The sequence below is a fragment of the Chiloscyllium punctatum genome, chromosome 22, assembly GCF_047496795.1.
Source record: "Chiloscyllium punctatum isolate Juve2018m chromosome 22, sChiPun1.3, whole genome shotgun sequence".
NCBI lineage: Eukaryota > Metazoa > Chordata > Chondrichthyes > Orectolobiformes > Hemiscylliidae > Chiloscyllium > Chiloscyllium punctatum.
In genome coordinates, this window is record NC_092760.1 from 16,190,920 (window position 1) to 16,767,635 (window position 576,716).

Here is a 576,716-nt window from a genome sequence, read left to right on the forward strand (position 1 = left end):
TCTCACATAGGCCAGGAGCAGCAGGTAAAGAGGCTATAAAATTAAGTGATATAGGATCCTCTCAATCTGTGGTGTTGAAAGGTGAGGAGATATGTACCTCTGAAGGACTATTGCCAGGAAAGGTACTAGTAATGGAAATTCACTGTGAGACAAGAAGCGCTCAATTATATAAAGTGAGGTTAAACTGACTAGTGAAGAGTGGAGAAGTCATGGTAGGAGTATTGGACAAACTCTCAGCTCCAGGAACACAATTTGTCCTTTCTAATGATATAACTGGTTCACAGGTAAGAGCACTGCCTACTGTGGTTGAAAAGCAAGTGGAAACCCAGGCAACTGAACAATTGCAGGGCACATATCCTGGGATATTTCCTGACTGTGTGATAATAAGGTCACAAAGTGACCAGTTAAAACAGGAGAGATCAAAGGGTACAGATAAGAAAGTTGAAGTGGAATTAGCAGAGACCCACTTTGATAAGGTAGTTGACACAAACCAGGAGCATAAGATGACATAATCAAAGTGAGTGGAGCTCACCCACAGTAATGGTGCCAAAACCAGATGGTACCCAATAGTTATGTCTGGACTAAAGCAAAGTCAATGCAGTTACAAAGACTGATGTATATCTAATTCTGCATTTGGACACTGTGTTGAGAAGCTGGGACACGCAACTTATATTTCTGAGTCGGACTTGCTCAGGGGATAATGGCAGGTACCTTTGTCAGAAAGGGCAAAGGCAATTTCGGTTTTGGAATGCCAAATGGACTGTGTCAGTTTAAATCAACGAGGTAAAAACAATGACTGCAGATGCTGGAAACCAGATTCTGGATTAGTGGTGCTGGAAGAGCACAGCAGTTCAGGCAGCATCCAAGGAGCAGCGAAATCGACGTTTCGGGCAAAAGCCCTTTTATTCCTGATGAAGGGCTTTTGCCTGAAACATCGATTTCGCTGCTCCTTGGATGCTGCCTGAACTGCTGTGCTCTTCCAGCACCACTAATCCAGATCCTGTGTCAGTTTAAAGTCATGCCATTTGATATGAAAAATGCATCAGCCAGATTTCAGAGGCTAACCAATAAGGTCATTGCTGGATTACCCAATTATGTCGCATATATTAATGACTTGGTGATTTTTAGTCACACGTGGAAGGAACATTTGCAACATTTATCAGGCTTGTTTGATCAACTTCGGAAGGTAGGCTTGGTGATAAACCTGACTAAAAAGTGAATTTTCCAAGTCACTTTTCTGAGTCATGTTATTGGATGTGGACAATGTATTTGACAGTCTGAAAGCTGTGTTAACCACTGCGCTACTATTAGCCACATCTAATTATGCAAAGCCATTCAAAATTGCCATTGACTCACGTGATGTGGGTGTATGTGTTGTGCTCTTGCAGGAAGACGACGAGAAGATATTGGGTATTTCTCCAGGAAATTGAGCAGTCATCAGCAGAAATATTCAGCAGTTGAGAAGGAGACTTTCAGCTTGGTGTTGGCATTACAACATTTCAATGATTATGTAACCAGTAATGTATCTGAGACAATCATATACACTGACAATAAACCATTGAGGTTTGTGGAGAAATTTAAGAACAGAAATGTCAGACTGTTTAAATGGAACTTGTTGTTACAGCCATTCAGTTTGAAAATTGTGTATGTGGCAGGACTAGGAAACGTGATTGTCGATGCATTGTCGAGATTTGAATGGGAAACTGAGGCATTCAGTGGCAGGAGTAAAACAGACTGAAACAAAATGTAATAGTGCATGTTTGCATGATTATTGCCAGTATAATGTATATCGGTGTTGTAGTGTTTTAACAATTTAGGATTAAGGGGTTTTAAAATGAAGCCATCTTTGGATATTGATGGTTCATGTTTTCTCACGGGGGCGTGGTGTGACAATGCTGCTCTTTTAACCAGGTTAAGCAGTCCTTGGCTAGGTTTCCAGAGAGGTCACAAAAGACAGACTCCAAAAGGTCTGGGGTTGACGTTTTTTAGGGTCAACTTAATTATAGCTAACAGATATTGCCTCAGGAAAAAGACTTTTAAGTTTAAAAAAAACTTGTACAGTGAAGGGGAGTGGTCAGTTCACCCAGCTCAGCTTTTCTCTGGTTTGGCTATTCACTGAAAGCAGTCGAAAAGTGTGGTGCTGGTAAAGCACAGACGGTCAGGCAGCATCCAGGGAGCAGGAGAATCGATGTTTCGGGCATGAGTTCTTCATCAGGAATGTTGGGGGGGATGGTGGGAAGGTAGCTGAGGATGCGATAGGTAGATGAAGGTGGGGAGAAGCTGATAGGTGGGAGAGGAGGGTGGAGTGGATAGGTGGGAAGGAAGATGGACAGGTCAAGAGAGCGGTGCCAACTTGGAGGTTTGGATCTGGGATAAGGTGGGGGGAGGGGAGATGAGGAATGTGGTGAAATTGACATTGATCCCAAGTGCTGGGAAGGTCCCAAGGCGGAAGATGAGGTATTCTTCCTCCAGGCGTCGGGTGGCTAGAATCTGGTGGGGGGTGGAGGACGCCCAGGACTCGCATGTCTTTGGTGGAAGTGGGAGGGGGAGTTGAAGTGGAGGGGGGCATTTATCTCCCTCATTGGTAGCTCCCATGACTTGATTATCGTAGTGATTTGTGAACATTTGGGAATGGATTTGGCTGAAACCCAGATGTATTTTCAGCCTTCCAGTTGGGAGGTTACACTGTAGCTGTATAGAGATTAATCAGAGCACAGGTGGAGCAGTGTCTACAATCCTTATCACTTCGCTATGGGAAAGATGAAATTGCATGAGTGATAGTACAAGAGAACGTTGCGAGGACTGGAGAATGTTAGTTATGAGCAAGTGTAAATGATGTGTAAAAATTCTGAAGAGTCTAGAATGACAGAGAATCCCAATTTCTGCCAGTTGAGGGGTGTACAATCAGGGACTAAAAGTTTAGGCAAATAACTATGGGCTTTTAGTGCAGAAATGAGGGGAAGTCTTTTCCCAAAATCTTTAGTGAGTGACTCAAACTCTCTGCTCAAAATGGTGGTGCAGACAGTAACATTTCTAAAGGTATTTGAATACTCACTTGAAGTATTAAAAACTGAAAATTGATTTCACAATCTACATGGGCTGAATATTACAATATTTTAGTTGTGTCAATTTCATTGAGTTTCATATAGGGTCTCAGTGAGACCTAACGAGATCCCTCGCCATATCGTCCCAAATTCATCTCGTTGAATGCCTACATTGCCTCGATTCTGCCCCTCTTGTCCAACACCCAACAAATTTCGACCTTGTGCTGTAGCCAGAAGGACTCAGCATTGACCAGATATCCCTGAATTGCTTGGCCTCCCTGAGGCCCACACCACCTTTAAACTGCAACTGTGTACTCAAATGAGCACCGGCATTCTGAAGCTTCTCCCCCCACGGTTCTTCGCATTTGCCCTGGACATGGCCAATCAGGGAAAATAGGTGTCCCTTCATGGAGACAGCTGAGTCAGCACTTACAACTGTGCCACCTACTTTCACACATCAATCCCTCCTCTTCTCTCTTTCCTGGAGAAGGCAGCCCACAATAGGGCAGTAAGAGCTCCAGTGCGTTACGGGATGCCTGAAATGAGATATTTATCCTCACTCTCTAAACCCCACCCATTCCCCACTTCCCCCCACCCCCTCCCCCGACCCCAATGAGAAGAGAATCCTATCTTTCAAAGGTGACACTCATGAGGGGATGCTGAGACATCCATGTCCCAGCAACAGAGCAAGTCCCAGTCACTATTCCACTGCAGCTGCCACAGTAACCCCACCGTCAGTGTCATTATTGCACATAACATCTAACCTTTGGCCACTGCACCTTCTCTCTGCTGTGTCTTGCACAGTCTAGCAGAATGGGGGATGTCCACTGTCTCGATGAACAAGCAGGCACCCTCACAAGTACAGCCCTCCAGCGGCTGTCAAGAAGAGATTTCTGAGCCCTCCTTGAAGTTAGCATTGGCACTTGGGGGACAGCCGGAGACCAGGCACTTGCTCACCCGAAAGGAGAATAAGGCAATCAGGTTGCTTTTTGTCCAAGCAGACACAGGTACACCAGGCAGGAATATGAAAGGGGATGACCCTCATAGCCCAGAGGCTGCAGAACCACAACACAACAGGGACCTGACTGTCACAAACATCTTGTTGGTGGCTGCTATGGAGAGGGATGTCCAGCAGCCTCAGGGTCTGCTGGATATGTTCACAGAGCTGCACTCCATCACTCAAGCCATTGGTCCTTAGGAACAATAGTAAGGTGACAGGAAACTCGCTCATCTTGTCCTCACGCCAGGTGGGTCCATCTTCACAAGGAGGTGCAGTGGTGCCAAGTAGGCATCCAGCTGGAGGAGGAACCATGAACAAGCCCCTTGAAGATCTGTTCAAGACACTCGCTTTACATCTTCCTCAAATTCCACTTCATTTTGTCACATCTGCAAATGGGGAAATATAACATTTGGCCCCCACCTCCAGATTATTGATGTATATTGTGAACAATTGGGGCCCAAGTTCTGATCCTTATGGTTCCTCACCAATCGCAGTCTGCCAACATGAGAGTGTTTTGTCTATTCCTATTCTCTGTTTTCTGTCTGCGAGCCAGAATCCTTGTAAGCACATTATCTCTTATCCCATATGCTTAATTTTTCTAACCAGCCTCCCCTGGAGGACTTAATTATAAGCCTTTGGAAAATCTAAGTATACTATATCCATTGATCTCTTTTATAAATTTTGTTAGTAACTAAATAAAAAACTGGCTTACTGGCTACTCTTGTTAACATCTTGTTTCCTCAATACAGCCAATAGAACAGGAACTTGCAGATTAATGAAGAGGATTTGTTATTGCAAAAATCCTACCCCATCTCTATTTGAAAATGCTATGAGTTGCTCTCAATGTCGAGAAAGGCCTCATCTGACTTCAGCCAGAGGGCTGAAATGCCTACATCTAAGGCATTCAGTTCTGTGACCCTTAATGGGAGATGTTGTGAGTTACGTTGGATAACCCTCAAATTAGGCTACAAGGATCACGATGCATGATTTTTTAAAAAATTCAATACCGTATGGAAACAGGCCCTTCAGCCCAATAAGTCCACACTGACCCTCCAAAGAGTAACCCACTCAGACTCATTCCCCTACCCTATATTTACCCCTGACTAATGCACCTAACACTTTGGGCAATTTAGCATGGCCAATTCACCTGACCTGCACATCTTTGGATTGTGGGAGGGAACCCAAACAGACACAGGGAGAATGTGCAAAATCCACACAAACAGTCATGCAAAGCACGGTTTGAACCCAGGTACCTGGTGCTGTGAGGCAGCAGTGCTAACCACTGAGCCACCATGTCACCCCAATACTTACTTGCATCCATGCTACACTATCAGTGTCATTGCACTTACTTGCTAGACAAACTGTCCAGATTGCTGGAGCCTAGGCTAAGATGGTTTGTTTGCAGATAAGCCTTCCAGTTGCAAAGCCACATGAGATCACCCTAAAAGATTATTAATAAGTTCTTCCATGCAAAGACAGCCAATTGCAGTCATGAGAAATCACCTCACAGAAGTGCTAGGATAGGTAAAGTTTATTTAGTATAAACAATGGCAGGATTTAATTTATAAATTTTGCCTGGAATTTGTTATTTGTGTTCTCTTGCATTTTTTCACGATGGGAAAGCAACTGAGAATCGGAATGGTAGACTCTGAGAGGAAAAAATATCTGAAATGCAAGGCAGGAAACTAGTAGATGGGATTGAAAAGCAGAGGAAACGAAGGAGAGAAAACAGATGATGATGTAGCTGGAAGCACTAAACAGTACAAACTTCAATGCAAGAAGATTTGAAAATTAGGCATGTGAGCTCAGAGCACAAATTACCATAGGAATATGATATCATAGCTTGTTATTAGGGCATGGCTGAAAGAAGACAGAATGTATTTAAGAAGGACATAGAAGCATTTCAAAGTGTCAAGACGAATGGATAGAATGTGGGTGTATAGCATTAAGATAAATGATCAGCTGTGATCACCTTGAATGATAGATATGATTTGGAAATGCCGGTGTTGGACTGGGGTGTACAAAGTTAAAAATCACAGAACACCAGGTTATAGTCCAACAGGTTTAATTGGAAGCACACTAGCTTTCGGAGCATCGTTCCTTCACCAGGTGATAGTGGAGGGCTCAATCCTAACACACAGAATTTACAGTGTGACGTAACTGAAATTATACATTGAAAAATTGATTGTCTGTTAAGCCTTTCATCTGTTTGAATACCATGATAGTTTCACTTCTTTCATATATAAATCACAAAACCTTTTTTAAAAAAGTTGCATTCTCAGGTTAGCTGTTAACAATGGTGATAGCTAGACAATATGTTGAAGGTGTTGGCCCCCTGTGTTCTCTGTGTATGACCTGATGCTTAGATTGATTCTAATCTAAAAAGTGAGATAACAGAGTTTTACATAAATTCATGCAGTTTTTGAGCTCAGAGTTCTACATGAATGCATGCAGTTTTTGAGCAAAGTACAATGTAACCCTGCAAGTACAAATTCACCCCACAAAATATATGTGTGCATGTGGGTCTTTGTTTGTGTGTGTGTATCTGTCTAGGTTGGGGGTTGTGAGTGTGAGAAAGTGTATGTGTGTGTGTGTAGTGAGTGTAGAGTGTCTTAAGTCTGTGAGGGGGTGCATGTGTGAGTGTGGGAGTGTGTGTCTGTAAGGGTGTGTGTGGGTGTCTGTGTGGGTATCTGTGTATATGTGTGTCCGTGTCTATGTGTGTATAGGAGTGCGTGTGTGTATGTGTGTGTGTGTGTGTGTGTGTGTGTCTGTGTCTGTGTGTGTGTGTGTGTGTGTGTAGGAGTATCTGTGTATGTGTGTAGTGCAATGGTGGTCACCTGTAATGTGACATGAACCCAAGGTCCCGGTTGAGGCCCTCCCTATGGGTACCAAACTTAGCTATCAGCCTCTGCTCGGCCACTTTTCGCTGCTGCCTGTCCCGAAGTCCGCCTTGGAGAATGGTCACCCAAAGGTCTAAGGTCGAATGTCATGGACCACGGAAGTGTTCCCCAACTGGGAGGGAACACTTCACCGATGAATGGGAGCTGCACAACAATCACCGACAGGAGTGTTCTCTCGCAGTTGGAGAACACTTCAGTGGTCCATGACATTCGAACTTGGACCTTTGGGTGACCATCCTCCAAGGCGGACTTCGGGACAGGCAGCAGCGAAAAGTGGCCGAGCAGAGGTTGATAGCTAAGTTCGGTACCCATAGGGAGGGCCTCAACCGGACCTTGGGTTCATGTCACATTACAGGTGACCACCATTGCACTATACACACACACAGACACTCCTACACACGCATAGACACACACACACACACGCATTCCTATACACACATACACACGGACACACATATACACAGACATGCACACAGACACCCACACACACCCTTACAGACACACACACTCCCACATGCACTCCCTCACAGACTTAAGACACTCTGCACTCACTACACACACACACATACACTTTCTCACACTCACAACCCCAAACCCAGACAGACAGACAACAGACAGACAAAGACCCACATGCGCACATATATTTTGTGGGATGAATTTGTACTTGCAGGGTTACATTGTACTTTGCTCAAAAACTGAATGCTTTCATGTAGACCTCTGAGCTCAAAAACTGCATGAATTTATGTAAAACTCCGTTATCTCACTTTTTAGATTAGAATCAATCTAAACATTAGGGCATAGACAGAGAACACAGGGGGCTAACACCTTCAACATATTGTCTAGCTATCACCATTGTTAACAGCTAACATGAGAATGCAACTTTTTAAAAAAAGGTTTTGTGATTTACACACGAAATAAGTGAAACTATCCTGGTATTCAAACAGATGAAAGACTTAACAATAAATTTTTCAATGTATAATTTCAGTTACATCACACTATAAATGTTTGCTATAAATTCTGTGTGTTAGGATTGAGCCCTCCACTACCATCAGATGAAGGAGCATCGCTCCGAAAGCCAGTGTGCTTCCAATTAAACCTGTTGGACTATAACCTGGTGTTGTGTGATTTTAAACTTTGAATAATAGAGTAAGCTGATGAGCTTTGTTGTTTAATCTTGCTTCTATTTTCAATGTTTCTATCCATCTGATGCTGGAATTTATCTAACTCCTACTCGTATGATCAAATATCAGCAGACCCTACAACAGTGAAGGTGAATATGTATTTACAAACATGCCTATTTACAAAATGATTGCATACTTGTACCACCAATGTGCCCTCAGTATGTTTTTTGCTTTCTCTCCCTTTCAATATGTCTTGGTAGAGCCCACTGGAGAGAGACTGCTGCGCGTTCGTTCACTCTAGTGACTTTGGTGAACTTCAGTGGCCCTTCCCTGTTGTCTTTTGACCTGGAGGACCTAAAATGTCCTGGCCAAATGCAGGCTCACCGTAATCAGCTTGAATTGCTGCATGTACCCGGGTCACCAGCAGATGGAGGTAGGGGGACAGGACAACTCTGGAGAGCCCAGAGAAGAAGCTACAGCATTGTGCATATGTTCCTCTCGTGTTCTGTTGACACAACCTCATTTCCTTGAGAAAAAAGCAGCACCTGGAGTGAAACCACAATGCCTCCACTCATATTACCATTGATGGAGTGCAGGTGCAAGTACACTTCCAGCAGCTTCCCTCAGGACCTGAGTTCCTTGAAGGCTACCATCCTTTCTGTGGTGACAGTAAGCCACAGCTCCCACAGCTGTGAGAACATGAACATTCTTCCATCAGATGTTCCTCCCGACCAAGGACTTTGGTATGCCTGCCTGATGTTTTCCTGGTTGACCATATCAGTTAGGGTTGAATACTTCTGCTTGGAGGTGAGCTGGTGCCTGGTCTCTAGCAAGTATCTGAGTGTCGGAGAGCCTGAAAGTTTCTTCAGTCAGTGACCTTTCCAGAGTGGAGCCTATTGTGGATGAACTGCTAATCTAAGGATAGGAAGGTGCTAACTAGAAGATGGTAGATCATGATCAGAACCCAGTCATATTATCAGACAGTTTGTGAAATGAACCTGAAGCGGAACAAAGAAATGAAATTAAAGTGCATAGATAAGGTATTGACAGTGAAAAGACTTTGCTTAGATCCTGACTATACCAGTTACGCAGTCATTAAACAATATGATAGCAGTGCAATGACATGTTGGTTTTGAAAATTATTCAGCAAAGTTCGTGCTTAATTTGTAAACAGAATTTGAACCTCTAGGTGGACTGTTATGGTCATTGAATAGTTCTGGAAAACAGAACAAATAGCAACTTTCATTAAAAACAAATAATTAATGATAATAGCACTAGTGCTGAGATATTACTTTGGAGAAAGAGAGGGCTGCAGATGCTGGAGATCAGAGTCAACAAGTGTGATGCTGGAAAAGCACAGCAGGTCAGGCAGCATCCGAGGAGCAAGAGTCGACGTTTCAGTCATAAGCTCTTCATGGGGACATTCCTGATGAAGAGCTTATGCTCAAAGTGTCGACTCCCCTCCTCCTTGGATGCTGCCTGATTGGCTGTGCTTTTCCAGCGCCACATTTTTTGACTGAGATATTACATTGTCAATGATGAAGATACCTTATGGTGTGATCTGGCAAGACAGGACTTAATGAAGCAATGACCAACTGTTGCATTTACATTTGTTAATGCAGACTGAAAAGTCCCTGTCTATGGTCTTTGCTTTTGAGCACTTTTAGTGATACCATTTTGACGGAAATTCCCATTTGAAGTTAAGGAATGAAAGTGAGTGTGTTGGATGACATAATATCCATCATCAGCTGTGGTGAGTCATATCTTGCAATCACAAACTTTTCATCTTATCTATATAAGTGAGAAGTTGTGCAAGTTATTTGTCAAATTAAGTGGGGAGAGAGTGAGTCAGATGTTCTTGCCACTGGTAAGACTTTCGAGGTTTGAAGGTGGTTTAAAGTCCAGCTGGTAAACACTTGAGGTGCTACTATCCAAGATCTCCAAGCTCTCACCTTGTTCTTGCCATTTTGAGGAACAAATGGGGAAGATGCCTAGGGATGACCAGGATCATTCCTGCGGTGACAGAGAGTCAGCAATGGCCTAGCAACCCAGTAGACAGCATTGTACTTTTCTTGGATGAGGACCATTACTAACACTCACCTCTGCATAGCTTTCTCTCCAACTTTCTCTACAACTAATTCTCTTTTTTTCTCTTTTTCATGTAGTAGCAGCTCCCAGGGTATCTTGGGCAGGAAGAGGCCACAGCAAACCCCTGAGGAGGGAGACTGTGAAGCATCAGAGGATGTAACAAAGTGTTCACCCGAATTCTCCATCAGCACTGAGGCAATCACCTCGATGGGTATGCTATCTGGACTGAACCTGGGAGAACCACAATCTGGTGGCATCCAGGCTGTTGTTAGTTAGCAGTTTTGAAAACAGAACTGCACCAAAACAAAGTCCCAACTGTCTTAAAATTAAGTGGAGGTGGGGGGGGGGGGAAGCTCCAGGAACAGAAGGCCACTGTAGAGATGGATTTAAGGGTTACCTGACAAATAATAAGTGAGCCAAGGTAGCAAGTTGTTTAATTGCCACAGGAAGACATTTTAACTAATGAATGAAGAATGCAGTGAATGCTAAACTTCCCTGGGGAGGAAAAAAACAATTATAGCTATGCCAACTTTCATTTTATTCATTCATTGGATGAGGTTATCGCTGGTTAAATCAGCATTTACTGCCCATTCCTAATTGCTCAGGAGGCTGTTGAGAATCAACCACTGGACAAGAATTTACAAAGTGGAGGCAGAATGATCTAAGAAAAGTAGAGTACAATGTTGCTTACTGGGTTGCTAGGCCATTGCTGACTCTCTGTCACCTCATGAATGATCCTGATCATCCCTAGGCATCTTCCCCATTTGTTCTTGAAGTTGGGGCCTGAGTGTCTGTAAGGTTATTGTGGGGATAAAAAGGTTTAATCCTTTTCTGCAATAGGACAATTCCACGTAGTTCTAATAATGTGTAATTAGTGCATTTAAAATAACTATATAAATTGATTTAATATTTTATTAAATATTTTGTAATGTAATGTAGAAGTCTACTAGTGAAGCAGATGTGGTACTGAAATTTCCTACAAACCTACAATGAAAAATACAAGTCCACAAAAAATTTATTTCCGTTTAAAATTTAGATTTCTCCACTACAGCTTGTCTTTTGGAGCAAATTGTCCTTGCCCAACTATGGTAGATTACTCACACCTTTGCATATTCACTTTTGCAATGTTGTTTCATATGGTCCTCCCAAGTGTTACTGTATATCAGTCCAATATCAAGGTAAACCATATAATTAGGAACGCTAGCTACAACTTGGTTTATTGGTCTCTGGAAAGTAGTTAGAGTGTTTGTTAGCACAAATGGCATTTCTTGGCATTGGAGAACAACATCTGGCATACCAAAGGCAAATAAATCTTTAGCTCTGGATGTTAAAGGAACTCACTAGCACCCATTTAATGTGTCGATATTGTCAAGAACTCTGGCACTGCTAACACCATCAATACAATCTTCCAAGCAAGGAATTGGGTAGGAGTCAGTCTTTGTCTCTGCACTGAATGTTCTGTGATTGATGTAGAATCTGGTTGAACCATCAGACTTAAATACTAACACAACTGAGGACATCCAACTTCTTTGGCTAGGTGCAGCCAGACAATTTGCAAACACATATCGGATTTCTGCTTTTACCTGGGCCTGTTTCTGTGGACTTAGGCAATAAGAATGCTGTTTTAAAGGAGAGGATTCTCTGACAGTACAGGTACAGATAAAGTTATACAAAATTGTTTAACACTACACACTCCCTTAAATTTGGTGACTAACTTTGTTAGGTCTTTTTGTTCTTCTGCCTCTGAGTGTGAACACATGGTATCTAGTTTCCCTGACAGATCAGTGTTAGCTAACCAGATATGAGGTGTTTCAATCAGGAATTGTCTAGCGTCCTTCTGCCTCATCCTCACTATTGCCTCCATGCTCCACTGTCCATATGACACACCTGCATTGTCCTCTCAATTATGCTTTGATGTAAGAGGATCCTTGTGAGTGTTGGTGGTGCCTATCTCTGAGCCAAGAGACCCAGGTTCAAGATCCACCTGCTTCAGCAACGTAAATAAAATCTCTGAACAGGCTGATCACAAAATAACTTTAATGCTTCAGCATCTTGGTCATTTCATTTTCTTATGATCCGGGAGATTAATTAGATCATTTACTTTACCAAGTATGTTGATTACTCTCTATGCATCATTGAACTGTGCTTCACCTGTCTTATACGGTTGAGAATTCTATAGGTTGTCCACCCTGTGAGTGAAGAAATTCCTCCTCATCTCAATCGTAAATGGTCTACCCACTTATTCTGAGACCTTGACTCCTTGCTCTAGATGCCTCATCCAGGTGGAACATCATTGCTACATCCAATCTGTCCAGTTGGCCAAATTTCTCCTCATGCAGTAAAACTGCCAGCAGAGGGATCAGTCTTGTGAACCTTTGCTCTATTCTCTCTAATGACAAGTGTATCTTTTCTTAGGTAAGGAGACAAAAATGCATACTAAACTCCAGGGGCAGCCTCAACAAAGCCCAATACAGCTGAAGTAAGAATTTCTTGCTCTCATACTTAAACTCTCTTGTAATAAAGGCTATTATACCATTTGATTTCCTAACTGCTTGCTGAACCTGCATGATTGCTTTCAGTGACTGCTGTACAAAAGACACCCAGGTCCGCCCTAAATACATCAATATTTCCCAATCTATCGCCACTCAAGTAATACTCTGCTATTTTGTTTTTCTTACTAAAGTGGATAACTTGACTTTTATCCGCAAGATATTGCATCCGCCATGCATTTGTCCATTCACTCAACTTATCTAAATTGCATTGAAACCTCTTTATTTTCTCCTCACCATTTACAATTCCAACTATCAGCAAACTTAGATTAAATATTGTATTCAACTATTCCACACAAATCATTGGTATATATGGTGAATATCTGGGACCCAAACACTAATACTTGTGGTAGCCCACTAGCCACCCTCTAATCGAAAAATGCATCCATTTGTTTCCACTCTCTGTTTCTTATGTGCTAATCAGTTCTCAAGTCATACCTGTGCATTACCTCGATTCCCATGTGGTGTAACCCCATGAGACAAAACTCTTTGATTCATTGCTCGGCTGTTTCCTTGTTCTCCATTATCAATTTTCCTGTTTCTGAATGTAAGGGATTTGACTTCATTAAACTTCTTTTTATATACTAATTGAGGTTCTTACTGTCTACTTTTATGTTCCTGCAAGTTTATTTCATATATATTTTTCTCCTCTTAATCATTCTCTTGGTTTATCTTTGTTGAATTCTGAATTGTTTCCAATTCTCAGGCTTGCTTTTCTTTTATAGCAACTTTAACTGACTCCTCTTTGGACTTAAGGCTATTCTTAATTTCTTTTGTTGGCCATGGCTTGGTCACTTTTCCTGTTGTATTATTGTACCAGGAAGAAATGTGTAGCTGTTTCAAATAATGCATTTGTTTCTTAAGTATAATCTCTACCTCCACTGCAAGTGCCTTTGTTTATAATGATTAAATATATATCATTTGAGACACTTGCACCCTCTCATCGTTCATTTTCATGCCTAATATCTTGAGATTCTCAAGAAAGTGTATGCGACACAAATGGAGTGGAGATCAAGCATTAATAATTCCCATCTACTTTTTCCACTTCTGACTGGGTAGAGTAAGTGCCCCAGATCCCAAACAGGTGAACATTGGCCATTATGTGTTAAAGTATCATTTGTATTTTCTGCTAATTGTCTGCAATCTTCCATTCAATGCTGTGTTCTGTCTTTGGAATTCATGTCCACGTTAAATAGACAAAAAAAACCCCTAATTATTAGAAATATTAAGGAAGGAAAGGAACAAGTGGATATTCAGTAGAAGGCATGTCTCTGCCACAATCTGTTAATTCACATTATTACAGATCTTCTTTGAGGTTCTATAAATACAATGTTGATAACACAAATGGTCTAATTAAGAGGGTCTATCTTATTGAAAAGGCATCAGCCAAACCAAATTCATTAAGTTGGTCTGAAAACTCTGCTCACGTTTTGACAGCTGTGACAAAAATTCTATCACACCAGCTGAGACAATACAAATATTCTAAGACAATCAACAATACTCTAAGAAAACAACCCACAACATTCTGAAGAAAAGTCAATTTACCCTTTCTCTCAATAATAAAAGATCCTTTGAAAAAAATCCATTATCTGGATCCAAAATAGCATCTTCACCAAAAATAATCAGTTCTCAATTTAAGCTATGTATCGGGTTTAATTAAAATCTACCCATTAGTTTTTGAGTTATATTGTTTATAGATAATAATGAAAATACTACCTCTATCCATCTTTAGTAGCAAAGCTGATACATTTTTATAGATACTGGATTAGTGGTGCTGGAAGAGCACAGCAGTTCAGGCAGCATCCAACGAGCAGCGAAATCAACGTTTTGGGCAAAAGCCCTTCATCCCTGATGAAGGGCTTTTGCCCGAAACGTTGATTTCGCTGCTCGTTGGATGCTGCCTGAACTGCTGTGCTCTTCCAGCACCACTAATCCAGTATTTGATTTTCAGCATCTGCAGTCATTGTTTTTACCTTTTTATAGATGTCTGTGCATTGATTTTTACTCCTGCCTTTCATAGCTGGTTGCCAGTACTTGGAAAGTAAATGTCGATCTTAACTTTGAATTGAAATAACTCCAGTTAATCGAAGCTCCATTCATCAATATGAGGGCACTTTGATGGAGGAACAAATGAAGGCAAATTGGCCCCAGTTTAATTCATGTGGCTTCCAGTTCCTGTGAACTTGCAATTAAGGGGAAATAACTTAACTTAAAGTTCAAATGGGTCACTCCAATGTCAGTTAGCTCTATGAAAGTAGCATCAATATACTATGCTACCATCAATATTACTGAATCTATTTCTCAATAATTTTGGTAATGAGTTTGGGTTTCTTTTCTGGCTTAAATACACCAGCTGCAATTGTCATGGTATTTGGCACTGTACAATTGTTCAGAAAGGGTTCAGAAAAGATTTATAAGGATGATGGTAGGGTTGGAGGATTTGAGTTACAGGGAGAGATTGAATAGGCTGGGGCTGTTTTCCCTGGAGTGTTGGAGGCTGAGGGGTGACCTTATAGAGGTTTATAAAATCATGAGGGGCATGGATAGGATAAATAGACAAAGTCTTTTCCCTGGGGTCAGGGAGTCCAGAGCTAGAGGGCATAGAGTCATAGAGTCATAGAGATGTACAGCATGGAAGCAGACTCTTCAGTCCAACTCATCTATGCCGATCAGATATCCCAACCCAATCTAGTCCCACCTGCCCGCACACAGCCCATATCCCTCTAAACCCTTCCTATTCATATATCCATCCAAATGCCTCTTAACTGTTACCCCATAGATCTCTTTCATATCTTTCCCCTCTCACCCTAAACCTATGCCCTCGAGTTCTGGACTCCTCGACCCCAGTGAAAAGACTTTGTCTATTTATCCTATCCATGTCCCTCATAATTTTGTAAACTTCTATAAGGTCACCCCTCAGCCTCCGTCGCTTCAGGGAAAACAGCCCCAGCCTGTTCAGCCTCTCCCTATACCTCAAATCCTCCAACCCTGGCAACATCCTTGTAAATCTTTTCTAAACCCTTTCAAGTTTCACAACATCTTTCCGATAGGAAGGAGACCAGAATTGCACACAATATTCCAACAGTGGCCTAACCAATGTCCTGTACAGCCGCAACATGACCTCCCAACTCCTGTACTCAATACTCTGAGCAATAAAGGAAAGCATACCAAATGCCTTCTTCACTAGCCTATCTACCTATGACTCCACTTTCAAGGAGCTATGAACGTGTACTCTAAGGTCTCTTTGTTCAGCAACACTCTCTAGGACCTTACCATTAAGTGTATAAGTCCTGCAAAGATTTGCTTTCCCAAAATGCAGCACCTTGCATTTATCTGAATTAAATTCCACCTGCCACTTCTCAGCCCATTGGCCCATCTGGTCAAGATCCTGTTGTAATCTGAGGTAGCTCTCTTCGCTGTCCACTACACCTCCAATTTTGGTGTCATCTGCAAACTTACTAACTATACTCTTATGCTCGCATCCAAATCATTTATGTAAATGATAAAAAGTGGAGGACCCAGCACCGATCCTTGTGGCACTCTACCTGTCACAGGCCTCCAGTCTGAAAAACAACTCTCCACCACCACCCTCTGTCTTCTACCTTTGAGCCAATTCTGTAACCACAATGGCTAGTTCTCCCTGTATTTCATGAGATCTAATCTTACTAATCAGTCTCCCATGGGGAACCTTGTCGAATGCCTTACTGATGTCCATATAGATGACATCTACTGCTCTGCCCTCATCAATCCTCTTTGTTACTTCTTCAAAAATCCCAATCAAGTTTGTGAGACATGATTTTCCATGCACAAAACCATGTTGACTATCCCTAATCAGTCCTTGCCTTTCCAAATACATGTACATTCTGTCCCTCAGGATTCCCTCCAACAACTTGCTCACCACCAACGCCAGGCTCACTGGTCTGTAGTTCCCTGGATTGTCCTTACCGCCCTTCTTAAACAGTGTCACCACATTTGCCAACCTCCAGTCTTCTGGCACCTCACCTGCGACTATCTATGAAACAAATATGTCAGCAAGCGGCCAAGCAATCACTTCTCTCGCTTTCTCAGAGTTCAAGGGTACACCTGATCAGGTCCTGGAGATTTATCCACTTTTATGCATTTCAAGATATCCAGCACTTGCTCCTCTGTAAAATGGACATTTTGCAAGATATCACCATCTATTTCCCGACAGTCTATATCTTCCGTATCCTTTTCCACAGTAAATACTGATGCAAAATATTCATTTTCTGCGGCTCCACACGAAGGCCACCTTGCTGATCTTTGAGGGGCCCTATTCTCTCCCTAGTTACCGTTTTGTCCTTAATGTATGTGTAAAAACCCTTTGGATTCTCCTTAATTCTACTTCCCAAATCTATCTCATGCCCTCTTTTTGCCCTCCTGATTTCCCTCTTAAGTAAACTCCTACTTCCTTTATATTCTTCTAAGGATTCACTCGATCTGTCCTGTCTATACCTGACATATCCTTCCTTCTTTTCTTCACCAAACCCTCAATTTCTTTAGTCATCCAGCATTTCCTATACCTACCTCCCTTCCCTTTCACCCTGACAGGAATATACTTTCTCTGGATTCTCGTTATCTCATTTCTGAAGGCTTCCCATTTTCCAGCTGTCCCTTTACCTGCGAACATCTGACCCCAATCAGCATTCGAAACTTCTTGCCTAATACCGTCAAAATTGGCCTTTCTCCAATTTAGAACTTCAACTTTTAGATCTGGTCTATCCTTTTCCATCATTATTTTAAAACTAATAGAATTATGGTCACTGGCCCCAAAGTGCCCCCCCACTGACACCTCAGTCACCTGCCCTGCCTTATTTCTCAAGAGTAAGTCAAGTTTTGCACCTCCTCTAGTAGGTATATCCACATACTGAATCAGAAAATTGTCTTGTGTGCACTTAATAAATTCCTCTCCATCTAAACCTTTAACACTATGGCAGTCCCAGTCGATGTTTGGAAAGTTAAAATCCCCTACCATAACTACCCTATTATTCTTACAGATAGCTGAGATCTCCTGACAAGTTTGTTTCTCAATTTCCCTCTGACATTTAGGGGGTCTATAATACAATCCCAATAAGGTGATCATCCCTTTCTTATTTCTCAGTTCCACCCAAATAACTTCCCTGGATGTATTTCCAGGAATATCCTCCCTTAGAACAGCTGTAATGCTATCCCTTATCAAAAATACCACTACCCCTCCTCTCTTGCCTCCCTTTCTATCCTTCCTGTAGCATTTGTATCCTGGAATATTAAGCTGCCAGTCCTGCCCATCCCTGAGCCATGTTTCTGTAATTGCTATGATATCCCAGCCCCATGTTCCTAACCATGCCCTGAGTTCATCTGCCTTCCCTGTTAGGCCCCTTGCATTGAAATAAATGCAGTTTAATTTATTAGTCCTACCTTGTCCCTGCCTGCCCTGACTGTTTGACTCACTTCTGTTCTCAACTGTACCAGTCTCAGATTGATCTTTTTCCTCACTATCTCCCTGGGTCCCACCTCCCCACCGCCCCCCCCTCCCCCCCTTACTAGTTTAAATCCTCCCGAGCAGCTCTCGCAAATCACCCTGCCAGTATATTAGTCTCCTTCCAATCCGTCCTTCTTGTACAGGTGACTTCTACCCCAAAAGAGATTCCAATGATCCAAAAATGTGAACCTGTCCCCCATGCACCAACTCCTCAGCCATGCATTCATCTGCTCTATCCTCCTATTCCTACCCTCACTAGTTCGTAGCATCAGGAGCAATTCAGGTATTACTACTCTCGAGGACATCCTTTTTAAATTTCTGCCTCACTCTCTGTAATCTCCCTTCAGAATCTCAACCTTTCCCCTTCCTATATCTTTGGTTCCAATGTGTGCAATGACCTCTTGCTGGCCCCTCTCCCCCGTGAGAACATTCTGCACCCTCTCTGAGACATCCTTGATCCTGGCACCAGGGAAGCAACACACCATTCTGATTTTTTGCTGCTGGCCACAGGAATGTCTGTCCAAACCTTGAACTAGAGAATCCCCTAACACAATTGATCTCTTGGAACCCGACGTAACCCACGTTGCATTTGAGCCAGTCTCAATACCAGAAACTTGGCTGTTCGTGCTATGTTCCCCTGATAATCCATCACCCCCTTCATTTTCCAAAACAACATTCCTGTTTGAAATGGGCATATCCATAAAAGACTCCTGCACTGGCTGCCTACCTCTCTTACCCTTCCTGGAGTTAACCCATCTATGCGACTGTATCTGAGACTTCCGCCCTTCCTATAACTGCCATCCATCACATACTGTTGCTGTTGCAAATTCCTCATCGCTTCTAACTGTCTTTCCAACCGATCCATTCGATCTGATAAGATTTGCAGTCAGCAGCATTTATGCCAGGTATAATACGCAGTAACCCTTAAACTCTCTTTAAACTCACACATCTGACAAGAAGTACATATCACTCTATTAAAGGGCATTTTTGCTCCTTCACAATCAACAGACCCAGAAAATAACACCGCCTTATTCCTCTACAATCATTTCCCCAGGTTAAATTAATAGCTATGGCTTATATTTTAAGTTTAATCAAGAGACATATCTCCAAAAACATATAATCAAGAAAGAACCTACTCTACTCACTACTGCAGATTCTCTGTAGGCCACACTTAAACCAATGATTAACTTATCTGATTCTGTGCTGTGAATCACCCAACAGTTCCTCCAAGATCAGTTGTGAATTTCACCGTTTGTTAATTTTCCCAAATGCACTCCAATATCCAGCAATACATGAATTCAAACAGCAAAGACAGTAACTGTGTTGGTTCTCTCTCTCTCTCTCTCTCTCTCCTGCAATGACCTCACCATGTGCTTCCTTTGTCTGTTCTTCTCCCTTTTAAAACTGCTGTTGTTTTGATTTTTTTTCCCAAAGTTCCAAAACAATGCAACAGCATATAAAACAGTAATTACTGCTCCTGGAATTTGAGGAAATCACCTCCAACACCTAAATTACCTCAAAAAAAGGAGCAGCTGTTACAGCCAGAAATTTTTCCCGTTCTCCATCTTGGATTACCCAGAATAGGGTGAGAGGGGAAAGATATAAAAGAGCTAAGGGGCAGCTTTTTCACACAGAGGGTGGTGCATGTATGGAATGAGCTTCCAGAGGAAGTGGTGGAGGCTGGTACAATTGCAACATTTAAGAGGCATTTGGATGAATATATGAATAGGAGGGGTTTGGAGGGATGTGGGTTGGGTGCTGGCGGGTGGGACTAGATTGGGTTGGGATATCTGGTCGGCATGGACGGGTTGGACCGAAGGGTCTGTTTCCATGCTGTACGTCTCTATGACTCTATGACTCTAACACAAGGTGACTGAAAGTGCCTGGAAAACCTTAGTCTGGTATGTGTGGTTAGTGCATCACCCAGTGGACCAATTCAGATATTGCAGGCAAGCTGTAAAATTGCTTTTCCATTCACAGAATCACAGAATCTCTACAGTGTTGTTTTTGTGTGGATTTTATGATCATATGAATGGAAAAGCATTGTTACAGTTTGCCTGCAGTATTTGATTTGGTCCACTGGTTGATGTCTGATGCTCCATTGAATTTCTTAACAGCTGTCATCAGTTTCCATGATTGGTTTCGGACCAAAGGGTCTGTTTCTGTGCTGTACGTCTCTATGACTTTATGAAACGCATTATCAAACGTATTCTCCTCTGGCTCAAAATACAGTTGAACATTGAATTAATATGTAAATTGTGTTCCTTTAACAGTTCTACAGCTGCAGAAAATTGTGTACCAGTTTCTGGTACATCACATGCTATATCATATCAGAGTAATACTGCAACTGTGTGAAAATGAGTAAAATGTGAAAATTATTGAAAACAGTTACAACTATTCCATGGTTCCTTATATTTTTGTGATTCTGGACTGCCATCTAATGCAGTGGAATTAACTGGATTTTTTGGGTGCCTTATCCAAGCTACATCACTACACCAGTTAATGGTGTCTACATAGGAGGTTAATGCCAGTGAGGGCTCCGAGGGAGGGGCAGAGAAAGATGAGTAGAAAAAATATTCACATGTTCAACATGTGCAGCAGTGCACTAAGGTACCCATTCACTGTCATTCTCTGAGATGACTTCTTGAAAGTGGAAAGTCAAATGATATTTTGGGTTTCAACAGTCAATCAGCATAGTTCATCCCCTCTGTCTCTCAGTGATAGATGGATGTACCTTGCAAACTAAAGTTTGAGTCATAGAAGTCTGCCCCTCATCTAAACCTGCAGAACTCCATACTGGTGCTGTGGGCAAGAGACTGAGAAAGAGGTTATTGATGCAAAAGAAACAATTAAAAAGACAATCTCACTGATTAACATTTAAAAATATTAGAAATGGCAAAATCTGTGTCCATGAAATCACAAATTCTCCCACCTGCACCAAAAAAATAAGTAACAAGACAAATCAACATCTGCACACAAAAGTCACGTACTCAATGATTTTTAACCTATTTTAACCTATTTTCTCCCCTTATCCAGTCCCATCCCATTTACATTGGTGATTCCTCTGACACTTTATGTCAGTCTCAGAATTTCCAGTTTGTAGACTCCAGCAGCCTCCTCTTTACCATGGACGCACAATCCCCCATCCAGATGGTCTCAAGACTCTCCATCCTAACCTGGAAAAAAAACCGTCTGAACTGTTCCCATCCACTACCACCCTCTTCACCCTGCCCAAGCATGTCCTCACCCTGAACAACTTCTCTTTTAAGTCTTCTCACATTCCTTAGGTCAGAGGGATGGCCATGGATACCTGCATGGATCTCAGTTATACCTGTCTCTTCGTGGGGTATATGGATATTCTGGCCCCATAACTCTTTTTTTGGTATATCAATGGTATTATCGGTGCTGCTTCAATCTCTTGTCTAGAGTTGGAAAGTTTTATCAATTTTGCTTTTGATTCCTGCCCCGTCCTCACCTTCACCTGGTCCACCTCTAACTCCTCCCTTACCTTCCTCGACATCTCTGTTTCCATTTCTGGGAAAAAGCTAGCAACTAATATCCACTACAAACCCACCCACTGCCACAGTTACCTTGAGTATACATCCTCACACCCTGATTCCTGGAAAGACTCTATTCCATTCTCCCAGTTCCTCCATCTCTGGCACATCTGTTCTGATGATGCCAACTTCAACAAGGGTGCTTCTGAAATTTCCACCTTCTTCCTCAACTGAGGATTCCCCACTACAACAGGGCCCTCATCCAGCTTACTGAACTAAAATAGGTTTCACCTGTTACACTGTAAATGTTTGCACAAAGAAATAACTTCTTTCTGAAGTAGACAAGTTAGTGAGGAAGTATGTAATCACCTGAGCTTGGAGGGAGGGTCTACCCTGCTAGGGAAATAGCTCATAGTCAAGTTTCTGAACATATCCCATTTTTGTTTTATAAGATAGTACTCAGTCAGCTAAGATGTTAGTATTCACTTTTTAAAAAACTGAACCTATTTTTCTGGTTGAGCTGTTCAAAGATGTTATTACACATCTGTGAAGCTGCTGGAACTCGAACCTGGGTCTCTTGGTTCAGGGGAGGGACACAAGAGGGCCCCTTAGATGCTTGCATTCATAACATGCCAGTGAATGCAAAACAGGTGTCTGACAATGAAGGTTAGGAAAGCTGACCCCTTGAAAGGCTCAAGAACTTAACATCAAACTTTAACCTGTTATCAGCAAACTGAATTGTTGCCCCCTGCCCAATTGCTGCCATTCAGAAACCTCCAGGCAGCCGCAGAAGTCTTATCACATATATCAATCTGCAAATTCCAAATCTACATTGCTCTCCCTCTAAAATCTAAGGATTAAGGCTTAGATTTGTATCATGTAAGATTTGTATCATGCCAGACTGAGTTCTAACCTCTTGTCCTCCAGGTGAAAAGAAAGGCTAACATTCCATTAGCCTTGTTGATTTCTTTCATATCTGTTCATTGCAGGTTTAGGGGCCCCTTGGTCTCATGGATTTCCACAGTTGCCAGCATTTCATCCCTCAAAGTAATCTGTTGCTTTAAACAAAACTTTGTTTATAAACATAACAAAGATTTGTTAACAGCATTCAGATCAATAAAATAAATTTCCATTTAGAGCTGCTAATGTCAAGGCACTTCAGAATCTATGAAAGAAAAGTGAACTCTGAGTTCTATATTTTCATTTGTTGATGGAGATGGGAATGTGGTCTAAAATCACATTCAACTCAGCCCTCAATTTCATCAAGTTGTGGAAAGTTGTGTCCTGAATCTGAGATTCTTGACCTCATTCCCATTTCTACTTCTATTGTATACAGTACTATGGGGTTAGACAGCCTGCATGTGGCACTCCTTTCTGGCTGTATTGCAGAGATGGGCAGTTCAAATCACCAGCCTATGCTCAACCCAGAGACTTTTTGTGCCCCTCCCATATTGTTCACGGCACCTCAGAAGAGTCATGAATTATGAGGGACACATAAACCTGCACAGCTAGTGAAAGACAAAGTCAGCTGCTTCTGGAATTCTTTCATTGACAAGCTTTGAAATAAAGGCAAAACAAAAGTTTTTTTTCTCAGTTTCAATAATTGACACTACTCCTAGAATACAGTGATTGTCAAGCCATCTAAAAAAAAAGCCATCTGCTTTTACAATTTTAAGGGCTTCAGTATCTGTAAACTGAAAAACTGACTTATGACAGTTGAACTCTTTATGAATGATTGCCTAAGTTTCAATTACAGAACCACTTGACTTAGTAGAGGCATTTTTTGTACAATTTGATAGTTCAAGAAGTTATTGATAGATTACCTATCCTTGACCTGGTTTCGGAATAGTTGCAAATTTGATTATGATACAGATTGACTGCTTGAGCAGATTTAAGTTTTTTGAATGTTTTTCTTGAAGGAAAAGATTTTCAGTGTGAACTGTTTAGATAATAGTTCTATTAGATTGTTAAAAACTTGATGTTTTAATGTCCATTTCAAAGATATAGATCCTGAGGTCTGCCCATAATATATAGCAAGTTGGTAGCTGTGGAGGATGTATGAGGCTATGAGAGTATGAGGGGTCATGTGATGGAGGCCATATTGTAATGGGTTTAGTGAGGATGGGTGAGGGGGTTTCAGGATGAGAGGTTCTGACCTTCTTCATTAAAATATAGGCCAATCACCCACTATATGGAGGCAGCCATTCTAGCCTGCCAGGCTAGCTATATGCTCATGTCTTCTAAAGTCAAAGAGTTGCCATTGTGAGAGCTATAGGAAATTTAAACTTCCTAATCACCCCTGTTTTTGATTTTTTTTGTGTATTGATCCATGTTTTGGAAGGCAATAACATGGATCTTTTTTGAAGTATCTTAACCACTGTGAGAAGTTTATTCCAGAATCAGGAACATTTTGACAGATTAAATGTTTTGACAAATTCAAACATTCTCCCATACTGTATCTCCACTACAAATCTGGTTCCTCCCCAATACATCTCTCGGAGTCAAAAAACAATATCATTGGGATTCAGAAGTGCAAACAGGTTTCGTCAGGAATAGGCCCATCTTGTGCATTTCAAGGTCAATTAAGGGAAAATTCAATAGGCAGAGGGGTTTGGGGGAATTTCAAAGGTGGATACTTAGGTCCTTAAAGGTAAACGACCACTTATGGTAAAGTGAGGAAGAATGCACAAAGGCAGAGAGACAAAGACTTGAGGTGTTGGTGTCAAGTGGAAGGTGGGTCATTTGAAGACACTGTAGTAATTGAGTGGCTGTGGTGAGGCTTTGGATGGACCAAAATCATAATTTCTAAAGAAGACTCCAGAAATACTTTTTTAAAATGTATGACATGAAAAATTGTTAGTCACCAAAATACATCCCCCTTTAAGAGGTCAAGACTATCTTTAAATGGCACCACAAGGTACATACTTTCAAGGCCCATTAGTAAACTGTCATAAGCAGCAGGTCAGGCATTGTCAGCTATGCCAATTCAATGTTGATTAGGAATTCACTTCATAACTGTGCCCATAAGTTCAGGCATTGATTCAGTGCCAGGAAACATGCAGTGACAAATTTTTACCTAATGATGCACTTTATGGTTATCTATGTTAGTTTGTACTATACTGAGTCAGGTTCTTGCTGAAACAGATGTCTTGAACTTTATTAACAATACTATTTACACTGCTATGGTGTCACTTATTTAAACACAGTCTGTGTTCTGTGCTTATTACTGTTCTTATACGTTACATACACATAGCTGACACGATAAAGAGGGAGACTGAAGGCAAGACTAATACCTTTTGTGATGATACTATGGTTTTAAGACGTGTATTTTATCCTTTCTTGAAAAGGTTTTAAGGCTGATGTGCTGAGCTGTCGATTGAAAACTCGTAAACATTTTGTGAGGCCTTGGGGTTTCTTTTAAAATGAGGAACAATAGAAGCATTCTAAGTGAGTGTGGCAAGCTCCCACAGAACCAGGATATTTTAAAATTTTTCAATAACAACTGTGGCTGGGATCTCAGCATTGTTTAGAAGTTGCAATACATCTCTCCCTGCTACACTTTGTCAGAGTTTTAAATTAGATTCTCTACAGTGTAGAAACAGGCCCTGCCACACCAACCCTCCGAAGAGTAACCCACCCAGACCCGTTTCCCTCTGACTAATGCACCTAACACTATGGGCAATTTAGCATAGCTAATTCACCTGACCTGCACATCTTTGGACTGTGGGAAGAAACCGGAGCACCTGGAGGAAACTCACGCAGACATGGGGAGAATGTGCAAACTCTACACAGACAGTTGCCCAATGCTGGAATTGAACCTGGGTCCCTGGCACTGTGAGGCAGCAGTGCTAACCATTGAGGCACCATGTGGATGTTTTCCTGCTGTTGGAGTTGTATGTGAAACAATCTGTTTTTCTGAATTTGCCTTTGCCAAGGGCATGTTTATGGGATGTTACACTGTTGGAACAGTTAATTAGTAATAGTTTATCTATTATTTTGTTGAGCATTTCAATAGTTACAGCTAAGTCAATTATTTTATTTATTTCTTCTGCTGTATTTTACCTATAGTGTATGAATAAAGTTTGTTTGCTTAATATCAAGTAGTTTGACCAATTGAATTGCATCTGGAACAAAGCAGGACCTTGGGTTCATGTCACATTACAGGTGACCACCATTGCATTATACACACACAGATACTCCTACACACACATACTCTCACATACACATGGACACACATATACACAGATACCCACACAGACACCCACACACACCCTTACAGACACACACACTCCCACATGCACCCCTTCACAGACTTAAGACACTCTGCACTCACTACACACACACATATACACTTTCTCACACTCACAACCCCCAACCCAGGCAGATACACACACAGAGACAAAGACCCACATGCACACATATATTTTGTGGGGTGAATTTGTACTTGCAGGGTTACATTGTACTTTGCTCAAAAACTGCATGCATTCATGTAGAACTCTGAGCTCAAAAACTGAATGAATTTATGTAAAACTCCGTTATCTCACTTTTTAGATTAGAATCAATCTAAACATCAGGTCGTAGACAGAGAACACAGGGTGCCAACACCTTCAACATATTGTCTAGCTATCACCATTGTTAACAGCTAACCCGAGAATGCAACTTTTTTAAAAAAGGTTTTGTGATTTACACATGAAAGAAGTGAAACTATCACTGTATTCTAACAGATGAAAGGCTTAACAGACAATCAATTTTTCAATGTATAATTGCAGTTACATCACACTGTAAATTTTTGCTATAAGTTCTGTGTTAGGATTGAGCCTTCCACTATCACCTGATGAAGGAGCGTCGTTCTGAAAGCTAGTGTGCTTCCAATTAAACCTGTTGGACTATAACCTGGTGTTCTGTGATTTTTAACTTTGTACACCCCAGTCCAACACTGGCATCTCCAAATCTTAAAAATACAAGCCTGTCTGGCCTTGAATCTATGCATTAACACAATGCTAACAATCCACAGCGAAAGCATCAATGAAGTGGAGGTCATAATGAAGACCAAAGGCCAGGAAGATAATGAGATTTTCCCAAGAAAATCACTCTTTGTTCTGGAATCTAATCAATGCAAAACTAAAATTATGCACAATTGCAGTATAGTTCAGGATCCATTAAGTGACAAGGTGTATACACTGTAAGTTGGAATGGGTTATCTCAAATTTAAAGATAGCTTAGTCATAGCATGAGAAGGATAGAGTCTAGTCTCAGAAGGGCAAATCAGTCATGACAAACATGCCCAGACTGTGGAGTCAAAATGAGTATTAACACAGTGAAAAAAACAAACTCAACAGAACAAGCATTCAAAGAATGTGCTAGGTATATGTCCTTTTAATTTATAGATTCAGTCAAATTACTATTATAACATATATTAAAAATCTCAAACAGTGTATGGTTAATGATGGAGCATTGACTAAAACAGCAAAGGACTGAAACTTAATCGAAGTTTCCAGCGAAAGAGCCACTATTTATAGGATGGTGAACAAGAATTAAATAAGGAATCATACAATGCTACATTTTCAAAATAAAAATCATCAAAAGAATGGTACAGATTAAATTGGGTGGTACATTGGCTCAGTGGTTAGCACTGCTGCCTCACCCAGGTTCAATTCCAACCTCGAGCGACTGTGTGGAGTTTCCACATTCTCCCCGTGTCTGCTGGGGTTTCCTCTGGGTGCTGCAGTTTCCTCCCAAAGTCCAAAGATGTGCAGGTCAGGTGAATTGGCCATGCTACATTGCCCATAATGATTAGGTGCATTAGTCAGAGGGAAATGGGTCTTGGTGGGTTTCTCCTCAGAGGGTCGTATGGACTTGTTGGGCCAAATGGCCTGTTTCCACATTGTAGGGCATCTAATCTAATCTAAATCGCTTTGAACAATTTGGATTAAAAACCTGTCATTTAGAAGGACAAACAGATCATTAAATATCAATGTCACAGTATCATCACAGAAAGATATAGTCAGGCATTTATGTACAATATAAATTTCACTTGCAGCTAATAAACAAGTCCATTATTGTTGTATTACTGTTGACCTTGGAAGTTTTGGAACAGTTATATATTAATAACTTTCAAAGAAACATACAAAAGTATTTCCATTAACAGGTTATTTTCTGAGGTAGGGAGGGGGTGTGAAGACAATTATTCAATAAAAGCACAACTTCGTAATTTTTCCTTCATTCGCCAGTGTTCTTTCACAATCGGCACAAAGACATGACGAAACCGCCAAGGAAATTTTTCTTCATTCATCCAAGCATTACTATGTCTTCAACAGGAGGATGAATTATGCCTTTTAAATATGATGCTTTTGCATATTTTCTGGTAACAGGTGACTTTGCCGTTTGCGTTCCTGCAGCAAGCAGTTATATGGTCTTTATTTTGCCTAAAACCATGAGCAACATTTTCATCAGCACCAGCTAAGGTTCTGTTTGTGAGGCGTCGCCGCATTAACCCCGTCTCGTTAGCATCTTCACACGTATGTTAATATTTTCCAGCAGTTTTCTGATTTTGTTACGGATTTGCTTGGCAGTTAGGTCATGTTCGATCACAAGTTTGTCAAAAAAAAATCACAAAATTCTTCAGCTTTCCGTTCACCTGATAACGTCAACTTTTCAGCCCCCAAGCCATATCATAAAGCATCCTTGAGAAATTCGTGAATTTTACTTTCTCATAAATTTCCTCTGCCCCTTTTCCACCAGCATGGGTGCCGAACTCCCACCATCTTTAACAATAACCATCCAGACAATGCACCATCCAAGTCTTCAAGAGTAAGGGTACGAAGTGTACATCGTGGCTCTATGGATTTCACTCTCTAAGGTTTCCACTTTGCGCCTTATCGTCGACCAACCCAACCTTGAGAAAAGGAGGAGGTGGATGAGGACGAGGAAAGTGAGTCCAGTCCCAGTGAATTTCTGCAAAAGCACATTGCGATTTTCACCATTTTCCGATCTCAGACGTATTGCCGTTTTGCTTTAGTCCTTGTGCGGAAGTCTTCTCCGGCTGTAGCGAATCGGATTATAAGTGAAAGGTTTCGGATAAAACGCGGCCGAGTGCGCTGTTGATGGTGACTGCGAGAACTGGCGGGAGAACGTATGCGCAGATAGATGTTTTTGAATAAACTTCATCAAAATTGTAAGTTTGTTCCGAATTTTTTTTTTTTGCAAGTTGCACGATGCATTTGGTCGCCTGCGGCAAGTTGAGTTTGTTTTTGTTAGCGCTGTGTGGAAGTTCACTATGTTATGTTCTCTTTTGCTGCTCAAGTACGCGGTCTCTTCTGCCAAAGATGTTTAGTGACGCCTGCTACCGGCATCTCTTATAACAGAATGTGTCCATGACAAACGTGGTGTTGCAAACAAGTATTATGCACCAAGAGAAATAAAACAATCACATGACAAAGGAAAGTACAGTAATCCTTCCTATGACGAGGGGAATCTACGTGCTTTCAATTCTAAGATAATTAAAGAGTTTATTTCTAACATCACGAAACCCCCCCGCCCCAAACCCTTCATGGGATCTGGGAAATGGAGTCAGATCCTGAAGCAGGTTTTAAATGACCATTTCGTAAACTCAAGAAGCACAGGACTTTAATCAAAGTGAACGGGGGAATGTATTATGACTCTCATCCACAGGAATGGACGTTAAGGATGGCCTGTAGTTCCCCTGCCGTCGCGCCCCTTCCTTCCCCGGGCAGCAGGGAGCTGCTGGCGCCGGCCGCCAGTTCCGGCCCGATGGAGGTGGCAGCTGCTGAGCCCACGCGCCGGTGGCGGTTTCTTTTTGAAAAAATAAAAAAAGCGGTAAACGGCCGTGAGCGAGACGGCGGGAAACAGCGGGAAGCGCGTGTCTGAGAAAAGGAGGAGGTGGAAGAGGACGAGGAAAGTGAGTCCAGTCTCAGTGAGTGAGAAACCTCGGGTGGGATGGGGACTTTTCTCAGCTCTGGACGGCCAGCGGCAACTTGAGTTTGTTTTTGTGAGCGCTGTGCGGGTGTTAACATTTGTTTGGATTGTTTCCCAGACTTTCCCGTGTCAAAACAAAAACCCACCCAAAACGTCCGCAACTTCTTCGGTTAAAATGTTTCAGTTTCTTCTCCATTCATTCCTCTCTTTTCCACTTCAAATATTGACTGTGCAAGATAGCAGAAGTTAACTTTCTTAAAAAAAACTTATCTCACTGTTCATCCCAGTTTTTAATTATTCGGAAATTACAAGTAGAAAATCTGTTTTAAAATTTCAGACGTGGATTATGACGACTTGCACAGTTTTGGCTTGTATTCATTGAGTATTGGAGATTAAAGGTAACCATGTTCGGTCAGATCATAGCCAGTGCATATTTAAGTACTAAAATGACATGAGAGTTTCTACCTGTAACATTCTTTCAGCAGTGAATACCAGGTGCCGGTCACCCTCTGATTGAAAAAAAGCTTTTTTTTTAGTCACATCTCTAAACCTTCTGCCTCTTCCCTTAAATCTATGCCTCTTGATGATTTACTCACCGCAAAAGAGAAAAAGATCCACTTTCTGTCTACTTGCTGTATGCCTCTCATAAATTTAAACATCTCAATTATGTCTCCCCTGAATCTCATCGACTCTAAGGAAAGCAACTCAGCCTGTCCAATCTCCCTAATAACTGAAACTTTCCAGCCCAGACAACATCCTGGTCAATCTCTGCACCCTCTCCAGTGTTATCAGATCCCTCCCATAATGCAGGTTCCAGAGTTGCATATAATAACACAAGCACAACAAGGTCCTGCCATTCATGTATTCTCTTCCCTTGTTGGTCCTGCTTAAATGCATTATGTCACATTTGACCTGAATTGAATTCCATTTGCTATTGATCTGTCCATCTGTATCCTCTTGTAATCTAAGGCTATCCTCCTCACTAATTACCACACTACCAATTTTCATATACTTCATAATCAACCCTCTTACATTCAAGACTAAATTGAATATGCCAGAAACAGCAGGAATCCCAACAGTTTCTTATGGAACTTCATTGAACACAAGCTACTAGTTGCAAAAACATCTCTCAACCATCACTCTGCTTCCCACTACTATCAATTCTATGTCCAAATAGCCAAATATTCTTAAATCCCATGGACTCTGGTGAAGAAGATTGACAAAGCAGATGTAAAGAAGATGTTACTATTTGCATGGCAATCTAGAACGAGAGGTCATAGTATAAGGCTAAGGGGTGACAGGTTTTGAACTGACATGAGGTGAAATTACTTCTGTCAAGACAAAGGACAAAGCAGAGAACAAGGTAGGACTGATAAATTAAACTGCATTTATTTCAATGCAAGAGTCCTAATTGGGAAGGTAGATGAACTCAGGGCGTGGTTCGGAATATGGGACTGGGATATCATAGCAATTACAGCAACATAGCTCAGGTATGGACAGGGCTGGCAGCTTAATGTTCCAGGATACAAATGCTGTCCCTCTAGCTACACAAGCACAACAAGGTCCTGCCACAGAAAGGACTGAAGCGGAGGCAAGAGAGGAGGGGGAGGGGCATTTTTGATTAGGGATAGCATTACAGCTATACTTAGGAGGGATATTTCCGGAAATACATCCAAGGAAGTTATTTGGATGGAACTGAGAAATAAGAAAGGGCTGATCACCTTATTGGGATTGTATTATAGACCCCCTAATAGTCAGAGGGAAATTGAGAATCAAATTTGGAAGGAGATCTCAGTTCTCTGTAAAAATAATAGGGTGATTATGGTAGGGGATTTTAACTTTCCAAACATAGACTAGGACTGCCATAATGTTAAGGGTTTAGATGGAGAAGAATTTGATAAGTGTGTATAAGAACATTTTCTGATTCAGTATGTGGATATATCTACTAGAGGAGGTGCAAAACCTGACCTACTCTTGGGAAATAAGACAGGGCAGGTAACTGAGATGTCAGTGGGGGAGCACTTTGGGGCTAGCGACCATAATTCTATTAGTTTTAAAATAATGATGGAAAAGATCAGATCAGATCTAAAAGTTGAAGTTCTAAAGTGGAGAAAAGCCAATTTTGATTGTATTAGGCAAGAACTTTCAAAAGCTGATTGGGGGCAGATGTTCGGGTTAAAGGGATGGTCTTCAGAAATGAGCTAACAAGAGTCCAGAGAAAGTATATTCCTGTTAGGGTGAAAGGAAAGGCTGGTAGGTATAGGGAATGCTGGATGACTAAAGAAATTGAGAGTTTGGTTAAGAAAAAGAAAGAAGCATTTGTCAGGTATAGACAGGATAGATCAAGTGAATCCTTAGAGGAGTATAAAGGTAGTAGGAGAGTATGTAAGAGGGAAATCATGAGGGCAAAAAGGGGACATGAGATAAGCTTAGGCAAACAGAGTTAAGGAGAATCCAAAGAGATTTTATAAATACATTAAGGACAAAAGGGTAACTAGGGAGAGAATAGGGCTCCTCAAAGATCAGCAAGGTGGCCTATGTGTGGAGCCGCAGGAGATAGGAGAGATACTAAACGAGTATTTTGCATCAGTATTTACTGTGAAAAAAAACATGGAAGATATAAGATGTAGGGAAATAGATGCTACGTCGTGAAAAATGTCCATATTACAGAGGAGGAAGTGCATAAAAATGGATAAATCCCAAGTGGGAAGTTAGGGATGTGATTGCTGGGCCTCTTACTGAGACATTTATATTATCGAGAGTCACAGGTGAGGTGCTGGAAGACTGGAGGTTGGCTAACGTGGTGCCACTGTTTAAGAAGGGTAGTAAGGACAAGCCAGGGATCCATAGACCAGGGAGCCTGATGTCAGCGGTGGGCAAGTTGTTGGCGGGAATCCTGAGAGGGACAGAATGTACATGTATTTGGAAAGGCGAGGACTGATTAGGGATAGTCAACATGGCTTTGTGCATGGGAAATCATGTCTCACAAACTTGATTAGAGTTTTTTGAAGAAGTAACAAAGAGGATTGATGTGGGCAGAGCGGTCTATGTGATTGATATGAACTTCAGCCTGGCATTCAACAAGGTTCCCCATGGGAGGTGACTGGTTAGCAAGGTTAGATCTCATGGAATACAGGGAGAACTAGCCATTTGGATACAGAACTGGCTCAAAGGTAGAAGACATACGATGGTAGTGGTGGAGGGTTGTTTTTCAGACTGGAGGCCTGTGACCAGTGGAGTGCACAAGGATCTGTGCTGGAACCACTACTTTTCATCATTTATATAACTGATTTGGATGTGACCATAAGAAGTGCTTCACAGGAGGCTCCCAAGTACTGAGGATGTCACCTAGACAGGGGAAGAAACGTCTGCAACACAAATTCCCAGCTCGGCGAACAGAACCACAACAATAAGAGGTATAGTTAGTAAGTTTGCAGATGACACCAAAGTTGCAGGTGTAGTGGACAGTGAAGAAGATTACCTCAGATTACAATGGGATCTTGATCAAATGGGCCAATGGGCTAAGAAGTGGCAGATAGAGTTTTGCATTTTGGGAAAGCATACCTTAGCAGGACTTATACACTTAATGGTAAAGTCCTAAGGAGTGTTGCTGAACAAAGATACCTTAGAGTGCAGGTTTATAGCGCCTTGAAAATGGAGTCAAAGGCAGATAGGATAGTGAAGAAGGCATTTGGCATCCTTTCCTTTATTGGTCAAAGTATTGAGTATAGGAGTTGGGAGGTCATGTTGCAGCTGTACAGGATATTGGTTAGGCCACTTGGAATATTGCATGCAATTCTGGTCTCCTTCCTATTGGAAAGATGTTGTGAAACTTGAAAGGGTTCAGAAAAGATTTACAAGGATGTTGCCAGGGTAAAAGGATTTGAGCTATAGGAAGAGATTGAATAGGCTAGGGCTGTTTTCCCTTGATCGTTGGAGACTGAGGAATGACTTTATAGAGGTTTACAAGATCATGAGGGGCATGGGTAGGATAAATAGACAGTCTTTTCCCTGAGATGGGGGAGTCCAGAACTGAAGGGCATAGATTTAGGGTGAGAGGGGAAAGATATAAAGAGACCTAAGGGGCAACATTTTCACGCAGAGGGTGGTATTTGTATGGAATGAGCTGCAGGAGGAAGTGGTGGAGTCTGGTACAATTGCAACATTTAAAAGGTATCTGGATGGGTATATCAATAGGAATGGTTTAGAGGGATATGGGCCAGGTGCTGGCAGGTAGGACAATATATAAGGGTTTGGATATCTGAATGGCATGGACAAGTTGTACCGAAGGGTTTGTTTCCATGCTGTACAAATCTATGACTCTAACGGATTGTGAATTCACTACACCAGAATACAGTGGACACCAAGACTGTGTTAAATTCGCCACCACTGAATTTAAGAAGAAAATAGACAGACTTTTAATTAGTGATGGGCAAAATGGTTGTTGGCGTGAGCAGGGAAGTGGGTTTGAATAAAAGATTAGGTCAGTCATGATCGTATTGAATAATGCAGCAGGCTCGAGGGACTAAGTGGCCTACTCCTGCTCTTAGTTCTTTTATTTTAAAGAATTCCACAGATTTTCTACCCCTGAAAGAATAAATTCTGCCCAGTCTCCTGTTTTCTGTTTTGTGAAAAGCTGTAACCAAACTATAAAAACTGTTGTGAAGCAGTTACCTTATATTCCAAAACCCATCTGATACCTGCACATCTTCTAAAACGATCAAGTCCCATTTCTCCAAAGATTACATGACCTGTTAAACCTACAAGTGAACTCCACCTAATTCCATTTCGATGATTGAATGTTGTGAGCGAGCAATTCATCAAACATACATAAACCAGCATATGGGGAGGAGAGGAGTTACACACTGAGCAGTATGATCAAAACAAGTGTTTATCAAGGAACAAGGGAAGTGGGATATGCTGAATAAACATAAAGTATAAGTATACAGAGACTTAAAGGAGGAAGAAAGCATACTGGAATCCCAAGATCCTTATAGTCAAGGGTTGAGAACATCTAAAAATACCATTAAAAAAGTAATCAGGGACGCCATACTAATCATGAAGAAACACAACCAGCAACAAAACTGGAAATGACACCACCAACTCCAGCAGACGCAGACATAAAATAGCAAGTCGGACAGAACATCAACGCCTCATTGGAGGTGCACTAGTGATGTTACCTAGAATGGTAACGAAATGTCTGCGAACAAACTTGCCAGCTCAGTGAGCAAGTCAACAATTTCATTGCTCTGATAATTAAAACTCAAAATACACAGAGAAGATAATGCCACCTCATAATCTGATAAAAGCAGGATGACAAGGGGTATAACCTATCTCTTACCCCCAAACTGTTATAAAGGAGTGGTTAAATGAAATGGAATTCCTGATACTCACTTTATAAGTAAGAAGAAACAATTTATTTATCTAATTCCAACAATGAACAAATCAACAGAACCACTAACAAACCAAGCAATTGCTTCCTAACTTCCATTCAGGGACGGCACGATGTCTCACTGGTTAGCACTGCTGCTTCACAGCCTCAGATGACTGTCTGTGTGGAGTTTGCACATTCTCCCCATGTTTGCATGGTATTCCTCCAAGTGCTCCGGTTTCCTCCCATAATCCAAAGATGTGTAGGTTAGGTAAATTGGCCATGCTAAATTGCCAATAATATTTCGGGATATGTAGGTTTGGTGCATTAGTCAGGGGTAAATGTAGAGTAGGGCAATAGATATGGGTGGGTACCTGTTTGGAGGGCCAGTTTTCACACTGTAGGGATTCTGTGAAGTAACTACTATCTGTTCCCTAACTGAATTAAATTATATGCTGTTTCAAATGCTGCTTCAATAATACAGGTCCCACTTATATAAATGCAGTTAATAAGAACAGTAAATTAAAACTTGACCTCTCAAAACTGCAGTGAAAATCCATCTCCCAAAATGGTCTTCGGCTTCTCCATTGATTCTGATGTCTCTCCTGCTGTCTTCCTCTGTCCGAAACACCACCTCAGTCTGCCAAACTCTGGTGTCTAAAATATTAGCTGAACGCGCCTTGTAATTTTAAAAATAAATATTTTTCTCTGAGAGCTGCAAAGTTCTTGAGAGCCCATTACTTATTAGATGTTGGTTTGTTCTGTATTCAGAAGGCAGTTGGCTCTCAATTTTCAAAAATTCCGAGTTTATGTACCCCCAAGACACATGAAATTGTTATAATTTGATTGGTTTCCGGGTGTCAAAACAATCCGTTTTAAATTCAATTGGTCCTCAGACTCCAAGTGTCTTTTTAAATTAATTGGCAAATCTAAACTATTTAAAAATGTGTTGCTGGAAAAGTGCAGCAGGTCAGGCAGCATCAAAGGAGAGGGAGAATCGACGTTTCGGGCATAAGCCCTTCTTCAGGAATGAGGAGGGTGGTGCCAAGCAGGCTAAGATAAAAGATAGGGAGGAGGGACTTTGGGGAGGGGCGTTGGGAATGCAATAGGTGGAAAGAGGTTAAGGTGAGTGTGATAGGCCGGCGAGGGGGTGGGGGCGGAGAGGTCAAGAAGAAGATTGCAGGTCAGGAAGGCAGTGCTGAGTCTGAGGTTGAGACTGAGTAAAGGTGGGGGGAGGGGAAATGAAGCTGGAGAAATCTGCATTCATCCCTTGTGGTTGGAGAGTTCCTAGGCGGAAGATGAGTCACTCTTCCTCCAGGCGTCATGTTGCCATGGTCTGGCGATGGAGGAGGCCAAGGACCTGCATGTCCTTGGCGGAGTGGGAGGGGGAATTAAAGTATTCAGCCACAGGGCGGTTGGGTTGGTTGGTGTGGGTGTCCCAGAGGTGTTCTCTGAAATGTTCCGCAAGTAGGCAGCCTATCTCCCCAATGTATATGAGGCCACATCGGGTGCAGCGGTTGCAGTAAATGATATGTATGGAGGTGCAGGTGAATTTCTGATGGATATTGAAGGATCCCTTGTCGCCTTGGAGGGAAGTGAGGGGGGAGGTGTGGGCTCAAGTTTTGCATTTTTTGCGGTTGCAAGGGAAGGTGTCGGGAGTGGAGGTTGGGTTGGTGGGGGGTATGGATCTGACAAGTGAGTCACGGAGGGAGTGGTCTTTCCGGAATGCTGAAAGGGGTGGGGAGGGAAATATATCCTTGGTGGTGGGGTCCGTTTGGAGGTGGCAGAAATGACGAAGGATGATCCGATGTATCTGGAGGGTGGTGGGTCGGTAGGTGAGGACGAGTGGAGTTCTGTCCTGGTGGCGATTGGAGGGGCGGAGTTCAAGGACGTAGGAGCGGGAAGTGGAGGAGATGCGGTGGAGAGCATCGTTGACCACGTCTGAGGGGAAATTGCGGTCCAGATGCATCGCAAAAAATGCAAAACTTGTCCGCCTAGGAATCCTCTAACCACAAGGGATGAATGCAGATTTCTCCAGCTTCCTCACTTCCCCTCCCCCCACCTTTTCTCAGTCCCAACCCTCAGACTCAGCACCGCCTTCTTGACCTGCAATCTTCTTCCCAACCTTTCCGCCCCCACCCCTTCTCCGGACTATCACCCTCACCTTAACTTCCTTCCACCTATCGCATTCCCAACGCCCGTCCCCCAAGTTCCTCCTCCCTACCTTTTATCTTAGCCTGCTTGGCACACCCTCCTCATTCCTGAAGAAGAGTTTATGCCTAAAACGTCGATTCTCCTTCTCCTTTGATGCTGCCTGATCTGCTGCGCTTTTCCAGCAACACATTTATAAGCTCTGATCCCCAGCATCTGCAGTCTTCACTTTCTCCTTTAAATCTAAACTGTTTGGATAAAATTCTGCTTGGGCCAGATAACTGTAAAACCCTTCAATACTTTGTTTCATTTCAAGAACTCGCAGCCGCACAGACATTCATTTTACTTCTAAGCACCAAAAAAAACAGTTTCTTCAAGGGATGAAAATGTTTCCCCTTCCCAGTTTTACAATTTTACAATATTTACACACCGACTTTGTGACACTAATGTAATCATGTGGAAGCTTACTGCATCATCTGGCTCTGCACAAATTCCCACAATGGTTCTTGATGGTTTGTATGCTTTCCTAGATATCAGTTTACCCTTACTGTATTTGCAAACTAACTTAGGTTTTGTTTATTTTACTTACCATTATCCTTTTATTACCTTCTTTATGGTCTGCTAATTTTCTTTGTAAGTTCTCCCTTACAGAGCTAATACTCCTCTTAGAGTCATAGAGATGTACAGTATGGAAACAGACCCTTCGGTCCAACCCATCCATGCCGACCAGATATCCCAACCCAATCTAGTCCCACCTGCCAGCACCGTGCCATATCCCTCCAAACCCTTCCTATTCATATACCCATCCAAATGTCTCTTAAATGTTGCAATTGTACCAGCCTCCACCACTTCCTCTGGCAGCTCATTCCATACACGTACCACCCTCTGCGTGAAATAGTTGCCCTTTAGGTCTCTTTTATATCTTTCCCCTCTCACCCTAAACCTGTGCCCTCTAGTTCTGGACTCCCCGACCCCAGGGAAAACACTTTGCCTATTTATCCTATAGATGCCCCTCATAATTTTGTAAACATCTATAAGGTCACCCCTCAGCCTCCGATGCTCTAGGGAAAACAGCCCCAACCTATTCAGCCTCTCCCTGTAGCTCAAATCCTCCAACCCTGGCAACACCCTTGTAAATCTTTTCTGAACCCTTTCAAGTTTCACAACATCTTTCCGATAGGAAGAACACCAGAATTGCGTGCAATATTCCAACAATGGCCTAACCAATGTCCAGTACAGCCGCAACATGACCTCCCAACTCCTGTACTCAATACTCTGACCAATAAAAGAAAGCATACCAAACACCTTCTTCACTATCCTATCTGCCTGCGACTCCTCTTTCAAGGAGCTATGAACCTGCTCTCCAAGGTCTCTTTGTTCAGCAACACTCCCTTTCCCAAAATGCAGCACTTCACATTTATCTGAATTAAACTCTTATCAGCCATTTCGCAGCCCATTGGCCCATCTCATCAAGATCCTGTTGTAATCTGAGGTAACCCTCTTCGCTGTCCACTACACCTCCAACTTTGGTATCATCTGCAAACTTACAAACTTGGCCTTCTGTATTTAGAGCCTTTAATGTCTGCCATAATCTCCCTTTTTCTCTTTTCCCAATCCTGTATATTCCTGCATCCAGGGTTCACTGGATTCTTTTGGTCTCACCCTTACCTTTATTGGAACATTTTGGCTGTAACTTCGTACTTACTCGTTGAATGTGTCTCACTGTACTGGAAGATTTAACTAAAGCTTCTGCTCCCAGTCTATTCTGATAACATCATCTGATCATATGAAAATCAGACTGTTAGCCCCAGTGTAGAATTTTGATTGTGGGCCCATGTTTGTCCTTTTCCATAAGAGTCTTGAATGTTAAGAGAGCTATATTTGTTGTCTGCAAAATGCTACCTCACTCATACTTCAACGATTTGTATAGCTTGTTACCTAATTTTAAGTCCAGGTCAATCCCCTCTTTCATAGGGTCTTCTATGCATTGGCTTAAAATGCTCCTGAATGCATTCTATGAATTCTCTTCCCTCTAAACTTTTCATACCCAATATTGGAAGTTGAAATGCCCAACTGTCACTACCTATAGCTTTTACATTTCTGAAATTTGCCTACAGATCTGCTCTATTCCTGATTTGCTGGGAGTGTGCTATTGTCCCCTAACAATGAGATTAATCCTGTTGCTTTTTAAGTGAAACAATTTGGGTAGAAACAGAGGCCTTCTTACATGTCATTGCTTCTTACTGCTGTAATCAATTTACTGATCAGTACTCCAATGCCCCCATGCAGCCCACACCACTTGTGTCTTTCCTGACTCACCTGAAGATCCTACTGTAGTGATTGGAACAAGGTCAGCCAGATGGATTTCATATAATGAGTTCCCTGGTCAGGTTAATAGCCCTAATCAGGGAGCCCTAGCAGACAGATATAAACAGAAGTCTGGATTAGTGGTGCTGGAAGAGCACAGCAATTCAGGCAGCATCCAAGGAGCAGCGAAATCGACGTTTCGGGCAAAAGCCCTTCATCAGGAATAAAGGCAGTGAGCCTGAAGCGTGGAGAGATAAGCTAGAGGAGAGTGGGGGTGGGAAGAAAGTAGCATAGAGTACAATAGGTGAGTGGGGGAGGGGATGAAGGTGATAGGTCAGGGAGGAGGAGAGGGTGGAGTGGATAGGTGGAAAAGGAGGTAGGCAGGTAGGACAAGACCGGACAAGTCATGGGGACAGTGCTGAGCGGGAAGTTTGGAACTAGAGTGAGGTGGGGGAAGGGGAAATGAGGAAACTGTTGAAGTCCACATTGATGCCCTGGGGTTGAAGTGTTCTGAGGCGGAAGATGAGGCGTTCTTCCTCCAGGTGTCTGGTGGTGAGGGAGCGGCAATGAAGGAGGCCCAGGACCTCCATGTCCTCAGCAGAGTGGGAGGGGGAGTTGAAATATTGGGCCACGGGGCGGTGTGGTTGATTGGTGCGGGTGTCCTGGATATGTTCCGGAGATAGATATAAACAGGAGTGTCAGGGGTTATGTTCACGCTAGGAGCTGGCTATGAGCTAGTTGGATCAATGGCATGTGCAATGCTCATGTTAATACAGGGTGACTTGTGTTGTAGAGAGTTCATACCCGATACTCTGTGAGAGTCTCCAGGCGAGGCAGAGAATTCCTCAAGAAGCTAAACTTTTATTTGCAAACAAAAGCTGTGACAATCAGAAAATGGCTTCCCTACTGCCTCCGATTCTTGGGACTTGCTATTTTTTATACTTTTCTAGTTACTGCGCTTATCTGGTGTCATTAGCATCACTAATCACATGACCTTGCATTGTCTTTCTAAACTAATCATCTTCTACCACACTGGTCTGCTACTTTACGCTTAACCTATTATATTGTGCCATCATTATTTTCAGCCTGTGCTCATCTGTCACATGATTCTATGTATTGCTCCATTAATTTAATTACACAACTGTCATATTAATTTCCATACTTGGTGACAGGATGCATGCCTTCGTAGAGTTATTTCAGTGGCAATGAGAGGGAAAAACATGCACCTGAAGAGATTTGCTCGCAACAGTCGTCTTTTATTTGGGATAAGCATTTCTGGTATCATTGTGTTATATGGAAAGCTTGACTCATTGATCCTGCCAATGAAGACTGGGCCCAGTACGTGGAAAGAATGCATTATTTTTTCTTGAAAAATGACATGGGAGCAGACAAAAAGCAACAAGTAATTGTGCTGACAGCTTTTGGACACACAACTTTGTGGTTATTAGGAACTTCACTTTCCCTGAGGCACTAGATACCTTTCAAGAGCTGACAGATTTAGCTAAGGAATATTATGATCCCAAGCCTCTTTTAATTCTGAGACACTATCTGTTTTACTTGGCAGTTGAAAAACCAGGGGAATCGTATCTGTATTTTTGATGAAGTTAAGATTTGACATGTGATTTTGGTTTAAGTGAAATACTGAGATACCATTTGATATGTGAGAATGGGGAATAATAACATGGATCACATGAAAGCAACAACTTGTAGACTGGGCAGGAACAAAATATATACTGGATTAGTGGTGCTGGAAGAGCACAGCAGTTCAGGCAGCATCCAACGAGCAGCGAAATCAACGTTTTGGGCAAAAGCCCTTCATCAGGAATAAAGGCAGTGAGCCTGAAGCATGGAGAGATAAGCTAGAGGAGGGTGGGGGTGGGGAGAGAGAGTAGCATAGAGTACAATGGGTGAGTGGGGGAGGAGATGAAGGTGATAGGTCAAGGAGGAGAGGGTGGAGTGGATAGGTGGAAAAGAAGATAGGCAGGTCGGACAAGTCAAGGAGACAGTAACTGAGCTGGAAGTTTGAAACTAGGATGAGGTGGGGGAAGGGGAAATGAGGAAGCTGTTGAAGAACACATTGATGCCCTGGGGTTGAAGTGTTCCGAGGCGGAAGATGAGGCGTTCTTCCTCCAGGCGTCTGGTGGTGAGGGAGCGGCGGTGAAGGAGGCCCAGAACCTCCATGTCCTCGGCAGAGTGGGAGGGGGAGTTGAAATGTTGGGCCACGGGGCGGTTTGGTTGATTGGTGCGGGTGTCTCGGAGATGTTCCCTAAAGCGCTCTGCTAGGAGGCGCCCAGTCTCCCCAATGTAGAGGAGACCACATCGGGAGCAACGGATACGATAAATGATATTGGTGGATGTGCAGGTGAAACTTTGATGGATGTGGAAGGCTCCTTTAGGGCCTTGGATAGAGGTGAGGGAGGAGGTGTGGGCACAGGTTTTACAGTTCCTGCGGTGGCAGGGGAAAGTGCCAGGATGGGAGGGTGGGTCGTAGGGGGGCATGGACCTGACCAGGTAGTCACGGAGGGAACGGTCTTTGCGGGAGGGGGAAAGGGGTGGGGAGGGAAATATATCCCTGGTGGTGGGGTCTTTTTGGAGGTGGCGGAAATGTCGGTGGATGATTTGGTTGATGCGAAGGTATGTAGGGTGGAAGGTGAGCACCAGGGGCGTTCTGTCCTTGTTACGGTTGGAGGGGTGGGGTCTGAGGGCGGAGGTGCGGGATGTGGACGAGATGCGTTGGAGGGCATCTTTAACCACATGGGAAGGGAAATTGCGGTCTCTAAAGAAGGAGGCCATCTGGTGTGTCCTATGGTGGAACTGGTCCTCCTGGGAGCAGATACGGCGGAGGCGGAGAAATTGGGAATACGGGATGGCATTTTTGGAAGAGATAGGGTGGGAAGAGGTGTAATCCAGGTAGCTATGGGAGTCAGTGGGTTTGTAAAAAATGTCAGTGTCAAGTCGGTCGTCACTAATGGAGATGGAGAGGTCCAGGAAGGGGAGCGAGGTGTCAGAGATAGTCCAGGTAAATTTAAGGTCAGGGTGGAATGTGTTGGTGAAGTTGATGAATTGCTCAACCTCCTCGCGGGAGCACGAGGTGGCGCCAATGCAGTCATCAATGTAGCGGAGGAAGAGGTGGGGAGTGGTGCTGGTGTAATTACGGAAGATCAACTGTTCTACATAGCCAACAAAGCGACAGGCATAGTTGGGGCCCATACGTGTGCCCATGGCTACGCCTCCAGATTCAAAAACACCAGCAACAGTTCTCCTTCAGGATCCTCCGCTCCACGCTTGCAGCAATGCGCCGTCACCTAACCTCTCTCCAGTCATCCCTGTCTCAGCTGAGGGCCACACTCTCTCAGAATTGCAAAGGACCCACTCTGTACTACATCCTCAGGAGAATTCATACTCTCAACAAACAGTATTTCAATTCCATCTCAAACATCAAAAACTGTAAGTACAACAAACTTTTATCCACCCACCTCCATAACCAGCGCTCCTCAAACATTCCAGAAGATCCCCCTGGCCTCGGAAACGCCATTAGCCATGCGGCTGACGCAGCTACCACCCCCACGCTGAGTGATGATGTCACTTCCGCCCCCATCATGGCCACTCCCACAGCCACTTCCGGCCCTCACATCATCGCTGATGCCACATGCTCAGTGACTCCCGCCACCCCTACTGCCATGATCACCACCACTTCCGCCTCCACCAGCGCCACTCACCTGCATTCTGCTGACACGGCCCCCACAGACCCCACTGTCACTATACCCACACCCCAGAACCCCGAGGGGAACATTACCCCTGCTCATGCCTCCACCCCCATTCCCCCCACCATCACACCCACTCCAGGTACTGGCTCCGACCCCACACCAGATCCCAGCTCCCGGCCCTGCCGAGTTTTCACCATCCCTCCAGACCTCCCACTCACTGAGGACGAACGATCAGTCCTCAGCAAAGGACTCACCTTCAGCCCCCTCCGTCCACGCATCAATGAATTTAATACACGACGTGACATCGAACAATTCTTCTGTCGCCTCCGCCTCCGAGCTTACTTTCACAATCAGGACTCCCGCCCACTATCCGAGGACCCCTTCGCCCACCTCCAACACACTGCATCCACCCGGACACCCCGCGCTGGCCTATTACCTGCACTCGACCTCTTCATTTCCAACTGCCGCCGGGACATTAACCGCCTCAACCTGTCGTCCCCCCTCCCCCACTCCAACCTCTCACCCTCACAACGCGCAGCCCTCCAATCCCTCTGCTCCAATCCCAACCTCACCATTAAGCCAGCGGATAAAGGGGGCGCAGTGGTAGTCTGGCGAACTGACCTCTACACCGCTGAAGCCAAACGCCAACTCGAGGACACCTCTTCCTACTGCTCCCTTGACCATGACCCCACCCCCCATCACCAAACCATCATCTCCCAGACCATACAGAACCTCATCACCTCAGGAGATCTCCCACCCACAGCTTCCAACCTCATAGTCCGGGAACCCCGCACTGCTCGGTTCTACCTCCTTCCCAAGATCCACAAGCCTGACCACCCTGGCCGACCCATTGTCTCAGCATGCTCCTGCCCCACTGAACTCATCTCTACCTACCTTGGCACTGTCCTATCCCCCCTAGTCCAGGAACTACCCACATACGTTCGAGACTCCACCCACGCCCTCCACCTCCTCCAAGACTTCCGTTTTCCTGGCCCCCAACGCCTTATCTTCACCATGGATATCCAATCCCTCTACACCTCCATTCACCATGACCAGGGCCTCCAAGCCCTCCGTTTTTTCCTCTCCAGACGTCACCAACAGTACCCTTCCACTGACACTCTCATTTGTTTGGCCGAACTGGTCCTCACCCTTAACAATTTCTCCTTTGAATCCTCCCACTTCCTCCAGACCAAAGGCATAGCCATGGGCACACGTATGGGCCCCAGCTATGCCTGTCTCTTTGTTGGCTATGTAGAACAGTTGATCTTCCGTAATTACACCAGCACCACTCCCCACCTCTTCCTCCGCTACATTGATGACTGCATTGGCGCCACCTCGTGCTCCCGCGAGGAGGTTGAGCAATTCATCAACTTCACCAACACATTCCACCCTGACCTTAAATTTACCTGGACTATCTCTGACACCTCGCTCCCCTTCCTGGACCTCTCCATCTCCATCTCCATTAGTGATGACCGACTTGACACTGACATTTTTTACAAACCCACTGACTCCCATAGCTACCTGGATTACACCTCTTCCCACCCTATCTCTTGCAAAAATGCCATCCCGTATTCCCAATTTCTCCGCTCCCAGGAGGACCAGTTCCACCATAGGACACACCAGATGGCCTCCTTCTTTAGAGACTGCAATTTCCCTTCCCACGTGGTTAAAGATGCCCTCCAACGCATCTTGTCCACATCCCGCACCTCCGCCCTCAGACCCCACCCCTCCAACCGTAGCAAGGACAGAACGCCCCTGGTGCTCACCTTCCACCCTACAAACCTTCGCATCAACCAAATCATCCACCGACATTTCCGCCACCTCCAAAAAGACCCCACCACCAGGGATATATTTCCCTCCCCACCCCTTTCCGCCTCCCGCAAAGACCGTTCCCTCCGTGACTACCTGGTCAGGTCCACACCCCCCTACGACCCACCCTCCCATTCTGGCACTTTCCCCTGCCACCGCAGAAACTGTAAAACCTGTGCCCACACCTCCTTCCTCACCTCTATCCAAGGCCCTAAAGGAGCCTTCCACATCCATCAAAGTTTCACCTGCACATCCACCAATATCATTTATTGTATCCGTTGCTCCCGATGCGGTCTCCTCTACATTGGGGAGACTGGGCGCCTCCTAGCAGAGCGCTTTAGGGAACATCTCCGAGACACCCGCACCAATCAACCAAACCGCCCCATGGCCCAACATTTCAACTCCCCCTCCCACTCTGCCGAGGACATGGAGGTTCTGGGCCTCCTTCACCGCCGCTCCCTCACCACCAGACGCCTGGAGGAAGAACGCCTCATCTTCCGCCTCGGAACACTTCAACCCCAGGGCATCAATGTGGACTTCAACAGCTTCCTCATTTCCCCTTCCCCCACCTCATCCTAGTTTCAAACTTCCAGCTCAGTTACTGTCTCCTTGACTTGTCCGACCTGCCTATCTTCTTTTCCACCTATCCACTCCACCCTCTCCTCCTTGACCTATCACCTTCATCTCCTCCCCCACTCACCCATTGTACTCTAAGCTACTCTCTCTCCCCACCCCCACCCTCTTCCAGCTTATCTCTCCATGCTTCAGGCTCACTGCCTTTATTCCCGATGAAGGGCTTTTGCCCGAAACGTTGATTTCGCTGCTCGTTGGATGCTGCCTGAACTGCTGTGCTCTTCCAGCACCACTAATCCAGTATTTGATTTTCAGCACCTGCAGTCATAATTTTAACAGGAACAAAATATACCCAGCCCCTCGGAACATCTGGCAAGGCTGTCAGAACTTGTGGATTCTCTCCCTCCACCTCGTGGCAAAGAAGCATCTGCGGTCAAGATGCACACGTACATGGCAGATGTCCCAGTCTCCATGCCATTACTGCCTGAAAAAGATAAATTTCATCTGAGACGCTCCAGGCACAAGAGGTGGCCTACTGTCCAGAATGTGCTGCCAGTATTCAAGGCAGAGTTGGAGGAACCAGACCTGGTTTGAAAATGTGACAGGAAAAGATCAGCCTACAGCCCAGCAATTAGAGGGGGAGTGATGTCGTGATTCGAATAAGGTCAATCAAGTGGATCTAATAGAGTGAGTTCCCTGATCGAGAGTGTTAACCTGGCCCAATCAGAGAGCCCTGATTGACAGATGTGAACAAGAACATCAGGATTTCTGTTCACTGTAGGAATGCCTCTGAGCTCGCTGGGTCAGTATCATGTGCTATGCATGTATAAATCAAGGGTGATGGGATACTAGCCTTCGTGGAGTTATTTCGTTCAACAATTTGGAAATCTGAGCTGCCAATCCTGCTTCCCCTCCTCAACCATGTCTCTGGCATCAAAGACATAAGACTATGTTTTAATGTATGCCCTCAATTAATCTCTTTGCATTAAAATAAACATTATCCAACTTTGCCAAATTCCCTTGTGCCTTAACTGACCTATAAATTTTATGCCTTCCTGAATTGCTCGCGGACCTTTTTAATTTTGATTGTACATCTCCCCCCTTGAACCATTTTAGAATTCCAAACCCCTGCCAAGTTAACTTGAATTCTCCCCAACCTCATTATCGAACCTCTCAACAGGAATGCTGTTACCATTTGGAGGTTCAGGGGACATGACTGGGGGGCATATATAGGGTTACAGGAAGAGACTTTCTCTTGATCAATGACCAGGAAGCACACCTTTTAAGGGGGAGAAAGTTTAGAGGAGATATGAGAGGAAAAAATATTCATTTGAGGATGGTAGGAATCTGGAAATCCTTGCCTCGAATGGTAGAGATAGAAAGCTTCATAATATATTAGTACTTGGATGTGTACTTGCAATGCCAAGGCATACAAAGCTGTGGGACAATTGCTGGAAAATGGCATTAAAACAATTTTGTAATTGTGTTTTTGACTGGCATGAATGTAATGGGCTGAAAGACCTTTATTCTATGCTGAAAATGTAATGTTGACATGAAATTGAAATCCCTCCTGCCAACAAAATCTTTCAGTCACTGACTCATGTGGACTGATGTGTTTCTATATTCACTTGCACAGAGCACTAAAGGTAATCCAGATACTGACCTTTTGGCTTTTGTTCTTGAATTTACTTTCTATGCCCTGAATTCTACTTATGAAATCATCCCTTTCTCTGCCTATGCTGTTGGTCCCAATATGTATTTGATCAATTTGCCCTCCTCCTTCAGCCTTTCAGTGAAGTCAAACACTGGCACCATAGAGGCAGCATATGATCCTAGAGTCTCTGTTGTGTCTGTAGAGATACTTGTGTGTTTGTATGGTAGGCTGAATATCAAACAACGAGTCAGAATAAAGGAAGGTGATAGAGTGTTTGGTGTTGTGTTGCAATGCTACCAATCAATTTCTCAATGTCAGCAAAACAAAAGAACTGATCATTGACTTCAGACAAAAAAGAGGAGGACACATCCCTACCTACATCAATGGAGTGGAGGTGGAGAGGGTCGACAGCGCCAAGTTTCGAGGAGTGATGATAACCAATGGTCTGTCCTGCACCTCCAACATAGATGTGACAGTCAAGAAGGCACAACAATTGCTCTTCTTCCTCATGTGGCTTACAAAATTCAGCATGTCCATAAGGACCTTCACCAACCTTTACAGATGCACTAGAGAAAACATTCTGTCCAGGTGCATAACTGCCTGGTATGGCAATTACCAGAAAGTTGTATGCACAGCCCAGACCATTTAGGAAGCCAACCTCCCATTCATTGATTCCATTTACACTTCACGTTGCTGTGGAAACACTGCCATCAACAAAGAACCCTCCCATCCCAGTAATGCTCAATTCCAACCTCTTCCATCAGACAGAAGATACAGAAGCATGAACACATGCATCAACAGGTTCAATAACAGCTTCTTCCCTGCCACTATTAGATTGATGAATGGACCCCTCTAATTTCAAATAATGTTGATCTTGCTTTACAACATACTGTGCAGCTGTGTTTTAATAAAATTAATAAAACTCAAATTTAGAAGCAAGTCAATCAAATTTAGAAGCAAGTCAATCAAATTTATTAATTCAAAAGCTTTTGGGAGGAGCCATGTGATTCTGATTCTAACTGCGGGACTTGACCACTCCATCCCTCTCCGAACAACAGGTACAGCAGTTTTTATAGTCTGGATGACGTGTACAACAAAAGCCCGCGAAAAACAATTTCTTGTGTTCTGTACATGCACGCAGAAATCGCTGATTGTGTTCTGTGCATGTGCATGCAGAGATTGCTGTTTCCGGGAACGGCATACCATGCCACTGTGTTCTGCACATGCGCACACAGAGATCACTGGTTCTGGAAACAGCATACCACAACATTGTATTCTGTATTTCTTCTTTTGTGAGTTTCTGTCTTCAGTCTCCCCTTGTGGTCCGAGACATGCGGGAACATGGCGAACAGGCCACCTACATCAAGTAATCATGAGTGGGGCCAAAACGGGGGTGACTCCCAGCTAACTCAAAGTGGAGGCTAGCACCCGGCATAATTCTCGCTGTCAAAACTTTACAACATGAGTTAAGGACAACCATAGCAACGTAACCAGTGATGACAATAAAAATGAACATGATGAAGGCATGCAAAAGGTACAAGGCCCAAGATCTGCCTTGTAGCCATCCTAGCCATCCCGGGGGATTATAATCATGAAACTTGTTTCCCTTCCTGCCGGATTTTACCAGCCTCCAAGCAGATGTGATCCGCTAGGTTAGTTATATTGTCCAAGGTGCCCGGATTGTATGTGCAGCAGTCGGGTCCAATAAAGCACAGGTGCCACCTTGTGCCGCGAGCAAATAGTCAAGGGCCCATTGGTTCTGCAACGCAACAGTAGGGGTGGCAATAGCCTCAGCTGACACCTCGGTGATGGCCATGCTAATACCTGCAAAGCTACCGGCAGTCTCAGTAGCCAGCCTTTCCAAAGTTGAAGCCATATTGATCAGTTCCCTAGCAGCCTTAGCAGTCCCACAGGCAGAGAAGACGATCATAAAGAATTGCTCAGTCTCCGTGATGGACCATTCTATCAAAGCAGATGTAGGTTGAGATGAAAGCTGAGGGAACTGTAATGGCAAATAAAAGGGACTGCGTAGGCAAGGTAGCAAGATCTGGACCAATTTGGAGGGAGCCAAGGCTAGGCTTTGAGACCACAGACAAAATAAGTACCGCTGTAAGTCCTAGGTAGTCAGTCAGAATTGTGGTCCAAATAGTTTTGAACGTTTTACCTGTAGTCGTGTTGACAACCTCAAGGCTCAGAAAACTTCCAGAAAGAAACAATCGGTGACCGGATGGTATAAGGAGCAGGGAATGGGAACAATTGTTAGTTCCAGCATTCCACCCCAACGTGCGATTACATAAACTAATAGCCCCTTTGGGCATTCCTTCACCTGTGGTGTTTGTGAGGTACAGAACCGGGGGTGTATGCAAAAGGTTGTAGTGAGGCTGGAGCCAACATTTATAGTTTTAAATGTTATAACCTACGGTCTCCCACGTGACCTTATCATTGGCAGCATAAGTCATTTGGTCAGGGCCTTAGCATGAATGACTAGTAAGATTCTCTGTCAGAGCAACCCTCCAGCCACAAATGGATAATTGTGCGGATCTGTCCTGGTCCAACCACCGTTCCGCTGTTAATGATTTATTAAACTGAATGGGTCCCAGGGGAATCCCTCCACTAGAGTGTGCAGGGATTCAAGTACAGACCCAGCATTTAGAGATACTATTTTGCTGAGCGTGCATATTGGATATATTAACATGTAATCCGCACCTACTCCAGTGAACAGCACCTAGGTTGGCACAATTCCTCTCGTTCCCCCAGTGGCTACTACGCAAAGGGCAACGGCAAAAATAAACAGAAAAATCCCAGAGCTTACTGAACGGAGTTATACAATGATCCAAAGGCTGTACCGCCTGCTCACAACAGCCTGTGTTCTTGGTTCGTTCACAACAATTGCACACACACACAAACGAGGTCAGCTGGCCTCGTGAGGAGTCAGTCTGAAAAGAAAGCTGATGGTGAGGGTTATCAACTGGTGTCTGTGTATTTCTTCAGTTATGACCAATGTTTCCAGACCCCCTTCCCTCACATGTCAGTATAGGAGCACATGTCACTGGTAATGATATCATCATAGGGACCATTCCACTTCGGGACAAAGCCAGGTTTAGCAGGTAGAGTCTTGACCATAACCTTACCACCTGCTGATGGGACCTCCAAACAATAATTTATTTGCCTCTGTTCATCCCACTCCTCTTTTGTCCCTGACTGTTGACATCTCCTTCAACTTGGCACTCAGTTTGAGTACATAGCGACATATTCTATCACGGAGAGGTCCAACATCGGAACTCCCCATGATGAGGGAGTTGGGCAGTTGCATTGCCCTACCTGTCATCAACTCATCAGGAGTCAAACCAGTAGATTGGCTTGTGGCGGACTAGAGTTGCATGAGCATAGCAGGCAGAACCTCAGTCCAGCATTTCTTAGAGTCCTGTATGGCCTTAGTAAGGGAAGTTTTAAGAGCTCTGTTCATTCGCTCCACCATGCCAGAACATTGTGGATGGAAAATTATGTGAAATTCCTGTTTAATGCCCATCAGTTGACGTATGGTTTCTACAACTCTCCCGGAACAATGAGTCTCCTGATCACTGTCAATATGGGACGTTACCCCCCTACCTGCGAATCACCTCCTCAACTAAAATCCTTTCCACAGTGTTCGCTGAGCAGTTCCGGGTAGGGTAGGTCTCGACCCAGCTGGTGAATTGATCAATAATTACAAGACAATATGTCTTCCCATGGGATTGGGGAAGAGGTCCCGTAAAATCTATCTGTATGTATTTCCAGGGCCCTTTTGAGCGTGGCTGGTGCCCCATTTTAATTTTAATGGGTCTGCCTGGGTTGTACTGGGCACACGTCACACAGTGATGACAGAATGAAGCTATATCTCTGCCCATGCCCTTCCATCACCATTCCTTCCTGAAGCTGGTTATCATTGCATCACATCCCACATGAGAAATTAGATTACATTACAATGTGGAAACAGGCCCTTCGGCCCAACAAGTCCACACCGACCCGCTGAAGCGCAACCCACCCATACCCTTACATTTACCCCTTACGTAACACTACGGGCAATTTAGCATGGCCAATTGACCTGGAGCTCATCTTTGGACTGTGGGAGGAAACCGGAGCACCCGGAGGAAACCCACGCAGACACAGGGAGAATGTGCAAATTCCACACAGTCAGTCGCCTGAGGCGGGAATTGAACCCGGGTCTCTGGCACTGTGAGGCAGCAGTGCTAACCACTGTGCCGCCCACAATGCCATGGTGTAATTGCATAAGAGTATATTGGATGCACACGGGGGCCAGGACCTTGTCATTCAATCTCCAGACGTCTTCCTCATCTGACATGGCCCCGTGCCTTTCACCTGGCGCATTCACCCTCAGGTATCAGCGTGCAGTTGGGTAATGCTTGTGGTGGGACCATCCTCAGCAAAGGTGGCAGACAAAGGATGGATGTCTACTGTCTCTCGAATTGATTGCACTTTTCCAGCAACACATTTTCAGCTCTGATCTCCAGCATCTGCAGTCCTCACTTTCTCCTAGCTTTGTCAGCAGCCTGGTTCCCCTTAAAAATGTGCCAACTCAAGATTCTGTTTATCTGGTTCCCTCTGGTGGGCCTTGACTTTCAGTACTGCAGCCACTGATAGGAGCTCACTGGCCTCCAGTAAGGTCTTTATTATCTGCCTATGCTTGACAGGGGTGCCACCTGTGGTGACAAAACTCTGTCTTCCCCAAACGGTCAAGTAATCATAGACAATCCCGAACACATATCTACAATCAGTGTAAATGTTAACCCTCTTCCCTGTCGCCTCCATGATGACCTGGATGAGGGCCGCTAACTGGGCTGACAGGCCTCCTTCAATTCTTCTCTCTCGGACAACTCGTAATTCCACTACTGCCCGTCCCGTTCCTGGCAAACCATTTACATATATCCACGAGCCATCCACAAACAGGGTCTCATCTGGTGCCTCCAGGGGTACACTCTTTATCCCACTTTTCTCTACTTCATCATCCACATTCCCACACATGTGGTTCACCATCGCCTTACATCCCTTCTGCTGGCTTTTCCCAGGTATCTCGTACAATGGTAATGGATTTTGTTGGTGGCAAAAGAATATCCTCTCATTTTGCACTTCTCATGTTAGAAACCATGCGTAATTTCCCCGTATTTAACATTTCTACGAGGGTGTGTTTAGTGTGCAAGATGACATTCCCGGTAATCAATAGGCTCACTGACCCTCACTGCCCATGCGGCACAGTCTAAAGCAGCTATACATCCGGACAAGCCGTTCAGTACAGGACTCTCAGCAGTAGAGTCGTACCCTATAGGTTGCTGTTTATCACGATGGAGCTGGGTTAATACTGCCGAATAAAAGCGTCCCTCTTCATTGCAGTAAATGTGGAAGTCTTTACTAGCATCTGGTAATCCCGGTCCCAGTGCTGACATTAACTCTGCTTTCAGTTTTGTACAGGAGCTGTCTTGCTCCAGTCCCCAGTCAACAGGGTCTGTTGCAGGTTTACCCCCTTTTACCAATCGCTTCATGGGCTCAACAACTTTGGCAAACTCAGGGATAAAATTCCTAGTAATTAACAAGCCCAAGACCTTTCTCACACCATGGACTGTCGCAGGCCGTGGCATCTGTTGTATAGCTGTCTTCCTGTCTGCAGGCATTTCTTTAATGCCTTGGGAAATTAAATGTCCCAAGTAAAGAACTCCAGTTTTCCCAATTTGAGCTTTCTTTGCGCTGGCTTTTAACCCTCTGTCCTGCAAGTATAGGACCTCCTGAAGTTTTGGTTTGGATTCAGAAGCCAGGAGGATGCCATTGACAAATTGGAGTATCGTACTGCTGTTGGGCAGGTCGATTTCCCTGAATACCTCCCTCATTACACTGAAAGATAGCTGGACTATGATAGAATCCTTGTGGAAGTCTGGACCAGGTATACTGTTTATACCCGACGTTAAATGCAAACTTATCTTGGGAGTCACAATGGAGGGGGATAGACCAGAATCCATTATCTATTACATTAAAGAATTTGTAGGTAGGGGAGAGCCCATTTAAGATTGTGGATGAACTGGCATCGATGGGGTGTAATTCAGGAATGACACCTTTGGGCTGTATAATCAATTGTGAGATGATAACGTCCGTCAGGTTTACTGACCGGCCATGTGGAAGAATTAGTAGTTTTTGTCGTCTCTGAGAATTCCCCTCTCCACTAATCCTTTCACAATTTCCACAACTGCACTTCTGGTTTCGGGTTTTATGGGGTATTGGCGGTGTGTCCTGTGTTCCAGACCCTCCATCACTATGGGATTGATTTTAATCAAGCCTGTATCTAATTTAGTCTCTGCCCATACCCCTGGGATGGAGGTGCAAATGACCTCAAAGCCATTATCCTCTAGCTGCCAATTGCGAGGAAGCGACTTGGACAGTGCTCAAGTGGCTTGCATAAGTCTCCATTCTTTCCTTTCTCCCATTGGGGCGGGGCCAGATTAATTCATTCTTCCCACAGTCTGTAAGGACTTTGTACTCCTTCATTAAATCATTTTCCATAATAGTTCCTTCCTTATTTTTACATACATAAAATTGCATTGGTATATGTATGTTACTGATTTCTAGTAGAGTGGTCTCACTCAAGTACACAGGGGTTTGTTGTCCATTAATCCCCTTCACATAAATTATTTGTTCATTGTGAGCAGGGGTAGATCAGTAATACATATGGAGGCTCCTGTGTCCACTAACATCTCATACTATCTATCCCTTACCAATGCAGACAACAGACACTTTCTCATTCGCTCTTACCAGGTCAACAGCTTCTATAGTTTGATCTGCTTTTGTCTAAAATCCTGCCCCAACTCCCAGGAGGTGGCCACCCCACCCAGGACCGTGAACAGGACTCTGCTCGCAGCACCAACTTGTTGTACTAAAATTAATAAAATTCAACTTTAGGAGCAAGTCAATCAAATTTAGTAGCAAGTCAATGAAATTGATTAAATCAAAAACTTGTGGGAGGGGCAGCATGATTCTGACCCTAACTGTGGGACTTGACCACACTGTCTCTCTCCGAACAACAGGTACAGTAGTTTTTATAGTCTGAATAGCATGTTCAACAAAAGCCGTGTGAAAGACGGTTTCTTGTATTCTGTGCATGCGCACAGAAATCATTCGTTGTGTTCTGCGCTTGCGCACACAGAGGTCACTGCTTCCCGGAACAGCCTACCATGCCGTTGTGTTCTGCGCATGCGCACACAGAGATCACTGGTTCCAGGAACGGCATGCAACAACATTGTATTCTGTAAGTATTTCTTCTTTAGTTAGTTTCTGTCTTCAAGCTGCTACCTGTATGTCTTGCTCTGTCTCAACGCACTATGATCTGTATATCTTTGTTTACTATGATCTGCTTGTATTGCTCGCAAAACAAAACTTTTCACAGTACTTGGATATATGTGACTGCGATAAATCAAATCAACCTTCCAACTGAATCCTCTACTACAATAGCTGTTCTATTCATCCTCCCCTCTTGTGTAGCAGACCCACCCATGGTACCATGAAGTTGGCGCCTACTGCTTTCCCTAGCATAGCCATGTCCCCAGCTGCATCCAAAATAGTATCTGTTAGAAAGGAGCATTGCCACAGGGGCCACGTTCCCTCTAAGTTTATCTCTGGATGTTCACTCCTTGAGCTAGCGCGTGACCTGCAACTTCAGAACTGGAAGTTGATGTGATCAGCTCGCTCATGTCAATTGTCATGCACAGAACCTTAGCATCTGTGTGCATGCACAGCCAGGCAGCTTGGTGAATGTTCCATCTGTTAGAAAAAGGTTAGCAGGGGACCCCTGCACTACAATGGCCACCATGCCCCTTCTGCCTGTTAGTCCTTGCCTGTGGTGTGACCATCTTCATTGAATCAGCATCACGGATGCTCGAGACTGAATTCATCTGAAGTTCTAGCCCTGAACTAGCTATGACTGGACACTTTGTGCACATTTTGTCGCCAGGATGGTTGAAGCTTCCATGATTTGCCACACAGTACACTTGGAGATATAACAAGTGAACTCTGCTGACATGACTTCCCTTGATGCCCTTAATTATTCATTTTTTCGAAAAACAATACTTATATAAGAATGTCAGTTAAATCCGCAATAGCTGTTTGTTTTATAAAAATCCATCCTGCCAGTTGGCAGACAGTCCTCAACAGTATCTCCTCTCAGTTATTAATATTGATTTTCTTGTGCTGTCATACTGATTTGAACTCAGCATGAGAAGTTTAAGATACTTTTTATATCATTGATCTCCCACACTCTTCTGTTTCAGTTCAGCTCATTTGCTGGCTCCGGTTGGAAGGCAAGCAAGTGGTTTAAGATTCTTGAATTTAATAGTGTCCATAGATATAGTATTTGCTCATGTGGAAATGTAGAACCCCAGAGTGCCGGTCATAAAATTAGAGCTGCCTCCTCAGAAATAATATTCTCATGTTTCGTTGAAATTCAAAACATCAGCTCAAGTTTCTCATTATAATTTTGCAGGTGCTTTGCTTTCAATTATCTAAACGATGCTCTTTACTCAAAAGAAAAGTTAAATTCTGAGGTACTAGATAATTTCCAACTAATTGACGTATTATACCATACCATTTGTATTTTAATTATGTTTTTCTTCAAATTGTTTAACAGACTCCACTAGAGACATGCTTTGTCACATAGTATTCTAACCAAGGAGATTATCCTATGCAATGCATAATCATGAGAAATTTAATTGTATCACTATTACCAAAGTTGGTGCATTACTGTTTTATTTATTAAGGTAAGATTCACTCTATTGACATTATGTCAGCAATTGTCATCCAAGAACAAGACTGAGAAAAATTAGAATGGAAAGAAACCTCCATTTTGATGCTTTCTTCTGAAATTTCCAGATCCTTTAATTCTCCAGTACAAAATCTCTTGCTGTAAAATTCCAGCAATTACAGACCAATATAAGTGGTTTTTGACCAGCACACATAATGGGTTTTTTTCTTTGCTCTAGATCTGACTGTATCAATGAGGCAGTCTGCTTTGTCCTTGGTGTCAAACTTGAGGTTTTCTTTCTTCAACCTGTGCCCCTTCGGATAAGTGGAGAGTATTCTATTGTATTCTTGACTTGTGCTTTGTAGATAGAGAGGACAGTGGGTGAGTTAATTGTTGTAGGCTTCTTAGCCTCTGATTCTGCAGCTACAATATTTTATATAGCTAGCTTAGTTCTATTTCTGGTCAGTAGAAATATCCAGAATGTTAGTCGGGCATTCAATACTGATTTTGCCATCAAACCTCAAGGGACCATGGTTGGGTTCTTGTTGGAGCTTGTTATTACCTAGCACTTGTAATGTGAATATTGTTTGCCACCTGTTAGCCCATACCTGGATATTGTTCAGGTGTCGGTGCATTTGGTCATCGACTGTTGCGTATCTGAGGAGGTTCATATGATAGTGGCAATTGCACAACCATCAGTGAACAGCCTTTCCGGACCTTCTGATGGATGGGGAAATGTTGGCTTGAAAAGAAAGAGAATTTGGGAGCATTATAGGGCCGCTATATGGTAATGGAGTGGTTGGAAGGGGACAGAGGATTCTAGGAAGGAGATAGGCCAACCATGGCTAACCATGGGAAGTTGTTGGTGCCATCAGGATGAAAGAAAAAAACAAATTAGTGGTAATTCGACGAATACAAAAGAAATCCCCCAAAAAGGATGAGAAAACTAAAATCATCCTAGGTTAAACCATCGATCATCTCGAAAACAGTCCTGTGTATTGGTAAGCCAGAAGATCACCATATCTCCAGTGATGGGAGAAGCTCAGAAGTAGAATCCTTCATGGTAACGTAAACTGGTATGGGAATTGGACCCACACTGTTGGTATTATCCAGCATCACAAACCAGCTGTCCATCCAACTGGGCTAATTGACTCTAGTAAGCTCGCAAGTACTATCAAGACAGTCAGCAAGGGATTCATTAAATATATAAAAAGGGAAGTCAAAGTATTTGTAGGCTACTTTAAAAGAGGCTGGACAAATAATAAGGAACCAGGAAATGGAAGAAGTTGAATAAATAGTCTTCACAGTAGATAGCAGTAATGGCATTACAAAATTGCTAAATATTCAAGGGTTAAAAGTAACACTGGAGTGGCTAAAGAGCAAAAATTCCTCTGAACTTGATGGGATGCATTGTAGGATATTAAAGGAAGGAGTGGGAAACACTGGTTGTAATCTTCTAGGAATCCTTAGATTCTGGATAAATTCCTGAAGATTGAAAAACTGTAACACCTTTCTTAGAAAAGGAAGAAAACAAAAAAAAAGCCAGTTATTTTAACATCTGTTATGGGAGCTGGGGTGCCAAGGCTGCAGAAAGAGGGGGATGTTCGTCAATTATAAAGAGTCTAAATGCAGCATTCACCTAATCAGAAATGTGCAGTGTGGCTTCATGAAGGAAAAATCATACCTGACAAATGTGCTGGAATTCTTTTAGGAGGTAACAAGTCAGATAAAAGAAAGACAGTGTATGTAATGTGTTTAGATTTTCAGAGGTGTTTATTGAGGTCCCACATTTGCCAATTTGGTTCAAGCCCATGGTGTTTGAGGTAATAAACAAGCACAGATAAGGATTACCTAATTAACAGAAGATTTGGATAAGGGGAACTTTTTTGAAGGTTATAACCTGTAACTAACTAGTGATGTGCTACATGTGCCACAATTACTTAAGATTAGAGACTTGGACGAGGAAGTGAATTTACTATAGCCAAGTTTGTGGATGACCCATAAAATAATAGGAAGGCAAATATTAAGGATGATGGTCTACAGAGATATAGACAGGTTAAGACAGCAGGCAAAAACTTAACAGAATATAGGGAAAAGTGAAGTTATGCTCTTTGGCAGGAAGAATAGTGGAACTCAAAATTATTTAAATAGCTCGAGAGACTGCAGAAAGCTACAGAACAGAGGGATTTAGACATCCTTGTCCATGAATCAAATCTAGCATCCATGATTAATAGGTAAGACAAGTAGAATGTTGCACTTTGTTCCCAAGGAATGGAGCATAAAAGTAGGGAGGTCTTGCTAAAATTATGCAAAGTACTAGTCAGACCACACCTGAAATACTCAAGTTTTGCTCTCCTTGTGCAAGGAAAGACACTGGTGTTTGAGGCAGTCCATAGCAGTTTCATTTGCCTGATATCAGATATGGAGGGACTCACTAATGAGGAATAGTTGAGTACATCGGTTGTATATTGGAATATAGATTGGGAAACAACTTTCTCGAAACATAAGATTTTTAAGGGATTTGAATTTTCTCTTGCAAGATAATCTAGTACCAAGAGGGCAAAATCTCAGAATAAGTGGTCAGCTGTTTAAGACTGATTGAAGACTTCCCAGCATAATGAATCTATGGAATTCTTTAGTGCAATAAAGGCTGTGTCATTAAGTATACTTAAGAGACTGGTGAATAAATCAGCAAGGGGATCAAGGAAGCTGTTTCGCCAGCATTGTTGCAAATTTCCAGCATCTGCAGCATTTTCCTTTATAAAATGGACTCAAGGGTTATGGGCAAAGGCAGGAAAGTGGAATTAAGAATTCAGATCAGTCTTGGACTCACTGAATAGCAGAGCAGACTCGGGTTGAATGACCTCCTACTCCTGCATCATATGGTCATTATTAATGTAGATTGCAACGCTTAGGTTTGGGACTCTACCTTGAGGAATGTCTGCAGAAAGATCCTGGAAGTGACATCACTGAACTCCAATTATCTCAGTCAGCATTCTTTGGCAGGTGTGACTCCAATGAGCACAGTCCTCTCTACTCTTCTCTCCCTACATCCATCCTTCACATTCCTGTTGACTGCAGTTTTGCCAGAGCTCCTCAATGTAAATGGCATTTGCTCAGTTCACCAGTAGAATTCAGCTATATGTTCCATGTTTGGACCAAATAGTGTATGAGGTTCTACATTATTTAGAAACTTTATTTTTAAATTATAGGAAGATTGGATTTAGTTTCCAGTTTTGTGACAGTCTCATTTTATAAAAAAATCAGCAATCCTTTTGAATAATCAGTCTTTTTAAAAAGCCTTTTTCCAAGAAATCAGTATTTTCTTTTTAGCCATGAAAGGTAATTGCTTGGATGTTTGCTGACTTGATTTGTACAGCCCAGAGAGGAAGGTCCCGAACAGCTTCATTCAGAAAGAAGCATGTTACCATTCAGGGTATCTCTGAAAGCTCTTATAAGTAGACATTTTTTTTCCTAAAAGCATTGTGTGACTGCAGAAATTTACTGAAACAAAACTGATCATAATTTGCTAGTTGAAAGTGAGCTTTAGCTTGGAGATGAGGGGGTGCTTTCACTCAGGTTTGGGGGTCTTTGAGTAGTTGGGGCAAAGGGGTTGAATCTTTCTTTATTCAAAATCAACTATTGCAAATAGACCTTGTAATATAGTGTTTATGTTATATACTTTTCAGTACACTGATTTTTACAAATGTGCTTAGTGACACCAAAATTGGAGGTGTAGTGGACAGCGAAGAGGGTTACCTCAGATTACAACAGGATCTAGATCAGATGAGCCAGTGGGCTGAGAAGTGGCAGATGGAGTTTAATTCAGATAAATGCGAGTTGCTGCATTTTGGGAAAGCAAATCTTAGCAGGACTTATACACTTAATGGTAAGGTCCTAGGGAGTGTTGCTGAACAAAGAGACCTTGGAGTGCAGGTTCATAGCTCCTTGAAAGTGGAGTCGCAGGTAGATAGGTTAGTGAAGAAGGCGTTTGGTATGCTTTCCTTTATTGGTCAGAGTATTGAGTGCAGAAGTTGGGAGGGCATGTTGTGGCTGTACAGGACATTGGTTAGGCCACTGTTGGAATATTGCATGCAATTATGGTCTCCTTCATATTGGAAAGATGTTGTGAAACTTGAAAGGGTTCAGAAAAGATTTACAAGGATGTTGCCAGGGTTGGAGGATTTGAGGTATAGGGAGAGGCTGAACAGGCTGGGGCTGTTTTCCCTAGAGTGTCGGAGGCAGAGGGGTGACCTTAAAGAGGTTTACAAAATCATGAGGGGCATGGATAGGATAAATAGGCAAAGTCTTTTTCCTGGGGTCGGGGAGTCCAGAACCAGAGGGCATAGGTTGAGGGTGAGAAGGCAAAGCTATAAAAGACACTTAAGGGGCAACTTTTTCACGGGGTGGTACGTGTATGGAATGAGCTGCCAGAGGAAGTGGTGGAGGCTGGTACAATTGCAACATTTAAGAGGGTATTTGGATGAGTATATGAATAGGAAGGGTTTGGAGGGATATGGGTCAGGTGCTGGCGGGTGGAACTCGATTGGGTTGGGATATCTGATCGGCATGGACAAGTTGGACCGAAGGGTCTGTTTCCATTCTGTACATCTGTATGACTCTATGACTGACCTCCATTTGGTAAACGAGAAAAATAGGTTTTATCATCTATCGATCGAACTTGTACAGTTATCAGCTGGGATCAAAACAGCATAGGTCTCATGAGCCATTATTCACTTTGGCTACTTGGTAAGCTGCATACATGCAAGATTCCAATTGAGACTACTTCTTCCATCAAAACACTCTCAGATACATTCTAACCAGGGAAATTCCCTCAAGCACCGCTTTTTCTTCAGAATCTCAAATCTCAAATGTAAGTAGGATGTCAACTCTTCCACTTTTCCCCCATCTTCTCCACTCATTTTTTGTTTTGAAGCTACCACATGAATATCCTGAAAAGGGAAGGTGCCAGGTGTAATTTAGGGAATGAAGCCAGGTGAGTGAAGATGTGACATTGGGAAGAATTTTGTCATTGGCCATGATTCACTAATATTTGAGGTAGTTTATAGTTGAGTTCAAAGACAGACTGGAAATAAAGATTCTGAATTGTGCATAGGCTCCTGATTTTTTTTAAAGAACGTAATAAGACAGGATCTGAACAAAGTGAACTGGGAGCACTTACTTGTAGGAAAATCCACACCAGGAGTGGGAGACTTGAAAAATGCTAATAATAAGAGTGCAGGATCAACATGAAGTAGCAGTGTTGGTGGTTTAGAGAAAGCACTTGGAAGATGGATGTGGGAATACAGGATAATCCAATAAGTTTTGCTGAAGTGGTAAAGGAAAGCACAGTGGAAGCAAAACGATACAACAGAATGTACAACCTGATCAGGGATTGGATGAGAAGAAAGTACCAGACCTCTTTAAAGAATTTACTTGGAAGGTTAAGGTTTACTTGTATATGGCAGGAGGAGCGGGTAAAGAAATTAATTTTAAGAGATACAAGAGCAAGTCCTTCTTTGGTGAGGGATAAGGTGATATGTAATTCAGAAGGAGTATTGCCAGAAAAAGTGGTAAATGTGGAATTTATGGTGAAATGAGAAGTGTTCAGTTTTTAAGTGAGGTTGGAGAGCTCAGTGAACAGTGGAGAAGTGGTGGTAAGAGTACTGGGAATTCTCTTCATTCCATGAATACAATTTGTCCTTGGTAATGATACAGCTGGTTCATAAGTGGCTGTGATGCCAACTGTCATTAAAAAGCCAGTGGAAAATCAGGCAACTGAGGTATTACAGGACATGGATCTTGGGATTTTTCCTGACTGATAATAAGGTCACAAAACCACGGGTTGGAGCAGGAGGAGAAATCAAAGAATAAAGGAAAGGAAATTGTCATAGATTGTTTGATCAAATGGTTAAGAAAAAAACAAGAATAGGGAGAGGACAAAGTGAATATTTGTAGTTTAGAGAAATAACTGACTTACAACTGAAAGATAAAAAACCTCAGCAATTGTATCAAAAGTTTACATTAAAGAAGAATGAGTGTATCCCAAAACATTACCATCTTAAAACTAACATCTTGATGAGGAAATGGAGACCATCACATATTCAGCTGGATAAGAAATGGTTAGAAGTTCATCATGTTGTATTACCAATGGATTCATAGAAACAAAGTTTTGAGGGTAGCACATGAATTACTAGTAGGCAGTCATTTGGGAATAAGGAAAATATTTTTATTGGCTTGGACTGCATAGAGATACAGTTGAGTTTTGCTGGACAAGAAGGGCTTATGCCTGAAACGTCGATTCTCCTGCTCCTTGGATGCTACCTGACCTGCTGCACTTTTCCAGCAACACATTTTTCAGCTCTGTCACATGTGTCAGTTAATTGGAAAACCTCAGGCAACAATAAAACCAACATCCTTGATACCCATTCCCGCATTTGAGAAATGTTTTACAAGGGTCTTAATTGATTGTTTAGGACCCATCCCTAAAACAAAAAAAATGGGAATCATTATTTGTTGACCATAATGGATGTGTCTACTATACTTCCAGAGGTCATTCCATTTGCAATATCACAGCTAACAGAGTTGTACAAGAGAAATTATTCAAGGAAGTTATGGGTGCCTTTGGAATGAAACAATTGAAATCCTTTGCATACCATCCAGAATCGCAGGGAGCATTAGAACGGTGGCATCAAACTTTAAAGACCATGTTGATTGCTTACATTAAAGACTGTCCAGAGGACTTGGATAAAAGAAATCCATTTGTACTTTTTGCAATTAGGGATGCAACAAATTATCAACCAAATTCAGTCCATTTTAGTTAGTGTTTGGGACTGAAGTAAGAGGACCACTGAACTTAATTAAGGAGAAATTGGCGTGTCAAGAGTTCACAGACCACATATAGTGATTGCCAAATTTTAGGGAAAAATTAAATAGAATGAGTGGGCTGGCTAGGCAGCATTTAACAGAATGTGCCACAAGGATCGGTGCTGGGTCCACTGCTTTTCGTCATTTATATAAATGATTTGTATGTGAACATAGGAGGCATGATTAGTTAGTTTGCAGATGACACCAAAATTGGAGGGGTAGTGGACAGTGAAGAAGTTTACCTCAGAGTACAACAGGATCTTGATCAGATGGGCCAGTGGGCTGAGGAGTGGCAGATGGGATTTAATTTAGATAAATGTGAGGTGCTGCACTTTGGAAAAGCAAATCAGAAGAGGACTTATACACTTAATGGTAAAGTCTTAGGGAATGTTGCTGAATAAAGAAACCTTGGAGGTTCAGGTTCCTTGAAAGTAGAATCACAGGTAGATAGGATAGTGAAGAAGGCATCTGGTATGCTTTCCTTTATTGGTCAGAGCATTGAGTATAGGAGTTGGGAGGTCATATTGCGGCTTTGCAGGACATTGGTTTGGCAACATTTGGAATATTGCATGCAAATCTGGTCACCTTCCTATCGGAAAGATGTTGTGAAACTTGAAAGGGTTCAGAAAAGATTTACAAGGATATTACCAGGGTTGAAGGATTTGAGCTGTAGGGAGATGCTGAATAGTCTGAGGCTGTTTTCCCTAGAGCATCAGAGACAGAGGGGTGACCTTACAGAGGCATGAGGGGCATGGATAGGATAAACAAGATCTTTTCTCTGGGTAGGGGTAGTCCGGAACTACAGAGGGAATAGGTTTAGGGTGAGAGGAGAAAGATATAAAAGAGACGTACGGGGCAATTTATTTCACACAGAGAGAGTGGTGCATGTATGGAATGAGCTGCCAGAGGAAGTAGTGGAGGCTAGTACAATTACACCATTTAAAAAGGCTGCTGGATGGGTTTATGAATAGGAAGAGTTTAGAGGAATATGGGCCAAATGCTGGCAAATGGGACTAGATATCTGGTCAGACTGGATGAATTGGACCAAAGGGTCTGTCTCTGTGCTGTACATCTCCATGAATCCTTAAATCAAATTTTGCTGATGGAGTTAGTGCAAGTGTTATAGAATCAGTGAGCCTTTGAAAGAAAAGTTTAGTGGGCCTTACTAAATTGAAAGGAGATTGAGTGAGGTGAATTATTTGATAAGAATGCCAGATAGAAAGAAATCTCGGAGTCTGTCATGTGCATATGCTCAAAAGGTATTTTTCTAGGAAAGCAAAGTCAATCCGAATGTGTTACAAGTTACAACACAGAGTGAAGAGCCAGGTTCAGATGATTCTGAATTGGAAATTCATCAAAATAGATTGGACAACAAGGAAGTTCTCAAAAATTGGGATAAACTATTGACTTACCTTCCAGAGGAAAATGAAAGAGTTATTACTATCATATGGGGAGATATGTCGGGAAATACTGGGAAGTACTAATTTAATTATGCATGGCGCAGACATAGAAAATGATGTTCCCGTTAACCAAACGTCCTTGCAGGCTTAACCATCTAAAGTTGGCACAGGACCAAAAAGAGATTGAACACATGCTCAATAGCAATATAGCCAAATTGAATTGCAGTAAATGGAGCTCACCCAGACTAACAGTGTCAAAAGCAGATGGTACCCAGCAATTATGGTGAGTGGACTATCGTGAAGCCAATGCAATTACAAAGTCTGATTCATAGCCTGTTCTGTGTTTGGAAAACTGTATTGAGAAGGTGGAACAAGCAACTTGTATTTTTAAGATGGACTTGCTTAGAGGATACTGACAGATATTTTTATCCAAAATAGAGAAGGCAATTTTGACTTTCTTGAAACTGAATGCACTGTACCAATTTAAAATCATACCACTTGGTATGAAAAATGCATCACCACATTTCAAAGACTAACCAATAAAGTATTTTCTGGATTAATCAATTGTATGGTATATATCGATGACCTGGTGATTTTTGGTCACACTTGGAAGGAACATTTTCAGCATCTATCGGATTTGTTCAGTCAATTTCAGGTGGCAGGCTTGGTGATAAACCTAACTAAGAGTGAGTTCACAAAAGCCAAGTTACATTCTTTGACCATGCTATTGGTCATGGATGGTTTGCTCCACGGGATGTGAAAACAAAAGTTATTGCCCATACCATCGATGTAGAGGGCAGTACTACGATTCCTAAGATTGAGTGGTTTTTACGGAACTTCATACTGGGAATTTTAGCAGTGTGGTTACTGCACTAACTGACTTGATGAAATGCAGAACATTTCAGTGGATGATGGACTATTATAAGACATTTGACAGCCTAAAGGCTGTCCCAGTGTTAGCCACACCTAATTACGCAAAGCAATTCAACGAGGCTATGGATGTGAGTGATGTGACTGTCGGTGCTCTACTCTTGTAAGAAGACAATGAGAAAATAGAAATACCTATTGAGTATTTTTCCAGAACATTCATTGATCATCAAGGAAATATTCCATGATTGAAAAGGAGATCTTGAGCTTGGTGTAGGCAGCACAACATTTTAAGATTTATTTTGCCAATAACATGTCTGAGACAATTGTATATACTGATTATAACCCCTTATTTTTGGAGAAAGTTAACAACCAAAATTCCAGACTATTTAGATGGAGCTTATTATTGCAACCATTCAATTTTAAAATTATACACATGGCAGAACTAGAGAGCAGAATTGCTGACACATTGTTGTGACTTTGAAGAAATTGGGAGGTGTTCGGTGGTGAGAGTAAATGGACTGAAATTGTAAATCTCGACTCGGGGGGGCGGGGGGGCGGTGTGTGCGGAATCTCTCTATTCCGAGAGATTGGTCAAATGAATCACTAGGAATACGATCTATTTCAGCAAGGTTCACCAGTTTATTATGATGTCGGGCACAGGTTTGTCCAACAATACAGAGGTTAACAGCTTCTATGTTCCTTGGAGAAAGCTGCACAATTGAATTTGAACAATAAGCCATTATTATATGTTTTTAAGGTACAGTACAACCTTAATTTGATCCTCAAAATAGACTGTTCTAGAGAATCTTTGCATGTTAGACTCAGTGTAATGTATACGTATTGTCATGTACTAATAACATAAGGTTAAGGGTTTTTAAAAATGAAGCCGTTTTTGTATATTGACGATTCATTTTCTTTTAAGGAGGAGGTGTGACAATGCTGTGGCTTTAAGAGGTGCATTTTGTCCTAGTTTCTTTTGAGAGAGAATGAAGGAGAGAAACTGAGCAGTCTATGGTTATGTAAGCAGCTTGTCAAGCCTTGGGTTTTGTTTTAAAAGTTGGAAACATAGAAGCAGCCTGGTTGGGTGTGGCCAGCTCTAACAGACAAAGATTTCTAGTTTTCCTTTAAATTCAGCAGAGCCATGAAGAGCCTATTTTCTTCCCTGTCTCTCTCAGTTACAACTAGAAGCTCAGATTTTTCTTCCAACTGCATTCATTGTATGTAAGAAAATTGTTTTCTGAATTTGCCTTTTTGACAAGGGGTATGTGTATAGGATGTTACTGTATTGGAACAGTTAATTAGTAATTCTTACTTTATCTATTATTCTGTTTAATTATTCTAAGTTCATTTTTCTTTTGTTGTATTTTAACTATTGTGTTTTGCTTAACGTTGAGCAGTTTGACCTGTCAAATTGCATCTGGAACACAGCACTTAATGTTTGCTTTTGAGGGGGTCTGGTCTGTTCCAGAACATGTGAACCCCTCGACATTGAAGTATTTAGCTGAACGTTTGAAATGCCATAGCAAACATGGCTACAAGCCCAGTGCTGGAAAATTCTATTAGAATAGATGTTTAATGATCAGTGTCTAGATTAGAGTGGTGCTGGAAAAGCACAGCAGGTCAGACAGCATCCAAGGAGCAGGAAAATTGACGTTTCAGGCAAAAGCCCTTCCTCAGAAAAGTAGGCAGGGAGTCTCCAGGGTGGAGAGATAAATGGGGGTGGGGGGGAGGGGGGGGTAGGTGTGGAGCTGGGGAAAAGTAGCAAAGAGTACAATATGTGGATGGAGGTGGGGATGAAGGTGATAGGTCAGGGAGGAGGGTGGGAGAGGGTAGCAAAGAGTATAATGGGTGGATGGGGGTGGGGATGAAGGTGATAGGTCAGAGAGGAGGGTGGAACAGATAGGTGGGATGGAAAATTGGTAGGTAGGACAGGTCAGGAGGATGGTGCTGAGCTGGAAGGTTGGAACTGGGGTAAGGTGGGGGCAAGGGAAATGAGGAAACTGATGAAGTCCATATTGATGCCCTGGGGTTGAAGTGCTCCGAGTCAGAAGATGAGGCGGTGGAGGAGGCTCAGGACCTGCGTGTCCTCAGTAGAGTGGGAGGGGGAGTTGAAATGTTGGGCCACAGGGCGGTGGGGTTGATTGGTGCGGGTGTCCCGGAGATGTTCCCTAAAGCGCTCTGCAAGAAGGCATCCAGTCTCCCCAACGTAGAGGAGACTGCATCAGGAGCAACGGATACAATAAATGACATTGATGGATGTGCCGGTGAAACTTTGTTGGATGTGGAAAGCTCCTTTGGGGCCTTGGATGGAGGTGACAGGGGAGGTGTGGGTGCAGGTTTTGCAATTCCTGCAGTGGCAGGGGAAGGTGCCAGGAGGGGAGGGTGGTTGTTGGGGGGCATGGACCTGACCAGGTAGTCACAGAGGGAACGGTCTTTGCGGAAAGGGGTGGGGAGGGAAATATATCCCTGGTGGTGGGGTCTGTTTGGAGATGGCGGAAACGTTGGTGGATGATGCGGTTTATGCAAAAGTTGGTCGAGTGGAAGGTGAGGACCTTGGGGTCCTTGTTACGGTTGGAGGGGTGAGGCTTGAGGGTGGAGGTGCAGGATGTGGATGAGATGCGTTGAAGGGCATCTTCAACCACATGGGAAGAGAAATTGAAGGAGGTAATCTGGTGTGTTCTATGGTGGAACTGGACCTCCTGGGAGAAGATACAGCGGAGGTGGTGGAAATGGGAATATGGGATAGCATTTTTGCAGGAGGTAGGGTGGGAAGAGGTGTAATCTAGGTAGCTATGGGAATCGGTGGATTTGTAAAAAATGTCACTGCCAAGTCGGTCGTCATTGATGACCAGTGTAGACATGTTTGGCCAAAGGGTCTTTTTCCATTCGGTGTAAACTAACTGACATTGTTACAGTGCATGGAATCCCAAGGAATCCTCAGTGCTCCCTCAATCTACTTAGCGTTTGCTCTCCCATTACCCACTCTACTTGGTCCTCCACTTTGTATCCCCTTCTCTTTTCTGGTGCATATGTCACCCTACCTACTGCCCTCTACCACTTGCCAACTTGCATCCCTCCAAAAAAAAAACACCTCGGAACTGTGATCAGCAAGGCAGTGTGAGAATGAGGCAGACAGTGAGATTACAAACACGGCAGACAAATGTTGGAATGGGGCAGAAAAAACTGACTAGATATTTGCAAAACTTTTCATTCACACAAGCATGTCACTGATGTCAAGGCACTAACTGAGTGGATGATAAACAGTACTCTGCAGTTGTCAATAAATGAGTTCTTGTTTAGCTTTGTTATTTCATTCCTACTTGTTTCATCACCCTTCCCGTAATACTTAATTGAGACAGGCATAGCATTTGACAACTTGAACTCCATGTACAAATGCGTACAAATTCTACAAGCTCCATCTTTCATTTTTCCCTTTGTATAGTAGAGTTGTATAATGTAGATGTTTCCTTGCCAGTCACCCAGCATACTAGGTGTGAAATATGGAAACAAAATGACAACTATGTAACCACATTGAGAAAAAGGCAACATATCATGAATGTTAGAAATATGAAATAAAAACAAAGTGCTGAAAATACAGGTAGTCAACCTTTTATTCGAAATCCTGAAATCCAAAAAGTTCCAAAATCCGAAGGTTATTTTCGTGAAGTTTTTATCTCATTAACAAGGTTGTTTGGTGTGCAAACCGTTAGCCCAACTCCACACCCACTAGATGCATGTAACTCAGATGCAAACTAGGTGGGGGGAGGGTGGCTAAGCACTGGCAGGCCTGAATTCTACCTCCGGGCCCGTCGTACTCACTGTGAGTCTGCTGTTCGGTAAGATTTTTTAAAGTTTCACTGTTAAACTGTCACTTATTCCGAAATTTGAAAAATTCCAAATGCTGAAAACCAGCTGGTCCTGAGCATTTTGGATAAAGGATTGTGTACCTGTACTTTGTATGTCCAGAAACATTTGTAGCAAGAGGGACACTTAACACCAAAAGTTGAATAGAACTGATCTTCATATTTAAATTGGACATTCCCAAATGCTCAACCATATTCTGGGTTTTGTGTGAGTAATACCCTTGTTCAAAATCTCTGTTGTAGAGCCCCAAGTGATTATTTGTACTTTATTGTCCACAACATTAAACAAGTTCCATCTTTCTCAATTATCAGGTGCAGCTGGGGGTTTATATAGTGCTGAGCACAGATGGAGTTCATCATTGCAATACTTTTGACTTTATCCCTTGTGTGCATCCACTTACAAATGGTAAGAGATGAGCAAGATAAAATTGATTACTTTTTGGGTAAACCATAACCTTTGTAACACCAATTTATTTTCTTACAGGTGACAAATAACAATTCAGACATGCAAGGTTTGTATTTTATATAACCTTTCAGTTAAACTTATTGTGAAATCCATACATGAAACTAACAATGAATTAAGTGAAGATTATTCTGGACAATAATTGATGAATGTTAAAGTTTTGGGAAGGCTGCAGTAGGGATTTTCTGGACCAAATTTACTAGACTGGTACTAGAGATAAGAGATGAGAATCATGGAAAGAGTGGAGAAGTTGGTGTTGCTCTAAGTAGATGATTTTTAATTGGATTTGGTAGAGTTGTTCAATCCTGATTAGTTTGAATAAGCAAGGATTAAGTAACTGCTTTAAAGCAGTGACATCTGAACTTTCTTTTAAACTTAAATTTTGATTTTTCAGTGCGCAAGCAGAAAAGATGGGGTAGTAGATTATTACCAAAAAAGAATTGGTTAATGCTTCAAAAGAAAAAAACAGGGCTGTGGAGAAATTAGAGCATTGGGATTAAATGGATAGGTATAGCTGTCTTCAGTGAGATCACTTCTTCTGTGCAACAACAAATGAGCCCTTTAGACCACAGTCCCACTCAGCTCTCTGCATTTGCTTTACTGAAATTCCTAATTAACCCACACTATCTTGACTGCCTCCCACCATTCATGGCAGTAAATGTAGATATTTACATTTGAATTCTGAGATGTTCCAATCTGTTCTCTCATTTTACTTCCTATATTGTATGTTTCCTACAAATACCTCTTTTTAATGTTAATGGTACAAGGAAAACTGGTCCAAACCTGCTTCTGAATTGGCAATTCATTGAAAGAGACTCAAGATTGAGCTTTAAGTAAATGTTTATTTCTCAGAGTAGTTCTCTCCTAATTACTTACCATTAAGCTGCCATTGGACTTAACATACCGAAGAATGGTGGTGCAGTGTGGAACATTTTGATGTTTATATCTGATTTTAAGTGCCTGACAGAGACATGATTCTGTGCCTGAGTAGGGATTTTCAGGGCGGAGCTCAGTCTTATATAGTGTCTTGTGAACACTTGTGTTTTTATGTTCAGGTTCTTTGGTGGTTGTTGGCTATTGGCTATTGAGAGGCTTGCTACAGCATCTCAGAAGGCAAATGAGGCAGTTGCATTTCTGTTGGACCTGCAGCAGATTCTGGTTACTATCTAGATTGGTAAGCAGTAAATCTAATGAAAACAAAGAGTGCCGGAAAACCCAGATCTGGATTCTGAACTTCAGCTGAAATAGAATCATAGAATCCGTGCAGAGCAAGGAGAGGCCATTCGGCACCACACCTTATCACGTAACCCTGTATTTACCATGGCTAACCCACCTAGCCTGTACATCCCTGAAGACTGCAGGACAATTTGACTCGGCCAATCCACTTAACATTTACATCTTTGGATGGAAGCAGGACCGCCTGGTGGAAAATCATGCAGACATGGGGAGAACTTGCAAACTCCACACAGACAATGACCCAAGGCTGGAATGGAACCCGAGTCCCTGGCACTATGAGGCAGCAGTGCTAGCCACTGATCCACTCTAACATTATACTTTGAATCCTTCTTCACTTAAATTTGAGAATTTAGAAGGTAATGAATAACTATAGTTACTCTCAAGTTAGATTATTAAATACATAGTCCAGAGTTTTCAGCTGACTCATACTTGTCTCACCCCCACCATCCCACCAAATTACACATCCCCAGACCTTGATCTTTATTGACTTGATGACCTCCCATCCCTACTCCAGATCCATTCCCACTCAATTTATATGCTCTACCCTACCTCACCCCACTTCATCACTTGCTCCTTAACCCACTTCCTCACGCTATCGCCTGCTCTGGATTCACTGCCTTTACCTGCTTAGGATCTGATACCCCCCACTATTCACAACTGCTGCTCTTCAAAAATTCCACGATCCTTCCTCAACCCCCTCCTTACTTTAGAACTGATCTACCTTTGCCCCTATCTCCTTTTCTTGCCACTGGGCATGCTTTTTCTCCCACACATTCCAATCTGCTCAACACTACATCATTTACTTGGCACCTTACATTTGTATCACATTATCTTGCTGCTGCCACCCCACCCCCAACTCCCTCTAATTTGCATCCTGTATTAATTTTATTTTATTCTTCAGACCAAAATGCAATACCAGCTTCTCACCTGCATTGAACCTCACCTGCCTCCTGTCCATAATCCTTCAACTTGAAGACTTTTTGGAGTTCCAATATCCTCCTCAGTGTACAGTTCTTCCAAGTTTAGCATCACCTGAACACTTGAAAATTGTCCCCTACACACTAAGGTCCAGACCATTAAAATGAGGAAATTGTCAGTCTGCTACTTAAATCTCCATTTTATGTAGAAGGTGAAAAAAACAATCATCACAGCAGTATGAATTTTGTTTGCTAGTAAAAGAATTCTGGAAAGCTGTCATATATTAGTGGCACCTAGTTCACATGGTGAATTTAATAAATTGCTAAAAAGCATGGTGATAAACATAGCACCCTTATAGACCTGGGTGTCTCACACACCCAGGTGGTCAAAAGAACCCTTGCAAACTATTGAGAGTAGGGCCAATCGAGGACAGTAGTGGGAAGTTGTGTGTGGAGTCTGACGAGATAGGAGAGGCACTAATTGAATATTTTTTGGCAGTATTCACACAGGAAAGAGATAATGTTGTCAAGGAGAATACAGAGATACGGGTTACGAGAGTATACGGGATTGAGGTTCACAAGGAGGAGGTGTTAGCAATTCTGGAAAGTTTGAAAATAGATAAGTCACCTGGGTCAGATGTGACTTATCCTAGGATTCTCTGGGAAGCCAGGGAGGAGATTGCAGAGCCTTTGGCTTTGAGCTTTATGTCATTATTGTCTATGGAATAGTGCCAGAAGACTAGAGGATAATAAATGTTGACCCCTTGTTCAAGACAACTCTGGTAATTATAGACCAGTGAACCTTACTTCAGTTGTGGGTAAAGGATTATAAGAGATAGGATTTATAATCCTCTAGAAAGAATAATTGATTAAGGATAGTCTTAGTCATGCCTCACAAACCTATTGAGTTATTGAGAAGGTGACCAAACAGGTGGATGAGGGTGAAGTGATTGATGTGTGTATATTGATTTCGGTGGCGCTGGAGGGCTGTGTTGGGTGTGGGGGCTCGAATGCATTGTGCTGGGGGTGGGGTTAGACCGGGTTGGGGGGCAGGGGCTCGTGCGCTGTTTGCTGTGGGACGGGGGCAGGATTGAACTGGGTTGGGGAGGGGGTGATGGCTCGTGCGCTGTGTGGTGGGGGGCGGGGATGGACTGGGTTTGGGGTGGAGAGTGGTGTTGGACCATGTTGGGATGGGGCGGAGGCTCACGTGCTTTGTGGTGGGGGACGTGAGCGGTGTTGGACCAGGTTGTGGGGTGGGGGCTCATGTGCTGGGGAGCGGGGGCGGGGTTGAACGGGGTTGGTGGGACGGTGCTGGGGGTGGGGGCTCGCGCGCTTTGTTCTGGGGGCTGGGGCGGTGTTGTACCGGGTGGGGGAGGGGGTGGACCCCCACGTGCTTTGTTCTGGGGAGGGGGGCGGTATTGGACAGAGGGGCGGGGTTTCGCGCTCTGTGCGCTGCTTCAGTCTGGAGCAGACTTTAAAACTACGAGCCCCAGAGGAAAGGCATTTAATCGATTTTCCGAATAATCGATTATCCGAGTGAAATAGTGCCCGCCCATCACGTTCAGATAATCGAGTTTCCACTGTAATAAGAACACAGAGTACTTGATAATGGTAAGAGTCTTGATAGTGTAGATAAGCAGAAATATCTCGGTGTCCATGTACATAGATCCCTGAAAGTTGCCACCCAAGTTGTTAAGAAGGATATGGTGTGTTAGCTTTTATTGCTTGAGGGATTGAATTTCTGAGCCATGAGGTTATATTGTAGATGTACAAAACTCTGGTGTCTCGTACTTGGTTGCCACATTATTGGAAGGATGTGCAAGCTTTGGAAAGGGTGCAATGGAGATTTACCAGTATGTTGCCTGGTATTGAGGGAAGGTCTTATGAGGAAAGGTTGAGGGATTTGAGGCTGTTTTCGTCAGAGAGAATAAGATTGAGAGGTGACTTAATAGAGATATGTAAGGTGATCAAAAGATTGGAAAGGGTGGACAGTGAGGGCCTTTTTCCTTGGATGGTTAAGGCTAGCACGAGTGGGCTTAGCTTTAAATTAGGGGGTGATAGATATAGGACAGATGTCAGAGGTAATTTCTTTACTCAGAGTAGTAAGGGAGTGAAGTGCCCTGTCTGCAACTGTAGTAGACTCGCCAACTTTAATGGCATTTAAATGGTTATTGGATAAACATATGGATGAAAATGAAATAGTGTAGGTTAGATGGGCTTCAGATTGGTTTCACAGGTTGGCACAACATCGAGGGCCTGTACTGCTCTGTAATGTTCTATATTCTATGTAAAAGGAAGATCCAAGTCTTAGCTTATTGTCAGTCAGATCCTAAAATGGACATGAAGTCACCTGCCCACTTGTTGAATAGAAGAAAATATAAGACTGTTACCAAGTAAATTGCATCATCTAATTACCAAGGAGAAAGTGAGATGATAATTTATTGTAGCACAGGAAAGAGAAAGTGAACAGCAAGTTTTACAAAGATCCGTAGCTAGGGTTGAGGTTCTGGATGTAGGTTTGCTTGCTGAGTTGGAAGGCTCATTTAAAATTTTTTCGTCACCATACATGCAATATTTTCTTTTCACTATGCAAAAACTGTAACAAACACTACATTGGATGAACAGGCAGAAAACTAACCACCAGGATAGATGAACATCAACGAGCCACAAAACAACATGACCCTCTATCTCTAGTATCCTCACATACAAATAAGGAAGGATACCACTTCGACTGGGACAACACATCCATCCTAGGACAAGCTAAACAGACATGCACAAGAACTCCTGGAAGCATGGCATCCTAACTGGAACGATAGCAACAAACACATTGACTTGGATCCCATTTTACCACCCCCTGAGAAAAAGAACAGGAAATAACATCACCATAGGAAATGGTGATACCACAGGAGATGACATCACCAACCCAAGGAAACCTAAATATATAAATAGAAAGCAGGAAACACCAGCAGTGCTTCATCCAGCGGCTTACTGAAGATGTACCTAGTATGGTGTCGAAACATCTGAAAATGAACCTTCCAGGTCAGCGAGCAAACCTACATACAGAAAGTGAATACTTAAGCAAATGTGTCAAATTCCAACCTGAGTATATTGGGAGGACAAACTGTATATGATCAATCATAAAAGCTCAGCTCAGCTAAAGTTGGTGAATATAAGGTCATACATAAATTGAGACGAAACCTAGAAAATAAATGAGAAATGGGGTAATTTTTAAGCTGGAAAATTGAGATTATTAACAATACCAGGAACAACTCACTCCAGTAATGACACTCACTGTAAAACAAAGCATAATTCCTGCAGAACCAGGAGTAACATGTCCAATATCTGTGTGGCACTTACTGCTGAACAAAGGGTCACATACTGTCATAGAGTATCCAGCACGCAAAAAGACAATTCAGTCCAACGAGTCTATGCTGATCATATTCTCAAACGAAACTAATTTGCTTGGCCCATATCCTTCCAAACATTTCTTATTCATTTCTTATCCAAATACCTTTTAAACATTGTAACTACATCTGCATTTGCCACTTCCTCTGGAAGCTCCTTCCATACATGAACCACTCGACATATATAAAAAGAGTTGCCTTCATGTCTTTTTAAAATTTTTCTCCTCTCACCTTAAAAACATGCCCCCTTGTCTTGAAACATCCTACCTGAGCGAAGACCCCTACCATTCACCTTATCTATAGTCCTTAAGATTTTATGAACCTCTATAATGTCACCCCTCAACTCCTAGTGTTATGGACCAGGCCTGACTGCCTAAAGCTATTTAAGAAGGTAGACTAGATCCTAACATTTACTTATTTCAAAGGCAGCTGTGAAATGGACATTCCAGGTGTGATGCAACTGGTCAAACCATTCAGCTTTAAACAAAACAATTTATTTTAAACACTTTGAGTTCAGGTGCATGGTTCTCTAAAAGTGGAGTCACAAGTAGACAGGATAACGAGGAAGGCTTTTGGCAAACTAGTCTTCATCAGTCAGGGCATTGGGTATAGAGTTGGGAAGTTATGTTGCAGTTGTGCAGGACGTTGGTGAGGCCTCACTTGGAGTGTTGTATTCAGTTTTGGTCGCCTTGCTATTAAACTGGAAAGAGTGCAGAAGAAATTTACAAAGATGTTGCCAGGACTCAAGGGTCTGAGTTATAGGAAGAGGCTAGACAAGCTAGTACATTTTTTTAGCGTGTAGGAGACTGAGAGGGCAGATCTTATAGGAGTGTATGAGATCATGAAGGGCATGGATAGGGTGAATGCACTCGGTATATTTCCCCAGGGTTGTGGAATCGAGGACTAGAGGATATCAGTTTAAGGTTAGAGGGGAAAGAAAAGGGAACCTGATGGGCAACTTTTTTACACAGAGACTGGTACCCGTATGGAATGAGCTGCCAGTGGAAGTAGTTGAGGTGGGTACATTAACAACATTTTAAAACTTATTTGGATAAATACATGGATAGGAAAGGTTTAGAAGAATATGGGGCAAGTGCAGGGAAATGTGGTTAGCATAGATGGAAATTTTGCTCAGCATGGACAAAAGGGCCTGTCTCTGTGCTGTAAGATTTTATGCCTCGATGACTTCAATTGAAACGTGAAAATGGAATTTAAAATAACTTAACTATTGGAAAACTTAGCACACCTGATGCAGCAATTTAACTAAGGAGCTGTTCCAATCCAGAACATCCCATAAACACATCCCTTGGCAGGCAGGAGCCAACAACATCCAGAGAGATTTCAGAGAGAAAAGTTAGTCAGGAATCATTTGCTGAAGCTTGGAACTTTTCTGGATTGCAGCATCTTTTGAATGCCACTGCTAATGCAAACTAGGAAAAACCTGAACAGACCACTCCCCTGCCATTAATAAACTAGACCCCTCACCATTTCTGCCTTTACAATGTCTCTTGAAAAAACTCAGGGACAAAATAACCTTTTTTAAAGTGACAACATCGTCACACCTAACCCCTCCTTTAAAATAAATGAACCATCAACATACAAAGATGGCTTCATTTTAAACCCCTTAGTCTTACTGTGTTAGTACAGTACAATAAATATACATTTTATTGACAATAACCTATGCAAATATTCATTACTACATTTTATTTAGTCTGTTTACTCCTGCCACCAAACTTTTTTTTAATTCAAGTCTTGACAATGCGTCAGCAATTATGTTTTCTCATCCTGCCACATGTATAATTTTCAAATTGAACGACTGCAATAATACGCTCCATCTAAACAGTCTGGAATCTTTCTCCTTAAATTTTTCCAAAAACTTTAATGGAAAAATAAATGTTGAAATGTTGTAAGCCAGCACAAAGCTCAAAACCTCCTTCTCAATTGTCGAATATTTCTGTAGATGAATGCTCAATTTCCCGAAGAAATATCCAATTGTTCTTTCTGTCGTCTTGTTATCATATTTGTAAGAGTACATTACCAATACCCACATCACTCGCATCGATAGTTATGTTGAATGGCTTTGCATAATTAGATGTGGTTAATACTGGGGCAGTGGTTAATGCAGCTTTTAGGCTGTCAAATGCTTTCTAACAGCTGGCCATTCACGAAGTCTTCTTGCATTTCTTTCATAAATCAGTCAGTGGGGCAGCCACACTGCTAAAATTTGGTATAAATTTCCAATAAAATCCATTCATTCTCATGAATCGTAATACTGCTGTCTTCATCAGTAGTATGGCAAACTCACCAATAATCTTTGTTTTCACATTCCTTGTCCATATCTGATAACATGGACCAGGAATGTGACTTGGACTTTGGCAAATTCACTCCTAGCCAGATTTATCACCAAGCCTGCCTCCTGAAGTCGATCAAATAATTGTGATAAATCCTGCAAATGTTCCTTCCATGTGTGACTAAAAATTACCAGGTCATTAATGTGTACCACACAATTGGGTAGACCAGAAATGACTTTATTGGTTAGCCTTTGAAATGTGGCTGGCACATTTTTCATACCAAAAAGAATGACTTTAAATTGATACAGTCCATTCGGTGTTACGAAAGCTGAAATTGTCTTCACTTTTTTCAGATAAGAGTACCTGCCAATATCCTCTGGCTAAGTCCAACTTAGAAATATACATTGCTATTTCCACTTTTTCAATACAGTCTTCCAAATGCAGAATGGATATGAATCAGACTTCGTGACTACATTGACTTTGTGATAGCCTATACATAACTGTTGGGTACTGTCTGGTTTTAGCACCATTACTATGGGTGCGTATTGGAATGGCCTCTGGAAATTTTTGATTTCTCCTCCTATTTCAACTGATGACTTTGTGTCCTTGTTATCACACAGTCAAGAAAAATTGCAGGCTATACTTCCTGTAATATCTCAATTGCCTGATTTTCCACTGGCCTTTCAACCACAGTCAGCAGCAATCCTACCTGTGACACAGCTATATCATTACCAAGAACACATTGTATTCCTGGAGCCAAACATATTTCCAGTACTACTGTTACCACTACTCCACTTTTCACTAGACACTCATTTTACTGCATTTTGGGAAAGCAAATCTTAGCAGGACTTATACACTTAATGGTAAGGTCTAGGGAGTGTTGCTGAACAAAGAGACCTTGGAGTGCACGTTCATAGCTCCTTGAAAGTGGAGTCGCAGGTAGATAGGATAGTGAAGAAGGTGTTTGGTATGCTTTCCTTTATTGGTCGAGTATTGAGTACAGGAGTTGGGAGGTCATGTTGCGGCATTGGTTAGGCCAGTGTTGGAATATTGCGTGCAATGCTGGTCTCCTTCCTATCGGAAAGATGTTGTGAAACTTGAAAGGGTTCAGAAAGGATTTACAAGGATGTTGCCAGGGTTGGAGGATCTGAGCTACATGAAGAGGCTGAACAGGCTGGGGCTGTTTTCCATGGAGCATCGGAGGCTGAGGGGTGACCTGATAAAATTATGAGGTGCATGGATAGGATAAATAGACAATGTCTTTTCCCTGGATCGGGGAGTCCAGAACTAGAGGGCACAGGTTTCGGGTGAGAGGGGAAAGATATAAAAGAGACTTACAGGGCAACTTTTTCACGCAGAGGGTGGTATGTGTATGGAATGAGCTGCCAGAGGATATGGTGGAGGCTGGTAAAATTGTAACAATTAAGAAGCATTTGGATGGGTATATGAATAGGAAGGGTTTGGAGAGATATGGGCCGGGCGCTGGCAGGTGGGTTGGGATATCTGGTCGGCATGGACGGGTTGGACTGAAGGGTCTGTCTCCATGCTGTACATCTCTATGACTCTATTTACAACCCTCAGTTAGAGCTGAACAAATATGGTAACTGTCCAGAATCAAAACATGATTAACAACCATTTATTTTTGTTTTTAAGTAAAATGAACACTTAATGAAGTCTTCTACAACATTTATTCTTCAAAATATTATTTTCGGTACACATTATTCCACCGTGTTGTAGATGATTTAGATGAGAATATAGAAGCCGTGGTAAGTTTGCAAAATTAGTGGCATAGTAGACTAAGATAACAAAGAGATCTTGATCAATTGATTCAATGGGTTGAGGAGTAGTAGATGGAATTTAATTTGGATAAATGAAAGGTATTATATTTGGTAAAATAAATAAGAGCAGGACACGTACAATCACAAATAGGGCTTTGGGTAGTGCTGTAGAACAGACAGACCTCGGGGTACATAATTCTTTGAAGTTTGCATCACATTTGGATAAGGCGGTTAAGAAAGAGTTTAGCACATTTGCCTTCATTGTTCAGACCTTTGAGTATTGAAGTTGGGATGTTGGTGAGGCCTCTTCTGGAGTACTGAGTCCAGTTATGGTCACCCTGTTATAGGAAGGATATTATCAAGCAGGAGAGGGCTCAGAAAAGATTTACCAGGATGTTGCCGGCAATGGAGGTTTTAAGCAAAAGGCAAGGCTGGCACTTTTTTCACTGGAGTGTCGTGTGACAATGTTGCACCTTATAAAGGTTATTTTGTCCTTGGGTTTTTTTCAACAGAAGTCGTAAAGGCAGAGGTGATGAAGTCTCTAGTTTAACAATGGCAGGGGAGTTGCCAGTTCTCCCAATTCAGATTTTTTCTAATTGGGTTTAGCTGTGACAGTCAGAAGATGCTGTATTCCACAAAGGTTCCATGCTTCAGCAAATAATTCCTGACTGACTTTTCTATCTGAAATCTCTCTAGAAGTTGTTCTCTCCTGCCTGCAAGAAACTGTGTTTCAACTTACCTTTTTACCAAGGGGTGTGTTTATGGGATGTTACTGGAACCGCTCCTTAGTTAAGTTGCTGTCTCAGGTTGATTATGTTTTCCAATAATTAAGTTATTCAAAGTTTCGTTTTCTTTTGTTCGTATTTCAACTGTAGTATTTAAATACATTGTGTTTTGCTTAAAGCGATGTAATTTGCCTAGCTGTATCACACCTGGAATATCCACTTCACATCTGGCTCTAAAATAAGAAAAAGTTGGGGTCTAGGCTACCTTCTTTAAATATTTTGAGGGGGTCTGGCCTGGTCCATTGGTGGCTCTTGTGGGGATCGATTCTATAATTCCAATTTGGGTTTAGGATTGTTGGACTCAAATCTGGCAAGTTTTAGTGTCTTTTGTTCCATGTGTTGAATTCAATTGGTTTAAAACAATGCTTGGTGTAGTAATGACTCTTTCGGTCATTACTACATTACTCCAGACAAGCTGGAGTTGGGGTTGCCTTCATCTGTGAGGAAAGGAGAAGTAATTACAGCAATACCACAGCATTCAAATTTGCTGGAAATACCATCAGAATCTTTGGAAATGGCTAGAATTAAATTAAGATGAGGCTGCTTTAACATGAAAAAGAATTGAAACAGTTTGAATAATGATTAATATCAGAGGAAATCTCCCTTACAGAACAAAAAAAAGGAAATAATCACTTTTTGAAACAAAAAGAGTCACTTTGGCAGAGGAAAAAGAAAAGAAAGCTGTACCAGAAAAAAGAAAAAAAGAGAGAAGAAAAGGAAAAAAAAGAGAAAGAAAGGGAAAGAGAAAGTTTAAACTGCAGAAATTAACAGGAAAGCCAGCTTAAAAGGATGGAGGTGAATGGAGAAGGTAGTATTGAGGAAGATAGTGAGGATGAGCGAACCCATCGTAGCCAAATGCCTGGTGGTGATCTGTTTAAATATATCCAAACATTGCCTAAATTTGTTGAGAAAGATGTAGAAGCCTTTTTTTAACTCATAAGCATTGCTAACAGATCATGTACCCTCAGCAATCAACACCCTTTCTCCATGTCGGACCTATAAGGATCAGTTAAAAGTGTGGTCTGTTTTTGAATGAAGTTTCTAATTTGAAAGAAACGAAATAAGACCCTACTGGACAATTTTCTGAGCCAACTGGTCAAAAGACATCAGTATGTCCCCTTCGAATAAATCATTCAGGCAAAACATGCCCCTAACTGCCCATAGTTTAAACCTAGAATCCATCATCCCTGGCTGAAAGCCTGGCATACCATCTATGGATGTCAAAAATGATGTTTTGGCGATATTGCCCTCACCTGACGCATTGCCCTCCACACCTTGACAGTATTAATGACAGTTGGCAATATTCCTTAATTGTTCTCATTTTGTCTAGGAACAGCAGGCTAACAAAGGGGCATCTTACCTGACATGCTTCGATGTCCGATCAAAGTGAGTGAGGGTCCACCCGGGCTCAATCATTCAAATAAGATAGCAATGAGCTTAACTGATAGATTTTGATATCTGGGAGGCCCACTCCTCCCAGTCTGTAAGGCCAATTTAGTCAGTTTAATTAGGGGTCATTTGCGATACCAGATAAAAGAACTAAACCAGCTGTTCAGTCTTCTAAATATTTGCTTAGTAAAAGCTTAGTGAAGCATTCACATAGGATACAACAGGCAGGCAGAATGTTCATTTTAATGAGAGCTATCCAATCTAACAAAGAGATCGGAAACACCTCCTATCTACGAAGGTCCTATTTGATTCTGTTGAATAAATGGGAAAAATTGGCTTTAAATAGCTGATCAAAAATGGGAATAATAAGAGGGGTGGCACGGTGGCTCAATAGTTAACACTGCTGCCTAACAGCACCAGGGTCCCAGGTTCGATTCAAGTCTCAGGCAACTGTCTGTGTGGAGTTTACACATTCTCCCCGTGTCTGCGTGGGTTTCCTCCATGTGCTCTGGTTTCCTCCCACAGTCCAAAGATGTGCAGGCCAGGTGAATTGGCCATGCTAAATTGTCCATAGTATTAGGTACATTAGTCAGAGGGAAATGGGACTGGGTGGGTTACTCTTTGGAGGGTCAGTGTGGACTTGTTTCCACACTGTAGGGAATCTAATCTAGAGAAAGCTCTCCTGCGACCATTTGAGGGGGAACTGCGATCGCTCTCATGATCAGGAATTCAAGGGAGACCACCCATGGGCATGGCCTCTAACTTCATAAAATTGATCTTATAACCTGAGAAGCCACCAAGTAAATTGATGCATTGTATCAGGTGTGATACTGAGACTGTTGGGTTTGATAAGAAGACAAGAACGTCATCCGCATACAGTACGATCTTATGTGACTTTGTCCCCGCTTCTGGAGAGGTTATATTGGCTCCACTTGCAGTTCAATTACCAGTGTGAAAAACAATGGTGACAAGGGACACCCCTGTCAACTGCCTTACAAATATTAAAATTGCTTGACCATACACCAATGGTGAGGACCACAGCAAGAGGATCGCTACACAAAACCTCTGCCCACCTGATAAAGGTCTCTCCCAGGCCAAACTACTTCAAAGTATGAAAACGATATGGCCACTTGACCCTGTCAAATGCCTTTTCCGTATCTAAGGAGATCACCCCAATCCCTCTACCAATCGCTGCTGACATACTCAGATCATGTTAAGTACTCTCCTGACATTATCTGTCGATCTGCGAACTTTTATGAACCCCATCTGGTCCGCCTTAATTATGGAGGGCAGTACAGTTTCTTGCCTTAATGCCAGAGTCTTGGATAGAATTTCGAAGTCAACCTTCAGGAGTGAAATGGGTCTACAGGAAGCACGGGCCTTCGGGGCCTTTCCTTATCTCGCTTCTCTTAGAGATGGTGGGAGGAGGCCACGACTATGAGAGTCATTAAACATACTAAGCCTCAGCCCTGACAATATACTTAAAAATTCCTTATAAAACTCACTGGGGAGCCCATCAGGACTTGGTGCCTTCCCATTCAGGAGCTGCCTCACAGCCTGCTGCACCTCCTGCTGTGACAGTGGAGCATTGAGGAGAGACTTTTGCTCAAAGATCACTCCAAGAAGGTCTAAATTGTTTAAAAAAAGGACTACATCCTAACCTGCCCACTCTCACAGCTTTCAGAGTAAAATTTCTGGAATGCTGCATTAATCCTTTTAGAATCATAGGTCAAATTTCCAGTGTACTGTCTGATCGAAGTAGTGGCTTGGGGGGCACTCCTTTTCCTGGCAAGGTATGTTAGGTACTTGCCCGGCTTATCTCCGTGCTCAAACAGCCTTTGACTTGCAAATTTAAGTTCCCTCTTGGCTGTCTATGTGAGCATGGAGTTCAGTGTAGACCAAAGTACTGTGATCCTCTGCAGTTTAATCAATGAGGACCTGTCAAAGTATGCCTTTTCAGCTATTTTCAGATGCAACTCGAACAAACATTGCTGCTCACCCATCTGTCACTTCTTACTGTCTGAATAGGAAATAACCAACCCCCGAGCATAGGCTTTAGCTTTTTGCCAAAGAATGGATGGGCTACTGGCCGAGCCTGAATTAATATCTAAAAAAGCCCTGAACTCAGTAGAAAAGAATTCAATAAACTTGCTATCCATGAGGTTGAAGGGGTCCAGTATCCATTGCTTTTTGCCTACTATGGTATCCTTCCTCTTAACCATGAAATACACTGGGGCATAATTGTGAAATTGCCAAATGTACATGATGCCACAGAGTCCGAATTTGCTGCAGGGGTCAGGAAAAGATGTATCCTGGTATGGCATTTAGGTGGGTTAGAAAAGAATGTGAACATCCTGCCAGTAGGGTGAAGGTGCCTCCAAACATCTACCAACCCCATTTCAGCACTCAATTCCCTTAATTGTTTAGATCACAAAGAAGATATCGGTGGGCCTTTGGGCAATCTGTCTATCGAAGGGTCTTGAAATCCCTCCTATGATGATATGTTGAGATGCAAGATTAACCAGTCTAGAAAGTGTGTCTGTCAAGAATTTAAGGGGTGTGGTCTGGGGAACAGTAAGCATTTAAGATCCAATATTCTTCCCCGTGTATCAAAGCTTTAAGGATTACAAACTTTCCATGTGTATCTTTAATGCACCCTAATAATTTAAATGGGAGATTTTTTATAACCAAAATGGCCACCCCCTACTCATATTGAAAGATAAAAATTCAATCCTGTCATACCCATTCTGTTGCAGCTTCAAATGCTCTGCATCATCCAAGTGTGTTTCTTCTAATAAGGCAACATCCACCCTCTCCGTTTTAAGGCTGGAAAGTATCTTAATGACTGCCCTTAATATTCCAGGTGCACCACTTAAACACATCCTTAGCCATAATCTTTCATAGCACCATCTAGATTCTGGAGAGGAAGAACCCAAGCTACAGATCGCTGAGCTTTCGTGCAAAGAAATCCACAAAATCCAAAACTGCACTGACTAAAATAACTACAGCCAGCAAATCTACAAAACTTCTGAAAACTATGGATAGCAAAAACAGAAAAACAAAAAAATCACCAAAGGCACTGATTGGAGGAATTTACCTCCCACTCAAAGGGGGTACCTATACACCCTACAACCCTACTAACCATCCCAACCGCCCTCTCAACTCCTACAAGCTAGGGTCGTGCCACATACACCAACAACCTGCTGGACAGAGAAAAACACCCAAGAGCAAGGTTAGTATTATAGACAAGTAAACTAAAAATAAATATGTCACCCATCCCTTAACATAACTTAGAAATTAAAGATAAATACACTATCCATCCCGGACATCATTTCACGCAACTTATTACCAGAAAGGAGACTCCACCAAGTCCTTTTTAAAGAAGAGCAAACCCAAACGGCTCTACGTCTATTCTGCCGTTGAGCTTAAGTCAACGTGTCCGCAAAGTTCTTCACTTTCTCTGGCGAATGTATGGATCCATTATGATTGATCTGAAGCACCACTGGATATCTTAATACTGGATCCCAAGCTCACTCAATCTCCTCGACGCCACTGTGGGACTTCCTTTTCCAGACCACTGCTGCCGAGTAGTCTTGAAAAACCATGACCCTGGAGCCGCCACATACCAATTGTCCCGGGTCCCTCCCCTGGGCTCTAGAGGCTTCCATAATCCTCTGCTTGTTTTTATAATGATTAAACCTTACCAGGACAACGCGTGGGTGCTAATCCACACCTGGTTTTCGTGCCACGATCCAGTGGGCTCTTTCAATTGTTATCCTCCCCTTCTCAGCCTCCAAACCAAGGAACTCTGGGAACCACTTCTCAAAGAACTCCACCGGCTGCTCACCTTCAATCCCCTCTGGTAAGCCAACAACACGCAGGTTCTTTCTTCTGTCCCTGTTTTCGAGATTGTCCAACAGATCCAGGGTTTCAGTCTGGCTGTTGGAGGAGTCAGTCTCTGTTTTTACCCCTCATCGTCCTTTTTCGCAAGTCTTGCAGCATAGCAGATACAGAAGCCAGCTTCTTGATTTTTTTTTCCTGGATCTGTCTCCCCAGGACCTCACAAGATTTGGCCAGCTCCTTTACCAGGGTCTGGTAAGTAAGCAAGCCTGCTGCTTCAGAGGGCTAGATCCTGGCCCTGGGTGAGCTTTCTCCTTTCTTCAGCTGCAAGGACTGAGGTAAGTCGATTTTTTTTCAGGTTTCTAGCTCCTTTACTGTGTTTTTGCACAGTAAAGTGTTTGGAATGGGTTCTGGCTCTGTCGGGTCAGTGTTGTAGTCTGGGCCCCAGCAAATGCGATCCCAACAGGATGTGGCCATCTTGGATCCCCCAACTTTCATTTTTAAAGTAAACATAATGAGAGCCCAGGGACCTGCAGAATAAAGCCATACAATTCTTTGGCTTTGAACAAATAATGAACTTGTCTATATAATAACAGAACAGTAATACAATACTCCACAGATATACAGCTTATTTTTAACATCCAGAGTTAAGCTATAAACATGGGTAGTAGCCTGTGATTGAACATACCACATTGCCCATCAAATAGCAAATGTGATCAAGACAGATTATGTGGATTTTTCAGCAATTCCTCCCAGATGTTAATGACCCATCAAATATCATTGAACTTCATAAAGAATTATATTTCTTCACTTTTGCTGACTTGGTCTTGAAAAGCTACTCAGTCGTGGACTCCCTTGGTGACTGCTCCTGTTCAGATTGGGTCCAGAAAAGGAAGTTTAAACTACCCTTGATTCAGAAAAACATACTTCATAACTTAAGCATAAGCCAGCTCTTCACCAATAGTTAGCTGTATTGAGCCAGTTCTGCCCTGAATTTTCTCTAAGCTCCATTATTGCTCAGTTGCATCAAGAAAATACTGCTTGTAAGATTCTTAACTCTAACTCCCTCAGCTTCACCAAAGTATTAATGCTCACATTTCCTGGCCTCTTGTGGTTTCCCCCAACACAGAGGCAGCAATGATCTTCCTACTTTCTGAGATCCTCAGAACATCTTCCAAGTCCCGACTCCAACAGTTAGCTGCCAATTAATTCATAAAATTTATTCCTGAGTTCTGACACACAAAGCTACCTGATTGCTCAAGACTTCTCACTGAGTGTGCCACATAAAGTCCTTGTCATTCAGATGACTTCCCAGTAGTATGACTAATTGCAGCACTTCGAACACGGAGTCTACATCTCTTACCTCCTATGACATTCTCCTGCAATCCTCTACCTCCTGAACCTGTCATAAATTATCAATTACAAACCCTGCAATAATCCCCTTTGCTATTGCTGGGTGGCTTTGAATGTTAATAATATTTTGAAACAATGAAAATGCAGCATTTTTGGAATGAAGTACCTTGAAGGCTACATTCTCAGAGAATGCTGCAAACAGGTTTTTTTTCACCACTGATAATCTTGTGTAGTTTAGAAAAACTAATGACATTAACAGGTTATATTGACAAGACCATTGCATTTTAAAGAGTGACATTTGTTATATTGTATTGTCTGTAAAGAACTAGCAACTAATTAATCAGGGATCAACTTCATTATTATTCCAGTGGGCTGCATGCATGGCTGCATAACTGATGAGTTAGTAATACACATGGGACAATGTCAGGCTGCTAGCTCATGGCAGGTGAGAGAACAAAGAACTCTTTTTTTTCCCCAAGCTATACAGTGTGATTGTTTCAACATCTAGGAACAAAAAGACCACTTAAACATAATTTAAGAATTGTCAATATGTCTATCACAAAGGAATGTGCAGAATACTGTCTTTAGGGAAATGCACTGACAGGATCACAGCTACAGAGAGGCTTAGATGAAGATTTAGACTATATTAGAGTTTTAAATTTAATCAGGACTGCAATTGGGATGGAATACCAAATTTGGCTTTTGGGCCTTGGATTAACAAAATAATTGTTTTAGTTTTTGTTTTCACTTGGCTACAAGTGGATAGATATTGGAGTTAAGTATGTTTGAAGAAAATGATGAGATTGAATCTGGATTTTTCCTCATACACCATGACAAAACTTTAGTAGGTAAAGTCAGTGATTAATGGTCAGTTCAGAAATGTTATTGGCAGAAAAATGTCTCAAAGGAGAATGACCTGTTGTGTGTAAACATTATAAAATTTGATATGAATTTCTAAAAACTGCATCTTTAATTTTGGTTCATTTCAGATGATTTACAAGGCCAATGGAACATCAGTGACCCAGATATTTTCAATATTATATTGCGAGTCAACAAAGAACTGTGTAAGTTTTAGATTAAGATTGTAGTAGAATGTAGATATTTTGGATAGTTAGGTGATGTGGATGCTGTTTTATAAAATGAATCAATAGATTGTATTATATTGTGGTATTTGGTGGTTCTCAACTAATGGTGACAAGATTATTTACAGGTTACAGAGAATTACAAAGGAAATCTTTTAAAAAAGGCAGTTTGATTTAACCAGTTTATGCATACATTTATAGTCTGCTCATGCATCTCCCTAACTGTCCTCCTCTAAATTTGCTATCTTAACTACATGTTCCCATCTCCCTCACATGTTTGTCCAGCTTTCCCTTGAATGCATCCATATTGTTTGCTACAATCATTTTGTGATAGCAAGTCCCACAGTCTCACCACTCTTCTAATGTGGTAACTAACATCTTTCTGAATGTTCCACTGGATTTCTTGACCTCTAATTACGCTCTGGTAGGTCATTACAAAGGTTTCCTTTTCCTGTCAAACCTTCCTGAGATGTATACCCACACATTCTAATATCATTCCTGTAAGTCTTTTCTATGCTATCTCTGTAGCTCTATATCCTTTCTATGATATGGCAAATCGAACTGCACTCACTCCCCCAAGTGCAGTGTAACAATGACAGATTTAGTATAAACTCTCCTCCAGTTCTCAATTCCATCCTGAAATAAAGTAACTTAATAATTGGTTTTCATTTTTTTGATAACCTGTGGTACAACTTAAGGCCTCCTGTATTTGTGATTCCTTTGCTCCTCTAGCCCCATCTAGATTTGTACCTTCCTACCAAAGTGTACATCGAATTTAATTTGCCAATTATTTGCAGAGCCTTCAAGTTTAGTATTATCTTCCTGTTAGTTGTTGCTGTCATCTACAACAGTGACCATTCTCCCGCACACCCCTAGAATTGGTGTCACCTGCAACTACAGAAAATGTGCTTCCAATTTAGAAGCCTAGGTTAATGGAATTCATGAACAGCAATAGTCTCAGCACAGATCCTGTCTGCTGTTATTTCCCACTTTATGCTACTCTGAATAATTGCTTCACCTGCAAACTAGGAACAACAGTAGGCCATTCTGCTCCACCCTTTAATAAGATAATGGCTGATCTGATTATAACTTCAAACCCTTATTCCCACAGTAGTGATTGAAATGAGGCAAGCCAGAAAAAACCTCTTAGAAGATGAGTTCCCGAATTGGGGCTTTTAATCTGATCCAATCAGGGATCCTTTGCTGACAGATAAGAGTAGGAGTGTTAGGTATTCTGTTTGCATTGAGAGCTGGCTCTGAGAGAACTGGATCAGTGTCAAGGACACTGTAAATAAGGGGTGGCTTAGTGATGGGTTGCCAGCCCCTGTGGAGTTATTTCAGTGGCAGTGAGAAAAAAAGCATGTTTTTGAAGAAATGTTTTCGCAACAGTAACCTTGGCGAGTTTTGAAAAGATTTGTAGCTCAGGTTGAGGTTTCGGATGTAGGTTTGTTCGCTGAGCTGGAAGGTTCATTTCCAGATGTTTCGTTACCCTACTAGGTAACATCTTTAGTAGGCCTCAGGTGAAGCAATGCTGAAATTTTCTGCATTCTATTTATATGCTTGAGTTTCTTTGGGTTGGTGATGTCATTTCCTGTGGTGAAGTCACTTCCTGTTCCTTTTCTCAGGGGGTGGTAGATGGGGTGTAACTCGATGTGTTTGTTGATAGTGTTCCGGTTGGAATGCCATTGTTACTTTAAAATCATTGTTACTTTGTGTAAGTTTGTTATTTCCTGTGGTGATGTTATTTCCTGTGGTGAAGTCACTTCCTGTTCCTTTTCTCAAGGGGTGGTAGATGGGGTCTAACTCGATGTGTTTGTTGATGGTGTTCCGGTTGGAATGCCATGCTTCTAGGAATTTTCGTGCGCGTCTTTGTTTGGCTTGTCCTAGGATGGATGTGTTGTCCCAGTCAAAGTGGTGTCCTTCCTCATCCATACATGAGGATACTAGTGAGAGAGGGTCATGTCTTTTTGTGGCTAGTTGATGTTCACGTATCCTGGTTTTCTGCCTGTTTGACCAATATAGTGTTTGTTACAGTCCTTGCACGGTATTTTGTAAATAACATTAGTTTTGCTTATAGTCTGTAAAGGGTCTTTCAAGTTCATTAGCTGCTGTTTTAGTGGGTTGGTGGGCTACCATGATGCCAAGGGATCTGACTCATCTAGCAGTCATTTCCGAGATGTCTTTGATGTAGGGGAGAGTGGCTAGGGTTTCTGGATGTGTTTTGTCTGCTTGTTTGGGTTTGTTGCTGAGAAATCGATTGTGTTCATTGGGTACCCATTCTTTTTGAATACATGGTATAGATGAATTTCCTCTGCTCTGTGTAGTTCCTCTGTGCTGCAGTGTGTGTTGGCACGTTGAACTAATGTTCTGATGCGGCTTCATTTGCGGGTGTTGGGATGATTGCTTCTGTAGTTCAATATTTGGTCTTTGTGTTGTTTTTCTGTAGACGCTAGTTTGAAGTTCCCCATTGGCTGTTCGCTCTGCTGTGACATCTAGGAATGGCAGTTTGTTGTCTTCAATCACTGTCTAAATGTCTTCAGTACAAACCTCCTTTTCACACCCCACTAACCATAAGAATAGCAGAGCAAAACGGCTGCAGAATGCTTAGAGAAATGATTAATAATGTCCACAACAGACTCCGTAAATTCTGTTGGGAAATTGTATATCAAAATCTTTACTCAGTCATGCAACTGACCGTGAATGGACAGACACAGTAGAATAAACTATGGATATTAGACAGCGACAAACACAGAAAATGAAAAAAAAACTAGATCTGCAGACAAAATTAGACAAACTTACACAAAGTAACAATGATGACAACACAGAAGCATGGATAAAAAACTTATCTGACCGACACTTAACAGACATTGAAAAAGCCATCTTAGTAAGAGGATTAAATTACAACTGCCAGGATGCGGACAAGAAAGATTTCTTAGCAACATTAGAAACAACACTAAACGATAACCAACTCACAGAAGAAACGAAACAATCCATCAGACAAGTAGTCGCACCAACATTTAAGTAGAAAAACTGAAGGAAACACACTCAGTACACAAGAAAGGAAAGCACTGGAAGGACTAAAAAAAAAACATTGTTATCCTACGTGCAGACAAAGGACGCTTGATAGTCATTCTAAATTGAAGAGACTACATTGTAAAAGCAAAAGCACTACTTACAGATATCAACACTAACCAACAAGTGGCGATAGACCCAACCCCATGACTAGAGAACCAAATCACAGCCCTACTCAAAAAACTTCAGACATGTGGACAAGTAAATAAGACCGACTTCCAAAAAATGAAACCAGACGGATCCAACACACCACGCTTCTATGGATTACCCAAAATTCACAAACCAGGAGCCCCCCCTCAGAATCTCACTACCTGGAAACACCAACTTACAGATTGGCTAAGGAGCTACACGAAAGACTAAAACACTTCGTAGAAGGCTCACACCACTCCATCCACCCCACCCAAGAATTCCTGAAGACCATCAAAGACACTAAGATAGAAGAGGATGAAATAATGGTCTCCTTTGATGTAACAGCCCTCTTTACTTCAATCAACATTAACCTGGCCAAGGAAACACTGTCTACACCATTAGAAGGGACCCAAAGACATACAACAAACACCACCAACTTCATCAACGAGGAGAATATCATCAAGCTCGTGAACCTATGCCTTACCACCCACTTCAGCTTTAACAACAAAACCTACAGGCAAACCAATGGAACACCCATGGGATCTCCGATATCAGAGTTCTTAGCAGAGGCAGTAATGCAGAGACTTGAGCAAACAGCTCTGCCAACCATCCAACCCAAACTCTGGGTCCACTACGTGGATGACACCTTTGTCATCACTAAACAAAACAAGTTAGAGGAAACCTTCAAGACCATCAATAATACACTTACTGGCATAAATTTCACTAAAGAGGAGGACAACAACAACAAACTGTCGTTCCTAGATGTCACAGTAGAGCGAACAGCCAATGGGGAACTTCAAACCAGTGTCTACAGAAAAACAACACATACAAACCAAATATTGAACTACAGAAGCAATCATCCCAACACCCACAAATGAAGCCGCATCAGAACATTAGTTCAACGAGCCAACACACACTGCAGCACAGAGGAACTACACAGAGCAGAGGAAATTCACCTATACCATGTATTCAAAAAGAATGGGTACCCAATGAACACAGTCCGTCAATTTCTCAGCAACAAACCCAAACAAGCAGACAAAACACATCCAGAGACCCTAGCCACTCTCCCCTACATCAAAGCCATCTCGGAAATGACTGCTAGATGAGTCAGACCCCTTGGCATCATGGTAGCCCACAAACCCACTAACACACTAAAACAGCAGCTAATGAACTTGAAAGACCCTTTACAGACCATGAGCAAAATTAACGTTATTTACAAAATACCATGCAAGGACTATAACAAACACTACATTGGACAAACAGGCAGAAAACTAGCCACCAGGATACATGAACACCAACTAGCCACAAAAAGACATGACCCTCTCTCACTAGTATCCTCACATACAGATGAGGAAGGACACCACTTTGACTGGGACAACACATCCATCCTAGGACAAGCCAAACAAAGAACCGCATGAGAATTCCTAGAAGCATGGCATTCCAACCGGAACTTATCAACAAACCCATTGAGTTTGACCCCATTTACCACCTCCTGAGAAAAGGAACAGGAAGTGACTTCACCACAGGAAATAACATCACCACAGGAAATGACATCACCAACCCAAAGAAAGCCAAGCATATAAATAGAAAGCAGGAAATTTCAGCATTGATGAGGCCCACTGAAGGTGTTACCTAGTTTCTGGGAAGTGAAGATCCTTTAGTGTGTAAGGCACACCATGATCTCAAGTGAGATCTGGTGTTGACATGCGATGCCCCCACCCCGCCCCCATATGGCATCAGGGTAGTATTAGCTGATTGGTGTCCCAATAGAGAGGAATGTCCAATCGCTTATACATTCCAGGGTTTTGGCTATTGCAGGGCATAAATGTGCCCAGGTAGAGCAGGAAGGTTTGGCCTTCATATTTGCAGTCAAGAAGTTCCAGTAAACCTTTACCGATGTAAATTTGTAATAGTCATGGACCACAAACCCTGCAAGGTATACTTTAAGATACAAGGCAATATAGCCCATAGCTTCAGGCCAAACTCAGTGGTGGGCTTAAATACTAGGTGCGTGTAATTACAAGTTGGAACACCATCTGGGATGCTAAGTAGCAAATGCAAACGCATTGAGATGTTAATCGCTGACAGATGCACCACCAGTGGCACCGCCACTGGAAGAGTATGTGATGGTTTTAAATTTTCTGGACATGCTTCCAGTCACAGATATTGGACACAGAAAGATCCAGTCCTGGCAAGACTGAAACAGCTGGTGATGATAGGGAAAACAAAAGGGCCACTACAACCAGCATTGAAACCATTTTGAACCCACAGAGACCAGATCAGAGTAGAGAATGTCATTATTGTTATGGGAAGTAAGTGTGATTGTCCTGAGTAAAGGTCACTGCCAGATACTGGCTGAACTCCACCAGAGTCGTTCAGGGTTTCCAAAATAAAGATGTTGATGAGCAGTTGAATCTGATGGCCAGGATTGGATGCTGACATATCTGCATTGGTAGGGCAGTTCCCAGAGTGCCAACAAGGACAAAAATTATTGCCAGCAGCTCCCCCAGATTCATGAGAATGGCTGGGTAAACCCTAGACTCAGTTACATATCGACTAGTCAGGCCCTTTCATGGGCTCAATGTTCTTAATCATTGTGGACACTCTCACAAAGTTGTTGGATATGAGTAGAGTTCATTCGTCCAACACGGGGACGACAGTAGAAAAACTGTGCGCATCTTTTGCAACACACGGACTCCCAGAATTGTTGATAATGGGCCATTGTTGATCAGCAAGGAATTTAAGTATTGCCCGAATAGTATTGGACATATAAGGATAGCTCCATACCATCCATTGTCCAATGATCTGACAGAAAACATTCCAAACTTTGAAGACAGGCTTAAAGAAACAGCTTACAGCTCCACTAGATACGAAACTATCTTGGTTCCAATTTGATAGCAGGCCACCCCTGATGCAACTACAGGGACAGCTCCAACAGAGTTGCTAAAGGGGAGAATTCTCTGCACAAGGTTAAATCTGATCTTCCTGGACTTGGGTGGCGGGAAACAGCATCAGGATTGCCAATGCTGCACTTAAGATGTCACTAAGTGAGAGAGACATTTTACTTTAGGGAATGAAATCTGGAGGAGGAGCAATGGAAAGCCCTGCACACATAAGAGGCATGGTCGACAGGAGGTCAGGTCCAATGACTTATAAAGTTTGTGTAGGTGGGGCATCCCTGAACAAGCATGGGGCTATATGCAAGCTGAAAACTTGCAAACAAGGTGGGAACAAAACATGACCGGCTTCTCAACAGTCTTCCCGACTGTTCCAGAACCTGTGGGTTCCACCTCTGGGTCAAGCATTGAAGATACCTTGGAATCTGAAATGGACAAGGTGGGTGTCTCTATCTCAATACCTTTGTTGCCTGAAGAAGAGAATGAATTTCTTTTGAGATGCTCCAGGGCCAAGTGGTGAGCTACTGTGCATTTCACGCTGCCCATATCAGAGGCATAATTGTAGGAACCTGACCTAGTGCTAAAACACCCCAGGAGGAGCTACAAAATAAAAACTGGCCTATATCCTTGCATTCAGAGGGGTAGAGATGTAGTGATTGTAATGAGATCAGCCAAGTGGACCTCATATAATATGAGTTCCCTGATTGGGGGTGTTAATCTGGTCCAATTAGGGAACCCTAGCTGACAGGTAAGAACAGGAGTGTCTTGACAATATGTTTGTTTGACAGCTGGCTTTGAGGGAGCTGGATCAGTGTCATTGACTCTCCATGTGTACATAAAGGAAGACTTGGTGTTTGGATACTGTGGAGTGACTTCACCTATCTAAGCCTTTATAATCGCCTTCAGCTTTCTACTGAAGCAAACCATACTGCCACTTGTTTCCTGACTCCCCATTCTTAGATCTTGTTCATTAAGGGAGCACTGTTTCAAAGGCCTTGTGAAAATCCAAATAAACTACATCTACTGCATTTCATTGACTACAATTCCAACTGTTTACTCAAAATATTTAGAGTGATTTTCCATTTTTGAAATCTGTGACTGTTCATTATCCCATTTCTCACTTCTACATTATCTTATTTTCTCTTTCCTAATAGTGATTATGTTATGTTTCCTACCATCACTATTAAACTAACTGGTAGACAAATCTCTACACATATGCTGACCCTTTCTTAAATATAGAGAATTCACAAGTTATCTTCCAGGCCTTTGATACTTCTTTGAAATTATTATCATGTGTATTGTAGTGTGGAAGTTTTCCACGGAGTTGATGTCGATGACAGTTTCAGGGAACTACAGAAAAGATTAAGAGGAGACTTGAATTATTAAAAAGGAAGGGTTTTAGTACGGCAATGACTGAAAGATCACATGCACTGGTCAGTGAGACAAAAATGAGAGTAAACATCTAAAATCAACACATAAATAGTGAATGGAGGGATTTTCTTACCATGTAAAAGATTTCTTGACATGGAATATTCTACCAAAATCAGAATTTGTCCTTGTTTGTAAATGGAAGTAAACATGTCAGGTGTGAATGATGGAAGGGTTTGGGCTAAATTTTTAAGTGTGCAGGAGACCAGAAAGCTTATTTGTGTTATAAAACTAAACATACTCAGTCTGTTTTCACAAGATTGAGCATAGTTGATTACAAATCAAAATGTGAATGTGTGGCATAATTCATGTTTTGAATTTTGCTGCCTTTTGAAAAATAATTATTCTGCAACATTACATGACATTTTTGAGTACTGTATCTTTTCTTTTGCATATTTCATTTGAAAGAAATTTGACCACACATTTTGTTGGACACATAGATCTCGCTTTGTAGTACCTTTCATCTTCTGACATGTCTGGTTAATGCTATGGCCTGCCCATTTTTTTTTCTAGTTATTGCTGATGCTAATGCAGTTCAGAGTTAGTTGTTATGCTGTGCTACCAAAACAACATAAAGAGGAACCTCTATTTTTCCTACCCTCATCCTTTTTAGTTTTATCTTGCCAACTTCTCTCCGAAAGAGAAACTTCTCTCCGATGTTGTAAATCAGAAACAAAAACAGAGGTTTCTAGAAAAGCTCAGCAGATCTGGCAGCAGCTGTTAAGAGAAATCAGAGTTGATGTTTCAGGTCTCGTGACCTTTCCTCTGAACTAATGGTAGCTAGGAAAATATCATTTTATATGCAAAAGTTGGGGTGGGGGAGGAGGTGAGGAGTAGGCAGGGATAGAACTGAAAAAGAAAAAACAAAATTATTGGACAGACGGAAGAGTTGATAGTAAAAGGAATCATTATTGACTCCTTTTTCTGTCCAAGTGTTATTCTTTGTCTTTGGGCTCCACCCCTACCTATCGTTTACTGTTCCCCCACCGACCCCCACACTCTATCTTCTGTATATAAACTGAAATTTTCTTAGCTAACATCAGTTCTGAGGAAGGATGACATAACCTGAAACATCAAATTTGATTTCTCTCACAGACGTTGCGAGACCTACTAGCCACCTCTGTTTTGGTTCTCTCCTAACACCATTGTTTATAGGATAACTCCGTAAGTACAAGTTAGTCTCTTGTACCTTACATATGACCATGTGAACCTGGATAATAATGACCAACAATTCCCATTAGAGGCAGTCACTGTGAAAGCTATCTGAATTGCTCCACTTTCTTCAGGAGTTGCAAAATATTAATCAATTGTAGCTACATTTCCTCCTTTCTAATCTAGCGCTCCAGGCTCCCTTGTGTTCTTTATTGCGTTTGAACTAAAATCTTCACTAATAAGAGATTGAACATCAGATTTTTTAAAAATCTAGATATTATCTAATCAAAATGTCTAGAGGTGTTATTACACACACCTGGAAGAGGTGACTTGAACTCAGGCCTCCTAGCTCGGGAAGGAATATTACCAGTGCATCACACAAACCCTAAAACCTTTGGGTGATCAGTGAATATTTTAAACAGCTCAACAACTAGCAGTGGTAAAATATTCCTTTACAGATCTGGAGGTTGCAAACCAGATTCCAACTAAGTGAGCTAACCAGTCTTTGTGCTGTAGCTTTTCCTTGAATAACAAAAAATGCAATTATTTAGTAAATGGCTCTGTATTGCTGGAAAGTAGCCTGTGCAAGGACTTTGTCTTTAATGTTATTTTTAAAAATAAAAATTGTAACAAACTGCCCGGCTTTTAGGACAACGCCATGCAACCTTGTCACAGTGGACGCTGCAAGATGTGTCACAATGTTGACAGCGATACCACCATTACATGTGGGGACACCTCCCATGTACATGGCAGGTACTCATGTGACTCAGCCAATGTTGTATATCTCATACGCTGCAGACAAGGATGCCCTGAGGCGTGGTACATTGGCAAGACCAAGCAGAGACTACAACAACAAATGAATGGATGCTACACGACAATCAACAGATAGGAGCATTCCCTCCCAGTCGGAGAACACATTAGCGATCCAGGACATTCAACCTCAGATCTTCGGGTGACCATCCTCCAAGGCGGACTTTGGGATAGGCAACAATGAAAAGTGGCCGAGCAGAGGCTGATAACCAAGTTTGGTACCCATGGGCATGGCCTCAGCTGGGACCTTGGGTTCATGTCACACTACAGGTGACTCCATTGCGCTGTACACACACACAGACAGATGCATGCAGAAAAACAGACGCACACAGACACACATTCATATACTCCTACAGACCCATACACTGATCTCCCATACACTCACACATACACTCCCACACTGACATGCACCCTCTCACAGGCGTATACCCCTTTACACTCACACTCACACACATACACACACTCTCTCACAGACACTCATAACCTTCGCCTCCCTCCTCCCTCCCCCCACCACACACACACGCACACATTCACATATACATTTGTGGGGTGAATTTGTACTTGCAGAATTACATTTTACTCTGCTCAAAAACTGCATGAATCCATGTAAGATTCTGTAAATCCATTTTTTAGATTAGAAGCAGTCTGACAATTGTGGCACAGACAGTCTCACACAGGGCAGCTCACACTTTCAATGCACTATCTGGGCTGACATGACACCAATTATTAAAGTTCACTTGAGAATGTAACTTTTAAATGTTCTGTGATTTACATATGAAAGAACTGAAACCAACATGTTCATTCTAAAAGATGAGAGACTGAACAAACAATTCAGGCCTTTTTCAATATATAATTTCAGTTACATCACACTGTAAACATTTGCTATAAATTCTGTGACTTACAATCTTATACTCCACAACCACCTGATGAAGGAGCACTGTTCCGAAAGCTAGTGCTTCCAAATAAACCTGTTGGACTATAACCTGGTATTGTCCAATTTTTAATTTTAAAAATAAAGATTGCCTGGAACCTATGCTGTCTGAATACTAATTGGATCCTGAAGTTTTCAGAAGCTGTCTGCACTGAAATGGAGACCAAGTTTACATGCCAGATTAAAATCATAGCAATGAGGCTGGTAAACATCTTTAAAGTCTTGCCTATATTCTTCTCAATAGGACAAATACACTTTTCAATCAAATGGTACAAAGTAACATGCTCCACTAAAGAAATAGTTGTTCACTGTAAAGATACCATCCAGAAGAATGTGCAGCAGTGTCAGAAGAAAGTGTACTCTTCACTGCCAGAATACCACCTTCTCTCTGACATATCACACACACTGTGTTACTGCATCTACCTCCCATCAAGAGTCATGTTCTACCACTCCAATCCCTGATGCTACTAATCCTGCATGCCCTTTATGCTGCTTAATGACTTGCTTTGAAACCTCTGACCTGCACCAACTTTCATCACTGTGCGAACCATTTTCATTGCTCCAACACCTGCATTTATCCTATTCCAGGAAGAAAACTGCTGCAATGGGACAAAAAGAGTCAAGACGTGTGGTATGCCATTTGGCTCCTCAGCCTTTGAGACAAGAGTTCCGACTGCCCACTCAGATCAGGGCTAGCATAACATCAGTGTCTGTCCTTGATTTATTGTGCAAGGAACCCCTGAGTAAAGGCTATTCTGTTTGACTTGATGGGTCTGCTGACAACTCTGACAAGCTTCCTGGCTTTGTCTGCATTAATTGACACAACAAGACCACAATGAACATGGTAGCTTTGGTTGAGGGTGCACAGCATAAAAATGCTAGGCAACTCAATGCAAGCCAGTGACACTGTGAACATCCAGATAGGCTCTGTGAGTGAATACTATGTGAAGAATTGGAGAGCCTGGAAATGTAGTCTTGTCCATTCCAAGAACTAGATGTATGTTCATAAATGTACAGTGTCCTTACTGCAGTATAATAGTGAGTTGCTGGTGCAACTGTCAGTGAAGTTCAGAAGCATCCTGTAATTGTATCCGAGATATACCATTTGCGTTCTTGCAGGTTGTCGTAAGTCAATTGCCAATGTCTGTGGACGTGGGTATGTGTGGATGGTGCCCATGGAGAGTAGCCTGAGATAGTGCTGCCAGGTTTCTAGAATAGCTGTTGTGCAGAGCAAGCAGCCGGCTGAATACACCAAGTGCTCACTGTAGTGTCCTTGTCGAGTTTCCTGACATCATGCTTGTTGGAAAATCTGGTAAGATGGGAGGCTAAATATTAATGAAGTGAGTTGGATTGCTAACACGGTGTTTAACAATCAATAAGTAGGTCCTCGAGAGTAGTAATATCTGGATTACTCCCAGTACTATAAGCTAGAAAGGGCAGGAATAAGAGGATTGAGCAGATGAATGCGTGGCTGAGGAGCTGGTGTTTGGGAGGATTCACATTTTTGAATCATTGGAATTGACCTGTACAAGAAGGACAGATTGCATCTAAATTGGAAGGGGCCTAATATACTTGCAAGGAGATTTGTTAGACCTGCTCGGGAGGATTTAAAGTAGTAAGGTGGGGTGGCGGGGGGAGGGGGATCAAGGGAGGAAAGAGATCAATCTGAGACTGGTACAGTTGAGAACAGAAGTGAGTCAAACAGTCAGGGCAGGCAGGGACACGGTAGGACAAATAAATTACACTGCATTTATCTCAATACAAGAGGCCTAACAGGGAAGGCAGATGAACTCAGGGCATGGTTACGAACATGGGACTGGGATATCATAGCAATTACAGAAACATGATTTTGGGATGGACAGGACTGGCAGCTTAATGTTCCAGGATACAGATGCGACAGAAGGATAGAAAAGGAGGTAAGAGAGGAGAGGAAGTGGCATTTTTGATAAGGGAGGATATTCTCGGAAATACATCCAGGGAAGTTATTTGGATGGAACTGAGAAATAAGAAAGGGATGATCACCTTATTGGGATTGTATTATCGACTCCCTAAAAGTCAGAGGGAAATTGAGAAGCAAATTTGTAAGGAGATCTCAGCTATCTGTAAGAATAATAGGGTGGTTATGGTAGGGGATTTTAACTTCTCAAACATAGACTGGGACTGCCATAGTGTTAAAAGTTTAAATGGAGAGGAATTTGTTAAGTGCATACCAGACAAATTTCTGATTCAGTATGTGGATATATCTACTAGAGGAGGTGCAAAACTTGACCTACTCTTGGGAAATAAGGCAGGGCGGATGACTGAGGTGTCAGTGGGGGATGATTTTGGGGCCAGCGACCATAATTCTTTTAGATGATGGAAAAAGATTTACCAGATCTAAAAATTGAAGCTGTAAATTGGAGAAAAGCCAATTTTGACGGTATTAGGCAAGAAGTTTCGAATGCTGATTGGGGTCAGATGTTCGTAAGTAAAGAGACAGCTGGAAAATGGGTAGTCTTCAGAAATGAGATAATGAGAATCCAGAGAAAGTATATTCCTGTTGGGGTGAAAGGAAAGGCTGGTAGTTACAGGGAATGCTGGATGACTAAAGAAATTGTGTGTTTGGTGAAGAAGAAAAAGGAAGCATATGTAAGGTATAGACAGAATAGATCGAATGAATCCTTAGAAGAGTATAAAGGAAGTAGGAGTATACTTCAGAGGGAAATCAGGAGGGCAAAAAGGGTACATGAGATAACTTTGGCAAATAGAATTAAGGAGAATCCAAAGGGTTTTTACAATTACATTAAGGACAAAAGGGTAACTAGGGAGAGAATAGGGCCCCTCAAAGATCAACAAGGCAGCCTTTGTATGGAGCTGCCGAAAATGGGGGAGATACTAAATGAGTATTTTGCATCAGTATTTACTGTGGAAAAGGATATGGAAGATATAGACAGTAGGGAAAAAGATGGTGATATCTTGCAAAATGTCCATATTACAGAGGAGGAAGTGCTGGATGAAACAGGTAAAGGTGGATAAATCCCCAAGAACTGATCAGGTGTACCTGAGAACTCTGTAGGAAGCTAGTGAAGTGATTGCTGGACCTCTTGCTGAGATATTTGTATTATCGATAGTTGCAGGTGAGGTGCCGGAAGACTGGAGATTGGCAAATGTGGTGCCACTGTTTAAGAAGGGTGGCAAGGACAAGCCAAGGAACTATAGACCAATGAGCCTGATCTCGGTGGTGGGCAAGTTGTTGGAGGGAATCCTGAGGGACAGGATGTGCATGTATTTGGAAAGGCAAGGACTGATTAGGGATAGTCAACATTGCTTTGTGCGTGGAAAGTCATGTCTCACAAACTTGATTGAACTTTTTGAAGAAGTAACAAAGAGGACTGATGAGGGCAGAGCGCTAGATGTGATCGATATGGACTTCAGTAAGGCTTTCGACAAGGTTCCCCGTGGGAGACTGATTAACAAGATTAGATCTCATAGAATACAGGGAGAACTAGCCATTTGGATACAGAACTGGCCCAAAGGTAGAAGACAGAGGGTGGTGATGGAGGGTTGTTTTTCAGACTGGAGGCCTGTGACCAGTGGAGTGCCACAGGGATCGGTGCTAGGCCCTCTACTTTTTGTCATTTACATAAATAATTTGGATGTGAGCATGAGAGGTACAGTTAGTCAGTTTGCAGATGACACCAAAATTGGAGGTGTAGTGGACAGCGAAGAAGATTTCCTCAGATTACAACAAGATCTTGACCAGATGGGCGAATGAGCTGAGAAGTGGCAGATGGAGTTTAATTCAGATAAATGCGAGGTGCTGCATTTTGGGAAAGTAAATCTTATCAGGACGTATACACTTAATGGTAAGGTCCTAGAGAGTGTTGCTGAACAAAGAGACCTTGGAGGGCAGGTTCATCGCTCCGTGAAAGTGGAGTCGCATGTAGATAGGACAGTGAAGAAGGCATTTGGTATGCTTTCTTTTATTGGTCAGAGTATTGAGTACAGGAGTTGGGAGGTCATGTTACTCAGATTTTAAAATTTTCCCCAAAACTTTTACTTTAACAATCACACCAGACTCAGCAACTTATTAGCATTATAAATGTTTGAAGAAGAAGCATACTGTTACTGGACAGGAAGTAGATTCATTTATAATCACAGTTGATGGTAATACTAGACAAGTAAGATCCCAGAGTCAAACTTGGCTTGATAGACCATAAGTTTGGTTTTCATTTATTGGAAGCCAATCACTGAACATATTCACAACAGGGCACCGTTAACAATCTTAAGCATTTTTTACACAAAAACAAGCTGTATTGCACTGGAGAAAAACTATTGATTCAATCTCACTGAAAAATATCAGATAGAATAGTTCATCCCTTTTATTCAAGCAGAATCCTTAAGATACTCAAACTCCACTGAAGAGTCACCATTATCACTACATGAAAGTTTGCAACTTAGCTGTCATGGCTGTGATTAGGTTCCTTTCGTCAAATTGTTGCTCATTCAGTGGATGCTGTTTTCTTCCTTTAATGTAACTTCACAAGACTCTGAAAACAAAGTAGGGGAAAGCGAGGACTGCAGACGCTGGAGATCAGAGTCGAGAGTGTGTTGCTGAAAAAGCACAGCAGGTCAGGCAGCATCCGAGGAGTCGGAGAATCGACATTTTGGGCCAGAGCCCTTCATCAGGAATGAATCAATCCTGATTGAGGGCTCCAGCCTGAAACATCGATTCTTCGGCTCCTCAGGTGCTGCCTGACCTGCTGTGCTTTTCAGCAACACACTCTCGACTCTGAAAACGAAGTGCTAACTTAGTCCTCTGTTACTTAACATGGGTTCCCTGAAATGGTATGTTTAATAATTTATAAGACATTTTCCTTTCAGACAAGTCTTCCACTTCTAGAAATTATTACGCATTGATTTCTTTAATTTCAGAATATCTCCCAAGTCATGATTGCTTGGATACAGTTAATGTTAACATCTCCACTGTTGAGGACCTTTTTTCTTCTGCCTGAACCTGATTTTGGCTTTCCCAGTCTCCGTATGTCTCTGTCAGAAACTACCTTTGCAATCATCTCGAATAAACAAACAGCTGTGGATGCTGGAAATCTGAATCATAAACATAAATTGCTGGAGAAACTCAGCAGGTGCGGCAGCATATTTGATTTGATTTATTACTGTCACAAGTACCTAGATACAGTGAAAAGTTTTCTTTTGCATGCAATACAGACAGATCATATCATTCGATGTGCAAAGCATTATAGAACAGAGCAAAGAATACAATAATTCTGTGGGGAGAAATCAGTTAATGTTTTGAGCCCAGTGGTCCTTTGAGCTTGGAGATGCAGACTAGATATTTATCACTGAACTTTACCCTCAATGAATTTACCCTCAATTACATGGGCTCCTTCACCTTCACTTTCACACCTAGTCACCTTGGAAAATTGAATCAAATTAGTTAGGTATAACCCTACCCGTATGACAAAGCCATACTGACAGATCAAAACGTGCCTCTTTGTGTGGAGGTTAATTATTACCTTCAGAATTTTCTTTAATGGTTTGCTTATCATATATGTGAGACTCACTTTTTTTTTCCCTGCCATCCTCTCGAAAAATTGAGCCATATTAGCTATATTCCATTCTTTGGCACCTTGCTTGTGGCCAGAGAGGAATTAAAATTTGGCTCAGAACCCTTGTACTTTCCTCCCACAGATGCGAGCAGCATACAGCCCATAGGGATTTGTCTCCTTTCAAGCCTGCCAAAACCTTCACTGCCACCTCAGTTCTTATGTCACTCTGCTCAAGAACCCCACAGTCTGTTGGTAGCTTCACCAGATTGACACCTCATTTTAGGCGTGCCCAGTCCTGCTCCTGGTATGCACTTTAAGTCTCCATTGAACCAAGGTTGATCCCCTGATTTGATAGTAATGGTTGAGTGAGGCATACACTTGAGTCATGACATAGGTTATGTTAGAGTTTGGTTCTGCTGCTGTTGATGGTCCACACCACTTCATAGATGCCCAGTCTTGAGTTGCTAGATTAGTTTAAAGTCTGTCATGTTTCATACGGTGATAGTGCCACACAACACAATGGAGGTTGTTTTCATTATGAAGTAGATCTTCATCTCCATACTGATTGTGCAGTGGTCACTCTTACTGATACTTTCATGGACAGATACATCTGCAACAGTCTGGTGAGGATAAGGTTGTGTGTTTTTTCACTCTTGTTAGTTCCTTCACCATTTGCCGCAGATTGAATCTGGCAACTATGTCTTTTAGGATCCAACCAGTTCAATCAGTAGTGTTGCTCTGAACCATTCTTGGTGCTGGACAAGGAAATTCTCCAGCCAGAGTATATTTTGTATTATATCCAACTTCAGTGCTTCCACCAAGTGTTGCTCAACATGGAGTACTGATTCATCAACCAAGCAAGGAAGATATGTGGTGGTTAGCAAGAGGTTGCCTTGCATTTGGTAAACCTGTTGTCATGAGACTTCATGGGATTTAGAGTCAATGCTGAGGACTCTCATGGCAACTTCCTCCTGACTGTATACCACTGTGCTGCCTCTTCTGCTGGGTCAGCCCTGCCAGTGGGACAGGACACGTTTAGGGGTGATGATGGTGGTATGACTATGTCAGGCTGTTACTTCACTCATCTTTAAGACAGTTCTCCCAATTTTGGCACAAACCCCCAGATGTTAGTGGGGAGGACTTTGAAGAGTTGATAGCGCTGTTTTTTCCATTGTCAATTCCAATGCTTTCATGTGACTTCATTTCTTTGAGGCCTCATAATGATTAATATAACTGGTTTGCTAGGTATTTTGAAGGGCAGTTGAGAGTCAACCACATTGTTGTGGGTCTGGAGCCAATGTAGGCCAGAGCAGGTGAAGATGGTAATTTCCTTCTCTGAAAGACCTTATTGAACCAGATAGGTTTTTTTAGCAATTGGTAGTGGTTTCATGGTCACCATTAGATTCGTAATCTCATACATTTTATTGAATTCAAACTTTACCATCTGCCATGGCAGAATCGGAAGCTAAGTCCCCAGAACATTACCTGAGTTTCTAGATTAATAGTCGAGCAAGAATACTATATGACCATCACTTGATTCAAACAAGATTCGCAGGCCCATGTATCTCTGAACAATTCATTATCTAAGGATTGCATGAAGGTTAGCAACCATTGTTCAAAACTGCTTAAGTGAACTGGTCAGTTGCAACTCTTCTTTTTTCAAGGTTGCAGAGACTGAGGATTGGATGTGTTTGGGCTCCCACCAGTCTGTTCTGTCATTCATGACCAACTGATTCTATTTTTAAAAATTTGTTTTCTTCATTTAACTTTTGAATCAAGTTCATATTTTCTTCTTTCTGTGGCTGCTGTGGTAGAGAGAGATTGCAGGAAGCTGTTGAGCAGCTGATACAGTCCATTACTCGTGGACTTGGCGGTGGCGGTTTAAGCACTGTCCCAGCGTTGGTGAATTCAGGTCTGATCTTTTCCTCTATTGTTCTGGCAGCAGAGTGAATGATCTCTTGAGCAAAAGATCTTTGTGTCCTCAGGAGTTGATTTGGATGGTCAGTCAGTTCTCAGAAGTTGTGATGGGTCTTGGTCCTCAAGAGTTGGACAGTCTCCTGGCTATGGCATTGGCTGGAGTATCGACAGAGATGAGGCGGCTTTGGCAGAGATGACGTTCTTGGTCTAGTGAGTGATGACAGTGACTGCTTCAGTGTGCTTCCTCCTTCATATTGCAGTCTCAGGGACAGCATTGGTGGCTGCAGAGTGTGGTGGTGTCCCGTCCTTCTTCTGGGGGTGCATAACTTCTGGGGGTGCATAAAGGGCGGCAATAAGAGTACTTGCATAATGAGATGAAGAGTGGAAGATTGATGAGATAAGGGTTACAGTAGACCAGCTACCATGAATCTCACCCGATAAAGCACTTTCTAAATAAATGGGAAAATCCAGCTCTAAGAAGAGAACTTGAATGTTAGGTCTTACTCTTGCAAGATCTTAAACTGTTAAGTCCACAAGTCCATATGAAAGCATAATCAAGATGATGATGTTCCTCACTATTAATCCATCCAGCCTCTTTTATAGAACATCTGCACCAAAAGATTTTATTCTATCATTATTATCCATTTGTGTATGTAATTGCATTTGCTTTCCAACTCCCGCAAGGCTGTGATAACTTCAAATTGTCTGGAAGTTCTAGTATTCTTCTATAGTGGTGTGTCTTTGCCCTTGGAAGACTCCTAGCTAAGTGAATCGAAGATTATTGGTTTTAATTCTACTCCTGACAATGCAATGTCTGAAAGTTCCTTTAAACTAGAAGTGGTTTAATCTCTTGGATTTCCTTTGTGAATGACGTTCTTGTTTGCTGAAAAATCAATTGCTCTTTTGCAATATTTCACAGAGCTTTAATTTCATGATTTGTTTATAGAGGATGGATACTCTATTGAGACAGGCAATTTTCCCTATGGTATCCTAAATCTCCCAATCAAGCAACTTCCCCTTTACAGTATTCTGAATCTTTGGACATTGGTCATCCTGTCCTTCTGGTGCCTTCCATGTAGCTGGATAGAGAACATCTTCACTCTGTGTCAGAAAGATTTTATTGTGTTATAATGAAGTATCTAAACTCTTCAGCTTGTTGATTGGTTTGCAAGTTCTCATTCTGAGTGATTGCATTATTAATGAAACCAACATGTTCACTTCCTCAGTTCTGCTATTTGAGGATTACTTCTGAATTTTTATCACCATTGCTGAGCATTTTTCCTGAAAATATAAGAGCACAAAATTCTCAGCTTCTTCCCCACTGTTATCAGACTTTTGAACAGATCTCCCAAATGTTAATGTTGATCTCTCTTTCCCTTCATCTTCTCTGCAGCTGTAATATTTATTTGATAAGTAAATTGCAAACTTTTGTCGGGACAACACAAGACTGTATGTCTGTATCTTCATCATTCAATATTTCTGGTGAGATGGCATGAAAGGAAAAAAGAATGAGAGAACATAGATTTAAAGAACTGTGTAAAAGAAGTAAAAGTCTCTTGAGTGACCTCAGCAGTTAACATCGGACTCGAATTTGTAATAATTATTTGTTCATCAATTTATATTACATTGAGTTATATCTCCTATAGATTTTGCAATTGGATTTAAAATAAATTACCTCAAGCAGGATACACTGCTCATTAATCGTCTATTGCACATATTTCCTTGCTTATCCTTGCAGTAGGAGCTCTTTTCATTTTTGTTTAGTGTAAAACTTCAGATTTTTAAGAGGAAGCCTTTTGTCTAAAACTTCACTCTAGCCGCACCTATTGAAAGCAATAGTTCTTGGGTTTGAGTGAGCCTTCACCCTATCTTTTGTCTCATTTACAAAATAAAAGGGAGAATTCACAAGCATTTGCCAAATGCCTGTTTGAAGCAAACATTCTGACACCACTGTGGAAACCCTCTCTGCAAGAGAAATTGCACAGAATACATCTGTCTGAAATGTACAGTATCTTCACACTTTCTCCCCCTTAATGAACCATTAATATATAAAGATTGCTTCATTTTGAAAGCTTTTAGTCTCATGCTGTAAGTAGTATACATTACATATGCATACCTTGTACTAACTCTAAACATGTAAACTTCAATAACACAGTCCATTTCAGTGTGTTTTTTCCATCACTGAACACCTCTTCTTTACTGCTTCAAAGTGGTGACAATGCATCGGTAATTACGTTCACTTGTCCTGCCGCGTATGTAATTTTGAAATTGAATGGCTGTAACAGTAAATTCTATCTAAATAGACTGGTACTTTTATCCTTAATTTTTTCCAAAAAACATGAAGGGGTTATGATCTCAGATACATTACTGGCAAACTAACTGTTGAAATGCTGCAATGCTTACATCAAGCTCAAGGTCTCTTTCTTAATGGTGGAATTTTTTTTGATGAACATTCAACTTTTTAGGAATATATCCAATAATCGTTCTTTCCATACTCACGTCATCTTTTTGCAAGTGTACAACATCAACACCCACATCACTCACAATAGCCACTTTGAACAGCTTTGTGTGATTGGGTGTTGCTTACACAAGGCTGGTGGTCAACACAGCTTTCAAGCTGTCAAATACCTTCTGGCACTCATCAGTCTACTGCAAGTTTTTACACTTCTTTAACAAGTCAGTCAATGGAGCAACCATACTGCTAAAGTTCAATGTGAATTTTAGCAAAAAAACACTCAGACCCAGGAATTGTAGTACATCCTTCTTTGTCAACAGTATGAAAAACTCCCCAATAACCTTAGTTTTCATATCACATGGGGCCAACTGACGATGTCCAATGGTATGGCCTAGGAACATGACTTGGGCTATTGCAAATTCACTCTTGGCCAGATTTATCACCAAGCCCACCTCCTGAAGTCAATCGAACAATTTCATTTGATGCTCCAAATGTTCTTTGCCTTCGTGAGTGAATATTTCGAGATTGTTAATGTACATCACAAAATTGGGTAATTTCAAAATAATTTTATTGGTTAATCTTTGAAATTTGGCTAGTGCATTCTTCATATTAAATGACATGACTTTAAATCGATAAAGTCTCTTGAGTGTCATGAAATCAAAAATTTCCTTTGCTCTTTCTGATAAAGATACCTGCCAGTATCCTTTGAGTAAGTCCAGCTGAGAAATATAAGTTGCTTGTTCCACTTTTTGAATACAATCATCCAATCTTGAAATAGGGTATGTATCAGAATTCTTAACTGCATTGACTTTTTGATAGTCCATACACAATTGTTGGGTACCATCTGGTTTTGGTGCCATCACTATGGGTGAGCCCCATTAACTGCAAGTCACTTTGATTATGTTGTCTTTTCACATCTCTTTTTCAGTCTGTGCCAAATTTAGAGGGTGAAGCCTATAAGGATATTGCCGAATTGGAACAGCATTTCCTAAAACTACATCATGTGTAATCAGTTTAGTACTTCCCAGCTATTCCATGCCTCTCCTTGTGATTGTGATAACTGTTTTAGGTAAATTTAGGTAATTTAGATCTTCCTCTGGAAGGTAGCTAATTTATTCAATTTCTAAGACCTTTCTCATTGATCAATTTAAGTTGAGGAATGTCAAATTTCGAATCACCTGGATTTGGTTTTTCACTCTGAATTGTAACAAGTCACACATTACCTTTTGCTTTCCTTCCCTATCAAAAAACCATTTGAGCATATTTACATGACGCACTACTCTTCTATCTGACATTCTTATCAAATAATTCACCTCACTCAGTTCCTTTTGATTTGCAAAGGCCCACTAAACTTTGCTTTTAAAGGTTTATCAACCAACTAACAGCTTTTCCCCTGAGCGAAACAACAAATTTTTGATCTCTTGTCTGTTTCCTGTTTCATTATGTTGTGCAACTTTTAAATGCTATCTAGCAAACTCACCTATTTTATTTAATCCCTCCCTAACATTTGACACATAATGTAGTCTGTGAACCATGATTCACCAATTTCTTCTGAATTAATTTCAGAGATCCTGTCACTTCATGCCCAAAACAGTCATTCAAATGGATTGAATTTAGTTGATCCATTAGCTGCATCCCTAATTGCGAAACATACAAATGGAATTCCTTTGTGACCTTTTTACAATACCATCAGGAAAACTCACATGATATACTTCCTGTAGCAGCTCAATTGTTTGATTTTCCACTATTTTTCAATCATAGTCGGCATCATTCCCACCTGTGAAACAGCTACATCATTACTGAGGATAAATTGTCTTTGCAGAACAGAGAATTTCTCTGTTACTCCGACCACCACTTTTCACCCAACTCCCTCACTGCAACATATATAATGGAACACTACTCTTCTCACTGACTTCCATAAAGTTACCACCTCTTCTGGCAATACTGTTGAATTACATATCTCCTCATCACTCGCCATCAAAGCCTGATTTGCTCTTGTATCTCTTAAAATCTTATTTCTTTACCTAGTCCCCATGAGCAAATCTTACTCATGCAAGTGTATTTTTTAGAGATCAGGCACTTTCTTCTAAATCAACCCCTAACCAGGCTTACATTCTGCTGCAACTCTTTACTTCAAGTGTGTTTTCCTTTACCACTTTATCAGAACCCACTGGATTATCCTGTTTTGCCACACCCATCTTCCCAGTGTTTTTTTAAATTCACCAATACTGCAACTTCATAAGTTCTACTTTTTTTACAGTGAAAACACATGAGCTGTTTTCCTTCTCTTCCACCCTTTTTTTTAACCAGTTGTAAGCTACCTTTACGTCTCTTCAATGAGATCTCAGTTTCCCTTAACACCGAATGATTTATCTTCCCCATTTTCTATGTCTCACAGATTGAAATTGATGAAAGAAGCCAAACTTCAATTTATGAACTAAATTATAATCATCTGCTATTTCTCTGCTAATCTTGTAGTTTAACCTTCTGGTCTTCCACAGGAGTTCTCACTACTTCAGGGAGTGGAGTTTTGAACTCCTCCAAAAGAGCAGTCTAAAGGCATCATATGTCTGATCTGTTTTCAATGCCCTTATCCACCTTTTACACAAGTTAGTTAGTTTGATCCTTTCAAATTCTGTATAGATTTCACCAGGTTACCTCCTTAGGTTCCTAAAATATGCTCTGTAGGCTTCTGGCACAAATTCATATGCACCTAGGATGCTTTTATTGCCTTATCATACTCCCCAGATACCTTCTCTGATAGTGACGTAAACACCTCACAACTCTACCAATCAACAATACACACATGGTCAGTAGCCTTTTCATTTGTCCAGCCACTTCCTTAGCAGAGAAATAGCAGATGATTATAATTTAGTTCATAAATTGAAGTTTGGCTTCTTTCATCAATTTCATTCTGTGAGACATAGAAAATGGGGAAAAGAGAAATCATTTGGTGTTAAGGGAAACTGAGATCTCATTGAAGAGACGTAAAGGTAGTTTACCACTGGTTAAAAAAAATCCATAAGGCTGGAAGAGAAGGAAAACAGCTCAGGTGTTTTCACTGTAATAAAGTAGGACTTATGAAGTTACAGTGTTGGTGAAATGGAAAAGGCTTCTACATCCTTCTTGCCAAACATTGGTCAACCACAACAGAACCCCAAAACAAAGCCAAACCTTAGCCAAATAGCTAAAATGTTCTTCAGAATCTGGGTTGGCAACTCATTACAGTTGCTGGTGATTTGTGGATTCAAGACAGTAATGGAGTCCTATGAGACCTGACTTGAGTAAAATAACTCATAAGCCAATATCCAGGAGAGGGAACATCTTGAAAAGTCTACCCACAATTGGTTTGGAATAGTTGAATTGATTAGCAACATCCAAATCAGGAACCAATCAAAATAATGTCCAGTTAAATGATCTCCTGATTTTAATGGAGGTTGACACTGGCAGAGCTTCATCAGTGATTGTAGAACCAGTCTTTAACAGGATTTATTTTGGACTCCAATCTGTAAGTTTGCACAAGTCCTTGGACTGACTGAGAACGTATGCCAGGGGACCCATTACAGAATAAGGGTATAGCTTTGGTTTCAGTCTCTTATGTGAAACAATTGGTGCACTTACCATTGATTGGAATAAAAGGTTTGGGCCCAAGCTTGATGGAATCAAATTGATTTAAAAAGATTCACCTTGATTAGCTCAACATGTTTTGATTAGAAAATAGCTGCCTGAGTGAAGTCCTAATTAAATACCCTGGTCGTTTCAGTAAGGTCTAGGGACTCTCAAAGCAACCAAGGCCACCTTACATGTTGACTAGGAAGCAGTTCTGAGATTCTGCAAAGCCCATTCAGTGTGATTGCTTTATTTGCAAAAGTAGGAGCAGAAATCAGGAGGTTGACTTATCAAACCAGTACAATTTTCAGAATGGGCATCATCGGCCGTACCGATTGTGAAGTCTGACAGGTTGGCTTGCCTTTGTATTGATTTTAAGCAAATATGTCACAGCTGGATAAATACCCAATCCCTCGCAAACTGGTGGAGGTGCTGTCCTTCATGAAGCTGGACATGGGCCACACGTATCTTCAATTGCGATACGAACAGGGGTCCCAGAAGCAGGCCACAATTTATACCCATAAGAGTTTGTACAAATATACAAGACTATCATTTGGGGTATCATCAGCCTATGACCTTTTCCAGTGGATAATGGCGAACATTTTACAAGGTCTACTCCAGGTTGGCATTTATCTGGATAATATGCTAACAATTGGGAAGACCAATAAACAGAATTTAGACATAGTGTTTATAGATGAGCATATCCCTTTGAAGGGACAAATGTGAATTCCAGGCACCCCAAGTGACCTACTTGGGCTACAGAGTCAATAAGACCAGGTCACAACCATTGGAAAATAAAGGTAGAGTGATCAAAGATGTGACAGCTCCCACGACTGTACCGGAGCTTAGGTCTTTCCTTGGCTTGGTGAATTTTTATGGAAAGTTCATATATAACCTAGCCCCCACCTTGGCACTGTTTCACCTGCTATTGAAAAAGGGTCAGCCTTGGAAATGCTTACAGAGCCAAGAAGCAGCCTTTAGGGAAGTAAAAAAAAAGTATCATCTAAAGTGTTGGCCCACTGCGATGCCAAACAAAATGTGTTGACATACAATGCCTCCTATATGGTATTGGGGTTGTGTTGGCTCACCAGTGGCCCAACAGGGCAAAGCCCAATAGTGTATGCTTCCTAGATTTTGGCTGATGCTGAATGCAAATAAACCCAGATTACAGGTGATCACCATTGCACTACACACGCACTCTCACATACACATGGACACAGGTACACACAGATGCACACACACACACCCACACACACACTCCCACACTCACATATGCACCCCCTCACAGACTTAAGACAATCTGCACTCACTACACACACACACCCACACACACACGCACTTTCTCACACTCACCCCAGACAGACACACAACACAGACAAACAAAGACCCACATGCACACATATATTTTGTAGGATGAATTTGTACTTGCAGAGTTACATTGCACTTTGCTCAAAAACTGCATACATTCGTGTAGAACTCTGAGCTTAAAAACTGCATTAATTTATGTAAAACTCTGTTATCTCACTTTTTAGATTAGAATCAATCTAAACATCAGGTCATAGATAGAGAACACAGGGGGCTAACACCTTCAACATATTGTCTAGCTATCACCATTGTTAACAGCTAACCCGAGAATGCAACTTTAAGAAAAGGTTTTGTGATTTACACATGAAAGAAGTGAAACTATCACTGTATTCTAACAGATGAAAGGCTAAACAGACAATCACTTTTTCAATGTATAATTTCAGTTACATCACACTGCAAATTTTTGCTATAAATTCTGTGTTACGATCGAGCCCTCCATTATCACCCGATGAAGGAGCGTCGCTCCGAAAGCTAGTGTGCTTCCATTTATACCTGTTGGACTATAATGTGTTGTTGTGTGATTTTTAACATTGTACACCCCAGTCCAACACTGGCATCTCCAAATCAGATAAAGAAGGCCTGACTCATCTTTGATGTGAAAACGTTCCAATACCTTTACAAACAGATTTGTAATACTAACGGACCACAAACGTGTGTCAGTGCTACCTAAAGTTGGCAAGATCGTACCATCCATAACTTCTGGTCAAATTCAGCAGCAGGCTCTTATTCGCAGTTCATACAATTACCAGGAGGTCAAGTAGCAAACGTGGATGCCTTGAGCAGCTTCCCACTGGCAGATGCACCACCGGTAGTGCCTCCCCTGGAAGAGTCCATTCTTTTCTTAAACTTTCTGGAAATATTTCAATCACCACTGACAATATCTGACTGGAGACCAAAAAGATCTAGTCCTGGTGAGACTAAAACAGCTGGTGGTGATGGGGGAAACAAAAGAGCCGTCACAACTATAATTGGAATCTTTCTAGACCAGGCAAAACCAGATAATAGTAGAAGCCAGCACATCATAGAGTGATATTTGCAAACAAAGGTCACCACCAGATACTGGCCGATCTCCACTAGAGTCATCCAGTGGTTTCCAAAATGAAAATGTTGGCAAGCAGTTATGTCTGTTGGCCAGAATTGGATGCCGACATTGCCGTGTTGGTCAGGCAATGCCCAGAGTGCCAACAAGTCCCTCACATTCGTGTGAATAGCTGGGTCAACACTGGACCCAGTTAGTTGTCAGTTCTTTCATGGGCTCAATGTTCTTGGTCACTATGGATTCCCATTCAAACTGTTTGGACAGCGTTCATTTGTAAAATTCAGGGATGGCAATTGAAAAGCTGTGGGCAATACCTAGACTCTTAGAAGTACTGATCAGGAACAAGGGGATATCATTACCAGTAGGGATTTCAAGTATTTCCTAAAGTTGTATAAAGTTAAAAATCATACAACACCATGGTATAGTCCAACAGGTTTATTTAGAAGTACTAACTTTCAGAGCGCTGCTCCTTCATCAGGTAACTAGTGGGGCAGGTTCATAAGACACAAATTTATGCCAAAGATCAGTGTCATGCAATTAAAACAATATATTGAAGCTAGGTTGCTGTTAAGTATACCATCTTTTAGAATGGGTTGTAGGTTTCGGTTCATTAATATATAAATCCCAGAACTACTTTCAGATCAAATTCTCAATAACTTAATGTTTTATAAAAAAAAGTGATATCTCAGCTCAGACAATGCATTAAAGTTGTGAGGTTAGACTCTGTCTATATCCCAATTTTATAGAGTCTTGAGTCAGATTGGTTCTATTTTCAAAGTAGGAATTTATAAAATATTACATGGATTGACTGCCTGCAGGTTGTATGCTTTTTGAGCAAAAGTATAATGTATCAACAAGTACAATTCTGCAAATGCAAATTCACACGATAGACATATGTATATGTGTGTGTGCGTGTGAGGGAGAGAGAGAGTGTGACACTGTGTGTGTGAGAGAGTGTATGTATGTGTGTGCATGCTTGGAGTATGTGCGTGAGTGTAATGGAGTGTGTGTGTGTGTGTGTGTGTCACAATCTCACACCTTTTAATACATTGTCTGAGCTGAGATGTCACTTTTTTTGAAAGAAAACTTTAAGTTATCTCGAGAATCTGACTTAAAAGAATTTCTGGGATTTCCATACTAATAAACCGAAATGTGCAACCCATTCTAAAAGATGAAAGACTTAACAGTAATCTAGGTTTGTTAGAACTAGAACTTCCAAATAAACTTGTTGGACTATAACCTGGTGTTGTGATTTTTAACTTTGTCTACCCCAGTCCATCACCGGCACCTCCATATCATGATTAAAGTTGTATGGCATTTGACATGTTTGGACAGCTCCATAACCATCCACCGTCCAGTGGTCTGGCTGAAAGAGCAGTCCAAATGTTGAAGGCAGGCCTGAAGAAACAGCCAACAGCTTCATTCCATATTAAACTGTCCTGGTTTCTGTTTGATTACCCCTCATGCAACCTCACCCCTTATTACACAAATGGTTCTGTTATGAAAGCACTGAATCTCAACACACAAAAGGCAGATTTCATATTGTTGCCCTCATGTGCATGTGACAGTGATGGTGAACATGCAGAGTTGCTTATGGGGAGAAAGCTCTACACCAGGTTAAAACTGAAATTTCCGGATCTGGGGATAGTGCAGGGGGAGTGGTTGGTGGTGAAAAAGCATCAGAAATGCCAATGCTGGGCACAGACTCCTGTAAGTGAGAGAGGCAGTTTACTTCAGGGGACAAAGTTTGGTGTTGAAAACATGGAAATGGCCCTGCTTGGGTATGAAGCAAGGTTTATGTGAGTTCTGGTCCTGTGACATACAAAGTTCAGATCGGTGAGGTGGTCCTGAACAAGCATGTGGAACACATGAAAGCTGCTGCCTTGCAAAAGGAGCAGGAGCAAACATACCTGGCCCTTCAGAACAATTGAAGGGCTCATGCCCGAAACGTCAATTCTCCTGCTCCTTGGATGCTGCCTGACCTGCTGCGCTTTTCCAGCAACACATTTTCAGCACCTTCAGAACAATTGGTAAGTCTGTTATGAGCCATATGTTCTCCCCCTTTATCTGGTGTCGAAGAAACCCTCAGAGTCTGAGATGGATGCAGCTGATGTTGCAGCCTCGATACCAATACTCCCTGAAGAAAAGAAGGAATTTCTTCCAAGACGCTCCGGGCACAACAGATAGGCTATGGTTTGATAGACACAGCCTTTGTTGGAGTTAGAGGAACCGGACCTGGGGGGAAAATGATCCAGGAGAAGCTGTAAGAAAAAGAACAAGCCTACTATCCGTGCCTTGGTGTGGGGGTTAAGGGATGTAGTGATTGGAATGATGTTGGCCAGGTGCATCTCAATGAGTATGCTTTCCCTGATTGTCCCAGGTTAAAAGTCCCAATCAGGAAAGCCCTGGCTGACCAATATAACCTGGAGATTTAGAATCCCCTCAGTCTAGGGCACTGACTCTGTGTTGGCTGGGCCACAATGTGGACGTAGGTTTGCTCACTGAGCTGGAAGGTTTATAGTTTCGTCCCCATGCTCAGTAACATCATCAGTGAGCCTCTGGCTGAAGCATTGGTGGCCCGCTTTCTACTTGTGTTCAGGTTTCCTTGGGTTAGTGATGTCATTCCTGTGCTGTCTGTGTGTTACTACTACTGTTGGTTTCTGCTTTTTTTTGGGAAAACCTGATTCTTAAACTGGTTGGTTTACAAAGCAAATTTTGTTAACTGGTATTCCTTTTTATTGAGGACTGACTTCTAGACTGCCTGATTGACACAGTCAATGTGTTTCAAATGTAACTCACTTTTCATTAGGGAAATGTTGTTTCACTGGCTGGTTACAGTCTGTGTGTTATTCTTTTTCTGTTTTGCTTTGAGAAAGGGACTACATTGATTTTGTGGCAGGGCTTAGCCATTGCACTCTGTTTTTCTTTGTTTTTTACGTGTTTTCACTTTTTTGGTGTTTAGATTGAGTCCTTGAGAGAAATACATCTTTCCAGATGAGCTGTTCCTGTGGGTAGGCCTGGCTCTTGCCAGTGGACTAGACCTGGTAAAGACTGAACGTGTGTGTGTGTGTGTGTATGTGTGTTGGGAGGTGGTGAACATTTGCTGTATACTGGAGTTCGGGAGTGGAATCTGCCTTTAGGAGTGGACCAAACTCCTGTGAGTTAACTGCACCTTCACAATGTACTGTGTTACTGTGAGTGGATCTAGTTCTCTGTGGATAAACCAGGCCTCTATGGAGATGGAACACCTGCGTGTGGGCTATGGTATGTGCATTTGCTGCCTTCAGGAGTGGACTCCGCATACCGGAGTGGCCTCTGTCTTTGGTTGTGGACTCTATCTCTGACAATGTATTCTGCATACTGGAGTAGACTCTGTTCCTAGGAATGGACTCTGCATTTTGAAGAGAACTGTTTATGGTAATAGACTCTGCTTGTTGGTAATTGACTCTGCCTTGTTGCTTGTTTATCACCTGCAGACTTGTGTAGCCCTGGGTCTGGTAGGCCTCACTGTGAGTCAGGAGGCTCATAGATCATCCCAAAAGCTGTCTCCCCCAAAAGCCGGTGGGTGGGTAGGCTGTCTTGTGAACCTGAAGGTGGGAAGGCTGCCCCGAAGACCGAGTGGGTGGGTGGGTAGGTTGCCCCAATGCCAGTCGCCCTGAGAGCCAGAAGGTGGGTAGGCCGTTCTGAGTGCTGTCGTCCCGAGAGGGATAATCAGGATGGGCTGTCCTAGAGGTGGCTGGAAGGTGTGTTAGAGTGGCCAAGAGCCATAATGTGCGTAGGGACAGGCTGAGATCCGGAAGGTTTGTGGGCTGTTCTGTGTGCCGTCGTCCCACGGGTGGGGACGGACTGTTCTAGAGGTGGCTGGAAGGTATGTCAGGGCAGTCCACCAGCCGGATGGTGCGTCGGGGTGGGCGAGAACTAGATGGTACATAGGGGCAGACTGAGAGTTGGAGGCGTAGGCTGTCACCCCAGACAGATACCAGGTGGGCTGTTCTAGAGGTGGTCGGAAGGTGTGAAGGGCAGTTAGGGAAGCTGGAAGGTGGGTAGGCTGTCCTGATTACTGGTGTCCGGGGTGGGAGGGGGAGCAGGAGCATGACAGGCTGTTCTCGAGGTGGCCGGAAGGTGTGCCAGGGCAGATCAAGAGCCGGAAGGGACATGGGCAGAGCAACAGCCAGAAGGGGCTACCTTTGAGTGGCCGGAAGGTGGGAGGAGGAATGGGTGGTTTGCTGGGTTGCCGCGGTGTCAATGATATATGCATTGTTTTCGTGTTCGGTTTATCGGACTGTCTGTATGTGATTGTGTTTACTGTTTCCTTCTTGACTGATGTAAGGTGGGATTCGAGGTTCGTCCTCGTTTCTCTGTGAACTGATTGTACTGTGGGATTTGGGATCTGGCTTTGTTGCCCCTTTCCCCTGTAAATTGCTGTTTTTTATATACAGTTGTTAAGGTTAACTGTTTGTAATTTTACTGGTTAATATAATATACATATAACCAGGAGATTTAGAGTCTCTTCAATTTAGGGGACTGACTCTGTGCTGGCTGGGCCACAATGAGTGTGTTACTGCTGCTGTTGGTTTCTGCTTTTTTTTGGGAGAACCGGATTCCGAAACTGGTTGGTTTACAAAGCCAGTTTTGTTCAGTGGTATTTTAAAAAACATTTTCTGGTTCTATTTTTATTTCTCTTTCTTTATCTTTTTTTTTCTTTTTTCTTATTTCCCCCTACACACCCACCTAACAGCAGTAGTGCTTATATTTTCCCCATGATGTGCAGGTGCGTGACACAGTGAAAGACAACAGGTGTATAAATCTTTATTCATTTTTCACCACCAGGAAGAAAGGAAACATCAGAGTAGCCAGTGACGAGCATCAAAGGGCAATGGTGCGTGATCAAAATAGAGTTGGAGAGGGAAATAAAACACTCCATTCCCTGTGGTGCCCACCTCTCCCTAAAAATCTAGAGGGAGTTGGTAGACATCATGTGCTCCTTCTCTAGGGACATCCGGACTCTAACGTAACCACAGAAGAGGGGCAGGCAGTCATCCCTAACAAACCCTTCCACGGCCTGCTGCCTGGACCTGTTTATGGCCAGCCTGGCCAGGCCCAGGAGCAGGCCCATGAGGAGACCTTCTGACCTACCCTCCCCCCTCCACACCAGGTGCCCAAAGATCAGGAGCGTGATACTGAAGTGCAGCCAAAATGTGAGGAGAAGATTCTCTAGAAAACTAAAAAGAGAGTGCAACGCCCACACCCCATATATACATGGTCCACGGACTCCACAGCACTACAGAACAAGCAGTTGGGCTGGGAGTCTGTGAACCATTGCAATCTGTGGTTTCAGGGGACTGCTGTGTGCAGCACCCTCCACTCCAAATCCCCCAAGCGAAGTTGGGGGGGTGGGGGGGGTCTCCTGCCTGGGGAAGGTCGGTCAGTACACAGGCTGGACAGAGACCAGAAGGTCAACGACTGTCCTGCAGAAAGGCAGCCAAGGATGGTCTCATCAGTATGTGGTGCAGACAGTTGTCAGGTACCTTTTTTTTATAGCTGTATTAGGTCTGTGTTCTATGCACTGTTTCTGATTTGATTGCACTGTCTTGTCTGTGTTTATTACTATTATCTTTGTGCTGAATGGAAGTGGTTTGAGGTTTGTCCTCATCTCCCTGAAAACTGGTTGAGTGGTGTGGTTTGGGTTTGCTACCCTTTCTCCTGTGAACTGCTGCTTTCTACTAACTGTATTTTGTACTGTTTAATAAAACAAAAAAAAGAACAGCTTGAGTGTTCCAAAGCAGATATAAGTGGACTTTCCAGGGTGTGCGCCTTCCTGGATACCAGACCTATGAATTTTCCTATGCAATTTCGGTCCAGTAATACTCTTTTGCTATCTTGATGCTGCATTCCAGCTGGAATTGCATTAGTGTGACAGCTTGTGTCCTGAAGAAGGCATTAATCATTTGGCCAAGGCTTGGCTTTGTTTTGGGTGTTATTCAATTCCAGGATATCCCCGTCATAACAAATTGTTTTAGGAATGACATATGTCTGCTAAGGATGGAGTAGGTAGTAAATGTGCTGAGTTTGAAAAGATTCAATGAGAAAACTTGCTGGCCTCATGGCATAAACCTTCTAACAAATGCGTATAACTGGCAGTCAGCCAAAACAATGCATAAAAGTCATTTCAGTATAGAAACATCTTTGTCTAAATCATTAGGAAATTTCTGACAATAAGCTCGAGTTATTCTCTTTAAATTTTTGTTATCTTTGCAATAATCTTTGTCTGCATGCATCTTCATTACACATATGTTTCTGTTATGAAAACATTGAATTCAAACACAGACAAAAGGCAAATTTCAGTGTTACACTGAGGATGAACATGCATTCACACTTTGACATAGCTACCTATTTGATATGCGCAATTTGGGATCTTGTAAGAGACCTCTGTTGAAGATTTGACATGTATAGAAAACTGCAGGCCAGTCAGCCTAACCTCAATAGGGAAACTATTAGAAGAAGTTCTGAGGGCCAGAATTAATCTGTATTTGGAGAGGCAGGAATTAATCAAGAACAGTCAACAAGGTTCTGTTAAGGGGAGGGCACGTTTGATTGAATCTTTGGAAGAGGTGATCAGGTATGTCAATGAGAGCAATGCTTTTGATATGGTTTACTTGGATTTCAGCAAGGCTTTTGATATGGTGCCACATAGGAGTCTAATAGCAAAGATAAGAACCAGTGGGATATAAGGAAATTTGGTGAATTAGATCCACAGTTTGGCTGAGTGGCAGGAAGCAGAGGATGTTGGTTAAGGGCTGTTTTTCTGACTGGATATTTGTGTCTGGTGGAGACCACAGGGATCAGTTCTGGGACCTTTGTTGTTTGTGATTTATACAATAGATTTAGACTTGAATGTAGGAGGGTTGATCAGTAAATTCACAGTTGATACAAAATGTGTGGGGTAGTAAATAGTAATGAAAGATAACATCAAAATGAGTAAATCGTTATAGCCTTAGATCCAAGGAGGATATAGATGTGCTGATCAGTGGCAAATGGAATTCAATCCTGATAAATGTGACATGATCCATTCGGGCAGGACAAACCTGGCAAAGAGATATATAATGAACAGTATGATCATGGGAAACTGAGCATCAGAAGGACTTTAGTGTCCATATATACCAGTAAGGTATCCAGGCACATGAATAAAGTGGTTAAGAAGACATATGATAGACTTGACTTTATTAGCTGAGTCACTTTAAAAGCAAAGAGGTGATGCTGGAACTGTGTATTGTCTGCAGTTCTGGAATCCACATTGTAGGAGGGAAATGGTAGCATTGGAGAGGGAGTAGAGGAGGTTTGCCAGGATGTTCCCTTGGCTGAAAAGTTTGTTGATGTTGAGTTTGGTATTGAAAAGTATGGTGCTGGAAAAGCACAGCCAGTCAGGCAACATCCAAGAAGCAGGAGACTTGATGTTTCACGCATAAACTGTTCTTCAGGAATGTGGGGTTAGGTGTGTCCAAGGGTGCTGAGAGATAAATGGGAGGGGGTGGAGCTAGGGGTAAGGTAGCTGGGAAGGAAGATGGACAGGTAGGTCAGTTCAAGAGAGCGGTACAATTTGGAGAGTTGGATCTGGGATAAGGTGGAGGAAGGGGAGATGAGAAAACTGGTGAAATCAACATTGATCCCATGTAGTTTGGAGGATGCTGCCCCACCAGCTGTGCTTTTCTAGCATCACTCTTTTCAACTCTGATCTCCAGCATCTGCAATCCTTACTTTCTCCTAGTGAGTTTGAGGTTGTTTTGCTTCAAGCAGAGGAGAGTGAGACAGGACATGATTGAGATGTATAAAATTATGATGAACATAGGGTAGACAGGAAGAGACTTTTGTCCTTGATGGAGGGATTAGTCACCTGTGGTATAAATTTAAGGTAAGTGGCAGAAGGTTTAGTTAGGATGTGAGGAAAAACCATTCACCGCCTGTAAGGGTGTCAGAGGTACCCTGCACCCTCTCCAGTGCTACCATTTCCGTTCTACAATGTGGATTCCAGAACTGCAGAAGTCCTCATAACATTTCTGAAGTATTTAGATGTGCTCTTGTGATGCCAAGGTATTCAAGGTTATAGGTCAACTGCTGGAAAATGCGATTAGATTAGTTAGATGGTTATTTTTGATCGGCACAGATGCAATAAGCCATAGGGCCTTTTTCTGTGCTGTCGATCTCTATGACTCTTTGACAATTAACTTTACAGGTTGGCGCAGGTATTGACCTGCTCCGTGCAGCAGATACCGGCTCTACAGCTATTTCCATCGATGCTCCTTTGATCAAGTGCGAGGGCCTCCTCTTCCCACTTTCAGGAATAAGCATCTCTTTCCAGCCTTGGATAGCTTAGAGGAGAACATGCAAGAAAGTATCATTGAACCAAGGGACGGTTCTGCTTTAGCAGTCAGGCATTTCTTCAATGAATGTAATATTCTCAATCCATGATGTGTCTGACAGAAGGCTTCTTAGTAGTCCATCCATTGATGCAGCTTTGTGAGTTGATTGTGGGTATTTTCCATGCATGTCACTGGCACTTAGAATATTAATTGCAGTCATGTGGGAAACAAAAAAAAAGATAGAAAACACAAGCAGTACTCTAGATCAGTCATGATGTTGGAAATGATACATGATTGACAAAGTCTTGGCCAACGTAATCATTTTACATATTCTTAACTCAAACATTAAATTATGTTACTTATACAGATCTGGATTTTTTTTTAATCTGACAAGTCTGAAAATCAATTAGATATTTTTTCTGTGAGGAATTATTACTTAAACTAAATAAACTAACCAGTCATGTACAATGTACAGTCATGTCATGTCATGTACAATGATATGGTAACCATTATAGAAATTGGTTGAGACAAAGACAGGACGAGCAGTTCAGTGTTCAGGGATTAGATGTTTCGGGCATGATAGAGAGATATATTAAAAATGGGTGGAAGAGTTGCATTTCTAAAAGAGAATGTCACAGCTGCATTAAAAGAGGACATCTTTGGCGGCTCATTCAGTGAGGCAATATGGATAAAGCTGAGGCTTAAGAAATGTGCAGTCACTATGATGGGGTTATACCACAGGCCTCCCAATGGCCAGCGAGAATTCCAGGAGCAGATTATGTAAGCAAATCATGGAAAGGTGTAAAAGTGACAAGTTATGGTAGTGTGTGATTTAAATTTCCCCAATATTCGCTGGTACTCACTTAATGCCTTGGGGTTAAAACCGTAAGAATTTGTAAGGTGCGTCCAGAAAGATTCCTGAAACTATATGTAGATAGCCTAACTAGGGAAAGGGCAATATTAGGGATTGAGTCTGGCCAAGTGATAAAAATTTGGGAGAGCAATTTGGGAACAGTGATCATAATTCAGGACCTTAAAATAATTTTGAAATGGATCAGTGTAAGTGTCAAGTGCTAAATTTGACAAAGGCTAATTACAGCAGTGGTAGGCAGAAACTGGAAAAATGGATGAGAGGCAAATCCATATTTGATATGTGGGAGTCTTAAAAGCTAGTGACAAGAGTTCAGGACCAGAATGTTCCTGTAAGGATGAAATGTAAGGATGGCAAGATTTGGGAACCTTGGATGACAAGAAATGTTGTAAGTTTAGATAAAAAGAAAAAGGAGGCATATGTAAGAATTAGAAAACAAATTAAACAAGGCTCTTGAGAAGTATAAAGGAAGCAGAAGAGGACTTAAAAAGAAAGTAGGAGTGCTAGAAGGGGCCAAAAATGTTTTGGCAAGGAGGATTAAGGAGCATTCAATGCATTTTATCCATACAATGGAAGCAAGAGGAAAAATAGGGAAAGGGTAATCCTCTCAAGGACAAAGGAGGGAATATATTTGTGAAGCCAAAGGAATTGAATGAGGTTCTTAATGAATATTTCACGTTGACATTCACCAAGGAGAACGACATGGATGATGGAAGTTTGAAGAGGAGTTTGTTGATACTATAAGGCATGAAAGAGGAGGTGTTAGGTGTCTTGAAAAATATGAGGATAGATAAGTCCTCAGGGCCTTATGGGATCTATACCAGGATACCGAAGGAGGCAAGAGAGGAAATTACTGAGGCCTTGACAGAGATTGTATCCTCTTTAGCCACAGACAAGGTCCCAGGAGAATAGCCAATGTTATTTCTTTCTTCAAGAAGTGCAATAGGGATAATCCAGGAAATGTTTGGCTAGTGAAATTATTAGGAAAAAGTTCTTAGGGATAGGAGAAGAATGAACTTATTAGGAATAGTCAGCATGGCTTTTGTCTCGCAAGCTTGTGACGAAGATGATTGTTGAGGGTAAGGCAGTGGATGTTATCCATGTGGATTTTACTAAATGACAGATGGAGTTTCATCTGGATAAGTGTGAAGTGATGTATTTTGGGAGGTAAATGCGTGATGAAAATATACAGTAAATGGCGCGACCCTGAGGAACATTGATTTATGAAGGGATCTTCACTCCTTGGAACTGGCAGCATAAGTGGATAAGATGGTAAAGAAGGTATACAATATGCTTGCCTTCATCTGTCAAGACATTGAGTATAAAAGTTGGTAAGTCATGTTGTAACTGTATAAGACTTTGTTCAGGCCACATTTGGAATACTGTGCTTAGCTCTGTTTGCCACGTTGTAAGAAGGACATGGAGGCTTTGGAGAGGATGCTGAAGAAGTTTACCAGGATTGGAATATATTAGCTATAAGGAGAGATTGGACAAATTAGTATTGTTTTCACTAGACCATTAGAGACTGAGGGGCGACCTGATAGAAATACATAACTTATCCCAAATGGAAATGACAAATACTGAGGGGCATAGGTTTAGAGTGAGAGGGAAAATGTTTAAAGATGTGTGAGGAAAGCCTTTTATACAGAGGGTAGTAGGTGTCTGGAGCCCACTGCCAGGGCGGGAGATTGAAGCAGATACGATAGCAATGTTTAAGAGGAATTTAGACAAACATATCAACAGCTAGAGGGTCAAGGTAATAATTGCAGGCAAATGGAATTAGGTTTGAATAGCATCATGGTCAAATGGAGACGTGGTTGGTCAAAGGCCTATTCCTGTGTTGTACTGTGCTATGTTCTAATTTCCATATTACAGAAAAATCAAACATAGATCTGAAAGTTTCCATAATTAAGAAAGATTTTCTGGCTAGTTGGATAAACCTGTTAAATGGATGGTGCGATCTAATATAGTTAGTTAGTACTTCATGGCCTCATTAACAATGTTGACAATTTCTCATATTTTGAACTTTTGTCTTTATTATTTTGTAGTGGAACGTACAGGAAATAAAGTACTTCAATATGGTGACATTCTAGTAGATACCAGCAGAAATGCCATGATATGCCCAGAAGGAGGAGATACCTGCTTATGGCCCACTTCAAAAGATGGGAATGTCTATGTACCATATGCATTAAATGAAACATACAGTAAGTTTCTTTCATTAATATTAGGCCCTGACAAATTGAATGACTTATAGTATCTTACTGTCGATGTTGGCACATTCATAATTATTTATCTATTTTATCAAGAAGGTTCTCAAATGATATGATTAATCTAAGGGTAACTAAACCATGAAGAAGTAAGCTCTCAAATTTGAACTGAACTCTGAGTCAATTATATTGTTTCAACTGTGACTGTTTACGTGTCACCTTTTATGTTTTCCTGGTTCTGTTCCTGGTTACTGTTACAAATTCCTTGAGAGAGTTGGATTGCAAATTACCATATTACTAATTAAATTAGTGCAATATTCAATATATGTTTCAGTTAATATATTTCTGCACATTCTGAAACTTGTCTGTGAAATCAAGGTGACAGCAAAGTAACAATTGAGGGAATATCAGATAAACACTCCAACAACTACTCATTACATGCAAATACTTCCCTACCGACTATTGGAAGGAGATTGATAAGTATATTTTCTGAGAATACATTCTGCCTTTATGGACAATTTTCTGTCCTGTTGAAGTTTGCTCTATCACATCACTACATTAGTACCATGATGGTGTCTGCATAAACCTGGTAGAGAGCTGGAAGCTATGCTGTTGCAGCCTAACAAATGTTTATTGGCAGTTTACACTATTTACATGATAAATTATTGCAGGATTTCAGGAGTGGGAGGGTGAGGGCCAGAGTGCAGGAGATAGGATGGATCTAGCTGAGGACCCTGTCAATAATGGCAGTGGGGAATCCCCAGTTGAAGAGGAACGTGGACATTTCAGAGGCACTCAAGTTTGTATCATCAGAACAGATGCCACGGAGACTGTGAAGCTGGGAGAATGGAATAGAATCTTTACATGGGAATGTATAGTCAAGGTCACTGTGGGAGCTGTTGGGTTCGTAGTCAATTTTGGTGGCGAGCATACCCCCAGAAATGCAAACAGAGATGGCGAAGAAGGGAAGGGAGGAGTCAAAGTTGACTAGGTAAAGATGAGAGGGGGTGGAAATTGGAAGGGAAATACACAAACTTTTCTAATTCCAGACAAGAAAGGCAAGCTGCACCAATTATGTCATCTATTGCCTGTAATGGACCCACATTTGATTTTAGACAAATGCTTCCTTTTTACATATATATTTTTGACAGATTGTTTGAATAATCTAATTTCCTTATCAGTTTCTTAGTCTTCCTTTGGTGCATTTGAATAATGCCCCAATCCTCAGAATTAGTGCCATTTCTGGCAACATTATAGGCCTTTAATCATTTACAATCCTGAAATTTCTTTGTCAACCATGGTAAACTGGCAAATTTTGAGTTTTTGCTCCTTGAAGGAAGGTACAGTTGCTATAAGCCAAATATTAGTTATTCAGTGATTATTTTGCCTATATGGCTCATGCCTTTTATAGATTAAGGACAAAAGGGTAACTGGGGAGAGAATAGGGCCTGTTAAAGATGTGTGGAACTACAGGAGATGAGAAGATGCTAAATTATTGTTTTGCATCAGTGTTTATTGTTGAGGATATGGAAAATAGAGAATGTGGAGAAATAAATAGTGACACCTTGAAAATGTCCATATTACAGAGGGGCTGGATGGCTTAAAACTCATAAAGGTGGATAAGTCACTGGGACCTGAACAGATGTACCCCAGAACTCTGTGGCAAGCTAAGGAAGTGATTGCTGGGCCCCTTGCTGAGATATTTGTATCATCGATAGCCAAAGGGGAGGTACCAGAAAACTGGACGTTGGCTATTGTGGTGCCGCTACTTAAGAAAGGTGGTAAGGAAAAGCCAGGGAACTACAGACCGGTGAGCCTGACATAGGTGGTGAGCAGGTTGTTGGAATAAATCCAGAGGGATAAGATTTACATATATGTGGAAAGGCAAGGACTGATTAGGGATAGTCAACATGATTTTGTGCATGGAAAATTGTGTCTCACTAACTTAATTGAGTTGTTTGAAGAAGTAACAAAAAAGGCATGAGGGCAGAGGGGAGGACGTGATCTGTATGGACTTCAGTAAGGCCTTGAAAAGTTCCTCATGGTAAACTGGTTAGCAAGGTTAGATCACATGGAATACAGAAAGAACTAGCCACTTGCATACGGAACTGGTTTGAAGCAGAAGACAGGGTGGTGGTGGAGGCTTGCTTTTCAGACTGGAGGCCTGAGACCAGTGGTGTGATGTGATCTGTGCTGTGTTTGCCATCATTTATATAAATGATTTGAATGTGAACATAGGAGTTAAGGTTAGTAGGTTTGCAGATGACACCAAAATTAGAGGTGTTGCACACAGCAAAGAAGATTGCCTTCAAGTACAATGGGATCTTAATCAGATGGGCCGGTGGGTCAAGGAAAGGCGGATGGAGTTTAATTTAGATAAATACGCGGTGTTTTGGAAAGACAAATCAGGATTGCACTTATACACTTAATGGTAGGGTCCTGGGGAATATTGCTGAACAGAAAGACCTTGAATTGCAGGTTCATAGTTCATTGAAAGTGGAGCCCCAGTTAGACAGAACATTGAGGAAGAAGGCATTTGGTATCCTTGGCTTTATTGGTCAGTGCATTGAGTATAGGAGTTGGGAGCGTGATATTAACCAGAAGAGGAGAGAAGCAAGTAGTGTGGACAAGTTATATGGACAGTCTGTACATGGACTGAGTTAACCGACTGAGTAATAAAGCTGTGGAAAATGAGAGTGTTGGGATGGTTTCCAAAAGCACCATATTAAGAAGCTGACTATAGAACATGCTATATTACATTTTGCATAAAGTATTGAGTTATTGTTAAGTAACAGTTTTTTGCAAAAGAACCTTTTGGGATGAGTGACCACATTATGTTGAGTTTACATTATGTTTGAGAATGAGGTTGTTCATTCTGAAGCAGAGGTGTTAAATTTGAGTAAGGGACATTACGAAGCATGAGGCACAAAAATGCTGAGGTAGATTGAAAGTTATAGAAATGCACAGCCTGTAAAAAGATCCTTCAGTCCAACTCGTCCATGCCAACCAGATATCCTAAATGGATCTAGTCCCATTTGCTAGCATTTGGCCTATATCCCTTTAAATATTCCCTATTCACATACTCATCCAGATACCTTTTTAAATATTGTAATTGTACCAGCCTCCACCACTTCCTCTGGCAGTTCATTCCATAAACAGACCAAGTTCTGTGTGGAAAAAGTTACCCCTTAGGTCCCTTTTCATCACACATTCCATCACACTATTGATGGCCTATGAATAACTCCAAACAATACCTTCTGCCCCTTGCTGTTTTTTTTTTAAGCTAAAGAAATTGCACATATTATTCTTTCAATCTCAGATTCTCTCTTACTAATGTCCTCATACAGTTCATTAATATTAGCAATTAGTCAGTTCCTTAGTGTTAGTCCAACTCTTTTTCCTCCTTGTTTGTCCCACCTAATGTTGAATATTACAATCAGTGATAACTGAACTAGCTGTTTCACGAAAGAGACTCGTATCTGAAATTGTGCCCTTAGTCTGTAAAGGTTCTCTGGTATAGCTTCTAACTCTACCCAAGGTCTCAAAGTTAAAGTTTGGAGTCCAGAGTGAATTTTGTTATAGTCTAGCCCTGCAATCACTGAAATGGCTGTGCTGGTATCAACTCCATTAGAACATAGTGACCATTTAACCAAACGTTTATTTTAATTGGTTTGGATTTGGATGTTGCTAAACAATGTAACTGTTCTAAACCAAATATAGGCGGGCTATCCAGGATTTGCACTGGGTCTGAGTTATCTTACTCAATTTAGGTCATGTACAACAGTTTTGCTGTTTTGAGTCTGCAAACCGGCAACAGCTACAAGGACCTGCCGGCACCCAGATCCTGAAGAAAATTTTAACCATTTGGTCGAGACTTCGCTTTGTCTTGGGGTTTTTCTGTGGGCTGACCTCCAGTCTCTCCATTCAGGATATGTCCTGAGTGTGTCTATGCAATTGTCTTCAGTCAAGTGGTGTTCCCCAAGCTCGTTTGGACTGTTGAGATTATCCAATTCCATTGGAATACCCTGCAACTCTGATGCTTCACTTGCTGCATTTTGTAATGATAAATCCAGTTGCAGTGCCTGTTTTGAAGTCCAGTTAGGCTTCAACTAGTAGGCATCTTGCATAGTTACATCATTAATCCTACATGCCAGCTGGTGTCTCAATATCTCATTAAGGGATAAACCAAACAAGTCGTCTTAGCCTAGTCCAAATTCCTGATATAAATTCTCCTACTTCTCAAATTGCCAAGTAAAAATGAGAATGTCACAGAATTAGAGGAGGTTTGGGTAATTAATATTCCTTGATTAAATCTGTCAACCTTTCAAGGGTTTCAGTATCTGGTGCGTCAGGGAAAGTAATAACAAGAAAACTGTGGGTCCACAAGCTATCAGGAGCACTCCTCTTTGCTTTTCATCTGCCCCATTATTGTTTGCTGGAAGAAATAGTAAAGGACCTTCCACATGTAATTTTGTGATGAATTAGCAGCCTCTGTGGAAACACATTCTTCGAGCGAATTAGTCCCGTTTGGCTGTGTTTGGTCCTTGTCCCTCTAAATCTTTCCTATTCTTGTAAATGTCTTGTAAGTGTTGTAATTGTACTTATCTGTATCACTTCCTCTGACAGTTCTTTACATAAACATACCACTCTCAGTGAAAACGTTGCCTCTCAGGTCCTTTTAAGTCTTTCCCCTCTCACTTTGACCTCTAGCTTTGGACTCCCTTACCTTGGGGATAAGGACCTTGGCTATTCACTTTATCTATGCCTTTCATGACTTTATAAATCTCTAGAAAGTCACTCCTCAGCCTCCCATGCTCCAGGGAAGAAAGTCCCGGCCTATTCAATCTCTCCTCATAACTCAAACCCTCCAGTCTCGATAACATCCTTGTAAGTCTTTTCTGCCAATTTAATGACATTCTTGCTCTCACAGGGTGACCAGAATTGTACACAGTACTCCAGAGTGGCCTCACCAATATCTTGTACAGCTATAACGTGATGTTCCAACTTCTGTACTCTATGCTCTGACTGATGAAGGCACGCGTCCAAATGTCGCCTTCATCATCTTTTCTACCTGTAACGTAATTTTCCAGGAATCATGTACCTGCACTCCAAGATCTGTCTGTTTGACAATATTCCCCAGGGCCCCTCCATTAACTGCAAACCTTGCTCTGGTTCGTCTTACCAAATTGCCTTGCGCTTATCTAAATTAAATTCCATCTGCTAATCATTGGCCCAAGTTGATCAAGATCCCATTGCACTCTTAAATTACCTTCTTCACTGTCCACAAAAATACCAGTAATTTTGATATCATCCATAAATACCGCTGGTCACAAGCCTTCAGTCTAAACAACAACGCTGTACCACTACCCTCAATCATTTACCATCCAGCTAATTTCATATCCATTGGCAAGCTTTGGAGAAAGTGAGGACTGCAGATGCTGGAGAGTCAGTGTTAGTAAAGCAGGGCACTGTAAAAAGTACAGCAGGTCAGGCAGCATCTGAGGAGCAGGAGAGTCAACATTTCGGACATAACCCTTCTTCAAGATTGAGACAAGGAAAGGGGGCTGAGAGATAAATGGGGGAGTGGGGCTGGAGGAAAGGTAGGTGGTATGGTGATAGGTGGGCAAAGGTAAGAGATGATGATGATAGGTTGGTGGGAATTGTGGAGTGGAAATGTGGGAAGGAATATGGACAGGTAGGTCAGGTCAAAAGGATGGATTTGAGTTGAAGGGTTGGATCTGGGATGGGGTGGGCGCTAGGAGATTTGCAAACTGGTGAATTCAGTGTTCATGCCATGTGGTTGTAGGCTTCCCAGGGTGGAAGATGATGTGCTCCTCCTCCAGTTTGCAGGTGGTATTGTGGAGGAGGCCCAGAATGGAAAAGTCCTTTCCCCAGCCCCCATCCCAGTCCTGAAGAAGGGTTATGCCAGAAACGTTAACTCTCTTGCTCCTCAGATGCTGCCTCACCTGCTGTGCTTTTTACAACACTATGCTCTCCCTGTAGCATGTGATCTAATGTTACTAACCAATCTATCATACAAAACCTTGTCAAAGACTTTGCTAAGGTCCATATAGACTATGTCTATTGCTCTGCCTTCATCTGTCTGCTTGGTCACACCTTCAAAAAACTCAAGTTTGTAAGACACAATTTTCCACACACACAGCCATATTTATAAAACACAACTCAAAGATGACTGTTGTAAGTAAATTTCTTCAGGAATTTGCTTTACTCTTGTTGCCACTGAAACAACTCCCCAGAGGCCAGAATTCAATCATCAAGTCATCCTTTATATTAATGTGGCAAGTTCTTGATACTGATTCAACTCCCTGAGAGCCAGTTCTCAGAGTATCAGGATGTCTGACAATCCTTTTTTTTAATCTGTCAGGGCTCCCTGTCAGCCCCAGTCAGGAAACTCATATTCTATGGGGTCTACTTGGCTGATCTCGTTACAATTATCACTTATACCATTGTCTCTCATGATCTTAGGCTGTATGCAGTCAGTGACTCTTGTTTGTCTTTACCCAAGAAGGTGGCTGGTGCATTTTCACTCAAAGTGTGCAAGTGCTTCCTGGTCATCATTTTGTGGATGGATTCAGTATATTGCTTAGCATCTGAAAATGTGTTCTAACACAGTCCAATAGATATTGTGAAGTGCAGCATTACATTTACATTGCATTATGCAACATTACATAGAATGTACAGTGCAGAAAAAGGCCATTCACACAGCTAGTTTTAAGTGATGTTTGCCAGTGTTTTCAATCTGGACATGTTTCCCATCTTCATCTGAAGCTTCAGGTATTTCCTTCTATTTCTTTTTTCTTCAAATTTATCGTGCTTTTCTCAAAATGTAATTATTTTGGGGCTGCACAGTGGCTCAGTGGTTCACACTGCTGCCTTACAGTACCAGGGACTTGGGTTCGATTCCAGCCTCAGGTGACTCTCTGTGTGGAGTTTGCACATTCTCCCCATGTCTGCATGGGTTTGCTCTGGGTGCTCCGGTTTCCTCCACGATACAAAGATGTGTAGGTTAGGTGAACTGGCCATGCTAAATTGCCAATAGTGTCCAAGGATGTCTAGGTTATTTGTATAAGTCAGGGCTAAATTACTGGAATAATAGGGTTGGTGAATGGGTCTGGCTGGGTTACTCTTTGACGGGTCAGTGTGGACTTATTGAGTCAAATGGCCTGTTTCCACACAGTAGGGATTCTATATTTTAAAAATATTCTTCTCAACTAGTCCTTTTGTTACCATGGGCAGAACCTGGAGTTCTAATTGTCAGTTGCACTCAAGTGAGTGTGTGCAGTGATTGGAACCTGGGCCAAGTGATTCTTATTGACTGAGATCCTTAATTGAGGTCATTGGCTTGGGTTAATCAGAAAGCCCTGACTATCAGAGATAAGCGAGATATTCAAAAGATGTGAGCAGGCTAATCAGAACCCATTTGCTGTGCATGTATGAATAAAAGGTGACGGCCATAGGATACTTGCCTCCTTGGAGTTGTTTCAGTGTGTTTGAGCTGAATGTCTCATTGTTCCACCTCCTAAATTTAACAAGCAGCTGGGACATCAGGTTAAATGTTTACCTTCCTTGAAGAAACTATTCAAAGAACAAAGAAAATTTACAGCCCAGGAACAGGCCCTCCAAGCCTGAGCAGATTCAAATCCACTGTCTAAACCTATCACCCAATTCCTAAGCATCTGTATCCCTCTGCTCCCCACCTACTCATGCATCTGTCCAGACACACCTTAAATGAATCTACCATGCCTGCCTCTACTGGCAACGCATTCCAGGCACCTAACTCCCTCTGTGTAAAGTACTTGCCGTATATATTCCCCTTAAACTTTTCACCTCTCACCTCGAATGCGTGGCCTCTCGTTGTTGAATCCCTCACCCTGGGAAAAAGCCTATCTCTATCGACACTGTCTATACCCTGCATGACTTTGTAGACCTCAATCCGGTCCCCCCTCAATCTCCTTTTTCCTAACGAAAACAATCCTAACCTACTCAACCTCTCTTCATAGCTAGCACCTTCCATGCCAGGCAGTGTCCTCGTAAACCTTCTCTGCGCCCTCTCCAAAACATCCTTTTGGTAATGTGGCAACCAGAGCTGTACACAGTATTCTAAATGTGGCTGAACCAAAGTCTTGTGCAATTTTAACATGACCTGCCAGCACTTATCCTCAATACCCCGTCAGATGAGGGCAAGCATACTATATGCCTTCTTGACCACTCTATCGACCTGTGCAGCTGCCTTCAAGGTACAATGGACCTTAACTCCCAGATCTCTCTGCTCAACAACTTTTCCCGAGGCTCTTCTGTTTACAGTATAGTTCACTCTAGAATTAAACTGCCCAAAATGCATCACCTCACATTTGCCTGAATTGAACTCCATCTCCCACTCTCCGCCCAACTTTCCAATCTACCTATATTTTCCTGTATTCTTTGACAGTCCCCTATGCTTTCTGCTATTCCACCAATCTTCGTGTCATCTGCAAACTTATTGATCAGATCAAAAATGCCCTCTTCTAGATCATTTATGTGTATTACAAACAACAGCAGCCCCAGCACTGATCCCTGTGGAACACCACTGGTCACCTTTCTCCATTTCGAGAAACTCCCTACAACTACTACTCTCTGTCTCCTGTTGCTTAACCAGTTATTTATCCATCTAGCTGGAACAGCCTGCACACCATGTGACTTCACTTTCTCCATTAGTTTACCATGGGGAACCTAATCAAATGCTTTACCAAATTCCATGTATATGACATCTACATCCCTTCCTTCATCTATCAACTTTGTCACTTCCTCAAAGAACTCTATTAAGCTGGTACGGCATGATCTATCCTGCACAAAACCATGCTGCCTATCACTGATAAGCCCATTTTTTTCCAAATATAAATAGATTTTTATCCCTCAGTACCTTCTCTAGCAACTTTCCCATAATTGACATCAGGCTTAATGGTCTGTAGTTATATGGAATATCCCTCCTACCCTTCTTGCACAGGGGGACAACATGAGCAAGCCTCCAGTCATCCAGCACCTCACCTGTATTTAAAGATGCTACAAAGATATCTGTACACGGCTCCAGCTATTTCCTTTCTCGCCTCCCTCAACAATCTGGGATAGATCCTATCCGGTCCTGGGGTTTTGTCCACCTTAATATCCTTTAGCCTACCCAACACACCTTCCCTCCTTATGTCAACGTGATCCAGAGTAAACAAACTTCTATCTCTAATCTCAGCATTAATCACCTCCTATTCCTCAGTGAACACTGATGCAAAATAATCATTGAGAATCTCACCCATTTTCTCAGGTTCAATACACAACCTTCCTTCCTTATCCTTTAGTGGATCAACCCATTCTCTGGTTACCCTCTTGCTTCTTATATAAGAATAAAAGGCCTTGAAATACTCCCTAATTCTGCTCGCCAAAGCTTTTTCTTGACCCCTTTTAGCCCACTTGATTCCTCCTTTAAGAATGGTCCTACTCTCCCGATTATTCCTCCAAGGCCTGTTCTGTTCTTAGCTGCCTGGACCTTATGTACACTTCCCTTTTCCTCTTAGATAGTTGCACGATTTTTCCTGTCATCCAAAGTTCATGAATCTTGCCTTTCCTATCCCTTTTTTTCAAAGGGACATGCCTATCCTGCATTATCTTCAACCTATCTTTGAAAGTGTCCCACATATCAAATGTGGACTTTCCTTCAAATAGTTGTGTCCAATCCACATTTCCCAGCTCCTGCCTAATTTTGATATAATTGGCCTTGGCCCAGTTTCGTACTCTTCCCTTAGGACCACTCTCATCTTTGTCTACAAGTATTCTAAAACTTACAGAATTGTGGTCACTATTCCCAAAGAAATCCCCCACTGCAACTTCTACCACCTGGCCTGCCTCATTCCCAAAAAACCAGGTCCAATATGGCCTCTTCCCTTATTGCCATACTGCTGTAGAAAACTTTCCTGGATGCTCCTTACAAATTCTGCCCATCCAGACTTTTGACACTGTGTACCCCAGTCAATGTTGGGAAAATTAATATCTCCCATCACCACCACCATGTTGCCTCTACATCTTTCCAGAATCTGTTTACCTATTTGTTCTTCTGCCTCACACACACTGTTGGGAGGCCTGTATTACAGCCCCCCCCCAATGTAACTGCACCTTTCTTATTTCTCAGCACCACCCATAGCGCCTCACTGTTCAAGTCCTCCGTAGTGTCCTCCTTTAGCACAGCCGTGATATCATCCCTGACCAGCAATGCAACTTCCCTCCCTGTCCTGTCTGAAGCATCTATATCCTGGAACATTTAGTTGTCAATCATGCTCTTCCTTCAACCACCTCTCTGTGATTGCAATAACGTCATACTCTCAGGCACCAATCCAAGCCCTAAGTTCATCTGCCTTTCCCATTATACTCTTTGCATTAAAGTATATGCACTTCAGGCCGCCAGTTCTTTTATGTTTATCTGCTCTCTGCCTACTTTATCTTGGTAATGCTAACATTGTAATCATTACAGTCTCCAGTTTCCACCTCACTGTCTAGTAGTCTTTTCTTCTGGTTCCTAGCCACCTGCCACATTAGTTTAAAACCTCCCCAACAGCAGTAGCAAAAAACTCCCCCAAGAACATTAGTTGCAGTCTGGTTCAGGTGTCGACCGTCCAATTTTCAATAGCCCCTCCTTCTCCAGAACCTGTCCCAATGTCCCACATATCTGAACTCCTTCCTCCTACGCCATCCCTCAAGCCACGAGTTCATCCTGTCTATTCTTTCATTTCTACCCTGGCTAGCACGTGGCACTGGTAGCAATCCCGAGATCACTACCTTTGAGCTCCTCCTCTTTAACTTCTCTACTAGTTCCCTGAATTCTGCTTTCAGGACCTCCTCTCGTTATTTACTTATATCATTGGTGCCAATGTGCACCACGACAACTGGCTGTTCACCCTCCCTTTTCAGAATGCTCTGCAGCCGATTGCTGACATCCCTGACCCGAGCACCTGGGAGGCAACATACCATCCGGGAGTCTCGTTTTTGGCCACAGAACAGCCTATCTACTCCCCTTACAATTGAATCCCCTATGACAATGGCCCTACGAGTCTTTTTCCCGCCCTTCTGAGCAGCAATGCCCGCCACAGTGCCATGATCCTGACAACTGCTGCCCTCCCCTGGTGGCCATTTCCCCCAACAGTATTCAAAATGGTATACCTGTTTTGGAGGAAGATGATCGCAGGAGACTCCTGCACTGCTTTCCTACCCTTTATCTGCCTTATGGTCACCCATTCACTGTCTTCCTCAGTAATTCTAATCTGCAGTGTATTTCTACAGTGGAAGTAAGCTTTTATTGACAGTTGCGCAGGAGCATAATATAAAATTTAAAAACTATATTCCATTTCTTACAAATTCATTGGCACTAAAACTGCATTTGTGGGTACTAAACAAGTACCTGAGTCTTCAATTTGATAGGCATTCTGTGTTGTACTCATTTTACTCTGGAAGTGTGTTGCTTGTTATATTAGTACAGACAAAAAAATCTTCAGTTTTTGAAACCAGCACTTTCATAAGAAGAGTTTTAACTTTGTTAATTGGAGCAACCTGAACACAATCAGCTTCAGGCACTCTGCGTCCAGAAAAACATGTATAAGAATGCAGTCAAACCAGCCATCCTTTGAAAGAAGCAGAAATTGCTGGAGAAACTTAACAAGTCTTGAAATTATTGAGTGGGAGAAAGTAGACTAGTTTCATGACCAGTGACGTTTCTTTAGAACTGATAGCAGTCAAGTAAAGGCGATATTTATGCTGAAGATAGGAGGAGCATGGAGGAAGGAGAGATGAGCAGATAGGTGAAGGTGGTCACCAGTTTTAATAGAATATTGTAGGCTGCACCAAAAGACAAGATGTTTTAAGATTCCTTTTCATTGGGCAATAACTTTGACCTCTATAGCAATCCTATCCAACCACCAATCACGTCCCTCAAGTATTCAAATGCTTCCTCCTTCAACTCCTGACTGCAGTCTTCCTTCCACTCTCAGTTGCAACACTTCCAGTCTCTGCTCCTTATCATCCTGATTGCCACTGCAACACCACAACTCTCACACGTCCTCCCCATCCCCAGCTGGCCCATCCTCCCGTTTATATACCCTTTCTATTTTCTTTTCTTTTCCTGTTGCTTGCATTCCTCTCTTCTGGTCACCACTACCTCCTGAATGCATTCTATGATGTCGCTGCTGGAGAATTTGTAGTAGATGTGCATAACTCACTGATCTCATTTAAAGAATATGTAATTTCAGGTGAAACTGTCCTGCTGTTCCTTAAATTATATATATGGAGATGGGACTTTGGTTTAAAATTTCATCAAAAGTGTCTGACAATGCAGCACTCACTAGATCAGGATGGATTACTTACAATGTGGAAACAGGCCCTTCAGCCCAACAAGTCCACACCGACCCGCCAAAGAGCAACCCACCCAGACCCATTCCCCTAGATTTACCCCTTCACCTAAAACAACAGGCAATTTAGCATGGCCAATTCATCTAACCTGCACATTTTGGGATTGTGGGAGGAAACCGGAGCACCCGGAGGAAACTCACACAGACACGGGAAGAATGTGCAAACTCCACACACACAGTCGCCTGAGGCGAGAATTGAACCCAGGTCTCTGGCGCTGTGAGGCAGCACTATGCCACCGTGCCGCCCAAATTTAAAATCCATAAGGTGACAAAGGCCACAGCCTTGCCTCATCTGAGGATTGAACTCAGGACTTTCAGATTATGAGACTGACGTGCTGCCTACTGCGCTAAGAAGGCCAGCCGGCAACTAGGTAACCTCATAAATGAAACAAAACCAAGCATATTTCAAACAAGTTATTCTAGTTACTCAAGCTTCATCTTTATATTACCTTTTAGGTTATGAATGTGTCTATTTGTCACACTTATAGTCGTGTTAAACTAATACACTCTATTGTTTTATGTTCATCTTTAACTAGATGAAAATCAGAGAAGAAAAATAAAAAAAGCTCTGGATGAGATTGGTGCCTTAACTTGTGTGAAATTTTATTATAAACGGAGAAATGATCAAAACTATGTTAATGTTCAGCCAGGACCTGCGTAAGTTGAACAATACTGGGGTGAACGGAACATGTTAATGCATTCACTAAGTTGTAATATATGCCTGATGGAACTTAAGGTAGTTTAATTGTCACTATTCTCTGTATAATTCAACCATAAAGCAGGATATATTTGAGGAGATTAAAGTTGTACAAAGTATTTTATGTTCTGATATGAAGTGGGGTGAATCTTATGGATATATTCGTTCAATGTCATGTTTTTTAAGAATGACCAAGGAACCATGTAATTGTCCCAAACTTTTCTCATGAACTATCAACCCTGTTTCTCTCCTCTGATGCGAGCTCAATTCTCTCTCACACTGTAGTTGAATCACTCGTCATTGCCAGTATAAAATAGACTAGAGTTCCTGGCACCAGCGCTGTCTTTAAAAGACTGTCAGGCACTCAGTCCAGCACTGTCACCAGTATGACACCTGTCAAAGCCATGCACAGCGGTAGCACTGCTTGATTTATAGCCAAAGCGAGAAAATCACATCAATTGTTGATCTGCAACTGTGAAGCCCCTGCTGAGCCACTGGTGAGATGCAGAATGCCATAGTATTTGATCAGGTCAGAGCAACTTGAGTAAAGATGTTCCCAAAATACTAACAAGTGTATGTCTTGGTAATTATTGCGGTCACTTCAATTTCCTTGTCTTATTGCATAAGGTGACGATATTTGCATCTTGAAGTTCAATCACAAAGACAGAAAATTTCTTGGAGATGTTGCAATAGCGTCAGTTTTCCATTTCTGAAGATTTCAGGTGGAAGGCCAACATTTCCGGAGGCATTATCATTGGTAGGACAATCAGCAGCTTTATTGACTGCAAATATGATGGGCTTCTTGACCACCTCCTCCATAACAGGAAAATCTAAGTTATGGCGAGAACTTCTTCAGTGACAGTATTCTCTTTTGTATGGTGTTTGAGTTAGTCCTGCATCCACCTTTCCATCATTCCTATACAGCCAGCACCTTCCAACCTCAAGACCACTATCTTTTGAGAAGGACAACAGCAGCAGCTATATGGGAACACCACCACTTGCAAGTTCCCCTCCAAGCCGCACACCATTGAGACTTAGAAATATATTGCCATTTCTTCAGCGTAGTTAGGTCAAAACCATGAAAATCTCTTCCTAACAGCATGGTAGCTATACCTACAGCAAATGAACTGCAGTGGTTCAAGAAGGCTATTTACCACCACTTTGTCAAAGGCAATTAGGGACGCATGAGAAATACCAGTCCAGGCAGCAATGAGCATATCCCATGAATTTTTTAAAAATCGCTATTTGGTTACAGAATGCATTGCTCTCAGAAACTGTCTTTATCTTAGAACTCCCCATCCAGGGTACGATTATCAATCTGATTTTTCCAGTTCATATGTAGATTAAAACACCCATTATCTTTTCTTTTATACATTATCTCACATTACAGTTAATTAGGGACCATTCTTTCCTCTACTATTCCACATCTTCACCCAAGCCGATTCCACATCCTGATTTCCTAAACCTTTATCATCTCCCACTACTGCATAAATACCATCAGAGACTAACAATGCAACCCCACTAATTTTATCTAGTTTACTATTCTTCTCGAATGTCATATACCTCTCAATGTTCAAAACCCAATTCTTGTCATATTTGCACTATCAAATCACTTTATTATGCTGTTCACGTTCAGATACATTGTTTTTCATTTTTGTTTTACTATTATCTTTATAACATCTAATCTTGAAGATTGGTGGATTCCTAGGGTTCTTTCTTTTTTCTCTCTACACCTTAATTCCATCCTCTGACACTCATTTTCCATATTACTTGGCTCTGCTGCTTGCTATACCCAATGTTCCCACACTTGATCCTCCACCCCCTCTAATTAGTTTAAAATTCTCTCAGTTTCTCAAGTTATGTGGTTTGCAGGCACACTGGCCTCAGCTCAGTTCAGGTATCGACCATTCCAAATCCATACCTCAGTTTCCTGGTGCTTAGTTCTTAATATTCTCTATGCAGAATTTCTTTCCTAATTCTACCTTTATCGTTGGTACCAACACGACAATGACAACTGAATCTTCTCCTCCTATTGCAAGTTACTTTCCAGCCCCGAGCCAATAACCTTGAACCCAGGAAGCAACGTTCTCTCAATTACTTTTTCCTCCAGCACTTTTTCCTCCAAGCGCCATGTGTATCAGCAGTTTCTGTGAATGGAAGCAATGTTTGAGCATGCTGATCTATATGTGCAGAACCTCCCAGCAGCTTCACTATCATGCAGCTTTAAGAGGGAATGTTGTCTGACATTGGCTAGAGATGAGCTTTTTGCTGCATTGAATATGGCAATCTCTCTCACTATACTATCTCCTACTATGATATTGCTTGTTGCTTGTCCCCTCCCCTCCACTAAAATGGCTCCCTGTACCAAATGTCATGGTCAGTTTGCTCATCTACCCTACAACCATTCTGCTTTAAAACCTAATGGACAATTGTAGAGACTAGCACTCTTGCATTCCTACCCTCTAGTTCCCCATATCTGCCTCCTTAACAGTCACATCATTCTCTCCTTGACCACTGACTGACTAAATATGAAGACTCTAACTTAGGTGATGTGACTGTCTCATAGTACAAGAATCCAGGGTAACTGGCTCATCACAATGTCTGTATTTCAGCTTACAGTTCATAAACTCTGAACCAAAGCTATTTGAACGTCAAACAATTGACTGCAGAGATGTTTGCCCTGGATCACAATGGTATCCAGGAGTTCAGCCTGGACACCATCCATACCAAGCTTAATGAGATTTAATTAATTAATTATACTATTTATTTAGTTAGTTGTTTATTTCCTTTACCACCGTTTGTATTAAATTCAAAATTAATAGAAAATCTGCTGAAAAGAAAAATAGCCCCTAGAGTTCCACACCTCACCCATTCCACATTGTGCTATGCTACTTAAGTACAATGTCATTTATCTATATTCAAAAGGCAGGTTAGGAAAACCTTTCTAAGTCATCACCTGTCCAATTTCTCAGAAATTCACAACAAAGTTCTCAAAAATAAGGGAAAATGTAAACAGTACATGACAGACACACAGGTGCAGAGCTGCCTAATCTCTGCATAGGTTTTTAGGTTTGAGTTTGTACGTTGATTTAGGAAATTTGGTCACTTGCAGAGTTATCCATCGTGTGAGGTTAAGTCCTACAAAGTTGTCACAACATCTAATAGGGAAACATTGAACAGAAGCCAACTCAGAGAACTAAACAAATAATCACCTAGCCTCTTCAGTTGTCCATACAACACACACAAAAGTAAACTCAAGATATGAAAGTTTGGAAGACCAGCATCTACTAGTCAAGAATACCTAAGCAATAAGCCGAGATTACAGGAAGATTATATGTTCACAAGATCTAAGAGGATTTGTAAAGCTTCATATATTGTGCAGGTTTTTAAAAAATCTTCTGTCCTTATTTCAGTGTAAATAATTTTCATAACTTCAAAATTTGGGAGAAGATTTGTAGCTCGGGTGCTCATTGTTGTGGTTCTGTGCGCCGAGCTGGAAATTTGTGTCGCAGACATTCCGTCCCCTGTTTAGGTGACATCCTCAGTGCTTGGGAGCTTCCTGTGAAGCGCTTCTGTGATGTTTCCTCCGGCATTTATAGTGATTTGTATCTGCCGCTTCCGGTTGTCCGTTCCAGCTGTCCGCTGTAGTGGCCGGTATATTGGGTCCAGGTCGATGTGTTTGTTGATAGAGTCTGTGGATGAGTGCCATGCCTCTAGGAATTCCCTGGCTGTTCTCTGTTTGGCTTGCCCTATAATGGTAGTGTTGTCCCAGTCGAATTCATGTTGCTTGTCGTCTGTGTGTGTGGCTACTAAGGATAGCTGGTCGTGTCGTTTCGTGGCTAGTTGGTGTTCGTGTATACGGATCGTTAACTGTCTTCCTGTTTGTCCGATGTAGTGTTTTGTGCAGTCTTTGCATGGGATTTTGTACACTACATTAGTTTTGCTCATGTTGGGTATCGGGTCCTTTGTTCTGGTGAGTTGTTGTCTGAGAGTGGCTGTTGGTTTGTGTGCTGTTATGAGTCCTAGTGGTCGCAGTAGTCTGGCTGTCAGTTCAGAAATGCTCTTGATGTATGGTAGTGTGGCTAGTCCTTTGGGTTGCGGCATGTCCTCGTTCCGTTGTCTCTCCCTTAGGCATCTGTTGATGAAATTGCGAGGGTATCCGTTTTTGGCGAATACTTTGTATAGGTGTTCTTCTTCCTCTTTTTGTAGTTCTGGTGTGCTGCAGTGTGTTGTGGCCCTTTTGAATAGTGTCCTGATGCAACTTCGTTTGTGTGTGTTGGGGTGGTTGCTTTCATAGTTTAGGACTTGGTCTGTGTGTGTGGCTTTCCTGTAAACCTTTGTGGTGAATTCTCCGTTCGGTGTTCTCTGTACCATCACGTCTAGGAATGGGAGTTGGTTGTCCTTTTCTTACTCTCTAGTGAATCGGATTCCTGTGAGTGTGGTGTTGATGATCTGGTGTGTGTTCTCTATTTCTGTGTTTTTAATTATTACAAAGGTGTCATCCACGTATCTGACCCAGAGTTTGGGTTGAAGTTGTGGTAAGACTGTTTGTTCTAACCTTTGCATTACTGCTTCTGCTATGAGTCCAGAGATCGGTGAGCCCATGGATGTTCCGTTGATTTGTTCGTATATTTGGTTATTGAATGTGAAGTGTGTTGTGACAACTAGCCACGAAACGACACGACCAGCTATCCTTAGTAGCCACACACACAGGCGACAAGCAATATGAATTCGACTGGGACAACACTACCATTATAGGGCAAACTAAACAGAGAACAGCCAGGGAATTCCTAAAGGCATGGCACTCATCCACAGACTCTATCAACAAACACATCGACCTGGACCCAATATACCGGCCACTACAGTGGACAGCTCGAACTGACATCCGGAAGCGGCAGAAACAGGCCACTATAAATACCGGAGAAAACAGCACAGAAGCGCTTCACAGGAGGCTCCCAAGCACTGAGGATGTCACCTAGACAGGGGACGAAACGTTTGCCAGCTCGGCGAACAGAACCACAATAACGAGCACCCGAGCTACAAATCTTCTACCAAACTTTGAACACCTACGGGCGAGAGACGCTAAGACAAGCTAGGAAATGAGAATCCTATGCCAACCGCCTAAGCACCACATACGAACAACTCCGGTTCCTGCATGAATGCCGAAAGAATCGAATCCTTCCACCATGTGTCAGATACAGACCACCAGTCAACAATCCACAAGCCAGGGACACAGCCAGATAGAACGGATTCAGGATGATCCAGGTAATGATTACAGACGCTCACAACAGACTACACAAATACAGACAAGAAATTGTGCGCCAAAAATCGTTAATTTCAAAAACCACCAGTCAGGAATGGACCCGGACCATAGAACAGGCCATCACCATAGGACAGAACAGGACCACACACCGCAAAAAAACGGCACTAAAAGAAAAAATGGCCAAACTAACACACAAAGAAGAGGACACCACAACACACACCTGGGTTAAAAACCTCTCCCACAGACAGCTCACAGACACGGAAAGAACAATACTGGCCAAGGGACTCAACTACAACCACACGGACGCCAAGACAGCAGACTTCCTAGCAGCACTAGAATGCACACTCAGGAACAATGGACTGACAGAAGAGACACAACAAACTGTGAGACAAAGTATCGTACCGCTAATAACAAGAAAAAAACAAACACATAACCTCAACACCAAGGAGAGGGAAGCACTAAAATCACTAAGAAACGATAAGAACATAATTATACTACCAGCAGACAAAGGCAGAATGACAGTCATCCTGGACAAAGCACAAAACTACTTGCAGAAACCAACACCTAACAAAAGAGGGGGTTTGACCCCACCCCACAGCTCTTCAATAGGATAAACAACACACTGAGGAATCTACAAAAAAACGGACAGATAACCAGGTCTGACCCACAAAGAATGAACCTGAAAGCAACAACACCCCCAGATTCTATGGACTACCCAAAGTGCACAAACCAGACATCCCACTCAGACCCATAGTATCACTACCAGGGACACCATCACACAAACGGGCCAAAGAACTACAGCAGAAACTGAAACACCTGATCAGCGGATCCAGACAATCTATACAATCGACACGGGATTTCTTGGACATCATCAGAAATATACACGTAGACAAGGAAGAAACTATGGTCTCATTCGATGTAACGGCACTGTTCACCTCTATCGACAAAACACTAGCCAAAGAAACAATAGCCAACCTGCTGGACAGACATAACAGACAACAGGACGTCAAACCTATCAACAAAGACGGCATACTTAAACTACTGGACTTGAGCCTCACAACACACTTCACATTCAATAACCAAATATACGAACAAATCAACGGAACACCCATGGGCTCACCGATCTCTGGACTCATAGCAGAAGCGGTAATGCAAAGGTTAGAACAAACAGTCTTACCACAACTTCAACCCAAACTCTGGGTCAGATACGTGGATGACACCTTTGTAATAATTAAAAACACAGAAATAGAGAACACACACCAGATCATCAACACCACACTCACAGGAATCCGATTCACTAGAGAGGAAGAAAAGGACAACCAACTCCCATTCCTAGACGTGATGGTACAGAGAACACCGAACGGAGAATTCACCACAAAGGTTTACAGGAAAGCCACACACACAGACCAAGTCCTAAACTATGAAAGCAACCACCCCAACACATACAAACGAAGTTGCATCAGGACACTATACAAAAGGGCCACAACACACTGCAGCACACCAGAACTACAAAAAGAGGAAGAGGAACACCTATACAAAGTATTCGCCAAAAACAGATACCCTGCAATTTCATCAACAGATGCCTAAGGGAGAGACAACGGAACGAGGACATGCCGCAACCCAAAGGACTAGCCACACTACCATACATCAGGAGCATTTCTGAACTGACAGCCAGACTACTGCGACCACTAGGACTCATAACAGCACACAAACCAACAGCCACTCTCAGACAACAACTCACCAGAACAAAGGACCCGATACCCAACATGAGCAAAACTAATGTAGTGTACAAAATCCCATGCAAGGACTGCAGAAAACACTACATCGGACAAACAGGAAGACAGTTAACAATCCGTATACACGAACACCAACTAGCCACGAAACGACATGACCAGCTATCCTTAGTAGCCACACACACAGACGACAAGCAACTTGAATTCGACTGGGACAACACTACCATTATAGGGCAAGCCAAACAGAGAACAGCCAGGGAATTCCTAGAGGCATGGCACTCATCCACAGACTCTATCAACAAACACATCGACCTGGACCCAATATACCGGCCACTACAGTGGACAGCTCGAACTGACAACCGGAAGCGGCAGAGTCAGGCCACTATAAATACCGGAGGAAACAGCACAGAAGCGCTTCACAGGAGGCCCCCAAGCACTGAGGATGTCACCTAGACAGGGGACGAAACGTTTGCAAGACAAATTCCCAGCTCGGCGAACAGAACCACAACAATGAGCACCCGAGCTACAAACCCTCTACCAAAATTTTGTCCATATGCCTACTAGTCCTGGCAACATCCTCATAAATCGTTTTTGCACTCTTTCCAGTTTAACTATGTCTTTCCTATAACAGGGTGATCAACACTGTATTCAATACTCAAATTGCGGCCTCACCAATGACTTACACAACTGTAACATAACAGACCAACTCCTATGGTCCAACTCTTGACCGATGAAGGCCAGCATGCTAAGTGCCTTCTTCACCAGCCTGTCTATCTGTGATCCCACTTTCAACAAACTATGTACTTGTACTCCTAGGTCCCTCAGTTCCACAACACTCCTCAGGACCTTACCATTTATTGTAAAAGTCCTACTTTAGTTTGACTTTCCAAAGTGCAACACCTCATACTTATCTGTATTGAATTACATTTGCCAATCCTCAGCCCACTTCCCTATGTGATCAAGATCCCACTGTAATTTTTGATATCCTTCCTCACTATCAATTATACTTCCTAATTTTGTACCATCTGCAAGCTTACTAATTATGCATTGCACACTCACATCCAGATCATTTATGTTAACAGCAAATAACAAAGATCTCAGCACCGACCCCTGTGACATGCCACAAGTCTGAGAAACAAACTTCAACCATCATCCTCTGCTTCCTACCATTGAGCCCATTTTGAATTCAATTATATTGCTCTCCTTGGATCCCATGCGATTAACCTTCTACTTATTCAATATTCCCACCTTGGATTGTAGCATGCAACACTTTACACAAACATCAGTTATAAGTTCCTTCAAAACCAACAGAGTATGTGACCATGTCGTTGATATGGCCCTAGTACTAATGGGTGAGGGTGCCACATAACAGAATATGTTTTGAACTATGTGAAGATTTCCTTCTGCATACAGAGCTGCATCACCTCATCTCTTTATTGTCCTTATAAGAGATTCATACTCAGAAGGAAATGGACCAGGAATAAGACCCCAGTGCTAAGCTATACAGGCCCTGGAAGAGACAGCAATATGTAACATTATGATGGCATGAAGTGGATATGTGGTAACAATGAATTGACTATTTAAGGGGACAGAGAACAGGTATTCTAAGAATTAGAGTTGTGATTGCCATAGTGGCGATTGTTGGGAAGAATGGTTATGTTGAATAGAAGTGAATGGTAGGTAATTGAACAGCGGAAAAGTGATCCAGAATTAGCAACAATAGCCTCGTCTGGCACCAATGATACACGAGGAAGGTTTCCATTGTCTGCCTCTCATAAGCATTTTTTTGTTTCTCTCAAAAGTCTAGCATTGTTGGCTTCTCAGATTGGGCAAAACATACTGTGGACATCAAGAGAAATATTTTCTGAGGAAGCATCGTCAAATCAGACAGCTCACCAACTTCAAATGTTTAAACTTGTATCTCAGCTGGTCCATGTGTATTTTTTTTAACATTGGTACAACTAATGAGTACATGACCAGTGTGCAGAAGGAGTTGCAGAGACCGATGGGCACCTTGTCACATAATTGGGGAAGACCATCATAATGATGCTCCACAGAGGATGTAGTAGGTCCTCAGGAGTTAAAGTGTGGACTTCAGTATTTGAATCAACAAAAGATGATGCGTGCCATTTGTCAGAGTACCTGAAGGCATTGAGACCTCATGGACCACGAATAACAGTCTGTAGTGCAGATACATTGAGGTACATTTCGATATTTCAGCACTTGAGCTCCATCCATGAGTAATAGAGAGGCCTATGCAGCAGCACCTGGAGTATATGTTGAAGCAGCAAGGTATTTTCACGGAGGATATGGCTATCTTCATCACCAAAATCAATGAGTTCAAGGCATGAATACTGATGTTAGTGCTATATGTAAGGACCTGTGACCTATGAAGAGAACATTGTTTCAGGTGGCCCAGCAGTGGCTGGAGATGATATGGAATTAGCCATACCCCACCCATCAGCAAACCCATCAAATTCAAACCACTGGGGCAGCAGATCAAGGGCTGAGGATTTTCCATGATAGTATGAAATCATGCACGTTGAAAGAATCTCACAATCTTTAGCTTCTATGGCCCTCTTACAATGAAGAATGTTTAAAATCCAAGATTATTCGATGCAAACTATTCATGCAGTGAAGTCATACGAACAGTGCAGAAGACCTCTGTATTTAGAAAGTATTCCTGAATGACAAGCCTGTAGTCAGCCAGGTGGACCTCATAGACTATAAGTTCCCTGACTGGGATTGTTAACCTGTTCCAATTAGGGAGTCCTGGTGGACAAATTTAAACAGGAATGTCAGGGGTTCTGTTCACTCTAAGCTGACTCTGAGCTAGCTGTACCAGTCATATATTATGTACATGTAAATAAAGGGTGACTTGGTGACAGGATACCAGCCTTTCTGGGGTTATTTCAGTGGCAATGAGAGAAAAACGCATCCCTGAAGAGATTCAGTTGAAACCATCATCTGAGTTGGGGTATGCATTTCTGGCATCATGCTGCTATTTGGTAAGCTTGTATTGTTGAATGCTGCCATTGAAGATTCGAGCCAGTATGTGAAAGAATGTGTTATATTTTCTAGCCAAATACATTGGGACAGATGAAAAGCAACAAGTAATTCTCCTCACAGCTTGTGGACCTGAAGCGTTTTAGGTTAATAAGAGCCTAACTTTCTCTGAGGCACCAGATATTAAAACCTTTCAAGAGTTGACGGATTTACATCAGGAATACTACGACCCCAAGCTGCCTCTATTTTTGAGACACTATGAGTTTTACTCGGTAATTTGAGAACCAGGGGAATCTGTATTGGTATGTTTGACAAGGTTAAGATGACAGGCAAAGGCATGTGATTTTGATTTATCCCAAAGTGAGATGCTGGGAAACAGTTCAGTATGTGGGATTAATGATGTGACCATGCAAAAGCACCTACTACCTGTAGCCCAACTGGACTTCAAACAGACACTACAACTGGCTTTACCATTGGAAAATGTAGCAAGTGGAGCTTTTGAGTTACAGGATATTCAGACGGAAGTGGACAGCCTCAGCAGTCCAACTGAGCTTGGGGAACAACACTTGAGTAAAGGCAATTGCATAGCCTCATCCAGGACATATCCTGAATAGAGGGACCTTAATTCAGTCCACAGCAAAACCCCAAAACACAGCCAACCTTCAGCCAAATGATTAAAGTCTTCACAAAAATCTAGGCCACAGGCCATTGTAGTCGTTGCCGCTATGCAGACTTGAGACGGTAAGAAAAGACCCACTACACCTGAATTGAGTAAATGAACTCATAGGACAGTATCCAGAAGTGTGCACACCCTGGAAAGTCCACCTATATCTAGTTTGGAGCATTTAAATTGCTAAGCAATATCCAAATTGGAATCAATCAAAATAAAAAGCGGGTTTATTGGCCACCCAGTTCTCATGGAGTTTGATATCGGCACGGCTGTGTCAGAGATTGCAAAACCAGTCTTTACCAAGATTAGTTCTATATTCAAACATTTATGTTTGCATCCAACCTCAGCCAGGCTTGAGAACCAACACCAGGTAACCTCTAAGGGTACAATTTCAGTTCTGGTATGTTACAGATGATTTAGTTACCTCTGATCATAGTGAAAGTGTCATATTCAAGCTTGATGGGGCAAAATTGGTTGAAAAAGATTCATCTTGATTGGCTCAACATCTGTTGATGAGAAAATGGCTGTTTCAATGAAGTCCTAATTAAATACCTGGATGATTTTCAGGAAGTTCTAGGGACTATCAAAGGAGCCAAACTTCCTTGACCAGGAAGCAATTCCATGATCCTACAAGGCCAGCCCAGTGCCATACGGTTTACGTGCAAAAGTACAGTCAGAAATCAAGAGGCTAGAAAGCGAAGGAAGCATCAAACCAGTACACTTTATGGAATGGGCAGCACTGATTATACCAATTGTGAAGTCGGATGGGTTGATTCATCTTTGTGGGGGACGTACAGTTAAAACTGGCAGAAGGGGCTGTCACTCACAAAGCTGGACATGAGGCATGCTTATCTGCAACTATGATAAGGTGAGGATTTCCAGAAGTATATCACAATTAATACCCATAAAGGTTTTTACCAATATAAGAGATTGCCTTTTTGGATATCATAGGCCTGTGCCATTTTCCAGTGATGGCCCATCCAGCAGTCGCAGTCTCCAGTCATGGTATTGAAGTTGCAGAGGATAAGTTTGCCCACTGCAGGGACCTGTCTGAGAGATTGGTCAAGGCCGGAGTGGAATTTCTCCTTGTCCTTAGCTGCTGCATTGAACGATGGTGCATATGGCTGAATACTGTGATATACAGGTTTCGACATAATTGAAGAAATCCAGCACCGCCTCCAGTGTGCTAGCTCACCCTTCAGCCAGCTGAAGAAAAAGATGTTCAAGGATAACAGCAGCAGATCCGATAATGGTTTACAGAGCTGTGGGAGTTCCTTTGAGGGCGGCACGGTGGCACAGTGGTTAGCACTGCTGCCTCACAGCGCCAGAGACCCGGGTTCAATTCCCGCCTCAGGCGACTGACTGTGTGGAGTTTGCACGTTCTCCCCGTGTCTGCGTGGGTTTCCTTCGGGTGCTCAGGTTTCCTCCCACAGTCCAAAGATGTGCAGGTCAGGTGAATTGGCTATGCTAAATTGCCCGTAGTGTTAGGTTAGGGGTATGGGTGGGTTGCGCTTCGGCGGGGCGGTGTGGACTTGTTGGGCCGAAGGGCCTGTTTCCACACTGTAAGTAATCTAATCTAATCTAATCTCCTACATGGTTCTGAGATGTTGACTATCTACAAGGCGCTGGAACAGTATCATCAACACTGCTTGCAGAAGATCCTGCGAGGGAAGAAAGATGCACCAACAACAGTATCCTCGACGAAGCCAACTTCTGCATCATCATGACACTGACCAATTTCGATTGGCTACAATGAACTGGCACATAGTCCTCATGACCAACACGAGACTCCTCAAGCAGGAACTCTACTTCCAGCTTCGAAATGGTATGCCAGATGGATAAGGAAGCACTTCAGTGATACCCTCAAGGCCTCATTAGCAAAGTGCTGCATTCCCAGAAACCTGGGAATCACTGACCCAATACCATCCAAAGTGGAGGAGGAGCATCAAAGAAGGCATTGAGTACCTTGAGATTTGCTGTTGGAGGAAAAAGTAGACGCCAGGTGAAAGCAGCAAAAGGAGTATGCTGCCACATCAATGCCCCACCCACTCCTTCCCATGATCACCCTCTGCCGCAAGTGTAACTGAGCCTGTGGTAGCTGCATCGGTCTGTACAACCACCTGCAGGCTCATCCTGAGAGTGGAAGGGAGTGATCCTCATCTGCAAGGGATGTCAATGAATGAATGAAAATTTTCAGTGGACGATGGAAAACATTTTACGAAGTCTACCCCAGGTCACCATTTATCTATATGACATGTTAATAACCGGGAAGATCAATAAAAAGCATCTAGAAAACTTGGACATGGTGCTTAAAATTTCTCCAAAGCAGTTGTATGTCTTATGAGGGAAAAATATGTCTTCCAGGCACCCCAAGTGACCTACTTCAACTACAGAGTCAACAAAACTGCACTCTTTGGATGATAAAGTGAGGGAAATCAAAGATGCGCTGGCTCCCACTTCTGTACGGGAGCTTAGGTCTTTCCTTGGGTTGGTGAATTGTTACGAAAGTTCATATGTAACCTGGCCTGCACCCGAGAAACGTTAACATCTGCTGTTGAAAAATGATCAGCCTTATCAATGGTCTCATAGCCAAGAAGTCGTATTTAGAGAAGTGAAGAAGCAGCTATCATCTTCTGAGGTGTTGATACACCATGACCTCAAACAAGAGATGATACTGACATGCGTTATTTACCCATGTGGTATCAGGGTAGTATTGGCTCACTCGTGGCCCAGAAGAGTGTATGCTCAAGAGTTTATGCTTCCCAGACTTTGGCTGATGCCAAACAAAGATACACCCAGATACAGAAGCCATCTTTGGTGTGAGAACATTCCACCTATGGCTTTACAGATGTAAATTTGTAATAGTATTAGACCATAAACCTCTGCAAGGACTACTTAGAGGACAGGGTCGTGCCTCCCACAGCTTCAGACCGAATTCAGCAGTGGATTCTTATTCTGAGTGCATATAATTGCAGGAGGCCAAGCAGCAAATGTGGATGCCTTGAGCCGCTTCCCACTGGTGGATACCCCACCAATGGTGTCGACGCTGACAATATCAGACCATGAACACATAAGGATCCTATCCAGCAAAATTAAATCTGCTGGTGGTGATAGAGGTAACAAAAGGCTCATCACAACCAGAATTAAAACCTTTCTGGAACTAGCAAGACCAGATCACCATAGAGGATGGCATATTATTATGGGGAGCAAGAATGATTGTCCCTAGCAAAGGCCACCGCCACATACTGGCTGACTTCCACCAGGGTCATCAAGGGGTTTCCAAAATGAAGATGTTGGCAAGAACTTGTGACCAGGATTGGATGCTGGCATAGCCATATTGTGGAGCAATGCCCAGAGTGCTAATACAGACAAAAATTACTGACAGTAGCTCCCCGTCGCCAACGTTAGTACTTTCATGGGCTGTGAGACAGTGAAGACTGCAGATGCTGGAGATCAGAGTTGAGAGTGGAATGCTAGAAAAGCACAGCCGGTCAGGCAGCATCCAAGGAGCAGAAGAACAAAACGTCGATTCTCCTGCTCATCAGATGCTGCCTGACCTTTTATGGACTGTACATTCTTGGTTATTGTGGACACCCACTCAAACTGTGCATACAGTTCATTTTTCAATCACAGAGATAACAATTGAAAAGCTCTGAGTTATGGAAAAGGATAAGCCTTCCATAAAAGTTAGTTTTTAATTGGAGTAAGGCAAATTTTAAAGTTGCCTGGAGTAGACTGTTCACAAGTATAGAGATGACTGATACCAGGGAGTCTTTCAGAAGTGTGATGATGAGAGTTCAGAGACATTATGTTCCTGTCAGAATGAAGGAGAAGGCTGGCAAGATTAAGGAACAATGGATGAATAAAGACATTGAGGCTCTAGTCGAGAATAAAAGATTGTCTTATTTTAGATATAGACAACTTGGTTCAATTGAATCTCTTAAGAATGTCTCTACACTCTCCTATTGATTAAGAGAGAAATCAGGAAGGCAAAAAGGGGTTATGAGATTGCACGGCAGATGAGGTTAAGGATAATTCAAAGAGATTTTACAAATACATTAAGAGAAAGAGGTTAACTACAGAGATGGTCGGACCCCTTAAGACGTCAGCCCCTTGTGTTATGACATGGGAGAGATACTAAAAGAATATTTCTCATCAGTTTTTACTGTGGAGAAAGAAATGGAGTTGAGAGAATGTATTGAAATAAATTTTCATGTTTTCACAACAGTTCATATTAGAGAAGAGGAGGTTTGGGAGGTCTTATAGAATATAATGGTGGGATAAATCTCCAGGATCTGATCTCTTGGGAGGAAATTGCCAGACCCCTTTGATTAGATTAGATTACCTACAGTACGAAACAGGCACTTTAGCCCAACAAGTCCATACTCACCCTCTGAAGAATAACCCACCACACACCATTCCCCCTACCGTGAATTTATCCCTGACTAATGCACCTAATACTATGGGCAATTTTGCATGGCCAATTCACCTAACCTGCACATCATTGGACTGTGGGAGGAAACCGGAGCACTCAGAGGAAATCCACGCAGACACAGGGAGAACATACAAACTCCACATAGACAGTTGCCCGAGGCTGGAATCGAACCCAGATCCCTGGCACTGTGAGGCAGTAGTGCTAACCACTGAGCCACCGTGTCGCCCTTTGCAGAAATATTTGCATCATCTGTAACTAAGGGTGAGATACCTGATGACTGAAGGATAGCTAATGTACTTTTGTTGAAGAAATGTTGTAAGGAGAAACCGGAGAACTATAGACTAGTGAGTCTGACCTCGGTTGTGAGTAAATTGTTGGAGATAATTATAAAAGATAGGATTAATCGACATTTAGAGAGGCAAAAATTGATTAGGGATATTCAGCATGGTTTTGTACGAGGAGAATTGTGTCTCAGAAACTTGATTGAGTTTTTTGAGGAAGATACCAAAAGATTCAATGAGGGAAAAGCAGGAGACATGTTTACTTGGAGTTTGGTAAAGCCAACGGTTTCAAGTAGTAGACTAATTAGTAATGTTAGAACACATAGGATTCAGGACAGACTTGCCAATTGGATACATAATTGGCTTAACGGCAGGAGACAGAGAGTGCTGATGGAGGATTGCTTTTCGGACTGGAGGCCTGTCACGAGCAGTGTTCTACAGGGATCAGTTCTTGGTCCTGTTTCATTTGTCATTTATACAAATGATTTGGATAAGAATATAGAAGGCATGATTAGTAAGTTTGCAGACAACACCAAAGCAGAGTAGACAGCGCAGAATGTTTTCTAGGATTACAAAGGGATTTTGATCAATTGAGTCAATAGGCATGAAAAATGGCAGATGGAATTCAATCCATATTGCATTTTGGTACAATTAACAAGGATAGAGCTTATATAATTAATGGGAGGACCTTGGGTAGTGTTGTAGAACAGAAGGACCTCGGGGTTCAGGTCCACAACTTTTGAAGTTTGTGCCACATATAAAGGCGTTCAGCATACTTGCCCTTCATTTCTCAGCCCTTTGAGTATAAGAGTTGGGAAATTGTGTTGAGATTGTACAGGACATTAGTGGGACCTATTCTGGAATGTTGTGTCTGGATCTGCTCACCCAGTTAGAGGAAGGATATTATTCAGGTGGAGAGGGTTTAGGAGAGATTTACTAGGATGTTGCTATGTATGGAAGGTTTAAATTATAAAGAAAGGCTGGATAGACTGGGACTTTTATCATTGGAACATAGGAGATTGAACGGCAATCTCATAGAAATATATAAAATAATGAGGGGTACAGATAGGGTTAATGGTAGTTGTCTTTTCCCTAGGATGGGGGATTTCAAAACTAAGGGCTACATTTTTAAGGTGAGAGGAGAAAGATTTAAAATAGACACAAGGGGCAATTCCTTTTTTACACAGAGGGTGGTTCGCATGTATAGAATGAACTTCCTGAGGAAGTGGTGGATGTGAGTACAATTACAAAGTTTCAAAGAATTTGCATAAGGAAAAGTTTGGAGGGATATGGACCAGGAGCAGGCAGGTGGGACTAATTTAGTTTGGGACTACGGTCGGCGTGAACTGGTTGGACCCAAGAATCTGTTTCCTTGCTTTATGACTATGACACGAAATATCAGTGTAGTTGGCCATAGACTGCAGGCCATCATTTACCAGCAGAGAATCTGAGTATTTCCTAAAGTCAAATGGCAGTCGACATGTCAGAACAGCTGCATACCATCCATTGGCCAATGATCTGGTGGAAAGAGCAGTCTAAATTTTGAAGGCAGGCTTAAAGAAGCAACCTTCGCCTTCACTCGATACCAAACTGTCCCAGTTCCTGTTCAGTTAAAGGGCCACTCCTCACGCAACTACAGAGACAGCTCCATCAGGGGTTGCTAATGGGAAGAAGTGATTGCACCAGGTTAAACCTGATCCTGGGAGGGGGTGGATAAAACAGCACCAGGAGTACCAATGCCATACACAAGAATTCACTAAGTGAGAGAGGCAGCTTACTTCATGGGACAAAGTTTGGTGTCAAAACCATGGAAATGACTCTGCACGAGTAAGAGGCATGATTGATGCAAGGTTAGGTCCCATGACATTCAAAGTTTGGGTAGGAGAGATAATCCTGAAGAAGGACATGGACCATATGAAAGCTGTAACCTCATAAATAGGACAAGAGCAAACCACATTCCTGACCCCTCAACATCTGGCAAGGCTGTCAGAACCCATGGGTTCTTCCTCTCAACCTGGCGTCAAAGAAACCTCTGAGGATGAGATGGACATAATTGATGTTACAGCCTCAACACCATTATCACCTGAAGAAGATTAATTTCTTCCAAGATGTTCCAGGCGCAAGAGACAGGATACAGCCCAGTACATTCTGCCAGTTTTCAAGGCAGAATCAGAGGAACCAGACCTGTTGCAAAAATGCCCCAGGAGAAGCTACAGGAGAAAGAGTGCATCTACGTCCCATGACTTAGAGGGTATTAATGTAATGATTGGAACAAAGTCAGTCAGGTGGATCTCATAGAATGAGTTCCCTCATTGGACCAGATTAACAGCTCCAATCAGAGGTTTGACTGATGTATAAACAGGAGTTGTTCTTCCTCGTGGGCCTGCTCCAAACTGACCATAAACAGAACTAGGCAGCAGGCCGTGGAAGGAGTCGTTATGACCGATTGCCTACCCTCTTCCATGGTTATGTCCATGCCCGGGTCTCCTTAGAGAAGGAGCATGTGGTGTCTACCAACACCCTCGAGGTTTTCAGGGATAGGTGTGTGCTGTGGGGTGTGGAGCATTTTCATTTCATTTAGTCCCTGCCCTCCCTTTCCATTTTTTAATCACACAACATTGCCCTTTGATGAGAAGAGCACTGCGTATCACTGGCCATTCAGGTGTTTCCTTTCTTCCTGGTGTTGGAAAATGAATAAAGATTTATGCACTTGATGAAAAAGAAATAAACAGGAATTGTAAATAAAGGGTAAAGTGGTGATGGGATACCCGTCTTTATGCATTAATTTCAACAGGGATGACCGAAGTTTAGGAATCTAGGATACGGAAGTGGTTAAATAGAGCTGAGAAATTATCAATGCAAGAAGTGACTTGTGGGAATGGTTTACAAATGTCCCTTCCCTCTACCCACAAAATCCACATTGTAGACGGTATTTTAAAAAAAATTATGGAGCTTATCAGAAGGGTACAATAATTTATCATGGGGGATTTAATCTGCATTTAGACTGAATATCAAATGGGTAAAGGTGGCCTGGACAAGAAGATCTTAGAATATTTGCAGACAATTTCTGAGCATAGCACATTCTGTAGGCAACCAGAGAGCAGGCTGTACGGGATCAGATCATGTGCAAGGAGATAGAACTAAATTAATTACTTCATAGTGAAGGTACCCTCTTAGGATCAGTGCTGGGACCACAACTTTTTATTATGTATACAAATGACTTGGATGAAGGGAGCAAATTTGGTTTCTAAATTTGCTGAAGACACAAAGAATAAAAAGGTACACAGGAGTGGCAGGGGTTCTGTTCACTCTAGGGGCTAGCTCTGAGCTAGCTGCATCAGTACCATGTACTATGCACATGACTTGATGATGGGATACCAGCCTATGTTGAGTTATTTCAGAGCCAACCATCATAGCCAACACAGCTACAGAGCCAAATAAATTAGCAATTTGCTTCTACCTCCTCTGAGCAATGAGGGGAACATGATATAGGCGCAAGCAGCTAACTGAGATGTGCTGGAAAGGTCAACAGCAGAGCCCTGAAATGAACGAGAGATGAAAAGTTTGAGGGCAACTATCATTTTTAGTGCTAACAGCAGCATCTGTCTAGATGGTTCTAGAGACCAAGTTATTAGTGAAAAGAAGTGCTACTTTGTTGTACTGGAATGTAACTGTTCTTTGGTGAAACAGGGAGACATAAGGAGTAAATATTAAGCAATAATTTAATTCAGTTTAAGGGCTAATTTCAATCTAAAGTCTAGTGTGTTATTGAATTTAACAATTAACTATAAGTTACACTTTTGAGTGGGTGCAGTTTAATTTCAGCTTTAAAACAGGAATTTACAAACATTCAGTTGAAGCTAGTTAGTAAGAGAACTGGTCGAACAAGTTAGTCAGTGAACCAGTTTAATTCTGTTCCAGAAGCCGTAGAATTAGAGAATGAGATAGAGAGAGAGACAGCCAGCCAGCCATCAGGAAGGAGACTTGGTGATCAGAAACTATTATATCATAGGGGATATGTAAGTTCATTGGTTGGTAAGTAACTGCTAATTTTAATGCCTATTCTAAATTGTTTTCAGATTAAAGGTAAAATTAGGGAAATATTTTATAGAAGAAAAGCTAAAGACCAGTTGGCAATGTTAAAGTAAAACTTTAAGAACTACATTTGAGATACATGGCCAGGTAACGTGTTCTGTGTGCATGATGGGGGAGCTGGTGGACCACATTGTGGTTTGTAGTGACCACAAATGTAGCAAATATTGGTTGCCTGAGGAATTCTAAATCGGAGTTGATGAGCTGGAATCTGAGCTTGGAACATCACAATACATCAGGGATGGGAGAGTTATCTGGATTCAAGCAAGAGGAGCAAAAGGAAAAGTGATGGTGGTAGAGGATTCCATAATTAGGGGTATTAAGCATTCTTTTTTAAGCAGATTGGTGAGTGGCTTGGAGAGGAGCTTGCAACTGATAACGTTCTTAAGCATCTGCTATCTTGTCTTAGATGGAAGTGGTCATGGATTTGGCAAAAGCTGTCAAAGGAGCCGTGGCGAATTTCTGGAGTTCATAGATGTAAATGGTAGACACTGCTATTCCTGACCATCAGTGATTAAGGAAGTGTGGTGGCAATAAAGCAGGCTTTTCTTTGGTATTGTTGGAGGGACACTCATCCTGGTAGATGTAGAGCATTCTATCAATATATGTAAATGATATAGAAGATGGTATCAGCAATAACATTAGCAAATTTGCTGATGACACAAAGCTAGGTGGTAGGGTGAAATGTGATGAGGATGTTAGGAGATTACAGGGTGACCTGGACAAGTTAGGTGAGTGGGCAGATGCATGGCAGATGCAGTTTAATGTGGATAAATGTCTGGTTATCCACTTTGGTGGCAAGAACAGGAAGGCAGATTACTACCTCAATGGTATCAAATTAGGTAAAGGGGCTGTTCAGAGAGATCTGGGTGTTCTTGTCCACCAGTCAATGAAGGCAAGCATGCAGGTACAGCAGGCCGTGAAGAAGGCTAATAGCATGCTGGCCTTCATAACAAGAGGGATTGAGTATAGAAGCAAAGAGGTGCTTCTGCAGCTGTACAGGGCCCTGGTGAGACCACACCTGGAGTACTGTGTACAGTTCTGGTCTCCAAATTTGAGGAAAGACATTCTGGCTATTGAGGGAGTGCAGTGTAGGTTCACGAGGTCAATTCCTGGAATGGCAGGATTGCCTTACACGGAAAGACTGAAGCGACTGGGCTTGTATACCCTTGAGTTTAGAAGACTGAGAGGGGATCTGATTGAAACGTATAGGATTATGAAAGGACTGGACACTCTGGCAGGAGGGAACATATTTCCGTTGATGGGGGAGTGCCGAACCAGAGGACACAACTTAAAAATACGGGGTAGACCATTTAGGACAGAGATGAGGAGAAACTACTTCACCCAGAGAGTGGTGGCTGTGTGGAATGCTCTGCCCCAGAGGGCAGTGGAGGCCCAGTCTCTGGATTCATTTAAGAAAGAATTGGATAGAGCTCTTAAAGATAGTGGAGTCAAGGGGTATGGAGATAAGGCTGGAACAGGATACTGATTAGGAATGATCACCCATGATCATATTGAATGGCGGTGCAGGCTCGAAGGGCAGAATGGCCTACTCCTGCATCTATTGTCTATTGTCTATCACATCCCTGACTTGGATTGTGGACAGGCGTTTGAAAGCCATGAAGTGAGTTACTTTGCTGCATGATCCTAGCTTCTCTCCTGCTGTTTTAGACCATATTTATGTGGCCAGTCCAATTCAATTTCTGGTCTATGGTAATCCCTAGAATGTTGATAGTTAAGAATTTCAGTGATGGTAATACCACTGAATGTCAAGGAACATGGTTAGATTCTCTTGCTAGATATGGTCACTGCTTGGCTGTTCTGTGACATGAATGTTATTACTATTTGTCAGCACAAACCTGGGTAGTTGTGACTCTTCAGATACAAAACCAGTCCATGTCCAAATGAAGCAAGACCTGGACAAAGGGCTAAGTCTGGTAAGATTGTTGAAGATGTTTCAGTATTATCTCTTCTGTGATGTCCTGGAGACCTCCATTGCTGAGGGTGTTAATATTTATCGGGCCATATCCTCCAGTATATTGTTTATTAATTTGTTTTTCACCTGCATTCGCAATTAGATGTGACAAGACCACAGAGCTTAAATCAAATCCACTTGTTGTGGAAAAGCATAGTTCTATCTGTGACTTGCTGCCTATCCAGTTTGGCAAGCAAATAGTCCTGTTTTGTAGTTTCACCATGTTAACACTTAATTTCTGATCATACCTAGTGCTGTCCTTAGCATGACCTCTTGCATTCTTCTTAGAACCAAGATTGATCGACCATGAGTTTGCAGATTATGTTGGAGTATGATTCTGCTACTGATGTAAAGAATGAAACTTGATGGACCACCTGATGTTGACCATGGCACAGACCATAATCCTGATGACCCTGTAAAGTCCTCCTTCCTAACGTCTGGGGACTGGGTCAAAAATTGGCAGAGTTCTCCACAAACTAATTAAACAATAGACTGTAGTCATTCTCACAGAATCTGACTTTACAATGGTTCAGACACTATCATTACTCATTCCTGCAGATGGTGGTATAATGATTTACAGATAGGTGAGAATTGCCCTGGTTGTCCTTACCAATAGCTCTGGAGCACATTGAGTCTCAACATGAAGTCAAACATGGCCAGGAATCCTCCTTCTGTTTACAAGTAACCCCTTGGCTGCTCAGCACCACTTGGAAAAGTCTTTGTAGGTGACAAGAAAGTACCATTGAGAGAACTTCAATGTCTATCCCTGGCTCAGTAGCACAACTACTAATCTAGCTGGCTGGGTCCTAATAGAGAGAGCTGCTGGACAAGTTCTGCAGCAGATGGTGAAAGACTATACAAGAAGGAATTGTCCCCCCATCAATTTACCTGGTACAGATGCATCTGTCTATAGCAGTATCACTTGGAGTGACCACCACATCAGCAACAGTTCCCATGAAAATAAAATCCGTTTTCACATGGAGGTATTCCAGCAAATTGTGTGGCATTACCACCATGCTCATTGGGATAGATTTTAAATAGCTCTAACAACTCAAGACAGGGCATCCATGAGGCACTGAATTATATTTAAACACGATCTGTAACCTTATAGCGTGACACATGGCCCACTGTACAATATCATCAAGACACAATATCAACCCTAATTCAATGAAGACTGCAAAAGGGCAGGAGCAGGAACAGGTATACTTAAAAATAAGTTGGCAGTTTGTGGTTACAGTACAGAACTAATTGCACATCAATGTACAAAAGAAGGATGTGAGATCAGGTTGTCCCACAATCAAAGGATCAGATCTAGGTGCTAGTCTGCCACATTGAATGGAATTTAGAAGGCTCATGGGGGAATCTCATTGAAATTAACAGGATGTTGAGAGGCCTGGATAGCGTAGACATGCAGAAGATGATTCCACAAGTAGGAGAGACTAGGACCGGAGGGCACAGCCTCAGGGTGAACCTTTAGAACTGAGATGAGGAAGAATTTCTTCAGCCAGAGGGTGGTGAACCTGCAGAGAGGTGTGGAAGCTGTCTTGGTGTTTCTGTAATCGAAAGGAGGACTAAGCTCTACACAATAGAGAGTGGCTTGGCCTCCTTGCACTATGCTGGAGTACATGGGAATACTCTTAAAGGCAGTAACAACAGGACAGATTAGCAAAAAATAAATGTAGTGAAGCTTGTGAAGGCATTTCCTTTAATTATGTAAAACCATTTTTTGAATTAATAAATTATATGCTGTGTTATACATTTGTTAAAGATTTGATGTAATTGTTATTTTAATTATAAATTTAAATTTCCATTATTTTGACATTTTAATGAGTTCTGGCAAATTAAGATGACAAGATGAGGTAAGTGGGTAAGGGAGGTGAGGTAAATTGGCAAAGCATAGGGTGTGAGGTACGGAAGCATACCTGTTGGGTGATAGAGTGACTGATGGAGAAAGTAGCAGATAGTTATGGCAGGTAGATAATGTGATAGGTAGGAAAGATAGCAGGGTGATGGGTGGATCGAGTGATTGCTTAGTAAATAAGGACTTAAGGTGGACTGAGTGGAGCAGGGCTTGGTCAGAAAGGAGTCAATGTACTTTTGGGCGACAGGTGAGTCAAATCAGGTCAGCTGGAGTGCACGTGCGCTCTAATTTTTCTGAGTCCATGCAAAACCCAGAGTAGTCAGAGCAGCTTTTATCTCTATTGAGTGGATGTCATATTGCAACTTTTTTTTTGAAATTTATTTAACTATGAAAAATGTGCACTTATTTTACAGTTACAGGCATTTTACCTGGATACGGCATTTTTTTCAGTGTTAACTAAAGTGTGCATTTTTATAATTTTATAATTACAGGTATTTATGGCTCAGCTGAGAAATACAGGGACCCATTTACACCACATATACTACAAAAGAGGATACTAATAATTTATTTACTCCTTTTATTAGCAGCTCTCCATGCCTATCTTTATTTGCTGCCCAATGATTGTCGAGTGCATTCAGAATAATATTTTGTCCAGATGAAATGTACTACCCATTTTTCATCAAGTTGTCGAAGTGATCAATTTATGGGTTTCACTTAATCAAGTTCATGATACTAAATGCATATTCACAGTCAGCATTAATGCCTGAAATAATGCACGAATGTCCAGAAGAATGGGCACTTCTTGAAACTAGTTCTGTACCAAAGCATAATCTACCAAATCACTGTCTGAATACAACCTGTCTTTACTTTGTCTCCAACAATAAACTTGATTCAGATATCTTTGTTGTAGTTTCATCAGAATTTGGCATAAAAGTAGAATTTTTCTCTTTCAGTTGCACAACACTGTCATTTTCTAAATTCGTAACTGGTGGTCTTGGCAATTGCTAGAGCCTGATCAAATGTCACATTATTCTCATAATTCCTCTTGTGGAAATCTGCTTTCCAGGTGGTCACAAGGCAGTTGAATATATTAAAGGATTGCATGCACGCTGTTGAAAGCAACCAAAATCTTAACTTGCCTACTCCAATAAACACTGGTCACCGAGATACTGAGTTTGGTTGATTGATCTTGGCATTCATAAATTACATCGCCTCAATTGTCAAGCAGGAGACTGGAAGAACACAGCAAGCCAGGCAGCATCAGGAAGGAACAGTTGGTCAGAAGAATGGAAGAGAGGGGGAGGGGCTGGAAAGGGAGTTGGTGAATGGGAAGGGAGGCAATTTGAAATTGGAGAACTCAACGTTGTAGGCTGCCCAGGCGGGAGAATTAAATTGAATTGAATTGAATTTATTCTCATGTGTTCCGAGGCACAGTGAAAAACTTTGTCTTGTGAGCAACACAAAACAATGAGGTGTTCCTCCAATTTATGTCGGATTCGCTGTGGTAATGGAGGAAGCCGAGGATGGTCATGATAGAAAGGGAGTGGGAAGTGGAATTAAAATGGGAGGTCAGGTCAGCCCCTGCAGGCCCAGCTGAGATGCTCAACAAAATGTGCCCTGAGTTTACGTTTGATCTACAAGTACAGTTTAAACCCTCTCCACCTCCCTCAGATGTGCACTCAATTGTTGTCAAACAGCATCTTGTAAGAATTTGCATAGGGGTACAAGTTCACTGAAAATGCCATACAGAGCTGTCAATGTCAAGGTGATATTGTGGCTTTGAGCGTATTTTTTGGTAAGCTTTGTTTATTAGATTATTAAATTGTTGCATTTTTTCACTTGCTCTATGCAGTGTTTTGATCATTACATTATGGTTTTGCATTAGTGCACTCACAGCAAAACGTATTGGCAGCCACCTCACTTCAAAAGTCAAAATGCCACTGTATCACTCCCTGTGATTGGCAAAATCTTCACTGATCCTTTCTTCACGATTGATTTATGTTGATTTTAATGTCAGCAAAATGAAGGAGCTGGTCATGGACTTAAGGAAGCAGAATGGAGGACACACCCCTATCTGTATTAATGGTGCTAAGGTAGAGGTGGTTGAGGGATTCAAGTTCCCAGGCATAAATATCAACAATCTGTCCTGGTCCATCCACATAGAAGCTATGGCTAGGAAAGCACACCAATGCCTCTACTTCCTCAGAAGGCTAAGGAGATTTACCATATTTACAATGAATCTTACCAATCTTTATGCATGCACCATAAAAAGTATGTTATTCGGATGCACCATACCTTGGAATGGCAAATGCTGTTCCCAAGACTACAAGAAGCTACAGAGTTGTGAACGCAACCCAGTCCATCATGCAAACCACCTTCCACCCATTCACTCCGTCTATACTTCCTACTGCCCCAGGAAAACAGCCAACATAATGAAAGACCCGGTAAGAACAATGACTGCAGATGCTGAAATCCAAATTCTGGATTAGTGGTGCTGGAAGAGCACAGCAGTTCAGGCAGCATCCAAGTAGGTTTGAAATCAACGTTTCGGGCAAAAGCCCTTCATCAGGAATAAAGGCAGTCAGCCTGAAGCGTGGAGAGATAAGCTAGAGGAGGGTGGGGGTGGGGAGAAAGTAGCATAGAGTACAGTGGGTGAGTGGGGGAGGGGATGAAGGTGATAGGTCAAGGAGGAGAGGGTGGAGTGGATAGGTGGAAAAGAAGATAGGCAGATAGGACAAGTCCGGACAAGTCATGGGGACAGTTACTGAGCTGGAAGTTTAGTACTCGGGTGAGGTGGGGGAAGGGGAAATGAGGAAACTGTTGAAGTCCACATTGATGCCCTGGGGTTGAAGTGTTCCGAGGCGGAAGATGAGGCGTTCTTCCTCCAGGCGTCTGGTGGTGAGGGAGCAGCGGTGAAGGAGGCCCAGGACCTCCATGTCCTCGGCAGAGTGGGAGGGGGAGTTGAAATGTTGGGCCACGGGGCGGTTTGGTTGATTGGTGCGGGGGTCTCGGAGATGTTCCCTAAAGCGCTCTGCTAGGAGGCGCCCAGTCTCCCCAATGTAGAGGAGACCACATCGGGAGCAACGGATACAATAAATAATATTAGTGGATGTGCAAGTAAAACTTTGATGGATGTGGAAGGCTCCTTTAGGGCCTTGGGTAGAGGTGAGGGAGGAGGTGTGGGCGCAGGTTTTACAGTTCCTGCGGTGGCAGGGGAAAGTGCCAGGATTGGAGGGTGTGTTGTTTGGGGGCGTGGACCTGACCAGGAAGTTGCGGAGGGAACGGTCTTTGCGGAAGGCGGAAAGGGGTGGGGAGGGAAATATATCCCTGGTAGTGGGGTCTGTTTGGAGGTGGCAGAAATGTCGGCGGATGATTTGGTTTATGCGAAGGTTTGTAGGGTGGAAGGTGAGCACCAGGGGCGTTCTGTCCTTGTTACGGTTGGAGGGGTGGGGTCTGAGGGCGGAGGTGCGGGATGTAGACGAGATGCGTTGGAGGGCATCTTTAACCACGTGGGAAGGGAAATTGCGGTCTCTAAAAAAGGAGGCCATCTGGTGTGTTCTGTGGTGGAACTGGTCCTCCTGGGAGCAGATCCGACGGAGGCAGAGGAATTGGGAATACGGGATGGCATTTTTGCAAGAGATAGGGTGGGAAGAGGTGTAATCCAGGTAGCTGTGGGAGTCGGTGGGTTTGTAAAAAATGTCAGTGTCAAGTCGGTCGTCATTAATGGCGATGGAGAGGTCCAGGAAGGGGAGGGAGGTGTCAGAGATGGTCCAGGTAAATTTAAGGTCAGGGTGGAATGTGTTGGTGAAGTTGATGAATTGCTCAACCTCCTCGCGGGAGCACGAGGTGGCGCCAATGCAGTCATCAATGTAGCGGAGGAAGAAGTGGGGAGTGGTGCCGGTGTAATTACGGAAGATCAACTGCTCTACGTAGCCAACAAAGAGACAGGCATAGCTGGGACCCATACGTGTGTCCATGGCTACCCCTTTGGTCTGGAGGAAGTGGGAGGATTCAAAGGAGAAATTGTAAGGGTGAGGACCAGTTCGGCCAAACGAATGAGAGTGTCGGTGGAAAGGTACTGCTGGGGACGTCTGGAGAGGAAAAAACGGAGGGCTTGGAGGGCTTTTGCCCGAAACGTCGATTTCAAAGCTACTTGGATGCTGCCTGAACTGCTGTGCTCTTCCAGCACCACGAATCCAGAATTTGGTTTCCAGCATCTGCAGTTATTGTTTTTACCGAGTTGATTTTAACCCTACTGCGAATCCTCTTGCAAGGATGCCTGCCTTGAAGAAGTTTTCCTCCTCTCTCTACAAGAATCTCAGGGAGTCCCTCTCCCACTGCAACTCCCAGGTCATTTCCTCTGCCCTGAAGCTCTTCAACCATGTCGTGAAACAAACTCGCTACCACAGCCACATTCGCTTCCTCAGTGCCTGTCGTGATTCTATGTATCTGACTCTGCCACCACTGCCTGCAGTGCATTCCAAGCACCTACCACTCTCTGTGTAAAGAACCTACTCTGACATGTGTGTAAAGAACCTACCCTAAACCTTCCTCCAATCACCTTAAAATAATGTCCCCTTGTGATAGCCATTTCCGTCCTGGGAAAATGTCTCTAGCTATCCACTCTATCAATGCCTCTCAACATCTTGTACACCTCTATCAAGTCACCTCTTATCCTTCTTTGCACCACTGAGAAAAGCTTTAGCTCCCTAAATCTTTCTTCATAAGACATGCCCTCCAGTCCAGGCAGCATTTTGATAAATCTCCTCTGCACCCACTTGAAAGCTTCCACATCCTTCCTATAATGAAACAACCGGACCTGAACACAATATTCCAAGTGTGGTCTAACCAGGGCTTTATATAGCTGCAGTATAACCTTGTGGCTCTTAAAATCAATCCTCCTGCCAACACACCATATACATTCTTAACAACACTATCAACTTGGGTGGCAACTTTGAGGGATATATGGGCATGAACCCCAATATCCCTTTGTTCCTCCACACTGCCAAGAATCCTGCCTTTAACCCTGTAATCTGCATTCAAATTCAACCTTCCAAAATGAATCAGTTCATACTTTTCCAGGTTGAACTCCATCTGCCACTTATTAGCCCAGCTCTGTACCCTGTCAATATTCCATTGCAACCTACAATAGCCCTCCAGACTATCCACAACTCCACCAACCTCTATGTCATTGGCAAACTTACTAACCCACCCTTCCACTTCCTCATCCAAGTCATTTATAAAAATCATAAGAGCAGGGGTCCCAGAACAGATAGATCCCTGTGGAAAACAACTGGTCACCGAGCTCCAGGCTAAATACTTTCCATTTACTACCAACCCTTGTCTTCTTTGGGCCAGCCAATTCTGTATCCAGACAGGGTTTCCTGTATCCCATGCTTCCTTACTTTCTGAATGGGGAACCTTATCAAAAGCCTTGCTAAAATCCATATATACTACATCCATGGCTCTATCTTCATCAATATGTTTTCTCACATCCTCAAGTAATTCAGTAAGGCTTGTGAGGCATGATCTGCACCTCACAAGGCCATGCTGACTATCTCTAAACAAACTGTGCTGACTATCTCTAATCAAATAATCATAAATCCTGTCTCTCAGAATCCTCTCCAATAATTTGGTCACTACAGATGTAAAGCTGACTGATCTATTCCCTTTCTTGAACAAGGGAATAATATTTGCCATCCTCCAATCATCTGGTACTAATCCAGTGGACAGCGAGGACACAAAGATCATCACCAAAAGTGCAGCAGTCTCTTCCCTCGCTTCCAATAGAAACCTTAGGTATATCCCACCTGGGCTGGGGGTCCTATCTATCCTCATATTTTTTCAAAACTTTCAGCACATCCTCCTTAACATCAACCTATTCAAGCATATCAGCCTGCTTCATACTGTCCTCACAAACGACACGGTCCCTGTCAGTAGTGAATACTGAAGCAAAGTATTCATTTAAGGATCACCTCCACCTCCTCCAACCGTAGGCACAAGTTCCCTTCACCACCCCTTATTGGCCCAACCTTCACTCTGGCCATCCTCTTTTCCTCACATAAGTGTAGAACGCCTTGGGGTTTTCCTTAATCCTACAAGCCCAAGCTTTTTAATGCTCCCTTCTAGCTATCCTAAGTACTGTACAGCATTATACTACGGCCATCTCACAACTACACTACATGCCTGCAGATTACACAGCAACACAATGAATGTGCTTCAACCAAATGACGTGTATCATGATTGAAGAGAAATAGTCCTCAGTTATATCAGCTATCTGACATCAATCCAGGGTCCCAGGAAAGGTCAGTCAGCCATTCAGGCGGTCAGGATCAGGATCTTCTTGTAGGAGATAAGAAGTCTAATGTTGGGCACACCACAGCTGGTCTTGACTCTTTTCTCCTTCTTATGGACCATTTTCAACTGGAATACAATGATAGAAAAGATTGAATTAGATGAAAGTAATTTCCACAGCTGTCAATATTGGTGAAGATGGGGACAAAGTTGAGGTATTCTGAGTGAGTGAGTAGACAACACAGAGGAGGTACAGAATATTGTAGGGAGATTGGGTGAATAAAAAGAAGTGAGGGGAGATGTTGCATTCAATAACAAGAGTAGTAGAGCATGAGCCTTGGTGGGAGGTGTGTGTAGTTACAGAGAGAGAGAGTGAATGTGAAGTAGCATTCTCCAGATTCAAAGTTTGTGAGAAGATTTGTAGCTCGGGTGCTCGTTGTTGTTGTTGTTGTTGTCCCAACTTGGCGAACAGAATCACAACATTGTCCAGATTGCTAAGATCCCATGGACCCAGGTGGCAACTTCAGACCAGTAGGAAGGTGTCTTGGTCTGGTGTTTTGCTCTCCTCTGCTGATCCTGGAAAGGAGCAGAGCCCTCCGTTGCATCACCCCAACCACGAAGATTTTCAGGCCAATATCCAGTAAGGGGGGGGTGTCAATTGCCCCATTTCTTGCATGTCCAAGAGAAATGTGACGAATTGTGCAGGGCAGTTTAGGGCTGGCAGTGCTTGACTGGCACACAAAGCCTTTTAAAAATGGCACTGATGGCAGGGATGCCAAGGTATTCCAGGAGTGGCATGTACTTCTATCCGCAATGACGGGGACAATTGGGCTAGCATTGGATGAGAGGGGTGTAATAAGAATGTGGTATATAGTCAATGAGATGAATTTAGAATGATTGCATGAGAAAACCTGCTAGGCCTCCTGGAGAGAAGCCCTCCATGAAACTACGAAAATGACACAGATTTCATCCAATGTCTCTTATTGTCGAAGTTGTGCTATCCATAGGCAAGATTGCAAGGAAACCAGAATTGTTCTCATTTGACCCATTGGAGGAACAAATCAAGTTGGATCTATTCATCTTAAAGCGCAAATGCATTTTCATTGCCTTAGGTGTAGTGGTCAGCGAAGAGGGTTACCTCAGATTACAACAGGATCTGGACCAGATGGGCCAATGGGCTGAGAAGTGGCAGATGGAGTTTAATTCAGATAAATGCGAGGTGCTGCATTTTGGGAAAGCAAATCTTAGCAGGATTTATACACTTAATGGTAAGGTCCTAAGGAGTGTTGCTGAACAAAGAGACCTTGGAATGCAGGTTCATAGCTCCTTGAAAGTGGAGTCGCAGGTAGATAGGATAGTGAAGAAGGCATTTGGTATACTTTCCTTTATTGGTCAGAGTATTGAGTACAGGAGTTGGGAGGTCATGGTGCGGCTGTACTGGACATTGGTTAGGCCGCTGTTGGAATATTGCGTGCAATTCTGGTCTCCTTCCTATCGGAAAGATGTTGTGAAACTTGAAAGGGTTCGGAAAAGGTTTACAAGGATGTTGCCAGGGTTGGAGGATCTGAGCTACAGAGAGAGGCTGAACAGGCTGGGGCTGTTTTCCCTGGAGTGTTGGAGGTTGAGGGGTGACCTTATAGAGGTTTACAAAATTTTGAGGGGCATGGATAGGATAAATAGGCAAAGTGTTTTCCCTGGGGTCGGGGAGTCCAGAACTAGAGGGTATAGGTTTAGGGTGAGAGGGGAAAAGTATAAAAGAGACCTACAGGGCAACTTTTTCACGCACAGGGTGGTACATGTATGGAATGAGCTGCCAGAGGATGTAGTGGAGGCTGGTACAATTACAACATTTAAGAGGCATTTGGATGGGTATATGAATAGGAATGGTTTGGAGGGATATGGGCCGGGTGCTGGCAGGTGGGACTAGATTGGGTTGGGATATCTGGTCGGCATGGATGGGTCTGTTTCCATGCTGTACATCTCTATGACTCTATGAATCTAAACTACTAGCCCTGGTGGCTTGAAGTCAAGTAACTACATGGGCCCATCTCCAAGGTGGATGTTGCATGATGAAAGAAATTTTCACCAGATGGTAAAAGGAGATTACATGCTCAGCTCCTTAACTTTACGCATGCTTTTTGACAAGTGACTGTGGAAACCACCTTGACTAAGGTCCAGAGGAAAAGGATCACCATCATACAAACCGGACCATGCCTTTGAGCAGCACCATTAAGTGCAGGAGCTACCAGTATTCTTCCTGGGGACTTGTTCTTGATCTGGAATCAAACTGCTTTGGCCATGTTCTGAGTCCTTTTGTTTATCTTTATTCTTCAAATGGGCTTTGCAAGCCTAGTTTGACTGCCTAACGAAAATAAAAATAACTCAGTCACTTCAGTAGACTATTCACATAATCATCTTTAGAATGTTTGTGTTCTTGCACTTTGTCTAAAAGAAGGAAGGGAATAATTGGGTAGTATTGCGACAATTTCTGAGGTCCCACAATCCTCTGACCCTTATCCTTAGACAGTGACCAGGCAGAGATCCGTAGAGTGGTAAAATGGCTTTTATTACCTGGCAAGAGGCATGGACTTTACAGTATCTAAAAATGACATGCTGGCGATCCAGAACAAAGGATTACAAAAATAGTTATACTCTTAGATTTTGTCAAAAGAAACTAACATACATCAGTTAAGAAGTGTACAGTTACCAAAATCAAATCATTACAATGGGTTAGGTTTACATCGTGCATAAAATACGAATACAATTAACCTCTCGCTACACAGGTATGCCTATCTAATTGTAGCATGCATTTAGTGTGAAGGCATACATTATCAGAGATAAAAAGTAGAAATTGCTGCAAAAGCTCAGTAAGCCTGACAGCATCTGCAGAGAGAAATCAGAGTTAACAGTTTGGATCAAGTGACCATTCCTCAGAACTAATGGTAGCTAGGAAAATGTTGGTTGATATGCAGAAGATAGGGTTGGAGGCGTGGGTAAGGAGTGAACGATAGGTGGGGTTTGAGTCCAAAGAGAGAGAAGAACAAAGACAAAGGAGTAGATAATGATCAGGTTAGGAGGGTGAGTAGCTATTAATGGGGACTGTTAGTAGCTAACAATGAGTTGTGTGTAATAGCAAACTGAGTGATAACAAGGCCTGGTGTTTTGGAGCAAGGATGTGGAAGAGCTCAAGCCCTAAAGTTATTAAACTTGATAGAGTCCAGAAGACTGCAAGGTCCTCAAGCAGAATTCCAGGTTTCACTGGAGCACTGTAGCATGCCTGAGACAGAGATGTTGGCAAGGGAACAGGATGGTATGCTAAAGTGGCAGGCAACTGGAAGTGCAAGGTCTCTTTTGCAAACATGATGCAAGTGTTCTCTGAAGTGGTAACTCAGTCTGCACTTTGTTTCCCCAGTGTAGAGGAGACCACATTGTGTGCAGCGAATGCAATAGACTAGATTGTGTGAAGTGCATTTAAAGTGTTGCTTCACATAGAAGGTGTGTTTGGTTCCTTGGATATTGAAATGGAGAAAGTAAACAGTCAGGTGTTACACTTTCTGTGGTTGCGGTAGAAGATGCCATAAGACTGTGGAGGGATATTGAAGTGAATGAAGAGTGGACCAAAGTGCCCAGGATGAAATGGTCCCTACAGAAGTCTGTCAAGTGGTGGGGAGGGCAATATGTTTCTAGTGGTGGCATCACATTGGAGGAGGCAGAAAGTACGGCTGGTGATCCTCTGGATGTGGATGCTGGAGTGATGGTAGGTGAGGACAAGGGGATGCTGTATCACTATTGAGGGAGCGAAGAGAGGGGTTGAGGGCCAAAGTGTATTCAGATCGGTTATTCTCCCCTTCCAACATCCCTGGGATTTTAATGACTTCTATTTAGGCTCAGACGTTCAATGAATAAGCAACCTCTTTATTTAACTGTGAGCATAATCTTATTGCTCCTTTACTATTTTCCAGCCAAGTTAGCTCCTAAAGCAAATGGCTTAAGTAACAGTTTTGTGTCTGAAATAGCTGCACAGAGGCCAGTATCTGATCACCAAGTTATCCTTTCTTTACATGTGCACAACTGACCAGCCAGTTCAGCATCAGTCCCTAGAATGAGGAGGCTCGTTGAATCTCCCGTTTTTTTAATGTGCCGATGTCGGACACAGTGAGAAACAATAAGTGTGTAAATAATTATTTATATAATCTCCAATACATTTTCTTTTTTTTCTTTGTTTATTTATTTATATTTTTTCTTTTTTTCTCTTGTTTAGATATAAAACCCCCACACTACCACCTGACTACATGTGTGTGTGCAGGTGTGAGACACAGTGAAAGACACAAGGTGTACAACTCTTTATTCAATTTCCACCACCAAGAAGAAAGGAAACACCTAAGTGGCCAGTGACAAGCAGTGCCCTTCTTAGAGGGCAATGCTGCATGATCAAACAGTGAAGGGGAGGGCAGGGATTAAATCAAAATAGAGTTGGGGGGGAAATAATACACTTTACTCCCTGCGGTGCCCACCTCTCCCTGAACGATTCAAGGGTGTTGGTGGACTCTGCGTGCTCCTTTCCCAGAAACACCCAGGCTCTAACATAACCGCGGAAGAGAAGCAGGCAATCGGAATATTGTGTGCAATTCTGGCCTCCTTCCTATCGGAAAGATGTTGTGAAACTTGAAAGGGTTCAGAAAAGATTTACAAGGATGTTGCTAGGGTTGGAGGACTTGAGCTATAAGGAGAGGCTGAACAGGCTGGGGCTGTTTTCCCTGGAAAATTGGAGGCTGAGGGGTGACCTTATAGTGGTTTACAAAATTATGAGGGGCATGGATAGGATAAATAGGCAAAGTCTTTTCCCTGGGGTCGGGGACTCCAGAAGTAGAGGGCATAGGTTTAGGGTGAGAGGGGAAAGATATAAAAGAGACCTACAGGGAAACGTTTTCACACAGAGATTAGATTAGATTAGATTACTTACAGTGTGGAAACAGGCCCTTCGGCCCAACAAGTCCACACCGCCCCGTCAAAGCGCAACCCACCCATACCCCTACATCTACCCCTTACCTAACACTACGGGCAATTTAACATGGCCAGTTCACCTGACCTGCACATCTTTGGAGTGTGGGAGGAAACCGGAGCACCCGGAGGAAACCCACGCAGACACGGGGAGAATGTGCAATCTCCACACAGAGAGACGCCTGAGGCGGGAAATGAACCCTGGTCTCTGGCGCTATGAGGCAGCAGTGCTAACCACTGTGCCACCGTGCCGCCCACGGTGGTACATATATGGAATGAGCTGCCAGAGGAAGTGGTAGAGGCTGGTACAATTGCAACATTTAAGAGGCATTTGGATGGGTATATGAATAGGAATGGTTTGGAGGGATATGGGCCGGGTGCTGGCATGTGGGACTAAATTGGGTTGGGATATCTAGTTGGCATGGACAGGTTGGACCGAAGGTTCTGTTTCCATGCTGTACATCTCTATGACCCCCTCCACGGCCTGCTGCCTGGACCTGTTTATGGCCAGTTTGATCAGGCCCAGGAGCAGACCCATGAGGAAGTCCTCTGATCTGCCCTCACCCCTCCGCACCGGATGAATCTCCTGTTTATTTATATTTTTCTTTTCTTCCCTCTTTTACTTCTTCTTCTTCCCACACTACCGCCTAACTGCAGTAGTGCTTATTTTTTCCCCAGCACACGTTCTTTGTGTGTAGGTGTGCGATACAGTGAAAGACACAAGTTGCACAAATCTTTATACAATTTACATCACCAGGAAGAAAGCAAACACCCAAGTGACCAGTGACAAGCAGTGTCCTTCTCATCAAAGGGTAATGCTGCGAGATCAAACAGTTAAGGGGAGGGAAGGGATTAAATCAAAATAGAGTTGGAGGGGGAGATAATACATTCCACTCCCTGCAGTGCCTACCTCTCCCTGAACAGCTCAAGGGTGTTCGTGGACACTGCGCGCTCCTTCTCCAGAGCCACCCGGGGTCTGACGTAGCCACGGAAGGGGGACAGGCAGTCGACCCAAATGACTCCTCCATGGCCCACTGCCTGGACCTGTTTATGGCCAGTTTGGCCAGGCCCAGAAACAGACCCACAAAGAGGTCCTCTGATCTATACTCCCCCTTCCACACTTGGTGAATCTCCTGTTTATATATTTTTCTTATTTTTGGCTGGTTTCCTGTCACCAAGTCACCCATTATTTACTTGTGCACATTACACTGGCTGTGGCCAATCAGCTCAGAGTCAGTCCCCTAAACTGAGCAGATTTTAATCTTTTTTTTATACCCCACACTACCACCTAACCATGGTAGTGCTTATTTTGTCCCCAGCACCCATGTTGTGTGTGTACAGGTGTGAGACACAGTGAAAGAAACAAGGTGTACAACTCTTTATTCGATTTCCACCACCAGGAAGAAAGGAAGCACCCAAGTGGCCAGTGACAAGCAGTGCCCTTCACATCAAAGGGCAATGCTCCATGCTCAAACAGTGAAGGAGAGGGCAGGGATTAAATCAAAATAGAATTGGAGGGGGAAATAATACGCGCCACTCACTATGGGGCCCACCTCTCCCTGAACAGTTCAAGGGTGTTGGTGGACACCGCGTGTTCCTTCTCCAGGGAAACCTGGGCTCTAACATAACCGAGGAAGAGGGGCAGGCAGTCGGCCATAGCAACCCCCTCCACGGACTGCTGCCTGGACCTGTTTATGGCCAGGCCCAGGAGCAGATACATGAGGAGGTTGTCTAACCTGCCCTCCCCCCCCCTCCTAGAATTTGTTTTGATTTGATTTATTATTGCCACATACACAAAGTGGAATGAAAAGGTTTGTTTTATGTGTAGCACATGCAGATCATACCATAAAAAGTGCATAGGGGTAATAGAACTGAGTGAGAAATACAATGTTATGGCTGCAGAGAAGGTGCACAAAGAGTGAGAGCAACATTAAATTTAAAATTTGAGACGTCCATTCAGAAGTCTCATAACAGCATGGAAGAAGCTGTTCTGCTGGCTCTTGTGTTTAAGGTTTTGTATATTTGATCCAACGGGAGAGTTTGGAAGGACCCTAAAATACCAGCCTCTATTTTTCTTTCATCCTCCATTGTTCAAGGAGCAATGGTGTGTAGCAAAGACTAGTCATGGACCTAGTCGTGCATTGTTTTGGACAGCACATATCGTCATCCACATAACCAAATTCTTACTCCAATAGTAAACCCCATCAACTAGTTATCTCCCAACAAATAGTTACATTATTTCCTGCAGTCCGTGGCAGTAGAAAATTTAAGATTTAATTAAATAGATGTCACTACATGGTTGTGAATCTTAGATCCTAAATGTCTGACCTAACTCCATCTATCAGGTTCCAGATGAGGTTATCACATTCCCTTCACCTCAGTAGCCATTATTATTCCTTAAATCTATAGTGATCAATGAATATTTAGTCCCACAATCTGTATATTCTAGTCCCTTCCCAATGACGTTTGGCATTCCAAGAAGAATAGCTATTTAATCCAGATAGTTGTACTGAATTAACTTCTGAGTCGAGAGTGTGGTGCTAGAAAAACAGCAGGACAGACAGCATCTGAGGAGCAGGACAATCAACATTTCTGGCATAAGCACCACAGTCTCGACTCTAATCTCCAGCCTTGGCAGTCCTCACTTTCTCCTGAATTAACTTCTGACTTGGCGCTCCTAAAATGATCCCTTGATATTGAATTATAATACACATTTAGTGTGAAGCCATATACATGTCATCATATCTGATTCCACGATAGTCTACTATTTATCGTTGCATAACAGTACATGTCTGATTTGTGAATATCAATTAGTGTGATTTAATGACTTCTGTCAAGGCTCTAAATTCAATGAAGAAATAATCTCTTTGTTTGCCTGTAAGCGTTATCTTATTACTCCTTTACTATCTTTCTGAAAAGTTAGCTCCTAAAACAAGTGGCTTAACTAACACTTTTATGCTCTTGTCAGTTATCCACAGCTAGAAATTCACAACTGTCTGCCTCTAAATATTGTTCTGCAAATTATTTTATTAAGCTATTATTTTTAAACCCTTTCAGACAGGTTATTTAATAATTGTAGTACCTTTCTCTTTATCTCAGAGATTGGCAGTAACTTTGTGGGACCAGGCAGAGTAAGAATAAATTAAATTGAAAGTTGTTAATGGATAGAATTAAATAACCAGGAAGGAGGTGTAGATAATTAGATAATAACTATTTTGTTCATTATTAGATTGCAGTGTAACAATGTCATATCACATAGAGCTGGAACCTGTGAGAGAAAGCCCTATATCTTTTAATGGCCAATTACAGTTTCTTAGTTGAAAACAGAGTGTTTCCAGCTTTCTTCTACCAAAGACATGCAGAATCATGATTTGGAGATGCCGGTGTTGGACTAAGGTGTACAAAGTTTAAAAAAATCACACAACACCAGGTTATAGTCCAACAGGTTTATTTGGAAGCACTAGATTTCGGAGCGCCGCTCCTTCATCAGATGGTTGTGAAGTATAAGATTGTAAGGTACAGAATTTATAGCATAAGTTTACAGGTGATGTAACTAAAATTAAACTAACTCTGCAGGGGCATGGGAACCTAGACTGTAGCTTTAGGGTGCAGGACCTGAAGTATAGGGAGGTTAGGAACATGGCATCAATCTCAAAGGAGGGTGCCTGTAAACAGGAAAGTAGCTTGAAGTGTGTATACTTCAATGCAAGAAGTATACGAAATAAGGTAGGTGAACTTGCAGCGTGGGTTGGTACCTGGGATTTCGATGTTGTGGCTATTACGGAGACATGGGTAGAACAGGGACAGGATTGGCTGTTGCAGGTTCCAGGGTTTAAATGTTTTAGTAGGGTCAGAGGTGGGAGTAAAAGAGGGGGAGGTGTGGCATTGCTTGTCAAAGATAGTATTACAGCGGTGGAAAGGACGATGGATGAAGACTCGCCATCTGAGGTAGTTTGGGCTGAGGTTAGGAATATGAAAGGTGAGGTCACCCTGTTAGGAGTTTTCTACAGGCCTCCTAATAGTCCGAGAGACGTAGAAGAAAGGATTGCAAGGATGATTCAGGAGAAGAGTGAAAGTAATAGGGTGGTTATTATGGGGGACTTTAACTTTCCTGATATTGACTGGAAAGCTATAGCTCGAGTTCGTTAGATGGGTTGGTGTTTGTCCAATGTGTGCAGGAGAGTTTCCTGACACAACATGTAGACAGGCCACCAAGAGGTGAGGCCATACTGAATTTGGTTCTGGGTAACGAACCAGGCCAGGTGTTAGAATTGGAGGGAGGTGTGCACTTTGGGGACAGTGACCACAATTTGGTGACTTTTACTCTAGTGATGGAGAGGGATAAGTGTGCACTGCAGGGCAAGAGTTATTGCTGGGGGCAGGGAAATTATGATGCGGTGAGGCACGACTTAGGATGCATGGCTTGGAAAAGTAGGCTTCAAGGCAAGGGTGCAATTGATATGTGGAGCTTGTTCAAGGAGCAACTATTGAGTGTCCTTGATAAGTATGTACCTGTCAGGCAGGGAGGAAAGGGTCGTGTGAGGGAGCCGTGGTTTAATAAGGAATTGGAATCCCTTGTTAAAGGGAAGAGGGAGGCCCATGTAAAGATGAGGCATGAAGGTTCAATTGGGGCGATTGAGAGTTATAAGGTAGCCAGGAAGGATCTGAAAAGAGAGCTAAGAGCAGCAAGGAGGGGACATGAAAAGTCCTTAGTTGGTAGGATTAGGGAAAACCCAAAGGCTTTCTATGGGTATGTCAGGAATAAAAGAATGACTAGGGTAGGAATAGGTCCAGTCAAGGATAGTAGTGGGAAGTTGCGTGTGGAGGCTGAAGAGATTGGGGAGACATTGAATGAATACTTTTCGTCAGTATTCACTCAGGAACAGGACATTGTTGCCGTTGTGAATACCGAGTCACAATTAATTAGAATGGACGGCTTTGAGGTATGTAGGGAAGAGGTGTTGGAAATTCTGGAAAGGGTGAAAATATATAAGTCCCCTGGGCCTGATGGCATTTATCCTAGGATTCTCTGGGAAGCAAGGGAGGAGATTGCAGAGCCATTGGCCTTGATTTTTATGTCCTTGTTGTCTACAGGAATAGTGCCAGAAGACTGGAGGATAGCAAATGTGGTTCCCTTGTTCAAGAAGGGGAGTAGGGATAACCCTAGTAACTATAGGCCAGTGAGCCTCACTTCTGTTGTGGGCAAAGTCTTAGAGAGAATTGTAAGGGATAGGATTTATGAACATCTGGATAGGAATAATGTGATCAAGGATAGTCAGCATGGTTTTGTGAAGGGCAGATCGTGCCTCACAAACCTTATTGAATTCTTTGAGAAGGTGACTAAGGAGTTGGATGAGGGTAAAGCGGTAGATGTGGTGTATATGGATTTTAGTAAGGCGTTTGATAAGGTTCCCCATGGTAGGCTACTGCAAAAAATACGGAGGTATGGCATTGAGGATAAGTTGGAGGTTTGGATTAGGAATTGGCTGGCTGGAAGAAGACAGAGGGTAGTAGTTGATGGTAAAGGTTCATCTTGGAGTGCCGTCACTAGCGGTGTTCTGCAAGGATCTGTTTTGGGACCATTGCTGTTTGTCATTTTTATAAATGACCTGGAGGAGGGGCTAGAAGGTTGGGTGAGCAAGTTTGCAGATGATACGAAAGTCGATGGAGTCATTGACAGTGAGGAAGGATGTGTCAGGTTACAGCGGGATATAGATAAGCTGCAGAGCTGGGCAGAAACGTGGCAAATGGAGTTCAATGTGGGTAAGTGTGAGGTGATTCACTTTGGTATGAACAACAAAAAGATGGGGTACTGGGCTAATGATCGGATACTTGGTAGTGTGGATGAGCAGAGGGATCTTGGTGTCCATGTACACAGATCTCTGAAAGTTGCCACCCAGGTAAATAGTGCGGTGAAGAAGGCATATGGTGTACTGGCTTTTATTGGTAGAGGAATTGAGTTCCGGAGTCCTGAGGTCATGTTGCAGTTGTATAAGACTCTGGTGCGGCCGCGTCTAGAGTATTGTGTGCAGTTTTGGTTGCCATACTATAGGAAGGATGTGGAGGCACTGGAACGGGTGCAGAGGAGGTTTACCAGGATGTTGCCTGGTATGGGAGGAAGATCCTATGAGGAAAGGCTGAGGCACTTGGGGCTGTTTTCATTGGAGAAAAGAAGGTTTAGGGGTGACTTGATAGAGGTGTACAAGATGATTAGGGGTTTAGATAGGGTTGACCATGAGAACCTTTTTCCACGTTTGGAGTCAGCTATTACGAGGGGGCATAGCTTTAAATTAAGGGGTGGTAGGTATAGGACAGATGTTAGGGGTAGATTCTTTACTCAGCGAGTCATGAGTTCATGGAATGCCCTGCCAGTAGCAGTGGTGGACTCTCCCTCTTTATGGGTATTTAAACGGGCATTGGATAGGCATATGGAGGATAGTGGGCTAGCGTAGGTTAGGTGGCCTTGGATCGGCGCAACCATCGAGGTCCAAAGGGCCTGTACTGCGCTGTATTTTTCTATGTTCTATGTTCTATGTTAAAATTATATATTGAAAAAGAACTGGACTGTTAGTTAACTCTCATCTTTTAGAACGACCATGTTGATTTCAGTTCTTTCATATGTAAATTGCAAAATGTTTTTAAAAGTTACATTCTCAAGTGAACTTTAACAATTGGTATCATATTGGCCCAGGTAATGCATTAAAGGTGTGAGCTGCCCTGTTTGAGACTGTCTATCTGTGCCACAATGGGGTCAGACTGATTCTAATCTAAAAAACAGATTTACAGAATCTTACAAGGATTCATGCAGTTTTTGAGCAAAGTAAAATGTAATTCTGCAAGTACAAATTCACCCCACAAACCTATTTATGTATATGTGCATTTGGGTCTGTGGGAGGTGGGGGGAGGGCTTGTGAGTGTCTATGAGAGTATGTGTGTGAGTGTAAAGGGGTATAAGTCTGTGAGAGCGTGCATGTGTAAATGTGGGAGTGTATCTGAAAGCTAGTGCTTCCAAATAAACCTGTTGGACTATAACCTGGTGTTGTGTGATTTTTAACTATGTAAAATCATGTTATGGTGTTAACTCATTCTGCACAACCTCTTGGTAATCTACATGCAAGTTTGATTTGAAACGCAGAAGTGTGGATTTTTCCAAGTTTAAAGTTTTTCAAATGTTTCTACAAAGAAAGAAATGCTGGGGCCTGGAGATTTAAACTTTTCTCTTGTCACCACTTGTTTGATATTCTTGTCAGCACTTGTATTTGCCAGGTTACTGGAAATCTTATCTTATTTACCTCAGAGCAATGATGGGATGTTTCTTATTTCAAAATCAATGTGTTTATTTGTAGAACGTTGAAAGATTTTAGGACTTCAGAAGTTTCAACATATATATGGTATTTGGAAAGATCCCCAAGAGCTTGTAAAAACTTTTTTGTGTGTATGGAATCAGTCATTTGACTCATTAGTTCCACTGACAGACTTAAGTATAATTACAGAGATCAATGGATGAATTAATACAGTTAAATCTGTATCCATTCCCATTAAAACAAAATGCTTTTGAGCATACTTAGAGTTTAGAATCTCTGAGAGCATGCCAATAATGGTGGAGGTTGGTGTTGCATCATTAAAAACTTGCAAGACTTTACATATTTTCTCTTATGCATTTTATATTGTATTGTGGCACCCTCTGGGCTGGTTCCTGCAATACCTATATGATATGAGAATGTGTCTGGAGGAGGATTGGGATCCTCTGGTGTGTCTTTCTCATGAGGGCTTTTGGGTTCATTATAGTCATTTGAGGTATCAAGAATAAAGAAAAAAAATACTGAGGTATAGTTGAAAAAGTAAGAAAATCAAGATGCCCATCTGTACCACTGAAGCATTTGAGTTGATTTTTTGAACTTCCTGAAGATATGAAGGAAAGCTAATTTATTTAACTTTTTTTTATTTTCCTAGCTGCTATTCCAGCGTAGGATTTGGAAGAAATGGACGGATATTATCGTTGAAAAATCCAGAGTGTATTCATTTTGGTGTGATATCTCATGAATTTCTACATGCAATTGGTTTTCAACATGAGCAAAGCAGGAGTGACCGTGATCTTTATATCCAGATCATATGGGAAAATATTTCAGATGGTAATAACATTGAAGATGCCATTTTTGTTGTCAATATATATAACCTATCCTTGTTTATTTTATTTGTAACGCAATGCCAGGGGTAGTGGCTGAGGCAGATATGAGAAGGGCTTGTAAGGGGTTCCAGATAAGCACATGAATGTGCAAGGAATGGAGGAATATCGACCAAGGGCAGGCAGAGGGATGAGTTTAATATGGTGTCTTTTCGGCACTACATCATGGGCCAAAGAGCCTCTTCCTATGCTGTACTCTTCTAAGTTCTATGTTTATATTCAGGTATTTCATCCCAATGGTGGTTTCCTTTTCTGTGACAATTATACTTTAGAAAGTTAAACTGAGTTTTTAAAAAAAATCAATGAAGGTGGACAGGATTTTTTTTCCTTAACTAATATTTTTAAAAGGTAAATAACAATTTGAGTCTTGTCAGATTTAAGTACTAGTGTTATGAACCAAATCAGACATCTCAAATTTTTTAAAGGTAGACTAGACACTAACGTTTTCTTATTTTAAGTCAAATGTAAAAGAGCCTCAGATGAAATATGATAGGACAAACTACTCAACATTAAGCAAAACACAATTTATTTAAACACTAGTTAAAGTACAACCAAAGAAAGAAGAATTTAAAATAACTTAACAGATTGGAAACTTAACAGAATGATAGATACAGTATTGATTACTAATTAACTGTTCCAATATTGTAACATCCCATAAATACCCCTTGGGAAAAAGGAACATTTAGACAGATCCTCACATGTAGTTCCCCTATTGAGGGGGTAAAAATTAAGGCAAAACTCAGAGTGTCGCAGCCAGGAAACATTCACTGAAACTTTCAACTCTTGAGACTCCAAGAGCTTCTGATGTTATTGAAAAATGGAAACCCAGAAATCTGGATCTAAGAAAGCTGGCCACTAGTACTAGTTCAGCACCGCTGCCTTACAACCTCTTCAAAAAAAAGACAAATTAATCAGTTAACAGTGACAGCATCACATTAGTTCAGACAAAGAATGTCTTTTTTGTAAAGGTAAAAAGCATGACAATGTCTATGGTATCAATGAAGGTCATAGTGGATTCTCAGTAGATATAGGATCTGAGTACTTAAGGAATATTAGCCTCTGTTTTGTCAAAAATTACGAAGAGCTCCTCGATCATATCTCCAAAATATGATCACTCCAGGAAGACAACCGAACAGCTCAGGGAATATAAATAACATAAAGAGAGAGAGAGTGGTCAATGACACTTTGGAAGGACAGCACTGGGAGACATACTTCATTAATACAGAGAACTGTTTTGACATTGAGACACCTCCAATGGAAGAACAGTATTGGACAGTTTTGAAGAGAACAGGAACAGTTACTCCAAGGTAGGTTTTCCAGAGCAACAGGCAGTATCATGAAGCAAGAAAACTCTCCACAGAGTCAGGTGCAACAGTAGATTAAGTAAATAATACTGTTGGCAGAGATATGTCTTGGAGCCTTATCTTGAAAACATGACTAGGGTTTCTGCCATGATGTGTGGTTTCAGTGGTTGTCGGATGAAGGATATTTTGGAATACATATTTCTGAAAAGTAAGAAGATAGTGCTACATTTATTGTAGTACCTTTCATGAGCTCAGATTGTTCCAAAGCAGTTTACAAGCCCTGATGTATTTCGAAGTAGAGCCCAGATTTAGGATTATGCGAGATATAGAGTCAGAGTTGTACAGCACAGAAGAGCCCCTTTGGCCCATTGAGATGGCACTCACTTATTGATACTAATCCCACTTTCCAGCACTTAGCCTATAGCTTTGAATGTTATGACAGTTATCCAAGCACTTTTTAAAGATTGTGTAGTTTTTTTCCTCTACTACTGTACAAGACTGTACATTCCAGATTTCCACTACTAACTGGGTGAAAATGTTTTCCTTAAAATTGCTGCGAAACCTTGTGCCTTTTACCTTAAAAGTTATGCCCTTTGTTGTTGATTGTTCAACTAAGGGGGACTGTTTCTTATATATGATATCTATGCCCCTCACAATCGTATACATTTCAAACAGGTCCCTTCTCAGGCTTTTTACACTAAAGAAAGCAACCCAAGCCTATCCAGACTCTCTTCGTTGCTAAAATGCTCCAACCCAGGTAACATAATGATGACTCTCCTCCGCATCTCTCCAGCACAATCATATCCTTCCTATAGCATGGCAACAGAACTGCACACAATAACTTTAGTTGTGGCCTAACCATAGTTTTGTACGGCTCCAACATAATCTCCCTGCTCTTTTAATCTATGCCACACCTAAAAAGATATGTGTTCTGTTTGCATTCCCTTTCAACCACCTTATACTAACCAGTTAATATTGAACTGTTAACTTCTTCCAAAGTGCATTACCTCATACTTTTCATGGTTAAATTCGATCTATTACTGATCTGCCCTTCTGGTGAACCCATCTATGTATTTTCTTGTAACCGAAAGAACTTCTTCCTCAGTATTAACCACCCAGCCAATCTTTGTGTTGTTTACAAATTTAATAATCATCCCCTACCCCACACACATTCTCATTATATCATTATTGATAATGTTAAGAAGGCTGGGAGGCTAAAGTGCTTAACGACATGAGCTTTATTATATACTCTCCAGGCAACAAGGTTAAACTAAACATTTCCCTGCAAAATGACCGATGACACGATAATGACGTTATGTGATTGGACTCTTAAAGCAACATCTAACCCTCCATCTTTACACCAGTGGTTCCTGCAACAAAACCGTACAATATTTACAATCAGTCTATATATATATATATATATATATATATAGTCAGTAGGAAAGACTTTCAGAAGATGTTGATTCTTATGTGGTGCTCAGTGTTCTTCAGGCATTTATTTATTTGTGTTTTAATGCTTTGACCTCTGGTATTTTAGGGGGACTAGGAGCATCATTTGTCCTTGTCTTTCTGTGAGGCCAATGAATGTTTGGAGGTTCTTACACTGCTGTACTGTGCTCTGATGAGGTATTACTGTACATCCTCAAGTAATACTCGATCTCATGTAAAAGTCGATCCCCTATTTTTAGCCAAGTAACCTGGAATTTTCCATATATCTCATGTAAAAGTTGTCCCTAATTCTTCACAGCAGATCAACGTTTATGAGTAAGTGTGCCAGCCGTTATGTCTCACTCCAGCTTCCAGTCTGCTGGTTGTTCTGCTCTGCTCCCGGTCCTCCAGTCTGCTGGCTGGTGTGTTCCACTCCAGGTTTTCAGAATTACCATGATTTGTTTTTTTTTTATTCAATTCATTTACAGATCATTTGGGCTTCTGTTTATGATACAGTATGAATTTTGATGGGCATGAATTTCAGCAACTCAAAAGTAGTATGCATGTCATAGTCAACCCATAAATTTTACCTTAAAAAGTAGTCCAAAAAATATGACTATTACTCGAGTCTATACGGTATTTCCCTCAGATGCTACAATTCCTGCTCTGCCCGCAAATATATCCAGGCCTCTATTTGGCGCAATTACTTGTGGATCTTCAGTTCATGTTTCTGGCACATTGGCTCTGGTTGTCAAGAATGATCTGCATGTTTTCTCCAAACTGCATCTTCTCTTGTTTATTTGTGGTGTAGGAGACTTATCTGTGCAACAATGATGGCTTGTACTATTTCTCACCAGTGGTGTAATTCCTCATCAACAGTTCTTGACATTTTGGAAAATGAGTCATTTGGACTTGGTCTCTTGTTTCATGTCAACAATATTTTCAGTCATAGAGTTGTAGAGATGTACAGCATGTAAATGACCCATTTGGTCCAATCATCCATGCTAACCAGATATCCTAACCTAATTTAGTCCCATTTGCTAGCACTCGGCCCATATCCCTTTGAACCCTTCCTTTGTACAACCATCCAGATGCCTTTTAAATGCTGTAATTGTACCAGCCTCCACCACTTCCTCTGGCAGCTCATTCCATACACATACCACTCTCTGTGTGAAAAAGTTGCTCCTTAGGTCCCTTTATATCTTTCCCCTCTTACGCTAAACCTATGCCCTCTAGTTCTGGAATCCCTCATCCCAGGGAAAAAAAACCTTGACTATTTCTCCTATGTATGCTCCTCATGATTTTGTTGACCTCTGTAAGGTCACCCCTCAGCCCCAGCCTGTTCAGCCTCTCTGTATAGCTCAAATCCTTCAACCCTGGCAATGTCCTTGTAAATTTTTTTCTGAACCCTTTCAAGTTTCCCAACATCTTTCTGATAGGAAAGCGATCAGAATTGCATGCAATATTCCAAAAGTGGCCTCACCAAAGTCCTATACAACATGACCTCCCAACTCCTATACTCAATGCTCTGACCAATAAAGGAAAGCATACCAAACACCTTCTTCACTATCCTATCTACCTGTCACTCTACTTTCAAGGAAGTATGAAGCTGCACTCCAAAGTCTCTGTTCATCAACACTCCCCAGGACCTTACCATTATGTGTATAAGTCTTGCTCTGATTTGCGTTTCAAAAATTCAGCACCTCACATATATCTAAACTGAACTCCATTTGCCACTCCTTATCCTATTGGCCCATCTGATCAAGATTCCGTTGTACTCCGAGTTAAGCTTCTTCACTGTCCATTGCACCTCTATATTTGGTGTCATCTGTAAACTTACTAACCGCACTTCCTATGTTCACATTTATATGAATGACAAAAAGTAGTAGACCCAGATCGATCCTTGTGGCACACCAATAGTCATCAGCCTCCAGTCTGAAAAGCAACCCTCCACCACCACCCTCTGTCTTCTACCTTCAAGCCAGTTCTGTATCCAAATGGCTAGTTCTCCCTGTCCTCCATAAGGAGCCTTGTTGCACACCTTACTGAAGTCCATAGCGGTGATGTCTACCGCTCTGCCTTCATCTGTTACTTCTTCAAGAATAGCCCTTGGCTTGCAGGTTCATTCTGAAAATGCCACACAGTGAGCTTTATCTAGCTGATTTGACACACATTTCCTTTGAATGATGACCCTCATTCCTAAAAGAAGACATCCAATTATAATAATCTGTTAAAGATTATTATACCTTCCATCTGACACATAGCTTCAATTCTGGGGTTATTCCTGTGACCATGATGTACCATGTCCATCACTTTCATAATGATTCAACCTAGTGTACTTATCTTACCCTGCAATGACCAGAGTGTTCTCTATTTGTTCAAAGTAGAAAATTTCTACATGAGGACTTAATTGGCAAAGGTAATCTAACGAATCCATCAGTAATCCCATACAAGTTGGAATACTAACATCTAATTGCATAAATGTGAGCAAAGAGCAACAATGCCCATTTCTGCACATGCTATTGGAAAAGGATCATGTTTGAGCTCTAATTATTGTGGTTATTTGTTTGGTCTGTTAGGGCAAATTCCCAATCATGCAGGTATTGTTCCTTGAAAAATGCCCTTCAGCCCATCAAATCTATGCTACTACCTAACTATTCTAACCTTTTTTTTAGCATTTGGCCCATGGCCTTATGAACTTTGGCATCACAAGTGTACATCTAAATACTTAAAATGTTATTAGAGTTTCTGCCTCTGCTACTCTTACGGAGTTCCAGATTCCCATTACAGAGTGATTTTTTTTTCTCACAACCTCTCTAAACTTGTCCCTTACCTTAAATCTATGTCCAATGGTCACTGATCACTCCTCTAAGGGAAAAGATTTCTTCCTATTTATCCTGACTATGCCCATCATAAATTTATGTATCTCAGTCAAGTGATCCCTCAGTCTCACAGTGTCCCTTAGGATGATATATGTCACAAGCTTCTTCTGCCACTGTTTACCTCTTCCCTGAAATAAAAAGAAATGAAAAGAAGCTTAAAAATCACAATTAAAACTGTTTAACAATTGGATAAAAGCAATATAAATCACAAGAGTGTTTTTTGAAAGAATATTATAAAAGTTAGAAAAGGTAGAAAAAAGAAACACTCACTGACCAATCACTTGCCTGTGATCTCACATTGGTATCTTCATTTAGTGTTGTAGAATTGATGTGGCTCCCTTTCTCTGTCGTGGACCAACAATCAATTCCTATAGGGCAAGGTGATGGAGGTGAAAGAGCAAAAGCAAATGCAAATGAACAATTTCTTCTTTACTCACCTTACTCTCCACTGACCAAACTCAATGTTCAGCTATACTCATTTGCAAAACTACACTAACACTCCTCAAATTATATCTAACTTGTCCACTTGAGGGGGCATAGTGGCTCAGAGGTTAGCTCTGCTGCCTCACAGCACCTGGGTTTAATTCCAGCCTTGGGTGACTGTGTGGAGTTTGCACATTCTCCCTGAGTCTGCGTGGGTTTCCTCCAGGTGTATCAGTTTCCTCCCACAATCCAAAGACGTGCAGGTTAGACCATGCTAAATTGCCCACAGTGTTGGTTATTAGTCAGGGGTAAATATAGGGTAGGGGAGTGGGTCTTGGGTGGGTTACTCTTCAGAGGGTTGGTGTGGACTTGTTGGGCCGAAGGACCTGTTTCCACACTGTAGGGATTCAAATTTTGTTGGGATTCTAACTGATTCTAACTCCACTGGGCTCATTAGCTTTTGAGTTTACACAGTAGTTGATGAGGCAAGCCTTGGCAATTGACAGACGAAAGTAAACTCACTCACTTGAGCAGTACTTTCCAAATGCTTCCAATTGCAATCTACCTTAGAGTTAAGTACAAAATTTAAACTTTACCTCCTCAGTGATCAAACTCCAGAGTCTTGCAGTCAATGTTGATCTCTGCTCATTTACGATGCTGAAAGAGGCCTTCAGTCCAACTAGTTCATGCCTGTATTTTCAGCTCCACTTGAACTTTCTACCATCTTTCTCCATCTCAATTTTCCTAAATTCTTGTCTGGGGCTTCTGCTAATTGTATCTGTGCTAATTCCTTCAACAATTCCATGTGGTAATGAGTTATCCATTCTCACCAATTGAGTGGAGAAATCTTTTACTGAATTCTCATTGGACTTCTTTGGTGATTGTCTCTATTTGCAATTTCTCATTATGCTACTCCTTATGAGAAAATCTGTTTCACAATATTAAAGACATTTCTTTTAATGTCTGATATTTTGATGGAGGGAAATTCATAAATGAAGCAACTAAACATGGTTAGGCCTCAGCCACTACACTGAGAAACTCCTGTAGTGATATCCTGGAGCTGAGATGACTGACCTCCAACAACCACGACCATCTTCCTACGTGCTAGGTGCAACTTCAACCAGCAAAGAGGTTGCCCCCTGAAATTCACTGATTCCAGTTTTGCTAGGGCTCCTTGATGCCACACTCAGTTCAATATAGCCTTGATGTCAAGGGTTAGGAGAAAGTGAGGACTGCAGATGCTGGAGATCAGAGTTGGGAGTGTGGGCTTGTGAGCCAAGCGGGTGGAAGAATAAATGGCGGGGTGGGGGGGAAGGTGGATCTGAGGGGAAGGTAGCTGAGAGTGTGATAGGTAGATAGAGGTGGGAGAATGGTGATAGGTCAGAGAGGATGGTTGAGCGGCCAGGTGGGAAGGAAGGACAGGTAGGACTGGTGCCGAGGGCGGTGCCAAGTTGGAAGGTTGGAACTGGGATAAAGTTGGGGGAGAGAAAATGAAACTGGTGAAGTCCACATTGATGCTGTGTGGTTGTAGGATCCCTAGGCAAAAGATGAGATGTTCTTCCTCCAGGCATCAGATGGTTAGGGTGTGGCAATGGAGGAGGCTCAGGACCTGTATGTCCTTGGTGGAGTGGGAGTTGAAGTGTTCGACCATGGGCTGGTGGGTTTGGTTCGTGCAGGTGTCCCAGAGATGTTCTCTGAAGCGCTCTGCAAGTAGGTGTCCTGTCTTCCCAAAGTAGGTACCACACCAGGAGCTACAGATACAGTAAATGATGCATGGAAGTCCAGGTAAAACTCTGATGGATGTGGAAGGCTCCTTTGAGGCCTTGGACAGAGGTGAGGGGAGAGGTGTGTGTGCAGGTTTTGCAATTCCTGCGGTGGCAGGGGAAGGTACCTGGAGGGGAGGGTGGGTTGGTGGAGGGGCGTGGACCTGACAAGATAGTCACGGAGGAATGGTCTTTGTGGATAGGCGTGGCGAGGAAAATATATCTCTGGTGGTGGGTGCATTTATAGGTAGCGAAAATGGCAGAGGATGATACGATGTATACAGAGCTTGGAGGGGTGGAAGGTGAGGACCATTGGGGTTCTGTCCTTGTGATTGAAGGTTTGGGGTTCAAAGGCGGCGATGCGGGAAGTGGATGAGATGAGCTGGAGGGCATCATCAACCACATGGGAGGGGAAATTGTGGTCTTTGAAGAAGGAGGCCATCTGGTGTGTTCTGAGGTGAAACTGGTCCTCCTGGGAGCAGATGCGGCAGAGGCAAAGGACTTGGGAATAAGGGATAGTGTTTTTACAGGAGACAGGGTGGGAGGAGGTGTAGTCCAGGTAGCTGTGGGAGTCTACGTGTTTGTAGAAGATGTCTATGTTGAGTTGGTCACCGCTGAAGGAGATGGAGAGGTCCAGGAAGTGGACAGAGGTGTCTGAGATGGTCCAGGTGAACTTAAGGTCAGGGTGGAATGTGTTGGTGAATTTTACGAACTGTTCAACCTCCTCATGGGAGCACATGGTGACTGTAGGGGAAGAAAAGGTGGGAGTGGTGCCGGTATAACTGCGGAAGATGAACTGTTCCACATAACCAACGGAGACAGGCATAGCTGGGGTTCACGTGGATGCCTATGGCTACCCCTTTCATCTGGAGGAAGTGGGAGGATTTAATGGAGAAATTATTCAGGGTAAGGAGCAGCTCAGCCAAACAAATGAGAGTGTCAGTGGAAGGGTTCTGGTGGGAACATCAGGGAAGGAAGAAACAGAGAGCTTGGAGGCCCTCATCATGGCAAATGGAGGTGTATAGAGACTGGATTCCATGATGAAGATGAGGTATTGAGGGCCAGGGAAACAAAAGTCTTGGAGGAGGTGGAGGGCATGGGTCGTGTCCCGAACGTATGTGGGGAGTCCTTGGACTGGGGGAGTGGAGTGGGGGAGGGGGAATAGGACAGTATTAAGGCATGTAGAGGTTGATGTCAAGGACTGTCTCTCTCACCTCACCTCTGGTATTCAGCTCTTTTACCCATGTTTGAACCAGGGCTGTAATGTGATCAGGAGCTGAGTAACCCTGGGGGAATCCAGAATGGGCTTTGCTGAGCAGGCGCTGCTTAATAGCACTGTTGATGACACCTTCCATCACTTTATCGATGATCAAGAGTTCACTATTAATGTATAATTTGTCCAGATTTTTGTGTACAGGACATACCTGGTCAATTTTCCACATTGGCGTTTACTCAACAATGTTGTAACTGTATTGGAAGAGCTTGGCTCGGGGAGCAGCAAATTCTGGAGTAAAAGTCTTCAGTACTATTGCTGGAATGTTGTAGCCTGGCAGTATCCAGTGCCTCCAAATATTTCTTGATATCACATGGAGTGAATCAAATTGGCTAAAAACTGGTATCTGTGATGCTGAAGACCACTGGAGGAAGCTGAGATTAATCATCCACACTCAGTATGTCTGGTTGCAAATGCTTCAGCCTTATCTATTGCAATGGTGTGTTAGGCCTTTCTGTCATTGAGGATGGGGATATTTGTGGACCTGACTCCTCCAGTGAGTTGTTTAATTGTCCACCACCATTAATAATTGGATGCAGCAGGGTTGCAGAGCTTGGATCTGATCCATTGATTGTGTGATCGCTTAGCTCTGTCTATAACTTGCAACTTATGCTGTTTGGCATGCAAGTAGTCCTGTTTAGTAGCTTAAGCAAGTTGAACACCTTACTCTTAAGTATGCCTGGTGCTGCTCCTGGCATGCACTTCTACAAACTTCATTGAACCAGGATTGATCCCCGAGCTTGATGGTAATAGGAGTGAGGGATATGTCAGACCATGAGATTGCAAATTGTGATGAAATACAATTTCACTGCTGTAGATGGCCCACAGGGTCTCATGGATGTCTAGTCTTGAGTTGCTATATCTATTTATAGTCTGTCCTGTTCAGCACATTGACTCACCACACACCCTCCATCATGCCATTTTTAATGTAAAGGCCACACAAGGACTATGTGGTTGTCAAGGACAGATGCACCTGCAACAGATGTATGGTCAGGATGAGGTCAAGTGTGTTTCTCCTTGTTGGTTCCCTCACTACCTACCATAGACCATGTAGCAGCTATGCCCTTTAGGACCTGACCAGCTCAATCAGTAACATTGCTGATAATAATTTTGCGCCTTGCCATCCTCAGTGCTTCTTCCAAGTGTTGTTCAACTTCCAGGAGTACTGATTCATCAAATGAGGGGAAATGGCATGTGGGACTCGGGAGATTTTCTTGCTCATGTTTAAGCTGAAGCCATGAGACTTCATAGGGTCCAGAGTCATTGTTGAGGATTCCCAGGGCAACTCTCTCCCAACTATGTATCACTGTGCTGCCAACTCTGCAAGGTCTATCCTACTGGTGAGATAGATGTATTCAGGGTAATGGTACTTTTTGACCTGTGGAATTTTGACCAAGCTTCAGACAAAATCATTAAAGATTTTTAAGGCTCCGTTAAATTTACACTCTTTTAGTCAAAAATCTAATTGTATAGGGATATATAGACTGGAAAGTATAGGCCACATTGGGATTAGGCATGATCTATCAAAATGCAGAGGAGACATGAGCTTCTTGCTGCATCTTTTATGTTGTTGCCAAGCAACAAGGTGAGTTTCTCACTTGATGGTGGCAACTTGTCAATTGCGAGGGAATTATTGCTTAATTAAAAACCTTACTAACATTGCAACTTGCCTCTTATTAATATGCAGTTTCCCATCTTACCAGTCACAACACCAAGCCAGACATCAAGAAATCTTGACATGGAAATCAGAACTGCTGCAAGGAGTCTCCATGCTGCTTGGTGCTGAGAAATATTTCTGGGATGTGGTCCCTGTACATGCATACCTTGACTATGGACATTGGCATCCAACATATGCCAATCTCACACAACTATCATGACACTTTTTGGATCTACTTCAAAGTTACTTGGGAAGCACAGACTTGCATTTTGGAGTGCACAAACAAATAGTATTGAATGGTTGCTGCAATGGTACTTTGTGCTCACAGGCACCCAGGTGAGAGATTGAACCAGGCTGCACCTCAGGGCTGTGCACTTATTTTCATACTGCCCACTCACTTAGCACCTACTTGCATTATCGCAGCAGCCATGACTTGCCTTTTTGTGTCATGTTATTTAACTCAATTACACAAACAAGCAGTTTGACTTGCTGGTCAGCAATTCTCAGTCAAGGGGATGGACATCTTGCAATATGTCAGTGTGCTGCACCAGTTTCACATCTGTTCCATGTGCCAGCAGCTTATGCAACAAACACACTGCATGTTCAGCAAGTAAATGTCTATGCCTCAATGTCTTGGATGAGTTCTCTAAACCTCATTAGTGTCCATGGACACACAAATCAGTTTTGGGAGTTCTCATCGTGAGCTTTCTGGTTTGGTCGTTCAAAAAGTGTGAATGACAATCAGTCCATTAGGGCCTATCCAGAGTAATTAAACGAGATAGGAGGTGTTGGGCCTAAGGGGTGTTGCTGTTATGAGAGGAAGACTGAGAAATCTTTTTTTTTAGATTAATGGCTGCAGATTGGGGAGAATTAATTAATGACAATGCAGAAGTGGAGCAAATGTGTTTGTAAGGCAGATACATTAAAGTATGGATGAGAATCGTGTAATACGGGATGTGGATTGCCCATGTGACTTCAAGTGGGGAGCAGTGCATGACCACGTCTGGCATGGTCAGTAGTTGGTAGGGTAAAGGTGGGCAGTTGAGGTGAGAGTGACAGCCCTATATACAAGGTCACATTTAACCAAGTGTGGCATCAAGGATTCCCAGCAAAACTAGAATCAATGGGTATCAGCAGGCAAACTTTCCACTAGTTGGAGTCATACCTGGCACATAGGTTGTGGTTGTCAGTCATTTTAGTTCCAGGACATCTCTGCAGACACTCCTCAGGATAGTGTCCTAGGCATAAGTGGGGATGTTCACCGATGATTATGCAGTGTTCAGCACCATTTTCGACTCTTTACATACTGAAGCAGTCCATGTTCAAATGTAACAAGATCTCAACAATATCCTTGGGTTTGGGCTGACAAGTGGCACGTTACATTCATACCATACAAATGCCAGGCAATAATTATCTCCAAAAAGAGACAATTTAACCTCCACAACTTGACTGTCCATGGTGTTATCATCACTAAATCCCCCACTATCTACATCCTGGGGGTTACCTTTGACCATGCACTCAGCTGAACTCTCCATATAAACATTGGTTAAAAGAACAGGTCAGAGGCTAAGTACTGTAGTGAGAACCTCCCCTCTAATTCACCAGACCCTGTCTGCCAACTACAAGACTCAAATCAGGAGTGTGATGAACTACTCCCTACTTGCCTGGGTGTATGCAGCTCTAGCAACGCTCAAGAAAGTTGACACCTTCCAGAACAAAGCAACCCGCTTAATTGGCATATCCACAAGCATCCATTCCCTTCACCACTGACAGTCAGTAGTAGCACTATGCATTATCTACAAGTTGCACTTCAGAAATTCACCAAAGATTCTTAGATTCTATGACCTCCCAAACCCATAATCACTTCCACCTAGGACAAGGCAGTGGAGACGTGAACACTGCCACCTGCAACTTACCCTCTAAAACACTTATCACCCCAACATCTTTCAGAATAGCTGAAATCAAAATCATGGGATTCCCTCCTTAAAGGCATTGTATGTCAACTTACAGCAAATAGACTACAATGGTTCTAGAAGGCAGTTCACCACCATCTTCTCAAGGGCAACAAGAGATAGGCAATAAATGCTGGCTAGCCAGTGATGACAATATCTCATGAGCAAAAATAAAGGTGCAAACTAATGTAAATGGATTGGTGGGACCTAGGGAGGTGTGAAGTCTATGGCGTTCATGGCATGGGATCTAGATGTTTGGGGCCTCACCAATATGAAAAGATGTAAGCTGGAAACAACTGCCCAAGCATGCTTATTGTCATCTTTCAACTCTTTGGAAACTGGAAGTATCCAATGAAAAGAAAATAGTTGTGACCACACTTGGAGTAGGCAAGCTAAAGTAACTCAACATGTGAAGGAGAGGACTATGGGTCTACTGCGGGGACATTTTAAGGGAAATGACATTTGGTACACTGTACAAGGCACAGACCTGAAGGGCTCCTAACCTATGGCCATCTTGGCCTTACATTACCCCTCTATTTATTGTATGCTTCCCTGACCCAGGCATTGCTAACCAACCATTCACATCAACGCTTGGATATGTAGGCTAAGAAATATAGATGCTATGGGACAAGGGAAAATAACACAGCAAATGTCATGTATTTACATGGTTCCACATCTTGCTTCCACATGTTGCAGTAGGCTATCAATATAGATATTGATATATGACACATTCTGTGCTCACATAATGTTATGCATAGCACTGACAGGTTGCATTTTGGATGATAGAAAGACTCAAACACTCAGATATAAAGCGAAACAGTGCAATTTGGACAGTCATGAAGATTTATGCACAGTGCGTTATCACCCATATCACCAAAGTGCCCACAAAAGCTTTTCTTCCACCTCTCTCCATGTAAGTGTAGTGCCTGATTTACAGCTGAAGTGCATTGAGCCTGCTCGACAGTGGAGCTCATTGGTCCTGGAGGTTTGATTATTCAGATCTGGGAGGTTGTGACTAGATGGCCCTGATATGCTGAGGGTCTTGTTGCCACAGGCAAGTGAACCCTTGCCTTAGTTGCAAGAGAAGCAACTGTCTGTGAAATTTGCACATTCTCCACATGTCAGTGTGGCTTTCTGCTGAGTGCCCCAGTCTCCTCCCACCTCCAAAGAAATGCAGACTAGGTGATTTGGCCATGCTAAATTGTGTTCAGGGACGTGCAGGTCAGGCGCATTAGCCACAGTAAATGCAGGGTTGAAGGGATAAGGGAAGGGGTGGGTGAGGGTAGGATTCTCTTCAGTGTCGGTGTAGACTCATTGGGCCGAGTGACCTGTTTGCACACTGTGGGGTTTCTAAAGGGTCTGTTTGTGGTTCTTCCTCCAACTTCTGGCACTAACCTTGTGGAGAAGGGGCATCTGGTGTTCATACCATGATTCCATTCCTCTGTCACCATGCCTTTGGGTCCTGAGGACCAGTGGTTGAAGCAATGAAGTGCAGCTATGTGCATCTCTCCAGCAAACCTTGAGGGTACTGGACCTGGCTCTCCACAGCAGCCAACAGTCTGCCCAAGGAGGCAGACAGATGCTTGTATGAATTGCTGCACTGAGGCAGCTTTTGGTTGATGAAATGATTGTGTTGCACAAATCTCTCTGCTGTTCTTGGTCTTCCCAGTGCAAGTGCGCAGATGCTCTAATTGCTGATACCAAAGGGTTCTCTTCTGTCTAGGGCTGAACAGGTTTATGGCAGTCCTCTCTGTTAGCAGCCTGGGGTATTTCTTCAACCAGCTGTGGACCAACTGAGCGAAGAGGTACTCACCAGAGTGTGCTCCAGAACTTGGTAAAGCTAAGGTTCTCACTGAGGTATCAGTGTCTGAGCTGGTTAGGTTATAGGAGGCAGCCTTGATGGTACTTTCTCTAAGATCATAGTCCTTTCATCCCCAAAAGTCAAAGAGATTTCTGTTGGCGGAGCCAGCCTTTGCTCTGCAATGGTGTTGAATATGTTAGTGATACTGCAAGACAAACGAGAGAGAGGCACGTGGATGGGTTTCAAAGTAATGTGCAATGAATGAGAGTGACAGTGGAATTATTGCACAAGTTGCACTGCAATTAAGAACAGTATGAACTAATTGGCAGAACATGGATCTCTCCTCATCCCTACAGGTGTGGTCTTGCTGTTCTGTTAGGGGTAGGATCCTTACCTGATAGAGACTGAAGAGCCACAGGTCAGGCACCTCCTCACTCATCTGAGCTTACATCTGGCTGTTTCTCCTGGAATGGAAAAAAGGGAAGGATTGAATTTTTACAGGCAGTCAAAAAGTGTTGAAGTGTCCCGAGGGAGTGAGTAGGCAACAGAGAGCATGCAGAGTGGTGTGAGATGTTGCTTTCATTGGAAAGAAAGTCCAGTTGAAGGAAAATGTTACAGACAATATTGAAAGTGGCAGAGCATGATCCTAGGCAGGAGGTGAGTGCTGAAATAGAGTGAGTGTGAGTTCGCAGAGAGAAAATGTGGCATTTACCCTGGCAGAGTGAAGAAGGTCATTAATCATCTCGTGACACCATTGAATGTTCCTCTATTTTAACTCATTTGGCTGGGTGGCTGGTTTGCAATGCAGAGTGACACCAACAATGTGGGTTCAATTTCTGCACCTCTTGTGTTTACCGTGAAGGATTCTGCTCTCCCCTCACCTTGGGTTAAACCACCACCAGTCATTTTTCTTTCATGAGCAGCCCTGTTGTCTGATAAGGCTATTAAAACTTTTCATTTACTTTCCTCCCCAAGGCCTTTTGTGTTGCAGCTTTTGCAGTTTTCTACATTTATATAATAATCTGTCCTTTTGTTTCCCACAGTGTACTTCACTTGCTAACGTTTTGTCGACTTATTTAACCTATTGATATCTCTCTGTAAACTATGTCTCTCAAAACATGCCTTTCCACCTTTCTTTGCATAGTCTGCAAATTTGGCTACAGTACGCTGGTTTCCTTCCTCTAAGTTATTGATATATAATGTAAACAGTTGTGATCCCAGCACTGATCCCTGTGGAGCCTCACAGGTTACAATTGTAACATTTAAAAGGCATTTGGATGGGTATATGAATAGGAAGGGTTTGGAGGGATATGGGCTGGGTGCTGGCAGGTGGGACTAGATTGGGTTGGGATATCTAGTTGGCATGGACAGGTTGGACCAAAGGGTCTGTTTCCTTGCTGTATATCTCTATGACTCTATAACCCCTAAAATAAAATAATGAACATCAAATGCTGTAAATCCAAAACAAAAATAGAAACTGCTGACAAAACACAGCAGGCCTTGCAGCATCTGTGCAGTGAAAGTAGAGGCAATGTTTCAAGTCCAGTGACTCTTCATCAGAGCCCCTTATCCCCATATGCTATTTCCTGCCTATGAGCTAATTCTCTCTCCATGCCAATGTAGTAACTTCCATTCACCATGAGCTCTTATTACTTAATCTTTTGTGAGTTACGTTGTCAAACGCCTTCTAGAAGTCCAAATGCAGAAGATCGACTAATTCTCCTCTATCCAGTGGGGTTGAGAATTCCTTGAAGAAGTCTAATTACTTAGGTACAATTTCCCTTTCATGAAACCATTCTGCATCTGCCTCGGATTATGGTTTTCCAAATATGCTGCTGTTACTTCCTTAATAATTGATTCCTACATTTTTTTAGTAGATGTTAAGCAGGTTGGGCCTGTAGTTACCCACATTTTGCCCGCCTCCCTTTTTGAATAAGGGCATCACAAGGCAGTTTTCCATTCCTTCTTAAGTATGTGGAAAATTTGAGTTTCTTTTTCAGGCATCCATCTCCTGAACCTGAAGAGATATCGTTGATTTTATCACATCTGTGTCTCAGTCTGGTACTCCTGTAAAGTAGTCTATTGAGGACTATAGCCTTTTCTTCAAGGGTTTCCCTGATCCTCTTGGATTCATACATGCACTTTGTGCAGTTAGGTTGAAGATCTGAGACATTTTGCTCAATTGGCATTTATTAACCAATGCAAAACAGCTTCACTTGAACTAATTCTTGATGTATTATTTTTACAGATCTAAAATATAATTTCAATAAACTGGACACAAATAATCTGGGCACAAAATATGATTATGGGTCAGTTATGCAATATGGCAGGTGAGTCTGAGACTAGCAGTATGCATCTATACGTGTAAATATATGTTTGAGAATATATTAATTATCTGTCCTTGGTGCATGCAAATTATTTCCTTGGGAAATCTCACATAGATTTATTTCTGCATTGAAATAGCTAATAACGGGGTTTTCAGGAAATAATCCAGTCAATTTGCCTCTGTCCAACCAGTTTTCAAGTCAAACTCTGTTTTTCCTGCATCCAACTCATAAGAAACCTGCACAGTTATGTACATTTTTAAAAAAAAGATTTCGGAGCAATTTTCTATTCACTCCTGAAGAAAGGTCAGTGGATTAGAAGTGTTAACTCTGTTTTCTCTCCACCGACGCTACTAGACCCATTGAGTTTCTCCAGCAATTTTTCATATTCTTCTTTCTATTTTCATCTTTAAATGCATTATTGCAAATCACTTCCTTGGGAAGTGTTAGCAACTTATTATTCAGTATATTTTTCAATAGATCAGGTGCTGTAAATATAGTGATTGCAACAAGGTCAGCCAAGTGGACCTCATAGAATATGAGTTCCCTGATTGGAGCTGTTAGTCTGCTATACTAAGAGAACCATGGCAGACAGGTAAGAACAGGAGCATCATATATCCTGATCTCTCTGACAGCTGCCTCTTTGGGAGCTGGATCAGAGTCAAGGACCCTCCATGTGTTAAAAAAAGACCTGATGATGGGATACAGGTCGCTGTGGAGTTATTGAAGTGGCGATGAGAAAAAAGTAAGTTTCTGAAGAAAATGTTTGGTATGCTTGCCTTTATTAGGTCAGTGCATTGAGTGTAGGAGTTGAGAGGTCATGTTGCGATTGTGCAGGGCATTGATTCAGCCATTTTTGTAGTACTGCTTGGAATCCTGGTCTCCCTTGGGTATTGTGGAACTTGAAAGGATGCAGAAGGATTTACAAGAATATTGCTGGTGTTGGAGGGTTTGAGCTATAGGGAAATGCTGAATAGGCTGGAGCAATTTTCCCTGAAGCATCGGAGGCTGAGAGGTGACCTTATAGAGGTTTATAAAATTGTGACAGGCATGAATAGGGTAAATAGGCAAGGTCTTTTGCCCAGGGTTCGGGAGTCCAAAACTAGAGGGCATAGGTTTAAGGTGAGAGAGAAAAGATATAAAAGTGACCTAAGGGGCAAGGTTTTCACGCAGAGGGTGGTTTGCGTGTGGGGTGAGGTGCCAGAGGAAGTGGTGGAGGCTGATAACGATTACAACATTTAAAAGGCATCTGGATGGACATATGAATATAAAGGGTTTAGCAGAGTTTGGGCCAAATGCTGGCAAATGGGCCTAGATTTATATAGGATACCTGGTCAGCATGGACAAGTTAGTCAGAAAGGTGTGTTTCCGTGTTGTATATCTCTATGACTCTATAAATGCACTTGCATCTGTCAATTTTGAATTGAGGTAAGCATTTCTGGCATAATGTCATTATTTGAGAAGCTTGGTTCATTCAAACCTGCCATCAAAGACTGGACCCAGTATGTGGAAAGAATGTGTTATTTTTTTCTAGGCAAATGACATTGGGGCACATGAAAAGCAACATGCAATTCTCCTAAAAGTTTGTGAACATGCAGCTTTTTCAGTCATTAAGGGTCTAACTTTCCCTGATGCACCAGATACTGAAATCTTTCAAGAGCTTCGGATTTATTGAAGGAATATTACAACCACAAGCCTCTTCTAATTCTGAGATTTTATCAGTTTTACTCGGTAGGTTGAGAACCAAGGGAATCTGCATCGGGACTTTTGACAAGGTTAAGACAATTGACAGAGGCATGTAGTTTTAGTTTAATCCTTAATGAGAAGCTGACAAACTGTTTCATATGTGGGACTAATGATATAACCATGTAAAAACAACCACTGGCTACAGCCCAACTGGACTTATCATTGAAAAGTGTCGCCAGTGGAGCATATCTATTGCAGGATATTACAATGGAAGTTGACGCCCTCACCAGTCTGACTGACTATGGGGAACACCACTTGAGTGCAGGCAATTGCAAAGCATGCTGAGAACATATTCTGAACAAAGGCACTCTAGGTCAGCCTACAGCAAAACCCCAAAACAAAGCAAAGGCTCAGCCAAACACTTCAAATTTTCTTCAAGCCATTGTAATTGCTGCCAATATGTGGACTTGAGACAGCAAAAGAGTTGTACTGGACTTAAACTGAGTAAGAAAACTCGCAGCCCAGAATCGAGGAGATTGTACACCTAGAAAATCCACCTAAACCTGGTTTGGATCAGTTAAATTGCAACACCCAAATCAGAACCAACCAAAATAAATATCTAGTTTAATTGTCACCAGTTCTCATGAAGATCGGTACTAACACTGCTGTTTCAGTGATCACCGAACCAGTCTTTAACAAAATTCACTCTGGACTCCAACCCTTAAGTTTACACAGTTAGATTGAGGACCTACACAGGGGAGCTTTTACAGATTAAGGGTACAACTTTAGTTGCAATCGCTTATGAGAAGCAGCTATTCAGTTACCACTGATTGTAGTAAAATGTTTAGGCCCAAGCTTGATGGGGCAAAATTAATTGAGAAAGATTCACCCAAATTGGCATAACATTTTTCAATTAGAAAATGGCTGCCTGAGTGAAGTCCTAAATAAATACCTGACTGTTTTACAAGAAGGTGTAGGAACTATCAAAGGAAGCCAAGATCACCTTGCATATCGACCAAAAAGCAGTTCCACGATTCTGCAAGGCGTGCCCAGTGCCATTTGTCTTACAAGTAAAAGTCGAGGCTGAAATCAGAAAGCTGGAAAGCGAAGGAATCATCAACCAGCCCAATTTACAGCACCGGCATTACTGATTATGAAGCACAATGGATCAGTTTGCTATTGTGGGGATTTTAAACAAACAGTAAACGCTTTTTGCAGCTGGATAAAATACATTGCACAGAGGATTTATAGGCAAAACTGGCAGGGTTGCTGTCTTTCAAAGAGCTGGACACGAGCTTTACATTTTTGCAATTATGGTTAAGTGAGAATTCCCAGAAGTATGTTACAATTAATAGCTATATGGGTTTGTACTAATATACAAAGACTGCCATTTGGAGTATCATCAGCCTGTGCAATTTTTCAACTGACGAAAGGGAATATTTTACAAGGTGTACCTCAGCACACCATTTATCTAGGTAACATGCTAATAACAAGGAAAACCAGTAAAGAGCTCTTAGAGAAATTTGACATAGTCCTTAGACATTACTTCCAGGCAGGCATATGCCTTAGAAGGGAAAATGTGTGTTCTATGCACACTAGGTGATCTTTTTGAGCTACAGATTCAGCAAGATGAGGTTACATGCATTAGAAGAAAAAGTGTGGGTGATCATAGTTCCCCAGCTCCCATATTTGTACCGGAGCTTAGGTCTTTCCTTGAGCTGGTGAACTGTTATGGAAAGTTCATACATAACCTGGCCTCTATCCTGATATCTTTGCATCAACTTTTCAGAAATGGTCTTGGAAATGGTCAAGTAGCCAAGCCATAGCTTTCAGGGAAGTGAAGAAACAGCTACCATCCTCCAAGATGTTGGCAAACTATGATCCCAAGAGAGATTTAGTATTGACATGCAATGCCTCCATATCTGGCATCAGGATAGTACTAGCTCATAGCTGGCCCAATGGAGAGTAACACCAATAGCTTAAACGTCCCGGATTTTGACAAATGCAGCGCGTAAATATGCCCAGATTAGCTGTCATATTTGGAGTCAGGAAGTTCTACCAATACCTTTATGAATAGAAATTTGTAATAATAATGGACTACAAACCCCTGTTCGGTCTACTTATAGAGGGCTGTGCTGCCAAGCTTCAGACTGAACTCACCAGTAAACTCTAAAACTAAGTGCGTATAGTTACAAGTTGGAATATGTCCGGCAGGCCAAGTATCAAAAAAGCCACCGCCCACTGGCAGGTACATCACCAATGATACTGCCACGAGAAGAGTCTGTAATGGTTTTGAGTTTTCTGGTCACACTTCCAGTCACAGCTGACACTATCAGATTTTGGATGTAGAGAGGTCCAGTCCTGGCAAAACTGGTATAGCTGGTAGCAATGGGGGAAACCAAAGGGCCATCACCAAAACCTTTTTGGACCTGGGGAGACGGGATCACAGCAGAGGATGGTTTATTATGGTGAACGAGTGGTTGTCCCAAGCAAAGGTTGCTGCCAAATTCTGACTAACCTCTACCAAGGTCCAAGTGTTTCCAAATGAAGATGTTGGCAATAAGTTATGTCTGGTGATCAACATGGTTGGATATGCATTGAGTTCATTCGTCAAACACGGGGACGATGATAGAAAACTGCACGCATCTTTTGTAATGCACAGATTCCTGGAAACTGTTGGTCACATAATGGGCCACTGTTTACCAGCAGGCAATTGGAATATTTCCTGAAATCGAATGGTATTCATCACGTAAGAATAGCTCAATGCCATCGTCATCCAACAAGATGGCAGAAAAGAACTGTCCAAATTTTGAAGGCAGGTATAAAGAAACAGCCTACAGCTTCATGAGACACCAACCTGTCCCTGTTTGATTGTAGGAACACCCTCATGCAACTACAGAGACAATTCCAGCAGAGTTGTTAATGGGGAGAAAACTCTATACCAGTTTAAATCTGATCTTCTGAATGTGGGGTGAGGAGGAAGGGCATCAGGAACACCAATGCCTGACAGCAGACTCTGCTAAGCGAGAGTGACCTTTAATTTGGAGATGAAGTTGGTGCAGGAACCATAGGAATGGCCCTGCATGGGTAAGAAGTATGGATGTGAGGTCAGGTCCAGTGACATATGAAGTTTGGTTAGATGTGATGGCCCTGGACAAGCACATGGACCACATGAGAACTACAAGTTCACAAACAGTGCAAGAGCAAAGCGTGCCCGATTCCTTGACAGCTTTTCCAACTGTTCCAGAATCCATGGGTTCTCCCTCTCACTCAAGTGTTAAAGATACCTCAGAATCGGAGATCGAAACAGCATCTTTACCATCTGAAGAAGAGAAATAATTCTTCTAAGGCCCTCAGACCAGATGAATCACACAGACTCTGTATTGATTATTGCAAAGTCAATTTGGTAATGAAAACATACTAATATTCCTATCCCAAGACTCATTGATTATTTTGAATGAACTGGACAAGCACGATATGTCACAAAACTCCACCTGCTAAAATGACTTTAATAAGTTCCATTGACTGATGTAGCCCAAGAGGTATCAGCTTTTGTAACGTATGATCAATGCAAAGTCATAGGTTTGGCATGAAAAATGCACAAGCAAAATTCCATCAATTAATCAAAAAAGCCATTGAAGGACTGTGTGACTATTAGAGTCATGGGGATGTACAGCACAGAAGCAGACCCTTTGGTCCAAGTCATCCAATTGGACTAAACTGATCTTGTGCCATTTGCTAGCATATGGCCCATATCCTCCAAACCCATCCTATTCATGTTCCCAATCAGATTCCTTTTAAACATTGTTATTGTATCAGCCTTCACCATCTCCTCTGGCAGCTCTTTCTGTACAGGCACCATTTCTGCCACTCAGGTTCCTTTTAAATCTTTTCCTTAAACCTATGCCCTCTATTTTTGGACTCCCTGAGGAAAAGACCTTGGCTACTCACCTTATCCATGTTCCTCATGATCTTATTAACTTCTATAAGATTCTCCCACTCAGCATCCAACACCCCAGGGAAAATATCCCCAGCCTATTCAGCCTTTCCCTACAGCTCAAACTCTCTAGACCTTTCTGAGCCCTCTCAAGTTTAACAACATCTTCTCTATAGCAGGGATATCAGAATTGAACGCAGTATTCCAAAAGTGGCCTTACAATACAGTCACGACATGACCTCCCAACTCCCATCCTCAACGCACTGACCAATAAAGTCAAGCATACCAAACTATTTTTTGCATTGATAATTTGTTTGTTTTGACCAAATTGAGAGAGAGCATTTATCATCATTTAACTGAACTACTTGATCAGCTACAAAAGCCAGTTTGGTTATAAATTTGTCCAGAGTGAATTTACCATGGTAAAGGTGAGTTACTTTGGCCACAAAGTGGGACAAAACTAAGTGGCTAAAGAATTGTCAGAATGGGCTCTTTTTTGGATTTTACAGTGCCTGCGATGATATTTGAAATATTGTGTTATGTTTGCATGCACATATTTTGTTGCAAGTTTATTCTGACCTTCAGCATTGTCATTCCACCTTTAATAAAGACAAAATTTGAATAGACATGAGAATACCAAAGTGCTTTTGAAACCTGAAAGCTGGGTTGATCACTGTACTGGTTATAGCTGTACCTAATTTTCAGAAGCTATTCATACTGGTTGTTGATACCAGTGCCATCATTGTGGGAGCTGTTCTACTGCGTAATCACAATATGTGATTGAAGACCTGTCCATTATTCTTCCAAGGTACAGGCTACATGTTAGCAAAATATACTCAACAATTGAGAAAGCAAACTTATAATTACTTTGATGAAGCTAAAATGTCCATGCCTCGAAGATGAAAATTGTTCATATGCTTGGTAAAAAAATGTTACAGCAGATGCTTTATTGAGAGCATATTTAAAGAACACTGAGTGATATAGCACCCATAACATAATGTAAACCTTAATTACTGTGTAACTCATCTGTGTTTGATATCTACATGTTTCTACTGTTAATGTGACAAAAGAATAGTATTAAGATAATATTTGATGAGTAATGAAAATGTCTCTAAGATATATTTTCATCTTAAGACGTTGTCTGTGATTATTATATTTTTAATATTATTTATTTTTGAGTTTGGATTTTTGATCTTGAACGAGTGACGTTTGGTTTGCTGTACATCTAAAGGAGTTTAATAATTAATGGTGGCTCAGTGGTTAGCACTGCTGCCTCACAGTGCAAGGGACCTGGGTTCAATTCCACCCTCGGGCTAGAGTCTGGGTAGAGTTTGCATATTCTCCCATGTCTGTGTGGGTTTCCTCCCATAGTCCAAAGATGTCAAGGTAAGATGAATTGGCTGTGCTAATTGGCCATAGTGTCCAAGGATGTGCAGGCTAGGTGGATTAGCTGCAGGAAATGCAGGGTTATAGTGATGGGGTGGGTCTGGGTGAGGTTCTCTTCAGAAGGTTGGTATGGATTTGATGGGCCAACTTACCTGCTTCCACACTGTAGGGATTCTGTGAATTTTAGATTATGACTGGCATGCCCCCAGTTAAAGCTAAAGCTTTCTTTGGCCTCTGACAAAGGGCAGCATGGTGGCTCAGTGGTTAGCTCTGTCGCCCAACAGCACCAGGGACCTGAGTTTGATTCCCACCTCAGGCAACATTCTCCTTGCGTCTGTGTGGGTTTCTTCCGGGTATTCCGGTTTCCTCTCACAATCCAAAGATATGCAGATTAGGTGAATTAGCGATGTTACATTGCCCATAGTGTTTACGTGCATTAGTCAGGGGTAAGTATAGCTTAGGGGAATGGGTCTGGATGGGTTACTCATCGGAGGGTTGGTGTGGACATGCTGGGCCACACTGTAGGTAATCTAATCTCTTTGTTTTAATTGCATCATTTTAAGCCCATATTCTCTATATCTATTCTCTTTTTCCCTTTCTCTCTCATAAATCTGTAGTTCCAGCCTCTTAAATTCTCTCATAGAACATAGAACATTACAACATAGTACAGGCCCTTCAGCTCACAATGTTGAGCTGACTTGTGGAACCTATCTGAAGCCCATCTAACCTACCCTATTCCATTCTCATCCATATGCCTATCCAATGACCTATCCAAGTTACCAAGTATACGACTGTTGCAAGCAGTACCTTCCACACCCCTACTATTCTGTGAATAAAGAAACTACCTCTGACACCTGACCTATATCTATCAACCCTTAATTTAAAACTATGTCCCCTCATGCTAGACATTGCCATCTGAGAAAAAAAGGGGAGTTGCATTCAAGATTTTTTTTCAATCGGATGTGACTTTTCTAAAATATAGAGAATTTTGGAAAATTAAACCTATACATCTACTATATCAGCCACCACATTTCTTTGGACTCGAGTTTGAATTCCCGCTGAATCTGAGGACTTATCAGCTTCTGGTTCTAATAAATTTTCTCAGTACCCTTTTCTTAATGATTATAACTTTTATGGTCTTGGCTCCATTTTTAACTTACGATTTGCAATCACAGAGTCATAGAGGTATATGACACAGATACAGGCCATTTGATCTAACTCATCTATGCTGACCATTTATCTTAAATTCATCTTATCACATTTGCCTGCTTTTGGCCCATATCCCTCTAACCCTATCTATTCATATATCCATCCAGATGTTATAATTGTAACCAGCCTCCACCACTTCCTCATTCCATACTCATCATCCTCTGCATGAAAAAGAATTGTCCCTTATGTCCTTTGTAAATCTTTCCCCTCTGACCTTAAACCTATGCCGTATAGTTTTGGACTCCCCTACCCTGGGAAAAGACTTTGTCTATTTACCCTATCCATGCCCATTATGATTTTATAAACCTCTATAAGGTCACCCCTCAGCCTCTGATGCTGCAGGGAAAAGAGCCCCAGCCTATTCAGCCTCTCCCTATAGCTCAAATCCTCCAACCTTGGCACCATCCTTGTAAATCTTCTCTGCACCCTTTTGGGTTTCACAGCACCTTTTTATAGCAGGGAGACCATAAATATTCCGGTAATTTCTATTCCTATTAATTTGAATCCTCTACAATGAAGATGTATGCAAATAACTGTTTAATTCATTCATCATTTGCACATTTTCCATTGTTAATTACTCAGACTCTCTCTAGAGGACACTCACTTTTCTGACTTTAGCTTTTTGAATAGCTGTATTAGCCTGAAATAACTCCATGGAAGCTGGTATCCGCTACCAAGTTGTCCTTTATTGATATATGTACAGTACATGGACTCTGACCAGCAACTCAGTGTTATTCCCTTGAATAGTGAGAATCTGAGACTCCTGTTTACATCTGATAGCCCGAGCTCCCTTTCCAACCCAGGTTAATAACCCCAATCAGGGATCTCATACTCAATCAGATCTACCTGGCCCTCACTCCAATCACTACAAAACATTTACTTTCTGATGTTGTATTTCTAGCTTGCTTTTTCTCATGCTCTGACTTCTCCTGCCTTATTATTCTATGAGTTATTAATTATATTTTCTTTATATTTAATCCATCTTTTGATCTGCCTCTACCTTTTTTAAGAATTACACACTTTTTTCTTGAAATTTAATACCATCTTTAAATCCCTTGAGTATTTCTTTCTCACAGGAATGTGTTTTAGCTGAATCTAATGAAATTGCTCCTCACTTGTTTGCCATTAAATCTCTAGTGAGCTATAAGTTAACCTAATTTCCTACTTAATTTTTGCTAGCTTTATCTTCATACCTTTCTAATTTCCCCTACTTAGGCTTAACACACTAGTCTTAGACACAGTCTTCTCTTCCTCAAACTGAATTCAGAATTCAATCACATTTTGATCATTGCTACCAAGAGGTACCTTTATTATGAGTTCATTAATTACATATATCATAGTACCTTATCGGATCTAGTTCATGCTGCTGTTTGGTTGGCTCCCGTATGTGCTGCTCTAAGAAACACTATGTGATTAATTTCAAAACTATCTTTGCCAATCTAATTCATTCCATTATTAGGATGGCATGAAACATAATATGTTAGTTGACAATATAATTATATAATTGACTGAACATGTTATAAAGTTGAACACTTTGAAAATCACACTTTTCAAAGCAAATAATACTGGCTACAGCAGCAATAATGCTGCATTTGTAAATGGGGGCACAATCGTGTCATGAAACTTTTGCTGGACTATTAAACCAGAGACCAAGATTGTTCTTTTGGGACCTGAATTTGAATACCACAACAGCATGGTAGAACTTGAATTTAAATAAAATGTATCATCATGACCCATTTCGGTTATCTCCGTGAGGGAAGTATATCTGTTATTCTCACTTAGTCTGACCGACATATGACTCTAGAGCAAAGCAGTGTGGTTAACTCTTGACTACTTTCTAAAATGGCCAAGAAATCACTCAGTTATATGAAACCACTAAAAATCTCAAAAAAGAAAGGAAACTGATCAGGTCACATCCGAAATGACAATGGCAAACTCATTCCTGCAAATCCTGCTGGGTAACATTTGCATGTTAATTCCAAATTTGAGAGAGCTTTCCCACAGAGCAGCCAAACAACAGCTTTACATAGTAATGTTCAAGGAATTGAGCATTACATAATGTGGTCTGTTTCCACACTGTAGGGATTCTATGATTCTATGAATTATACTTCATTGACCATGTTCTAGTCAAGGCCATCACCATCCCTCGGTATGTTTTATTCCAATGGCAGAACAGACCCATAGCTGAATCCAGAGCAAAGCAATGTGGTTAACTCTTAACTACTCTCCAAAAAGGCTTAGGAATCCACTCCATTACATGAAACTATCAAAAGCCTCATTGAAAGGAAAGAAACTGGTCAGGCCACAGGCAAACTAGCAACCACTTACGCATCAGAAGTGACAATGATAAACTCATTCCTGTTCATCCTGCAAGTCCTCCTAAGTAACATTTGAGGCTAATTCTAAAACTGGAATGAATTGTGGTCATTCTGATGAAGGGCTTTTGCCCAAAACGTCGATTTTCCTGTTCCTCAGATGTTGCCTGACCTGCTGTGCTTTTCCAGCACCACTCTAATCTAGATTAGAACTGGGAGAGCTGACTCACAGAGTAACCAAACAAAAGCTTGATGTAGTAATGCTCACGGAATTATATCTTGTAACCATTGTCACAGACAATACCATCACCATTCCTGGATATATTTTATTCCAAAGCCAGGATAGATACACATATATGGGAATACAGTCAGGCGAGAGTTACTCTTGGAATTTCCATCATTGATTCCAGAACCTGTGAAGTCATCATTTTAGACGTGGGCAAGGAAACTTCCTGTTAATTACCTGTCAGCTAACGAGTCAATATTTCTCCATGTTAAATGCCACTTGTGGGAAGCACAAGGATAGTAAGGATGCAGAATATACTCTGGGTGGAGAGCTTCAGTATCATTACCCTTGGCTATACCACAACTGACCAAGCTGGTCAAGTCCACATGCTGAGTACAATACAAGGCTATTTACACCCCAAACAGCATATGTTTCCAGTGACTGATAGGACAAAACCACTCCATAACCAATGCATCAGATCTAAGGTCCACAGTCCCACCACATCTAGTTGTGAATGGTGTGCGGACAATTAAGCAAGTCATAGGAGGAAGAAGTTCCTTAAATATTCCTCATCTTCAATCAGAATATTCTGCAGCTGAGGTCATGGTCAGTCCTGTGGCTCCAGTGCTACCAGTCTGGGAAGAAGTGAGAATTAAGTGACTCAGCTGTACAGAAATCAGTCAGGGTACAAGTCAGTCAATGGCTGCCCAACCAATTTGGGGGCTGGGCCACAGTCAGTCTGTTGACAGCAATGTTGCATTATTAGCATAATGATATAGTGATCAGTGTATAGTATGGGAGAGAAGGCTCAGCAACCTCAATGAAGATTGGTGTCGGGGTTGTGGTCATGCTGAAAGAAGACAATTAAATTTGTAAGAAGGTTAGGTAATAGAGCACAGGTGAGAAAAGGGCATGCAGAAGCTAGGGTCAAGCAGAAACCTAGATTCTGGAGAGAAGGTGAATGGCATATTTACCAAATATGCTTGATGTGGATCTCAGAGTGTAGTAAAGTGACAGCTGGAGATTCATACAGATTGATTGGTTGGGGACTTGGGAAAGGCTGAAGCCTATGGAGTTCACTGGGAGGACTACACTGTAAGAAATATGAATGTTTCAGGGTGCACACGCATGAAGGTGTGCAACAGAAGAATGACTGCTGCTGCCTTCTATCATTGCCTTTCATCGCAAATAATTGATCAATGGAAATCAAATGGCCATCACCACAACTGGAATGGGCAGGGTTAGTACATTAACCCTGTGAGGGAGGTGCTTTGAAATCCAAAAATGTGAAGCTCTTCAAAGGGCCAACATTATTTCACACAGACACATACACTGTCGGGGACACACATCTTCCAATTTCTAGTGACACGTATTGGTTACCTGTCTTCAAAGCACCTCCTGCCCCAAACATTTCTGACCATTCTCAACAAGGTCAAAATTTTTGTCTACTGAAATGTCTGTCTACCTGCAGAGATGGTGCCTAATTGCAAGATCCCATGCAACAGTGGGTTGCACATTGCATACTTCTGGTGCAGCAGCATCCCAAGCCACACATTGGTCCATGGTACATCATGTAGGGATTATGATGTTTGGCATTAGGATCTGACAATGAAAATTAGCTTACCAGAGATGGAAAGGAACAAATTGTATAAAGCAGTGAGTATTATCGACAACTGTGAGCCTTAATATACAGTGAAATGACACACCCCTGCCATTGATGTGACTTTAAAGGTTTTACTTTTCCATTCCCTGCCACTACATCTCAATGCAGTCCCAGAGTCCACAGCTGGTGTGAAGAGAACCTCCTGAGGATCTAATTAGCCTTGGAGCTTTGATATAGACATACAAGAGATTTTTCATCTAGAGGGCCCAGACAAGTTGTATGTGTGTCCTGATCAGAGCTTTGGTGGTGTGGCCTCCTCTGTCAGTCCTTGGGGAAGAGGACTAACATCCTCTGCAACATCCTCTCAGCCAGGACCTTGAGGTATATTTCACCAAATCACAACATACTTTTACCTTGTCTGACATTTCTGGTCCAAATGTCTCTAACAAAGCAAGGAGGCTCAAGAAAGCTAGTTCTCATCCATGTATGCAAAGGCCTTTTAAATATGGCACCAACAGCAGGAATGCCACTCTATTCTGTAGTATCTAGGCAGTAGCAATCTCTTCCAGCTACAGTGTCTGGTAGGATCGGGGCTAGATTAGATAATATGTACTTCATAGGTAGTCAGTGAGGCGTGTTTAGTAGGACAGCACAAGACAATTCATTGGGCATTTCAGGGAGAAAACCTCAATGGAATGCAATAGAAGTGATACTTTGCCCAAAAAATAAGTTTCAATGGTATGTGTATGTTTCTGTGTATAGGTTTTTCTTCACTTGTGTTATGGACCATGCCAGTCCCCTCAAAACCTTTCAAGAAGGTAGCCCAGACCCTAACTTTGCTAGTTGTTTTAAGCAGGTCTAAAGTGGGTATGCCAGGAGACAATCAACTGGTCAAGCCACTTAGTTTTGAACAAAACAGAATTTATTTACAAGATTACTGATTGAACTGTAAAGAACAGAAAACAGAATGCCGATTAATTTATCCTATCTAAAAGCTCATCCCACTTAACTATACTGTTCCAAAATGCTTGCAATAATCCCTTAAACACGTCTTGGCATAAAAGGTAAAATCAAACGCACGTTCTTACAGGATAGGAGTCAGAGAGAGAGAACCAGCCTGAGCTTGCTTCTGAATTCCAGCAACATTTCTACACAACTACTGCTAAAAGAAACCGAACCAGAGAAAAGCTGAGCTGGGAGAACTATCCACTCCCCTTTCATTATACAAGTTTTTTTAGACTTGAAAACCTTCTACCTGAGGCAGTATCTGTTATTTGTAAACAAATTGGCCCTAGAACCCATCCTAACTCAGACTTTTTAGAACCTGTGTTTTTACGACCTCCTGAAGAAAAAAGTTAAGGACAACCAAGCCTTGTTAAAGGAGCAGCATCATCATACTTGTTATTCATTCTGGGACGTGGCATCACTGGCTTGGCCAGAATTTATCACTCATCCAAACTGCTCATGAGAAGGTAGTAATAGAGTAGGTGCCAGTCATTGTAGTCATGTTACTGTTAGAAAGGAAATTACAGGAATTTGAGCTAGAGGTTGTGAGGGAACAGTAATATAGTTCCAAGTCAGGATTGTGTATGGCTTGCAGGGGTACTTGCAGGTAGTGATTTTTCAATGCATTTTTTAGCTTGTCCTTCTAGGTGATTGTGGTTGCAAGTTTGAAAGTTGCTGCTGAAGGAGATTCAGTGAATGGTTGCACTGTATCATTGCTGCCTGTCAGTATGCAGGGAGTGAATGTTAAAGGCATTAGATCGGGCAAGTGAGGAGTATTCTAACATCATCAGTAAATATCCCCAGCTCTGATCTTATGATGGAGTGAAGGTGACTGACAAAGCTGTTGAAGATGGTTGGAACTAAGATGCTACCCTGAAGAACTCCTGCATTGATGACCTGTTGCTGAAATTATTGACCTCCAGCAAGTGCAACCAACTCCTTTTGTGCTGGGTGTACAAACCAGTGCAGTGACTGTATGTTAGTAAGTTATTCTTCAGAAAGAGTAGTTGGAGATTCTTGTACATTTTGAATATTTTGTTGATAATCTTTACATCTTTGTTTAACTAGGTTTGTTTTGCAATAAATTAGTGCCATGACTTAATGAGGAATAATGAACTGCATATAATGTCCCACTGCTCTGTAGGTTGCCCTAAAATGTTAATTTGCTTTAAAGAGGGATAGACTGGCAGCTCATTATTCTTTGATAGAGAATTTTCAGGCAGGATATAGAAGAGCATAAAATTATTGCAGGCATGGCATAATGGATTAAAGAATCCATTGCAGCTGTGAGGACAAATGACATACTAAGTGAAGCATCAAATTAGGTCATATGAATTGAGCTCAGAAGTGAAAAAGGAGCAGCAATCCTGCTAGGAATATAGTATGGATTCCATAGAGAGAAGAGATTTAGAGGAGCAAGTAAGTAAATTTCTCAGTGCAAAACAAACAGCAGTAGTAATTCGGGACTTCAACTACATGAATATCAACTCATTTACAAACAGTGTGAAAGGCACAGAAGAGAAAGCATTCTTGAACTTCAGTGAAGAGAACTGTTTTAGCCATCAAATAAGTCCAACAAGAAAGGGTGCACTTGTAGCTTTGGACTGAGGTAGTGTAACTTGGCAGGTGAATGAATTAGCAATGATTGACTATTTTGGAGATCATGATCATAATGCAGATAGGCTTAGCATGATTTTGAAAAGGGGCTAACACGGAACAGGAATAGAAATTCTAGATTGAGAGGTGGCAAACTTTATGAAACTTAGCCATAGTCTGTCAAAAGTGAACTGCTTACAGCTCCTTTAATGAAAGTCAGTGGTAAATCAGAAAGATGCATTCAAAAGTGAAATTCTACAGGCACAGTATAGACATCTCCTCGCACCATAAAGGGTAGCACCATCAAATCTAGAATGCTGAGTTAGCGGGAAAACAGAAAAATAGAGCTTACAATAATTTCAAAAAAGGTAAAATCTTAGGTAGTTTAGAGATGAGAAAGTACAGATGTGAAGTGTAAAAGGAAATTATGAAAGCAAAGAGGGGGTATGAAAATGTTTTGGCTGGCAAATCTAAGAAAATCCAAAAATTTCAATCTGTCAGTCCACAGAAATGACAGCAGCAAAGATAGCCCTATTGAACTTGCAAAGTCCTCCCAATCAACATCTGAAGGTTAGTGCCAAAATTGGGAGAACTGCCCCATAGACTAATTGAGCAACAGCCTGACACAGTCATATTCATGAAATCATACCTTACGGACAATGAGCCAGATATCTCCATCACTATCCCTGAGTATAGAGCATCAAACTGTACAGCACAAAAATAGGCCCTTTCGCCCACAATGTTGTACTGAGCATGACACCAAATTAAAATAATCCCTTCTGTCTAGCCTTGGTCCATAACCCTCCATTCCTTGCTTATCTAAAAGTCCCTTAAATACCCTAATCGTATCTGCCTCCAATCTACCCAGGCAGTTTGTTCTAGAATCCTATTACTGTCTGTGTAAAAAAATGTGCCCCTCACATCTTATTTGAACTTTCTCCTCTCACCTTAAAGGCATACCCCCTAGTTTTAGACATTTCTACTCTGGGAAAAAGGTTCTAACCGTCATCCTATCGATACTTCTCATAATTTTACAAACTTCGATCAAGTCACTCCTCAACATCCATCAACTCCAGAGGAAACACCCCCAGTTTTTCTCACCTCTCCTTGTAGCTCATACTCTCTAATCCAGGCAGAATATTTGTAAACCTCTTCTGGACCTTCTCCAAAGCATCCACATCATTCCTGTAATGTGACCAGAATTGAATGCAATATTCTAAGTGCGGCCTAACCAAAATCTTATAAAGCTGCACCATGACATCCTGACTCTTGTACTCACTTCCCCTGCCAATAAAGACATGCATGTCATACACCTTTCCTACCCTATCTACTTGTGCAGCCACTTTCAGGGAGCTTCTGAACCCCAAGATCCCTCTGTATATCAATGCTGTTCAGGGCTCCGCCAGTAACTGTATACTTTTCTTTAACATTTGATCTCTCAACTTGCAGCACCTCACAGTCCCAGATTAAGCTCCATCTGTCATTTCTCTGCTCATATCTACAACTGATCTATATATTGCTGTATCCTTTGACAGCCTTCTACACTATCCATAACTTCACTGACTTTTGTATTATCTGGAAACTTATTAACCAACCCATCTACGTTTTCATTAAATCATTTATATATATCACAAACAGCAGAAGTCCCAGTACAGAGCCCTGTGGAACACCACTCCAACCTGAAAAACACCATTCCACCATTACCCCTGCCTTCTTTGGGCAAGTCAAGTCTGAACCCACGCAGCAAAGTCACCGTGGATACCATGCATCTTAATCTTCTGGATGAGACTACCATTGGGGACCTTGTTGAAGACCTTATTAAAATTGAATTTGAATTGAATTGAATTTATTGTCACGTGTCCCAAGGCACAGTGAAAAGTTTTGTCTCCATGCCGATCTCCCTTGTCACCTCCTTGAAAAATTCAGTTGAATTAGTAAGACATGATCTACCCTGCAAAAAGGCATGTTGATTGCCCTAGTTAGGCTATGCTTTTCCAAATGTGTGTAAATCCTATCCCTATGAAATCTCTACAATAACTTCCTAACCACTTGATGTGTGACAAAAGTAGTCTATAGTTTCCTGGATTGTCCCTATTTCCCTTCTTGAGCAGAGAAACAACATTAACTACTTGCCAGTCCTCTCCAGTGGCTAGTGAGGATATAAATATCTTGGTCAAGGCCCTAGCCTTGTTGCCTCTGTTGCCTCTCTCAATAACCTGGAGTAGATATCATTGAACCTTGGGGACCTCTCCCACTTAATTCTCTTTGAGAGACTCAATACCACTTCTTTCTTGAACTCAAAATGCCCTAGGATATTGCAGTTATTTCACAGTTATTTTATGATACCACTCTTTCAAAGAGACAACCCCATGTGTTTCCATAAAACTTAAAATAAATTTATTTTATCTTCAATTCTACAAAAATGAGGTTCCCAAATTAATTATGACATGTATTTGTATTGTTACACGAAGTTAAATGCTACCTTGGCATCAAAGACAGTTGAGATCACCTCACCCATTGCAATCAGCTCTTTAGTCCATATATAGATTAAGTTTAAGACATAGTGATCCTGATGGAACTCAAGGAACGTGTACTGCTGTGTAATTACCACATGACCATTCTGTCAACAACACCTTTCATAACAGTTCACAGAATTGATGGGTGAGTTATGATTCAGTAATTGGTCAGAATGAATTTGTCCTGCTTTTTTGTGGACAGAATATATCTTGGCAACTTTTCACCTTGTCAGGTGGACGCCAATGTTGAAACTATACTGGAACTGATTGGCTAGCTCAGAAGCTCAAATCTGCAGGACGGCAAGCAAATGTTGTTTAGGTATGTGGTTTTCGCAGTATTCTGTGTCTTCTGCTATTTTTTAAAACCACATGGAGTGAAATTCGATTAGATTACTTACAGTGTGGAAACAGGCCCTTCAGCCCAACAAGTCCACACCGACCCTATGAAGAGCAACCCACCCAGACCCTTTCCCCTACACCTAACACTAGTTTAGCATGGCCAACTCACCTAACCTGCACATCTTTGGACTGTGGGAGGAAACCAGAGCACCCAGAGCAAACCCACACAGACACAGGGAGAATATACAAACTCCACACAGACAGTTGTCCAAGGCGGAAATTGAACCCGGGTCCCTGGTGCTGTGAGGCAGCAGTACTAAACACTGCGCCACCGTGCCGCGCCCAATTCACCTAAACTGCACATCTTTGGACTATGGAAGAAAATCCACACAGACTCAGGAAGACCATACAAACACCACACAACAGTCATCTGGGGCTGGAATTGAACCCAGGTCCCTGATGCTATGAGGCAGCAGTGCTAAGCCCTGAGTCACCGTGCATAGCTGTAATAAATTGGTTAAAAACTGAAAGACCATATATTTGAGGACCTGAGGAGGAGGCCAAGATGGAACATTCACTCTGCACTTTAGGTTCAAAGTGGATGCGAGTACTTCACCCTCATTGTTTGCAATAATGTACAAAGCTCTTCCAAAAATTGAGGATATTTGCAAAGCCTCCTCCTCCTCCAGTTATTGATGAGAGTCTCAGTAGGCTTCTCCTCTTCTGATGCTGTCTAACCTGACATGAATTCAATAGAAATTCTTGATCATTTTCCTCCTCCAAATAACACTGTGGGATGCCAAAAGGGGCATCATTGTAATTTTTTAATGAAAATGTCTTTTGATTTCTAATAATTTGCATTCTTGGACTCCCAGATTCATTTGCTGTACAACAGCTCCTAGTTACTCACAATGTAGAAATATTTAATATCCTTGAGTCAAGAGTGAATTACCTCATTTATCTATTGAATCAAATTAAAAATATTTGTAATATGTAACTAACTTTATTATTCTTTATTGCAGAACTGCTTTTAGCAAGAATGGGAGACCTACTATGGTACCAATACCAGATTCAGACATTGAACTTGGACAGATGCGAGGCCTTTCGACTGTAGATGTTTATAAGGTTAACAAGTTGTATAAATGCAGTACGTGTAAAACATATACCTATTTGAGTACATTTTCAACGGAGACTCCATAAATTGTGAACTTTCCATATAACCAATTACAATGTTCAATCAAGTCTAACAGAATTGACCATATGTTATTTTGCTTCAGTTTACTTCACATGTAGATCACCTGGCAAATACCTAAATTTATTGTAGGGAGAAAACAAAGGAAGAGGAATCCCGAGAGAGGGTCATGGCTTAAATGAATTATCATATAGTTTATTAAAATGGACATGTAAGAAGACATAAATCATGGGGGCTTTTTCAGAGCTGAAACCAAATTCAAACGTTAGGGTATTTCATGGAAGCTGTATTGGAGGAAGACGGGAAGAATTGTTTTACAAAAACAGTAGGAGTAAGTACAATGTGGAAGACAAGTGGTCTTTTGGTTTATTTGTCAAATCTTCTCACTCTTCCATTGGAGAAAAGTGCAAAGTATTGGAAGTATTTACAACTAAGAATCTTATAGACCTGATATTCTGAACATTTAACAAACATTCTTAAGCCATAGAGTGAAGCTTAATCCAGGGCTTTCTAGTTTAAAAGCAAGATGCTGAATCTTAGTATTTTTGGGTTAGTCTGAATTGCAACATGCTTTTCACCACAAGGTCAGGCAGGTTATCTTACCATTCCTTACCATATTAATTGTCTACCAACCTCTGTGGCATCATTCGTGTTTCATTCCAGCCCCATCTTACCACATGCCATCACGGAACAACTCTCCATTAGTACCAGTTTTAAAAGGTTGTTGCACATCTGGATGAGCACTGTCATTTGAAAGTATTCTGCTCATTGTTGGACAGAATCTAAACATATTGGAGAAGGAAAAGATGGCACCAAAATTCTCCGGCAGAGACCTGGAGCCAAGGGGTGATGCAGAGAAGAGGTGCCTGTGTAATGTAGCTGAGTACAATAGCGCCATCTGGTTTAGTGCTGCATCCGTGCAGCAGAGAGACAGCCAGCAGTTCCATAAGAAGGTCAATGACCTCAATTGTGTTTGGGTAAGTGCCACACTTTTTCCTTCTGTTACCTCACACTCATTCTATCTCACATAGGTGCTGCTCTGCCAGTCTATTCCACATCACATCTTTCCTCACTCACTTTCATCAACTCCAACCTCCCACACCAGCAACCCTGCATGTCCTCTATACTACCTTCTCACTCACTCAGACCACTTCACCACTTTTCATCCACTTATACCAGTGCTACCAGCTATACCAACTACTTTCATCTCTCTCAATCCCTCTCTTTTTCTCATTATAGTCCACAACAGGGCAAAGTGAGCTCTCACAGATGGGGAGTGCCCAACATTCATCTCCTGACCCCCAGTGATGTGAGAATAGGCTAGGACTTTGTTTACTGGAGCATAGGAAGTTGAGGGGTGACCTTATAAATAGATAAAGTGAAAAGGTCTTTTCCCGAGGGTAGGGGAGTTCAAAACTAAGGGGCATATTTTTAAGGTGAGCAGAAAAATATTTAAAAAGAACATGAGGGACAATGTTTTTACACTAAGAGTGTTTTGCACGTGGAATGAACTGCCAGAGGAAGTGGTGGATACAGGTACAGTTATAATGTTTAAAAGACATTTGGAAAAGTACATGATTAAGAACTGTTTGGAGCACATTGGGCAAAGTGCAAACAAATAGGATTAGTTTAGTTTGGTTCGAGAGCATGGTCAGCATGGACTAGTTGGACCAAAGGGTTTATTTCCATGCTATATGACTCTATAAACCCCTCACCCCACCACCATGCTCAGATATTGACACCTTGGGAAGAACATTAGGCTTAGGGAGTGGAGGAACATGGTATGGCGATCACCATACTTTGACAGCTCCATAGTTGGCGAAGGTGTAATGATCCAGGCAGCTAGCAGTTGAAGTACTATTGGAGACCATGCACCTACTCAGCCCAAGGCAGGGGAATGGCTGTGGTGTCGACCATTTGTGTCTTCATCCATATACAGGGAGGAACAAGAACAGAAGAGAGCTAGATGGGAGACAATGACCCTCATCGCTCAAAACTTGCATTGGCACAGTGACTCTTGCAACCATCTTCCTGCTTCCATAGACAGTTTGGTGGCTGGCATAGAAAGCCAGGTCTAACCCCGTCCCAGGCCGCTGGAATTGCATACTCACCTGCCCTCCATCACTCCAACTACTGTTCCCTAAGACAGGAGGGATGATAACAGGAGGAGGGGGTACCTGGTGTGCACTCCAGGTAGCCCCTCCTCACAAGGAGATACAATGATATCAGGAGACAGCCAGCAGGAGGAGGAACCACATACAGACCCCTCAGAAGTCTTTACTCAGGATACTCCAGCGATGGTGAGCACTCCATCTCCATCCTGCCTGACCCTTCAATTCTTAGAAGTTAGCATCAAGGATGAGTCAACTTGCTTATGACAAGAAGATCCTTGGTGTGTCTGGCCTATCTAGACACAATTGCCTCACGGTTAGAACATAGAAAAACATAGAACAGCACAGTACAGGCCCTTCAGCCCTTGATGTTGTGCTGGCCTTTTATCCTATTCTAAGATCAGACTAACCTACATATCTTCATTGTACTAACTTCCATGTGCCTATCCAAGAATCACTTATAAGTCCCTAATATATCTGACCCTACTACCACTGCTGGCAGTGCATTCTATGCACCCACCACTCTCTGAGTAAAAAACCTACCTCTGACATTTCTGCCATTGGAAAAAGTCTCTGTCTGTCCACTCTATCTATACCTTTCATCATCTTGTACACCTCGACCAAGTCACCTCTCATCCTTCATAGCTACAATGAAAAAGCCCGAGCTCCCTCAATCTTCAGGCGGCATCCTGGTAAATCCCCTCTGCACCCTCACTAAAGCTAATGAAAGTCAACACACCATATGGCTTCTTAACAACCCTATCAACCTGGGTGACAATTTTGAGGGATCTATGGACGTGGACCCCAAGATCCCACTGTTCCTTCACCATGCCAAGAATCCTATCTTTAACCCTGTATTCTGCATTCAAATTCAACCTTCCAAAGTGAATCACTTCACATTTTTCCAAGTTGAATTCCATCTGCCACTTTATCAGCCCAGTTCTGCACCCTATCAATGTCTTGTTGCAACCTACAACAGACCTCCACACTATCAACAACTCCATGAACTTTCATGTCATCAGCAAACTTACTAACCCACCTTCCACTTCCTCATCCACGTCATTTATAAAAATCACAAAGAGCAGAGGTGCCATAAACGATCCCTGCGGAACACCACTGGTCACCAAGCCCCAGGCTGAATACTTTCCATCCACCGATACCCTCTGTCTTCTATGGGCCAGCCAATTCTGTATCCAGACAGACTGGTTTTCCTGTATCCCATGTCTCCTTACTTGCTGACTGAGACTACCATGGGGAACCTTATCAAACGCCTTGCTAAAATCCATGGATGCAACATCCATTGCTCTGCCTTCATCAACATGCTGCAAAATACTTGACTGCCTAACATAGCAACCTTCTTCTTTGACTGTCTCCATCCATCCAACAGACCAGAGATGACTTTTCAGTAAATCTTGAACTATTCAAAGTGACCAATTGAAAACCTTGAAATAAATCTCACCCTTTTTTTAGGCAACATCATCTGAACAGTTGGATATAGAAAATACTCAAGTATCGTGTTCTGGGGTTGCTGGCTTACATAAGAACATATGAACTAAGAACAGGAGAAGCCAACTCAGTCCCTCGAGCTTGCTCCATCATTCTGATCTGAACTTGGTTGGCCTTAACTCCACATTCTCACTGGCTTTCCATTGCAAACGACAAATCTATCTCCTCCTTAAATTTACTCAATGTCCCTGCAACCATTGCACTCTGGGATAGCGATTTCTACAGATTCATGAATTTTTGAGAGAAATAATTTCTCCTCATTTCTGTATTAAATCTACAACCCTTATCCAAAACCATGACCTCTTGTTCTAGATTGTCCCACAACTGCAACACAAAATGTCCAAATTACAGAGGAGGAAGCACTGGATGTCTTGAAATGCAGAAGGGTGGATAAATCCCCAGGACCTGATCAGGTGTACCCGAGAACTCTGTGGGAAGCTAGAGAACTGATTGCTGGGCTTCCTGCTGAGATATTTGTATCATCAATAGGCACAGGTGAGGTGCGAAAAGACTGGAGGTTGGCTAACGTGGTGCCACTGTTAAAGAAGGGTGGTAAGGACAAGCCAGGGAACTATAGACCAGTGAGCCTGACGTCGGTGGTGAGCAAGCTGTTGGAGGGAATTCTGAGGGACAGGATGTACATGTATTTGGAAAAGCAAAGACTGATTAGGAATAGTCAACATGGCTTTGTGTGGGAAATCACGTCTCACAAACTTGATTGAGTTTTTTGAAGAAGTAACAAAGAGGATTGATGAGGGCACATGAGATCTATATGGATTTCAGTAAGGCATTTGACAAGGTTCCACATGGGAGATTGATTAGCAAAGTTAGATCTCACAGAATACAGGGAGAACTAGCCATTTGGATACAGAACTTGCTCAAAGGTAAAAGACAAAGGGTGGTGTTGGAGGGTAGTTTTTCAGACTGGAGGCCTGTAACCAGTGGAGTGCCACAAGGATCGGTGCTGGGTCCTCTACTTTTTGTCATTTACATAAATGATTTGGATGCAAGCATAAGAGGTACAGTTAGTAAATTTGCAGATGACACCAAAATTGGAGGTGTAGTGGACAGCGAAGAAGGTTACCTCAGATTACAACAGGATCTTGACCAGATGGGCCAATGGGCAGAGAAGTGGCAGATGGAATTTAATTCAGATAAATGCTAGGTGCTTCATTTCAGGAAAGCAAATCTTATCAGGACTTATACACTTAATGGTAAGGTCCTAGGAAGTGTTACTGAACAATGAGACCTTGGAGTGCAGGTTCATAGCTCCTCGAAAGTGGAGTCGCAGGCAGATAGGATGGTGAAGAAGGTATTTGGTATGCTTTCCTTTATTGGTCAGAATATTGAGTACAGGAGTTGGGAGGTCATGTTGCGACTGTACAGGACGTTGGTTAGGCCACTGTTGGAATATTGCTTGCAATTCTGGTCTCCTTCCTATCGGAAAGATGTTGTGAAACTGGAAAGAGTTCAGAAAAGATTTACAAGGATGTTGCCAGAGTTAGAGAATTTGAGGTATAGGGAGAGGCTGAACAGGCTGGGGCAGTTTTCCCTGGAGCGTCAGAGGCTGAAGGTTGACCTTATAGAGGTTTACAAAAGGATAAATAGGCAAAGTTTTTTTCCTGGGGTCAGGGAGTCCAGAACGAGAGGGTATGGGTTTAGGGTGAGAGTGGAAAGATATAAAAGAGACCTAAGGGGCAACGTTTTCATGCAGAGGGTGGTACGTGTATGGAATAAGCTGCCAGAGGAAGTGGTGGAGGCTGGATTTAAGGGGTATTTGGATGGGTATATGAATAGGAAGGGTTTGGAGGGATATGGGCAGGGTGCTGGCAGGTGGGAATAGATTAGGTTGGGATATCTGGTCAGCATGGACGGGTTGGACTGAAGAGTCTGTTTCCATGCTATACATCTCTATGACCTCATGAACAGTAATGTGTGCCTCTCTACAAAACATGGTCTACAGCAGCTCAAGAAGGCAGCTCACTGCCACCTTCTCAAAAGCAACATGGGACAGGCAATAAATGCTGATCCGCCAACAAAAAATAGAAAACAACTGTTCTATATCTACTTTGTCAATCCCCATTTGCACCTTAACATATCTCAATTAGATAGCATTCTTCTAAACTCTATGATTTGGAGATGCTGGTGTTGGACTGGGGTGTACAAAGTTAAAAATCACACAACACTAGGTTATAGTCCAACAGGTTTAATTGGAAGCACACTAGCTTTGGGAGCAACGCTCCTTCATCAGGTGATAGTGGAGGGCTCGATCGTAACACAGAATTTATAGCAAAAATTTACAGTGTGATGTAACTGAAATTATACATTGAAAAATTGATTGTCTGTTAAGCCTTTCATCTGTTAGAATACAGTGATAGTTTCACTTCTTTCATGTGTAAATCACAAAACCTTTTTTTTAAGTTGCATTCTCGGGTTAGCTGTTAACAATGGTGATAGCTAGACAATATGTTGAAGATGTTAGCCCCCTATGTTCTCTGTCTATGACCTGATGTTTGATTGATTCTAATCTAAAAAGTGAGATAACTGAGTTTTACATAAATTCATGCAGTTTTTGAGCTCAGAGTTCTACATGAATGCATATTGTCTAGCTATCACTATTGTTAACAGCAACCCGAGAATGCAACTTTTAAAAAAAAGATTTTGTGATTTACACATGAAAGAAGTGAAACTATTATTGTATTCTAACAGATGAAAGGCTTAACAGACGATCAATTTTTCAATGTATAATTTCCGTTACATCACACTGTAAATTTTTGCTATAAATTCTGTGTTACATCGAGTCCTCCACTATCACCTGATGAAGGAGCATCGCTCCGAAAGCTAGTGTGCTTCCAATTAAACCTGTTGGACTATAACCTGGTGTTGTGTGATTTTTAACTTTCTAAACTCTAGACAGCATAAGCCTTAAGTGCTCAGTCTCTCTTCATAAAGCAAAGTCCTCACCTGTGGAATCAATACAGTGGATCGCCTTGAACTGCTCCAAAGCAACTACATCTCTCCTTGAGTAAGGGGACCAAAACTGGACAAAATGCTCCAGGTGCAGTCTCACTAATACCTGTACAGTTGCAGTAACACTTTCCTACTTTTCGAGCTTTATGCCGTTAGCAACAAATTCCAAAATTCCACTTGCCTTCCTGTAGCTGCAGAATAGTTTTCTGTGATTCATTCACAAGGATACCCAGATCCCTCTCTACTGAGGCACTGTAACATTTCTCTTCATTTAGATAATAAGTTGACCTTCTATTCTTACAACCAAATTGATAACTTTACACTTATTCAAGTTAAACTCTACCTGTCAAATTTTGTTCTATTCACCCAACCTATTCATATTAATTTGTAAATTTCTTATTTCTCCATTGTAGCTTACTTCCCACCAATTTTAGTGTCATCTGTACTTTGGTTACAGTATTACGGAACAGGTCAGAGCTCCTCAAAACATTTTAAGAAGGTAGTTCAGAACCTAACGTTTCCAGCTGTTTTAAGCAGAGATTCGGCGAATATTGATGCCCTGGGGTTGAAGTGTTCTGAGGCGGAAGATGAAGCATTCTTCCTCCAGGCGTTGGGTGGTGAGGGAGCGGCGGTGAAGGAGGCCCAGAACCACCATGTCCTCGGCTGAGTGGGAGTTGCTCCCGATGCGGTCTCCTCTACATTGGGGAGACTGGACACCTCGTAGCAGAGCGCTTTAGGGAACATCTCTGGGACACCCGCACCAATCAACTACACCACCCTGTGGCCCAACATTTCAACTCCCCCTCCCACTCTGCCAAGGACATGGAGGCCCTGGGCCTCCTTCACCACCGCTCCCTCACCACCCAATGCCTGGAGGAAGAACGCCTCATCTTCTGCCTCGGAACCCTTCAACCCCAGGGCTTCAAAGTGGACTTCACCAGTTTCCTCATTTCCCCTTCCCCCACCTCACCCCAGCTCCAAACTTCCAGCTCAGCACTATCCCCATGACTTGTCTTACCTGCCGATCTTCCTTTCCACCTATCCAGTCCACCCCCCTCCCTGACCTCTCACCTTCATCCCCTCCCCCACTCACCTATTGTACTCTATGCTACTTTCTCCCCACCCCCACCCTCCTCTCATTTATCTTTCCAGCCTTCAGGCACTCTGCCTGTATTCCCGAAATGTCGATTTTACTGCTCCTCGGATGCTGCCTGAACTGCTGTGGTTTTCCAGCACCACTCTAATCTAAAACATGCTGAGTCTGACAGATTGCATTTTGACTTTTGAGATGTCTTATTATTTTCTTAAGAGTGGTTCTAACAATTTCCCAGCAGCAGATGGTAGACTAATTGATCTATAGTTTCATACATTCCACCTCCTCTTTTTGAAGAAGGGTATTATATTAGCATTTTTCCATATACTAGAAATTTTTCTGCATCCAGGGAACTTTGGAGTATTAAAAATCCATTGTCTCTCCTGCCTCTTCCTTTTAGACTCTAAGATGTAGGCCATCAGACCCTGGGGACTTGTCTGTCTTCAATCACAACTGTTTGCTCACTAATTTTTCCCTAGTGATGATGAGTGTTCTAAGTTCCTCTATTTCTACATCCTCTGCGTTACCTGTTATAGTGGGATGGTACAAGTGTCCTCAACTGTGAAAACTTAAGTAAAATACCAATTTAGTGTCTCCACAGAATTGTTCCTCACTATTTGCTCCCCAATCTCATCTTTCAATTGGCTAACATTCACTTTACTCTATTCTCTTTCATATTCTTACAGGAGCATTTGCTATTCATTTTTATATTTTCAACTGGTTTACTTTCACAATTTATCTTTACACTTTTATTAAATTTTTTTGGCATCTTTTGTTGATATGTAAAAGTTTCCCAATCTTCCAACCTGCTACTGGCCACTGCAATGAGATAACTTACTGTGAGAGCATTAATTAATCCCACCTCAGTACACAATACCAAATCCACAATCCAAAGACTGCTCCTTGATTAGTTTCCCAACGTATTGCTACAAAAAAGTAATTTCTATTACATTCAATAAACTCTCCCTTGCAGCTACGTTTGCAAATTTGATTATTCCAGTCTATATGCATCTTAAAATAACCCATGATTGCTGTCGTACTTTTCTTACAAACCCACAGTATTTCCTCATTTGTACTGTGTCTCACTGTGGAACTATTATTTGTAGGCTTATAAGTTACTGTGAGTAGGGACTTCTTTCCCTTGCTATTTCTTTCTTCTATCCAGACAGATTCATTGTCTTGATCTTTAGAGTTTATATCATTTCTCACTATAGCATTGAACTATTCTTTATTAGAAAAGCTGGGTCATTTCCTTTTTCTTTCTACCTGTCCTTCCAAAACATGGAGTACCCAAACCCAGTCTCCCTAAAACCTCAGTAATCACCACTAAATCATATCCAGTTGTCTCTATTTGACTTAAGTCATTAATTATACAGTTCAAGCAAATACGAAAGAAAATTGTTACATCACAATTTTCCATAGAATTAATGATAGTTAGATTTACCCTGTCTGTATGTGATTACTTTATTGCACTTGTTCCATATGCTTCTAACTTCCTGATTTATTCAACATTTTGCATTATTATTACTGCTTGGTGTCCAATAAACAATTCACACCAGTGTTTGCTGCCCTTGCTGTCTTTTAGCTCCACTCAAATTGATTCTACATCTTGTTCTTCTGATCTAAGATCCTCTTCCATTGTTGCACAGATCTCATCCTTTATTAACAGCAGTACCCCACTCCCTTTTTCTTTTAATCTGTCATTCCTAAATGTCACCCTTGAACATGCAGTTCCCAATCTTAATCACAATTTGGTAACATCTGTTTATTTCTGTAGATTTTCAAATAAAGTGTTTGAGAGACAGGGAGGATCAAATCAGCAAGAAAATCAGAGATATGCAGGTGGGACTAGTTTAGCTTACTGAAAGGAGGCATTGCTGGATTGGGTGTTGGAGTGGTGAGTCATCCAAGTAGGTGAAGTATGTGTTGGGAAGATATTTGGATAAGACCATAAGACATAGTCTTTCTGTGCAGAGTTGAATGGCTTTGTTACAGCATCTGGCATCACTTCAAGGCCACAGATGCGGTTCCATGGATGAAGCTCTGTTTTGAAAGCAAACTGCATCATTTGAACACAAAATTATAAATCAGGAAGTTAGAAGCATATGGAACAAGGGCAATAAAAGGGTAATCACATACAGACAGGGTAAATCTAATTAGGTTATGCTGATATCTTTGGCCTTCTTTGTGCAAATTCCATAATGAATTATGATCTTTATGTCCATAAGTGTAACTGTCACCAGTTAAAATGCATGTCTGGGGAGGTGCACACACAGAAGACGGCAATGCATTATGACGGCCAAAGAATACGAACCCCACATGTCTGTGCATGGGGCTGTGTGTGCAATGTTCTTTATATTTAAAAACCCTCACATCAGTGGATGCTGTAGATTCCTTCCCAACAGGTCAAGTCATTTACCCCGCACACTCATAGAGTCATACAACATGGAGACAGGCCCTTCAACCCAAACTGCTCCATGCCAAGCAATATGTCCATTCACGCTAACCCCATTTCCCTGCACTTGGCCCATATCCTTTTAAACCTTTCCTGTACATGTAGTTGTCCAAATGCCTTTTAAATGTTATTAATGTACCTGCCTCAACCACTTCCATTGGCAACTCATTCCATATGTGTGCCACCCTCTGTGTAAAAAAGTTGCTCCTCAAGTTCCAAAATGAAAGACCTCGCACTTATCTATATTAAGCTCAATTTGGCATTTGTCGGCCCACTTCCCCAGCCGATCCAAGTCCTACTGCAATTTTTGATAATCTTCTTCGCTGACAATACCTCCTATTTTAATGTGATCTGCAAACTTCCTAAACATGCCTTGTACATTCTTATCCAAATCATTGATATAGGTAACAAACAGCAAAGGCCTCAGTACCAACACCTGAGACATACCACTAGTCAATGGCCTCCTGTCTAACAAGCATGTTTCCACTATTACTGTCTGCTACCTACCATCAAGACAATTGTGTATCCAATTTGCCAGCTTCTTCTGGATTCCATGCAATCTAACCTTTCAGAGCAGCATACCATATGGAACCGTATCAAAGGCCTTACTGAAATCCATATAGACTATGTTTACCTCCCTGCCTTCATCAACCTTCATGTACTTATCCAAAAGTCTTTTAAATGTGGTAATTGTACCTGCATCCATTACATCCTCTAGCAGTTCACTCGACATACAAACCACTGTCTGTGTAAAACAATTGTTCCCCCCCCACATCCTTTTTAAATCTTTCTCCTCTCACCTTATAAATATGCCTCCTAATTTTAAAATCTCCCACTCTTGTTATTCACCTTATCTATGCACCTTATGATTTTATCAACTTCTATAAGGTCACCCCCAACCTCCTATGCTCCAGTGAAAAATGTCCCAGGCTGTCTAGCCTATCTTTCTAACACAAGCTTTCTATTCCCAACAACATCCTGGTAAGTCTTTTCTGAACCCTGTCCAATTTAATAATTTACTTCCGTTAGCTGGGCGACCAGAACTGTACACAGTATTTCAAAAGAGGCCTCACCAATGTCCTGTATAACCTCAACATGACCTCCCAACTCTTATACTCAATGTGTGAGCAATGAAGGCAAGCATACTAAATGGCTTCTTAACCATCCTGTCTACACATGTTGCAGATTTCAAAGAACTATGTACCTGAATCCCTTGGTTTCTCTATTCTACAGCGTTAGCCAAGACTACCGTTAATTGTATTAGTCCTCTCTATGACTCTATTTTACCAAAATGCAATACCTCACATTTATCCAAATTAATCTCCAGCTGCAAGACCTCAGCCCATTGAGCCAATTGATCAAGTCTCTTTTTAATCCTGGATAACCTTCTTCACTGACCACTAGACTACCAATTTTGGTGTCACCTGCAAACTTACCATGTCTCCTAAATTCTCATCCAAATCATTTAAATAAATGATCAACTCCAAGAATGCACAGAGCTATTTCCTCCCCATTGCACACGTTTGATTATCAGTGAGTTTTCCTTAGCCAATTGTTCCTTAGCTCCACCTGAACATGGCGAGCCAACAGTTATCCAAATTCCCTTATCCCTAGCCCACCCTTTAAATCATATGGACTTCACACCTCCCCAGGTCCCCACCCAACCTGCCAATGTGCCCTACAGTGCAAGTCTGCTGTTCCAGAGTGTAGTGCCAGTGTATCAGAGATTACATGATCATGATAGGTTGACAAATGCCAATGTCCATGGACAAAGTGTGTGTTGTCATGAATTATACTCTGGGCTGCAGATTGGGCAAAAACAACATGAAGGTTTTCACAGCAAGTGATGAACTGAGTCCACCACTTACCTGGTCTGCTTTCAAACATTTTCTGATAATCTAACTGGTTTGGCAAGTTTGGTGAGACAAAAGGCTCACTATTATAAGGCAGATTGGACCTTCAACAAGTCATTTTTACATACAGCAACCTCTTTAATTGGCAACTTACCATCAAGCTTGTCAAACCAAAGTGACATTGCTCATGTTTGGGTCCACGGAAGTAGTAAGGAAATCAGCAAGAAGGAAAACGTACTTGATCTTATCCTCACTAATCTTCCTACTACAGATAAATCTGTCCATTAAAGTATCAGTAAGAGTGGCAATTGCATAGTCCTTGTGGAGACAAAATCCCACCTCCACATTGATAATACTTTACATCTTGTCATGTGGCACTATCACCATGCGAAGTGGGACAGACTTCAAACAGAGTAATCAACTCAAAATTGGACACCAATGATTCATTGCAGGCCATCAGCAGCAGCAAAATTGTACACCAATGCAATCTGCAATCTCATGGCCCAGCATATTCCCCACTCTACCATTAACATCAAGACAAGGGATCAGCTTCAGTACAATAAAGACTGCAGGAATGCATGCCAGGAACAGCACCAGGTATTCTGAAGAATGAGGTATCAACCTCAAAATACAAAATAGTGCTACTTGTGTGTCAAACAGCCTAAGAAGCAAGTGGTAGCGCTAAGAAATCCCATAAGCAATAGATCAAACCTAAGTTTTGTAGTCCTATCACATGCAATCGAATGTTGGTAGACAATTAAACAACTCACTGGAGGAGGAGGCTTTTCATATACCCCATCTTCAATGATGGGAGAGGTCAACAAATCAGTGCAAAAAAAATGTGAAAGCATTTGCAATGACCATCAGCTAAAAACGCCAAGTAAATGATCCATCTCAGCCCCCTCAATTGGTCCCCAGCATCATTGATGCAAATCTTCAGCCAATTTAACTCACTTCATGTCATATCAAGAAATTGTTGGAGGCACTGAATACTGCAAAAGCTATGGCCCAGTAGCATTCCGCTAATAGTACTGAAGACTTGTGCTCCAGAACTTTCCACATTCCTAGCCAAATCATTTTAGTACAATTTCTGTTCCTGATGAAGGGCTTATGCCCGAAACATCATTTCTGCTGCTCCGCAGATGCTGCCTGACCTACTGTGTTTTTCCAGCACCACATTCTCAACTCTGATCTCCAGTGTCTGCAGTCCTCATTTTCTCCCTGTTTCAGTACAACTATAATTGCCCAAGTATGTCCTGTATACAAAAAGCAGGACAAATTAAACCTGGCTAGTTATCACCACATCCATTTACTTCCAATGATCAGTAATGTGATGAAAGTATCATCAACAGCAGCACCTGCTTGGCAATAACCTGTTCTGATGCTAAGTTTGGGTTTAGGTACTCAGCTCCTGGCCTCATTATAACCTTGATTAAAACATGGACAAAAGAGCTGAATTCCACAGGTGCGGTGAAAATAACAGCCATTGACATCAAGACCACATTTAACCAGTAGTGGCATCAAGGAGAATCAGAAGTATGGATATTCATATTTATATGATTATAAAATGTTCAGCACAATTCATGATTTTTCAGATACTGAAGTAGTCCATGTCAAAACACAGAAAGACTAGACTTCAGCTGAAAAGTGGCAAATAACAATTATACCACACAACTGCCAGCAACGACCATCTCCAATGAAAGACAATCTAACCTTTGGAATTGAATACATCACCATCACTGAATACCCACTATCAACATCCTGGGGGTTACCATTGATCAGAAGCTGGAGCCATAATCTTGTAACACAGTGATAGCATACCCAGCTCTCAGCCAAGGGCCGCGGATTAAGCCTCACCTGCTTTAGAGGTGTATCATAATATTCATGAAGAGATTAATTTTAAAAAATCTATAAATACAGCAACTACAATAACAGGTCAGAGGCTAGGAATTATGCTGAGAGTAACTCATCTCCTGACTCCCAATGCCTGTCCACCATCTACAAAGCACAAGTCAGGAATATGATTAAAACTCCCTGCTTGCCTGGATGAATGCAGCTCCAGAGGCACTTAAGAAGCTTGACACCATCCAGGACAAAGCAGCCCACTGATTGGCTCCACATCTACAAACATTCACTCCTTCTAATGCTGACATTCAGTAGCATCAGTGTGTACAGTCTGCAAGATGCAATGGAGAAATTTGCCAAAGATCTTAGAAGCACCTTCCAAACCCATGACCACAAACATCTAGAAGGACAAGGGCAGCAAAACACATGGGAACACCATCACCTGCAATTTCCCTTCCAACCCATTCATCATTTGCTTTTGAAGCCATTCTTTCAATGTTGGTTCAAAATCCTGGATCACTAACGGCATATGGACCACAACGGTTCAAGAAGGCAACTCATCACCATCTTCTCAAAAGTAACTAAAGGCAGACCAGAAATTCAGGACCAGCCAGCTAAGCAAATTTTAAACAAATACTTTGATAAGTTTGCAGAGCATGCACAAAGCATTGAAATATATTGCAGGGTGCACTGACAACTGGGACACTTTGCACAGAAGGATGGGGATCAAGCTCATGAACTAGACCAGTCTGCATCTGCTTGCTTGCTCTCATAGGACTTGTTCAATTGACACCTACCTGCAGCTTGCAGCATCCATGTCTTGCATTATCTTGCTATATTAGCATGTTGGTGCTTCAACCAGAGCCAATTTCTGTCACAACTGCAATTTTGAGGTGCTCTTTTATGCAGAACCACAAACAGGCTGCTTGGCATGCTTGTCAGTAAGGACCTGCCCAGAGTGAGGCAGTGAATGGGAGGCTCATCTTGCTAGTACACCGTGACAACTATGTAACACTTGCAGCATGCAACAGTTGCTTGTGCAGCAAAGACACTGCATTATTTTTTCAATTAAGCGGCCATGTTAGATCTGGTAGTTTCTCCTCAGTCTAGTCAAGGAGTGCTGGTGTCACTCAAGCAATTCATTTGGGATTCTCATGATCAGGGGCACTGTTCCACTGCAGACTTGGGATGTTTAATACTCAGTCCTGTAGGACCAGCAAACAACATTCTTTCTAACTTTGTTTCTGACTGCATAGTCCTTCAAAGTCCATGTGCAGAATGGCAATGCTGGCCAATTATCGCTCACAGAACCTTGGAACATGCAGCTGCACAAGTTAAAGGGAACATTGCCAGCCAAAGCAGTCAGAGCGTTTTCATATCATTAGTTGAGGAGCTGCAAACACAGTGGTCAGCATGACCTAGGACTGCTTGTCAAGGCTGGTTAGAGATCTGAGTGAATACAGTCCTGAGTATCCATCTGTCGATCTTTCAGGAGGATGCAAAGGAAGGTCTGTCCTGTTGTTGGTTGAGGGAGTCAAAACCTAGAGGTGGCAGGAAGGGCAGAATCATTTCTAGAAGTGTGGACAAGGATGGTGATGAGAGAAAACTCAAGGTGAGTGAGGAGCATGTGGAACAGCATTAGAGAGAATGCTAGGCTATGGGAGGAAGGATCATTGGTAGTAACCACCACTGTGGCCTTCACAGTGGAAGCATAAAGGAGCAGGATGGGCAACATTAAGGTGTAATGTCAGGGTTCAAAGGACAGAGAAGACAATTGGAGGCAATCTGTAATGTGGTGGATCTTTACATGGGAGGATTGTATGGCAATAAGCTGTTTGAGTAGAGACATTGTAGGGGCTTTAAGGGGGACCTGGTGCATGGTGTCCACCGTGAGCTGCATTCCCTATCATCATTTCCTTTCTCTAAATGCAAAGTGCTACTAGGAAATTACGGAACAGTGCCCTTTGTGGGCAGAGCAAATATTTGTTTGATGGGCAAAAATGCAAGACACTGTGACAACGTAATAACAGTTATTTGCAAAACCCAGATTTGTTTAATATACAATAATTAAATCACCTATTTGTTATATATGTTGAGTGAAGGTGCGCAGGAGTCACATCTGCTCAGTGGTGATTTTTAACAGATCAGTGGTGTTTGCAAATTAGACTTGAGCATCTCAATGGTGTAGAAGTCAGTGACAATGTTACAAAATGCCAATCCTGTCTGAAGGGGAACCAATATTAATTCAACTTCCAAGGGTCCTGTGTCAGCTATGTAATATTATGTTCTCAGCATTAAGGATTACAATGGTCTGTATGGAATGCAGTCAGAAATTGAGCATTTGATATGTGTCCAAGGTAAGAACAGTGTCAGAGCACCATAGATGAAGTCCTCAATGATATTGGATGGTGACTCAGCTGGTGCAGGGTATGCCTGCAATTATCTTCCCTGAACTGTTTCATATCTTCCATTCCCATTTTAGATCCAATCCTCTGAGAGTTAAGGCGCTGTCTGATAGCACATTAATTGCTGTGGCTGCCTACCTAAGAAGGCAAGACCAAATGCAGGGTTACTAATGACAACCCAGGAGCAACAGCAGCAGGCAAGCTTGGATGACAAGGAGCACTCAACTCAGGGAGAGGTCACTACTACAAGACCCCTCAGGATATGTGAGATGCTTAGGAAGCCCAGAGTTTTAAGAACATACAAGCAAGGCACAACAGTGGACCACTTCAACCTTGCTCCACTGTTCAATAAGCTCATGGTTAATCTGATTTTAACCTCAACTCTACATTCCTGCATATCACTACTAATCTTTCGCCCTTTGGTAATCACAAATCTGAAGACCACTGCTTTAAAAAGATTCTGCATCTACTGCCTTTTGAGGAAAGGAATTTAAAAACGTTCATCCCTCTGAGGAAAAAAATATTTCTTCATCTGTTTTAAATAGGTACCCTCTTATTGTTAAACTATAACCCCTACTTCTAGATTCTTCCAAAAGAGAAATTTCCTTTCAACATCCAACCAATCAAGTCTCCTCAGGGTCCTAAATGTTTCAATCAAGTCACTCCAAGGGATGCAGGCCTGGCCAGTCTAGCCTTTCTTCATGAGACAGTCCACACATTGCAAGTATCAGTCTTGTGACCTTCCCTGAACTGCCTCCAACACATTAGCATCCTTCCATAAGTACAATGACCAGTTTACATAGTACTCCAGATGCAATCCCTCCAATGCCCTGTATAACTGAAGCATAACATCCCTCCCCTTGCGTTCAATTTTCCTTGCAACAAGCCATTCCATTCTGTTAGCTCTCCTAGTTATTTGCTGCACCTGCATACTTGCCTTCTTTGATTTAGCTTTTACTTGTAGAGGGGTCAAGTTTTGAAACCATGAGATCATGCTGTAACTGTTCAAAACTCTGGTGCAGCTGCACTTGGAGTGTTGTGTGCAGTTCTGGTCACCGCATTAGGGGAAAAATGTGAAAGCTTTGGAAAGGGTTCAAAGGAGATTTACTAGGATGTTGCCTGGTATAGAGGGAAGGTCTTACAAGAAAAAGGTTGAGGGACTTGAGGCTGTTTTCATTAGAGAGAAGAAGGTTGAGAGGTGACTTAATTCAGACATATAACACAATCAGAGGGTTAGATCAGGTGGACGGTGAGAGCCTTTTTCTGAGGCTGGTGATGGCTAGCATGAGGAGGCGTAGCCTCAAATTGAAGGATGATAGATATCGGACAGATATGGTAGTTTCTTTACTGAGAGAGTGGTCGGAGTGTGAACACTGCCTGCAACAGTTGTAGACTCACTAATGTTACAGGTGTTTAAATAGTAATTGGATAGGCCTATAGGCGAGCATGGAATAGTGTCGGTTTGATGGGCTTCAGATTGGTTTCACAGGGCAGCGCAACATCAAGGGCCGAAGGGCCTGTACTGTGCTGTTATGTTCTGTATTCTATGCACTTGAAACCCAGATTTCACTGCATCTAAGAGCCCTGCAACCTCTCAATTTTTTGTATTCTTTCTGCCAAAATGAACAATTTCACAATTTCCCACATTGAATGCCATGGCCAGATCTTTGGCCATGGCATTCCACCTAATTACAAAACTTTTTAGGCTTCTTATGTCATCTTCAAAACTCACTTACCTAACTATCTTTGTGTCATCAGCAAATTTATGTACCATTCCTTCGATGCCTTCATCCAAATCATTATATAAATTATAAAGCATGAGGCCCCAGCTTCATCCCCTATGGCACACTTTTTGGTCTAGATTCTATCTCTTGTGGATGAGCAAGGCACCGTGCCAGCACAGAATCTGTACGTTGTTGAGAAACTGCAATGAAACTGTACCAGATGCTGAAGTGGAATCTGAGGCTTGCAGGAGTCAGAAGTGATCCTCTCCTGCAGTCTGTGAAGATCTTTGTGTCACTAAAATTCTTTGCTACTGGCTCCTTCCAAACCTGTGCAGCGTCTCTCAGTTGTGATTCCACACTTAGGTCAGGATACTGACTGATGCAAGGGCACACTGATTTATATTGTTCCCCAATGAAAACATCCCTATTGCTGCAGGGAACATGCTTGGGTTTACTTATATGTCTGGTGCCATCTGTACTTGTGTGATATTTAAAGGGCAATATCACAACACACTACAATTCACAAGAAATGGTCATTCAATTCATATTCATGTGATCTGTGATCATCATTATCGATCCCTGAAGGTGTGTGCCCACTACCCTGGCAGCTTCATAATTCATACTTTCTGGAACAATCTCATATACCTGGTATTTTTGTGGGTCCATGGGGCTTATAAGGCTGGTTTCTAAGAGACAAGGGACACTCACTGTAATCATAGCTTATGACACCATTGTGCAACCCCAGGTTGATGTGAAAAGCAGATTTAATTGAATCCATGCCTCTAATAGGGGCACAATGGGACAGGATATCGGACAGATGAAGATATGGCTCTGCTGCTTTAACTAGTGTGGTGGTTCTTCAGCACTGTCTGGACAGAGTGTGTTGCATCTTGGTCTGCTGTGCTCTGCATAGTCAGTGTAGACAATGTGGGTATGTTATGGATGCAGAGGAACTGGGGGAATGGGAGCAGTTGTCAAAGAAGAATGATGAAGACATGGATGGGTGGCGGAAGCTTTTCCTATCCATGGTAGTTTAGCTGTGCCAACTGCTACAAGGCAAATGGAAGCTCATTGACACCCAGTTCAAGCAAAGAGTGTTAGTTGCAAGAGACACTTGTGGATTATTCTTTGGCCATGATGCAAAATCTGGTCTGTTGTGCCAGGACAATCTTCAGCCTGTATTGATTTTATTTGCATTCCCTTTAGCTCTCACTAAATAAAAATTCATGTTCGTAATTTGTTTTTATGAAGAAGATGGACAGATTTTTAAATAGTAACGAGTTGAAATGTTATGGAGCTTAGGCAGCAAAGTGGAGTTGGGGTCAAGGTGAGACCAGCCATGATTGTATCAAATGGCAGAGCTGGGTTGAAGCGTTGAATTGCCTACTCCTGCTACTAGTTCTTAAGTTCCTAATTGTCCAGTTGCTTGCCTCTATATCATGTTCCCTACTGGGCAATGACAAGCCGTGAGTCCACAATGGCCTTTGAGGATAGGATAGCACAGATAGGTGCTCAGACAGGATGTAGGTACTAGGATGAGAATGCGTCTGTGTCTATGAGAAGGTGCCAGCCACGGTGACCTCTGTGCCACGACATTACCAATGAGGACAACGTTGAATTGCCAATGTTAATTTAGGTGGGCAACAGCCTTCCCGTGTTTCTTTTAAACTCATATTTTTATGGGATGTGGACATCACTGGCTGGTCAGCATTTATTTCCCATCCCTAGTTGCCCATGAGAAGGTGCTGGTGAGCTGCTTTTGTGAATCACTGAAGACCATTCTGCTGTGGGTGGACCCACAATGCCGTTAGGGAAAGAATTTTGACTCAGCGACATTGAAAAAATGGCAATATATTTTCAAGTCAAGATAGTGAGTGACTTGGAGGGGAACTTGAAGGTGGTGGTGTCCCCATAGATCTGCTGTCTTTGTCCTTCTAGATGAACTAGTTGTGGGTTTGAAGATAATGTCTGATGATTTTTGGTGAATTTCTGCAGTGCATCTTGTAGATGGTGCACATTACTGCTACTGAGCGTCAATGATGGAGGGAGTGGATGCTTGTGGAGGTAGAGCCAATCAAGTAGCCTATATTGTCCTGGATAGTGTTAAGCTTCTTCTGTGCTGTTGGAGCTGTATTCATCCAGGCAAGTGGGAAGCATTCCATCATGCTCCTAACTTGTGCCATGTAGATGGTGGAGAGGCTTTGAGGGGTACAGTGTCGCATTTACAGTGTGTGTTCTATTTAATCTTTTTGGTACAGTGAAGAAGAATGTATCAAATTATAGTCCACCGTATAAAGACAGTCATTTGAGGATTTGTTACCAAATTGGGGATAAGCCATGTAACAGATTCTCCACTTTATTATGGTTCCAATGGTCTTACCCCAATAATTATTTCCCAAGTTAAATTGTTTCTAATGAAGATTGCAATGTTGCATTTACAGGTAAAAATACTATAAGTCACCAGTGGAAATTGTGAGAATGAAATTTTGGAAGACCACTATGAAAACAACGAGCAAATTAGGCAGAATACCCATTCATCTACATCAGCAAATCAAGAGTATTATTGATATAATTCCACATCTGAAAAGTTTAGGGACTCTTAATTTATGGATGCAATCCTCATTTTTATGGAAATTGTGTTCACAGTCATCTTGTTGCATTATGAGATGAGTGCCCCATGTCCTGGGTTGTTCTACCAGGACAGCTTTTGTATCATATTTTTGATCTTTGATTGTCACATATGCGCAGAATCTGACTGCTCCTTATAGTGTGCTCTCCTCCCTGTGGCCCACTTCCACAGTCTCACCAGCACCATCTCCCCCAGTACCAGCCACTCCATCCACCCCTCCCACTACCCTGAATACCATCCCCACTTAAACTAAACAGAATCCTACCATCACTTCCAAAGACTTGCTAGCAACAATTTTCCCTCAATACAGTATAGACAGCCACTTCTGCTCTCCTAACCCCAACTTGTACAGTCCAGCATGCCGATTTTTTCCCCATCGGTTGGTTGCACTGATTCTCTACTAAGATATGCAGGTATGTGTAGTATTGTGTGCTTTCAATAAACAGAATCAAAGTATTTACAGACGTAGAGATATACAAAATGGAAACAGACCTTTCGGTCCAACTCATCTATTCTGACCAGATATCCTAAATAAATCTAGTCCCATTTGCTAGCAATTGGCCAATATTCCTCTAAACCCTTCCTATACACAATCCCATCCAGATGGCTTTTAAATGTTGTAATTGTATCAGCCTCCTCCACTTCCTCTGGCAACTCATTCCATACATGCACCACTCTCTGCATGAAAAAGTAGCCCCTTAGGTCCCTTTTACATTTTTCCTTCTCACCTATGTCTTCTAGTTTTGGGGAAAAGACCTTGTCTATTTACCCTATCCATGCCCTTCATGATTTTATAAACCTCTATAAGGTCACCCCTCAGCCTCTGACACTCCAGGGAAAACAGCCCCAGCCTATTCAGCATCTCTCTATAGCTCAAACCTTCCAACCCTGACAACATCCTTGTAAATCTTTTCTGAACCCTTTCAAGTTCAAAAATCCATCTTTTAGCAGTGAGGCCATTTGTTACCATCCATCAGTGTGTGACTGATAAGCTTGCATGAAGAAGCAAATAACACAAGTGCAAGCTTCTGGATTACAATCCCAATAATCGAACTATATGCACTACACCTGTTTATTACATAAAGCACTTCTCAATTAAAACCTAACTTATATGCATTACTTCAGATCAGTACAATTTTATCCTCCCTTCATTTTGTATCTTTACATTGAACAAGCAGGCCACTAAGTTAATATTAGTAACAAGCCAAATAATCAAATGACTACTGTGGCATTATTTTCTATCCTATTTGCTTCTGTAGAAATATCCGAGCCAAGAAATCTGTTTTTTCAAACATATCAAAATAACTGCAGAAAAATCCAACGCGCAGGACATGAGGAATATCAAGCTCAATTTTCATAGGATAGCAATCACTCAGACCTTTCCTCTAAGGAAATTCTGATCAGGACTTCTTTAGGAATTCAAAACTTACTTTAATTTCGACAGGTCCCTCATAGTGTAGGATAGTCAGGAAAAGTCAAACTCAACCTTTTTTCACAACAGTAATTTCATATCTGTGATTTAAATATCCAGCAGTACTAAGAGCTATGTGAAAGGATAAGCATGATTAGGTTGGCAAAAGAGTATGGTGCAAGGGTCACAAATGAATAGGGTACCCCCAGATAGTATCAGTTTGAGTATCTCATGGGTCAGCTATCAGGTGCGCATGTTGGATCTGGAGGGGGGGAAGGAGGATTTTGGGTCCCAAGTCCTAGAGTGGGGAATGGGGTTATAAGGTACCAAGATTTAGATTAATTAGATTCCCTACAGTATGGAAATAGGCCTTTAGGCCTAACAAATCTACACCAACCTTCCGAAGAGTAACCCATCCAGACCCATTCCCCCACCCAATGCATGTAACATTATGGGAATGTAGAATTACGGTGTAAACGATAGCATGGCGTCAATCAACTACATCTCTAATTAGGTAAGCAGAATGGACAGAAGTGCCAAAAGGAATTTAACACAGAGGCAATATAAATTTAGTGGCAATATTCCAAAAAAAGGCTGCAAGCGCCAAGCAACCAGAGGACTTATGTCTTAGAAGGTGATGAAATATATTGAAAGAGTACTCAGCAAATCAATTGGATTCTTGGGCTTCATAAATAGAGCATTGAGTACAGAATCAGAATACAATATTGAATGTTTATAAAGTTCTGGTTAGAACCCAATGAAAGCATTGTATTCAATTGTGGTCACTAATCTTTAAGAATGTCAAGAACAAGAGAGGGTACAAGAGTGGGTGGCACGGTGGCACAGTGGTTAGCACTGCTGTCTCGCAGCGCCAGAGACCCGGGTTCAATTCCCGCCTCAGGCGACTGACTGTGTGGAGTTTGCACGTTCTCCCCGTGTCTGCGTGGGTTTCCTCCGGGTGCTCCAGTTTCGTCCCACAGTCCAAAGATGTGCAGGTCAGGTGAATTGGCCATGCTAAATTGCCCGTAGTGTTAGGTAAGGGGTAGATGTAGATGTAGGGGGTATGGGTGGGTTACGCTTCGGCAGGGCGGTGAGGACTTGTTGGGCCGAAGGGCCTGTTTCCACACTGTAAGTAATCTAATCTAAATTGAAAAAGATTTACTGAAATAATGCAGGGTTGAGAGATTTTAGCTATAAGGGTAGATTGGAGAAGCTGGGATTGTTCACTTTGGCATAAAGAGTTAGAGGGAAAATTTGGGAAAGGTGCACAAGATTTAACGAATGCTGTTATGAAAGCAAAATACTGGAAATATGAAATAAAATTAAAATTTGTTTTAAGTAGTGCAGTGTGGATTTTGTAGCTGTTCCTGGGTTTGCAGACATACTTAATTTTTTTTAACAGTTATTATCGTCATTATAGTTTACAAATATTGCTTTTTTTTTTCAATTTTGTTTTAACAGTCAAAGAAAATCAAACAAACCAAAAAAGTGATTGTTTTTTCAAATGGACTTTTTTTTTAACCAAGCTTTTAAAGAGTCAACAGAGAACGGCTGAGGCATTTTTATACTTAATTCAGAAATTTAAGAAGCACCTACTTGTGTTTTAGAAAGTTTCTTTTGAAAAACGAGGCAGTTTTTAAATAAGGAGTTAAGTTTCTTTCCAGAGAGTCCTACATGTGGTTAGCTCTGGAGATTTTTTTCTTTGAGGAAGTTATTGAAAATGAATCTATTTTATTCAGTTAATCAGCTAAGTGGTTGATTTTATTTAAGCTTTATATGTTTGATATATATTTATAATTTTTTTCCATTTTAACATTATTTTCTGGAGGTAATGAAATGCAGTTTATTTATATATAAGGTGTTATTTAAGCATCCTTTCTTTTAGGCTTAATGTTATTAAGGCCACATATAAGGTACAGAGTGAGATGGCATGTAGATTTAGAAAAGTTATTTCCCAGCAGGTTCAATCAGATAGATGAATGACTGTCAGGAAAGGTAAGAAGGTAGTTCAAAGTCTCTGGTGGCTATTCCTCCAATAAATAGATATTCATTTTTTTGGAACAGTTGAAGGGGATAATCTCTCTGATGAAAATGAAAGGGCCAGTCAGTTATTGGATATTTGACAAGATTTAGTAGAATTATTGTGATAGGGGACTCTCCTGTCAGTGGCATAGACAGGAGATTCTGTGACAGTGAGCATTACTTTAGACTGGTTTGTTGTTTTTCTGGTGCTAAGATTAAGGACGTCTTAAAATGTTTCAAGCATATTGCTAAAGGTGAGATTGAGAAATCAGAAATTATTGTACACATTGGTAGGGATGATATTTTTCAGGAAAAGATTAAAACAGTATGGAGTGAATTTAAGAGGTTAGGTAGAAGATTAAAAAATAACACCTTAAAATAGTAATTTCTGGTTTACTCCCAATGTCAAACTCAAGCAACAGAAGGAACAAAAAGTTAAAGGAGATAAATCAATAGCTGAAGAACTGGTATATTGTTCAGGGATTCAGGTTTTGAATAATTGGAATGTCTTTTGAGATAGAAAAGGCCTATTCAAAAAGAATGGGTCTAACCTAAACTGGAAAGGGACCAATACCTTAGCAGGGAGATTTGCTCATTCTAATAAGGGAGACTTTATACGGATAGAGAAGCTGAGTGGAAGAATTCAAAGTAGCAGTGTAAATGGAAAGATTGATGGAGAAGGTTCTGAAAGGGAGGAGAGCATGAGAATTATAAAAGAAAGACATGAGAGAGTCAGAGATGTAGTAACTCTGAAGAGCTAATTTGCATTTATTTAAATGAAAGGGGTCTTACAGGTAAGGCTGATGAACTCAGGACATGTTTAAGAACATGGGATTGAGATGTTATAGCTATTACAGAAACTTGGCTGTGATGTGGACAAGACTGGTAGCTCAGTGTTCCAGGTTTTGATGCTATAGGAAGGGTAGAAAAGCAGGCAAGAAAGAAGGTTGGGGTGGGGGGTGATGTTTTTGATTAATGAATATCTTACTGCTGGAGTTAATGAAGATGCTTCTGAAAAAAATCATCCAGTGAAACTATATGGATAGAAATTACAAATAAGAAAGGAAAGATCACTTTGATGGGATTGTACAATAGGTCATCCAATATTAAGGGAGAAATTGAGAAGCAAATATGTAGGAAGATCTCAGATATATGTAGGGTCGATAAAATGTGGAGCTGGAAAAAGCAGAGCAAGTCCAGCTCCACATTTTATCGACTCTGACTTTCTAGTATTTGCAGTCCTCACTATCTCTCAGATATATGTAAGCATAATAAGGTTATGATAATGGGGGATTTTAATTTTCCCAGCATTGACTGGGGCTATTATAATATTAAATCTTTGGATGGTGAAGAATTTGTCAACTGTGTTCAAGAACATTTTCTTCATCAGTATGTGGATGTTCCAACTACAGAAGAAGCAAAACTAAATCTTCCTTTGGGAGTAAGGCAGGGCAGGTGACTGAAATAAAAGTGGGGGAACATTTTGGGTCTAGCATTCATAATTCTATTAGTTTCAAAATGGTTGTGGAAAAGTATAAGCCTTCCATAAAAGTTAAAAATTTTAATTGGAGTCAGGCAAATTTTAATGCTATGAGACAAGAACTTTCAAAAGTTAATTGGAGTAGACTGTTCACAAGTGAAAGGATGTCTGACAAGTGGGAGGCATTCAGGAGTGTGATAAAGAGAGTTCAGTGGCATTTTGTTCCTGTTCGAGTGACGGGTAAGGCTGGTAAGATTAAGGAACAATGGATGAATAAAGGAATTGAGGCTCTAGTCAAGAATAAAAGAGAATCTTATTTTAGATATTGACACATAGGTGCAATTGAATCTCTTCAACAATAGACAACATGTAGAGGCATTCTTAAGAGAGAAATCAGGAAGTCAAAGAGGGATATGAGGTAACACTGGCAGATAAAGTTAAGTACAATCCAAAGAGATTCTAAAAATACATTAAGAGCAAGAGGATAACTAGAGCGTCTTAAAGATCAAGGAGGTCGTCTTTGTGTTGAACCCCAAGAGATGGGAGAGATACTAAATTAATATTTCGCATCAGTTTTACCATGGAGAAAGAAATAGAATCTAGAGAATGCAGAGAAATAATCTTTGATGCTTTAAAAATAGTTCACATTGCAGAGAGGAAGTTTGGAAGGTCTTAGAGAATGTAAAGGTGGATAAATTTCCAAGAGCTGATCTAATGTATCCCAGAATGATGTGGGAAGCAAGGGAGGAAATTACGAGATCCCTTACAGAAATATTTGCATCATCTATAACTACAGTTGATGTGCCTGATGACTGGACAGTGGCTAATGTCGTATCTTTGTTTCAGCAGAGATATAAGAAGAAACGGGGGAACTGTAGACCTATGAGTCGGGCTTCAGTTGTGGGTAAATTGTTGGAGATAGAATCTATGGACATTGAGAGAGGCAAAAATTGATTAGAGATAGTCAGCACAGTTTTGTACGAAGAAATTTGTGTCTCAAAAACTTGATTGAGTTTTTGAGGATGTTACCAAAATGATTCATGATGGCTGAGCAATGTTGTTATTTGGATTTTAGAAAAGCCTTTGACGAGATTCCGGACTGTAGACTAATTTGTAAAGATAGGTCAGATGGGATTTAGGGTGAGCTTGCCAATTGATATATAATTGGCTTAATGGCAGAAGACAGAGTAAAGGTAGAGGGTGGCTTTTCTGACAAATTTGCTAGAACTGCTTGGGAGGATTTAAACTAGTAAGGTGGGGGGGTGGGACCCAGGGAGATAGTGAGGAAAGAGATCGATCTGAGACAGGTACAACTGAGAACAGAAGTGAGTCAAACAGTCAGGGCAGGCAGGGACAAGGTAGGACTAATAAATTAAACTGCATTTATTTCAATGCAAGGGGCCTAACAGGAAAGGCAGATGAACTCAGGGCATGGTTAGGAACATGGGACTGGAATATCATAGTAATTACAGAAACATGGCTCAGCGATGGGCAGGACTGGCAACTTAATGTTCCAGGATACAAATGCTACAGGAAGGATAGAAAGGGAGGCAAGAGAGGAAGGGGGGTGGCATTTTTGATAAGGGGTAGCATTACACCAGTGCTGAGGGAGGATATTCCTGAAAATACATCTAGGGAGGTTATTTGGGTGGAACTGAGAAATAAGAAAGGGATGATCACCTTATTGGGATTGTATTATAGACCCCCCCAATAGTCAGAGGGAAATTGAGAAACAAACTTGTAAGGAGATCTCAACTATCTTTAAGAATAATAGGGTGGTTATGGTAAGGGATTTTAACGTTCCAAACATCGACTGGGACAGCCATAGTGTTAAAGGTTTAGATGGAGAGGAATTTCTTAAGTGTGTGCAAGATAATTTTCTGATTCAGTATGTGGATGTACCTATTAGAGAAGGTGCAAAACTTGACCTACTCTTGAGAAATAAGGCAGGGCAGGTGACTGAGGTGTCAGTGGGGGAGTACTTAGGGGCCAGCGATCATAATTCTATTCATTTTAAAATAGTGATGGAAAAGGATAGACCAGATCTAAAAGTTGGAGTTCTAAATTGGAGAAAGGACAATTTTGACGGTATTAGGCAAGAACTTTCGAAAGTTGATTGGAGGCAGATGTTCGCAGGTAAAGGGATGGCTGGAAAATGGGAAGCCTTCAGAAATGAGATTACTAGAATCCAGAGAAAGTATATTCCTGTCAGGGTGAAAGGGAAGGCTGGTAGATATAGGAAATGCTGGATGACTAAAGAAATTGAGGGTTTGGTTAAGAAAAAGAAGCATATGTCAGGTATAGACAGGATAGATCGAGTGAATCCTTAGAAGAGTATAAAGAAAGTAGGAGTATACTTAAGAGGGAAATCAGGAGGGCAACACGGGGACGTGAGATAGCTTTGGCAAATACAATTAAGGAGAATCCAAAGGGTTTCTACAACTATCTTAAGGACAAAAGGGTAACTAGGGAGAGAATAGGGCCCCTCAAAGATCAGCAATTTGGCCTTTGAGTTGAGCCGCAGAAAATGGGGGAGATACTAAATGAATATTTTGCATCAGTATTTACTGTGGAAAAGGATATGGAAGATAAAGACTGTAGGGATATAGATGGTGACATCTTACAAAATGTCCAGATTACAGAGGAGGATGTGCTGGATGCCTTGAAACGGTTAAAGGTGGATAAATCCCCAGGACCTGATCAGGTGTACCCGAGAACTCTGTGGGAAGCTAGAGAAGTGATTGCTGGGCCGCTTGCTGAGATATTTGTATCATCGATAGTCACAGGTGAGGTGCCAGAAGACTGGAGGTTAGCAAACGTGGTGCCACTGTTTAAGAAGGGCGGTAAAGACAAGCCAGGGAACTATAGACCGATGAGCCTGACCTCAGTGGTATTCTAGAAGATGCCTCACCAATGTCCTTCACAACCTCAACATATCATCCCAACTCCACCCTGTTTATATGTGACCAAACTTTAAAGAATTAAAGTTCTAGTCACCCAATTATAGGAAGGATATTATCAAGATGAGAGGGTTCAGAAGAGATTTACCAGGATGTTGCCAGGTATGGAAAGTTTGAGTTATAAAGAAAGGCTGCATCGGCAGGGGCTTTTTTCACTGGAGCGTAGGAGGTTGAGAGGTGACCTGATAGAGGTTTGTAAAATAATGAGAGGTATAGATGGGGTTGATAATAGCTGTCTTTTTCCTAAGATGGGGAACTTCAACTAGGGGGTACATTTTTAAAGTGAGAGGAGAGCGATTTGAAAAAGACATAAGAGGCAAAGTTTTTATATAGAGGGTGGTTTGCATGTGGAATAAGCTTCCTGAGGAAGTGGTGAAGTGGGTATAATTACAATCTTTAAAGACATTTGGATGGATACATAAATAGGAAAGGTTTAGAAGGCTCTAGATCATGAGCAGGAAGGTGGGACCGGTTTAGTTAGATTTTATGTTTGGCTTGGAGTGTCTGTTTCCAAACTGTATGCCTCTATGAGGCTATGATTCTCCTGGGAGTTCTTCAGCAAAAGAGTCATGTACAACTCAAAATGCTCACTCTATATCTGTTTCCACAAAGGTTGGCATATCTACTTACCATTTTCAGTGCTTTTTTTTTGTGTAAGAGCTGTTTCTATTTGCTAAGACCATATGGCATAGGAGCAGAAGCAGGCCATTCAGGTCATCAGATCTGCTCCGCTATTCAATGAGATCACAGCTAATTTAACAATCCTCAACTCCACTTTCCAGACTTTTCCCTATAATCATTTTTTCTGTCTATCTCAGCTTTGAATTTACTTAATGACCCAACCTCAATAGCCCTCTGTGGTTAAGAATTCCACAAGCTCGTTGGATGCTGCCTGAACTGCTGTGCTCTTCCAGCACCACTAATCCAGTATTTGATTTTCAGCATCTGCAGTCATTGTTTTTACCTCATTCACTGGTCTGTGCCTTAAGTATGTGACCCCCTTATACTGAGATTATCATCTCTGATTCCACATCTGTCCTCTGAGAATCTGTGTGTTTTAATGAGGTCACTTTTCATTCTTCTATATTCCAATGCGAACAGCCTCAGTCTACTCAAGCTCTTCTCATAAGATAGTTCTTCCATAGCTGGTATCACCCTAGTGATCCTCTGTTATGCCTCCAATGTCAGTATATCTTTCCTTAAGTAAGGAACTTAAAGCATTCACAGTATTGCAACTGTGGTCTGACTCGTGCTTTGTAGCTCCTGTTTTAAAGCAATTCCCATACCAACTGAGGTTACTAAGAAGGTCCCACCTTAACAACCTCACCCCTTGCCTGAAATGTGGTGACTCTCAAGTTAAATCACCACAATTATATCTCTCAAATGAGAGAGGAACTCGTGATCCTCTGGGACTGCGGTGACCTTAATCACAGTAAAGTTTTAGCAAAACCTTCCTACTGTATACTCCATTCCCTTTAAAATAAAGGCACTGTTCTATATGCTGTCCATATTGCCTTGTGAACTCAGATCCTAACCTATTGTAATTCATGGACAAAGACTCCCAAATCCTTCTGCAAATCAACAACTCTGCAGTGTTTCTCTATTTAAATAATATTCAATTTCTACATACTCTCTGTCAAAGTACATAACCTCACATTTTCCCACAGTGTAGGTTGACTCTTAACTGCCTTCAGGGCAATTCAGGATGGCAATAAATGATGGCTTCGACTTAGACGCCCTCAGCCTGTGAATAAATAAAAGAAAATATTACAGCTGCCATGTTTTTGTCAATTCACTTAACCAGCCTATATTCCTCTGAAGACTCTGAGTCATCCACAGCATTTGCCTTCCACCTATTTTTCTGTTATTTGCAAACTTCATTGTAGTACATTTAAAACAAACCAAAGTACTGTGGGGGCTTGGAATCAGAAGCAAAAATAAAAATTCCTGGAAAAACTCGGAACATCTGGCAGCATCTGTTGAGAGAAAGTGGAATTTGGGTCCAGTGATCCTTATTCTGTAGACGGATCTTTATACCCAAATCGTTAGCTCTGCTATAGAATATTCACTTTCCTTATCAAAATCATTAATATTGTAAATAATTGTGGTGCCAGCACTGATCCCTGTGGTACACAATCAGCCAGAGTTTGTCATCCTGAAAATGCCCATCTTATCCCAAGTCTCTTTCTTCTAATGACCTGGAACTTACTACTATTTTTTTTCAATATTGTAATGCCCCATTGTAATATACAATGCATTTTTCAAAGATATGGTATGTTAATTGCCCTATGTTTTTTAAATTGTTTGTTTTTCAGAGGTATGTGGAAATAGTTTTGTAGCTGATACTGGAAGATTAACATCTCCAAACTACCCAGGTCTTTATCCTAACAATGCTGACTGCAAGTGGCTAATTCGGGCAAAACGTCATTTAAAGGTATATAATAGCTCAATAGTAAAATTGCAGAATAGCAATCACAGGCAGTACTTGTAATATTTATTAAGATAAATAAAGATTCAGTGCAAGTAGAGACATTCAAGTTCCTTTGTTTTGAATTTGTTTGTGCTTGTCACAATGAATGTCATCAGTACTAGAAAATAGAACATAGAATAGAATCAATTAAACATTTATGTATTTGGATATTTCATCAAATTAGTGTAAAATAAATCTACCATTCCAACAGATTTACCAAAACAGCAGACACAATCCAATATTGAACAGTACAGCACAGTATAGACCCTCCGGCCCACTATGTTGTGCCGAGCATTTATCTTAATCTAAGATCAACCTAACCGACACACCCCTCAATTTACTGCTGCCTATGTACTTGTCCAGCAGTCGCTTACATGTCTCTAATGTCTCTGACTCTCACCGCTGGCAGTGCATTCCACGCACCCAATGCTCTCTGTGTAAATAACCTCACTCTGACATCTCCCTACACCTTCCTCCATTCACCTTAAAGTTATGAACCCTCTTGACAGCCATTTCTGTCCTGGGGAAAAGTCCCTGGCTATCTACTCTATCGATGCTTCTCATTACCTTGTACACCTCTATCAAGTCACCTCTCTTCCTTCTTCTCCCCAGTGTGAAAAGCCCGACCTCAGTCAACCTCTCTTCACAAGACATGCCCCCCAATCCAGGAAGCATCCTGGCAAATCTCCTCTGCACTGTCTCTGAAACATTGACATCCTTCCTATAATAGGCTACCAGAATTGGACACAGTATTCCAAGTGTGGTCTAACCAGGGCTTTGTAGACCCACAGCAAAACCTCGCGGCACTTAAACTCGATCCCCCTGTTAACACCACATGCCTTCTTAACAACCCTATCAATTCAGGTAGCAACCTTGAAGGACCTGTGTACAAGGACCTCAACATCCCACGATTCCTCCACACTACCAAGAATTCTGTCTTTAACCCTGTATCCAGCATTCAAATTTAGCCTTCCAGAATGAATCACTTCGCATTTAACCAGGTTGAATTCCATCTACCACTTCTCAGCCTAGCTCTGCATCCTGTCAGTGTCTTGTTGTAGCTTGCAATAGCCCTCGCCACTATCTACAACACCACCAACCTTTGTGGCATCAGCAAACTTACTAATCCACCCTTCCACTTCTTCATCCAAGTCAGTTATAATACCTACAAAGAACAGAGGCCCAAGAACAGATCCTTACGGTACCCCACTGGTCACCGACCTCCAGACGGAATACTTTCCATACACTACCACTCAAATGTCTTACTGAAATCTATATACAACACATGCACTGCTCGACCTTCGTCAACTTGTCTCATCACATTCTCAGTAACAGAAAAGGCTTGTGAGGCAGAACCTGCCCCTCACAAAGCCATGATGACTATCTTTAATCAAACTATGTTTTTCCAAATAGTCGTAAATCCTATCTCTCAGAGTCCTTTCCAGTACCTTGCATACCACAGATTGCATACAGGTCTGTAATTCCCAGGGATTTCCCAATTCCCTTTGTCAAACAGAGGAACAACATTTGCCTCACTCTAATCATCCGGCACTATTCCCATGGAGAGTGAGGATGCAAAGATCATCACCAAAAGCACAGCAATCTCATTCCTCGCTTCCCATAGTAACCTTGGATATATCTGGTCCGGCCCTGGGGACTTATCTATCTTGATGCGTACTGGAATTTCCATTTTCTTAATATCAATCTGTTCAACCCTATTAACCTGGTCCACAGTGTTCTCACTATCAACAAGGTCCCTCTCTCTAGTGGATAGTGAAGCAAAAACCTATTTAGCGCCTCCCCTACCTCTTCAGACTCCAGGCACAAGTTCTCTCCACTATTCCTGATCAGCCTTACCCTCTCTCTAAACATTCTCTTACTCCTCATGTAAGTGTAAAATGCTTTTGGGTTTTCCCTAATCCTTTCCACCAAGGCTTTTTCATGCGCCTTCATAGCTCTCCTCAGTCCATTTTTGCGTTCTTTCCTAGCTACCCTGTAATCCTCTAAAGCTGTGCCAGATCTTGCTTCCTCAACCTTAAGTAAACTTCCTTCTTCCTCTTGTCAAGAAGCACCTCTTCTCTTGTCATCCAAGGTTTCTTCACCTTACCATTACTTACCTGTCTCAGTGGGACAAAGTTATCCAACATTCACAAAAAGTGCTCCTTAAACAGCCTCCACATATCTGTTGTGCATTTCCTGTGGAACAATTGTTCCCAGTTTATATTCCACAGCTCCTGTCTAATAGCAGTGTAATTTTCCCTCCTCCAATTAAATACCATCCCATATTGTCTGTTCCTATCCCACTCCATGGCTTTAGTAAAGGTCAGGCAGTTGTGGTCACTGTCACTGAAATATTCTACCACTGAGGGATTTGATACTTGGCCTGGCTCGTTGCCAATCACTAAATGGCCATCCCTTCGTCAGCCTATCTACTTATTGAGTCAGGAATCCTGTCTGGACACATCTGACAAAATTGGCTCCATCCAGACCAAGTGCACGAAGGAGATTGCAATTAATATTGAAGAAGTTTAAGTCACCAATAATAACAAATCTGTTAGATCTGCACCTTTCCAAGATCTGCTGTCCAATCTGTTTTTGCATCTCTGCTGGTATTGGGGGGTCTATAGAAAACACCCAATAAAGTGACTACAACTTCCCTGTTACTGACTTCCACCAATAACTGACTCAGTAGACAAACCTCCTCAACAACCACCTTTTCTGCAGTTGTGATACACTCTCTAATTAACAATGCTCCTCCCCCTCCTCTTTTGCTTCTCTCCCTATTCTTTTCAAAAGATCTAAACCCTGGAACATCCAGCAACTATCCCTGCCCCTGTGAAATCCATGTCTCCGTTATGGCCACAACATTGTAGTTTCAAGTACTGATCAATGCTCTAAGTTCATCACTCTTATTCCTGACACTCCTTGCATTGAAACAGGCAGACTTTAACCCATCCCCTTGCCCTATCAACTGTTTATCCTTCCTCACAGACTCTCTGCATTCTAGGCAAAAGTGAGGACTGCAGATGCTGGAAACCAGAGTCTAGATTTGGGTAGTGCTGGAAAAGCACAGCAGATCAGGCAGCATCCGAAGAGCTGCATTCAATTCCAGTCTGTTCAACAACTACCCTCACCTCTGATCTGTAGCTCTGGTTCCCATCCCCCTGCCAAACTAATTTAAACCCTCCCGAAGTGCTCTCGCAAATCTCCCAACCAGGACTTTGGTGCTCCTTCGATTTAAGTCCATCCTTCATGTACAGGTCCCACCTTCTCAGAAGGTACCCCAATGATCTACATACCTGAAACCCTCCCTCCTGCACCAGCCCTGTAGCCAAATGTTTAGCAGCACTCACTCTCTGTTCTTTACTTCACTTGCACGTGGCACCGTTAGTAATCCTGAGGTTACTACTCTGTTTGTCCTGCTTTTTAGCTTCCAACCTAACTCCCTGAAATCACTTTTTAGATCCTCATCCCATTTCCTAAGCTATGTCATTGGTGCCAATGTGCACTATGACTTCTTGTTGCTCACCCTCCCCCTTCAGAATCTTGTAGACTCGATCAGAGACATGCCGGACCCTGGCACCTGGGAGGCAACATATCTTCTGGGAGTCCTATTTGCGACCACAGAATCTCTGGTCCGTTCTTCTAACTATTGAGTCTCCTACCACTAGCGCTTTTCTATTCTCCCCCTTCCCTTCTGAGTCACGAGCCAGGCCACTATGGCTTTCCCCAGTAGGTCCCCCCCTTAACAGTATCCAAAATGATATACTTATTATTGAGAGTAACGGCCACGGGAATCCCTGCACTGTCTGCCTGTTCCCTTTCCCTCCCCTGACTGTAATCCATCTACATTTTTCCTGTACCACGGTGTGACTACCTCCCTGTATCTCCTCTCTTTTATCTCCCCTGCCTCCCAAATGATCCAAAATTCATCCAGCTCCAGTTTCCTAATGTGGTTTCTGAGGAGCTGGAGTTGGGTGCATTTCCTGCAGCTGAAGTCAATAGGGGTACGAGTGGTGAGCCTTACCTCCCACATCCTACAGGAGGAGTATGCAACTACCCTAACATCCATTCTCACTATTATGAATTTGCAATGAAACTGTTTTATACAAATCACACTGCAGATTGTAGCTAAAGAAGGATGCACTGATTGGCTGTTGAATTTATGTAATTATCAATGAGATTGTGATTCTTCTCCAGCATTTTAGCTAACTTTGTTTTTGAGATTTTAAAACTTATGGAAAAGTGATTGAGTCCTAGTTGACAACGGAACGAGGACATGCCGCAACCCAAAGGACTAGCCACACTACCATACATCAGGAGCATTTCTGAACTGACAGCCAGACTACTGCGACCACTAGGACTCATAACAGCACACAAACTAACAGCCATGCTCAGACAACAACTCACCAGAACAAAGGACCCGATACCCAACATGAGCAAAACTAATGTAGTGTACAAAATCCCATGCAAGGACTGCAGAAAACACTACATCGGACAAACAGGAAGACAGTTAACGATCCGTATACACGAACACCAACTAGCCACGAAACGACACGACCAGCTATCCTTAGTAGCCACACACACAGACGACAAGCAACATGAATTCGACTGGGACAACACTACCATTATAGGGAAAGCCAAACAGAGAACAGCCAGGGAATTCCTAGAGGCATGGCACTCATCCACAGACTCTATCAACAGACACATCGACCTGGACCCAATATACCGGCCACTGCAGTAGACAGCTCAAACTGACAACCGGAAGCGGCAGAGGCAGGCCACTATAAATGCCGGAAGAAACAGCACAGAAGCGCTTCACAGGAGGCTCCCAAGCACTGAGGATGTCACCTAGACAGGGGACGAAACGTTTGCAAGACAAATTCCCAGCTCAGCGAACAGAACCACAACAACGAGCACCCGAGCTACAAATCTTCTACCAAACTTTGTTTGTTTTCATGCTGTACACCTCTATGATTCTCTAACCCAAACACACTCAACCACCTAACCCTTGCAGAAAAGGATGGCTTTTTTCCTTTATTCGGGAGATGGCAAATTCAATTTCTGCAAACTTTATTCTTTTCTTATAGAACTACAGATGTTATGGCATTTAGGGCAATTCTTATCATATGGCATGTCTAGTTATGCCTAATTAGTTCAAGTCATGATTTGTTCTTTTCATCAGTCTTAATTTGCTTCTTCACTTTTTCATTGTTGATCCCTAAAATGCAGGGGCCCTTCCCAGTAACTCAGCCTCAATGTGGTTTCTTTGAATGTGATAGTCTCCCAACATCTACGTTGCATTTCTTCATGTTTATTAAAACTGATTAAATTTTCATCACTATCACCATATAATGTGGCTAAGCCATCCAGAATGGACTGAGTAGATTCGCTGCCACTGGTACCATGTGGAGAAACATACCCACACAAAGTCTTTGGCAGAAGTTAAGTTCAATATTGATAAACTAAAAAGGTTTATTACATAGTATCTGTTATCTAGTTAGCTTCCATCTAAGACACAAGATGATCTCTTGTGAGACATCAGGCTTAAATTAAGATTAAGTACATACTGCTGTTAACAACATTGATCTAGCACAAGTTGCACTGAACACAAAGATATACTAAATAGGTACTCCAAAGAACAGCCCTTGAAATGCTGATACATGGGTTTGTCTTGTAGTGTCACTTAATTCTTTCAAGTACTAATTTTTTTACACACTATCTCCCACTGAGTTTTTCTAGTCATTAGTTTTTAAATACACTTTTCTCAAATAGGTAAAGTAGGTTTACCATTGTCACATCTCCTTCCAAGTCTCTGACTTTATAAATGTTAGATAACTTGGTTGGGATGAAATTCTACTGCTTGAGGATTAAATGTTCAGGTACAATTTGTTGCGACACAGAAACTGTAATGGATCTTTGGTTTCCCAAATACAATTTACAGATAATGTTGTCTGGCACTGATAGGACTGTTGAATGTTTATTTTCAACTTTTTCAAATTGTGTTGAAGAGTTTTGTTTCTGAAAGAAGTAATCTTTTTACATAGAAATGAGGTAGGCTGGTAGGTCACCCTTCTGTTCTCTCATGAATGCTTTTAGATAATATCAGCATCTTATCAGGTTCAAATTTAAACAGTAAAACTGACGATGCTATTTAGTTTTGGTACCGCTTTTTTTAAAAGAGCTGATTTTACCTTATCAAGAGTCTAACTCCATAATATATTTGAGGTTGGGTATTACCCAGACCCTATTCCTGGTCTTGTCCATAACAAACTGGGGACTCACCTGGGATCAAAATTATTAATTCCAGGTTGGGTTTAGGATTATTGGGCTCAAAACACAGTCAATGATGAGTGTAGGTGTTCTTTTTTAGTTGCATTCAGTTGGTTTAAATAGGGAGTGTCATGTGTAATAATGGCTCCCTTTCATTGGCTAAGCGTTTCTTGGGTGTGAAAGAAGTCACTTGTGGTGGTTTACAGAAGGTGAATAAGGCAACATTCTTGGAATTGGTAGACAGTCTGAAGTTGGTACTGGCTGCATCCAGGAAGAAAGTAGGTATAATTGCAGCAATATCTCAGCATTCACGATTGCCAGATATGCAATTGGAATCATTAGAAATGATAAAATTCAATTGCAAATGAAGCAACTTTTATTAGAGGCAAAATCAAAAGAATTGAAAGTTTGAATATGAAAAGGGAATGGAACAGTTTGAGTTATGATTAAAAGCAGAAGAAAGAGGTCTAGAGAGAAAGCCTTTGAACATTAGAGATTGGGACTGAAAGTTGACTTAAAATGTTGCAGGTAAAGGTAACAGATTCTCATCTGTTACCTTTACCTGCAACATTTTAAATGAACTTTCAGTAGTGGGTAGGAGAAAGATGAAGAACAACCCTATCATAGTCAAAGATCTAGTGGGGATCTGTTTAAATGTATCCAATCGTCGCCAAGGTTTGATGTGAAGGATGTAGGAGCTTTTTTCATTTCTTTCGAGAAAGTGGCTAAACAAGTGAAATGGCCACTGTGAGAGAAGTGATACTCTAGTGGTATTATTTTTCGATAATAATCTAGAGACCCTGGTAATATCCTGCAGACCAGGGTTCACGTCCTGCAGATGGTGGAAATTGAATTCAATAAGTATCTGGAATTAGGAGCCTAGCAATGACTACGAAAGGATTGTCAATTGTTAGAAAAACCCATTTGGTTCACTAATGTCCTTCTGAGAAGAAAACTGCTGTCCTATGCTGGTCTGTCCAGTGACACCCATATCGCATGAAAGAATAAAACAAAAGACAGTCTGGGTGTTGTTGATACAAACAAAGTTTGTTGGTAAAACTGTTACGCATCATTATCAACAGAGGTATCTGGGGATTACGATGACATGAAAAAAGTACATATTAAGTACATATGAACTAGTGCCAGAAAACCAAAAAGACATTTTAGATTTGATTTTGATTTGATCTAATTTATTATTGACACATGTAACTAGGTACACTGAAGTGTTTTGCATGCAGTACAGACAGGTTATACCATGCATAGTGCATGGAGGAATAGAATGAGCAATACAATGTTGCAGCAGCAAAGAAAATGCACAAGGAGTGAGATTTTAGAAATCGAAGGAGGAAACCTCATTAAGTAACATAGAATTTGAAAGGTGAAAGTGGGTACTGCAGATGCTGAAGATTAGAATCAAGATGAGAGTTGTGCTGGAAAAGCACAGCAAGTCAGGCTGCATCCGAGGAGCAGGAGAATCGATGTTTCGGGCAAAAGCCCTTCATCAGGAACTCATTTCTGATGAAAGACTTTTGCCCGAAACGTCGATTTTCCTACTCCTTGAATGCTGCCTGACCTGCTGTGCTTTTTCAGCACTACTCTAATCTTGTGAGCATTTGAAAGGATCAAGCAAAGTAACTTTGAGAGATAGATAAGGGCATTAAAGATAGGATTCTCTTACAGAGACTGTTATTTTGTAGGATTTCAAAAATTCACCCCCTGAAGTTGTGACAACTCATTGGAAAAATTGGAGGCAGAAATATCAGATGATTATGAGTTGGTTTGTATATCAAAGTTTGGCTTCTGATATCAATTTCAATCTGACAGGGTTAGAAATTAGCGAAAAGAGAAATCTCAGATGGTAAGGGAAAAGGAGATCTCATTGAAGCTAGGAAAGATAGTTTACCACAAGTTAAAAAAGAAACTCATTGGGGAAAGAGAAGTTAAAAACCTCAGATATTTTTACTGTAATAAAGTAGGACACATGAAGTCACAGTGGTGATGGTTTTAATAGGCACAGGAAAGACGGATGTGATAAAATGGAATAAGCCGGTGGGATTTGTTGAAATGGTGAAGAAAATCACTTTATTCCTGATGCACGGCTTTTGCCCAAAACGTCGATTTTACTGCTTCTCGGATGCTGCCTGAACTGCTGTGCTCTACCAGCACCACTAATCCAGAATGAAGAAAATCACAGTTGAAACTAAACAGTAGCAAAAGAATGTACAAGGTTCAGAGATTTGTTAATAAGTAAGGACCAGATCTCTTTAAATAATTTACTTGTGTGTGTAAAGTTTACTCGTGTACCAGGTGGAGTAGGTAAAGAAATGAAGACTTTAAATGATGCAGGAGCAAGTCAATCTTTGATAGTGAAAGTTAATGAGATATGTAGTTCAGGAGTATTAGCAAAGAAGCTGGTAATATTTTATACTTCATGGTGAGAAGAATAGTGTTCCATTATTTGAGGTGAGGTTGGAGAGTTGGATGAAAAGTGGTAAATTGGTGACAGGAGTAACAGGGAAATTCTCTGTTCCAGAAATACAGTTTGTCCCCAGTAAATGTAGAGCTGGATCCCAGGTGGGAGTGATACCTACTGTGAATGAAAAGCCAATGGAAAATCAAACAACTGAGCTCTCACCTCCTAGGAAGTATATCCTAGGATTTTTCCGAACTGTGTGGTATAAAAGGTTACAAAGCCAGAGGTGGAAACATGAGGAGAAGGAGAAAGAATAAAGACAAGGAAGTTGAAGTTCAGTTATCAGAAACTATGTTTAATTGAATAGTTGAGAACAAACCAGAACAAGTAGAGGACAAAATAGATATTTTCAATTCAGGGAAGTTAGCTGAATTACAAAAGAAAGATGGAAATATAAAGCAGTTGTATCAAAAAGTGTGACAAAAGAGCAATTTGAGCGTATCCCAAAAATCTTAAAAATAAGTCTTGATGGGGAAATGGAGACCATTACATATTCAAGCAGATGAAAAATGGACAGAAGGTCATCAAGTTTCATTATCGACGAGTTATAGAGAGGAGATGCCACAGGTAGCAAGTGAGATACTAGCAGGAGACCATTGGGAGTAAGAAAAATTCAAGTCAAGATACAAAAACATTTTTAATGGCCTGGCTTGCATAAAGATGTGGTTGAATTTTACCAGGTATGTCACACATGTCAGGTAATAAGAAAACATCAGGCAATGATAAACCCGGCACCCTTAAAACCCATTCAAGCATATGAGGAACCTTTTACAAGTGTCTTAATTATGTAGGACCCTTCCCTGAAACAAAAAACGAGAATCAATATTTTTTGACTATAATGAGTGTATCTACAATATTTCCAGAGGCTATTCCATTATGCAGTATTACAGTTAAAATGATTGTGGAAGTTACTAATTTCTTTTTTCACAAGATACAGACTATCCACAGAGATACAAGTGGATCAAGGATCAAAATTTGCAGCAAATGTTTCAAAGAAAGAATGGATAGCTTAGGAATAAAACAATTTAAATCAACTGCATGCCATCCAGAATTGCAGGGAGCATTAGATTAGATTCCCTACAGTGTGTAGGGAGGCTCTTCGGCCCAACCAGTCCACACCGACCCTCCAAAGAGTAACCCACCTAGACCCATTCCCCTCTGAATGATGCACCTAACACTATGGGCAATTTAGCATGGCCAATTCACCTGAGTTGTACATCTTTGGACTGTAGGAGGAAGCCCACGCAGACATGGGGAGAATGTGCAAACTCCACACAGACAGTCACCAAAGGCTAGAATTGAACTGGGATTCTGGTGCTGCAAGGCAGCAGTGCTAACCACTGAGCCACCATGCCACCCATTAGAGCCTTGGCATCACATTTTAAAGACCATGACCAGCTATGCTAAATTAAATGAGTCCCATTTGCCATATTTGGCCATATCCCTCTAAACCCTTCCTATTCATGTACCCATCCAGATGCCTTTTAAATGTTGTAATTGTACCGGCCTCCACCATTTCCACTGGCAGGTCATTTGATTCACACACACCCTCAACGTGAAAAAGTTGCCCCTTAGGTCCCTGTTAAATCCCTAGCACCTTAAACATTGTTCTGGACTCCCCTATACTGGGAAAAGACAGTAACTATTGAGTCTCACCATGCCCCTCATAATTTTATCAATTTCTGTAAGGCCACTCCTCAGCCTCTGATGCTCCAGGAAAAGTAGCCATGGAATATGCATCATCTTCCTATAGCTTAAATTATTTTTTGGACATGAAGTGAGAGGACCACTAAAATTAATTAAGGAAAAATTGGTGACACAGCATTCAGAGAGTATATTATTGGACAATGTGTTGAATTTTAGGGAGAGATTAAATGGAACAGATGAGTTGGCTCGAATGCATTTCAAAATAGTACAGCATAGGGTGAAACAGAAAGTGACAAGAAATAAAAAATCTGTAGTTTTGCCCATGGAGATAAAGTTTTCATATTACTATCTGTGGTCAGTGAACATTTAACTGCAAGATTTAATGGGCCTTATCAAATCGAAAGGAAATTGAGTGAAGTGAATTTTACTGTGCAATGCAATACCCACCAAGCCAGCATTGATTCCTAATCTTTATTTAGGCTCATTACTTATTGTCCATGTACAGTTTCTGCCTCTCTGTTTGCCTCTCATTCATATGTCTATCAGGATACATCTTAAACGTTGCTAACATGCCTGCTCCCACTACCTCTACTGCCAGTGCATTTGAGGCACCCAACACCCTCAAATGAAAGATTTTCCCTGCACTTCTCCCTAAACTTTTCCCTCTCGCCTTGAACCTATGCCCTCTTGTATTTGACCTTTCCACACTGGGAAAAAACCTCTAACTATTCACTCTTTGCCTCACATAATTTTGTAGACTTCTTTCAGGTTACTCCTCACCCTCCATCTTTCTGCTGAAAGCAATCTGAGTTATCCAACCTCACCTCATAACTAAAATCCTCCAGACCAGGTAACATCCTGGTAAACCTTGTCTGTACCCTCTCCAAAGCACCCACAACCTTTTGGTAGTGTCGCATGCAATATTTTAAATGTGAGCTCGTTAAAGTTTTATACAGCTGTAACATGACTTGCCAACTTTTATATTCAGTGCTCTGGCTTATAAAAGCAAGTATGCTGTATGCCTTCTTGACCACCTTATCCACCTGTGTTGCCACTTTCAGGGATCTGTGCACCTGCATGCCCAGATCCCTCTGTATGTCAATGCTCCTAAGGGTTCTCCCATTTATTGTATAATCATGTCTAAATTTGATCTTCCAAAATGCATTACTTCTCATGTATCCAAATTAAACCCCATCTACCATTTGTCTGCCCAAATCTGCAATCTATGCCCTACGGTATCCTTTGACAAGCCTCCTCAGTATCTGCAACTCTGCCAATTTTAGTGTCGTGCGGAAACTTACTAATCAGACCATGTACATTTTCCTCCAGAACATTTATATATATTGCAAACTCAAAAGTTCTAGCACAGATTGCTGAGGAGCACCACAAGTTACAGATCTCTATTCTGAAAAGAACCCTTCCACCACTACTCTCTGTCAGCAATGATCAAGCCAGTTCTGAATCCACCAAGCTAACATACCCTAGATCCCACTAGACTCTGCCTTTTGTACTGACCTGCCATGAGGTATCTAATCAAATACCTCACTAAAGTCCATGTAGACAATATCAACCGCCCTTTCCCCATCAATTATTTTTGTCACCTCCTCAAAAAATTCAATTAAAATAGTGAGTCATGACCTTCCCCACACATACCCATGCTGCCTATCACCAACAAATCCATTTGCTTCCAAAAGTGAAGAAATCGTCTCCCTCAGTATCTTCTCCAACAGCCGCCCCACTATTGGTGTCAGACTCACTGATGTATAATTACCTGGATTATCTCTGTTTCCCTTATTAAACAAAGGAACAACATTGACCATTCTCCAGTATTCTGGAACCTTACCTGAGGCCAAAGAGAATGCAAAAGTGTATGCAATTTCCTCCCTTGCCGCCCACAGTATCCTCGGATAAAACCCATTTGGCCCTGGGGACATGTCTATTTTAATGTATTTCAAGACACCCAAGACTTCCTCCTTCACTATGTTCATCTTCCCAAGAGTATTCACAAACTTTCTTTAACCTCAACATCCCTCACATCCTCTCTTTGGTGAATACTGATGTTTAGTACTCATTAAGAATCTCACCCATTACCTCGACCACCACACAACCTCTCTCTTTTATCCTTAAGTGAAATTACTCTTTCCCCCCCCCCCCTTAATATTAATATGTGTGAAAAATGCCTTGGGATTCTCTTTAATCCTGCTGGCCAAGGACATTTTATAGCCTCGTTTAGTCCTCATAACTCCCTGCTTGAGCTCTTTCCTGCTTATTCTACATTTTTCAAAGGCTTTCTCTGGTTTTAGTTGCCTGGATTTTAGGTATGCTTCCTTTTTTTTGACAAGGTTGATAATTTTTCTTGTCATCCAAAGTTCCTGAATCTGGCCATTCACAGGAACATGCCTATCCTGCCCTCTAATCAACTGGTGCTTAAAAGATTCCACATGTCAGATGTAATTTACCCTCAAACAGCTTCTCCCAATCCACATTCTCTAATACTTGCCTAATTTATTCCATTCAATTTAGGTCCACTCTTACCCTTAGCCATAAAACACACAGAATTGTGATCATTATTCCCAAAGTGCTCTCCCACTGAAACTTAGATCACCTGGTCAGGCTCATTTCCCAATACCAGATCCAGTGTCTATGCTATTTAACTATGAGATCTGCTTGAATTGCTCGCAAGACAAAGCTTTTCACTTTGCCTCAGTACACATGACAATAAATTCAATTCAATTCAATAACTTCAATTCAATATGACCCCCTCCCTCATTGGACTATGCTGATATTGTTTCCTGGACTCATCTAACAAATTGCTCTTCATCCAAATCCCCAGCCTGAAGGGAGACCTAGTTAATATGAGGGAAGTTAAAATCATCCACCACAATCCTGTTATTTTTCACATCTTTCCAGAATCTGATTACATATCTCTTCCTCTATTGCCCACAAGCAGCTGAGAGCTCCGTAATACAATTCCAGCATTGTGATTGCATCTTTCCTACTCCTGAGCTCTATCCAAAATGTCTCACTGCATGATCCCTCCAGGATGTCCTGCCTCATCACAGCTGTGATATGCTCCCTAACAAGTAATGCAGCTCCTCCACCTCTTTTGCTTCCTCCTTTGTTTCATCGAAAGCACTGATATCCTGAAACATTAAACTGCCAACCCTGTCTCTCTTTCAACATTATCTCTGTGGCAGCAAAGTATCATATTTGCATGCATTAATCAAAGCTTAAATTTATCTGTCTTACCTGTTTATTTGATAAGAAAGCCAAATCTTGTCATGTGAATCTACTTAAGCAACATCATTAAAGGCTTAACCCTCTGAAATTGGCACAGGTTCCATAAGAGATTGAGCATATATTCAGAGATTACATAATTGAAGTGAGTTGCAGCAAATGAACCTCAACCATATAGTGATGATACCAAAACTAGATGGTACGCAATGTTTATGTGTGGTCTATCAAAATGTTAATGCAGTTACAAATTCCAATTCATACACCATTTCACAATTAGAATACTGCATTGAGGAAGAGGGACAGACAACTTATATTTCTCAACTTGACTTACTGAGATGATACTGGCAGGTACCTAAAATTTCAGTTTTCATGACACCAAATAGACTTTCCCAATTTAAAGCCATACCATTTGGTATGAAGAATGCACCAATCATATTTCAAAGATTGACCAATAAGGTCATTTTGGGATTACCCAGTTTTGAGGTATACATCAACGATTTAGTGATTTTTACTCAAACATGGAAGCTACATTTGGAGCATCTGGTGAATAGTTCAGCTGACTTCAGAAGGGGAACTTGGTGATAAATCTGGCTGTGAGTTCTCAAAAGTTAAGTCACATTCCCAGGCCATACCATTGTACATGGACAATGAGGTGTGAAAATAAATGTTATTGGGGAGTTTTCTATACCATTGACAAGAGGGAATAACTGCCATGATTTCTTGAGTAGTTCTTACTGGAAATTTGTACTGAATTTTCGCAGTGTGGTTGCTTTACTGACTGACTTGTTGAAGGAGTGCCGAAAATTTCAGTGGACTGAGGAGTGTCAGAAGGCATTTGACAGCCTGAAAATTGTGTTGACCACCATCCCAGTGTTAGCAGCACACAAATATTCAAAGCTGTTCAAAGTGGTTATCAATTTGAGTAATGTAGGCATTTTTTAGGTATTATTACCAAAAGTTGAATGCTCATCAAAAAATATTCCACCATTGATAAACAGACTTAAGGTTTGGTGATGGTATTGCGACAGTTTAACATTTCTCTTGCTCACAATGTGTCTGAGACAATTGTGTATAGCATTTTCAGAAAAATTAAGGATAAAAACACCAGATAATTTAGATGGAGTTTATTGCTAAAGCCATTCTGTTTGAAAATAATGCATGTGTTAGGACAACAGAACATATTTGTTGATGAAGGAAGATGGAAGTGTTTGGTGACACAAGAAACGGACAGAAATGGACTGTATTGTTGAATGTTTACATGCTTAGAGTTAAGACAAGGTATATATCTATATATATATAATGTGCAGTACTAATAGCATGAGACTCAAGGCTTTGAAAACAAAGCCACCTTTGTATACTGTTGAGTTATTTTAAGGGGGAGGTGTGAGAGTACTGTGCCTTTAAGAATGGTGTTCTATACTGTTCCTCTTGCAAAGGTTTGTTGTCACAGTGCTACCAAATGGCTCCTTTAGACAGGCGTTTGTTAAACAGTTTTGAGTTCTCCTTGGATGCCTTTTTTAAAATGAGACAAAAGAGTCATGAGTGGAGGGGCCTCGCACAGACTGTAATGATTGTGATGAGGACCTCATAAAATATGAGTTCCCTGATTGGGGCTGTTAAATTTGTTGAATTAGGGACCCTGGCAAACAGATAAAAACAAGTGTGTCAGACATACTTTTCATTCTGAGAGTTGGTACTGAGGAGTTGGATTAGTATCAAGGACTCTCCATGTGTAAATAAAGGGTTACTTGGTGAGTGACTACCAGCCTCTGTGGAGTTATTTCACCAGGAATGCTTTTCATTTTGCTGTCAGTTAGTTGAGTTCTCTACTGCTAGATTGAAGGGAAAGCATGTGAAAATCATAATTGTTTTGTTGAATTGCACTTCTATCCAAATGTGTGTTTGTGGGATGCTGCCTATATTGGAACAGTTGATGATGAGGAGTTAAATAATACATTATCTTGTTTAACTATTTCCATAAAGTTATACCAGTTCTTCCTTTTCTTGCATTTTAACTGTGTTCATTGAATCATATCTGGAACAGAGGACCTTACACTTGCCTTTAAAAATATATACAAGTTAGGGTCTCGGCTATCTCTATAATATACTTTGGTCTGGTGTGGTCCATTACACTGAATCCCACACCATATTGATTTTTGTCTCTTTGATGTTGAGTAGTGTTATACCTGTACCTTGCAGTTCTCTGGAAGACAGCTGTAGTTTCATTTTCCTTCATCAGTCAATAGATATTTTGTATTCATCATTAATGTGACGTTTTGGTACTTTGGTAGCTTTGAAAGTTGAAATGCCTGATGATCCTTTTGAGTTAGATTAACTTTCGGTTTCCATAATCCTCTTCTGTTGTTTTCAAATTTCAGCTCCTATCACAATCTGGATAGCTCTTTCCAATATGAAAATTCTGTTTTAATTGTAACAAATTTGAAAAAAACTGAATCAAAAATTACAATGACAAATCTATCTTTAGTTAGTTCTGTTATCAATCGCCATAATTGCAAAATTCTGATGAGAGATTATTAATACAGTTTTCAATAATATCTCTAGGGATCTGCATTCTTCAGTTAAATTTTACTCTCCTCGTTATAAGATCAATATTTGATGAAAACTTGTGCCAAAATTGAAAATAGTTGATGATCATTAACCAAGGTGATCTCTGTCATATCCCTGTTATTCTTAGGAAATTGTGATTTGCATCTTCCAAAGATGACATATCATCATGTAATGATTTGTGTTTGAATGAAGAAATATCTTGACGTTCTGTGTTCTCTTCTAAAGATCTGTGCTGCAACGTATTAACCATTTTAACATCATTAATTCTGTGGTTCAGTGCTCGTTTTTGACTTTTGAACAACCTCAGCAAATATCTCACTTTTTTATAGAAGTTACTTTGGCATGAAAAAGCTGAACATTTTCTGTCTGTTTTGTTTTAATGCCACATCTGGAAAGTAACTTCGTGCATCAAAGAATTTAAAGATATTTTGTATTAGTCATTAATGTGATGTTTTTGTGCTTTTATAGTTTTGAAAGTTGGCAGATCCTGTGAACCTTTTCAGCTAGGTTAACTTTCTGTTTCCATCATTCTCTTCTACTATTTTGAAATTTCTGCTTCTAACACAATCTAGATAGCTCTTTCCAATATGACATCCTGTTTTAATTGTAACAAACTTGAAAAAGCTGAATCAAAATTACAATGACAAATGTGTATTCAGTTAGTTCTGGTTATAAATCATCATAACTGCAAAATTCTGACAAGATGTAAAGATCATTAATAAAGTTTTCAATAATATCTCCAGGGATTTGTATTCTTCTGGTAAATTTTACCCTCTTTATATAAGATCAGTATTGATGTAAGCTGATTGTCAAATGCTGTTACAATTTTTATCAAAGTTATCTGTCTCTTTTCTTACACCATTTTGTGTTATTAAAATGTGATCACCAAACCTTAAGTATAAAGAAATGTGTTCATTTATTCTTCTGTGAGCTTCTTCTGTAGTCCTGCAGTCATTATGTATTGCATTAAATGTCTCTCCCATAGAGTCCAATTCAATTTTCCATTTGAAGAGTTGTGTTTTAAAATATTCTTGTCTTCACTGAAGACAAAAATTCCTGGAGATCACAGTGGCAGTATTCATGGAGATAATGGGGTGGAGGGGCTTGGAAGAGGAGCGCTGGGTAAGAAAGAATGTTGATAGTTCAGATAAAGTAATCACTTACCTTTTCTTCCTTCAATTATTTCATTCTTACTAAATGATTTATTTTCCAAATACCTTTCTCGACATATTTTTCTCAATAAGTTTAAATTGTTTGAAAAATATTTGTTTACTAAATATAGAGATCTAAGCCTCCTTTAGCTTCCAGCCTAGAATTTTCTCTAAATGCATGCTTTTTCATCTTTACTTTGAGGGACTTAACACACATCAACTATTTAATGTTGACCTCTATTGCTCTGAGTTTATGATTTGGATTTTTCTCGTTGTAGCTTTGTTGAGACATTCTTTGGTCTACACAAGCTTTTCTAATAGTTTTTCACCATTTTCAGCTGTTTTAAACTTTTGCAGGCTGGTTCAGTACTGTTATCGGTGCAGCTCCTTTTTAAATTTTAAATAAAAGAAAAGTACAGTGGAAGCTGGAGATTGTAAGAAGAGTCATATTGGAATCAAAATATATTTATGTCTCCATAAGTTCTACCAAATCAGCTGAGTTTCTCCAGAACTTCTCGATTCTCCTTTCGTTATTGTCTGTTCATAGAAGCTGACAGGTTCTGTATGCTTTTCAGCTTCTGAATTTTCAAAGATACGCTCACAGCTTTCTGATTTGAATCTTATTCTGCTTTGCTCTCAAATAGTTGTGGCTTTCATAAAATTGAAGATTTGTCCAGGGTGTGCACACCACTGATATATTTTGCTTGGCAAAATCCTTATGTCTGTCTTCATTTGTGATATGGTGAGGCTAAACCATCTGGGATCCTTTGGATACCAAACGCGGAAGATGTCCATAGAAAATTTTCAGTGGAAGATAGGTTCCACCTTAATGAACAGTGAATATTTATTACATAGATCTATTAACCTTGTCACATTATATGTTGGTCTTATCATCATCAAACTCATATTAAGAGTTAGTAGGTAGTACCGTTAGCTATGTCGTAAAATGCAGTATAGACACATTGATGTTGTTTATGATGTTTATCTAACTGATGGTCTATGAAAATCATATCAGCCATAACTCTTAATGGCTTAAACATGTACTTATATTCAGGAGGTAGCTCTTCAGCAAATGTAGAATATCAATTAAGAAGAGCTTTTGCAAGATATTTCGTGCAGTGTAGAGCAGGGAGACCTGAGGGTGCGGCTCTTCAGCTTCAGAGGATTGTCCACCATTATTCCCATTAGTTTTCTCTTTTTTTCTCTAAGTGTGATATTTCTATGTTGAGAAGATGAAATATCTCTTTAGATGTCTGCATTAAATTTGTGCCATCTTACTTTTGACCTATTTTCTCAGTTCACTTTTCAACAATTCAGTCTTCACACCCTTAAAGTTGCTTTATTTAAGTTAAAATCACTAGTTTTGGATGTACATAAAGTCATAAAGATGCACAGCACGAAAACAGACCTTTGATTCAACTCACCCATGGAGACCAGATATCCTAAACTCACCTAGTCCCATTTGCCAGCGTTTGGCCCATATCCCTCTAACCCTTCCTACTCATATCCCCATCTAGAGGTCTTTTAAAGGTTGTAATTGTACCAGTTTCCACAATTTCCTCTGGCTATTCATTCCATTAATGCATCCCCCTCCGTGAAAAAGTTGCCCCGTAGGTCCCTTTTAGATCTTTCCCTTCTCACCTCAAACCTATGTCCTCTAGTTTTGGACTCCTCTACCCTGGGAAAAGAATATTGACTGTTCAGTTTTTCTGCACCCTCATGATTTTATAAAGCTCTATAAGGTCACCCCTCAGCCTCTCATGATCCAGGAAAAATAGCCCCAGTCTCTTCAATCTCTCTCAATAGCTCAAACCCTCCAGCAATATCCATGTAAATATTTTCTGAAGTCTTTGACGTTTAACAACATCCTTCCTATAGCCAGGAGACCAGAATTGAATGTAAAGCGGCCTAACCAATGTCCTGTATAGCTGCAACATGACCTGTCAAATGCTATACTCAATGCACTGACCAGTAAAGGCAAGCATACCAATAGCCTTCTTCACTACCCTGTCTACCTGGGACTCCACTTTCAAGGAGCTATGAATATACATTCTCTTTGTTCAGTAACACTCCCCAGGACCTTACTATTAGTCCTGCTCTGATTTGCTGTTCCAAAACAAGCATCTGCCACTACTCATCCCATTGGCCCATCTGAGGCAATCTTCTTCACTGTCCACTACACCACCGGTTGTCAACTTTCAACTTGAAGCTAAATATGGAATTCTGTCATGTTACGATACTCTTACTGAGTGTAGGTTTTACTATGAGGTCTTCACCTAATTCTGTCACATCATGCATTATCAGATCTAAATAAATTTGTTCCCTGTTTGGTTCACTGTCGTTTTAGTCTAAGAAACTCTCACAAATTGACTCTATGTATTCATCCTCCAGATATCTCTGCCAATTTGAATGTCCAACATATATAAAGATTTAAAAAATGATTCCTGCAGCACCTTCATTATATGCCTCCATCGTTTCTTACTTATATTCAATAACAAATGTTTAAGCTACTCCCACCAAAATGTTTTCTTTTTTATTTCTGATCTCCAACAGAACTAATTTCACATCTTGATCCTCTGTACCAAAGCAATTTATGACTACTGAACTGAACTCATCCTTTATCTACACTATCTCCTTTAGTTTGTTTCCTGTTCTTCGTAAATGTCAAATACTCTTGAGTATTTGATTCCCAGATGTGCCCGTTTTGTATCAAGTGTCTATAATTGCTATTATTGTACTCATTAATTTCTTCTTATGCTAACAATACATGTAAAAACAACTGCAAATAAACTGCTTTTAGTTGTACCTTTTTCCCATGTTTCCCCATGCAGACTATGCTTTGTGGTGCACTCTTATGTTTGAATGTACTGTACCTTTCTGTATTATGAATTCACTTCAGATGTAATACTTCATTGAGAAGTTAATTTTGAAGAACATGAGATGCCTGGATATGATCAAAACAATAAAACAATATTTAACAAGGCTTTTTGGAAACAATATGCCTGATGATAGTGGTTGGGCTTGCTTGAACTCTCTCCAAAGACAACTGACTGTTTTTTAAGGCTATCTTGTTTGAAAAGTGGTTTTAGGCTTGGAGTTTCTATTTTAAACTTAATTGAGCAAAAAGCCTGGTTAAAAAAAACCTCCCAGCTCATGTTTGAGGATCTTTGCAGTAAATTTTAGCTTAGTGTGAAATTTGATTATTCTTTAGTAAGGAAGTGACTGAATGAATTTCTCAATATAATGTTTTCTGAGGAGGCTGTGTGTCCCAAGACCCCAGAGACAACCATACGAGTTTAGTGACTTGACTACATATGCAGCAACACCAGATTGCCAGATCTTGGAATACACCTTATCCTTTTTATCTTCAAGAATAACCATTCTTGGTCAGAGATTTTTTTTTTCTTTTTTAATGTGAATCTCTTCAGATAAAAATCCATTTTCTTAATATGTGTGTGTGCAAATGAGTATGCATGTGGCTTAGATTACTTAGAAGGGTAAAAAATTTTATTTCCAGATTAGAAATTGTGTATTAATTTATTATAGGAAGTTTGTTTTTAATAAAAATAAATAAATTTGTGTTTGATACAGTTCCCTGTTTCGTTCACTGTCATTTTAGTCTGAGAAACTCTCAGGTGCCAGGGTTTGAGATGTCTTGGATCGTGTTTTCGGGATTCTTGAGGGGGAGGGGGAGCAACACCAAGTCGTGGTCCACATAGGCACTAAAGACATAGGTAGGAAAAGGGATGGGGATTTAAGGTAGAAATTTAGGGAGCTAGGATAAAGGCTTAGAGCTAGAACAAATAAAGTTGCTATGTCTAGTTTGTTACTCATGCCATGCGCTAATGAGGTGGGGAATGGGGAGAGAGAACACATTGCTACAGAGATGGTGCAGGAGGAAGGGTTTTGGATACCTGGATAAATTTGGGCTCATTCTGTGGTTGGTAGGACCTCTATAAACAGGATAGACTACACCTGAACCAGAGGGGTACCAATATCCTGGGGAGGAGTTTGTATGCTCTTTGGGATGGGAACCTAACTTGTGGTTCCAGTATCCAGGAGGTTGAGAGTAGTGAGGTCAGAAATAAGGTTTCAAGGTTGGAAGAGTGGTTTGAAGTATGTTTACTTCAACACCAGGAGCATCCAGAATGAGATGGGTGAACTTGCAGCGTATGTTGGTGCCTGGGACTTTATGTTGTGGCCATTTCAGAGAAATGGATAGAGCAGGGACAGGACTGGTTGTTGCAGGTTCCAGGATTTAGATGTTTCAGTAAGAACAGAGAAGAAGCTAAAAGAGGTAGAGGTGTGGCATTGTTAGTCAAGAACAGTGTTACAGTGGCACAAAGGACATTTGAGGACCTGTCTACTGAGGTCAAATGGGCTGAGGTTAGAAACAGGAAAGGAAAAGTCACCTTGTTGGGGGTTTTCTATAGGCCTCCAAATAGTTCCAGAGAAAGGGATAGCAAAGGTGATGCTTGATAAGAGTGAGAGTAATAAGGTAGTTGTTGTGGGGGCTTTAACTTTCCAAATATTCACTGGAAATACTATAGTTTGAGTACTTTAGATGGGTCAGTCTTAGTCCAGTGCAGAACCTTTGGCTTTGATCTTTATGTTGTCATTGCCTACAGGAATAGTGCCAGAGGATAGCAAATGTTGTTCCCTTGTTCAAAAAGGGGGTAAGAGACAACCCTGGTAATTATAAACCAGTGAGCCTTACTTCGGTTGTGGGTAAAGTGTAGGAAAAGGTTACAAGAGATAGGATTAATAATCATCTATGTAGAAACAAATTGATTAGGGATAGTCAACATAGTTTTATGAAAGTTAGGTCATGCCTCACAAATCTTATTGAGTTCTTTGAGAAGGTGACCAGACAGGTGGATGAGGGTAAAGTGGTTGATGTGGTGTATATGGATTTCAGTAAGGTGTTTGATAGGTATCCCCACAGTAAGGATCAGAAATTAGCTAGCTGAAAGAAGACAGAGATTGATGATTGATGGGAAATGTTCATCTTGGAGTTCAGTTACTAGTGGTGTACTGCAAGGATCTGTTTTGGAGCCACTGCTGTTATCATCTTTATAAATGACATAAATGAGGGCTTAGAAGGATGGGTTAGTAAATTTGTGGATGGCACTAAGTTTGGTGAAGTTGTGGATAGTGGCAAAGGATTTTGCAGGTTACAGAAGGACATAGATAAGTTGCAGAGTTGGGTTAAGAGGAGGCATATGGAGTTTAATGTGGAAAAGTGTGAGGTGATTCAGTTTGGAAGGAGCAATAAGAATAAAGAGTACTGGGCTAATGATAAGATTCTTAGTAGTGTAGATGAGGAGAGTGATCTCGGTGTCCATGTACATAGATCCTTGCATGTTTCCACCCGGTCGATGGGGTTAAGAAAGCATATGGTGTTATAGCTTTTATTAGTAGAGGGATTGAGTTTCGGAGCCATGAGGTCATGTTTAAGCTGTACAAAACTCTGGTCTGGCCGCACTTGGAGTAATGTGTACAGTTGTGGTCACTGCATTATTGGAAGGAAGTGGAAACTTTGGAAAGGGTTCAGAGGAGATTTACCAGGATGTGGGCTGGTATGGAGGAAAGGTCTTTTGAGGAAAGGCTGAGGGACATGAGGCAGTTTCGTTGGAGAGGTGACTTAATTGAGACATATAAGATAAGCAGAGGTTTAGATAGGGTGGACAGTGAGAGCCTTTTTCCTTGGATGGTGATGGCTAGCATGAAGCAACATAGCTTTAAATTAAGGGGTGATAGATATAGGACAGATGTTTCTTCACTCAAAGTCATAGGGGTATAGAACGCCCTGCCTGCCACAGTACTAGATCGCCAACTTTACGAGCATTTAAATGGTCATTGGATGAATGTATGGATGAAAATGGCATTGTGTCTGATGGATGGGCTTCAGATTGGTTCCATAGGTCATCACAACATCGAGGGCCAAAGGGCATATACTGCTCTGTAATGTTCTATATTCTATGTTCTATAAATCTGCTCAATGAATCATTTTCATTTTAAGTTCTTTCTCTATGCAGAGAAAGCATATGATGGCCCAGATCAAGATTTGGGTAAACATTTTAAATTTATATTGTGACTCTTGGTCCTAACATTTGTCACATTTCCTTCACCAGTGCTCATATTACCAACCAGCTCTTGTAGATGAGACACAAGGCAATTTTACTCCCAAGAAACAGTGAAATATGGACTAACTTTGATTCACTATATTAAAATAACTTTTGTTGCATGTGCTATGTCACCAAGTGCAAGGATGTCAAATCCTATCCAGCATATAAGTTGAGCTTTACGCTCCATTTTTGCGATATATTAAATATCAGCCTTGTCTCACAGATTATAAAACAAGACTTTTCAGGTAAAGTGAAATGTTATTTGTATGTACTTATGTCTACCCCTAGAAATGATTTGATTATGTGATTTACTTTCTCTCGCAGATTCTCTTGGAATTTTCTGACTTTCAGATACAAGAGTTTGCAGGGTGCATCGGTGATCGTTTAACAATTTATGATGGTTCAAGTGTTGAAGACAACGTTCTAGAAGGACCAGCTTGTGGTGCAGAGAATCCAGCTGTGATATCAAAACGAAATGAGTTATTTATTACATTTATCACCTCCCGGACATATCAATCAACTGGTTTTGCTGCCACATATAGATTCAGTAATATTCTTAAAATGAACAATGTTCTTGAGTTCTCAAATATAACTGCATTTTTAAAATTTATATGCATTTTAACTTATTTTATTCTCGTTTTGAAATTTAGTTAAGTGTGGACATATGAAGAAGGACAGAAGAGGAATAATTGAAAGTAAATCTCATCCTTTCAAGGAAGTACACTGCTTTTGGGCTATCCTGATAAAAAGGCGTTACAAGGTTTGATAGTAGTACATTTAAAAAATTGATAGTAAAATTCTGTATATACTTCCTAATCATTGACGGATAGTAGAAAACACAGCGCAGTCGTGCCTATTAGTGGCAGACAGAGATCATTATCAATTTTGAGCAATATCCTCATTTAAATGTCCCTGCCATGAACAGAATTAACAATTAATTAACAATTCAATTACCATCAATGAGTATTGGGGAAGTGGTCTAGGAAGAACTTAGAAACCTGCACTTACACCCCAGTACATAATGTCATCTTTATTCCTGATAGCTGCTGACCTGCTTTTACTTGATTTCCTTAGTCAAACCTGGGTAAAAATGCTAATGGATTCCTATTAGCATATAAAGACCTTGGTTGTAATACATTCTTCAAACCTTATTTATTTGAAGTAGATATCTTAGAACCTTGTAAGTTACGGTCCTAGACAACAGGAAAGGAATGAATTTGTTGTGAGCAATAAACCTGCTGGGTTTTAATTTCACGACTGGTATGGATTTTGCATGATGTGTATGGTTAAAAGAACCCCAGGAACCTAGAGTTTTTTTTTGACAAAAAAGTCCTTGAAGCTGACTCCAGGAAATAGTCAAAGGAGGATTTCATTTTGTTGAAAAATAATGAAGCTTTTACATTGCTCAGAATGTGATTAATGTTTTGGAAACAGATCACAATATTGTTAAGTTTACAGCAATTAAGGGACCAATACCAGGAATAAATATGATAGTACTCATTAAAAGGAGAGCTAATTTAAGCAAGATGAAGAATTCTGGCCCAGGTAAAGTGGAATCAAGAACTGTCATGTAAACAATACAATGAAATTGTAAACTATAAAAGAAGAAATTGTTTGGATACATGCTAGGCATATCACCACAATGTTACAGCTCCATGGATAAGTAAAGTTGGAAAAAATGGAAATGAAGCACGAGGAGGCAAACGATAATTTTAAAGTTCATTATATGGTCGATAAACAAGTTGAGTGAAAAAAGCATAATAAGGTAAGAAAGAAAATAAAAGGGATGGTGATAGGAGGGGAATAATGAGCCAGCAACAAAAAGGGGAATGCACGAGTCTTTTATGGACATAAAACTCAAAAGCAGTGAATGGAATAGTGGGTAAGGATGAGCTATTAAAAGGTTGATTGTCAGCTAAGTTGAAAAACCACCATATAGAAGAAATACTGTTGAGGTTGAAGAGGACGAACTATTTAGTGGCTCTGGATTTAAATTTCTAATCATCATTGCCAGTGACATGAAGAATTGGAAATATTAGTTTGCTGTTCAAAAATTATGAGATATAAATGTAGCAGCAACAGGCCTGTGATTCTAGTACAATGATGGGAAATTATTTTGGAAATTTGGGCAATATTTCTGGAAGTTCAGTTCTTTGCATGGGAGTAAGGTGGCAGAATGTAATTCAGCCATAAGGGAAACCCAAACTTATCAAGCTCATTTGAACTCAACATTGAGTTCAAACAACTACTATTTTGGCTGCTTCAAAGAACTTATCAGAGTATGGTAGTTTCAAATGTATGGAGTTTTGAGGGGTGAGTAAGGTCCTTTTAACTATCATGGTCTGAAAGTTTCTAAAGCCTTTGTATTTGTCAATGAAAATTTCAAAACATGGTCTTAATTGAGCAATTTCATAATTGTTTGTTGATACTTCTCTAAGGCTGTTTATGAATGGTTGACTGACTTGCAAAAGTTTTGATTAGATTAGATTAGATTCCCTACAGTGTTGAAACAGGCCCTTTGGCCCAACAAGTCCACACCGACCCTCCAAAGAGTAACCCACCCAGACCCATTTCCCTCTGACTAATTAAAATCATCTCAGCAGGGATTAAGTTCACAATTTACTTGGAAGCTTAGAAGACTATTAAGGGTTTAGCTACCTTTGATGTGGTACAAGTAAGAATGTTTGATTGATCACTTGAGATTTAAAATGTTTGAATGGCTTTAGAATTCAGGTTTCTATTTTAATATACTAAATGCTGTATTACAGCATGGGTTCAAGTCCCATCACTGGTTTGAGATTACCATAAAGGACTCTTCTTAGCAACCTCTTGCCTGAGGTCTGGTGGCCCTCAGGTTAAATCATGAACAGTCACTTCTCTGTAATGAGAGAAGCCGTTATGGTCTGCTAAAACTATAATGACACAACAACAACAAATGTTGTGTTAGATTTTTTAGAACTGTACTTTTTTAAATATTCATTCAGGGATGTAGGCATCCCTGGCTAACACAACATTTATTATCCATCTCTTATAACTCTTGAGAAAGTGGTAATGAACTGCATACTTGAACCATTGTAGTCCAGGAAGGTAGATAGACAGTGTTGTTAGGAAATGAATTCCAGGATTATGAAAAAGCAACAGTGAAATAACAGCAATATAATTCCAATTTAGAATAATGACATAGAATCATAGAGATGTACAGCACGGAAACAAACCCTTTGGTCCAACTCGTCCATGCTGACCAGATATTCCAACCCAATCTAGTCCCACCTGCCAGCACCCAGCCCATACCCCTCCAAATCCTTCATATTCATATACCCATCTAGATGCCTTTTAAATGTTGGAATTGTACCAGCCTCCACCACTTCCTATGGCAGCTCATTCCATACACATACCATTCTCTGTGTGAAAAAGTTGCCCCTTAGGTCTCTCACCCTAAACCTATGCCCTCTAGTTCCCGACTTTGCCACTCCATGGAAAATACTTTGTCTATTTAACCTATCAATGTTGATGCATAAGCTAGGAATCTATAAAATCCAACTATGGTTTTTTTTTAACTATGAGCGCTATTTTAACTCCAAAATCCTCCATATGCTTGCTTATCATCCCAAGCCTAAAAGTTTTCCAGCTCTTACCTTACTTCAACACAAACTACTTCAATATCTGAGGTGTCACAAATGGTGTCAAACATTGTGCATTCATCAGCAAACATTTCCATTCTGAACAAATGATGGAGAGAAGGCCATTGGTGAAGGAGCTGAGGATATTTGGGCCTCTAACAGACCCCCAAAGGGACTCTGCACCGATATCGTGGAGCTGAGATGACCGACTCCAACAACCACAACCAGCTTCCTTTGTGCTAGTTATGATTCCAACTAGGGAGAGATTTCCTGATTCCTGTTAATTCTAATTTTACTAGGGCTCTTTGATAACATACACAGTCAAATGCTACGTAGCTGTCATTTCGAATCTGTAATTCAGCTCTGTTGGATATGTTTGAACCAAGAAGCTAATGAGGACAATGATTGAGTCAACCTGGCAGAACTCATACTGAGCAAGTTATTCCTGAACAAGTGCCGCTTGTGACCAGGTTGATTTGTCTTGCTTTCTTGCATAAGACTGGATTTGTACTGCAGTCAAATCATCTGACTCGCTCCTCCCCACTCATTATCTTTCTATTAAAGATATCACCACTTCGAGACAAGTTAGACCCACTGATCAGCAAAGCCTCACTGCATGTTCCCCTGCAGACTGTCCAGGAAGGTTGTAGTCCTGCCTCGCAGGGATAGCAATGGGAGCCCTCTCATCTGACCAAGGCAACCTGGATGGAGGTAGCAATGCATGCCAATAGCCATGAGCCCCACAGAATAACCTCAGTGCAGGAGAGGGATGAATGATCTTTGCACTGCAAATTTGATAATTTTCCACACAGTTGGGTAGATTCCAGTATTTTAGCTTTACTGGATCACCTTGGCAAGGAACTGATGTTATGGCCTAAGCCCGACCCCTCAAAACAGTTTTAAGCATGTAGCCCAGATCATAACTTTGCTATTTATTTCAGGTAAGTGTACAGTGGATATTCCTGAAGTGAATTAGATGGTCCGATTGCCATGTTTTAAACAAACAGAACTTATTTACAAAATTACAGAATTATACACAATGAACCGAAAATAGAATACCCGGTTAACTTATCCTATCCAAACCTGACAGGCTATCCCGACTTAATGATGTTTTTCCAAAATACTTGCATCAGTCACAATAAACAGACCCCTTAGAACAAGAATAAAAACGACACAAAAGGCTTACAGTTAATGAGGAGGGAGAGAGCTTCCAGTTTCAACTGTGACCCTGACTCAAATAACCCCCAAACTGAATTGACCTGCGCAGCTAGAGAGCTGGCCACACCCCGTTGATTATACCAGTTTTTAAAAAAAGACTTGAAAGCTTTCTGCCTGAACCATTATCTGTTAGGTATAAACAAAAAGGGCCCCAATAATCTATTGAAACCTCGTCTTGTTGGAGCCTGGCCAATTACCCCCTCTTAAAAAAAACTCAAGAGCACAGTAACTTTGAGAAAGGACCAGCTTTGTGATAGGTGCAGCTGGATTTGGAAGCAGATGACTTCAGTGAGGTAAAGTAGACAGAATCTTACATTCTAAAGTAGAAATTCAGCACTGGTGCCAGAATTGTTTATTACTTTTGCTCATGGGTGGAACAGCTTTTCGCATATGATTACACAATGGCCAGCTAATTAAATGTGCATGTGCAAGTACTGGATTAGTGGTGCTGGAAGAGTACAGCAGTTCAGGCAGCATCCAACGAGCAGCGAAATCGACATTTGCAAGTAGCAAACTTTGAGGCAGGGTGCTCAGGACTTTATTTCATTGTTATCCTAAAGATTTGAGGGTCCAGGGCAGTATATTTAAGGGCCATCTGAATAAGCCTGCAAAGTATGAACATCACTCTGGGATTTGTACTGCAGGCAAATCATCTGACTCTCTCCTCCCCACTCATTATCTTGCTATTAAAGATATCACCACTTTGAGACAGGTTAAACCCATTGATCAGCAAGCCTCACTGCATGTTCTTGTGCAGACTGTCTGGGAAGGTTGTAGTCCTGCCTCGCATCAGGATGGAGGTAGCAATGCATGCCAATAGCCATGAGCCCCACAGAATAACCTTAGTGCAGGAGAGGAATGAATGATCTGTGCACTGCAAATCTGATTGATGCTTAGTTTTCTTCAGAAGCTTGCACTCATAAGGGGCAGTAAGCATTGTTGATGTATACATGCAAAGCAATTCACAAAGGAACAAGAGTTGCAGATCTTGGCAGCAGATTGGAAGTTCACTAAATTTGAGATCGACTTTGTGGTTTGTGAGGCATACTGACTGCAGTTGTATTTGTGGAACATTCCCTAAGGTGGGCACAGGAGGACATTTGTTATTTGCATGCATGCTCATTTATCACTGATGGACCCTTTGAGCTGACACCCAATCCTTCTGTTCGATTCTGACTGGCATGAGCAAGAGAAGGCTGGAGAAGAGGTTTCCATCAAGAGTAGGGGGCAAATTTTTCCTTTTGAATTATCCACTGTACCTGAATGTTAATTTGCAAGGACTTATGATTTAGGACTTTTTTTGGACATCAACATTTCACAATCTCTCATTAAGAAATATTCTGTACCACCACTCCCCTACCAAAGTGGATAACCTCACACTTATAAACATTACATTCCATCTGCCATATTTGTATCCACATAGTCACCTTGTGCAAATTCCATTGAAGTCTGTTGCATCATTCGCACAATGTACAGTATCACGTAGTTCTGTGTCATCCACAAATTTGTAAACATTACTTTTGCTGTCGACATATAAAATGTCAGTATTATTTGGAGTCCATCATTTATCTTTATAGTATACTCGTTAGACCAAGGCTGAGAACATGAGAGTAATTGATTTATTTTTATTCTCTGCTTTTTTTTTCCCATTAGCTAATTCTCAATCAATTCCATTATATTACTCCAAGCCTGTTGTAGTAGTTATAATGAGGTCAGCCAGCTGGAGCTCACGAAGTATGGGTTCCCTGATTGGGCCTGTAAATCTGGTCCAATCAGGGAGCCATGACTGACAGATATAAACAGTAGTGTCAGTGGTTCTGTTCGCTTTGAGGAAGCTAGATCAGAGTCAAGGATTCTCCATGTGTAAATAAAGGATGTTTTGGTGAAGTGGAACCAGCCTCTATAGAGTTATTTCAGTAATGATGACAAGACAAAAGCATGCTCCTGAAGAAATTTACTCACAACAGTCATCTTTGAGTTGGGGTGGTTAGCATTTCTGGTCATAAGAGTCATAGAGTAATACAGCATGGAAGCAGGCCCTTTGGCCCAAACTAGTCCATGCTGGTAACATGTTGTTATTTGAGAAGTTGGGCTTGTTTGAACTTGCTGTCAAAGACTGGGCCCAATATGTGGAAAAAATGTATTAGTTTTTACAAGCAAATTTTTTTGGGGTAGATGAAAAACTGAGTAATTCTCCTGACAGCTTGTCGACCCACAGATTTTTTTGGTAATTAGAAGCCTAACTTTTTCTCAGACACCAGATACAAAAACCTTTCTGGATTTCAAACAGGCATTACAACTGGTTTATCTTTGAAAAATGCTGCAAGTGGAGCATGAGTTGTGGGGCATTTTCAATGGAAGTATACAAACCTCGACTGAGCATGGACTACACCACTAACATGAAGGCAATTGTAATTCCTGAACAGAGGGAGTCTAGGTCAGCCCACAGCAAAACTCCAAAACTATGCCAAGCCTCAGCCAAAAGTTTAACATTTAATGTTTAACTAGACCTACATTCAGTAAGAGAATTCATAGGTTATTATCTAGGAGAGTGCACACCCTGGAAAGTCCACCTATATCTGGTTTGAAACAGTTAAATAGTTTGAAACATTCAAATCAGAACCAACAAAGCAAACATCTGGTTAAATACTCACCTGGTTCTAATGGAGGTTGATACCAGCACAGCCATTTCAGTGATCACAAAACCAGTCTTTAACAAAATTCACTCTGGTTCCCAATCCTTAAGTTTGTGCAAGACTCAACTAGATTGAGAATATATGCCAGGGAGCCTTTACAGATTAAGCGTGCAACATGGTCCTGGTCTCTTCTGAGAAGTAGCTGGTTTAGTTACCACTGATTGTCGTAAAAGACTCAGATCCAAGCTTAGTGGGGCAAAATTAGTTGAGAAAGATTCTAGGTTGGCTCAACATTTTTCGATTAGGAAATGGTTACCTAAATGAAGTCCTAATTAAGTACCTGAAAGTTTTTCAGGAAGGTTGAGGGCCAAGGTCACCTTTTATGATGAATAGGAAACAATTCCAAGATTCTGCAAGGCCCGCCCAGTGCTATTTGCCTTCTGGGCAGAAATCAGATGGCTAGAAAACAAAGGACTTAACGAACCAATCCAGTTTGTGGAATGGGCAACACCAATCATACCGATTGTGAAGTCCGACAGGTCGGTTTGCCTTAGTGGGGATTTTAAGCAAACAATAAACCACTTTTTGCAGCTGGATAAATATGTGATCCCTCGCATAGAGAATTTATAGGCATAGCTGGCAGGTGGCTGTCCTTCACAAAACTGGGTATGAGCCATGTGTACTTGAAATTATGATTAGATGAGGATTCCCAGAAGTATGGTACAATTAGTACCCATAAGGATTTATACCAATATACACCATTTAAGGTATCATCAACCAGTGCAATCTTTCAGCAGATGATGGAGAACACTTTACAAAGACTAACCCAGATCGCCATTTATCTAGATGACATGGAAGACCAATAAGGAGCACTTAGTGAACTTGGACATAGTCCTTAGACATATCTCAAGGTGGGTTTACACTTTAGAAGGGGAAAATATGTGTTCCAGGTTCTACAAGTGACCTACTTGGGCTACAGAGTTGACAAGACTGGGTTACAACCATTGGAAGATAAAGTGAGAGAGATCAAATGTACCCTGGTCCCACATCTTTACTAGAGCTTAGATATTTCCCTTGGACTGGTGAACTCTTACAGAAAATTCAAACATCCTGGTACCTTTGCATCAGCTCGTAAAAAAGGGTCAGCCTCAAATGGTCATATGGCCAAATCTTAGCATACCAGGAAGTGAAGAAACAGCTAACATCCTCTAAGGTGTTGGCACACTATGACCCCAAGCAAGATCTGATATTGCCGTGCAATGCCTCCCTGTATGGCATCAGGGTAATATTAGCTCATAGTTAGCGCAATGGAGAGGAACACCCAATAGCTTATGCATCCAAGACTTTGGCTAATGCAGAGTGTAAATGCATCCAAATAGAGAAGGAAGGTGTGGTGGTCATATTTGAAGTCAGCAAGTTCCACCAATACTTTTACAGATGTCTTTGGTGTAATAACAAACCACAAACTCCAATGATACTTACGTAAAGAGAACAAGACAGTTGTCACCCATAGCTTTAGGCTGAATTCAGCAGTGGGTTCTAATACTAACTGCGTATAATTATTAGTTAGAACATTAGTTAAGTAACAAATATGGATGCATTGAGCCACCTCCCGCTGGCAGATACACCACTAGGTGGTAGAACACTGAAAGAGTCCATGATGATTTTAAACTTCCGAGACACACTTCCAGTCACAGCTGACAATATCAGACTTTGGATGCAGAATGATTCAGTCCTGGTAAAACTGAAACATCTGGTGGTGGAGGGGGAATGCCGATGCCAGATATGAGGTCAAGATGAAGGCTGTATAAAGTTTGGGTAGGTACAACGGTCCTAAACAAACACATAGGCAATATGAAAACTGAAAACCCACAAACAGTGCAGGAGAAAAATGTGCCCAGCTCCTCAACTGTGTTTCTAACTGTTCTAGAACCTGTGGGATCTCCCTCTTCATTAAGTATTGAAGATACCTCAGAATCTGAGATGGACATGGCACATCCACCATCTCGACATCTTTGCTGCCTGAAGAGGAGAATGAATTTCTTCTGAGCTGCTCAGATTGCATGAGACATACTACTATGCATTACATACTACTCATATCAAAGGTAAAGTTGAAGGAACATGTCCCATGCTTAAATAAAAGAACCGGCCTATATCTTCGGATTCAGGAGGAATACAGTGATTGTAACAAGATCAGCCAGGTGGACCTCATAGAATATCAGTTCTCTGACTGGGGATGTTAATCTGATACACTCAGTGAACCCTGGATGACAGATCTCAACAAGAGTGTCAGTGGTTCTGTTTACTCTGAGAGCAGGCTTTAAGGAGCTGGATTGGTGTGAAGGACTCCCCATATCTTAATAAAGGGTGACTTAGTAACACAATATTGGCCTCTACAGTTATTTCATCTATGTGCTCTAATTATGTTTAGTAGCTTATATGGACCCATTTCAAAAACCTGAAATTTCAAATATAACCACATCCAGTTGTTCCATTTATCTCCAAACACCATCCTATAACTCATCCGCTTTATCCTTGATCACAACATCTTCACCTTTTGACAACCAGTTCTTCATCCAGACATTCGGAACAGCCATGGGGACCAAATTTGCACCCCAATATGCTAACATTTTTATGCACCGGTTCAAACAAGACTTCTTCTCTATGCAGGATCTCTAACCAACATTGTACACCAGGTAAATTGACGACATTTTCTTCCTCTGGACCCATGGCGAGGAGTCACTGATAAAACTACACAGTGACATCAACAAGTTTCATCCCACCATCAAACTCACCATAGACTACTCTCAACTATCTGTCTCATTCTTGGACACATGCGTCTCCATCAAGGATGGACACCTCCGCACCATACTCTACCGCAAACCCACAGACAACCTCACAATGCTACACTTCTCCAGCTTCCAGCCAAAACATATTAAAACAGCCATCCCCTATGGACAAGCCCTACGCATACACCGGATCTGCTCCAATGAGGAGGAACGTGACGGACACCTGGAAGTACTCAAGGATACCCTCACAAGAACGGGGTACGATGCTCAACTCATCGACCGCCAGTTCTGACGTGCCACAGCAAGGAACCGTAATGACCTCCTCAGGAGACAGACACGTGCTGCAACTGACAGGGTACCCTTCATTGTTCAGTATTTCCCAGGAGCTGAAAAATTACACCATGCTCTTTGTGACCTGCAACACAGTATCAATGAGGATGAGCACCTCACCAAGACCTTCCCCACAACTCCACTACTTGCCTTTAAACAACCGCCAAACCTCAAACAGATCATTGTTCGTAGCAAGCTGCCCAGCTCTCAGGAGAACTCCATACAACCCTGTCATGGTAGACGCGGCAAGACGCGTCTGAGTGTGGACATAGATACCACCATTGTGCGTGGGGACACCTCCCACCTTGTACATGGCAGGTACTCATGTGACTCAGCCAACGTTGTCTATCTGATATGTTGCAGGCAACGATGCCCGGAGGCATGGTACATTGGGGAAACCAAGCAAAGTCTACGACAACGATGAATGGGCACCACACAACAATCAACAGACAGGAGGGTTCCCTCCCAGTTGGGGGGAACACTTCAGTGGTGCAGGACATTCAGTCTCGGACCTTCGGGTGACCATCCTCCAAGGTGGACTTTGGGACAGGCAGCGGAGAAAAGTCGCTGAGCAGAGGCTGATAGCTAAGTTCAGTACCCATAGGGAGGGCCTCAACCGGGACCTTGAGTTCATGTCACATTACAGGTGACCACCATTGCACTGTACACGCACACAGATACTCCTACACATACGCACACGCGCACACACACACACACACACACACACACACACACAGGCACTCCTATACACACGGACACACATACACGCAGACATGCACACAGACACCCACACACACCCTTACGTACACACACACTCCCACACTCACACATGCACCCCTCACAGACCTAAGACACTCTGCACTCACTACACACGCACATACACTTTCTCACACTCACAACCCCCACCCCACACAGACACACACACACACACACACAGACAAAGACCCACATGCACACATATATTTTGTGGGTTGAATTTGTACTTGTAGGGTTATATTGTACTTTGCTCAAAAACTGCATGCATTCAAGTAGAACTCTGAGCTCAAAAACTGCATGAATTTATGTAAAACTCCGTTATCTCACTTTTTAGATTAGAATCAATCTAAACATTAGGGCATAGACAGAGAACACAGGGGGCCAACACCTTCAACATATTATCCAGCTATCACCATTGTTAACAGCTAACCCAAAAAAGCAACTTTTTAAAAAAACGGTTTTGTGATTTACACGTAAAAGAAGTGAAACTATCACTGTATTCGAACAGATGAAAGGCTTAACAGACAATCAATATTTCAATGTATAATTTCAGTTACATCACACTGTAAATTTTTGCTATAAATTCTGTGTTAGGATTGAGCCCTCCACTATCACCTGATGAAGGAGCGTCGCTCCGAAAGCTAGTGTACTTCCAATTAAACCTGTTGGACTATAACCTGGTGTTGTGTGATTTTTAACTTTGTACACCCCAGTCCAACACCGGCATCTCCAAATCACTTGTAAGTGAAAGGTGACTTGCTGACTGAAAAAAAAGTATAACCAGGAGATTAAACTCTCCTCAGTTGAGGTAGTGTATTTTAGTTCCCATTAGGGAACTGTTGTCTCACTGGCTGGTTACAACCTGTACATTACTTTTTTTTGTCTTATTTTGAGAAAAACACTGTGCGGAGCAGGAACAGGCTGTCCTAGAGGTGACTTGGTGATGGGATGCTGGCCTCTGTGTCAGTTGTTACAGTGGTGACAAGAGGAAATAGGTTGTGCCTGGGGAACATTCACTTACTACAGATATCTTGGAGTTGGGCTAAGGTTTTCTGGCATCATGCCTTTATTTGGGAAACTTGGCTCATTTGATCCTGCTGTCAAAGTCTGGGCCCAGTATGTGGAAATAATGCAGTTTTATTTTCCAGGCAAATGACATTAGGGTAGAGGAAAAGCAACGATCAATCCTTCTGACTGCTTGCAGATCCACAGCATTCTCAGTTATAAGGGACTTAACTTTCGAAGAGGCACCAGACTCTAAAACCTTTCAAGAGTTTACGGAGCTGGTTAAGGAATATTACAACCCAAATCTCCTCTATTTCTGAGATGCTTTCAGTTTTATTTGGCTGTTAGAGAACAGGAGGAATCTGTATTGGGATCTTTGATGAGGTTGAGATGACTAGCAGAGGCATGTGATTTTGGGTTAACAATGAAGATGCTCACAACAAGCTATGTCTAATGGCCAGGATTGGATGCTGACATTGCTGCATTGATGGGGCAGTGCCTAGAATGCCAACAAGGACAGAAATTACCACCAGAAGCACCCCTATATTTGTGGGCATGGCTGGGAAAACAATGGACTCTGTTGCGTATCGACTATGCCAGTCCTCTCGTGGCCTCAATGTTCCTAGTCATTGTGGACATCCATTCAAAGTAATTGGACGTATATAAAGTTCATTCGGCAAACTCAAGGATAACAATTGAAAAGCTGCAAGCATTATTCGCAATGCAGACTCCCAGAAGTATTGGTCTTAGACAATTACGATCTGGGAATTTGAATATTTCCTAAAGTACAATGACATTCGACATCTAAGGACAGCTCCATACCATCCATACCAAACTGTCCCAGTTCCTGTTTGATTATAGTACCTCACCACACGTAACAATAAGGATAAATCCAGCATAGTTGCTGATGGAGAGAAGATTCCGCACCAGATTAAACTTGATATTCCCAGACCTGAAGGGCATGGTGAAATGGCAGCAGCTCCAATGCTGGCCAAATGCCACCCCTTAGCAAGAGGGACGAAATTTAGTATTGGAACCATGAAAACGTCCCTGTACGGATACAAGACATGGTTGACATGAAGTCAGGGCCCGTCACTTATAAAGTTCAGGTAGGGTGATACAATCCTGAACAAACACATGTATTACCTGAAACCTGTTACCTTGGAAACAGGGCGGGAGCAAAACATACCTGGCCCCTCCTAACAGCCAGAAAGTCTGTGGAAAACAGTAGGTTCTCCCTCTCTATCTAATATAGAGGAAACTTCAGAATCCATGATGGATGCAGCCTCAATACTATTACCACCAGAAGAGGAGGGAATTCTCCCACGACAGTCCAGAAGCAAGAGGCAAGCTACAGTCCTGTACACACCGGTCATGTCAGAGTCTGAATCAGAGGAACTGGACTTGGGATGAAAACGTCACAAGAAAAGCTATGAGCCAAAGACCAGGCCTACATTCCCGGACTTAAGGTTGGCCTCATTGACTATGAGATCATTGATTGGGGTTATTAACCTGGGCATGCACCATGCCTCTGTGTGTCCCCGTGTAGAGCTGGCCCAACCAATAGCTTGACCCGTGTGAAAGGCAACCAATAGCTTGGCTAGTGTGTAGGCCAACCAATAGGTAGGCCCACATGTATGCCGACCAATAGCTTAGTCCGCTTATAGGACAACTGACTGCTCTGGGGAATGTGTGTTTATCTGTAAGATTTTGTACAACTGATTGTTAAAAGATGTGCTTCTACATGATATTTTATGTCAATGCCTCTGTTCTTGAGCACATTGTCTGATGTATAATGACTGCCATGTATCATGTTTGAGACACTAACTTAGGTGGACTTGGAACTTACTGTTTACAATACGATGTGCTTTTGCACAGTAGTCTATGTGTTTTGTCATGTGTAGTGTTTGTGACCCGCTGTTATCTTACATGGACTTGGATTTACTGTTTGAGATGTTTACCTGTGGAATGTTCTTCATTAAAGTTTCTGTTTTCAGGATTTTTTCTCAATGTATTGATGTTATATGTTGTGTCTTACACTGTAATCTATGTGAATTTTGAATAAAAACTATAAACAGGGGGAAAAAAATAACCTGGGGATGAGAATCTATTCAATTCAGGCGACTGACTATAAGCAGGCTGGACATAGCTAGTGCACAAGTAAATAAAGGGTGACATGGCAACAGGATAATAGCATCCGTGCAGTTATTTTACCAATGCTTCTGTGTTTCCCTTGTTGCATATGAGAATTATCTTTTGGAAAAATAGGGATGTTGTGTTTGCAGTTGTGTTCCATTCAAAAGCTCAACATGTGAATGAGCTAAGTAGCCATATTTTGTTAGATGATCACACTGCATAGATTCTGCTGTAGAACACTTGCAGCACAGGTTGGAGAGTGGTGGACCATGAGCTTTGGAAGGAAGTATGTGCAGTGAAGAAATAGAGGTGAGTGTAAGGTGGCAGAGAGAAAAATGTGGCATTTACCCTGGCCATTGACCTTTCTGCACTGCTGTAATTCAGGCAGCAACCTCAGACTCACAGGCACCAGTGGAAAGAATAATGCTCAGCTGGGTTTATTACAGGGTTTAATAGTGCGCCAGACATAAGGGATGCTGATGCTGAATAGCGAATTGTTCTGGGAAGGAGCCCTGGTAGTTTGAGGCAAAAATCAGACATGAGAGATGCCACAGATGATAGGTGTTATCAGACCAGACCAAACTCCGTCAAAGTATATTAAGAAGGTCTACAACATTATGAAGGATATAGATAGGGTAGATTGAGATATGCTTTTTCCCAGGGTGAGGGATTCAATAATGAGAGGTCACGCGTCCAAGGTGAGAATGAAAATTTAAAGGGGATATACGCGGCAAGTACTTTACACAGAGGGTGGTATGTGCCTGGAATGTGAAGGTAGCCAGCAGAGGTAGTAGAGGCAGGCATGGTAGGTTAATTTAAGGTGCGTCTGGACAGAGTAGGTGGGGAGCAGAGGGATACAGATGCTTAGGAATTGGGTAATAGGTTTAGACAGTGGATTTGGATTGGCGCGGGCTTGGAGGGCCGAAAGGCCTGTTCCTGGGCTGTAGATTTTCTTTGTCCTTGTAGGTAGCCTAGACCCAAACATTTTCTTATTTTCAAGGTGCAATTCTGTTGGTCAAACTACCAGATTTAAAGCAAAATACACTTTATTCACTACAATAGTTAAAATACAACAAAAGAAAGAAGGAATTAGAATGATTTAATTGTATTGAAAAACTTAACAGAATAGTAGTTACAGTAACTATCACTAAGTAACTGTTCCAATATAGTAACTGTTCCAACATCCCATAAACATACTCTTGGCAAAAGGCAAACTCGGAAAACAGATTGTCTCATGTGCAACTCCAGCATATCAGAGGGAGAACACCCAGCTTTCAGCTGTAACCGAGGGAGGGAAAAAAATAGCTTCCATTTTTCCGTGACCCCAATAGCAACTGCCGAAAGCTAAAACTAAAAATCCTTATTCTTCAGAGCTTGACCACAACCATTCAGTCTGCTTCTATTTTTCCAATCTTAAAATAACCCCAAAGCCTCACAAGTTGCTTACTGATTTTTCCAACAGACAGCTCTCACCTCTGTCTTAAAACTTCTCTTTAAAAATACCAGGACAACATCACGTCTTAAAGCCATAGTATCATTGCATAGGCAATTAATGAGGCGAGTTTGTTAAGATAGGGCAAAAAACATGCTCGACATCACAGCAAAAACCCCTTCAAAAAATTCAATGTAACTTGGACTTAATCTGAAAAGCTAAGATTCAGTCTGGTATCATATACTTCTGAGGTAAATGAGACTTGAGCCCAGACATTCTGACCTATAGGTAGGTACGCTACCATTGCGCTCAAGACCCTTTAATGAACAACATATGAAGCTGGTGATAAACAGAGATCATGGAAATGACCAAGTAAAAGGAAGTTAGCAGCTTAGCTGCATTGTAATGAATGGTCCTGCATTAATTTTGCATGGCAATCTCTGCACCCATTTTCAAGCACTACCCAGATTATCAGTATATTTAGTTATATGTGAAAAAGGTTTGTTAGACATTAAAGTAACAGTACTCTAGCTTTAACTGTGAAATAGTAAATGCATATATGACATTTTAATGAGTATGTCTTGGCAAGGTTAATGTATTCTTTGTGCAAAATATTTGAATTCTAAATGAAGTTGTCAATCAGTCATGGCCAGAAAGAGTAAAATTTACATGAAAACCAAATTAATGTTTAATTTAATATTCTTACTTTTTTATAGATAATAATGGAATTTGAAGGAACTGGCAAATCACAGAAAGGAAACTGTACAGAAAATAGCCTGATCATTTATGATGCTGCTCGAACACCTCCTATTACTGCCGAAATATTTTGCAATAATGCCTCATTGTCATTGCCATTTGTTGTTTCAACTGGACGTGCACTTGTGTTAGAATTTCAACACGTGCCATCAATATTTAATCGCGGATTTAAAATTGCTTATGACACTTTTGTGAGTAAGTGTTCGAAACAAACAAACTTATATAGATCAATGTGCCCTCATTGTTGTTTCAGTAATGAACATTTTGAAAACTATTTGCAAATGTTCTTTATTAGTTTTCTCCACGTTGATACTAGTGTCTTCTGCTACCAAGTAATGATTTCCAAATATAAGGTTTTCTATTGAATGTTCGTGAATAAAATCAATAATGAGAAAATTATACAACTGACCCTCATCAAACGTTCACATATTTCAGAAGGGGTCATTGGACAGTGATAGCAATTCCTATTTCTGACCTAAAAAGTCCTGACCCAAGAATATAGAGGCTAATTGAACTGCCAGATCTCCCCCAGCACTTATGGATTGGCTCATCTGGGGGTGCAATATGCCACCAGGTAATGCTTCTTGGCATTTGTGGTTAACTATTCCAGAACTTTTACATTAGGTGATATTTATGAGGTAGTGAGGACTGCAGATACTTGGAGAGTCAGAGTCGAAAAAAATGTGGCACTGGAAAAAGCATAACAGGTCAGGCAACATCTGAGGAGCAAGAGAATGCTTCAGGATTCAACAAGTAAAACTGCTGAAGGGTCATGCCCAAAACATTGACCCTCTTGTTTCTCAGATACTGCCTGACCTGCTGTAAGTTTTCCAGTGACACATGAAATGAGTTTCAAATGCAATTGCTGTTAAAATTTAAAGTGCTGGCAGTATGCATAGGGAACACTTGTATTTCTGTGGCAAGGGATTCTTTATTAGTGATATAACCTGTATCAGCTGACAATGCTACAATAACAGGCAGCATTTCTGGAAAAACAAGGAGGTTTATATCATAAAGAAAACATTCCAAATTCCATTGTGACCAGTATAAGACTTATTGACAACATAAAGGTGGAATAACTTTTTTAAACTTTAAATTGACTCGTAAATAATTTACAGTACATTATTTTCACTTCATTATTTTGTGTATCACTATTTGTTGAGACTGTCAGAGATCTAACTGTACTGGCATTCTTCATGGCTAGATACAAAGCTTTTCACTGTGCCTCACTACACGTTAATTCAATTCAATTCAATTCAATATTAATGGTTAGAAGAGAGTTAGAGTCATTTTACTTATTGTTGAAGAAACAATGTCGTGTTTGTTTTTGTGCACATTTCATTTAGGGTTCATGTTTGTGTCAAGTGATGCACATACCATTCTTTGAAATATGTTGAGATGACCTTTGGTTGTACCTTCAATGCACTGCAAAGGAGATTGTATGAGGTCATTTTCAGTGGGCATAATTGTTATAAACTCAAAAAAAACTCAAACTTCTCGAAGGACCCAGCAACCAACATCCTGAGATGGACCCAAATTTGGACAGTACTGACAACGCAATTTAGATTTTTTTATTAAACCTTGATTAACTGTTTCCACTACCTCACCGAACACATTCAGGACCCCATTTGACTTCATCATGCCCCAGACTCAGTCCACAGATTCTACCTCACCACTGACTCACTTACTCATTCAAGCTGTCATTTTTTTTATCACTGCAGAGTTCAGCAACTAAAACTGCTGAACTCGTATTGTGCCAGTATAAATTTCACCAACACCAATCTTTGAGCCACACAATTAACTCTTTGACATTATTTATCTTAACCAGTTTGACCATGGTTCATATCATAATCCAGAAGTTACTATGTTACAGGTTCTGCTTTGTAATTTAGCTCCTAACTATCTGCAAGTCAGGAAGTCAAGGATCAAATTGCAGTAGATGGAGTGGAGACCTAGGTCTTGATGTTTGGAGATTAGTTTGTTTGGAATTATAGTGTTGAGGGCAGAGCTGTAATAAATAAGTAGGAGCCTAACATACATATCCGTGTTATCTACATATTCCAGGGATGTGTGTAGGACTAGGGACATTGCATCTGCTGTGGATCTGTTGTGACATTAGGCAAATTGCAGGGATCAAGGCAAACTGGAAAACTAAAGTTGATAAGAGCCATGACTAATCTCTGCAGGTAATCAGTAAGGCACGATGCATGTTTTTTTTTGGTAGTGAGATAATGTTGGTCTTTGTTAAGCAGGTAGAGACTTCAGATCATAGTAAAGAAAGGTTAAAGATGTCAGCGAATACTCCCTCCAGCTGCACCCCCATGCAGGATCTTAGTGCATGTGCAGGGACTCTAGCTGGGCCAGTTGTTTTCCTTGGGTTCACTCTCAAAAGGTTCAATCTGATATTTACAGTGGTGAATGACGGAATGGGTATATCTGAGGTTGTTAGGGCAGATGATACTGTTTCACTGACCTTCTGTCCAAAACGAACATAAAATGCATTTAGCCAATCAGGGAGGGATTTTTTTTGTCCGCTATTCTGTTCTGTTTCGCTTTGTAGCCTGTTATGTCTTGTCAGCCTTGCCACAAATGGTGGGTTTCCATGTGATTAGTTTGAGTTTGAGCCTCGAGCTTAGTCCTGTATTTTCTCTTAGTATTTCTAGTGGCCTTATGAAGGTTGTATCTGGATTTCCTGTAAACGTCAGGGTTATCTGTCTTGAATGCCACACACCTAGATTTCAGTAGGCAACAAATCTCCCGGTTTCCAGTTTGGGAACATTCGGAGTAACTTCTTTGGCCCACTGTCTTCTGCACATTTGCTAATGAAGTCTGTAAAGATAGTGGCATACTCCTTTAGGTTGGCCGTTGAGTTCTTGAGTATGGATCAGTCTATGATTTCTAAGCAGTCCCATAGAAGCTCTTTCGCTGCCTCAGACCAGCATTTTACTACTTTCTGTATTAGGTCCTCACATTGCAATTTCTGCTTGTAAGTCAGGAGTGCAATGTTGTGGCCTAATTTTCCAAAGTGTTGGTGGGAGCGGTAGGCAACTTTGATTGTTGTGTAGCAATGGTTAATGATGTTTGGCCCTCTGAGAGAACAGGACTCATGTTGATGGGATTTTAGTAGTACGTTCTTGAGGTTGGCATGTGATGAACACGACCTCGTGGTATTCCATCTCAAACCTATTTGTGGCAGTGTATATTTCATCAAGAGCACTCTTCATTTCTCCATGGGGTGGTACGTTGACTGCTGTCAGGATAGCAGAGGTGAACTTACATGGATGGTATTAGGTACAGCACTTAACTGTTAGATATGCAAGGTCAGGGGCACAGTAACTTGCCAGCATTGCCACGTCTGAGCACCAGGAGGTGCTGATTAGGAGGTAAGACCCTACCGACCCTTGCCTTCTCTAAGGATGCCGTGCGGCCCATGCAATACATAGAGAAACCTTCAGTTTGTACAGCACAGTCAGGTGTAGCAGGTATAAACAGAGCACACAGAGCACCTGAGTTCCCTCTGGAAGATTAAGTCTAGCTTTAAGTTCATCCATTTTGTTCTTAATGGGTTGGATGTTTGCCAGGAGTATGCTAGGGTCAAGGCACTTGAAATCACATTGTTTCAGTCTCACCTGCACGCCAGCGCTTCTCCCACATTTCCTGATAATGTGTCTGCTTTTGGTCAATCCCAGACATTGGTGATGGAAATCTGCTGCTCTGGAAGGTAAGTGCGCGCTCCTGATGGTATCCTGGGCACTGGTTGCAGTCACAGGCAAAGTGGGAGTGTTCTTAAAGTTGGTTCCATCAGGCCTCCACCTTGTCCATTTCCCTTAAGGTCAGTTGTCGTTCCTGAGCTGGTCAGGCTTCCTCAGAGTTGGGTCACTGCAGGGTCAGGGATAGTTCCTGGGCTGGTCGGGCCTTGGTTTCAGATTTCCTGGAAGTCAGGTATCTTGGGCCTGCAGGCTCTGTGCAAAGCCTTTTGTTTCTGTTCACTCTAGATTTGCGAATCCAATGTTGGTAATCAGCCCTGGTTGTTTGTAGAATCTTCAGACCTGCAAATTGCTTTAAGAGAAGATGGTTAGTTATTTTAACAGAGCAGTGAGTATATAAATCAGAAAGGCGGCTAAACCCGAGATTCTACACCTGTAGTATCTCCCACCCACCCTCCTCCTCTAACCTCCTTAACTACACTGGGTTTTTTTAAGGTAAGAATTTTCTATTTCTTTACCAGTGACTGGTTAAAAATTTACTTTGTTTTTATGTGTAAATATATATTAATTCTTTTTTAGGGAAAGACTATAGCAGAGAGGTATCAGAAAGTATTCTAACTCAAACTTGTACAAAGTAACTAATTAATTAACTAAGCAGAGATGGCTGGGCAGGTGATGTGCTGTAGCTGTATGATGTGGGTGCTGTCTGATCCCATTGTGAATGGCAGTGACCACATCAGCAGCAAGTGTTGGTTGCTGGAAGAACTCCGGATCAGAGTTGATGATCTGGAATCTGAGCCTCAAACACTGCGGCACATCCGGGAGGGGGAGGGTTACCTGGACGCTTAGTTTCAGGAGGCAGTCACACCTGGGAGATTAAGTAATTCACATTCAGCTAGTGATCAGGCTCATCAGAGTGTGACTGTAAGTGAGGAAGGTAGGGGGAACCTGAGTTCAGGAGTGGAGGAGCCTCAGCCCTTGACCTTGTCCAACAGGTACGAGATTCTTGCTCCCTGTTCGGATGAGGAAAAGGGCTCTGGACAGGATGAGCCAACTGACCAAGGCACCATGGTGCAGAAGGCCATTCAGGAGGGGGGAGTTAATAGACAAGTAGTGGTTATAGGGGATTCTATAATTAGGGGGACAGATAGTGTCCTTTGCAAGCCAGATCGGGAGTCTCGCATGGTGTGTTGCCTGCCCGGTGCCAGGGTGCGGGACATCTCCGACCAGATTGAAAGGATATTGGAGGGGGAGGATCCAGTAGTTGTGGTCCACATTGGTACTAACAACATAGGCAAGACTAGGGTGGAGGACCAGTTTGGGGATTACAAAGCACTAGGCAGGAAATTGAAGCACAGGTCCTCAATGGTCATAATCTCCGGATTACTGCCCGAGCCACGTGCCAATTTGCATAGGGACAAGAAAATTAGGCAAGTAAACACATGGCTAAGGGATTAGTGTGGAAAAGAGGGATTCCACTTCATGGGGCATTGGTATCAGTTTTGGAACAGGGGGCATCTGTACCATTGAGACGGTCTCCACCTGAACTGATCAGGTACCAGTGTTCTAGCGAAGAGGATAAATAGGGTGGTCAGTAGGACTTTAAACTTCTGAGTTGGGGGGGAAGGGAAAGTAAAAGCGACAGGGAGTATGGCGTTAAATGGAAAGATAAGCAGCAGGATAGCATGTGTCCAGGCAAATTTAAAATTGAGGCAGACTGGGAATGCAGAAAAAAGCAAGGATAACTTAGGACATCATATGACTTCCAATATCTCTAATGATAAGAAAGTTAGCATTAAGGCACTTTACCTGAATGCTCGTAGCATTCATAACAAAGCAGATGAACTAATAGCACAGATCATAGTGAATGATTATGATGTGGTAGGCATCACAGAGACTTGGTTACAGGGGGGTCAGGACTGGCAGTTAAACCTCCAAGGATTTTCAACTTATCGAAAAGACAGGGAGGTCGGCAGAGGGGGTGGGGTTGCCTTATTAGTTAAGAACAAAATTAAATCTATGGCACTGAATGACATAGCATCAGATGATGTGGAGTCTGTGTGGGTGGAATTGAGGAACCACAAAGGCAAAAAATAATTGGAGTTGTGTACAGACCTCCTAACAGTGGTCAGGACCAGGGACGCAACATGTACCGGGAAATAGAGAAGGCATGTCAGAAAGGCAAGGTCACAGTGATCATGGGAGACTTCAATATGCAGGTGAACTGGGTAAATAATGTTGCCAGTGGATCCAAAGAAAGGGAATTCATGGAATGCTTACAGGATGGCTTTTTGGAACAGCTTATCATGGAGCCCACAAGGGAGCAGGCTATTCTGGACCTAGTGCTTTGCAATGAACCAGACTTTATAAAAGATCTTAAAGTAAGGGAACCCTTAAAAAGCAGTGATCATAATATGGTAGAGTTCAGTCTGGAGTTTGAAAGAGAGAAGGCAAAATCGGATGTAATAGTGTTACAGTTAAATGTAATTATGAGGGCATGAGAGAGGAAATGACAAAAATAGACTGGAAGCAGAGGCTAGTGGGGAAGACAGTAGAGCAAAAATGGCAGGAGTTTGTGGGTATAATTGAGGACACTGTACAGAGGTTCATCCCCAAGAAAAGAAAGATTATCCAGGAAGGGATTAGACAGCCATGGCTGATAAAGGAAGTCAGGAAATGTATTAAAGAAAAAGAGAGATCCTATAAAGTGGCCAAGAGCAGTGGGAAATCAGAAGATTGGGAAGGCTACAAAAACAAACAGAGGATAACAAAGAGAGTAATAAGAAAGGAGAGGATCAAATGTGAAGGTAGGCTAGCCAGTAATATTAGAAATGATAGTAAAAGTTTCTTTCAATACATAAGAAACAAACGACAGGCAAAAGTAGACATTGGGTCACTTCAAACTGATGCTGGAAGCCTAGTGATGGGAGATAAAGAAATAGCAGGAGAACTTAATAAGTACTTTGCGTTAGTCTTCACAGTGGAAGACATGAGTAATATCCCAACAATTAAAGGGAGTCAGGGGGCTGAGTTGAGTATGGTTGCCATTACAAAAGAGATAGTGCTAGAAAAGCTAAAAAGTCTTAAAATTGATAAATCTCCTGGCCCCAATGGGATACATCCTAGAGTTCTGAGAGAGGTGGCTGAGGAAATAGCAGAGGCATTGGTTGAGATCTTTCAAGAGTCACTGGAATCAGGGAAAGTCCCAAATGATTGGAAGATCACTGTTGTAACCCCCTTGTTCAAGAAAGGATCAAGACAAAAGATGGAAAATTATAGGCCAATTAGCCTAACCTCGGTTGTTGGTAAAATTCTAGAATCCATCATTATAAGGATGAGGTTTCTAAATTCTTAGAAGAGCAGAGTCTGATTAGAACAAGTCAACATGGATTTAGTAAGGGGTGGTCATGCCTGACAAACCTGTTGGTATTCTTTGAAGAGGTGACAAGTAGGTTAGACCAGGGAAACCCAGTGGATGTGGTCTATCTAGACTTCCAAAAGGCCTTTGATAAGGTGCCACACAGGAGGCTGCTGAGCAAGGTGAGGGCCCATGGTGTTCGAGGTGAGCTACTGGGATGGATTGAGGATTGGCTGTCTGACAGAAGGCAGAGAGTTGGGATAAAAGGTTCTTTTTCGGAATGGCAGCCGGTGACGAGCGGTGTCCCGCAGGGTTCAGTGTTGGGGCCACAGCCGTTTGCATTATATATTAATGATCTGGATGAAAGGACTGGGGGCATTCTAGCGAAGTTTGTAGATGATACAAAGTTAGGTGGACAGGCAGGTAGTACTGAGGAAGTGGGGAGGCTACAGAAGGATCTAGACAGTTTGGGAGAGTGGTCCAGAAAATGGCTGATGGAATTCAACGTGAACAAATGCGAGGTCTTGCACTTTGGCAAAAAGAATAAAAGCATGGACTACTTTCTAAACGGTGAGAAAATTCGTAAAGCCAAAGTACAAAGGGATCTGGGAGTGCTAGTCGAGGATTCTCTAAAGGTCAACATGCAGGTTGAGTCCGTGATTAAGAAAGCGAATGCAATGTTGTCACTTATCTCAAGAGGGTTGGAATATAAAAGCACCGTTGTGCTACTGAGACTTTATAAAGCTCTGGTTAGGCCCCATTTGGAGTACTGTGTCCAGTTTTGGTCCCCACACCTCAGGAAGGACATACTGGCACTGGAACATGTTCAACGGAGATTCACACGGATGATCCCTGGAATGGTTGGTCTAACATATGAGGAACGTCTGAGGATCCTGGGATTGTATTCATTGGAGTTTAGAAGATTAAGGGGAGACTTAATAGAGACGTACAAGATAATACATGGCTTGGAAAGGGTGGATGCTAGGAAATTGTTTCCGTTAGGTGAGGAGACTAAGACCTGTGGACACAGCCTTAGAATTAGAGGGGGTAAATTCAGAACAGAAATGCGGAGACATTTCTTCAGCCAGAGAGTGGTGGGCCTGTGGAATTCATTGCCGCAGAGTGCAGTGGAGGCCGGAACGCTAAATGTCTTCAAGGCAGAGATTGATAGATTCTTGTTGTCTCGAGGAATTAAGGGCTACGGGGAGAATGCGGGTAAGTGGAGTTGAAATGCCCATCAGCCATGATTGAATGGCGGAGTGGACTCGATGGGCCGAATGGCCGTACTTCCACTCCTATGTCTTATGGTCTTATGTCTTATAGTTGGAACTGAGGTTTAAAAGAGCAGAATAGTTGTAAGAATAAGACCTGCTGTAGAGTGCTCACGAAGAGTCACCATGCTTTGGTGCCATCTTGAAAATCATCTTGAAAAAATGTATCACTACTATTCCTATTTTCTCCCCCCAGTTGAATGGCTCCCCATATCAAGTGCCATTGTCAGTTTCCTCATCCTCCAAAGAGTCCCCACTACATCTTGCAAGAATCTCTTAACTATTTAATAATTGCAGAAACCATGAGTCCCTGTATCTGTCTCATTTGCATTCACACCTTCCTGTCAGAGATCACAGCCCAATTTTGAATGAGCTCGTTTGAAGGGTATGACCAGTTTTCCCTTTTTCTGATGTGGCACAATATCTGCAGCTCAGACTGCAGCTCCTCAACTCAGATCCAATGTTCCACGAGCTGTAGACACTGAGTATGTGTTCAATCAGGATCACATTGGTCTGCACTCTTTCCTTAGTTCCTGAATTGCTTGTATCCAGGAGTATTTTGTAACTAAATCTGTTTTGTTTCTGAGCTAGATCTCTGCTGTCATCATAATATCATATTCTCAAGTTGTCACCTACAGCTCACCAATTTTATTTACAACACACTGTTAATCTGCATACATGTACATTGATGTAATTTAGACATTTTCTGCATTCCTTCTAAGGTGATACTTCATAACAATGTTACAAAAACATTGTTGAATGTGCCATTTTTCAAATAAAATGTTAAAATGAGACCTCATTTGCCTGTTTGGATCAATGTTAAGGATCACATCATGCTATTCTGAAGAAGTGCAGTAACATTATCTCACAAATCTTGACCAACACACACCCCTCAATCAATATCACAAATTAAAACCGATTATCTGTCATAGTTACTTGCTTTTTGTTGGGAGTTTTTGTAGCAAATTAGCGTTTACACTTCCTACATTACAATAATGACTACACTTTAAAAAGTGCTTCATAGGCTGTATAGTACTTTGAGAAGTCTGGTCATGAAAATTGCTAAATAAATACAAACTTACTTTCTTTCTTTCTTTCCTCTTTCTTTCGTTTTTCCTCATTTTCTTTCTTTCTCTTACTCTGACCACATTTAATACTATATGATTTACTATCTGTCTCAGCCATTTCACTGTGCACCTTGTTTTTGAGTCTCTCGCATTACCTTCAGTTTCCCATACTCGTGTCAAGTTAATTTAAACCTTCCTCAATAGAACATCCAAATTTCCCCATGAAGACATTAGACCCAGCTCTGTTTAGGTCTGAGGTCCTCCAGAATCAGTCCCAATGTACTAGAAAAATAACACCCTCCCTCCTGCACCCCCCTCTCCAAGCACATATTCAACTGCCACATGTTTGTATTTCTGTACCTATAAGCAATGTGCTGCTGAAGGTAATTCAAAGATAACTTATGCTGAGGTCTGCTGTGTTAATATCTTTCTCTAAACTCTGCTTACAAAATCATATTTCCCTTTGTAATTTTGTTCACATACTGAAGTGTTGCAGTTCTAAATTGGACCCACAGGGCTCCCAGCTTCCATTTGTGGCTTTCCCTTTGAAAGTCAACAATTTTTCACCAGCCATGCTGCAGACACTAGGAGCTGTAAGGCAAGCAAAAGCACATAGAAGACGGTTACAAAGAGAATACACAAGGTGATTAGTTAACATTTGTAAAGAATTTCAGGTGTTTTGATATATTTGGCTAAGAAAGGTTGATTGTTCTGTAGTGGCTTTAATTTCAAACCTGTGGCCAACAAGATTCAATAGGTAGAAGATCCTTTATCTGAACATCCCAAAACAGCTCCAAATTTCAGAGGTTTTTTGTGAAGTTTTTTTCTCATTAACGAGTTTGTTGGTGAGCAAACAGTTAACCCAAGTTGGCAGCTCACACAGAAAGGGCCTGTTGTAGATGAGTGGCCCCTTCTTTGTGCGTTGCTTTTCCCCCTTCTTCTCTACCTACACTTGATTTCATTCATGACAAGGGCTCCATAATGAATAGGTTGTACCAAATAAAGTATGACATGCACATGTTGCAGAGCTCCGCAAAAGCAGTCCACATGGGGGATGCATTGCTTAAGCAACTTAATAGACTATTTAATATGCAGGTGTACCTCTCATTTTATGCAAGAACTCCTCATGTGGGCTGTGAGTAAGCAGGGTATAAGATATTAGAAGCAGAATTAGGCCATTCGACTCACAGACTATGCTCCACCATTCAGTAATGCCTGATGTATTTCTCAACCCCATTTCCTGCTTCCCTTGTAACCCTTGACCCTTTACTAATCAAGAACCTACCTATCTCTGTCGCAAATACACTCAATAACTTGGCCTCCACAGCCTTCTGCAAGCAATAAGTTCCAGAGTCATCGTTGCCCAGGTCAAGAAATTCCTCCTCATCGCAGTTCTAAATGGTTGCCCCTTCTCTCTAAGACTGTGCTCTTGGGTCCTAGTCTCTTCTACTAATGGAAACATCTCCACATCCACTCTATCCAGGCCTCTCAACATTCTATAGGTTTCAAAGAGATCCCTCCTCATCCTCAAAGAGATCCTAACACTAATGGTTACAGATCCAGACTCTTCAATCACTCCTTACATGACAAGCCCTTCATCCCAGGATCATTTTTGTAAACCTCCTCTGGTCCCTCTCTAATATTTGTGCATTCTTCCTTAGTTACACAGCCCAAAGCTGCTCACAATATTCCAAATACCTTGAGCCTTATATAACCTCAGCAGAATATCTCTGTCCTTGCTTGCATGTAACTTCATCAGGATCCAATTTCCCAATAGTGGAAGGTGTTATCACTTATATTTTTCTATTTTTGATGGGACGTTGTCATTTCTGGCAAAGAAAGCAATGACTGCCCATTCTTAATTGTCCTTAAGACCATTTAAATGTCAACATTGCTCTCAGTCAAGTGTGGCATTTAAGCCAGAACAGGCAAGTTGTCGCAGATTTTTACCCCTAAAGGATATTAGTAAACCAGATGTTTTTTTACAACAGTGGATGATAATTTCATTGTTATCATACTAACTTTCAATTCACTCCACACTATTAAATTTAATCTCAGCTACTGTAGTAGCATTTGAACCCATGTTTCGACACCTCTAGATTGCACCTCCCAATTGCTATTCTTGTGAAATAACCATCATGGGGTACAACTGTTATTGTCAAGGAGTCTGAGGTGAGTGAATGAGCAGCATAGGTGGCTGCAGGGAATTGGTGTTGAGTGTTGGAGTGAGCGACAATGATTAAGGGAAAATGATGCAGACTGGTAACGTTTGAGTTTTGTTTGAAGGTAGGTACAGCTACAGAGACAGACCATATGAGATGGGGAGAGAAATGGTGGCAGTTGCGCTGTCAGAGGGGAGAAGGATATTGACTTTCCTAATAGGATATTGCTGTGCATTCCTTTGAACAGAGGAATGTCAGGAAACGTGCAGGGCAACTCCAGACTACAATGCTTGATCAGGTACAGAATAGCATTTTAAAATGGCACCAATGCCAGTCAGTCCCATGATCTCAGTAATGATGAGTTGTTCCAAAAATGGCACATTAAAATTCAGCTAAAATCAGATAAGAAGGATATTACTGGAGTAAGGTATGTCGTTAGTAAGGTAAGCGATGGGAGTGGAGTGGCAATCTGACAATCCCTGAATGCTAAACCTTCTCACCTCAGCCCTGGCTAACTACCTTTAGAAACAAATGAAGAAAGGATGGAACAGATTCACCATCTTATTCCCCTCCCAAAATCCGATCTTCTGCCCGCGAGAATTGAGTATTTGCGATTTTTCTAGCCTTGTTCTAGATTTTTCAGTATTCAGTTTTTATTCATCTCTACAGAAAGTGTATTAACAAGTTTCATGTATTCAGGTCTTTAAAAAATGCTTTAAAAACAGTTCCCAAGTTTGGTTTATTTTTTGCAGATAAACATCCTCCTACGGTTTCTGGATCTTCTCATGAGAGGAGTTTCATCATCAATGTTGCATTTGTGCCATTCATCTCACTGATATTTTCATGGAGAAGACAGCTTTTGTAAAATAATTGTCAGATTAATATTTCTCATTTTTAGATAGTGGAAACATGTCTTTCTGTTTTGTCACCATTCAGTTTATATGTGTTTTTGTGAGTTTATACTATTTCATTCACAGCATCTAGAACTGTCCTGATAATGCATTCATGGATGCTAGGGGAGGAATACTGATTATTCAACTTAGTTTACATACCCTACCTTAGGTAGTCCCATCGCATCCGCCCCTTCACTCCCCAAAAAAACCACCAAAGCTCCCAAAAGCTTTCTGATATACCACTGGAGCTGCAGCAAATCAGACCAGTCAGCAGCTCAAGCAGGTGTACTGTCTCTCCATTAGGAAGGGATGTTCCACTCTGCAATATAATAATATAGCCCACATACAGCACTTTATGGCTATGGATTGTTCTTTTGACTGTTAGCTCACTACCTACTCCTTAATCAGTAAATTTCAGCCACTTGACAAGACCTTTAATAGGAATTTAGGAAGGATGGCAGGGTGAGGGGCAAGGACTGATATGGATGACACCCTCTAACCCCAGCAGAAATGTTAACAGTGAGACTGGGACAGCAGTCAGGCCTAAGATAAGTGTCAATGGATCCCAGATTTAAGAAAGTTTGGGGCTTTAAACAGTGGATTTTGCCATGTAGGTGAAGAGGGATGGGTGGAATGGAGTGGTGGCATTAAAGTCTGTATAAATAGCAAGGAAGAGACAGATTGACTTCTGCACAGGCTGGCCCTATGAGCAAAGAAGGCTCTCTGAAGATAGTAACCCCTTTCTTCCTACTGTTTTAAACATTTTTAGATGTACAGGCTTGTGCTCCTACCTGACTGAACATGCCAACTGTATTATGGTGTAGCAGGTCATATTGGAGTCAGTTGAGCTTTTATCAACCTCAATGACCTTTAACTATACATTTACATATAGTGGGAAGTCTGTCAGTTTCCATGCCTGCCTATTTTTACATCTTATGGTGATGAACTCAGGAGTGGGTGAGAAGGTGGTTGGCTAGCCACCTAATCTATTTCACATGCATCTTACATCATTGAAACTATATGTGGTAGGGGTATATCCAGCTAAGTTTACACTGAGTGAATGTTTGGAATTTCTGCATTGGTCTGTTCATTGTTCAGTATACAGAAAATCCAGCCTAATTGTTATACCTTCTTCATTGTGTGCTAATTGTTCATCAGCAAGAAAATATTCAACTTCTATTTTAGCCCAGTTTTTCCATTACAACTGGGATGATTTTGATCAGATATTGATTTTACACCCTACCAAATGTAATATTCCATTGATAAAATCAATTGGGTGTACTAGGATCTCTGATCTAAATCAATCCTGTTCCCACTGGTCAGGTTAGGTTAAACTCAGAACCATTCATACAATATTATAAAAGTTAAGTCTGTAAATGTTTAATGCTAATATCACACTAATATTCTTGAGATGGAATCACAGTCCTTGTCTCTACAATTAATTGTAATTAACTTTCACATGCAGCATTTCTCAAGCATATTGCTGTTTTTCATTGCAAATTGAAGACTTACGATTCGGTTATTTGGCATTACCCAAGGGTTGAGAGAATCTAAAGAGTGATTTGTTTTCTAATATTTTGCTTGTCTTTGAACTGAACAGGATTTTAGACTCCAAGAATAAAAATCATTGGCTTGCTAGGGTCATGATTATTTTCACGTGGAGGTGAAATCGTTCCAATATTTTGATGTATTTGCATTACTGTGTTCAGTTCATGTTCCACAGATAAACAGATTGTAATATTACTAATTATAATTTTTTGCTAATAAAATTACTCTTTAACAGTGCTTGGCCTTTTATGTTTTAGTTTTGACTGAAATTATGGTGACTGAAGTTCAGTTGAGACGGAAGTTATGAATTAAGCAAAGCTGAATTATCCAATTGATCATATCCCCTTCACAAGTTTTGTGCAATTTCCTTGACCACAGGCTCCATGCAAACTATTCATTCTCTTAAGAAGGAAGATCGAAGAACAAAAGTAATCTTTCCCAAAACTGTTTCCACAACTTTAAAAAAATTAACAAAATCTTTAAAATATGAATTCAACATATAACTTATCTAATTTCAACATCATCCATCTAATACAAAATGAGGCAGCTTTGGGTTAGATATTTGTTTTCAATTGTCTCTGGCGTCAAAGGAGAAAGAGAAGAAATATTTGTGACAGATTTGTCGCATTTGTTTCAGAACCAGCACAAGCACAGAGAGGCTTAAACTGGTATGAAGGAGTAGCAAAGATTTCACAACCAGCATGGGGAAAGGGAGTCTGAAACCAACATGAGAAAACAGTGGAGAGCTGACAACAAGTATGGGAATAAAGAGGCCTAAAAAAGCACTGGAGAGGCTTACAGTAGTGGGAGAAGCAGTGAAGTGTAAACAATAAGCATAGTTATGGGCAGGATTGAAACAGAGTTGAGAAGGCTTGAAATAGGAGAGCAGGCAGGGTTCAGCTTCAGGAGATTTAAAAAGTCAAAAGTGTAATTTGATGAGGAAGCAGTAATTGGTAGATGATGAATTGGTTTGCTTATTGTTTGCAACTCAAGTAATTAATTAATAATTGTGAGTTCTTAATAGCCTCCGAAAGGTTTATTAACACTGACAAGCTAATTCAGAGGCATCTTGCTTTGATGAGAGTGAGTGCAAAGCATGGATAAGCAAACTAGCCATGGTACAAGAAGCCATTCAAATTGGGAAAGCAAAATGAATGTAGTAATCTTATGAAAGTGTATTCATGGGATTTGATGCTGTGGAACCTAGAGTGTGAGTCCAGGAGATTGTTTAATTTTGTTCATTCACAGGATGAGGGCATCATTGGTCAGCATTTATTGTATAATTGCCCAGAGGATTGTTAAGAGTAAACCACATGTCCGTGGATCTGGAGCCAGACCATGTAAAGATAGCAGTTTTCTTCCCTAAAGGGTATTAGTAAACCAGATGGTTTTCAGACAATCAACAATGGTTCATGATCATCATTAAACTCCTAATTCCAGATTTTTATTGAATTCACATTCTACCAACTGCCATGGCAAGATCTGAACCCAAGTTGCTGGATCATTACTTGATTCGCTGGATTAACAGTCCATCAATAATATCTCTAGATTATTGCCTCCCAATGTCAGGGTTTCCTACCCAGTGTCAGGGTGAAAAGTCATTTGTCCATGGTTGGAGACGATTGTGCCAAGTGTGAAATGGAGGAACCCGTTGTGTTGTATACATAAGTATCAATGAAATAGGTAGGGCTAGGAAAGAACCATAAGATCATAGATCTCACGGAATACAGGGAGAACAAGCCATTTGGATACAGAACTGGCTCAAAGGTGATGGTGGAGGGTTGCTTTTCAGACTGGAGGCCTGTGACCAGTGAAGTGCCACAAGGATTGGTGCTGAGTCCTCTACTTTTTGCCAAATGATTTGGATGCGAACATTAGAGGTACAGTTAGTAAGTTTGCAGGCGACACCAAAATTGGAGGTGTAGTGGACAGCGAAGAAGGTTACCTCAGATTACAACACAGGCTGGGGCTGTTTTCCCTGGACCGTCGGAGGCTGAGAGGTGACCTTATGGAGGCTTACAAAATTATGAGGGGCATGGATAGGCTAAATATGCAAAGTCTTTTCCCTGGGGTCAGGGAGTCCAGAACTAGAGGGCATAGGTTTAGGATGAGAGGGGAAAGATATAAAAGAGACCTAAGGGGCAACTTTTTCACATAGAGAGGGTGGTATGTGTATGGAATGAGCTGCCAGAGGAAGTGGTGGAGGCTGGTACAACTGCAACATTTAAGAGGCATTTGGATGGGTATATGAATAGGAAGGGTTTGGAGGAATATGGGCCGCGTGCTGGCAGGTGGGACTAGATTGGTTTGGGATATCTGGTCGGCATGGATGGTTTGGACCGAAGGGTCTGTTTCCATGCTGTACATCTCTATGAGTATATATGAATAAAATTAGGCCATTTGACCCATCGAGTCTGCTCTGCCATTTGATAATTAATGATATGTTTCTCAACCCCATTCTCCCACCTTCTCCCTGTAACCCAGTATCTCCTTGCCAAACAAGAATCTATTTATCCCTGTCTTAAGTAAACCCACTGACTTTGCCTCCACAATCATCTGCGGCAGAGCTTCACAGGTTAACCACCTGCTGACTGAAGAAATTGCTCCTCATCTCAGTTCTAAACAGGCTTTACCATCAGGTCCTAGTCTCTCCTACAAGTGGAAACATCTTCGCCACGTCCAATCTATCCAGGCTTGTCAGTATCTTGAAAGTTTCAGTCAGATCCCCGTCTTATCCTTCTAAACTTCATCGAGTTCAGACCCAGAATCTTTAAACATTCGTCATATGGCAAGTCCTTCACCCCCCCCGCAATCATTCTTGTAAACCTCCTCTAGACCTCTTCTAATACTTGAGTGTCTTTCCTTGGATATGGGGCCCATAACTGCTCGCAATATTTAAACAGTGGTCTGACCAGAGCCTTATACCGCCTCAGCAGTACATTTCTGCTCTTGTATTCCAGGCTTCTTGAAACTAATGCCAATATTGCATTTGCCTTTCTAACCACCAGATAAGCCTATATGTTAACCTTAAGAGAATCCTGAATTAGGACTCCCAAGTCCCTTTGTGCTTCAGATTTACAGATCCTTTCCCCATTTCGATAATAATCTATCCCTCTATTATCCCTACACTTCCACGTTCTATTCCACCTGCTACTTTCTTGCCATTTTCTTTGCCTGTGCAAGCCTTTGTGCATCCTCCTGGCTTCCTCAGCACCAGCTGTTTCTCCACCTATCTTTGAGCTAATCCAGACTGAGGCTGATGCTAGTTCTTTCCAATCTGTGTATGTCCCCATTGGGGATCACTGAGGCCCAGATATTCTGAAGAAACAGCACTAAACCCCTGAGTCTCATGATCCTGTGGCTGAGTTTCCAACTTCTCAATGGGAGATTACCCTCACTCAGTTCAATCTGAGATGGGAATGGCCAATAGGATTCCAACGTGGGGCATGGGTGGTTAAAGATGAGGGACAGAGAATCAGAAAAATTCATGCGAGAGAGATAATTAATGTATTGGTGATTCCATACTGAGTGTGTGTCTTGCACACTGAAGTGATTTGAATTGATTTCCTCCATCTGAACTGAATTAATTTTCTCACAGCTCAATGCATGCCAAAGGGTTTTGCTCAGACAGTTTGAGGAGTTAGGCATCAAATTGAACAGCAGAATCTCAAGGATCTCTGAATTTGCAAAACAAATACATGATTTCAAAGTCTAGTATGTGTTCTGGTTCATAGAGAATAGCATCAATATTAGAGATTGTGGAGTTGTACCATTGGGATTGTCTGCACCTAAACTGTTCTGGGACCATTAACTAGAGAGGTCTTTAAACTATATGATGAAGGTGTGCAATCAAACTTGGGTAGGTGTAGCAAATCAAGATGCAGAAGCAAAGCAGGAGAATAAAATTGTAATATGGGAAAGATAAGTCAAAGAGAATAAACCAACACTGAAGATCTAAAGCATGGCATTCATACACAGTAAATCACACACATTAAAACACATGTATGTGATCTGATCACCATTAAAGAGATGTGGCTGCATGATCACAAGAATTCAGTCTTGGATATTGACAGACATATGACACTCAAGAAGAATATGAAGATAGATGGAAGTGGAGGGATAGCAATGTTAATGAAGAATGTCATTTATATAGTAATTGGAACTGACCTTGATTCAAGAGATCAGGATCTGGAATCAGTTTTAGTGGAGAAGATATTAGGAGAAACAAATCAATGGTGGGAGTGGTCTATAGGACCCTTAATGTAGGTCAAAATATACAAGAAGAAACATTGACTGCTTGAGATAACAAGTCACTAATTCCGGGTCATTTTAATTACATACAACAAGAAAAATCAAATTGGCAATGCTAGTCTGGGTGAGGAATTAGAACGTTTTTGAAATAATTTATTGCTAACACCAATGGTCCCAAGATGACTCTATACTGACTGCACATGCTCACCTCTTTTTTCTGAATATGCATGGGTATGCGCACGATAACTGCAAATTACAATAACTGAAGGGAGGGAAGAGCTTTGGTGAAATTAAATCACTCAGGACCTGACAAGTCCCCAGATCCTGACAGACTTGATCCTTGAGTCTTAAAAGAAGTGGTTATTGAAGTAGTAGGTGCTACTACTGGTGTTAATTTTGAAAAATTTTCTCAATTCTGGATACGTACTATCTACTAGAAAATGGCAAATATAACAAGAGAGGAAGAGAAAATGAACCATTAGCCAGTTAGCTTGATATCAGTCATGGGAATGGTGTTAGAGTTGATTATTATGGAAGTTGAAGCTGGATACTTCAGAGTTCTTTGCAGGACCACATGCTGTGGATGAAGGGGAACCTATAAACATATTATACTTGGATTGTCAGAAACAATTGACAATGTGTCACATATAAGGATATAATGTAAAATCAGAGCTTATGGTGTTGAGGAAGTTGGAAAGCTAAAAAGTTCCATCCTTTAATTGTTTTTCATGGCATATTGGGGACTCAAGGATTAAACATTCCAGTGCTAAAAGGACTCCCTGCCATATCAATTGCATGCCTGTCCTCTTACAGAATGAGACAGGACATCTCAGTAGGGACGCTGGTCGACTCTCAGAGAACTGAGTCCTCTGGAGGCTTACATGTGGATTCCACTTGCAGCTTCAGATAATGGTATTTGCCTTCCCTGGACAAGACTGAGAGCCTTGGCCATGACCCTATTATCTGTCATCTGCTCCCATTATGATGTTTCCCCTTACTATTAATATAGGTATGCAAATCTCACATTGAGAACAAACAAAGCCCTGCTGTTTTAATCTCTTCCCATCAGCAAATGATTATGAAGAATATGATAACTAGTCCCTGTAATCCATCCACTAGTTATCACAGGACATTGACAATCACCAGTCATTGTAAAATTATAATTGCCTTTCTTAAACAATGTAACAACTAAATGACTTATTGACCTTTTATATTATTCCTGGAAAAAACACTGCCTTTCTGTGTAGAGCAGAGATACATGGAGAAGTGTCACCACAAGTAGACACCTGACTACTTTTGGCGACATTGAAAATCTCTCGCTGGCTGTCCGAGAATAAAGCATCTACTGTTGTACAGAAACTTGTGTCATCCGGGTTTGTGGAACAAAATGGACATCAACATTTGGTGCTGTGACTCAACATAGAGAATGACTCACAGGGCAGAGTAAGTGACACAAAAATCTGAATTGGGCAGAACCAAGCCGTAAGGGCACCCCGGGGTATTTTACCCCAGACTGCTCCTTGTGTTCAGCCAGATGATCTGTCCCTCACCCAATGGCAGTGGTGCATTGAAGAGGTCACATGAACCACCCGGACCCAGCTTGTGAGGTAGGAAAGTTGTCTGGTTGCTGTAAATTGCTGTGGGGTGACATTGACTACTCTGTATTGTGCGAATTCTGGTTTGGGAGCTGCCTCTTTTGAATGTGGCCAGTGGAAATTAATCTAATATGTAGAAAAGAGAGCAGGCTCAGTAAATTTCGCGCTCTGCAATACTAATATGGCCGGTGGAAATTTGTTCATATTAGAGCAGAGAGGTATAATGGGACAGTCACTTGATGTGTCTGGGAAGGGGACCCCCCTTTCAAAGCATGCGTGAATATTTACCTGATCAGGAAAAAGACGTACAGAAATTAAGCACAGCCCTGCTCAAACAGCTCGGGCACAAGATTTGGCCTCTGGGGGTATCTTGCATGTGGGTGCCTGCGAGCAAGCAGAGAATCTGATTTGGAAGAAAAATTGTGGGGAAAGGTGTAAATCCATTATTAAGGAGTGGAAGGTGAGGGCCGACAACAAATAGCAGGACACCTTACTAGCCAGCTGGAGAAATAATGCCTGTGACAGGGAGATAGCGGTGTTAACAGTGGATGGGACTCCCAAAGGTTGGGAGGCACTGAAGGCTGAACGTGAATGGATGGATGGTAGATGAAAAAGGGAAGCAGTGCAAAGAAGTCAAAGCTGGGGAAGATAAACGAGAGAGGTTAAAGGGGCAGTGCTGCAAGGAGAACATAAGCACTTCTCGGGATCCCGAGCTCAGGTCTGGCATACTGATCCTGTTTGCAGAGGGAGGGAATGACACAGAGATAGAGGAGGAATGGGAATCTATCCCAGTACACCGAAACTTTCAGTTGAACTACCCCGACCCCTTCCCTGCCGCCATACTGGAGTCCCGAGAGATCTTGCATAGCCAACCAGATTTAAATGCGCTCAAGGAAATCAGTGGTATCCTGCGACCTCTGCACTGGAGTTCACCATCTCCCCATCACCCCCAAAACTATGTTCCCCACCCGGCAGTTGCCAAACCCCAAAGCAGATGAGGAAGGTGAGCTGCCACTTATCAGGGTTTATGTCCCGTGGAATCCCCAAGAGATGATCATGAATCAGGCACCAGACCGTAAAGATAAACCCGCCCAATTCACTCAGTGTGTCCGGCTCACCATCCAAATGCATAATACAACACCCTGATATCTGTTTGCCCTTTGCTGCATGACTTTGTCACCAGAAGAAATGACTAAATGGCAGGAGCAGATGGGTGAGAGTGATGGAAAGGGCCCAGTCCTCACCTACGAGGATTTAAACGACAGATTCGAAGATGACACTCTAGTGAATCAAATTTTCCAGTCATTAGAACGCACCCTGCAACAGCCTGTTAACATTAACAAGGTCCTAGACTGCAGACCCAAGGTGGGAGAGTCCAGGGGAGACTTATGGGAGAGAGTTGTTGCCTGCTATGGGAACCTTGTTGGGGATCAAGTTTTTAACTCTGGAAAGGACTCACCATTGTTTAACTTGATGGTTCTACAATGTGTCCACTCAAGTCTCACTGACCTGATATGCACAAATAACAAGGACTGGTCTTAAAATACCAGATCCCAGATAAGAAGAGCCCTTCTTTATTACTGGGAAGGCCAGAATGACCCCAAACCATGCTCTAAAGCCCACCCAAAATTGGAGTTCATTCAGCTGTCCCATGAACGCAGAGCATCCCCAGTTAGTACTAACAAATTCCAGTGGAACCGGGATACTCCTGTGTACAAACTCTCCCCCAGGTGCCAGTCACTTCTCCCCATGGGGACCTTGGAGAGGGGAACAGAGGGTGTCCCCAGATGTAGCATGGATAAGGGGAAGATGGGATTGATTCCCAGTGAGGCAGCCAGGCCTGTGTTTCAACTGTGGGAGACCCAGTCACTGGAAGACCGAATACCCCCTTCACCTGGAACATGACAATCCATGCCCGGATCTGCTGCCCTGGACTCATTTCAACTCCAACAATCAATTCGCCTGATTTCCAAGCGGTAACCTCCCAGTCACCAGGCCGTCCCCTGGCAGGAACCCAACATTATCTTACAGATAGCTGGAACTCCAATCCTATTTATGATTGATTATGGGGGCAACCAATTCCACCTTTAATCAGGAAAATGTGAGGGATAAGGGATTTCAGCTTTCAGGCAAGACTATGGCCCTTGCAGGGTTTGAAGGAACAAACAGCATATATCCTAAAACTGTTCCACTGAAAGCGGAGTTCTGTGGACAAGCCTGCTTGATTTCCTTCACAGTAACAGTTAAGATCAGATGGAACCTGGCAGGCAGGGATCTGCTTTGTCCCCTAGGAATTGAGATCACCTGTATGGATGAGGGCATTGCAGTGGGACTACATGGCCAGACACAACTCCCCCAATTTGCGGTCCCCCAGTAGTGCAGGCTTAGCATTGAACAATCTACCTTCATACCGCTGTTCCCAACCCCAGACCCCCATGTGATAGTTTGCTATGACTCTACTGGATGTTCCACAGAACACTCCATTGTGGTTGTCAGTGAGGTTGAAGTTAAGGAAAGTTCTACTTATCTTGTTCAAATCCCACACTACTTGTGGCAGCAAATGGGGGTGGTAGTCCCATTCGAACCCACGACCCACGGTATAAACGTGGGCCACCTTGCCTACACCCTGACACAACTAGCCTCCACCACCAGGAGACTGTGGCAACAATTCACAGAGGGCCGTTTGACATACTGGGAATTCCCACAGCAGAAGGTTGGCATCCTGACCCACCATGCATCCTCTGTGAACCCCAGCAGTGGGCTGCCTCTAACCACAAAGTTGGCTATACCTCTCATCCTCCGGTAAATACAATTAAAAGTGAACCAGAGCCTGCCTTCAACCCCACTGTATCCCATTAAAACCAGAGGCAAAACAAGGAATCCAGACCCTCATGCCTGGCACAAGGCATAGTAGTTCTGTGCAAATCACCTTGCAACACCCCGATCTTTCCAGTGCCCAAACTGGAAGGCTGGTGCAGGACCTGAGGAAGATCAATGAGATCATGGCACCATTACACCGCCTCGTCCCAAACCTGGCTACCATATTAAGCTGCGTACCTGCCAATGCCTATATTTTTATCAGCATTGATTTACAGCATGCCTTCTTTTCCATTCCGCTACACCCATCCCCACAAGTATCTATAGTTGCCCAATATGTAGATAACCTGCTTGTTGCCAGTAAGAGCCTGTCAAACTGCGAGACCGATAACATAGTATTACTGAACTTTTTACGCTCCCTTGGGTATGTGGTTCCGCCCCATAAGGTCAAGCATTGTCCAAAGGAGGTGAAAGTTTTGGGGCTTCTCGTCTCTGCAGGGGAATGGAAATTGACAGAAGAACGCATCCCACCCATTGCTGAGACCCTACCGCCTACGACACCTAAACAGATGTGGGCCTCCTCAGACTTTTAAATTTCTGTAGACAATGGATTCCGAATGTCGCCCCCCACACTCGCCTACTGACCCCACTGGCATCAACCAATGCCCCCGCCCTGAGCAACTGACAGCATTTACCAAATTAATGAACAGCCTTCTACAAGTCCCAGCCCTTCTGCCGACCCCTGTATGATTGGCCGTTCCAACTATATGTCACTGTTAGGGATGGATTTGCCACTGCCGTCCTTACCCAAACTCACTGCAACCGGAAGTGCCCAGCGGCATACTTTTCAACTAACCTGGACCTGGTAGCAGCCAGCCTCCTGACCTGCTCACAGGTACTTCCTGCTATACATGTCCACGTATCAGCTGCCTCAAACATCACCCTATACCAACCAGTGGGGGTTTTAATCCATTGTTGACCTTCTCACCTCCTGGCAGACTTAATATTTAACCCAGACATGCCAGAACAAATACAAAGTAGTCCTACTCAACAACCAGCTACTAATCTTCTCCCATTGCACCCCCCCGAATCCAGCTACCTTCCTGATGGAACCTCCACACACCCCTCATCTCCCAAACATGACTGCCTGCGACAGAATCACCTTTTCACCTTTGTTTAGGGCGATTTAGCTAACCTGCCCATTGAACATGCACACTTCACAAACCAGACATCCCACTCAGACCCATAGTATCACTACCAGGGACACCATCACACAAACTGGCTGAGAAACTACAGCAGAAACTGAAACACCTGATCAGCGGATCCAGACACACTATACAATCAACACAGGAATTCTTAGACATCATCAGAAATATACACATAGACAAGGAAGAAACCATGGTCTCATTCGATGTAACGGCACTGTTCACCTCTATCGACAAAACCCTAGCCAGAGAAACAATAGCCATCCTGCTGGACATACAGAACAGACAACAGGATGTTGAACCTATCAACAAAGACGGCATACTCAAACTACTGGACCTGTGCCTCACAACACACTTCACATTCAACAACCAAATATATGAACAAATCAACGGAACACCCATGGGCTCACCCAACTCTGGACTCATAGCAGAAGCAGTAATGCAAAGATTAGAACAAACAGTCTTACCGCAAATTCAACCCAAACTCTGGGTCAGATATGTGAATGACACCTTTGTAATCATTAAAAACACAGAAATAGAGAACACGCACCGGATCATCAACGCCACACTCACAGGAATCCGATTCACTAAAGAGGAAGAAAAGGACAACCAACTCCCATTCCTAGACGTGATGGTACAGAGAACACCGAACGGAGAATTCACCACAAAGGTATACAGGAAAGCCACACACACAGACCAAGTCCTAAACCACGAAAGCAACCACCCAACATACACAAAAGAAGTTGCATCAAGACACTATTCAAAAGGGCCACAACACACTGCAGTACACCAGAACTGCAAAAAGAGGAAGAAGAACACCTAAACAATGTATTCGCCAAAAACGGATACCCGCGCAATTTCATCAACAGATGCCTAAGGGAAAGACAACAGAACAAGGACATGCCACAACCCAAAGGACTAGCCACACTACCATACATCAAGAGCATTTCCGAACTGACAGCCAGACTACTGCGACCACTAGGACTCATAACAGCACACAAACCAACAGACACTCTCAGACAACAACTCAACAGGACGAAGGACCCCGATACCCAGCATGAGTAAAGCCAATGTAGTGTACAAAATCCCATGCAAGGACTGCACAAAACACTACATAGGACAAACAGGAAGACAGTTAATGGTCCGCATCCATGAACACCAACTAGCCACGAAACGACACGACCAGCTATCCTTAGTAGCCACACACACAGATGACAAGCAACATGAATTCAACTGGGAGAACACTTCTATTGTAGGACAAGCCAAACAGGGAACAGCCAGGGAATTCCTAGAGGCATGGCACTCATCCACAGATTCAATCAATAAACACATCGACCTGGACCCAATATACCGGCCACTGCAGCGGACAGCTGGAACTGACAACCGGAAGCGGCAGATTCAAACCACTACAAATGCTGGAGGAAAGATCACAGAAGCGCTTCACAGGGGGCTCCCAAGCACTGAGGATGTCACCTAGACAGGGGACGAAATGTCTGCAACACAAATTCCCAGCTTGGCGAACAGAACCACAACAACGAGCGCCTGAGCTACAAATCTTCTCACAGACTTTGAGGGAATGAGGAAGTTAGAAAGCCACAAAGGGATCAGTTCCATCTTTTACTTGTTTTTCATGGCATCATGGGGACTCAATGGTTAAACACTCCACTGTTCAAAGGACTCCCTGCTGTATCAATTGCATGCCTGTCCTCATACAGAATGAGACAGGACATCTCAGTAGGTGGGGGCTGGCTGACTCTCAGAGAACTGAATCCTCTGCAGCCTTACATATGGATTCCACTTGCAGCCTCAGGTGAATGTATTTGTCCTCCCTGGACAAGACTGATAGCCGTATTAACTGCCACCTGCTCCCTTTATCATGCTTCCCCTTACTATTAACATAGGTCTGTGAATCCCCCATTGAGAACAAGCAAAGCTCTGCTGTTTTAATCTCTTCCCCTCAGCACATGATTATGAAGAATACAATAGGCCCTGTATTCTATCCACTAGTTATCACAGGACATCGACAATCACCGGGCATTGTAAAATTATAATTGCCTTTCTTTATCAATGTAATGACAATCGACCAAGTGACTTATAGACCTTTTGTATTATTCCTGTAAAAAATACTGCCTGGGCCCGGGTGTCCTTGGAGAAGGAGCACGCGGTGTCCACCAACACCCTGGAGTTGTTCAGGGAGAGGTGGGCGCCGCAGGGAGTGGAGTGCATTATTTCCCCCTCCAACTCTAATTTGATTTAATCCCTACCCTCCCCTTCACTGTTTTGATCACACAGCATTGCCCTTTGATGTGAAGGGCAGTGCTTGACATTGGCCACTCGGGTGTTTTCCTATCTTCCTGGTGGTGGAAATTGAATAAAGATTCGTGCACTTTGTGTCTCTCACTGTGACTCAGACCTGCACATGCACACCATGGGTACTGGGGAAAAAGATAAGCACTACCGCAGTTAGGCGGTGGTGTGGGGGTTAAAACAGAGAAGAAAAGAAAAAACAAGAAAAAAAAATAGAAAAAAAACCAAAAAAAATACTACCTTTATGTGTTGAGCAGAGATACATGGAAAAGTGTCACCACAAGTGACGACTACTTCAGCATGACTACTCTTGGCGACATTGAAAATCTCTCACCAGCTGTCCGATAATAAAGTATCTGCTATTGTACAGAAGAGGTGGGGAGTGGTGCCGGTGTAACTACAGAAGATGGACTGTTCTACGTAGCCAGGAACTTCCCACATACATTCAAGACACCACCCATGCCCTCCACCTCTTCCAAGACTTCCATTTCCCCGGTCCCCAATGCCTCATCTTCACCAAGAATATCCAATCCCTCTACACTTCCATCTGCCATGTCAAGGGCCTCCAAGCCCTCCGTATCTTCCTCTCCCGACGTCCCCAACAGTACCCTTCCACCGACACTCTCATTCGTTTTGCCAAACTGGTCCTCACCCTTAACAATTTCTCCTTCGAATCCTCCCACTTCCTCCAGACCAAAGGGGTAGCCATTGGCACACGTATGGGACCCAGCTATGCCTATCTCTTTGTTGGCTACGTAGAACAGTCGATCTTCCGTAATTACACCAGCATCACTCCCCATCTCTTCCTCCGCTACATTGATGATTGCATTGGCGCTACCTCGTGCTCCCGCGAGGAGGTTGAGCAATTCATCAACTTCACCAACACACTCCACCCTGACCATCAATTTACCTGGACCATTTCTGACACCTCCCCTTCCTGGACCATTAATGATGACCGACTTGACACTGACATTTGTTACAAACCCACCGACTCCCACAGCTACCTGGATTACACCTCTTCCCACCCTACCTCCTGCAAAAATGCCATCTTGTCTTCCCAATTCCTCCGCCTCCGCCGTATCTGCTCCCAGGAGGACCAGTTCCACCACAGAACACACCAGATGGCCCCGTTCTTTAGAGACCACAATTTCCCTTCCCAAGTGGTTAAAGATGCCCTCCAATGCATCTCGTCCACATCCCGCACCTCCGCCCTCAGATCCCATCCCTCCAACCGTAACAAGGACAGAACCCCCCGGTGCTCACTTTCCAGCCTTTACATAAACCAAATCATCCACCAACATTTCCGCCACCTCCAAACGGACCTCACCACCAGGGATATATTTCCCTCCCCAACACTTTCCGCCTTCCGCAAAGACCTTCCCTCCGTGACTACCCGGTCAGGTCCACGCCCCCCAACAACCCTGTCTCCCGCCCTAGCACCTTCCCCTGCCACCACAGGAATTGCAAATCCTCCCTCACCTCCATCCAAGGCCCTAAAGGAGCCTTCCACATCCATCAAAGTTTTACCTGCACATCCACCAATATCACTTGTTATATCCATTGCTCCCGATGTGGTCTCCTCTACATTGGGGAGATTGGACGCCTCCTAGCAGAGCGCTTTAGGGAACATCTCTAGGACACAAACACCAATCAACCACACCACCCTTGGCCCAACATTTCAACTCCCCCTCCCACTCTGCCGAGGACATGGAGGTCCTGAGCCTCCTTCACCGCCACTCCCTCACCACCCGACACCTGGAGGAAGAATGCCTCATCTTCCGCCTCGGAACACTTCAACCCCAGGGCATCAATGTGGATTTCACCAGTTTCCTCATTTCCCCTTCCCCCACCTCATCCTAGTTCCAAACTTCCAGCTTAGCACCATCCCCATGACTTGTCCTACCTGCCTCTCTTCTTTACTACCTTATCCACTCCACCCTCCTCTCTGACCTATCACCTTCATCCCACCCCCATCCACCCATTGTACTCTTTGCTACCTTCCCCCACCCTCCTCCCTGACCTATCACCTTCATCCCCACACCCACTCACCTATTGTACTCTTTGCTACTTTCTCCCCACCCCACCCTCCTCTCATTTATCTCTCCACCCTTCAGGCACTCTGCCTGAATTCCTGATGAAGAGCTTTTGCCCGAAACGTCGGATTTTCCTGCTCCTCGAATGCTGCCTGAACTGCTGTGCTTTTCCAGCACCACTCTACTCCAGAAACTAGTTTTCAGCATCTGCAGTCATTGTTTTTACCTACATCCTAAATCTTGCCTAATCGTGTTATAATTGCCATTCCCCCTGCTATAACGTTTGCCCTGCAGTAAATACCTATCCCTTTCCATCACTAATGTAAACATAACTGAATTATGGTCACTATCATCGAAGTGTTCACCTATCTCCAAATCTAACACCTAGTTCTAACACCGGGTTCATTACCCATGACCAAATCTAATGTGACCTCGCCCCTTGTTGGCCTGTCTACATACAGTGTCAGGAAACCTTTCTGCACACATTGGACAAAAACTGACCCATCTAAAGTACTTGAACTATAGTATTCCCAGTCAATATTTGGAAAGTTAAAGCCCCCATAACAACTATCATGTCACGCTCATTTCATCATCTTTGCTATCCTATCCTCTATATCTCTGGAACTATTTGGAGGTCTATAGAAAACTCCCAACGGGATAACCTCTCTTGTTTCTAATCTTAGCCCATACTTCCTCAGTAGAGGAGTCCTCAAACGCCCTTTCTGCAACCGTAATACTGTCCTTGACTAACAGTGCCACACCACCCCTTTTTACCATTGTTTTCTGTTCTTACTGAAACACCTAAATTCTGGAAGCTGCAATAGCCATTCCTGTCCTTCCTCCAGCGTTGTGATTTCCTGCCAGATTGGAAAATAAACATGTATTCCTACACTCTGTTTCCTGTTTATCAGTTAATCTACCCGGCATCAAGAGATGGAGAAGTCAACCCTTCTTCAGGACTGGGAGTGGGTGTAAGGGGAGTTGCAGATAAAGGGGTGGGGGTGGGTGGTGGGATGGTTCTGGGTGGGGAGTGGGGCAGAGTGCTGAGGATTTGGGAACAGGTTGTTTTGCAGTGGCAGCTGGATCTAAATTTGCACAGAAGAATGTAGCACTCAGTAATGGCAATACAGCATGTACCATCAGATTCAGAACAGTATTATTGTTAGGGACTTTTTCTGGCTTAGAGGGGACCTTTCTCCATCGGACTGTAGTTCACGGACCCGCACTGTAGAGACTGAGATGCATCTCCAAATTCAAACCATCACCCAGGAATCACTGATAGGCAGAAGGCAGTGAGATTCTCTTGTTGAAAATACCTGAAGTAGTTTAAACTAATAGACTCACTCATTAGTTTGTGTGTATTTCAAACAGATTAAGCTAATAAATTTTCTTTATATAGAAGCATAAGTTCTTCTTATACTCATTTTGATCAGAGCTTAAGAACCCTTTAGGCACTTTCAGCTCAACAATACACTTGGTGCTACGAGTGGGGTCTGAACAAAATGTTTAAGAAGGAACAAAGAGAGGGGGAAAACTGAGCTACAAGTTCCCTAACACCTTGGTTGGAAAAGCAGGATACTGCACCCAGCACTTTAATGAGACCAACGCATTCCGCATCAATAGTTTGTTTGCTCTGGTATCAGTGAACCTGTCCCAATTCTCACTGTCGTCTTTATCTAATTAACCAATCTATCACAGTGCTACAGCTTAATTGGCTGTAAGTTTGAGAAGCTGTGAGAAGCAGCAGTTTTTACTTGAAGTTACCATGTCACTGGGATTTTCTAAAATACAACTGGTAGATAGTTTTATGGAAAAGTTAGAATCATTGACAGCTGGAGCTACACTGGAAATTGTAGAGATATACCATGGTAATCATGAGAGTGGCCTTGATAGGTTTTCAAAAAGAGGTTATGAAAGAAACAACTGAGTTAGAAACTGTCCAGAATAAGTTAGCCTATGTTCCCCATTTGTGTGCTTTAGAGTTGGATACATAGAAAGCTGCGGGAATTGGCAAAAGTGCTGCAGAATATAAATGATTACCAACAGGAAAGTACAGTATCCAATACAAGGAAAAGGCTGTGGTAGACCCAACATTGTGACTGAGCAAGCTGGATATTTATGTCTGATGTGTGATTTCGGAAAGGACTAAATTCTGGGTGTTGTAAATCCCCCCCCCCCCGGCTTCTTCCTGAGCCACAGTGTATTCTGTTTTGTTTTAACAAGTTTCCAGAATACAGCAAGGGAGCTGGAAGTCTTTGAAAACAGAGGAACCTTGAACTGACTACAATAATTGGAATCCCCATTACAAGAGCACTGTTTAAAACCACCAAGCTTGAGTGTAATTGTTTATGAAACTGAGATTGACAGAATACAACGTGTTAGCTTAAACACTCAATGGGGAATTCAATCAAATATTAAAGAGCAAATAAATTTAAATCTTTAGATTTTAATTTAAAACAAGGTCCAATGGAATTAGTCCAGGTTTTAATTTGTATTAGAATTAAATTAGATAACTTGTTTGGGAAGAAATTAACTGACCACAAATGAAACCTGTTAGCCCAGAAACTGTAGAAGCTATACACAAAATAAATCCTTGAGGCATTGTCATCAATTTTGAATATGGAATAATTTTGAAGAAAAAATGTTGAATTTAATTTCGCAAGTTGCATTTGAGAACATTGTATGTACCTTTTTTGTAAGAAAGACCAAATAAGTAAAATTTGTTAATGCTTGAAATGAATAGTTTTATGATGTGTGTATCTCTCCTTTAAAACGGCTCTGAAAACAGATCTCTTGTTTTTTTAAACTGAACAGTAAAGTTTCTCTAGAATTCCTGAATCAGTTATAATGGTAACTAATGGGGACCATACTTAGAATAAAAGGAAAAGGTTTTACAGCATTAAACTGACACAAGAATGAAACATTTGGATTTAGCAAAGTAGTATATATCCAATAAAATCAAAGTGAGGATATGATTGAATAATGAATAGCTTTCTCTTGGCGTTATGTGAGCCTTTGCGTGTGTGATTATTTTAATGGAAAATGAATTGAATGACTTTGCTACCACCCTGAACATTGGGACCAGATGTGGAAGATACTGAGGCACCCTCCACCAAATTTTGACCTTTTGAAAAGATCACCTGAAAGTCAAGACCGTGGCATGATCTTGGGATACCAATGTTAGTGTACAGTGATGGTTATTATATCTGAAGTAGTTGACATGAGACAATACATGATGAAAATACACAGAAGAATTGGTCTCAGACATGTACACCTACTTGACAAAATGGTTAGTATCACCCAGAAGAGCATAAAAATACATTTAAATGATAAAGTATTGACACATAATCTATAGAGAAACTGACTTTAAAACAATGCAAGTGGTATTGGTGAGAAGAAGGTAAACATTATCGTCAGTTTCTAAATGGCAGCTGCATGGGTGGTGAATATTGAAGAAATATCACAAGATGGATAACAGTGAAGGAAGAACTGGAGAATCTTTTAAATCCATGCAGAACCTGTCACCAATTAAGTGTGAATCAATCTTAAAGTTCATTACATGTGCAATCAGTTAAATCTATTGAACAACATGTATGTGCTTATGTAAGGTCTTGATAATTTGTTTGAAGATACCAAAGGATAGAGTGTAGTGTTTGACTTGAAACTGATATCTCCAAACTTGATTGTTAAGAGTTAATCATTAAGTGTGAATTGGACATGGCAATTAGCAATTGAAGGAAAATACATGATTAACAGGATTACTGTAAAGGCAGCCAGTTACAGGGTGAAGGTAACTGCAATAACCTTGCCTTGATTTGGGAACAGGCTGTTTTGCAGCACAACTGGACCTGCGTTTGCACTAGAGAATACAATACTTTAAGATGGCAATACTGCAAGTAATATCAGATTCAGAATAGTAAAACTAGGGACTTTTCTCAGTTTGCAGGCTCCATCCGACTGGGATTCACAGTCATGGATCATGTACCTTTCACCATCAGTCCAGGTTTCACGGATCTGTGCAGTGTAAACTGAGATAGAGCTCCTAGTTCCAACCGTTACCCAGAAAACCCCAATAGGCAGAAAGCAGTGAGACTTTCTTGTTGATTATGTCTAAAATAGTTTAAACTAATACACTTACACATTATTTGTATATATCTAAAACGGATTTAGCTAACAAATTTTAGAGTTGTGGAGTCATACAGCATGGAAACAGACCCAGCCCATGTCCATCATAATTCCAAACTAAATTAGTCCTACCTGCCTGCAAGTGGCCTATATCCCTCCAAACATTTCTTATTCTTGTACTTATCTAACTGTCTCTTAAATGTTTTAACTGTACCCACATTCATCACTTCCTCCGGAAATTCATTCCACACATGAATCACTCTCTATGTAAAAAAGTTGCCCCTCATGTCTTTCTAAAATCTTTCTCCACTCACCTGAAAAATATGCCCCCAGTCTTGAAATCCCCCACCCTAGGGAAAAGACACCTGCTATTCACCTTCTCTATATCCCTCATTATTTTATAAACCTCTATAAGGCCACCTTTCAACCTCCGACTCTCCAGTAAAACATGTCCCAGCCTATCTAGCTTCTCCTTATAATTCAAACCCTCCATTTCCTGCAACATTCTGACAAATTTCTTCCAAATCCTCTCCAGCTTAATAGAATCCTTCCTTTAATAAGGAGATCAGAACTGGACACAATACTTCAGAAGAGGCCTCACTAATGTCCTGTACAACCTCACCATAACGTCCCAACTCCTATACTCAGAAGTCTGAGCAATGAAGGCAAGCAGACTAAATGCCTTCTTAACCACACTATTTATATGTAATGCAAACTTCAAAGAATTATGCACCGGAACCCTGAGGTCTCTGTTCTACAATACTACTCAAGACCCTATTTTTAATTGTATGAGTCCTTGGCTTTGTTTGTTTTCCCAAATGCAAAACCTCGCATTTATCCAAATTAAACTCCACCTACCTTTCTTCAGCTCATTCACCCAACTGATCAAGACTTCTTTGTAATCTTAAATAACTTTCTTCACAGTCCACTATACCACCAATACTGGTGTCATCCACAAAGTTACTAAACATGCTTTCTATATTCTCATTAAATCATTATAGAAAGTGAACCCAGAACCAGTCCCTGTGGTCACAAGCCTCCAATCTGAAAAATAACCCTCCACTATCACTCTCTGTTTCCTGCCTTTAAGCCAAATTTGTATCCAGTTAGCAAACTCACTCTGTATCCCATGTGATCTAACTTTACCAATTAATCTACAATGTGGAACCTCGTCAAAGGCTTTACTTAAGTCCAAGTAAGCTATCTACTGTTTTGCCCTTGTCAATCTTTCTGGTTACTTACTCAAAAAACTCAATCAAGTTTTTGAGACATAATTCCCTTCACACAAAACTATGCTGACTGCATGTAATCATTCCTTGTCTCTCCAAATGCATGTAAATCCTTTCAGAATCACTTCCAACAATTTACCTATCACCAAACTCAGACTGAAGGTTGATAGTTCCCAGGCTTCTCTTTACATTCCTTTTCAAGTAAAGGCATAACATTAGCTACCCTCCGGGTATCCGGCACCTCACCCATATTTATACATGTTACAAATATTTCTGCAAAGGACCCTGCAATTTCTCCCCTAACTTCTCACAAACTCCTGGAATACATAAGATGAAATCCCAGAGATTTATTCACCTTTATATTTTCTTACACCTCCAGCACTTCCTCTTCTGTAATGTGAACAGTTTAAAAACATCAATATTTATTCCCCGAGTTCGCTAGCCTCCATTTCATTCTCCTCACTAAAAACTGATGCGAAATATTCATTTAATATCACTCCCATCACCTGAACTCCAAAACAATCTCAGCTTCTTTGATATTTAAGGGGCCCTACTCTCTCTCTAGCTGCTTTCTTGTTCTTAATGCACTTATAGAATCTCTTTGGATTTATTTGTCAGTGCAATCCCATATCGACTCTTTGCCTTCCTGATCTCCTTCTTAAGAATTCCCCAGCGCCCTTTGATTCATTTGAACCCAGTTGTTTAAACCTAATATATGATTCTTTTTTATTCTTGACTGGAACCTCAATAACTTTATTCATCTATTGTTCTCTAACCCTACTCACTGACCTTTCATTCTAACAGGAACATAATGGCTCCAAACTCTCGTTATCACAGTTTTGAAAGCCTCCTACTGATTTACATCCATTTACCTGTGAACAGTTTACTCAAATCAATCTTTAAAAGTTCTTGTCTCATACCATTAAAATTTGCCTTATTCCAATTAAAAATGTAAAATTTTATGGAGGGTTTCTCCTTTTCCATAAACATTTTAAAACAAATGGAATCATGATCACTAGAACCAAAGTGTTCCCATACTATCACTTCAGTCACTTGCCCTGTCTTATTACCCAAGAGAAGGTTAAGTTGAGCTCCTTCACTAGTTGGAACATTTGCATAATGATAAAGAAATTCAACAAATTTAACATCTAACAAATACTTCACCATCCAAACCTTTAACACTATGGTAGTCCCATTATTGATGAAGGGCTAATGCCCAAAACATTGATTCTCTTGCTCCTTGGATGCTGCCTGACCCGGAGTGGTTTTCCAGAGCCACACCTTTTGACTCTGATCTCCAGCATCTGCAGTCCTCACTTTCTCCCAGTCTCAGTCAACATTTGTAAAATTAATATCACCAATCATTAAAACCTTATTATACTTACATATATCTGAGATCTCTCTAAATACTTGTTCCTCAATTTCCCTCTGATTATTGGGAGGTCTATAGTACAATCCTATCAAGGCGTTAATTCCTTTTTTATTTCTAATTTCAACCCACATATTATCACCAGCCAATTCTCAGAAATATCTTCTCTAATTACAGCAGTAGTATTTCCATTCATCAAAATGCCACTCCCCCTCCTCATTTGCCCCTCTTCCTATCCATTCTCTCGCATCTGAAATCCAGAACATTGAGCTGCCAGTCATGTCCATCCCCCAGCCAAGTTTCTGTAATATGATGATTCAATCCCATGATTTCATACATGCCCTAAATTCATCAGCCTTGCCTGTAAAAACCTTTGCATTGAAATATGGCTTTAATTCTTCCAAGTGAGTTTGTTTTCTGACTTGTTCTTGTCCGTCTGTTCTGATTAACTTGTTCTTTTTAGATTCAAAATCCATCCTCATGTATCTTTCTATTTACTCTATTACTTAGGATCCCTTCACCTCTTCTCTCCAATAGTTTACAGTCTCCCTTTATAGAATTAATAAATTTTCCCATTAGGATAATAGTCCCTTTCCAGTACAGGTGAAACCCATCCTTTTTGAATAGGTCTTTTCTGCCCCAGAAAAGATCCCAATAATCCAAAAACCTGAATCCCTGAACATCACACCACCACTTCAGCCATTGATTTATGTCCTTTATCCTTTTATTCTATCCTTCATTTGAACTTCTGAGGTTCTGTTTTTCAATCTTCTACCCGTCCTCTCATATTCACTCTGTCAATCCTTAATCTTTTGCTTAACTATGTTACTATGTTGCTCCTACCAATATATTCAATAACTTCCAGTTTCTCACTTCCCCTTTTAACAATCTGTTTTAAATATTTGGAGACAACGTTAAGCTTGACACCAGGAAAGCAACATACTGCAGAATCTCCTAATGTGCCCTTGACAGGAGGATTGCCTGTAACAATTATTCTTTGAAATTTTGTCAAACCCCATGTAACACAAGATTAATTCTTAGTGCCCAAGATCTGACTGTCTCTTATATTTTCCTCTGAGGAACTATCCATTTCTACAGAACCCAAAACTGAGTATTTATTTGAGAGAGGAATAGTCACAAGAGGTTCTGAACTACCATCTTACCATTCCTGATAATCACCCATCTATCTGATCCTGCTGAGTAACCACTTCTGTAAATGTACTAGCCATTCAACCCTGTTTCTCTTGTATGCTTTCAATGTCATTAAGCTGAAAAATGCAGCAGTTTACAATAGCACCTTACATATAAAATAGATCACATTTCTTTACCCAAAGAGTTGGTATTAAGCATGTAAAATAAGAAATAAACAAAAAATCAAATGTATAAATCTTAAATAAAACCAACCATTTAGCTGAAGAATCGAATAAAAAAAAACTCCTGCTGAAGTGATCCAGCAGATAACATTCAATTTATTTTTCTTATTTACTAGTGCACATATCTTCTTGTATTCATTTTGATCAGACCTTAAGGAATCCAATAGGCATTTTCAGCCTTACAAAACACATCTTGTCTTGTCTACATGAGAATCCAGAGCACCAGCAATGTGCTTGACACTCAACTGCCTTCTGAAATGGCCTAGTGAAATGGCCAGTTATATCAATCACTACAAAGTCTCCACATGGTGGTTCAATAGTTAGCACAAGTGCCCCACAATGCCAAGGAACCGGGTTCGATTCCAGCCTTGGGCAACTGTCTGTGTGGTATTTGCACATTCTCCCTTGTCTGCATGGGTTTCCTCCCACAGTATAAAAATGTGCAGGTTAGATGAATTGGCCAAGCTAAATTGCCCAAAGTGTTCAAGGATGTGTAGGTTAGTTGCGTTAGTCAGGGGAATGGGTATCAGTGGGGTGGGTTACTCTTTGGAGGGTCAGTGTGGACTTGTTGGTCTAAATGGCCTGTTTCCACACAGTAGGGATCCAATCCAAGAAAGGAAATAAAATCAGATGCTACCACTGTCATCAACATAGGCACTGGAAACAACAATAACAGAAACAGCCCTGTCAACCCTGAAAGTTCTCTTTATTAACATGTGGGGGCTAGTGCCACATTTAGGAGAACTGTCTCACAGACTAGTCAAGCAATAGCCTGACATTATCGTAAGGTATGATTCCGTGAGTATGACGACATCCCGGACACTACCATGACCATCCCAGGAAATATCCTGTTCCTCCAGTGGGACTTAACCAGCAGAGGTGACAGCAAAGTAGTATTCAGTCAGAATGGAGTTGTCCTGGAAGTCCTGAACATTGAATCTGGACCGCATGACATCAGGTTAAATATGGGCAAGGAAGCCTCCTATTGTCGTCCCTCCACTGATTAATCAGTAGTCCTCCATGTTGAACAATACTTCGAGGAAGTACTGAGGGTTGTAAGGACGCAAAATAGGTGCAAAGGTAGGAGATTTCAATATCCACCACCAAGACTGATTTGGCAGCAACATTACTGATCGAGCTTGTTGGGTCCTCGAGGACAAAGCTGCTAGTTATGCAGCAGGTGGTGAGGGACCCAGCAAGAGGGGAAATCATACTTGACCTCTTCCTTACCAATTTGCCAGCTGTAGATGCATCTGTTTATGACAGCAAGAGTGACCATCACAGAGTCCTTGCCAAATGGACAGACTTCAAACACATCTACCAACTTGAGACTGGGCATTCATGAGGCACTGTGGACCATCAACAGCAGCAGAATTGTACTCCAGCATAACCTGCAACCTCATGGTCTAGCATATCCCCAACTCAACCATCAAGCCAAGGGATCATCCCTGTTTCAGAGAGTACAGGAGTGCAGGTCAAGAGCAGCACCAGGTTTACCTAAAAATAATGAGCAGTCAACCTGGTGAAATTACCAAATTGGAATACTTGTATGCCAAGCAACATGAGCACCAAGTGATAGACATGTCCTGCCACATTCAATCATGCATGGTGGTGAACAATTATATAACTCATTGGGGTAGGAGGCTCAATACATATCTGTATTTTCAATGATGGAAGAGGGCAACACCTCATTGCAAAAAACAAGGTGGAATTAAGCCAGAAATGAAAATTTGATGATCCACCTCAATCTCCTTCAGTGGTCTCCAGCATTACAGATGCTAATCTTCAGTCAATTCGATTCACTCCACTTGATATCAAGAAATGACTGGAGGCATTGGATACTACAAAAGCCATGGGCCCTAATAACATTCTATCAACAATGCATGTGCTCAAGAATTTGCCAATCCCATAGCCAAGCTGTTCCAGCGCACATACAACACTAGCATCTACCCAACAAGATTAATATTAGATTAATAATGAACAGACTTTATGTCATTGTCGCTCAACTGAGTTAACCTGAAATGTTAGATTTCCTACTAATCCTACAGAATTGCTTAGCTTTTATCCATGGATACCAGCTGTGTTAAAAGTTTACTGAATTCTTCAGTACTGCATTATACACATCTCATTCTTATGTTATAGGAGCTAAGTTAATCAAGTTCAAATAGTTTGTTGCAGGTAAGATGCCTGTCACTGCCTCTTTGGGAGACTGAGGACAGAACAGATCCAGGTGAACAGCCCTGGCTGCTTAGAAAGGAACAACTATCAGATACCGGATTATACCATATAACAGAGGCAGCAAATCGCAAACATCAGGCATCAATCCAGTCAAATGCCTCAACAATATTACATTCTTCCTTAAGTATAGAGATCACAACTGCATACAGTACTCAAAATGTGGAGTGAAATCTTTCCAGCCTCTGATTAATGTAGGCAATGGCAAGAAATCCTGGAGATGTGAGAAATTAAGCGAGGCCTTTCTCCATATCGGGAGCAATGAGCTGCATTTTATAAGAGAGTTTTGGGTGTCAAGATAAGATTCTCACAAGGGTATAATGTGATACCTATTATTAAGGATTACTGGTCATAAATGTAGGAGCAGAATTGAGCCATTTGGCCGATTAAGTCAGCTCCACCATTCAGTGAGATCATTACCTCAATGCCTTGACAGCCGTCACGGTAGAAATTTCTCTCATCTCTGTTTTATATGAGTAGCCCTTACGCTGGAATTAAGCCTTCTGGTTCCAAACTTTCCAATAAAGTGAAACAACCCATCTAAGCAGCATGGTTGTACACATATGCAGCCACTCCAAGTTTCTGTGCATGATAAATGACAATCATATACTAGTCACTTCTGGTTCCTAATGTCACTGCTGCACCTGGACCTCTGAGACCAGATGTGGAATATAGGTAAAGCAGCATTACTTCTGCAATCATAATTCCTTATGCAAGGTAAATGAACTCCCACCAGTGTATAATTGTTTCAGCCAAGAGCTGAGTTAACAAGAATGAAAACTATGTGAAGGAAATATATAATTGCTTTTGCACTAGCTAAAATGTGCATACAAGAATGAAATGTGCCTGCAAACAATGGTAGATGTTACAGACAAATAGATAAGGTGCTGTGAGGGGAAGGGGTGTAGGTTAAGCTAGATATGCCTGTACAAACAGTTACAAGCATCTGTTTCCCGGTTCTGCAAAAACAAAAAAAAAGACCACCATCAAGAGATCATAAGGCTCAGTATGGGCAAAGAATAAAAGGAAATGTTGCTTTGGCGAGCACGGAAACAGATGGCAGTGAAGAAGAATATATAACAATAAGACCACAGAGGGAGGTGGTCAAACGGCTGGATGAGGCCAGAGATATACATTTTGTCACGAACAAGGCCGGATGAGTTCAGAAAGATAAACAGCCGGGTTTAGAGTAGTGACGGATGTAAACAGAGGAGGAGAAATGGGAGGAGGGAAGAGAAATGAATTACATAAATATTGTGTACTCGTTAAACTCGGTGTGTGTGACTACCTTTTAAATAGTAGACATCACACCCCTCTTGCAAGAGCGTATTAATGATACTACTGCTTCAGATCTTGTCTCGGACTGAAAATATTGAAGTGAGTGAGCTTCGTTTCTCACACTGGAGCAGCTGGAACAAAAATTTGAAGGAGCATTGGAAACCTATTTGCATCTACACTGTCAAGCCCCCTAAGAATATTATATATTTCAATAATGTCACCACTCATCCTTCTAAACTCTGAAGATTACAGGTCCAACTGTCTCAACCTCTCCTCATAAGATATTCCCTTAAAACCTGTTAGCAGCATAAAGAAAAATCACTAGACTAATTCCAGTACCAATATATCTTTTCCTAGATAAGGAGACCAAAACTATTTACATATGCCTACTTCGGTCTTAGCAAACCCTCCCACTTTTAAAAGCCCATTCCCTTTGAAATAAAGGCCACTAGTACCTGCTGAACTTAGAAGCCAGCTTTTTATGACTTTTGGATGGTAACACCAAAATTCCTCTGTTCTGCAGTTTTCTGCAATCTTTTAACCAAGGGTTCAGATCTGCCATATCCACTCATGAAACCTGGTGGACTGTAAAATGTTTAACATGATGAGACTCTACAAATACACTGAGCATCAATAATATGGGAACCCACCACATCAGTACAAAAGACAAGGATAAAGCATTAGCAATGATATTCAGTCAGAATTCCCTCCATCATCACATCAGACACATAGATGTTCACAGATGATTGCACAATGCTCATCACCATTTATGACTCTTCAGATACTGAAGCAGTCTACATCTAAATGCAGCAAGACCTGGAGAACTTTTGGCTTTAGTATCAAAGGTGTCAAGTTACTTTCACACCACACGAGTGTCAGGCAGGTCAGAGGCTAGGAATCTTGCAGCAACTAGCTCACCTCCTGACTCCTGCCTGTCCACCACCTACAAGGCACAAGTCAGGTACATGATGGAATACACTCCATTTGCCTAAATGAATGCAGATTCAACTACACTCAGGCAAATCAATGTGAATGAGGACAAAATGGTCCACTTTATTGTCCTTTAGCATTCACTCCCTCCTCCACTGACACACACAGTGGCAACATGGTGTATCATCTACAACTTGCACTGCAACAACTCATCATGTCTCCTGCAATAGCATCTTACAAAATCATGATTTCTATCATATTGAAGGACAAGGACAACAGACCCACAGGAAAACCACCACCTTCCAAAAAACACTGTGGCCATCTCTAAACCCAAAGCTGCAAGAGTCCAAAAGGGCATTTCACTACTCCATGTTTTAAAACAACTAGGAACGAACAATAAAACCTGCGCTCGCCAGTAATACCAACATCCGATGAACAAAAAAACATGGCTCCATTGAGGTTCCCAACATCAGGTGCATGTCTTTAACTAATTTGATTCACTTCATATGATACCGAAAAACAGCCAAAGCTACTGGTTATTGCTAAGGCTGTAGGCTGTGACAACATCCAGGCAAACATACAAAGATCTGTGTTCTAGAACTGGTTGTGTCTCTAACCAAGCCATTGCAGTACAGTTATAACGCTGGCACCTATCTGGCAATGTGAAAAGTTGTCCAGGTCCATCCTTTATATGAAAAACAGACAAATTCAACCTGACCAGTCTACCCTCAACTATCAGTTAAAAAATCATTCAACACCAGGTCATAGACCAACAGGTTTATTTGGAAGCACTAGCTTTCAGAAGACCTTCATCTGGTGGTTGTGGAGGATAAGATCATGCTCACAGAATTTATAGCCAAAAGAATCCAGTGTCATGGAGATGTGCTCCAGTAAACAATCTTAGAATAAAACTTTCATCTTTTATAATGGGATATGCTGGTTTCTGTTTTTTGACATGTAAATCCCTGAATTTCTTTTAAATTACATTCCCAAAATAGTTCAGCTATTTAAACAATAATTCTGGTCCCCTTTCTATTCGAAGGATGTTGTGAAACATGAAAGGGATCAGAAAAGATTTACAAGGATGTTGCCAGGGTTGGAGGATTTGAGTCATAGAGTCATGCAGTCATAGAGATGTACAGCATGGAAACAGACCCTTCAATCCAACCCATCCATGCCGACCAGATATCCCAAACCAATCTAATCCCACCTGCTAGCACCTGGCCCATATCCCTCCAAATCCTTCCTATTCCTATCCCATCCAAATGCCTCTTAAATGTTCCAATTGTACTAGCCTCCACCACTTCCTTTTGCAGCTCATTCCATACCTGTACCATCCTCTGCGTGAAAAAGTTGCCCCTTAGGTCTCTTTTATATCTTTCCCCTCTCACCCTGCACCTATGCCCTCTAGTTCTGGACTCCCCGACCCCAAGGAAAAGACTTTGTCTATTTACCCTATCCATGCCCCTCATAATTTTGTAAACCTCGATAAGGTCACCCCTCAGCCTCTGACGCTCCAGGGAAAACAGCCCCAACCTGTTCAGCCTCTCCCTATAGCTCAAATCCTCCAACCCTGGCAACATCCTTGTAAATCTTTTCTGAACCCTTTCAAGTTTCACAACATCTTTCCGATAGGAAGACCAGAATTGCATGCAATATTCCAACAGTGGCCTAACCAATGTCCTGTACAACCGCAACATGACCTCCCAACTCCTGTACTCAATACTCAGACCAATAAAGGAAAGCATACCAAATGCCTTCTTCACTATCCTATCTACCTGCGACTCCACTTTCAAGGAGCTATGAACCTGCACTCCAAGGTCTCTTTGTTCAGCAACACTCCCTAGGACCTTACCATTAAGTGTATAAGTCCTGCTAAGATTTGCTTTCCCAAAATGCAGCACCTCACATTTATCTGAATTAAACTCCATCTGCCACTTCTCAGCCCATTGGCCCATCTGGTCCAGATCCTGTTGTAATCTGAGGTAACCCTCTTCACTGTCCACTACACTTCCAATTTTGGTGTCATCTGCAAACTTACTAACTGTACCTCTTATGCCTGCATCCAAATAATTTACAAAAATGATAAAAGGTTGAGGACCCAGCACCGATCCTTGTGACACTCCACTGGTCACAGGCCTCCAGTCTGAAAAACAACCCTTCACCACCACTACCTTTAAGCCAGTTCTGTATCCAAATGGCTAGTTTTCTTTGTATTCCATGCGATCTAACCTTGCTAATCAGTCTCCTATGGGGAACCTTGTCGAACGCCTTACTGAAGTCCATATAGATCACATCTACTGCTCTGCCCTAATCAATCTTCTTTGTTACTTCTTCAAAAAACTCAATCAAGTTTGTGAGACATGATTTCCCACACACAAAGCCAAGTTGACTATCCCTAATCAGACTTTGCCTTTCTAAATACATATACATCCTGTCCCTGAGTATTCCCTCCAACAACTTGCCCACCACTGAGGTCAGGCTCACTGGTCTATAGTTCTCTGGCTTGTCTTTACCACCCTTCTTAAACAGTGGCACCACGTTAGCCAACCTCCAGTCTTCTGGTACCTCACCTGTGACTATTGATGGTACAAATATCTCAGCAAGAGGCCCAGCAATCACTTCTCTAGCTTCCCACAGAGTTCTCGGGTACACCTGATCAGGTCCTTTAGCCATCTCAAGACATCTAGCACGTCCTCCTCTGTAACCTCGACATTTTGCAAGATATCACCATCTATTTCCCTACAGTCTATATCTTCCATGTCCTTTTCCACAGTAAATACTGATGCAAAATATTCATTTAGTATCTCCTCATTTTCTGTGGCTCCACACCAAGACCGCCTTACTGATCTTTGAGGGGCGCCTCATCTTCCACCTAGGAACCCTCCAACCACACAGGATGAACGTAGATTTCTCCAGCTTCCTCATTTCCCCTCCCCCCATCTTATCTCATTCCCAACTCCTGGATTCAGCACTGCCCTCTTGACCTGCAATCTTCTTCCCGACCTCTCCGCCCCCATCCCCTCTCCGGCCTATCACCCTCAATCTCACCCTCACCTCCTTCCACCTATTGTATTCCCAGCGCCCCTCCTCGAAATTCCCCCCCCTGCCCCTACCTTTTATCTCAGCCCACTTGCACACCAGCCTCATTCCTGAAGAAGGGCTTATGCCCGAAACATCGATTCTCCTGCTCCTCGGATGTTGCCTGGCCTACTGCACTTTTCCAGCACCACACTTTTCAACTCTGATCTCCAGCGTCTGCAGTCCTCACTTTCTCCTAGGGACCTATTCTCTCCCTAGTTACCCTTTTGTCCTTAATATATTTGTAAAAACCCTTTGGATTCTCCTTAATTCTATTTGCCAAAGCCATCTCACGTCCCCATTTTGCCCTCCTGATTTCCCTCTTAAGTATACTCCTACTTCCTTTATACTCTTATAAGGATTCACTCGATCTATCCTGACATATGCTTCCTTTTTTTCTGAACCAAACCCTCAATTTCTTTAGTCATCCAGCATTCCTTATACCTACCAGCCTTCCCTTTCACCCTGACAGGAATATACTTTCTCTGGATTCTCGTTATCTCAGTTCTGAAGGCTTCCCATTTTCCAGTCGTCCCTTTACCTGCAAACATCTGCCTCCAATCAACTTTCAAAAGTTCTTGCCTAATACCGTCAAAATTGGCCTTTCTCCAATTTAGAACTGTAACTTTTAGATCTGGTCTATCCTTTTCCATTACTATTTTAAAATGAATAGAATTATGGTCACTGGCCCCAAAGTGCTCCCCCACTGACATCTCAGTCACCTGCCCTGCCTTATTTCCCAAGAGTAGGTCAAGTTTTGCACCTTCTCTAGTAGGTACATCCACATATTGAATCAGAAAATTGTTTTGTATACACCTAAGAAATTCCTCTCCATCTAAACCTTTAACACTATGACAGTCCCAGTAGATGTTCGGAAAGTTAAAATCCCCTACCATAACCACCCTATTATTCTTACAGATAGCTGAGATCTCCTTACAAGTTTGTTTCTCAATTTCCCTCTGACTATTGGGGGGTCTATAATGCAATCCCAATAAGGTGATCATCCCTTTCTTATTTCTCAGTTCCACCCATATAACTTCCCAGGATGTATTTCCGGGAATATCCTCCCTCAGTACAGGTGTAATGCTATCCTTTATCAAAAATGCCACTCCCCCTCCTCTCTTGCCTCCCTGTAGCATTTGTATCCTGGAACATTCAGCTGCCAGTCCGGCCTATCCCTAAGCCATGTTTCTGTGATTGCAATGATATCCCAGTCCCATGTTCGTAACCATGCCCTGAGTTCATCTGCCTTCCCTGTTAGGCCCCTTGCATTGAAATAAATGCAGTTTAATTTATTCGTCCTACCTTGTTCCTGCCTGCCCTGACTGTTTGACTCACTCCTGTTCTCAGCTGTACCCGTCTCAGATCGATCTCTTTCCTCACTATCTCCCTGGGTCCTACCGCACACCCCCACCCCCCCCACCTTACTAGTTTAAATCCTCCCAGGCAGTTCCCTGCCAGTATATTAGTCCCCTTCCAATTTAGGTGCAATCCGTCCTTCTTGTACAGGTCACTTCTACCCCAAAAGAGATTCCAATGATCCAAAAATGTGAATCCTTCTCCCATACACCAGCTCCTCAGCTTTGCATTCATCTGCTCTATCCTCCTATTTCTGCCCTCACTAGCTCGTAGCACTGGGAGTAATCCAGATATTACTACCCTTGAGGACCTCCTTTTTAAATTTCTGCGTAACTCTCTGTAATCTCCCTTCAGAATCTCAACCTTTTCCCTTCCTATGTTGTTGGGTTCAATGTGGACAATGACCTCCTGCTGGCCCCTCTCCCCGTGAGTACATTCTGCACCCTCGCTGAGACATCCTTGATCCTGGCACCAGGGAAACAACACACTATTCTGCTTTTTCTCTGCTGGCCATAGAAACATCTGTCTGTACCTCAGACTACAGAATCCCCTAACACAATTGATCTCTTGACAGCCGACGTACCCCTCGTTGCATTAGAGCCAGTCTCAATACCAGAAACTTGGCTGTTTGTGCTACATTCTCCTGAGAATCCATCACCCCTACATTTTCCAAAACAGCATACCTGTTTGAAATGGGTATAGCCACAAAAGACTCCTGCTCTAGCTGCCTACCTCTCTTACCCTTCCTGGAGTTAACCCATCTATGTAACTGTATCTGATACTTTCCCCCCTTCCTATAATTGCCAACCATCACATACTGTTGCTGTTGCAAATTCCTCATCGCTTCTATCTGCCTCCCCAGCTGATCCACTCGATCTGATAAGATTCGCATCCAACAGCATTTATGGCAGATATAATCCGCAGTAACCCTTAAACTCTCTTTAAACTCCCACATATGACAAGAAGTACATATCTGGCTATTTGGAGAGGTTGAATAGGCTGGGCTGTTTTCCCTGGAGCATCAGAGGCTGAGGGGTGATCTCATAGAGGTTTATAAAATGATGAGGGGCATGGATAGGGAAATAAACAAGGTCTTTTCCCTGGAGTGGGGGAGTCCAGAACTAGAGGCATAGGTTTAGGGTGAAAGGGGAAAGATATAAAAGAGATCTAAGGGGCAACTTTTTCACGTAGAGTGTCGTGCGTGTATGGAATGGGCTGCCAGAGAAAGTGGTGGAGTCTGGTACAATTACAACATTTAAAAGGCATCTGGATGAATATATGAATAGGGAGAGTTTGGAGGGATATGGGCCGGGTGCTGGCAGGTGGGATTAAATTGGGGTGAGATATCTGGTCGGCATGGACAAGTTGGACCGAAGGGTCTGTTTCCATGCTGTACATCTCTATGACTCTATGACTCTGAAGTCTGTGTCCCAATGCTATGTAAGACTGACAAATTCTCTGTATAGTTATACAGAGTTTTTCATGGACTCATGCAGTTTTTCAGCAAAATAAAATGCAATTCTGCAAAAAGAAATTCACCCCATAAGCTTATATGTGCGCGCATGTAGGAGCAACGGATTGAGTGTGCATGTGAGTGTGTGCGTGTGGGTGTGAGTGTAGGTGATAGACCATGTGTGTTTTTTATGTTAAGTATGTGTGAGTGTGATGGGATATGTGTGAGAGGGTGCATGTGTTGGTGTGAGTGTTGGGGTGTGTGCGTGTGCATATGAGAGGGAGCTTGTGTGTGAGGGAGGGTCTGCGCGCTTGCGCGCGCGCGTGTGTGTGTGTGTGTGTCGTACAGTGGGGTCACCTGTAGTATGATACGAACACAAGGTCCCGGTTGAGGCCATTGCCATGGATACCGAGCTTCTGCTCAGCCACTTTGCTTTGTTGCTTGTCCCAAAGTCTGCCTTGGAGGACGGTAACCCGAAGGTCCGAGACCTGCTGAAATGTTCCCCAACTAGAGGGAACACTCCTGCCTGGTGATTGTTGTGCAGTGTCCATTAATCCGTTGTTGTAACGTCTGCTCGGTCTCGCCAATGTACCATGCCTCAGGGCATCCTTGCCTGCAGTGTATGAGACAGACAATATTGGCCGAGTCACATGAGTACTCACCACATAAATGGCAGGATGTGTCCCCACATGTAATGGTGTTACCTGTGTCGATACTCTGACACATCTTGCAGCGCTGCTGTGGCAGGGTTGTATGATGTTGTTGTCCTGAAGGCTGGGCAGTTTGCTATGAATCATGATCTGTTTAAGGTTTAGTGGTTGTTTAAAGGCGAGAAGTGGAGGCATGGGGAGGTCTTGACAAGGTGCTCATCCTCAACGATAATAATGTGTTGCAGGCTGCGAAGAACATGGTGTAGTCACTTAACTCCTGGGAAGTACTGGACAATGAACAGTACCCTGTCTGTTGCAGCCTGAGTCTGTCTCCTGTAGAGGTCATTATGGTTTCTCACTGTGGCATGTCAGAACTGGCGGTTGATGAGTTGAGCATCATACCCTATTTTTTTTACAGATATTTTTATTGAAAATTTAACATTTTTACAAGTTTTCAAAAATAAAAAAAATCCCAAGTATAAACATTGATATACAATTAAATCTTAAATAAATAATAACCAAAATTTAACAAAAGAAAAATACGGAGAAAAACAAAACTCAACTAATTACTAATCTAACCTACAACTAACCAGAGTGCATAATTAAGTCTCTTACATTATTCAAATAAGAGAAAGAAAAAAATAGGCAATGTACAAGAGTGCCCACCTCTATTTTACATTTGGGACACATTGGAGATGCTCCTGCCTTAAATTTTGCCAACCGATCCGGTGCTATATGGGCCTTATAAAGTATCTTCAGCTGAATAGCCTGAATTCTGTTGCAGATGGTGATTTTTCTGGCGTTTTCCCAAATGTCATTCCACATTTCTATAGAGATTTCTAGGCCCAAATCCTGATCCCATGTTTTAAGCAGATTGTCCATATCTCCCGATACTTCATCATGTAGTACATGATAAATAGTATTGACGGAAGATACCCCCATTGGCCGTAGCACTCTACATTCTCTATCTGATTTATAAAGACTATTTAGTAACGTAGGAGAAAGTGAGGACTGCAGATGCTGGAGATCAGAGCTTAAAAAAGTGTTTTTTCAGGAAATTCCTGAAGAAGGGCTTATGCCCGAAATGTCAATTCTCCTGCTCCTTTGTTGCTGCCTGACCCACTGCGCTTTTCCAGCAACACAAATCGAGTAACATAGTCTTCTTCTGTATGAAATCTCGAATTTGGAAGTATCGAAAGAGGTCTCCATTAGGTAATCTGAATTTCTGATGCAGCTGTTCAAAAGACGTCAGGACCCCTTCTTTAAACAGATCCCCTAAACAAGAGATACCCCTGGATCTCCAGAGTTTGAAAGTGGCATCTGCAAACCCCGGTTGAAATCCCCATGCTCCCACTATCGGAGCATAGGGGGATGTTTTATGAGAGTCGCCCTCATTTTGCCGCATTATATTCCAAGCTTTAATTGTGTTTAGTATTATAGGGTTTTTACAGTGATCCGTAATGATTTTCCTCTTGTTTGAAAATAAAAGGTTAATAAGTGGGCATTTTACTTGAGAAGCCTCAATGTCCAGCCAGATTGATTCCGGGTCAGATAAGACCCAACCAGCTATGTCACTTAATAGGGAACTTAACTGATATTTCCTGAAATCTGGGAAATCCAATCCTCCCCTTGCCTGTGGAAGCTGTAGCTTCTTCAGCTTAATAAGGGGCCGTCTATGATTCCAGATAAAGGAACCCAACCAGCCATATAATTTACGTAGTGCCAGCCTTGGCAGCATCACCGGAAGCAGTCTCATAGGGTATAGGAGACGGGGAAGGTCATTCATTTTAAGTCGTACTATTCTACCCAGCCAGGAAATTGGAAGGTCTCCCCATTGCTGGAGGTCCTGCCTTATCCTTTCCAGTAAATACACAAAGTTAGCCTTGTATAACTGACCAAATACTGGGATAATAAAAATGCCTAAATATAAGAAACACTCCAGGGACCACCGAAAGGGAAAGTGGGATCCGTCCACTAAGTGGGATATACTAGCAAGGCCACCAATTGGCATAGCCTCCGATTTTGAGAAATTAATTTCATAGCCTGAGAATGCACTAAATATATTAATAACTCGGATTAAGCGAGGCACAGACACCAGAAGATTACTGAGGAATAGAAGAACATCATCTGCATAAAGTGTAATTTTATGTTTACCTGTACCAACTCTCAGGGCCATTATATTAGGGTCAGCCCATATAGCTTCTGCTAGTGGTTCAATTATTAGCGTAAATAGCAATGGCGAGAGAGGACATCCCTGTCGGCAGCCCCTACCCACACTGAAGCTATCCGAGCCTAATCCATTGGTAATCACAACTGCTTTGGGATCACTATGCAATGTTGAGACCCATTTGGTAAACACCTTTCCAACGTCAAACCTTTCCAATGTGTAAAACAATTAAGACCATTCAACCCTGTCGAATGCCTTTTCCGCATCTAACGCGATTACTACTCCTGGTATCTTTCCCTGATGGCAGGCTTGAATCATATTCAAAACCCTTCTAATATTATTGGATGATCTACAGCCCTTAATAAACCCCGTCTGATCCTTTCTAGCCTAAATGCTAACGTTTTAAAGAGGATTTAAAAATCTACATTTAGCAAGGATATTGGTCTGTGTGAAGCGCAATCTTCTGGGTCCTTTCCTTTTTTGAGGATAAGAGAGATATTCGCCTCTTTCAACAAAGGCGGTAGACAGCCCTGACTGTATGCGTAGTTATACATGCCCATAAGTGGACCAGCCAATATTCCTGTAAATTCTTTACAGAATGCAGCTTGAAAACCATTGGAGCCAGGTGCCTTACCGCTCTGAAGTTGCCTGATTGCGTCAAGTATTTCTTGGATTGTTAGGGGAACATTCAAGAAGTTAGGTCCGGAAAGGTCAAATTTTTAAAAAATGATTGCATCCTCCTAGTCCTGGCTTCACAATCCTGCGATTTATATAAATCAGAATAAAATTTTCTAAAGATTGCGTTAATCTTTTTCTGATTATGAGTCAAAATACCCGTACTTTCCTTGATAGACATGATAGTTTGAGGGGCCTTCTTTCTCTTTGCAAGAAATGCTAAGTATCTACCCAGTTTATCGCCAAATTCATATAACTTTTGTTTTGCAAATAATATTTCCCTCTTGGCCGTTTGGGTAAGCGTGGTGTTTAGAGCTGTCCTTAGGGCCGTAATCCTTTGCAATTTGATAATAGAAGGTCTGTTAGCATATGCTGTTTCAGCTGCTTTTAAGCGAGCTTCAAGGAGATGCTGTTGTTCTCCCTTTAATTTTTTCTGGGTCGCTGAGTATGAGATGATCAAACCTCACGCGTAAGCTTTGATGGTCTCCCACATCATTGATGGGTTGCAAGCCGTACCTAAATTAATTTCTAAAAAAGTTTTAAATTCTTGACAGAAGTACTTAACAAATTTACTATCTTTCATCAGGAAGGGGTCCATATGCCAATGCTGGGGGGATGTCTCATTGTTCCTCGCCTTGATTTCCGTATATACAGCAGCGTGATCGGAAATTGCTATACTGCCGATTTTACAGGATGATATGGAATTTTTAAAAATCGAGGGGGCAAAAAACATATCGATTCTGGTGTGACATTTATGTGGATTGGAGTAAAAAGAAAATTCTCTGCCCTGTGGATGAAGACATTTCCATGCATCTACTAGTCCTAATTCTTTGTTTAGATCCACCAATTTTCTAGATCTGGAAGATGTTCCTGCAGTACTCTTGGGAATCCTATCTATTTCCGGATCATAATACAATGAAAGTCTCCCCATATAATTGTATGACGGGCACCGAGAGTCATCAATTTTGAGAAGGCTTCCGTTATAAATTTAAAAGGATGTGCCGGGGGACAATACAAATTTAAAATCCCACATTCCTCTCCATTTATAAGGGCTTTAATCAGAATATATCATCCAGATTCGTCTTTTATCTGATTTAGGATTTTGAAAGGGAAATTCTTCCAAATAAGAATAACAACTTCCCTGCTTTTTGAGCTAAAAGAACATAAAAAGGCCTGATCAAATCCACCCTGTCGTAATTTCAAGTGTTCTTTATCCAACAGGTGTGTCTCCTGTAGGAGAGCTATATCAACCCTTTCTTTCTTGAGGTTTGATAATACTTTCTTCCTTTTGACTAGTGAATTACTCCCCTTGACATTCCAGGTGCACCACTTAACCGAATAATCAACCATAATCATCCGGGCAAATCCGAGACCCCTCGGGAAGGGAAACCCTATCCAGAACATCCCGTGCATAGAGCATATAAAATTCACAAAAGTAAAGGCTCTCTATACACTCACAACAGTATAATAAAAAACTATTTCTAAATAATGAATAAAATATAAAACGTATTTAAATGGAGATTTTCCCCCTTGTTCCCAGGGGGTATCGCCTCCTTTCCAAAGGTCCATTGTATCCTCTCCCAACCAATGCCCCTCCCTTGACCCAGGCGCTCCTCAATAGGATGAGGAGAATTCAAATATACGACAGAGCTAGAGTTAACAGTGAGCACCCTACCCCCACCCCCCCCCACCCATACCTGGATATATTTGGTAATGTTAATACCATGTATAAACATATATAACTATAAAATTACAACCTCAACAAGTAATAATTAAATATAATAATACAAAATAACAAGGGAAAAAAACCCCACTCCTAGAGACAAAGGTAAAATAGAATAAGGTAACCACCTCCCCCACCAACATTAACTAGACCCCCGGCCTATACATATATATAAATATAGAATAATAAAAAAAGGGGAGAAAATTGCTAAGTAGAGAACAAATAAATAAATCCTTCTCCCCACCCCCCAAGATAATATTAAACAGTAAGGTAAAAACAAGGATCAATATATATATAAAAAAACGGGGAGGGGGGGAAAGCAAACCAATGTCAATTATCTCTTACAATTTATCTAAGAGAGTCCAAATATTCCTTGGCCTTTTCCGGCGATCCGAAGTTATACACGGATCCTTCATGGTTAAAGCATAGCGTCGCTGGGTAGCACAAGGAGTAGTGAATATTTAAGTCCCTTAAACACTTCTTCGCCTCATCAAACGGCTTCCCCTTTCGGACCAGAGCTGGGGAAAAGTCCTGGAATAACATGATCTTGGATCCTTTATAGATCATGGCTTGGGGATCTTTTCCAAGATTTCTAGAGGCTTCTAAGAGTATCTGCCTCTCCTTATAGCTCTGCAGCCAGAATAGGACCGGGCGGGGGCGCTGGTTCGAGCCGGGCCCGCGTATTGCAACCCAGTAGGCCCATTCCACCCTTACCTGGCCTGATCCAGCCTCCAGATTTAATAGCTGTGGAAACCACTGCTCGAGGAACGCTGTAAGCTGGCCTTCCTCTTCCCATTCGGGCAGGCCCTGCAAACGAATATTTTTTCGATGACCTCGATTCTTGATGTCGTCAATGTGGTTCACTAAGGTGTGGTTCTCGACTCACTGTTCGAGATCCACGGCTGATTGTGCTGTAGTTTTGGAGGTCATGGCCTTTAGCTCCACCCCTCCGACTCAGCGCTCAACGTCCTTAATGTCTCGGTCATGCTTTTGCAGTGCGGCTGAGAGTGAGTCCCATCGGCTTCGGGATTCTTCAATAAAAGCGTCGATCTTCGCATCCAGTTTGGAGATGATTTCCACAAGGCTCGCCACTGTAGGTAAGTCGCCCGGGGCGGCTGCGGACGCCTCTGCTGCAGCTGGAGAGGGTGGGGGAGGGGTTCCTGCTTGCTGAGAGCTGCGGGCTCCCTTCCCTTTACTCATTTTTACTGGAGATTAAATTGTTTACATTCAATTCTAAACAACGAATTACATTAAGTAAAAACTATTTTAAATTATTTGGTGAGTGTGGTGGGGGTGGGTGACCCACTTTGCCCAAGTCTTGGGAGGAGCACTGTAGACTCAGACTTGCTGGGTCGCTGCCATCTTGGATCCCCATACCCTATTCTTATGAGGGCCTTTGAGCACTTTCAAACATCTGCCAAGTTTCTCCTCATCCAAACAGATCCTGTGTATGCAGAGGGTTTGTCTACATGGGGATAGCTGTTTTAATATGTTTTGGGTAGAAGCTAGAGTAGTGGAAGCTGGAAGGAATTCAATGCACACTCATTGGAAAAGGAAGTCTCTCGTGGTGAGAGATTAGATGGGAAGGGAGAGGAGTCAGAAAAGGGAATTCTTCAGTGTAATGTAACCCATGAGGTCGTTCTATGCACATAATTCAAGTCGTTCTTTTGTATAACACTAATTTCCATTACTTTTTGTAATGTCCTGATACTAAGGGAATACAGATCCCTGCATGATGATCTTCAGACCATCCATGTGTTCAAATCTCATATTATATTGCTGGCATAGTCAACAGGATTTCACAGCACAGATATCAAGTGGATGAGATTGAAAGATGCCTGGCAGAGATAGAGTGCATAGTGGAGGAATTGAAAATAGCAATATGTCTGAGAGAGAGTGAAGATGTTCTGGGGTTATTGGAGGATCAGATATAGGCAAAGAGAATTAGACCTTTGGGCTAAACCCAGGCAGAGGCTCCCTGTTTACATTCCCTTGACTCCTGGTCCTATTACATACTTGCTGATGAGTGTGAAGCTGGGCAGATTTAGAGGAAGATCACAAACACCCAATGATCTGGTGATTTTTTTTTAAAAATCCATTAATAAGATGTTGGCATTGCTGGCCAAGCCAGTATTTATTGCCCATCCTTAATAGCTTAAAGAGCAGTTAAGAGTCAACCATATTACTGTGGGTCTGGAGACACATGTAGGCCAAACCAGGTAAGGATGACCGTTTTCCTTCCCTAAAGGACATTAGTGAAGCCAGATGGGGTTTTTTATGACAATTGACAAAGGTTTCATGGTGATCATCAGACCCTTAATTCCAGATTCATTAGTGAATTCAAATTCCACCATCTTCTGTGACAGGATTTGAACCAGGAGATTTTTGGATTAATATTCTAATAACTCCACTCAGCCATTGCCTCCCATTATCGAAAATTGAAATGAGGACACATGGCTAGTTTAGTGTCCAGGGGCCTCAATTCGAATGAGCAGTCGTGTTCATGAAGATCCCTTTGGGAAATATTGGGAAAAGATTCAGCTGTTCAAAGAAGTCCTCAGCATATCTCTGAGGTACAGAGAAGAGCCTGAGGGAAAGCAGTAGCATGCCACAGTCAGAGGACAAGCAAGCTGAAGGGAACGACATTAGTTGCCAATCCCTGGTGCAAGTGAAGTTCTACAATTACATTGCCCTCCTCGTTCTAGCATAAAGGCTTTACCTGAGCATTCATCGCATTCAAAACAAGGTTGATGAGTCAATGACTCAAATCATCGTGAATGAGTATGATTTAGTAGCCATTATAGAGACATAATTTCAGGATGATTACAACTGGCAATTAAATATCCAGAGGTATTAAACTATTCAGAAGGACAGACAGGAGGGTAAGGGTGTGTCTCTGGTATTTAAGGATGACATCAGGACAATGGTGAAAGGTAATATAGGTTTTATGGAAAATAAGGTTGAATCCATTTGGGTTGAAATGAAAAATTCTAAGAAGAAAAAGTCACTGATAGGCATGGTCTATAGGGCACCAAATAATAACATCGCATTCGGGGGTAAAAAATAAACAAAGAAATAACTACACCTGTAAAATGGTACAGCAGTTATCATGGTGAATTTTAATCTATATGTCGATTGGTCAAATCTGGTCAGTCAAGACAGCCTTAAGGAGGAGTTCATTGAATGTATCCGTGTTAGTTTTTTGAACAGTATGTAATGAAACCAATGAAGGAGCAAGCTATCCTAATGAGATATGGATAATTAATTAGTTAGGGATCTCCTTGGAAGGTGCAATCATAGTATGGTTGAATGTAGAATACAATAGACAATAGACAATAGATGCAGGAGTAGGCCATTCAGCCCTTCGAGCCTGCACCGCCATTCAATATGATCATGGCTGATCATTCCTAATCAGTATCCTGTTCCAGCCTTATCTCCATACCCCTTGACTCCACTACCTTTAAGAGCTCTATCCAATTCTTTCTTAAATGAATCCAGAGACTGGGCCTCCACTGCCCTCTGGGGCAGAGCATTCCACACAGCCACCACTCTCTGGGTGAAGTAGTTTCTCCTCATCTCTGTCCTAAATGGTCTACCCCGTATTTTTAAGTTGTGTCCTCTGGTTCGGCACTCCCCCATCAACGGAAATATGTTCCCTCCTGCCAGAGTGTCCAGTCCTTTCATAATCTTATACGTTTCAATCAGATCCCCTCTCAGTCTTCTAAACTCAAGGGTATACAAGCCCAGTCGCTTCAGTCTTTCCGTGTAAGGCAATCCTGCCATTCCAGGAATTGACCTCGTGAACCTACGCTGCACTCCCTCAATAGCCAGAATGTCTTTCCTCAAATTTGGAGACCAGAACTGGACACAGTACTCCAGGTGTGGTCTCACCAGGGCCCTGTACAGCTGCAGAAGCACCTCTTTGCTTCTATACTCAATTCCTCTTGTTATGAAGGCCAGCATGCTATTAGCCTTCTTCACGACCTGCTGTACCTGCATGCTTGTCTTCATTGACTGGTGGACAAGAACACACAGATCTCTCTGAACAGCCCCTTTACCTAATTTGATACCATTGAGGTAGTAATCTGCCTTCCTGTTCTTGCCACCAAAGTGGATAACCAGACATTTATCCACATTAAACTGCATCTGCCATGCATCTGCCCACTCACCTAACTTGTCCAGGTTACCCTGTAATCTCCTAACATCCTCATCACATTTCACCCTACCACCCAGCTTTGTGTCATCAGCAAATTTGCTAATGTTATTGCTGATACCATCTTCTATATCATTTACATATATTGTAAAAAGCTGCGGTCCCAGCACAGATCCCTGCGGTACCCCACTGGTCACTGCCTGCCATTCCGAAATGGAGCCGTTAATCACTACCCTTTGTTTCCTATTAGCCAACCAATTCTCTATCCAATCTAGTACTTTGCCCCCAATCCTGTGCGCCCTAACTTTACTCACTAACCTCTTGTGTGGGACTTTATCAAAAGCTTTCTGAAAGTCCAGGTACACTACATCCACTGGATCTCCCTCGTCCATCTTCCGAGTTACATCCTCAAAAAATACAGTGGAAAGTGAGAAGATAAAATCCAATACCAGAGTCCTGTGCTTAAACAAAGTACACTACAACAGGATGAGGGAGGAATTGGCTAAAAGGACTGGAAGCAAAGACATTATGGTGGGACAGTTGAGAAACCGTGGAGGACTTTCAAAGCAATTTTTTAAAGTGCTCAGCAAAAGTATTTTCCAGTAAAAAGGAAGGTCTGTAGGAAAAGGGGTAATCAGCCACGGATGTATAAGGAAATAAGGGAGACTATCAAATTGATACATAAGGCATTCAAAGTGGCAAAGACACAGTGAGAGACTAGAAGATTGGGAAAAATTTGAAGGTTAACAGAAAGCCACAGACAAAGAAAAGCTACAAAGAAAACTGAGATGGATTATGAGATTTAACTACCTCAAAATATAAAGACATATAGCAAACGTTTCTACAAATATATAAAATGAAAAAGAGTGGCTAAAGTAAAATTGACACTTTAGAGGATGAGAAGGAGGATTTTATAGCCGAGGCATTAACCAGATATTTTACGTGGAGGAAACTAATAACATGTCAGTACTTGACAAGGAGACTAAGGTAGGTGAGGACCTAAAACCAATCATTATCACACAAGAGGTAGTGTCAGGAAAGCAAACAGAGCTAAAGGTTGACAAGTGGCCCGGCCCTGATCGAATGTATCCTAGGGTACTAAAAGAGATGACGGGAGAAATAGTAAAACCACTTGTGGTAATTATCCAAAATTCTCTGGACTCTGGGGTAGTTCCAGCTGATTGGAAAACAGCAAATGTGATGCCACTGTTTAATAAAGGAGGTAGACAAAAGATGGGGCATTATAGGCCGGTTAGTTTAACTTCTTTAGTGGGGAAAATGCTTGAACATATCATCAAGCAAGAAATTGCAAGACATTTGGATAAAAGGGCAGACGCAGCATGGGATCATGAAAGGCAGTTCATGTTTAACTAATTTACTGGAATTCTACAATGATATCACAATGCGGTGGACAAAAGAGACTCAGTAAATGTAGTGTATTTAGATTTCCAAAAGGCATTCGACAAGGTACTGCACAACAGGATCTGCATAAGATTGCAGGTAGATATAATAATGAAGAAGGCATTTGGTATGCTTTCCTTTATTGGTCAGTGTATTGAGTACAGGAGTTGGGAGGTCATGTTGCGGCTGTACAGGACATTGGTTAGGCCACTTGGAATATTGCGTGCAATTCTGGTCTCCTTCCTATTGGAAAGATGTTGTGAAACTTGAAAGGGTTCAGAAAAGATTTACAAGGATGTTGCCAGGGTTGGAGGATTTGAGCTATAGGGAGAGGTTGAATAAACTAGGGCTGTTTTCCCTTGAGGGTCAGAGGCTAAGGCGTGCCCTTATAGAGGTTTATAAAATCATGAGGGGCATGGATTGGATAAATAGACAAGATATTTTCCCTGGGGTGGGGGGAGTCCAGAATGAGAGGGCATAGGTTTAGAGTCAGTAGCGAAAAATATAGAGACCTAAGGCGTAACATTTTCATGTAGAGGGTGATGCATGTATGGAATGAACTGCCAGTGGAAGTGGTTAAGGCTAGTAAGTTGCAACATTTACAAGGCATCTGGATGGCTATATGAATAGGAAGGATTTGGAGCGATATGGACTGGGTGCTGGCAGGTGGAACTAGATTGGATTGGGATATCTGGTTGGCATGAACGAGTTGGACCTAAGGGTCTGTTTCCATGCTGTACATCTCTATGACTCTCTGACTATATAAGATAAAGGTTCATGGTGTTACAGGTAATGTATTAGCATGGATAGAGGATTAGTTAACTAACAGGAAGCAAAAAGTGGGGTCAAATGAGTGCTTTTCTGGTTGGCAAACAGTAACTAGTGGTGTGCCTCAGGTATCAGTGTTGGGACTGCAATTGTTTACAATTTACATACATGATTTGGAGTTGGGGACCACAGGTTGCGTGTCAAAGATTGCGGCTGACACTAAGATGAGTGGTAGATCAAAGTGTGGAGAGGACTCTGAAAAATTGCAGAGGGATATTAGATCACTTATGTGATCTAAGTGGGCAAAGGTCTGACAGATGGAGTACAATGTTGATAAATGTGAAGTCATCCATTTTGGTAGGAATAATAGTAAAAAACACTATTACTTGAATGGTAAAACTTACAGCATGCTGCTGTGCAGAGGGATCTGTGTGTCCTTGTGCATGAACCACAGAAGGTTGGTTTGTAGGTGCAACAGGTAATTAAGAAGGCAAATTGAATTTTGTCCTTCATTGCTAGAGGGATTCAATTTAAAAGTGGGGATTAAGTTACAGCTGTATAGGGTGCTGGTGAGGCCACACCTGGAGTACTATGTGCTGTTTTAGTTTCCTTACTTGAGAAAGGACGTGCTGGCACTAGAGGGGGTGCAAAGGAGGTTCACTAGATTGATTCTGGAGTTGAGAGGGTTGGTTTAGAGGAATAAACTGGGATTATATTCTTTGGAATTTAGAAGAATGAGGGGGGATCTTATAGAAACATATAAAATTATTAATTGTATATGATAGAAGCAGGAAGGATATTTCCCTGTGGATTAAACTAGAACAAGAGAGCATAGCCTCAAAATTAGGGGGAGCAGATTTAGGACTGAATTGAGGAGAGATTTCTTCGCTCAGAGGGTTGTCAATCTGCGGTGTTCCCTGCCCAGTGAAGTAGTTGAGGCTTCCTCATTGAATGGTTTTAAAACTAAGATAGATAATTTTTTGAACAGAAATGGAATTAAGAGTTATGGTGACAGGGTGATAAGTGGAGTTGATACCATGAAAAGATCAGCCATGATCTTAGTGAATGGCAGATTGAGCTAGAAGGGCCAGATGGCCTACTCCTGCTCCTGGTTCTTAAATTCTTATGGTCCCTCCTTACAATTGGCCAGCATCAGGATATGCCTAGCAGAAGGAGAGAGGAATAGAAACATTCAGTTAGAGTTAAGGAGGCTAAATCATAACAAACTTCAATTGTCATTCTTTCAAATGTGCAATCGGAGTATGGAGAAAGATTGGTCTAGGAATGAGGCCACCATCACGGAGGTGCATACAGGGATGTAGGTCCTAAACTGGTTGGACAGGTTGTTGCAGATCCAGTCCTTGTTGTCCTATCTCTAAGGCAAGCCTGATGACTGATCCTATCCAAAGAGGCGTTGGCGCTATGGCAGGGCCGGGCACTTCAAAGAAGACTGCCATCTACTATGGCTTCCATTGCCATCAGGCACAGAGACCTGATCCAGTGCAATGGCCTTCCTCTCACATGACCTTACATGAAGTGGGCCTCCCACCAAGAGCCAGGCAAGGGATAGTGTTCCTTTAGAAAGAACTCAGTCTGATGTAGAATGATCTGCTCTGCAGTGACTGTGAAATGTGGTAAAGATAGAAGAACTGTCCTTAATTTACACAGAGACAGAGGTTTTTTTAAATTCCCTTGTGAGACCTGAGCATTGCTGACTGGGACATCATTTAATGCCTCTAATTGCTCTTGAGAAGGTGGTGGTGAGATGCCTTCTTGAACCACCGTAGTCGATGTGCTAAAGGTTATCCACAATGCCCTGAGGGAGGGAATTCCATGATTATGATCCAGCAACAGTGAAGGGATGGTGATAAATTTCCAAGTCAGGAGGGTAAATGGCTTGAAGGGAATTCACAGATAATAGTGTTCCAATGTATCTGCTGCCTTTGTCCTTCAATATGGAAGTGGCCATGAATCTTCAAAGATGTTGTTTAAGGGTCTTTGGTGAATTTCTGCAGCGCATCTTGTAAATAGTTTCTGACATGTTACTGTAGTCACATTTATATGTTGAGTCCAGTTGAGTTTCTGGTCAATGGTAACCACAAGGATGTTGACCATGGGCGAATTCAGTGATGATAAACTGGTTGAATATCAAGAAGTGGTGATTAGAATATTGGAGATGGTGATTGCCTAGCATATGTATGGCACACATGTTGCTTGCCACTTGTCAGTCCAAGACTGGATATTGTCCAGATCTTATTGCATTTGAACATGCTTCAATATCTGAGGAGCTGAACATTGTGCAATCAATGATGAACAGCCCCACTTCTAACTTTATGATGGAGGTAAGGTCATTAATAAATCAGTTGAAGATGATTGGACATGGGACACTACCCTGAGGAACTCCTGCAAGGAGTTACTGGAGCTGAGATGACAGATCTCCAGCAACCACAACGATCTTCCTATGTGCCAGATATGACTACAACCAGTGGAGAGTTTGCCCCCTGATACCCAGACATACAATTTTGCTAATGTTCCTTAATGCCACACTTAATTAAATGTGGCCTTGCTGTCAAGGGCTATCATTCTCACCTCACCTCTGGAATTCAGCTCTTTTATGTTTGAACCAAGACTATATTGAGATCAGGATCTGAGTCTGAGTCCTTGGAACCCAAACTGAGCAGGTTATTATTGAGCAGATGTTGCTTGATAGCACTGTTGATGGCACCTTCAATCACTTTACTAATGGTCTCAAGTCGACTGATGGGGCAGTAATGGGCTGAATTGAATTTGTCCCATATTTTGTGTACAGGACATACCTGGGCAATTTTCCACATTTTGGGTAGTTGCTAGTATTGTAATGTACTGAAAGAGTTTGACTAGAGGAGCTACAAGTTCTGGTGCACAAATCTTCAGTACTATTGCTGGAATGCTGTCAGGGTCCATTGCTTTGGCACCATTCAGTGCATCCAATTGCTTTTTAATATCACATGGAGTCTGTTATGAATTTGAAGGCATATTTATATTTGCAGATACATCCTATTTTGTTCTAAAAGCACACAATTTGTAGACAATGTGGCATTTTATAAATTTCTACTTTGGAAACAAAACCAGTCTAACTCCAGGTTAAGACACAAATTCTAAACAAGACCTCACATCAAAAATACATTGTCTGACCTGAGATGTCTCCTCTTCTATGCTGACAAAATCTTAGGTTACCTTGGTGTAGTGACTCGAAATAAATTTGGGATTTGCATATTATTCACCTCCACATTCAAACAGAAGGCCTGTGACAAGCAGTGTGCTACAAGGGTCAATGCTGAGTCCATTGCTTTTTGTCATTTATATAAATGATACCCTAAATTAATCTAGTCCCGTTTGCCAGCATTTGGCCCATATCACTTTAGACCCTTCCTATTCATATACATATCCAAATGCATTTTAAATGTCATTGTGCGAGCCTCCACCACTTCCTCTGGCAGTTCATTCCATATATGCGCCATACTCTGCATGAAAACTTTGTCCTTAAATCCAGTTTAAATACTTCCCCTCTCACCTCCATCATATGTCTTCTGCTTTTGGACTTTCCTACCTTGGGGGTAAGACCTTGGCTATTCACTTATCCATGCCCCTATAATTTTATAAACTTCTATAATGTCACCCCTCAGCCTCTTATGATCCAGAGAAAATAGCTCTAGTCTATTCAGCCTCCCCCTGTAGCTCAAACCTCCAATCCTGGCAACATGCTTGAAAATATTTTCTGAACCCAAGTTTCTGAATCCAAGTTTCACAACATTCTAGCCATAGGGAGAACACAAGTGAATATCCCAAAACTGGCTGAATCAATGTCCTGTACAACGGCAATATGACCTCCCAACTTCTATATTCAATACATTGACCAATAAAGGCAAGCATACCAAACGCCTTCTTCATTATTCTGTTTACCTCTGACTCCACTTTCAAGGAGCCATGAACCGGCACTCCAAGTTCACTTTGTTCAGCAACACTCCCCAGGACTTTACATTAAGTGTATAAGTCCTGCCCTAATTTGTCTTTCCAAAATGCAACCCATTACACTTATCTAAATTAAACTCCATCTGCTCCTCCTCAGCCCAAGGACCATCTGATCAAGGTCCTGTTGTACTCTGAACTGTGTGCTTTGACTAAAACAGGGAAGCAATTTTATCCCAGCATGTGATTCATGGTCGCTTAGACACCTCCAGAGGTCCTTGCAATGATTTTATGGTCCTGAGCATAATAAGTAATGGGATTGAGCATGTTCTTGTGCTCATGGATGTCTTCCACAGGCTATTCCCACCTGCATCCAAAACACTTCAACCAGAGCATGATTAGTTTGTCTGTTTTGGTATCCCATTTTGGATTCACGGTGATCTGTGATGCAACTTCGAGAGTAAGGTCTTACAGAAACTTTAACAAGATCTCTGGTATTACTAAGAGCCACACCATCCCTTACCATCAGAGAATAATGGACAGTATGAACAATTCACCCATACACTACATGACCACCTGCATATAATGCCTGCTGAGACTAAATAAAAGTGGTCTGAACACCTGTTGGAGCTAATGATAGCACTTAACACTTATCCATAAGCTACTCTCTGCACTATCATTTCTTGGATGAGATCTATCTTTCCTCTGGACCATCTCCTTTACCTCAGCAAATCTTCTGATCAGGTAAATAAATGGAAAGCTGGGCATCACATGAAGCTAAGCCAGAATCTGAAGTAGCATTCAAGAGGACTGAGAGGGAACTGCTAAGAAGATAAATATTGACCGATCATAAGGCTGACAGGACTGATCTTCCAAACATCATAATGTTATTCCACCAAAATCAGAATATCAATGGGTTAGAATATGATACAGGATGAATGAGACCCTGAATCCCCAAGTCATCAAGCAGCTGGACACACAGTGGCGCACCAAAATTGTTGAACCATTAGCTGGGGAGCATTTTCAGAAAACAGTCTGAGGGGATAGAAATGTCTTGAGTCCAGGAGTCTGGTGGATGCTTTGCAGGCAACTGGCCCACTCAGCACTGTTGTGAGACCTGAAGTGTCAGAGCATGGTAATTCAAATAAACTGTAGTTGGATAGTGACGTGGAATCATACGTGGAATGACCTGTGTGTTCTGAATCTTAAAGGTGCAGCAAGTGTGGGTAAGATCTACTCCCATCCTGGAAAATGGCACAGAGGGACCTGCTAGGAGATAGAAACTGAAGCAACATGTTCTGCTGATCATACAACTCCTGGAGTCCTAACTTACCTTGACTCCAATGTCGGTGACCCACCAATGACCTGGATCTTTTGAAAGGTGCCAGTGCAGGTAAGAGGCTGAGAATGTCTTTTAAATCAATTATTGGGTGTTGATCCAGCTATTATCATTTGCCTAGATTTATGGTGCAAGAGCAGAGTGCTGCCATACATGTGTGGGTGAGACAATGGCCTAGAAGTTCTATTGTTGGACTAGTAATCCAGGTAAGGTTTTGCGGACCCATGTTCGAAGACCACCACTGCAGCTGATGGAATTTAAATTCAACAAAAATCAGGAATTAAAATGTCTAATGAAAACTATGAAACTTCTGTTGACTGTCATTTAAAAAATCCACCTGTTTTGCTAAAACTGCTGCCCTTACCTGATCTGTCTTTCTTTATTTACATGTGACTTCAAACAGTGGTTCACTCTTAATTGATCTCTGAAATGACCTACTAATCCATTCAGTTGTTATCTTGGAGGGTAGTGTCAAAATTGTGAGAAATGTCTCACAGGTTAGTCAATCAACAACTTGACATAATCATACAGATTCATTCATCATGTGCAATGTTACAGACAACACACTGTCATCGAAGCTACATCCTGCTGGTGGGTTAGAACATAACAGACGTGGAAATGCACTGGTATGCAATCAAGAGGATGCTTCCTTTGGAGTCCTCAACATTGACTCCGGTCCCCAATGAAGCCTCATGATATCAGATAAAACATGGGTAAGGAAATCTGCTGATTACCATGAAATGGCTGCTGCCCCTTCAGCAACAGTAGGGTAGCAACAGTACAGAATGCTGCTATAAATGTGTGGGTGAGGCAATGGCCTAATGGTTCTATTGCTAGACTAATCATCCAGGTAATGTATGGGGGACCCAGGCTTGAAGGCCACTATGGCAGATGATGGAATTTAATAAATATGTGGAATTAAAATGTTTAATGATAACAATGAACGGACTGTTGATTACTGTAAAAAACCCATCTGTTTCACTAAAACTGTTGCCCATGCCTGATCTGTTTTCTTTACTTACATGTGACTCCAAACAATGGTTGGGTGGAGGACTTCAAAGTTGACAACCAAGGGCAGCTCGACAGCACTAGTACTGATTGAATTGGTCAAGTCCTAAAGTAATAGGTGTTAGACTGGTCTGTAGCAGATGGTGAAGTGAGAAAACAGGAAAAGCATACTTAACCTTATCCTCACAATCTGCCAGCTGCAGCTACATCTATTCATGACAATATTGGCAAGAGTGCACAGTCTTGTGGAGATTAAAAGCAAATTACTGTGGATGCTGGAATCTGAAACCAAAAGAGAAAATGCTGGAAAAGCTCGGCAGGTCTGGCAGCATCTGTAAGGAGAGAAAAGAGCTGATGTTTCAAGTCTAACTGACCCTTTGTCAAAGCTAAAAAAGGGGGAGAAATAGGGAGGTATTTATACGAGGCTGAGAGAAGGTGAGTCATGGCTCCAGAAGCATAGGTAGCAATAAAGACCTTTGCTTCTGGAGCCATGACTCACCTTCGCTCAGCCTCGTATAAATACCTCCCTATTTCTCCCCTTTTTTTAGCTTTGACAAAGGGTCAGTTAGACTCAAAACATCAACTCTTTTCTCTCCTTACAGATGCTGCCAAACCTGCTGAGATTTTCCAGCATTTTGTCTTTTGGCTTGTGGAGATTAAGTTACATCTTCACATTGAAAATAGCCTCCATCATGCTATCTATCACTGTACTAAATGGAACAAACTTTGCCCAGATTTAACAACATGAGACTGAGCACCCATAAGGCACCGTGGGTTATCATTAGCAGCTGAATCATGCTGCAATACAGACTAACAGCCCAGTATATTGCTCACTCGACACACACCATCAAGATAGGGATCAAATCTGTTTCAATGGAAAGTGCAGTGTAGTACCAGGCATAATTAAAAGTGAAGTGTCAACCTAAAGCTTCAAAACAGGGTTATATGCATGCCCAATAGCATAAACAACAAATGATGGACAGTACTAAGTGATTCACAACCAACAGACCAGATCTAAGCACTGCAGTCTTGCTAGATCCAATTGTGAAAGCTGATGGACAATTAAGTATCTCACTGGAGGAGGAGGCTCCACAAACATCTCCATCGTCAATGATGGAGGAGGCGAGCACATCAGTGCAAAAACGTAAGACAGAATCATTCATATCAACATGTAAACAGACATGCCAAGTCGGCGATCCATTTCGGCCTCCTCCAGTAGTCTCTAGCATCACAGATGCCAGTCTTCAGTCAATTTGATTCACTCCACTTGACATCAAGAAATATTAGATACTGCAAAGGCTGTGGACCCTGACACTTTGTGGCAATAGTACTAAAGATGTATAGTCTAGAATATGTCACATCCGCAGCCAAGTTGTTTTAGTTAATACAACAGTAGCATTTACCCAATATTGTGGAATATTGCTCATGCATGTCCCCTATATAAAAAGCAGGAGAAATCCAACCCATTCAATTACTGTCCCATCAGTGTACTCTCGATGATCAGTAAAATTATGGTGTTAGCAACAGCATTATCAAGTAGCACTTAATTAGAAATTATCTACTCACTGACACTCAGTTTGGATTCTGCCAGGGTCACTCAGCTCCTTACTAAATTACAGGTATGGTCAAAGCATAGACAAAACATCTAAATTCCAAAGGAGAGGTGAGAGTGAAGGCTTTGACATCAAGGCTGCATTTGACTGAGTGTTGCATCAAGGACCCCTAGCAAAACTGGAGTTAATGGGTACCTGGGGGACAACTCTCCACTAATTGGAGTCATACCTGGCAGACAGGAAAATGATGTGGTAGTTTGAGGTCAGTTATCTCAGGATAGCTACAGTGTAGCGTCCTGGCCCAAATACTTCCAGCTGCTTCATCCATCATAAGATCAGAAGTGAGGATGTTTGCTTATGATTGCACATTGTTCAGTATCATTCATGACTCCTTGGATACTGAAACAGTTCACATAAAATTGCAGATAATATCCAGTTTTTACAATGGTGCTTCAAAGTTTTTTTTTAGGGTTTGCTGTCCTCAACGGAAGTAACTTCTATTTTCGTTGAAGTCTTCTGGATTAGAGGCATGTTTGTCTCTTTCTGACTGCTGCTAAATTAACTTGACAGATATTGAGCTGATCATCATGTTGTGAGTGCTGCTATCCAGTCCTTCAAATAAACCTTTTAGGGGTTTATTGGTCTTGTGTACAAGCATAGCCATGTTCTGGTCTGAATCAGTTTAGCTCAGTTGGTTTGCAAAGCAGTGTAATGTTAACAGTGTGGATTCAATTCCAATTACTGGTTTGAGGTGACCATGAAGGATTTTCCTTCTCAACCTCTTCCCTCACCTGAGGTCTGGTGACCCTCAGGTTAAATCACCACCAATTACTTCTCTCTCTAATGAGAGATCAGCCTCTATCGTCTCGTAAGACAATGGTGATACAACATTCTGGTTTAACTGAATAGTAAATAAGATTTAGTTTATTGCTTCTCTGCAACTATCTATAGGTTACAAAATAGGCTGTATATTATTACTAAGATAGTTGAGAGGATCTAGCCTTAGAACTCTCCCCTACAAGATCTCTCAAGTCTTTGTGACATGATCACAGTGAGTGATGCTTATTGGTCTCAGTCAAGAGTTAATTCAAGTAAGTAAGGAAGGATAAAATGATTCACATCTTTTTAATCCTCTTGGCTGACCACGACATAGATTTTTAAAAAAATCTTTTTAGCATCCATATTTATCACACTTCAATTAAAGTGTATTGTGCTAATTCAAAAAATGATGGGGTTTATGACAAGATTTTCTCAAATGAAGCAAGAATTTTATAGCTTAATAGGCTTAAGGAAAACAATAAAACTAAAATTGAGACACAACATTCAAAAAATGGGAGAGCATCTAGTACAGAAAGGACAATCAGGAATATCCAATTTAAAAATCAAATGAGCTATAAGGTTTAAATCTCAGATCATGATTGTTTAATTGAAGACATGTATCCATAATAGTCATAATGTTTATCGACAGCTGAGTTTTTGGTGATTGAATGTTTCTTTAATTTGTTTTTTACTGGCATAGTTTGCTTAGAAACTGAAAGGAAATTGGGGGGAGAAAGTGAGGACAGCCATCATCTTCCAGTTCTGCTGTTAGTCCATTTTGTTTTTTTTCAAGCTTGACAATATATAATGATCCTTTTCTTTTAACATATAAACTTGTAGGAAGTTGTAAGTCTAGCAGGAGATACAAATGAGTGCCTGGTTTCATTCCTTTTGGTAATACAGGTATGTTAATTTGAGTTCAAACCAGGTTTTTTTATTGATTGAGCTTGGTTCAACTTGGACAAGTGAGTGTTGAGGCCGTTGGTGTTTTTTTTAAATTAAGTTTAGACCATGAAAGACTCAGTTATTGAAATTCGACATAGAATTTCACAAGTCTTTTTTTTACTGCTATTATGACATTATGGAGGGAACTTAAGTGTGTAAGGGACGTACAAATATCAAAAGAAGCTTCTGGGAACCTCAGGCAGACGTGAAATGGACACAGGCTGTTGCAATCTGAAAAAACATTGATGAAATAGTTATACTAGATACAGAATCATGTTATTTTCCTTGAACATTTCCTGCCAAAATCTATACTAACGAGTCAGAACAATCAAACTGAGAATTGGAGGCTTATTTTGGATTCTTCCAGACATTGGGGAATTCCTTTGCAATAAGTGCCTCAGAAGGAGAGACAGGTTATTTATGTTAGCACAGTGCATGATCAAAACACTGAATGGTTATCCTTATGGTGCAATCTAATCGGCACCTGCACATCCAAAATTCATGCATTATTTGTGGACTTGTGGTTCCGCCAGATGCATAGTTTTACTAGATATTTCCGCTCTGTCTCCACATGTTGTTTACTCGTGTCCATTACCCCTTCCTTCCCCGGGCAGTAGGGAGCTGCTGGCGCCGGCCGCCAGTTCCGGCCCGATGGAGGTGGCAGCTGCTGAGCCCACGCGCCGATGGCGGTTTCTTTTTGAAAAAATAAAAAAAGCGGTAAACGGCCGTGAGCGAGACGGCGGGAAACAGCGGGAAGCGCGTGTCTGAGAAAAGGAGGAGGTGGAAGAGGACGAGGAAAGTGAGTCCAGTCTCAGTGAGTGAGAAACCTCGGGTGGGATGGGGACTTTTCTCAGCTCTGGACGGCCAGCGGCAACTTGAGTTTGTTTTTGTGAGCGCTGTGCGGGTGTTAACATTTGTTTGGATTGTTTTCCCAGACTTTCCCGTGTCAAAACGAAAACCCACCCAAAACGTCGAAAACCCACCCAAAACGTCCGCAACTTCTTCGGTTAAAATGTTTCAGTTTCTCCTCCATTCATTCCTCTCTTTTCCACTTCGGCTATTGAGCAGTCTCTGCGGGAAAAAAAAGGCAAAAAAAAATGTCCTGCGTTCCAGCCCCCTTTTCCTTTGCCCGAGAATCAAACGTGGGGTGTGGGTGTCGTTTGTGTGCCAACGTTGTTTTGCCAGTCCCCCCTCCAGAAGGTGGTGGTGAGCTGCCTTCTTGAACTGCTGCTGTCCATGCTATTGTAGGTATACCCACAAGTGTTGTTAGGGAGGGAATTCCAGGGTTTTCACCCAGTGACACTGAAGGAACTGCAGCATATTTCCAAGTGAGGGTGGTTAGTGGCTTGGAGGAGAACTTGAGGAGAACACATGGTCGTGTTCCCATGTATGTGCTGCCTTTGTGCTCCCAGATGGAAGTGGTCATGGCTTTGGAAGGTGCTGCCTGAGGATCTTTGGTTAATTTCTGCAGTATATCTTGTAGATAATACCACTGCTGCTACTGAGGGTTGGTGGCAGAAGAAGTGGACTTTGTGGATGTGGTTCCACATATGCAAGCCATTTTGTCCTGGCTGGTGTCAAGGTGCTTGTGTTGGAGCTGCACTCGTCCAGGGAAATAAGGAGTATTCCATTCACACTGCTGACTTGTAGGTGGTGAACATTCTTTGTAGAGTCAGTTACTTGCTGAAGGATTCACAGTCTCTGATTTTGTAGCCACAGTCTTTATGTGGCTAGTTTATATTCTGGTCAATAGTAAGCCCCAGGATGTTGTTAGCTGGGGATTCAGTGATGGTAATGCCATTGAATGCCAAGGGGTGATGGTTTGATTCTTCTTGGAGATAGTTGTTGCCTGGAATTTGTGTAACATGACTGTCACTTGCCATTTATCTGGGAGATGCCTGTAAATAAAAGTAAAAACCTGTGGATACTGGAAATTTGAAATTAAAACACAAAGTGCTGGAGCAACTCAGCAGTTCTGGCAGTATCTGTAGAGCGAAAAATAGAGTCATATGTTTTGAGTCCATATGACTCTTCTTCAGAACTCTACCAGATGGCTATCAGACCTGTTGAGTTTCCACAGCACTTTCTATTTTTATTTCAAATGTCCAAAATGTGTTTGGGAAATTTAAAAAAAATTAAATTGAATCCCTACAGTTTGGAAACAGGCCATTTGGCTTAATAAGTCCACATCGACCCTCCAAAGAGTAACCCACCCAGACCCATTCCTCTACCCTATTACGCTACATTTACCCTTGACAAATGCACCGAACCTACACATCCCTGAACACTGCAGGCAATTTAGCATGGCCAATTCACCTGACCAGCACATCTTTGGATTGTGGGAGGAAACCCACACAGACACTGGGAAAATGTACAAAATCCACACAGTCACCCGAGGTGGGGATAGAACCCAGGTCCAAATGCTGTGAGATAGCAGTGCTAACTACTGTGCTGCCTATGTCATTGAAATATGGTAAGTTGCACAACTTAGACTTGTGCTCATCTGACTGTTAAAAAATTAATGGCTGATTGAATTGAGATGTTTAAGACTTGTAAAAGATTTGGGGTGAACAGTGAAGAAATGCTGATATAGAAGTCTAGATCCAACCACTTTAGTCTGTGCTGTAGGTAAACCCACAATGCTGTTTGAGCAGGAATTCTAGGATTTTGCTCCAGTAACACTGAAGGAGTGGTGGTATATTTCTAACTCAGGATGCTGAGTGGCTTGGAGGGGAACGTGCAGGTCATGATGTTCCCACAAAAATACTGCCCTTGTCCTTCAATTTAGAAGTGGTTGTGGCTTTGGAAGGTGCTGTCTGAGAATCTTTTGTGAATTTCTGCAGTGCATTTTGTAGATTGTACACATTGCAGGTGATTAGAATGGATATTTGTGGATGTGGTACTTTATCCTGGATAATGTCAAGCTCCTTGAGTGTTGTTGGAGCTGCACCCATCCAGGCAAGCGAAAAGTATTCCAACATACTTCTGGCTTGTGCTTTGTAGATGATGAAGTCAGTTGGTGAGTTACTCTCAGCAGTACTCCTAGCCTCTGATCTGCTGTTGTAGCTACTGTATTTGAGTGGTGAGTCCACTTGAGTTTCTAGTTAATGGTAACCTCCAGGATATTGATAATGGGAGAATTCAGTGATGGAAATCTGTTGAATGTCAAGGGGTGGTGGTTAGAACATCTCTTATTAGAGGTGGTCATTTGGCTGGCACTTGTGTGGTGCAAGTGTCACTTGCCACTTGTCACTACCCTACAGCCATTACATCACTTTTACTGCATCCACCTCCCACCAGGGCCTTTGCACTACCATCTCACGACTGCATGCAGCATTTTCTCTAATTTAAACTTGCCAGTGAAAAGTGAAGAAGTCGTGGTAGGATACTGGACAAACTCTTAGCTCTAGGAATACAATTTGTCCTTGCTCATGATATAACTGGTTCACAGGTAGGAGTGCTGCCTACTGTAGTTGAAACGCCAGCAGAAACTCAGGCAACTGAACAATTGCAGGACACATTATCCTGGGAGTTTTCCTGACTGTGTGGTAACAAGGTCACAAAGTCACTATTTGAAACAAGCGAGATCAAAGAGTACAGACAAAAACCTTGTAGTGGAATTAGCGGAGATCCTGTTTGAAGAGATAGTTGACACAGACCAGTCACAGATAGATGATAAAGCAGACATATTTAGTGTTACAACACAGTGGTAAACCCTTCTGCTAATTAAACCAAACACAGAAAAATTCATCTCACCTTGTAATCTGTTAAAGTATAAGTGACAGAGCTCACCAAATTCCACAACTTAAAGAAAAAAATATCAATTTTATTCTTTAACCCTAAAAGTGTACATTAAACAACAACTATTTACAATTCTAAGCCTCCTTTCTCTTAAAAGTTTGTTACCTACTTCCAACTCTACAATAATGTACTGATCCAATAAGAGCCACTATTAAAATTACATCATCTTAATTTTGAAAACCACTCAGCAGCTGTCATTGTCAGAGTCCGTCTTCTTTCAGCTGAAGATCTCCCTGGGTCATCTTTGGTCTTTTGCTGCAAAGATGTTTCAAATGAGAAAGGTACCTTTGATAGAGAGTATTTTGCTGGCAGTTACTCTGATGATGGCAGTTGGTCATTCTGGCTAACTCTCAAAAGGCTAGCTTCTTTATACCCTTAACATCGGATTGACTCATTGATTTGATGTTGTCAAAATAGTAAATTCAAAATCAATTGGGTTTGAGTATCCTGGGGCATAATGTAAACTGATTGGTTAGATTTGAATTGTGGTCAAAACAACTGAGGTGTCTAGTTTACAGTCAAAATTTACATATTTCAATTTTCCAGTACACTCTGAGACTGCTAGTTGGTCACATGACAGGTGCCTGCAAACTCTCAGTGCAAAACAGCTTTCATTCTCTCTTAAAGCTGTACGTGCCTTCAACTTCATAACATGAGCTTAGGTGAATTAATTGAGCTATAGCAGAAAGATGAAAATTTAAAGCAATTGTGTCAGTAGACACACAAAAAAAGAATCCGAATGTATTCCTGAATGTTATTATCTTACAACCGATGACATAATGAGGAAATGGAGACCATCACATATTCAGGCAGATAAGAAATGGACAGAAGGTCATCAAATCATATTGCCAGTGGGTTATAAAAAGGAGGTGTTGCAAGTGGCGTACGTGGTACCACCAGGGGGTCATTTAGGAACGAGAAAAACACAAGCTAAAATACAGAAACATTTTTACTGGCCTGGACTGCACAAAGACAAAGTTGATTTTTTTCCAGATATGTCATAAATGCCAGGTAAATGGAAAACCACAGGCAGTAATAATTTGGGGAACCTTTTACAAGAGTCTTCATTGATTGCGAAGGACCCCTATCAAAAACAAAAAGAGGGAATCATTATTTGTTAACAATGATGAATGTGTCCATGAGATTTCCAGAAGCTGTTCCATTACTCAGTATCACAGCAAAGAGAATTGGAAAGGAATTACTCAAATGTTTCACGAGATATGGACTACCCACAGAGATACATTCAGATCAAGGGTCAAACCTCACATCAATATTATTAAAGGAAGTTATAGGTAGCTTAGGAATAAAACAATTCAGATCTTCTGTGCACCACCCAGAGTTGCATGGAGTGTGAGAAAGGTGGCATCGGACATTAAAGACCATGTTAAGGACTTATGGACAATTATTATCCAGATGATTGGGATAAGGGAATTCCGTTTGTGCTTGATAAGTTATTGAGAGATGCACCAAATGAATTGACCAAATTCAGTCCATTTGTATTAGTTTTTGGGCATGAAGTGAGAGGACCACTAAAATTCATTAAGGGGAAATTTGTAAGTCAGACATCAGAGACCACATATTTGGATTATTTGTCAATTTTTATGGGAATGATTAAATAGAGCAGGGGAGTTGACTAGACAACATTTAAAAGTATTACAGCATACAATGAAACAGGAAGCAGACGAGAAATCAAAAATTCATAATTTTGCTATTGGAGATGAGGTGGTTAGCACTGCTGCCTCACAGCTCCAGGGATCCAGGTTTGATTCCAGCCTTTGGTGACTGTCTGTGTGGAGTTTGTACATTCTCCCCGTGTCTGTGTGGGTTTCCTCCGGACGCTCTGGTTTCCTTCCACAGTCAAAAGATGTGCTGGCCAGGTGAATTGGCCATTCTAAATTGCCCATAGTGTTAGGTGCATTAGTCGGGGGAAATGGGTCTGGGTGGATTACTCTTTGGAGGGTCGATGTGGACTTGTTGGGCTGAAGGGCCTGTTTCTGCACTGTAGGGAACCTAATCTAGTCTAATCTAATCAAACTCTGAAAAGTCTATGTTTGAAGGGTGTTCGGGCCAGTTTGATTATAGTTAACAGATACTGCCTCAGGCAAAAGGCCTTCAAGATTAAAAAAAACTTGTACAATGAAAGGGGAGTGGCTAGTTCTCCCAGCTCAGCTTTCCTGTGGTTTGATGTGGCTATTCACTGAGAGCAATGAGGCAGTTTTGAAGCTGCTGGACCCAAAGAAGCAAGTCCATGCTGGTCCTCTCTCTCTTTCTGACTTCTCTGCTGTAATACCCTGTGTTTGATTTTACCTTTTGTGCCAAAGGGTGTTTATGGGGATTGTTGCAAGTATTGATGACAGCATAATTAAATCAGGATAATCTGTTGGTTTTTCGGATAGGTTAAGTTATTCTGTATTCTGTTCTCTTTTGTTTGTTTCATTTGGTAATCTTTGTATACAAATTCTGTTTTGTTTAAAACTAAATGGTTTGACCAGTTGCATCACTCCTGGAATATCCATGTTACACCTCCTTAAAACAACTGGCAAAGTTAGGGTCTGAGCCATTTTGTAGAAATGTTTTGATGAGGGGGTCTGGCCTGGTCCGTAGCATGTTCCTCTTTAGTATTCTGTTTTGATTCTCAAATCCCTGCTGCATTCAAAATTCTCCCAACAGCATTCATAAAACACCCCACAATGAACTCAGTCCCAGCTCTGTTCAGATGCAACCCATCCGACCTATGCAGGTGCACCATTTTTCCAGCCATGCAGTCTTCTGCCTTATCTTGCTCTTTTATTTATTTGTTGCTGGCTGTGCCAATGTTTATTGACCAATGAAGAGTCAAATACAGTGCTATGAGTCTGTAGTCACATATAGGCCAGACCAGGTAAGATTGCAGATTTCCATCTCTCAGGGACATTAATGAACAGAGTTTTCTTTTACAACAATCAACAGTATGTGATCTCCATTAGGCTTGTTTATTTTATTAATTTGCACCATGTGATGGGATTTCAACCTTTCTCCCTAGAACATTAATATGGAGTCAACACTTGTACAGTGGTAATTTACATACCTCTGAGCTAGGAGGCATGGATTGAAGTCCCTCCTGCTCTAGAGGTATGTAAATAACATCTCTGAACAAGTTGATTGGAATACCAATATAGGATTCTAGACTTACTATTCAGTGACATTACACTACACCACCACCTCCTCTACAGTTCTGTAGTCAACTTTCTTGTGGCACTCATGGTCAGCTGGAGTGAATTCCTGGTTGCCACTTTTCTACCTAGCTATCTCAATTTTGATTCCTACCCAAGTCGTTAGTAACAATGTGGACCATCACTTATAGCTGTTATTCCTCCCAGAAGAATGACTTGTAGTTGCTCTGGGGCATCCTTAACCCTGACACCAGGGTGGTAACATATCATTTGGAGTCATGTATACTGTCACGGGAGCACCTGCCTGTTCCCTAATTAATGAATCCTACTTTGCCATTGCTGCTTCTTTCTGCTTCCTTCCATCTAATATAGCCAATTGTTTCCGTGCCACAAATGTTGCCATAATTGCACTTCCTTGAGGGAACAATGCCCTGGCCAGCTTCCAAACCGATAAGTGCTTTGTGAGTGTGACCTGACACGACTCCTCCACTATCTCCTTATTTTTCTTGGACTGCCTTGTGGTCACACATTCCATTTCTACCTCTAGGCCCTTAAGGTATGGTGTGACCACCTCTCAGAACATACCATCTTCATAATTCTCAGCTTCACGGATGTACTTCAGTGAATCCAATCACTTCTGGAGCTCTAAAACTCTGAGTTTAGATTTCTGCACGTGGCAGCACTTCCTGCAAATATGGTCAGCTAGGACACTGGGGTTCCTGACTGCCTACACATTACAGGCCACATGTTCCATGCTACTGAGCTGAACTGCCATATTTTAAAATATGATACCTTTACTTTGCTTCACTCCATATGGGCAAGAGTGCCATATGGAAGTGAATACAGGAATATAGGAGGTGGTGCCATAATAATAATGTCGCTGACTAGTAAATCTAGAACCCTATATTGATCTTTCAATCAACCTCTTCAGAGATTTATTTACAAACCTCTGGAGCAGGAAAGACTTGAATACTTGCCTCATCTCTTAAAGATAGGGACATTATCAGAGGCTTATGACCAGTGGAGTGCCACATGGATCGGTGCTGGGTCCAGTATTTTTCATGATTTATACAAGTGATTTGGATATGAACATAGGAGGTATAGTTAATAAATTTGCAGATGTCACCAAAATTGGAGGTGTAGTGGACAGCGAAGAAGGTTACCTCAGATTATAACGGCTCTTGATCAGATGGGCCAATGGGCTGAGGAGTGGCAGATGGAGTTTAATTTAGATAAATGCGAGGTGTTGCGCTTTGCGAAAGCAAATCTTTGCAGGACTTATACACTTAATGGTAAGGTCCTAGAGAGCGTTGCTGAACAAAGAAACCTTGGAGTGCAGGTTCATAGTTTCTTGAAACTATGAGTCGCAGCTAGATAGGATAGTGAAGGCAGCGTTTGGTATGCTTTCCTTGATTGGTCAGAACATTGAGTATAGGAGTTGGGAGCTCATGTTGCAGCTGTACAGGGCATTGGTGAGGCCACTTTTGGAATATTGTGTGCAATTCTGGTCTCCTTCCTATGGGAAGGATGTTGTGAAACTTGAAAGGGTTCAGAAAAGATTTTCAAGGATGTTGCCAGGGTCGGAGGATTTGAGCTACAGCGAGAGGTTGAATACGCTAGGGCTGTTTTCCCTGGAGCATCGGAGGCTGAATGGTGACCTTATAAAGGTTTATAAAATCATGGTTACAAATCACACAACACCAGGTTATAGGCCAATAGGTCTAATTGGAGGCACTAGCTTTTGGAGCGCTGCTCCTCCATCAGGTGTTCGGAGCAGCGCTCCGAAAGCTAGTGCTTCCAACTAAACTTGTTGGACTATAACTGATGTTGTGTGATTTTTAACTTTGTACACCCTAGTTCACACCGGCATCTCCAAATCATATAAAATCATGAGAGGCATGGATCGGATAAATAGACAAAGTCTTTTACCTGGGGTGGGGGAGTCCAGAACTAGAGGGCATAGGTTTGGGTGGGAGGGGAAAGATATAAAAAGGACATAAGGAGTAACTTTTTCACACAGAGGGTGGTGCATGTATTGAATGAGTTGCCAGAGGAAGTGGTAGATGCTGGTATGAGTGCAACATTTAAACGGCATCTGGATGGGTATATGAGCAGGAAGTGTTTGAAGGGATATGGGCCGGGTGCTGGCAGGTGGGACTAGATTGGGTTGGGATATCTGGTCGGCGTGGACGAGTTGGACTGAAGGGTCTATTCCCGTGCTGTACATCTCTATGATTCTACCACTGCATCACAAGTGCCAATTCCATGTTCGTGTTCAAGGGACGTAGATTCAAATTTCATCAGATGGTACAACTTAAATTTGTTATATTAAAGTTTAAAATGAGACATTTCCAAATTGTCCATCGTCTTCCTGGTTTCATGGTGACGCTAGCCTTCATTCAGAGAACACACATCTGTTTCTGTTGGGGCTAAGATAATTATTCATATCGTTTCATTGTCTTCATTGTCTACATTTAATAAACTGCCTTTTCTATGTTCAGGTACATCTAGAGGTTTATGTAGCACTGAGAGCAGAAGATGGACCTTACAACTGCAGTGCTGTTAGTTTTATCCCTTATGTACACATATACCAAATTGGTAAGAGACAAGTATGACAAAATATTGTTAACTTGTAAGTATTTACTTCCTCTTGTAACACACTGTTCTTTTCCTGCAGGTGGACAATATGAATTCACCTTTCCAAGGTTTGTTTCTTGAATTAGTTTGTATGTAGACTTATTTTCATTTCAAAACTAAAGGTACAAAATGTATGAATAACTTGAAATGTGAATCTAATTCTGGACACTATGTTTTTAGGAATTACATCAAAGCCTTTAAGAGGATGACAGGAGGTTAAATAGGATGAGGAATATGAATTATGTTGATTTCCAAGAAAGTTGTGTTGTTGTACTTTGAGTAGAAAAGGTCAAGAAAATAATTTGTACAGGTGTTCAAAATCAAGAAGTCATTTTGATTGAATAAAGAGGGAGAAGGTAGATGGATCAGATCAGACAGTTTTATGGTATTTGGCAAAAAGAAGCACGACATGTGAAATTTAACAAAATAACTTGTGACCTGGAATGTACTGGCTGAAAAGGTCCTGGAAGCAAATTCAATTTGGATATTCATGAGAATTATAAAAATGTTACAAGGCGAAGAAAACTCCAGGCTATGGGTAAAAAAGAACAAGTACAATTCATTGGGAAGCTTACCAAAGAGCTAGTACAATTATGATGGGCTGAATAATGCCTTGCTCCACATCATTCTATGACTTTGAATAAGGAGATAGGGTGACAAAATTAATTAGATATTGAAATTTGACTTTGAGGTTGTGTTCCAAGTCACAAACACAACAAGTGTGAATTTTTTTTCAAACATCTTGAGGGAGTATCTTTGAGCATTTTTTTTTATTTACCTTGGGAAGGTTTATCAACCAAACAAGGCAAACAACTGTTTCTCTTAGAAAATTCTGGACTTTTTTATTTAAACAAAATACCCATAGCTTGGGGAAAACAAGTTCTTTTTGTTTTTTTGTTCAGTTTGGGACAGGTCTTGGATGAAGATGGATGTATAAAGCAGTACTACTGTAAAGGGAAGAAGATAGTAAAACGAGATTAGCTGAGAGTAAGGACTTTAGTAATACAGATTGTTCTGCTAAAACACACGTTTCATTAACCTGAATTGGCTGTAATGTGTTTGACGAACTGGGGACACTTTCTAAAGCGCAAACTTTTAAAATGTGTGTTGGCTGTAATGTGATTACATTGGCAATACCTTAAGTGCTGTTTCTAAAGGGCAGTTTCTTTATAATGCGGGTTTAATCAAGAATGGAACCATCATGTTACAGATGAACTACTTGTAGTCTGCGACAAGTGTTTGGATCAAAACCCCAAAGAGATTATTTGAAAGTGAGAACTTTTAAACCAGGCATATGAAAGCTCCAGGTGATCAGATTTCCCAGACTGGAAGTTGAAGTTACAGTTAATTTAACCCTTACAAGGTATTTGGAAAATAGTGTTTTCTGTGGTGTATTCTGCAAAGGATGCATATGTACTGTCATGGGGTATTGTGGGGGTCTGTAAAGGAGTATTTTGGGATTGATGAGATTGTGTATTTCTATCATCTTTTTCAAATATTTCACAGGTATATGCAGTTAGTTTGGACTGTTCAATTTTATCTTCATTACTTTTTCTTAAAAACTTTAATTTTACTGTTAAAACCAAATCTGCAACGTTACATGTGTATGTTTCAGTGAAAAACAACTTTGTTAAAGCCAAAGCCAAACAAAAGTTGATCTGTCAAGATAATTTTTATTCAGTAATAGCAACTGGGGTCATAATACAGCACTGAGTTATTGGAAATCATTGACAATCAGTCGCCAATAAGTATGATTTTCCATCTAGCAAAACCTACATCACTAGTCATGGATTCTGTAGGTCCTTGCGTGACTGATGAACCCGATCATGGAGTTGCATCTCTGACTGCACACTTCGTAGCTGTTTCTAGAGATGGAATTGGTCCTTGGACTCAGGATTAATGGATTCTTTTCTCAGGCTCCATTTCCTTGTCTCTTCATGTTGATGAGTATTTTCAAAGAAAATTGCGTCCTTTCAGTCAGAAGGTTTGTCCATGTTGGTTTCTTCTGAGTAAGGGTCTCCGAGACATTGATGTCTACATTGACATAAGCTTTCAGGAGTTTTTAAAACTATTCCTTTGTTGTTCTCTAGTTCAAATGCCTTCTTTGTGCTGGATTATGATTTGCTTTGACAGTAGAATATCAGGTATCCTAAGCTTGCAGCTGGCTCAGTAGAGTTGGTTTTGATACACCATGGTCTCAGTGTTATTGGCTTTATCAAGGATGCTGATGTCAGCATGTTTGTTAAAGAGTCATACAGCACAGAAACAGACCGTTTGGTCCAACCTATCCCTCTAAACCCTTCCTATTCATATACCCATCATGATGCCTTTTAAATGTGGTAATTGTACCCGTCACCACAACCATCTCAAACAGCGTTGATGGTGTATCTCCATGGCCTTGTATTGGTGACGATATATAGTCCAAGTTTTTGAGTCATATACAGAGGAACCTTGATTATTTGTCCGAAATGGGTGGGCAGTATTTTGTTTGGATAATTGATTATTTGGGTGACTGATCCAATGCCTCTCCTCTGGGACTCAAGAGTTTTCTGAAGTTTCCTTTTTTCTCTCTCTACTGTTTCTAAGCCAACACACACTTGTGTGTAAGGGACCTGCAGCATTACTGAAGCCTGTCCCCACTGCTGCTTCACTTCAATGGCATTGACAGAGTGAACACTTGCTGAGTCTGCTCCCTGTTCAGGAGACTAGACAGCAGCACAGTGGTAAAAACAATGACTGCAGATGCTGGAAACCAAATACTGGATTAGTGGTGCTGGAAGAGCACAGCAGTTCAGGCAGCATCCAATGAGCAGCGAAATCGACGTTTTCGGCAAAAGCCCTTCATCAGGAATAAAGGCAGTGAGCCTGAAGCGTGGAGAGATAAGCTAGAGGAGGGTGGGGGTGGGGAGAGAGTAGCATAGAGTACAATGGGTGAGTGGGGGAGGAGATGAAGGTGATAGGTCAAGGAGGAGAGGGTGGAGTGGATAGGTGGAAAAGGAGATAGGCAGGTCGGACAAGTCCGGACAAGTCAAGGAGACAGTGCTGAGCTGGAAGTTTGAAACTAGGATGAGGTGGGGGAAGGGGAAATGAGGAAGCTGTTGAAGTCCACATTGATGCCCTGGGGTTGAAGTGTTCCGAGGTGGAAGATGAGGCATTCTTCCTCTAGGCGTCTGGTGGTGAGGGAGCGGCGGTGAAGGAGGCCCAGGACCTCCATGTCCCCGGCAGAGTGGGAGGGGGAGTTGAAATGTTGGGCCACGGGGCGGTTTGGTTGATTGGTGCAGGTGTCTCGGAGATGTTCCCTAAAGCGCTCTGCTAGGAGTCGCCCAGTGTCCCCAATGAAGAGGAGACCACATCGGGAGCAATGGATACAATAAATGATATTAGTGGATGTGCAGGTAAAACTTGGATGGATGTGGAAGGCTCCTTTAGGGCCTTGGATAGAGGTGAGGGAGGAGGTGTGGGCACAGGTTTTACAGTTCCTGCGGTGGCAGGGGAAGGTGCCAGGATGGGAGGGTGGGTTGTTTGGGGGCGTGGACCTGACGAGTTATTCACGGAGGGAACAGTCTTTGCGGAAGGCGGAAAGGGGTGGGGAAGGAAATATATCCCTGGTGGTGGGGTCTTTTTGGAGGTGGCGGAAATGTCGGCGGATGATTTGGTTTATGCGAAGGTTGGTAGGGTGGAAGGTGAGCACCAGGGGCGTTCTGTCCTTGTTACGGTTGAAGGGGTGGGGTCTGAGGGCGGAGGTGCGGGATGTGGACGAGATGCGTTGGAGGGCATCTTTAACCACGTTGGAAGGGAAATTGCGGTCTCTAAAGAAGGAGGCCATCTGGTGTGTTCTGTGGTGGAACTGGTCCTCCTGGGAGCAGATACGGTGGAGGCGGAGAAATTGGGAATACGGGATGGCATTTCTACATGGGAAGAGGTGTAATCCAGGTAGCTATGGGAGTCGGTGGGTTTGTAAAAAATGTCAGTGTCAAGTCGGTCGTCACTAATGGAGATGGAGAGGTCCAGGAAGGGGAGCGAGGTGTCAGAGATGGTCCAGGTAAATTTAAGGTCAGGGTGGAATGTGTTGGTGAAGTTGATGAATTGCTCAACCTCCTCGCGGGAGCACGAGGTGGCGCCAATGCAGTCATCAATGTAGCGGAGGAAGAGGTGGGGAGTGGTGCCGGTGTAATTCCAGAAGATCAACTGTTCTACAGCAGTACAGTGGGTCAGCAAACGCCTTCCACCCCACGCCATGTGCTTTCACTCTCCAGGTTTCCAGCCAGCGGATGGAGTGGTAGCCAGATGCCTCTCACCTCTTCTCCCCAGTGGGACTCTGAAATAAAATGAAGTAACGGAATGGAGACTGCAGCTGGACTGGACAACAACAGCAAGACTGCTGCTGCCTTTTGGGGGAGGAGCTGAGTCTCAAAATAGCGCACACACACACACACACACACACACACACACACACACACCCCGACCTGTTTACTGCATGTTTTTGACAAGTTCCCACTCTGCCCTGTACAGGACAATGTTGGAGAGATTATCTGGGGTCTTTTTTTGAGAATATTCAGTTCTCTGAATTTGCCCAGATTGTCATTCTGTCTGTCTTCATTTGGAGAGAGAGGGAGAGAGAGAAAGAGGGAGGGAAGTCAGTCATTTGGAGACAGTTCCTGGGCTCCCATTGATGTCCAGGATTGTTCTTGGCAGCATGTCAGTAAGTCAAATTCACTTTTAATCATTGTAAACAAAAGATGCAATCGTCGCACCAGTGTTGCTAACACCTCTTTGATGTAATGTTTTCATGGGACCTTGAGATCTCTTCAGATAATCCAAACTTGATAATTGATATTTGAATAATTGAGGTTCCTCTGTAGATGAGTTGGAAAGAGAACTGCCTTACAGATGAGGGTCTTGGTATCAGCATGAATGTCACTGTTGTCAAAGACTCTCATCCTTGTGCATCTGAAAGTAGTGCTCACATGTTGGATGTAGTGTTGGAACTCCACATTGATGTCAGCTTTAGATGAGAGTGATTCCTCAGGTACGGAGACTTTTTCATGCTTAACAGGAATTCTCCATTGATTTTAACAGATGGGGAGACTGGAATATGCTCTAGGACAGTTTTATGAGGGACTTGGGCCATTTTGAGTTGAACTTCTTCAGTTAAGTTTCTGTGAGACATTAAATGAGGCTTAGTCATTCTCTTCCAAGCAAGCAGGGAGGGCATCGTCATCCGCATGCTGATGTTCCAAGAGCAATATCAGAGTGGTTCTGTTCTTGGATTTCAATCAGTTAAGATTTAAACTTTTCTGTCAAACCTGTAGACAATGTCCACACCACTGGAAAGCTTATTATTAACAAGATGAAGAATGGTGGTGATAAAAATGGAGAAAAGAGTGAGGATGATGCCACATCCCTGCTTTACTTCAAAGGTTTCTATCATATTTCCATCAGTGAGGGCTGTCACTGATATCTTGACATGGAGGAGACAGAAGATGTTGATGAATTTCTCTGGATAGCTGACCTTTGACAGGGTCTTCAAGAGCACTGCCTAATTGACTGAGTCAAAAACTTTGGTCAGATTAATGAAGGCCATGTCGAGCGATTGTTGTTGATCTTGGAGTTGCTGAGTAGCGGGAATCAAGTTGGTAGTTTCATAGTTTGGTTGGAACCTACACTGGTTTTCAGGGAAGATTTCCTCAGAGCCTAGGAAAGGCAGTTAGTGAGAATTGAAGCAATGATCTTCTCAGCAATGGAGGGGAGGGAGATTCCTTGATAGTCTTCACAATCCAGTTGACTCTGTTCTTGAAGGTGGTGGTGATGACAGCATCTTTGAGATTGATAGGGGTTTCTCCTATGTGCCAGTTTTTCAGGAACAGTTGATGGCAATGATGGGTGAGCTATACTGAAAATCTCTGCTGGAATTCTGTCTACTGCTGTGGCTTTTCCATGCTTCATATGCTTCATGATGGCTTGGACTTCTACCACACTGATTAAGGTCTATATTAATCATTAATGGGATTTGGGGAATTTCCTGAAACATGTCCTCATCGGTGATTGTATTGCAATCTAGGAAGTTTATGAAATGTTTTTTTATTGAAGGCTAAAGTTTTCTTTGTCTCTGAAAATGATTCTGTCCTTACTCAGAATTGAATTGAGGCATAAAATGTTGGCCTCATATACTGTCTGAGTGGCACTGAAGAAGAAATAGATGTCATGCTTGTCATCAAGGAGTTGCAGCTTCTTAGTTTTTCAATCCACTTTTTTGGTTTTTACCTTCTCTAGTTCTCCTTTATAACTCTGCCTTTAGTGTTTGATGAGTTCTTTCTTTGTCTTTTTGTTAGTGATGGTTTGCTAGGTGTGAAAAGCTTCTCTCCTGTTGTCAATGAGGACTTGAACCATGTGGTTATTCTTGTCAAACCACTCTTGGTGTTTCCTGGTCTTGTAGCCCATGGTTTCTTAACAGTGTGTGATAATAATTGTCTTCAGCTCTTTACAGTTTTTCTTCACTCCATTAGAATGAATGTTTTGGAGATTTGCAGTTGATTTGTTGGAAGTTTGCTGACATGCTTGGCTCTTGAAACTATTCAGTATTCAACTTTTTTTCTGAACCGTTTCTTCATCTTCAGCTGCTTTTCAGAGGAGTGAATGAGCTGGTGTCTTCTCCACTGGTCATTACTTGGATGATGAGGACACCCTTTTCGATCTTGGGATGGAATGAGACTCACCTGAGACTCAAGACTAGCTTGAGTTGGGGAAAGACATTGTTAACGGGGATTTTGATCATTCCAGTACTCTCATTTATTTTTTAAGAAAGTGACATCACAGAAACTGTAGTGTGATTGGCTGGTAAAAGACCTATATTAGGGACTTTATGGAATGGAATAGAATTTCCTTTATTGTTACGTGTACTGTAGTACAGTGAGAAGTTTTCCAATGTCACCTCTTATGATGCCATCTTAGGTACAAATACCGAGGTACAAATTTTAGGTACCAAAAGAGGAATACAAGTAGTTGCACTATTTTACCATGTTTAAAGAATAAATTAGAAATAAGTCATAGATAAAGGATTGACATTACAGTCAGATCAAAAAAATGTCCAAATAAACATTGCATTACCACAGCTCAGCGCAGGGGCTTCCACATGTGGTCTGAGAGTCCACACTAGACCCCAGTCCAACAACCGTCCCCGCTCCACTCGAAGCCTCCAGTCTGCTCTGTACCAGCTCTCAGCTGCTTCAATGTAAGTTCCAGCGCTGCTTCTCCTGTGCTGACCTCCACCCAGGACTGCTGCCCCCATGTCGGCTGCTGCTCCAGGACTGCTTCTGTATGCCTGCTGTTCCTCTCGGACTGCTTCCTTCCGTGTTATCTGCTGCTCTGGAACCGTTTCCACGTGCCAGCTGCTGCTGCAGGATTCGTCTCTGGGGCTCACAGCTCCTTTCCTCTAATGCAGAAAGGGGAGAAAAAGAAAAGAGAAAGAACAGGTGGAGCAGAGGACTTCTGACTGGAGCGTCATACTCTGCTGCCCTCTTGCTAGTTTAGTCTTAAACAGTACATTCCAAAAGGAGTAGAATAAATTGGGGACTATCTGAAAATAATAATTAAAGAAAAAATCTAATTAACTGCACAAGAAATGGAAGTACAAGTGATGTGTCGTTCTTGCCTGATGTGGGAGCTGCTGGGTCCCATTGCTATCGACAGTGACCACATCCACACTAAGTGTCTGCAGGTAGAGGAACTTTAGCTCAGAGTTTAAGAGCTGTAATCAGACCTTTAGACATTGCAGCACATCCATGAGGGGGAGAATTGCCTTAATGCTGCGTTCCAACCAGTCACACCCTGGCGCTTAAATGTGTTGTCTACATGGTGCCAGTGACGTGGAGGTGCCAGGTCAAGTTCAGAAGTCCCATTACACCAGGTTATACCCAACAAATTTCCTTGAAATCACAACCATTCGGAGTGCTGCTCCTTCGTTATCTGAAGTGACTGAAATTACCTGGTGCTAAGATGAAGGACATCATGTATCAGCTTGAAAGGATGCAGAAGAGAGAGGGGAGGATCCAGTTATAATGTACATGTTGGCACAACAACATAGCCAAGAGGTCTTATTTGGGGAATATTGAGAATTAGGGACAAAATTTTGAAAAAAGGACCACAAATGAGCCATGTGCAAATTGGCAAAAAGATAAGATTAGGGGAGTAAACATGGGGCTAAAGGATTGGTGTGGGAAAGAGGGTTCCATTTGATGGGGCACTGGCAGCAAGTTCCAGGCACCTGCTACCCTCTACGTAAAAAAAAGCTTTCCTTACACATCTTAAAATTTCTCTCAAGTTAAATCTATGTCCCCTTATTTCATAATTTTATACACTTCTAACAGGTCGTCCCTCAACCTCTGATGTCTTAGAGAAAACAATCCAAATTTGTCCAACCTGTCCTTATCGCTGATACACACCAATCCAAACATAATTTGGAAACCTCTTCTGCACCCTTTCCAAAGTCTCCACATCTTTTCTAAAGTGCAGTGACCAGAACTGCACGCAGTATTCCAAATGTGACTTGACCCAAGTCTTGAACAGTTAGAAAATGCCAACTTTTATACTTAAGAATATATTGAAGTAATTGTAGACATTCTGTCCCTTATCACTCAAAGACAGGCCATGGATGTTTATGTTTTCTTCTTATTAATTCTAATTATTAAATTAACGAAATTACTCTTTACAATTGTGACTACCCAAGCCTGTTGAACTGCATTTGATTTAGAAACGTTGATCAGATATAAGGGGAAAGTGAGGACTGCAGATGCTGGAGATTAGAGTAGAAAGTGTGGTGCTGGAAAAGCACAGCAGGTCAGGCAGCATCCAAGGAGCAGGAAAATCGGTGTTTCGGGCAAAAGCCTGATGAAGGGCATCAATTTTCCAGCTCCTCATATGTTGCCTGACCTGCTGTGCTTTTCCACACTCTCTACTCTCAATTAGGTATGTATACTTAGCTTAAAGTTGACATTTAATTCTTAAAACTAAAACGTTATTGTTTAGGACATGAAGCATGAAATCTGATACCTGCGATGATATACATAATGCTGTTGTCAGGGAAGCGCAGTAAGTTTACAGCTGTGGTAAAGTTGGGAGTAGCAAGAAAGTAGTGAATAGACTCAAATTGCATTTACGCTTGCAGTGGAATATGTGAAGAACCACTAAACATGGTATTGGAACATGGATTTAAGTGTCATATTATTTTAGTATTTGAAATCACTTCGCTACAATGTGGATGGATATTGTAGTCAAGCATGTTGAAAGGAAGTGACAGCAGATAAAATCAGAATTTATTCAGAGACTGGTGCAGAACTCTGGCAGACAAAATCATATTTTTTTAAAATTTACTCACAAGTTGTGGGCATCTACAATATTCCACTGCTGAAAAATAGCATTGACAGAGAAATATTTCCCTCTTAAAAGGGGGACGGCCATTATGTGTACATTGTAAAATTTGAAATTAATTATTGAATGAATCAAATTATATTTTTAATTCATTTACAGATGATGTGGAAATGGAACAATTGGGCGTGAATGAACAAGACATATTTCACATAATATCAAATACCAACAAAGAACTGTGTAAGAAAGCTTGGAATTAATGTTGTTTACAATTTCTAAAGTAGATATTTAAATTATTTTACTTTAATGACTGAGTAGATTGAAATACGTTGTGGTATTGCAAGATGGTTTTTTTGTGCTTAACTTTTGTAATGTGTGAAGTCCATGGAGAGGATACAAAAGTATTTGCAAAGATCTTACAAATGCTTGAAATTATAAGAGCTAGGACTGCTTTCATTAGAGCAAAGAAGCTTAAAGGGACATTTGAAATATTGAAATTGTCTTTAAAATGTGTATTTTTAATGTTGACTCTTCTGCCACTTGATCTAGCTTTTCCGTACTTGCTGGCAAAATGTAATGCTTTTGAACATCTCTATGCTCTTGACCTTTTCTGATCTGAAGAAAACAACCTGAGTTTCTCTTATCTCTTAAGTTAACCTATATCCTTTATCCCTGGTACCATTCTAGTAAACAAAATCAGAAATTGCTGGAGAAACTCAGTAATACTGGCAAGATCTGCGAAGATAAAGCACAGTTAACATTTCGAGTCCATTGACCCTTTCTATTGAATTATGAACTAAATATTTATCATTAACTTTTTTTGATGCTGCAGTTTGATCTCCGTGGATTAGAATTAGTCTGCTAATTTTCACATTTGGAAAGGTAATGGGTGGGAAAGCAGTCACACAACTCTGGCTTTTTTCTCATATATCTATTTGTGGCCATCATTAAAGCAGGACCCATACTATTAGCAAACAAAATGCAAAGCAGGGAGCCAAGCAACTTTCACAGAAAGCCCAGATCATGCATCATCATTATAAAGACAGACTATCCTCCTTATTGATGCAGAAATCCTAAACAAGGAAAGTAGAACACTGCAGCAGAGAGTGGAGTCCCAAATTCCCAGATCCAGTGCTTGCGACCTTTATGGTAGAGGTGTAGTGATCATGTTTCCATGACCAAGAGGCTTTCTAGGAACAGCGGGCAATGGAAGCCTGTGAGGTGGCAGGCCAATTCGCAGAGGATGCCACCCCCCCCCGCCCAAGTACTTAGCAGCAATGCCAGAAGGAGTGTAATAAACTTAAACAAGTGGTCAAGATCAATGAATACATATTGACACATTTCCAACTCATTTCATCAACTGCCCATCATTTCATCAGTAACACTCTGTTATACTCCAGACACATGTCTGACATACAGATTCTCCCCCCACAGCTTCTTACACATACCAATTATCTCAACCAGCTCCTACTCCAGCATACTTCAAACAGGTCAGTATTGACGTGAACAATACCAAAACACGGGGTAACACAGAGGGCATTGTGACCTGAAACAGGGGAAAAATAAAGCTGAACTGTTTAGGGAAAAGGACTGATTTCTTGAGCTCTGGAGGGAAATGTTTCTCTGCATCATAACCATGACACATTTGTGACATTCAACATCACTAATAGCAGTAAAAATATTCTGCGGCCTTGTACCCTTCTAAAGTTCCTGTTCTTCCTCATTTCGCCATCTGACATGATTAACCAGCTGCAAATGGAAAGCAGTAGATTGCACCATCAATCCAACCTTCTTTCTGATTGCTTGTTCTTAGACATTGGAGAACTGCCATCTCCTAGCTGCAGTATACCCAGGAGGAATAGAGAAATAACAGCACAGCTGTCCTCTTGATTTGGCACTGTCAGTCTCCAACTCAGATACTGGCATTGCTCATAGCTTAGAGAATGAGGATCTGCAAATAATGATTCCCCAGCATAATTTGGCTGCAACCCTGACTAAGGGGATGAGTATTTTGTCTGCTATTTCATCTGAGGGTGAGTTGTGGCACAGTGGTCATGTCCCTGCCTCTGAGTGAGAAGGCACTGGTTCAACTGTTTCAGTTTCAACCCTGTTTCAGTTGAGGGTTATAACACATCTGAAAAGATTGATTACAAATATCTTCAAATTAGAAGCACAGGTAGGTCACTTGGATCTTCGAACCTCTTTGCATTTCTATAATATCACAGCTAATCAAATTACTCCACATTCCACCCTTTCACCCCTTTACTCATAACGATCAGTCTTGTAAATGTTAAAATATACAAAGACTCTGTTCCCATCACCCTTTGGGGAAGCAAATTCCAAAAACTGACCACCCACTGTGATGAAAAGAAAATTCTCCCCGATTATCTAAATTGACAAATCTTTGTTTTTAAAAAGTGATCCCCAGATCTAAATTCTCCCATAAGAAAAGGTTATATTTCAATCAAGTCACTTCTTGCTCTTCTGAATGCCACTGAATATAAGTCTAGCCTGCATAAAGTTTCCTTATCAAACAACTTGCCCCTTACAGGTATTAGTTGATAAATCTTTCTGAACTGCTTCCAATGTATTTGTATCCTTCCTTAAATATGGGGACCAATACTGTACACAGTACCCAAATGTGGTCCCTTTATGACCGAAGCATAACCTCACTACTTTTGTATTTAATGCTCATGGCAATAAACAATAGCATTCTATTTGCTTTCCCAAATATTTGATTTGCCTGTATTTAATGTAACTTTTCAAAATTCATGCATGAAATTACCAAGATCCTTTAGCACCTCTGAGCCTCTGCAACTACTTATCAATTAAATAATTTGCTGCTTTTTTTTCTGGCAACTAAAATTGAGAAGTTTACAATTTCCCACATCATATTCCATTTACCAGATCTTGTCCCACTCACTTAATCGATCTATGTCCCTTTGTATTCTTGTTAAATGCCCTCCTCAACTTAAGTTCCTATCTATCTTGGTGCGAGCAGCAAATTTAGCAACCATACCTTCAGTCCCTTTATCCAAGTCATTTATATAAATTAAACAAAGCTGAGTGCCTAGAACTAATCCCAGTGACATACCACTTGATACATCTTGCCAAAGATGAAGCTGAGGAAATTCAGTATTTCCATCAAGACTATTACAGATTTTTATAGATACACCATAGAAAGCAACTTATCTGGATGCATCACAGCATGGTATGGCAACTGCTGTTCCTAAGAGTGAAAGAAACTGCAGAGAAAGGTGAACGCAGTCTAGTGTGTTATGCAAACCAGTCTCACATCCATTGACTTCAACTATATTTCCTGCTGTCTTGCGAAAGCAACGAACATTATCAAAGATCTCTTACACCCCGAATATGCTCTATTCCACCCTTTTCCATTGGGTAGAAGATATAAAATTTTGTGTACATGTATGAACAGCTTCAAGCACAGCTTCCCTGCTGCTTTGAATGGACCTCTCAAATGTTAATATTGATCTCTCTCTCTTCATCTTCTCAGTAGCTGTAACATTGTACCCAATATTCTGTTCTGTTACCTTGATGGATTTTTATTGTACAATGTGCATGAAAAGAAAGTAAGACAAAACATTTCCCTTTATCTCAGTACATGTGACAATAATAAGTCAAATCAGAACAGAGAAAGCTTCATTGTGTTTATGTTTTCTGTTAGCTAGGCAATTTTCTATCTACGCCAACATATTACCCTCTAAACCATTTTTAATTTCTGGAATGCCACTGGTATGGTACTCACCAAATGACTTATGGAAATTAAAGTATAGTGCATCCAACTGTTCCCTTTTATCAACTTAATATCATCAAAGAACACCATTAAATCGGTAACAGATGGCTTCCCTTTTACCAAATAGCAGGAGAATCGACGTTTCGGGCATGAGCCCTTCTTCAGGAATGAGGAGAGTGTGCCAAGCAGGCTAAGATAAAAGGTAGAGAGGAGGGACTTGGGGGAGGGGCGTTGGAAATGCGATAGGTGGAAGGAGGTTAAGGTGAGGGTGAGAGGCCAGAGTGGGGGTGGGGGCAGAGAGGTCAGGAAGAAGATTGCAGGTTAGGAAGGTGGTACTGAGTTCAAGAGTTGGGACTGAGACAAGGTGGGGGGAGGGGAAATGAGGAAACTGGAGAAATCTGAGTTCATCCCTTGTGGTTGGAGGGTTCCTAGGCAGAAGATGAGGAGCTCTTCCTCCAGCCGTCATGTTGCTATGGTCTGGCAATGGAGGAGTCCAAGGACTTGCATGTCCTTGGTGGAGTGGGAGGGGGAGTTGAAGTGTTGAGCCACAGGGTGATTGGGTTGGTTGGTCTGGGTGTCCCAGAAGTGTTCTCTGAAACATTTCGCAAGTAGGCGGCCTGTCTCCCCAATATAGAGGAAGCCACATCGGGTGCAGCGGATGCAGTAAATGATGTGTGTGGAGGTGAAGGTGAATTTGTAGCAGATATGGAAGGATCCCTTGGGCCTTGGAGGGAAGTAAGGGGGGGAGGTGTGGCTGCAAGTTTTGCATTTCTTGCAGTTGCAGGGAAGGTGCCGGGAGTGGAGGTTGGGTTGGTGGGGGGTGTGGACCTGACAAGGGAGTCACGGAGGGAGTGGTCTTTTCGGAATGCTGATAGGGGAGGGGAGGGAAATATATCCCTGGTGGTGGGGTCCGTTTGGAGGTAGCGGAAATGACGACGGATGATATGATGTATATGGAGGTTGGTGGGGTGGTCGGTGAGGACCAGTGGGGTCCTGTCCTGGTGGCGATTGGAGGGGTGGGACTCAAGGGCGGAGGAGCGGAAAGTGGAGGAGATGCGTCGTCGATCACGTCTGGGCGGAAATGCGGTCTTTGAAGAAGGAGGCCATCTGGGCTGTTCGGTATTGGAACTGGTCCTCCTGGGAGCAGATGCGGCGGAGACGAAGGAATTGGAATATGGGATGGCATTTTTACAGGAGGCAGGGTGGGAGGCGGTGTAGTCTAGGTAGCTGTGGGAGTCGGTCAGTTCATAGTAAATGTCCATGTTGATTCGGTCGCCTGAGATAGAAATGGAGAGGTCTAAGAAGGGGAGGGAGGAGTCTGAGACAGTCCAGGTAAATTGGAGGTCGGGGTGGAAGGTGTTGGTAAAGTGGATGAACTGTTCAACCTCCTCGTGGGAGCACGAGGCAGCGCCGATACAGTCATCGATGTAGCGGAGGATAAGGTGGGGGGTGGTGTCAGTGTAGCTGCGGAAGATGGACTGTTCCACATATCCTACGAAGAGGCAGGCATAGCTGGGGCCCATGCGGGTGCCCATGGCTATTCCTTTGGTTTGGAGGAAGTGGCAGGATTGGAAAGAGATGTTGTTCAGAGTGAGGACCGCAATTTCCCCCCAGACGTGATTGACGATGCGCTCCACCGCATCTCCTCCACTTCCCGCAGCTCTGCCCTTGAGCCCCACCCCTCCAATCACCACCAGGACAGAACCCCACTGGTCCTCACCTACCACCCCACCAACCTCCATATACATCATATCATCCGTCATCATTTCCGCCACCTCCAAACGGACCCCATCACCAGGGATATATTTCCCTCCCCTCCCCATCAGCATTCCGAAAAGACCACTCCCTCCGTGACTCCCTTGTCAGGTCCACATCCCCCACCAACCCAACCTCCACTCTCGGCACCTTCCCCTGCAACCGCAAGAAATGCAAAACCTGTGGCCATACCTCCCCCCTTACTTCCCTCCAAGGCCCAAGGGATCCTTCCATATCCGCCACAAATCAACCTGCACCTCCACACACATCATTGACTACATCCGCTGCACCCAATGTGGCCTCCTCTATATTGGGAAGACAGGCTGCCTAGTTGCGGAACATTTCAGAGAACACCTCTGGGACACCCGGACCAACCAACCCAACCACCCTGTGGCTCAACACCTCAATTCCCCCTCCCACTCCACCAAGCATATGCAGGTCCTTGGACTCCTCCATCGCCAGACCATAGCAACATGACGGCTGGAGGAAGAGCACCTCATCTTCTGCCTAGGAACCCTCCAACCACAAGGGATGAACTCGGATTTCTCCAGTTTCCTCATTTCCCCTCCCCCCACCTTGTCTCAGTCCCAACCTCGAACTCAGCACCACCTTCAATCTTCCAGTTCAGTCAGTCTTCTTCCTGACCTCTCCGCCCCCACCCCCACTCCGGCCTATCACCCTCACCTTAACCTCCTTCCACCTATCGCATTTCCAACGCCCCTGCCCCAAGTCCCTCATCTCTACCTTTTATCTTAGCCTGCTTGGCACACTCTCCTCATTCTTGAAGAGGGGCTCATGCCCGAAATGTCGATTCTCCTGCTTCTTGGATGCTGCCTGACCCGCTGCGCTTTTCCAGCAACACATTTTCAGCTCTGATCTCCAGCATCTGCAGTCCTCATTTTCTCCTAGAAGATTTTAACCTATTGCGAATCCTTTTGCAAGGATGCCTTCCTTGAAGAAGCTCTCTTCCTCCCTCTACAAGGATTTCAGTGAGTGCCTCTCTCACTGCACACACTAGGTCATCTCCTCTGCCCAGAAGCTCTCCAGCCACGTTCTCAAACAGACTCGCTACCACAGCCACATCTCCTTCCTCAGCACCTGCCTACGGAACCGACTGACCCCGCACGGACTCCGGACTACGTTCGGACCAACAAAATTTGGACCCAACCAGATCAACCAGTACCTACAACAAATCCGAAGCCTCCAGCAACAGACCTCCCTCCGGATCCTCCGTTCCACGCTTGCAGCCATGCGCCACTCCCTACATTCCCTGTAATTAGCCTTACCCCCGCTCAGGACAACACTCTCACAGACCTGCAAAGGACCTCTACTGTTCTTCATCCACAGAAGAATCCATACACTAAACAAACAGTTCTTCTTAGCCATATCGGAAATTAAAGACAGTAAGTACCAAAAACTTACATGTACTTATCCCCACACTCTGGGTTCCTCAACTGTTCCCGAATCTTCCATCGGCCTTCGAAATCACTCTGGCGCCATTAACCACGCGGCTGCTGCAGCACCCGCGGCAGCAACTGCCGCCACGAACCATGACATCACTTCCACCCCCACCAACCTTGCAGCCTCCGCGATCGACACCCAGACAACCGCCTCCACGATTGCCAGGAAGACCATCGCCAACAGATTTGCGGCCTCCGTGGGGCCCACGGCTATCAGGAACAACACCGTTTCTGCCTTCGCCAAAGCCACTTCCGTCCCCAGTGACATCACTCGCCTGCACAAAGACCACGCCGCATGCGTCTCCGCCCCCACGCCGATCTCCGTTCGCACGCCAAACCCCGCCCCCATGCCAAACCTCACCCCCGCCCCGATTCCTGCCCCCACGCCTAACCCCGCCCCCACTCCCAGCTCCAGCCCCACACCAGGTCCTCACTTCCAGTCCTGCCGTGTGTTCAGCATCCCTCCCGAACTACCCCTCTCTGAGGATGAAAGATCAGTCCTTGGCAGAGGCCTCACCTTCATTCCCCGACGCTCTCGGATTAACAAGTTCAACACGCGGCGAGACATCGAACAATTCTTCCGCCGCCTTCACCTCCATGCCTACTTCTTCAACCAGGATTCTCGCCCACCCTCTGACGACCCCTTCTCCTGCCTCCAACACACCCCATCCACCTGGACACCCCGTGCTGGCCTCTTACCTGCCCTCGATCTCTTCATAGCCAACTGCCGCCGTGACATTAACCGCATCAACCTCTTCACCCCTCTCACCCACTCCAACCTCTCCCCCTTGGAACGTGCAGCCCTCCACTCCTTCCGTTCCAACCTCACTATCAAACCGGCAGACAAGGGAGGAGCGGTAGTAGTTTGGCGCACCGACCTTTACACCGCTGAGGCTAAACGCCAGCTCGCGGACACCTCCTCCTACTGCCCCCTTGACCATGACCCCACCACCAAACCATCATCTCCCAGACCATCCATAACCTCATCACCTCAGGGGATCTCCCGTCCACCGCCTCCAAACTCATAGTCCCACAACCCCGCACCGTCCATTTCTACCTCCTGCCCAAAATCCACAAACCTGACTGCCCCGGCCGACCCATTGTCTCAGCCTGCTCCTGCCCCACCGAACTCATCTCTGCATACCTTGACACTGTCTTGTCCCCCTTAGTCCAAGAACTCCCCACCTATGTTCGGGGCACCACCCACACCCTCCACCTCCTCCATGATTTTCGCTTCCCAGGTCCCCAACGCCTTATCTTCACCATGGACATCCAGTCCCTGTACACCTCCATCCCCCATTGGGAAGGACTCAAAGCCCTCTGCTTCTTCCTTTCCTGCCGTACCAACCAGTACCCTTCCACTGACACCCTCCTTCGACTGACTGAACTGGGCCTCACTCAGAACAACTTCTCTTTCCAATCCTCCCACTTCCTCCAAACCAAAGGAGTAGCCATGGGAACCCACGTGGGCTCCAGCTATGCCTGCCTCTTCGTAGGATATGTGAAACAGTCCATCGTCGCTTAACTGGCACCACACCCCACCTTTTCCTCCGCTACATCGATGACTGTATCGGTGCTGCCTCGAGCTCCCAGGAGGAGGTTGAACAGTTCATCCACTTTACCAACACCTTCCACCCCGACCTCCAATTTACGTAGACCGTCTCAGACTCCTCCCTCCCATTCCTAGACCTCTCCATTTCTATTGCGGGCAACCGAATCAACACGGAAATTTACAATAAACCCACCGACTCCCACAGCTACCTAGACTACACCTCCTCCCACCCTGCCTCCTGTAAAAACGCCATCCCTTATTCCCAATTCCTTCGTCTCCGCCGCATCTGCTCCCAGGAGGACCAGTTCCAATACCGAACAACCCAGATGGCCTCCTTCTTCAAAGACCGCAATTTCCTCCCAGACGTGATTGACGATGCTCTCCACCGCATCTCCTCCACTTCCCGCTCCTCCGCCCTTGAGCCCCAACCCTCCAATCACCACCAGGACAGAACCCCACTGGTCCTCACCGACCACCCCACCAACCTCCATATACATCATATCATCCGTTGTCATTTCCGCTACCTCCAAACGGACCCCACCACCAGGGATATATTTCACTCCCCTCCCCTAACAGCGTTCCGAAAAGACCACTCTCTCCGTGACTCCCTTGTCAGGTCCACATCCCCCACCAACCAACCTCCACTCCCGGCACCTTCCCCTGCAACTGCAAGAAATGCAAAACTTGCGGCCACATCTCCCCTCTTACTTCCCTTCAAGGCCCCAAGGGATCCTTCCATATCCGCCACAAATTCACCCCCACACACATTATTTACTACGTCCGCTGCACCCGATGTGGCCTCCTCTTTGTTGGAGAGACAGGCCACCTAGTTGTGGAACATTTCAGAGAACATCTCTGGGACACCCGGACCAACCAACCCAACCACCCTGTGGCTCAACACTTCAACTCCCCCTCCCACTCCACCAAGGACATGCAGATCCTTGGACTCCTCCATCGCCAGACCATAGCAACATGACAGCTGGAGGAAGAGCGCCTCATCTTCCGCCTAGGAACCCTCCAACCCCAAGGGATGAACTCGGATTTCTCCAGTTTCCTCATTTCCCCCTCCCCCCACCTTGTCTCAGTCCCAACCCTCGAACTCAGCACCACCTTCCTAACCTGCAATCTTCTTCCTTACCTCTCCGTCCCCACCCCCACTCCGGCCTATCACCCTCACCTTAACCTCCTTCCACCTATCACATTTCCAACGCCCCTCCCCCAACTCCCTCCTCACCTTTTATCTTAGCCTGCTTGGCACACTCTCCGCATTCCTGAAGAAGGCTCGTGCCCGAAATGTCAATTCTCCTGCTCCTTGGATGCTGCCTGACCTGCTGCACTTTTCCAGCAACACATTTTCAGCTCTGATTTCCAGCATCTGCAGTCCTCACTTTTTCCCTTTTACCAAGTCATGATTTAACTAATTACCTTTGAAAGGATGATTTTAACATTTTATTCCCTCTTAGACCAGGTGTTACTCCAGTTTCTTCCTTTAAATGTTAATTTCTGTGCATGGGTGCTGTATATACCAAAAATAGCATACAGCCCAAATTTGTATGACAATAACAGAGCTTTGTCTACATTTACAGATAACCAGCTTCCAAGCATCAATTTATACAGATTTCTATCCAAAAGTTTACACATTTACTCATTCACATTTCTATCCAATAGTGTTCACATATTCTACACTCCAGGTTAGTACACATATCATCCAATCATATTCAAATTAGTGCACAATTATGCAGTCATGATGTAACACAAGAACTAGGAGCAGGAGTAAACGATCCGGCCCTTCAAGCCTGTTTTGTCCTTTAATACAATTATGGCTGATCTCATTTTGGCCTCAACTCCACTTTCCTGCCCACTCTCCATAACCTTTCAACCCATATCTAATTAAACATATGTCCTTAAATTTATTCAGTGTCCTGCTGCCAGCATACTTTTGGGGTAATGAATTCCACCCTTGATTTACACATGAACAGTCCTTGACCTAAATACTGCCTCATTCAGTGTCAGTTGCCAGTGTATTATTATCTCTGACACTCGCCTTTTTTATGTCAGCCAGGGTTCCCTGATTGGACCAGATTAACAGCCCCAATTGGGGAACACATATTCTATGACATCCAGCTGGCTGACCTTGTTACAATCATTATAATTGACATTGACCAAAGTCACTGTCTTTGGACTGGCTTCTTAAGTTGTCAGCTATCCATGGGTTAATTTTTTAAAATATGCATTCGCGGGATGAGGATGTCACTAACTGGACAGCATTTATTGCCAATCCATAATTGCTCAGAGAGCAGTTAAGAAACAGCCACATTGCTGTGGGGCTGGAGTCACATGTAGGTTAAACCAGGTAAGGATGGCAATTTCTTTCCCTAAAGGATATTAGCGAACCAGTGGATTTTCCGAATTGAGAATGATTTCATGGTCATCATTAGACTCTTAATTCCAGATTCTTATTGAATTCAAATTCCGTCCTGGTGGTCGGGTTCGAACTCTGATCCCCAGAACATTATCTGGATCTCTCAATTGACAGTCCGATGACTTTCCTAATCCATGCTATTTGGTGTTGTAACTTTGCTAAAATAAATGTTCTTTGCTTTTTTGTTAAGGCAGAAAGGGAGGCCTTTGTAATTTGGACTGAATGATTGAAGTCTTGAGTTCATATCTCAATTCTAGCTTGATTGATGAAGTTTCCATCAAATCAGACACTTGTTTATCATGAACAGCCTGTTTTATTCCCGTCTTGATTCTGCTCTCATGAATCTTAGAAACAGTTTATATTCCTTATGTATCTTAATATAAAAGATCAAAAAGTATGCTAATTTCTACTAATTGTTACCAAGTGTATAAGATAACTCTGATGTAAAGGTTACATTTGATCAATTATCATAAGACTGACAAGCTTAGGAGTATATTGTCTCTTATTTGACATTGGAAGTCTAGATTTGAAATGAAACAGTCTGAGTCTTGTCGCTGCAGTTAAACTTCTAAATTACCAACATTTTGTCTGTCATTTGCATGCTCTGAGTTGACTTATGAGAGAAATTTGGTTACCTCATGGGATATTCACTCTTACTGTTTAAATTACTACTGTGACTTGTTACATATAAATGATTTTATGAAGACAAAGATCGCACACTAATTTATTTATTTCTAACCATATTGACAAATTCCTATCACAGAGAGTGATTCTGATTCCAAGTTATCTTGCATGTTATGTCAAATTAAGATTGGAGGAGCTGCTGCAAATGATGTTATTCTGATCTTACTTACTCTGCTTCACATATTTGTCATAGATTTTTTCCCTTTACTAAGTATGATAATTCATATTCTATCATTTCACTGGTGTCATTGTAATCATTAAAAAAATCACTGATCATATTGCCATTGAAGAAAGATGATATTTAATCATTTTCTGAGTTATAAATATTATTTACAACTTGGATGAATCATTAAAAAAGATCCTTGGAGTCTTATGCGTTTACAGGGCATGATCTTATATTCTCACTGTTGTCTTATAATTGTTCTTTGTCACGCTTTCTTTTACTTATCAGTAGGATGATCTGTTCAAGTTGTCTAGCATTGTATTTTCTATGATCCATTTTCTATTATTTATTTTCTATTTCATATTTTTAAAAATTCATCCTGTTTTATCAGTCATAATCTCTGAATACTGTCAAATCAAGTTTTTGCTCCTTAATTTGACATTATCCAATTCTCTATCCACAGATCACTTCATCCAGTAATGTTAAGATAACATCATATGAGGACTTAACATTCTCCAACTCTCTTAATCTGTATCCATCCTGAGGATACTTCTTAATAAGCATTCCTATCCCAAAGCTCTTGTGTTGTTCAAATCCAAATGTTCTTCTATACTGTTAATTTTAACAGGTGTAAATATGTTTCAGTCTGTCTTAATTGTTTTAAGATCAGTTTCTCTGAGGAGTAAATTTCATTGACTTGTTGATTAAAATGTTCTCTGACTTTACTGGTCACATTAACCATTTCTTGCCATGCTTTATCAAGTAAGCACACATGATTGAAACCTGTTCTTCAGTGCAATATTTCCCATCCTTTGTACCAGTTTATTTTTCACTGCTTTTAGTATATTCTTGCATGCTTATGCAGTGTTCCAGTGGCATGCCATGCCTCCTTGACTCTTGCAGAATCTTAGCAACAGATCTGTAAGGTTTTAACTTATCTACTCGTATATGGTTCTGATGCCTCAGGTGGTGGATCACCTGTCAAATTAAGGAAAGACAAGAAAATTAGCATTATCAAGTGATAGAGGGTTTTTGCAAAGATAACGTATTTAGACCTGACTATATTGTGACAAGGTGAATTTATTCAAGCTTGTCCCAAATATATGTGGGAGAGGTATCTAAGACTAGTTCTGATACGCTGCTGTTTCCATCTCAAAAATAACATTCATATATTTTCGCATAATGGTTATGTTGGCAAAATTGTTCTAAAATAAACCATATGCCAGGTCATTTACTGCAAAACCAAGAAGCAGTTTTGATTCTTGTGACTTGTACTTCTGTGTTAAGAACTAATTTGTCCCCACCATTTTCTCTCAGCACTCAAGCCTTTCCTCATGAATAACATTTGCTCGACTAGCTTAAGCGATACAGATGTTCTCTGAACGCTAAGTAACTACTGACTGTTCACTCTTATGGATATGTAGTTAAACTACCTGGGCTACACTAACTATTTCCTTATACAGATTTTTTTTCATTCTTGGCCCTATCATCTACTGCTTGTCCACATCTTACTGTGTGCTATTTGATTTGATTTGATTTATTACATTCACATGTACCTAAGTACAGGGAAAAGCTTTGTTTTGCGAGTAGTACAGGCGGATCATAACAAACAAGGACATACAGATCATAGGGTACTTACAGACAGCGAGGCATACAAGGTTACAACTGCACAGGATGTGCGCAAAGCACGATCAGCATTACCAAGATCAACATTATTTGAAGTTAGATCCATTCAGCAGTCTAATAACTATAGGACAGTATTCTGCTCCTTTCATTGTATTTTCCCTTTTTACACTCCTCCTTACACTTTCTTCACGAAGAGATAGCAATCAATTTACAATTTTTGTCAGAGCTTCCCTTATACTAAAATGTCTTTAATACCAATCACAGTTGGACACATTGTTCCAATTTTCATTTGCTGCCACACCTCTTCTGTGATTCTCAGGTCTCAATCACAACCTCTCATCTAATTTTACATATTCAACTGTTGTCATCTTTTATCATTCATGAGCCCTGGAAAATGTTTGCAGTCTCAAAATGCCTTGAAAAAATAAATGAAACAGTTTTGTTTAATTCTAGGCAATAACATATTTTGCTTGCTTGTTCTCCATCTTGGGAGACATTTTAAAAAATCAATAAAACACTGAATAGTCTTTTAATATCTCAAATTTGTACCATACGACCAGAAGACATAGGAGCAGAAATTAGGCCACTCAACCCAACAAGTCTGCTGTCCCATTCAATCATGGCTGATAAATTTCTCAACCTCATTCTCCTGCTTTCTCCCCATAACCCTTCATTCTTTTGATACTCAAGAACCTATTTATCACAGTCTTAAATAAACTCTACGACATGGGGTAAACCCTCTTGCTTAATTTAAAACCAGCAACACAGAAAAGATTAATTCTGTGCAGCAATCTGTACAAATTCGAGTGGCCAATAACTATTTAAAGTAAAAATTAACAACTTTATTTCTGAAAGTTTAACAGAGAATAATTAACTAAAAACTATTTACAATTCCTTCTTCTAAACTATCTTTTACCTTCCCTTCCATAACACTAGTCCAATAAAACTCCCAAATAAGATTTACAGAAAAATTGAAATTTTGAATCCAGCCAGCAGTCAAACCTTGTCTTTATCTTCGTCAGTAGATTGATAGATTGGCTTTCCAGGTCAGTGTTGAGGTTTTTGTCTGGGCAAACTTCTTCTTTAGACATGTACCTCTCAGAGAGTTCTGACTAGCAGTCTACAGCTATTGGTGAGGCAGTTCTTCTCCCAACTGTTCAATTTTCCCTGGTCTTATACCCAAAGCATCGGATTGTGTCATTGGCATTCAAGATTGTCAATATACTCAACATGGTATTTTTCAGGGGATAATTTAAACTGACTGACCTAATTTGAATCTCCAATAGCTTGTGTCTTATTAAGAATACTTGGTCCTGTCACTGTAAGCTTTTACTCTCTTAAAGGTATAGTACACTCACATCTTCATAACACCTGGCCTCCACAGCCTTTTGTGGCAATGAATTCCATAGATTCGCTGTCTGGCTGAAAATGTTTATCCTTTTTACAATTCTAAAAGGTCTCCCCCTTTCTTTAAGGCAATGCCCTCGGGTCCTAGTCTCTCCTACCAACAGAAACATGTTCCCAACATCTACTCTGTACAGACCATTCAATATTCTGTATGTTTCTATTAGGTACCCCCACATCCTTCAAATATCCATCGACTATAAACCTAGAGTCCTCAAACATTGCTCATATATTAAATGTTTCATTTTGGGGCCATTCTTATGAACCTCCTTTGAACACGCAGCAGGGCTAGTACATTCTTTCTGAGGTGTGGGGCCCAAACCTGTGCACAATACTCCAAATGTGGTCCTATAGAGCCTCAGAAGTACAACCCTGCTCTTATATTCAAGTCTTCTCAAAATAAATGACATCATTGCATTTGCCTTCCAAACTACTGATTCAACCTGCATGTTACCTGGAGAGAATCTTGAACTAGAACTTCCAAGTCTCTTTGCACTTCCAACTTCTGAATTTTCTCTCCATTTATAAAATAGTCCATGCATTTATTCTTCCGACCAAAGTGCATAACCTCACACTTTCGCACGTTGCACTACATCTGCCACTTCTTTGCTCACTCTCCTAAACTGTCCAAATCCTTCTGAAACTCCCTGCCTCCTTGATGTTACCTGTTCCTCTACCTATCTTTGTACCATCTACAAATGTAGCCAGAATGCCCTCAGTTCCTTAATCTAGATCGTTAACGTATAAAGTGAAAAGTTGCAGTCCCAATATTGAACCTTGAAGAATGTCACTTGTCACCGATTGTCATTCTGAGAAGGACCCTTTTATCCCCACTCTCTGCTTTCTGCCAGACAGCCAATCTTCTGAACGTGCTAACACCTTGCCTCTGACATCATGGGCCCTTATCTTACTCAGTATTATCCAGTGCAGCGTCTTGACAAAGGCCTTCTTGAAGTCCAGGTAGATAGCATCCATTGGCTCTCCTTGGTCTAACCAGCTTGTTTCTTCCTCAAAGAATTCTAGCAGATTTGTCAGGCATGACGTCCCCTTGATGAAACCGTGCTGACTTTGCCCTATTTTACCATATATTTCCAAGTATTCAGAAATCTCATCTCTCACAATGGCTTCCAGGATCTTGCCTATGACCGAGGTTAAGCTAATTGGTCTTTAATTTTTCATCTTGTGCCTTACTCCCTTTTTAAACAGGCGTGAGATGTTAGTGATTTTCCAGTCCTCTGGGACTCTCCCTGATTCTGGCGATTCCTGAAAGATCACCACTAATGCCTCTGCTGTCTCTTCAGCTATCTCCCTTATAACTCTAGGGTGTAGTCCATCTGGTCCAGGTGATTACTCCACGTTCAGACCATTCAGTTCTTCTCTGTTGTGATGGCCACTATACTCAGCTCTGTCCCCTCACTCTCTTGAAGTTTTGGGATATTACTCATGTCTTCCACTGTGAAGACTAACACGAAGTAATTATTCAGTTCCTCAGCCATTTCCTTGTTCCCCACTACTATCTCTCCAGCGTCTTTTACCAGTGGCCTAATGTTCACTTTTGCCTCTCTTTTGCCCTTTATATATCTAAAGAAACTCTGACAGTCTTCATTTATATTATTGTCTAGCTTACCCTCCATATTTAAACTTCTGCCTCCTTTTTCTTATTTTATTGTCTTCTGTTGGTCTTTGTAAGTTTCCCAATCCTCTGGTTTCCCACTGCCCTTCACAACATTATATGCTTTCTCTTTTGCTTTTATGCTATCCTTGACTTCCCTAGTCAGCCATGGTTGCCTGATCATCCCTGTACCATACTTCTTTTTCCTCAGGGTCAATCTCTGCTGTGTCTCCTGAACTATTCCCAGAAACTGCTGCCATTGGTGTTCCACTACCTTTCCTGCTGGGCTCCTCTCCCAGTCAATTCTACCCAGCTACTCCGTCATGCCTCTGTAGTTGCCATTATTCAGCTACAATACAGTTTCCCCTGATTCTGTGTTCTCCCTCTCAAATTGCAGAGTAAATTAAATCATATTATGATCACTGCCCCCTAAAGGTTCCTTCGCCTTAAGGACCCTTATCAGCCTTAAGCTGCCTCATTGCAGAACACTAAATCCAGTGTTGCCTGTTCCCTCCTGGAGTCCACCACAAGCTGCTCCAAAAAGCCATCTTGTAGACATTCCATAAATTCCTTTTCTTGCAATCCACTGATTTTCCCAGTCCATCTTCCCAGTGTATTGAAATCTCCCATGCTCAATGTAACTATGCCTTCCCTACACATCTTTTCTATCTCCTAGTCTATTTTGCGCCCCAGCTCCTGATTACAATTTGGAGGCCTGTATGTAACTCCAACGATTTTTTTTTTCACTTTTGCAGTTCCTCAATTCTGCTCACCCAGATTCTACACCTACAAAGTCTGACCCTACTTTGTTTCTTACTATTGATTTTATTTAATTTCTTACTAATATAGGTTCCAGCACGGTTCAGATAAAAACCGTTCCATCAGAACAGGTCCCTTCTTCCCCAGTGCAGGTGCCAATGTCCCATGAATTCAAACCCATTTCTCCCACACCAACCTTTGAGCTATGCATTTACTTGCTTAGTCTTGTTGATCCTGTGCCAATTAGCTTGTGGCTCCGGTAGTAATCCAGAGATTATGTATTACCTTTTTTGTTCTGGCTGTTGATACTCCCTTAACAGAACCTCTGCCCCAGTTTTATCTATGTCATTGGTACCTATGTGGACCACAACCATTGGATCTTTACCTTCCCATTCCTAAGTTCCTCTGCAGACTAAATGAGATATCCTGAATCCATGCATCTAGCAAGCAATACAATCTTTGGAATGCTCTGTCCTGGTCATGGAGAACAGTGTCTATGCCTCTACCAAGTTCCTAAATTTCATTTGCTTCCTTCAAAAGAAGCTGTAACAATTTTCCTTCTGTGCATTGAAACCACCGAGACTGTGTGCATGCATTTTATTATTTGTCCCAGTATTCCTTTAAATTTCAATTAAATTTCCAATCCCTGTAAATATTTTAGAATACCAGTCTATGTGAGTTTCAGTATAATTCCCCACTTTATCGTGGACCCATGCTTAGTGGTTTTGACATCCCTAATACAATTTAATGTTTTTATAGCAGTTCCCTTATTCATTGGCACATTGTTAATAAATATGTTTGGTGGGTTAAGGATGAAATTTTTCAAAGGGACATGGCATTCTTAGTCCATTGGTGTGCTGTGAAGTTCAAGACTGCAGTTAGATTTAGATGTTTTTGAAGCTGCCTCACTATGTTGTAAAACAAAATCAGGAAGAATGGATTAATTAGTCCAAACATCTCTGACAATTCAGAAATCCAAAATTTACAAAATTGGGCACTAGAAATATTCAGAGCTTTAAAGTCAATCCTTGATTATGTTAAAAGGGGCGCTTCAAAAGTCTTGGATGTAATTATATAATCAACCCTCTTCCTTCTAGACAGAGATAATAGCCATTCATGTAGTGTTTTTTAAGAACAAAAGAAAAACCTACATCCTTTGTAGTTTTTACTTTTAGTTTCAAACTCTTTCTAATCAACTTGCTCAGATTTTAGAACTTATCTTCATGTAGTCCCATTCAAAGAAAATTACTTATGTTACAACATGGAGGTTTCACAGGTCTAGACACTTTGATAAAGAGTCATGCAGATTTGAAACGTTAGCTTGCTCTCTCTCTCCATGGATGCTGTCTGACCCTCTGTGATCTCTAGCATTTACTATTTCCAGAACAGACTCCAGCATCTGCAGTAAATTATTCCTATGGATGCAGGCTGATGGTTGTTTTCTGAAATGTTCATCAGGGTTGCCTTCTCAGACAAAGGCAGCATTACTTCCAACTAAGCTTTTCACACTTTGGGCTTCTGGAAGCTGATATGGAAGATTAAACAGAGAGTCTTCAGATCTTCATTCTGCATTGTTAGAAGTCAAGCTCATCTTCTGAAATAAAAACAGTTCCAAAACAAAAACTTCAATTCTCGTTCTGCCCTGATAGATTGGTTCTCTCTTCCTCAATTAGCATTCAACAACTACCATCTTCTTGAACATAAGATTTCTTCCAGACTTTCTGGAACAAATAGCCAGGTACTGATCTCATAATAGATAACTTCTGCTCAGTGTTTAAATGTAATGGTCTTCCCTGTGGTCGCTGTGTCTGCTGGATCTTTTCAAATCAAGAATCCGCCAGCAATTAGCCTCCAGGCCTGGCCTTACAGACAAACAAAGCTTATTTGGTCTGTTCTTTTACCACAAGCTGTCCCAAAGTCCACAAGTCATATTCAGCTCAAAACTTCCAGTTCACAGCTCCAAACCAAAATTGAGAGAAGAATAGAAATAATGAAAAATCAGTGGGGGTCCTACCACTCTTCCAATGGTTCAAAATTCCAATCTTTGCTTATTTTCTTTGAAGTACTGTTCGCACCCATAGACATATATGAGCAAATCTTATTATATGGATTTAAAAGTTCACTTATATATCAACCATTTAAACCATTTATCTGAACAGGTAATGAAATACTTTGTCTTGATTCATCTTTCTTCAATTGGCCTTTATCTGACAAGCTTCCATTATTACTTTCTTCATTCTGCATCTGTTTGTGTGGTTACTATTAGAGTCCCTTATACCATTCTTGCAAGTGACTTCTTGTCTTTACCACAACTCATACTTTTTCAAACTACATTCCAAGTCGTGGTTTCCTGATTTTGAATATTTACCTCTATTGCTCCAATATCATAATTAAATTATAGAACTGAAAACCCACTTCTTCCTGACTTCTTGCCCTTCCTTCATGCCATGTTTGTTCAGTATTTAGATTCAAATCAATGTCCTCCTTCAGCCACTGGATCATCTTTACTTCTGTTTTCACTAATGGTTCATCTATTTGTTTTGAGGTCTACATAGATTAATGTACGGAGCCTGTAGTTTTATTCTTTTGGTATTTTTGTAACCTCCATCAATTGATAAAAATTATTTTACTCTTAGATTTGTACTCTGTACCCCTTTCCTGTCACTATCCATATCATTCGCTATATTAATAGCTTTCTATGTTGTTTTGTCTCTGCTGTTTGATTTACCATGTTTCCAATTTTGAGTTTACAAAATGTAGCATTAAGCTTTCCTTGGTGCTATAGAATCTTGATTATGTAAAAAATGAGATTGCTGAGGAGATTGTACATTGTACTGTTGTCTTACCAAAGACGTTTTGTTGTTGTCAAGGAGCAGGGAGCAGTCCAGTTCCTAGTTGACAGAGACCGATAGATAACGTGCCTTCTCTGTGGCATCTGTTCCATCTGCCTCTCGTGTTGCGGGCCAGAGACACCGCAAATGTATTGTGGTCGGAATTATTAATTCCTTTGCCATCCTTGTGAGGAGGCAAGAATACTTCTTGCTGTGTCTGATGAGTATGACCACCCTTAACAGCTTGGAGTGCTGCTTAGGACATATGCATGGTGAGTGAACCAATGGCTTTTGTAGTGCTGTTACTAGTGGCTTTTCAGTTCTACAGATACAGGCATTCAAGAAGCTCAAACCTTAGATGCCATTTTGTCAATTTAGAAAATAGGAGTAAGAGTAGACCATTCAACCCTTTGACCCTTCTTCACCAGTTAATATGCTTATGACTAATCATTCAACTCAGTATCCTTTTCCTGCTTTCTCCTCATATCCTTAGATCCCTTTAGCCTAAGAACTATATTGAACTCCTTGAAAACATTGAATGTTTTGGCCACATCTGCTTTCTGTGGCAGAGAACTGGCAGTTTTAGACAAACTTTCTCATCTGAAGGCTGCCCATTGCTCATTACTGGTTAGTGTGATTGAAATGCATTTGGACTGGAACAAGAGTAGGCCTTGTGGCCCTTTGAGCCAGCTCCACTATTCAACAAGGTCATGATTTGACCTTTAATTTCAACTTGACATTCTTGGATTCCCTGCTAATATTTCTGTCCTTTTTCTAATCAAAAATACCTCCAGGTTAAAAATATTCAAAGTTTCTGCATCCACTGCCTTTTAAGGAAGGGAATTCCAAACATTCATAGTTCTGAGAGAAAAAGTCTCAACTCTGTCATAAATGGGAAGCCCCTTATTTTAAACTATGATTTTTCCAAAAGAGAAAACATCCGTTCCACATCTCAGTCCTTTCAGAGTCTTGAGTGTTTCAAATAAGTCACCTCTGATTCTTCTAAACTCCAGATAATACAGGTCTAGTTTCTCTAGCCTTTCTTCATTAAGCAATCTGGTCATTTCAGGTATTAGTCTGGTCAACCTCCTCTGAACTGCTTCTGACACATTAATGTCTTTCCATACGTACAGTGACCAATACTTTACAATATTTCATATACATTTTTACCAATGTTCTGTATGAATGAAGCATAAGCTCCCTACTCTTGTATTCAGTTCCCCTCTTGTAGGAATATGCTCTTTGGAGAGTCACTGTGGACTAGATGGACCAAATGGGCAGCTTCCACCCTGTAGGGACTCTGATTCTCAATAAAATACCACATTCTGTGAGCTTTCGAGGTTACTTAGTGTACCTACATGCCAACGTTTGTGATTCATGCACTTCAAGATCTAGACCTCTTTGTATCTCAGAGGCTCAGCAACCTCTCAACATTTAGACAATATGCTTCTTTTACATTCTGTCTGTTAATTTGGACAATTTCACACTTACTCATGTTATACTCATTTGCCCACTCACATTACATATCCATATCTCTTTGTGAGCTTGTTATATTCTCTTTACAACTCTCTTCCTGGACAATTTCACACTTTCTCATGTTATACTCCATTTGCCCACTCACTTCACCTATTTATATCCCTTTGTCAGTCTTGGTATGTTCTCTATACAACTCTCTTCCTACTTCTGTGTCTTCAGGTTATTCATTGCCCTGTTTTCAGTCTCTTCATCCAAATTGTTTATTTGAATGGTAAAGATTGAGGCCCAGCACCAACCCTTTTGCACACTGCTTGTAACATTCTGCCAGCCCAAACAAAGTCCCACTTATTCCTACTCAGTGCTTCTTGCTAACCAGCTAATCTTTTCTTAAAACCAATCTGTTATCCCCAAAACAATGAGCTTTCATTTTCTGCAATAACCTTTGCTGTCATACAGTAATAAATACCTTCTGGAAATTAATACAAAACACTAGTTACTCCTTTAAAGAACTCCAATAAATGCACCATGACTTCTCTTTGATAATGCCATGTTGACTGTGCCTGATTACATTGAGATTATTCAAGTGCCCTGTTACAAAATTTTAGGTAATAACTTTCTCACATTTTCTCTATGACACATTAAACTATCTAACCTATAGTATTCAGTCTTTGGCTTCCCTTCATTTATGAATAGAGGAATTGCATTTGCTATTTTCCAATCTACTATTGACTGGGGGCAAATCAGATGAGCATGGGTAACATGGAAGATGGATTTCTTGGATGCAGTAGGGTTCGTTTCTTAGAGCAGTAAGTTGTAGAACTGAGCCAAGAACAGGTGATTTTAGATGTGTGATGAGGCAGTACTAATGAGAGATCCCATCGGTCTTCTAGGGGGAATGATCACAATATGGTAAAATGGGAGAGCTATTCAGGTCTCAAACTAATGCCGTCACGGGGTGGCACAGTGGCCCAGTGGTTAGCACCGCTGCCTCACAGGGTCTTGGGTTCGATTCCAGCCTTGGGTGACAGTCTGTGTGGAGTTTGCACATTCTCGCCATGTCTGCACGGGTTTCATCCTTGTGCTACAGTTTCCTTTCACAATCCAAAGATGTGCAGGTTAGAAGAATTGGCCATACTAAACTGCCCATAGTGTTCAGGGATATGTAGGGTAGGTGCATTAGTAAGGGGTAAACCTAGAGCAATAGGGTAGCGGAATGGGTGTGGGTGGGCTACTCTTCAGAGATTCGGTGTGGACTTGCTGGGCCAAATGGCCTGTTTCCATGTTTCTATGATTCAACTTAAATAAAGGCATTTGCAGAGGTATGAAGAAACAAATGTCTAAAGCAGGCCGAAAAAGTAGACTACATGGATGGTCAGCGATGAGCAGTGGCAGACATAGAGATGTACAGCAAACAGACCCTTTGGTCCAACTCATCCATGCCGACCAGATATCCCAAACCAATCTTGTCCCATCTGCCATCACCCAGCCCATATCTATCCAAACCTTTCTATCCATATACCCATCCAAGTGCCTTTTAAACATTGCAATTGTACCAGCCTCCACCACTTCCTCTGGCAGCTCGTTCCATACACGTACCACCCTCTGTGTGAAAAAGTTTCCCCTTAGGTCTTTTTTATATCTTTCCCCTCTCACCCTAAACCTACGCCCTCTAATTCTGGACTCCCCCATCCCAGGGAAAAGCCTTTGTCTATTTATCCTATCCATGCCCCTCATGATTTTATAAACCTCTGTAAGGTCACCCTTCAGCCTCTGAAGCTTCAGGGAAAACAGCCCCAGCTTATTCAACTTCTCCATATAACTCAAATCCTCCAACCCTGGCAACATCCTTGCAAATCTTATCTGAACCCTTTCATTTACGGAGGTATTTTTGAATAAGGTTCAGCAAAACCTATTCTGGTTTAAAAGAAGGATTTGAAAGGACTAATCACCCGTGGTTAACAAAGGTGTCAATGGGAGTATCTAATTACAAGTAAGGCATAAAAAGCAACAGAAAGTAATGGTAGGTTAGGGAATTGGGAATGTTTTAGGAAGATGGTGCGGATAACTACGAAGTGAATAAAATGGAAGAACATTAATTATGAATAGTATTATAATTGACTAAAGATAACTGCAGTGACTTGAGGGAGGAGCTGGACATAAATGATTGGAAAGGGAGCCTAGCAAGGAAGACACTGGAGTAGCAATGGCAGGGGTTTCTGGGAATAACTCAGGAGGTACAATAATAGTTCATCCCAATGAAGAGGAAACCTATTAAAGGGAGGATGAAGCAACCATGACTGACAATGAAAGTCAGGGACAGCAGTAAAGCAGAAACATACGACTGGTGAAAATTATTGTGGAGCTAAACGATTGTGAAGCCTTTAAAAAGCAGCAGAGGACAACTGAAAAAGCAATAAGGAAAGAGAAGATGAAATTTGTGGGTAAGCTAGCTAATAAAATGACAGAAGATTGCAAGACATTTTATATAAAAGGTAAGAGAAAGGCAAGGGAGGATATTGACCACTGGAAAATGAGACTGGATAAACAGTAATGGGGAACAACCAAATGGCAGAGAAACTAAATAAGTACTTTGCATTAGTCTTCACAGTGGAAGACACCAGTAGCCTTCCAAAAGTTCAAGTGAATCCAAGCAGAGGTAAGTGCAGTGATCATCACCAAGGTGCTGGGGAATCTGAAAAGTTTGAAGGTGAACTACACCAGAGGTTCTGAAGGATATAATCAGAGGAGATTGTGAAGTCACTGAGGGTCTTGGAGGATTGGAAATTGGCTAATGTAGCACCCTTGTTAAAGAAGGAAGGGAGGCAGAAGATGGGAAATTATAGACCAGTTTGTCTGACTTCAGTCATTGGTAAGATTTTAGAATCCATTAGTAAGGATGAGCTTGTGGAGCACTTGGAAGTGTATAGTAACATAGAACTAAGTCAGCACAGCTTCACCAAGGGCAGGTCATGCCTGACAAATCTGTTGGAATTCTTTGAGCAGGTAACAACTAGTTTAGACAGAGAAGAATCAATGGATGTCATCTGTTTGGATTTCCAGAAAGGTGTTGATAAGGTGCTGCACTGGAAGCTGCTAAATTGGATAAGAGTGCACGGTGTTAGAAGCAAGGTACAGGCTTGCAGTTAGAGGATTAGCTGGCTGGCAGAAGGCAAAGAGTGGGGATATCGGAATCTTTTTCACAATGGCAACCAATGACTTGCGGAATTCCACAGCTGTCAGTGTTGGGACCACAGCTATTCATGTTAAACACGAATGATCTTGGTGAAGGAACTGAGGGCATTGTTGCTAAATGTGCAGATGACACTGAGATAGGTAGAGGGACAGGTAATGATGAGGAGGCAGAAAGGCTGCAGGCTAGCAGAGTGGGCAACAAAGTGGCAGATGTTGGAAAGTGTGAGGTTATGCACTTTGATAGGAAGAAGAATATTTTCAAAATAGGAAACGTTTTGAAGTACTGAACACAAAGGTACTTAGGAAACTTAGTTCAGGTTTCTCTTAAGAATAACATGCAGGTTCATTTGACAGTTAGGCAAGTTAAATTTAGCATTCATTTTGAGAGTTCCAGAATATAAGAGCAGGGATGTACTACTGAGTATTTGGTCAGACCGCATTTGAATATTGTGAGTAGTAGTGGGCTCCCTATCGAAGAAAGGTTGTGCTAGTCTCGGAGTGGAGTCAAGAGGAGATTTAACAATATCTCAGACATAGTCTTTTGATATATTATGGAGTTGCAGACTATAAATACCTAGCATGAAGGAGCCATTGAGGTCTGACATGTAGCAGTCATAAATGGCAGGGCCAACTTGAGGGTCTGGGCCATTCATGCCCATTTCTCTGAACTGATGTTGGAGATCACCCGTGAATTACTATTTGAAGTAATTTAACTTGACCAAGGGTTACTCTCCTTCAACTTCGAGACATAAGCCATTTAGTTAAAGCATATGATGAGTTTGCTGCATTAGCTACTGGCATATGGTGCAGTAACGAGATTGATATAGCACAGTGCTGCTCAGCAACATGTTCATCCCCTTGTTTAATGACTGCTGACAGGCAAGATCAGCTTTGTTGTTTGAGACATTTAAAATTATGAGAGGCATAAATATGGTAGACAAGAAGAAACTTTTCTCCTTGAAGGATCAATGACTGGGGAGGCATAATATTAAGGTAAGGGGAAGAAGGTTTAAAGGACATGTGAGGAAAAACCTTTTCACCCAAAGGGTTGTAAGAATCTGGGAATCACTCCTGTAAGATGGTAGAGGCAGAAGCCATCATAACATTTAAGAAGTATTTAGACATCTACTTGTGATACTACAATACTCAAGGCTGGAAAATGGGATTAAGTTGTTGCTTATAGTAGTGTTTGTTAGACAGGCATGAATATGATTGGCCAAAGGGCCTTTTTCAATGTTGTATTGACGTATCTCATTCTCCTCTGTTCCAAGGAAAATAAACCCTGTCCGTCCAAGCTCTCTTCATAACTGAAACTCTTCAGCCCAGGCAACTTCTTGGTAATTCTCCAGCAGCCTCTCCAATGTAATCATATTCCTGTAACAATGTGGATTCTAGAACTGCACATAATATTCTATCTATGGCCTAACTGACATTTTATCCAGTCCCAGTATAACATAGAACATAGAAAAATACAGCGCAGTACAGGCCCTTTGGCCCTCGATGTTGCGCCGATCCAAGCCCACCTAACCTACACTAGCCCACTATCCTCTATATGCCTATCCAATGCCCATTTAAATGCCCATAAAGAGGGAGAGTCCACCACTGCTACTGGCAGGGCATTCCATGAACTCACGACTCGCTGAGTAAAGAATCTACCCCTAACATCTTTCATATACCTACCACCCCTTAATTTAAAGCTATGCCCCCTCGTAATAGCTGACTCCATACGTGGAAAAAGGTTTTCATGGTCAACCCTATCTAAACCCCTAATCATCTTGTACACCTCTATCAAGTCACCCCTAAACCTTCTTTTCTCCAATGAAAACAGCCCCAAGTGCCTCAGCCTTTCCTCATACGATCTTCCTACCATACCAGACAACATCCTGGTAAACCTCCTCTGCACCCGTTCCAGTGCGTCCACATCCTTCCTATAGTATGATGACCAAAACTGCACACAATACTCCAGATGCGGCCGCACCAGATTCTTATACAACTGCAACCTAACCTTTTTGCTCTTAAACTCTGTGCCTTGAGTTATGAAGACATCCATGCACGTGAACTTTGTGAGACTGCTCTCATTGAGTATGTTCTGAGACGTTGCTAAGTATTCAAGGTGGAGGTCTGGAGGCAGATTTGATGAATTGGAGTTGCTAAGTAACTGCTCTGACTTTCATGTCAGGAATCCTCAGCATCCCGCTTCTTTCTTTAAAATTTTTTTCTTTTTTTTCCCCAATTACCCCCATACCGCCTTACTGCAGTAGTGCTTATTTTTCCCCCAGCACCCATATTGTACGTGTGCAGGTGTGAGACACAGTGAAAGACGCAAGGTGCACGAATCTTTATTCAGTTTCCACTACCAGAAAGAAAAGGAAACACCCAAGTGGCCAGTGACAAGCAGTGCCCTTCACATCAAAGGGCAATGCTGCGTGATCAAACAGTGAAGGGGAGGAAAGGGATTAAATCAAAATAAAATTGGACGGGGAAATAATGCACCCACTCCCTGTGGCGCCCACCTCTCCCTGAACAGCTGAAGGGTGTTAGTGGACACTGCGTGCTCCTTCTCCAGAGACACCAGGCTCTAACGTAACCGTGGAAGAGGGATAGGCAATTGGCCCTAACGACCCCTTCCACTGCCCGCTGCCAGGTACTCTGTTTTTGGCCAATTTGGCCAGGCCCAGGAGCAGACTCACGAGGAGCAGACCCACGAGCAGACCTGCCCTGCCCGCTCTGTACCAGGTGCATGAAGATCAGGAACGTGGGACTGACGTGCAACCAAAACAGAGAAGGAAGTTTTTAAGAAAATCAAAAAGGGAGTGCAAGCGCCCCACACCCCATATATACATGGTCCACGGACTCCACAGCATCACAGAACAAGCAGTTGGGCTGGGAGTCCATGAACCACTGCAATCTGCGGTTGCAGGGGATCGCTGCATGCAGCACCCTCCACCCCAGAGAGGAAGGGGAGGACTCCCGCGTAGAAATCCCTCCACTAGGGATCCCCATCGCACGGTGGCAAATGGGCACAGCAAGGCGTGTCCGGGCGGTGGATGAGGGAGAAAAGGTGTTTGGTGTGCAGCAGCAGTCTGTACAGGGCCTGCCGTTTTATGCCCTTAAAAGGGACAAAACTAAAATTCTGGAGGCAGCTGAGGTTGTGGGGCACAGGTTGCCGGGGAAAGCATCTCGCAGGTGGTAGAGTAGATATTAATGAGGTGAAATTAGGTAATGATGAGCAATGATTCCTGTTAGTAGGCCTCAACTATTCACTAGCAAGTATTTTGTCTCAACAAGCAGAACTTATTTGGAAAACGCTACTTGTTTGTCTCAATATCGAGAAAGACCTCTCTTGAATTCTCAAGCAATTCTCCCAAATTTCTTACCATATCACACGAGGTTCAGTGTCTGGGAAAATTTCACCTGTAATTTTGAGATGCTCTTTCAATGCACCTTTGAAAGAATAAATAGGTTTCACTCTGAACAAATGTCAAGGGTTTTCTGAAAAGAAATTGGAGAGATCAGGTGGACAGCTTGTTGATAGCAAGCTTTCTTCCTATTCAGCAGTTTATTAGCAGGCTTTTCTTGAACTGAACCAGACAAAACAAAATCCTCGCCAACGCAATGTTGAAAACAAATTTATCGGGCTTTGCAGAGTCTGGTGTTCTGATAAAGAATCACCAGGCCCACAGTGTTAACTCTGCTTTATTCCCACATTTGCCAGTCCTGCTGAGTTTCTTCGGCAATTTATGTTTTCACCGGGTATGGATTTATCTTCAAACTGCTGCCCCCAATCTAATTGTCCCAGTTCCTGCCAATTGATATTATAATTAGACTTCCCCCAATTAAAAAAAAATTAATTTGTGGGATGTGGGCAACACTGGCCGGCCAGCATTTATGGCCTGTCCCTAGTTGCTTTGACAAGGTGGTGGTGAGCTGCCTTCTTGAACACTGCAATCCACCAGCTGTGTTGACCCACAATATTGTTAGGCAGGAAGTTGCGGGATTTTGACCCAGTGATAGTGGAGGAACAGCAATGTATTTCCAAGTTGGAATTGTAAGTGGCTTGGAGGGGAACCTGAAGGTGATGGTATTCCCATGTATTTGCTGTCCATGTCCTTCTAGATGGAAGTGGTCGTAGGTTTGGGAAGGGCTGTTTCAGGACCTTTGGTGAACTTCTGCAATAAACCTTGTAGATAGAACACTGCTGCTACTGAGCATCGGTGGTGGATGGAGTGGGTGCTTATGGATGTGGTGCCAGTCAAGCTAGTTGCTTTGTCCTGGATGGTATCAAGCTTATTGTTGGGGTTGCCCTCATACAGACAAGTGGGGATAATTCTATCCCCACTCCTGACTGTGCCTTGTGGATGGTGGACAGCCTTTGGGAGTCAGGAGGTCAGTTACTCACCACAGTAGTCAAATCCTCTGACCTGCTCTTGTAGTCACTGTTTTATGTGGTGAGTCCAATTGATTTTCTGGTCAATGATAACCCACAGGATGTTGATAGTGGGGAATTCAGTGCTGATAACACCATTGAATATCATGGTGTTCTGGTTAGATTGTCCCTTATTGGTGATATTCATTGCCTGTTATTTGTATGGCACGAGTGTTACTTGCCACTTGTCAGCCCAATGCTCGACATTGTCCTCAAAACCCTTGATTTCCTTACTGATCAAAAAATGTCTGTCGATCTTAGTCTTTATTATACTTAACATTCCAGTCTCAACAATCTTCTGTGATAAAGAAATTCATAATTGATTGCGCTTTGAGAGAGGAAAATATCCTCCTAATTAAATGTTTCCTCTTCTGACACCCCGACTATGCCTTACCTAGAGCAAATACGGACCCATCAGGGGGACGCCCCTGATGGGGGAAAAACAAAGATAGTTGAACCATGGTTGTTATGTAAATAGTTACATTAAGCTTTTGAAGCTGCTGAACAAAGAGTTACAGGACACTCGGATGATGACGCTTCAGAATTAGCTAGTGCTAGATTTCCTCCTTGCTAAAGAAGGAGGCACTTGTTCAGTCACTGGCCCGCAATGTTGCACCTAAATCGATGATTTCTGAAAAGGCATTTCAGACGGCACAGATGTTATCAACAAAATGGGTAAAGACACAGGGAAAATACCTGCCCCACAGTCATTCGATTCATGTGGATGGAGTCTTACTTGCTGGCTATGGTCGCTGTGTGGATGGATCATGTGGGATGTACTGATAGTCCTTGGTCTCATCCTAGGAATATACATTGCCATCCACTTATGCATGAAATGGACCGTACATTGCTTTTCACTTAAGATAAAGAGGAATCTAGTTAATTGACCCTTGCCTACCCTGTACCTGCATGCCCAAACTTTCATGCTGAAATCCAGTTTCTTTTAGACTCTGCTCCTCCGGATGATGACTCACCAAAGGAGGCACTTATTGAGAATACAAATCGACTGAATGGACTAATTATACTTACATAAGCTATGTAGTTGTCATGAAATAACCAAAGGAGGGAATGACAAAGTTTATAGTCTTAAACATTTAGACGAAAATGTAATGTTGAACACATTTGCTGCACACTAGAAAATAGACAGGCAGAGAGGGTAAGGCAATTAAGAACATTTGCCTTAATATCAGTGAATCTGTATAAAAAGGGTACCGAGGGATAACATTCATGGCTGTTCCTTTGTGAAATTAATAACAGTGTTTGATTCTGACCTCGAAACGAATCTTGCCATCAATTAAATTCTCTCTTGATTTATTATCCTTCACTGTGATCTATCTAGTTCAGAACATGTGGAGCTTTTGTTAACTTTTTGTGCAAAATAAGCCTATTTGTGACAGTACAGCTTTTGTAAACTTTTGTATAAAGGTAGCCTGTTTGTGTTAGTACAACATAGTAACTTTCCAGGACTCTTTAGGTGCTAGTGTCCTACTCTCCTGGGTTATTAGAACCCAGTTAATTTAGTTTATAGGTATCAGTGTTATGTTGTAATAGTGATGCTATTGGGAAATAAAGGGGATGACTAAAATTAAACTAATCTATCTGTAAGAGTATTTTTATTCCAGGCTACCAAAGAGTATGGTCTCTGGAATGAACCAAGAGAGGCTCACAGGTTGAGTCCACAAGAGATTCCCTGTGCCATCTCAAATCTATACTTTATCAACAATGTCACCCACCTTTTCATTTTCTAAATATCGAGTAACCTTGGATGCTATGTTCTCAGCCCTGTTTATCCCACAACTCATGTTTTTGTAATCGTAATCATATCATACTCATTAACGATTATCTGAGCTGCTCATGTGTCTAAAAGCTTGTGAATGCTTGGTATATTCAGATTTAGACTTGTCTTCTTAACTTATTTTTTTGTAGTGCAGCTCAAGTTTCTACTAGCCCTTGTTTTTTTCTGACTTTCAGTTCTGCCTTTATGCTTCTCTGTCTTTTATTTTCATCTTTGTTTCCCTCACTCTTGACTCTCCATTGAGATTCCCATTCTCCGACCAACATTAGTTTTTTGACAATACTAGCGAACATTTTTGTGAAGATATTCGTCCTAGACCTGAAGTGTTACAACATGTCCAGCTCGTTCCATCTTCTTCCAAAATGCCTCATATGTCTAAATCCCACACTCCTCCACCATCCTCCAGTCACACACTAGCATGAGGTAATAATCCTGATTTTGCTACATTTGAGTTTTGCTTTTCAAATCATTTGCTAGCTCCCTATATTCTGATTGTGGGATCTAATCCCTCTTTTTGCCTATGTCTTTGGGGTTTGGTCATCAGAACTAAAGTGAAGATTTTGTACTATCAGAACTGAAAAGCAAACCTGGCACTCAGAACTGGAGACAAGTCTCTCGACTATCAAACTGCTAAGAGTTGGTTCAGTAAGAAATTAAAGAGTGAAGATAAGGAGAGAGACAAAACTGGTACATTGGTTCGAGTTCTAAATTGGGGCAAGGTGAATTTTTATGGAACTAGACAGGAGTTTGCAGGGATTGATTGTAATAGTTTGTTTGCAGGCAAAGGGACGTCCGGCAAGTGGGAACTTTAAAAGTGAGATAGCTAGAGCTCAAGGTCTATATGTTTCTGTGAGGGCAGGGGTAAGAAATCTTGGGTTATGAAATATTGTCAGAAAAACGTTTGAAACTTTGTTTTACTGTTTAAGTGAAGAACTTTTAAAGTGAGCTATATTTTGTATAGTAAAACAAAGGACTGTGGATCCTGGCGATCTGAGACACATATATGTCAGTTCTGAAAAATGATCGCTGAATTTGAAACATTACTCTGCTTTCCCCACAGATACAGCCAGACCTGCAGAGTCTCTCCAGACATTTCTGTTTTTGCTTCAGATTTCCAGCATCTGTAGTTCTTTTGTTTAAATTATTGTGTTACATTTCATATATATCCGTTTATTCCACGGAATAAATATGTGTTCTTTTGTCAAAGAACATTGGCATCCTCAATTGAAGATATCTAATGAGTAATGGTAACCAACAGCAAAAATTAAGCTTATAATCTATCAAGCCAGATTTTACTCTGGAATGAAACTTTCTTAGTGTTATTATCAACTGGGATCATAACACTAATAGGAAGTTACTGTAAATTGTGACATGAAAATCAACCTGATAAATATCTTGATCCTTTATTTCAGTCACAACATACTATGCTTCCAACAGTATAGTCAGCTTCAATTTTTCACTGAAAATTCGCACTTTACTTACCTTTATAATTTCACACAAGGGATGAAGCAGGCATATTGACTGTTTAGTGAACATGCATAGACCATCCACACTGGTGCTTCACTTTTACTGTCTGTATACATTTATCCTATGTTGGAGGGATATTTTGTATCTACAGTGATCAACTTGTTAATCAGCATCTATTGTATTACACAAATGTATAGCTTAAAAATAACGAATGTTGACCATCTATAGTTATTTTAACTTGAGATGTTGTCACTTATTTTACAGTGAAACATACAGGAGGTAAAGTAATTGAATATGGTGACATTCTAGTTGATAACTCCAGAAATGCTGCCATGTGTAAAAATAATACAAGAAACTGCTTGTGGCCTTCTTCACATGATGGGAATGTTTATATACCATATGCACTTCAAAAAGACTACAGTAAGTTACTTGAATTATATTTGTTCCTGATAAATATAATAAACTTATAGTGGATCCTAGTGCATCCATGATTATGTATTTTATCAAGAAGCTAGATAGAGGGCCTCTCTGCAATATTATTAAGCAAAGAAATGGCTAAGCTATGCAGTTCACGAATACTCCCAATTTCCAAAAGTCTCTGTTAATTAAATAATTTCAACTGGAATTGGGGAATTTTACACATTCGTTCTATTGCCCTGATTCTGGGAGGTAAAAATGAAGTAATTTTGTTCTTGAAGCCTGCCAGAAACATCTGTTGAAACTGTGGACATGGATGACATTTATCAGGTTTGGCTCTGATGCCCTTTCTTTGTCATATGTATTCCAGTTCATGCTTGAAGAGTAAGTGAGTGAGATACTGAATGACCAGTGTTTACAGGATTATTTTGTAAAGGGACGGCTGGAAAATGGGAAGTCTTCAGAAATGAGATAACGAGAATCCAGATGAAGTATATTCCTGATCGGGTGAAATGAAAGGCTGATAGGTATAGGGAATGCTGAATGACTAAAGAAATTGAGGATTTGGTTCAGAAAAAGAAGGAAACATATGTAAGGTATAGACAGGATAGATCGCGTGAATCCTTAGAAGAGTATAAAGAAAGTAGGAGTACACTTAAGAGGGAAATCAGGAGGGCAAAAAGGGGACATAAGATAGCTTTGGCAAATAGAACTAAGGAGAATCCAAAGAGATTTTACAAATACATTAAGGACAAAAGAGTAACTAGGGAGAGAATAGGGCCCCTCAAAGATCAGCAAGACAGCCTTTGAGTGGAGCCGCAGAAAATGGGGGAGATACTAAATGATTATTTTGCATCAGTATTTACTGTGTGTGGAAAAGGATATGGAAGATATAGACTGGAGGGAAATAGATGGTGACATCTTGCAAAATGTCCATATTACAGAGGAAGAAGTGCTGGATGTCTTGAAATGGGTAAAGGTGGATAAATCCCAGGACTTGATCAGGTGTACCCGAGAACTCTGTGGGAAGCTAGAGAAGTGATTGCTGGGCCTCTTGCTGAGACATTTGTATCATCGATAGTCACAGGTGAGGTGCCGGAAGACTGGAAGTTGGCTAATGTGGTGCCACTGTTTAAGATGGGTGGTATGGAGAAGCCAGAGAACTATAGACCAGTGAGCCTGACTTCAGTCGTAGGCAAGTTTGGGCGACACGGTGGCACAGTGGTTAGCACTGTTGCCTCACAGTGCCAGAGACCCGGGTTCAATTCCCGCCTCAGGTGACTGACTGTGTGGAGTTTGCACATTCTCCCCGTGTCTGCGTGGATTTCCTCCGGGTGCTCCGGTTTCCTCCCACAGTCCAAAAATGTGCAGGTTAGGTGAATTGGCCATGCTAAATTGCTCGTAGTGTTAGGGGCAAGGGTAAATGTAGGGGAATGGGTCTGGGGGGGGTCGCGCTTCGGTGGGTCGGTGTGGACTTGTTGGGCCGAAGGGCCTGTTTCCGCACTGTAAGTAATCTAATCTAAGTAAATCTAATCTAAGTAAGTTGTTGGAGGGAATCCTGAGGGACAGGAGGTACATGTATTTGGAAAGGCAAGGACTGATTAGGGATAGTCATCATGGCTTTGTGCATGGGAAATCATGTCTCACAAACTTGAGAGGATTGATGAGGGCAGAGCAGTAGGTGTGATCTATATGAATTTCAGTAAGGCATTCAACAAGGTTCCCCATAAGAGACTGATTAGCAAGGTTAGATCGCATGGAATACAGGGAGAACTAGCCATTTGGATACAGAACTGGCTCAAAGGTAGACGACAGAGGGTGGTGGTGGTGGATTGATTTTCATACTGGAGGCCTGTGACCAGTGGAATGCCACAAGGATTGGTGTTGGGTCCTCTACTTTTTGTCATTTACATAAATGATTTGGATGTGAGCATAAGAGGTACAGTTAGCAAGTTTGCAGATGACACCAAAATTGGAGGTGTAGTGGACAGCGAAGAAGGGTACCTCAGATTACAACAGGAACTTGACCAGATGGGCCAATGAGCTGAGAAGTGGCAGTTGGAGTTTAATTCAGATAAATGCGAGGTGCTGCATTTTGGGAAAGCAAATCTTATCAGGACTTATACACTTAATGGTAAGGTCGTAGGGAGTGTTGCTGAACAAAGAGACCTCGGAGTGCAGGTTCATTGCTTCTTGAAAGTGGAGTCGCAGGTAGATAGGATAGTGAAGGCAGCGTTTGGTATGCTTTCCTTTACTGGTCAGAGTATTGAGTACAGGAGTTGGGAGGTCATGTTGCGGCTGTACAGGACATTGGTTATGCCACTGTTGGAATATTGCATGCAATTCTGGTCTCCTTCCTATCAGAAAGATGTTGTGAAACTTGAAAGGGTTCAGAAAAGATTTACAAAGATGTTACCAGGGTTGGAAGATCTGAGCTACAGGGAGAGGCTGAACAGGCCGAGGCTGTTTTCCCTGGAGCATCGGAGGCTGAGGGGTGACCTTATAGATGTTTACAAAATTATGAGGGGCGTGGATCGGATAAATAGACAATGTCTTTTCCCTGGGGTCGGGGAGTCCAGAACTAGAGGGCATAGGTTTAGGGTGAGAGGGGAAACAATATAAGAGAACTAAGGGGCAACTTTTTCACGCAGAGGGTGGTACAGGTATGGAATGAGCTGTCAAAGGAAGTGGTGGAGGCTGGTATAATTGCAAAATTTAAGAGGCATTTGGATGGGTATATGAATAGGAAGGATTTGGAGGGATATGGGCCGCGTGCTGGCAGGAGGGACTTGATTGGATTGGGATATCTGGTCAGCATGGACGGGTTGGACCGAAGGGTATGTTTCTGTGCTGTACATCTCTATGACTATGACTCTAAATAACAGGAATTAACTTTGAGATGGGGGATAGTTGATCAGATCAGTTGGCAAAGAAAAATAGATGATATACATAATAAAAACCAATGCATTTTCGGAGAAATTACTTTCTACCTGTATCATATCCGGATGGGTGACTCTATTACAACAAGTTGCCAATCAAAGGGGATTACAGTTTAAGTGCCTTATTAGTACCACGTCACATCTCATTAATATACAGCTTCCTATCTTACCAAATGCAGCAAACAAGCTAGATGTTGAGAATTCTCAACATTGAAGTCTGAGCGGATACTTGCCAGTTTAGATCATTGTTTGATCTGTAGGATATTGATGTTGGACACTAGGTACCAAAAAATACAGGGTCTGCTCCATTACCACCAGCCACAGGTACCCCATGTCCACAGACATTGCACCCAACATGTGCCAGCCTCTAAGAACTCTTATGGCTCATTTACACAACACTGTTGCAGGTCAGTGCTGCATCTCATGGTGCATTGGGAACTATTCTTGAAATGCTGCTGCAAGAACAGATTGTGCTCAGGACATACACCAAGTGCATAGATCATACCAGGTTGCATTTTCAGTCTTGAAGCTTGCTATCATTACACTCACTCATTCCAAGCATACTCAATGCTTACTGCATCCCTCGTACTAATTGCCTTGACTTGTGATTTTTTGCACTTATCCCCCTCAGCCAAATATGCTCGGCTCATGTTACTTTTGTCTTGACTCGCCATTGAAGTGGATACACAAAGCCAGAAGGTTTTCCTTGGTTCTTAGTAGTCCTCAATCAATTCAGGGTATCTTGGCATATTAAGTCTGATACCAGTTCAAGGACTTGGACACAGCCAGTGAGTCATTCAGAGTCAGGGTGGTCTGCACACAAGGGGTGAGGAGCTGAATATTGGGCTGCCCACCATCCTTCTTGATTCTTTCTACTGTTTGTGAAAACAGATAGAGGTTCTGAGGAAGGTCACTCCACCTGAAATATTAACTCTGATTTCTCTCCACAGATGCTTGTAGACCTGCTGAATTTTTCCAGCAATTTCTGTTCTTGGTGTACTTGTGGGTTGTTTTCCTCCTGGAATGAAATAGAGAAAGAGGCAAGATTTTACACAGGATGATGGAGCTGTTACTTTTAGTGCCGGTGAGAAGGTGTTCCAAGCAAGAGAGTAGGCAGTACATAGGACGTGCAAGATTAATGGTATTGGGGATTATGGGGCAATAGAGCAAGTGGGGAGTATGTTGCAGGTCACAGTACAAGTGAAAAGCATGAGTTGTGGTGGAAGCTAGGTACCATAGTAGACATAGTATGAGGTGTTGGTGAGAAGATGGTGGGACTATTCACTGGAAGAGTGGAGGATTTTCCTGCAGTGCATTCGTTCAAATGCTGAGTCTGCATTGACCTGGCTGACAACCTTTGACTAGGATGGCATGCCCTGATGTTGTGGTCTTGGGGAAGAGGATGTCCCGGGTCTACACCATCTTACCTAACAGGACATCCATTGGTGTGCCATGTCTAGGACAAACATACAAGGTTGTTGTGAGTTGGCAGTGCCTATCTGGTTGCACAATAGCATATTAGGATGGTATGGATGCAAAGAATACCAGCCTTTTGGCAGATATTTACCACATGGCAGTTTGATCCCAGAATGGCAGGTGGTGCTAGATTGGACATGATGTAATTTCTCTTCACCTCTGTTTTAAAAAGATAGGCCTTCTCATTCTAGACTCTCTCACAAAAATAAACAACCTTTGCACATTGACCCTGTCAAGCCCCCTAAGAATCATTAAACAGTCCATCCAAACTCAGAACCAGCCTGCAAATCTGAGAGAAAAAGAATTTCTGTCTTAAATGGTTGACCCGTTACTCTGAGACTATGTCCTCTGGACCTAGGCTTTCCAACAATGGGAAGCAAGCTTTCTGTCACTATTCCATCAAGCATCAATAAAATCACTCATTCTTTCATACTCCAATGAGTCCAAATCCCACCAACTCAATCTATCCTCAAAAAGTGGTCCCTCCAAACCTGGGATCAGCCTAGTGGACACTAACCAGTCTGCGTTCCAAGCTAGTATATCTTTCCTTAGGTAATGTATACAAAACTATTCAAAATAAAACAGCTATTTTGGCGAATGCTTTGTGTAGTTTAGGAAGACTTCCCTATTTTTAATATTCAGTTCCCTTTGAAGTAAAGGCCAGCATTTCATTATTTATTTGGATCATACATTGAAAAATACATTTATTTTTCATTGCCGTAATGCTTAGAAGATATTCAAGCATTTCAGTAAGTGAAGAGACGAGCCACAAGGCTAAGAGATGTGAGTTGTGAAAGCAGGCTGGATGCTTGTAAGTATCTAATGGGCTACATGGGTGCTTTATACTGGTGGTTTTTAGAAAGAGAAACAAAAAAATACAATAGAATACACTGTGATTTTGGCGATTGGGAAATTCTCAGTTTTGTGAGATAACACATCTAGTTAAAAAACAGACTGGAGAAACTGCAGTTTTTTAATCTGGAGAGAAGACATGAGAGATAATCTAATCTTGATATTTCACATTTCAACAAAATAAGGAAATGAGAATACAAGAAATGGGAGCAGGAGCAGGCCACACTGCCCTTCAAGTCTGTGTTCCTGATGAAGGGCTTTTGCTCGAAATGTTGATTTTCTTCTCCTCAGATGCTGCCTGAACTGCTGTGCTTTTTCAGCACAATGCTAGTCTTGACTCTAATGTCCAGCATCTGTAGTACCCACTTCTGCCCTTCAAGTCTGCCCAGGATTTAAAAATATAAGACAGAGGAGGCAGAACTGATAATCCTGAACTCTACTTTCCTGCCAAATGCCAATAACTCTTGATTCCTTTACAGATTAAAAATCTGTCTGTCTCAATCTTGAATGTAACTAATGGCCCAGCCTGTATAGTTGTCTGCAAATTCACTACTCTCTGACAGATGTAATTTCCCTTCATCTCTGTTTTAAAAAGATGGGTCTTCTCATTCTAGACTCTCTCATAAAAATAAACAACCTTTGCACATTGACCCTGTCAAGCCCCCTAAGAATCATTAAACAGTCCATCCAAACTCAGAACCAGCCTGCAAATCTGAGAGAAAAAGAAATCCTCCTAATTTCTGTCTTAAATGGTTGACCCGTCACTCTGAGACTATATCCTCTGGACCTAGGCTTTCCAACAATGGGAAGCAAGCTTTCTGTAACTATTCCATCAAGTATCAATAAAATCACTCATTCTTTCATACTCCAATGAGTCCAAATCCCACCAACTCAATCTATCCTTAAAAAGTGGTCCCTCCAAACCTGGGATCAGCCTAGTGGACACTATTCAGTCTGCGTTCCAAGCTAGTATATCTTTCCTTAGGTAATGTATACAAAACTATTCAAAATAAAACAGCTATTTTGGCTAATGCTTTGTGTAGTTTAGGAAGACTTCCCTATTTTTCGTATACAGTTCCCTTTGAAGTAAAGGCCAGCATTTCATTTGCCTTCTTTATTATCTGCTGATCTTGACAAGGTGCACACAGGAGGCTACTGAGTAAGATAAGGTGTCAGAGGCAAGATGCTGGAGTCATAGAGATGTACAGCATGGAAACAGACCCTTCGGTCCAACCCATCCATGCTGACCAGATATCCCAACGCAATCTAGTCCCACCTGCCAGCATACGGCCCATATCCCTCCAAATCCTTCCTATTCATATACCCAACCAAATGCCTCTTAAATGTTGCATTTGTACCAGCCTCCACCACTTCCTCTGGGGACAGCTCATTCCATACCTGTACCATCCTCTGCGTGAAAAAGTTGCCCCTTAGTGCTCTTTTATTTCTTTCCCCTCTCACCCTAAACCTATGCCCTCTAGTGTTGGACTCCCCAGGAAAAACACTTTGTCTATTTATCCGATCCATGCCCTTCATAATTTTGTAAACCTCTATAAGGTCACCCCTCAGCCTCCGACGCTCCAGGGAAAACATCCCCAGCCTGTTCAGCCTCTCCCTGTAGCTCAGATCCTCCAACCCTGGCAACATCCTTGTAAATCTTTTCTGAACCCTTTCAAGTTTCACAACATCTTTCTGATAGGAAGGAGACCAGAATTGCATGCAATATTCCAACAGTGGCCTAACCAATGTCCTGTACAGCCGCAACATGACCTCCCAACTTCTGTACTCAATACACTGACCAGTAAAGGAAAGCATACCAAATGCCTTCTTCACTATCCTATCTACCTGCAACTCCACTTTCAAGGAGCTATGAACCTGCACTCCAAGGTCTCTTTGTTCAGCAACACTCCCTACGACCTTCCCATTAAGTGTATAAATCCTGCTAAGATTTACTTTCCCAAAATGCAGCACCTCGCATTTATCTGAATTAAACTCCATCTGCCACTTCTCAGCCCATTGGCCCACCTAGTCCAGATCCTGTTGTAATCTGAGGTAACTCTCTTTGCTGTCCACTACACCTCCAATTTTGGTGTCATCTGCAAACTTACTAACTACCTCTTATGCTCGCATCCAAATCATTTATGTAAATGACAAAAAGTAGTGGGCCCAGCACCGATCCTTGTGGCACTCCACTGGTCACAGGCCTCCAGTCTGAAAAACAAGCCTCCACCACACCCCTCTGTCAGGATGCATAGAAAATTAGCTGTCTGGCAGAAAGCCGAGAGTGGGAATGAAAGTGTCCTTCTCAGGGTGGCAGCCAGTGACAAGTAGTGTTCCGCAAGTCTCAATGTTGAGAGTACAGCTTTTCACTTCATAAATTAATGATCTAGGTGAAGTAACTGAGGGCATTCTGGCTAAGTTTGCAGACAATACAAAGATAGAATGACAGGTAGCATTGAGGAGGCAGGGAGGATGCAGAAGGGTTTGGACCAGTTAGGTGAGTGAGCAAAGAAGTGGCAGATGGAGTGCAACGTGGAAAAGTGTGAGGTTATGCACCTTGATAGGGAGAATAGGGAAAATGGACTATTTTCCAAATGGAGAGAAAATTCAGAAGTCTGAAGTGCAAAGAGACTTGGGAGTTCTAGTCCAGGATTCTCTCAAATTAAACTTGCAGGTTAGTCGTTTGGAGGGCAAATGCAATGATGGCATTTATTTTGAGAGGATTTGAATATAAGAGCAAGGGTGTACTTCTAAGGCTCTATAAGGCTCTGATCAGACCACATTTGGAGTATTGTGCACAATGTTGGGCCCTATACCTCAGGAAGGATGTGCTGGCCTTACAGCTTGTTCAGAGGAAATTCACGAGAACAGTCTCAGTAATGAAAAGCTCAACAAATGAGGAACATTTGAGGACTCTGGGTCTATACTCATGGAGTTTAGAAGAAGAGGGTGCATTTAATTCAAACTTACACAATACTGAATGGCTTGGACAGATTAGATGTTGGGAAGATGTTTCCATTGGTAGGGTTGGAGCAACTAGGACCGGAGGGCTTGGCCTTAGAGTAAAGGGAAGACCTTTTGGAACAGAGATAGGGAGAAACATGTTCAGCCAGGCAGTGGTGAATCGATGGAATTGACAACCACAGAAGTTCATGGAGGTCATTGCATATATTTCAGACGGTCATAGGTTCTCGATTATAAAGGGGATAAAGTTTGCGTGGAGAAAGAGGGAGAATGGGATTGAGAAACTTATCAGCCATGATTGAATGGCAGAACAGACTCAATGGGCTGAATAGCCTAATTTCTGCTTCTATGTCTTTTGGTTTTACGAATTTATATGCTAGCTTTGTGTGATCTATGCACAATGGCTTCCAGCTGTCTGCTGTCTTTTTCTCGATTTAAATAATATTCTGCTCCTTTACTTCCTACCAAAGTGTATAGCTTCACATTTTCAAGTTATATTCTATTTGCAAACTTTTTTCCCACTCATTTGACTTGTCTGTGCTCCTCTGCAGATTCCATGTCATTCACCTTACCTATTTTTGTGTCAACCGCAAAATTGGTTATTGTACATTCACCTTCCACATTCAATTCAATAACAATGGCCCCAGCACTAATCCCCCTAGTTATAAAGGTTGCCATGCTGAAAATGCTCCCCACATCCTTGTTCTCGACCTCATTTCCTCTTCTGTATTAGTTCCTCGTAACTTTCAAAAATCTATCTACTTCCTCCTTTAATGCTTTTGGGCGATTTAGCCATGAATACTCTCTGAGATAGAGAATTCCAGACAGTCACAACCTTCTGCGAGAAGAAATTGCTTTGAATCTGTTTTACAAGCGTTTCTCCTTATTTTGAGATTCCCAGTGGAAACGTCTTCTCCGCATGTTCTCTGCCAAGCCTTCTTGGAATCTTATGTATTTCACTGAGATCACCCTCATTCTGCTAAACTATAATGAATAACCTAGGGGATAGTGAGGACTGCAGATGTTGGAGAGTTAGAGTTGATAAAGTGTGGTACTGACAAAAGTACAGCAGTGCTGTGGTTTTCCAGCGCCACACTTTATCGACTAAAATGAATAACCTGAATTGTTTAGTCATCCTTGAGAAGTCAACATCTTTATTTCCAGGAATCAAAGTAGTGAAAAACTTTTCAATTGCTTCCAAAGCTAGTATTAGCTTTCTTAAATACAGGGTTTGCGATTTACACATTTCTTCAGGTATGACTTCATCAACGCCCTGTATAATTGTAATAAGATTTCTCTATTATTAAATTCAAGTCCCCAAGCATTAAAGGCCAAGCTTCCATTCGCCTTGTTCATTACTTGCTGCATTTGCATGCTAACATTTTGTGTTTCATGCGCATGAACACCTAGATTTTCCATTTAAATAATAGTCTGTCTTTTTATTCTTCGTACTAAAGTGTATGAAGTCACACTGTTTTACATTTACCTCCCTCTGCCAAATGCTTGTCTTATCACATACCCTGTCTATATGATCTTGTAGATTCCTTGTGTCCCCATCATAACATACCCTCCCATCCATTTTTGTTTCATCAGCAAATTTGGATATATTACTGTCAGCCACTTGTGCTAAGCCATTAATATACATCGTAAATAGTTGGGGCTTGAGGTCTGATTCTCATGGGTACTCTATTAGTTATGTCTTTCCATCCTGAAAAACATCCATTAACTTTAACTGTTTGTCTTCTATGTGTTAATCTTCAGTTGTCCATCCATGCTGATATGTAACCCCCAATGACATGAGTTGATATCTTGTGTGGTCTTTCATGTGCCACCTAACTGAATGTCTACTGTAAAATTTGAATAAACAACATTACCCCTTTCCCTTTATCAACTCATTTATTATATCCTCAAAAAACATTATCAAATTAAACATGATTTTCCTTTCACAAAACTATTTTGACTCTGTTGGATTTTGTTAAGCTTTTCTCAATGTCCTGCTATTTTTTCTTTAGTAATGGGTTCTAGCATTTCCCCAGTGACAGATATTAGCAACTGCTATGTAACTTGATCAATGTCTCCACTATCTCTGAAACCACTTCTTTTAAAATCTTTTGGATCAGACCATCAGGTTTTGCATCTTATCTGCCTATATTGCCATTTCTTTTCAAATTCTTTATCCTACGTAATGGAGACTGTGCCAAGAAAATTCCTTCCATTAGCACCTTGCTCATTTGTTACAGAGGCATAGTCGTAAAGATGTACAGCACGCAAACAGACCCTTCGGTCCAACCCGTCCATGCCGACCAAATATCCCAACCTAATCTCGTCCCATTTGCCAGCAGTTGGTCCATATCCATCCCTCTAAACCCTTCCTATTCAAAAAACCATCCAGATACCTTTTAAATGTTGCAATTGTACCAGCCTCCACTACTTCCTCTGGCAGCTCATGCCATACAAGCACCAGCCTCTGTGTGAAAACGTTGCTTCTTAGGTCTCTTTTATATCTTTCCCCCTCACCCTAAACCTATGCCCTCTAGTTCTGGACTCCCCTACCCCAGGAAAAGATTTTGTCTATTTATCCTATCCATACTTCTCATGATTTTATAAACCTCTATGAGGTCACCCCTCAGCCTTCGACACTTCAGGGAGAACAGCCCCATGCTTGGGAAGTTTATATAGTGCACTCCACTGTGAAGACCAATACAAACTATTAGTTCAAATTATCTGCATTTTATTGTTTCCCCGTTATCAATTCCCTGATTTCATCCACCAAGAGTCGCACACTTACTCTTGCTACTGTTTTTCCATTTGAATACCCTGAGATGCAATTGGTCTTCACTTTATATTTCATAATCAATTTTCATCCCCTTTATTAGCTATTTAGTGACTTGCTGTTGATTCTTTAAAAAATTCCCAATATTCTAACTAGATTTTGCCGCTTTTATATTTTAGTTTTTGAAATACCATCATTGACCATTTTTGTTAACCATGACTGGGGTTTATTTTTCCCATAGATTTTTTTTATGACTGAATTGCATTTTTGCTAAGCATTATGAACATCTGCTTAAATGTCTGCCACTGCTGATTTATTGACCTTCCTCCTTGTCCATTTTCCCATCTAACTTTAAACAATTCTTCTCTATCATTGCCTTTATTTAAGTTGAGCATTCCGGTTTGAGAGCCAAGTTGCTGTCCCTCAAACTAATTTTGAAATTCTACTATGCACCATGTTCTCCTTGAGGATGTTTAACTACAAGATCTCTTTTTAATCCTACCTCATTACATGTTACTGTATTCAAAATAATTGGAACCTGGGTAGGTTCTGCATCATACTGTTCTAGAAACAATCCCTAGTTCACTTGACAAATTTGTTTTCCATGTTACCCCTGCCTATTTAATTTCTGCAGTCAATACGCAGATTAATATCACCCATGACCATTCTAGTGCCTTTCTTATAGACTTATATTATTTCACAACTTTTATTTTGTCAGATAGTGAAACAACTTTTCAGAGGCTTGTAGACAACTCCCAATGGTAACTTCTTTGCCTTGTTGTATTTTATTTCCACTCAAACCGATTTCACATTATGATCCGGTTTACTAATAAAAATACTCATGATCATACTAATATAACCTTTATTAACAAAGCTACTGCCTCCTTTTCCTTATTGACTATTCTTCTGGAACGTTTCATGTTAAGTTCTCCATTTGGTTATCCTGCAACCATATCTCCTTTATAACTATCAAGCCCTATTCTTTGATTTCTATCTGTATTATTAACTGACCTGTATTGTTTGCAAATTCTACAAGCATTCAGCTTCGATGTATTAACATTATAACTTACTCTGGTTCCAATTTTTGCTGCACACTTCTGTGCACATTTTCTAGTTCTTCCTGGATTTGATTATCATTCACCTCTTCACTACCCTCCAACTCTGCTCTTTTTCTTTTTGATTTGTTCAACTCCTCTTCAATTGAACCCACCCCGACTAATTATTTTAAAGTCCCAGCTACAACCCAATTTATGTGATCTGTCAAACATTGCTCTGGCATGGTTTAAATGAAGGTGAACGTGAGGACTGCAGATGCTGGAGATCAGAGTCAAGATTAGAGTGTTGCTGGAAAAGCACAGCAGGTCAGGCAGCTTTCGAGGAGCAGGAAAACCCATGTTTCGGGCAAAAGCCGAAAATGAAGCCTGTCTCAAGGGAACAAATCTCACATCCCCAGTATTGTTGCCAATACCTCATTAAACAGAACACATTTCACCCACTCTAATATCTGAAACATGCTTTGCCTCTCTAAGTTTATCTGTCCTATGCGAATTTGCTTTCTTTAAAATTTAATCTGTTTTTCTAATCAGCCTGTTCAGACATGTTATTATAGACCTCTGGAGTAGGTGAGACTTGAACCTGGGTCTCTCAGTCCAGGGGTACGGACACTACTGCTGCACCACAAAAGTGCCCCATGATCTGCTGCTTGTTCAGGTGGTGATTATCACCTTGCTTTTAATTTAGCTTTCAGCTGCTCATAATTCCTCCAAGGACACTTTTCTCAAATTATCTATGCCATTGGTACCCATGTGGATCATGATAATGAAATCCTCCCCCTCCCACTCCAACCCAGAAGAGATTAGATTACATTACATTACATTACAGTGTGGAAACAGGCCCTTTGGCTCAACAAGTCCACACTGACCCGCCGAAGCGCAACCCACCAATAACCCTACACTTACCCCTTACCTAACACTACGGGCAATTTAGCATGGCCAATTCACCTGAGCTGCACATCTTTGGACTGTGGGAGGAAACCGGAGCACCCGGAGGAAACCCACGCAGACATGGGGAGAACGTGCAAACTCCACACAGTCAGTCGTCTGAGGCGGGAAATGAACCCGGGTCTCTGGCACTGTGAGGCAACAGTGCTAACCACTGTGCCACCGTGCCGCCCGGCTTGTCCGGGATTTGAACCCTGGATCTCTCGCACCAAAGCAAGAATCAAGATGCCCTGGATCTTGGCACTAGGTAAGTATCAAAGCCTTTTGTACCCTTGACTTTTGCTGCAGACAACAATACCATTCTCCTAACTATGCTATCCCTTATTGCATTGATAATTTATTTGGCATATGGCGCTCTGAATCTCTACGATCTATTCAGTCATCTTCCCTTCAGTCTATGACCTCGTTCACACCCAAGATCAAGAACCTCATATCTATTGGAAAAGGATACTGCCTGTACTGCTCCAAAGCTAAATTCTGGATCCTCATACCTGCCATATTCCTAGTTGCAGCCTCCTATCCCTGACCACAGACCAAATTAATGCAACTTATCTCAGGGGTGTGATCCTTCCTGAAACAATGTCCTTAATGTGCCACTGTGTTCTCAAGATGCACTTAAGCTCATCATTGGGATAGCTGGTCAGCATGGACTGAATGGTCTGTTTCCATGCTGTACATCTCTATGATTCTATGGCTCTATGATGTTGCTCAGACAGCCAATGTTTGTTGCACTGTGGTCCCCGTGAATTGCACCAATGTCCACCCTACCTCATGCACTGCAAATGCAACACATCACATGCCCAGCCATCTCCATTCTATTTAATTAATTAATTAATTAAGTATCTTCGAAATCAATTTCTTGACTGTACTGTTCCACTGTAATAACGTCTCCTGATTTAAACAATTTGGCCAATCGAAGGAGATGCAACAAATATCCAGAAATCACCCATCTGCTTTCTTGTGATTTCACATTTCATCTCTGACAGATAGAAGCAGGTTGGATGCGCTCTGTGCTGCTTATTTTTGTCACTGACAGCTGCTGTTTTTCTCACATGAGTCTCATCTTCATCTTGAAGCTGTCTTTTACACTGTTTCACAGCTGCAGAACCTGTTCTGCCTCCTGCTCTAATGAAGCCTCTCTGTCAGTTCCTTATGAATCTTCTATTCCTGCTCTCACTCACTGCTCTGTTTTGTTGAAAAAGATATATCTGGAATTACATTATACTACAGGATTAGAATAAAGAGCCCAAACAGTAATATTTAGGGCCATATGAAGAAGTTTATTTTTGGATCAGGAGAAATCAACATGTTGAATTAACTCCTGGATGAAGAGTGGAGACAAAAAGTCCGGAGTAATTTAAGAACCAACAGTTGTTGAAATAGTTGAAGTTTAGGAATAATTTGGATGAAGGATCTAAAACCAAATAATAAGGAATAGAATGGGCACGGGTCAAAAGATGTATTGTAGTTCATTCTCTTCATTAGGCATAAATTGCAACTTAGCAGCGCATTCTGCAAAATAGTTTCTTTGGTACTTTGTCACTAGTATAACTACTGATAGTTACTTTGACCAGCGTACGTCCTTATTGACCTCTTCTGGAATTGAGCAGCAATGTAATGTTGCTGGAATTACCATTCCTGCCAAGGCCACCTACTTCCATTATGTTTAGATCAGGCCATAAAGCTGTGGATAAGAATTATATGAAATCATCTGGTCAGTGTTTTTAAACAATCTCACAAATTGCAAAGGAACACAATATCGCAGATGTAAGAATGTAGGTTTGGCTAGAAATATCAAATTGCACCGTGAACCTGCCCTCAATATTTCATTAAGACCCATTAAATATGTTGTCCTGAGATAGCAATAAAGCAATGAGCACATGCAGCAGTAAAGCTTGTATGAAAACCAAAACCATAGAGTTCAGACAAGGCCAGACTTGAATAAAAGCAAAACTCTGTAGATGTTGAGTATTCCTTTTTTTTTGTGATGAACATTATGGTTAATAATTCTTTCAAAATCTAAACTTGAACCTTTCATGTCCTGAATTGCATGATAAACCCATTCATTAAATCAGAGCAAAAATAATGAGAATGGACCTTACAAGGTCATTGTTTGAATAGCATTTTTACTCCATTCATATCAGTTGCTTATTTATCCTGAGGCAGTTGATTAAGTACTCATCGTTTTTTTGACAATTTGTTTCATTTTTCGACTGAATTGGAACAGTTGTGCTGTGGTTCACCTTTTCTCGTTCCAGTCAATTCTGAAGAAGAGTACCTAAACCTGAAATGTTAACTCTATTTTCTCTCCATATATGCAGCCAGAGATAGAATCCCTACAGTGTCGATGCAGGCCGTTTGGCCCATTGGGTCCACACAAATCCTCCGAAGAGCATCGCACTCAGAACCACACCTGTACTTTATCCCTTTCACCCTGCAATTTCCAAGGCCAATCCACATAACCTGCACATCTTTGGGTGGTGGGAGGTAACCAGAGCATCCTGAGGAACCCCATGCAGACACTGGAAGAATACACAAATTCCACACAGACAGCCACCTGAGGCTGGGACTGAACTCATTATCCTGGTGCCACAAGACAGCAGTGCCAACCACTGTGCTGCCCCAATTTAGTGAGTTTATCCAGCACTTAATTTCAGATTTCTAGAATCTGTAGTATTTTCCTTTTATGATATACTAGAACCAGCATAGAAAACAGAAGTTGCAGGTCTAGCATCATCTATGGAGAAAGAAGTAAAGTTTAATGTTATGAATCTGCTATTATTTCTTTAGAACTGGTAATATGTTCTAGTCTAGTTCAAGAGGAGGGGCAGTGAAAAATAAAAGAGAGCAGTGGCAACTGAGAGGAGGTACATGTATGCCCTACTCAATGTAGTTCTCTTCAATCAATTTTGATATGGAGTAATTTGCTCCAACAAAACTGAAGAAGTTTGATACCATCCAGAACAAAACAATCTGATTGGTAGGCATCAGGTCTATAAGCATCTACTGCCTCCACAGATGGATGCTCAGTAGCAACTATGTGAAGCATCAATAAAATGTACTGTAGAAATTCATTAAGACTTTTGAGACACCTTCCAAACCTGCAGCCTCTTGCATCCAGAAGAACCTGAAAGTTACCATCCAAGCAGCGCTTCATCCTCATTTAAAGTAAAAAATACTTTAAAACTTGGATGTTTTGAGTTTTGAATTAGTGACATAGATTTGTCAGTGCTTCTGAAGGGTTTAGCAATTAACTTGTAAGTAGTTTTTCAGTTATAATGATTTCTTTGAAAATAACTTGTTAGAGATGAGTCTTCCAGAACTGATAGGTTGTTGTTTACATTCGGAGAATTCATTAGTGAGCAAGGTATATAGAGTAATACCTTAAGCTTTTTGATGGCGGTTTCTGGATTTGCTTTTCCAAGCTTGGGGGGAAACACCCATCCTGGAAATAAAAAGGATTTAGTTTTAGCTTCATTTTGAGGAAAAAGTCATGGATAAAGAAAGCAGTACACCTGAGAAAGAGAAAATATAGTAAAACTAGATTGCTGGAGAATAAGAAGTTTAGTTGTTCCAGTTCAGGAATATTTGGATAAAATCCTGATGATGGAGTGGGGGGGGGTTCACTTAAAGTCAAGAATATTTGAACTCAGGTTTATGAAATTGGCAGGATGAGACTATCAGATTTTTCAGACTAGGAGTAGAAGTCACAATTAAATAAGGCAACAGAGATGTGTGAGAAGTGATTTTAGTTACGCACAGGTGTTATCAATTCTAGAAGGAATGTAGACAAGTCCTATTGGCCGGATGGGATTTATCTGAGGATTCTCTGGGAAGCTAGGGAGGAGATAACAGGGCCTTTGACTTTGATATTTGAGTCGTCATTGTCTACAGGTTTAGTACCTGAGGACTGGAGGATTGCAAATATTGTGCCCTTGTTCAAAAAGGGCAACAGTGATGACTCAGGTAATTATAGGCCAGTGAGCCTTACTTCTGTTGTAGGAAAGGTTTTGGAAAGGATTATGAGAGATAACATTTATAATCATCTAGCAAGCAACAATTTGACTTCAGATAGTCAACATGGTTTCATCAAGGGCAGGTCGTGTCTCACAAACCTCATTGAATTGTTTGAGAAGGTGACCAAGCATGTAGATGAGGGTAGGGCAGTTGATGTGGTATACTTGGACTTCGGTAAAGCCTTTGATAAGGTTCCACATGTAGGCTGATGGAGAAAATGCAGAGGCATGGAATTGAGGGTGATTTAGCACTTTGGATTAGAAACTGGCTTTTTGGAAGAAGGTAGTGAGTGGTGATTGATGGAAAATACTCAGCCTGGACTCCAGTTACTAGTGTGCCACAGGGATCTGTTTTGGGACCACTGCTGTTCGTCATTATTATAAATAGACGCAGGCATAGGTGGATGGATTAGTAAAGTTGCAGATGACACTAAAGTCGGTGGAGTAGCAGACAGTTTGGAAGAATGTTACAGGTTGCAGGGGGACTTGGGTAAACTGCAGAATTGGGCTGAGAGGTGGCAAATGGAGTTCAATGCAGCTAAATGTGAGTTGATGCACTTTGGGAAGAATAACAGGATGGCAGAGTACTTGGTTAATGGAAAGATTCTTGATAGTGTGGGCGTGCAGAGGGATCTTGGAGTTCATGTGCATAGATCCCTGAAAGTTGCCACCCAGGTGGGTAGTGCTGTTAAGAAGGCATACGGTGTGTTAAGTTTCATTGGTGGAGGGATTGAGTTTGGAACCGCAATATTATGTTGCAACTATACAAAACACTGGTGCGGAATATTGTGTAAGTTCTGGTCACCCCATTACAGAAAGGATATGGAAGCATTGGAAAAGGTGCAGAGGAGATTTACCAGGATGTTGCCTGGTCTTGAGGGAAGGTCTTATGAGGAAAGGCTGAGAGACTTGGGTCTGTTCTCATTGGAAAGAAGAAGGCTAAGGGGGATTTGATAGAGAACATATAAGATGATCAGAGGATTAGATAGGGTAGTCAGAGAAAGACATTTTCCTAGGATGACGATGTCAGCTTGTACGAGAGGGCACAACTACAAATTGAGGGGTGATAGATTTAAGACAGATTTCAGAGGCAGGTTTTTTACGTAAAGAGTCGTCAGGGCATGGAATGCCCTACCTGCTAAGGTAGTCAACTCAGCCATATTAGGGAGATTTAAATAATCCTTAGATAAGCACATGGATGATTTTGGGATAGTGTAGGGGGATGAGCTGAGAATAGTTCACAGGTCGGCACAACATCGAGGGCCGAAGGGCCTGTCCTGCGCTGTATTGTTCTATGTTCTCTGGTATGAGTACTGTACAAGGATGCTTTTGGTTAAGGGATATGTAAGGGCTGTTTTGGGATTACAGAATTATATTCAAAATCTTTTGAGTTTCTACAGTATTTAAATATGCAAAGAGTTGTTTGTTTTATTTTATCTTAATTTCTTTTGCTAAATAAACTTCTGTTTTGGTGTTAAATCTGCAGCATTGTGTACATGTGTTTCAGCGAGAGACCACTGAGTTAAAAGCAAAAGGAATAAAATATGATTTATCAAACCAAGTTTCATTCGGGAATCAGACTTGTCCAATAATAGCATCAGCTGTGACTATATCAATATATAATTAAGCAGAGAATTATTATGCTCATAAATCAATGCCTGAACTATTGGAGGAGAAAACTGTAGTACTGCATTGGATTATTTCCTAGGACCATAGCACTTGAGATGAAAGGCTATTGAGTTTCCATTGAAAATACTTTAAATGTTCTTGATGTATAATCTTGAACTGCCTGGACCTTGAAAATTTGGCTCTAAATCTACTGCAATTACTGGATCATTCCAACCTTGTTGTTTGGTTTTGTGCTTGCAGACACTCATTCTGGTTCTGGAAGATGACAATAAATGATTCTCATAACACCAGGGGTACTTCCCTGGGACCCCCTCACATTATTTGTACTGTTAAATCTGAAAACAGAGTGCAGGATTGCTGAAATTTATTTGGAGACCCCATCAATCCTGTCAGACTTTCTGGTGGCAAGAGAAAGGAGAAAAGAGAAATGAAGCATTTGTAAGGTTTAGCAAAGTAAAGTCAGGCAAGGGCCTTGAGGAATATAAAGGAAGCCGAAAATAACTTATACAAGGAATTAAGAGGGCTAAAAGAGACCATAAAATGTCCTTTGCAAGTAGGATGTATTAGAAGCAACAAAGCAATGTGAACTGTGAGTGTTGGAGATGTCGAATGGCCTGCTTATATGTGGGCCAGTTGAGGTCTCTCAGTGGGCAACCAACCAGAAACATAGGAGGCCCAGACCAGATGCAAAGCCTGGCAATGGAGATTAGGTGGGGGGTGGAGGTCATGTCAAGGATGTGTTCGTTCGTTTTGCACTCCCTTCCAAATCGCTCACTCTGGTGTCACTGCTGGGAGCAGAGAGCTATCAGTGTGGGGAACCAATTGACCTGAAACCAATTTCTGTTCCTTCAAAACTTCATTCCATGCCTGAGTGCCAAAGAGTCAGGGACCTCCCACCCAGTCCATTGTGTGCAACAGCCTCTAAAGAAAATCGCAGCAAAAATGTAGCAAATATATAACCTTCATTTATCACATTCGTGAGGTAATGCTATTTCCTCATTCAAATAAAGTGGCTATTTTGTCAAACACACATCAGTCATGTGAGTACTGAAGTGAAAAAAAGCAGCTAGGGAAAGGATAAGTCCACTCAACAGCGTAAGGAGGAAATTTTTGTGTAGCCAGAAAATGTAGGTGGGGTTTTAATAAGTGCTCCACATCGGTATTCACCAAGGAGAAGGACGTGGAGGATTGTAAGGTTCAGGGAAGTGTTTTTTAATATAGTCTGGGGGCCCTAGCTGACATTTTTGCATCATTGTTGGCAATGGGTGAGGTCTTGGAAGACTGGAGGGTAATGACTGTTGTGCCCTTATTCAAGAAGGGCTGCAGAGAAAAACATGGGAATTACTTGAGAAGATTCTGAGAGATAAAATATCCATGCATTTGGAAAGACAGGGTTGGATTCAGAGTAGTCAGCATGATTTTATGCGTGGGAGATCATGCCTCTCAAGTTTGTTCACGTTCTTTGATGAAGTGACCAGGAGGTTGATGAAGGCAGGGTGGTAGACATAGTTTATTTGAATTTCAGTAAGACCGTTGAAAAACTTCATATGGTTGGTTGCTCTGAAAGGTTACATCACATGGAATTGAGAGGAAGCTGGCAAATTGGATACAAAATTTGCTTGACAGTAGGAAGCAGAGGATAATAGTGGAAGGATGCTGCCTGTATACCCTTCTAAGGATTCACTCGATCTATGCTGTCTAGACCTGACATATGCTTCCTTCCTTTTCTTAACCAAACCTTCAATTTCTTTAGTCATTCAGTTTTCCTATGCCTAACAGCCTTTCCTTTCACACTAAGAGGAAAATACTTTCTCTGGATTCTCGTTATTTCATTTCTGAAGGCTTCCCATTTTCCAGCCATCCCTTTACCTGTGAACATCTGCCCCCAGTCAGCTTTTGAAAGTTCTTGCCTAATACTGTAAAAATTGGCCTTTCTCCAATTCAGAACTTCAACTTTTAGATCTAGTCTATCCTTTTCCATCACTATTTTAAATCTAATAGAATTATGGTCGCTGGCCCCAAAGTGCTCCCCCACTGACACCTCAGTCACCTGCCCTGCACTTATTTCCCAAGAGTAGGTCAGGTTTTGCACCTTCTGTAGTAGGTACATCCACATACTGAATCAGAAAATTTTCTTGTACACACTTAACAGATACCTCTCCATCTAAACCCTGAACACTATGGCAGTCCCAGTCTGTGTTTGGAAAGTTAAAATCCCCTACCATAACCACCCTATTATTCTTACAGATAGCTGAGATCTTACAAATTTGTTTCTAAATTTCCCTCTGACTATTAGGGGGTCTATAATACAATCCCAATAAGGTGATCATCTCTTTCTTATTTCTCAGTTCCACCCAAATAGCTTCCCGGGATCTACGTCCGAGAATATCCTCCCTCAGTACAGCTGTAATGCTATCCCTTATCAAAAATGCAAATCCCCCTCCTCTCTTGCCTCCCTTTCTATCCTTCCTGTAGCATTTGTATCCTGGAACATAAAGCTGCCAGTTCTGTCCATCCCTGAGCCATGTTTCTGTAATTGCTATGATATCCCAGTGCCATGTTCCGAACCATGCCCTGAGTTCATCTGCCTTCCCTGTTAGGCCCCTTGCATTGAAATAAATGCAGTTTAATTTATCAGTCCCACCTTGTTCTCTGCTATGTCCCTGCTGTTCTGACTGTTTGACTTTCTTCTGTTCTCATCTGTACCAGTCTCAAATTGATTTCTTTCCTCACCATCTCCCTGGATCCCCCCCCCCACCCCCAACTTTCCTAGTTTAAATCCTTCCGAACAACTTGAGCAAATCTCTCTGCCAATAAATTCATCCCCTTCAAATTTAGGTGCTATCCGTCCTTCTTGTACAGGTCACTTCTATCCCAAAAGAGATTCCAGTGATCCAAAATGTGAATCCTTCTCCCATACACCAGTTCCTCAGCCATGCATTCATCTGCTCTATCCTCCTATTCCTGCCCTCACTAGCTCGTAGCACCGGGAGTAATCCAGATATTACTACTCTCGAGGACCTTCTTTTTAAATTCCTGCCTAACTCTCTGTAATCTCCCTTCAGAATCTCAACCTTTTCCCTTCCTATGTCATTGGTTCCAATGTAGACAATGACCTCTTGCTGGCCCCTCTCCCCCTTGAGAACATACTGCACCCTCTCTGAGACATCCTTGTTCCTGGCACCAGGGAAGCAACACCATTCTGCTTTTTCGCTGCTGGCCACAGAAATGCCTGTCTGTACCTCAGACTAGAGAGTCCCCTAACACAATTGATCTCCAAGAACCCGAAGTACCCCTCGTTGCATTAGAGCGAGTTTCAATAGCAGAAACTTGGCTGTTTGTGCTATGTTTCCCTTGAATCGATCACCCCCTACATTTTCCAAAACAGCATACTTGTTTGAAATGGGGATAGCCGCAGAAGACCCCTGCACTAATTGCCCAGCTCTCTTATCTTTCCTGGAGTTAACCCTTCTATGTGACTGTATCTGCGACTTTTCCCCCTTCCTATAATTGCCATCCATCACATACTGTTGCTGTTTCAAATTCCTCATTGCCTGTAATTGTCTCTCCAACCAACCCATTCAATCTGATAGGATTCGCAACCAACAGCATTTATTGCAGATATAATTCACAGAAACCCGTAAACTCTCAAAAAACGAGGGAAAGAAGCGGGATCCTTAATCGATGAGGCTGTCTCCATGTGGAACCACAGGATTTGGGGAGATACTAACTTAATATTTTGTGTCACTATTTACTGTGGAGAAGGATGTGGAAGATAGGGAACTTGGGAAATGAGTAGTGATGTCTTGGAAAGTGCTCATATTACAGAAGAGGTAGTGCTTAAAACACAAAAGTAGATAAATCCCCAAATTCTGATCAAGTGTGTTCTAGAACTTGTGGGAAACTAGGGAAGAGATTGCTGGGCCCCATGCTGAAATATTTGTATCATTGATAAACATGGGTGACGTGTCAGATTACTGGAGGGTGGCTAATATGGTGCCATTATTTAGGAACGGTGGTAAGGAACAGCCAGGGAACTATAGACTGGTGAGCCTGATGTAAATGATGGATAAGTTCTTGGAGAGGATTCTGCAGGACAACATATACATACATTTGGAAAGGCAACATGGCTTTGTGTGTGGGAAATCATTTCTCACGAACTTGATTCAGTTTTTTGCAGAGGTGACAAAATTGATGAGGGTAAAGCAAAGGATGTTGTCTATCTAGACTTTAGTAAGGCACTTGACAAGGTTCTGCGTGTTAGCAAAGTTAGATCACATGGAATCCATGGGTAGTGAACCAATTTGATGCAAAAACCGGTTTGAAGGTAAGAGTCAAAGGGTGGTGGTAGAGCATTGTTTTTTGAAGTGGAGACCTGTGACGTGGCTCAAGGATCAGTGATGGGTCCCTTGCTTCATCATATAAATTATTTGGAATATGAATATAGGAAGTATGGTTAGTATATTTGTAGAAGACACCAAAATTGGTGGTGTAGTGGACCGTGAAGAAGGTTAACTCAGATAAATGTATGGTGTTGCATTTTGGCAAAGCAACCCAGGACAGGACTTGTATGGTTGGACACTGGGGAGTATTGAAAAGTGTGGTGTTGGAAAAGCACAGCAGGTCAGGTAGCATCCGACAAGCAGGAGAGTTGAAAATTCAGGCATAAGCCCTTCATCAGGAATGTGGGGATGGGAAGGGGGCTGAGAGATAAATAGGAGTGTAGGTGTGGGGCTGAAGTGGGGGTGAAGGTAGCTGGGAACGTGGGGAGAGTGAAGCAGATGGGTGGGAAGGAGGATGGACAGGTGAAGAGGGTGGTGCCGATTGGGAGGGTTGGATCTGGGAATGAGGTAGGGGAGGGGATATTTCAAAACACTAGTTTGATGTCATGTCGTTGAGGGGTTCCAAGGCGGAAGATGAGGCGTTCTTTCTCCAGTTGTCAGGTGACTTGCATTTGGACATGGAGAAGGCCTAGGACTTGCATATCTTTGGTGGAATGGAAGGGGATTTGAAGTCATCAGCCACATAGCAGTAGAGTTGTTTGGTGCACTCGTCTTCTGCTTTGGGACCCTTCAACTACATGGCATCAATAGACCACTAGTTTCCAAATCTCCCTTCCCCCCCACCTCATCCCAGATCTAACTCTCCAACTTGGCACTGCCTTCTTGATCTGTTCATCTTCTTCCCACCTATCCACTCCACCCTCCCCACTGACCTATCATAATCACTCCCCACCTGCATCCATCGATTGCTTTCCCAGCTACCGTCACCCACTAGCCCCACCCTCCTATTTATCTTCGTCCCCTTCCTCTTGACATTCCTAATGAAGGGCTTATGTCCAAAATGTCAGCTCTCCTGCTCTTTGGATGCTGCCTGACCTGCTATACTTTTCCAGTGCTACACTGACTCTGACTCTTCAGCATCTGCAGTCCTCACTTTTTCCCTGGAGATGTTGTCAACCAAAGAGACCTTGGGATGTAGGTGCATTGTTCCTTGAAAGTAGAATTGTAGGTACAGTCAGTTCTCCTTTACACAGTAATTCCATTCTCATGCAATTCCGTGTTATAAGTAAAAAGCAGAACTATTTAAACTGATGGGGCTGGAATCACATTATAACCAAAACATGCTTTAAAAGTTTGTGCTTAAGAAAGTATCCCCAGTTTATCAATCATGTCATATTGAATTGGCATTAACGAAATACGCTTCATTGCAGAACAACCTGTAGACAGGTTGGTGAAGATGTCATTTGGTACACTTGCCTTCACTGGTTAGTGCATTGAGTAAGGAGTTGAGACACCATGTTGTGACTGTACAGGACATTGGTGAGGCCACTTTTCGAATACTGTGTTCAATTCCAGTCTCCCTGAAATAAGAAAGATGTTGTTGAATTTGATATGATTCAGAAAGGTTTACAAAGATGATGTTGGGGATTTGAGTGTTTGAGCTATAGGGAGAGACTGAACAGGTTGGAGCATTTTTTTCCCCCTGAAACATCAGAGGCTGAGGGGTGACCTTTTAGAGCTTTATAAAATCATGAGGGGTATGGACAGTGAATAGTCAAGACCTTTTCCCTCCCCAAGGTAGAGGAGTCTAAAACTAGAGGGCATAGGTTTGAGGTGAGAGAGGAAAGACTTAAACGGGACTTAAGGGGCAACCTTATCATGCAGAGGATGGTGTGTATGGAACAAGCTACCAGTGAGGTGGGTACAATTACAACATTTTAAAAAAGCAGCAAGCTGGGTATACGAATAATGTTAAAAATCACACAACACCAGGTTATAGTCCAACAGATTTATTTGGAAGCACACTAGTGCCACTCCATCAGGTGGTTGTGGAGGACACAATTGCAAGACACAGAATTTATAGCAAAAATTTACAGTGTAATGTAACTGAAATCATACATTGAAAAATACTTGATACGAATAGAAAGGCTTTAGAAGGAAATGGGCCAAATGGGACTAGATCTGTTCAGGATATCTCATCAGTGTGGACAAATTGGACTGAAGTCTCTGCTTCCATGCTGTATAACTCTGTCCTTTCTACCAAAAAGGTATACCTGACACTTTATCCATTGAGCTTCATCTGCTAACTGTCCTCCCATTCCATCAACTTGACAATGACCTTTTATAGTTTTCCACTGTCTTTTCAATTTGCAGTGCTTCCAAATCCATACATTTGGAATGCAGGGTCACTTTCCAAGATCTAGATCATTAATAAATCAGGAAGAACAAGAGGCCCAATACTGGGCACAATGTTTCATCTTCTATGGAGCTCCAAGACTAATAGTTAATGGATATTTTGTGGGTTGAAAGAAACTGGGGGTCAGTTTTGGGCCTCTTGCTTAAGCCTTGAAAGGAGTACAAGGTAGGTTTATAAGTGATTCCTGGACTGAGGAGGTGATACTAATTAGGCATGTTTTGCTGAGAATTCAGAAGTTTCGGGGTGATCTGATCAAAGACTTCAAATATTAATGAGAAAAGACAGGGTAAATGAAGCCAAACTGTTAAATGGTGGAGAATATTTGGGAACTCTTCCTTAAATGGCAGTGGATGCTTAATGAGTTGTTTATTTTAAATCTAAAGATAGATAATTCTTTGGCAAAGAGTATTAAGGGATATGGTCCAGAGGCATGTATATGGAGTTAGGCCACACATCAGCATGATTTCACTGAATGTGAAAGTCTCAAGGGGTTGAATGGTCTACTTCAGTTTCAGTGTTGCTATTCCACAATCAGTTTTTTAATCAGTGAGTGAAAGTTTTTTTTCATTGGATGAAATTAAAATGGGTTCTGCTGACATTTCCTGCACATTTGCCTGATTAGGTCATGAAGTGTCCACAACTCCTATGCTATAGGTTAGAGCTGTAGTTTGGCTGATTTACTGTGCCATACATTAAACTTACTTTTATATTATTTACTATAATATATTTTTCTCGTTTTAAAAATTCCTCAATTTCTAGACTTTGAAACATGGTTCTGAATAGCAGCTGCACAGGAAGAAGCCTTGCTCTTTCACTGAGCTCCCCATGAAGCAAGCCTATTTTCTTGCAAGAAGCCTTACTTCAAGCATCTCTTCTCTGATGTACAACAAAATACTATTTTGAATCAAATTCCCAGAGGTCTGACTGTCTCATCTCATTCTGGTGTAGTCTGACTCTGCACTCTTAACCATTCTGTAGTTGATGCAGAGTCTGAACAATCAGCACTAGCACAAACTTCAGCTGTTTTCATGGGGGTCAGTCAACGCGTATTTGGTTTTTGCTTTCACTTGGGCCTGTTATTAATAAGAATGTGATTTATAAGAGGGACACAAACTAATTCGAGGCTACTACAACCAGTGGATTGATTGGTGAATCCCAAATGGCAAATGAGAGAATCCTAGCCCGATGTATCAGTTAGAATAGAGTATAGAATATCCTTTGTCAAGTGTATGCCAGTACAGTAGTACAAGAGTACAGTGAAAGGTGTTTACAATGGGTGCTTCTAATGGTTCCACAAGTACTTAGGTACAAATAAAGGAGCAAAACATAAAAGAAGTACAGCACAGTAACAGGCCCTTCACCCTTCCAAGCTTATGCCGATCATCATGCTTTAACTAAACTAAAAAACAGGCCTGTTTCCTTCTATTCCCTCTCCATTCATGTAACCATCAGGTGTCGCTTAAGTATCACTAATGTGCTGACTTTGACCACCTCTGGCAGTGCGTTCCAGGCTCCTACAACTCCCTATGTGAAAAACTTTCCCTCGCCACATCTCCCTTAAAACTTTCCCGCTCTCACCTTGAGCCTGTACCCCCTTGTAATTGAGACTTCACCCCTGGGAGAAAGCCTCTGACTATCCAACTTATCTATGCCTCTCAATTTTTCAGGTCTCCTCTCAGTCGCTGTCTTTCCAGTGAAGGCAATCCAAATTTTTTAAACCTTTCCTCATACCCAGTGCCCTCAAGACCAGGTGTGGCAACCAAATGGTAGAGTCATCTGTGATGCCAGTTTTACCTTCAGCAGTGGAGTGTGGTTAGCCACCATCAGGGCCACTGTACAGGAAGTGAAAATACCTAGCATCATTCCCTGTAACTACTCCGTCTCCTTAATCTCACTTTGTCTTCTAGACTACAGGGGTTGTCACAACTTCATCTTTGCCAAATAATTTCCCAGGACTGCATCAAACCTGTCACAGGCAAACTATGGACAATCCATATAACTACTCATCTGTTCCACTCCAGGCTTACGCAGTGCAATTGCTATATACTCCTTGCTGATACTATTCAGTAATACCTTAGCATTGACTGCACTTGGCGAAAAAGCCATGCTTCCCACCAACCAAAGATTTTGGGTGGGCCTTGTATCTCTAAGTATGACTATGGGTTTATCTTACTCACTGCTTTGCTTGATGTGCTGTTAATTAGCCACTTTCTCTGCACTGACTTGATTTTTTTCAGTAAATCCGAGGACATATATTCTCTATATTTGAGCAACCAGCTTGAAGGTGTCCCATCTTGTTGCAATGGAATCGTTCAGACTTCTGGGCATTGCTCCAACCCTCAGCTCATTCCTTTCACCCTTCCACGTTGTATCATTGATTGATGGGAGAAGAGTTTCTCTGCAGTGAGAGCTTGTGAATAAGCTTTTAGTTATCAGCCACCTCATGTGATTGTCTAGCTGTTGAATCATTGATTCTCCATGTGGTATCTTACTCATGTAAGGAGCAAAGTTTTAAGTTCCTTGAAGAGAATTACTTTCCTGAGCTTACTGTAAATGGCAATATTCATTGATCAAGCTCAATTGTTTTACCTTGGCTCCCCTAAAGATTTTATCATTTCTGCCTGTAAACCTTCAGGATTACTGTTGTATTGTCTTGGAACAGTTTCAGCATGATGAATTGTTTTGCTTATGATACTGTTTTGCTTAATGCCTTTTACCTGGCAACATGTCATTTGTTTTAAAATTTAAGATATATCTATATGAGTCCATATAACTTAAAAGAAATAATATTTGGCTCACATATCTTCATCTTTCAATACCTGAAAACAGATATGAACATTTTAAGATCTGCTTGTTTAATTGTATTTAGGGTTACTCAATCTGGATAAGGTACACTATATTCAAAAATAAACGGTCTGCTTGCAACCAATTAGGCAATCTTCAAATAGATTGCTGTAGGCTACTAGAAAGGCAGTTTGCTTATCTAAAAATGTACACGAATGCAGGACTTACTGTTCTAGATCAAAAGTTGTTTCTGGCAAATCAGACCCCTCATCAGCTTTGCCTCTTCCCCTCCTGGCTGACACTTTGATCCTCCCCTCTTGCCACTGAATGCATACGCCTGATTTCTCTCTTTCTGGCTATTCCCATTTTTCCAATTCATCAGGTACTGAATGCATTTCACCCTCTTTTAATCACGCCCCATTCATAACAAGCGGAAGTCACGTTGACCCCTTTGATGAAATCTGATAGACACACTGGGCTTTTTCATCTTATAGGAAGCTGCTCGAGGATAGTGCTTTAAGTTCAAATCCTCTTTGCGTCATGTTACTAGGGGTTTCTTAACTGGTGCCCATTGCTCATCATTGCAATGCCTATCATTTGCAGGAAAGAAAAACCTTGTTCTATTTGGAACATTAGATATTGACATGGGCTTTGGTTTAAGATTTCATTAGAAATATTTGATAGTGCAACACATTAATTCTGTACAAGTTTGTAACACAAGCTGTGCATTGCTTCAAACAGGATGCTGAATTTCATTTTTGTAAATTCTCTTGTATATTTTGAATATTTGTCATGATTATGATAGTGCTCTTAAATACATGATTGCTTTGAAGTACATGACTGCTTTGTTTTGTTCTTTAATTGTAGATGAAAAACAGAGACAACGAATATGGAAAGCTCTGCATGAAATTAGTTCTTTAACATGTGTAAAGTTTTATTATAGGCGAAATGAAGAAACTGGCTATATTAATGTTAGGTCAAAAGGCGGGTAAGTTAGACAGGTGTGTAACGAATTTAATATTTCATTGAATGCACTCGTACCTGTGATTGTTTAAAATGGCATATGTTTAGTTCAGCTGTATGGTAGGGCTAGGATATAAAGGGAAAATAAAACTAAATAGAGAATTTATTTGCTGATATCCAATGAATCAACATCTCCTTTCAACAGTGCAACAGACATCAAATATAAAGCAATCTGGATATATCAAAAAGTTGAATGGATGAGCAACAGTTGCTTTTTAATATGGAAATGCAGAATAATGAGATTAAGTAAGGAAAATAATGATTGGCAATCTTTACAACTTGGCTGTGTGTTGCACATGAACGGTCTGAGAAAATTAGTGAAAAGTGCATTGAGTTCAACAACACATTGTATGACAGTACTAAATTATAGGTAGAGGGTGGCATTATGACTCAGTGGTTAGCACTGCTGCCTCATTGTACGAGAGACCCGGGTTTAATTCCTCCTTCAGGCTGGGTGGAGTTTGCACATTTTCCCAGAGTCTGCAGAGGTTTCCTCCGGGTGCTCCATTTTCCTCGGCCAGTCCAAAGATGAGCAGGTTAGGAGGATTGGCCATGCTAAATTGTCTGTAGTGTCCAGGGATGTGCAGACTAGGTGGATTAAATGCATGGTTATGGGAATAGGGAAGGAGGGATGGGTCTGGATGGGATGCTCAGAGGGTTGGTGTGGACTAGATGGGCTGAATGGCCTGCTTCCACACTACAAGGATTCTATGAACTAACCGGACGGATGCATGATGTGATAAAGATGTGATAAAAGTAATTTTGACATCTTGTATTTGTGTAAACATATGCTAGTCAATCAGCGATCCATTTTGCATTTCTTGTGGTCAAGTAGCAGTTGAACTGAAGTAAAAAGAAAGTTCCAAAACACTTGAGTTAAAGGCAGGTATCTGAAGTTATACCACAAATCAGCTATGATCTCATTTAAAGGTGGAGCAGGGTCAAGGGACTGAATGACCTACTCTTGTTCGTATCTACTAGTGGGTTGAAAATGGCATGGAAAGACTTACCAATCTTGAGGAATTTCCCATCTGTTAGTTGCATGGATAGTACAACATATTGAAGCAAAGAGTGAACAGTGGCAGCAGCATATATACCTGCAAGACACTGCAGCAATTGACAAAAGCTTCCACAGTAGGACATTCCAAACATGAATTACCTAGAAGAGAATGACATAAGATCCATGGGAACATCTACAAGTTCCTCTCCAAGCCGCACACTATCTGACTTTGGACCTCAGTTTATTCACTGTCCCTGTATCAAAATCCAGGACCTCTGTCTAAACACTGGGTTTTCATACATTCCAATCACTGCAGTGGTTTGAGATATCATTTCACCACCACCTTTTTAGGGATGGGTAGTAAATACTGGCCTAGTCAATGATGTCCATTTCCCATGAACAAGTAAAGAAAAATGCTGAGTGGACTCACTCAAAGTGTCTTAGTTGTATTTTTGTTAATATGGTAATTTATCATCAAGGTCAACCATGGATTATCTGTCAGTATGTGTTTAGTTTATTCTCATTTTGGTTTAATTGTATTGGAATAATCATTGGGACTTAACCAATAAAACCAAACAAATTTGTTCAGTAGCATTTAACAGGATTCAAATTTCAGATAATTATTTTAAATCAGAGTATTTCTTTTCTTCTATACCATTTTAAATAAAATCAGCAATTGCATGTTATTTCATGCTACAAGCACACCTTTTAGTGTAAATACTTGTAACATCAAATACCAAAGTGGCTTACGGTTCTTTGTTCTTAAAACCTTTTTTAAACACTAGCATGTAGTTTGATATTGATTAGTTCTTCCAGTAACAATGCTTGAAGTTTCCAATGGCCAGATAATGATTTCTGCAGAATCCCCTTTAAAGGAAACATTGAAGGAATTTCCTGGGAAATTTCCTGGAATATTTTAAAGTCGCCATTTAAATCAGCATTGAGGCTCTGCTGAAATTATAAAAAATTACTTAGGAAAAAGTTACACCGTATTCATTCAATGATTTAATTGATCCTGAGATTGTCAAGTTCAATAAACCACCTAAAGGAAATTCATGTCATCCGATAGCATCAAAGACTGCGTAATCCCAAATTTGTTTTTACTCATTCATGGGATGGGGAGGTTTATTGTCCATCCCTAATTGTCTTAGTTCATCACCTTTATCTTCTTGAACCTCTGCAGTCAATAGGGTATTGTTCAGGAAGTAGGTCCAGAATTTTGACTCGGTGGTGAAAGAAAAGAGATTGAATGTGATTTGGAGGGATCCTTGCACTGAGTGGTGCTTCCATGCACAGGATCTCCTTGCCTTTCCAGATAGTAGTTTCAGGTTTAGAAGATGCTTTTGAAGGACCCTGAGAAGTACCGTCAATTTATCTTGTGGATAGTACCACACTTCTGTATGGTGTTGAAAGGATCAAATGTTGAATGTGGTAGATGGGGTACCAATCAAGATGGTTGCTTTGTTCTCATGATGGTGGACAATTACATGGAAAAGTTTACAAGGGTAAGGGCCAGGTGCACGGAAAAGGATTAATGTGGATGGACATTTTGATCGACATGGACCAGTTTGGGCTAAAGGGCCTGTCTACATGCTTTAGGATTCTATGACTCACAGGTTCCTCTGCAAAGCAGCATGCTGAATATTTTTACTGTTAAAATAGTCATTTTTACTGTTATTGCTTTCAAAACATTTATCAACATTGTACTCCATCTGCCAGACCTTTGCCCACTCATTAAATCTATCTATGTCCCTTTGCAAACTTTGAGCCCTGTGCACACTTTGCTCTACCACTTAGAGTCATCTGCAAACTTTGACACCCTACGCATGATCCCCAACTCCAAATCATCTATGTAAATTGTAAATATTTGCAGTCCCAACACTGATCCCTGAGGCACACCACTAGTCACTGATAGCCAACGAGAGAAGCACTTACTTATCCCCACTTTGCTTGGAATGTCTTATCTTTCCTGTTGTCACCTTTCTCAATAGAGCTAGATTTATTTTCATTTTCAAAATTCCTGTCTCTCCAACTATTCAGGAAGTTTCCAAATGGGGGCCTGTTACTCATGTTTGTTGTTCAAATAATAACCAACTGCCAATACTGAGGCTTCCTTTGTTTTGAGAGTTTTGTGATCATCCACGTGAGATTTTATTCTCAAAGGGGCACTACAGTGAATTCATCCATCAGAATATCACTATGGTGATCAAAATGTTTTCCACTTTTCATTGATCTATGCTACCCAGCAACACCATTTCCACTTCTAAAATTCCATATAGATTGGCCTTGTTTCCTTTTCAAATTTCTGAATTTGTCTCTGTAGGCCTCGAGTACTACCCTATTGGCATTGAGAACAACAATTCACTTTGTCATAGTCAGCTGATTGTTCACAGAGTCATGGAAATCTGTAGCACAGAAAAAGGCCCTTTGGCCTATTGTGCCCACACTAGAGTAATAGACCTGTGCAGCTTGGAAACAGATTTTTCAGTCCAATTCCTCCATGCCAACCAGATATCCTAAACTAATCTAGTCCCATTTGCTAGCATTTGGCCCATATCCCTCTAAACTCTTCTAATTCATATACCCATCCATATGTCATTAAATGGTGTCATTGTACCAACCTCCACCAATTCCTCTGGCAGCTCATTCCATACATGCACCACCCTCTGTGTGAAAAAGTTGCCGCTTAGGTTCCTTTTATATCTTTCCCCTCTCACCTTAAACCAATGCCTTCTAGTTTTGGACTCCACTACCTGGGGAAGAAACCTTGGATATTCACCCTATTCATGCCCTTCATGATTTTATAAATTTCTATAAGGTCAGCCCTCAGCCTCTGACACTCCATGGAAAATCGCTGCAATCTATTCAGCCTCTGCCTGTGGCTGAAACCCTCCAACCTTGGCAATATTCTTGTCAGTCTTTTCTGAATAACCTTCCTAGAGCAAGGAGACCAGAATTGCACATAGCCTTCCAAACATGGCCTGAACAATGTCCTGTACAGCTACAACGTGACCTCCCAAATCCTATACCTTTATGCTGTGACCAATAAAGGAAAACATACCAAACACCTTCTTTGCTATCCTATCTACCTGTGACTATTTTCAAGAAGCTATGAACCTGCACTCCAAGGTCTTTGTTCAGCAACACTCCCCAGGACCTTACCATTATGTGAAAAGTTCTGTCCTGATTTGCCTTTCCAAAATGCAGCATCTCACATTTGTGTAAATTAAACACCATCTGCCACTCCTCAGTCCATTTGATCAAGGTCTTGTTGGATTTGAGGTAGCCTTCTTGGCTGTCTACTACACCCCCAATTTATGTAATCTGCAAACTTACTGACCATACTTTTAATGTTCAAATCCAAATCATTTATATAAAGAAAATCGGAACTGGTCTCTCCACCTATCAATTGCAACAGTCTGATCCTCACAGTTATGTAACATATGGTAAGGAGAAGCACCTGATTCCTCATTACCTTCTGTAACTCATTTTGAATTCTGCAAATTTGTACACCATATAAAGCAGCCTTGAAGAATATACCTGAATGGGCTTGTTCCCATACTGGAAAAATTATTTCTTTACCAATAACTTTTCCTAGGGTCATTTATGCCCCTCTCTTTTGCAATAAAATATGTCTCTAAAATGTAATTGCAATTGATTTCTAATAACATTATGTATTAAGTGTCCCAATTTTGTGAATTACAAATACATCAATTTTCCAAATAGACTAGCTTTGTTATTTTTAATGCCAGTTTCATGGCGGTTTTTTTCCTGTCATTGGCCTACTTATCTATATTCTGCTAGATACTACATTATGCTAATAAAATGTTTGATTCTGGTTATTTTATAGAAGAATGATTTCTCTTTTCAAGGTGCTATCATCCCACAAATCTGAAACTGGTGAAACTTAAACTCCTGAATTCTCTTATGATCCTTATTTAGAAACCAGGATGCATTTTAGCCAGTCTATGCCTTATCTACAGTTTGAGGAATTCATCCACTGTAATACCATACAATTGAAAGATACTAGCACAATACATTCCCCCACAGGACTTAATGTCCTTTCTTTGATCCATTTTCTTTTTTTTCTGAGTTTGTTGGTCAAAGTATTTGAAAAGTATTTGGGACAGTTCATGGCATAATGGCATTTTGAGACACATCTGAAACGTTGTATTCTGGATTACAAATAATTCAGTTCTACCCCACACAAACAAAATGTGAATGATCAACTTAGTACTCTAACTTCATGTGCCACCCAAAATATCTCCCAATCGTATCTGAGTCGTATCACAATTTAACAAACAGTCATTCTTTGTCTGGTAGTTAGAGGTTCAGACTCACCACTTCTGTTACAGAATTCAGTTTTTAAATACAAAAACATTTTGGAAATCCTTCAGCCTTAGCCTTAGTGTGAACTGTTTGTGCTAACTTCTCTAGATCTACTTCCAGAGCCTGAGTTAAGGAAAACATGTTAAATCCTTCTTTTGGGCTGTTTTAATTTTTAAAATTGTTTCAGTTGCCCTAACTCCCACTTATGGGAATACTGTGATCTCTAGTGATGGACTTTATTTAGCCATGGCTCTGGTCACTACACAGTGTAAAAATATCCAGAATCAATTTCTGCAACTATTGTCTCTCTAATACAAACTGCATTTTACATTACTCAATTATAGGTGTATCTATGACTTTCACTTCTGCAAAATAATTCCCTTAAAATAAAACTTCCCCAATTACTACTAGTCCAGACAAATCACACTGCAGTGAAATTTGTACCTTTTAACTGGGATATACTTTCCATTTTTCCAATGTACCAACACTGGCTTTCATTGAACAGCGCAGGGAAAACTGAATCCTTCTCAGAGAGAGTTTGAGTAATTGCTGTATCTCTTGGAATAGTTGTGAGCTTTGAAGCAAGAAAGTGTTATCTTCCCTTTTTGTAAAAGTTGTTGATCTCAACCACTTTGTATATTTGTCCTGCACTCAGTACTGTACCTCCAGTCTGTTATTTGTAGTAAAAGCTACAATCTGAACTTAACTTCCCTTTCCATACTCATTTATGCTTGCAATTAAAAGCATTCTCAAGTCAGATGTTCAGAAAATCAAAAATCTCTGTACTGGCTTAAAGAAATTTACAAACACACTTCAACGGAGTGTTTAGTTCTTACGGAAGATTTACAGCAGTGTGTTTTTAAATTCTAAGAATAATCTAAAATTTTCAAATGATTATATCCACCTGCCAAAATTACCATCTTTCATCCTCTTGAATTTGATACAGGGGTTTTCTGATCTGCAAGTGTCTGACTTATGAACCTAATCTTATATCTTTAAAGATCCGATATTTCCTTTGTATACGAATGGTTACTTTATTGTTTGGCACGGTGTTTCATCTTCCATATGAAATAACTCTAGAGGCTAGTATCCTGTCACCAAGTCACCCTTTATTTATACATGAATAGGAATGGTTTGGAGAGATATGGGCCGGGTGCTGGCAGGTGGGACTAGATTGGGTTGGGATATCTGGTAGGCATGGACGGGTTGGACTGAAGGGTCTGTTTCCATGCTGTACATCTCTATGATTCTATGACTTGTCCTTGACTCTGATACTGCTTGTTCAGAGTCAGTTCTCAGAAAGCCATAATCTCAAACATTGCTCTTATTGTCAGCTAGCCCAGGCTGTCTGATTGGGGCTGTTAATCTTGTCCAGTCGGGACTTATTTTCTGTGATATCCAGCTGGATGACCTCATTGCAATCGCTACATATCTCTCGAGTCCGAGGGCATAGACTGGCCCTTTTCCTGGAGACACTCCTGGGGAAATGTATTATTGGGTCAGGTTCCTCTGATTTGACGTCCACTATGGGACTGTGCAACACACAGGAGCTTGCCTCTTTTAAGAAGCACCTTTTCTAGCAGAGAAAACATTGTGGCGTATACATATGTCATGTTGATCTCTGATTCAGAGGGCCAGTCAACACTGACAGCATGAACCCATGGGCTCAAGCAACCTTTCCAAATGTGTCTTGGTTCCTTGGAACATTTTGCTCCCACACTGTTTGCAAATTTGCAGCTTTCAATATGGTTCACATGCTTGTTGAGGATCAATCACACTTACCCAAACTATGCATCACTGGTCCTGACCTTGCATTGACCATAGCTATTACAATTTCAGTGATTGGTAAACCAAACTTCATCACTGTATCAAACTGTCTCTTGCTGGAGTCTAGTGTCTGGCATTGGCATTCTTGATTCTGTTTCAATCTCCCCACCAGGCCTGGAAAGATCAGACTTAACCCAGTGCAGAATGTTATCCTATTAGCAAATTTGCCAGTGCTATCCCTTTTCATAGGAACCTCGATTATCCGAGTGACACAGGCAGATGGTATTTTGTTTGGTTAATCAAATTCTGATAATCAAATGCCAGATAACGTAGTTTAGCCAGGCATTGGGATCTTGCGATCTTGCCGGATAATCCGATATTCGGATAATCGAATGCAGGATAATCAAGGTTCCTCTGTAGTTACATATGGGATGGACCTATAATCAATTAAGAACCATGACAGCTTGGTATCTAGTATCAGGGCTATTCTGCAAGTCAGCCTTCAAAGTTTAGACTGCTCTTTTTGCCAGACCATTGGATGATGAGTGGTGTTGAGCTATCCTTATGTTGAATTCCATTCAACTTTGGCAAATACCCAAATTTTCTGCTGTAAATAATGGCCAGTTATCTGTGACCAAAACTTCCAGGACTCAGTACATTCAAAAAGACACAGGCAGTTTTTTCAATCATCTCTGTATTTGACAAACAAATTCTATGCTCATCCAATCACCTTGAGTGAATGTCGACAGTGACTTAGAAGATTCATCCCATGAAAGGATCTTCATATTGACCTGCAACCAAATCCATGGTTAGCCCACAGATGTGGGGGAGCTGTTGGTGGTATTTGTGTCTTTGTTGGCACTGTGGGCACTGCCACACCATGGATATGTCTGCATCCAGGCCTGGCCAGACTTAACCTCTCAATATCTTCATTTTGGAGAACCCTGAATGGCACTGGTGAGCCAGTCTTTGGAGACAACCTTTGCTCAGGCCAATTACTCTGGCTTCCTGTAACAATATAGACGGACAGGAGGCTAGAAGAACACAGCAGGCCAGGCAGCGTCAGGACGTGGAGAAATCCTTATTTTTGGTATAACCCTTCTTCAAGAATGGAGGTGGGGGTAGGGGGGCTGCAGGTAAAGTTAGTGGGTTGGGTTATGGGTGGGGAGAGGAGTGGAATGGTGAGCTAGTGCTGGGTGAATACAGATGGTGGTATGACCTGGTTGGTCGATGTGAGGAATAAATCTGGTTAGTAACTGGAAGAGAGGGTCAGTAAGGGGAATGGATGGGAGGTGGCAGGGCTGGAAAGGGTGCTGAAGGAGGGTTGGAAAGATTATTTGAAATTGGGGAATTCAATATGGAGTCATCTGGACTGTAGGCTGCCCAGGCATGAGATACGGTGTTGTTCCTCCAATTTGCCATCTGACTCACTGTGGCAATGGAAGAAGCCAAGAATGGACATGTCAGAGGGTGTGGGAAGGTAAATTGAGATGGGCGGTGACTGGAAAGTCAGGCTGGCCCTTACGGGTCTGGCTGAGATGCTCAGCAAAATGTCCCTTTAGTTTACGTTTGGTTTCGCCAGATCATATCAGGAGGCACTGGATGCAGTAAACTAGGTTGGAGGAGAGGCACGTGAACTTGTTTCACCTGGATGGCAGTTTGGGGCCCTGAATGGAGATGAGGGAGGTGGTGTGCCTACAGGTTTTGCATCTTCTACAGTTGCAGGCTATTCGAGCGACCAACTGGATTCATTCCACCATTGGCCAATCAGGTTGTACCCACACCTGAATGCACCTATCACTACCTCACTATTCTGCTCCTCTCCCTACTCAACCCTTGCACCCCTCCCCTTTTACTGCAGCTCTCCCTACCCATACCTCCATTCCTGGCAGAGCGTTACACCTGAAGTGTTGACTTCTCCACCTCCTGATGCTGCTTGGCTTGCTGTGTTCTTCCAGCCTCCTGCTTGCCTTCTTTGGATTCCAGCATCTGGAGTTTTTCTCCTGTAATCATATGTTGTCCTCTGGGTGAGCTGGTGTCTCTGGGTCCAAGAAGATTTCAGTTCTATTGTGACTGCCCTTTGGTTTCCCCAACACCATCTTTTCAGTTTTGACAGAAATTGATTTTTCTGCGTCAAAAATCTTATATTGTCAGCTGTGACTGGGAGTGGGTCCAGAAAATTTAATACCATTATAGACTGTTCCACCAGGGATACCACCTACTATATCTGCTAATGGGAGATGGTTCAATGCATCCACGTTCTCTACTTGGCCTCTGGGATAGTGTTCTAACCTGTAACAATAAGCACTTAGTATTAGTGCCCACTGCTGAATGTGGCCCAAAGCCATGGGCAGCACTGACCTGTCCTTTTTAAGTATACCATAAAGGGTTTCCTGGTGTTGTGGTTCTGTTCGCCGAGCTGGGAATTTGTGTTGCAGACGTTTTGCCCCCTGTCTAGGTGACATCTTCAGTGCTTGGGAGCCTCCTGTGAAGCACTTCTGTGATGTTTCCTCCGGCATTTATAGTGATTTGTATCTGTCGCTTCCAGTTGTCAGTTCCAGCTGTCTGCTGCAGTGGCCGGTATATTGGGTCCAGGTCGATGTGCTTGTTGATTGAATCAGTGGATGAGTGCCATGCCTGTAGGAATTCCCTGGCTGTTCTCTGTTTGGCTTGTCCTATAATAGTAGTGTTGTCCCAGTCGAACTCATGTTGCTTGTCATCTGCGTGTGTGGCTACAAAGGATAGCTGGTCGTGTCGTTTCGTGGCTAGTTGGTGTTCATGGATGCGGATCGTTAGCTGTCTTCCTGTTTGTCCGATGTAGTGTTTTGTGCAGTCCTTGCATGGGATTTTGTACGCTACTTTGGTTTCGCTCATGCTGGGTATTGGGTCCTTCGTCGTTGTTGTCTGAGAGTGGCTGTTGGTTTGTGTGCTGTTATGAGTCCTAGTGGTCGTAGTAGTCTGGCTGTCAGTCCAGAAATGTTTTTGATGTATGGTAGTGTGGCTAGTCCTTTGGGTTGTGGTATGTCCTCATTCCGTTGTCTTTCCCTTAGGCATCTGTTGATGAAATTGCGGGGGTATCCGTTTTTGGTGAATACGTTGTATAGGTGTTCTTCTTCCTCTTTTTGCGGTTCTGGTGTGCTGCAGTGTGTTGTGGCGCTTTTGAACCGTGTCTTGATGCAACTGTTTTGTGTGTGTTGGGGTGGTTGCTTTCATCGTTTTGGACTTGGTCTGTGTGTGTGGCTTTCCTGTATACCTTTGTGGTGAATTCTCCATTTGGTGTTCTCTGTACCATCACGTCTAGGAATGGGAGTTGTTTGTCCTCTTCATCCTCTCTAGTGAATCGGATTCCTGTGAATGTGGCGTTGATGATCCGGTGTGTGTTCTCTATTTTGATTTATTTGAAATCAAAGGCAAATCAATCCACTGGGCTTCGAAAAAATGCAGTATGACCAGTGCTGACTGTTCCACAAGTTGGACTGATTTGCGGATTCCTTCATTTTCCAGCCATCTGATTTTTGTATCTACTTTTGCCTACAAGGCAAATTGCATTGGGCAGGTCTCGCAAAATCATGGAACTGCTTCCTGGTCAACCTTGGCTCCTTTGGTAGTGCCTTGACCTTCTTGGAAGATTTCCAGGAATTAGTTAGGACTCCACTCAGGCAGCCATTGTCTCTTTGAAAAATACTGAGCCAATCTAGGTGAATTTCTCAATCAATTTTGCCCCCTCAAGCTTGGACCTGAGCCTTTCACGACATCACTGGTAACTCAACCAGCTGCTTATCAAATGAGACTAGAACCGAAGTTGTACTCTCAATCTGTAGAGGTTCCCTGGTGTTGGTTCTCAGCCTTGCCAAAGTCTTGCACAAACTTGAGGGCTTGGGTCCAGAGCAAATTTTGCTAAAACTAGTCCGACAATCAATGACACAATCGTGTTGGTATTGATTTCCATTAGAACCGCTGACCATTTAACTGTTCCAAGCCAGATGGAGGTGGATTTTCAAAGGAAGACCAAAGAACATTACAGCACAGTTTCAGGCCCTTCGGCCTCCAAGCCTGCACCAGTCCAGATCCTCTATCTGGATTTTCCAATGATCTGTAACCCTCTTCTCCCTGCCTGTTCATGTTTCTGTCTAGGTACATCTAAAATGACTTGGAGATGCCAATGTTGGACTGGGATGTACAAAGTTAAAAATCACACAATACCAGGTGATAGACCAACAGGTTTATTTGGAAGCACTAGCTTTCAGAGCGCTGCGCCTTCATCAGGTGTATAACATCATAGGACACAAAATTTATAGCAAAAGTTTACAGTGTGATGTAACTGAAATTATATATTAAAAAGACCTGGTTTGTTTGTTAAGTCTGTCATCTTTTAGAATGGACATGTTGGTTTCAGTCCTTTCATATGTAAATTCCAGAACCTCCTCTGCACCCTTTCCAAAGCATCCACATCCTTCTGGTAATGTAGTGACCAGAACTGTAGACAGTATTCCAAATGTGGCTGAATCAAAGTCCTCTACAACTAACATTCTCAAGTGAACTTCAACAGTAGGTGCCATGTTGGCCCAGATAATGCATTGAAGGTGTGAGATGCCCTGTGTGAGGCTGTCTGTGCCTCAATGTTCAGACTGATTCTAATCTATGAAAGGGATTTACAGAATCATACATGGATTTATGCAGTTTTTGAGCAAAATAAAATGTAGCTCTGCAAGTACAAATTCACCTCCCAAACTTATATGTGTGAATGTGGGTGGGTGTGCGGTGGGGAGAGGGGTATGATTATCTGTGAGAGAGTGTGTGTGTGAGTGTAAAAGGCTATAAGTCTGAGAGGGCGCATATGTGAGTGTGAGAGTCTTTGTGTGAACGTATGAGAGAGAGCTTGTGAATGAGAGAGGGTGTGTGTGTGTGTGTGTGCGCCTGTGTCTGTGTCTTAACTGAGGCTATCATGAATGCCTCTACCACCTCCAGTGGCAATGCTTACCAGATATCCACTACCGTCTGCGTAAAGAACTTTCCACACTTTTCCCTTAAACTTTTCACCACTCACCTTGATCTCATGACACTTAGTAATTGAGCCCCCTACTCTGGGAAAAAGCTTCTTGCTATTCACCCTGTCTACTTCTCATGATTTTGTAGACCTCAATCAGGTCACCCCTTCAATCTCCATCTTTCTAACAAAAACAGTCCTAATCTACTCAACCTCTTCATAGCTAGCATGCTCCATACCAGACATCCGAGTGAACTTCTCTGCACCCTTTCCAAAGCAACCACATCCTTCTGGTAATGTCGTGACCAGAACTGTACACAGTATTCCAAATGTGGCTGAATCAAAGTCCTCTACAACTAACATTACCTGCTAACTCTTGTACTCAATACCCTATCCGATGATGTAGTATGAAAGCATGTAGTATGCCTTCTTGACCACCCTATCAACCTGCGTTGCCACCTTCAGTGCACAATGGATCTCTGTACAGTTTTCCCCAGGGCTTTTCCATTTACCGTATAGTTCACGCTCAAATCAGCTCTTTCAAAATACATCACTTTTCATTTGCCCAGATTGAACTCCATCTGCCACTTATTTCTCCGCCCAGATCTCCAATCTAGGTTCTGCATTCTCTGACAGTATCCTCAGGCTATCTGCTACTCCATCAATCTTAGTGTCATTGGCAAATGTGCTAATCAGACCACCTACACCTTCCTCTAGATCATGTATTTCACAAGCAGTGGCCCTAGTACAGATCCCTACGGAACACAACTGGTCAATTCTCAAATACTGACAACGTATTCATTAAGAGTCTTGCCCATTTTCTCTGACTCCACAACTAACTGTGAGGGTAACTTTCCTCCTTTGTCGTTGAGTCGGCCAATGCTTTCTCTAGTTACCCTCTTGCTCCTTATATCCAAATAAAAGGCTTTGGAATTTTTCTTAATCCTGTTTGCTAAGGATATTTTATGACCGCTTTTAGTTCCTCGTTTGATTGGTCCTACTTTCACAATATTCTTCCAAAGTTTCATTTGTTCTCAGTCACCTAGACCTTATATATGCTTCCTTTTCCCTCTTAGTTAATTTCACCTGTCATCCATGGTTCTCTAATCTTGCCATTTCTATCCCTCATTTTCACAGGGACATGTCTGTCCTGCACTCTAATCAACCTCTCTTTAAAAACCTCCTACATAACAAGTGTGGATTTACCCAGAATCAGCTGCTCCCAATCCACATTCCCCAATTGCTGTTGATTTTGGTATAGTTTGGCCTTCTCTCAATTTAGCATTCTTCCTTTAAGACCACTCTCATCTTTGTCCATGAGTATCCTAAAACTTGCAGAATTGTGATCACTATTCCCAAAGTAATCTCCTTCTGAAACTCATTCTCCAATGCCAAGTCCAATATGTCCCCTTCCTGAGTTGGACTATTTACATACTCTTCTATAAAACCTTACAAATTCTGCTCTATCTAAACCTCTAAACACTAAGCAAATCCCAGTCAATATTGGGAAAATTAAAACCTTCCATCATTACCACTCTGTTGCTCCTACATCTTTCCATAATCAGTTTACATTTTTGTACCTCTATCTTACACTCACTGTTGGGAGGCCGGTGGTACAGCCCCAACATTGTTGCTGCACCCTTCCTATTTCTGAGCTCTACCCATATTACCTCACGGCTCGAGTCCTCCATAGTACCCTCCTTCAGCACAGCTGTAATATCCTCTGACCAGTAATGCAACTCATCTACCCCTTTTACCTCCCTCTCTATCCCACCTGAAGTATCTATGTCCTGGGATATAGAGTTTCCAATCTTGCCCTTCCCTCAACCAAGTTTCAGTCATAGCAATATCATACTCCTATTTACTAATCCAAGTCCTAAGCTCATCTGCCTTACCTACACTTCTTGCATTAAAACCAATGCACCTCAGACCTCCTGTCCCTTTGCGTTCATCATGTGCTCTCTGCCTATTCTTCCCCTTAGTCACACTGACTTCATTATCTAGTTCCTTACAGTTTTTAGTTACTACCTGTTTACTAAGTTAAAAATCACACAACACCAGGTTATAGTCCAACAGGTTTAATAGGAAGCACACTGGCTTTCAGAGCGTGCTCCTTCATCAGGTGATCAGGACAATCACCTGATGAAGGAGCGTCGCTCCGAAAGCTAGTGTGCTTCCAATTAAACCTCTTGGACTATAACCTGGTGTTGTGTGATTTTTAACTTTGTACACCCCAGTCCAATACCGCCATATCCGAATCATACCTGTTTACTGTTCACTAACTTTGTTTGATTCCCAGCCCCCACCAAAGTAGTTTAAACCCTCGCCAATAGAATTAGCAAAAGAACCCCTAGAACATTGGTTCAGGATATCCTGGATATCAGCCCATGCGTTTTACTCAATTTAGGTCTACAGGGACTCTAGGTGTCTCATGTCTGCATACTGGTAGCAGCCAGCCAGGATGTTGAAAACAATTTTAACCGATTCTCTCCTTATTTTTATTTGCTGTTTAGAATTCCAGCTCCATATCTTCTTATGCTCCAGCTGTTTCAATTTTAACATAATATCACTTGTTTCTGACTACTTGAAGTATTCAGACTGCTCTTTATTTCCTCTGAACCCAAATGCTATGCGAGTACCTTAATTATTTCTGTTTTTATCCCTCTGCCATGCAATGTTCTCTCCAGTTTAGTCACCATAGCAATAATCTTGGAAAAATTTAATACTGCTGGAGCATCTCTGCCACTTGCAGGTAATCTGAAGTGCAGTATTGAAGTGCAGAAGCATACTGTAAGTGGATTGAAGATTAGACATGAGGATGCAGAGAAGATGGTACAAGTCTTATATGGATGTGTGGTGCATACAGTTGCTGACCATTGAGCATGCACTGAGATGCAGTTGCCAGTATCAAAGTTAGAGGTTCAGAAGAGGAAGCTATGAAATAGAGTCATCAGTTACCCACTTTGACTTTCTTTTTGAGAGTTCTCAGCATCTAGTTCCTCTCTGGTGGGTGGTAGGATAGAAGATTGCATTTTAAGAGATAAGATTAAGTGATAATAAGGACTATAATAAGTGTTAATCCCCCTCTAATAGGTCTCATGCCATCACTGAAGTAAATTTCACCTGGCATCCAAACTTTAGTTGGAAGATGTGACTTTTTGGTCCTGATTTCGAGGAAAACATTGCTTGACTCATCACATGATTCTCCCAAATTTCATGTCATAGCTGTCATTCAAGACCTGCAAAGATTTTTGTTTGCTCCTCTAGTGACTTTCTGAACTTTGCTAAAAATGTCACTTTCAAAAAACTGAAAACCAGAATCTATTTTCCTCCATTTTCAAATTAACTCCCCAAATTAAAATACTCAAAAAATCTACAACTTAGAATATTAATTTTCATGTTTTTTTCATTTCATTTTCCTTTGTTGGGTATGAGCATCATTGGTAAAATAGCCTTGGAAAGGTGGTGGTGAGTCCAAATACAGTACAGTAAAAATAATTTGTAAGGGAGCGTTATAGTCTTTTGCTTCATTTTACAGGAAAATATTCTAGCAAGGTAAAGTTTTGTCATTAATGTGAAATTCATCCAATGTTACATTCACAAGCTTTGCTGAATGCTGAAATGTTGAGATTACTTTTGTACTTGACACAAATATATTGGTCATAGTCTTAAGGTTCATTGAAGGGAAAGCTAATATTTCTACCTCTTTGAAGTGGCCTGGGAACATTTCTATTCAATACAAACCATTAAGTGCTTTATTACATGATTTATTGTCACAAAAAATACCTTTTTGTCTTCAGTCACTTTCATCCCTGGAGGTGCCTTCACAACATGGTATGCAACAGTTTGTGATGGTCAACAAATACTGCCTTTTACATTGATAGTCAGACAACATTACTGAATTTAAAAAACTTAGATGTTTACTATAGGAGCTATCCTAACTGCACTCTGTATGAAAGGAGGTTGGTTCTAAGCACTGCTAATTGTGCTGTGAAACACCTGCTGCCAACCGGATGTACCAGTTTATTCATTGGTTCCTATAATTAATAGATGATATAAGGATATGTTCTCAGGAGATATAGAAGTTACCCTGAGAGTTTTCCTCTGAGGGTTAGGGTTCATGATGTACATTTGAGGTCCATAGGAAAAAGAAGACATAGTGAAGATTAGTTCACAAATACAAACCTCAATGAGAATCACTTTGCTGTACTAATTGGTATATTGAAGTGAGCTGAATGAACTATTCTATGTTTGAGTAGAGTGCAAGGTTAAAGAATTGGTGTGTGTGCTTCATGGTTTTTTTTCTCTGGATTTTAGCAATTAATTCACTAATGCTTTAATTTCTCATATAGGAAAATTCGTTTGTTTCATTAACTCTTCATTTTCTTAGGTGCTTTTCAAGTGTAGGGTATAGAAATAATGCAAGGCTATTATCACTGAAAATACCCCACTGTCTGCATTTTGGTGTGATAACACATGAATTTCTACATGCAATTGGTTTTCAGCATGAGCAATGCCGAAGTGATCGTGATAAATATATCAAGATTTTATGGGAAAATATTTCACCAAGTAAGTATGTTGAACATTTAATCATGACTGAAATGTTATTAATAATTTTATGTATGTTAAGTTTCTTTTGAGTTACTCCTGATTTGTTCAATTCTGGTGTTCTTTTGTTTTTGGCTGTTCTTTTCCTCTGTTTTTCCTCTGGACTTAATAAATTTGCACTGATTAATGAGAAATCAATTTGTGAAGCCAGGAGATAATGGGGAGTTTTAGCCTTGATGCCATCCTGGTTTATAGGGAGTTCAGATTTAAAGGGCAGATGAACAGTATTTTTATATTATATCATGTCTTTCCTGATAAAATCAAGTGTCAGAGTAGTGTCCTTGGCCCAGCTATCTTCTGCAGCTTCATTAGTGATTTTCCCACCATCATAAGGGGATGTTCGCTGATGACTTCTAATGTTCAGCATGATTTGAGACTCTCAGATATTGAAGCAGTGCTATCCCAAATCCATTAAGAACACAACAACATCCAGGTTTGGGATGACAAACAACAAGTAACATTTGTGACGCATAAGTCCCAGGCAATGACCATTTCCAGCAAGAGATAATCTAACTGTCACCACTATCAACATCCTGGGTATTACCATTGACCAGAAACTGAATTGGACACAGAAGTATTTTGGCTGTAACAGCAGGTGAGATCTAGGAATAGTGCAGTGAGTAACTGACTTATTGACTCTCCAAAGGTTGTCCATCATCCACTAGGCACAAGTCAGGAGTGTGGCAGAATATTCCCAACTTGCCTGGGAAAGTGCAACTCCAGAAGCCCACAAGAAACTAGACACCATTCAGGCATAATGGTCCGCTTCGTTTCCATCACATCCACAAACGCTCACTCCCTCTACCACCAGTGCTCAATAGCAGCAGTATGTACCATGTACAAGATGCACATAGAAATTCACCATAGTTTCTTAGACAGCACCTCCCAAACTCCCGGTGACTACCATGTAGATGGACAAGGGCATCACCTGCAAGTTCCCCTTCATGCCATTCACACCTTGACTTGGAAAGATATTATTGTTCCTTCAGTCTCACTGGGTCAGAATCCTGGAACTCCTTCCCGAATGACATTGTGGGTGCACCTACGCCGAATGGGCTGCAGCAGTTCAAGCAAGCAACACACCATCACCTTTTCAAGGGCAACTAGGGATAGGTAATAAGTGCAAGCCCAACCAGTGATGCTGACATTCTATAAGTGAAAAAAAAATTATTTTAATATGGAGGGTGACTAAGAGATTCTAGTTTAATTTAAGTTTTCAATACACATTAATGCATAGATGATCATGGGGTGTTCCTATTGCACTCTTTATTTAAAAGTGACATTTCTGACTTTACTAAGAATCAATTTGGTTTTGTGGCAAGAGCAAAATCCCAATTTGAAGCTTTTGGTTGTGGAGCTCCAGATGGCAACAGTGTCAAGGATTTCAGAGGACGCTTAAGAGACATCCACATTTCTGTAGGTCTGGAGTCATCTGTGGATGAGACCAAGTGAGGACAACAGATTTGCTTCTCGAAAGAACATTGGTTGTCATGATCTTGGATCTTAACCCCAGATCATCTATGGACATATTGACCTTTAAATACAGTGTATTTTTTTAAGATAAAAGACTTGCAGCCAGTAGTTGGCTGAAAATATAGTATATACATGTGGAGAAATGTTCCAGAATGTCACATCTGATGAGGTGTCAAAGAAACTTCAAAGGAAGAAAATGCACTGCAAACTGTAATCTGACCTGAACTACAATCTCTTAGAATGATCTCAGACTATGACTTTGATGGTTCGAAAAAAACAGTCAGATTTGCAGTTTACCTTATTCAATAATAAGGTAACTCAGTTCAACCCTCGTCTCATGTACTTATGCCCAAACCTCCAATTAGTGTGTGGACTGGGGTTCTGTGAGGATCATAGTTTTGAGAACAACCTTTAAAAAATCACTGGAAGGGAAAAGACCCTTTCTCACTCTGAGTGTTGCCAATCAGCCACTGCTGAAAGGCATTGGGACAAAAGAATTCCAAACAACCTACATAGCCAAGAATCTTAAAATCAAAGTTTCAACTACCAAGATTAATGCTACTGGTAATGTAAACTGCAAAAGTTACATTGTCCAACTATCCACTCTTAACCAACAATTCAGAGACTGATCTGAATATTTCATTTTAAACTCTTACATTTTGGGACTGAATTATACACACACATATATGTATTCCGTTACTATTTTTTCGTGTTGTAATGAATGAATTCAGTCTGTTTATTGCCTCAAGCAAGTGTGGTCAATTTGGCTCCTTTTGTAATATATATTCATTTGAGTCTGGGAGAAGATTATCCATAAGTGAAGGAATTCTTTTAGAAATCAAAGAGCCAAGTGAATAACCAGGGAAATCGTGTTCACCCCTCCTCACTCAGGGGAGGTATTCCATCTGGAACCATAAGAATTGGGCAACTGTTCTAAGGGACAAGTCTTAACATAGCAAACTAGATAGGTTTTTACAACATCAATGGTTGTTTCTTAGCGCAATTACTGGAAGTAATTTTCAAATCTGAATGTTTTTATTTAGTAACTCAAATTCAATAAGCTGCTTTAAACCTTTGACCCCTGTGCATTAGCTTCTAGTTACCAGTCCAATGAGAATTCCACTATACCTCCATCTCCCCAGTTGATTGCCCACTTGAGGGGCTGAACTGGTCAGAAAAGTTATACAAGAGCCTTCCCTCCATGGTCTTGGTGGAGGCAAAAATATGGGGACAGGGCTTGGTGGGGGGGGCAGTCAGTTCTCAACGACCAACCTGCCATTTCAATGAAAGCCCAGAACCACCAAATTTGCCAATGGGGGAGAGCACACTAGTCTTCTTCCATCTTTTGTCAGTTACTGTAGTTTTCTAGGTTGACGTTTATGGATCAATGCAGAAAAAGTTTTAATTAAATTAATTCTGGCAATGGTATTTTTACAGGATTAAAATTTAATTTTAATCTCCTAAATACAAATAATCTGAACATGACATATGATTATGGCTCAATCATGCAGTATGGCAGGTGAGTCTGAGATTATTGTTTATAAATAATGCATTCATCATCCATCCATTTGATGGATGCAAATAATTTAATTTGTAAATCTTGGATTGAGCAATATAATTGTCATTTGTCTATTGGCTTTCAGGGGCTAATTCCCATGCTCTCTTCCAGTGACCATGTGCAGGCAGTTATCTAGGCCAGATTCTTCCATGACTTGCAACAGATGAGCAAATTCAGTCATGAGCGATTTTAAGATTTCAAAGCAGGTTTAAAATTATCACTATGGACTTCATAGAATTTATTTTTTTAAATCGCAAAAATACCTTCTAATGAACGGTTGAGGACTCTAAGTTTGATGTCAGACAAAGACCCACATGCACACATATATTTTGTGGGGTGAATTTGTACTTGCAGGGTTACATTGTACTTTGCTCTAAAACTGCAGGCATTCATGTAGAACTCTGAGCTCAAAAACTGCATGAATTTATGTAAAACTCCGTTATCTCACTTTTTAGATTAGAATCAATCTAAACATCATGGCATAGACAGAGAACACAGGGGACCAACACCTTCAACATATTGTCTAGCTATCACCATTGTTAACAGCTAACCCGAGATTGCAACTTTTTAAAAAAAAGGTTTTGTGATTTACACATGAAAGAAGTGAAACTATCACTGTATTCTAACAGATGAAAGGCTTAACAGACAATCAATTTTTCAATGTATAATTTCAGTTACATCACACTGTAAATTTTTGCTATAAATTCTGTGTGTTAGGATTGAGCCTTCCACTATCACCTGATGAAGGAGTGTCGCTCTGAAAGCTAGTGTGCTTCCAGTTAAACCTATTGGACTGTAACCTGGTGTTGTGTGATTTTTAATTTTATACACCCCAGTCCAACACCGGCATCTCCAAATCTTCGTGTAGTGTGGTACTTTCACCATGCTAAATGGGATAGACTTTGAACAGATCTAGCAACTGAAGACTGGGAATGCATGAGGTGCTGTGGGCCATCAATAACAGCAGAATTTAACTTCAGCACAATCTGTAACACCATCCCCTAGCATATCCCCTATTTGATCATTACCATCAAGCCAGACGATTAATCCTGGTTCAATGGAGAGTGCAGAAGGTGATGCCAGGAACAGTACCAGGCATGCCTGAAGATGAGGTGTCAACCTGGTGAAGCCACTAAACAGGACTACTTGCATGCCAAACAACATAAGTAGCAAGTCATAGACAGAGCTAAACAATCCCAAACCAAACAGATCAGATCGAAGCTGTGCGGTCCTGCCATCCAGTTGTGAATGGTGATGGATAATTTAAAAAACTCACTGGAGGGAGAGGCTCCACAAATATCCCCCATCCTCAATGATGGAACAGCCCAGCACATGAGTGCAAAACATAAGGCTGGAGCTTTTCCAGCAATCTTCAGCTAGAAGTGTCGAGTGAATGATCCATCTTGGCATTCTCCAGCGATCCTCAGCATTACGATACCAATTTTCGGTCTATTCGATTCATTCCAGGTGATATCAGGAAATGGTTGGAAACACTAGGCATTGCAAAGGCTATGGTCCTGACAGCAATAGAATTGAAGATTTGAGCTTTAGAACCTGCTGCTCCCCAACCAATCCCAGTTACCCTTGAAGCCACGATGACTTCAACATTCTGGAGCACTCTCACATACCTTGTGCCTTTGTAAGTCCAGGTTCCTTACAAGGCTGATTTCTGAGGGAAAAGTGCTACCCACTGCAAACATGGCTTCTGATACCAGTGCACAACTATCTGATGCGGAGAGCAGATACAGCGTTACCCATACTTTGACTAGGGCCAGAGTAAGGCAGACAATGAGCTGCTGAAGTTGCAACTGTTGTGCCAGGACTCCAGACTGAATGTGCTATGTGAATCTAGCATGCTGTGTGCTCTACACAATTACAGTAGCAACACAGCACTATGCTGAATGCTGAGCAAGTGATTGAATTGAAGCAGTTGTTTTTACAGAGGAGAATAAGGACATTGAGAAGGACAAAGTTCTTCTTTGCAAGACAAAGCTCAGTTGCATCAGGCACGACAAGCTAGACAAGGCTTAATTGACCCCCAAATTTCAGAAAATGAGAGCTAGGTGCAGTTATGAAACATAAAATGTCATTGGTCATAATTCCAACATTCAGTTTGAAGAAAGCACTGGCATCAGCGAAACCTGACAGTTCTAGGATGTTCAGTTAGTAGTGAGTTTCTCCCACTACAGTCTGGACAAGAGGAGCACCAAAGGAGTGGTAGGTGATTAATGAGGAGTTTGAAAGGATATGACAAGAAATCTCACTAGGCCTCAGGGAGAACTACCATCATGAAACTTAATAAAATTCTCACTTAGTCATTTGTGTTTATCAATGATGGTTTGATGTTATAGTACCTTGGAAGGTTCATAATGACCATCTTGAATCAGTTTGGTTTTCAGTTCCCATCAATCTCTTACGTTGTTTTTGGATTTCACTTTTCAATGCTACCTGGATAACTTTTGTCAATATGAGACCGTCTTTGCGTTGCAGCATATCTGAAGATATATTAGAAATTTGAAAGATAGTTTTGATTCAAATTAGTTCAGGTTATAAATCACCATTATCATAAAATTCTGACAACTGAAGAAACATGTCAATAGTTTTTCTTGGCAACTGTTTTTTTCTATTATGTCTTGGTCTCTTCATTCTATAATCTATAACTGATGTGATGTAATTGTCAAATGTTCTTACAATATTACAAAAGGTATCTCTTCTTATATCCTTTTGTTTTAACGATATGCTACAGGATTTAACAGAATTAAAGTATGTGTTTAGTAGTTTTTCTCTGAGTTTCTTATGTAATCTTGAATCAATTCTGCATTGCACGATCTGTTTCTTTCATAGCATCCAGTTTAATTCCCTATCTGAATGATGTGTGATTTTAAATCTGCTTGGTGGTGTGATATCTCTCGTCCTTCTATTTTCTCAGTTGTCATTGTATTTAATTACTGTGACTTCTCTTAGACAATTTACTTGAAAGCTGGTGGGGAATTTTCAAGCCTTTGTAGATGCAACTGGATTTGCTGCTCACTGATTTTAAATTATATCATCACTTCAATTTTACTAAATGTTGTCTTCTTCAGCGAAGTCTTTAAATATTGTAATTATTTTCTTTAATTACTATTTAATGAAGGTAAATTGCTAATAGTGGGATGAAAAGTAGTTCATTGAGAAGCTTCATTGTTTTAAGAGAAAAATTAACTTCTACCTGCTTATTCTCCACTACAGAAATTTTCTTTGAAGTTTTTTGACTTCCATTAACAGACATAAAAGTGTTTCAAATGATCCTACTATTTGTGCAAAGAAATCAAGAAATGAAAATCATTAAAACACTTCAAAATGAATAAATACTGTATTTTCTCTCAAGATGGAAGAAAGATTGTTTTCCCCTCCTTTCTGTATATGGTTTATGTGCCCTTTTTAACAATATGGTCAATATAAACATTTCTCCCTGTGGTATTTGTGCCATTTCAATTTGACAAAATAGTTTTGTACTGTTATCCCATTTTAAAAAAATTGGGATTGTACAATAAAAATAAATTTTTCGCTCAAACTGCTGATAGTTTAGATTTTTCTACTTCCTTCAAATATAGCACTCCCTCATATATCAGATTATATAGCAATTTTAAAGTTTTACTTTCAGAGCAACCTTTTTAAAATCTTTTTGGCACTTATCCTGACATTTTTAAACAATCTTACCAATGCTGGTTTAACAAATAGTGAATTAAATGTCCTTTAGCTGAAATAATTGCATAGATGCTAGTATCCATCACCAAGTCACCCTTTATTTAAACGTGCACAGTACATGGACTCTGACCAGTTAGTCCCTAGAGTGATAAAATTCTCTGAGACTCCTGTTAATTTTTTTTATTAAACAATACACAGTTTACAAAATAATTCAAAGTTTGTGCGAGGATTTGTAGCTCGGGTGCTCTTTGTTCTGGTTCTGTTCGCTGAGCTGGGAATTTGTGTTGCAGACGTTTCGTCCCCTGTCTAGGTGACATCCTCAGTGCTTGGGAGCCTCCTGTGAAGCGCTTCTGTGGTCTTTGCTCCGGCATTTGTAGTAGTTTGAATCTGCCACTTCCGGTTGTCAGTTCCAGCTGTCCGCTGCAGTGGCTGGTATATTGGGTCCTGGTCGATGCGCTTGTTGATTGAATCGTGGATGAGTGCCATGCCTCTAGGAATTCCCTGGCTGTTCTCTGTTTGGCTTGTCTATAATAGTAGTGTTCTCCCGGTCAAACTCATGTTGCTTGTCATCTGCGTGTGTGGCTACTAAGAATAGCTGGTCGTGTCGTTTCGTGGCTAGTTGGTGTTCATGGATGCGGATCGTTAGCTGTCTTCCTGTTTGTCCTATGTAGTGTTTTGTGCAGTCCTTGCATGGGATTTTATATACTACGTTGGTTTTGCTCATGCTGGCTATCGGGTCCTTCTTTCTGGTGAGTTGTTGTCTGAGAGTGGCTGTTGGTTTGTGTGCTGTTATAAGTCCTAGTGGTCGTAGTAGTCTGGCTGTCAGTTCAGAAATGTTCTTGATGTGCGGTAAAGTGGCTAGTCCTTTGGGTTGTGGCATGTCCTCATTCCGTTGTCTTTCCTTTAGGCATCTGTTGATGAAATTGCGGGGGTGTCCGTTTTTGGCGAATACATTGTAGAGGTGTTCTTCTTCCTCTTTTTGCAGTTCTGGTGTACTGCAGTAGGTTGTGGCGCTTTTGAACCGTGTCTTGATGCAACTTGTTTTGTGTGTGTTGGGGTGGTTGCTTTCATAGTTCAGGACTTGGTCTGTGTGTGTGGCTTTCCTATATACCTTTGTGGTGAATTCTCCTTTCAGTGTTCTCTGTACCATCACATCTAGGAATGGGAGTTGGAATGGTAATGGGAATGGAAGAAAAGGACAACCAACTTATGTTTTTATTTTATTGAAATAATTACAGTTTACAAAAAACACTTAACATTTACAGCTGTATACAACAGCAATTTTACAAGGGAGAGAAGCAGCAAAGCTAGTCCCCAAACCCTACCGTTCAACCAGTTTACAGGGAGATGAGGACAAACCTCAAATCCCAGTTCCACATATAAAAGATAGCGACAATGACATTTGTACATAAAAAGCTAATCCAGTTACATAAACAATGCATACAATACAGATCCAGCAAGCCCCCGTCCCTCCCACCTTCCAGCCACTCTAAGGCAGCCTGCCCCTACCCACCTTCCAGCTCTCGGTCCACCCGATGCCCCTTCCAGTTCTCAGTCTGCCCTGACACACCTTTCAACCACCTTTAGGACAGCCTGCCCCGGTACCCGCCCGGGGTGACAGCAGTCAGGATGACCTACCCACCTAGAGACTCCTGTTTATGATATTTGTACTGGGATTCCTACAGTTCCACTCAGTACAAGATTAATCTTATTGATAACCTGGTGAATACATTCCTAGACATCCATTCTCCATGTAAGTGTGATGCCAGACTCCTGTTAATTTTTTTTATGTTATTAAACAAACTACAAAACAGTTTACAAAAAACAAGAGACAGCAATTTTACAAGGGAGAGAAGCAGCAAAGCTAGGCCTCAAACCTTACCGTTCAACCATTTTACAGGGAGATGAGGACAAACCTTAAATCCCTGTTCCACATATGACAAGACAGTGACAATGACAATGACATTTGTACATTAGACAGTACTGTTACATACAAAAGTGCAGACAATACAGTCCCTCCCACCTTCCGACCACTCTAAGGCAGCCCGCCCCTCTATACCTTCCAGCTCTCAGTCCACCCGATGCCCCTTCCAGTTCTCGGTCTGCCCTGACACACCTTTCAACCACCTCTAGGACAGCCTGCCCCGGTACCCGCCCAGGGTGACAGCAGTCAGGATGACCTACCCACCTAGAGACTCCTGTTTATGATAAGTGTGATGCCAGACTCCTGTTTATAATATTTTATTAAACAAATTACAAAACAGTTTACAAAAAACAGTTAACATTTACAGCTGTATACAACAGCAATTTTACAAGGGAGAGGAGCAGCAAAGCCAGACCCCAAACCCTGCGGTTCAACCAGTTTACAGGGAGATGAGGACAAACCTCAAATCCTAGTTTCACTTATAAAAGACAGTGACAATGACATTTGTACATAAAAGGACAATCCAGTTACATAAATGGTGCAGACAATTCAGACCCAGCAAGCCCCCGTCCCTCCCACCTTCCAACCACTCTAAAGCAGCCCGCCCCTACCCACCTTCCGGCTCCCGGTCCACCCCATGCCCCTTCCAGTTCTCGGTCCGCCCAGACATACCTTTTGACCACCTCTGGGACAGCCCGCTCCAGTACTTGCCCGGGGTGACAGCGGTCAGGACGGTCTACCCACCTAGAGACTCCTGTTTATGATATTTGTACTGGGATTCCTACAGTTCCACTCAGTATAAGATTAATCTTATTGATAACCTGGTTACTACATACCTAGACATCCATTCTCCATAAAAGTGTGAGGACAGACTCCTGTTTATTTTTTTTTCCAAGTGGCCAGTGACAAGCAGTGGCCTTTCACATCAAAGGGCAATAATCTCCTGTTTATTTATTTATTTATTTATTCTTTTTTTTATTAACCCCCACACTACCGCCTAACTGCTTATTTTTTTTTCCCCAGCACCCATGGTGTGTGCGTGCAGGTGTGAGACACAGTGAAAGACACAAAGTGCACGAATCTTTATTCAATTTCCACCACCAGGAAGATAGGAAAACACCCGAGTGGCCAGTGACAAGCACTGCCCTTTACATCAAAGGGCAATGCTGTGTGATCAAAACAGTCAACGGGAGGGTAGGGACTAAATCAAAACAGAGTTGGAGGAGGAAATAATGCACTCCACTCCCTGCGGCACCCACCTCTTGCTGAACGACTCCAGGATGTTGGTGGACACCGCGTGCTCCTTCTCCAAGGACACCCGGGCTCTAACGTAACCCCGGAAGAGGGGCAGGCAGTCGGCCCTAACGACCCCCTCCACGGCCCGCTGCCTGGACCTGTTGATGGCCAGTTTGACCAGGCCCAGGAGCAGACCCACGAGGAGGTCTTCGGACCTGCCCTCCCTCCTCCGTACCGGGTGCCCGAAGATCAGGAGTGTGGGACTGAAGTGCAACTAAACGCAGAGGAGGAGGTTTTTAAGAAAATCAAAAAGGGGACTCCCGTTTATTTTTTTTTGTTTTTTTTTGTTTTTTTTTCTTTTTTTTTCTTTCTTTTTTCTTTTTTTTCTCTTTTTAAGGACACAAAGTGCATGAATCTTTATTCAATTTCCACCACCAGGAAGATAGGAAAACACCCGAGTGGCTAGTGACAAGCACTGCCGTTCACATCAAAGGGGAATCCCTTGTTTCTCTTTTTGTTTATATTTTTTCTTTTTTTTTTCTTTTTTCTTTTTTTTAAAAATTTAACCCCCACACTACCGCCTAAGTGCGGTAGTGCTTATTTTTTCCCCAGCACCCATGGTGTGTGTGTGCAGGTGTGAGACACAGTGAAAAGACACAAAGTGCACGAATCTTTATTCAATTGCCACCACCAGGAAGATATGAAAAATACCCGAGTGGCCAGTGACAAGCACTGCCCTTCAAACCACAGGGCAATGCTGTGTGAGCAAAACAGTGAAGGGGAGGGTAGGGACTAAATCAAAATAGAGTTGGAGGAGGAAATAATGCACTCCACTCCCTGCGGAGCCCACCTCTCGCTGAACGACTCCAGGGTGTCGGTGGACACCGCGTGCTCCTTCTCCAAGGACACCCGGGCTCTAACGTAACCCCGGAAGAGGGGCAGGCAGTCGGCCGTAACAACCCCCTCCACGGCCCGCTGCCTGGACCTGTTGATGGCCAGTTTGACCAGGCCCAGGAGCAGACCCACGAGGAGGTCTTCGGACCTGCCCTCCCTCCTCTGTACCGGGTGCCCGAAGATCAGGACTGAAGTGCAACCAAACGCAGAGGAGGAGGTTTTTAAGAAAATCAAAAAGGGGACTCCCGTTTATTTTATTTTTTTTAAATTTTATTAAACAGTTACGAGACAGTTTATAAAAAACAGTTAACATTTACAGCTGTACACAACAGCAATTTTACAAGGGAGAGGAACAACAAAACCAGGCCCCAAATCCTACCGTTTAACCAGTTTACAGGGAGATGAGGACAAACCCCAAATCCCAGTTCCACATACAAAAGACAGCGACAATGACATTGTACATTAGACAATACTGTTACATACAAAAGTACAGACTCCCGTTTATATCTGACAGCCAGAGCTCGATGATTGGCCCAGGTTAACAGCCCCAATTAGGGACATCATATTCAACGAGATCCACTTGGCCAATCTTATTCCAATCACAACATTCCTCCCCCTCTAAATGCAGGCCTATACTTTCTCTTGTAGATTCTCTGAGGATATTTTCATCCCAGATCCAGTTCCTCAACTCTGACGTGGACATGGCTGGCATGTAGCATCTGATGTGTACATGATTGTAGCATCTTGTACCCGGAGCATCTCAGGAGAAATGCCTCCTCTTATTGGTATCAAGATTACATTCATCTCAGAATCTGAAGTTTCTTTGACACCAGACACTAGACAGAGGTTGAAAACCCCAGATTTATGACAGTCTTTCTGGCTGTTCTGAGGGGCCAGAAATGTTTTACTCCAGGACCCCACCTCACCTAACCGAATATTTCCCAGGGCCTGACCTCACCTTGACCTTGCCTCATACCGACGCAGCGCCACTTTTATGATGTTGAACTTCATACCCTGCGACTTGGAGGTGCTTCAAGGCATTCACATTTACCACAATGTTTTCCTAGCTGGTGTTCCAACTAGGGTGTTCCAACTGTAATTCTACGCACTGAGAATAAGGGACCATAGCTGAATTTGACCAGAAGCTATGGGCAGTACAGCCTTGTCTTCTTTAAGTAGCCCTAACAGGACTTTGTGGACCATTACTATTACAAATATCTGTCTGTAATGGTGTGGTGGAACTTTCTCACACCAAAGATGATCGCCAAATCTTCCTTCTTTATCTGGGTGTATTTGCATTCAGCATCAGCCAAAGTCTGGGGAGCATATGCTAAGGGATGTACCTCTCCGTTGGAGCACCGGTGAGCCAACACTATCCCAATTCCGTTATGGGGAGGCATCATACGTAAGCATCGCCTCTTGCTCGGAATGGTAATGGGCAAACACCTTAGATTACATTAATGCTGTTTCACTTGCTTACAGGCTACATGACTAATTCCAAGATGGGCCTTTTAGAATAGCAGAAGTAAGAATGCCAAACGCAGACCAGATTATATTTGAATTTATCGTAATAATTTGCCAACCCAAAGAAAGATCTAAGTTCCAGTACAAATGTGGGAGCTGGGGCACCTTTGATCACCCTCACTTTATATTCCAATAGGTGTAACCCAGTCTTGTCAACTCAGTAGCCCACATAGGTCACTTGGGGTTCCTAGAGCACATAAGTTTCCCTTCAAAGGCGTATGCCTACCTGGGACAAATGTTAAAGCATGATGTCCAAGTTTTCCAAGTTCTTTTAATTGGTTTTTCCTGTTATTAACATGCCATCCAGGTAAATGGCAACCCAGAGCAGATCTTATAAAATGACCTTTGCATTGTCTCCTAGAGAAGGGCACAGGCTGATGGCATACTGTTGGATTCCTCATCTAGTGGCAATTTCAAGTATACATGGCTCATGCCCAGCTTTGTGAAGGACAAACCCTCAATACCCCCCCAATTTTACATACAAGTCCTCTGGATTGGGTATTTATCCAGCTGTGAGAAGCAGTTTACTGTTTGCTTAAAATCTCCAGAAAAGCTGAACGATTTTGGGTAATCCAAGATGGAGGATTGGAAAAATTTCTGGCTGTAACAGTTGCTCCTTTTTTGAGGTATTTTAGATGTTGGAGGTGATTTCCTTGAATTCCACGAACAGCAATTACAGTTTTATATGTTGTTTCATTATTTTGGAACTTTCGAAAAAAAATCAAAACAACAGCAGTTGTAAAAGGGAGAAGAACAAACAAAGGAAGCACATGTTGAGGTCAGTGTCGGAGAGAGAGAGAGAAAGAATTTGACACCACAGTGAACCTGCACAGTTATTGCCTTTGCTGTTTGAATTCATGTATCACTGAACATCAGAGTGCGTCTGTGAAAATTAACATACAGTGAAATTCACAACTGATCTTGGAGGAACTGTGTGGGTGAAGTCACAGCACAGACACAGATAAGTGAATTGTTTTAAGTGTGGTCTACAGAAAGTCTGCAGTAGTGTGCAGAGTGGGTTCTTTCTTGACTTATATGCTTTTTGAGATATGGCTTATATTTTAAGTTTAATCAGAAGACATAACTATTAATTTAACCTGGGGCAGTGTTTTGTAGAGGAATAAAACTGTGTTATTTTCTGGGTCTGTAGATTGTGAAGGAGCAAAAATGTAGAGTAGAGTGATTTGCGCTTCTTGTCAGATGTGAGAGTTTAAAGAGAGTTTAAGGGTTACTGCGTATTATATCTACAATAAATGCTGTTGATTGCAAGTCCTATCAGATCGATGTTGGAGAGACAGAGGCAATGAGGAATTTGCAACAACAATGGTATGTGATGGATGGCAGTTATTGGAAGGGGAGAAGTCTCAGATACAGTCACATAGATGGTTAACTCTAGGAAAGGTAAGAGAGGTAGGCAGTTAGTGCAGGAGTCTTCTGTGGCTATCCCCATCTCAAACAAGTATGCTGTTTTGGAAAATGTAGGGGGTGATTGATTCACAGGGGAACATAGCAAGTTTCTGCTATTGAAACTGGCTCTAATGCAACGAGGGGTACTTTGGGTTCCAAAAGATCAGTTGAGTTCAGGGACTGTCTAGTCCGATGTACAGGCAGACATTTCTGTGGCCGGCAGCGAAAAATCAGAATGGCATGTTGTTTCCCTGGTGCCAGGATCAAGGATGTCTCAGAGAAGGTGCAGAATGTTCTCAAGTGGGAGAGGGGCCAGTAAGAGGTCATTGTCCACATTGGAACCAATGACATAGGAAGGGAAAAGATTGAGAGTCTGAAGGGAAATTACGGAGAGTTAGGCAGGAATTTAAAAAGGAGGTCCTTGAGAGTAGTAATATCTGGATTACTCCTGGTGCTACAAGTTAGTGAGGGCAGGAATAAGAGGATAGAGCAGATGAATGCATGGCTGAGGAGCTGGTGTATGGGAGAAGGAGTCACATTTTTGGATCATTGGAATCTATTTTTGGGTAGAAGTAACCTGAACAAGAAGGACAAATTGCACCTAAATTGGAAGGGAACTAATATACTTGAAGAGAGCTTTGTTAGACCTGCTCAGGAGGATTTGAATGAATAAGGTTGGGGGGGTGGGGGGCCCAGGGAGATAGTGAGGAAAAAGATCAATCTGAGACTGGTACAGTTGAGAACAGAAGTGAGTCAAACAGTCAGGGCAGACAGGGACAAGGTAGGACAAATAAATTAAACTGCATTTATTTCAATGCAAGGGGCCTAACAGGGAAGGCAGATGAACTCGGGGCATGGTTAGGAACATGGGACTGGGATATCATAGCAATTACAGAAACATGGCTCAGGGATAGTCGGGACTGGCAGCTTAATGTTCCAGGATACAAATGCTACAGGAATGATAGAAAGGGAGGCAAGAGAGGAGGGGGAGTTGCGTTTTTGATAAGGGATAGCATTACAGCTGCACTGAGGGAGGATATTCCTGGACGTAGATCCCGGGAAGTTGTTTGGGTGGAACTGAGAAATAACAAAAGGGATAATCACCTTATTGGGATTGTATTATAGACCCTCTAATAGTCAGAGGGAAATTGAGAAGCAAATTTGTAAGGAGATCTCAGCTATCTGTAAGAATAATAGAGTATGATAGGGGATTTTAACTTTCCAAATACAGACTGGGACTGCCATAATGTTAAGGGTTTAGATGGAGAGAAATTTGTTAAGTGTGTACAAGAAAATGTTTTGATTCAGTATGTGGATGTACCTACTAGAGAAGGTGCAAAACGTGACCTGCTCTTGGGAAATAAGGCAGGGCAGGTGACTGAGGTGTCAGTGGGGGAGCACTTTGGGGCTAGTGACCATAAATCCATTAGATTTAAAATGGTGATGAAAAAAGATAGACCAGATCTGAAAGTTGAAGTTCTAAATTGAAGAAAGGCCAATTTTTACAGTATTAGGCAAGAACTTTCAAAAGCTGATTGGGGGCAGATATTCACAGGTAAAGGGACGGCTAGAAAATGGGAAGCCTTCAGAAATGAGATAACGAGAATCCAGAGAAAGTATGTTCCTGTTAGGGTGAAAGGAAAGGCTGGTAGGTATAGAGAATGCTGGATGACGAAAGAAATTGAGGGTTTGGTTAAGAAGAAGAAGGAAGCATATGTCAGATATAGACAGGATAGATTGAGTAAATCCTTAGGAGATTATAAAAGGAGTATACTTAAGAGGGAAATCGGGAGGGCAGAAAGGGGACATGAGATAGCTTTGGCAAATAGAATTAAGGAGAATTCAAAGGGTTTTTACAAATACATTAAGGACAAAAGGCTAACTAGGGAGAGTATAGGGCTCCTCAAAGATCAGCAAGGCAGCCTTTGTGTGGAGCCTCAGAAAATGGGGGAGATACGAAATGAGTATTTTGCATCAGTGTTTACTGTGGAAAAGGATATGGACAATATAGAATTTGGGAAATAGATGGTGACATCTAAAAAATGTCCACATTACAGAGAAGGAAGTGCTGGATGTCTTGAAACGCATAAAAGTGGATAAATCCCCAGGACCTGATCAGGTACCCAAGAACTAACTCTGTGGAAAGCTAGGGAAGTGATTGCTGGGCCTCTTGCTGAGATACTTGTATCATCGATAGTCACAGGTGAGGTGCCGGAAGTCTGGAAGTTGGCTAACGTGGTGCTACTGTTTAAGAAGGGTGGTAAGGACAAGCCAGGGAACTATAGACCAGTGAGCCTGATGTCAGTGATGGGCAAGTTGTTGGAGGGAATCCTGAGGGACAGGATGTATATGTATTTGGAAAGGCAAGGACTGATGAGAGATAGTCAACATGGCTTTGTGCATGGAAAATCATGTCTCACAAACTTGATTGAGGTTTTTGAAGAAATAACAAAGAGGATTGATGAGGGCAGAGCGATAGATGTGATCGATACGAACTTCAGTCTGGCATTCAACAAGATTCCCCATGGGAGGAGACTGGTTAGCAAGGTTAGTTGTCACGGAATAAAGGGAGAACTAGCCATTTGGTTACGGAACTGGCTCAAAGGTAGAAGACAGGGTGATAGTGGAGGGTTGTTTTTCAGACTGGAGGCCTGTGACCAGTGGAGTGCCGCAAGGATTGGTGCTAGGTCCTCTACTTTTTGTCATTTATGTAAATGATTTGGATGTGAGCATAAGAGGTACAGTTAGTAAATTTGCAGATGACACCAAAATTGAAGGTGTAGTGGACAGCAAAGTAGGTTATCTCAGATTACAACAGGAACTTGATCATATGGGCCAGTGAGCTGAGAAGTGGCAGATGGAGTTTAATTCAGATAAATGCGAGGTGCTGCATTTTGGGAAAGCATATCTTACCAGGATATATACACTTAATAGTAAGGTTTTAGGGCATGTTGCTAAACAAAAAGACCTTGGAGTGCAGATTCATAGCTCCTTGAAAGTGGAGTCGCAGGTTGTTAGGATAGTGAAGAAGGGTTTGGTATGTTTTCCTTTATTGGTCAGAGTCTTGAGTACTGGAGTTGGGAGGTCATGTTGCAGCTGTACAGGACATTGGTTAGGTCACTGTTGGAATATTCCGTGCAATTCTGGTCTCCTTCCTATCGAAAAGATGTTGTGAAACTTGAAAGGGTTCAGAAAAGATTTACAAGGATGTTGCCAGGGTTGGAGGATTTGAGCTACAGGGAGAGGCTGAACAGGCTGGGGCTGTTTTCCCTGGAGTGTCAGAGGCTGAGGGGTGACCTTGTAGATGTTTACAAAATTATGAGGGGCATGGATAGGATAAATACACAAAGTCTTTTCCCTGGGGTCGGGGAGCCCTGAACTAGAAGGCATAGTTTTAAAGTGAGAGGGGAAAGATATAAAAGAGATCTAAGGGGCAACGTTTTCACACAGAGGGTGGTACATGTATGGAATGAGCTGCCAGAGGTGGTGGTGGAGGCTAGTACAATTGCAACATTTAAAAGGCATTTGGATGGGTATATGAATAGGAAGGGTTTGGAGGGATATGGGCCAGGTCCTGGCAAGTGGGACTAGACTGTGTTGGGATATCTGGTTGGCATGGACGGGTTAGACCGAAGGGTCTGTTTCCATGTTGTAAATCTCTATGACTCTGAGTGAACCGAACCATCAAGCTTCACAATCAGTAGACCAGTGCTGCCCAATCTGCAAACTGTTTAGTTTTGAAGTTTCCTTTGCTTTCCAACCTCTTAATTTCTGCCTCTATCTTTGCACATAAGGCAAATGGCACTAGGTGGGCCTTTCAGGATTGCAGAATTACTCCCTGGTCAACATGTAAGATGGCCTGAGCTCTTTTGATAATCCTTCGACCTTACTGAAAAACCTCTGAGTATTTAATTAGGACTTCACTCAAGCAGCCATTTTCTAATCAAAAAGTGTTAAGTCAACTGAGGTGAATATTTCTCAATCGTTTGCATCCCATCAAGTTTAGGTAAGAGCCTTTCACTGCAATCAGTGGTAACTGCGCCAACTGCTTCTTATCAGAGACTGGTATCAAAGTCATACCTTTATTATGTAACTGTACCCTGGCAAACACTCTCAGTCTGGCCAAGGTCTTGCACAAATGTACAGGTTGGAGTCTGGAAAGAATCTTGTGAAAGATTCATTCTGCAACCACTGATACAGCTGCATTGGTACCAATCTCCATAAGAACCAGGTGACCATTTAACCAGGCATTTATTTTGATTGGTTCTGATTTAAATGTTGCTAAGAAATTTAACTGTTCTAAACCATGTCTGGATGGACTTTCCAGGGTGTGCATTTTCCTGAATACCAGCCTATGAGTTATCTTACTGAAGTCAGGCCTCGTAAGCCCTCTTTGCTGTCTCAAGTCCACATCCTGGCAGCAACTATAATGATGTGTTGCCCTGAATCCTGAAGAATATTTTAGCCATTTGGCCAAGACGTGGCTTTGATCTGGGATTTTGCTGTGGCCTGAGTTAGTGTCACTCTGCTCAGGATATGCCATGGATGATTTTCTGCATTTAAGTAGTGTTCCCCATGTTCAGTCGGACAGGCAAGAGTGACGACTTCCATTGCACTACCCTTTAGCTCACATGCTGCACTTTCTGCATTTCTAATTACAAAGCCAGTTGTAGTGCCTGTTTGAAGTCTCGTTGGGCTTCAGCTAATAGGTGCTTTTGCATGGTTATGCAAAACCTGCGGCCACATCTCCTCCCTCATCTCTATTCAAGGCCCTAAAGGAGCCTTCCACATCTATCAAAGTTTTACTTGCACATCCACTAATATCATTTATTGTATCCGTTGCTCCCGATGCGGTCTCCTCTACATTGGGGAGACTGGGCGCCTCCTAGCAGAGCACTTTAGGGAACATCTCCGGGACGCCCGCACCAATCAACCACACTGGCCCGTGGCCCAACATTTCAACTCCCCCTCCCACTCTGCCGAGGACATGGAGATCCTGGGCCTCCTTCACTGCCGCTCTCTCACCACCAGACGCCTGGAGGAAGAACGCCTCATCTTCCGCCTCGGAACACTTCAACCCCAGGGCATCAATGTGGACTTCATCAGTTTCCTCATTTCCCCTTCCCCCACCTCACCCTAGTTCTAAACTTCCAGCTCAGCACTGTCTCCTTGACTTGTCTGGACTTGTCCTACCTGCGTATCTCCTTTTCCACCTATCCACTCCACCCTCTCCTCCCTGACCTATCACCTTCATCCCCTCCCCCACTCATCCATTGTACTCTATGCTACTTTCTCCCCACCCCCACCCTCCTCTCGCTTATCTCTCCACGCTTCAGGCTCACTGCCTTTATTCCTGATGAAGGGCTTTTGCCCGAAACGTCGATTTCGAAGCTCCTTGGATGCTGCCTGAACTGCTGTGCTCTTCTAGCACCACTAATCCAGAATATGTCATTAATCTGACATACCAAACAGGCTCTCAGCATTTCATTCAGTGTTAACCCCAAATCACATACCTCTGCCAGTCACCTTGACCTCATCAAAAATCCTGATACGGATTTGCCTGGTTCTCAAACTGCTGAAAAATCCAATAGCCTCAGAATTAGAGGAAGCTGTGGTCATAATATTCCTAAACTAAAACCATCAACTCTTGAAAGGCTTTTAATCTGGTGCCTCAGGGAAAGTTACGCTCAAGAATGGAATATTCTGTAGGCCAACAATCTGTCAGAAAAATTACCCGTTGCTTTTCCTCTGCCCCAATGTGATTTGCCTGGAGAAAATACCACATTCTTTCCACATACTGGGCTCAGCCTTCAATGGCAGGATCAAATGAGTCAGACTTCTCAAATAAAGATATTATGCCAGAAATGCTTATCTTAACTCAAAGACGACTGTCACAAGTGAACTTTCTTCAGGACCGTACTGGCACTAGGCCCGAAATGTTAACTCTGATTTCTCTCCACAGATCCTGCCAGACCTGCTGAGATTTTCCAGCAATTAGTGTTTTTGTTGTGTGAATGAAGTTGAGGTTAAAATTAGATGACCCCATGATCTTATTGAATGGTGAAGGGCCAATGGGTTTACTCTTGTTCCTGTGCGCTTGTATGTAACAAATGGCTGCTGCATTCACAAAACCTCGTGTTTTGGAGTAGCTGGATTTTTAAAGAGACACTCATAATCTTCTAATTTAATTTCTTTTTTCTTTATAAGGTTGTAGCTTTTTTCAGATCACTGTGGCTTTTGTAAACCTGAAAGTTTATTCAGGCTGTGGCCACTGTTACTAGTGTATTTTCAGGTGCCAACATGTTATCATTGTGTGGCTGAGAAATCTTGAGCACATCCATCACCACCGATTCTTCTTATTGGAATTAGTCTAAGTTACTGATACCACATGGGAAAGGGTGCCCACACAAATTCTTTGCAAAAGAGGGTCTCAATTCTGATAGAGTACAAATGATATTGCATAATATTTAATAACTTGTTATAATAGGCTGAATCTTATGTTTTCTGTAGCATTCATTTTTTGGTGAGTTTCACTGAGGGTTTCTCTTTACAAGGTCAAGCATATTTTCTCATCTCATCTTACCAAACTCAATTGTTTAACTACCTACCCCACCGCATGGTGCCCCTTTCATCAAATTCTAGTCCTGTTCTATCATTTGTTGTACACAAAACAATTCATCAATGCCAAGATATCCTGGAATGGACCAGCATCCCTGGTACCAGTGGTTTCTTCAAAAGAAGCTACTTTTGAGTGCACTTCGGCAAGTCCTAGCCATCTGGAACTGCCCTTCACGGTTCCTGATAGTTGCTCCAGACATGGTGCAGAGGGGAGAATTGATGCCAGACTTTATGGTCAGGTATCTGGATGCCCTTGCTCAGCAGCGTGCAGAGACGGATGTCCTCTTTTCCAGGAATGGCAACGAACGTCACAACACCAATCCATGTCAGCCTAATTCAAATTACCACCTAGGTCAATGCTGTTTTAGGTTGCAGCATTACAGCATTAGGTTACAGGAAAAGAAAAGTCAATAGGAAGCAGGCCAGTTTTCTGCACTCTGTCAGCATATGTGCCACTGTATTCTGTCCGATATCTCATATTCAGTCCATCTCTGCTACTACTTGAACTACCCCCCAGCAAGCATCATGCTCTCCAATACTCTTATTGCTTGCTCTCACCTACCCGAATGCTCCACAGTTCTAACCCTGCGAACACTGTGCGCTGCCTACTTGCTCTGTCATGACACCATCTACCTTCACTAAAAGTAACTGCCGTGCTACTTTTGTCTTCCCATATCATCTGGATATCTTTCATTTCCATAGGAAAACAGCCCTTATTTGTGCAGAAAGAGACAAGAAAGGTAGTAGACTGCCTGATGTTGAGCTCCTGACCCTTTACAAGGAGATGAGACTGATCCTGACTGTCCCAGGTGCTAACTGACCATTTCTAAAACCCTGTACTTATATCAGAGGCTTTTTTGAGTTATTGTGCTTGGACTCCCTGAGCAACAGCTATCTCACTTGACTTGATTGAGGACTGCAAACAATCTTAACAAAGCTTCGTGATGTCTGTGCTAAACAGCATGGTAGAGGAGTACTGAGAGCTTTGTATCTCCAGCTGAAAGACAAAGTGCAAAGAGACAAGGCAGGATGCTTTGCGCATCCAGATATGCCCAAAGTGAGTGAGCTCTGAGAAAGAATGCAAACAGCCCAAAGATGCATTGTTATCCTGTCCTTGAGCTGGTTGCATGGCCTGAGAGTGAAATGCTTTTGCTGAAGCATTACAATGATAGCTGATATTGTGCTCTGAGCTGTAACATTGAAGTGCAGAAGCATATTGTAAGTTGATCGGAGGTGCGTCAAGAGGATTGTTAAAAGTTGGCACATAGAAAATATCAATGTACATGGATGTAGGCTGCATCAGGTTCAACCTAAGAGTGAGTACACATTACTATGAGCAACATGCACATGGCATGAGAGCAACAACTTAGGGACTGTAACCAAACACATTAGAACTCTTTAGAACATTGATTAGCTCCTCACAGGAACATTCTTTTATATCCTTATGAGTGAAGTTAATCTTTTAATGTTAGTTCATCCTTTTAAGCACTAACGATCTTATACACCGTAGCCCATATTCCACTCAATCTATCCCCTGAAGATCAAATTTAAAACAAGACTGAAATGTAACTAAGTTTATTATCCTTTAATGCAGATATGCCTTTTCCAAGAATAAGAAACCTACTATGGTACCAGTAAATGATTCAAACATTGAACTTGGACAATATCGAGGGCTTTCCACCTTGGATGTTTTGAAGATTAACAAGTTGTATAACTGCGGTATGTTTAAAATATTTACTAGTATCAGTAGGTTTTCTGTGTGGAATCAATAACTGGTGAAATTCTGTATTTTTATTCTGTAATTCTAAATAATTAATTGTAGTGCTCCTTGAAGTTTAGCATTTTTGATCATGTACCATTTTACCAATATTGATAATTTTAAAAGCTGTTCAGTGTTTCCTACATGATGTAATGTTGTGGATGTGTCACTATAGTCTTACTAGACCATGGGAACTGCTCTCTCACCAGAGAGAGAAGCAACTGGTGGTGATTTAGCCTGAGGCAAGGGAAAAGGAGAGTCTTTCATGGTAACCTCTAACCAGCAATAGGGATTGAACCCATGCTATCAGCATCACACCAGTCTGTAAACCCACAATCCAGCCAACTGAGCTAAACCAATTTCCACAAGTGATAAAATATCCTTCAGACATACAACTAAATGGAACATTGAACGGAGTTGTAGATCATGAGTGAAGATTTAATTCTGTATGCTTTATAAAACCTAAACCAAATTCAGTCCCTATAATTTAACTTAAACTCTAATCGCCACCTCCTTTGTAAACTGCTCATCACCTCCCTCCCAATACATTCACACACATGCATGCGCAGAGGCAGACACAAAAATGTTTTGTAGATGTTTTGGATGGAGGAACGATGAGGTCTTTACACGCTACTATTTTTCAAATAGATGAAATGAACAATTCTATGAGAGCCTTCAGTTTTGCTGTTCTTCACAGTATTTATCTCATGATATGTCCCAAGTAAGTTACACTTGCGTTTGCAAATTCACTTTTGGCTAAATTTATTACTAAGCCAGCTAACTGCAGTTACTTAAACAGGTCTTATGATAGCCGTACTTACTTGTCAAATGTGTTACTGTATATTATAACATTGTCTAAATAAACTATGTAGTTAAGTATTACATTTATGACTTGATTCATTGATCTATGGAATATAGCTGGGTCATTTTTAACCCCAAATGGCATGATTTGACATTGCTACAATGGTTTGGTTTGATAAAATCAGATATATCTTTAGCCCTCGATGTTATTAGCGCTTGGCTGTACCTTTTTATAAATTAATCTTACCACAAGCAAGTCACTGTCAACATAACAATACAATCTTCTTCCCGAGAAATTGAGTATGAATCTGTTTCCATGGCTGCATTTACTTTTCTGTAATCCATGCAAATTTTAATTGATCTATCCAATTTACGAATCTACACTACCAGTAAACTCCATTTGTTTTGGTTAGGTTGAATTACCAGATTAATTCATGGACTAACTCTCTGTTTCCACCTGAGCTTTACTGGGCTCACGCGATAACAATGTTGCTGTATCAGTACTGACTCTCCTAAGTGCACATCATGTATTCAGGTGCATCTTTACACATTTCTACAATATTACCAGATCTTTCCGTTAACCTTCCTTAAAATATGAAAACAGTGTCTAATTTTCTCAGTATTTACTTCTAGGCTTGTCAAATCATAGGAGGTTTTCCTTGTGAACTGTCTACTATTCCTTCTACCTATTATTGTCACTCATCCTACCACTACTCTTACCACATGACACACTTGCTCCTCCTTGTCCTCTTTCCTGCAATGTTAATGTGACATCACTGATCCTTCTTCCTACAATCAGTACGATCTGTCAGATAAATAATTTTACTCACCTGCATAACTATCTTATATGGATCACTGAATTTTATTTTCAGAGATTCATCTTGCAATGCTAATACTTCATCTCCTAGGAACATGGAAACAGAAGCAGTCCATTCAGGCTGCCATGCCAGCCTTGCCATTCCATACAGTCATGACTCATCAAACATTTCAATGCCTGTTCCAACTTCATAAGGCTGTACAGTATTAGTGATCAGAAATCTGTCAAGCTCTAATTTAAATATATTCAAAGACTTATCTTCCATAACCCTCTGTGTGAGGAATTCCAAAGGTTGACAGCCCTGTGAGTACAAAAACATTTTGAATCTTAAGTGGTATATCACTTACGTTTAAATTGTGCCTCCTGGTTCTAGATTCCCCTTTCAGTGGAAAGATCTTACTAGCATCTACTCTGTCTAAACCTTTTACTAATTTGTAATTTTTAATGGAAAAAACTCTCATTCTTCAAAACTCTGCAGAACACAGGCTCAATCGCTCTTAATAGGACAGTTTTGCCATCCTGGGAACAGCACTCATGAACATTCTTTGCATTCGCTCTGTGGTATTCCCTTCTGAGATGAGGAAACCAAAACTGTACACAGTACTCCAGTTGCCCAATCAAATTGTTAAACAATTGAAGGAAGACTTCACTCGTCCTATACTCATTATTTCAGAAAAAAAGCTAATTAGCCTTCCTAATAGTTTGCTGCTCGTTAGCTGTGACTTATAGACTAGAAAACCTATATTCCTGTTCACATCTATGCTTTCTAACCTCTTACCATTCAAGAAATACTCTGCACATCTGGATAGTCTAATATTTTTCCACTTTATATTCCATGTATTATGTTCTTGCCCATCCATTAAGCCTGTTCAGATTTTCTAGAAGCTGCTTTACATCTTCCTCACGACACACATTAACCCTTAGCTTTGTGCATCCACATATTTGGAGATATCACATTTAGTGCCCACTTCCAAATCATTGATATATATTGTTAACAAACAGATCCCAAGTTCTGATCCTTGTGGTACTTAACTCGTCAGAGCCTGCCAATGTGAGAATAGCCCATTTATTCCTACTGTTTTCTGTCAGTTAGACAATCACTAATTCATACTAGTAGTAGCTGCCTTCCTTGACACTACCTCGCAATCACACATCTGCTTTGCCTGTTCAGCTTTTCCTTACAGTGTGACCATCTCACTGCTGTCCACGATAATCTACGCGTCGCAGATACTTCAGAAATCCATTCCCTGCTGAACCTCCGAAGCTCAATGCACTTCTAGCACATTGGGACATCTGTGACTTCCCACATATTGCAAGTGGAGCATATCATTAAAGCGAGCTCTGTTCCCATGACTTCTCTGAAGATTAAGCTTGTTAATTACTCCCTTTTTAGAAGGAAACTTATTTCACTTTAAACTCTCCCATTGCAATGCAAGGTTCTTCTCTTTAGTCCCTCACATTACTTTCATTACCTTATTATATCTACCCAAATTTTCTCAGTTCAATTCAAATCAGCCACATGTTCAAATTTCAAATTTATAACAATTTACAGACAATTTCTAACAGCAGTTTCCTACCAACTAATGAACTTACAGTTTTCCTGTGATGTCACTCTTTGTTTTTCACTCTGTTGCATCCTCACTGGTCCTGCTGCTTCTCCATCTGCCAAAGTAACTGGTGTAGATCTTGAGCCTCAGCCGCTTTTATAACTTTCCTCTTTCAACCGTTCTTGTTCAGGTCCACAGGTCCCACAGACTCACTTACTCTCAAGGTAATTGCTGTAGGCCAGTATCATAGGTATTCATTAAATAATTAGCACTTCTGTAAATATGTAGTTACTTGCATTATTATAATATTTTGTTGGAATCTCATTAAGTCCTAAGTGCTGACATGGTTGTCTGCAGTGACAGAATTGGAGCATTTTTTTTGATCAGAAGATGGGTACTTATTTGGTTCCTTCTGGCACAATGTCTTAATCCAGTATGTTTCAGAGAACAGGTGATGGCAATACAGGGCTTGGGAGTGTTAATGGAATAAATATCATGTTTATACTGTGGATTTTATTCATGTCGAGAACACATATAAGGCCATCAACTCAGAAGCAAGTTTTCTTTTCATTTCAGTTGACAAAATACGAGAATTGAGTCAGAAACAAATATAGTTTCTGTTCTAGAATGACATTTTCTAGGATGTACAAAGTTAAAAATCACACAATGCCAGGTTATAGTCCAACAGGTTTAATTGGAAGCACAAGCTTTTGGAGTGGTGCTCCGAAAGCTAGTGTTTCCAATTAAACCTGTTGGACTATAACCTGGTGTTGTGTGATTTTTAACTTTGTACACCCAGTCCAACACTGGCATCTCCAAATCATTTTCTAGGACAGTTCACAGAATCAGTCACTGCAGTGGAAGAGTTGAAACAAGTGGAGCTGGAAAAGCACAGCAAGGTCAGGCAGCATCCAAGGGACAGGAGTGTTGACATTTCGCGCATAAGCCCTTCATCAGGATTGGGGTGGAGGGGAGGAATTGCTGCAAGGTAAATAGGGGGTGCTGGAGGGAAGATAGCTTGTAAGGTTATAGGTAGATGCAAGTGGAGAGTGATGGGTGATAGGTAGGAGAAGAGTGTGGAACAGAGAGGTGGAAGATGAACAGGTGGAAAAGTTCAAGAGGATGGTTCCAGTTTGGAGGGTTGGATTTGAGATGAGTTGGGGGAAGGGGAGTTAAGGAAACTGGTGAAATCGATGTTGATGCGATGTGATTGGAGTGTCCCAAGGCGGAAGATGAGCTGTTCTTCCTCCAGGTGTCGGGTGATTAGGATTTGGTGGTGGAGGAGACCCAGGACTTGCATGTCCTTAGTGAAGTGGGAGGGGGAGTGGAAATGGTCGGCCACAGGGCAATGGGGTTGTTTGGTGCGTGTGTCCTAGAAATGTTCTCTGAAACGTTCCATGACTTGGCGTCCTGTCTCCCCAGTGTAGAGGGGACCACATCAAAAGCAACAGTTACAGTAGCTGAGGTGTTTAGATGTGTAGAAAAATTGCTGCCAGATATGAAAAGATCCTTTGGGGGCCTTGATAGAGGTGAGGGAGAATGTGTGGGCACAGGTTTTACACCTCTTGCAGTGGCAATGGAAGGTGCCAGGAGTGGAGGGTAGGTTGGTGGGCCGGGTGTGGACCTAACAAGGGAGTCGTGGAGGGAATGGTCTCTGAGGAATGCTGATAAGAGTGGAGAGGGAAATATATCTCATGGTGGCATCTGACTGTAGTTGGAGGAAATGATCATGGATGATGCGCTGTATCTGGAGATTGGTGGGGTGAAAGGTGAGTTCCAGGACAGTTCTATCCTTGTTGCAATTGGAGGGGTGAGGTTCAAGGGTGGAGGTGCAGGAAGTGGAGGAGATGCCCTGGAGAGTATTGTTGACCATGTGGGAGAGGAAATTGTGGTCCTTGTAGTAGGAGGCCATCTGGCATGTTCTGGAGTGGAATTGCTCCTCCTGGGAGCAGTACTGCAGAGGTGGAGGAATTGGGAGTAAGGGATAGCATTTTTTTCCGGGGTGGGGGGGTGGAGTGTAGTTCAGATAGCTGTGGGAGTCGATAAGTTTGAAGTAGATGTCCGTATTGAGTCGATTGCCGGAAGTGGAGAGGAGAGGTTGAAGAAGGGGAGCAGGCTTTCCAAGATGATCTAAGTGAATTCAAGGTCAGGGTGGGAGGTGTTCGTGAAGGTGATAAACTGTTTAACCTCATCATGTGGCACCAGGTGACGCTGATACAGTCATCAATGTAGCGTTGGAAAAGTTGGGGAATGGTGCCAGTGTAACTACAGAAGATGAACTGTTCCACGTATCCGATGAAGAGGCAGGCATAGGTGGGACCTGTGCGGGTGCCCATGGCTACCCCATTGGTCTGAAGGAAATGGGAGGGTTCAAAGGAGAAATATTGAGGACCAGTTTAGCCAGTCGAATGAATCTTTCAGTGCATGGGTACTGGTTGGGTTGGCTTGAGGAAGAAATGGAAGGCTTGGAGGCCTTTGCTGTGATGGATGGACGTGTACAGGGACTGGCTATACATGGTGATGATGAGGTGTTGGGGGCCAGGTCACAAAAGTCATGGAGGAGGTGGAGGGCGTGGGATGGTGCCGCTGCAAGAGGTTTAAAACTTGTGTCCCTCCCAAGCCCCTCACCTCCATCCAAGGTCCCAAAAGATCTTTCCACATTCAGCAGAGATTTTCCTGAACATCCAAACACCTCATCTACTGTGTCTGTTGCTATCGGTGTGGTCTCCTGTACACTGGGGAGACAGGACGCCAACTCACAGAACATTTCAGAGAACATCTCTGAGACATATGCACTAAATGATCCCACTGCCCTGTGGCCAACCACTTCAACTCCCCTTCCCACTCTGCCAAGGGCATGCGAGTCCTGGACCTCCACCATTGCCAAATCTTCGCCACCCTATGCCTGGAGGAAGAATGCCTAATCTTTTGCCTTGGAATCCTCAAACCATACAGCATCAATGTCGATTTCACCAGTTTCCTCATCTCCCTTCCCCCCACCTCACCCCAGATCCAACACTTGGTACTGCCCTCGTGAACTGACCCACCTGTCCATCTTCCTTCTCACCTAACCGCTCCACCCTCTGCTCTGATCACCCAACCTGCATCTACCTATCACTTTCCAAGCTACCTTCACCTCCCCCAGCCCCACCCTCCTATTCATCTCTAGCACACACACCCCCCCGCCAATGCCTGAAATGTCGACTCTCATGCTCCTCGGATGCTCCCTGAACGGCTGTGCTTTTCCAAAGCCACACTTTTCAACTCTGATCACTAATATCTGTAGTCCTCACTTTATCCACTGCAGTAGAAGAGTTTATTTTGCACAAGCTGTCAAATCAGGAGAGTATGGTTTGAAATCTGCAAGTTATTAGAGTTCAGAAGGCTTAAGATCTCAGAGTTGCAGAAGAGTTTATGCTGGTAAGTTAGGAAAAGACTAGCAAATTGTCCCCAGTACAAAGCCAAGGAGCTGTTAGGTGTCAGATAAATATGGTCCTAAAGAGTTCAGGTATGAGTTGTAATTTCCCTGGATCTGAATTTATAATGGATAATATCACAAAAAGACTCAAAACTTCATTTTGCTGTGCAGTTTAGGATCTTTCCCACTGTGTTCTGAATCTAGATAGCCTGATTTTTTGCTTATTCTTTTGCTTAAGTTTAAGAAGTTTTGCTGAAGAAAATCTGAAACCACATCTCAGTGACTCAGTTTCATCCTGGGATTTGGCTTGTTCAGCAGTACTATCAGCTGAGATCATAACACATGCGGTAACACCAAGCTGACCTTTAAGGCCAAATTGATGGTTTGTTGGTCCTGTTCTTTTGTATGGTTGTGAAATATAAATGAGTTCAGCTACCAATAAAATGACAGCATTGTGTATATCCTGGCGGGACAAAAACATAAATGTGTCAATCCTCTTAAAGTCTGAGCTCCCAGATCTTTAGGCATTAATCAAACTTCGGTAACAATAGCACATTGAATTGAATAGAATTTATTGTCACGTGTACTGAGGCACAGTGAAAAGCTTTGTCTTGTGAGCAATATAGGCAGATCACACAGTTAGGTAAACAACAGCAAAAACAAAAGACACAGATACAGGCGATTGTTAAGAGTTCGTGAGTCCATTCAGTATTCTAACAACAGTAGTGTAGAAACTTTCAAAACTGGCTGGTGCATGTGTTGAGGCTTCTGTACCTTCTCCCCGATGGTAGAGGTTGTAGAAAAAACACTGCCAGCGTGGAATGGATCTTTGAGAATGCTGGTGGCCTTTCTTTGAAAATGGACCTGGTAGATGGATTCTATAGATGGGCTGTTGGCCTTTGTGATTGTCCAGGCCAAGTTCACCACTCTCTGTAACCATCTGCAATCTTGAATGGTATAGTTGCCATACCAGGTAGTGATACATCCAGACAGAATGCACTTGATGGCGCACCTGTAAAAGTTGGTAAGGATATTTGCCGTCATGCCAAATTTCCTCAGCTATCTGGAGGAAGAAGTTACATTGTTGGGCCTTTGTAACCAGTGCGTCCACATGAAGAGTCCAAGAAAGCTTGTTGTGGATGACCGCTCCCAGGAGCTTGACACTCTCCACTTGTTCCACCTCTGTGCTGTTAATGTGTAGGGGGGGCATGAGTAACTTCCCACAAAAATCAATAATGAGTTCCTTGGTTTTGCCAGCATTTAGAGATAGGTTGTTCTCGGTGCACCATTTTTCCAGGTCTTCAACCTTCCGTCTGTAGTCTGTTTCGTTGTCATCTAAGATTCGACCAACTATGGTGGCGTCATCAGCGAACTTGCAAATGGCATTAGTCTGGTATTTGGGGTGACGTAGTCATGGGTATACAGTGAGTACAGTAGGGGGCTGAATACGCACCCCTAGGGAGCTCCAGTGTTGAGTGTTAGTGAGGATGAAATATTGTCCCCTAATTGTGGCCTGTGGGTCAGGAAACTGAGGAATCAGTTGCAGAGAATGGGGCTTAGTCCGAGATCACTAAGTTTAGTAATCATTCTTGAGGGGGTAATAGCGTTGAAGGCTGAACTGTAGTCAATGAGTAAGATTCTTGCATAGCTGCTCTTGGTGTCAAGATGTTCAAGGGAGGAGTGAAGGGCAAGCGATATGGCATCTGACGTGGATCTGTTAGTCCGATAGGCAAATTGGAGTGGGTCAAGAATAGTGAGGGGGCTGGAGTTGATTAATGCCATGACCAGCCTTTCAAAGCATTTCATGACCACCGAAGTTAGGGCCACTGGGCGATAGTCCTTGAGACATGCTGCATGAGCCTTCTTAGGCACAGGGATGATGTTGGCCATCTGCAAGGAGAGGTTGAAGATGTCCGAGAAAAGACCTCTGCCAGCTGATGTACGCATGCTCTGAGTGCACGGCCTGGTACTCAGTCTGGTCCCATCGTTTTCCTTGGATTCACACGAAGGAAACTGATTTGACCTCTGATGCAGTGACTTTTGGAATAGGTTTGTCAGGACTTTTTGGAATAAATGTTACCTCTTTGCCGAAATTCTGCTCAAAGCCAACCAACATAGAAGGCTTTGGTATGATCTGGGAGGGATATGTCATCGCCTGCTATCTTGCACTGTCTCTTTTTAGATTCTGTTAAGTCATTCAGTCCTTGCCATAGTCACCGGGTGCCTATCTGGGTCTCTACTTTGGATCTGCATTAGTCCTTGGCTGTCTTAATGGCTCTGCGAGGTTCATACTTGGATTCCTTATATTTGAGTGGGACTCCTGATCTGAAGGCCTCACGCTTGGTGTTTAGCAGGTTCTGTGTGTCCTGATTCATCCAGTGTTTCCTGTTCGGGAACACCCAGATTGATTTCCTCGGTATTCAGTGCTCCACACAATCGCTGATAAAGCCTGTGACGGTGGTGGCGTACTTGTCCAAGGTATCTGCGGATTGTTTGAACATGGCCTAATCAGCCGATTCCAGACAGCACTGGAGTTAATCCTCTGCCTCTGACCAACACTGGACCTGTATCCGTGAGGGGGGTCTCCTGCTTGAGCTTTTGCCTGTAAGCCAGGAGAAAAAATACAACATTGTGGTTGGAGTTCCCAAAATGAAGGCGGGGAATGGAGCGGTAGGCTTCCTTCACAGTGGTGTAGCAGTGGTCTAAAATGTTCGGGCCCCTGGTGGGGCAGGTAATGTTCTGGTGGTACTTGGGCAACACCTTCCTTAGATTGGCTTGATTGAAGTTGGCAGTTACAATAAACAGGGCCTCTGGGTGTTCCCTCTCCAAGGTGTTAGTGGTGGAGTACAGCACATCCAGAGCTTCCTCAACCTTTGCTTGTAGCAGTATGTACACAGCAGTTAGTATAGCAGTGGTTAAATTCCTGTGCTAGATAGAAGGGGTGGCATTTGATGGTGAGGAATTCAAGGTTTGGGGAGCAATGGCTGCCCAGAGTTGCAATGTCCATGCACCACAAGTTGTTGATAAAAAATCAAACGCCTCTACTCTTTGTCTTACTTGAGGACGCTGTACGGTCCCTACGATGGATAGAAACACCATTAGCCTGAAGTGCACAGTCGTGAATGGATGGGTTGAGCCAGGTTTCTGTGAAGCAGAGTGCGCATCAGTCCCGCAGTTCACGCTGGAAGCTGAACCGTGATCTGAGTTCTTCCATCTTGTTCTCCAGAGATTGTATATTTGCTAGGAGTAAGCTAGGAAAGTGGGCCTTGAAACTGCATAGTCTCAGTCTTACTAACAGGCTGGCGTGTGTACCCCGCTTCCTTGCCGGTTTCTTACACTTGAGTGGTCTGGTGGAGTGAATTCTGACTGCTTCCAGTTCAGTGATCCTTCCTAGGACCCTGTGGAGCAGGTAGGTTGCAGTTTTGTGTATTTTTGCAGAGGGTCTGATAAGGATCCAGTATAGCAGGAAATTTACTGTGTGGTCTTTTTTAACTGGAGGGAGAGTGCTTAGGACCCAGTGGAGGAGGTAAATTTCTGCTTGTGTTCCGATGTGTCCAGTTAGTTCCTGGTTTCAGTTGCTGAAGATTTGTTGCTCCAGATTCAGCCACGTTTTTTGCAGAAGTGATTGGGCTGCTGTCCAGGTAAGTTCTGAGAGATTTTATGACAAGCAGGCGTCTTATAGGGCCAGGAGCATTTCGTGTTGGTTCTCCTTCCTGGAGCAGGTCTCTTGGGTCCCTTCCTTTTCCAGCAGGTCCCAAGCCTGGGGCTCACATAGGCTGCCTCCAGCTGGCTTGGCCTTCTTCCGGGGTGGTCGGATGGGTAGTGGGCACCACGTGGTCTGCTGCCTTCATCCAGTAAGCTGGTTTTGAGGATTGAAGCAGCTTCAAACCTGTGAGTTTAAATAAAACAGAGTTATTAGTGATGTTTAAAAGTGTGCAATTAAATTTAACGAGTGTAGAACGATTGTAGGAAATAGGAAACAGATCTGCATGCAGGAGCTCGCAAGGAGTCAACATCTGCAGATCTGCTGGATGGAAGATGGTCAGGAAACCAAGCATGGATTCCTGGATCCAGACAACTAGTAAGCTGGGCATTGATTCATTTCAAGGATATGAAGGCCCTAAACATCAGTTATCATACCTGGGAGTCACTAGCTATGTAAGGGAAAAGTAATGAGACCTCCCAGAGTGTGGTTGTCGGGGAAAAGAACCACAAAGACAACTAGTTATTAAGAAACCATGCAGTCAAATACTGAAACAATTATTTAAACTTTATTGCATGTTGCACTAAATAAAACGACTCAAGTAAGCAAGTTAAACCCCACACCACAACTTCACTATTGTCTGATCAATGGTAGAATTTAGCTACGATTCCAATCAACAGTGTCTATTTCCAGGTTTCAGTCCTTATGCAATGTTATTCTTCGAAGTTCTGCTGCTGAAGAGTCCTGGAGTGGAATTTTTATGCAGTTTTCAGTGCTTCACGTTGAGATGATCCTTCAGATTCTTTCATCCAAAATATTGACAACTCCTCTGGAGCTTTCAAATATGCAGCTTGCCTTTTTATCAGCGATAGTTTTTCTGTTCCTTGTTACAACTGACATTGACTGTTTGAAGATACCGCTTTTCTGCAAACAACTCTTTAAAGTCTTCTGCAGGGCAATCATTTGTCCTTGTGGCATAACACAATTTTCTTCAACTTTTTGTTTCCCAGGTATGGCTAACTGCTTTCACTTCCAGTTGTCCTTGTCACTTTACTATGTATTCCAGACAGAGTTATTGCTGCACCTTTCAATCCATGAACAGTTACTAAAGTTGTAATGTTTACACTATCACAATCCTCAACTCCACTTTCCTGTCATTTACCCATGACCCTTGAATCCCTTACTTTATAAATGTATCTATACTTCATTTACTTAATGCCCCAGCTCTCTGCAATAAATAATTCAACCGATTCACTGCTCTCTGAGAGTAGAAATTCATTCATATCTCTGTCTTACATGGGCAAACCCATACTCTGGGATTATGCCCTCTTGTCCTAGACTCCCCACAGGGAAAACTAATCTCTCAGCATCTATTTTGTCAAGCCCCTAAAAATTATATGTTTCAATAAAATCTCCTCCCTTTACCTTCTCATTCTTCTGAGCTCCAAAGAGTACAGATAGCATGGTGGCTGTTTGGTTAGCATTCCTGCCTCACAACGCCAGGGACCTGAGTTTGATTCTACTCTCAGGGGATAGCCTGTATAGAGTTTGCGCACTCTTGCTGTGTCTGCATGCGTTTCCCCCCACAGTCCAAAGATATGCAGGTTAGGTGGATTGGCCATGTTAAATTATAGAGTCACAGAGATGTGCAGCAAGAAAACAGATCCTTTGGTCCAATTCATCCATGCTGACCAGATATCCTAACCTAATTTAGTCCCATTTGCCAACACTTGACCAGTATCCCTCTTGACCCTTCCTATTCATACACCATCTAGATGCCTTTTAATTTCTTTAAATGTATCACCCTCCACCACTTCCTCTGGCAGCTCAGTCCATACATGCATCATCTTCTGCATGAAAAATTTACCCCTTAGGTCCCTTTTATATCTTTCCCCTCTCACCCTAAACCTATGTCCTGTATTTCTGGTCTCCCCCACCCCAGGAAAAAGAGTTTGTCTGTTTATCCTATCCATGCCCCTTGTAATTTTATAAACCTCGATAAGGTCACCTATCAGACTCCAACACTCCAGGGAAAACAGCCGCAGTCTGTTTAGCCTCTCCCTATGGCTCTAATCCTCCAACCTTAGCAACAGCCTTGTAAATCTTTTCTGAACCCTTTCCAGTTTTACAACATCATTCCTGTGTCAGGAAACCAGAATTGCATGCAATATTCCAACAGTGGCCCAGCCAACATCCTGTACAGCCACAACATGACTTCCAATTCCTATACTCAGTGCCCTGACCAATAAAGGAAAGCATACCAAACGCCTTCTTCACTATTCTACCTGCGACTCTAGTTTCTAGGAAGTATGACCTGCACTCCAAGATTTCTTTGTTCAGCAGTATGGCCCAGGACCTTAGCATTAAATGTGTAAGTTCTGCTCTGATTTGCTTTTCCAAAATGTAGCACCTCACATTTATCTAAGTTAAGCTCCATCTGCCACTTCTCAGCCCATTGGCCATCTGATCAAGATCCCATTATACTCTGAGGTAACCTTCTTCACTGCCCACTACACCTCCAATTTTGGTGTCATCTGCAAACTTACTAGCTATAGCTCCTCTGTTCAGATCCAAATCATTTGTATAAATGACGAAAAGTAGTGGACTCAGCACCGATCCTTGTGGCACACCACTGGTCACAGTCCTCCAGTCTGAAAAGCAACCCTCCCCCACCACCTTCTCTGTTCTATCATTGAGCCATACTGTTTGTTCTGTCTCTCACAGTACCTATTCTCTTTCTGTTGATTGTTTGCCTGCAGAGTGTCTACTTCACTGTACACATTATCCACAAAGATGTCAGCCTTGTGTAGGTCACAATGTTTCCATCTGCAGTTCCATATCCAAAATATGAATTTCAGTAGCTACAGCTGAAGACACTTCCTGCACACACAGTCACTCAAAGCACTGGAAGTGTCACTGACTTCCTATATAACACAGGACGAATTTTTGCAAAGTTTGTAACTCAGGTTGAGGTTTAGGGTGTAGGTTTGCTCACTGAACTGTAGTTTTGATATCCAGATGTTTCATTACCTGGCTAGGTAACATCATCAGTGGTGACCTCCAAGTGAAGCGAAGCTGTTGTCTCCTGCTTTCTATTTATATGTTTGTCATATATGTCATATTTATATGACAGCCAGACTACGAAGACCCCTCGGAATCCTAGTAGCACACAAACCCACCAACAATCTCAAACAAAAACTAACAAACTTAAAAGACCCAGTACAACCCATGGATAAAACATCATCTACAAAGTTCCATACAAGGACTGCCACAAATACGACGTAGGACAAACAGGAAGAAAGTTAGCCACCAGGATACACGAACACCAGCTAGCCACAAAAAGACACGACCCTCTCTCCCTCTTAGCCCTACACATGGAAGAAAAAAAACACCCATTTCGACTGGAATAACACATCTATCCTGGGACAGGCTAAGCAAAGACATGCCAAAGAATTCCTAGAGGCCTGGCGCTCCAACCACAACGCCATAAACAAACACATAGATCTAGATACCATCTACCAACCCCTCAGAAAACGAACAGGAAATGACATCACCACAAACCCCAGGAATCCCCATCCAGGAGAAAGATATAAATAGAAAGCAGCTTCGCTTCACTTGGATATCGCCACTGATGATGTTACCTAGCCAGGTAATAAAATGTCTGGATATCAAACCTACAGCTCAGCGAGCAAATCTACACCCTAAACAGGAGGAATATTCCACGTAGTCGAGCTGCCCTAACATGAATTAGCTTTAAATTATACTTTACATGTTGACTGTCTTTAGTTCACTGAATATTAAATATATTCTTGGGATCTTACCTTCCTTCGTATACTTAATCTAAACTGAAGACCAACAGCAACAGCAGCTGCTCAACAACTAACCAACTCACAAGTTTCCTATCATGTCACTGTTAGATTTGTTCTCCAAGTCAGCCCAGCCATCAAATATTTGACCTGCAAGTTTTAATATTGTACAGACCTTTGTACGATTCTTTAGTTCTGTCCACAACCTACATATTCCACAATTTATCCTAAAGTCCTAGATTGCAGGACACATTTTCAGGTACATCTGGTGCTGCTTCTAGTAAACTGTTTTACATTTCAAATACAACAAAGATTAATCATCCAGCCTCATGGTGATGAAAGAGTGAGGAATATAGTGGAATTCAGTTGTGGTTAAGTGGCATGCAGCACCTTATTAGCATCAAGTTTTGGGCTGTTAACTCACTCAGCATGATCCGACACAACATAATGGTGGCTGTCTTTAGTGTGCAAAGGAGTAAGGATCTCCACAGTATTAAGTGACTCTTACCAATGTTTTCATAGACAGATACAAAGACTTGATGCGATCAATTAACTTTCTCCAACATGTTTATTCTCTTCCCACCTGCCAATGGTTATGATCATCAGGACTCAGCCAGATCTGTCAGTAGTTATGCTACTGACCCACTGTTGGTGATTGGCATTGTCAATAGAGAACTTAAACAGATGACTTATTTTCCTCCCTTAATTAAGTAATAATCAGCATGTAATCTTCTTTCCCTGAGGTCATGAGACTCACAAGGGAGTGCAGCAAATGTTTACCAAGCTGATTCTGGGGATGGCAGGACTGACATACGAGGAGAAATTGGCTAGGTTATGATTGTTTTCACTGGGGTTCAGACGAATGAATGGGGGATGTCATAGAGACTTATAAAATTTTAAGAAGGCTAGACAGGGTAAATGTAGGGAGGATGTTCCCAATGGTGGGTGCATCCAGAACCCAGTCTGAGGATTCAGGGTAGACCATTTAGGACAGAGATGAGGAGAGATTTCTTCACCCAAAGAGTGTTGAGCGTGTGGAATTCATTACCACAGGAGGTAGTTTATGCCAAAACAATTAATATATTCAAGAGGTGGCTAGAAATAGCACTAGGGGCAAATGGGATCATTGGTTATGTGGAGAAAGCAGGAATAGGGTATTGAGTTGTATGATCAGCCATGATCATGCTCAAAGGCAAAGCAGGCTCAAAGGGCTGAATGATCTTCTCCTGCTCCTATCATCAATGTTTCTATGTATAGCCATTGACTGCTGGAAGATCTTCCAAAAAAAGCTTAAGTTCACATGGAAATCAGGCTGTTTCCAATTCTTGGAAAATGACACTGCACAAGATGACAACCATCTTTCTCTGTAGGTACATTTTTCCACTGCATCAACCTCCAAGATTCATGCGTAGCAGTGAATGAATTGGCACACCAATTCATATGTGGAGAATCTCCCAACAACATAGTAGAAACATTGGTGACAACACATTTCAGATACTGTCTTGGAAAACATCTAGCTTTCTCCGAGATTTTATGTTGCTTAAATGAATAAAGTCTTGTTCAGTCCACAAAACTAACACAATCTCTGAGGCATTTGATCCAGCTCTCAGATTTTTTCATATGCCTAAATCAAGTTTTTCCCAAGTTTTTTGTTAATTTTACAAGGCTGTCAAAATACTGAGATCTAGAATACTTATAACTTTTTGAATAAATTCCATCAAGAGGAAAGAGAGAATTCTTAATTACAAGCTTTGGAGGTTTGCCTACTTTTTACTCCATAAAAGCTTTTTATTTGAAAGAGAAACCAAGAATTGAATTGATTGCTAGATAATCGTAAGAATGGAGGCCTCATGGTTTATTACAAAAACAAGATTTCCAAGAACTAATATCCCTAAAAGCTTGGTTTGGGAGTTTTTCCCCAAAGAATCTTAACTTACTGTAATTAGCAGGTGGATTGCTGACCACATTGAATTGTTGACCTCATTTTCCAAGAAAACGCATGAGTTCCCTCCTACTTTGGTAAAATACTGTTATTTCAGAAAACCTCCAATCAGTTCAATACCTTCCAGTTTTTCACATAGTCAACAAATGTAGGTACTAGCCCCAAAAATCCACATTAATGAATCTCTACCACAGCCTCTGTTCCCCAAATACCAACTCCATCTCCTTCTCCTTGAAACAATGCAAGAAAGAAATCTGCAACTCTAAAAATAATAAGAAAATAATATACAAAGGTAGATCAGCCTGCTTATTCCTATTCCCCATCATCGAGCCACAAAGTCTCCTATAAATAAGAAAAATAAACAATAAAAAGGAACAAGGATTTCAAAAAGACTTTGGAAAACTCTGTCTCGTGCTAAACAAACACAACAAATCACATTGACCATTTTTTAAAAAATTATCTTTTTATGAAGAGCAAACATACACTTGACAGAATGATAATCAACTTTCCTATTAAATGTAGTTTTCCACAGCATGGACCTCCAAGGTTTATGCATGACAGTGAATCCATTGGCACACCAATTAGTGTGCGCATAATCTCCCAATAGCATTGTAGGAATATCAGTGACAAGACATTTTAGATGCTGTTTTGGAAAGCATTTAGCTTTCTCCTACATTTACGTAACTTAAATTAATAAATGTTGGTCTTGTTCAATTCATAAAGCTAAACCAATCTCTGAGACATTCGATCCAGCGCTGAATTTTTTTTTTCATATGCCTAAATCAAGTTCTTCTCAATCTATGCTGCTATGAATAGGCCTAACTCTTTAACATCATCAGAGTAATGGTGTTGAAGTTGGGAATCATTGAGTAATCTTCCTTTGAAATGTTTCCAAGGTCACTATCAGCCACCATTTGAAGCATGGTTTATTGACACAAGTGAGCTGTCAGTAACAATATGATGGCATCTGATTTGTACTAAATGATTCTGTTAAGTAGAAGATATTCCACTGTTCAATTGAATCATAACTTCTCTGCACTGGTCATGAACCTTTTGTGATCTGTGCTCAAGAGCATCTAGATTATTTCTCTGTAAATGGCTTGCAATATCATTTCCTATAAATGATAATACTGTACAATGTGTGTATGAAATATGTAGGTGTGATAATTGCCCCTTTAAATTGTATTTTTGCAGATGTATGTGGAAGCATGTTGATAGCTGCATCTGGAAATATAACCTCTCCAAATTTCCCCAATTTTTATCCTAATAATGCTGACTGCAGATGGCTAATTAGGGCACGTCATCATTTTAAGGTGTGTAAAAGATCAACTATAGCATCTATAAAATTAAGGGTTACAGGCAGAAGTCACAACATTTGTTAAAAAAACCTAAACCAAAATTAAGAAGAAATATACAGAATTGATTGAGTTCACTTTTTTCTGAATTTGTGCTTGCTGCAGAGTGTTGTTATTGGGGTAATTTTGGCTGTCCTTGTAGTTCTGTTCTTCTTTTCAATATTTTTCCAATTCCCCATAACTTCAGAAAAGAAGCAGAATGTGAGGTAAAATCTGTATAAAATGGAATACAGTGGCAACACTGATGAACATGAGACAATATAATTAAAAAAAACTGGATGGTGGGAGTGAAACAAAAACACAAATTGCTGAAGAAACTCAGCAGGTCTGGCAGCTTCTGTGGAGAGAAAGCAGAGTTAATGTTTTGAATCCAATGACCACTTTTCATTGTACTTGTGTACTTGAGTACACATTTATTAAACATATAAATTCTAATTCTAAATCAGGAAAATGTATGATTAAAAGAGGATCTTGCAGGTGATGCACTCCCATGCATCTGCTCCTGTTGTCCATCCAGGTGGTAGAGCTTATGAGTTCAGATGGCACACTAGATTGGCACCCTATCCATCACTTCCAATATTCACTCGCTCCACCAATGTACAGTGTACTCATTTGAGAAACTCACCAGTGTTCCTTCAATAGTGCCTTAGTTACGAATACAAGAGACAAACAATGCTTTGATAACAGATTGTGTGAAAGGAATCATGCAGTGACACTTCAATAGAACTAGAATTCCATATTCGTAAATGTATTGCCTCTTTTCATCATCACCTGTCTCATTGATTGTCATTGTAACTGTAGTGCAAGAACGAAGTTATAGAGGCTGCCCCTTCTCAGTGTCATATCATGATAGAATCCTGTCTGACTTAGTGCTTCTCTTTCCGTAATTCTAGCATAACACACCTTGTTATCATTCAAAGTGGAAATGTTGCATGTTGTAAAGCCTTAACTTTGATTGAACAACAGGAAAAGTAAAGAAAAACAACCAGAACAATTGCATTTGCTTCTGGAAGTAAACAGATTTTGTTTGCCTTTTGAACAACAACAAATTAATAACCAATGAATGATTATCTCACCCAGTTTTAACTTATTGGAAACTGTTGTTAATTAAGTACCATCTGGCTTGTTGTACCTGATGCTGCATTGTTCTGTCATGGTGAATGTGATGTTCCTTCTGCTCAATATTGTCTTCTTCCCCCTCAGAACACTGTTGCACTCTCCTAGCTCTTCGGCATCTATCGCATCTCCTCTGTCTGCTCCAGTTGTGAAAAGCGCAGCATGGAAGGATTACATAGGATCTGGGGTGTACTGCAAAGTCCCATCAGACCACTCCAAATATCAGAATGTCATGTTCAGGAAATGTAACATTTGCTCCATGGTGGCCTTGACGGAAGAATGAGCTATATTGTTCTGCATGAGGATTTAGTCAGTCAAATATGATCAGCCTCTGTGCAGTTATTTCAGTGGCAGTGAAAGAAAACAGTATTTGCCTGATCAAAATTCACTCACAACAGTCATCTATGAGTTTTAAATTTTTTTTTAGAAATTCATTTACAAGATCAGAGGATCGCTGGCTAGCCAGCATTTATTGCCCACCCCTAATTGCCCAGAGGGCGGTTAAGAGTCAACCATTTTGCTGTGACTAGGTAAGGATGGCAGTTTCCTTCCCTAAAAGACTTTAGTGAACTAAATGGGTTTTTCCAAGAATCAACAATAGTTTCATCAGATTCTACAATCTGCCATGGCGGGATTAAAACCTAGTTCCTGGGACATTATCTGGGTCTCTGAATTAAAAGTCCAATGATAATACCACTAGGCCATCCTATGCTTCCCCCGGGAGGAAGTGGGGGTATTTGTGGTAAGCATTTCTGGCATCATGCCTTTACTTAAAAATTTATAATGGCAATTCAGAGAGTCTCCTCATTTTGGGTTGGCTGGTCAGAGCTGACATGTCAACAAATGACTTGGTGACAGGATACCAACCTCCTTGGAGTTATTTCTTTAGTGACGAGAGAAAACCATACAGTCATAGAGTCGTAGAGATGTACAGCATGGAAATAAACCCTTTGGTCCAACTCGACTGTACAGACCAGATATCCTAACCTAATTCAGTCCCATTTGCCAGCACTTGGCCCATTTCCCTCTAAACCCTTCCTATTCATATATCTATCCAGATGTTGTTTAAATGTTGTAATTGTACTAGCATCCACCACTTCCTCTGGCTGCTCATTCCAAACACACAACTGTCTGCGTGACAATGTTGCCCCTTAGGTCCCTTTTAACTTTTTCCCCTCTCACCCTAAACCTGTGCCTTCTAGTTCTGGACTCCCCCACCCTAGGGAAAAGACCTTGTTTCTTTACCCTAGCCATGCTCCTCATGATTTTATAAACTTCTATAAGGTTATCCCTCAGCCTCCTCCATTCCAGGGAAAATAGCCCCCCAGCCTATTCAGCCTCTCCCTATAGCTCAAATCCTCTATCCCTAGCAACATCCTTATACATCTTTTCTGAACCTTTTCAAGTTTCACAACATCATTCTAGTTGGAGGGAGACCAGAATTGCACACAAAAGTGGCCTAACCAATATCCTGTACAGCCACAACGTGACCTCCCAACTTCTGTACTCGATGCTCTGACCAATAAAGGAAAGCATACCAAATGCCTTCACTTATCATATTTGTCTGTGAATCCACTTTCAAGCAACTCTAAGTTCTCTTTGTTCAGCAACACTCCCAGGACATTACCATTAAGTGCATAAGACCTGCTCTGGTTTGCCTTTCAAAAATGTAGCACCTTACATTTATCTAAATTAAACTCCGTCTGCCACTCCTCAGCCCATTGGCCCATCTGATCAAGATCTCATTGTACTTGGAAGTCGCTGTCCACTACACCTCCAATTTTGGTGTCATCTACAAACTTAGTATTTCCTCCTATGTTCACATCAAAATCACATATAAATCCTGAAGAACATTTGCTTGCAACAGTCGTCTTTGAGTTCATTTTTGACATCGTGTCTTTATTCAGGAAGCTTAACAGGTTCAATCCTGCCGTAGAAGACAGGGCCCAGTAGAGTCATAGAGATGTACAGCATGGAAACAGACCCTTAGGTCCAATCCGTCCATGCCGACCAAATATCCCAATCCCAACCCAACCCAATCTAGGCCAGCACCTGGCCCATATCCCTCCAAACACTTCCTATTCATATATCCATCCAAATGCCTTTTAAATGTTGCAATTGTACCAGCCTCCACAACCACCTCTGGCAGTTTATTCCCCCTTAGGTCTTTTTTATATCTTTCCCCTCTCACCCTAAACCTGTGCCCTCTAGTTCTGGACTCCCTGACCCCAGGGAAAAGACTTTGCCTATTTATCCGATCCATGCCCCTCATAATTTTGTAAACCTCTGTAAGGTCAAGAATTCAGTGTTTTTTCCGGGTAAATGACATTGGTGTTGATGAAAACCAATGTGTAATTCTTCTGACTGCTTGTGGGCCCATAGCATTTTTAGTTATAAGGAACCAAATTTTCCCTGTGGCACCAGATACTAAAACGTTTCAAGACTTGACAGATTTAGCTAAGGAATATTACGACCCCAAGGATCCTCTAATTCTGTGACGCTATCAGTTTTACTTAGCAGTTTGAGAACCAAGCAAATCCATATCAGGAATTTTGGCGAGGTTAGGACGACTGGCAGAGGCCTATAAATTTTGTGTTAAGCCTGAAAGAGATGCTGAGAGATCGTTTGGTATGTGGGATTAATGACATAACCATATAAAACTGACTATTATCTAAAGCCCAACAGGATTTCAGACAGACACTATAACGGGTTTTATTATTGGAAAATGCAGCAAATGGTGGATGTGAGCTACAGGGCATCCCAAATGAAGTGGAAATCCTTACCTGTCCAACTGAGTTTGGGGAACACCACTTGACGATAAACAATTGCAGAGCATCACACAGAGCATATCCTGATCAGAGAGACTCTAGGTCAGCCCACTGTAAAATCCCAAAAACCAGCTGAAATTCAGCCAAATGGCTCAGGTTCTGTAGTTGCTGGCAGTATGCAGATCTAGGCCTGTGAGGCCTGACCTGAATATGAACAATATTCGCTGTGAACTCCAACCATTAGAGTGGGACTGTTCATACCCCAAATCTGTTCAAACTTGTCCAAATCACGGAGTCAAGCTCCCAAACGGTTACAACATGGCAGTAAACCCTTCTGTTAATTAAACCAAATGCCCAGAAAAGTTCATCTTGCCTTGTAATCTGTTAAAATATGAGTGACAGAGAACTCCCAAATTCTACTTGTTAAAGAAAACAATATCAATTTATTCCTTAACTCTAAAAGTGAACATTAAATAACAACTATTCACAACTGTAATCCCTCCCCCCGCCACTTTCTCTGCTGGTTACCTGCCTACCAACTCTATAACAATATACTGTTCAAGTAAAAGCTCATATTAAAATTATATGAACTTAATTTCAAAGCCACACAATGGCTGTCGTCATCGGTGTCTGTTTTCTTTGGGCTGAAGATCTCCCTAGGTCATCTTCTTTCTTTTAGTGTGAATATTTTTCATACAGGAAAGATACCTTTGATAGAGAGTGTTTTTGAATGGCGGTCTTTCTCGATGGCAGTTACATTGTCGATGACAGTTGCTCTTCCTGACTTTCAAAATGCTTGCTTTTCTTATACCCCAAACATCAGATCGTCTCATTTGTTCAAGATTGGCAAAAACAATAAATTCAAACTCGATTGGGTTTTAGTATTCTGGGGCATAATTTAAACTGATTGGTTAGATTCAAACTGTTGTCAAAACGGCAACCAACTCGGGTATCTATTGCACAGCCAAGTGTTGCATATTTCCAATTTTCCAGTATACTCTAAGACTGCTAGCTTGTCATATGACAGAAAGCATGTAAGGTCTCAGTGCCAAACAGCATTCTCTATCTCTTGAAGATACAATATATGCCTTCAACTTCATAACACTGCTAACAGTATACAACTGTGGATACAAGAAGATCCATCCTACCAACATTAGGGGTGGAATTAAAGGGCTATCATTTCTAGGATTGAAATCTTTCTGGACCCAGTGAAATCATTTCATCGTCGAGGACCATTATACTATAGGGTGCAAGAGTGATTGTTCCAAGTAAAGGTGACAGTGAATAACTAGCTGAATTCCACCAGTGTCATCTAGGGGTTTAGAACATAAAGATGTTGGCAAGAAGTTATGTGTGGTGGCCAGGATTGAATGCCTGTGTTGGTGGGGCTGTGCCAACAAGGACAAAAATTTGCAGCCAGCAGCTCCTCCATGTGGGAATGGCCAGGTAAAACCCTGGACTTGTTTACATGCTGACTATGCCAATCCTTTCATGGACTCAATGTTCCTGGTAATTGTGGATGCCTATTTAAAGTGATTGGAAGTTCATAGAATTTATTCTGCAAACTTAGGGATGACAGTTTAAAAGCTGTGAGCATCAGTCATGATATACAGTTTCCCAGAAGTATTGGTCACAGACAATGGGACATAATTTACCAGCAGGGAATTCAAGTATTTCCTAAAGTCGAATGGAAATTCAAGGCAACTCCATACCATCCATCATCCAGTGGTCTGGCGGAATATGTAGTCCACATATTGAAAGCAGGCTTAAAGAAACAGTCTATAGCTTCACTTGATACCAAACTATCCCAGTTCCTATGTGATTATAGGACCACCCCTCACATAAGCACGGGGATAACTCCAGCAGATTTGCTGATGGGAGAAGACTCTGCACCAGTTAAACCTGATATTGCTGGACCTGAGGGAGGGTGAAACTGCAGCAGGACTACTAATGCCAGCCATATTCCTCCTGTAAGTGAGAGACAGTTTACTTCAGGGAGTGAAGTTTAATGCTGGAACCAGAAAAATGGCCCTGCATGGGTACAAAGTGAGGTTGACACAAAGTCAGATCCTGTGACATAGTTCGGGTAGGTGAAACGGTCCTGAACAAACATGTGGATCATATGAAAGCTGCTACCTTGCAGGAGCAAAACATGCCTGGCTCTTCAACAGTCAGAAAGTATGTCAGAAACCATGGATTCTCCTCCTCTGTCTATCATCGAAGAAACTTTAAAGTCTGAGATAGATGCAGCTTCAATGCCATTACAGCCTGAGTGAGAGAAGGAAACTCATCTGAGACGTTTGGGTGCAGGAAACAGGCTACACATTACCTGTGTTAAAGTCTGAGTCAGAGGAACTGGACCTGGGCAAAGATATCTCAGAAGAAGCTAAGAAGTATAGGCCTACATCCACAGAGGTAGATGGGGGTAACAAATATAGTAATTGGAACCAGGGCCAGGTGGATCTCATTGACAATGAGATCCTTTATTAAGGTGGTTAACCCAGACTGAGCAGGGAGCCCTGGCTGACAGACATAAACAGGAGACTTTTACTATGCATTCACACATTGCCATGGGTTATATAGGGAAAATATAAGCACTGCTGCTGAACTCCCTTTGGTGCACTAGTAGTATGGGAGGAAAACAGAAAGAAGAATAAAAGGAAAAAAAAACGGAAAGTTCAGAGAATCTCCTCAATCAAGGGACTGGCTCTGAGCCTGGCTGGTCAGAACCCCTGTACTATGCAAATGTAAATAAAGAGTTATTTCATGTTATACAATGCAAGAAAAATGTAGAAGAATGTAACTACCGTAAGATTATTGAAATCTTGTAACGCCAATTCCTGCTCCCAACATCACCCAAAAAGGCATATTACATATAAGAGAATGTTACTGTTGAATGTAAGTGAAAATCAGCTGTATCTCTGCAGCTTATGTTACTTTGTGTGGTCTTTGTGAACTGTAGCCTGCAGATGACATTTCTAAGGTCACCTGTGATTACCTCTGCTTCACAGCGTTGACTACTCAGTTTAGAGTGACATGGTGCAGATTGCTTGTGGCTAGAATTTGTATTCCACATAGTTGATCAGTGAATGTGTTTAACATGCAGAATTCGATGATTACAGATATCTTAAATCTGTACTGTCTGAGTGCCTGATTTGTTCCTTGAATTACATCGCATCCCCAAGTACGACCCCTGTCCTCTAACTGAAAAAAAATTGCTTTGTGCACTCCAGTGTGATGCAGTCATTTTTCATTTATGCTGCATATGTGCAATTTGGAAAAAGATGGAAGATTAGACAAGTCATACTTTGTAGGGTAAGTCACATGCTCAGCCTGTTAATATAGGTATACCTTGTTATGACACAGTCTCAAAAGTCTCCTAAAACTCCATGTTCCTTTCTTCCTTGCAGTCATTATCAACCCCATCAGTTCAGAGCTTTTCCACATTCCCATTGAACTCCCTCATTTATATCTTCATCCCCTAACATTACCCCTGAGCCCTGGACCTACAGCTTAGCTATGCCTACCATCGTACCATATCAACAACCTGTTTGTATTTCTTTATGTAATCCATAGTTTGTAAAAAACAGTTGAACTAGCTTTTCTGCAACCATCTTGCCTTAACTTTCACCAAGGACTGCCTCACTAAATCTTGTTGAAACATCTAGATTATTGAAAGATACTGATTTTCACTCCCGCTTCTTGTTGAGAGTCCCTGTTAAAAAATTCTTTGAAAATTAATATTAGAATTAATGTTGCAGGGTTATGTGACAATTGGAGTTTTCCATTACCTGACATGTATAGAATGATTAGCAAAACTTCATGGCAGCCACCTACCTGTCAATGCAGCCTTCATGTGCACACAGGCAGAGGCAAGACAGTACAGACAGCTTTGGTGGACTACTCCAGCCTTTGATTTAGTTTCCCCAGTGCTTCTGAAAAACCTACCTGCTGTCCCTTATGTATTTGCACATTTTAATGGAGTTAATTATGGCCAACAAATGGGATCCTCTCCTTGAACTGAACTTTGAGAGATTGAGTGAAATGAAAGGGGGAGGTTCAGCTGTTAGTGCTGGTTCAAATGGGTGACGGATAGTGTGGTGGCCTGAATGTGTGAGTTGGAAGTGTAGAGGGCAAGCAGGTAAGAATTCTAGAGAGTTGAGGTGAGCAGACACGATTGAGGAAAGATGTTTCATGCAATTGTAAAAGTGGTTGACCGTGAACTTCCATGAGAGTTGTGTGCAATGGCAGAATTAGTATGAGGCGATAGAGCGATGATGGCACTTACCCTTGTGGAGTAAAGAAGTTAGTAATCTTCTTCCTACAATATTGGGCATTATTCTGGTGTGTTGGAACAGTACTGACTGGGGTGGTGACTTTGGACCAGGCTAGCAAAGCCAGATGCTGTGGTCTCCTCTAGTGATCTTGAAAAAAGTCAATGGACCTCCTCTCCATTACCAAGTTGACCAGGAACTTCAGGTCGCTGTTGGCAAAACAGGTGGCCAGCTTGCCTTTGTTCATCATCTCTGGGATAATCCTTCCCAACTGCAACTGCAAGTGGCAGTTCCTGTCTAAAGCAATCTCTTCATGGGTGAGTCTGTGACCAGAGGCTGAATTTCTTCTCTCAGAGGATAGTGAAGCTGAAATTCTTTTTTTAACCAGTTGTGGCAGAGTCATTGTGTATATTGAAACATGACTTGGACAGATTTTTAATTGGTAAGACAATCAAGGATTAGGGGATAAAACAGAATAGTAGAGTTGAGGATTATCAGATCAGCCATGATCTTGTTGAATCGATAACAGACCTGATTTGCTGAATACCATTCACCTTGACGTCTACCCATAAGCAGGGTGGTTTACTATTTGAAAGGCTATAGTCTATTTCCCAAATCCCTGTTTTATTAAGTTTATTTACACATAGCAAACTTTCTTACAATTAAAACAGAAGTATTAGATTAGATTCCCTACTGTATGGAAACATACCATTTGGCCCAACAAGTCCACACCAACCCTCTGAAGGGCATATTACAGGGAGCGTTCCAGAACCAGGGGGCTGCCAGAAAGGTAAATTTCCCATTTAAATGAATGGGTTTGCTCTTATCCTTGGTTTTGGGCTTCTGTGATAGGTCTTGGAATGTATCCCCCATGGGTACAGGAGGGATCTGTAGTTTATTGTATGCTCTCTGTACCTGTTTTGCCAGATTCAAGGATCAGAGTATTCAAGAAGATTTGGGATGATGTTGGTGTTTTGCTCGCTGAGCTAAAAAGTTTGTTTGCAGGCGTTTTGTCACCATACTAGGAAACTAATCAGTGCACCTTTGGTGAAGAGTTGGTGTTCTATCCCTCTTGCCATTTATGTGTCTGGGTCCATTGGGGTTGGTAGTGTCACTTCTAGTTTTGTTGCTGGTTCTGTTTCTCAGTGGTTGATATGTGGGGTCCAACTCTACATGGAGTTGCAGTATATGGAATCCAACTCTACATGGAGTTTCAGTTTGAGTGCCAGGCTTCCAGAAATTCCTGTGCATGTCTCTGTTTGGCTTGTCCTGGGATTGATACGTCTCAGCCGAATTGGTGTCCTTTATTGCTGTGTGTTTGGATACAAGTGATAGCTGGTCATGTGCCTTGGTGGCTGGTTGATGTTCATGTACCCTGGCGGCTAATTTGCTTCCCATTTGTCCTATGTAGTGCTTTTGACAGCCTTTGCATGGTATTTTGGACATAATGGTTCTGTTGGTTGTGGGTATGGGATCCTTTATACTAGTTTGTAGCTGCTGTAACATGGTTACCATGATACCAGGGGTTGGAGTAGCCTGGTGGTCATTTCTGATATGTTCTTAATATATGGCAGTGTGGCCAGTGTGTCCGGACATGTTGTGTCTTCCTGTTACAGTCTGCTGTGTCGGTATTGGCAGATTATGTTTTTTGTGTACTCATTGTTTCTGACGCCATTGTGAAGATGGTCTTCTGCTTTGCACCTCTCTGGATGCTGCAGTGTGTTATGGCTCACTTGAGCAATATTCTGAAGCAACTCCATTTGCAGATGCTGTGATGGTTGCTGTTGTGGTTGAGTACTTCGTCTGTGTGGGTGGTCTTCCTGTATACACTGGTCTAGAGCTCCTCATTGGCCTTGTGTTCGACCATTATGTCCACAACCATTATAAAAGTAAAGTTAGTTTTATTGTTCTCTTCTTCCTTGTTGAATTTTGTGCTAGTAAGGATGTTGTTTATGAGCTGATGGGTTTCCTCTGGATGTACGTGTTTGGTAATGACATAGCGGATCCACAGTTTTGGCTGGATGGTAGGCAGTGCTGTCCGTTCTAGACTTTGTATGACCACTTCTTCTCTTAGTCCTGATACGGGAGGTAGCAAGTCCACATGAGAAGGCTTGGTCAATGGGATAACTGTAAGTACTGGTTGGGAAATTTAACTGGAGGCAGAGATGAAGTAAGAACAATTGGATACATTTAAGATGGCAGAGAGTGGTGGTGGAGGGTTGTTTTTCAGACTGGAGACCCGTCAACGGTAGTGTACCACACGGATTGGTTGTGGGTCCTCTTTTGTCATATTTATAAATGATTTGGCTGAGAAGGTGTGGTTTGTCAGTTTGAAGACAACACCAAAATTTGTGGTATAGTAGACAGTTAAGAAGCTTTTCTAAAGTTACAAAGGGATCTCGATCAAATGCAAATGCTGAAAAATGGCAGATAGAGTTCAATCTGAATAAATACAGGTATTGCATTTTGGTACAGCAAATAGGGATAGGACTTATACAATTAATGGTAGTGCCTTGTAGTGTTGTAGAGCGGAGATACCTAGGAATTCCGATACATTATTCTTTGAAGTTTGCATTACATTTAGACACAGTGGTTAAAAAGACATTTAGCAGGCTTGCCTCCATTACTTATTACTCCAGATACTAATGTCTTGTACAACCTCAACATGACCTCCCAACCCCTATACTCAAAGGACTGTGTCTAGTTCTGGTCTCCCAGTTATAAGAAGAATATGATTATGCTGATGAGGGTTCAGAAGAGATTTACCAGGATGTTGCCAGGAATGAAAGGTTTGAGTTACAAAGAGAGGCTGGATAGGCTAGGACGTTTTTGCTGCAGCATAGGAGGTTGAGAGGAGATCTTATAGTGATTTGTAAAATCATAAAGGGTATAGATAGAGTTAATGGTAGATATCTTTTCCCTAGGGAGGGGGATTTCAATATTATGGGGCAAATTTTTAAAGTGAGAGGAGAGAGATTTAAAAAAATTAGGAGGGGCACTTATTTTACACAGATGGTAGTTTGCAAGTGGAATGATCTTCCAGAGGAAGTGGTGGATGTGGGCACAGTTGCAATGTTTAAAAGGCACTTAAATGAATACACGAGTAGGAAAGGTTTGGAGGAACATGGGCCAGAAGCAGGCAGTTGAAAATAGTTTAGTTTGGGATTACATTCAGCATGGCCTGTTTGGACCAAAAGGTCTGTTTCTGTGCTGTATGACTGTATGGCTCTATAACAAGGTGGCAGTAAATTCAGAAAAGAGAACATGATGAATTGAGATGGAGGTTGTAAGAACTAGATTTCTAAATGGAATTTTAACATTTGGCCTGCAACTCCACTTACTTAATAATAACATTGTTGTCTGCAACTGAGTCTTGCAGTGTAATCATATTGTTGCAAAGTTGGATAGAGTGCTTATCCATTGGGAGGCATGAACTTAGAATTTAGTGTTTGTAAAATATTAGGGCGGAAGCATTGTGTGATCCCTTTAAAAGATCATGTGCTTTTCCATGCTTAGAGATTTAAAATGGATGTTCATGAGCAACAACTTGAAAGTTTGCAAGTACACAGAGAGCACCTGAATTGAAAATTTGGATCAAAAGGCCATACAGTTAGCAAGCCAAGTAGCAGTTTCTATCAAGACAAGAGGCTTTTGAATTTAGCTAATCAATTTGAACCAGGTACTTAGATACCAAAGAAATATTGATATGTCATCAAGGGTTTAGAAGAAGGGGGTAGTTGGACAAAGACCCTATAACAAGCTGGCATCTACCAGCACTCTCTTTCTTGAGAGAGAATCGCTGGCTCTCACAGCCTCATCTGTGTCTTAGAGAAAGCACCATCTAAATAACAACCATACCAATGACAGGGAAGGCATTCCTGACAGAAAAAATGAAAGATAAGGCATTCCCAAGAGAAGAATTGACAGAGAGGGCATTCCTGAAAGAAGGCACAGAACATTCCAGAAGACACATAAGCTGGCTGTCATTTCAAGAGACCAAATTCTATTTCTTTTATAAATCAGTGGGAGTTGTATTTATTGGAACGTCATACCATTAGAATTTTGCTTTCTTCAGGAATAGTTTTTAGTTTATTCGGTTTGTTAATAGCTTAGTTAACTTGTTCAATGTTAGAGTTAGATAAATAAATTGTTACTTGTTGATTTTAAAGTGAGTGTCAGGGATTTATATTATTCAACCACTAGAAGTTGTTGAAAAGCAGGTTACATCACTTTTCACACTTCTTTTACAGGATGAGGTGCACCTCTGAATGTTTCAATTTTAGTTTGGGGGGGGGGTCAACTTGTGCTTTATAACAGACTGAGGGCTTGTCGGGGTTTTTATAGATTGGAACTCATCCAGTGTACAAAAGATCCCAGCAGATTTAAACAGATTTGGGGAATGAGTGTCCTAGATCTTTAAATAAAACTTAGGTGAAGAATGGAAAATCTGTTTAATTCTGATCACTTGTTGTTGGTTCAATCAAAAGTGGGGAAATGGCTCTTAGAATTGCTGAGGAGGTTTTGGGGGGTCAACAGTGCTTCCCAAATTTGCCAGGAAAGTTTAGAAAGACAGAAAAAAGGTGACCCTTTTAGAATTAGCAAATTAGAATTGGATTTAACTGTGGATAATAAGAAAGCTAAAATTATAATGGAGTCAGCCAAGCATTTAAGTATATCAGATAAATAGTCAAGTACAGTGGAGTTAGAAAAACTTAAGTTAAAATGAGACAATTGGAGTTAGAAAGTGAACTTAAAAGGCTGGAGTTCGAAGATAAAGAAAGGGAAAGAATCGCTCTGGCAGAACCAAAAGAAGAGGAAGTCTCTAACAGAAGAAACGGAAAGAATGTTCAAGTTGGAAAAGATGAATTTGGAACTTGCAGCAGAAAGATTTCAAATGACAAAAGTAAAATTACAATATTGAAGTGATGGGCAGCATGGTGGCTCAGTGGTCAGCACTGCTGCCTCACAGCGCCAGGGATCTGGGTTTGATTCCAGCCTCGGGCGACTGTGTGGAGTTTGCACATTCTCTGCGTCTGCATGGGTTTCCTCCCAGTGTTCAAAGATGTGCAGGTTAGGTGAATTGGTCATGCTAAATTGCCCATAGTGTTCAGGGATATGTAGATAAGGTGTATTTAGTCAGAGGAAATGTAGAGTAAAGGATAGGGAAATGGGTCTGGGTGGGATACTGTTCGGAGGGTTGCAGTGGATTTGTTGGGCCAAATGACCTGTTTTCACACTGTATGATTCTATGGAAATCATCGTAACCAACAGCTTGGTAGGGATATGTACAAATATGTCCAGACATTACCAAAATGTGATGAAAAAGATGTAGAAGCCTTTTTCATTTCCTTTGAGAAATTGGCTAAACAGATAAACTGACCAAAGACTGTGTGGATAATGTTAATTCAGACTAAGTTGGTCGGCAGGGCTAGTGAGGTGTTTGCAGCACTATCAGAGGAGGTGTCAGGAGAACATTCTGGAAGGCACGGAATATTTCAGAAGACACGTAACTTGGCTGCAATTTCGAGAGACCAAATTCCTTTTTTGTATATATGAGTGGGATTTATAACAGTAAACCATTAGAATCTTGCTTTATTCAGGAATAGTTGGTAGTTAGAAGGGTTTTTGCTTGGTTGTTAATATCTCAGTTAATTTGTTCATTGCTCGAGTTAAATAAATAAATTATTACTTGTTGATTTTAAACTCAGTGTCAGGGATTTATTTTATTTAACTGCTAGAAGTTGCTCAAAAGCAGGTTACACCACTTTTCGCACTTCCTTTACAGAATATAGGACGAGGTGCTCCTCTTTGGGTGTTTCGGTTTTAGTTTTTGGTGGAGGGGGCAACCTCCAATTTATAACAATATGTAATGTCATTAAGAAGCATAGTCTGTCTGGACAAGTCAGACAATGTAGGAGTTTGAGGCCAAAATTCAAAGTGTTCAAGAGCTTACTAAAGAAAGTAGTGGCTGTTGATTTGGAGTTAGGGCTAGAATAACAGGAACTTAATCACTGGACTAATAAATATTTGAAGAGGAGCCAAAAATACCACCTGTTGGTCAAGCATCATGACATCTATCCCTCTGATTAGATTATGAATTGCTTCCATCATGTACTTGTGGATTGGGCATTGTTGTAAAAGTAGAGTTCAATTCACCAGTCACAATCCCTTTTGCAATTAATTTGTGATGCGGACTGGGTGAACAAAGTCAGAAGTCACATGATACCAGGTTATTGTCCACAAGATTTATGTGAAATCACAAACTTATGGAGTGCTGCTCCTGACAAAGACTTCTCCTGACAAAGGAGCAGCCCTCTGAAAGCTTGTGAATTCAAATAAATTTGCTGGACTATAAACTAGTGCCGTGTGATTCTGACAGTTGATTAGTGGTATTGGTCCAAGTTCATTTGATGTTACGTCTTTCTGGAGGATCCTCTATTCTACCATATGGTAATTTCTTTTGTCACCTGCACCTTTTCCCCACTTCTTATTGCTTGTCTCCATGTTTTCTAAGAAAGATCTGCATAACTCTAATTCCAGTCAATCTGAAGCTTTGCTTCCTGAATTCCATGTGTCACAGGTATAAGTGACCTGTTCATAAAGGGTAGAGGCGGAATCAGGCCATTTAGTCCATCTAGTCTGCTCCGCCATTCGATCATGGCTGATATGCTCCTAACCCCCATTTTCTTGCCTTTAAAGTAAAATCTGTCTAACTCCTTCTTAAATGTACTCACTGTCCCAGCATCCACCACACTTTGGGGTAATGATAATAATAATCCACAGATAAGACTATGACCTCTTGTCCTGGAATGCCCCACAAGAGGAAGCATCTGCTCCACTTCTCTTTTATCCACACCTTTTATGATCTTAAATAGCTCAATTTGATCTCTCCTCATTCTTCTAAATTCCAGAGAGTATAGGCCTAAACTGTTCAATCTCTCTTCATAGAATAAGTCCTTCATCTCTAGGATTAATCTAGTGAACCTCCGAACTGCCTTCAATGCCACTGCATATTTCCTCAAATACAAGGACCAAAATTGTATACAATTCTCCAGATACAGTTTCAGAATACCTCGTATAGTTGCAACAATACTTCCTTACCTTTATATTCTATTCCTTTAGCTATAAAAGCCAACATTCCATTTGCTTCCTTTATTATCTGCTGTATCTACATGCTAGTTTTTTGTGACTCATAAACGAGTACACCTAGATCCCTTTACATGGTGACGTGGTGGCTCAGTGATTAGCGCTGTTCCCTCACAGCACCAGGGACCTGGGTTCAATCCCTGCCTAGGGTGACTGTCTGTGTGGAGTTTGCACATTTTCCACGTGTCTGTGTGGGGTTCCTTTCACAATCCTAAGATGTGCAGGTCAGGTGAATTGGTCATGCTAAATTTCCCATAGTGTTAGGTTCATTAATCAGACGGAAATGGATCTGGATGGGTTACTCTTCAGAGGGTCGGTGTGAACTTGTTGCGCTGAAACGCCTGTTTCCACACTGTAGGGAATCTAATCACTGGTGCATCCCAAAGTCTCTCCCATAAAGATAATAGGCCACCTTCCTATTTTTTTGACAAATGCATGACTTCACACTTGTCTATGCTGAACTCCATTTGCCACATTTTGGCCCACTCTCCTAACCTATCCATATCCATTTGTAAGGTTCTTAATTCCACATTACAATTTACCATTCCGCCTATTTTTGTGCCATCTGGAAATTTGGCTGTAGAGTCTTCTATAGCCTTCTGTTGGTTTGCTGTAGAGCATGTTGAAGGATAATACTGGACACTAAAGAGCTCCTTAAGGACATCTTAAAAATAAAAACAATCAAAGATTGGTTTTACACTTGGATAAATAAGAGGACAGACTCTGAATTCTCACTACATAAGTGAGCTATTTGACCTTTTTTATACAGCAATTTGCAAATCATGAGGAGGATAATGCAGAAGTAGAGTCAGGTTCACCAGCAGCAGCTCAAGGTGATGCCCTAGAGCTAAGAGGTACATCTGCTAGCTATGGTGCGCAGGTGGAGATGTGAAAATATAAATCTCTATCATTTTTTTTGCAGTGACTCTCAATGAAAGATCCTCTTTAGTTTGTTTGAAACTTGTTTGTCTTCCAGTGTAAAAATTTTCCACAACTGAGTGTTCAAAATACCACATTCCAAGATACAATATTAGGTTCTGAAGACAAACTAAAGACTGTGGCAGTTACAATAAAGCTTCAATGAGAAAAGCCCAAAGTCTAAGGCCATGCTGGCACAGTAAACCATGCATCTGAAATCTGTTTAAAGTTGTTTGGACTATTTGCATTGAAGAAAGTTTGACATGAAATATAGATTTATATTTTAAAATATGACTTGTAAATTTAAGTGTAATGAGGCTTCAGTGTCATGTAGAAATTGAACTGGACAGACCTTTTTGCAAATACTATGAATAAAGATGTGAAATAAATTCTTCAGTGATCTCCAGCTCTCTTTAAGAACTACCATTTAGGCCATTGTAGACCATTTTCTATTCTATTGCAATTTCTATTATATTTCTCTTTAAATAGCTATTTTCTTGGTTTATGCCACACTTAGTTTTTCACACAGTTTGCACAATGTCCCTTGAGTAAGATCCCTTTACTTTATCCCTGTTCTTTAATTGATGCAATGTTGATTGCAGGCAACCAGATATGCATAAAAATGGTCATGGCCAATGTACCAGAAGCACTTGCAGATTTGGTGCAGGCCTTATGTTTTGCTGTGTTAGGCCCAAAGCAATGTTAAAATGCATGCCAATTTCCAACTCAGTGCATCTAAATAATTTTTGTTTCACGTATCTAGCTTCCCTTGGCAATTACTAGGTTATTGGATCAGGTCCAGCATGTGAATTGAACTTGACAAACCTGCTTTATGCAACACTAAAATGGAGAAACACAGCAAATAAGAGCAGGAGTATGTCATTCAGCTCCTTGAACCTGCTCTGCCACTCAATAGGAATATGGCTGATCCGATATTCCTCATATCCACATTCCTGCTTTCCCTGTAACCCTTGTTTCAAGTACTGATCAAAAAACTGGGCATGTCACAGAATAATCGTATGAGCATCCAGTCTGTTCCGCCTATCAAAGTTTTATATGTTTCAGCAAAATCCTGTTTCATTCTTCAGAATCCCAGTGAATAGGGCCCAATTGACTCAATTTCTCCTTTTATGACAAATCTACGACCCAAGAATCAAATAATCAGCACTGCCCCGACAGCAAATAAACCATTTTTTAGCTAAGAAGACCAAAATTATATACAATAATGCAGGTTTCTGTGCCACTGCTGTGAGATCTCTTTTCTCCTGTATTAAGGTCAATATACCATTTGTCTTCCTAACTGCTTAGTGCACCTACATGCTTGCTTTCAGAGACTGATATACAAAGATATCCAGATCCCCTTGTACATCAATCTTTCCTGATCTATCACCATTTAAATGATACTCTACCATTCTATTTGTTTCAACCAAAGAAGGCATCATCATTTTTATCCACATTGTTCTGCATCTTACACGTATTTGCCCACTCACTCAACTTGTATAAATCACCCTGAGTTATCACACTTGTTCAATGTGTTGGACCAAAGATCTTTACTATTTCTATGAAATAGGCTATTGTCCGTAATTATGGTAAGCCATGGAAATTGGGTTTGATTATGTGATCTAATCTTTTTCACAGATTCTGTTGGAATTTTTAACACTTCAGATACAAGAATTTGCAGCGTGCATTGGTGACCATTTAACAATTTATGATGGTTCCAGTATTCATGCAGATATCCTTGAAGGACCAATTTGTGGTGCAGAGAATCCAGCTGTGATATCAACACGAAATGAATTATTTATAACATTCACCTCAACTCGGAAATTACAAGCAATGGGTTTTACTGGCAAATATAGATTTGGTAACGTTCTTAATATGAACTCTCATGCTTTTTCAATTACAAAATATTTGTACATCAATTTGTATTTTCCAACTTTTAATTTTATATTTTTTTTAACCTAGTTACCTGTGGGAAAATGATGAAAAGCAGAAAGGGAGAAATTGAGACTAAATCTCATCCTTCCAAAAATGTGCACTGTTTTTGGGTCCTGCTGGTAAAAAGAAATTATAAGGTTTGAAAGTAGCACTCTGAAAAATTTGATAATAATGAACCTTCTATTTTGTCATGATCACAAACAAGAGTGAATTTATAATTGAGTAGGTTTCTAACACTAAAACCTTCCAGCAAATTAGTTTTTTCAGCCATCAGTGGCAGCTCTAGACCACAGGCAATTTTGACCACTATCCTTATTGACATATTTCTGGTCTTGAACAGAGTTTGCTTCCATAATAGAAACAGATAAATGGTTTGAAGAGAGTATCATAGTAGTGAACCCGTTGCTGCCAAAAAATAATATTTTGACTTTATCGTTGTGCTTCACATTTATTCTAGATGGCTGATGATCTGCATTTACCTGGCTTGCCTGGTCAGATCTATTGAAATGTTAGGATTCCAGTTCACTTGAAATGGATGCCATAGCCATTTAGAGAACATTGCAGGTTAAGATCATTAACAGTGGGAAAAAGAAGTGTTTAATGTGGGTCATGAATGTGCTTGGTTTTAATTGCCATTTAGTATTGTTTTTGCCTGACAGGTATAATTAAAATAGACCCATGAGGCCTGACATTTTGGACCAAAGGTGCATTTGCAATTGACTTCATCAAATTGTCAAAAATTGAATTTATTTTCTCACTTTAGAGAACAGTAAATTAGCTATTGCAGATATCCTTGCCACTGGCTGACTATTGATTCAGGCATGACATCTTGCAGAATTCTGTCATAGATCATTGTGTAACTGAACAACTTTATTCTCAACCCCCAAATTATTAAGCAAATAGGGAAGGAGATTGTAGGTTTCAGATTATAGTGTTTATTTTCTTTTATTCCCTCTTTAAGGCACTGATGAAATTTGATTGGCAAGTTGTCACCCTCCCTGAAAGATTGATAGCAGGCTCCTTCTTGCCCTGTCATCATGCCGGTGTCAGATGTTACAGAACTCAAGCAGGTGCCAAAATTGCAACTCTATCCATCATTTTAAAATAAACAATTAACAAGCTATTGATCTTTTTAACAGAACAGTTGCATGCAACTAACCACTGCATTTTTAGCGGTCAGACTGGAAAATGCGTGGGAGCTCTTCATGACATTATGAAGAGGTTGCACAAAATCATAAGAAAAGGCTTGCTTCCATGTCTGTGGCTCCATGTTACAGTAATTTCTGTGAACAGAAGTGGCAGTGCCAATATGCCATTGCGTTCTTGTGCAATCTTGCTTTTTAGAAAAATCCGTCTTTAGAAAGTGCTGGCAATTTAATCACCTTCTAACCAACAAGTTAGAAGTTTTAAAAGTTCATGCTTCAGAAAAAGTGTCCCTAATTTGTCAATTCGCCTTATAGTGAATTTGGTTACCAAAATGTGTGTTATAGCAGAATGTCCTGTATTAATTAGCTATTCAAATCTGCCATAAAAAATAAAAAGTGATTGAGGGTGCCGGGGCCTTTAAATTTGTGTTCTTCGCTGACTACCTGTTCATGGCATTTGTTATGATCCTAACTCAGACACCTGAATGAGCACGGTGTAACCACACATGCTGCTAGTTGGAAGTATTGCTGTTTGATGCTAGAAGGTGAGAGTGAGCAAACCACTTACTTCCTATCCTATCTTCCTAACCTACCAAGATCTGCAAAATTCAACCACAAAGTTAATGGATGTAATATGGGATGTCAAATTTTGAGGATTTGAGTACAGGAACAGGAATATCTTGCTGCAATTGTACAGGGTCTGGTGAGACCATACCTAGAGTATTGTGCGCAGTTTTGGTCTCATTATTAGGTGAAGGCCAGGGAGGGAGTGCGACATAGGTTTACCACACCGTTTCCTGGGATGGCAGGACAGACTTATTAAGATGTACATGGTAAACAAGGGAAGAATATTCCTGCTGACAGGGAGTCAAGAACCTAATGGTCACAATTTAAGGGTTTGGAATAAACCTTTATCGCTGAGATGAGGTGAAATTTCTTCACCCAGACAGAGGCAAACCTGTAGAATTCTCTGCTACAGAAAACACTCCATGCTAAAACATTGAATGTTTAAAAAAGGGTTATATTTAGATTTTTAAGTCAAAAAGGATCAACAGGTATGGAGAGATAGCAGGAACAGGGCACTGAGTTGGATGATCAGCCATTAACATATTGATAGTTGGAGAAAGGTTTGAACAGCCGAATGACCACTACTGCTCCTATTTCATTGATACTATGTCCCTCTGAAAAGTTTAAATTTAGGCTGTGTCTCAGAGAATTTCCTCAGTGATAAGAAGTAGGCAATTCAGAAGAATGTTTGTAAGGCTTTTTCCTGCCCTGAATAAAATGGAAATACCTCAACAGTTTTTACAGCATGATTTATCTCCCTTCTTGAAGACAATTCCTGTTGTTGCATTCTTGAGATTTGGGGAGCTGTATGGAGTCTTAATGTGAGCATTAGTTTGGCAGCTTCAAGGAATAGTTTGGCACCTGAACTGGAATACTATCAGACCAGAAATTTTGATCTTTTTCATCCATTTGATTGCTTTGCTTTAACTTGCCTCTTGATTGTGGTTGACCAATGGATTCCACTGAGGACTAGGGGATAACCTGGAGAATATCAGGTGCCAAAATAGATTCACAGTTGAACACCTTTTGCAAATGCCCTTTGTAGTGTTGATGGGTGGATCTCAAGGAAACAAGGAAGAAATGCAACACCTTCTGAATGAAGGAAATTCTGTCCACTTGTCTTTAGTCCTAGTGGCTTCAAAAAACACTTTGTATGTTAGACTTGTCACCAAATTGTTGGAATTTTCTCAGGTTTTCTACTGCTGAACATGATTCAATAGGGAAGCATTTGGGAAGCAGCATCATAAAATGGTAACAACTCAAAGAAGAGCTTTCACCCCATTGTGCCTGTTGCAGGATTTCCAGGTTTTGATGGTTGCCCTACCACAGAGAGTGATCGGAGATCTACAGAATTAAAATGGCCTTTATTGCTAGTTATAGCAAGGGACTTCAGAGTATAAAAATGACATGCAGGAGACCCCAAAGGATTACATATATAATCTGAGATTCAGTCACAAGAAATTAACATTAACCAATTAAGAGGTGCACAGTTATCTAAATCCAATCAACACTATTGATTAGGTTTACGTCATGCATCGATATAGTTGTGTCTATCTAATTATAATATTCGATTGGTGTGCCTATACAATAGGCACATATGTACAATCAGGTCTGATTGTGGTATAGGCCACAATTTGGCGTTAACATAACAAGTTATATCAGACTTGTGTATATGAGTCATCTTTCCTCCTGTTCCTGGTGTTTTACCGAATTCTTTTCAGGGGCCAGAAGTTCAGAGAATCAGTAACCTCTTTGTGTAGCTGTGAGCACGATCATTATTATTCCTTTGCTATCTTACAAATAGTCCCAGAACAAACAGCCCCAAGGTAGAGTCTAGATGACTCTTCATCAGAGCCAGAGGACAAACAATATGTTTTATTTAACTAGCAGTTTGTATCCTTGTGAGTGTATCTACATCTAGCAGCTCAGAACTGTGCGTTATTAAATATTGCTCTGCAAGATAGTTTTTTAAAATCCTTCATTATCCATATCAGTTCCCTGCCAAAGCAGCTCGGCTCATCCCATTCTCCAACTAGTTCCCCATAATCCTTAAATACATTATCTTTTCAGATAAATATTGAATTTCCTTTTGAAAGCCCAACTTATATATATCCATACCACATTCTCAAGTGCCTACCAGATCCTAATCATTCACAATATAAAACAATCACAATACTGTTAAGTTTGCAGTTCTTATAAGAGAAAATGAAAAATCAAATCTTAAAATCCTGAGTAAGAGAAGGGCTAATTTCATTGAGTTGGTGAGGGATTTGGTCCAAGTGGATTGAAATCAAAGGTTGTTAGGTAAGACACCATGCATGATGATCAGGAAATTCTAAATCTCTTGTGGTACTTTGATGGAATTGCATGGGGTTGACTGCCAAATGCCACAGATATAGTGAAGCCTGATGCTGCAACATACCCTTCCAGAATGCTTAAGATGATCCCAATGCAGAGTAAATGTGAAGCTTTGGAAGAGAGACGGCTGAAGTGAAATCCAGCTGAGGAAGCTTGAAAGACATTCCATTCCTGGAAGGTTACTCATACATGAGATATGAGCCTGGGAAAGGACACATTGCAATTTCTGCATAATGCCAATAATAATGAAAGGAAACGCGGAGAAGAAGATCCTCAATGAGCCAGTTCAGGAGAGGAGACTGAATGGGCAACCAGGAGCCGGGACCTCAGACCAGCATTGACAATAGAACCCCTTGGAAGATCAAGGCACAAGTATACTTTGGAGAGTAGGCGGATCTGTGAATTTCCCAGTGGACACACCACTGAGGAAATTATCTCACCAGTGAGAGTAACAGGAGCAACCCCAATGAAACCACAGTATCCCATAGCAGAGGTTGCTTCAAAAAGTATTTCTGCTGAGGAAATGGCACATGATGCTCTCCTAGTGGTGCTGGAAAACAGCCCCTAATCATCTTGGCCAGCGAACTGACACTATGGCATCTTCTTACTCAAGTCTGACTAGAAGAAGCCTGGCCATGTTCAGCAAATGGTAATAAATGTTCATCTAACCACCAAGAACAGCTGATGACATTCCATTATGAGGCATAAAAAGAAATAGGAATAGCCAATGTTAATTTTCACTGCTGAGAAGGCAAAATACACCAAACCCCAGTCCAGGAAGGCAAATAACATGGTCTTTACTGAAGCTATGCTACAAAGTATTGGTTCAGGAGGGGAGTGGGATATAGATTAAGGTAAATAAATGGACACTTGAGTATATTAAGACACAAGTCAATGATGGGACTAATCTAAAAATGATAATATTAGGAAAATGTCAGTTTTAATGGAAAGATTGAATAATTGGGGAAGATGCAGTGAAACAAAGCACTATCAGTTGGATAGCAGATGACATCAGCAACAGTTGTGTCAGGTTGTGAGACATTTGGTATATTAAAGGATTTACTAAAGATGGTCAGGCAAGGATCTCCCCTGTTCAGCAATTAATGTACGTCGGAGGGCTCTTGTGGTGCAGCAGTAGTGTTCTATCCCTTGACCAGAAAATTCAAGTTCCATGTGCCGCAGAGTTGTGTAAAAATATGCCTAAACTGGTTGATTAAAATAACTATAGTGTATATAGATTAATAAATAGTTATGGTTATCAAGAGCTACACCACATCTGTTTCTGAGAGCACTTACAATACTGGGAGACACAAAGCATCTCTAACAGCTTTATGTAGTGATGGATCACAGCCAGTTATATCCCTCAAAGGTCTTCAGATGATGCCAGGAAGAACCATAATGTAAAAAAGATTTAGCACTACAGTGATCAATTTGGGGTATGTCATCCCTCCTGTATATATTTTGTTGGCAGGACAATGCACATGTCTCCCTTTGACTGCCTGCTACTGTTTTTTCTCCTCCACTGCCCCTCGCTCAGCAGCTGATTGCAGAACTTACTGGAGAACAGGGTGTTAGAGGGAAGAGAAAAGCTTCTTCAGTTCTCGAGGAGACATGGCAGTCAATTAAACACTATATAGGAGCAAATTACCACAGATGCTGGAATCTGTACTAAAACAAAAAAAATGGAGGTCACAGAGGGTCAGGCAGCATCCATGGAAAGAAAGCAAGCTAACATTTTGAGTCCAAATGACTCTTCATCAGAGCTGACATAAATTTACTCATTCTTGCAGCATCCATTGCACTCTGGGTTGATGAATTCCATAGGTTCATGACCTTTCGAGGGAAGTAATTTCTTATCTCTGTTTTAAATCTTTATCTCTCATCTAGATCATCCACCAGAGAAAATACCAGGGAACCTTAGAATATGATTACCAGTGGTCCACTATCTCTGTTACCAATTCCTTTCAAACTCTACAGTGCAGACCTGGAAACCTGTCTGCCTTCAATCCCAAAAGTTTGCTCAATAGTTTTCCCCAGTGATGATCATTGTTCTTTGTTCCTCACTTTCTACATCCTCTGCATTACCTGTTGGGATACTAGTCCCATTGTGAAAACTGAGGCAAAATATTGATTCAGTATTGATTAAAGGGTTGATTGCTAGTAGTGACAGGTTGAGGTTAGACCATAACACCATAAGATACAGCGGCAGAAATAGGCCATTTGTCCAGTCAGGTCTGCTCTGCCATTCAATCGTAGCTGAAATGTTTCTCAAAACCATTGTCCTGCCATCTGCCCGTAAATTTTGATCCCTTTACTAATCAAGAGCCTAGTATTTCTGTTTTAAATGCATTTAATGACTTGGCCTCTATAGCATTCTGCAACGATGGGTTCTACAGATTTACCACCACTTGCTGAATAAATTCCACCTCATCTCAGCTCTAAAGGGCTATCAGCTGAGGGTTGCAGTGGATAGTAATCAGCAGATTTTCTTTCCCACGTTTGACCTAATATTGTGAGATCTCATAAAGTTTAGTGTCAATGTTGAAGACTCCCAGGGACACTCCTTCCTGTTTGGATAAAATGATCCTGCCACCCCATGATGAATGGTGATTGTGATATAAAAACAAAGTTCAGGAGAAACTCAGCAGGCCTGGCAGCACCTGCAGACAAAACAACAGAGTTAATGTTAATGAAATGATCTCTCTGCACTGAAAGAAGCTGCGAAAAGGTGGTATTTATGCTGATGATGGGCAGGGGTGAGGGTTTGGGGTTGAAGGGAGGGGACAGGAGTGAATAGACTACTTGGAGACAATGCCAGTAAAGGCAAAAAAAGAGAGGCAAATAAAGGAATTGCTGTTAAGCTGAGAGGGAGATAATGGTAAGTAGAGTATTAATGGCAAGTATAAATGATTGCCTATGACACTGAGTGTAAGGTCTGCTTCAGTGAGTATGACAATGCCAGGCTGCTGCTTAACCGACCTGAAGGCAGCTCTCCCAATTTTGGTGCAAGCGCTCACATAAGAACAAAGAAAATTACAGCACGGGAACAGGCCCTTCAGCCTTCCAAGCCTGCGGCAATCCAGATCCTCTATTTAAACCTACTGCCTATTTTCTAAAGTCTGTGTCCCTCCGCTTCCTGTCCATTCATGTATCTGTCTAGATACATCTTATATGACACCATCGTGCCCGCCTCTACCACCTCCGCTGGTAATGTACTCCAGGCACCCGCCACCGTATGCATAAAGAACTTTCCATGTATATCTCATTTAAACTTTTACCCTCTCACCTTGAACTCATGACCCCTAGTAATTGCATCCCTCACTCTGGGAAAAAGCTACTTGCTATCCACCCTGTCTATACGTCTCAATCTGGTCTCCTCTCACATCCATCTTTCTAATGAAAATAATCCTAATCTAATCAACGTCTCCACAGCTAGCACTCTCCATACCAGACATCCTGGAGAACCTTCTCTGCACCCTCTCCAAAGCATCCACATCCTTTTGGTAATGTGACCAGAACTGTATGCAGTATTCCAAATGTGGCTGAATCAAAGTCTCATACAACTGTAACGTGACCTGCCAACTCTTATACCCCATCCGATGAAGGAAAGCATGCAGTATGCCTTCTTAACCACTCTTAACGACCTGCATTGCCTTCATCAGGGTACAATGGACCTGAACACCCAGAGCTCTCTGTACATCGATTTTCCCCAGGACTTTTCAGTTTACTGTATAGTTCGCTCTTGAATTAGGTCTTCCAAAATGAATCACCTCACATTTGCCCAGATTGAACTCCCATCTGCTGTATTCTCTGACAGTTCCCTTCAATATCTGCTACTCCACCAATCTTAATGTCATCTGCAAAATTGCTAATCAGACCATATATACCTTCCTCCAAATCATGTATGCATATCATAAACAACAATGGTCCTAGCACAGATCCATTTTGAGAAACTCCCTTCCATTACTACTCTCTGTCTCCTGTTACCCAGCCAGTTCTCTATCCATCTAGCTAGTACACACTGAACCCCATGCAACTTCACTTTCTTCATCAGCCTGCCGTGGGGAACCTTAACAAATGCCTTACTAAAATCCATGTATATGACAACTACAGCCATTTCCTCATCAATTAACTTTTTCACTTCCTTAAAGAATTCTACTAAGTTGGTACGACATGATCTTCCCTGCAAAGAAACATGGTGCCTACCACAGATAAGTTAATTTTCTTCCAATGGGAATAGATCTTATCCCTCAGTATCTACTCTAGCAGCTTCCCTACCACTGGTGTCAGGCTCACTGTTCTAAAATTACCTTGATTATCCTTGCTACCCTTCTTAAACAAGGGGTCAATATTAGCAATTCTTCAGTGCTCCAGGTCCTCACCCGTGTCCAAGGATGCTGCAAAGCTATTTGTTAAGGCCCCAGCTATTTCCTCTCTCATTTCCCTCACTAACCTGGGATAGATCCCATTTGGATCTGGGGACTTGTCCACCTTAGTGCCTTTTAGAATACACCACACATCCTCTCTCCTTATGCCAACTTGACCTAGAGTAATCAAACATCTATCCCTCACCTCAACATCCATCATGTCCCTCTCCTCAGTGAATACTATGCAAAGTACTCATTAAGAATCTCACCCATTTTCTCTGACTCCACGCATAACTTTCCTTCTTTGTCTTTGAATGGGCCAACCCTTTCTCTAGTTACCCTCTTGTTCCTTATATATGACTGAAAGGCTTTGGAATTTTCTTTAAAGATATTTCATGACCCCTTTTAGCCCTCTTAGTTCTTCATTTCAGATTGGTGCTACTTTCCTGATATTCTTCCAAAGCTTTGTCTGTTTTCGGTCGTCTAGACCTTATGTATGATCCCTTTTCCCTCTTTGCTAATCTCACAATTTCACCTGTCACCCATGGTTCCCTAATCTTGCCATTTTTATCCCTCATTTTCACAGGGATTTTCCGTCCTCCAATCTAATCAACTTTTCTTTAAAAGCCTCCTACATATCAAACGTGGATTTACTTTCAAACAACTGTTCCCAATCCACATTCCCAAACTGCTGCCAAATTTTGTTTTAGTTGGTCTTCCCCCAATTTAGCACTCTTTCTTTAGGACCACTCTTGTCTTTGTCCATGAGTATTCTCAAACTTACAGAATTGTGATCACTATTCCCAAAGTAATCCCCTACTGAAACGTCAGCCAACTGGCCACACTCATTCGCCAACACCATGTCCAGAATAGCCCCTTCCTGAGTTGGACTATTTACATACTGCTCTATAAAACACTCCTTGGATGCTCCTTACAAATTCTGCTCCATCTAAACCTCTAAACACTAAGTGAATCTCAGTCAATCTTGGGAAAATTAAAATCTCCCATCATTACTATGCTGTTGCTCCTACATCTTTCCATAATCTGTTGACATATTTGTATCTCCAACTCATGCTCACTGTTGGGAGGCCTGTAAGATAGCCCCAACATTGTTACTTACCCTTCCTATTTCTGAGCTCTGCCCATATTACCTCACTGTCTGAATCCTCCATAGTGCCCTCCTTCAGCGCAGCTGTGATATATTCTCTGACTAATAATACAAATCTCCCCCCACCCAGTTTATTTCCCTCTCTATCCCACCTGAAGCATCTATATCCTGGGATATTTAGTTGACAGTCATGCCCTTTCCTCAACCAAGCCCCAGTAATAGCAATAACATCATACTCCCAGATACTATTCCAAGCCCTAAGTTAATCTGCCTTCTCGCATTAAAGTAGTTGCATCTCAGACCACCTGTCCCTTTGCATTAATCGTCTGCTGCCTGCGTACTCTTCCCCTTAGTCACGCTGACTTCATGCTCTAGTTCCTTACAGGCCTTAGTTACTACCTCCTTACTGTTCACAACCTGGTTCCCATCCCCCTCCCACATTAGTTTAAATCCTCCCCAACAGTGTTAGCAAAAGCACCCCCAAGGACATTGGTTCCAGTCTGGCCCAGGTGTCGACCATCCAATTTGAAATAGTTCCACCTCCCCTAGAACCAGTCCCAATGTCCCAAAGATCTGAACCCTTCCCTTCTGCACCATCTCTCAAGCCACGCATTCATCCTGCCTATTCTTCCATTTTTACTAGCTTGTAGCACTGGTAGCAATCCTGAGATTACTACCTCTGAGGTTCTACTTTTTAACTTGGCTCCTTAACTCCCTGAATTCTGCTTGTAGGACCTCATCCCGTTTTTTTACCTATATCTTTGATGCTTATATGCACCACAACAACTGGCTGTTCACCAAACCCCCCCCCCCCCCCGCCCCCACCGACTCAGAATGTTCTGCAGCCGATCTGAGACTCCCCTGGGAGGTAACATACCATTCGGGAGTTCCGGTTTCGACCACAGGTCTGCCTGTCTACTCCCCTTACATATGTTGATAAGGTAGACTTTTCAGGATCCGTCATCACAGCTGACAACAGCTGTGTTGATATTCTTGTTTCCATTGCCTAGGTTGATATCAGGTAGTCCGTCCAATTTTATTTCTTTATACTTTGTAGCCTATTGAAACAACTGAGGTGCTTGCAGGGCCATTTCAGGGGCATTTGAAAGTCAAACATATTGCTGTAGGTCTGGATTCAGTTGTCTAGGTAAGGAACAAGGTTGCGTAAAGATAGCAGATTTCTTTCCCTAAGTGATATCAGTGGACCAGTGAGGGTATTTCACAACAAATAACAGATATTCAGCACTAAGCTAGCTTTTAATTCCATGTTTTTATTGAATTCAAGTTTTGCCTTCTGCCATGTTGGAATTTGAATCTAAGTCCAAGGACATTAGCATGGGACTCTAGATTATTAGCCTAATGCATCATCACTATGCCAGCATATCTCCAAATGCTAGCTGAGGCTTCTGTGATATAATTAGTGTCTGATCTAACTATACAACAAGCTACCAACTGTACTTTCCTTTCTCCAGTCCTGACTCCTATTCAGTGCCTCACCACATCCAGATCCTGCTTGAAACTATCTTTTGAATTATGAATCAATCTGTATTGGTGGGTGTAACTGTGAAATCAAATAGCAGTCCTCCTTTCCACTTCATGCTATTTCTACTCTTCCTCCACTTCCTGGATAATCCCAGTTCTTGAGATTTTGAAATGAAAACGGCGCATGAACTAGTTTGGTTATGTCGAGCAGAGTAATTATACTGCCACATTCTATGATTTGTACGTCAAAGTAGTTTGAGAGATTTGGGATAAGTAAGATGGAAGAAGAAAGTTTAGGTATTCAGAAAACATCATCTTCAACTGCTTCGAGGCAGTGAACATGCCTTAGCAATGTTGCTTACAGCCAGCTCTTTAGTCCCTATGGGGATTAAAGCATATAGGAACTGTTTTTCCTCTTCGATGAATTCCTGTTGCCTTCTATTATGTGGCCCTTCTCCTGCAAGAAGAAAGCTTTGGAATATTGTACTCCTCTCCTTCTACCACAGAAGATTTAGAACATCTCTCCTTCCTTCCACTACTTCAGAACAGTTCTGAAAACCTTTCAATATTCTATCACATAGTCAGCTATAGTTTATTCTTCCATAACACAATATTGAAAACTTCGTAAGTACTACCAACATCCACAACTATGTTTTTTTAACAGCTGCAGTTTAATCAATGGTCCTAGTCAGCCACAATATTGGGTTCCTGCCAAGGAACAAGTGGGGGAGCTGATGATTGACCGAAATCAAGTAAGTGAGCAAACAGTACAAAGTTTGCATATGCATTTTATTGCATGTTTTGAGGTTATCTCTGTGCTAATTTGCAAGGATTATCGAGTTTAACTCCAGTATGTTTGTTATCTGTGAAAACAGGTTCCTTCGTCATTAATGGAAAATTGTTGCAAGAGCTTTAATTGTGAAATAGAAAGTGCATGTGTGTCATTTTTAATGAACAGATGAATATTTTTGGAACAAATTCCTGTAAATGTATTAAATTTCAACACTCCTTATTAGCATGGATTGAATTTTTTTCTTAAATTTTGATGCAGTGATGGCTGAAAAGAATAAACTGACATAACACATTATCATTTTGTTCATTTACAGATGACCATGAAATTGGAGGAATTATTTCTTAAACCCAGTTCAAACTGTATAAACAATAGCTTGGTCATTCATGATACTGGTCAATCTCCTCCAGCTATTGCAGGAAAATATTGTAATAATGTGCCGTTACCATTAAACCTGATGTCCACTGGACGTGCAGTTGTCATTGAATTTCGACATGACCCATCAAAATCCAAAAATAGATTTAAAATTTCTTACAACAGGATTGTAAGTAAGTGTTCAAAACATATACACTGATAGAAACTAATGCATTCTTGTTTTTGTTGCAGGAATCAACACTTTATTCATCCTTTCATGCAAGGCAACTTAATTAATGATGTTCATAAAACTATTTTCTTCTCACCATCAACTGAAGAGATTTAGGTTTTACTTGGTTGGAGTATCACAGATAACTTGTGCAAGAGTCCTTTGCTACCAAGCAGTTATTGTCAAATATGAGCTTTGAGAGTGTATGTCAGTGGAAAGAAAATCAATTTGAGGAGACAATTCCTTATCCAATATTGGTAAACTTCCAAAGGTGTTATTGGATTGTCATCAGAAAAGGAACATTTCAGCAGGTCTAGCAGCAACTGTAGAGAGAAATCAGAGTTAACGTTTCGGGTCCAATGACCCTTCTTCAGAACACATTACACTGTGAACAACACATTCAGAACAAATCACATTGCTAGTTTGCAGACCTGCACAGTCTCTTGAACATTCTTAGCTGGGAATGCATTAATGTGCAATTTATAGCACGTAATCTATATTGAATAGACTAGCTGTTGTATAAGATAATGGCTCAGATTGGGTTAATGTGTATGTTACATTAGTACTGCCCATTCTAAACATGTCATACAAGGGTTATGGATGGAGACTAGGAGTTCTACTCTAGTTGTTCTACTATTTCTATCATGTGACAAAATGTCTTGTAACTAAGAACAGTGCTCATTTGTAGATGCTAAATGGTGATGTATGCTCCATCGCTAATCACTAAGTAGGTCCAAGACAAAACAAAGAAGGATTGGTGGCAGTGAAAAACCTCAGAACAACTTCATGCAGCACTACATTCTGATAGAGATGGAAATTCCCACAAGTTCCACCATATTTGTAGCTGTGCAAATCTGACCCCCATCTCAAGGAAAAGAAATGTAAAAAATAGGCAAGTGAGCTTATCAGTGAGAGAGCATTAAAGAATGAAGGGATGTCCGTAAATTGCAATTGAAGGTAGCAAAGGTGAAGTTATAGATCCCTAAGGAATTAGAGAATAAATTTATGAAGTACAACCAAAAAAGACAGAAAATAAGGAAGTGTAAAAAGTGAGTTTTACCTATTAGAATGAGCATTGCCACCATCAACATTTGACTCCATGAGGTGGAGATTCAAGCAACGGTGGAAGTATCAGAAGATAAATTTCGACTGCAACTACACGATCAAGATAGCCTCAGAATTTAAAGCAATGTAATGAATCAGTCCTGCAGATGATGAAATGTCAAGACAATTTGAAGATTTTACCTGAAGATTTTAAAGGGCTGGGACACGGTAATGAAGCTACAAATTTGGCTGAGATTTAAAAGGAGCATAATGAGAGAACAAGTTAAAAACGTGCGTAGAAGGAAATTCTTCCTGTTTTAAATCGTAAAAGGCAGGTAAATATTGATATTGTCTGGGAAGAAGCAGGAAATCTCCACCTCACCAGCAGAAGGCAGGAAAACCATTGAAAAACTTAAGACCATTAAAAAGGGTGGGAAGTCCCTGAACAAAGTCTGAATAAGCAAAACAGCTATGTAGCTCTACAAAAAGCAGATTTTAAATGCTTGAAAGTAGTGAATTACCAGACAGTTTGTAATACAGTTTAAAGTTTATTGAAGTATTTAATACAGTGTTACAGAAAGACACATTTAGCAACTAAGGGAAGTATTGTGTCACAGAATCTAGCAAGATCTACAGTCATTCAATTTAAAACAGCATTGATGAATTAAAAAAAGCTTAAAGAACAGCAGATTACAAGCAACATTAATACGGTATAGTAGAAATTGTCCTTACAGTAGTCAGATAAATATGTACATTGAGAAGAAATGAAGAAAAATAAACAATGCCTCCAAGCAAATTCAAAGTCAGAGAACGACCGTATTGACCATTAGACTGGACTTAATAGTGGTGACAGTTCTCATGATTATGCATTGTCTCAAATTTAAGCACTAAGGATGGAATCTTTCCAGCCCCTGAATAAAGTGGGCCATGATGTCAGATTTGGGAAAATCAGATCAGATGTCCAACAAGACCCTTTCCACTGTCAAGACCAACAAGTTGTATGTTCTAACCAAGCCCTAGACATCAAGACAGATGTCTCAGTAGTGAGTTGCAAGAGTCATAAACATGAATTATCACTGTCATTATCATCCTCCTTATCATTTAATCAAACCTTATTAATATGCACCCTGCCATTTTCCCACCTGCAACAGAGAATCTAGACATCAAGACTTGAACATGCAAGTTAGAAGGGGTACCTCATGACTCCAGTTTGCCTTTTGCTTTCTCCAGATCTTCATCTAGGACAACCAGAACCAACATCTAAGGACATGCTCCATTGGCAGTGACAGCCCACACTCCATGTCCACATAAACTGATATCTGATCTGTGCCAGCCTCTCTGTATCATCATGGCACATCTCTAATGCATGGTATATTAAGCCCTTGAACCTTGATGCTGCACTGTGGAGTTGACCAGCATCTTGACCAGTATGCTTCTGCAAGCACTGGTTACGTGCAAGGACAGATGCCTAGATCATGAATTGGACCAGGCTACATCTCGGCTGCTTGCTTGCTGTCTTAGCACTCAATCACTACTGCAACACTACTGCAACACTCACAACACCTTTGCCTTGCCTAGTCGTCAGTTTTGGCACTTTGCTTCTCAGCTGCACTTTAAAGGCTCACTGTACATCTGACTTACTGTGCAGTTTTACACAAACACACAACCAAGCTGCTTGTCATGCTTATATGCCATTAGTCCTGTAGTGCACGCAATCACGAATGGTACAATCCTACGTCAATCTCACACCAACAGCACATGGCAGCAGACTACATGACAAACACAATGCATGTTTCAACCAAAAGATCATTTCATGAAGCTGAAGGGGAGAAGTCCTCATTCAAGATAAGGGGGCTGCTGCCAATCAGAGGCTCCTGGTATAGTCAGTCAAAGACAGTGTGTGAGATCAGAGTTTTTGACTCATTCAGGTATCTGCTTGTCAGGGTAAAGCTGTCCATCAGGAGAACGTGAGGACTGCAGATGCTGGAGATCAGAGTCAAAAAGTGTGGTGCTGGAAAAGCACAGCCAATCAAGCAGCATCCGAGGAGCAGGAGAGTCGTTGTTTTGAGCATTCCTTCATCGGGATTATGAGTTGTCCATCTCACTATAGTGTGGGGAGTTGGCTGCAGTCAATCTTGCAGGTCCAATGCAAGAAGTTATAGGATACATGAATCATTTAGGGAGATGCACAAATATCAGACAAGGTTCCAGTCAGTCAACTGTCGGGCTGCCCATTAAAGTCAGTTGGGGGAGTGGGCACTGTCAGTTCTGAGTGTCATGGAGGCTATCATGGGACACTATAATAGTAGGGAGGTGGGCAGACTCAGTGCGGGAATTGGAGGCAGCAACCTGGGATGCATAAGAGACAGGGGATGGTGGTTTCAATATATAAGGAAGGGAACCAGTAGTGCATGAGATTCTGCTGGAGGGGTGAGGATTTTCTGTCGTCATTATCACAATGGCCTCAGTGAATGAATGGTGCACCACGATGCTGGTAGGACCAGATATTAGTGATTGGACCAAGAGGGTAATGATGATAGTTGGAGTCATAGATCAAACGGGTTTAGTAGAAATGGGCTGTCCAGGCAGTACTAATTGGAAAGGAATATGGCAGTGCTGGAGTAGGGAGTACCTAATGACTGTGCTGAGCCTGGGATGTGCGTTGTCCAGAATACTTTGCTATTCATGACCTCTTGATTCCTAGATGTAATAGGGAAAATGGCAATGACTAAACCCTAAGTGGGCAGAGTCATTTTTTGCTTACTAGTCAAAAATGCTGGTTCCACATCTGAACAACAGGAGGCTCTTCAAGGTGGAATTACATGAACCATGCCCTAAAGAAGTTCAGGTAATTTGCAATTTTGTCATTGCTACATGTACAATGTATGGAGTGAAAATTTGGTCAGTTATCTCTGTAAAAGAATGTAAATAATAGCATAAACTTAAAAAGGATTATTGTTCAACTAAGTGAATGAGCAAATTTATAGCAGATGGAGTTCAGTGTAAGCAGGTGTGAGGTTGTCTGTTTTTGGACTACAACAGGATAGATCAGGGTAATTTCTAGATGGTATGAAGCTTATTACAGTGAATGTCCAAAGAGACTTGGGCATTCAGGGTGCTGAGATCATAGAATCCCAACAGTACGGAAAGAGGCCATGTAGCACATCAAATTGGAACTGAAGAGCATTCCCCCCCAGACTGAACAAGGCCACCCCCCCGCCCCATCCAATCCCCACATTTATGATGCCTTAACCCACCTTGCCTGCAAATTCATAGACACTATGGGACAATTTAGCATTTCCAAACCACCTAACCTGAACATCTTTCGACTGCTGGAGGCAACTGGAGCACCCAGCAGAAACCCATGCAGACAAGGAGAGAACATTTCACACAAGCTGGAATCAAACCTGGACTCCTGCTGCTGTAAGGTAGCAGTGCTAACCACTGAGTCACTATACCGCTTTAAAATGGCAAGGTCTTTAATAAGTCATGAACAAGTGCAGAAAATAATCAAGAATCCTAATCAAATGCTGGCCTTTATATTCAGCGGGCTGGGATTACAAGGATGCAGAAGTTATGCTGCAGTTACACAAAACCCAGGTTTCTTTTATTCAGTCACAGGATGAGGGCATTGCTGGTTAGGCCAATAATCATTGCCCATTCCTGATTGCCCAGAGGCAGTTAAGAAATAATATGCTGTGGGTCTGGAGTCACACTTAGGCCGGACCAGATAAGAGTGGTAGCTTTCTTTGCTAAAGGACATTGGTGAATCAGACAGGTTTTCCCAACAATCAACATTGGATTCATGGTCGCCATTAGATTTTAAATTTCAAATTTTTATTGAATTCTAATTCTACCATCTCTTATGGTATTTGGATTTGAACATGATCTCTGGATTAGCAGATATTACCCCCAGTTCGTCACATCTCCCTGTTTGGAGTACTGTGAGTAGATCGAGGCACCAATACTTGGAAGGATATATTGGCTTTGCAGGGAATGCAAGGATGGTTGACAAGCCTCCTACCTGGACTTGCAAGGTTAAGTTATGAGGAAAGATTTTTTTCTAGAATTTAGAAGGTTAAGGGATGATCTGATGAAAATTTTAAAGATATTCACAGGGAAAGACAGGGTATATAAAGTAAACTATTTCCATTGGTTAAGGATTTTATCATTGGGGGCATAATCTGAGATATAGAGCCAGACTGTTTAGGAAAGATATTAGGAAGCACTTCTAATCAAAAGCGTGGTAGAGAGAACTCTCTTCCACAAATGGCAATCAATGCTGGAGCAATACTTTGTTTTAAATCTGAGATAGATACATAATTTTTGTAAACAAAATTGTTAAGGGATATGGGCCAAAGCCTGGTAAATGTAATGAGGACATAGATTTGGCACAATTTCATCAAATGGTTGAACAGGCTTAAGGGGCTGAACGACCTACTCCTGTTCCTATATTCCTAAACATAAACAAGGACTCTGCCCCACAGCTCTCTGTGGCAAGGATTTCCAAAGACACTCAATCTTTTGACAGAAGAAATTCCTCCTTATCTCGGCCTTAAATTGGCAGCCCTTTATTCCGAGACTATGCCCTCTGTTTATAGATTCTCCCATGAGAGGAAACATCCTCTCAGCATTTACCCTCTTTACCTCCTTAAGAGTCTTACGTACTTCAATTACATCATGTCTCATTCTTCTAAACTCCAGTGAGTAAAGCCCCAACCTGCTTAGCCTTTGCTCATAGGACAATCCTAAACCGAGTGAATCTTTTCTGAACTGCCTCCAATGAAATGGTATCTTTTCTTAAGTAAGAGGACCAAAACTACTCACAGTACTCCAGATGTGGTCTCAACAGCATCTTTATAGTTGTAGAATGAGTTCCCTACGTTATACTCCAACCCCCATGAAATAAATACCAACATTCCATTAGCCTTCCCGATTACTTGCCACATTTGTATGGCGGGTTTCTGTGTTTTGAGCAGCGAATATCCAGTGGTCAGCTTACTAATATTGCTATTTGTGGCAGTCAGATTAGTGATTGTGACATGAATATGTTTGTTACTTTAATTTTCAGTGCCTTAGCCAATGTCTGGTGGTAAGTTCAGTTTCATTTCTTCTTTGAGACTTTTTAGTAAATGATACAGTTAAGTGACTTGCTAGGTCATCTTAGAGGGCAGTTAAAAGTCAAACACGATGCTGTGGGACTAGAATCACGTGGAAGGCTAGACCAGGTAAAGACAGGAGTATACCTTTCTCAAAAGTACAAGTGAACTAGCTGAGCAATTGACAGTAGTTTCATGGTCATCATTAGACTTTTAATTTAGTTTTATTGATTTCAAATTCCACCATCGACAAGGTGTGATTCAAATCTGATCCCCAGACTGTGTGATTGTAACACGGTCAGCCATATAGACCTCATAGAATGTGAGTTCCTTGATTAGGGCAATTAGCCCTATCCAGTCAGAGAGCCCGGGCTGACAGATATAACAGAAGTGTCAGAGATTCTGGTCACTCTGAGAATTGGCTTTGAGGAAACCAAATCAGTGTCAAAAACTATGCACTTGTAAGTAAAGGATGATTTGATGATGGATACCGGCCTCAGTGGTAACAAGATAAAAAATATGATTCTGAAGAAATTTTCTTGCAATGGTCACTTTTGAATTGGGTAAGTATTTTTGGTATCATGCCATTATTTGGGAAGCTTGACTAGTTCAATCCTGCCTTTGAAGACAGGGCTCAGTCTGTGGAAATAATATGTTATATTTTCTGGGCAGTTATATTTCCTGTTAGACCTGAATTGAGTAAGAGAACTCATAGGCCAATATCCAGGAGAGTGCATACCCTGGAAGGTTCACCGACATTTGGCTTAGAACCGTTAAATTGCTTAGCGATATACAAATCAGAACCAATCAAAATAAACATCTGGTTAAATGTTCATCTAGTTCTAATGGAGCTTGATACCAGCGTGGCTATATGAATGGTTCCAGAACCAGTCTTTAACAAAATTCGCTCTGGACTCCAACTCTTAAGTTTGCATAAGACCTCAGCTAGATTGAGAACTAATACTGGCGACCCTTTACAGGTTAAGAATACAAATTCACTTCTGGTGTCTACGGAGAAGCAGCTAGTTCAGTTAGTGATTGTAGTAAAAGGCTTATGCCCAAGCTTGATGGGACAAAAATGATTAAAAGAGATTCACCTTGATTTTTCGAATTGCCATGTTAAATTGCCCAAAGTGTCTAAGGATGTGTAGGTTAGGTAGATTAGCCATGGGACAAGCAGGATTACAGGGAGAGGGTCGGGAGGATGAGTCTGCGTGGGATACATAACAGACGGTCGGTTTAGACTTTCTGGGCTGAATGCCCTCTTTCTACACTGTGGGGATTGTATGATCAAAGACTATCAAAGGAACCAAGGCCACCTTGTGTGTTGACTGGGAAGCAATTCCACAATTCTGCAAGGCCTGCCCAGCATCATTTTCCAGTCTGGAAAGTGAAAAAAATCCTCAAACCAGTTCAGTTTGTAGAATGGGCAGGATCAGTTGTACAGATTGTGAAGCCTGGCAGGTCGGTTCGTCTTCATTGAGATTTCAAAGAAACAGTATACCACACCTTGATAAGTACGCAATCCCTCACATAGAGGATGCATGAGCAAAGCTTGCAGTCCTTTAAGAAGCTGGACATGAGTCATGCATACTTGCAATTATAATTAGATTAGGATTCTGAGAAGTACGTACAATTAATACCCATGAAGATTTGTACAAACATGCAAGACTGCCATTTGCCATCATCAGCCAGTGCCATTTTTCAGCGAACGATGAAAAACATTTTACAACGTTTACCTCAGGTCACCATATATCAGGATAATGTGCTACTAACAGGGAAGACCAATAAAGAACACTTAGGGAACTTGAACAAAGTCTTTAGACATTTCTCCAAGTCTGATGTATGACTTAGAAGGGAAAAATGTGTGTTCTAGGCACCCCAAGTGACTTACTTGGGCTATACAATTGATAAGACCAAGTTATACTCGGAAGATAAAGTGAGAGAGATCAAAGCTGGTGCCTCAGATACCACATCTGTACCAGATTGTGGATCTTTCTTTGGATTGATGAATTACTACGGAATGTTCATACGTAACCTGGCTTCCATTCTGGAACCCTCACATCTACTATTGAAAGAAGGTCAGCTTTGGAAATGGTCTCATAGCCAAGACATAGCCTTTAGGGACGTGAGGAAGCAGCTATCATCATCTTTTGTGTTGGAATACTATGATCCCAAGTGAGATGTGTTACTAACATATGATACCTCCTCACATGGTATCGGGGTGGTGTTGGAGCAGTGATGGCCTAATGGAGAGGAGTTCTCAATAATGTATATTTCCCAGACTTTGGTTGATGCAGAGTGCAAATAAGACCAGATACAGAAGAAAGGTAATCTTTGGTGTGAGAAAGTTCCACCAGTACTTTATAGCTGTAAATTTACAACAGTAACTGACCAGGAAATGCTGCTGGGCTATTTAAAAAGGACAAGGCCATGCCACCCATAGCTTCAAGTCAAATTCAGCAGTGGGATTTCATTTTAAGTGTATTCAATTTTAAGTTGGAACACTATCTGGGAGGCCCAGTAGCAAATGTGGATGCCTAGAACCACCTCCTATTGGGAGATACACCACTGGTGCTGCCACTGCTGGAAGAGTCCATTCTGGTTTTAAACTTTTTGGATACCCTCCAGTCATTGCTGGCAATATCTGAATGTGGACACAAAAATATCATATCCTGGCAAATTAAAACAGTTGGTTGTGATGGGGGCAACAAAAAGGGCATCAAAATCAGAATCAAAGCTTGCCTGAAGGACAGCATTTTATTATGTGGAGTGGCAGTCCCAAGCAAAGATTGTCGCCAGACACAGGCTGAACTTCACCAGGGTCTCCAAAATGAAAACATTGGTGAGGAGCAATGTCTGGTGGCCAGGATTGGATGCAGGCACAGTTGGTAGGGCAGTGACCAGAGTGCAACAAGGACAAAATTTACTGCCTGCTGCTCCCCGACATTTGTGGGAATGGCTGTGTAAACCCTGGACTATGTTACACGTTGACTATGCCTGCCCTTTAATGGATTCAATGTGCTTAGTCATCGTTGACACCCACTCAAAGTGGTTGGACATGCACAGAGTTCATTCGCAAACTATGGGGAAGACAATAGAAAAGCTGCAAGCATCTTTTCCAAGCTGGACGCAAATTGTTTCTGCTCCATTTTTTATGAGCTTCCTGTCCTTCCAAATGTCCTGTACCCTTCATGATTCAGGTCCAATCAATGTCATTCTGTAGCCATGTCTCTATATTTTATTTGTAATTTCAGTTCCACTGCTTTGTTTTGAATGTTGTTTGCAAGTTTTAGTCTTATCTGTTTGTTTGCTCTGAGACATATACTATCTAACCTTTCCTGTCATGTTATTTAACATTTTCATTATTAACTAATCATCTGGGGATTTCTCCTACGTCGAATGGCTTCCTACTGCATCTTCCTCCAACCCTATATTGCTTCCACCTTCTTTCCAAAGGATAAATGCTAGATATGCATTTGTCGCGCTTTCAGCTAAGATCATTATTTTCATTTTCGTTCAATTTCTCCTTAAGTTTATCTGTCATTAAAATCTTGATCCATGCTTTTGTTATCTCTAGACTTGATTACCTCATCACACATTCAGCTGGTCTCTGACATTCCTTAGACTTGAACCCATCCAAATCTCTAGAATGCCCTTACATGTAGCATCAACTAGCTCTATGCATGTTGTCCTATGTTGACGCCAAGTTAAGTCTATTGTAAAGTAATGTTACTACAGGTCTGGAGTTGATATAGGTGAGACTCACAGCAATGAGCAAAAGAAATTCTATTACATTTAATTCTATTATGTTATGATTAACATTCCGAGATATTTGACAGAAGGGCTGGAAAAGGTTGAGGGGTAGCACTGTTAAAAAGAAATTAAATGAGAACAGTTGTAGATGTTGCCATAGGCTTGGCTGATGTGGAATCCATTTGGGTGGAGGTAGAAAACAGCAAGTGAAAGAAGACATGGATAGGAGTAATGTACAGACTCCAAACAGTAGCCAGTCTGTGGGAAAGGCTATAAATCAAATGTAGGAGCATGTAAAAGGAATAGTGCAATAATTATGGGTGACTTTAATCTTCACATTGATTGGATGAATCAAATTAGAGTAACTAGGACAATAAATTCATAGAATGCAAATGAGATAATTTCCTAAAGTAATATGCCACAGAGCCAGCCAGGGAACAGGCTGTCTTGGATCTGGTCACAGGTAATGGGGCAGGCTTTACAAATAATCACTAAGTGCAATATCTCCTTGGAATTGGTGATCATAACATGATCAAATTTAGAATTCAATTTGCAGATGAGAACCTTGAGTTAGAAACAACTGTGTTCAGCTGAATTAAAGGGAATGAAAATGCAATGAGGATAGATTGAGCTAAAATGTACTGACCAGATAGATTAGCAGGATTGGCAGTAAGCAAGCAATGGTAGACAATTCAGGAGGTAATTCATGTATCTCAGCAAAAATACATCTCACTAAGGAGGAAAGATTCAAGGAGAGGCGTAAACCAATGTGGCTAACCAAGGAATTTAAGGATATTATTGAGTTGAAAGAAGAAACATTAGAAGAGGTAAAAGTCAGTGATAGCCCTGAAGACTGGGATAAATTCAGAATCCAGCAAGGGAGGATTTAAAAAGGTATGAAAGAGAAAATAAACTGTGAGAGCAAATCAGTATGGAATGTAAAAAGTGATAATAAGAACATTTTTAAATATATAAAAAGCATGAGAGAGGTCAAAGTGGATGTAGGCCCCTTAGAGGATGAATCTGGGAGACGGTTTGGGGATCAAGAAAATGGCAGAGAAGCTAATCAGAGATTTTGCATCAGTTTATATGGTTAAAGATACTCCAAATGTTCCATTAAAGATAAAGAATATGGAGAAGGAATTAAGTACCATCATGTAAGAAATAGTATTAGATGTCTAAGGGGGCTAAAGCTAGATAAGTCCACTGACCTTGATGGCTTACATTCCTAAAGGAGCTAGCTATAGAGATAATGAATTAATTGGTTGTAGTCTTCCAATGATTCTTGCCTTCTGGTGAAGTAGCAGAGGATTGGAAAACTGCTAATATAATACCTCTATCCAAAAAGGGAGGGAGGCAAAAAGAAGATAACATCTATTGTTTGGAAAGTATTGGAATAAATTGTTAAGGAAGTAATAATAGAACATTTAGAAGACCATAATCTAATTAAGCAGAGTCAATGTGGCTTCATGAAACAGAAATCATGTCTGACAAATTTCTCAGATTTTCGAGTGGGTTAAGAGGAATCAGCAGATGTGATGTATTTAGACTTCTAGAAGTCATTTAGCAAGGTATCTCAGAAAAGGATAAATCATAGGATAAGAGTGTTGGAGGTATTGGCATGGATAGAGAATTGGCTTGTGGACAGGAAACAGTGACTGGGGATAAAGGGTACTTTTCTCTAGGTTGGTGACCTCTGATCAATGGGGTTCCAAAGGGATCAGTACTGGGACCGTAACTGTTTACAATATATATTAATAACTTGGAGGAAGGAAGTGAATATATTATAACTAAATTTGCAGACGACATAAAAATAAGTGGAAAAGCAGTTAGTAAGAAGGATACAAAGTTTACAGAAAGGTATTGATAGGTAGAAAGAGGATGTGCAGACATTTTGAAAAACATAACGATAGATAAGTCACCTGGGCCAGACAGGATATACCCAAAGTTGCTACAGGAAGTGAGAGAAGAGATTGCTGCACCTTTGGCAATGATCATTGTGTCCTCACTGTCCATTTGGTTAGTGCCAGATGATTGGAGGGTGGCAAATGGTATTTCCTTGTTCAAGAAAAGGCATAGAGATAATCCTGGGAATTACAGACCAGTCAGTCTTATGTCTGTGTTGGGTAAATTATTGGAGAGGATTCTGAGAGACAAGGTTTATGACTACTTGGAAAACCATAGTTTGATTAGACATAGTCAGCATGGCTTTGTGAGGGGCAGGTCATGCCTCACAAGCCTCACTGAATTATTTGAGGATGTGACAAATCACATTAATGGTAGAGCAGTGGATATGGTGCACATGGATTTTAGCAAGGCGTTTGATCAGATTCCCCATGGTAGACTCATTCAGAAAGTAAGGAGGCATGGGCTACAGGGAAATTTGACTATCTGTATACAGAATTGATTGGCCCATAGAAGACAGAGAGTGATGGTAAATGGAAAGTATTCAGCCTGGAGCTCAGTGACCAGTGGTGTCGCACAGGGATCTATTCTAGGACCTTTGCTCTTTGCGATTTTAGTAAATGCCTTGGATGAGGAAGTGGAAGGGTGGGTTAGTAAGTTTGCCGATGACACAAAGGTTGGCAAAGTGGTAGATAGTGTGGAAGGCTATTGTAGATTGCAACAGGTTCTTGACAGGATGCAGAGCTGGGCTGAGAAGTGGCAATGGAATTCAACTTGGAAATGTGTGAAGGTCGTATTTGAATGCAGATTACAGAGATAAAGGCAAGATGCTTGGCAGAGTGGAGGAACGGAGGGATATTGAGATCAGTGTCCACAGATCCCTCAAAGTTGCCACCCAAGTTGATAGGATTGTTAAGAAGGCATATGGTATGTTGACTTTCATTAGCAGGGGAATTGTGTATAAGAACCGCGAGATTATGCTGCAGCTTTATCGAGCCCTGGACAGACACTAAGAACATTGTGTTCAGTTCTAGTCACCTAATTATAGGAAGGATGTGGACGCTTTAGAGAGGGTGCAGAGGAGATTTACCAGGATGCTGTCTGGACCAGAGGGCATGCATTATGAACAAAGGCTGAGGGTGCTGGGTTTTTCTAATTGCAGTGAAGAAGGGTGAAGGCAACTTGATTGAGGTGTACATGATAATGAGAGGCATAGAGTGGATAGTCAGAGACTTCTTCCCAGGGCAGAAATGGCTATCACAAGTGGACATTATTTTAATGTGATTGGAGGAAGGTTTAGGTGTGATGTCAGAGGCTGGTTCTTTACACAGAGAGTGATAGATGCATGGAATGTACTGCCAGTGGTGGTAACAGAGTCAGATACATTACAGACATTTAAGCAACACTTGGATAGTCACATGGATGATAGAAAAGTGTAGGGTATGTAGTTTGATCTTAGAGTTAGGATAAAAGGTCAAAGGATACAACATCAAAGGGCCTGTCCTGTGCTGTACTGTTTTATGTTAAATATATGCCCCCCATCTTTGATTCTTCCATTAAGGGGCAAAGTTTCTTCCTGTCTACCCTATGTATGCTCTCTAATTTTAGACATCTCAGTAATGTCCTCTGATCTTAGTAGAATAATCTCATTTATACAATCTCTGTTCATAACTGTAACTCTCCAGCCCAGGCAGTATTCTGGTAAATCGCCTTTGTATCTCCTCCGGTGCTTTAACATGTGGATTCCAGAACTGCACACAATACTCTAACTCGACACACAATACCTATATAATGATACCGTATTTTCCTATTTAACATTGCCCCATTTAATAGCATTTCATAATAATATTAATAAGTTATTGGATCCTGCAGGCTCCTTTACTGTCATATGATTCATTTTTGTGTTGTTTTCTGTGTGGTCCACATGGTGCCATTTGAAGTGGCCTCTCACACTTTTTAACCCACCCAATTGTGGCCTTTCCCTCTTTCTGAACTTCTTAATTATGACATTTCCCTGTGCTCAAACTTTTGACTTGTGACATTTCCCAATCCCCAACTCACCAAATCTCTGGGTCCCTGGCCCATCTTCTCAGTTCTTCCCTGTCCTGAATTTGCATTTCCATCCAGACCTCCTGTGGTCTGATGTTAAAACTCCAGTTGTGAATGTCTGGACCCAAATGATGGAAAAGTTACTAAGTGCAGCTAAACTCTATGGTACATTTGTAATGGACCACGGCAGACCTCCTCAAAACATTTTAAGAACATAGCCCACAACCTAACTTTTCCAGTTGTTTTAAGTAGATGTAAGGTGAATATTCCAGGAGCGACACAGCTGGTTAAATCACTTGGTTTTAAACAAAACAGAATTTATTTACACACAAACAAAATAAAATCGAATTTAGAATAACATAACCATTTGAAAACCCAACCGACACAAAAATGCAACTTAACAAAAAGCTGTTCCAATTTCCTGCAGCATCCCATAATACACCCCTTGGCGAAAAGGTAAATTCAAACACAGGTTCTTACAGGAGAGAGAGTGCAAAGATGGAGGATCAACATTGAGCCGTTTCTTTGACCAGCACTTTCAACCTAACTGCTTGCTAAAACGAAACCAAACCCTGAACTGGGAGAACAGGCCATTCCTCTATCATTGTATAAGTGTTTTAAAAGAAAGATTTAAGAGCCTTCTCAAGTAGATATTTCCAGACATATCAGAAACTCTGCCTTTACGGCCCCTTTTTTTAAAAAAACAAGGACAACATAACTTTTTTTAGGGGAGCAGTATCATCGCACCTTTAAATGACCATTGAAGCTGCTCTTCCTGGATCATTACTCAACTCTGGAGACCTCACACATATATTAAAGCATCCCAACTGCCATTTGATCTTGCACTTCCATAATTTCAGAGCACTTGCATCAAATTGTATCTGGATCTTGAACAGGAATGTCAAGTTCAAGAGAGGGAAGAAGTGAGAGGCTGAGTTGAGGAATGGGAGATTCAACAAGAGGGTGTGTCAAACACATCATAGGACGAATATTCAGGGACAAATAAAAGGGTTGGAATTAGGGAGATTCCACAAGTCAGAGGATCTGGAAGAGGAACCCAGAGAATCAAGGAGTGCGAGGTCGAAGAATAATTCATGGCAAACAATAGCTACAATAAGTAGTAAATTACATTTCTCTTATATTTTAAATTTATTTTAGTTTTATGTTATTTGATTTATCAATATAGATATTTAACATTGTCTGGTATTTCAACATATTTTAACTTTTTGTTTCCGATAAGAAAGGTTCTACACAACGTTACTCCAGTACAAACATTCCTTTCTATGGGAGCCTTTGTTTCAATTAAAGTTGCAATTTTGAGGAATGAATCCAAAACTTTAAGTGGGAACTCAATGTATTCGGCTCCCATGTTTCAACTGGCAGAATCTGTGTATTTGCTTATGAAATCAAGATAACTTAAAGAAAAAAACTGAAAATATCCGAAACTGCCTCTCAAATGGGCAGCATAAGAACTGTCCACATATTTGTCTCCAAAGGTTGTCAGAAGTAAACCAAGGTTCAAATCCAGCCAAGAAGCTCATGTACAATATTTAAATGATTTGGAGGCCTGAAGTTCATTCAAGATTGGTGATAGATGGAAGCCCTGTACTACTGTAGCTGAGTTTCTATAACACGGGGTTGCACAAGAACACAACCTTCATATTATAGAAGAACTGACTGTCTTTATGTTTATGATTTTTTTAAAAGTTGCCACAGTTGTATTCTCCCAGTAAAGTGGAGATAACTGGTAGTTGGTTAGCCTGATAGTCACCACTCCTCAGGTGAGAGGAGAGATTCAGAATGAGAATCCTTCATGGTAACTTTCACTGGATTGGGATACAGAGTGATGTCAATTGTGTGGGTTCAATTACCACACCAACTATCCAGCCAACCTTCATGTGATAAAACATTACTCTAAATATACAGTAAAGCAGATCAGTTTATGTCTGAAAGTGAAAATACAATTAGTTATGATATAACACGATAGTTCTGTTCTCATGCGATCTCGCATTATTAGAAAATTGCCCCATTTAAACTAATGGAGTCAGAATTGCATGACAGCCAATACAGGTAAAGAAAGTCTGTGTTCTACAAATAATGGTCTAAATTTTTCAATTGCGTTAAAGCCAACTCACGTTGAAGAAACATGCATTATAGCAGAACCAACTGTAGACAAAATTACCCTTTCTGATGCTGATGAACCAATTGAGCCTTTGCAGTTTGTTTTCTTCTTTCTCAGATCTTCAGCAGTTTTTACATATCTCTGCTAATGTTTATTACCAAGTTCAAGTGATTCAGATGTTGAAAATTATTGAACACAGATCCTCTTGCTTTTACAGATGAGAAACCTCCTGTGGTAATTGGATCCTCTCATGAGGGACATGACAACAATGTTGCATTTATACCATTCATGTTATTAATACTTTCATGGAGAGCATAATTTTTCTAAAATGATCAGAATATAATTTATTTTTACATTTTGTCATTTCTAAATCATATAAAATTGATGTTAGCATATTTTGACAATGTTCAGTTTAGATGTATTTCTATTTTAATGCAAATTCTTCCATGGCTTTCAGAAAAGTCCTGAAAATATACGTACAGATATTGGGGTGAGAATAGAGTGGTTTAATATGAAATCCATATTCATCCGAAATCCATATTCATTTGAAGTGTTTAGCAGTTTTAACTGCACTCATTTTTAATTGTGAAGAGCTCTACTCAAATGATTGTGTCGGGTGGTGAAATTTTATATCATTTTCTGAACTTTAATTCACAACATTATTTCAGATTATGCTATGCCAAACTAATCTGACTGGTAGCAGGAGTGGTGCCAAAATATAGAAATGGAAGGATCAAGGGAAATTTTAACCAATCTCTTTTTCAAGTTGGGTGGCCTGTGAAATGTTTTAAAATTCTTCAAACTGAACCCAACTGACTTCAAAGCCACTGACATTCAATTTAATGGAGGTAAAATGGGACAGATAACCACCCCATTCAGGGAGATGATTTAGTCATTCAGATATTAAATCTAGGCTGTGCGCCTTATTGTGTTTTCTGGATTTAACTGGGCAGCTAAACAGAGGTAGAAATGTTTATGTTTAGCTCTGTGTGTCTCTAATGGAGACTGTGCCAATATCAAACAAAAATACACTTGTGGGGGAGTCAAGAGGCATGTCTCCAAAATTATCTGTGCAGTAACCTTTAGGGCTATTCACATGTTGCCGATCTCAAACTTTTTTTTTCTTTATTTGCTATAATTGATTAACAAGATTTATATTTCACAATTAGTTATTTTATTTTACATTATTTTCCTTTTCACAAATCTCAAGGTAGAGAGATAAAATAACATAATTGTTTTGCATTCCTTTGGCTCCAAATTAAACAGGGTGTTTAGTTCCTAAGGATTTTACTACTTTTGGTCAAATTAGAAATTGTCACCTTGCAGCAGCCTTAGCAGAGTTCACGTGTACTGTAAATTAGCACCATTACTTTGATTTACGAACATTGTTAATTTGATTTTGTACAAATAAACGTTTAGTAATATTTCACTTATAAAATTATTTATTATTGAAAGGTCACTTTAAACAATGAAATGGTCTTTATATTTTAAAGTTTTCAAAATATACATAAGTACAAGAGTCTGTAAGCTTGCTTGCTGAGCTTGAAGGTTTATTTTCAGACACACACTCTGAATGAAATCTTTTAAAAAAACAAGTTGTGGTAGCCACTTTGCAACATTAAAGTTGATGTATGCCAAGGATTGTACCCGAAGACTTTTCTGATCAATCGAGCTTAGCATGATAATCATCAGTGGTATCGTCCATCAAACTAACAATAATCTAGGCATAGTATGGGTAAATCATCTGAAATTCCTTTCATGGTAGGTATTTTAGTGTTATCTGCAAATTTGGCCATAGTACCTTCCATCCCTGCATCCAAGTCTATTAATTTAGATTGTAAATAGTCGAGGGCCAGGGATTGAACTCTGTGGTTCCCCACAAGTTACAGCTTGCCAACCAAAAAAAGACCCATTTATCTCAATCCTCTGTTTTCTGTTTGTTAGCCAATCCTCTATCCAAACTAATATATTATTCCTAATCCCTTTTGATCTTACTTTTGTTTTGATACAGTGTAAAATCTCCTGCTTAATTTAAACCAGCAACACAGAAAAGATTTACCCTATGCAGTAATCTGTGAAAATTCAAGAGGCGAAAAACTATTTAAAGTAAAAATTAAAAATTTTATTTCTTAAAGTATAACAGAGAATAATTAACTAACAACTATTTACAACTCCTTCCCCTAACCTATCTTTTGCCTTCCTCTTCAACAACACTAGCCCAATAAAACTCCTGATTAGGATTTACAAAACAAAATTTCTTATCTTAAAACCAGGAAGTCCGTACTCCTGTCTTTTTTTTCTTCTTGATGGGGATTCTGCTTCATAGGTTATTGATCAATAAAGGTACCTTTCAGAAAGCTATTCTATGGGCAGTTTGCAGATGTCATTGGCTTGGCAGTTCTCCTCTCAACTGTTTCCCCTGTCTTATACCACCAAAGTTTCAGATTGTGTCATTGGCTTTTAAGATTATCAATATATTTCATTCAAACTGGATTGAAGTTTTTTTTTGAGGGGGCGGAGTTATAATTTAAACTGATTGGCCGAATTCAAATCTGCTTTTGTCTCCAGGCAACCAGCTACGCCAAACTACTCCAGTAGCTGGGCCACATAGAACATAGAACAATACAGCTCAGAACAGGCCCTTCGGCCCACGATATTGTGCCGAACATTTGTCCTAGCTTAAGCACCTATCCATGTACTTTTCCAATTGCCGCTTAAAGGTCACCAATGATTCTGACTCTGCCACTCCCACAGGCAACGCATTCCATACCCCTACCACTCTCTGGGTAAAGAACCTATCCCTGACATCCCCCCTATACCTCCCACCCTTCACCTTAAGTTTGTGTACCCGGGGAAAAAGTCTTTGACTGTCTATCTATTCCCCTGATCATCTTATAAATCTCTATCAAGTTACCCCTCATCCTTCGCCGTTCCAATGAGAAAAGGCCTTGCATTCTCAACCTAACCTCGTACATTCTCCATTCCAGGCAACATCCTGGTAAATCACCTCTGCACCCTCTCCAAAATTCCAGTGGCAATTGCTTCATATGCTTCATTCTGCGTAGGCACCGATGTCAGCATTGAAGTCTCCATGCAGTTCTGCGCAGCACCCTATAACAGCTTCTTCAAGACAGAAGAAAACAGGGAAAGCAACCAATTCTGGATGTCTTTTTTAAACCAACACCAAAAAAAACAATTGGAAGACAAACAACCACAACTATCCACTTCTGCAACCACAGCTGCACCTAAAGATGGTGATAATGATGACCCTCTATCCCTGCATTAACAAAATATTTTCAAAGTATTGTATTAAATTTACCATTTATCATTTATGCTGCTAATTTTGCAGTTTTAAATCTCTGGTCTTCCACGGGTTTTCACCACTACAGGTCATGAATTTTTGAACTCCTCCAAATGAACAGTCTCTCTAAGAGCATTATTTGTCTGATCTATTTTCTTTCCCCTGTCCACGTCTCTAAGTTACTTAGAGTCATAGAGATGTACAGCACAGAAACAGATTCTTCGGTCCAACTCATCCACGCCGACCAGATATAGGCCAGCACTTGGCCTATATCCCTCAAACGTTTCCTATTTATTTACACATCCAGATGCCTTTTAAATGTTGTAACTGTACCAGCCTCCACCACTTCCTCTGGTAGCTCATTCCATACACGCACCACCCTCTGCATGAAAATGTTGCCCCTTAGGTGTCTTTTATATCTTTCCCCTCTCACCCTAAACCCATGTCTTCTAGTTCTGGACTCCCCCACCCCAGGGAAAAGTCCTTGTCTATTTATCCTATACATGCCCCTCATGATTCTATAAACCTCTTTATGGTCACCCCTCAACCTCTGATGCTCCAGGGAAAACAGCCTCAGCCTCTCCCTATAGTTCAAATTCTCTAAAACTGGCAACATCCTTGTAAATCTTTTCTGAACCCTTTCAAGTTTCGCAAAATCTTTGTTTGATCCTTTCAAATGATGTGCACTTTGACCAGGTTCTTTATTTAGATTCCTAAAACATTGTATCCATCTGGTATTTGTTCATATACACTTAAGGTGGCTTTTTCTCATCATACTCCCCAGATACATTCTCTGATAGTGACGCAAACACCTCATTAACTTTACCTACCAACTTTGTTTAAATCAGCAATTTCCATCTGGTCAGTAGCCATTTCACTTGTCTAGCCACTTTCTCAAATGAAGTGCAAAAGGTTTCTATGTCCTTCTTATTGAACCTTGGCAATACTTGGGCATATTTAAATACCTCTTCCCTGTTTTCTTCTGTCTTGAAGAAGCTGTTATAGGGTGCTCTTCATCACTGTCTTCATGACTACTCCCACCTTTTAGATTACTTACAGTGTGGAAACAGGCCCTTCGGCCCAACAAGTCCGCACCGCCCCGCCAAAGCATAACCCACCCATACCCCTACATCTACATCTACATCTACCCCTTACCTAACACTACGGGCAATTTAGCATGGCCAATTCACCTGACCTGCACATCTTTGGACTGTGGGAGGAAACCGGAGCACCTGGAGGAAACCCACGCAGACACGGGGAGAATGTGCAAACTCCACACAGTCAGTCGCTTGAGGCGGGAATTGAACCCGGGTCTCTGGCACTGTGAGGCAGCAGTGCTAACCACTGTGCCACTGTGCCGCCCACAAACAATACTGACTACAGATTGTGTGCTTACACCAACCCTCTCAAGAGTAAGCCACCCAGACCCATCCCCCTCCATTTACCCCCTTTTTACCTTTACCTCCACTATTTTAAGTCGACTTTCACTTTTCAGTGCCAACATTCAATGTTCAAAATTTCTCATCTCCCTTTCATCTCTATTTTTTTCTTGTTTTAATCGTAAATCAAACTGTTTTATTTTCTTTTCACGTTCAAGCAATTTTAATTCTTTTGCTCTATATTCCATGTAATTATATATCTCTCTCTCCTTTGCTTTTGCCTCTGTTTTTCTTTTGCCTTCAATTCAAGATTTTTCATTTTCAAGTGAATTTTAGCCATTTCCAATTATTCTGGTTGTATTTCAGGCAATTATACATGCTGAGCTATTGTACAATTATTTCCTGTTTCCTAACAGACACAGGAAACTCCAACTTGAGCTTGTGGGCAATTCCAGAAGCTCTGCCTTCCTCACCTTCTGTAGATTACCACAGTTGACTGCTTCCACACCCAGGAAACTTAGCCGCTGAAAGAGCCATTATTGCACAAGGCTGTCTATATGTAAACCAAATGAATGCAATACCCAAAAAGAGAACACCAACACTCAACACTCACTGTCTTTGAATCCTATAATCCTAAACCCAACCAGGAATTAAGAGACTTTGATCCCAGAGCAGAGCTCCAATTTGTTTTGGACTGGACCCCACTTCTCTATCCAAAGTATTGTAAGGAGATAGTCTAGCTCCTAATGTTTATATATCTTATAAAGTGCTGTGTTCCAGCTGTGATTCAATTGCTCCACTACTAGGCTTAATCCAAATACACTTTAGTCTTACATCACAGTTAAAATGCAAAAACAAATTGGCATAATGTTACTCTATTGAAATACCTAACCAAATAATATATTATCTACCCACTAATCATTAACTGTTCCAGTATAGTCAGCGTCCTATAAGCACATCCTTGGACAAAAATGCAATTCGGCAAAACAGTTATGATTCTCACATGCTGTGTCTCTCCAGTTCAGAAGAAAGAAAGAATCTGCCATTTTTGATTGTGAGGAGGAAGTGTCACAGGCTAAGAGCTGTGAACTTAAGTTTAGCTCAGCAGCCAGCAGAAACCTTTTCAACTAACTGAAAGCAAAACTAAAAGCTTTCCTGTGTCTGTGTGAGCCCTGACTCTGCCCACTCATGATTCCTTTTCCTTATATAAAAAAAAAGCACACGAGGAGAACTCAAAAGCTATTCACTGACTGCCTGTCTGAAGAAGACATTTTAGTACCACTGTGACAACACCCCTCTGCAAGAGGAACAGCACAGAACATCTCCCTCTTAAAGGCGCAGTCTTGTCACAGGACGGATAGAACAGCAGATGTAGGATGTACAGCACTTTGAGGTTGCTCCAGCTTTCAATAAGATCATGGCTGATCATCCAACTCAGTTCCCTGATTCTTCTTTCTCCCCATACCTTTTGATCCCTTCAGCCCAATGAACTATATCTAATTCCTTCTTGAAAATATTCAATGTCTTGGCCTCAAATACTTTCTGCATGGGCTCACCACTTCTGCATGAAGAAATTTCTCCTCATCTCACTCTGAAACAGCCTGTTGCATATAACTTCTGGTTCTGGACTTGTTCTCATTGAGAACAGACTTCCTGCAATCACCTTGTCTAGCCCCATTAGAATTTTTCTGTGAGATCCCCCAATTCTTCTAAACTATAGTAAATGTAATCCTAACCAATCCAGTCTCTCCTTATGCATCATTCCTGCCACCCCAGGAATCCTCTGTTGCACTTCCTCCATAGACAGAACATCTTCCTCAGATAAAGAGACCAAAACTGCACACAATACTCCAGATGAGGGCTCGACAAGACCCTGTATAATTGCAGCAAAATATCCCTGCTCCTGTTTGCCTATGAAATGTTGATATCTGGTACCTGAGGGTGCAATGGAGAGGAGCAAGCGGTGAGCTGGGATCATCAGGTACCCACTCTGACTTTCAGGTTAGGTATTCTAGTAATCTAGTTTCTATCTGGCATCAAGGAATGGAAGATTGCATATTCATAAATTGAGATTAAATAATAGTAAAGGTGATCATGAACAAGAATCCATTCACCCAATTTTCCCAACATTCTCACCAAAGCGTACATTGTTCAGGGGGTGGGAAGATTTTGTCCATCGTTTTGAGTCTGTGCTGACACTGGGGTAAGGGTCATCACTAGTGTCTCCACTGAATTCATCTGCGGGAAGTGCACCCACCTCCTCGGAAGCCACGTTAGGGAGCTGGAGCTGGATGAACTTCAAATCATTCGGGAAGCTAAGGGGGTAAATGACAGGAGTTACAGGGAGGTAGTCGCACCTCAGGTACAGGGAAAAGCTAGATGGGTTACAGTCAGGGGACAGAAAGAGAACAGACAGACAGGGATCCGCTGTGGCAGTTCCCCTCAATAATAAGTATATCATTTTGGATACTGTTGGGGTGGAGAAACCTACCAGGGAGAAAGCCAGAGTGGCCAGGTCTCTGGCATTGAGTCTGGCTCTATGGCTCAGAAAAGAAGAGGAGAGAATATAAAAGCGCTAGTGGTAGGAGACTCAATAGTTAGAGGAACAGACAGGAGATTCTGTGATCACAAATGGGACTCCCAGAAGGTATGTTAACTCCAAGGTCCCACAGTCTGGGATGTCTCTGATCAAGTCTAAAAGATTCTGAAGTGGGAGGGTGAGCAGCCAGAAGTTGTGGTACACATTGGTACGAATTACATAGTCAGAAAAAGGATGAGAATCTAAAATTTGATTTCAGGGATTTAGTTTGGAAGCTAAAAAGCAGGATGAGCAGAGTATTAGTCTCAGGATTACTACCAGTGCCATGTGCTAGCGAGATAAGGAACAGGAAGTGACTGCCGCTAAACATGTGGCTGCAGGGCTGTTGCAGGAGGGAGGGCTTCAGATTCATAAATCATTTGGGGTACCTTCTGGAGAAAGTGGGACCTGTACATGAAGGGCAAGTTGCACTTAAACTGGAGGGGAACCTATGTCCTGGGTGGGAGATTTGCTAGAGCACTTCAGGAGCATTTAAACTGATTTGATGGGGGATGGGAACCAGAGCTACAGATCAGGAGAGGGTAGTTGTTGAACAGGCAGAAATAGAATGCAGAGTCTGTCAGGAAGGATACACAGTCGATAGGTCAAAGGGATGGGTTAAAGTGTGTCTTTCGATGCAAGGAGTGTCAGGAATAAGAGTGATTAACTTAGAGCATGGATCAGTACCTGGAATTATAATGTTGCGGCCACAACAGAAACATGGATTTCATTGGAGCAGCAATTGTTGCTGGATGTTCCAGGGTTTAGATCTTTTAAAAAGATCAGGGAGGTGGGGTAAAAGAGGAGTGGGAGTAGCATTAATTAGAGAGTGCAACACAGCAGCAGAAAAAGAGGTTGTTGGAGGAGGGTTTGTCTACTGAGTCAGTATGGATGGAAGTTAGGAACAGGGAAGGAGCAGTGACTTTATTGGGTGTTTTCGATAGACCCACCAATAGCAGCAGAGATGGAAAAACAGATTGGATAGCAGATCTTGGAAAGGTGCAGTTGTAACAGAGTTGTTGTTATGGATGACTTAAACTTCCCCAATATTGTTAGGAACCTCCAAAAGTGCAGATGGTCTGAATGGAGCCAATTTTGTCAGGTGTGTCCAGGAGGGATTCCTGACTCAATATGTAGTTAGGCCAACTAGGGTAAGGCCACATTGGATTTGGTGCTCGGCAATGAGCCAGGCCATGTGTCAGACCTCTTGGTGGGAGAGCATTTCTGTGACAGTGATCACAACTGCCTCACTTTTACCAAAGCTATGGAGAGGGATAAAAGTAGACAATACGGGAAGGTATTTCATTGGGGGAGGGGAAATTATAATGCTATTGGACAGGAGCTGTGTACTATAAATTGGGAGCAATTGTTCTATGGAAAAGGCATAACAGAAATGTGGAGGCTGTTTAAGGAGAACTTGATGTGAGTGTTGAATAACATTATCCCACTGAGACAGGCAAGAAATGGTAAGGTGAAGGAGCCTTGGATGGCAAGAGCAGAGGGGCTTCTCGCCTAAAGGAAGAAGGAAGCTTACTTAATGTTGAAGAAGCAAGGATCTGGCATAGCTTTAGAGGATTATAGGGTAGCTAGGCAAGAACTCAAAAATGTACTGAGGAGTTATGAAGGGCATGAAAAAGCCTTGGTGGGAAGGATTAGGGAAAATCCAAAGGCAACCTACACGTGCGTGAGGAATAAGAGATTAATCAGACAGAGGATAGGGCTGTTCAGGAATACAGGAGGGAACTTGTGCCTGGAGTCTGAAGAGGTAGGGGAGGCCCTAAATGAGTTTTTTCCTTCAGTATTCACTAGACCTTGTTGAGAGTGGGAATACCGTGGACCAGGTTAATAGGCTTGAACAGATTGTTATTAAGAAAGTGGATGTGCTGGAAATTCTGGGAAGCATCAAGAAAGATAATCCCCAGGGCCAGACCAAATATATCCAAGGTTACTATGGGAAGCGAGGAATGAGATTGTCACACCTCTGGCGATAATCTTTGCATCCTCACTCTCCACAGGACTAGTACTAGTTGATTGAAGGGAGGCGAATATTGTTCCTCTGTTAAAGAAAGGGAATAGGGAAATCCCTGGGAATTACAGACCAGTCAGTCTTATGTCTGTGGTAAGCAAGATACTGGAAAGCATTCTGACAGTTAGGATTTATGACTATTTTGAAATACATAGTTTGATTAAAGAAAGCCAACATGGCTTTGTGCGGGGCAGGTCATGCCTCACAGGTCTTATTGAGTTATTTGAGGACGTGATGAGACAAGTTGATGAAGGTCAAGCAGTTAATGTGGTATATCTGGATTTCAGTAAGGCATTTGATAACATTCCCCACAGTAGGCTCATTCAGAAAATAAGGAGGTATGGGACACAGGGAAATTTGACTGTCTGGATACAGAATTGGCAGGCTGAAAGGAGACAGCAAGTGGTGGTGGAAGGAAAGTATTCCGCGTGGAGGTCGGTGACCAGTGGTGTCTCGCAAGGCTCTGTTCTTGGGCCTTTGCTCTTTGTAGGTTTTATAAATGACTTGGATGAAGAAGTGGAAGGGTGGGTTAGTAAGTTTGCCAATGACACAAAGGTTGGTAGTGTTGTCGATCATATTGAGGGCTTTTGCAGGTTACAACATGACATTGACAGGATGCAGAGCTAGGCTGAGAAATGGCGATGGAGTTAACCTGGATAACTGCGAAGTGATTCATTTTGGAAGGTCGAAATTGAATATTGAATACAGGGTTAAAGAAAGGATTCTTGGGAGTGTGGAGGAACAGCGGGATCTTGGGTTCCATGTGCATAGATCCCTCAAAGTTGCCACCCAAGTTGACAGGGTTGTTAAGAAGGCAAATAGTGTTTTGGCTTTCATTAATGGGGGATTGAGTTTAAGAGCTGCAAGGTTTTGCTGTAGCTCTATGAAACCCTGGTTAGACCACACTTGGAATATTGTGTCTAGTTCTGGTCACCTCATTAAAGGAAAGATTGAGATGCTGTAGGGAGGGTGCAGAGGAGATTCATCAGGGTGCTGCCCAGATTGGAGGGCTTGACTTATGAAGAGAGGTTGAGTGAGCTAGGGTTTTTCACACTAGAGAGAAGAAGTAAGAGAGATGACTTGATAGAGGTGTACAAGGTAATTAGAGGCATAGATAGAGTAGATAGCCAGAGACTTTTCCCCGAGGCAGAAATGGCTCTTGTCAGGGGTCATAATTTTAAGGTAATTGGAGGAAGGTAAAGGGGAGATGTCAAAGTTAGGTTCTTTACACAGAGAGCGGTAGGTAAGTGGAATGCACTGCCAGTGGTGGTAATAGAGTCAGAGACATTAAAGACATTTAAGCGTCTGCTGGACAAGCAATGAACGGTAGGAAATTGAGAGGTGTGTAGGTTTGGTTGATCTTAGATTAACATAAATACTGAGCACAACATTGTGGCCCGAAGGGCCTGTACTGTGCTGTTCTATGTTTTTGTTGTTTAATGAAACTTGACTGAATATGGAAGGTTGCTTACAGTATATGAAATTTGAAAAACATTTGTTTCTGGTCAATTATAAATTAAGATGTAGAATATGAAAATGATTATTTTCTTGAATTTTTATCAGTTTTTTCCAAGAGTTTTGGCATATCTCCAAAAGCTTAATCTAAAGTGAAAAGCAAAATCTGTTGACATATCAAATGGTTAAGCAGGTGATTGGTGGAAATGGATTCAGCAATTGTATGCTGTCCACAAAAAAAATGTCTTTGTTTCTGTCTCATCAATTGGCACGGAGCTGAATTGACATTGATCTCTACAGATGAGTGCAGAAATGTAGCTATGGTCAAGTCAGAATTCATAAAAGACATATCAGAATTATTGGTGAGTCTTTGTCACATTTATTACAGTGCAAGTAAAATCTGGAAGATTTGGAGGAAGATATTCAGATCGTGAATGGAACAGAAATGTGTAAGCTACATAGATCAATCATAATAGGAAAAGATTGACTGTGGCACAGGAGATAGCAGAGTCCATTTGACTTTTAAGATAGAAACCATAAACCATAAATGATACGTATGAATGTAGTACAGTGGGTACCAGGCACGAAAAGGTCTGTGAAAGTGGGTACCAGATACTAAATGTCATTGCTGTGAAACAAAGAAACTTCACAGGGACAGGCAATGCTCAGTTCTTAAATTGTCACACCATACAGCACTCTCAGAAAATGTGCAGAGGTAGGATACAGATTTTAAAAAAACAAGAAATCAAATATGAAGGAGCTGAGACCATTCTGAGGGGTTAGGTTTGCAGATGATACAAAGATAGGTAGAGGGACAGATAGCATTGAGGAGGTGGGGAGGCTGTAGAAGGATTTGGACAGGTTAGGAGAGTGGGCAAAGAAATGGCAGATGGAGTACAATGTGGGAAAGCGTGAGGTCATGCACTTTGGTAGGAATAATAGAAGCATAATCGATTTTCTAAATGGGGAGAAAATTCATAAGTCTGAAGTGCAAAGAGATTTGGGAGTTCTAGTCCAGAATTTTCTCCAGGTAAACTTGCAGGTTGAGTCAGTAGTCCAGAAGGCAAATGCAATGATAGTCTTTATTTTGAGTGGACTTGAAAATAAAAGCAGGGATGTACTTCTGAAGCTCTATAAGGCCCTGGTCAGACTACATCTGGTGTACTGTGGATAGTTTTGGGCCCGATATCATAGGAAGGATGTACTGTCCCTGGAGTGTTTTCAGAGGAGGTTCACAAGAATAGTCTCAAGAATGAAAAGCTTAACATATGAGGAATGTTTTTAGGGCTCTGGGTTTATACTCAATGAGCTTAGAAGGATGAGTGGGAATCTAATTGAAATATACAGAATACTGAATAGCCTGGACAGAGTGGATGTTGGGAAGGTGTTTCCACTGGGAGGAGAGACCAGGATCAGAGGACATATTCTGAGAGTAAAGGGAAGACCCTTTAGAATGGAGATAAGGTGAAACTTGTTCAGCCAGAGATTGGTGAATCTATGGAATTCATTGCCACAGAAGACTGTGGAGGCCTTTGAGGTCATTGAGTAGATTTAAGACTGAGATAGATGGGTTCTTGAGAAGCAAGGGGATCAATAGTTATGGGGTGGAAGTGGGAAAATGGGATTGAGAAACTTATCAGCTATGATTGAATGGCGGAGCAGACTCAATGAGTTGAATTGCCTAATTTCTGCACCTATGTCTTATTGCCTTATCTACCCACACAAAAACAGTAATGAGGTAGGATAGTGTATAAGAGAAGAAAACAAATTGTTCTGAGGGAATTGAATAATTTAGACCTTACACTTATGTCAATGGTCATCTTGTATATTTCACGTTGAACACAAGGGTATATATCCCATATTATCAGATAACGAAAACAATGTCTAAAGGTGAAAAGGTGCACATATACGGCAAACGTGGCATAGCACTTAAAATCAAAAGTATTCTACAAGCAACTCTGTAACTAAGTGATAGGTCGGAGAGGAGGGTGGAGCATATAGGTGAGAAGGACGATGGACAGGTAGGACTGTTCAAGAGGGTGGTGCTGAGTTGGAAGGTTGGGACTGGGATAAGGTGGTGGAGGGGGGAATGGAGAAACTGATGAAATCTACATTGATCCTGTGTGGTTGGAGGGTCCCAAGGCTGAAAATTAAGCATCCTTCCTCCAGGCATCGGGTGGTTAGGGTTTGACGATGGAGGAGCCCCTGGATCTGCATGTCCTTGGTGGAGTGGGAACATCTCTGACCAACCCCTGTGGCTGAACACTTTAACTCCCCCTCCCACTCCAACAAGGACATGCAGGTCCTGGGCCTCCTCCATCGCCAAACTCTAACCACCTGATGCTTGGAGGGGAAAAATGCTTCATCTTCTGCCTTGGGACCTTCCAACCACATGTGATCAACGTGCATTTCACCAGTTTCCTCATTTCCCCTCCCCCTTTTCCCAGTCCCAACCTTCCAACTTGGCATCGCCCTCTTGAACGGTCCTACTCGACCATCTTCCTTCCCACCTATTTGCTCCAATCTACTCTCTGACTTATCACTTTCAAACCCACTTTCATCTACCTATTACATTCCCAGCTACCTTGCCCACAGCCCCACCCCCCTCTATTTTATCTGTCTTACCCCTTTGCCCACAAGCCTCATTCCTGATGAAGGGCTTATGCCTGAAACATCAGTTCTTCTGCTCCTTGGATGCTGCCTAACTGTTGTGCTTTTCCAGCACCATACTCTTCTATCAACAGATAGTACAGAAGCTAAATGTAATTCACAATGAAGACTGCTCACTACTGAGTAGAAAGACACATCTTGATCTCAAACTTTTTTTAAAAAATAGCTGTAAGACTGAAACTATTAAATATATGGATCATTCACTCAATGATCAGTCAGTCAAAGAACGACGAGTTCACAATGGAACCTGAACAAAGAAAACAGCATTGATTGAGATTAATTCTGCTGTCATAAGTAATTATTTCATTCTGTCAACAAAATGGGAACATTTGACTGATTGGATCAGTACAAATATTTCCCATTGCTATCAGCACTGAAGAACATTTATATTGCAAGAGCCAACAAAGTTTTTAAGGTAAAACAAGCAATGAAATATCCAATGAACAGCATACCCACTAGGCTCAGTTGACAAATGCAGAAGTGTTACAGTTGACTGCAACACAGTTTTGCGTATAATTTGCTATTTCAATTCAAGTCTGATGTTTGATGCTCAGGTGACTGAAAAGAGGCAAGAGAATTTGACTTCTTCATCTTCCCAAGAAGGATCCCCATTAACTATTACAGAGATCATGTTAAGTCAGAGGCAATTCTCAAATTGCATAACTGAGGAAATGCACAAGTTGGCTTAACCAGTAATGCAATTACTGAGGCTAAACGAAAGGGTCAAAACTAATCAATATGTTCAAGGAAAAAGCTTACAGGTGAATTGAGAATAAAAATCTACTGACAAAAATTGAATATGTGATGCATCAACTCAATGAAAGCCATTGAGAAGGACCATCTATGTCCAACAATTCAAATAGGCTGCAAGGAAGAAATTGCCTACTTTGAAAATTCAGAACATTGAAAAGAAGCAGGGAAGATATCCTCTGTAAAAGAAATCTGGGAGATTAAGGTTATTCAATTTAAAGTGGCATAGAGGTCTCAGACTGTCAGAATCAAACATAAAGGTCTTCCATTAAAAATGCTATCAGTTTTCAAGTCTGAAGGGAAAGAATTTTGGAAAATTGTGATGCTTTTGGATAGTCTGAAATATAAAGTCAGAGATCTGAGGGGAGATGGGGTAACAATAAATACAATATATTTCCAAAAGTATCATAATAATGGGAAAAAGTCCTTTTGTGGGGGGGGGGAGGGGGGGAGGGGAATTTTGTATATGGGTCTGAAAGGATTAATATTGAATGCCATGAACACTATGGTGATATCATATGAATTTATGGGCAGAACAGCTGAGGATCTAAATGTAGTGAGATGTAACATCGGGACCTCATCAAGCAATGCCTGTGATACATAGGTTATCATGCAATAAATTTGTTACAAAGATTCTTTAAGTTAGACTTAGAAGTAGTTTTCCTGTATCATACTAGATGAGACAAACTCTGTAGTTTACTACTTTTAAACAGCATAGTAATAGCAACCTTCATTATTGAGCTGGCATACTCATACAACAGAGATAGAGTGTGCAAGGAGATTTACAAGAATGTTACCAGGGCGGAAAAGGTCTGACTCAGGATTGGATTCCAGACAGACTCTAACCTCAAACCTTTAATGCATTGAGCTGAGATGTCACTTTTTGTTATAAAACCTTAAATTATCTTAAGAAGGTGACTTATAAGAAGTTCTGGGATTTACACATTAATGAACCAAAATCTGCAACCCATTCTAAAAGATGAAAGACTTAACAACATTCCAGGTTTGTTCAATATATCATTTCAGTTGCATGACACTGTTATCTTTTGCTATAAATTCTATGTCTTACGGTATTATTCTCCACCATCACCTGATGAGGGAGTAGCGCTCTGAAAGCGAGTACTTCCAAATAAATCTGTTGGACTATAAACTGGTATTGTGTGATTTTTAACTTTGATGAAGGGCTTTTGCCCGAAATGTCAATTTTCCTGCTCCTCGGATGCTGTCTGACCTGCCGTACTTTTCCAGCGCCACTCTAATCTTGATTCTAATCTCCAGCAGTCTGTACTTTTTTTTAGTGGAAGGGTTCTGTTGGGGTTGGGAGCAGTAGCCACTTCTGCCTGATTTGTAACTTTGTCCACCTTAGTCCAATACTGGCTCCTCCACATCTCAAAACTTGCAGATATGGAGAAAATTTAAAACATAGGAGGCTGAGTGGGTGACAAGTTAATGAGAGGCTTGGATAGGGTGGATAGAGAAGACTTGTTTCCACTAGTGGAGGGAAGAACTGTTTGGATGCACAGGCTTGAGGTCATTACCAGAACAATCAGAGGGGACACGAGGGGAAAAAAATGTTTTCACCCAGAGGCTGATGACTGTCTGGAATTTGCTGTCCAGCCTGGTTAGGAAGGCGACAACTCTTAATTCATTTACGACGAGCACCTGGAGTCCGTAATTCACAATGTTATGGACTAGATACTGGAAAGTGGGGTTAGAATGGGCAGATAGTTTATCCAGCGGAGCAGTCATCATGGTCTTAATGACTTCTTTCTGTGTAGTAATGTTTCTGTGATTCTAGGGGATCTTTTTCATAAAAGGCAAGACAGATCTAATCATTTCCTGGAAGAGCGGCAAGTCTGGATTCTCTGATTTCAAGGGTTTTCTCTGAGGGGTCCTCGTCGCAAAAAAGTTGCCCATTCAATTTATTAGGCAATTCTTGCAGAGCATGTTGCGTTGGGAACTCAAAATGGTTTAGATTTGCATATACTGCTACAAATACTATTTGGCCTATCAGACCATCTACTTTATGTGAGTTTGCTGAGTTTTGGACTGATAGTCCTCGTGTTGTTCGAACTCGAGTGACACGAGCTCTGGAATGTTCTGAACTTGTGACGCCAGTTATTTCGTTATTAGATTTATTCTTTACTGTGCATTCAAAGTCTGTTTATTGCATTGATACAGCCACACTCACATCCATTACCCCTTCCCCGGGCAGTAGGGAGCTGCTGGCGCCGGCCGCCAGTTCCGGCCCGATGGAGGTGGCAGCTGCTGAGCCCACGCGCCGGTGGCGGTTTCTTTTTGAAAAAATAAAAAAAGCGGTAAACGGCCGTGAGCGAGACGGCGGGAAACAGCGGGAAGCGCGTGTCTGAGAAAAGGAGGAGGTGGAAGAGGACGAGGAAAGTGAGTCCAGTCTCAGTGAGTGAGAAACCTCGGGTGGGATGGGGACTTTTCTCAGCTCTGGACGGCCAGCGGCAACTTGAGTTTGTTTTTGTGAGCGCTGTGTGGGTGTTAACATTTGTTTGGATTGTTTCCCAGACTTTCCCGTGTCAAAACAAAAACACCCGATATAGTCACAACTTCGGTTAAAATGTTTCATTCCCTCCATCCTTCCCTGTCTTTTCCGCTTCAGCAATCTTTGCTTTTCGTTTTAAACTCTCTTCCTCAGATGCCTAATTATAAATAATTATAAACTGAATGGATATTTTTGTTTATTTATTCACAGGATGTGAGCATCCCTGACTATAGCAGCAACATTGTTTTGCCAGTCCCCCCTCCAGAAGGTGGTGGTGAGCTGTCTTCTTGAACTGCTGCTGTCCATGTCAGTGTAGGTAAACCCACAATGTTACTGGGGAGGGAATTCCAGAGTTTTCACCCAGTGACACTGAAGGAACTGCAGTATAATTCCAAGCAGAACAATGATGGCATGGAGGGGAACTTTCAGGTGATGGTATTCCCATGTATATGCTGCTCTTGCCTTTCTAGATGGAAGTGGCTGTGGGTTTGGAAGGTGTTGTCTGAGGTTCTTTGGTGTATTCCTGCAGTCCATCGTGTAAATAGTACACACTGCTGCTACTGAGCATTGGAGGTAGAGGGAGTATATGCTTATGGATGTTCTGGGATATAGGTAAAGTAGTGTTACTTCTGCACTTATAATTACTTATGCAAGGTAAATGAACTCACACCAGTGAGTTTCAATTGTTTCAACTAAGAGCTGAGTCAACTAGAATGCAAACTATGTGGAGGAAATACATAATTGTTTTTGTATTAGCTAAAATTGTATGCAAGAATGAAACGTGACTGCAAAACAATGGTAGTTGTTACAGACAAATAGATAAGGTGCTGTGAGGATGTAGGTTAAGCCAGATATGCTTGCACAAGCAGTAGTTATAAGCATCTGTTTCCCACTTTTACAGAAACACAGGAACAAACCCCAATTAGAAGGCCATAAGGATCAGTATGGGAGGGGAAAGCACAGATGGAGGGAGTAGATAATACCTAACAATGGACCACAGCAGGATGTGGTCAAACGGCCTTGTGAGGCCAGAAATAAGCATTTTGTCATAGATAAGGCTGGATAAGGCAAGAGATAAACAGGAGTATAATGGGTGCCGGTCTTAGAGAAGTGGAAGATGTAAACGGGGAGGAGCAATGGGATTAAAAAAAGAACCAAATTACATAAATATTGTGTATTCATTGAATTCAGGGTGTGTGTGTGTGTGTGTGTGTCCCTGCCTTGTAGACAGTGGACATCGCATCCTCTTGCAAGGGTAAAATAAATGACACTACTGATTCAGATCTTGTGTTGGACTGAAATTATTGAAGTGAGTGAGCTTTGTTTCTCATAATTGGGGGCTCGTCCGGGATGTTCTTCCATCGCCGGGGGGAGTGGCTGGCCCTGGACACTGGGAAGACGTTTCCCGTTCCCAATTGAGGAGCGGTTTCGTGTCCTGGTTTGGTCCGCCCCCTTGGGCGACTGGTACAAAACCCACAAGAGAGACATCTGACTCAGACAGTGAAAGGAGGTTGATAGAAAATACGGCACAAAGGGGCCAGGCAACTCTGTGCACAGACCAGGGTAAGAAAATCGACTTTTAAGTACTGCCTTGGTGGCCGGGATTGAGTTTTAGTAGTTAATAAGGGACTAATGAAGGAACCCAATATGGGTTGTGCCGTGGGTAAGGAAAAAGCCTCCGGGAGAACAAAAGAAAAAGGCAATGGAAATGGAGGCGGGGTCCCTTACAACATACCTCCAGAAAGTCCGTTGGGCAGGATGTTGTGGAATTGGAAAAATAATACTTGTATATGGGAAAAAGATTATTAAATATTGTTGCTTTGTATGGACTAAGGAATCCATTCTTCGTCCCGCCGTCTTCTGGCCAAAGTACGGGTCGGACGAAGACTGGGTTTGTAAATATTTGAATTTATATGTCAATGGCAAACAGCCTTACAGTCAGGAGGAATCAGATTATGCTTCAAGTCGGAAGGGCTAGTTGCTGAAGGGCTACTGAGGGTGCACTTTGTAACTAAATCATGGCCAGAATCCAGAAAAATATTCAAAAGATAGAGGGCTGAAGCGAGGAGCACCCAGAGGTGTTGTTGCGAGAAGCTCAAAGTGTCTGTGAGATTTGGTGTGTGAGAGAGAGAACGAAAAGAGCTGTACAGCTGGTAGAAAGTTTAACCCTTTGTGATTTGGTTTGAATGCACATTTGTTTGTTGGTGATTGAATGTTTGCACTTTATTCCCTGGAGCTTGAGTTCCAGGACTGTTTTGAATCTGATTTTTATTATGGAAACTTAACATGATTTCTTTTAAGGTTAAGGATTCTATAGAGATTATGAAAAAAATGGTAACTCCTGTTCTTTTTACAGGTCATGACTGCCTTACTATCAGTTTCTAACTAATCTCTTTTATCCTTATATAAAAGCGATTTATGGAGGACAGTTGAAGTTTCAGTTCAACATATGATTGTAGTAAAAACAAAATCCTATGGTTAATATCTGTGACCTTAGATTTGGCCATTGTTCATGCATTAGAAGTTTTTTTTTAACTTGAATAGACAAATTCTTTTAAGGCAGCTCTGATTATTTCACAACCTATAGCATTGTAATTGAGCAATGATTGATCAGGACTACTTAAGAAAACTAATTTTGGATTTAAATTAAGGGACTAAAACTGGATAATTATAGTGGATTTCAAAGTTGGGAACTGTATGCATTTACATTTTAAATATTAAACACTGAATATATGAATGTAAGTGTATAAATATATTTACAAGTTAGGAACACGCTTTAAAGTTAGTCAAGCATGAATTGATGAATTAGTATTTGAAGTTATGGGGAGCAAGAAATATTGCAATATTTCTTTAAAAAAAAATTCTCAAGGTCTAAATAAAACATTGGGTGATGAAGAACGGCCATTGGGTGGCCCTAAGGCTGTTCATAGGGTCAGCAATTGATCTGGCAACGTAACATGAGAAGTGGAAACAAAAGGCAAAAATAATGATAGCCCATGGTTGATGAGTTAATAAAGAAAAGGACAAAACTAAAAGGAGAAAGAAACCGGAATGGTCAGGGAGGAGATGTTAAGGGGTCTGCTGGACAGGAACAAGGATCGAAGTGGAAATCCCACAGGCGGGATGTTATTACTGTGAAAGAATGGGTCACTTTAAAAGAGAGTATCCAGATTTAAAAAGGAAGTAAAGACAGTACCGTTTATGAACCTTGATGAAAAATAGAAGTGTCAGGAGTTCCTGCCCCCGGGGACCCACCAGGAACCCTTGATAAATTTGAAGGTGGGACCTTCTAAAGAGGACGTAGTTTTCCTAGTTGATACAGGGGCAGCAAGGTCATCCTTAAAATTTTAAGCCCAAGGTATGGGGAACGAAAGAGTTAATTGGATTTTGGTGACAGTTTTGTGATGAGAGGCACGAAGAATCAGTTATGCGCTCATGACAAAATACTGCCACCAAATTGGGACTGAAGTAACTGCAAATGGTGCTATGAAATCTGTTGAGGTTCTTAAAAATGAATGTGCTCGAGCAAAACAATTACAGAAACAGAATGAGAAAGCACAAGTGATTGGTAAACAAATAGAACTGCGCAATTACAGTTTTAAAAATGTTTTGGTCATTTGTTGCGTTTCCGCCCTGAATTACAAATAATGATTTTTATATTTATATAATTAATAATTAATATTTACAATAAATCGATTGTGTTAGCCTGAATCAACATTAATTGGCAGGATCCCTTCACGCAGTCTCAGTGACCTGTCATATTGAATGCTGGTTAATTTAAAACATGACTGCATTAATTCATTGTTAATTAAAGAATGGAAAGCTACATTACTGGCTGATGAGGTAATGAAAGAAGCGGCTCTGAATCCACAGGAAGCGGTGGTTTATTCCCTAATACCTACTGTCCCAGGTCCTCGGGAAGTTCCTATCTCTGGCCACTGCCAATCCCAGAAACTAAAGATTTGTTCTTAAAGAAATATATACTGGGCTTGTCCTCCTCTTTGTCTTTCCTCAGGAAACAGGCTTTATTGGCACAGACTCCACCCCTTAAATTCGCTGTTCATCCGATTCAACCGGGAGATTGCATCTTAGTAAAATCATGGACAGGGACTAAATTGCAACTGGACTGGGAAGGGCCGTATCAGGCTCTTTTGACAACCGAAACGGCAATAAGGATGGCAGAAAAAGGCTGGACTCACTACACTCAGATCAAAGGGCCAGTGGAATCTCCAGTTGAGGAAGAAGCCTGGACAGCCGAATCAATGCAAGAACCACTGAAACTCAGACTAAAGAGACTTTGAGTAACTGATTATACAGTGGCGACGCGAGCGCGGGATTATTTCTGTAGGATTGTATACTAAGTCTTTTTGTGCTTCAGCATGATTTTTAGAATACTGGGAATGCTTAGAGTTATGATGCTAGCCCTCTTAGTATTGGGATTTTGTCAAATATTATTTTCATATGTATTATTAACGGTTCCTGAGTCTGATAATCTACAAGTAATAGACGCTGATGCATGCAGCTTAGTAAATTGTGGGGATGTAGATAATCAGAGACAGTACCGCAGCTCAGAGATACATCCCAAGTCCTATGGGGATGGCCTTGGGGATGGTACTTGGTATAATGGTCTCGTCACAGTACACCGGGCCCCCTTCCGACCAGCTCGTGATTGTCCCGATAAAAAATGTAATCCAATATACCTAACGATAAAGAAAACCACATGGCATGAAGCAATTCTGGGGGTGCACCTATGAGATACAATTAGATGAAATATTTGTGATAGAAATGAAAGCAAATGGGAAGGATTTCTCGGGCTGTTGTTTTCGAATTAGTGTAGGACAGGGAAAACGGGTAGAACTATTGGATAATAAGGTACAACCTTTCACCCCTCCCGATGACCCTAAAGTAGTAAAGATTATAGAGGTAAAGGACTTGAAACAGACCATCGAAATAGAAACTAGGTATGGGGATGCAAATGCCTGGGTTGAATGGGTAAAGTATACTGTAAAAAGTCTGAACAAGAGCAATTGCTATCCATGTGCCTCCGGTAGGCCAATGGCCCAGGTGGTTCCCTTTCCGCTCAGGTGGAAGTGAGACAGGAAGGGCATGAAATGTATGATAGCCCTGTACCAGGATGAGACTGCATGGAATGATAGGAATTGTACCTCCCTATCTCTGATGTTCCCTCCCTTGGAGAAGAAAGATTTAAAAGCGCCCCCCCCCCCCCCCCACCCGCCAACTGTTTTCAGCCGCAGTTGGAAATCACACATCGTGTGTGCGTAGACAAGGTACAAATCGGTCTAGAGATTTGGGGGAGCTGAAATTGTGTACAGAGATTAAGAATGTCACCGAAATGGACAAGGGAGGGAACTACTCAGCACTAAAGGTTCCCCGAGCAGATCTGTGGTGTTACTGTGGAGGCAAAATATTGAGACCCACGCTACCTCCGGATTGGAGAGGGATATGTGCAATTGTACAATTGGCAATTCCATTTACACTGACATTTGAGAAGAAAAAGATAGTAGGGAAAAAGGGAAGGGGTAAAAGATTGCTGTTAGACACTTCTTTCGATGACAGGATTTATCTCGATTCTATAGGAGTCCCTAGGGGGGGTACCTGATGAGTTCAAGGCTCACAACCAGATTGCAACAGGCATTGAGTCAGCTCTCTTCTGGTGCGTAACAGTTAATAAAAATGTAGATTGGATAAACTCCATTTTCTATCATCAACAGTGATTTATAAATTATACAAGAGATGCAGTTAAAGGAATAACAGAACAGCTTGATGCGACAAATAGGATGACATGGGAAAACAGAATGGCCCTTGATATAATTTTAGCAGTAAAAGGGTGTGTGATGTTAGGAAGAAGCTGTTGTACCTTGATTCATAATAACACCGCACCTGATGGTTCACTTACTCGGGCCTTAAGGGGATTGACTACCTTAGCAGAGGAACTGGCTGAGAATTCAGGAGTAGACACATCTCTCACGGGATGGCTTGAATCATGGTTTGGAAAATCGAAGGGAGTGGTGGTTTCCATCCTTACTTCCCTGATAGTAGTAGTCGGGGTATTGGTGGCAATTGGCTATTGTATCATACCCTGTATACGAGGGCTTACCCAAAGACTGATTGAGACAACCTTAATGAAACAGTACCCCGAAAGGGAATCAGACAGAGGATCTTTATCCACTAGATAATGAGGGGATGGGTGAGACCAAGATGGATGAAATCTCCGGAATGGTGCTTGCGAATTTTGGGAGCGATGCTCAAAAGAAAAATGCAGAAGGTAATAAATGGTAATTAAAGAAAAAGGGGAAATTGTGGGATAAAGGTAAAGTAGTGTTACTTCTGCAATTATAATTACTTATGCAAGGTAAATGAACTCACACCGGTCTGTAATTGTTTCAACTAAGAGCTAAGTCAACTAGAATGCAAACTATGTGGAGGAAATACATAATTGTTTTTGTATTAGCTAAAATTGTATGCAAGAATGAAACGTGACTGCAAAACAATGGTAGATGTTACAGACAAATAGATAAGGTGCTGTGAGGATGTAGGTTAAGCCAGATATGCTTGCACAAGCAGTAGTTATAAGCATCTGTTTCCCACTTTTACAGAAACACAGGAACAAACCCCAATTACAAGGCCATAAGGATCAGTATAGTTGGGGAAAGCACAGATGGAGGGAGTAGATAATACCTATCAATGGGCCACAGCAGGATGTGGTCAAACGGCCTTGTGAGGCCAGAAATAAGCATTTTGTCACAGATAAGGCCGGATAAGGCAAGAGATAAACAGGAGTAATGGGTGCCGGTCTTAGAGAAGTGGAAGATGTAAACGGGGAGGAGCAATGGGATTAAAAAAAAAGGAACCAAATTACATAAATATTGTGTATTCGTTGAATTCAGGGTGTGTGTGTGTGTGTGTCCCTGCCTTGTAGACAGTGGACATCGCACCCTCTTGCAAGATTCAGATCTTGTCTTGGACTGAAATTATTGAAGTGACTGAGCTTTGGCAACCACATTGTGAGAAACAATCAAGCAGGCTGCTTTGTCTTGGATGTTGTCAAGCTTCACGAGTGTTCTTGGAATGTCATGTTCCCAGATGAGTGATGGGTATTTCTAACTTGTCCTTAGAGATGGTGGACAGGCTTTGGGGAGTCAGGAGGTGTTGCTCACTGCAGTATTCATAGCCTCTGATTTTGTAGCCACAGTATTTATCTGACTAGTTTGCATTCCAGTCAATTTTTGATTTGAAAAATACGTTATTCATAAAAATTATCATTTTATAGTCACAAATGCAGTTCAGTTCTGTACAGTATACATGAGGAAACAGAGTTTCACTCTATTCAACAAACAATCCAAAGGCATCTGTTACTTATACAAGGTTATCTTTACACCAGGAGGGTCTGATAACTGAATGGACCACCACAGCAGAAAGACCTCAGACAGTGTTCTTTCCCTACTGTGCCTTGGTAGTAGCTGCCCCAATCTTTAGTGTTTGCCTCAGCACATAGTCCGGGACCTTGGAATGTGCTGGTCTGCAAAATTCAGTCAGGGTCAATTCCCTGTTCTGGAAGACCAACAAGTTTCAGATAAACCAAAGAACATGTTAATGTCCTGCAGATGCAGTCGATGTTTATCACAGTGTGCATCCCAGGGAACAGACCGTGCAGCATAGAGTCATGATTCACAGAGATGCTTGGGACAAACCTCAACAAAAACTACTGCATCTTTCTCCAGATCTCCTTTGCAAAGGAAAATTCCAGCTTGTGGTGGTGCAGACAGACCAGACAAATAAGAAGGATCTCACAGGTGGTTCCTTTCTCACCACTGGCCAAGTGATGTCTTTGTGCTTGTTGGAAAGTTCTGGTGATAAGGTGTCCTTCCAGAATATGAGGACCTGCAGTGGAAAATATAAAGTATTCAGTTCATAAAGGAAAGAAATTGTGAAACTTAAAAGGATTCAGAAAAGATTGACAAGGGTGTTGTCAAAGTTGGAAATTTTGAGCTGTAGAGAGAGGCTGAATAGGCTTGGGGTATTTTACCCTGGAGTGTCAGGGGCTGACCTTATAGAGGTTTTTAAAATCAACAGAGGCATTGATATGGTGAATAGCCAAGGTCTTTTCACGAGGGTAGGGGAGTCTAAAACTAGAGAGCTTAGGTTTAAGGTGTGAGGGGAAATATTTAAAAGGGACCTAAGGGGCAACTTTTCATGCAGAGGGTGACGTGTATGGAATGAGCTGCCAGAGGAAGTGGTTGATGCTTGTACAGTTACAACGTTGGAGAGGCATCTGGATGGGTATATGAATTTCGAGGGATGAGTGAAATGCTGGCAAATGGGCCTAAAATAATTTAAAATATATGATCGGCATGACGAGTTGGACCAAAGAGTCTGTTTCCATGCCGTGACTATGTCAATCGCAATCCAATTTCTGATTGTTCAGACCCATGTATCTCCCTTCTCCCCAGTAGTTGACACTAGTTTAGAAGCCTTGTCACTTAATTTTCTTTGCAATCCTCACTTGGAGTCATTAAGATCCACTGCTCTTTCTTAATTTTACCACCTTTTCCTCTGCAGGTGTGAATGTCCTCATGTCCTGAACTCCTCTATCCTTTGTTGCCTGCTCCTTGGTGTTATATGCCATTACCGCTTGTAGACAGAAGGGGTGAATTAGTCAAATCATTGGACAACCAACCCTAATATAGGCACTCAGCACTGTGACAGATAATGGGCCCTTTGATGCCCACATCCCATGAAAAGAATAAAACAAATACACTTTAGTGTCCATTGGACAACCTTGCAAATTCTGGCACACAACATCCAGACCTCCTACATCTGTCAAAGTTTACAATATTTTGAACTTTCTGGCCGAGCCTCCCCAAATTCATATACATTTTCTAATGCTCTTCTGATAGTCAGACTTATTTTCTTTAGTGTGAGTATTGTCACAGAACCTCATAACAACCTTGTGAATGACTAAATGGAGTTCTGTAAGCTAGCCATTCGGTTTAGTCAGTGGGCTTTCTCTGGGCAGAGTTGCCCTGAGCGCTGCTACTTTGTCTGGACATAGTGCCTTCGAAAGTAACTTTGTTGCATACGCAATCAGTTAGTTTCACTTGCTTTTCAAAACCTGGAAACAAATCCTTGAGCGCCCACTTATTTTTAAAACAGTGTCCATGCTATTTCATTTTTATTCCATAGCCCAAAAAATAAGAATAGGTAATTGTTTACATATTTCCACTTCTTTAAAGATGTGGTACATATACAGCAAAACACAAAAATTACCACGTATGATTCTTCCTCATTCTTTTTCTATTCATTATTTAAACAAGTCTTGTCATTTTACTCTTAAGTTCTTGTTCTATAAAAATTTCAAATTCTGGACAGTGTATCTAGTATGATCCTATTTTCATAAAATAATGCTTTCTAACTTTCTGATTAACAGTTTGTCTATTAAATTCTTGTAGAGTTGTGGTTTGGAAACAATATTTTTTGATTTTTTAAGTGGTTTGAATCACCCCCAGAACCCTGGTTCTAGACACTGGACTTACTTAGGGAATGTGAAATGAAGAGGGCAGTAGACAGTTGTTTCAGGGCAACGGAATCTCTGAGTTTATTTAACATACAAAAGGTAAGTATAATTCAAGAGATAAAGGTAAATTCAATAAACAGGGAAATTGACAATACAGAGGATGATAATACTATTAAAGACAATATTAGCTAGATTAAACACTATTAGAATCTAAATATAACAGTTTTAATGATAGAATCTTTAATCAGGCTTCCTAATCTTGGGGTCCAATGCATTGTCACATCCACCTTCCCCTCCCTGCTGGCCAGGTTGGAATTTTGAGGTCTCAGGAGTTTAAGCTCACCACTGACAAAAACACAGTTTGGAAATATGCCTGGCTGTTGCCCCCGTGGCTTATCCAATCCTGGATGAAGCCTTTGGACTGCATAGGTTTGGGTTGAGGCCTCTGATGCAGTAAGGTGTATAGTGGATCTATCGGGTAAGTAATTGGATATTTTTCTTATCTTCTGATTTTGTGAGACCGGTTTTTACCTCAGGATGTATCTGAGGCTTTGTGGTATTGATTGGGTTGGTTGATTTTCAGAGTTTGTTGGTTTTTGGATCTGCTGGTTGTGATCGGTTATCGTTCATTCCTCTGATTTGGAACAGATCTGTCTGGTAGGTCTTGCTCAAACACCTGTGGATTGCTCTTTGCTCTCAGATTGTTCTTGGAATTGCTCTTTGGAATGTTCTTGTGGTGATAGCTGCCTTATGTGAGGTCAGGACCTGCAGTTATATGGTTTCTGGGCTCCTTACCTTCACGCCAAATCTGCGTTTTCCATTGTGTTTCTGATGTTCCTTCTGAAATGAATTGGTTTTCCAATTGTTAAGAGTGTGTGTGAATGTATTTTGATTGAAGTTGTATGTCTGATATCTCTGTGAATGGATTTTGTTTGACCTTGAACACCAGATATCGCTAAATAGATTTTGATTGAAGTTGAATGTCTGGTATCTTGTAGGCTCCATACTGCTGATGCTGAGTAGCCCAAGGTCTACCAAAGCTGTCTGACAGGTTTGGTTGATTGTTCTCTTAGAGTGGAGGTGTAAATTGGAATTCTAGGCTAAATAATAGTCCCAGACAGAAATTATTCTGGCTCTGTTGTGTATTGGCTACAGCCTCAACCCAAGATTTTGTCCATAATTTTAGGTATTGGAAAATACAGTATTTTAGATGGTGGGGGATTTTTGCTATATCCTACACTCTTCAGCTATTTTCTCGGCACAACAAAATAATTCTCAGAATCAGGAAATCTGTTAGCTCTGCATGTTTGATCTCTTGCTCGAAATCAAAAAATGTTAATCTGAGATAAAAACACAGGGCAGAAACCTCACGGGCCTAAGTGATATGGGCTATGGTGAGATGTCTATCAGAATTAGACAGGTGTAGTGGAGCACATCTTGATGTCAGGATCATCTCACTCACATCTTTTAAGAAATGGTGTGGTGAGATTCTCACTAGGCAGTGAGTTGTCAATTGCCTGTTAAACACCTTATTGATGACTCAACTTGCTTCAATACTATTCAGCATTCTACTTTGCCGAACAAGCCTGGTGTCGAGAAAACTCTATGATAACCCAGAGTGTACCTGACAGTTCAGTTTGCCTCTTGCCTGGTGCTTCTCAGTATCAACATCTCAGAGCATGCTCCATAGGTGTTGACAGCAGGCACTCTACATCCACATACATAACTATCTGACATGTACCGGTCTCTAAGAATCCTAATGGCACAGCTCGAACCTACTCCTAGGCTTCTGCATTTCCATTCTGCACCTTAGGATGCATACAATAATTATAATGCATCAAAAGCACTGTGTGCTCAAGGATTTGAATCCATCTCCTGGACTGAACCTGGTGAATCTCTGACATCTTTGTTGTCATAGCACTCTATTGTTCTGAACCTAACTGGATGGATGTTCACAGCACTCCAGCTTTGCATTGCCTTGCCTTGCCTTTATGCACTTTGCACTCTTAGCTGAAAAGTTGATTATTACTTTTGTCTTTCCTTTTTGTTTAGTGCTGACATAAAAGAAGGAAGCTGGTCATGTTGTTCACAGGCCCCTGACAAGTCAAGGGGCTGCTCTTTGCTCAGGAAACTTTGAGACACTATGTTTAGGACAGCTTCTGATACCAGTCCAAAGGCTTAGAAATGGTCAGTTAGGTACTCGGGACATTAGAGTCAATGTGCTGTGCACATAAAGGGTGAGGGGCAGAATGTGGGGCAGCCAAACCACATCTTGACTCTTTTTGCTACTGGAGACTGGTTTCCTCCTGGAATGGAAGACACGTACTAAGGAAGTTGAAAGTGATTGGGAGAGCTGCTATTTTCTGAGCAGGAGTGGAGGAGAAAGGATTGGGCAGTGCTGACGGCTTGCAAGGTTTAGAGGTGTTGGGGATTGAGGGGTTGACAACAAGTGAGGGATGATGTTGAGGTCATTAGTGAGAGTGATAGAGCTTGATCGTTTGTGTAAGTGGATTACAGTAGGAAAGAGAGAGTGAGTGTGAGGTGTTTGAGTGAAGATGGTTGCACTTATTCTGGCAGAGTGTAGAAGTCATTCACCTGCATGGTACAGTACTTTACAATCTTCCACATGGCTGAGACTATACTGACCCGATTGGCAAGCTTGATCCAAACTGGCTTGGTCTAGTATGTTGCATCCATTGCTGGATCTGGGCAAAAGGAAGTCCTGCTTCTACAGCACATTGTCCAGGAGAACCTCCAAGTTTCTGTGCAGTCAGCAGGGTGCTGACTTTCTGCCATGTCAGTGGCAAATGTTAGGAACCATGCAGGACAGCTCCATATCGATGATTCTTGTCTGGATGGATAACAACCTTTTAAAGGTGGCACGAGTGTGAGGGATGCTGGTGAATTCCTGGATATCTAATGAATGTCAAGTTGTTCTGGGAATGGCTTGTAGTAGGTGGGTCTGAAATTGGATATGAGAAATGCCACAGGCATGAAGTAAGTAATTAATGAGGTGAGCTTGGTAAGGTACAGTAAGAAAATAAGCCAAGCGTTGAGGCAGGAATCTCATCAAGAACCCAATGCAACTTGGACTGAGCAAAAGAGCCCTTAATAGCTGTATTCAAATCTTCACTTGAAACAGGGAAATCAGTTTCAGTTGGTGCCACTGTGAATTCCTTGCAACAGTGTTTGTGTTAATGTTGTGTTCAGTCAACCCTGGATCCAAGGTCTGTGCCCTTGGATCAGAGTACTTGGGTTCTTCCTGTGATTCTAACTCAAAATAATAATCCAGCATTTCTGCTTCAACAAAGTCATCCTTGAGGTGTGAACTCGAAATGTTTCCCTCACATTTGCTTTCTGATCCATTTCCTTACTTTCAACTACAATTGCTTGTTTTGTCACAGTTACTTCATTTATATCGATGTCCTCAGATTAGAAGAGAAATCTGAGTGCTTCAGTCAATTGATCAGTATTTGTGTCAAAAGGACATCAGAAATAGGAGCAGGCATGGGCCATTTGTCCCATCGAGCCTCTTCAGCCATTCAATAAGATATTTTTGTGGACTTAGCTCTACTTGCCTGCCTGCTAACCATAACCCTTAATTCCCTTACTGTTCAAAAATCAATCTACCTTTGCCTTAAAAGCATTCAATGAGGTAGCCTCAACTGCTTCACTGGGCAGGGAATTCCACAAGTTCACAATACTGTGGGTGAAGAGGTTCAGTCCTAAATCTGCTTCCTCTTATTTTGAGGCTGTTCTAGTTTCACCCGCCATTGAAAACAACCTCCCTGCTTTTTTCCATTCCCTTCATAACTTTATGTTTCTTTAAAATTCCCCCTTCATTTTCTAAATTCCAATGTGTATTCCAAGTGTACACAATCTGTCTTCAGAAACCAACCCTCTCAATTCTGAAATCAACCTAGTGAACCTCCTCTGCACCTCTTCCAGTGACAGTAGATCCTTTCTCTAGTAAGGAGACCAAAACTGTATACAGTACTCCAGATATTACCTCACTAGCACCCTATACAGCTCCAGCATACCTCTCTATTTTTAAGCTCCACCCGTCTAGTAATGAAAGACAATTCTGTATTCAATTTGCCTTCTTAATTACCTGCTGCACTTGTAAATCAACTTCTTGTGATTAATGCACAAGGATACCCAGGTGCCTCTGCACAGCACCATGCTGCAATTTTTCATCATTTAGATGATAATCCATTTTACTGTTAAAATTAGAATTAGCTTTATTTTCACATGCACTCAAATGAGTGCAGTAAAAAGTTTGCAATGTCGCTGCCTAGAGAGCCATCTTAAGTGCAAGATACCTAGATACAGATACTGAAGTATTTGTTACAGAATTGAAAGAATAATAAATAAAATTCTAGCATAAGAATAAAAGTTTTTAAAAAGCATAGAATTACAGTCATTTTCACCAAGTTTGTGCCAGCACCTAGCCTCCAAACTGCACCAGGCCTTGTCACAAGACCACGCTGGGCTTCAAAACTCAAGGCCTTGCCTCCAGTCTGCAAGGGACTTGTCTCCCATGCCACCCTCCAGTCAGCAAGGAACTTGCCACCTTGCAACGGCCTCCATTCTGGTACTCACCTACCCGTGCCAGCCTCCAGTGCGGGACTCTCCTTCCTACACTGGCTTCTGCTCTGGTCTGGGACTTGCCTCTCTGAGGAGAAAGAGTGGGTCATATGTAACTGTAATCAAGATGGTGATCTGTCTGGAAAAGATAGCGTTATAGTGGATACTTCATCAAGAGCACATGTGAAAGTAATACAGTGCTGCTGTGCAAGTGAACTTGTAAAAAATGGCTGCTATGAAGCTCATTGTATATTTAATGTCAAGATATTATTGTTAATGTGACTTAGAAATAGTGGTAAGAGATGCCTCTTAAAAATAAACTTCTTAGGTGGAAGAGTAATAAAAGGTGTGTATTGCGTAATATTTTTAGAATTTGGATTTTAAACTAGTAGCAAAGGCTTGGGTCTGTTTATGTGAAGGGTTTAATAATTGGTATTTTTGGAACTATGAATTTAAACCTGTATCTGGCAGACAGCAGATGACTGAAGTCTCCTGAAGTATTAATTGAGGTTCCTTTATATACTGTGGTTTATGGCTGAATCAAAAATATTAAGCCATTAGCTAAGTAGAAACTAAAATGAAAACTTTAAAAAAAGTTAAGATTTTGAACTCACCTTGAAACAAACCTCATGGATTACAGGGAGAGCTAGCCATTTGGATACAGAACTGGCTCAAATGTAGGGACAGGGTGATGAGGGAGGGTTGTTTTTCAGACTGGAGGCCTGTGACCAGTGGAGTGCCATAAGGATCGGGGCTGGGTCCACTACTTTTCGTCATTTACATAAATGATTTGGATGAGAGCATAAGAGGTGTAGTTAGTAAGTTTGCAGATGACACTAAAATTGGAGGTGTAGTGGACAGCAAAGAAGGTTACTTCAGATTACAACAGGATCTTGATCAGATGGGTCAATGGGCTGAGATGTGGCAGATGGAGTTTAATTTAGATAAATGCGAGGCGCTGCATTTTGGGAAAGCAAATCTATACACTTAATGGTAAGGTCCGAGGGAGTGGGGCAACAAAGAACAAAAAGACTTTGGAGTGCAGGTTGAAAGTGGAGTTACAGGACATTGGTTAGGCCACTGTTGGAATATTGCATGTAATTCTGGTCTCCTTCCTATCGGAATCATGTTGTGAAACTTGAAAGAGTTCAGAAAACATTTACAAGGATTTTGCCAGGGTTGGAGGATTTGAGCGACAGGGAGAGGTTGAATAGGCTGGGGCTATTTTCCCTGGAGCGTTGGAGGCTGAGGGGTGGCCTTATAGAGGTTTATAAAATCATGAGGTGCCTGGATAGGATAAATACACAAAGTCTTTTCCCTGGGGTCGGGGAGTCCAGAACTAGAGGGTATAAGTTTAGGGTGAGAGGGGAAAGATATAAAAGAGACCTAAAGGGCAACCTTTACATGCAGAGACTGGTACATGTATGGAATGAGCTGCTAGAGGAAGTGGTGGAGGCTAGTACAATTGCAACATTTAAAAGGCATCTGGATGGGTATATGAATAGGAAGGGTTTGGAGGGATATGGGCCGGGTGCTGGCAGGTGGGACTAGATTGGGTTGGGATATCTGGTAGGCATGGGCAAGTTGGACCAAAGAGTCTGTTTCCATACTGTACTCTCTATGACTCAAAACAATTTTGTTCAGAATAGGTAAGGGAATTAGTTAACATAGGAACATGGAACATTTAGTGCCATACAGGCCCCTTGCCCTTGGCTTCGCACTGACCTGTGAAACCAATCTGAAACCCGTCTATCCTTTGCTATTCCATGTTCATCCATATTTTTATCCAATGACCATTTAAATGTCTCTAATGCTGGCAATACTATTACTACTGTTGCAACCAGGGCATTCCACACCCCTACTGCTCTCTGAGTAAAGAAACTACCTCTGACATCTGTCCTGTATCTATCACCCCTCAGTTTAAAGCCGTGTCCTCTTGTGCTAGCCATCAGCATCTGAGGAAAAGGCTCCCACTGTCCACCATATCTAATCTTCTGATTAGCTTATATGTCCCAATTAAGTGACCTCTCAACCTTCTCTCTAACAAAAACAGGCTTTCCTCATAAGACCTTCCCTCCATACCAGGCAATATCCTAGTAAATCTCCTTTGAACCCTTTCTAAAGCTTCCACATCCTTCCTATAATGCAGTGACCAGAACTGTATGCAGTATTCCAAGTCTGGCTGCAACGTGACCTCATGGCTCTGAAATTCAATCTATCTACTAATAAAAGCTAACACACTATATGCCTTAACAACCCAATCAACCTGGATGGGAATGTTCCGGAAACTATGTACATGAACACCAAGATCTCTCTGCTCTTTGATTAGACTAGATTAGATTAATTACAGTAATTCGGCCCAACAAGCCCACACCGACCCGCCAAAGCACAACCCACCCAGACCCATTCCCCTACATTTACCCCTTCACCTAACTCTGCCAAGAATCTTACCATTAGCCCAGTACTCCTTATTCCTGTCGCTTCTTCCAAAGTGAATCACTTCACACTTTTCTGCATTAAACTCCATTTGCCACCTCTTAGCCTAGCTCTGCAGCTTATCGATGCCCCTCTGTAACCTGCAACATCCTTAGCACTATCCACAACTCCACCAACCTTCGAGTCATCCACAAATTTACTTCCTTCTACGCCCTCATTTAGGTCATTTATAAAAATGACAAACACCAGTGACCCCCAAAACAGATCCTTGTGGTACATCACTAGTAACTGAACTCCAGGATGAACATTACCCATCAACCACCACCCTCTGTCTTCTTTCAACTAGCCAACTTCTGATTCAAACCACTAAATCATCCTCAATCCCATGGCTTTGTATTTTGTGCAATAGCCTACCGTGGGGAACTTTATCAAATGCCTTACTGAAATCCATATACACCACATCAACCACTTTACCCTCTTCCACCTGTTTGGTCACCTTCTCACAGAACTCAATAAGGTTTGTGAGGCACGTCTGACCCTTCACAAAACCATGTTGACTATCCCTAATCAACTCATTCCTTTCTATCTGATTATAAATCCTATCTCTTCTCACTTTTTCCAATACTTTACCCACAACCGAAGTAAGGCTCACTGCTTTATAACTACTAGGGTCGTCTCTACTTCCATTCTTGAACAACGGGACAACATTTGTTATCCTCCAGTCTTCTGGTACTATTCCTGTAGACAATGATGACATAAAGATGAAAGCCAAAGGCTCTGCATCTCCTTCCTGGCTTCTCAGAGAATCCTAGGATGAATCCTATCTGGCCCAGGGGACTTACCTATTTTCATACTTTCCTGAATTGCTAACACATCCTCCTTGTGAACATTAATCTCGTCTAGTCTAGTATCCTGTACCTCAGCATTCACCTTGACAGCATTGTCTCTCTCCAATGTGAATACTGATGAAAAAGCGCTTCTCCTATCTCCTGGGATTCCATGCACAACTTTCCACAACTGTCCTTGAGTGGCCCTAATCCTACTCTAATCATTCTTTTACTCCTGATATACCTATAGAAAGCTTTAGGGTTTTCCTTGATTCTATCTGCCAACGACTTCTCATGTGTCCTTCTGACTCTTTTTAGCTCTCTCTTTAGATGTTTCCTGGCTAACTGAGCCTTCACATCTCATCCTAACATAAGTCTTCTTCTTCTTGACAAGAGATTCAACTTGTTTAGTAAACCATGGCTCCCTCGTTCGGCCACTTCCTCCCTGCCTGACAGGTACATACTTATCAAGGACACTCAGTAGTTGTTCTTTGAATAAGCTCCACATTTCAATTGTGCCCATCCCCTGCAGGTTCCTTCTCCAACCTATGGATCCTAAATCTTGCCTAATCGCATCATAATTGCCTTTCCACCAACAATTACTCTTACCGTGCGGTATATATCTATCGTAATGCTAAATTAATCATAACTGAATTGTGGTCACTATTACCAAAGTGCTCACCTACCTCCAAATCTAACACCTGACTGTGTTCATTACCCAGTACCAAATCCATTGTGGCCTCACCCCTTGTTGGCCTATCTACATACTGTGTCAGGAAATTTGACCCACCTAAGTACTCAAACTATCGCATTTCCAGTCAATATTTGGAAAGTTAAAATCCCCCATAACAACTACCCTGTTAATCTCGCTTGAATCTAAAATCATCTTTGCTATCCTTTCCTCTACATTGCTGAAACTATTCGGAGGCCTATAGAAAACTCCCAACAGGGTGACCTTTCCTTTTCTGTTTCTAACCTCAGCCCATACTACCTCAGTAGCCAAGTCCTCAAATGTCCTTTCTGCCACCATTGTACTGTCCTTGACTAACAATACCACACCTCCACCTCTTTTACCATTTTCTCTGTTCTTACTGAAACATCTAAATCCCAGAACCTGCAAAAAAACATTCCTGTCCCTGCTCTATCCATGTCTCCAAAATGGCCACAACATTGAAGTCCCAGGTACCAAACCATGCTGCAAGTTCACCCACCTTATACCAAGTTCTCCCGGTATTGAAGGAGACACATTTCAAACCACTTCCTGCTTGCCGGTGCACACTTACAACCTTGAAACGTTATTTCTGACCCCACTACTCTCAACCTCCTGGACACTGGAACTACAACTCCCATACCCCTGCTGAATTAGTTTAAACCCTCCTGAAGAGCATAGCAAATACACCTCCGCATCCCTCACCCCAGCCCCAGGATATTGGTACCCCTCTGGTTCAAGTGTACACCATCCTGGTTGTAGAGGTCTCACCTACCCCAGAAAGAGCCCCAGTTATCCAGGTATCCAAAACTCTCCCTCTGCACCATCCCTGTAATCACATGTTCAACTCCTTTCTCTCCCTATTCCTCGCCTCACTAACACGTGGCACGGGTAACAAGCCTAGCTCCCTGAATTTCTGCCTTAAATCCCCATCCCTTTTTTCTACCTGTATCATTAGTGCTTCTGTGGACCACAACTTGGGGTTGCTCTCCTTCCCCCTCAAGGATCCCAAAAACATGATCCGAGACATCACAAACCCCGGCACCTGGCAATCCACACACCAACAGTGAGTCTCCCTCTTTCCCACAGAACCTCCTATCTGTCCCCCTAACTATGGAGTCCCCAGTGATTAATACTCTGCTCATCTCCCCCCTTCCTTTCTGAGTAACAGGGACAGACTCTGTGCCAGAGGCCTGTTCCCCATGGCTTACCCCTGAAGTCGAACCCCCAACAGTATCCAAAACGTATACTTGTTATTGAGGGGAATGGCCACAAACAATCCCTGCACTGTCTGCCAGTTCCCTTTCTATCCCCTGACTGTAACCCATCTGCCTTTCTCTTGTACTTGAGGTGTGACCACCTCTCTATAACTCCTGTCAAGAACACCCTCCACCTCCCGAATGATCCAAACTTCACCCAGCTCCAGCTTCAGTTCCCTAAACCAGTTTTCAAAGAGCTGGAGTTGGGTGCACTTCCCACAGATGAAGTCAGCAGGGACACTAGTGTTGACCCTTACCTCCCATATTCCGCCCTAACCTCCATTCCACTATTCTAAATTCCCAAAGAGACTATTGAAAAATTTAAAAAAATTAAAAACTAGTTACCTTACCAATCTGCCACACAGAACTCTTTTTTTTTGGTTAGAGGAGGAGGATGGTGGGAGACACTACCTAAGTGGTGTTTCGGATAACGCAACCGCCCAAATATATTACTTCACTTACTTAGCAGTCCCATGTCCCTACTCATGAGATAAGTTTTTAAAGCAGTCATTTAATTTCCCGGCAGCTCCCGGTCGTCGTTCTCACTCTTCCTGCTGCTAAACAAAAGTGGCTTTGTGTAAGAGTTTCTGTTTCTGAAAATGTGTAGACTAGGAGTGTTTAGCTAGAAATATGCATTGGTCATTCAAAGCTGAGAAAATCTAATTTCCCAATTCTATTAGTCAAAGCAAAAATGTTCTAGCTCACAGGACCAGAACTGAAAAATAGTTGGGTCAACCTACAGATTTTACAGGGAAGGAAGCCTGTTCTGGATTTTGATTAACTGTAAAATGATGCTGTTACATTTGTTTTGCTGTGTGTTTGATCCTTTTTAAACTGTCTTATATGTAAATACTTTTATTTTATTTCCTTTTTAATAATGAGGTTTATTATGCAAAACCAAATCTGCAGCGTGGTGTTGTTATGTTTCAGTGAAAGATTGCCATATTAAACTAAAGAAAAAGTATTTATCAAACTACAATTGCTTATTGGGTTGTGACTTGTCCAGTAATAAGCTCAGCTGTGATTATAGCAACCAGAGTTATGAAGACAGAATGTGCAAGAGACTATATTATTATAACTCATTTGTAAGCTCTATGTCTTGAAGTACTTGACATGTTTTTCAGTGACATGTTTTTCAGTACCTTGACATGTTCAAGGTACCTTCCAGCTCTGAAA

At 41.7% G+C, this 576,716-nt stretch overlaps 4 protein-coding genes across 5 annotated transcripts; 3 read left to right on the forward strand and 1 right to left on the reverse strand.

Moving 5' to 3' along the window:
- Positions 1-51,745: 51,745 nt before the first annotated feature.
- Positions 51,746-52,219, reverse strand: LOC140493866 (ribonuclease H-like). The gene has a single exon (XM_072592858.1). The coding sequence runs from the start codon at positions 52,217-52,219 to the stop codon at positions 51,746-51,748; it is 474 nt and encodes a 157-aa protein (XP_072448959.1).
- Positions 52,220-54,404: 2,185 nt separating this feature from the next.
- On the forward strand, positions 54,405-297,166 carry LOC140493867 (astacin-like metalloendopeptidase). Its single transcript, XM_072592859.1, has 13 exons — positions 54,405-54,473; positions 69,274-69,367; positions 69,446-69,473; positions 87,407-87,481; positions 125,129-125,284; positions 138,264-138,384; positions 180,989-181,167; positions 197,952-198,033; positions 216,868-216,992; positions 247,817-247,935; positions 271,773-271,995; positions 272,099-272,208; positions 288,087-297,166. The coding sequence occupies exons 2-13, from the start codon at positions 69,308-69,310 to the stop codon at positions 288,489-288,491; spliced, it is 1,683 nt and encodes a 560-aa protein (XP_072448960.1). The 5' UTR covers positions 54,405-54,473; positions 69,274-69,307; the 3' UTR covers positions 288,492-297,166.
- A 59,408-nt stretch (positions 297,167-356,574) lies between these two features.
- Positions 356,575-435,455, forward strand: LOC140493431 (low choriolytic enzyme-like). 2 transcript variants are annotated; one of them, XM_072591857.1, is made up of 6 exons: positions 356,575-356,720; positions 365,376-365,472; positions 365,552-365,579; positions 375,037-375,114; positions 407,517-407,672; positions 435,255-435,455. In XM_072591857.1, the coding sequence occupies exons 2-6, from the start codon at positions 365,413-365,415 to the stop codon at positions 435,284-435,286; spliced, it is 354 nt and encodes a 117-aa protein (XP_072447958.1). In that variant the 5' UTR covers positions 356,575-356,720; positions 365,376-365,412; the 3' UTR covers positions 435,287-435,455. The 2 variants fall into 2 exon arrangements, with proteins under 2 accessions (XP_072447958.1, XP_072447959.1); XM_072591858.1 differs by lacking the exon at positions 435,255-435,455 and adding an exon at positions 433,777-434,197.
- A 115-nt stretch (positions 435,456-435,570) lies between these two features.
- On the forward strand, positions 435,571-511,871 carry LOC140493868 (high choriolytic enzyme 1-like). The gene is made up of 6 exons (XM_072592861.1): positions 435,571-435,640; positions 436,669-436,789; positions 453,298-453,476; positions 456,426-456,507; positions 475,431-475,555; positions 510,845-511,871. Exons 1-6 carry the CDS (start codon positions 435,571-435,573, stop codon positions 510,898-510,900), a joined length of 633 nt encoding a protein of 210 aa, XP_072448962.1. The 3' UTR covers positions 510,901-511,871.
- Positions 511,872-576,716: the final 64,845 nt, after the last annotated feature.

What these genes read in the sequence shown, in the direction of transcription:
- LOC140493866 (XM_072592858.1), bottom strand. Translation starts at nt 52,219, where the DNA reads ATGGTGAACCACATGTGTGGGAATGTGGATGATGAAGTAGAGAAAAGT.
- LOC140493867 (XM_072592859.1), top strand. Translation starts at nt 69,308, where the DNA reads ATGGAGTTCATCATTGCAATACTTTTGACTTTATCCCTTGTGTGCATC. An exon ending in AATGTTCAGCCAGGACCTGC is followed by an intron (nt 138,385 to 180,988) that starts GTAAGTTGAACA and finishes TTATTTTCCTAG; the next exon opens with CTGCTATTCCAGCGTAGGAT. An exon ending in TAACAAGTTGTATAAATGCA is followed by an intron (nt 216,993 to 247,816) that starts GTACGTGTAAAA and finishes TTTGTTTTTCAG; the next exon opens with AGGTATGTGGAAATAGTTTT.
- LOC140493431 (XM_072591857.1), top strand. Translation starts at nt 365,413, where the DNA reads ATGGACCTTACAACTGCAGTGCTGTTAGTTTTATCCCTTATGTACACA. An exon ending in TGTACACATATACCAAATTG is followed by an intron (nt 365,473 to 365,551) that starts GTAAGAGACAAG and finishes CTTTTCCTGCAG; the next exon opens with GTGGACAATATGAATTCACC. An exon ending in TATGAATTCACCTTTCCAAG is followed by an intron (nt 365,580 to 375,036) that starts GTTTGTTTCTTG and finishes ATTCATTTACAG; the next exon opens with ATGATGTGGAAATGGAACAA.
- LOC140493868 (XM_072592861.1), top strand. Translation starts at nt 435,571, where the DNA reads ATGGCAATATTCATTGATCAAGCTCAATTGTTTTACCTTGGCTCCCCT. An exon ending in AATGTTAGGTCAAAAGGCGG is followed by an intron (nt 436,790 to 453,297) that starts GTAAGTTAGACA and finishes TCATTTTCTTAG; the next exon opens with GTGCTTTTCAAGTGTAGGGT. An exon ending in TAACAAGTTGTATAACTGCG is followed by an intron (nt 475,556 to 510,844) that starts GTATGTTTAAAA and finishes TCTTTTTCACAG; the next exon opens with ATTCTGTTGGAATTTTTAAC.